The sequence below is a fragment of the Rhinoraja longicauda genome, chromosome 8 (assembly GCF_053455715.1).
Source record: "Rhinoraja longicauda isolate Sanriku21f chromosome 8, sRhiLon1.1, whole genome shotgun sequence".
Taxonomy (NCBI): domain Eukaryota; kingdom Metazoa; phylum Chordata; class Chondrichthyes; order Rajiformes; family Arhynchobatidae; genus Rhinoraja; species Rhinoraja longicauda.
In genome coordinates, this window is record NC_135960.1 from 30,588,174 (window position 1) to 31,164,889 (window position 576,716).

The window sequence follows — 576,716 nt, forward strand, 5'->3', positions numbered from 1 at the left end:
TCCACCTCACTGGAGACCCTTGGACTATCTTTGATTGGGCTTTATTGAATTTTATCTTGCTCTAAATGTTATTCACTTTATTCCGTTTATCATGTATCAGTACACTGTGGGATGGCTCGGTTGTAGTCATGTATTGTCTTTCCGCTGTGGTAGCATGTAACAAAAACTTTTCGCTGTACCTCGGTACACATGACAACACACTAAACCAACTAACCTGAAATGCCTGGAGGCTATTTAACAGGAGAGAGAAGACAATGTGCAATATGGTAGTTGTGAGGTTTCACAAATTAGAGAGAAACAGATTACATCCTTTGTAAGCAGTATTGAGAGTCTTTCTTGGTATGTTGCCTATCTGATTGCAGGGTGGACAACATCACAAACTATCTTAATACAATATTTGAAATTCAGGAGTAACATCAAATTGGGACTAATAATATGGGCAAGAGAACTTGAAGAAGGGTCCCAACCCAAAACGTTACCTCTGCATGTTCTACAGCGATGTTGCCTGACCCACCGAGTTACCCCAGCACTTTGTGTCTTTTTTTAAACGAGAAAACTTGCCTCACCTGGACAAAGATCTGGGAGATACTTTGGTATTGGTTTATTATTATTCACTTGTGTACTGAGATACAGAGAAAAACTTCATTAAAATTAATAATTTCACAATTGGTCATTGATCTGCCATTGAAAATTTCACTACTATTTGTGGTGTTATTGCAATGTGCCTTTAAGACTACACAGGTCTATTGGTAGGGGGTCATCAGAGGGCGACAGGGAGGAGCCCGGGGGAGCAGATGTGCGGTAGAATAAACACTCGCGTAAAAACACAGTCGGACTCACTGTATCTTTTTAAAGAACACAACATGGTGTCAGAAGTGGGACGATGTTCTGCGCGGGTTAAACCTGAGAGTAGCACAAAGTGGAACGTACATAGGGGTGCGCGATGGCTTCCAACGATTTTTCATAGTAAAGAAAAATATAATCTATGAGCGTGCCAAGTTCAACATGCGCAGGCAGGGAGAACATGAAACAGTGGATGCCTTTGTCACTGCGTTATATGCGCTGGCAGAGCACTGTAACTACGGGGTGCTACACGACGAGCTGATACGCGACAGGCTTGTTGTCGGACTGATGGATAAGCGGCTGTCCGAACGTATGCAGCTTGACGCAGAATTGACGCTCGAAAAGGCCGTCAATATGGCGAGGCAGAGTGAGGAGGTGAAACGGCAACAATCTTCTCTGCGAGGTGACACCAGGACAGAGACAAGTGATGCTAAATCTGTGGACAGAGTGTATAAGAGCAGTAGTAAAGGTGCCAAAAACAAACCTCACCAGGCTTATGGCCACCAACTCAAAACACACAGCGCCCAACACAGCAGGGGGAAAAGTGTACAGTGCCATAAATGTGGCAGCTCTCCGTCCCATCCAAGGCAGGATTGCCCGGCAAAGGATGCAAAATGCCATTTATGTGGGAGAAAGGGACACTACAAGCGTGTGTGTAGATCACCCAAAACCGTGCAGGAAGTTAAAGAGGACGAGGATGTTATGTTCCTAGGCAGCGTCACAGCCGATGGAGAGCCATGGATGGTAAACATCGACATAAATGATAAAAACGTGTCATTCAAAATTGACACCGGCGCCGATGTTACAGTCCTACCCCACACCGTGTTTAAAGAGATCTATAGATTCAGCGATCCACCTACCCTCCATAAAGCAACCAAGCCACTGCTGGGACTCGGGAAAAGTCCACTAGATGTTGTGGGCGTCGCTGGGCTGTTCCTGGTGAAAGGAGAGAAAAGGGTGATGGAGGATGTGTACGTCACACGACACCTGCACACTGCATTGCTGGGGAGGCCTGCTATCGGCAAGCTGGAGCTTGTGGTTCGGCTAGACAGCATCACCATAGAGACACTTAAGACTAGCTACCCGAAGCTATGCAGCGGTCTCGGGGAGGTACGACAGCAGTATGCCATCAAGCTGAAACCAGGGGCCCAACCGTTCTCATTGAAGACACCCAGAAGGATTCCGTTGCCGCTGATGGGTAAAGTCGAGCGAGAACTGTCCCGCATGGAAGGCCTGGGGGTGATCACCAGGGTTGAAGAGCCTACTGACTGGTGTTCAGGCATGGTGGTGGTGCCGAAAAAGACAGGAGCCGTACGCATATGCGTCGATCTCACTAACCTCAACGAGTCGGTGTGTCGAGAAAAGTACATCCTGCCATCGGTGGAGGAAACACTGGGGATGCTGGCTGGAGCCAGAATATTCAGCAAGTTGGATGCCAACACGGGGTTTTGGCAAATACCCCTGACCGAAGACTCAGCAAAATACACAACATTCATCACACCCTTCGGTCGTTACTACTTCAAGCGGCTGCCCTTCGGCATTGCCTCTGCCCCCGAACACTTTCAAAATAGGATGGTGTCAGAGGTCACAGAAGGACTCGAGGGAATCGTCTGCCACATGGATGATGTACAGGTCTGGGGCCAAACACGAGAGGAGCATGACGCTCGTCTGCATACTGTGCTGGCGAGGATCCAAAAGGCGGGCATTACGCTTAACATTGACAAATGTGACCTGTCGAAGGAAGAGGTGACCTTTCTTGGTCATGTCCTCTCCTCCAGTGGCATTAGTCCTGACCCGAGCAAGACTGAGGCTGTAAGGAAGATGGAGGAGCCGACCAATGTGAATGAGCTGAGGAGCTTTCTCGGAATGGTTAACCAGCTGGGGAAGTTCATCCCGCAACTAGCAGAGAGAGACAAGGCTCTGCGAGACCTCCTGTCAAAGAGGAACTGCTGGCTGTGGGGCGTCGACCAGGCAAGAGCGTTTCAAGATTTGAAAAATGCACTGGTATCCCCACTTGTACTAGCCATGTACGACACGAACCGTGAATGCAAAGTCTCAGCAGACGCGTCATCTTATGGCCTGGGAAGTGTACTTCTCCAAAAATGGGATGAGGAGTGGAGACCGGTAGCCTACGTGTCGCGATCTCTCACACAGACGGAGTAGAGATACGCGCAGGTGGAGAAAGAGGCCTTGGGCCTGACCTGGGCTTGTGAAAGGTTCCGCAACTTTCTCATCGGTAAACACTTCCAGATGGAGACAGATCATAAGCCTCTCCTAAGTCTGCTGGGGTCACAGGCACTGGATGCTCTCCCTCCACGGATTCAGCGTTTCCGGATGCGCCTCATGCACTATTCATACTCCATTTATCATGTGCCAGGAAAGTGTCTGTGGACAGCTGATACGCTGTCGCGTGCTCCTGTGAAATTGGGGGAAACGCCTGACGAAAAGGAGTTGTTTGAGAATACAAACATCTATGTGGACATGATAATAGAGAACCTGCTGGCAAGCACTGCCTACCTGGATGAGTTGAGAGCGGAGCTAAAAAGGGACAGTGTGTGCGCACGCGTAATGCAGCTGTGCCAGGAAAGATGGCCAACGAATAGCAACAGTGAACCGGCACTCAGGCTGTACTGGGCAGAACAAGCATTGCTCACGGTAAATGACGGACTGTTACTCAAAGGGGACAGATTAGTCATACCCTCAACTATGAGGAACGACGTGCTGACCAGACTACATGAAGGTCACCAGGGAGTGGTGAAGTGTAGAGAGCGTGCACGACGGTCAGTGTGATGGCCTGGACTAAGTCAGCAGCTGAACGAATTGGTCCTCAACTGCAGGACATGCAGCAAAGAGAGACAGAACCACACAGAGCCGCTGATGCCATCACAATACCCAGGCCGACCATGGCAAAAGCTGGGAGCTGACTTGTTCATGCTGGGAAGCAAGAACTACCTGCTGGTAGTGGATTATGCATCGAGATACGTGGAAATCGCTCCACTCAGCCCCACCAAGTCAACAGATGTAATCCACCACCTCAAATCAATGTTTGCACGTCACGGCATTCCGGAGACATTGGTCACAGACAATGGGCCTCAGTTTGCCGGAACCGCCTTTGCTGCGTTTGCAAAGTCGTATGGTTTCCGCCATGTCACAAGCAGCCCGAGATATCCTCAGAGTAACGGGGAGGCCGAACGTGCAGTCAAGACAGTGAAGGGTCTCCTGAAGAAAGCGGCGGATCCCTACCTCGCTTTACTTGCATATAGAGCGACCCCACTGCAAAACGGGTACAGCCCAGCCCAACTCCTTATGGGGAGAAGGCTTCGCACTACGGTACCAACATTTCCAGCCCTGCTGAATCCTGCTCTTCCCGACAATTAGGTGGTTGCGTGGAAGGAAAAGGAGAAGAGAATCAGAGATGCACAACGGTACAACCTGCGGCATCGTGCACGGAGTCTCGACAGGCTCTTTCCCGGACAAGAAGTGTGGGTCACGGATCAAGGCAAAGCTGGAGCTGTGATCGGCAGCCACACCGCCCCCCGCTCTTACATCGTGGAGGGACCTCACGGGACGGTCAGGCGAAACCGTCGCCATCTAATTCCCATGAAACCCTTGCCGGACCAGAGTGGGGGTGGTATGAAAGAGCAACTCCCGGGTTGCATTCCAGAGCAGAGCTCAGCAGAGCCACCAAAAGAGAACATTCCAGAACTGCCATCCACTCCCAGAAACAGGTTTGGGAGAAGAGTGGTGAGACCAGATAGGTTGAACTATAAGTGAAAAAAAAGAGTTTCTAAAGAAAAATGTTTTTCTAATTTAGTGAAAAGGGTAAAATCCTTTTCACTAAGACAATGTGTTTACATGTACTTATGTTGAATTAATTTAGTTCAGATAGGAACAGACCTTCCAGCTAAAGAGGCAGAATAATCCTCTAAGGTCTGGTGAATCAACCGCAGTCTACCGATTGATTCTAGAAAGGGGAGATGTGGTGTTATTGCAATGTGCCTTTAAGACTACACAGGTCTATTGGTAGGGGGTCATCAGAGGGCGACAGGGAGGAGCCCGGGGGAGCAGATGTGCGGTAGAATAAACACTCGCGTAAAAACACAGTCGGACTCACTGTATCTTTTTAAAGAACACAACACTATTCCCAAAACCTCAGCAGTTTTTTGTGGTTGCCAATGTGCAGATTGGGGCTGAGGCCAGAATGAGAGGCGACCACTCAACAAAGGCTGCTTTGGGCATGAAGCCTGACGTAAGCAGGGTGCCAGAATGTAGAGTTTGGAGATAGGAGCTTCCACTGGAGGAGGTCAGAAGATTACTGGTCAAATTGTGGGATAATTCGGAGTGTTGGTATTGTGGGGGAACTGGGGGTACCAAACAATAAACAGTAAATATGTGAATCACCTTCTTGAAGTCCCAGGCCAGATTAATGCGGAGAAAACCTGTGACAGGAGTATCCAATATGCAGCAAAACGTTTGGTCCATTACAGCACAGTCCAATTTCCCCAAAATGTGGAATGTCTAAAGTTAATGTGGAAATTATTTCACACAATTCACAATGGAATGACCAAAGTGAAATTTTCACAATGATGCAAAGATATCCCAGAATTGTCCATTATATTTTATTCCATGGAATGCGGATTTTCAATCACAAAACACTGAAATGAACAGTGATTCACAGCGTAATTTTCAGGTTTAAGACTTCAAAGGTTCATTAATTAAGCCAGCAAACAAACTGCTGGAAGAAGTCTGTAAGAAGGAATTGCAGATGCTGGTTTAAACCGACGATAGATACCAAAAGCTGGAGTAACAGTAGGACAGGCAGCATCTCTGGATAGAAGGAATGGGTGACGTTTCGGGTCGAGACCCTTCTTCAGACTGGAGGAAGTCAGCTGATTGAGCTGCATCAATTGGAGGGGGGAAAGGAATTGCCAATGTTTTGCCCTGAAATTCTGCATCATGTGGCAAATAAGCAAATCAGGGAGGTGGCTGAAGCTGTGTGATAAAGAGTTCCAGTGCTGTGCAAATGGAGATATCTGCTCTGAATTGGGCCAGGGGTAGGAACCTAGTGTAAAGGATATACACCGATCAGCCAAAACATTATGACCTGATGAGCCAAAACATTATGACCACCTGCCTAATATGCTGTTGGTCCTCCGTGTGCTGCCCCATATGCAGCAGGGTGCGATGCACTGTGTATTGTGACACATTCCTCCCGTGACCACCATTAAAATTTTCTGTGACGTACCACAGTAGACCTTCTGTCGGTTCGGACCGGATGGGATAGCCTTTCTTGCCCTCGCGCATCGATGAGCCTTGGGCGCCCAACACCCTGTTGCCGATTTGTGGTTTGTCCCTCCTCGGACCACTGTCAGTAGGTACTCACCACTGCTGACTAGGAGCACCGCACAAGCCTTGTTGTTTCAGAGATACTCTGACTCAGTCGTCTGGCTATAACAATTTGGCCCTTGTCAAAGTCGCTCAGGTCTTTACTCCTGCTCATTTATCCTGCATCTAACACATCAACTTCAAGAACTGACTGTTCACTTGCTGCCTAATATATCCCACCCCTTGACAGGTGCCATTGTAACAAGATAATCAATGTTAATCACTTCGCCTGTCAGTGGTTATAATGTTTTGGCTGATCGGTGTAAGGCAAGTTTAAATTAGTAAATACAATGTGCAGGAGATCTCAGAGAACAAAGGTAATTTTAAGAATATTTCTGACTGCGTGAGGCCCATTCTTTTGCGTGCAATGCAATAAAATTTACAGCTGCAGGTCCTTGCAAAAAATATTAATTGGCCCGATGCACACCACACATTTAATTTGCCTTTCCCAATGCCAAAGAATTTCTAGGTTCTGACACTTTTGTGTGCAGCTTATAGATTTTCTTTCTCTCATCCAATGATCATGTTAAGATCAAAATCATTTAAGTTATTTTCTTTGACAATGTAACATAATATCCTTTTTGCTTTGCACAGGGTACACCAGAAAGGAAAGTCACAAATATATTGATTTTTATCAGATAGATGTGTGTGGGAAATTGATCATTTGGCAACTCATTTGCAAGTCTAACATGTATCACATGGGTGGTAAATAATGATATAATCTAATCATGATAATCTGAGTACGGAAAGCACTTGTGAAGTACAATGTGGCCGTGAACCTGCTATATCTGTTGGCGAGTATGGCAACAAATGATCCAAATATACCATTCAGTATTTGTGCACCACCACCATCCCTATCAAACCTGAGCAGCATGACCAATAATTTATTTCTGCTTAAATTTACCTCTGCGATCTAATTACTCCTTGTGGGAGTGGCCAATTTCTGGATGAACAGGAGACACAAGAGGCTGAAATTTGGAGCAACTATCTGCTGGAGGAACTTATTTGTCTTGATGTAGGGTTTTAACCCAAAATGTCGACTATTCATCCCCCCCCCCCCCCCCCCCCAAGACACTGTTCGACCCACTGAGTTTCTCCAGCAGTTTGTTTGTTATTCTTGGTAAACATATTTTCTCCTTACTTTACTTTCACAGCAACTCTCTTTTACAGTATATCCTTGTGTAAATTATTTGGCTGGGCTGATTTTGCTATTTTTTCATATGATGAATGATACCAATGTATCTTAAAATATGAAGACTGGACGTGAGGACTGGAGAAATGTGTTATTTAGTGACAAAGGTAGTTTCCTGGTTCAGGGCCAACGTAGCCAACATGTTCGGAGATCAGTCGCATACTCGGTGAGAAAATGCCACATTGACCAGTTTGTCAGACATCCTGAAACAATAATGCTCTGGGGTTGTTTCAGCTACTACGGTTTTGGAAGGTTGGACCCAATTGACGGAATGATGAAATCGCCCCGTTATATTGATGTATTGTAGAGATGAGTGATGGCTTTTCCAGATGGATCTGGGATGTTCCACCAAGACTTTCCACTGTGTCACACCACAAAAATGGTGACCCAATTTTTCCGGTACAAGGGGATACATGTCTTGAACTGGTCTGGTAATTTGCCTGACCTAAATCTGATTGAGAATTTGTGATCAATTATCTAGGAGAGACTGAAAGGACTGTACTATGAGACAGAAGCTCATCGAGGCCATAATTCATCTGTGGTTTCGAGAAGAAAAATCCCTGCAAACTGTCAGTATCTGGTCAATTCTATGCCAAATTGTGTCATGGACTTGATAAAGAACTGTGGTGGACATATGTCATAAAGACTTAATGGTGCAATGATAATAAATAAAAGGTAGCCTTGCGACATATATATTGACTTATATCCCAGTGTATGCTTGATTCAATTAAGTTGCACAAGGATGTATTTGTAGTCCACATTATTATTCTCTCACAAGTAGCAACCCTTTCGCAATCTTTAAGAACTTTAAGAAGGGTTGATCAGTAGCACAGCTCAGTGTTGCTGCCTCATAGCTCCAGTGGATTGGGTTCAATCCTGAACTTCTGGTACTGTCTGTCTGGAGTTTACACTTCACTGCCATCGTGCAAGCTCACCCCGGGTGCTCTGATTTCCTCCCATATTCCAAATACATGCGGGTTGGTGGGCTCATTGGCCACTTTAAATTCCTACTAATCTGGAGTAGCAAGTAGCAAAATCTGAGGGAGTTGAGAAGGATGTGGGGAGGATAAAATAGGAAATGCTTTTGTTTTATTTGTATGTAAATGATTTCAAGTTTTTAAAATTTTCTAACGACTTTGTAACATGCATCAGAACTTTATGTAATTTGTGTGCTTGTCCTCTAGATTTCCTTCAATTATTGGCCTCAGCATTTCTCACCAAAATGTCCCATTTCACATTTACTCATGATGAAAGCAGCCTTCTAATTTCATGCCCAAACTTCTTTATAAATAACTGGAAATTTCTAATTTTCTGCCATCCAGATATATTAAAATTGTATCTCTGAATGCCTAGCCAAAATCACATGATGTGAATATACCGAAAACTCAGCTTTTGTCACTGAATAATTTTTAAAGCCTCCCCTTGTCCCAAGCAGCCAGTTTGTTATGCACCCTGTCACTAATCCCCAATTACGCATATTCTGCCCTTGACCATGTGCCTACATTATCAAACGTCATTTGAAAATTCAACTATGTTACATCCATGACATCACTTGTTTATTTTTTCTTGTTACATTTTCCAAGAAATTAAGTTATCAAGTTATTTCCTTTTAAAATTTATACTGAGTATTTTTTTCTACATTTTGGGTTTTCAGAAATTTGAATATATTGGTGAGTACAGATTGCAACATTTTTTTGACCATAGACATTAAAATAATTTATCTGTATTGAGTTGTATTAAACTTAGTTTGTTGTCATGTGTTAAAAGCTTTTGTGGCGTGCTAACCAGTCAGCGGAAAGACAATACATGATTACAATGAGGGTCTCCAATGAGATAGATAGTAGTTCAGGATTGCTCTCTAGTTGTTGGTAGGATGGTTGAATTGCCTGATAACAGCTTGGAAAAAACTGTCCCTGAATCAGGAGGTGTGTGCTTTCAAACCCATACCTTTTGCCCGATGGGGGATGGGAGAAGATTGAGTGGCCAGGGTGCAAATTGTCCTTGATTTTGTTGGTGGCCTTGCTGAATTGGAAATAGAGTTAATGGAAGGGAGGTTGGTTGTGTGATGATCTGGACTGTATCCACGATTCTTGGCAGTGTTTTATAGAAATAGAAAACAGATCAGTTGGTCTGATACTATGCCCTTTCCTAACGACTGGTATATGTGTTACACTATCTCAGCTGATTCTTCCCTGATCCTACTAATCTGTTTGGATGCAATTCATCTGGACCAAGATGTTTTATCCTTTCTAAGGTTGGCGAGTTTATTGTGTTGTCCTTTCTATCTTAATGTGAAAGAAATTCTAACACAATTCCTACCATATTTGCTTCCCTGCTAAACACCAGTGTATAAATAACATTTAACATTTCTGTTATTTTTCTGTGGTTACAAATAAATGCATCTTCTGCATCCTTCAAAGATTCCACCTCAATCGTTTTCTTCTAGCTTTGTATGTATTTGAAATAAGGCTTATGTATCTTCTTTGGTAATATAATTTCAGTGCTGCTCTTTGCATTCCAAACTTCCACATTCTTTTTTATCTTCTATTATTATTTATGACATTGGTATTTGTATTTTTTTTTAAATCACTTTTACATTTAACTGTTTATTTAGCTTTGCCATATCACTACTGTATATCACTATTAGCTTGCTTTTTTTGCAGCAGGATATTTCTGCTGAACTCCAATTATTTCATTTAAAATGTTTCTTCCTCTCCATTTCTAAATACCTTCTTTATTCTCATTTGCTCATACTACTTTCTTTCTCAATTTATAAATTCCTCTATACTACTTTTTCATGTCACCTCGGGATCATTTACCATTACTAGTTATGTGATGAATCTTGTTGGGTTTTCTTAACTGACAATAAAGCAGGAAGACCTGAACACTGCAAATGCCATTTCATTTTATTCTTTCCCTACCACTTGACAGTTTAATTGTAGCTGGTTGAATCTTTTTTTTGATTACCGTTCCAGGTCTTTAAACTATTTCATAGATTGACTTCCCTATTTGTCCCTCCATTTCTCCTTTTGGACAGTCTGTAGATTATCTGATGCTTCTTTTCCCCTTCTTGATCTCTCTGTCTCCATCAGAGGCGACAGACTATCCACTGATATCTGATACAAGCTTACTGACTCCCACAGTTATCTTGACTTCACTTCTCCCACCCTGCCTCTTGTAAAAATGCTGTTCCCTACTCTCAATTCCTCCATCTCCGTGATCTAATCCCAAGATGAGGTATTTCATACAAACACATCCAAGATGTCCTCATTCTAACGTGAATGTGGTTTCCCCCCAGCTGTCATCAATGGATCCCTCACCCATGTCTCTTCTGTGTCCCAGAGTTCTGCTCAAGCTCCCTCATCCCCTCGATGCAACAAGGACAGACTTCCCCTGGTCCTCACCTTTTACCTCACCATCCTCCGCATCTAACACATCATATTCTTGTCATTTCCATCACCTACAGCATGATCCAACCATGAATCACATCTTCCCATTTCCACCCTTTTCCTCCTTCCGCAGAGACTGAAAACCCTTGGTTCTTTCATCCCTTCCCACTCATACCACTCCCTCTCCAGGTACTTTCCCCTGCAACCGCAGGAGATGTAATACCTGTCATTATACTTCCTCTCTCGACTCCATCCAAAGTCCCCAGCAGTCCTTTCAGGTGAGACAGAGATTTACATGCACTTCCTCTAAATTCATCTACCGAATCCGGTGTTCCTGATGTGGCCTCATGTACATCGGCGAGAACAATTGTAGATTCGGCAAACACTTTGCCGGATACTTGCGCTCGGTTCGCCAAGGCCTACTGGATCTCCCGGTTGTTAACCACTTTAACGTTCTTTCCCATTCACATACCTTTCTGTCCTGGGCCTCCTCCATTGCTACACTGAGGCCTCATGCAAATTGGAGCAACAACACCTCATTAAAAAAAAAATGCATTATTATATTTCACTTGGGTAGCTTACAACCCAACCCAATGGTAAGAACATTGAATTTTCAATTTTTCAGTAACTTCTACAAACACCTCCCTTTCTTTTCCCCCCACTCTTCCGCGAAGACTTGGTTGACCTTGCACGATCCCCCACCCCCTTCCTCCACAAAAAGTCCATGAACCAGCTTCACAGTTTGCAACTATGTATCCCTCTTGGGCTCATTCCTGTGTCTATCCAACATTCGGCCTATCAGAGAACCTCCTCACCTGACGTTATTTGTTGCTGGCCCTGATTTATCCAGGTTTTTTCGCTTGCAGTTTTTTATCCCTGCTCTCTATTATAATTAGTCTGAAGAAGGGCTCCAACCTGAAACGCCACATCCATTTTCTCCAAAGATGCTGCCCGGCCCGCGGAGTTACTCCAGCTTTTTGCGTCTACGATTTAAACCAGCATCTGCAGTTCCTTCCTACACACACTCCATTTATTACCAACCTTTAGTGTCTTTCTTTGGTATAAACCAGTTCATTTAAGATTCCTTGCAAGGCGTGACATAGAATCAGGAGATGTAGAATCAATATGGATAGAAATGAGGAATTGTAAGGGTAAAAATACCCTAATGGGAGTTATCTACAGGCCCCCAAACAGTAGCCTCGACATAGGGTGCAAGTTGAATCAAGAGCTAACATTGGCATGTCGCAAATGTGATGCTACGGTGGTTATGGGAGATTTCAACATGCAGGTAGACTGGGAAAATCAAGTTGGTAATAGACGCCAGGAAAGGGAGTTTGTGGAGTGCCTCCGAGATGGATTCTTACAACAGCTTGTACTGGAGCCTACCAGGGAGAAGGCAATTCTGGATTTAGTGTTTGAACCTGATCTGATAAGGGAACTCAAGGTAAAAGAGCCATTAGGAGGCAGTGATCACAATATGATGTTTTACTCAACAAATTGAGAGGGAGAAGGGAAAATCGGAAGTGTCAGTATTACAGTATAGCAAAGGGGATTACAGAGCCATGAGGCAGGAGCTGGCCAGATTTGACTGGAAGGAGGCCCTAGCAGGGAAGACGGTGGAACAGCAATGGCAGGTATTCCTGGGAATAATGCAGAAGTTGCAGGATCAATTTATCCCAAAGAGGAGGAAAGATTCTAAGGGGAGTAAGAGGCACCCGTGGCTGACAAGGGAAGTCAAGGACAGCATAAAAATAAAAGAGAAGTATAACATAGCAAAGAAGAATGGGAAGCCAGAGGATTGGGACTCTTTTAAAGAGCAACAGAAGATAACTAAAAAGGCAATACGGGAAGAAAAGATGAGGTACGAGGGTAAGCTAGCCAATAATATAAAGGAGGATAGTAAAAGCCTTTTTAATTATGTGAAGAGGAAAAAAATAGTCAAGGCAAATGTGGGTCCCTTGAAGCAGAAGCAGGGGAATATATTATGGAGAGAACAAGGAAATGGCAGACGAGTTGAACTGGTACTTTGGATCTGTTTTCACTAAGGAAGATACAATCTCCCAGATGTTCTAGTGGCCAGAGATCCTAGGATGACAGAGGAACTGAAGGAAATTCACATTAGGCAGGAAGGGTAGGGTTGGGTAGACTGACGGGACTGAAGGCTGATAAATCCCCAGGGCCTGATGTTCTGTTCCCAGGGTACTTAAGGAGGTGGCTCTAGAAATTGTGGACGCATTGGTGATCATTTTCCAATGTTCTATAGATTCAGGATCAGTTCCTGTGGATTGGAGGGTAGCTAATGTTATCCCACTTTTTAAGAAAGGAGGGAGAGAGAAAACGGGAAATTATAGACCAGTTAGTCTGACATCAGTGGTGGGGAAGATGCTGGAGTCAATTATAAAAGACAAAATTGCGGAGCATTTGGATAGCGGTAACAGGATCGTTCCGAGTCAGCATGGATTTACGAAGGGGAAATCATGCTTGACTAATCTACTGGAATTCTTTGAGGATGTAACTAGGAAAATTGACAGGGGAGACAGGTGGATGTGGTGCACCTGAACTTTCAGAAAGCCTTTGACAAGGTCCCACATAGGAGATTAGTGGGCAAAATGAGAGCACATGGTATTATTGGGGGTAGGGTACTGACATGGATAGAAAATTGGTTGGTAGACAGAAAGCAAAGAGTGGGGATAAATGGGTCCCTTTCAGAATGGCAGGCAGTGACTAGTGGGGTACCGCAGGGCTCAGTGCTGGGACTGCAGCCATTTACAATATACATTAATGACTTGGATGAAGGGATTAAAAGAACCATTAGCAAATTTGCAGATGATACAAAGCTGGGTGGCAGTGTGAACTGTGAGGAAGATGCTATGAGGTTGCAGGGTGACTTGGACAGGTTGTGTGAGTGGGCAGATGCATGGCAGATGCAGTTTAATAAGAGTGAGGTTATCCACTTTGGTGGTAAGAATAGGAAGGCAGATTATTATCTGGTGTCAAGTTAGGAAAAGGGGGCGTACAACGAGATTTGGGTGTCCTATTGCATCAGTCACTGAAAGGGAGCATGCAGGTACAGCAGACAGTGAAGAAAGCCAATGGAATGTTGGCCTTCATAACAAGAGGAGTTGAGTATAGGAGCAAAGAGGTCCTTCTGCAGTTGTACAGGGCCCTAGTGATACCGCACCTGGAGTACTGTGTGCAGTTTTGGTCTCCAAATTTGAGGAAGGATATTCTTGCTATTGAGGGCGTGCAGCATAGGTTTACTTCCTGGAATGGCGGGACTGCCACATGTTGAAAGACTGGAGCGACTAGGCTTGTATACACTGGAATTTAGATGGATGAGAGAGGATCTTATCGAAACATATAAGGCTATTAAGTGGTTGGACACGTTAGAGGAAGGAAACATGTTCCTAATATTGGGGGAGTCCAGAACCAAGGGCCACAGTTTAAGAATAAGGGATAGGCCATTTAGAATGGAGACGAGGAAAAACTTTTTCAGTCAGAGTTGTGAATCTGTGGAATTCTCTGCCTCAGAAGGCAGTGGAGGCCAATTCTCTGAATGCATTCAAGAGAGAGCTAGATAGAGCTCTTAAGGAAAGCAGAGTCCGGGGGAATGGGGAGAAGGCAGGAACGGGGTACTGATTGAGAATGATCAGCCATGATCACATTGAATGGTGGTGCTGGCTCGAAGGGCCGAATGGCCTACTCCTGCACTTATTGTCTATCCTTATTAGTGTTATTAATTATTTTTTATGTTTTGTTTCAATCCAAAGTAGTTTGGTTTCTATCTTAAATGAACTGCAGATGCTGGTTTATACCAAAGATAGACACTAAAGGTTGGTAATAAATGCAGTGTGCGTAGAAAGGAACTGCAGATGCTGGTTTAAACCGAAGATAGACACAAAAAGCTGGAGTAACTCTGCGGGTCGGGCAGCATCTTTGGAGAAAATGGATATGACGTTTCAGGTTGGAGCCCTTCTTCTGACTAATTATATTAGAGAGCAGGGATAAAAAACTCCAAGCGAAAAAACCTGGATAAATCAGGGCCAGCAACAAATAACGTCATGAGAGGAAGTTCTCTGATAGGCCGATCGTTGGATAGACACAGGAATGAGCCCAAGAGTGATACATAGTTGCAAGCTGTGAAGCTGGTTAATGGACTTTTTGTGGAGGAAGGGGGTGGGGGAACGTGCAAGGTCAACCAAGTCTTCGCAGAAGAGTGGGGGGAAAAGTAGGGTGGGGGTAAGTGTTGGGGGGTAGAGAAAGGAGGAGAAAGGGAGGTGTTTGTAGAAGTTACTGAAAAATTGAAAATTCAACGTTCTTACCATTGGGTTGGGTTGTAAGCTACCCAAGTGAAATACGAGGTGTTGTTGCTCCAATTTGCACGAGGCCTCAGTCTAGCAATGGAGGAGGCCCAGGACAGAAAGGTATGCGAATGGGAAGGAACATTAAAGTGGTTAGCAACCAGGAGATCCAGTAGGCCTTGGCGAATCGAGCGCAAGTATCCGGCAAAATGTTTGCCGAATCTACAATTATTCTCGCTGATGTACATGAGGCCACATCAGGAATACCGAATTCGGTAGATGAATTTAGTGGAGGCGCATGTAAATCTGTCTCACCTGAAAGGACTGCTGGGAACCCTGGATGGAGTCGAGAGAGGAAGTATAATGACAGGTATTACATCTCCTGCAGTTGCAGGGGAAAGTACCTGGGGAAGGAGTGGTATGGGTGGAAAGGGATGAAAGAACCAAGGGTTTTCAGAGGAAGCAGTCTCTGCGGAAGGAGGAAAAGGGTGGAAATGGGAAGATGTGATTCATGCTGTAGGTGACGGAAATGACAAGAAAATTATGTGTTGGATGCGGAGGATGGTGAGGTAAAAGGTGAGGACCAGGGGAAGTCTGTCTTTGTTGTATCGAGGTGGTGAGGGAGCTTGAGCAGAACTCTGGGACAGAAGAGACATGGGTGAGGGATTCATTGATGACAGCTGGGGGAAACCACATTCACGTTAGAATGAGGACATCTTGGATGTCTTTGATTGAAATACCTCATCTTGGGAACAGATCTCAGAGATGGAGGAATTGAGAGTAGGGAACAGCATTTTTACAAGAGGCAGGGTGGGAGGAAGTGAAGTCAAGATAACTGTGGGAGTCAGTAAGCTTGTATCAGATATCAGTGGATAGTCTGTCTCCTTTGATGGAGACAGAGAGATCAAGAAAGGGAAAAGAAGCATCAGATAATCCAGGTGAATTTGAGGGCAGGGTGGAAGTTACTGGTGAAGTTAATGAAGTCCACGAGTTCTGCACGGGTGCAGGAGGCAGCTGCAAAGCAGTTGTCGAAGTAGCGGAGGTAGAGTTGAGGGATTTGGCCAGTGTATGCCTGGAATAAGGACTGTTTGACGTGACCAACAAAAAGGCAGGCATAGCTGAGGTCCAAGGCTACACCTAAACTAGGAGAAAGTGAGAAGAGTCAAAAAAGAAATTGTTGAGGGTGAGGACAAGTGAAGGAGAGCGTTTGTATTGGGAAATTAGTTGGGTATCTGTTCACTGGTTTCTATTTTAATATTTTCTTTGTCTTTTTTTTCAACTGCCAAAGTGTCTTTTTCTAATTATTACTGGTTAAAACTCACATTACCTCCTTCCTTATTGTATCAATGTACATTATATCATCATGTTTTCGCAAACCACAGACTTTATTTCAACTGATTACATAAAGATGTGGAACTTCTAAAGGAATGTGACTTGGCTGTAGCGGGCAATTGAGCAAGACCCATATTTCCAAGAAAGACAAAATCTAATAGAGATTATGTGGCTACATTTCCAGATGAACGTCAAAGACTTACAAAGGAATTAAAATTATGGTTTTGCCTATCAAACTGCTTATTCAATAAATTGTTGTGAATGCTTGGTGTAATTATTCATTGTATAAACAATGTTATTTGTTGTTTCAATCTATTCTGCAAGTGTTTGGTATGGCTAATATTGTTTTCTGGAATAGTTTTGTACAAAGCCTGCAAATAATTCCAAGTTAATATATAAATCATTTTTTTTGCAAAGGACATAGAAATGTAGATGTCTGTGAAATGTGACTATAATGTTGAGCAAAAGAAAATCTGTCCATACCACAGATATTTTGTGATGTGGCCTAAATAAACAAGAAAAGCATGACTTTAGAAGTCTCATGCAGTGAGGTTTATTATTCATGAACCCTTGTCTTTCATTTCAATTTGTTGAAAAGATGGCAAAGATCATCTTGTACTATCTCTATATTACCTTATTCCACTACTTTGTCTACTCACCAATGTGGTTGCAGCACTTGATCGCAGAACACCAGACCAGTTGTTTATAATATTGAAATTTAATTCAGATAATTTCTAATTGACTTTTTCATTATTAAGCAGAGATACTTACACAGATGTCTTGTTTATTTTGTTATGTAAGTGATGCTTCGTACAGGACACGTGTTAAAACAATTATCTGTTACTGGTTGGTAATACAAGTACACCAACCAGAAAAATGAGAACAGGTAATATAAACTTGAAGGCACAACATGTAACTAGGTTGTTGAATGTGGCAGGTTGAAATATTGGTTGAAAAGCATAAAGGTCCCGGATTTATAAACACAAAAGAGTACAAAGGCAAGCAGGTCATGATGAAGCTTTATGTGTGAAACACTGGTCTGGCTACAATTGGGGTACTGTGGAGAATTCTGGACACGTACTTCAAGAAAAATGCAATGGTTTCCGTGAAGGTGATTGCTAAAATTATTACAGGGTCAGGTGAATCTGCGGTCGTTATGCTTAAAACAGTGTTTGTTGCAAGGGGATCAGGTGGTGCCATATAAAACCATGTATATAGAGTGGATAGAAATTCTTGCTATTGGCAGAAGGATGCCCTATCTAACCTAGTCCTATTGGCTTAAAACCAAAAGGTAAGTGCACATGCTAGAAAACTGAAATAAATACAATAAACAATGGAAATATTGAACAGGTCAGAGAGTATCTGCAAAGTGAGAAACAGAGTTAGTATTTCAGGTTAATACCACTTCATCAGAACTAGAAAAGTTAGCTAGGTATAGTACGGGCCAATAGGACTAGCTCAGATCGGGCACCTTGGTTGGCGTGGACAGGTGAGGCTGAAAGGCCTTTTGTATGCTATATGACTGCACCACATGTTTTAAATTGTAGAGGAAGAGGCCTGGTGATGAAAACAAAGTCAAGTCAGTAGTCGGGTAAAAACCAAGAGATGCCAAATGACACATGCTTGCTCGTTATTGCTGATCCATCTGAAGACCACACAAGAAAAAAAATGTTGAAACTGAGATACAACACTGAAATTGCTAGAAATCTGAAAAGAAAGACAATTACGGAAATAACTATCAGGTCAAAGCTGGATATGGAATTAAAGTGATTGGCAAAATAAACAAAAGGTACGTGAAGATTTTTGGTTTTATACAGTGTTTAGGATCTGAAATATATTACCATGCTTAGCAGTGTGAAAAGATAGAATGCAGAGCCCAGTGGGATGGGACTAGCTGGGTTGCCTTAACAACAATAGGTCAAAAGGCCTCTATCCCTGCTATAATAATTCTGTGATTAACCAACAATAAGTGGAATAAACGCATTTATGTAGACTTCTTATTTATTCAGCGCTGGTATTCGTGTCCAGACTCATTGCCGCTAAAAATAGAAGACAGATATGTGCTTCTGGGTTCACATCCAGTTGACTTAGACCATCTTGGTTTCTCTCTTTCTCAGTTCTAATGAAGTGCATTGGAACTGAAAGTTTTTATTTGCACAAATACAGCCTGACCTACCGAGTTTTTCAGCTGATTTGTTTTCATTTCACATTCCCAACATCTGCAGTTTAAAAAAAATCATTCATGTACTGTATATTCTAGATCAACTGAGCATTTGCAGATTTGTTTCCCAAAGTAAATTTGTGAACCAGATGCATTTTAGATCAATCTAGTATTTTACGGTTACCGTTTCAGGTTTAATGACTTAAATTTAAATTCCCCAGTTGCCATGGTAAAATGCCAATAGCAGTATGTAGATTCCCAAATGATCCAGTTCATAAACTGTGTCCCCGTACACCTCGTCTCGTAAAAAATCGCCATATTCGACAAATTAGCACTGGGTGATATATTAATTATCCTATTAAATTATCCTACTAGAAGTTCTTAAATCGACAGTCGGGTGTGTACTATTTTCCTACAAGTTTCAATGGATCGTCATGCAATAATTTTCGAAACCACAGGAGGCACTCGCCGAATATCCACGGGATGCGAGCGATGTATTAACTACACGTAAACATGAATAATTTCAGTTTAGGACGTAGAAGGGGACACAAACTGTCCTTGCTAAAGGCCAAAGATTTAACTGCATTCACTGCAACTTCAGTGGGAGCACGTTTTGCACAGTAACACGGCAATCCAAACCAACTCTTTGCATCCTTTTTAAGCCTCGATACATTTCCACTCTGCAAGCCTCGACTAACAGCAGCGTATTGTTGGTGCAATAATGATATGAAAATTAATTTAGTTTCTGGAGTAGGTACAAAATTGAGAGGAGCAAAAAACACCCAAAAGGCGCGATTAAAACAAAATAAGATGCAGATAAAAATCCACAAGGGCGGGCTAAACTGAAAGCGGAAAGTGAGTTAATAAATTGTATGCGAATGTAATACTGGATTAACCCAGTTCTCCGAGGATAGTCTGTAACACCTCGTGATTATAGCATATACTTTTTCTAGCATTTCTATTATTTTCATTATCAAAAACTAAATAATTAAGGATTGTTTTCGTTTTATGAGGTGGGGGTCATTGTAAACCTTTCCAAAGCAGGATGAGGAAGCGTAATAATCATTGCTCCGCCTTTTCTTAGAATAAAATATAAGGTTTTGTTACAAAATCCTGCAAACATTTTTTTTAAAATCCATCAAAGAAGCAAACTGTTAAAAACAATCGGAATGATCGGACTTGAAGCTGGGCATAAATGCCGAGTCGCGGGCATTCTTGTCCCCACCCACCCTGGGATGAGGATGCGCGGCCCGGGTGCGAGCGCGCTCACGACAGCGGCTCGAGCTCCTTTCAAATCGATTCCTTCCCCAGAGACGAAAAAAAAAAGCAGCCAGCTTCTAAAAATAGCCCAGCCGTTGAGCTGCCCGGCGCCCGGATTGGCGGGCGGTAGTCACGTGCCCAACCGCCAGCTCTCCCTCCCTCCCTCGGCTCCGTCTCTTTTAGCTTGTTTGTTCAGCGAGTGTCAGTGAAGCGGGCGAAACATGGCGGAATCCCTCGGCAACCAGCACTGATCGCTTCTGCAGTCTTCCTGCGCGGACAGCCGCCCGTTGATCTCGCCTGTCCTCTCGCCTCTGCCACCGGCTGCGGCTTTTGGTAAGACCCGCTTGCAAACCTTTGCGATTTAACGGCAATCCCCCTCTTCGATTGTCCCGTTTCCTCCCCACCCCGGTAAATGGACAGAGGTTGCCACTTGCAGGCTACATTGCAAGATTAGCTGCTGAAAGCTTTCACTGGTCAGTGGTTGGGTTTTAAAGATGTATGTTTTTTATGTACACACCCCCGCCCTATCTCACTTACCGATTGAGGCATTTAGTGTTGACGCCAACTAAACTTTATAAACGGACATCCCCTGACGTCGCGGATTGATTGACGTTCCGCTGTCCAATTAGTGTTTCCGTCAATGGTTTGTTTAGGATATTATTGAGGGGAATAGCCCAATTGGCGCCTATTATAGGCGGGACTTCCTGTGTGAAGTTTGGTTGAGGCGGGCGGTTGAGCTTGCCCCTGGATCTGGTATATCCATACATACATGTCGACTGTGGAGCGTGCATGCTTCAACTCTCTTGCAAGATGCAACATGGATCAGCCTCCGAATTGCATTCAGCGCTACTTGGCATCCAGAAATAAACCGATTCTTAAGCCAAGGCGTCTCACTGAGCCTTGGATGAAATTGACACAGTTTATGTTTATCCACTGAGGAGCAGCCTGCTCGAAGTAGTGAATCGGCTACTTCAATTTGAAATTGAATCAGCAGACATAAATAAACGGTGGAAAGGAATTTCATGTATGAATTGATATGTCTGATTCGCCCGGATTTTCTTCCTCTTGGAAATTAAACGTTTTGAGGGATAGCTGGTCGAATGCGTCCTTTTGTATGGAATATAGCTGGGAGGACGGGAGGGGGATGTCCAAGTTGAATTGAAGTAATGGGAATGATGTGGGTGGGATGATTTAAGAAAATACAACATATGAAAATTACTCGACTGAATACGGCGCATCAATCACGTACTACGATGTTGAAATGTAAAGTGTTCAATTAAGTGGATTTAGTGTATTACTTAATTTTCTCCCTGATCTGAAATTACTACAATTTATATGGTTGGCCCGTGGTACCTTGTTCTCTCGTCCAGGGATGAACCTGATTACTAAATGTTGGCATGTTTTGATTTCTGAACTGATGCCGCCTTCAAGTACAGCTCTTGCAGTGATGGGGATTGGGAAATTTAGCCTCCCCTTGGTGTAAACCGGCGATCGTGGTGGCACACGTTTTAGTTAATTTTCCAGTCCGCTGATGCCAGTCAGGTTATTCTCACTGAGTTCCTAAACTCCTGCTACTGTTTATTCTATAGAGGTAGATCCTGGTTTGCTGGAGAAATAAAAAAGATACTTGTAAAAGGAGATGTGGAATGTGAAGAATTTTAAACTATATATTAATTATTTGAGTGTTTAGTAAAAAGATGATGGAGATAATTTGTTCCTTATAGTATCTATCCCAACTGGCTTTGCAATGAGTCCCAGCAAATTAGTTCTTTGTATGTCATTGATGAAACATTACCAAAATGAATCAGTGGAGCAATTCTTATTTATTTTGTCACTAACAGAATTTATTTCAATTGGGGGGAAGGGTTGAAATGATTAATGTAGATCAGAGCCATAGTGCAGCTTTTGGCTTTGACTTGGTGAGATGCATCTGCAAGGATGATCAATTGATAGTAAGCTTTCATTGTTCTCCGCACAGTTTTTGACATTCGTAAGTGAAATTTTGTTAACTTGGGTGGGAGAAAGATGAGACCAGATCTCTGGCAATTTTTTTAAAGTTAATATTTCCTCAAGAATAATAGTTTGTATAAATCTGAATGACAACTTGATAGTCACTGAATTGGAAACATAATTAGGATCGAAACTTTTGAGGTGTTAAAAATATGAAAGCACTTGGTAGAAAGAAAATTACTATACTTGCTTTCAAAGTTGATGTAAACTCAACATAGTCAGTAATTGTTTCTGGCATCTTATCAGAATTTTAACAATATTTGAAATGGTAAATGGAGGGTGTGGCTGTATATTTGAATGATTTTTTTTCTGCAGCAGTACCAAAAACAGAATAAGAATTAGTTCAACTATAGCATTTTAAAAGTTTTATGCTTTAATTCTCAAATTGAAAGAAAATTAGTATGAAACATAACATCCACTGTAAGTACAGACATGGATGGGGTATGTGGAAAGCATATGGAAAGTGATTCAATAGTTTTCAGTCATAACATAACCAATCTGAACGGTCTCAAGAAGGATCTTGACCTGAAATGTCACCCATTCCTTCTCTCCAGAGATGCTGCCTCTCCCACTGAGTTACTCCAGCATTTTGTGTCTACCCACAACATTACCAATGCTGTGGGGCGGCAATATCATTAGATTCCATTTCACAGCTCAACTTATGTACTTTCGCTTGCTTGAGCTCAATTTAAATAGGTTTATCGCTGTTGCATTTTATAAGTATAAGAAGTAGGCCATGCAGCCTTTGTATCTGCTCTACCATTTAACAAGATCATTGCTGATATTTTACCTATACCAACCTCGTATCTATTGATTTCCTTGATATCTAATAATCTATTGATCTATGTTGAAGTTGGAGTTGTATGCAGACCACCAAACAGCAGTTGGGACGTTGGGGATAGCATCAAGCAGGAAATTAGGGATGTGTGTGTAACAAAGGTACAGCGGTTATCATGGGTGACTTTAATCCACATATAGGTTGGAACAACCAAATTAGTAGCAGTGCTGAGGAGGAGGATTTCCTGGAATGTATACGGGACAGTTTTTAAACCAATATGTAGGAGAACCGATTAGAGAGCAGGCCATCCTAGACTGGATATTGTGTAATGAGGAAGGATTAGTTAGCGATCTTGTTGTGCAGAGCCCCTTGGGCAACAGTGACCATAATATGGTGGAATTCTATATCAGGATAGAGAGTTACACGGTTAATTCAGAGACTAGGGTCCTGAACTTAAAGAAAGGAGACTTTGAAGGTATGACGGGAATTGGCTAGGATAGACTGGCAAATTATGCTTAAAGGGTTGATGGTGAAGATGCAATGGCAAACATTTAAAGACTGCATGGATGAACTCCAAAAATGGTTCATCCCTGTCTGGCGGAAAAATAAAACGGGGAAGGAAGCTCAACCGTGGCTAACGAAGGAAATCAAGGATAGTGTTAAATCCAAGGAAAAGGCACATAAATTGGCCAGAGGAAGCAGCAAACCGGAGGACTGGGAGAAATTTAGAACTCAACAGGGGTTAATTAAGAGGGGGAAAAATATCATGACAGAAAACTTGCGGGAATATAAAAACTGACTCTAAAAGCTTCTTTTGAAATATAAATAGGAAAAGATTAGTGAAGACAAATTTAGGTCCCTTGCAATCAGAGACGGGTGAATTTATAATGGAAAACAAAGAAATGGTAGAACATTTAAATGAGTACTTTGGTTCTGTCTTCACTAAACCATCTCCTAGAAATACCAGGGACCAAGGATCTAGCGGGAGGGAGGAACTGAAGGGAATCCACATTAGTCAGGAAATTGTATTAGGTAAACTGTTGGGACTGAAGGCTGATAAATCCCCTGGGCCTGATGGTCTGCATCCCAGAGTATTCAAGGAGGTGGCCCCAGAAATCGTGGATGCATTGGTGATCACTTTCCAATGTTCTCTCGACTCTGGATCAGTTCCCATGGACTGGAGAGTAGTCAATATAACCCCACTTTTTAAGACAGGAGGGAGAGAGAAAATGGGGAAATATAGACCAGTTAGCCTTACATCAGTTGTGGGAAAGATGCTTGAGTCGATTGTTAAAGATGTTATAGCAGAGCATTTGGAAAGCAGTGACAGGATCGGTCAAACTCAGCATGGATTTATGAAGGGGAAATCATGCTTGACTAATCTTCTGGAATTTTTTGAGGATGTAACAAGTAAAATGGATAAGGGAGAGCCAGTGGATGTGGTGTATCTGGTCTTTCAAAAAGCCTTTGACAAGGTCCCACACAGGAGATTAGTGTGCAAAATTAGAGCACATGGTATTAGGGGTAGGGTATTGACATAGATAGAGAACTGGTTAGCAGACAGGAAGCAAAGAGTAGCAACTAATCGGTCCTTTTTAGAATGGCAGGCTGTGATTAGTGGGCTGCCACAAAGCTCGGTGCTGGGACCCCAGATATTTACAATATTCTAGACCGTGGACCCGTTGGGCCCAAATCTCTCCTGCATTGGTGCAGCACCCTTTCCTACTCCCCCTCCTCCCTCCCCTCCTCCCCCCCCCCTCCCCTCCCCTCTCCCCCCCTCTCCCTCCCTCCCTCATTTAGATGAGGAAATTAAATGTGACATCCAAGTTTGCGGATGACACAAAGCTGGGTGGCAGTGTGAGCTGCGACGAGGATGCTATGAGGCTGCAGGGTGACGTGGATAGGTTGGGTGAGTAGGCAGATGCATGGCAAATGCAGTATAATGTGGATAAATGTGAGGTTATCCACTTTGGTGGCAAGAACGGGAAGGCAAATTATTATCTGAATGGCGTCAGATTAGGAAAAGGGGAGGTGCAACGAGACCTGGGTGTGCGTGTACATCAGTCACTGAAAATAAGTATGCAGGTACAGCAGGCAGTGAAGAAAGAAATAATGTTATCTCCCTCAGGTGTGGGAGATAACATCTCCATAACTGCCCTCTCAAGCCCTATGAGAATCAACTCTCGTTCTTAATTTAAAAGGTTTAGCCCCAATTTGCACAAAGTTTGCTCCTATCTGCATAACCTTTAACCCTTATGGAAGTTAATTTGGTAAACTTTATCACAGGTATATCCTTTGTTAGGTATGGAAGCCAGATCCTAATGCCTTATTCCAGGTGCAAATTCCCCAGTGTTCTGTTTAATCTCTGTAAAATGTCTTTACTCAAATTCTCATGAAATAGTGACAAAGACACTATTAGCTGCCTTAATTCCTTATTATAATCGGCAAATTAACAGATAGTTATTAATTTACAGAGATAAGTCTCCGTTATTCTGAATGGGGAAAAAAATCCCCAATTCTCTAGTTTCTTTACTTTTTCCTTAGAAAGTGCATGCCTTCATACTTTCCCACAATAATACATTTGTCATGTCATCATTCATTCTTTTGGTCTATATGTTTCCCCTTGAATCATCTCTACATTTTCACAACCCTGATTGCCACCCAGTTTTGTACCATCAATAGACTAATAATCATGAACATAGATTACGAAGAGCTATGGCCCCCTGAAATCACACTAATTACTTCCAGACAATCTGAGAATGACTCATTTGCTCTCATTTAAAAAAAAATTGTTAACCAATACAGACTTATGTCTTACTGTGAATTCTATATGTTCTCATTTTGTTTGAGAATTTCGTCCTTTGCACTAGTTTTCCTCTTGTTGTTCTGCTAGTTTTGTCCTCAACAAAAATATAACAGGTTTATTCAACTTTTGTAAGTCCGCTTTGATACTACTCAACATTTTCTAAGTGTCATGTTACCACTTTCTTAATATATATATATATTTTCCTGTATTCAGATTAACTGATTTATAGTTGCCTGGTTTCTCTCTACCTTCTTTCTTAGATAATGGGTTTATTTGTTGCTACCTTCTGTTCTGTAGGAACTATTCTAAAGTCTACAGAACTTTGGAAGGTGCCAACTAGTATATTCAGCCTCCAAACTCTTCCATTACCTTGCAATGCAGGTCATCAGGTCTAGGGAATTTCTTGGCCATCAGTCCCTTTTGTTCGGTAATATTTTAAATAACTATGATTTCTTTCAACAGCCCATTCAATGGACTTTTGATCTTCGCTCTTTCTGGGAGGTTTGTTATGTCATGTTCCATGATGGTAGCCATAAAGTATCTGTTTAATATATTTTACTTTAATGTAATTTCAGCCTGCAAGCTACTTTATTAATATTTGCTGACCTTTTGCTTTTGGCATATCTTTAAAGCTGTGACAGTCTGTTTTTCTCTCTCTTGCTAAGCCTTTCTCTCTCTCTTGCCTTCTGAGACATTCATACTGACTTCATACACTTCACTACCAATTTCCATCCTGTTCTTAAATATACTTGAACTATCTCCGATATTTCCCTACTGTTCCCTACCTCACCATCTCCATCACAGGAGACAGACTAGTGACTGACATCTACTACAAACTACTGACTCCCACAGCTATCTGGACTACACTGCTTCCCACCCTTTCCCCGGCAAAGAGTAAATCCCCATCTCCCAATTCCTCCGTCTACGCCGCATCTGCACCCGCCCGGGTTGAGGTGTTTCACACTGGGGCATCAGAAATGTCCTCATTCTTCAGGAAACAGGGCTTCCCCTCTTCCATTATTGATGAGGCTTCACTAGGGCCTCCACTATATCCCGAAGCTCTGCTCTTGCTCCCCCTCCCCCCATTTGTAACAAGGACAGAATCCTCATCGTTCTCACCTTCCACCCCATCAGCCAGCGTATCCAACAAATCACCCTCCAACATTTCCGTCACCTCCAACGGGACCCCACTACTGGCCACATCTTCCCATCTCCTCCCCTTTCTGCGTTCCGCAGTGACCGTTCCCTCCATAACTTCCTGGTGCACTCGTCCCTTCCTACTCAAACCACCCCCTCCACGGGCACTTTCCCCAGCAACCGCAGGAGATGCAACACCTGTCCCTTTACCTCCCCCCTCAACTTCATCCAAGGACCCAAACAGTTTTTCCAGGTGAGACAGAGGTTCACCTGCACCTCCTCCAACCTCATCTATTGTATCCGCTGCTCCAGATGTCAACTTCTCTACATCGGCGAGACCAAACGCAGGCTCGCCGATCGTTTCGCTCAACACCTTCGCTCAGTCCGCCTTAACCAACCTGATCTCCCGGTGGCTGAGCACTTCAACTCCCCCTCCCACTCCCAGTCTGACCTTTCTGTCATGGGCCTCCTCCAGTGCTATAGTGAGGCCCACCGGAAATTGGAGGAACAGCACCTCATATTTCGCTTTGGCAGCTTGCAGCCCAGCAGTATGAACATTGACTTCTCCAACTTTAGATAGTTCCTGTCCCTCTCTTCCCCTCCCCTTTCCCAGTTCTCCCTCCATCTTCCTGTCTCCAACTGTATCCTTTCTTTGTCCCGCCCCCCCGACATCAGTCTGAAGAAGGGTCTCAACCCGAAACGTCACCCACTCTCCTGAGATGCTGCCTGACCTGCTGAGTTACTCCAGCATTTTGTGATACCTTCTGAGACATTAAATCTGTTTTACTCCACAGATGCTGCTTGACTTACCATTTTTTGCATGGTCTATTTCAGATTAGATCAATTCTACACTTTTTCCCATTTGAAAAGGTTTTTGTATTGGCCTAGTATTTCAATGCTTGGTTTCAGACGTAAAGTTAAATTGTTTGTGGAATCTTGATCAGTTTTACTTGTAAAGGAGAAGGAAAATATAACAAATTGCACAGATCATATTTATGTTTTTGATACAAGTCTGAAGGAAATCAATTTTGTTTTCAACTTCCTCACCGGTAAAGGGTTCTTGTCCCTCTTCTGGTATTGTATTTAATGCGTAGATTGGCTTTTGGCAATACTGCCATCAGTTGGGAGCCTGATCTGATAAGAATATTAAAGCCCATTGAAAATATGGGTCATTGAGTATTGTTAACATATTTTAGAATATTTTTTTCATTATGCTTGCCTTGTTAATGTGAAGTTATTTCAAAATGTAAATTGAAACTACCATCTACTTTGGATATGATGGATAGTTGAGCTTGAAGACATACTCTTTAACTTAAACCTTCAATGCAGGTCCAGAGCAGATAGCAGCTACAGAAGGCTATTTATCATAACACCTTTGCTATCAATTAAATAATGGCTTTCTTTGGTTAAAAATTAATCCACTTCAGATTTTTAACTTTTAATATCATTGCCTAACACATTTTTTTCTTAATCTCTTTTGAAGTTTTTACTTGCTTCTTCCCCCGGCCTTCCCACACCACCAAAACAACCAATTTGTGAGGAGAGAGGGAGATTCAATTTTGCACTTTTGTATGAAGAAGACATCACCTGATCAGCCCAGCGTTAATTTGTTGGATAGTGAATTCCAAAACTTCCAGGACAGATAAATTAATTATTTATACAAAACTAAATTGCTGAGAAAACTTTGAAGTTAGGCATTATTTGTTGAGAAACAAAATGATTTTTTTTAGGTCAGTGACAGTGCTTCAGATCCAGAAAAGACAAATAGGATGTTAGTCATTAATGGAAGGGGAATTTTTTTTGTTGAAAAAGGAACTGTATTTCAACTGTCTCGCTGTTGGGAAAAGAATGGAATGCCATACATAACTTATGGAATACCAGATCTAATTTTGCTCATTTTGTTTAGAGGAGAATATCGGTGCCTTGGAAGCATTACAGGGAAGGTTAACTAGATTGATTCCAGGTATAAAATGGTTATTTAATAAGGAAAGGCACAAGATGGAGGCTCCTGTGGGGCACATGGATCAGCTGCCGAATTGCAAACGAGAATTACTCACAAGAACATAAGAGATAGGAGCAGAATTAGGCCATTTGGCCCATCAAGTTTACTCCTCCATTCAATCATGGCTGATCTATCGCTCCCTCCTAACCCCATTCTCCTGCCACAAAACCTCTGACACCCGTAAAGGAGAAGGGAAAATAGAATAAATTGCACAGATGTTTGTGTTTGACACAAGTCTGAAGGAAATCAATTTTGTTTTCAACTTCTTAACTGATATAGGTTCTTGTCTCTCGTCTGGTATTGTATTTAATGTGTGGATTGGCTTTGGATAACACTGCCTTCTGTTGGGAGCCTGATCTGATAAGTATATTGCAGCCCACCTGTGCCAGTCCAGGGCACAGGCACAGGATAAAGGGTTATCCATACACAGTGCCCTCCATAATGTTTGGGACAAAGACCCATCATTTATTTATTTGCCTCTGTACTCCACAATTTGAGATTTGTAACAGAAAAAAAATCACATGTGGTTAAAGTGCACATTGTCAGATTTTAATAAAGGCAATTTTTATACATTTTGGTTTCACCATATAGAAATTACAGTAGTGTTTATATATAGTTCCCACCATTTCAGGGCACCATAATGTTTGGGACACAGCAAGGTCATGTAAATGAAAGTAGTCATGTTTAGTATTTTGTTGCAATGCAATGACTGCTTGAAGACTGCGATTCATGGACATCTCTGGGTGTCTTCTCTGGTGATGCTCTGCCAGGTCTGTATTGCAGCCATCTTCAGCTTATGTTTGTTTTGGGGGCTAGTCCCCTTCAGTTTTCTCTTCAGCATATAAAAGGCATGCTCAATTGGGTTCAGATCGGGTGATTGACTTGACCACTCAAGAATTGATAATTTTTGAGCTTTCAAAAACTGCTTTGTTGCTTTAGCAGTATGTTTGGGATCATTGTCTTGCTGTAGAATGAACCGCCGGTCAATGTTTCGAGGCATTTGTTTGAACTTGAGCAGATAGGATGTGTCTGTACACTTCAGAATTCATTATGCTACTACCATCAGCAGTTGTATCATCAATGAAGATAAGTGAGCCAGTACCTTCAGCAGCCATACATGCCCAGGCCATAAAACCCCCACCACCCTGTTTCACAGATGAGGTGGTGTGCTTTGGATCTTGGGCAGTTCCTTCTCTCCTCCATACTTTGCTCTTGTTATCACTCTGATATAATTTAATCTTCATCTCATCTGCCCATAAGACCCTTTTCCAGGACTGTAGTTGTTCTTTTAAGTACTTCTTGGCAAACTGTAACATGGCCATCCTATTTTTGCAGCTAACCAGTGGTTTGCATCTTGCAGTGTAGCCTCTGTATTTCTGTTGATGTGTCTTCTGCAGACAGTGGTTATTGACAAATCTACACCTGACTCCTGAAGAGTGTTTCTGATCTGTCGGACAGGTGTTTGGGGATTTTTCTTTATTATAGAGAGAATTCTTCTGTCATCAGCTCTGGAGGTCTTCCTTGGCCTGCCAGTCCCTTTGCGATTAGTAAGTGCTCTCTTTCTTCTTAATGATGTTCCAAACAATTAATTTTGGTAAGCCTGAGGTTTGGCTGATGTCTCAAACAGTTTTATTCGTGTTTCTCAGTCTCATAATTGACTTGCATTGGCACAACTTTGGTCTTCATGTTGATAAACAGCAATTAAATTTTCCAAAGGAGATGGAAAGACTGGAGGAAAGACTGGGTGCTGAGAGCTCTCTTATATTAAAACACACCTGAGCAATTACAAACACCTGTAGAGCCATGTGTCCCAAACATTATGGTGCCCTGAAATGGGAGGGACTATGTATAAACACAGCTGTAATTTCTACCTGGTGGAACCAAAATGTATAAAAACATCCTTTAATAAAATCTGACAATGTGCACTTTAACCACATATGATTTTTTCCTATTACAAATCTCAAATTGTGAAGTACAGAGGCAAATAAATAAATGATGGGTCTTTGTCCCAAACATTATGGAGGGCACTGTAAGACTGAGGTAAGAAGGAAACTGAAGTTTATGGGAACCTGTATTGAAAATGAAGTTTAAGGTCCTGGTCAGATCAGTTATGATCTTGCTGGATAGGAGAGCAGACCTGGGGAGCTGCGAGGTCTACCCCTCTCCTCATCAGTTTCTTCCTAGCTGTTCTCAGGCAACCGAACGGTCCTCTCATCAACTAAAGTGCGGTCCTGACTTATTTACCTCATTGGAGACCTATGAACGAATCTATAATCGGACTTTATTTTGCACTAAAAGTTGTACCCTTTATCTGACTGGATAGCATGCAAGCAAATGTTTTTCACTCAGTACAAGTGACAATAATACACTACACTTAACTGAACTTGGTGAGAGTAGATTGGGTGATGTGGAAGCATGGATTTAGGAAGACATTTAACAATGCCCCACATGGAATGTTGATCAAGGAAGTGGAACTACGGGATCCAAGGGGAAGTGCACTGGATAAAGTCGTAATGCAGGCTGATAAATCCCCAGGGCCTGATGATCTGCATCCCAGGGTACTTAAGAAGGTGGCGCTAGAAATTGTGGACGCATTGGTGATCATTTTCCAATGTTCTATAGATTCAGGATCAGTTCCTGTTGATTGGAGGGTAGCTAATGTTGTCCCACTTTTTAAGAACGAAGGGAGAGAGAAAACGGGAAATTATAGACCAGTTAGTCTGACATCAGTGGTGGGGAAGATGCTGGAGTCAATTATAAAAGACAAAATTGCGGAGCATTTGGATAATAGTAACAGGATCGTTCCGAGTCAGCATGGATTTACGAAGGGGAAATCATGCTTGACTAATCTACTGGAATTCTTTGAGGATGTAACTAGGAAAATTGACAGGGGAGAGCCAGTGGATGTGGTGTACCTCGACTTTAAGAAAGCCTTCGACAAGGTTCCACATAGGAGATTAGAGGGCAAAATTAGAGCACATGGTATTGGAGGTAGGGTACTGACATGGATAGAAAATTGGTTGACAGACAGAAAGCAAAGAGTGGGGATAAATGGGTCCCTTTCAGAATGGCAGGCAGTAACTAGTGGGGTACCGCAAGACACGGTGCTGGGACCGCAGCTATTTACAATATACATTAATGACTTGGATGAAGGGATTAAAAGAACCATTAGCAAATTTGCAGATGATACAAAGCTGGGTGGTAGTGTGAACTGTGAGGAAGATGCTAAGAGGTTGCAGGGTAACTTGGACAGGTTGTGTGAGTGGCATGCACGGCAGATGCAGTTTAATGTGGATAAGTGTGAGGTTATCCACTTTGGTAGTAAGAATAGGAGGGCAGAGTATTATCTGAATGGTGTCAAGTTAGGAAAAGGGGAGGTACAACGAGATCTGGGTGTCCTAGTGCATCAGTCACTGAAAGGAAGCATGCCGGTACAGCAGACAGTGAAGAAAGCCAATGGAATGTTGGCCTTCATAACAAGAGGAGTTGAGTATAGGAGCAAAGAGGTCCTGCAGTTGTACAGTGCCCTAGTGAGACCGCACCTGGAGTACTGTGTGCAGATTTGGTCTCCAAATTTGAGGAAGGATATTCTTGCTATTGAGGACGTGCAGCTTAGGTTAATTCCTGGAATGGCGAGACTGTCGTATGTTGAAAGACTGGAGCGACTAGGCTTGTATACACTGGAATTTAGAAGGATGAGAGGAGTTCTTATTGAAACGTATAAGATTATTAAGGGGTTGGACACGTTAGAGGCAGGAAACATGTTCCCAATGTTGGGGGAGTCCAGAACAAGGGGCCACAGTTTAAGAATAAAGGGTAGGCCATTTAGAACGGAGATGAGGAAAAACGTTTTCAGTCAGAGAGTTGTGAATCTGTGGAATTCTCTGCCTCAGAAGGCAATGGAGGCCAATTCTCTGAATGCATTCAAGAGAGAGCTAGATAGAGCTCTTAAGGATAGCGGAGTCAGGGGGTATGGGGAGAAGGCAGGAACGGGGTACTGATTGAGAATGATCAGCCATGATGACATTGAATGGCGGTGCTGGCTCGAAGGGCTGAATGGCATACTCCTGCACCTATTGTCTATTGGTTGTGACCCGAAACAATGACTATCCCTCAGTCCCACCGAGTTCCTTCAGCAGCTTTTTTGATGGTTAAAACTTTGCCAATTTACACTTTGCCACAAAGCTATGGTCAATGGAAATTTTATTGAACGAGGGGTAATATAGATTGGGAAGTAGGTTCTTTACTTGTCGTGGTGTAAATATAAATGATTCGGACTTGCATTGTAGTGTCCAAAACTAGGTAGTGTGGTGATAATGAGGAAGAAAAATCGAAGCTACAGCAGATATATTGGACTGATTATGTGAGCATACAATTTGATGGGAGATTAGTCGGGAAAATTATGAGAAAACATATTTGGGGACGTCAAACAATACAAAGGACTTCATGATAAATGATAAGATGCTATGAAATGTTGAGGAACCAAGGGATCGGAGGATATTTCCACAAATCCCTGAACGTAACTGGACAGGTAGATAAAGTTATTAAGAAGACATATGAACTGTAGAAAACATTAGTTGGGCCATAGCACAAGTACTGGTTGCCCCATTGTAGAAATAGTATAGTCGCACAAGAGAGCTTGCAGAAAAGATTTGAGGATGTTGTCACAAATCGAGAGTTGGAGCAGTAAGGAGAAAATGTCATGGTCAGGGTAGTTTTATTTCGAACAAAAGAAACTGACGGGGAATTTAATTGAAGGGTATGAAATTATGAGAGGCTTAGAGCAAAGAATACACTTCAGCTTAATAAATAAGTTTAGGAGGGAGTTGAGAAATTTGTTCAACAATTGGTGGGGGTCTCGAACTGATTTTCTAAAAGGCTAAATGCAAAATCCCCCAAGACACTTAAAAAAGTACTTGGAGTGGGCAGTGGAAGAGCCAAAACTTTCCACAACCAACAGCTGGGCATTGGGATTAACCTGAAGTTCATCTTTGGTTGGCATTAATGCAAAGGGCCAAATGGTTTCCTTATGATAAAATTCTACAATCCTATCATTCTTTATTTGGAGAAAACAAAGCTTTCTCATTGCATGTGAAAGCATTCCAAAAATTACTTCAACGTAAAACATGTTAATATACCTCATTAGTTGGTGCATGATGCTCACGTAAATGGCACTGGGTGTTGGTAAGATATGACTGTTCTTAAAGTGGCAATATTTTGTGCTTATTTTTAGTCATAGAGTGATACAGTGTGGAAACAGGCCCTTCGCCCCAACCTGCCCACACCGGCCAACATGTCCCAGCGACACTAATCCCATCTGCCTGCACTTGGTCCACATCCCTCCAAACCTGTCCTATCCATGTACCTGTCTGTTTCTTAAATGTTGGGATAGTCCCAGCCTCAACTTCCTCATCTGGCAGCTTGTTCCACCCTTTGTTTGAAAAAGTTATCCCTCAGATTCCTATTAAATCTTTTCCCCTTCACCTTGAACCTATGTCCTGTGGTCCTCAATTCCCCTACTCTGGGCAAGAGTCTGCGTATCGGTCTGAAGAAGGGTCTCGACCCGAAACGTCACCCATTCCTTCTCTCCAGAGATGCTGCCTGTCCCACTGAGTTATTCCAGCATTTTGTGTCTATCCTCGGTTTAAACCAGCATCTGCAGTTCCTTCTTACTGTGCATCTACCCGATATATTCCTTTCATGATTTTGTACACCTCTATAAAATCACCCCTCATCCTCCTGTGCCTCAAGGAATAGAGAATCAGCCTACTCAACCTCTCTCTATAGCTCACACCCTCTAGACCTGGCAACATCCTCGTAAATCTTCTCTGAACCCGTTCAAGCTCGACAATATCTTTCCTATAACATGGTGCACAGACCTGAACACAATATTCTAAATGCAGTCTCACAAACAACTGTAACATGACCTCCCAACTTCTATACTCTGACTGATGAAAGCCAATGTGCCAAAAGCCTTTTTGACCACTTTATCTACCCGTGACTTGACCTTCAAAGAACCAAGCACCTGCACTACTATATCCCTCTGCTTTACACCGCTCCCCAGAGGTCTACCATTCACCGTGTTGGTCCTGCTCTTGTTAGACGTCCCAAAATGCACCATCTCACACTTCTCTATATTAAATTCCATCACTATTCCTCAGCCCATCTGGCCAATTGATCCAGATCCTGCTGCAATCTTTCACAACCATCTTCACTATCTGCAAAACCACCCACTTTTGTATCATGAGCAAACCTGCTAATCTTGCCCTGTATGTTCTCATCCAAATCATTGATGTTGATGGCAATAGACAATAGACAATAGACAATAGGTGCAGGAGTAGGCCATTCAGCCCTTCGAGCCAGCACCGCCATTCAATGCGATCATGGCTGATCACTATCAATCAGTACCCCGTTCCTGCCTTCTCCCCATACCCCCTCACTCCGCTATCCTTAAGAGCTCTATCCAGCTCTCTCTTGAAAGCATCCAACGAACTGGCCTCCACTGCCTTCTGAGGCAGAGAATTCCACACCTTCACCACCCTCTGACTGAAAAAGTTCTTCCTCATCTCCGTTCTAAATGGCCTACCCCTTATTCTCAAACTGTGGCCCCTTGTTCTGGACTCCCCCAACATTGGGAACATGTTATCTGCCTCTAATGTGTCCAATCCCCTAATTATCTTATATGTTTCAATAAGATCCCCCCTCATCCTTCTAAATTCCAGTGTATACAAGCCCAATCGCTCCAGCCTTTCAACATACGACAGTCCCGCCATTCCGGGAATTAATCTAGTGAACCTACGCTGCACGCCCTCCATAGCAAGAATATCCTTCCTCAAATTTGGAGACCAAAACTGCACACAGTACTCCAGGTGCGGTCTCACCAGGGCCCGGTACAACTGTAGAAGGACCTCTTTGCTCCTATACTCAACTCCTCTTGTTACGAAGGCCAACATTCCATTGGCTTTCTTCACTGCCTGCTGAACCTGCATGCTTCCTTTCATTGACTGATGCACTAGGACACCCAGATCTCGTTGAACTCCCCCTCCTCCTAACTTGACACCATTCAGATAATAATCTGCCTTTCTATTCTTACTTCCAAAGTGAATAACCTCACACTTATCTACATTAAACTGCATCTGCCATGTATCCGCCCACTCACACAACCTGTCCAGGTCACCCTGCAGCCTTATTGCATCTTCCTCACAATTCACACTACCCCCCAACTTAGTATCATCTGCAAATTTGCTAATGGTACTTTTAATCCCTTCGTCTAAGTCATTAATGTATATCGTAAATAGCTGGGGTCCCAGCACCGAACCTTGCGGTACCCCACTGGTCACTGCCTGCCATTCCGAAAGGGACCCATTTATCCCCACTCTTTGCTTTCTGTCTGTTAACCAATTTTCTATCCATGTCAGTACCCTACCCCCAATACCATGTGCCCTAATTTTGCCCACTAATCTCCTATGTGGGACCTTGTCGAAGGCTTTCTGAAAGTCGAGGTACACCACATCCACTGACTCTCCCTTGTCAATTTTCCTAGTTACATCCTCAAAAAATTCCAGTAGATTTGTCAAGCATGATTTCCCCTTCGTAAATCCATGCTGACTCGGAACGATCCCGTTACTGCTATCCAAATGCTCAGCAATTTCGTCTTTTATAATTGACTCCAGCATTTTCCCCACCACTGATGTCAGACTAACTGGTCTATAATTACCCGTTTTCTCTCTCCCTCCTTTCTTAAAAAGTGGGATAACATTTGCTATTCTCCAATCCACAGGAACTGATCCTGAATCTATAGAACATTGAAAAATGATCTCCAATGCTTCCACTATTTCTAGAGCCACCTCCTTAAGTACTCTGGGATGCAGACCATCAGGCCCTGGGGATTTATCAGCCTTCAGTCCCATCAGTCTACCCAAATCCATTTCCTGCCTAATGTGGATTTCCTTCAGTTCCTCCATCACCCTAGGTTCTCCAGCCCCTAGAACATTTGGGAGATTGTGTGTATCTTCCTCAGTGAAGACAGATCCAAAGTAACGGTTTAACTCGTCTGCCATTTCTTTGTTCCCCATAATACATTCCCCTGCTTCTGTCTTCAAGGGACCCACATTTGCCTTGACTATTTTTTTCCTCTTCACGTACCTAAAAAAACTTTTGCTATCCTCCTTTATATTATTGGCTAGTTTACCCTCGTACCTCATCTTTTCTCCTCGTATTGCCTTTTTAGTTAACTTTTGTTGCTCTTTAAAAGAGTCCCAATCCTCTGTCTTCCCACTCTTCTTTGCTATGTTATACTTCCTCTCCTTAATTTTTATGCTGTCCCTGACTTCCCTTGTCAGCCACAGGTGTCTCTTACTCCCCTTAGAGTCTTTCCACCTCTTTGGAATAAATTGATCCTGCAACCTCTGCATTATTCCCAGGAATACCTGCCATTGCTGTTCTACCGTCTTCCCTGCTAGGGCCTCCTTCCAATCAATTTTGGCCAGCTCCCGCCTCATGCCTCTGTAATCCCCTTTGCTATACTGTAATACCGACACTTCCGATTTTCCCTTCTGCCTTTCCATTTGCAGAGTAAAACTTATCATGTTGTGATCACTGCCTCCTAATGGCTCTTTTACCTCTAGTCCCCTTATCAGATCAGGATCATTACACAACACTAAATCCAGAATTGCCTTCAGTAGTGGGCCCAGCATTGAACCCTGAGGCACATCACTAGTCACAGGCCTTCAGTCCGAGAAGCAACCTTCCGCCATCACCCTCTGCTTCCTTCCTTGGAGCCAATTTGCTATCCATTCAGTTATCTCTCCTTGGATCCCATATGATCTAACCTTCCAGAGCAATCTACCATGTGAAACCTTGTCAAATGCCTTACTGAAATCCATGTATACAACATCTCCAGCTCTGCCCTCATCAACGTTTTTGGTCACGTCTTGAAAAAACTCAATCAGATTTGGTAGATCCGACCACCCACATACAAAATCATGCTGACTATCCCGAATCAGCCCTTGCCCATCCAAATGCCTGTACAATCTATCCCTCAGAATACTTTCTTTTTCTTTTTGATCTTTCCACATCATGTAGCATATTATATTTAGATTATATCACTTTTGTGTTATCCTCCCTTGTTCCACTGGCCTCAGCTCCCACTCTTCCCGACCCCACCCCACAACTTTCCCTTCAATTCCTTTAAGCCTGGAGATTGTACTCGGCTCTGCTTACTGAATCAGTCCAGCAATGTGGCTGAAATCAGAAATTTAGCTCTGCAGACATTAAGTTACATAAATTCATATTTCCTTATGCATTGTAATAGCACCCAGTCAGTTTCCTCGCATGCTGTTTAGTTGGAATTCTTCTTCTTTTGGTGAGTTCTATGTGACTATTGTGAATGCCGTGCGCTTTATTAACAATAAAGGAGTAATTGGATGTGAAACAAATGACTGCTGCAATTCAGTTAAGTAGTTCAGGTTTCAGAATTAAAGGTTTCCTGTAAACCTGCAGCATTGCCAAATGTTTGCTAAGCTCAGGAGCGGACTATTTATTTATCGTAGTGGTAAAATGTTTTGATTTGTTTTCTCAATTATATGATCAGTGTGTAGACCTGGATGTAAGGGGAGGAAGTGTGGGCTGGTAATTATTTTGATGCCGGAATAAATGTTGAGTGGCAATAACACGGATGGACCTTTTATTTTGTCAGGTATCCAGATGGCCTTTTTGTTCACATACTAGTATATGTGTTTTATTTTACCTTGAGTTGTAATTTCATCCCATAACACATTTGTGACCAATATAGATGTTGACCGGAATATGTTAAAAAAAGATCATGTTTGATTAAATTATTTTGCAAATGTAACATGGAGTGTCAGAGGTGGTGCATTTGATGCTGTCTGCATGGATTTTGACAAAGCCGAAAGTTTGGTTAGAAAAAAGTATAAGCCCATGGGGTCAAAGGGAGAAAGTAAAATTGGATCAGGAGCAGGAATCAAGGCATAATTAACTGTTTTTTTCATTGGAAGACTATTGCCAATGGGGTTGTGTGGAGTTCTGTACTTCATTTTCATAATGTATTTTTATGATTTGGGTCTTTATTTTGAGGGCATAAAGAAGATGTTTGCAGATAATTCAAGAATTAGCCATGCCACAAAATGCTGGAGTAACTCAGCAGGTCAGGCAGCATCTCTGGAGAGAAGGAATGGGTGACTTTTCGGGTCGAGACCATTCTTCAAACTGATGTCGGGGGGGGCGGGACAAAGAAAGGATATAGGTGGAGACAGGAAGACAGTGGGAGAACTGGGAAGGAGGAGGGGAAGAGAGGGACAGAGAAATTATCTAAAGTTAGAGAAGTCAATGTTCATATTGCTGGGCTATAAGCTACCCAAGCAACATATGAGGTGCTGTCCTTCCAATTTGCGGTGGGCCTCACTATGACACTGGAGGAGGCCCATGACAGAAAGGTCAGACTGGGAGGGGGAGTTGAAGTGCTCAGCCACTGGGAGATCAGGTTGATTAAGGCAGACTGAGCGAGGGTGTTGAGCGAAACAATCGCCGAGCCAGTGTTTGGTCTCGCCGATGTAGAGAAGTTGAAATCTGGAACTGCGGATACAGTAGATGAGGTTGTAGGAGGTGCAGGTGAACCTCTGTCTCACCTGGAAAGACTGTTTGGGTCCTTGGATGGAGTTGAGGGGGAGGTAAAGGGACAGGTGTTGCATCTCCTGCGGTTGCAGGGGAAAGTACCTGGGTAGTTTGGGTAGGAAGGGATGAGTGGACCAGGGAGTTACGGAGGGAATGGTCTCTGCGGAAAGCAGAAAGGGGAGATGGGAAGATGTGGCCAGTGGTGGGATCCCATTGGAGGTGACGGAAATGTTGGAGGATAATTTTTTGGATACGCTGGCTGATGGGGTGGAAGGTGAGGACAAGGGGGATTCTTTCCTTGTTACGAATGGGGGGAGGGGGAACAAGAGCGGAGCTGCGGGAGGCCCTAGTGAGAGTCTCATCTACAATGGAAGAGTGGAGGCCCTGTTTCCTAAAGAATGAGGACATTTCTGATGCCCTAGTGTGAAACACCTCATCTTGGGCGCAGATGCGATGTAGACGGAGGAATTGGGAGTAGGGGATAGACTTTTTGCAGGAGACAGGGTGGGAAGAAGTGTAGTCCAGAAGGCTGTGGGAGTCAGTGGGTTTGTGGTAGATGTCAGTCACTAGTCTGTCTCCTGTGATGGAGATGGTGAGATCCAGAAACGGTTGGGAGATGTCGGAGATGGTCCAAGTATATTTAAGAGCAGGATGGAAATTAGTGGTGAAATGTATGAAGTCAGTGAGTTCTGCATGGGTACAAGAGGTAGCACCAATGCAGTTGTCAATGTAGCGGAGGTAGAGTTCGGGGATGGGGCCAGTGTATGTCTGGAACAGGGATTGTTCGACATACCTGACAAAGAGGCAGGCGTAGCTAGGGCCCATGCGAGCGCCCATAGCTACGCCTCTGGTTTGGAGGAAGTGGGAGGAGTCAAAGGAGAAGTTGTTGTAATTTTCTTTTTAAAACGGTTTCCAGGCCCTCACTCCCTCATCTTTACCATGGATGTCCAGTCACTCTACACCTCCATCCCACACAAGGATGGTCTTCCTCGACCGTAGAACCAGCCAATCTCCATCTGTCTACTTCCTATACAAGAATTAGCCATGAGCTTGATGGTGAGGCAGACATCATCAGATTACACGAAAATATCTTGTCAGTTCTTGTCAATTGGGAAGAAAAATTTGTATATGGAATTTAAACCAGCATAGTGTGAGTTAAATATATTTGGGGAGGGACAACAAGGCAAACCAAAAACAGTAAATTGAGAATACTGAGTATTGTGGAGGAAGGAGGGCTCAGCGTGTGTATGATAAGATCCTTTGTTTCCCAGGACAGATTGATAGGCAGTTATAAAAGGCACATAAAATGATTTTGTTTATTCGCTAAATCTTGGAATGTAAGAACAGTGGGGTTATATTGGAATTCTATGCAAGACTATTTGGGAAACATGTTACATATTGCAACAGCTCCAATCACCAATTTATATACCCTGTCAAAGAAATTTCTATCATATCATATCATATCATATATATACAGCCGGAAACAGGCCTTTTCGGCCCTCCAAGTCCGTGCCGCCCAGTGATCCCCGCACATTAACACTATCCTACACCCACTAGGGACAATTTTTACATTTACCCAGCCAATTAACCTACATACCTGTACGTCTTTGGAGTGTGGGAGGAAACCGAAGATCTCGGAGAAAACCCACGCAGGTCACGGGGAGAACGTACAAACTCCTTACAGTGCAGCACCCGTAGTCAGGATCGAACCTGAGTCTCCGTCATCGATAGTCATGGGTTAAGTGCCAGTAGACAGGAGCACGATTAATGTAATGCCTTTATTTAAGCCTGGGAAAAGATCAAAATTCAAATTTCAAAGTATGGTCTCTACTGAACGTGTATCGCTTTTGCACCATCGTAAAGTCGAAATATCGTAATTCAAAGCATCGTAAGTCGAGGAGCATCTGTACTGGTTTCTGGATTCCCCAGGGTAATTCATTTTCTTTAAATCCAATAGTCCTGAACAGCCATCAGCAAATTAAATTTCTCTGTCACTAAGGGATGCATAGAAATGAATCTTTGGTTAGTAATGCTAAAAGAGAGCTACAGTATTGACTATATTGTATTCGGTTCCATTGACTTTGAGTAGAAAGATGAACAAAAGATGAAAGGTGAATACTCTGGAGATTGTGAAAATAAGCATGGAATGTATATTATGCACGAGAAAAGATTTGGGTCATGTTCCCCTTCTATTTTTGCCTCCTTCCCAAACGGTAAGTGCTTGGCTTCTGCTCGCCACTTATTCCCTTGAAACATGATGCAAGTCACTAGGTTTGCTTGAAGAAGCAATGTGATTTGAGATTGTTGTTCCCTTGGAGAAGAAAATTATTCAAGACCAAAATATTTAATTTAAAAATATACATTTTTGAAATTTAATTGCTAAAATATACAGTTTTCACATATTGGATATTTTGCTACTACGTATTGTTTTACATCCTTGCCAACTTTTAAACTCTTAATAGATATTTGGCGTGACGTTCATCACCTAGAGAATTTTCATAATTACTACCCTGTTAAAAAAGGCAATTCTTTGATTTTAGGCTAGGGATTTGCATGTTAAGTTGCGTGACAAGTAAAATGAACTGTACACAGTGGAAAGCCGGAGGTGGAACCGGACAGATGGAGAGGACTTGAGAGGAGGATAAAAGGGAGATGTGGGACAGTTGGGAGACAAGCGTTCGAAGGAGGAGAAAGGAGCAGGTGTGATTAAGGTTGTGGGAGATGGTTGGAGAAATGTGTGTGACTGGAATGCGGTGACTGGGACAGGCAAAAGAACGGAGGGTGTAAAGCAGGGGCCTCCAAACTATGGCCCACGGGCCACATCCGGCCCGCCACGAGATTTTATCTGGCCCGCGGCAAGCTCTTAGGCAGCGGGGACTGGAGGCAGAAGCTGCCGGCGAAGGCTCACCGGAAAGCGGATCGCCACCGACCCAGAGCCGGGACAAGGCGAGAGATCGCAGCACCCCTCGCAAACAACAAACCCAAGGAAACTTCCCTCCTCGCCGCCACCGCTCACCCCGGGGAGAGAGAGAGGGGGGGGGGGGGAGTGTGTCAGGGTAGAGGGAGCAGCGGGTGAGAGCGGGGAGGGGGAGGGTATCCGATGGTCCGGTGAAGAAGCACCGCTACTTGCGGGGGCTGCTCCCTCACTCCTTCTCCCTCCCTCTCTCTCCCAGCGCCAGCGGGAACTGCGACGCTCCTCCACTCTCTTCCCCGGCCCCGTCTCCCTCTAGCGCAGCGGAATAAGAACAAACACAAGTGAAACTTCCCTCCTCGTCGCCGCCGCTGCTCACACCAGGGATGCGGGGCTTCTGACAACAACTACACTTGTGTTTGTTCTTATCTGATACCCTCCCCCTCCGCACGCTCCCACTCTCACCCACTGCTCCCTCTACCCCGATTCTCTCCCCCCCACACTCTCTCCCCCCTCCCTCTCCCCCCCACTCACCCCCCCACTCTCTCCCCCCTCTCTCTCCCCCCCACTCTCTCTCCCCCCACTCTCTCTCCCCCCACACTCTGTCCCCCCCACTTCCCCCCCACTCACTCCCCCCCCACTCTCCCCCCCACTCTCTCCCCCACTTTTCCCCCCCACTCTCTCCCCCCATTCTCCCCCCCCCCACTCTCTCCCCAGCCACTCTCTCCCCCGCCACTCTCTCCCCCGCCACTCTCTCCCCCACACTCTTCCCCACCACTCTTTTCCCCCCACTCTCTCCCCCTCCCTCACTCTCTCCACCCCCACTCCCCCCCCCCCTCTCTCCCCCCCCCCCACACTCTCCTAATCTAACCTAACCTAGTTTAACCTTTCCTAATCTAATCGAACGTAACCTAGTCTAAACTGTTTTGAATTAAATTTGTAAAACTCACACTTTATTTTTTCCACACTGCTCTCAAAAATGTGCCAAATATATAATGTGGCCCTCATGCTGAAAAGTTTGGAGGCCCCTGGTGTAGTGGATATTACTTGAAATTGGAGAACGACATTTATTGGTGGGGTTACTTTGCGCAAAATAGCCCTCGTACTATTTTCCAGCAGTGACAATACTTTGGAGCTATTCAAGAGCTGTGGGATGGCCCGTCTGAGAAAGATGCTATATAAAGACCATAAGTGTTTTTTAATTATAATTCAGACTACATTCATCATTTTGTTCATGTTTATTTCCTTTTTATCCTTTCTATAACAAGCACTTTATATAGTGCTTCATTTATTGCGTATAGCAAAGAATTTAATACTGTTTACTGAACGTATTGAAAATCTGAAACTAAATGAGAAGTGATGGAAACATTTCCATGTGTTGTATCTGGATGTAAATGATGAACGTTTTGGATATGACCCTTGATAAGAATATTACAATTCATAGAAACATAGAAAATAGGTGCAGGAGGCCATTTGGCCCTTCGATCCAGCACCGCCATTCATTGTGATCATGGCTGATCGTCCCCAATCAATAACCCGTGCCTGCCTTCTCCCCATATCCCTTGATTCCACTAGCCCCTAGAGCTGTATCTAACTCTCTCTTAATTCTGCATCAGAATCCTGCCACTGACTAAAGTGTGCAATTTTTCTACGTGCTCTGATTCCCAAGTGCAATAATATCAATTGTCTAAAAGCCTAACACTGCAGAAATGTAATTTCTTTTTTCAATTTATTATTGATGGCTGACCTGAGCTTCTGGTACTTAGCTTTTATCAATATCAGAGTAAAATGTACAAATAGGAATGGGAAATTCAGCAGTTTTTTTCTAGGTGCTCTGGTTGCCTCCCCCATCACAAAGAATTGTGATTTTGTAGGTTAATTGGCCTCTGTGAAATTTCCTATTATATGGAGGGAGTGGATGAAAAACTGGGAAAAACTGGAACAAATGTGAACGGGTGATTAATGGTCGACGAAGACTCGGTGGGCCGAAGGGCCTGTTTCCAGGCTGCATCTCTGAACGGAACATTGCAGGAATCCCTTGTGGCCGTTCTCCTCCGAAATGAGTATACCTTTTTAGATACTGTTGTGGGGAATGACTGCTCAGGGGAGAGTAGCAGTATTCAGGTCTTTGACACCTGGCCTGGCTTTGAAGCACAGTGGGAAGGATGTAGGAATTCAGAGTAATTGTGATAGGAGGCTCGTTCGGGGAACTCAGTGGCTGCAAACAGGACTCCAGGATTGTATGTTGCCTTCCTGTTTCTAGGGTCCAGAATGTCAGAGTGGTTGCAGAACTTTCTCAAGGGGGAGGGTGATCAGCCAGATGTGTTGGCACAAATGACATGGGGAGTAAAAAGAATGATGTCCTACCGAATATAGGGAGTTAGGCAAAAGATTAAAAAGCATGAACTTGAAGGTAGTAATCTTCGGATTACTCCTGGTGTTTATTTTTTAGTTTAGTTTATTGTCACATATACAGAGGTACAGTAAAAAGTTTTTGTTTGCGTGCTATCCAGTCAAAGAAAAGGCTATACGTGATTACAATCAAGCTAATCCCAGTGTAAGTCCACGTGGATTTTAATAAGGCATTTGATAAAGAAGATTAAGATGCATGGGATCCACAGTGCCGTGTGGTTTCATTTCAGAATTGGTTTACTCAAAGAAGACAGAGGGTTGTGGTGGAAGGGTATAATTCTAGCAGGCGGTCTTTGACCAGTGGAGCTCCGCAGGGATTTGGACTGGGACTTCTGTTATATAAAACAACTGGGATGTAAATGATGATGGATTGATTTGTAAGTTTGTAGATGAGATACAAATTGGTGGAGTTGCAAACAGTGAAGAAGGCTGTCAAAGTATACAGCAAGATATAGATCAGCTCCAGAAATGTGCGGAGAGATGGCAGATGGAGATTAATCCGAGCAAATGTGAGATGTTGCACTTTGGGAGGTCTAATGTAAGCCAAAAGTATACACAATGGCAAAACCCTTAACAGCATTGACATATAGAGGGATCTTGGGATCCAAGCCCACAGCTCCTGGAAAATGGCAACACAAGTAGAAAGAGTGGTAAATAAGACATGTGGTATGCTTGACTTCAGCAGTTGAGGGCAGGAAGTCATTGTGGCAGTTTCATAGAAGTTTAGTTAACCTGGTTTTGGAGTATTGTCCCCAATATGGTCACCCTCTCCCAGGTCCCTCAGGTCAAGTCAAGTCAAGTCAAGTCAATTTATTTGTATAGCACATTTAAAAACAACCCACGTTGACCAAAGTGCTGCACATCTGACTAGGAAAAAAAAAGAAACATACAGTGGCAGGCAGCCAAACACAACGGCGCGGGTCGGCGACTTGGGGCTACTGACTATCCCGTGATCTAGGCTTAAGCTCAGGGGTGTCCGCGCTTTTGCGGTTGCAGCTCCTAGACTGTGGAACAGCATCCCTCTCCCCATCAGAGATGCCCCCTCCATCGACTCCTTTAAGTCCAGGCTCAAAACCTATTTCTACTCCCTAGCATTTGAGGCCCTCTGAGGGGGCGCTGTGAACTGTTTATGTATGTGCTGTTATGTTTGTGTGCCATTGTATGTTCGTTCTTAGTACCTGAACTGATGTACAGCACTTTGGTCAACATGGGTTGTTTTTAAATGTGCTATACAAAAAAAATTGACTTGACTTGACTTATTTATGTGACTACTAAAAAATATTGAAGTTGCTTGTTGCATTGTTCAGTGAGTGTCAATCCAAGTAATTTCTTGTCAGTTTCTATGACCACCCATGGTGAAACTAGCTGCTATATTCTTGAGACATTAGTGTTAGTGGCAAAATCCCAACAAGTAAGTTCAAACATTTAAAGCAGAATTATAATTTTGTTTTGAAAATGTAACTTGTCTTCCTCATTACCTCCTAAACTACAGCTGTATAAACCCATTGAAATCAGGAATGCCTTTGAATCTATGCAATGTTTTAAATGGTGTCGAACCCAGGAAATGCTTTCCTCTTGCACTGCTGAGGAACCTCCACAACAATGGGTTCCATCATGTAGAAGAATCCAGTTCCATCATGTAGAGTCCAGTGGCAGACTAAACTGACTGATTTAAGTTTTTGTGTTAGATTGTGCCAATGTTGAAATCTATTACATAGTACCATTCCAATAGCAGTCACAATGAAATTCTTACTTGCAACGGCACAACAGATATGACAATAGACAATAGGTGCAGGAGTAGGCCATTCGGCCCTTCGAGCCAGCATTCAATGTGATCATGGCTGATCATTCTCAATCAGTACCCCGTTCCTGCCTTCTCCCCATACCCCCTGACTCCGCTATCCTTAAGAGCTTTATCTAGCTCTCTCTTGAATATGTAAATGTAGGATTCAGTAAACATCATAATAAACAACAAAAAAATGTCTATCTATCTATCTAATGCATATGTGTATCTATCTAGCTAATGTATGTGTATCTATCGGAGGTAGACACAAAATGCTAGAGTAACTCAGCGGGACAGGCAGCATATCATATCATATCATATCACATCATATATATATAGCCGGAAACAGGCCTTTTCGGCCCACCAAGTCCGTGCCGCCCAGCGATCCCCGCACATTAACACTATCCTACACCCACTAGGGACAATTTTTACATTTACCCAGCCAATTAACCTACATACCTGTACGTCTTTGGAGTGTGGGAGGAAACCGAAGATCTCGGAGAAAACCCACGCAGGTCACGGGGAGAACGTACAAACTCCTTACAGTGCAGCACCCGTAGTCAGCATCTCTGGAGAGAAGGAATGGGTGACGTTTTGGGTCGAGACCCTTCTTCAGATTGATGTCAGGGGAGTGGGTGGTACAGAGATATCATATCTATCTATCTAATGTATGCGTGTATCTATCTTATGTATGTGTCATATCTAATGTATGTGTATATGCCCAAATGTATGTGGTTCGGAGCCTTTTCGAGGATGTAGTGTTTATTAGCCTGATAGTTAAGGAAGAAACTGCTTCAGAACCTGGCGTTACAGTTTTCAAGGTCCTATACCTTCTTCCCGATAGAAGGAATGAAATGAACTTGTGGCCTGGCTGGTGTGGGTCTCTGATGATGCTGACTGCCTTATTGAGGCAGCGACTCCTGGAGATCCCTTTGATGGTGGAGTGGATGATTGTATTGAACCCCAAGCTGCAGTCTGCAATGTGAACTGTGAGGAGGATGCTATGAGGATGCAGGGTGACTTTGACAGGTTGTGTGAGTGGGCAGATGCATGGCAGATGCAGTTTAATGTGGATAAATGTGAGGTTATCCACTTCGTTGGTAAGAACAGGAAGGCAGATTATTATCTGAATAGTGTCAAATTAGGAAAAGGGGAAGTACAAAGAGATCTGGGTGTCCTTGTTCATCAGTCACTGAAATTAAGCATGCAGGTACAGCAGGCAGTGAAGAAAGCTAATGGCATGTTGGCCTTCATGACAAGAGGAGTTGAGTATAGAAGAAAAGAGGTCCTTCTGCAGTTGTACAGGGTCCTTGTGAGACCACACCTGGAGTACTGTGTGCTGTTTTGGTCTCCAAATTTGAGGAAGGACATTCTTGATATTGAGGGAGTGCAGCATAGGTTCACTAGGTTAATTCCCGGAATGGCGGGTGTACTGTTCTCATTATGTGGCGACACAATTTAACAACCAGCCAAACTCCGTCCAATAAATGCATAAGAGTCAGGGATCATCTTAGTTGTGCCTTTTATTAAGATGCCATTTTTGTAGGTGCATTCATGAATCAAGAGTGAAACTGTAGAATAACACAACAAAATACATAAGCGATTCAATAGTGTTAGAACAAGTGTAATGACAAGGTAGCTATGGCTTGCTGCTACATACTACATGAATGTTAAATAACCCAAAATGTCTGAATTATTACTATAAATGTATATTAAATTACAATAATGCACTTTAAATACAACGTAGTTTTCAGAACGGCCTACTTTCCGTTTCAACCCATTTCGGCTCCACACCATCCAGGCACATGTAACATTTCAGCAATTACAGCATAAATCTTACAAAGTTGCCAAAAGCGTTCTCCTCACAAATATCACCAAATACAATTAGAATTATAGGGTTACATAACATAGAAACTTACAGATGATGCTTTCACAAGCTTAAAAGAAAAGATGGCAGCAGATATACAAGTCTGCTTCTTGGACTGCCTGAGGAGAAAATGGCTGCTTTGAGGTCACGCTTTGAGGTCACAAGAGGTCACAAGAGACCCACTTCCTGATCAAACAAATCACCACTAGGGGCGCTAAAACAGTGCTAAAAGAACTCAAAAGCCTGGGGCAGAACACTCCCCGCCTGGCATCTATAAGATGTCATAACTAGTTAGCTATCTTGGTCTTTCCTTGACAACAGAAGTACGACTTCCGTGACCGGTCTGAGGTATGTCTTGCACGATCCTTCCTTGGAAACTTTGATTTGTATCTTGCGTACCTTCTCGTCTGGACTTTTAAAGACATCGGAGACAAGTGCCATCGGCCACTCATTGCGCGCTACTTGAGCGTCTCATCAGAACAAGGTCTCCCTTCTGAATATCCGGCTGTGTTAGAAACATAGAAACATAGAAAATAGGTGCAGGAGTAGGCCATTCGGCCCTTCGAGCCTGCACCGCCATTCGATATGATCATGGCTGATCATTCAGCTCAGTAGCCTGTAGCTGCCTTCTCTCCATACCCCCTGATCCCTTTAGCAAAAAGGGCCACATATAACTCCCTCTTAAATATAGCCAATGAACTGGCCTCAACTACCTTCTGTGGCAGAGAATTCCACAGACTCACCACTCTCTGTGAAGAAATGTTTTCTCATCTCGGTCCTAAAAGACTTCCCCCTTATCCTTAAGCTGTGACCCCTGGTTCTGGACTCCCCCAACATCGGGAACAATCTTCCCGCATCTAGCCTCTCCAACCCTTTAAGAATTTTATATGTTTCTATAAGATCCCCCCTCAGTCTTCTAAATTCCAGCGAGTACAAGCCCAGTCTATCTAGTCTTTCCTCATATGTAAGTCCCGCCATCCCAGGGATCAATCTGGTGAACCTTCTCTGTACTCCCTCTAAGGCAAGAACGTCTTTCCTCAGGTTAGGAGACCAAAACTGCACACAATACTCCAGGTGCGGTCTCACCAAGGCCCTGTACAACTGCAGCAGAACCTCCCTGCTCCTAAACTCAAATCCTCTTGCTATGAATGCCAACATACCATTCGCTTTCTTCACTGCCCGCTGCACCTGCATGCTGCATCATGACACCCAGGTCACGTTGCATCTCCCCTTCTCCCAATCGGTCACCATTCAGGTAATACTCTGCTTTCCTGTTCTTGCCGCCAAAGTGGATAACCTCACATTTATCCACATTATATTGCATCTGCCATGCATTTGCCCACTCGCCTAATCTATCCAAGTCACTCTGCAGCCTCCTAGCATCCTCCTCGCAGCTAACACTGCCACCCAGCTTCGTGTCATCCGCAAACTTAGAGATGTTGCATTCAATTCCCTCGTCCAAATCATTAATATACACTGTAAATAACTGGGGTCCCAGCACTGAGCCTTGCGGTACCCCACTAGTCACTGCCTGCCATTCCGAAAAGGACCCGTTTATTCCTACTCTTTGCTTCCTGTCCGCCAACCAATTTTCTATCCACCTCAACACTGAACCCTCAATACTGTGTGCTTTAAGTTTGTACACCAATCTCCTATGTAGGACCTTGTCGAAGGCCTTCTGAAAGTCCAGATATAACACATCGACTGGTTCTCCCTTATCCACTCTACTAGTTACATCCTCGAAAAATTCTATAAGATTCGTCAGACATGATTTGCCTTTGGTAAATCCATGCTGACTTTGTCCGATGATTTCACCACTTTCCAAATGTAATGCTATCACATCTTTAATAACTGACTCTAGCATTTTCCCCACTACCGATGTTAGGCTAACTGGTCTATAATTCCCCGTTTTCTCTCTCCCTCCCTTTTTAAAAAGTGGGATTACATTAGCTACCCTCCAGTCCTCAGGAACTACTCCAGAATCTAAAGAGTTTTGAAAAATTATCACTAATGCATCCACTATTTCTTAAGCACTCTGGGATGCAGCCTATCTGGCCCTGGGGATTTATCTGCCTTTAATCCATTTAATTTACCTAACACCACTTCCCGACTAACCTGGATTTCCCTCAGTTCCTCCATCTCTTTAGACCCCCGGTCCCCCGCTATTTCCGGCAGACGGTTTATGTCTTCCTTAGTGAAGACAGAACCAAAATATTTGTTCAATTGGTCTGCCATCTCCTTGTTCCCTATGATCAATTCACCTGTTTCCGACTGCAAGGGACCTACATTTGCCTTAACTAATCTTTTTCTCTTGACATATCTATAAAAGCTTTTGCAGTCTGTTTTTATGTTCCTTGCCAGTTTTCCCTCATAATCTATTTTCCCTTTCCTAATTAAGCCCTTTGTCCTCCTCTGCTGGACTCTGAATTTCTCCCAGTCCTCTGGTATGCTACTTTTTCTGGCTAATCTGTATGCTTCATCTTTTGTTTTAATACTATCCTTGATTTCCCTTGTTAGCCACGGATGCACTACCTTTCCTGGTTTGTTCTTTTGCCAAACTGGGATGAACACTTGTTGTAGTTCATCCATGCGACCTTTAAATGCCTTCCATTGCATGTCCACCGTCAACCCTTTCAGCATCAATCGCCAGTCTATCTTGGACAATTCACGTCTCATACCCTCAAAGTTACCTTTCTTTAAGTTCAGAACACTTGTTTCTGTATCGACTTTGTCACTCTCCATCCTAATGAAGAACTCTACCATATTATGATCACTCTTGCCCAAGGGGCCTCGCACAACAAGACTGCTAACTAACCCTTCCTCATTACTCAATACCCAGTCTAGAATGGCCTGTTCTCTCTTTGGTTCCTCGACATGTTGGTTTAGAAAACCATCTCTCAAACATTCCAAGAAATCCTCTTCCTCAGCACCCCTGCCAGTTTGGTTCACCCAATCTATATGTAGATTGAAGTCACCCATTATAACTGCTGCGCCTTTAGTGCATGCATTTCTAATTTCCTGCTTGATGCCATCCCCAACCTCCCTACTGCTGTTAGGTGGCCTGTACACAACTCCCACTAGCGTTTTCTGCCCCTTAGTGTTTCGTAGCTCTACCCATATCGATTCCACTTCCTCCAAGCTAATGTCCTTCCTTTCCACTGCTTTAATCTCCTCTTTAACCAGTAACGCTACCCCACCTCCTTTTCCTTTCTGTCTATCCTGCCTGAATATAGAATATCCCTGGATGTTGAGCTCCCAGCCTTGGTCACCCTGGAGCCATGTCTCCGTAATCCCAACTATATCATAATCATTAATAACTATCTCCACATTTAATTCATCCACCTTATTACGTATACTCCATGCTTTGAGACACCAAGCCTTCAGGCTTGTTTTTACAACTCTCTTACCCCTTGTACGATTATGTGGAAAAGTGGCCCTTTTTGATTTTTGCCCTGGATTTGTCTGCCTGCCACTTTTACTTTTCACCTTGCTACCTGTTGCTTCTACCCTCATTTTACACCCCTCTGTCTCTCTGCTCATGCTCCCAAGTGTTGACTTCCATTTGCGGCGGGTCTGCAGAGTGGGAAGATATTCACGTCTCCAGCGATACCAGAACTGGTCAGCAAGACTCTGCACCCATTTCCATTTCTGTCTGAAGTGGTTGCCTTCTGAGAACACTCCAATTGGAGGAGGTAATCCAACCTTTTGGGTAAGTAGCATGGCTGGGGTAAGTATCAAGGGTGAATCTGGGTCGGTAGACATAGGAGTCAATGGTCTTGCATTGATTATCGCAGAGATTTCTGCCATGAATGTGCAGAGAACCTCATGAGAGAGAGGTTGTGACTTGACCTGCATCAACATAGAGTCCAGTATCCTTCGGACAATCCCTATCATACGCTCCCAGGCCCCTCCCATGTGGGAGGCATGGGGCGGATTGAATTCCCATGTGCAAGTGTGGTCCCTCAGGTATTCCTGAACCACTGGTTCCTTCGCCATCTTGTGGAATCCCAGTTCTTTGCTTGCTCCTACGAAGTTTGTCCCACAGTCAGAGCGCAACTGTCTTGCAGGTCCTCGAATAGCAAAGAACCTTCGGAGAGCATTAATGCAGCTTGAAGTCTCCATCGTCTCGATAACTTCAATATGGACTGCTCTGGTGCTCAGCTTCTCTTTGAGATGGATGTGGTTTTCGCACGGTGTGAAGGTTGAAGGCCTGTCATTCTCTAACACACTGGTTCTGAAGCATTGCACCCTTGGCATATGAGAGCTGCCCAAACACACATCACCTACTAGAACCCACCCCAGGTCCAGCTTGAGGCCAAAGGGGGCGTCGTGAGGCCCGTTCACTCGCTTCCTCACCTTGTGGACTCTCAAGATGTCGCGGCCTAGCAGTAGGAGGATTTGAGCTTTCTCATCCAGTTCTGGGATTTCTGGGGCAATGAACTTCAAGTGTGGGTTGTAACGGGCAGCCTCAGGTGTAGGTATCTCAGATCTGTTATCCGGTATTTCATTACATTCTATCAGTGTTGGGAGTGACAGACTAACTCCACCATGTACAGGCTCGATCTGATAACCGTCAGCTCTTCTCCCGGCTGTGTCTGTGATGCCGGCACAGGTCTTCAATGAGTAAGGAGATGCTTTACTGTTGATGTGAAAGTGCTCAAAAAACTCTGACTTTGCTAGCGATCGGTTGCTTTGATCGTCGAGCATTGCGTACATCTTCACTGCATTCTCCCGTCTACCCTTTGGATAGACTTGGACCAAACAAATCTTTGAACAGGACCTGGCTGTAAGACCTTTGCCACAGATCTCTGTACATGCGCTGTTCACGGATGGTAATGAAGACGAGGCTCCCTCCCCGCCATGACCTGTAGAGGGGCTGGATGCTTGAGAAGCTGAAGGGGGTGGACCTGGATGGAGGGCAGTGCTGTGGTTTTCACTGTCGCACTCTGTACACTTAACCGCAGCATTGCAATTACGTGCCAAATGAGAGGAAGATGCACAGCACCTGAAGCAGATGCCATTGTCCTTCAAATAAGCTTTCCGCTCCTCCAGTGTCTTCATACGGAAGCCTCGACACTTTCTCAAGGGGTGAGGCTTATTGTGGATAGGACAGTGTTTACCAGGGTCATTTTCTTCAGGAGATGGATCTATGTAGGAGGGTGTTTTGGGGAAGACATCCATTTTGTTAACAGCAATGGGCATTCTCTGACTGTTGTCCCTGGGTGTAAATTTGTCACCTTTCGTAAGGTTACTGCTGAGGAAGGTGAAGCTAGGGTCATTCCTCGCTTTTGCCTCACGGCAGATGAAATTGGTGAAATACCAGAATGGAGGGAAGCAGTCATAGTTTTCCTCTTTGTACTTCATGCCATGAGAAATCCACCTCTCTTGTAGATAATGGGGCAGCTTCTCCACAATCGGATTTACTCCCCTTGCGGTATCCAAATAAGCCAGTCCCAGTAAGTATCCATCGTCTTTGGCCGCTTGTAGCTCCATAAGAAGGTCTCCAAGTTCTCTAAGCTTAGTGTTGTCTCTGTTAGAGATTTTAGGAAAGGTGTCCAGCTTCTTAAAAAGCGCATTTTCAATCATCTCGGGTGCGCCATAACACTCAGCTAACCTACCCCAAGCCATTTCTACAGCTGCACTGGGGTCAGACACGTGGACAGATCGAATTCTCCTCACATGCTCTGATGATTCCTTGCCCAACCATTTTGTGAGTAAATCCAGTTCCTCGCCAGCTGTAAGATCTAGGCCGTGAATGGCGTTGATGAAAGCTGACTTCCATGCCCTGAAAGTCTCTGGTCGGTTGTCGAACTTCGTGAGACCTGTATTAACGATTCACGACGTGCTAAGAATCTAGCAAAGTCTAACATGTCTCGAGAGTCTGGCTGGTGATGATGGGGTGCTGGGTGTGAGCATGCCCTGAGGTCATCTCCATGTCTGGAGTAATATGGATGGGGGTCGGGAGACTCGAGCTTGGTTAGCTTTGGATGTGCTGAAATGCCTTCCTGGTATGCGGAGTGTGTATGAATGAGCTGCTTCCTATTGGCTGAATCGGGATGATTTTGGAAAGGCGGCTCTCTCTTGCACAAGCGTTCTGCGTTTGTTTTAGCCCTCTCAGTGAAGTGAGCTTGTGCCCTTACATAGACTCCCGTACGATCCATTCTGCTTTGCACTGAGGTGGCATGGTTTTACTTTCTCGGGAACTCTTCATCGAGCTCTGCTGCCGCTGCTGCCTCTAGTATTTCGGCTTGAACCAGAGCCGCGGCTGCCTCCTTTTCCTGATGTAACATATCTAAGTCTGCCTCTAATTTGGCCCGGTCAAGCTGATGGGTCGTCTCCAGTTTAATTTGATCAAGTTTGATGGCATTTCCCTTCTGTGTAAATTGTGCACGTGTCCGTGCGGCTTCAGCATGAGCGCGTGCCTTGGCGGCTGCAGCAGCAGCTGATGACCCAGATCGACGTGATAGTCGTGATGAACCAGAACGTCCTGAGCCCGCCTATGACGTATGGTCCGTCGTGTAGAGTGATGACGCTGCCATGGCGATGGCCTTGTCTTCCTCTGCAAGGGCCGTTGGTCTGCCTTCTTCAGACATGATGCAGAATTTGTATGCAGTCTACTACCATGAAGCTTGCCTCGCTTGTAGGATTGACATCTTTTCACTACTGTTCTCATTATGTGGCGACACAATTTAACAGCCAGCCAAACTCCGTCCAATAAATGCAAAAGAGTCAGGGATCATCTTAGTTGTGCCTTTTATTAAGATGCCATTGTAGGTGCATTCATGAATCAAGAGTGAAACTGTAGAATAACACAACAAAATACATAAGCGATTCAATAGTGTTAGAACAAGTGTAATGACAAGGTAGCTATGGCTTGCTGCTACATACTACATGAATTTTAAATAACCCAAAATGTCTGAATTATTACTATAAATGTATATTAAATTACAATAATGCACTTTAAATACAACGTAGTTTTCATAACGGCCTACTTTCTGTTTCAACCCATTTCGGCTCCACACCATCCAGGCACATGTAACATTTCAGCAATTACAGGATAAATCTTACAAAGTTGCCAAAAGCGTTCTCCTCACAAATATCACCAAATACAATTAGAATTATAGGGTTACATAACATAGAAACTTACAGATGATGCTTTCACAAGCTTAAAGGAAAGGATGGAAGCAGATATACAAGTCTGCTTCTTGGACTGCCTGAGGAGAAAATGGCTGCTTTGAGGTCACGCTTTGAGGTCACAAGAGGTCACAAGAGACCCACTTCCAGATCAAACAAATCACCACTAGGGACGCTAAAACAGTGCTAAAAGAACCCAAAAGCCTGGGGCAGAACAGCGGGACTGTCGTATGTTGAAAGACTGGAGCAACTGGGCTTGTATACACTGGAATTTAGAAGGATGAGAGGGGCTCTTATTGAAACATATAAGATTATTAAGGGATTGGACACGCTAGAGGCAGGAAACGTGTTCCGAATGTTGGGGGAGTCCAGAACCTGGGGCCACAGTTTAAGAATAAGGAGTAGGGCATTTAGAACGGAGATAAGGAAAAACCTTTTCACTCAGAGAGTTGTAAATCTGTGGAATTCTCTGCCTCGGAAGACAGTGGAGGACGATTCTCTGGATGTTTTCAAGAGAGAGTTAGATAGAGCTCTTAATGATAGCGGAGTCAGGGGGTATGGTTAGAGGGCAGAAATGGGGTACTGATTGTGAATGATCAGCCATGATCACATTGAATGGCGGTGCTGGCTCGAAGGGCTGAATGGCTTACTTCTGCACCTATTGTCTATGAACAACAGCCCGATGTTTGTATCTTTATTGTCCAAGTGGTCCTGTGCAGAGTGGAGAGCCAGTGAGATTGCATCCTTTGAAGATCTGTTGGAGTGTTAGGCAAATTGTAGTGGCCCAGGTTCTCCCTCCTGAAGGATCTTTTGACATCGGCCCCTGTGACTGAGATTATAATACCATTGGGGGGGGGGGGGGGGGTCGTCATGGGAAGGCACATCGGTCCTCCAAATATGATTTCAAACAACCATTTATAGTAGTCAGCAGAATTTAGTCACCACACGTTGGCCTGGAGATAGATCCTGAATAGTACAGAATGTGGGTTTATGGTATGGAATATTGTTTGCTGTGGTGTTCCCTGGAACATTGCATTTTTTCTTATGTTAATAATTTGGGTGTATGAGACTATTTGAAAATGTGAAGATGATACAAAACATGGAAGCATAGCAAACATTGAGGATGGTAATAATATAGTTCAACTGAGGTGGGAGGAGGAGAGGAATGAGCATGTCTAATAAATTGTAGCACTGAAATGTACATTGATGCCTTTCCTCATTTGTCTAACTAAAATGCAATTCTATTGGTTTGCTGAAACTGAGAGACTTGGCAATATATCAGGCCCAATTACGGAAGCGTCTTTTTTTAAATAATGAAAACACATTTGTGATTCTTGGCTTGGAAACATGGGGTTTTAAAGATGGACGTGCTGTTAAAACTACTCTAACCATAACCAGTGTATCGAGGCCAATTTTGATCACTATTATAGGAAGGATATGAAAGCCCCAGAAAGAATGAAGAAAAGATTCAATAAAATGATCCAACAAAAGAGAGAATTCAGTTATTAGGATGGACTGGAATTATTTTTCCCCTTACAAGTTGAGTTATTTGTTCAAAGCCATTAGTGATCTGGAAACTGTGATTAAAGAGGAACTGCTTCCTTTGGTGGATTGCTTGAGAAACAGAAGATACTATTTTAGGTGATCGTGAAATGAACCAGGAGTGTCACTCAGGGAAAATCGCTGCAGTGAGTAATCATCATCATTTGATCACAGATTTCAAAAACAGGAAATACTTCATCAAGGGAGAAAGTTTCAAATTTATAGGGAATGGGATTGTGAATTGCTTTTGCAGAGAATGGGCTAACTAACCTGTTTCTGTTGCATAACAATTCTGTGATACCATCCGGACAATTATTCACAGTTCATGACCATTCAAATATATTTTGGGTATTGGGAATCTTGTTGCATTCAGGATATTTTTCCATTTCTGTCCTACTTCCTTATCACTAGCCGTTAATTTAAAACATATGACCCACTCATGTAAACATGTATGATAAAACTTATTTATTTCTGTTTATTTGGAATACACATAATGGTGAGTATTCCAGATCTTGTGCGGTAACATTGTCAACACTGATTGGCATATCGTGATGAGGAGCAAGGAGGTCCTACTGCAGTTGTACAGGGCCCTGGTGAGACCGCACCTGGAGTATCATGTGCAATTTTGGTCTCCTAATTTGAGGAAGGACATCTTTGCAATTGAGGGAGTGCAGCGTAGGTTCACCAGGTTAATTCCCGGGATGGAGGGACTGACCTATGATGCAAGAATGGGTTAACTAGGTTTGTATTCACTGGAGTTTAGAAGGATGAGAGGGGACCTTATAGAAACATATAAAATTCTTAAAGGATTGGACAGGCCAGATGCAGGAAAAATGTTCACGATGTTGGGGGAGTTCCGAAGAAGCGGGTCACGGTTTAAGAATAAGGAGTAGGCCATTTAGGACTGAGATGAGGAAAAACTTCTTTACCCTGAAAGTTGTGTATCTGTGGAATTCTCTGCCACAGAAGGCAGTGGGGGCCAATTCACTGGATGTTTTCAAGAGAGAGTTAGATTTAGATCTTGGGGCTAAAGGAATCAAGGGATATGGGAAAAAAGCAGGAACGGGACACTGATTTTAGACGATCAGGCATGATCATATTGAATGGTGGTGCTGGCTCGAAGGGCCATATGGCCTACTGCTGTACCTATTTTTCTATGTTTCTATGATTTACAGCCTACAAACATGGGTTATGCATATGCCTCTATGTTTTGTCAATCAAGCTCAAAATGTTAATTCAACTTTTTACTTCAAAAATAATTTCAGTGGTTTGTAAACAATCTGGTATGATGGAGTACAGAAATCACATTTTTTTAATGACGTTAATGTTGTGGATTCCTTTTTTATTTTCCATAAGATGGGATGATTTCATTGTGGCATTATAAATTGCTAGTTTGCTAAACAAAGTAATAAATAATATGACGGGATATTTCTTTTTACCTTTTTGGACATCTCTGCAACAAGGTTTGTTCACTGAGTTATAGTTTTGAATTCTTTGCTTGATTTAGTTTACCTGCCATCAACAGTAAGAACTGGTGTACATCAGGATACATTTTTGAAGATAGTAGGATGGATTAAGGAAGCTTTCTGGCATCTAATTGCCAGAAAGGATGGGTGAACTGCTGGCAGTTCCACAGAGCACTACCAGTTTTGAGGAAAATCCAGGCCTCTGATGCAGTTTTAAAAATAAAATGTGTTGTTAACAACCTTGGAACATCTCTCATCCCTTTACAAACAAAGAAAGACATAAAATGCTGCAGTAACTCAGCAGGTCAGGAAGCATCTCTGGAGAACATGGATAGGTGGCGTTTCGGGTTGGGACCTCGCTTCACACTGATTACGAGGAGGCAGGAAAGAAAGCTGGAAAAGAGGAAGGGCAGATGGAGCCTGGCATCTCATCTATAAGCCCCTTGTTTAGGGGAATAGCCAGATGCCTTGATGATTTGTTTAAGTTCCTTGGAAATGTTTATGCCGTCAGGATATCAGCACTTGCTATTGACAAGATGACTGTTGCATGGGTCTGCTCTTAAAGTTCAAACTAGTCATGGTTTAATCTGTTGCCCTCTTTACATTTTTGCACTCTTGCCATGTTGGTCTTGCTATCCCCAGACTCAGTATTTTCAAACCCAAGGCTTAACATTTTTTTACATTCTCTCCTTTTTAACGGTGTAACACATTATTCATTTCAAGGGCTAACACTTTGGGCACTGAGTTTTATTTTGTCCACAATGTTTTGGTTTGTTCCTACCAATGAGGTAGCAAGATTTAATGAACCATTATTGTCTGCTGATTAATTATGTTCATCTTTGTTTTAATATCACGATTTCTTAGATAACATGCAATCTCCAGAACTGCTAGGAATTTTTTTGAAAGACTTTTTGATGGGAGAGACAAAACAATTAGTGGCAAATCACAATGACAAGTTGAACATACAACAAAGTCAAAATGGTGTAGGTGGAAGTGTAGACACAAGTAACTACAGATGCTGGTTTAGCAAAAAAAAGACACTGTACTGGAGTAACAGGCAGTATCTCTGGAAAATATGCATAGGTGATGTTGGGTTAGAACCTTCAGTCTGATTGTAGTAGGGGGAAGAAAGATGGAAGAGAGGTGGGGCAGGACAGAGATGAAAAGACATTTCTGACCTTTTCATCTCTGATCTTTGTCCAACCATCTGCCAAAAAAAACACCGTCACGTGTCCACCAATCACATGCCAGGCTTTGTACTGCTTCCACCTACCACTATCTGACTGAAGAAGAGTCCCGTCCCGACCCGAAATGTTGCCTATCCATGTTCACCGGAGATACTGCCTGACCCACTGAGTTTCTCTAACACTGTGCCTTTTGTTGGTGGAGCTGTGATATGTATTATGGGTAGAAAATAGTGGGCATTTCATCATGATAAAAATGCTTCATAAGTTGAGCACACATACATAAAGACACAATGGCTTTATGATGTAAATTTATAAATCCAAAAATCACTTGTCTTTAATGTTCTATAGCAAACGGGACCTTGATCTTTAAAGGGCCTGTCCCACTTAGGCGATTTCTTTGGCGACTGCCGGCGACTGTCAAAGTCGTAACAGATCGCCAAAATGTTCTTTTACCCAACGACAATGACCACGACAAGCCGAGTCAGGTCGAGATTACATAAATTAAATAAATTGGTTAAACACAAGCATTTTATGGTATTTGAAAATGACTTTACTTATTTTAATATTATGTGCTTCTAAATGCATCTAAGAGAACCTAGCAAACCTGGGGACAGCATGTGACAGCGCTCGCAATAAGCAATGATACCTGGCAACAAGCCAGCTGTCGCCGAGAAATTTCAAACTGGATGATTTTTCAGCGACGCGCCGAGATCCACTACGATTTTTGGAAGACTCCTCACGATCATGCCCACGACACCCCAGCGAACTGACGGCGACAGCCTAGTCACCGGCAGTCACCTTAAAATCGCTTAAGTGGGACAGGCCCATAACTGAGAAGTGGCAGTATTACAACAATAGTGTAACAGCTGGTTTGCCAGTCTTATGCACTCAGTCTTTTGATTGGGACTGGGTAACTGAGTCATAATTGGAAAGCAAAAATGAGACCAAATTGAAAGCAAAAGGTATCCAGTTATGATGAGGAATTCACGATTTAGACCCTAGACCAGTGTTCTTCTTTGCAATGCCTATGAGGCAGTGGTGTCTTGCATCAATTCCATTTTGTTCCTTTGGGGTCTGGTGTACAGATGGAAACAGGCCAGGAATGGATAGGGAGATATGAAGGTGGGTAGCCAGTGCGTGGACCTCGTGTGGCTGGGAATGTGGGAACCAGATGTGCAGGTGGCAGGTAGTGGTCAGAGCATGGCCAGGAATGAGAGCTGGGAACAGGAGCATGGCTGGGAATGAGAGCTGGGAACAGGAGCATGGCTGGGAATATGGTCAGCTCTGCCAAGGAGAGTTTCCAGGGAATTATATCAGATGAGGATGAAGCAGTTCAGCAGTTTGGAAATCTGGAGTAAAGGTTATTTGTTTTCAGCTCTTGTAGTTTTTGATCTTGTTATCAGTTGGTCTTAAATAGCAAAAAGTGTTTTGAACTTTTTTGTCGTAGAAAGGCTTCTCGAGATTAAAATTAACCAAATATCTTTCCCAGCAGGTTCACAGTTGGAAGTGGAGTGAAGAAAATACCTAGTTTGGAAAGTAGTTCTTTGGCTGAAGAACAGGATGCTTTACTGACCGAGTTTATTAATTTACCAAATTTGTATGTATTCCTGGAGCCCTTGGGGGCTGCCATTTTATTTGTTTGGAAAATTTGACCCATTGATACTTGCTGCCTGTCTAAATGATGACCTCTCAAAGCCATTCAGGTAAGCCACATTCAATATTGTTTGTGTTGGATGCTGTGATAATCCAAATTGTGCTGTTTGGTCGTGATGAAGCTCTGCTAGAAAGACCTTGGTTTAGTTTGAACTTTGAATCAGTGAACTTGTATAGGGTTATTATCAGTCTCTACCTCCCTGGTGGAGGATAACTTTACTGCTCTGCTTAATACTTGCCAATCCCTGTTGGAAGTCGATGAATATCTAATGGTCTTGATTGTGATACCTTCCACAGTTTCCTAACCTGTTTATTGGCAGTAATGTAAATAATTACCATTTCGGATAAAGATATTGCAGCTCTGGCGACCCGTAGAACTACAACCCACAATCAGCTCCACAGAGGAGAATGGGGTGAAGTTGTCAAAATATGTTCTGCATGGTGCAGTGCATTATTGTATACAACATCTTTATAAATGGAGAAATGCACTATCAGCGAGCTTCAATCACATATTTTTGGCTAAAATAGCTATTTTCTTTGGCATGTTTGGATTGTAGTCCGTAACTCATGAAACAAACATCTGTTATCCCAGAATATGCATTTGTGTTGTTTTTTTGGAGGATACCCAGCAATTTGAGATGTGCCAAATGCTGCTTATAAATTTGTATAAGAGGTTTTACTGCGACTGTGCCTTTTCCTTAATTTTGCCTTTGGAAATCCCTACAAAATGCATCACTTATTTTTCTTTTTTTTCTTTTGATGGCGGCTATTGCAATTAGGCTGCGTCTCGCTGACAGTGTATTTTAGCAGTGCGTTAATGCCATATATTGTTATTAAAAAGCAAATTATTCAACAATACAAGAGATTGAGATTTACCTGAGTTGCAAATCTCCAGGACTGGTAGGCTGAGTTTCCCTGCTTTGGGCATTTGTACAAATGGCATTTCATTTTTTTAATCCCACCTGTTATTTTTTTAAATGGCTACTTTTGCAAAATTGGCTAGTAGACTGATTGTTAAGCTGGAAAAATACCTTCAGGATAGAATACATGTTGATCTGATGCCAATTTATCTCTGGTTTATAAAGGAAACAATTTAAAATGTTTAATTTAATTTCATTTTTTCTTGCAGTCAAGTATAATTGTACATTTTTTTTAAAATTCAGATTTTTCACTTTTTATACTAATGCAGTCTTCTATTTGTTTCACTTCTGCATCAGATTTGACTCTAGAATTAGCAACTAGGGATTGGAAACATACCGGGATATTTCATTTAATGACATGTTATGTCTGTTGTAATATGTCCTATCATAATTACAAACCTCCACACAGTTACTGAGCATCCCTGGCCAGGCTGGTAAAAGCTTCCAGCCTGGCCTTCAGGTTAAATTACATTGGGTTCATGCCATGCTTTGGGGCCTCGCTGGTGTTAAATTCATCTTCTGTCCATACATATGATGATCACCCCACTCTGAATTGTCAATACAGTATCTACACTGCCTGTACCTCATGGACCAGTCCAGGGGAGAAGAATCATCTGGGCAACTGCACTGGCATGTACATTGGACAGGCAAGTCTGTTCCTTATGGTTGCCAACTGGACTTGTTCATTCTCTGCAAATGCCTACTCCAGGCTACAACAACTTGAATACGTGCACTCTCCTGCACACTGATAAATTTATCTCGTGGGTCACCCTCAGTTTTCTCCCAGGAAACATCTAGGCATTCGGGCATGGTTGTAACCTTATTTTAAATAACTATATCCTTCTTCATCATTTTATTTATTTCTGAATTCTAAAGTGGCAATGAATAAAGAAACAAAACCTCATTCCACAATTCATTAAGTTGCTCATCGTTCATTTATCAATGCAAGCTTCCAGCAAAAATGGCTACAACATATTTTGATGCAGAGTCAAGTCTAAATAGTAGCATGCTGTGAGATGTCCCATTCCAGGATCCTTGGCTATTTGATTTCTCCAAGCAATCATGGAAACTTGGTTAAGGGGACGTTTCATGGATATACTGATAACAAGAAAGAGATTAACACTGTACTTATGTTCCTAAAAGAGAGTAGGGATTGTTGGATTAAATCTAAACAGAAAAGATTTGCTTTAAAATAAAAGTGTAGCTGTTTCAAAAAGATTTATAGAGTGCCATTTATTAATTATTAAAAATCTCTTGATGATCGTTCAAGAGACTACTGTGTATCTTGATTTTATTTGACATTAATCATAATTGAAAATAAGTAACTGGGCAGACACAGTTGCCTCTTGTAGCCCAGTTAGGATCTCGTACATTCAGGAGAAGAAGGGAATAAGTAGAAAGATATCCAAAGAAGCATGTATTTCCCATCAAACTACGATGAAGCTTTTGATGATGATGTTATGTCATACTGGGAATTTATAACAAGAATTTATTAGTATTGTTATTCCAATGGTATTTACTGTGAATTCCAGGACTGCAAAATGGATTGATTGCCCACTTTTTTCACCATAGAGATGATTGTACATAGTTTCAAGAACTTGGGTATTAGAATTTGTGGTGTATTATTACATAAGATGTGCAAGTGCTCATCTTCAGAACTAGAACAATTTTTGTTTTAATTCAGTGATGGGACTAGTTATTGAATTGCTTGTTGGGCAACTTCGTGGGATAAGGAGTCATCTGTTCAGTGCCTAGAGTTTTCCTGTAAGCCAGACCCAATAAGAATGCAGACTTACTTTCCTGTTGTGAAATTTCTGATGGTGGCATGACCCCAACTATTTGTATTTTCCCAGCTGCATTTGTGGAGTACAAATTTGCATTTTCTGATTTAGAGCAGGCCTCCATATTACCAGTCACGTAAGCATTGCCCTAGTATATCCACATGATTTAGTTGCATTAGCTGGATAGTATAAGAAACGCGTGTCATGACACACACTCCCATGTTGAAAATGGATGCAGACATTGATCATGAGATCACAGTATCGGCTCACTAGTGCAGTAATATAATTGCTTGAAAATAAATTCAAGTCACATGACCAAGCAAATCAGTAACCTAGTGACCTAGGCTTGTGAACCAAAAGGGCTTGGGTTTGAATTCTACTTCCAGATTGACATAATCCCCTTCCTTTCAGCAGGTTTCTTGAAATGGTATTGGTAACGTCCTAGATTTCCTATTGGTTTTGGTACTTGATTGAAGGGAGCTTGCAATGCCAGCAGTAAGATCAGGAGACAATGAAAGTCAGAAACAGATAGAAAGCATTTTCAAATTGGAACATTTATGTGATGACAACTTTATTATTACATACATTGCCATAACAATATCAAAATAATTTATAATTCACGATGAATTAATGAGCTGCATTTAGTTCAAAATGAGAAGTACTTCAGTGAATGAGGCAGTGAAGACGGTACTGGTCTCTATGTAAACAGAACAATCATCTGCACTGTGGCTCAACTATTAAGATTGGGTGTCCCTGGTTATGGAGTTGAAGCAAAAATTAAACATCTTGCCACAAGTCCTGTGAATAGTTCCGTGCCAGTGGACAAGTATGTTGGAAGTGATGTGCATCATATCTGCAAGAAACTTTGGAAATGAATGCTGGTGCAATGAAGCAGTCTTGTTTGATGCTGCTATGTATTGATTGGGATCATGGATTGCATGTAGCACATTTAAGATGGAGACAACTTTCTGCAGAAAGATCTCTTCCAGTTTACAAAATCAAACGTTTTAGTGAGGTTAAAAAGGCATGAATAATGGTTGGTGTTGCTTGCTGTATTTCTCTTGAAGTTGTTGCAATGTGAAGATCATGTCCATGTGCTTTAAGTGGACAAAATATACACTGCACTTTGGAGAACAGCTCCCTAACTATGTGAGGAGACACTTGAAGAGACTCACTTAGCACATAGGATTAGTTCCTAGAAATAAGATTGCTAATTGAATTGGCTTTATTCTGTGTTCTCATTAGCCAAGTGAATGTGAGCAACGTGGCCATTTTTAACAAGCTGTTTGGACGGATTCATAAGCTGTTAAAATGGTAAGTTTTGTTACATTTTTAGTCTTATTTTTGTTTTAGTGTTTTTCCAGGGCAAGAGCGTCTGAGCTGTAGGGAGAGGCTGAGTAGGCTGGGACTCTATTCCTTGGAGCACAGGAGGATGAGGGGTGATCTTATAGAGGTGTATAAAATCATGAGAGAAATAGATCGGGTTGATGTACAAAGCCTCTTGCCCAGAGTAGGTGAATCAAGGATCAGAGGACATAGGTTTAAGGTGAAGGGGAAAAGATTTAATAGGAATCTGAGGGGTAACCTTTCCACACAAAGGGTGGTGGGTGTATGGAACAAGTTGCCAGAGGAGGTAGTTGAGTCAGGGACTATCCCAACATATAAGAAACAGTTAGGCAGATACATGGAGAGGACAGGTTTGGAGGGATATGGGCCAAACATGGGCAGGTAGGACTAGTGCAGCTGGGACATGTTGGCCGGTGTGGGCAAGTTGGGCCAAAGGGCCTATTTTCACACTGTATCACTCGAAGACTCTAAGAGTCCAATGTCAAGAATAGCCAATAGTAACTGTCATTGTGGCCATGCCGGCTTTGGCAAAAACAGGAGCTTCCTTCCCAGTTTTGAGAGGTTCAAGGTGACTATGAAGCCAGTGTGGGTCCCTCAAACTTTAGCATAGGAGGCATTTGATAGGACAGATGAGCAGGTAGTTCATGAGGTCATGGGCTCCTTTCACTATTTACACTGGTCTTCCATATAATGAAGCTGCATGGACTGGTGCCATCTCCAATGTTCCTTTGGGCAGGGATTCTAATAATTCAGAGGGAATATTGCATCTTCAACATGGCTTTGAGAACATCATTGAATGCTTTTAATTGTCTACTTGGCAATCCCATAGTACAGAATTAGCAACATACTGACATAATTCACTAGAGCAATCCTGGCCTGGCAACCTCTATACTCAATACTCTGACTGATGAAGGCCAATGTGCCAAACGCCTTTTTGACCACCCTATCTACCTGCGACTCCACCTTAAAGGAACCATGCACCTGCACTCCTATATTCCTCTGCTCTACAACATTCCCCAGACCCCCAACCATTCACTGTATAGGTCCTGCCCATGTTACTTCCCAAAATGCAATATCTCACATTTCTATGTATTAAATTCCATCAACCATTCTTCAACCCACCTGACCAATTGATCAAGATCCTGCTGCAATTTTTTACAACCACCTTCACTATCTGTAGAACCACCCACTTTTGTATCTTGGAATTATATTGTGTGTAGTTCTGGTTGTTACATGATAGGAAGGATGTAGGTGGTTAGAGAAGGTGTGAGGAGATTCAATAGGATGTTGCCTGGATTAGACAATGAGAGTTTTGGGAAACGATTGGATAGGCTGATTTTGTTTTTCCTTAAGTGATGGATAGACTGTCTGAAGAAGGGTCTTGACCCAAAGGTCACCTATTCCTTTTCTCCAGAGATGTTGTCTGACCCGCTGAGTTACTCTGGCTTTTTGTGTCTATCTTTGGGATAGACTTGGAGTGATACACAAGAAACAAATGAGATTATAGGTAGGTGTAAATAAATGTATAGATATGGCAGAAGCACATAAAGACTGGGGAACTTGGGACAGTTAATGGAAATGTCTTGAGGACAGTCTGTATTATGGTCAAGGAAGTGCTTAACGTCCTGAGTTGAATGAAGGTAGATAAATCTCCCAAGCTTGATCAGGTATATCCAAGGACACTGTGGGAAACTAGGAAATAAATTGTAGGTGCCCTGGCTGAGATATATGAATCAACATTAGTCAGGGTGAGTGATGCTCACCGGGAGGCTTGAGGTGACTAATGTGCTTCTATTTAAGAAGGGCTGCAAGGAAAAGCCTGGAAACTATAGACCACTATCTGTGGCAAGCAAGTTACTGGAGAGAATTCTGAGGGATAAGATATATATGCATTTAGATAGAAAGGGACTAATTAAGGATAGTTCAGCATAGTTTTGTACATGGGAGATTGTGCCTTATGAATCTCATCGAGTTGTTTTTCAGACCTGTCGCTAGTGTTATGCTGCACTGTGCTGGAGCCATTGCTTGTTTGTGTTTTATATCAGTGATTTGGATGAGAATGTAGAAGACATGATTAATAAGTTTGAGATTACACTAAAGTGGGTGATATCGTAGATAGTGAAAATGACTATCATAAATTACAGCAGGATTTTGATCAGTTGAGAAAATGGGCTGAGGAATGGTTAATGAAGTTTAATGTTGATAAGTATGAGGTGTTGCATTTTGGGAAGTCATATCAGGGCAGGACATCTATATACTAAAACTCTCGTTTATTATCTTGTTTGTGACTGAACTTCAGCCAAAACGGTACACGATAGCGCGACAATTTTAGGCCCACCTTACCATCGTCACTTTAATGTTGGGCCAAAGGGCCTGTTTCTGTGCTGTACGACCCTCTGAAGAAATAGCCTCTCCACATCCACCTTTTCAAGATTGTAAATATTTCAAGCAACTTGTCTCTCGCTCTTCTAAACTCTAGTGGATACAATCCTAGCCTGTACAATCTACATAAAATAAATTGCTCATTCCACGTATCAGTCTAGCAAACTTTCACAGAGTTCTTTCCATAGCATTAATGTCCATCCTTAAATGCAAATATCAAAACTGTACATTATACTCCATATGTGTTCTGAATTTCCCTATGTAACTGAATACAATTTTAAATGATAGCAGTCTGCCTTCCAAACAGCTTGCTAGACAGCAGCTGCTACCTATCATTTGCAAATTATGCCTTTTGGGCATCCAGATTCCTCAGCACGTCAAAAGGCTAACATTTAGAAAATTTTAATTTCTACAATCAAAATGTACACCTCCGTATTTCCCATATTGTATTCTATTTGCCAAATCTTTGCCCTCTCACTTATTCTATCTATATTTGTATTTCTATCTTTTCTATTACTTGCATTATCAACTGGTTTGGCATGCATGTTACTTAATATTTTCATCTGTCATTATATAAATTGTAATCAGTTAAGGCCGCAGCACACATTCCTGTGGCACACCTTTGTTGTGTCTTGCCGTTGACCTATTTATGTCTGTTCTAAAAGGGAGCCACAGGACTTTCCTCAGTGGTTTTATCTCCCAACTCAAAGATTGATCCTAGCTTCCTCCTTTTCTTCAGTTGCAAACTTTTCCCTGCGCCATCAATGGATGCAGGGTCACAGCTTCTTTCGGTGTCCCATTCATTATAATAATACAATTATACACAATTACTCAACAAATAAACTGCTGGTACATTGATCGAATGCTTGTGTGCCACCCGACTTTGCACAAAATTCACTGTGCTTTAGCTTGTAGGGAAAGCATCATCTTTGACCCAACATAAAATTCCACTCCCCCATTTTTTGAAAACAATCTATCTCTTCAAAATCAATCTAGTTACCCTCAGCAACCCGGCCTTGAAGCTGCTGGGGGTGGCATCGGCAGGTCTCGTTTCCTCCTCCCCCCCCCCCCCCCCCCCCAATGCAAAAAGGAGAGATTTCCCCTGGTCCTCACCTTCTCACCCCACCAACCTCCGCATCCAACACACCATCCTCTGACATTTCCGTCACCTCCAACATGATCCCACCACTAATCACATGTTCCCATGTCCATCTTTCCAACTTCCACAGAGACTGCTCCCCCTGTAATTCATTGGTTCACTCATCGTTTCCCACCCAAACACCTCCTCACCAGGAACTTTCTCTTACAACCACAGGAGATGCAACACCTGTCCTTATACCTCCTCCCTCGACTCCATCCAGGGTCCCCGACAGTCCTTTCAGGTGAGGCAGCAATTCACGTGCACTTCCTCCAACCTCATCTACTGTAACCGTTCTTGGTGCAGGCTCGTATGTCCCGGTTACTAGACATTTTAACTTCCCTTTCTGTCCTGGGCCTCCTCCATTGTCAGGGTGAGGCCATATGCAAATTGGAGGAACGGCACCCACGTTTCACCTGGGCAGCATACAACCCAGCAGTGTGAACGTTGATTTCTCTAATTTCAAGTAACCTTGTCACCCTACGCTAATCGAACTAGTGGTTCCACTGTTCGTATCCTTGTATCCCTTCATTATCACCTCAGCTAAAAATGGGCCATTATGGACTCCACCTTTCCTTGATTATCTGTTGCGAGAGAAAGGGTGGCGGGACCCAGTGGTGCCGATGTGCAAGTCTCCAGACTGGAAGTGGCCGAGGGAATTGGATGAAGAAGGATACAGACCCAAAACATCATCTGTCCACTTCCATCCACCTCCATTGATGATGCCTGTCCATCTCCAGCATTTGGGGTTTTTTTGCATCTGCATTTTGGTCCAGATCACTTCTATAGTTTGTGTGTGTGTGTGTGTGTGTACGGATAGAGGAGTAGCCTGCTCTACTTTGAGGTTTCTTTCTTACATTACAATTGATCCAAATCCTCAATCTTGCTGAGGTAGGAACTTTGCTGTTTTGTCTGGCGTTTTCTTACTTCCAGTTCTCGCCCTCTACTTTCAGTCCGAAGAAGAGCCCCAACTGGAAATGTCACCCATCCTTTTTAACCAGAGATGCTGCCTGATCCGCTGAATTACTCCAGTACTTGTGTCGATCTTCAGTATATACCAGCATCTGCAGTTCCTTTCTGCACACTCCACCTATTACTTGCCAGACTTTGCCCTGCCCCTCCTATCTTTCTCTCCCCCCCCCCCCCCCCCCCCACAATCAATCTGAAGAAATGTCCAAACCCAAAACGTTACCTATCCTTACTCCCCAGAGCCACAGACTGACCCACTGGATTATTCCAGCACTTTATGCCTTTTTTTTGTAAACTAGCATCTGCATTTCTTTGTGTCTCCAAGTTAGTCCAACCTCACTGAATTGGTGATACTCTCTATCCAGGTAACATCCCCGTGAGCCACTTGAACTCCCTTGGTATAGTGTGGCAACCACAACTATACCCAATACTCCAAATGTGACATGATTTCCTGACTTTTATACTTGGGAAAGATAAGCATGCCGTATGCCTTCTTTACCACCCTGTCCATTTGTGTTGCCACTTTGCAGAAGCGATAGACTTGCATCCCAAAATCACTTTTTGCACCAACACTCCTAATGGCCCTACCATTTACTGTATACTTTCCTCTTGCCTTTGGCGTCAAATGCAACAGAACACATTTGTCCAGATTGAAATCCATCAGCATCAGAGAAAGGGTGGCGGGACCCAGTGGTGCCGATGTGCAAGTCTCCAGACTGGAAGTGGCCGAGGGAATTGGATGAAGAAGGATCCAGACCCAAAACATCATCTGTCCACTTCCATCCACCTCCATTGATGATGCCTGTCCATCTCCAGCATTTGGTTTTTTTTTGCATCTGCATTTTGGTCCAGATCACTTCTATAGTTTGTGTGTGTGTGTGTGTGTGTGTGTGTACGGATGGAGGAGTAGCCTGCTCTACTTTTAGGTTTCTTTCTTATATTACAATTGATCCAAATCCTCAATCTTGCTGAGGTAGGAACTTTGCTGTTCATGGGATTGTAGGCATAATTTATGCTACTTGCTGCACCTTGGACCACGCTATAATGATATCTTTGGAATTTTATTTCAAGTACTTTACAGCCTGTTTTTTTTCGGGAAAAGATGTAAAATATTGCAGAAACTTGTCGGAATTCTAGTAACAAGCTGCAAAACCCTGGAGTTCTCATTTAGTAAGAATTGGACAGTACACGAATCAACAAGACTTTTGGCTCATTCGGTAGTTTCCTTGCTTTTGTTTAAATTATTGGCAGCTTCTGTGTCCTTTATTTAAACACGTTCATTGTGGTATAAGCCTTTTCTTCTGTTATGTCAGCTCTTTTTAGATTTGTAATCTCAAATTTACAGCCATAGATTAACTTCTAGAAAAGTTGTTTAAAAAAAGTCCTTCTATGATTGATTGTTGGCATGCCATGTACAGCAATGCTTGCGTCAATAAATCGTCATTTGCAGTCAGCAATGCGTGTTGCAAGCTTGGTTGTCTGGTTGAAGTATAAACAGTGAGCTGGAGCTCTATTGAGCCAGTAATAGATTTGTACAGACATATTTATTATTCTGCTTCTCATCATCTCCATTTTCACTTCTAAATAATTATAATTAAGAAAATTGCTGCCAGTTCCCTTTGTGTTTCTCTAACAGAAACCATTGCATAAGTTTGTGGAGCATGGAAAACACGATATATGACTTCTCATGTTTTGTACCCACTCAATAAATGAGTTAGGTATTTCGACTGAGCATGCGCCGGTCATAGGTCGCAGCGGCTAAACATTCTCGCCAGCTGATCTGCTGCGTGAATACAGACCTGCGTTTCATCCGTATTTTCCAGTTTTGCTTTGTAGAGGTAAGAAAATACTGCTTTAAAATATATTAATTAGGTGTATTTATGGTTAATTTGTATGACTGTGATGATTTTGTAGGTTTTATTGCTTTATGCTTTGGTGAGTGAGTGAGATCGTTACGATTTTCTTTTGCTGTTCGTGCAGCGATTAGATAGCTGCAGAGGTTAGCATCCACCAGAGCGGTTTGTCTGATCAAACCCTCCCTATAATATCAACTGGTAGACACAAAATGCTGGGGTAACTTACCGGGACAGGCAGCATCTCTGGAGATAAGGAATGGCTGACGTGTCTCTCGATCACACCCCCTCTGCCCGTTTCCAATTGCAAAACCTGTAACCTGACGGAGCGGCACCCGACAGGTCTGTGCCCACCTGTCCCGGGGACCTCTCTCATGGCAGCGCTGGCTGTGAGGAGTGAGCCTGTCGGAAACGTGTCGGGGGTGTGATCGAGGGAGCAAGACCCAGACAACAGGCTACAGGGAGCCAGCACTGGCGAACACAGCCTCTGCTGGCACTGCCATCCCCGGGAGTGGCGTAGGGCTGAAGAGGAGCGAGGTTTGTGTGGAATGAGGGTGAGTTTGTGCAGCGCCTGAGTCTGCTCTGGGAGGCGGCACAAATGACATTGCCTGGGGTGGGAGGGAGCTCTGTAACCCCCAATAAAGGACTAAGCGTGGGGATTTTTTAACGCGTAAGAAGGAGCTGCAGACGCTGGTGTACACCGATGTTAGACATAAAATACTGGAGTAACTCAGCGGAATAGGCAGCATCTCTGGAGTGAAGAAATGGCTAACATTTCAGGTCGAGACCCTTCCTGTAGGGTCTCAACCTGAAACGTCAGCCATTCCTTCTCTCCAGAGATGCTGCCTGTCCCGGTAAGTTACTCCAGCATTTTGTGTCTACCAGGCGATATTAAGGGAGGGTTTGATTAGACAAACGGCTCCGTTGGATGCTAACCTCTGCAGCTGTCTAATCGCTGCACAAACAGCAAAAGAAAATCGTTCACTCACCGAAGCATAAAGCAATAAAACCTACAAAATCATCGTAGTCGTACAAATTAACCATAAATACACCTAATTAATATTTTTTAAAGCAGTATTTTCTTACCTCTACAAAGCAAAACTGGAAAATACGGATAAAACGCCGGCGAGAATGTTTAGCCGCTGCGACCTATGACCGGCGCATGCTCAGTCGAAATACCGAACTCACTTATTGATTTGTTCTCCTTCTCCCCTCCTCCTACCATCTCCACTATAAAAAACACACAACTTGAATATCTGTTGATGTATTATTACTTTGGTTGCCTAAATTGCTGATTTCATTTTTTCAAAAACGATTTTCTGAAATATCATAGAAACATAGAAACATAGAAAATAGGTGCAGGAGTAGGCCATTCGGCCCTTCGAGCCTGCACCGCCATTCAATATGATCATGGCTGATCATCCAGCTCAGTAACCTGTACCTGCCTTCTCTCCATACCCCCTGATCCCTTTAGCCACAAGGGCCACATCTAACTCCCTCTTAAATATAGCCAATGAACTGGCCTCAACTACCTTCTGTGGCAGAGAATTCCACAGACTCACCACTCTCTGTGTGAAGAAATGTTTTCTCATCTCGGTCCTAAAAGACTTCCCCCTTATCCTTAAGCTGTGACCCCTGGTTCTGGACTTCCCCAACATCGGGAACAATCTTCCCGCATCTAGCCTCTCCAAACCCTTAAGAATTTTATATCATATCATATATATACAGCCGGAAACAGGCCTTTTCGGCCCTCCAAGTCCGTGCCGCCCAGCGATCCCCGTACATTAACACTATCCTACACCCACTAGGGACAATTTTTACATTTACCCAGCCAATTAACCTACATACCTGTACGTCTTTGGAGTGTGGGAGGAAACCGAAGATCTCGGAGAAAACCCACGCAGGTCACGGGGAGAACGTACAAACTCCTTACAGTACAGCACCCGTAGTCAGGATCGAACCTGAGTCTCCGGCGCTGCATTCGCTGTAAAGCAGCAACTCTACCGCTGCGCTACCGTGCCGCCCTATAAGATCCCCCCTCAGTCTTCCAAATTCCAGCGAGTACAAGCCTAGTCTATCCAGTCTTTCTTCATTTGAAAGTTCCGCCATCCCAGGGATCAATCTGGTGAACCTTCTCTGTACTCCCTCTAAGGCAAGAACTTCTTTCCTCAGATTAGGAGATCAAAACTGCACACAATACTCCAGGTGCGGTCTCACCAATGCCCTGTACAACTGCAGTAGAACCTCCCTGCTCCTAAACTCAAATCCTCTTGCTATGAATGCCAACATACCATTCGCTGTTCGTCTTCTCATCATGGAGAGAACTATAAATGCATTAAGTGAGAGGCTGGTATGTATGTTATTTTGCTTTTGGATTTATTTTATGCAAAAACCTTTTGATACCATCTAAATGTTCCCTTGAAGATTCAGAAGACTGCTGTTGCTGGTAATTGTTTATTTTAATTTTTAAACGTTTCTAAATCTTGGAAACTCAGTTCATTGGAAATCTTTGAAAATTCTCTAAAGTTACTATTCTCCAAAGATTAAACATTTCCTTTTCTGCTGAACAGAAAGAAAACAATAGTGTTTTTCAGAGTAGAATGATGTAATATGAACCTTTAAGCTGGATTTGTTGTTGGCACAATTGGAAGTTTCCTTTGGGGAGGGGGGGGGGACTGGATTCTGAGAGAAAAATCTTGTAGGTGGCTATTCATGAACATATTCCTGGAGTGCATGAATATTGAGTGCATTAGAATGATACCATTTGGTCCATTGTCCAGGAATACAGTGGTGAAAAACTGCTAGAGGCCATGATGTAGATTATTGTTTGGCTGATATTGCAACTAGTAGATGCAAGTTTGAAATCCATTGTTTCTTTAAAGGAAAGCCCAACAGACAACATGGAACTTTTATAATAATGCAAGTGCTATGTATTGGAAACTAAAATACTGATTTATTTATTTTACCCATTGTGTCAAAAAATGTAATTTGTCCAAGTATCTGGATTGTTATCTTTTAATAAACACATTTGTTTAGAAATAAATGCACAAAAGAACACAATGTGGCGGAGTCACTCTGCAGATCAGGCAGCATCTCTGGAGAAGATGGATAGTGACGTTACAGGTTGGGATGCTACTTCAGGACATTTTGTGTACTAATAAGCATCTGCAGTTGTTTGTTTCTATTCTAGAAATAAATGCACTTCATTAAAATTTAAGGACATTCCAATATGGAAAACATTATCTTCTCCATTTCCTGTTGCTTTCAGAATAGCAATGACTGAGATATCTAAAAAGTACTGATTGGCAAAGGAAAAGACGGGTTGGAAAAGTAGTTTGGGGTTTGAATGGACTGGCACATAATTTAGCTAATCTGGAAATTTGGGGTAAGGTGCACATGTGGACCTGTAATGGAATAGCGGTTGACTTTAGGGATCTGGATTTTAACACATTTCTGTTAATGATATATGGATATTGTTTTGCTTAAGCAAATTATTTATCCTGTGCATTCATTTTATGTAATATGATAATGCTTTGAATCATAACTTTCAAAATCTGTCTCAGCTGAGACTCTTACCCACTCAGATAGGGCAACTGATTTAGATTAACCTAAAAAGTCAGGATCCAAATTTCCAAAGCAAGTGACGCTCACCAAGAGCTGAATGTGGACCAGAATAAAAGTTACATATTCTACAGGTATATAAATTACAATTAGCAATGGTTGTACATATTAATTGATGATAACTGCCTTAAATTACATAAAACATATTAAACCTCTTATAGAAACAAAATGCTGGAGCAACTCAGTGGGACAGGGAGCATCTCTGAAGAGAAGGAACGGGTGACATTTCGGGTGGAGACCTTTCTTCAGACTGATGAAGGATCACGACATGAAACGTCACCCATTCCTTCTCTCCAGAGCTGCTTGTCCTGCTGAGTTACTCCAGCATTTTGTGCCTATCTTTGGTTTAAACCAGCATCTTTATATTAAAGCTCTTAATATGCAGCACCTAAGTGGCATCTGGATGAGCTCGCAATGATTGAGAATACCTGAAACAGTGATTCTTCATAAATGTTGCCAGTCTTCCATTTCCTCATAAATCCTGTTCTTGCAATATGTTGGAATCAATTAGTGTCAACAGATTGCGGCGTGGAATTTGCTAACTTTCTCAATGGTATTAAAATAGTGTAGGTTGTCAGCATAACATTTTTTGTAGAATACCAATAAAGATTGCGACCTTCCATTGCGAAGTTCACAAAATGATGTTGCTGGGATTCCTTACGTAACACAGTACATTTTTGTTTTCATTCTGATGTATTCAAACTGATGTATTGCAACTATTCGCAACTGCCTTTATTTAGCTTTACAGGTGTGATCTCTGCAACTGATCCTTAAAGGCACGCATTTAAGATCTGAAAGCAGAGATCACTGTAGATGTCTGAGGCCTTGACCATCTGGTGAAAGACATACAAGCATGTTGCATATGCAGAGAAATCATGGAAATCCTCTGAAGTTACAGCTGGATGATCCAGGCAGCAGGTTCCCAAGGAGGTCCTTCATAAACAGCTATTCCACATGAGTATGATCTATTGATAATTTTTGAGAAGCTTGCAATGCAGCAAAGTTCAGTGTCAGGGCCAAATGAGAAGTAGAGAAGAGAGGAGAAAGGAGAAAGGAGACCGAGCACAAATGTATGGCGAAACAGTCGCCTAGTCTATGCTTGATCTGATTTGTGCAAAGGATGACACATTCCCCTTGCTCCCACCTTGGCCCAGCTCATCTCGTTTCCTTCCACCTTTCTCCCTTCCTCTAATTTCTCCTATTCTCGCCTTATCTTACACCCTTTTGTCTCCTTTTTATTTTAACACTAGCTTTTGTCCATTCATCTGCCAATCAAAACCTCTCACCTGTATCCACCCATCATCTGCCAAACTTTATTCTGTCCCACCTCTTTTCCAACTTTCTTCCCCTACTGCAATCAGTCGAAGAGGTTCCTGACCAGAGATCCCCATCCAGAGATGTTGCCTCACCCGCTGAGTTACTCCAGCACTATGTTTTGCTAAAGATAGTGCTGAGTTACTCCAGCACTATGTTTTGCTAAAGATAAAGTAGATGAGGTCTTCTCTTTTGAAATTTTGGTGATATATAATGCAGTAGTGGGCAGAAAACTGGGATATGACCGCTATCAATAGACAATAGACAATAGGTGCAGGAGTAGGCCATTCAGCCCTTCGAGCCAGCACCGCCATTCAATGCGATCATGGCTGATCACTCTCAATCAGTACCCCACCCATTCACTTTAAAACTAGGATTAAGAATTGGAAATATTTAATTTCAGGATTGTTTTGATACCCCTAAAAAGAATCTAATACGAAATTAGCCGGAAGTGTTTCCTTCTTGTCTCCAGGTTCCCTTCTTTCTTCTTTCTTTCTTTCTTTCCTTTTTTATTTTTTTTTATTTCTTTATCTTTCTTCTTCTCCTTTTTCCTCTTTTTTCTAACTGGGGGGTGGGGGGAGGGGGGTTGTGGGTGGGGAGATAATACAGAACAATACAGGTATAATCGGATTTAAATGTATAATCGAATTTATAATGTAGGTACCATCGCGTACTATGAGTTCATACATGTATTTGTTTTGTTAAAATTTAAATAAAAATTTTAAAAATCAAAAAAAATCAGTACCCCGTTCCTGCCTTCTCCCCATACCCCCTCACTCCGCTATCAACAACAGCAGTCGAGAATGATTCTAAAGGGTAAAAGTGACCATAACCCATGACACATAAAGTAGTCCAGGGTGCAAGAGGCCACAGATAACAATGTCAGAGAACATAACTTGAGTGTTAGCCCTTTTAAATTACTGGATTATGTGTTTTATTTTGAATTTCATACCCCACGGAAAATCCAAACCTCATGCATATAATTTCCACAAATATGACATTCCATTTTACTGCATTCAGATATGTATAACTAATACAAATATCCTGCTCAAATTTGCACAAATGTCATTAACGAGGCAAGCTGATATATAATACAGTTTGCATGAAAGTTTGAAGTCAGGTGTATGTTTGTTGTGCATTATTTGTTCTTCTCTAATCTCCCCTCCCCTCCCCTAACTCTGAATTCTCCCAATTTAATGAAACAGAAATGGGAACAAGGAGAATTCATGTTTTTTGGACTGAATCCATTCCAGCATTTTCTCATTGCAATATTGATTGTGCATGCTAAGCTCCAAGGTGATATCGGCATTTCCACCTGCTGAATTCCAGTTTAATACAAAGCCCCAATAATTTGTTCAATCAGTAAAGTCTGGGTCAAACCCAGATTTTCAGATGTGGGTGGAATAAACATTGCAATTTGTGCAGTCACAATTGCTGTTGTTATGTAGTGAACTGAAAGAAGCAGTGAAGAATTTGATTCATCCAATTCACAGTTCAGCTGGAGTTCTCCAAATTTAGTAGCACAAGGCTGAGACCATTCAACAGAAGATTGTGGCGTTTGTAATGGGAACAAAGGCACATTGGACCTTGAATAGTTCATTCATATCCTTTAGTATTCCATTCAGCCCTTCAGTCTAAACTAATAATGAGTTATTTCATTGTTGTTTCTTAATGCCAAATCAGTCCATGTAAATTAGTTAACAATTTAAAGGAGTAAGAATCGAGTCAGTCCTTTTTTGAACCAACATGTCGATGCAACCATATCAAACTCCCAAAATTATTTCTTATACTTTAATAATGAAACTAAAGATGAGGTTGATCTTTAGCGAGTGCGGAGACATAATGTTCCTTATAACACAATAAATTGCTCTCTTTAATCCTTGAGAAAATTGCAGAAATATGGTGGCAATTCAGTCAGTGTGGGAAACTAGATGAACTTTTGTTTGGAGTCTCCAGAGTTTCTTTTGAAAACTAGTACGTACATGTCTATGGTTCTTTTGTGGAAGAGAAAAATGTACTTCATTCTTTTACGTTTTAACTGTCCTAAAAAGATGTTGACACAATAATCTCAATGCTTCCAGTGTTTTCTCAGGTCTGTAAAACTGAAATGGAACTTTTCTTTTCCTCCATCTGAGCAGTGAAAGACTAATTGCAATTATGTTTTGCTCATGTGCTGTTGTTCCAAGGGAAGCAGATATCCTTTGTGTATTTTTAAGATGTGTGACCTTGTTTTTGCTGAAGACCATGACAGTTAATATTTTGGCAGTTAAAATGTTATTTTCTCTGGTAATTGCTTAGAACTTAGCACCGTCAAATAAGATGTACAGACGAGAGGAGTATTTGAGAGAGTCATCGGATGTCATTTTAGTTTGTGGTTCCCCAAAACCTACAGTGGCCATAGAAGTAGCAAAATGATTGGGAAAATGTATTCTCATGTTGGCTTTTGGTCTATGTTTTCACTAGTATAAGGAATCACAGTGTGAGAAATTACCTTTGTATCTTGGAAAGTGAAAACTGGTTTTAGAGCTTAATTAAGAGGTCATTTTGAAATGGAACTAATATATTTCTAACAGTATCATTCTTTTGTATAAACTCTGTTTTGATTCTTTTGATTTTATATCAAACATATGAGACGGAGAGAGTCTCTTGATTTTGTTTTGCCCATTTATGTAAATAATGACTGTTTATATTACTTAACTGTTTCCATAAATTAGTGGCTCCGGTTCCCTTTTATGTCAAATCAAAGCATTTATACAGCAGTGCAGGTCCAGCAAGCAGTATTGCAAGACATCCTAAACATATCCACAAAAACAACAGAGCATTTTGATATCTGAGACAACTGTGTTAATTGATGTGATACAAGAATAGGATCTCAGCCCATTGATTCAAACCTGAGGCTGTATCAAATTACTTGTGGTCTTTCATCAGATTCTGACATCATGCTGTTTCTTTGGAGGGGGAATATCATTTACTTTTTGTCCCTTGACCACATATCCTTTTTCCTTTTTGTTTTCCTTTTATTTTGAAAGAATGCAAGAAGTTACAAAGAATTTCGATGAGTTTTCCTCTACTTATTTGCAAACCTTAAACTTATTTTTGTGATGCTCATGACCGTTTCTCAGCTTGGTGTTGTTGGCTGATTTATAAATGGAAAAATGGATTGAAACAGTAATTACTTTCAAGGGTAATAATTCTATTATTTAACCCTATAGAAATCAATACTTTCATATTTTTTCAAACTCTTCGTAGTTTTCAATCTTGATAAGTATTTTTGTTCTGGAAGGTTCAAATGAGTAAACAGTCAAGTATGGAGATCATAATGTTGTGAATTTACTAAGCAACTCGGCAGTGCGAGTTGCTGGTGTATTGTATACTATGCCAGATGGCAAATTCCTGGAAAAAAACACACTGTCATTCTCTCGGCTCAGACGTGGTTGTCCAGGCAACCAATGAGCAATGCAGGACAAACTACCTTCTGGTGCCAAGATCTTTTCAATCCACCAAAGGGATTTCTGCACATTTGTGAAGTGCGATAGCTGTACATATATAAAAATGAGAATGTGCAAATACATGCATGTTCTGGATAATGAAGCTGTTTTTCTTTTAAAGTTTGTCAATAGATTGTCTCATCTCATTACTTCAATTTGTGGAGAAATTGTTCTGTGAAGGATTTTGAGAGAGAGGAAATAGTGCAATTGCACACTATGATTCTCCTCAATTTCAGTATTGTCAAAAAATAAGGCTGATTATTCAACTTTTTTTTGTAGTGGCTAATTTCTTGGCATGTTTTAATAGCTAGTGTTGCAACTATACACTACAGGTTGAATCATAAGTTTGAATTAGATTTAATGCAATTGTAAATAAATTATTCAATTGAAATTCTTATACTTTTACATTTTTGAGAAAGTTGTAGATTTGTTGATTTTCCTGACCAGTCAAAAATAAATCGTAATTTAGTTTAGAGATACAGCACGGAAACAGGTCCTTCAGCCCTCCGTGTCCACGCCAGCCAGCGATCCCTGCATAGTAATGCTATCCTACACACACTAGGGACAATTTACAATTATGCCAAGCCAATCAACCTACAAACCTGCACGTCTTTGGACTGTGAGTGGAAACCGGAGATCCCAAAGAAAACCCACGCAGGTCATGGGGAGAACGTAAAACTCCATACAGACTAGGTAGTCTCTGGCGCTGTAAGGCAGCAAATCTATCGCTGTGCTATCGTACTGCCACCTAATTCTCGTTAGAATTATCTTCAGACTCTGAGAATTTTCATTTATATAAGATACATTATTTTTATAATAGTTTAAATTCTCAACAAAACAACTGTAAAGCAACAAACACCTACAACTTGAATTTGCCTAGTCTTTTTGGAGTGTAGCAGAACTACCAAAGGAGCTTCACATAACTAGGTGCTTCACTTGAATAATACTGCTTTTAACACAAACGGTCAAAATCTTTTTCAAGAGTTGGTCATATAGCATTTGCTAAATTGAAAGATTCAGATGGCGTGGGAGGTTCGACAACTGAAATATAACATCAAAGAGATTGGAAATGGAGAAGGGTGAAGCCAAGGGGGGCTCTGAAACAAGAACAAGATTTTTAAAATCAAACTATTTCTTAACAAGTGCTGAAGACAATCATGCTTAAATCTGAATAGAACTTGGAATTAGAGCACTGATGGTTTTGGATGATCAATAAACTATTATCAAGCAATTTATCTAATCATGAATTAATACTTGTCTTCTAAACAAAATGTGCCAGTTATCCTTTTCAAAAAAAGATGGCTACCTCATTTTAAAAAACATGGACCCTGGTGAGACCGCACCTGGAGTATTGTGTGCAATTTTGGTCTCCTAATTTGAGGAAGGACATTATGGCTATTGAGGGAGTGCAGCGTAGGTTCACCAGGTAAATTCCTGGGATGGCAGGACTGACATATGATGAAAGTATGGGTCGACTGGGCTTTTATTCATTGGAATTTAGAAGGATGAGAGGGAATCTTATAGAAACATATAAAATTCTTAAAGGATTGGACAGGCTAGATGCAGGAAAAATGTTCCCGATGTTGGGGAAGTCCCGAACCAGGGGTCACAGTTTATGAATAAGGGGTAGGCCATTTAGGACTGAGGTGAGGAAAAACTTCTTCACCCAGAGAGTTGTGAATCTGTGGAATTCTCTGCCACAGAAGGCAGTGGAGGCTAATTCACTTGATGTTTTTGAGAGAGAGTTATATTTCATATTTCAGATACAGCGCGGAAACAGGCCTTTTCGGCCCACCAAGTCCGCACCGCCCAGCGATCCTCGCACACTAACATTATCCTACACACACTAGGGACAATTTTTACATTTACCCAGTCAATTAACCTACATACCTGTACGTCTTTGGAGTGTGGGAGGAAACCGAAGATCTCGGAGAAAACCCACGCAGGTCACGGGGAGAACGTACAAACTCCTTACAGTACAGCACCCGTAGTCAGGATCGAACCTGAGTCTCCGGCGCTGCATTCGCTGTAAAGCAGCAACTCTACCGCTGCGCTACCGCATTCTTATATCATTTGTTATAATTCAATGAACTGATCAATTTAATGCACCGATCCATTGTCTTTACAGAAATATTATTCTCTTTGATGATTTTCCTTTCAATGCAACAGGAAATATTGCAAACCCTTTATCATGGTTGGGGTAATGGGTTTCAAGAAGTTTGATTTCCGATTTTCCCTAATGAGAAGCCACGTCACATGTGCACATGTTAAGAAACGCGACTTAAAGACAAATGTCATGCTTATTTACTTTTTCTTCACACAAATTCTGTCAGAGTGAGTTTAATGCCATATCTAAATGTTATTGGATAGAGTCAAAGTCATATAGCAGAGACATAGGCCCAACTGGCCCATGTTGACCATGATGCCCTAACTACACTAGTCCCAACTGCCACTTTTGGCACATATCGCTTTCCTATCCATGTATGGACTAGAGGTTTGTAAATTCTGTAAGGGCAAATTTCTATAACCCAGATGGCTGTACCATGGGGGGTGGGGGGGGGGGGGAGGGGGCTTGGATTCTGGGGTTTTAAGTAATCATTACAAATTTGGTTAAGGCAAGGTTGTTACTTTAGAACTTATCAGCATTTCCCTCAATTCAAAGCCTGTTTTCTTAAATGAGATCATTACAAACCCCTTAGTTATTTTATTTTTGTTGGGATTTTAAGTATGCATTTTCAGCATTTTTTAATGCAAGGCTCCATAAATCTCTTTATAGTAAAATCATCTGAGCCATTAATTCATTAGTTCAGTTAAACATGCTCTTGCTGCAAGTTTGGCAACAGCATCAAACTAATCACATTCTGCAACAATGAAAGGAGATTTGTTTTCAGGTAAGAACAACATTATTTCTGCGCCAGAAATCCTTCCTCATGACAAATGGAAAATTGTGGCATCTGCTGTTTGGGACATTTTTAAACATATGGACACAATAAATTCCAAATGCAATTTGATTTTCAAGATACCAAGTGCCAGGGAATTTATAATACACAACCACAGCATTACAAAGTACAGATTTTGTCCTTGCGCACAAGATTAAAAAGTAGTTTTCATCTGTGCCAAATCAGTAGAATTGTGGTCAATACTTAGTTAGATCTGGCTCTAAGGGCTAAAGGAATCAAGGGATATGGAGAAAAAGCAGGAACGGGGTACTGATTTTAGATGATCAGCCATGATCACATTGAATGGCGGTGCTGGCTCGAAGGGCCGAACGACCTACTCCTGCACCTATTTTTTTATGTTTCTTTTATAAACATTGAAGTAACATGTAAGTGAAGTGCTAAGGAGATGCCAAATTGTGAAGATATTGCCTTTGCCTCCATACACTCCTCTCTGGATTAGCAATTTTGCAAATGATACAAAGTGAGTGTGATACAAAGGTAGTTTGAGCTGTGAGGAAGATGCTATGAGGTTGCAGGGTGACTTGGACAGGTTGTGTGAGTGGGCAGATGCATGGCAGATGCAGTTTAATGTGGATAAGTGTGAGGTTATCCACATTGGTGGTAAGAATAAGAAGGCAGATTTTTATCTGAATGGTGTCAAGTTAGGAAAAGGGGACGTACAACGAGATCTGGGTGTCCTAGTGCATCAGTCACTGAAAGGAAGCATGCAGGTACAGCAGGCAGTGAAGAAAGCAAATGGAATGTTGGCCTTCATAACAAGAGGAGTTGAGTATAGGAGCAAAGAGGTCCTTCTGCAGTTGTACAGAGCCCTAGTGAGACCGCACCTGGAGTACTGTGTGCAGTTTTGGTCTCCAAATTTGAGGAAGGACATTCTTGCTATTGAGGGCGTGCAGCGTAAGTTTACTAGGTTAATTCCCGGAATGCGGGACTATCATATGTTGAAAGACTGGAGCGGCTAGGCTTGTATACACTGGAATTTAGAAGGATGAGAGGGGATCTTATCGAAACATATAAGATTATTAGGGGGTTGGACACGTCTTAAGGATAGCGGAGTCAGAGGGTATGGGGAGAAGGCAGGAATGGGGTACTGATTGAGAATGATCAGCCATGATCACATTGAATGGTGGTGCTGGCTCGAGGGGCCGAATGGCCTACTCCTGCACCTATTGTGTATTGTCCATTGGATGTTGAAAATTCCTTGGCAATATTTTGAGAAAGAGAACATTCTTGAAGATATACTTAACACTTTGCTACTAATATCAGAAGATGGATTACCTGGACATATATTGCTCCTTTTACCACATCATGTCAGTGATTTAATTTTGGAAATTCATTTACTGTCCAGCAGTTGTGAATGGCATTTGCTATTTGAATGCCTTGGCTTTGAGTGCTTTGACTGTCAAGAAGCTTTAAAGACTATGTCCGGTGAGGTATCATAGCAGAATGGAAAAAATGAGAGATTATCTTTTTTGATGAGAGATTGAAAGGTGTTAATGTTCAGTGGTGCCTGAGTGTCCCTGTACAAAAATAACATGAAGAATAAACAATCAGGAAGCCAATGCAATCTGGTACTCAAATCCTCTTATTGTGAGAGGATTTGAGTATAGGGCACCTTGCCCCAATTTTACAGAGCCTTGGTAAAACCACATGGAATATTGTGTACTCGTCTGAGGAAGGCTGTAGTTGCAAGAAGTGGGTGTAAAAGTGGCCCGACTGATTCCTGGGATGATGGGGGAAAAAAAACTTTCTGAAGCGAGACTGAGATTGAGCCTAACCTTGGTCTTAACCATAGCTCAGAAGAATGAGAGATATTCTTATTGAGATGCACAGAATTCTTACAGGGCTTGACAAGATACACGTAGAGTTGATGATTCCCTTGTCGGGGTGTCTGAATCCAGGTATCATTAGTCTCAGAACAAGGTGCCATTTGCCAAAAAAGCCTTTTTGGATAGGTGAAAAGACATTTCTTTACTCAGGAGAAACTGGATGATTGTAATTCTCTACCCAAGAGTAGAGAATATTGGAGCTGATATTGGAGCAGGCAGGAGCCAACTTCTGTGTCTATTTCTTGGGCTCTTATTAGTAAGTGATGACAAAGATGATAAATTGACATGCAAAACTGGGGAAGACCAGACGGAAGTTTAAATGTGAGGAAACATGAGAACGAGCAGAAGAACCATAGTTGCATTATGGTGCATTTTCCTAAAATTAGGAAATTGGATTTTTTGATGTTATGAACAGATGCTTCAATATCTGAGAACTGCCTTTTCCCCATTTGTACCCTGGGATACTGGAAATGTTGAACTGTGCAATTTGGTTGAAAGAAACGTATTAAACAGCATGTGGATGACAATAAATGAAGATGCAAAATACTGATATACTACTTCCTTTGTGAGAAATCCCATGAGTATGCATGGCTGATATGGGTAGTGAAGATATGTTTGAATAAAGGGTAGTCTCGCATACAGAGCTCCATAAAAGTGGAACCTGCTGAACAGTGCAGCTATTCTGTCTACTCTTATCAACACTATCTCAGACAGCTGCTGGTCATTAGCTGACATGTTTAAATATTTCTGCTTCTAAAAATTGTTTCTGTCTCCATGCCAACAGTTTATTTTTAACAAATCTTTTGTAGTTGAAGTCCTTTTGCCTGCTCAAGCTATCTCTTGTAGAAAAGAAAAATATTTTGAATGGTGGAAATTTGAAATAAAATTAGAAAATACTTGAAATACTCAATGAATCAGGCAACATCCTTCACCATTTTGTGATAGCCACTAACAACCACTATGACCCATAGACTCCCACAGTTATCTTAATCACACTTTCACCCATCCTACGTCCAGTAAGGACTCCATTCCATTCTCCCAGTACTCCAATTCTGTCGAGTTTCATCCAACCATTCAATGCCTCTGGAATGTCTTCATTCTTCCTGAATCTCAAGGTCGAGGCCAGTTTATTGTCACATGTGCCAGTTAAGGTACAGTGAAATTGTGCCGCAGTGGATACAGCCCTGACTCTGTCTCATCTGTTTCCCACATCTCTGCTCTTATCTTTCCCTCCCTTTTCACTAACAAAATAGAAAGATGATAAGAATATTTTATTGAAAGAGGAAACCATTCAACCTATGATTGGCTCTGAAGTATGTTATTTCAAGGAATATTGCAAGCATTAAAAAGAAAATAAACTTCCATTCTTACTTCATGTTTCCAATAACTTTTTTTAACCTCGTTTCCTGTTTTACATAGAAACATAGAAAATAGGTGCAGGAGGAGGCCATTCGGCCCTTCGAGCCGGCACCACCATTCATTGTGATCATGTCTGATCATCCACAATCAATAACCTGTGCATGCCTTCTCCCCATATCCCTTGATTCCCCTAGCCCCTAGAGCTTTATCTAACTCTCTTAAATCCATCCAGTGATTTGGCTTCCACTGTCCTCTGTGGCAGAGAATTCCACAAATTCATAACTCTCTGGGTGAAAAAGTTTCTTCTCACCTAAGTTTTAAATGGCCACCCCTTTATTCTAAGACTGTGGCCCCTGGTTCTGGACTCGCCCAACATTGGGAACATTTTTCCTGCATCTAGCTTGTCCAGTCCTTGTGTTGAGTTTAAACACAAAGGGTTTAGGCGTGAGGATAGACATAAAAAGTTGGAGTAACTCAGCGGGACAGGCATCTCTGGAGAAAAGGAATGGGAGTTTCCGGGACGAGATCCTTCTTCAGTCTATCTTTGGTTTAAACCTGCATTTACAGTTCCTTCTTACACATTTAGGCATGAGGACATGGATGAGTTATGTTTTGGGGCGGGGCTCTTCTTCCAACTGATTGCAGTAGAGGGGAGAACGCTGGAAAAGAGGTGAGGGCGGGACAAATCTTGGCAAGTGATACATGGAAACAGATGAGGGGGGTGATTGACAGATGGGTGGACGGAGGCAAGAGATGAAAAGGAGATAAAATGGTGTCAAACATACAGAGAAGAGGGGACAGAGGTGGAAGGGCTTGTGAGGAGGGGGTAAATTGGGTAGGGGTGGGTAAAGGGGACAGAAGAGTGGGAGAAAAGGATGCGCACCAGTGTGGGGTAAAGGGGAGAGAGCACAGGAAAGTGAGGGTAAGAAAAAAAGTTTGTTACTTAAAATTCAATATTCATACCGTTGAGTTGTAAACTGCTGAAGAAATATGACATTTGTATGTGACCTCACGCTGCCAATGGAGGAGACTCAGGACAGAAAGTCAGTTCATTGTGATCTTTGTAGTTGCTGCTCCCTTTCTATTTGACCAAATGCAAGGAGGGAACTGAGCATGTCGGGCTCTATTTTATTGTAAAATGTCTACTGCAGTTGAAAGAGCCCTACTCTGCAGCAAAGTGATGATTTGGCCACTTTATTTATGGTTAGTGTTTGATGAGATTGAAGTGGAAAAATACTAAAAACACTCACATCTCATGAATCATGTGCATTCTTGAAGGAAGAGCACACAGCAGTTCTCTGAAACTTTAATTTGAATGAATGTATGGCTCCAGATCTATAAATGTTACTTTTCCAATGGTTTATCCATCTTGAAACACAATTGAAGAATTCATGAATCTTTGCATTTTTTGTGACATTGTTTTGTGTCTACAGAAAAATTGTGAGCAGTTACATCAAGTGTGGTTCCATGTGATTTTCAGTTTGTACCTTGGAAAGAATGCTCAATAGGGCCCTCTTAGCAGCTCTTCATTCGGAAAGGTAACATTGCTAACAGTGATGAGTCCTGGAACTCAAAGGCAAGGCTTCATGGTATTAGAACCGTGTTCAACATAACTGAGATATGGACAAGTCAAAACAGATTGTACCAGTTAAATTCCTCAGGAAAAACTTTATCTGACAGTAAAAATATGCCCAGTTTTGATGGTCGTCACAGTTCTCACGGTCGTTTTGTTCTTCTGAATGTTGTGGATATTCATAAACATATATAAAAAATAACTCCATGTTTGAAATGCACAGGAAGTGAGACTGTATACCATAAGAGAGAAACATTTTATGATCTTTCATCAAAATTGGATTGCCCTTGGGTTAGGTACATATTGCTCACTTTATCAACTTTTGCATAAAGGATATTTTTCTTCTTCCAAAAGAAGAAAAACAACACTTTTTTCCGTGAAACACAATTTTTGCTAAGGTTTTTTTCCCACCAAAGAAATGAATAATAATTCTTTATGCCAGAACCAATTGTTGAACTTAAAAAATACTTTACACAATAAAACTATTGCTTTCACCAAATCATGAGTACATTGTGACCCACCAAGTGGTCTACATTTTCCCATTTTCATTTTCACTCTAATTTCCTGATTGCTGCAGGTACAGGCAGCTCCTGATGAATGTCCATTCATATTTTATGAGCACAGGCTGTTCATAACAATACCCATTCCTGTTGTCAGCCTCTATTTTCACCTACACTTCCAGCAGGGATCACTGAACTAAAATTCTGTTACATTGTTGGCTGACTTTAATTTTCTAATCCAAACACACCAAAAAGGTTTTCTTTCTAAGATCTGCAAACTCAGAAAATAGGGCTTCTGATTTTTGTGACGGCTCATTTACTTACAAAGTTTAATTTGGTGGATGGATTTTGTGGGTGTGGGGGGGGGGGGGGGGGGGCTATTTCGTCGATTACCGCTGAATTCCTGTTATCAAAAAAATAATTTCAACGTGCTGATTTCTTCTTTGAATGGTTGATTTTTTCCAGGCTCTTAATTCCATTTACAATGTCAACTTTGCAGGACAGAAAGTTAAAAGAAATAAGCATTTTTTAAATTCAATAAACATAGAAACATAGAAAATGTTTCTAGGAGGAGGCCATTTGGCCCTTCAAGCCGCACCGCCATTCATTGTGATTATGGCTGATCATCCACAATCAGTAACCCTGCCCTCTCCCCATAATCCCTTGATTCGGCTAGCCCCTAGAGCTCTATCTAACTCTCTTTTAAATTCATCCAGTGAATTGGTCTCCACTACCTTCTGTGGCAGAGAATTCCACAAATTCACAACTCTCTGGGTGAAAAAGTTTTCTCACCTCAGTTTTAAATGGCCTCCCCTTTATTCTTAGACTGTGGCCCCTGGTTCTGGACTCAGATTTAGTAGCTTGGAGAAACTGAAAATAATTGCTTGTTTTCTCAAAAATTGTTGCCTACATCCGTTAACGAACTCTGAGGTGATGATATAAATTTGATTAGTTTGTCTGATTAATGCGGCTTTTCTTTCACATTTTTGAATACACAGACCAGTATGAACTTGAATAAAAAGGTTATCAGGTGGGCTGGTTTAACAGCTTGCTGATGTAATTGTGGGCTGAATTTTATGTTGTTCACAATGAACTACTTTGCAGAAATATAAACCACAATGATTTATCAATTCCATTGTGATGTAATTGTGCTCAATAACAAGTAAACTGTCAAGTTCATGTCTTTCCAAACTTCCACATTGTGAAAAAATGTACTTTTGATTATTTTAAATATATATACACAAGTTAAGCAAGAAAAGTGACTTTCATTGAATATAATTAGAAGGTAATTAGTTATACAGCATGGAAACAGGCCTTTTGGCTCAATTTGTCCATACCGACCACGATGTCCTATCTACACTACATGTCTGTGTTTGGCCCATATTCATCAACCGTACTCAATTTTTTGCTACTGCAAATCTCTTCACAAAATTGACATTAATATTCAACCATATGGGGTTTTTTTCCGTAGAAGGAACTCAAACAAATTTATATTCGAAATATTTCAGAGTACAATTTATTTCTAGTTCTACAAATATAAATGAGCATGTAGACACCATGTTTGACCCATACATGGATCAAAAGGTAGATTGCAATTGGCTTTTTGTAACTTCAAGCTCTTGTAAAATTAACACCAATGAATATTAAGAAGAAAACTCCTATGTTCAGTGATCATATGCTGATGCTCCTTAGTGTCATAAGCAATTCCTTGAGGTGAAAGAGCACATGCTTCCACTCCATTTTGAGGCATTATCTTTGTTGTGTTGTTACCTTAACGTGCCTGTAAAGCTGCAGCAAGTAAGGATTTTATTCTCTGTTTCCCGGTGCATACAACTAAACACTGTTCACTACAATAAGAGAGAATCTTCCCAACCACGCTTTATAATCGGTGGCTGTGTGATCGTCAACAACCTGTGGGTCGCCATTGGTCACTCAATGGAAACATACATATGTTGGGTGCAAAAAGCAGATCAGAAGTTGGATGTCATGTGTCGAGAGCCTCCCCCTTCTGATACAATAAAGATTATCTTAAAATCATCGAGATATCGCATTGAAACAGGTTCTTTGGCCCAGCTCAGCCATGCTGGTCAAGGTATCCATATCCATTCAAATCTTTTCCTATCCATGAACCACCATCCATAGGGCAAAAGTCAGGAAAGATGATAGAATATTCTCCTTTTGCCTGGATCAGTGCAGCTCCAACAACATTTGGGTAGCTACAAACTATACAGGACAACAGGCCATTCTAAATGCAGTGGCTACTTTTTTCCATTGTTACTTTACTTGATGGTATTTCTTAAACCCAAAGTTTCCACCTTCAAGAGGTACAAGAGCTGCAGATATATGAGAACACCACCACCTGCAGGTTTTCCTCCAAGTTGCACACCATCCTGATTTAGAAATTATGAGTTGTCTTTCATCGTTCATGTATCTAAATCCTGGGACACATTACCCAGCAGCAGTCTGGGAGTATATTCAACAGAAGTTCTCCAACAGATCTAGAGGTCAAGGGTCTGCAGAAGGATCTCGGCCTGAAACATCACCCATTCCTTCTCTCCAGAGATGCTGCCTGTCCTGCTGAGTTACTCCAGCTTTTTGTGTCTATCTTCGGTTTAAACCAGCATCTGCAGTTCCTTTCTACACATAGAAGTCACACCGGCAATGGAACAAAGAAATTCTTACTTGCTGCCCCACAGGTCCATTAACCCAATAACAACTCAAATAAATATGCAATGATCAGTAATACAATAAATTAATCATCTGTAATACTAAGTAACCAGACCACAATAGCGCAAAATCAAAGTAGTTAGTGCAGCCAAAACAAAGTCCCTAGTAGATCATAGTTGCTGATGTAGTTTGTGTTGTGCAGTTTTCAAGACCCTAAAAAGAGAAGAGGCTATTCTTGAACGTGGAGGTCATAGTTATCAGGCTCCTTTACCTTCTTCCCTATGGTAAAAAGAGATGAGAATGTGGCCAAGGTGGTGTGGGTCTTTGATACTAGCGGCCTACAATGGTAGAGAGCCCAGTACCCATGATGGACAGGGCAATGTCTACCACTTTTTGCAGCCTCCTTCATTGCAGTGTTCGGTTTACCAAACTAAGTTGTGATGCAAACCTTTCACTATGCTCCCAACCATATATCTGAAGAGATTTGAAAGTGAATTTGGCAACATACTGAAGGCAACACATCAGCAACCTCTCATGAGCATTAAAAAATGGCCTATTGCAATAGAATTATGTCTACATGGATGATCCTGAGCTCACAGTTGCCTATCACTTTAATTCCCCGTCATGCTCCTACTTTGACCTCAGAATTTTTTCCAATGAAACCCAACATAAGCTGGAGGAACTGCAAATCGTGTTTCATCTGGCTATCTGCAATTCTCAAGACACAACACCTGAATTTAACGCACAAGAGTCAGATAAACATCCTTTTCTGTTTGTATTTGAAGTAGCCAGTTATTTTGTAAGGCAATCCACCAATAACATTAATTCACAATTTTTCTCTCTAATTTGATCTATTGAGCAGAAGAGCACAAAGTCCTGGAGTAACTCAGTGGGTCAGTTAATGTTTTGAATCGGGACTCTTCGTCGGGCTGATTGTAAATGAGAGAGGAGAAAGAAAGTTAGCAGGGCAGGACAAAAGGTGACGGGTAATAGGGAGAGAAAGGGATGGGAGGGAATTTGTTTGAATTCTCCAATTTGAGGTAAACTCTATGTGCATACCATTGGGTTGCAATAGTTAAATGAAATATGAGGTGTTGTTATCCAGTTTGTGTGTGGCCTCGCTCTGGCAATGGTGAAAGCCCAGGACAGGAAGGTTGGAAAGGGAGGGATGGGAAGTGGAGTTAAAATGGTTAGCCACCGGGAGACCCAGTAGGCCTTCGGGGACCGAGCTCAAATGTACAGTGAAACGGATGCCAAGCCTACATTTGTAGAGCATGCCACATCAGGAACACCAAATGCAGTAGATGAGGTTAGAGGAGGTGCACGTAAACCTCTGTCTCACCTGGAAGGAGCTCGGGAGTCCCTGAATTGAGGCGATGGAGAAGGCATTGTGGTAGGTATTAAATCTCCTGCAGTTGCAGGGGAATTTACCTGAGGATGGGCTGGTTTGGGTAAGAAGGGATGGGTGCGCCTAAGAGTTGCAGAGGGAGAGGCCTTAGGGGAAGGTGGAAGGTGGTGGAGATGGATGGGAAGATGTAATTGGTGGGATCATATTGAAGGTGATGGAATTGTTGGAGGGTGATGTGTTGGTTGCGGAGGCTGGTGAGATGAAAGGTGAAGATCATGTGATCTATATCCTTGTTCCGTCTGGGGGGGAGGGAGAGCAGGAGCAGGACTTTGGGACACAGAGGAGCCGGTGAGGGATCCATCTTTAACAGCAGGAGGAAACCACGTTTACTATGAAAGATGACATTTCGATCTATTCAGTATCTCAGCATTCTCTTTATTTGTCATTTCCAAACAACTGCTGTATTTTTCATCTCGGTTCCGCCATTATTCCTTCCACTACATCTCCCTGTATTTGCACTGATTAACAACCATTCATCATCACCTCTGAATCAACACTATTAGAACTTGCCACCTGGGTAGATTTGTTTTTAAACTGGGAAAAACCTTATTACCGTAGTACAAAAGCCATTGTTTATCATTTGTTTATCTGTTTCATTACATACAGTTTAATTGTGTAATCTATTTCTTCTGCAGATATATTCTGAATGAGGTGCAAGTATTTCTTTTAACAGATCAGGTTACAGAAACAGCACAATGCTTTGTTTGGTTTAATTATAGGGTGGTTGCTTTTAGCACCATTACAATTGAAGTTCTATAGACTAATTTGTTAAATTGTTATTGATTGCTGTCTAGGGGAGGGTGTTGAACAATTATTTTATGTACACAGCCTCCATCTTCTCATGACTAAATATGTCTCTGTGAATCTTCAAGTCTCTTAATTGAATGAAAAGCATTGGCTCCCAGCTGTTCTGGCAGTTAGGCATCTGTCCCCAAGTACTAGTTTGAAACCTTTTCCCCTTTATAGGGCTGCCAACAAATAAGAACTACTAGTGTTCAGAGAGCACAGCTGATGGCATGCGCAGCTGAAGAAAAGCTTCACTTAGCACTTGCAAACAGCATAGTGCTTGAGTAGTTATTTCTAAATCTGGTCTGTTTGGGAGTAGAACAAGCATGTTGGGGTAGAATTTACACTTTCAGCGCTACAATGATTTGTGTTAATTACTTTTGCACTTTTTAATGTATGTATTTATGTGACAAGATGTGTAGGAAAAAAACTGCAGATGCTGGTTTAAATTGAAGGTAGACACAAAATGCTGGAGTAACTCAGCGGGTCAGACAGCATCTCAGGAGAGAAGGAATGGGTGACGTTTCGGGTCAAGACCCTTCTTTAGACTGATGTCAGGGGAGGGGGCGGAACAAAAATGGGATGTAGTCGGGATGGGATGTAAGAAGACTAGTAGGAGAACTGGGAATGGGGAGGGGATAGAGAGGGGAAGCAGGGACTACCTGAAGTGGGAGAAGTCAATGTTCATACCGCTGGGGTGTAAACGGCCCAAGCGAAATATGAGGTGCTGTTCCTCCATTTTGCGCTGGACCTCACTCTGACAATGGAGGAGGCCCAGGACAGAAAGGTCAGACTGAGAATGGAAGGGGGAGCTATTGAGACAGACTGAGCTATTGTTGGCGGAAATTAATTCGGTGGGACATGAACAGGCGGAAACAATGGGTCTGCCAGGACTTCTGTTTGTGGATTTTGGGGAGAGGGTAAAAACGGGCCAAGTTGTGACAAGTTGAATTAAGGACTGCAGAGGGACGTGAAGGATTTGAAATGCCATTTCTTCTCTCCCCTGCCACCAGCCTCTTTCCCCCCCCCCCCCCCCCCCCCCCCGTCCCCCTCCCTCCTGTAAATAAAGTAGTATCAACACCTACTCCAGCACATGGCTAAGGCTTAAACCCATAAGTTAGTGAAGGAAAAGATTTAAACACAGAAGCAAATGTTGATCAGCATTTTGAAGCCACATTTATGTTTGTCTAGTATATATTTGAGAAACAAAATAAGAAAAGCAGAATGAAATAGTTGGATTTTCCTGCAGCTGTGTTGAAATACTTTAGTCGCACTAACATGTCTTCTTTGATTTGTTTTATGTAAGTTACCTTAATGGTCATTACTTCATGTTTGCATAATTTTCAAATGTTCTTTATCTCAGTGTTGTAACACAATGTAATTTGTCTTCTGGTGTAGTATTTAATTACAAATTCAATTTCGGATATAATTGGAATAAATGTTCATGTATTTTTTGTTCCCTTCTGAGAATCTAATTTTATATGCCTTTGCCTATAGATAATATTAATTTTCTCTAGCTACGTTTTATATAACCTAATCACACCACAAGTTATTAAACCACTAATGTGCAAGAGTATTTCACAAGTTCTTTGACGATTCACAAATGGAAGCCTTTTGCCCAATTACAATACAGGTATAGATCTGCAGCCTTAACTGTAAATGCTTGCCTGTTGTTCAAGCATCTGTATAAAATAAGTACCGTATCGTGGTGCAAGCATGCCAGAAGACTGCTGATATGTGATATACTAAATTGAAGGTAAAAATATGCATTCATGACCAAAAAGTAAACTTGCTAGAGGAAGTAGGATGGTCAGGCAGCATTGACAAAGGGAAATGGACAGATGACATTTTGGGTCGGGATTCTTCTTCAAACTGAGTCATTCTTTTGACATCATTTGTAACTATGTGGTTTTCTATTATATTGCTACAAAATGTGCTTAAATGGATTCATTCATTTTGAGTCCTGCAGTAGGGCTTTTTGGGATCGGACCCTTCTTCAGACTAATTGTTGTGGGGGTAGGGAGGGGGCAGAAAGCTGGCATAGAGAGGGGGGGAAGCTTGGCAAGTGATCGGCGGATACAGGATAAGATGGGTTTGATTTGCAGATGCGAGGAATAAGTGGCAAATGCTGGAGACTAAAAGGAAACAGAAGGGTGTTGGATGAGGATTTGTCCCCTTTTCACCTCTAGTCTTTGTCACTTACTCCACCCATCTGCTAACAACAATCCCCACCACTCCCCCCCTCCCAACTTGCATTCACCTATCATTTTCCAGGATAGACACAAAAAGCTGGAGTAACTCAGTGAGTCAGACTGGAGAAAAGGAATAGTTGATTTTTTGGGCTGAGACCATTCTTTAGACTCATTCATGTGCCAGGCTTAGTCCAGCCCCATATTTATTTTCCAGTTTGCACCTCCCCATTACAATGTCTGAAGAAGGATCCAGACCCAAATTCATTCCACAGATGCTGCCCAACCTATTGAGTTCCTCCAGCACTTTATGTTTTGCTGAAGGTTCCAGCATCTGCAGATCCTTGTGTCACCTTGTCAGGATTTTCTTTGTTTCTGTGAGATCATTGTCCACATTGGAGTATTGGCTCTGTCTCTTTAATCACTTTTCACAACAATTCTCCTCTCCAAAACCCTCCAATTGAATTTGGAGAACCAGCATTGTACTCCCTTGTTTGAGTATTGAAACATCGAAAACAGGTGCGGGAGTGGGCCATCCGGCCCTTCAAGCCAGCACCATCATTCAATATGATCATGGGTGATCATCCAGAATCAGTACCCTGTTCCTGCTTTCTCCCGATATCCCTTGATTCCGTTAGCCCTAAGAGCTAAATCTATCCCTCTCGAATACATCCAGTGAATTGGCCACCACTGCTTTCCGTGGCAGAGAATTCCACAGATTCACAACTCTCTGGCTGGAAAAAGTTTTTCCTCAACTCAGTCCAAAATGGCCTACCCCTTATTCTTAAACTGTGACCCCTGGTTCGGGTCTCCCCCAATATCGGGAACATTTTTCCTGCATCGAGCCTGTCCAATCCCTTAAGAATTTTATATGTTTCTATAAGATCCCCTCTCATCCTAAATTCCAGTGAATATAAGCCCAGTTGATCCATTCTTTCATCATATGTCATACCCGCCATCCCAGGAATTAGTGCCCTCCATAATATTTGGGACAAAGACCCATCATTTATTTATTTGCCTCTGTATTCCACAATTTGAGATTTGTAATAGAAAAAATCACGTGGTTAAAGTGCACATTGTCAGATTTTAATAAAGGCCATTTTTATACATTTTGGTTTCACCATGTGGAAATTACAGCAGTGTTTATACATAGTCCCCCCATTCCAGGGCACCATAATGTTTGGGACACACAAATGTCATGTGAATGAAAGTAATCATGTTTTGTTGCATATCCTTTGCATGTAATGACTGCTTGAAGTATATGATTCATGGGCATCCCCAGTTGCTGGGTGTCTTTTCTGGTGATGCTCTGCCAGGCCTGTATTGCAGCCATCTTTAGTTTATGCTTGTTTTGGAGGCTAGCCCCCTTCAGTTTTCTCTTCAGCATATAAAAGGCATGCTCATTTGGGTTCAGAATTGGTGATTGACTTGGCCACTCAAGAATTGATCATTTTTTAGCTTTGAAAAACACCTTTGTTGCTTTAGCAGTATGTTTGGGATCATTGTCTTGGTGTAAAATGAACTGCCGGCCAATGAGTTTTGAGGCATTTGCTTGAACATGAGCAGAGAGGATGTGCCTATACACTTCAGAGGAGGCATTTAAACACACCTGAGCAATTACAAACACCTGTGAAGCCATGTGTCCCAAACATTAAGGCACCCTGAAATGGGGGGAACTATGTATAAACACCGCTGTACTTTCTACATGGTGAAACCAAAATGAATAAAAATATCCTTTAATAAAATCTGACAATGTGCACTTTAACCACATGTGATTTTTTTCTCTTACAAATCTCAAATTGTGGAGTGCAGAGGCAAATAAATAAATGATGGGTCTTTGTCCCAAACATTATGGAGGACACTGTAACCTGGTGAACCCATGCTGCACTCCCTCAATAGCAAGAATGTCCTTCCTCAAATTAAGAGACCAAAACTGCACACATTACTCCAGGTGTGGTCTCACCAGGGCCCTGTACAACTGCAGTAGGACCTCCTTGCTTCCATACTCAAATCCTCTCACAATGAAGGCCAACATGCCATTAGCTTTCTTCACTGCCTGCTGAACCTGCATGCTTACTTTCAGTGACTGATGTACAAGGACACCTAGGTCTTGTTGCACCTCTCCTTTTCCTAGTCATTCAGATAATATTCTGCCTTCTGGTTCTTGCCACCAAAGTGGATAACGTGACATTTATCCACACTATACTGCATCTGCCTCGCATCTGCCACTCACCCAACCTATCCAAGTCACCCTGCAGCTTCATAGCATCCTCCTCGCAGCTTACACTGCCACCCAGCTTTGTGTCATCCGCAAACTTGGAGATATTACATTTAATTCCGTCTAATTTGTTAATATATTTTGTAAACTCAATATTCTCAGTTCTCGTTTTGTGCTGAATTGCTATCTGTAGATTAGCATACTTACGAGGTCAATTATGTATTACTGGGTGTATTGGTAAAGATCACACTTCTTCAGAACCCTGTTTTGAGATTTGGTGAATCCTGCTTACCATGAGATGGATTGTATTTGATGTGTTGAATTGACAAGTAGTAAAATGTCAATAGATTTTTAGTTTATTGTCACTTGTACCGAGGTACACATTGTGTGCTATCCAGTCAGCAGAAAGACTATACATATTGAACACTGTTTTTCCGGCAACTGATGGTCCGCACCTCCCGATATACCGAACAGAATTACAATAGCTCAGTTGAAATTCCCTGAACGGCCACAGATGGCATTGTAAACTAAATGTGAATAGAATGACCCGCCGACCCATCCCCGTCTGTTACTGTCTCCCCGGTTGCATAGAGCTCCATCTTCCGACCCCACTCCCGCTTCGCAAGGTGCATCAGCGAGCCCCTCTCACCTGCTGCTGCTTCTTCTTGTCGGCAGTGGCTTCATCTGCTCCCCGTTCGACCACCGCTGCCAGCTTCTCCCGTAGCCCTGTCCAGTCAGCCTCTTCCCAAAAGAATTACAAGAATGTTATTTTAGGGAATATTGAGAATATGCCACATAGGGTTCGTAAGAAGTACAAAAGCAAAGTGGTTATGTTGAATCTATATAAAACACCTGCTTAAGCCACATCGGGAATCGTGTCCAGTTGTTGATACTCTGCCTATGAAGGCACTAGAAAGTATGCAGTAAAGATTCATTAGAATCTTTCCAATGAGAGGCATTTCAGCCACAAGGTTAGACTGGAGAATCTGGCTTATTCTTGAACAGTGGAAATTTGCTGGTGGTGTTTTAGATCATGAGAGGATTAACTAGAATAGAGTGGTTGGCAGTAGCAGATGGTTCAAGGACCAGGCCAGTTTTGAAGTGATTGGCAAAAGATCTCTGGGCATGCCAGCAAACACAGTAAGTAATTATGAGAAGAAATGCACTACCTGAAATTATGGCAGCTGGAGATTCAGTTATGGTTTTGAAAGAGAATTAGATAAATATTTGACGGTGGAAAAAAAAGTGTATCAGGAAAAAGAGTACTGTAGGATGAACAGGAGAATATGAATAGCAGGAACAGACAATGCAGGATCCGATTCAAGGGCTGAATGGCAGTATCCAGTTCATAAATCACAATGCATTTCTCATTAATTTTAATATACCAGTATATTCTCTCTTTTGTAATTTTACTTCTCATGCATTATATCAGCATCATCCTTTGTATTAGCAATATTTGATGCAAACTGACTTTCACAACTCGGTTCCTGTATCTTCGAAAATCTTCCTGCAAATGTGCTTCTCAAAGTCCTTAACTCTAATAACTTTACATTCCAACAACTGCTGCTTCTATTAAGCATGTCATCTTCTTTTCCCTGTGCTTCAGGGGTGAGTTTCTAAATTACATTACAATTTCAATAAAAGCCATTGTTTTTCCAAATAAATTACCAACCTCAAAGGTTTCAAAGGTCTTTTATTGTCACATGTATCAATTAAGGTAAAGCAAAAAAACAACAAGACACACAACTACGTAAAAGTTAACATAAACATCCATCACAGTGGATAACCCACATTCGTCACTGTGATGGAAGGCAAAAAAGTCCAATCTTTTTCCTCTTTATTCTCCCGCAGTCGGGGCAGTCGAACCATCCGTCTGGGCGATCAAAGCTCCCGCAGCCGGCGGTCGAAGCTTCCGCATCAGGACGATCGAAACTCCCATGTCGGGGTGGTCGGCTTGGAGTTCCCGAAAACTGCCACCCAGCTTTGTGTCGTCTGCAAACCTGCTAGTGTTACTTCCAATTCTTGCCGTCTAATTCCATCATCCAAATCATTAATATATATTGTAAATAGTTGCGGCCCCAGCACCGACCATTGCGGCACTCCACTAGCCACTGCCTGCCATTCTGAAAAGGACCCGTTTATTCCTACTCTTTGCTTCCTTATGAAAACTTATGGAATGTCAAGCTGCTACCACGTTCATGAACAGAAATGTAGTGAAATATAATCCTTCACATTAAATCCTTCAAATTATTAAACCATAATTCAAAAATGAGATTTGGGATATATTTAATTTATTTAATTTATTTATCTTTGGAGATGTAAATAAATTAAATAAATTAAATATATCCCAAATCTCATTTTTGAATTATGGTTTAATAATAGCGAAAAAACTCATACTTAAATTGTGGAAAAAGTCTACTCCACCAACACTTAAAATGTGGATTGGTAATATGTTGGAAACAGCACATTTGGAAGAAATAAGACTCCTCCTAATAGAAAAAAAAGACCAATTCTTATCGAGTTGGTCTCCATTTATTGACCTTGTGGAATCATGCGGTGTAATATCAGCATAAAATTAAAAATTCTGGGTTTGATTGAAAATTGATTAAGAATCTCCTTTCTGCTTTACTTTCGCACAATTTTTTTTTTTTTCTTTTTTTTTTTCTTCTTTTTTTTTTTTTTTTTTTTTTTTTTTTTTTTTTTTCACTCTATACTCACTAATTTATTCTTTACTCTTCACTACTTCTTTCTTTCTCATTTCTTTTTAAAAAAGGAAGTTGTACAAATAATGTTTTAATAATTCTTGGCACCTGTAAAAAGGAACCATTAAAATGTAATGTGCATAATCCTTCACATACACGTCTCTGCACTTGTAATATTTTTATAATGTGATTTTGAACATTTTAAAATTGCTGTTATTAAACTATTTCCACCAATGTAGCTAGGATAACTAATTAACTAATAAATAATCAGAAACTCCAACCTTCTAATTTTCATAACAATGTCAACTGTTTACTTAATGTGTTCCATTTACTGTTTTGGTTTGCAATGTGGTTCCTTTGTTTTTAACTGGTTACAATGGGGGGGGGGGGGGGAGTAGATTTTGCATGTCACTGTGGATTGTCAATTGGATATTTTCTCTGAGGAGCTGGGAGTAAATTTGGTCAGAATGTTTTGACTTCACTGTATTTTTAGCAACTGTACATCTTGGCTTGATGGAAGAAAAATCTTTTGTAAGTGCATTTGGATGGAAATTGCTAACCAAAGTAGATGACGGAAAGTAATGTTGACCATTTGGTGCTTTGAATTCTGGAAGTCATTGTAAACTTAACCAATAAATTCCAGGTTGATTAGATATTTTAAAGATGAATGGAGAGGGCGTATAACATTTTGGGTAGGTCTAGGACTGGGGTGGATATGGATTAGTGCATTCAATGATACATGAATGTAGTGTACCATTGTAAAGCCATAGGATTCTATTGCTTTCAAAACCATGTCAATACAGCACAAAGAGAATTGCTCGTCCAGGGTTCATATTTATTGTGTTAAATTATTAGACTGTCAAATACAGTATAGCGACTGTCTAAACATTTACTTGATTAACATCATCAAGATAATACTGCACAGTTTCCTTTTAAAATGTGCATCTAATGTCTGATATAACAGTAGGACATGAACATTTGCTTGCTTTATATCTGCAGCTCTTTTTTTTTACATTGCCTGGTTAATGAACAACTGACCAAAAATAGATTGCCCAATTTACAGTTTGCCAAGAAGTACTTAAAAGAGCAACCATAGTTCTTGAAAAAGTTCTTGTGTACAGATGAGATGAAGATTAACATATCAGAATGAGGGCAAGAGCAAAGTATGGAGGAGAGAAGGAACTGCCCAAGATCCAAAGCATACCACCTCATCTGTGAAACACGGTGATGGGGGTGTTATGGCCTGGGCATGTACACCGATCAGCCAAAACATTATGACCACCTGCCTAATATGCTGTCGGTCCTCCGTGTGCCACCAAAACAGCACTGACCTGCCGAGGCATGGACTCTACAAGACCCCTGAAGGTGTCCTGTGGTATCTGGCACCAAAACATTCACAGCAGATCCTTCAACTTCTGTAAGTTGCGAGGTGGAGCCGCCGTGGATCGGACTTGTCGATCCAGCACATCCCATAGATGCTCAATCCGTTTGAGATCTGGAGAATTTGGAGGCCAGGGCCACACCGTGAACACTTCATCATGTTCCTCAAACCATTCCCGAACAATGTGTGCAGTGTGGCAGGGCTTATTATCCTGCTGAAAGAGGCCACTGCCATTAGGGAATATCATTGCTATGAAGGGGTGTACCTGGTCTGCAACGATGTTTAGGTAGGTGACGCGTGTCAAATTGACATCCACATGAATGGCCGGACCCAGGGATTCCCAGCAGAACATTGACCAGAGCATCACACTCCCTCCACCGGCTTGTTGTCTTCCCACAGTACATCCTGAGAAGATACCCAGCCACTGATGATGCCCATGAATCGCAGACTTCAAGCAGTCATTGCATGCAAAGGATAAGCAACAAAATACTAAACATAACTATTTTCATTTACATGGCATTGCTGTGTCCCAAACATTATGGTGCCCTGAAGTGGTGGGTTGGGGGGACGGGGACGGGGGGGGACGACAACTATGCATAAACACTGCTGTAATTTCTATATGGTGAAACCAAAATGTATAAAAATGGCCTTTATTAAAATCTGGCAATGTGCACTAACCACTTGTGATTTTTTTCTGTTACAAATCTCAAATTGTGGAGTACAGAGGCAAATAAATAAATGATGGGTCTTTGTCCCAAACATTATGGAGGGCACTGTATATGGATAACCCTTTATCCTGTGCCCTGGACTGGCACAGGTGTCTTTGTCCCAAACATTATGGAGGGCACTGCATGTAATTATATAGTTTGGGTGGCTGATACAATACCAAAATAGCATTTACTTGAGAAAAATTGTCAGCACAAGCATTGAAACAAGTTGTGCTCTCTGTCCTGCCTCTGCTCTCTTCCAGCTCTGTTTTTATGTGGCTAATCCAGTTGAGGTTCTGGTTAGTGTAACCCCTAAATGTAGTGCCGTTGAATGTCAAAGATACATAGTTATTCGCTCTTCTTGGCACAATAGGTGCTTGATGCCTTTGATCTCTTTTTTGTAGTAACGGTTGCATGTTACTCATCAGCCTCATCATCAATCAGAATATTGTTTAAATCTTAGAACAGAGAACAGTACAACACAAAACAGGCCATTCGGCCCACAATGTTTGTGCCGAACATGATGCCAAAACCACCTTTAATTTAACTGCACATAATCCATCTCCGCCATTCCTTGCATAGCCATAGACCTATCCAAAATCCTCGTAAATGGCACTATTCAATCTGCCTCCAACACAAACACTGGCAGCGCATTCCAAACACGTACCACCTTCTGTGTAAAAAAACAAAGTTGCTACTCTCTCACCTTGAAGCTATGCCCTCTAGCAGTTTATTTTTCCTTTCTCGGAAATGGGTTCTGACTGTCTACCCTATCTATGTCTCTCATAATTTTATATACTTCTATCGGGTCTTCCTGCAACCACAGGTGTTCCATAGAAAGCAATCCAAATCTGTTGAAACTCTCCCTGTGGTTGATACCTCATGATCCAGGCAACATTCTGGTAAACCTCCTCTGCACCCTTTCCAATGCCCCCACATCCTTCCCATGATGGGGCGACCAGAATTGCACACAATATTCCAAACGTACCCTAACAAAGTCTAATAAAGCTGCATCATGACATCGTGATTCTTATATTCAAATGTCCCGACCTTTTTCTGTGTATGAAATTGTTCTGTCAGGAATTCTTCTCTCCAAGTTAGCTTTGGGGTTTCGTTGTGGTCCTTGAGGGTCTTGTTAGGGTGAGGGAGTGGTGATGTTGGTGCGTCAACTTGGGGTAGAGCATGTCAGTGGGTGTGTTGAGATTGTACAGTCTATGGACTTCTTGGGAGATATCTGGCCAGCCAATATGAGAAGATGTGAGATTGGGAAAGGTGGCATCAAAATGGTGTGCATTTTGGCAATGTGGGAGTTGGGGGAATGAGGATAGATGGTGATCAGGGAGAGACTCCCAGTGATCTGAGCAGTTTTTGTTTATCTGTTGGTCTTCCAGGTCAGTCCAGCAGAATAAACATACTGTTCTGCTGAGAATGACCATCAGCAGGCACCTTGGCCGCATGATTCAAATTCCCCGAAACACACCAAAAGCAGCATTACATAATTATCTTGTATGCTGCTTACATGGAAGTTAAGTCAGGAAGTACTTAATTAATTTCTGTGAATTCTTGATTTAAACCAGAAATGGATGCAAATGCAATTTACTCTTGAGCAAATCAATTTTCAGTTGCGGTGTACCGTAAAAATCCAACAACGATCAAAATTCTTGGCAATTGTTTTTATTGGTTCACTGATTAGATTTAAAATAAAACTTCCTTCTCTAAGTCACATTTGTATGCTCAAATCCAAACGTAAAGCAGCTTAGATAGAGAAGTGCAATTGGGGAGTTTCATTATGCATGTAATGAGATGCCGATAGATTTGTCCAAAGCAGAAAAGTATATTAGGCAGTGATCTCACTCCTCCTGAACACAAAATCAATTTTATTTTAACGCAGTCCTTTTAAACCTGCTGTGAATCAAGATTCAATCCAAAGTGGCGAGATGAAAACCTCTGGTAAATTGCTTTGTTCAGCCTTAACTATTTTTAGAAGGAACAACGCAAACCTTGCTTGAATTAGTATTCCACTGGTATTTCTATTTATGATTTGGTGATTTGCAAGATTAAAAATGGCTAGTCTAGAAAAGTAGAGAAATTTATGCAATGTGAATTTTTGTAGTGCTGCTTAGCCATTAGTAATTAAGTATAGAAGCACTATTCTGCATTGCCTTGTCAAAGTTAATGTGTTTATTTCAGGATTTTGGTTGTGGCAATTTGTATCAATGTTTTCTATTAACTTACAAAATTAGACTTGTATCTCTTTATTGTTTGTTGTGAAACCTGTAAAATCTGAATATGGGCAGCAGCCTGGTTCCTAACTGATCAGTCTGTACTTGACTGCCTTCGCCAATGTGTCGTAATTGGATAGGATAAAGTTAATATTTTGTGCTTCCTTGATTGAGAAATAATTCTCAGTTTCTTTTTATACAGCTTGCCAGAGTTAGGAAGAGAGAAACAAGAGTATCCCTGTGGGGAGACAAAAGAAAATCTTTTACTGACTCCCATATAATTGACTAGAAAATCAATTCTTGGCATCCGTAGCGTCGGAGGTCAAAAGTTTAAAATTGCTCATCAGTTAGCAACAAAGGCTTGCCATTTTTTTTAATATGTTCCCAATTTTGACATTTTACTTGACAGAAACTTCGTAACTTGACTGCAATTGTTTAGTGAGAGGGGAATAAAAGTCAATGAAAGATATTATTTTAACATTTTCTAGTTTCTTAGCATGTTGAGGAGAAAAGGAATAAAGGGAGAGGAGTAGAAATATAGCTCCTTAAACATTATTGTACTGGCTATTTTTGATCTACGCACCCAGTGTTTCATCATGTGGCCCATACAAGTTAGCCCATTGATTGCATTCCTTTTAATGACCCAAATGGGTTGATTTTACCACGTTGTTACCCAACTGTTAATTGCAGTCCTGAACTTTAATATGTGTTGTGTGCTTGTTGCCAATTTTATTGGGTTGTAGTAGATTAATCCAACTATACAGCAATATGCTCCAAGGCTGCCTGTAAAATAGCACAGTATAAATGCATTTATTCACAAAATGCTGGAGTAACTCAGCAGGTCAGGCAGCATCTCAGGAGAGAAGGAATGGGTGACGTTTTGGGTCGAGACCCTTCTTCACACTGATGTCAGGGGGGCGGGATAAAGGAAGGATATAGGTGGAGACAGGAAGATAGAGGGAGAACTGGGAAGGGGGAGGGGAAGAGAGGGACAGAGGAACTATCTAAAGTTGGAGAAGTCAATGTTCATACCGCTGGGCTGCAAGCTGCCCAAGCGAAATATGAGGTGCTGTTCCTCCAATTTCCAGTGGGCCTCACTATGGCACTGGAGGAGGCCCATGACAGAAAGGTCAGACTGGGAGTGGGAGGGGGAGTTGAAGTGCTCAGCCACCGGGAGATCAGGTTGGTTAAGGCAGTCTGAGCGAAGGTGTTGAGCGAAACGATCGCCGAGCCTGCGTTTGGTTTCGCTGATGCAAAGAAGTTGACATCTAGAGCAGCGGATGCAATAGATGAGGTTGGAGGTGCAGGTGAACCTCTGTCTCACCTGGAAAGACTGTTTGAGTCCTTGGATGGAGTTGAGGAGGGAGGTAAAGGGACAGGTGTTGCATCTCCTGCGGTTGCAGGGGAAAATGCCCGGGAATGGGGTGGTTTGGGTAGGAAGGGACGAGTGGACCAGGGAGTTCCGCAAAGACCGCTCCCTCCGTAACTCCCTGACCTGCTGAGTTATTCCAGCATTTTGTGAATAAATACCTTCGATTTGTATCAGCATCTGCAGTTATTTTCTTAGAAAGTATAAATGCAAATTTGTAAAGATATTTTATTAAATGATCTTTGTAATTTTTTTAAGAACCTTCGCTAAATGGTGTCAGCATTCATTTGACATTAAGATGGTAGAACCATTGAAACATTGACTTTTTAAACTAAAATGTGAACTATGTACTAATATGTAGTGTAAGAAAATAACTGCAGATGCTGGTACAAATCGAAGGTATTTATTCACAAAATGCTGGAGTAACTCAGCAGGTCAGGCAGCATCTCAGGAGAGAAGGAATGGGTGACGTTTCGGGTCGAGACCCTTCTTCAGACTGATGTCAGGGGGGCGGGACAAAGGAAGGATATCGGTGGAGACAGGAAGACGGTGGGAGATCTGGGAAGAGGGAGGGGAAGAGAGGGACAGAGGAACTATCTAAAGTTGGAGAAGTCAATGTTCATATGTGTTGGTTGCACCTACATATTCCTACCCTCCAATGCAACCTGTTGCTTTTCACAAGCAGTTCACAAACAATAGCGCATTCAACAACTTGCCTTTTCTGCAGTCAATTAGTGGAGAAACTAAAGTTGAAACAAATAATTAGTTTAAGTAAGAGGGATACATTTTAAACCAAAGAAAGCTTTGTACAGTACAGTACAGTACAGGAGAGGTTCCCAAAATCTTTACTGAGGGAGTGTAAGATTGGTGTATCCTTTTCAGGAAATTTGTTTAGTTATTTTGTATTAAAAATGTGCTTTATTCGTTTTAATGTTTATTTCACCTTTGTAGAGTTACTGAAAGCCCTCCAGTGCCTTTCCTGTAGCAAGTCATTGGAAATGCTCTTGTTTCTTTAATCAAAAGATTGATTTCAAGTTTAATTCTGGACATGTCAGCACAAAATCCAAGCTAATACTTCCAGTGCTATACAGAGCACTGTAATGTAGGAATGTTGTCTTCGATGAGACTGTAAACTGACCCATCTGTAATCATAGATGGATGTAAGGGCGGCACGGTAGCAGCACGGTAGCGCAGCGGTAGAGTTGCTGCTTTACATGGACCATTGAGCCTACTCCGGTAGATCATGGCTGTTTTGCTCTTAGCCCTAGATCCATCTTCTGACTTGTCCCCTATAACTTTTGTCTCCAATATAGATAAACAATCTTTCTATCACTGAAATAATGACATTGTTCTTGTTTAAGTTAGAAATTATTTCTGTGGAGAGATAACAGTACTGGTGCATGAGAATCTTGGAATGGATATAGCAAAAACATTATCTGTAATCTTCAGCCACAGAAAAGTAATCATATGTTGAAAAGGTAAGAATACGATTTGCAAACTGATGAAGAAAGCATTTGTTGAGAGAGGTCCAGAAATGTATATGGTTAGAAAAACAGCTGCTGACATTTCAAAAATATTGGTGCAGAGAATAGAAAAGATGGACTACAGGCGACACCCCCTCTCGACCCCTAGTGAAGGAGCCATTCTGGTTACAGAAATTCACCCAGAATTCATGAATCACTACGCAAATATTTGAGATGCATAATACAATTAGCCCTGCTGAAATGTATGCAGCAGAGGGGCGGGAGTGAATAAATCAAGACAAGACACAATCAAATATGCTTAATGATACTGGGTTTGAAGATGAGCTCTAGATAAAACTAGCCTGAATGGTATTAAGCTAGTTTTGAATTGATGCAACATTCTGGTTGCACAATAGTTAGCTGGGACCTGTAGAAACTGTCATGAAAGGATTTGGATGGAGGAGTGGCAAACGTGATGGCCAAGATAGTTAGATAAATGGGAGAAATATCTGCAAAACTGGAGAGAAAGACAGATAAATGAGAATATGTGGGTAGCATTTTAATTGATGCACCATAGTTTTGATAAAATTTAATAATAAATGGCTTCTATGGTACATCATTCTTTAATTCTACAGTTCTAAGATAGGGTGATGTGCAATAAGAATAGATTGGAGAACGATAGGAAGTCTGTGAGCAAAACAAAAAAAACCCATTGCAAATGGGTTGGCTACCTTTTGGACAGGTGGATGTTGAACCATATGATCAGCTAGAGTAGATGAACGAATGGGTGGAAAGGAAGGTGACACATGCACATCTTGAAAATGAGCGACGAGATTTTTTAAGGAAAGGAATAACATTTAACCAAAACAGACTGTCATCAATGCTGTTAAATATTTTTGCCATAGGTTGTGCTTATGCTGTTCAGTGGTTGCCAGAAGATGGGCTTTTGTGTGAATTCTAAGAAAGAGGCAAGTTTGAAGAATGGCAAATTATGGTGTGTCAGGGAGCAGGGCTAAGTGGATAAAGAACAGAAGTTACTAAAAACAGCTGGGGGTAGCAGACATAGTAATGATATAAAGATTTTATAAAATCATATTTAGATATGAACTAGCTAATGTTAAATCTAATGTTTTTGCTTTGCACAATCTTTTTAAAAATTCATACTCTTTCTCTTCATTGTAGTTAATTATCACTCGTGCTGATTTGTTTCTTAAACATATCTAATATATAGAGCTAAAAGTGAGTGTTTGTTTTTTTAACTAAAACATTTTCTGTCTTCTAGATTGACCATAAAACATAAATTCTCAATCTGAATTCCATGAGTTCTAAAGTGGTGTTTGTAATTTAGTGGGTTGTCTGTGGTTACAAAATGTAAGAAGTATGTTTGGGTAGAGTTTGGGATAGTTATTTATTTAAAGTTTGTTAGAAGTGTATTGCAGGAATATTTCTTGACTGAGTTTGCAAGGTATTTATTTGGACAGGTAAGGGTGAAGCACAGTTGCCTGTAGCGCACATGAAAAATTGGAAAAGGAGCATTGAATTTTTAAAATATTTTTTTAAGATTCCTCTTTGTGAGTCGAGCAAAGTTTACCTCACATTAACATACAGTGAACACTTGAGTTGGAAATAACTTGTCCTTCCTTGTTATCCATTTCATTCTCTCATGGATTGCTGCTCTCTCTTTTAATCTATATACTAAAACTCTCGCTTGCTTGTTTGCTCCTGAACTACAGCCAAAACGGTACACGATAGCGTGACAATTTTAGGCCCACCTTACTCACCGTCGCCCCTTTGGTGCTATTGGAAGAAGCTTCATTGAAATCGGTGTTAAATTTTCAAAGTTATTCACATTTTAAAGTTTAAATCTATCTCCTAGGGAGGGGAGAAGGAGGGGAGGGGAGGGGAGGGAGGCAGGGGGGGGGGAGGAGGCAGGAAGAGGGGGGTTGAGGGGGGAGGGGGAGGGGAAGGGACGGGGGGGTGGAGGGGCCATGGAGGGAAGGGGGAGAGGGGGAGGGGAGGGGGGGAGGGGAGGGGGAGGGGGGGAGGGGAGGGGAAGGAGAGGCTGCTGCACCAATGCGGGAGAGGTTTGGGCCCAACGGGTCCACTTGGTCTAGTAGTTTACTAAAAGGCAGTTTAAAAACAATTTTTTATATGTAAAGTGAAAGTTTAGACCTATTTTTTCCCGATGCCAACATTGCCCAGCTAAGTCATTTGAAGATCCTTAGATATAGAAAACTTGGTCAAAGTTATGTTTATTCTTGCATGTTTACCTTTTCACCTAGCTCTGAGTGCCATGAATAATTTGGCAACTGTGATCTACAATGAGGTGATGAAACATACCACCTAAAGACTGAGCAAGGATTACTCTGGTCTGTTTTCTGTAGTATTGCATCTTGCATTACATTTCTTGCTGAGTCGCCAAGAAAAACTAGCCCTTGGATAGTAAATTGCATAGACCACTGCCTCCAAAGCACTTTGACAGAAGGCATTAATATTTATCCACAAAATGCTGGAGTAACTCAGCAGGTCAGGCAGCATCTCAGGAGAGAAGGAATGGGCGACGTTTCGGGTCGAGACCCTTCTTCAGACTGATGTCAGGGGGACGGGACAAAGGAAGGATATAGGTGGAGACAGGATGACAGTGGGAGATCTGGGAAGGGGGAGGGGAAAAGAGGGACAGAGGAACTATCTAAAGTTGGAGAAGTCAATGTTCATACCACTGGGCTGCAAGCTGCCCAGGCGAAATATGAGGTGCTGTTCCTCCAATTTCCGATGGGACTCACTATGGAGGCCCATGACAGAAAGGGCAGACATGGGAATGGGAGGGGGAGTTGAAGTGCTCAGCCACCGGGAGATCAGATTGGTTAATGCGGACTGAGCGCAGGTGTTGAACGAAGCGATCGCCGACCCGAAACGTCACCCATTCCTTCTCTCCTGAGATGCTGCCTGGCCTGCTGAGTTACTCCAGCATTTTTTGAATAAATACCTTTGAATTGTACCAGCATCTGAAGTTATTTTCCTATTCGACAGAAGGCAAAGCCGGGGATGGAGCTTTGTCATCTGGGGATTGCTGTTGAAAGTTTTCACATGAATCTGACATTTGGAGACAAAAAAACACTTTTTAAAAATCAGCAAACAAGTTTTTAAAAAAGATTGCTAATACAAAGACATATTTTATAGAAATAGTTAAACATTAAAGCAAAGCAATTAAAGCAACTTTACCTTTCCTCTGAAGCGCAAGACTGCAGATCTGGACCCCACATTGAAACCTGGGGATTTGAATCCTGTGTCAGGTCTGACCTGGTGATGGATCGGATTTTTCCAGTGGCGAATTTCAGCAATATTGCTTGCAAATATTGAATCCTATAGAAAGTCCAAGGATGGAACATAGTGGCACGTTTAGTTTTCAAATCTGTGTATGTACATGTATGCCCATATTGAACTCCAGCAGTTCCAGACACTTGATATGTGGTAAAAATGCAAAGCTGTTTCATTCTCAACATTTTCACTTTGCTGAAGATAAATACTTAGAACATAGAACAGTACAACATAAAAACAATCCCTTCAACCCATGATGACTGAGCCCACCATGATGCCAAATTAAACTAATCCCTTTTGCCTGCACATGATCCAAAATTCTCTATTCCCTGCATGCTTATGTGCCTGTCTAAATGCTTCTTAAAAATCACTATAGTATCTGCGTCTATCATCCTGCCCTGGCTATGTGGGAGAAAAACATACCCTGCACATCTCCTTGGAACTCGCCGCACCCCCACCTCGCCTTAAAGGTATGTCCTTTAGCATTTGACATTTCCACCCTGGGAAAAAGACTCTGACCTATCCCCTATCTATCTCTCTCTCTCACAATTGTATAAACTTCTAGCAAGTCTCCCTGCAGCCTTTGACCTTCAGCGACAACACTCTTAAGTTTATCCAATCTCTCCTAATAGCTAAACCCTCTAATCCAGGCAACATCCTGGTGAACGTCTTCTGCATTCAAAGCCTTCACATCTTTCCTGTAATGGGCTGACCACTGACCAGAACTGCACATAGAACTCCAAATAGAGAAAAAATAAAGAGAAAGGAATTTAACTTTTATAATTGTGTTAGCTTGGATATTTCACTGTACAATAAATTATTAGATTCCTTAATTCATAAGCACATTTTAGATGATCATGCTCCCCACACGAGTTCGTTTTCAGCAAAAATTCATACCTGGGTGCCAGGCATGAAAATTTCATCAGATGTAATGGCTGGCGTATGTCAATGTCCTCTACATAAAGTGTCTACATAGATCATCTCAAATATCCATTCAGCAGTGGATTGTTAAGGTGATATTGAAGAAATTTATTTTTTGCAAACCACGCAGTCAAATAATATGCATTGAGGCAAATTAACATCACATTGGCTTTTATTTGCAAGTATTGTGCAAACCTGTTTCTTTAACAAAGAAACAAGAACTCTTTATTGGATAAATACAATTTTGTGATTAGAAAATAACATAAATGATATTCCCATTTTGCTTGCAATGTATTTTGATTGTTATCGCAACATAATTGAAACTCAGTTACTGCACCAGAAGATTTGGTGCAATTACATAATTTGTACATCAGTGAGAAATTACTGAAATAACTCAATTTTTTATTTCTTCACCCATTGTACTTAGGAACCAAAAGTGAAACTTGGTTCTGCCTAAAAGGACATTGACATGAAACATTCTTGATTCTGAATAGTTCCAACATTTTCCAATGCTTATACATAGTCCCCCCATTTCAGGGCACCATAATGTTTGGGACACATGGCTTCACAGGTGTTTGTAATTGCTCAGGTATGTTTACTTGCCTCCTTAACGCAAGTATAAGAGAGCTCTCAGCACCCAGTCTTTCCTCCAGTCTTTCCATCACCTTTGGAAACTTTTATTGCTGTTTATCAACATGAGGACCAAAGTTGTGCCAATTAAAGTTAAAGAAGCCATTATGAGACTGAGAAACAAGAATAAAATTGTTAGAGACACCAGTCAAACCTTAGGCTTACCAAAATCAACTGTTTGGAACATCATTAAGAAGAAAGAGAGCACTGGTGAGCTTACTAATCGCAATGGGGCTGGCGGGCCAAGGAAGACCTCCACAGCTGATGACAGAAGAATTCTCTCTATAATAAAAAAAAAATCCCAAACACCTGTCCGACAGATCAAAAACACTCTTCAGGAGTCAGGTTTGGATTTGTCAATGAAACATTGTCCGCAGAAGACTTCATGAACAGAAATACAGAGGCCACACTGCAAGATGCAAACCACTGGTTAGCCGCAAAAATAGGATGGCCGGGTTACAGTTTGCCAAGAAGTAGTTAAAAGAGCAACCACAGTTCTGGGAAAAGGTCTTGTGGACAGATGAGGCAAAGATTAACATATCAGAGTGATGGCAAGAACAAAATATGGAGGAGAGAAGGAACTGCCCAAGATCCAAAGCATACCACCTCATCTGTGAAACACGGTAGTGGGGGTGTTATCGCATAGCATGTATGGCTGCTGAAGGTACTGGCTCACTTATCTTCATTGATGGCAGCACGGTGGCGCAGCGGTAGAGTTGCTGCCTTACAGCGAAATGCAGCGCCGGAGACTCAGGTTCGATCCTGACTACGGGCGCCGTCTGTACGGAGTTTGTGCGTTCTCCCCGTGACCTGCGTGGGTTTTCTCCGAGATCTTCGGTTTCCTCCCACACTCCAAAGACGTACAGGTATGTAGGTTAATTGACTGGGTAAATGTATAAATTGTTCCTCGTGTGTGTAGGATAGTGTTAATGTGCGGGGATCACTGGGCGGCGCGGACTTGGTGGGCCGAAAGGGCCTGTTTCCGCGCTGTATCTCTAAATCTAAATCTAAAAAAATCTAACTGCTGATGGTAGTAGCATAATGAATTCTGAAGTGTATAGACACATCCTATCTGCTCAAGTTCAAACAAATGCCTCAAAACTCATTGGCCGGCAGTTCATTCTACAGCAAGACAATCATCCCAAACATACTGCTAAAGCAGCAAAGGAGTTTTTCAAAGCTAAAAAAATTGTCAATTCTTGAGTCAATCACCCGATCTGAACCCAATTGAGCATGCCTTTTATATGTTGAAGAGAAAACTGAAGGGTACTAGCCCCCAAAACAAGCATTAGCTAAAGATGGCTGCAATACAGGCCTGGCAGAGCATCACCAGAGAAGACACCCAGCAACTGGTGATGTCCATGAATCGCAGACTTCAAGCAGTCATTGCATGCAAAGGATATGCAATAAAATACTAAACAAGACTACTTCCATTTACATGACATTGCTGTGTCCCAAACATTATGGTGCCCTGAAATGAGGGGACTATGTACAAACACTGCTGTAATTTCTACATGGTGAAACCAAAAATGTATGTAAATGGCCTTTATTAAAATCTGACAATATGCACTCTAACTACATGTGATTTTTTTCGATTAGAAATCTCAAATTGTGGAGAGGCAAATAAATAAATGTCCCAAACATTATGGAGGGCATTGTATATTGGTTTATCCTAAGGCGTGAAGTACAGTCAGTAATTGCAACATTACAGCAATATTCTCCTTTGGCAACTGTACTTTTATTGTTTGCAGTTTTATTCCAAGTACTTAACCGCACAGTACGGTAGCGCAGCGGTAGAGTTGCTGCTTTACAGCGAATGCAGCGCCGGAGACTCAGGTTCGATCCTGACTACGGGTGCTGCACTGTAAGGAGTTTGTACGTTCTCCCCGTGACCTGCGTGGGTTTTCTCCGAGATCTTCGGTTTCCTCCCACACTCCAAAGACGTACAGGTATGTAGGTTAATTGGCTGGGTAAATGTAAAAATTGTCCCTAGTGGGTGTAGGATAGTGTTAATGTACGGGGATCACTGGGCGGCACGGACTTGGAGGGCCGAAAAGGCCTGTTTCCGGCTGTATATATATGATATGATGATATGATGATACGTTTGAATTAATTAAGTTGTGTATTTTAAAACAGGATTGTGTATTTCTGAATAAGGGTCTCGACCCGAAACGTCACCCATTCCTTCTCTCCAGAGATGCTGCCCGTCCCGCTGAATTACACCAGCATTTTGTGTCTACCTTTGTGTATTTTAATTAATCTGCAATAGTGATCAAAATTCCTTTTCAGTGTTATGAACTAGAGCAGAACCCTATCAAGCAGCAATGGTTGAACTGCTTGCATTCATGTGACTGTACTCTTGACCTAATTTTGTATGGGTAATGATGTGCAGACTTATAAATTGTATTGATGTAATTTTCAATTTTATTTTTAAATCTGGAAATCTTTTTCTGAATTTTTCCCAAAGATAGTTAAACAAAACAATAACACTTTCATGACCAATTGCAATTCAGTAACTTGCTTTTTAATTGGCTCTTTAATGCCTAATTACTTTGCTTCCTTTTCATATGTTTTGGAACTAGAAGGCTTATAAGAAATAATATTTCCTTTTTTTCAATAAAATAATCAATCGTTCACCTTTGCATTTGAAAGAGATTGAGTTCATAAAGTAATGTATTTGTAAGAAGAGGAAGCGATGGGTTCCATTGGCTTCAGCAGTTAATTGAAAATATTGCTGGTAGAGGATGGTAAAACTTTTGAGAAAACATGATTCTGGCAAATATGAAGAAATGTTGAGATACTACGAATAATACTATGCACATTCATTTTGCTGCAGAGTACGTCCAAAGACGTACAGGTATGTAGGTTAATTGGCTGGGTAAATGTAAAAATTGTCCCTAGTGGGTGTAGGATAGTGTTAATGTACGGGGATCGCTGGGCGGCACGGACTTGGAGGGCCGAAAAGGCCTGTTTCCGGCTGTATATATATGATATGATATGATGATTGCTGAATGTCCTTTGTGAGAGGCACAGAGTAAGAGCATAATCTCTGCTGTATAACATGTGGAAAAAGTGTTTTCTGATATTATTTTGATATGATCGTTCCACCTTTAAATGGTATTAGTATCATTCTGATGACTTTGTGTTAAGGCAAATGTATTCTTGTAGTACTTTGTCCAGACTTGCAGTGTTCCGGATGGGGCATGCCCAAGACACTGAATAACTGAACTACCGTATCATTGACAGGCTGTTTTGTATTCTGGTTCCCTTGAGGTGAAAAGCCAGTATTCCACTAGCCTTTTCACCATCAGTCCATGTGTCACCACCTTCAGGAACTATATACCTGCACCCCAAGGTCTCTTGAACCTACAACACTTCCAGTACTGTTGTTATTTCAAATTTCCAGCATTTTTGATTTTCATCTAATAATAAAGGTGAGACCTTTTTATGTTTCAATTGGTGTATCAGTATGCATAATTAAACAAATTATTTTTTGGGTTGAGTGAACTATTGTGAAACTTTTTCAGAACTTACTAAAATAATCAAGGAGAAAGATATATGGATATGCTAGAGATCTTTCAAGTAGATAACGGAAAAACCCCATATTGGTGTGATAATTTGCCAAGTAATATTTCATGGAGGTGCGTAGATTGGTGAAGTTAATGCACAAAAGCTATTTTGAAGTTTGTAATTATGTTACTGGTATGTTATGCCTATGAAGTATGATGTGATTTAAATGAACGAAGAAGTTAGTAAAGATTAGTTAGTAAAATGGCAGGAAACTGTAATTCATTAGCAGTGAAATTTCTTGCAGCACTTTTCACATCCAAAATATAAAATTAATTAGGAATTATTTAGAATTATTATATCGACATTTGCAGATGTCACTTTGTATTCGGTCACGCTCAAACAGCATCAAATGAATGAGTGATTAAAGGGAAGAATGGTGCTTGCTGCTTTAAATTATTGCCTAGCAGCCAGATGAAATATTTTTATCAAATGATTTGAAAGCGTGGTCAATAGACAATAGACTATAGGTGCAGGAGTAGGCCAATCGGCCCTTCGAACCAGCACCACCATTCAATGTGATCATGGCTGATCATTCTCAATCAGTACCCCGTTCCTGCCTTCTCCCCATACCCCCTGGCTCCGCTATCCTTAAGAGCTCTATCTAGCTCTTTCTTGAATGCATTCAGAGAATTGGCCTCCACTGCCTTCCGAGGCAGAGAATTCCACAGATTTACAACTCTCTGACTGAAAAGTTTTTCCTCATCTCCATTCTAAAGGACCTACCCCTTATTCTTACACTGTGGCCCCTGGTTCTGGACTCCCCCAACATTGGGAACATGTTTCCTGCCTCAAACGTGTCCAACCCCTTAATAATCTTATATGTTTCGATAAGATCCCCTCTCATCCTTCTAAATTCCAGTGTATACAAGGCTAGCCGCTCCAGTCTTTCAACATATGACAGTCCCGCCATTCCGGGAATTAACCTAGTAAACCTACGCTGCATGCCCTCAATAGCAAGAATATCCTTCCTCAAATTTGGAGACCAAAACTGCACACAGTACTCCAGGTGCGGTCTCACTAGGGCCCTGTACAGCTGCAGAAGGACCTCTTTGCTCCTATACTCAACTCCTCTTGTTATGAAGGCCAACATTCCATTGGCTTTCTTCACTGCCTGCTGTTCCTGTATGCTTCCTTTCAGTGACTGATGCACTAGGACACCCAGATCTCGTTGTACGTCCCCTTTTCCTAACTTGACACCATTCAGATAATAATCTGCTTTCCTATTCATACTACCAAAGTGGATAACCTCACACTTATCCACATTAAACTGCATCTGCCATGCATCCGCCCACTCACACAACCTGTCCAAGTCACCCTGCAACCTCATTATCATATCGTATCATATATATACAGCCGGAAACAGGCCTTTTCGGCCCACCAAGTCCGTGCCGCCCAGCGATCCCCGTACATTAACACTATCCTACACCCACTAGGGACAATTTTTACATTTTACCCAGCCAATTAACCTACATACCTGTACGTCTTTGGAGTGTGGGAGGAAACCGAAGATCTCGGAGAAAACCCACGCAGGTCACAGGGAGAACGTACAAACTCCTTACAGTGCAGCACCCATAGTCAGGATCGAACCTGAGTCTCCGGCGCTGCATTCGCTGTAAAGCAGCAACTCTACCGCTGCGCCACCGTGCTTCCATTGTATCTTCCTCACAGCTCACACTACCACCCAGCTTTGTATCATCTGCAAATTTGCTAATGGTTCTTTTAATTCCTTCATCCAAGTCATTAATGTATATTGTAAATAGCTGCGGTCCCAGCATCGAGCCTTGCGGTACCCCACTAGTCACTGCCTGCCATTCTGAAAGGGACCCATTTATCCCCACTTTTTGTTTTCTGTCTGCCAACCAATTTTCTATCCATGTCAGTACCCATCCCCCAATACCATGTGCTCTACTTTTGCCCACTAATCTCCGATGTGGGACCTTGTCGAGGGCTTTCTGAAAGTCGAGGTACACCACATCCACCGGCTCTCCCCTGTCAATTTTCCTAGTTACATCCTCAAGCATGATTTCCCCTTCGTAAATCCATGCTGACTCGGAACGATCCTGTTACTACTATCCAAATGCTCCGCAATTTCGTCTTTTATAATTGACAATCTTCCCCACCACCGATGTCAGACTAACTGGTCTATAATTTCCTGTTTTCTCTCTCCCTCCTTTCTTAAAAAGTGGGATAACATTAGCTACCCTCCAATCCGCAGGAACTGATCCTGAATCTATAGAACATTGGAAAATGATCACCAATGCATCCACAATTTCTAGAGTCACCTCCTTAAGTACCCTGGGATGCAGACCATCAGGCCCTGGGGATTTATCAGTCTTCAGTCCCATCAGTCTACCCAACACCATTTCCTGCCTAATGTGAATTTCCTTCCGTTCCTCCGTCACCCTAGGATCTCTGGCCACTAGAACATCTGGGAGATTGTTTGTATCTTCTTTAGTGAAGACAGATCCAAAGTACCGGTTCAACTCGTCTGTCATTTCCTTGTTCCCCATAATAAATTCCACTGCTTCTGTCTTCAAGGGACCCACATTTGCCTTGACTATTTTTTTCCTCTTCACATACCTAAAAAAGCTTTAACTATCCTCCTTTATATTATTGGCTAGCTTACCCTCGTACCTCATCTTTTCTCCCCGTATTGCCTTTTTAGCTACCTTCTGTTGCTCTTTAAAAGAGTCCCAATCCTCTAGCTTCCCACGCTTCTTTGCTATGTTATACTTCTCTTTTATTTTTATGCTGTCCTTAACTTCCCTTGTCAGCCACGGGTGCCTCTTACTCCCCTTAGAATCTTTCCTCCTCTTTGGGATAAATTGATCTTGCAACTTCTGCATTATTCCCAGGAATACCTGCCATTACTGTTCCACCGTCTTCCCTGCTAGGGCCTCCTTCCAGTCAAATCTGGCCAGCTTCTGCCTCATGCCTCTGTAATCCCCTTTGCTATACTGTAATACTGACACTTCTGATTTTCCCTTCTCCCTCTCAATTTGTAGTGTAAAACTTATCATATTATGATCACTGCCTCTTAATGGCTCTTTTTCCTTGAGTCCCCTTATCAGATCAGGTTCATTACACAACACTAAATCCAGAATTGCCTTCTCCCTGGTAGGCTCCAGTACAAGCTGTTCTAAGAATCCATCTCAGAGGCACTCCACAGACTCTCTTTCCTGGGGTTCATTACCAACCTGATTTTCCCTGTCTACATGCATGTTGAAATCTTCCATAACCACCGTAGCATTACATTTGCGACATGCCAATTTTAGCTCTTGATTCAACTTGCACCCTATGTCGTGGCTACGGTCTGTAGATAACTCTCATTAGGGTCTTTTTACCCTTACAATTCCTCATTTCTATCCATACTGATTCTACATCTCCTGATTCTATGTCACCCCTTGCAAGGGAGTGAATATCATTCCTTACCAACAGAGCGACCCCACCCCCTCTGCCCACCAGTCTGTCTTTTTTATACGTTGTGTACCCCTGAATATTCAGTTCCCAGCCCTGGTCCTCTTGTAGCCATGTCTCTGTAATGCAGGTTTGTTTCTGTACCATACTCCATTTCATTTCTAAGAAAAGCCTATTGATGATAAAGAGGTAATTGGGATGGGGGTTGGCTTTGAAAAGGGGGAGCAAACAAATCTAAAAAGTGCATTTTCATTTATACCTTTTACTATGTTAAAGTAACCTGTACAGTGTTAAATCTTGGGAGCTATTTTGACTGTTGCTAACACGAGATTGGAAGAAGTTTCTTTAGCAAATGGTAGGAGTGAAGACTAATGTGAAAATGCTTTTTGGAGATTGTGGTATAATAAACAGGACCCTGCAGCCCCATCGACACTAATCCCAGTCACCAAGGCCGATGTCATAAGTCCTTCATTGAGGGTGAATCCTCATGGAAGGGCTTCCGAAGTGTCTGGTCCATATGGCGTACCTGGCTGCATTCTGTAACTGTATGGACAAACGGCTGGAATTTTTGCGGATGTCTTCAGTGTATCACTACTGAGTTCCAAGGTCCCCATCTGCCTTAAAAATTATGTCCATAATATCAGTGCCCAAGAGGGGTCAAGGGAAGAGCGTTTACGTCGCGGCCTTGTTCCCACCAATCTTTCCACCGCTATGCACAAGAAGCACAAGAAGCGCAAAAAGTCATTGTTTGCAGATGCCAAGAAGTGTGTTCAGCTTTGGCTGAACAATTTCTAATCTTGTGATGTGGACTCGATAAGAAGAGTGCCCAAGAAAAGCATAGAAACACAGCTCAATGGGTACTGACCACCTCCACCATCGAAAGCCACTTCGAAAAGTCAGCTAATATCAACAAAGACCCACACCACCATAGCCACACTTTCATTGTGCTTCTTCCATCAAGAAAATAAGAACCATGACCTCCAGGTTCACGAGCAGCTGCTTCCCTGCAACCATCCGGCCCTTGAACCACTCTGCATAACACTAACAACTATCCTGCCACACAAATGATCTACTATGGACTTTGCTTTGATAGCCCTACATACTTTGGTTTTGCACTAGTATGGACCTGGTATTACTGATTATTAATTTATTGTGTTATTTATTACTGTATATTGTTATGGTATTGCATTAATGTGCTTGTGAAGCTACAGCAAGACAAATGTAATTGTTCCATTCTCAGTACATATGATAATTAAATACTTTTGAGTTTGAATGTATGGATTGGTTAAAATGTGCATAAGAAATTTGAAGCTTCGGCCTGACATGTGGAACGAGAAATTACAAATGGTTTAGTTCAGCCACCAAGGTGTAAGAATTGGCAGATAGTGGGGTTACTGTTGGGGTGAAGCTTGGCAAATGATTAATTCAGCAAAAAGCATAGATAATAATAATGAAGCATAAAGTGTGATATAATACTATATTTAGTTGATTATAGATGCAATATTTAGCAGCAGACAAAAAGCAGAAATCAGTGCCGGAACTAGAAATAAATGTATTCAGATAAATGTGCTTAAAATATACAGTGAAATAATGTTGTGGGCAAGAGTGAGAGAAATATGGGGCATCCAAGAATGAAGTGGAAATGTGTTTTGAGGGATTAAAAAAGATTGCAATTTGGAAGCAGATTGCTAGAATCATGGTGCAAGTTGGGGTAATAAATGCCCTAATTGAGGGTAAGGGACATGACAAGTTATTTTTGATGTTGCAGACCATGCGCACAAGGAAGAGAAGGCGAATATAAACAAGATTTGGAAAATCAGTGTGGGGTTAAAGGGAAGGAGAAAGAACAAAATGACAAATGTTGGGAAATATTAGGAAAAAAATTGTTTCAATCAGTCCTTGGCATTCAAGTGAAATATTGGAATGTGAATTGGAGAATATGTTGCAACTATGAGTCCTTCAAAATTATCATAAGCAGTACTATAACAAATTGCATCTTAAGCACACCAAAATAATCTTAATCGAAGAGCAAAAGGATTCCATCGGGTTGCAGGGCTGGGGAGAAATATTACAAAGATGGGTAGAGGAAACATAGAAACATAATGGAGGATCTGAAAAGGAGAATGCAATTTTCAAACCTATGAAGTAAAGGGTAAAGGAATCCCTCATCACACAAACATTTTTTGGATGTGTAATAGGTCGATTAATTATAGGCCTATGCCAGAAGGTGGGATTAGACTGAGCTGCTTTTCAGGCAAGATAGACTGAACCCTGCCTCCTTTGTTGTAAATTTTCTATGTTTGACTAGAGTAACTGTAGGTCAGGAGACAAAAGAATTATGACATCTTAAATGGGTTAATTTTCTGGAGAGAATAACATGAGAAACTGGTTAGGTGGGTAATTTCTCTGAACCAAAAGACTCACTATCTACTCCGAACATGAAGAAGCAAGGTCAATCGAGTAAATTAAGTCTTTATTTGCTTTGAAAACATTAAAATAGCATAGATCTTACCATTGTAGCAGTAGGCCTATGTAACATGTTGCTGTAACATGCTGCAACTTGGTTATTGAACTCGGTTATTGAATTCCATTTGTTTGCGTACATGATAATTCCCATCTCTGCATTATTTTAATGTTCAAAACACAACCTGCGGATCCCCTCTGATTGCCTGACCCGTTGACTTCCTCTAGCACTTTGAGTTTTGCTCCAGACTCTAGCATCTTGTGCCTCATTGTGCCTTCATTTTAAGGTTGCTGGACCTTCCTTGATATCCAATCACTTCCTCATTTTCTAGATAAATAAAAGCAAGAATGTAATACGTAGGAAAGAATCTGGATAATAGTGCACCTTTGCATTTATGCATGCAATATAATCAGTTTGTTAAATTATTATTACTTGGACAGTTTTCATGCATGAACGTTGATTGATCCTGTAAGCTACTACGTCAGTTATTATGCCTGTGAAGAAATTAATGCATTATGAGCATCAGCCAAATGAGATTGCAAAGATTCAAGACTTTAAAGGGCAAAATGCTTGTCTTGCTTTATTTTCAGGTCTTCTGGCTCCACAACCTGCAACTCTTCGAACCTGCCCCACACCTTCCTTTCTTATTTCTAGCATTTATTCCTACCATCTACCTAAGAAATATTGCCCTCGCCTATATCGACCTATTACCTGCCACGCTTTGTCCTGCCTCGCCCCTTTTCCAGCTTTCTTTTCCTCCCCCACCCCTACAATCAGTCTGAAGAAGGGTCTCGACCCAAAATGTCACCTATGCATGTGCTCCAGAGGTGCTGCCTAACCTGCTGAGTTACTCCAGCACTTTGTTATGTCGACTAACAGTCGGCATCAGTCATCCCGCTGAGTTACTCCAGCTGTGTTGATCCTTTACCAAGTTGTTTTCAACTTATTTGTAAAGGTAGAGTGAGGTTGCATTGTATGTGGATCATATTATTCATCAGGAGTTTTTCCTAAGAAATAAGATTTATGCAAAAGCATGGATCAGGATGCAGCAGTGTAACTGAGATATCTATCCAGAGTTCCATTTTCTACTTTCCAGAAGGTTGAAGTTGAATGGTATTGCCATTTAAGTCTCGCACGATTGATTTGATTTCCTTGTATGTCAATCCTGCTGTATTGTCCAATTTTATTTCTGCACTGAAAACCTGGATGAGAGTTGGGAGCAGAAGCTGCTGTTTAAAATCAAACTGCAAAAGGGGAGTAACTTTGTAAATGGAAATATGCCGAGTAAAATGAGACATGATGGAAAATGCAGCCTTTTTGCAAAAGAGATTTTAGTACGCAATGGTTCTGTCTGCCTGTTTATCTGCTACTCCTGGCCATTGTATTCGCAAGATTCAAGAAGATTCTGGAGCATGAATAATAAATCTCACTCGTCACAAATCTCTATAATTTATGTAGTTCATTATTTTACGCACGCGTCAGCACATTTCCTTTTAAACCTAAACTTTGCACAATGAACATGTCCACTGTTATTAAAACACTACCTCGCATGCCAGAACAGCTTTTCCCTCAATGAATGATAGGTTAAATATTACTGTTTCCTATAAATGCTGAGCTGCACAAATCAGAAAGGCTTGTGAATAAACATCAGCTGTTTATAACGATTAGTGAAAGTGACTGAATCTCATATGTTGGGAGTTGCAATAGGACTGGTTTGGATTGTGGTAATAGATAAAACAAATCTGTTTTATAGGCACTTAATTAAAACAGAGGTCATGACCTAATGCCAAGAGAGTCAAGGGTGTTTGTCATTTGCTCCAGGACCAGAACAATGAAATTCTTATAGTGCAACCTTATACAAAATCCATATGCTGAACCCCGTAAATTCAGGGAAAGAAAAAAAAAAGAGACTTTGTTTCAAATTGGAATTCTGAAAGAGTCAGAGACAGATTAGGGTTGATGCTTTTGGCTATTGAATGATTATAAACATTGACAAGATTCTTGAAAATTATTACGCTGTCTAGCCACTATAACTTGTCTATTCAGGTTAAGGTTTTAACATGATGTCCTTATTCTGGTTTAACTGGGATGAAAAAATTCACTATAAAGGTCATTAATAAGAGTTTTCCAAATTGGATGCAAATGATGTAATTAAAAGTCAACATTCAATTTGTTGAAGTAGGGTCAATAATTTATTTAGCTTCAACAATTTAGCTTTTTACCCGAATTACAATTGGCTGTCGCTGCCATGATAGTACTTGATGAACTTGTGAGAGCATAATTTCTTATTTCCATTGATAGCACTAAAAATAATGCATTTCTGGTGAATATAAACCAAGAGAAATAATAAGCTTTAAAATTATTCAGCAGGACAGAGTGCTTGAAATATTGAGCAGGTCAGGTAGTGTTCTGTGAAGATGAAGATTTAATGGTTGGGTCAAATGAACTGGAGAAGTAAGAACATGCGTGTTTTAAGGTGAAATAAAAATGTACACACAAAGTATAAGTGGGAGCAGGCTACCTGGCCCCTCAAACTAGCCCCCTCAAACCAGCCCCATTATTCCACATGTTCGTGGCTGATCTGCCCTAGACATTGTCTTCTCTTCTATGCCAGTTCCAGGGAGCTTTCCAGTCTCTTTCAACAATATGCAGTGCCCTCCATAATGTTTGGGACAAAGACCCATCATTTATATATTTGCCTCTATAGTCCACAATTTGAGATTTGTAATAGGAAAAATCACATGTGGTTAAAGTGCACATTGTCAGATTTTATTAAAGGCCATTCTACATTTTGGTTTCACCATGTAGAAATTACAGCTGTGTTTATACATAGTCCCCCCATTTCAGGGCACCGTAATGTTTGGGACACATGGCTTCACAGGTGTTTGCAATTGCTCAGGTGTGTTTAAATGCCTCCTTAATGCAGGTATAAGAGAGTTCTCAGCACCTAGTCTTTTCTCCAGTGTTTCCATCACCTTTGGAAACTTTTATTGTTATTTATCAACATGAGGACCAGTTGTGCCAATGAAAGTCAAAGAAGTCATTATGAGACTGAGAAACAGGAATAAAACTGTTTGAGACATTAGCCAAACCTTAGGCTTACCAAAATCAAATGTTTGGAAAGGGACTGGCAGGCCAAGGAAGACCTCCACAGCTGATGACAGAAGAATCTTTTCTATAATAACGAAAAAAAACCAAACACCTGTCCGACAGATCAGAAACACTCTTCAGGAGTCAGGTGTGGATTTGTCAATGACCACTGTCCGCAGAAGACTTCCTGAACAGAAATACAGAGTCTACACTGCAAGATGCAAACCACTGGTTCGCCGTAAAAATAGCATAGCCAGGTTACAGTTTGCCAAGAAGTACTTAAAAGAGCAACCACTGTTCTGGAAAAGGGTCTTATGAGACAAAGATTAGCTTATATCAGAGTGATGGCAAGAGCGAAGTATGGAGGAGAGAAGGAACTGCCCAAGATCCAAAGCATGCCACCTCATCTGTGAAACATGGTGGTGGGGGTGTTATGGCCTGGGCATGTATGGCTGCTGAAAGTACTGGCTCACCTATCTTAATTGATGATACAACTGCTGATGGTAGTAGCGTAATGAATTCTGAAGTGTATAGACACATCCTATCTGCTCAAGTTTAAACAATGCCTCAAAACTCATTGGCTGGCGGTTCATTCTACAGCAAGACAATGATCCCAAACATACTGCTAAAGCAACAAAGGAGTTTGTCAAAGCTAAAAAAATGCTCAATTCTTGTGGAGAAGTCAATCACCCGATCTGAACCCAATTGAGCATGCCTTTTATATACTGAAGAGAAAACTGAAGGGGACTAGCCCCCAAAACAAGCATAAGTTAAAGATGGCTGCGATACAGGCCTGGCATCACCAGAGAAGACCCCCAGCAACTGGTGATGTCCATGAATCGCAGACTTCAAGCAGTCATTGCATGCAAAGGATATGCAACAAAATATTAAACAAGACTACTTTCATTTACATGACATTGCTGTACCCTGAAATGGGGGGGGACTATGTATGAACACTGCTGTAATTTCTACCTGGTGAAACCAAAATGTATAAAAATGGCCTTTATTAAAATCTGACAATGTGCACTTTAACCACATGTGATTTTTTTTTCTATTATAGATCTCAAATTGTGGAGTACAGAGGCAAATAAATAAATGATAGGTCTTCATCCCAAACATTATGGAGGACATTGCATCCTCTGTAAACACCAATGTTAGAGAACTCCCCTTTTATCTTGAAAGTATGTCATCTCATTTAATCCTCTCCCACTGCAAATCATCTCAGCATCCACCTTGTCATGGCCCCTTCGGGTCTTTTATTTATTTCATCTAGATCGCCCCTCGCTTCAAACTCTAAAATACAGGTATAATTTTTTCTTTATCCTTTTGTGAAAACAAAGTAATTATTTTCTAGATAGACTTCAAGGCTATTATATCCTATCTTAAATAACGTAAAGAAAATACACACAACATTTAAGATATGGTTTCACCAACACTACATTGGCAAAGTACTTCTCTATTTCTAAACTCCAATCCCTTAAGGAAAAAAAAGAAAATATACAATTTACTGCCTTAATTACATGCTGCACCTACATGCTAATGACTTCTTGTTTTGTGTACAAGAACACATAGATCTTTCAGTGAATCACTTATTTACAGTATCTCTCATTTCAATAATAGTCAGCCCTTTGATTTGTTTCTACCAAAATGCACAACCACACACTTTCCTTCATTAAACCTCCATTTGTCAAGGGTTTTGCTCACTCACTCAATCTATCAATATCCTCTTGCAAAGTCCAAATATCCTCAAAACAAAGTAATAGAAATTTGGAACTTTTCCACCATTGGCAATGAATACTAGGTCAGTTATTAATTAAAAAATGGATAAATATTTGTTAACCAAATGAATATGGGATGAAGACCCATGTATGGAATTAGGTCACAAATAATCCATGGTCTTAATGAACATTATCACTGAATAATGTGCACTTGTCTTTACATTTCTGTGTTCTTGATTTGTGCATCACTGGTATATTGACTAGTTTACTAATCATTCTTTTAACAATGCGCATATAATAAACAACACATATGATTAACTGATTATTTTTTGGAATATAAATGGAAGGAGGCAGATCCAAAACAATTCATTGTAAACTGTTCTCTAAATTGATATGTACAATGCAAGGCATAAATAAATAGGAAATTAAAAATAGACACGTAGAAAATGTTTGCATTATCTGTAGCTATAATTACTTGTACAAAACCAGTCCTGAAATCTATTGCAGCGTAAATTATACCAGAATGTGTATGTGGCACATTTAGTTAATTTTGCTTTACATGTCCATGTGCTTTAAATCAGTGGTTTATAATGGTTAAAAAATGTCAATTCATTCTATTCTACAGTTCTTTTTTGCTGCAACTTTTTTTTTGAGGGTGGAATAGGAGTAAGGAAGTAAGTTTGTCAGAGGTTGGGAATGTTCAAAAGCTTATAAAGAAGTCAACTGCCAAATAATTTTGGTTTAAATTCAAAATTAGGCTGCTTCTGTTCAATCAGTTTAATCATGTTGGTCAATATAATTTTCTTTACTGTAGTAGACTAACTATACACTACCCAAAGAAACTAATACAACATTATAAAAATACAGACTGTTGGAAATATTCAGTAACTCGGGTAGCATCTATTGACAAAAAAACATAATTGCTGCTTCAGGATTGGGAAGGTGAGCAAGCAGATGTTCTCTAAGTTGAAGAGTTGGAGGGAACAAATGAAAATCAAATATCTACAGATGTTCAAAATCTGTTGATCTCCCTGAAATCATTTTTTTCTGTGGTATATAAGTGGAGTCACTGAACCTGTCACAGGCTTATCTGAGCCAATTTTTCTGCCTGAATCTCTCAGCATTAATCTGGCGAAACTTCAGAAGTCACAACAGGAGCATGACAGCAATAAGGTCCCCTTATGAAATTGGTATTTTGCATGTTCTTTAAATGAGACCTCCTGAATGAAAAAAGTTATGCCACTACACTCTGTACTCTGACTGGAGTAGAAGCAAATAATGATTTCATGTGTTGGATGCTTAAAAGAGCTCTGAATAATTTGTGAAGTACGGGGTTGATGCAAAAGCCTGCAAAGGAAAATGATACATTATCAACTTTGCTGAGAATAAGGCAAAGTACTGCTATCAATAGTATTTTATTGTCACATGTACCTAGGTACAGTTCAGTGCATACAGTTCAGTAAAAATCTTACTATACATAGGCCCAATCATACTCAAGTACAAGAGTGAAAGAATAATAAATTACAGTGAAACAGCACACAAGAGTTTCCAGTGCCATCCTGTATCTTTCAAATTCAAAGATATTAAAAAGGTAAAGTCTTAAATGGGCATAAAAACCTGTTATGTAACCTTTACCCCTCACAATCAGTTGGATTTGCACATATTTCCTCCCCACCCCCAGGTCCCCTTCCACCTATATTCTTTCCTCGAAACAGGCCCTTCGGCCCACCAGGTCCACACTGACCAGCGATCACCCCGTACATTAGCATTATCCTACAGACTAGGGACAATTTACACTTTACAGAAGACAATTAACCTACAAACCTGTACGTCTTGAGAGGAGGAAACTGGAGCACCCAGAGAAACCCCACGTCGTCACCGGTAGAACATACAATCTCCGTACCGACAATGCATTCTGAATGCATTCAAGAGAGAGCTAGATAGAGCTCTTAAGGATAGCGGAGTCAGGGGGAATGGGGAGAAGGCAGGAACGGGGTACTGATTGAGAATGATCAGCCATGATCACATTGAATGGCGGTGCTGGCTCGAAGGGCCGAATGGCCTCCTACTGCACATATTGTCTATTGTCTAATGCCCACAGTAAATATCAAACCCGGTTTTCTGGCGCTGTAAGGCAGCAATTCTACTGCTGTGCCTTCCTCTGGCTTTATAATTCGTACCTCGTCTACCCTGATCTCAAAACATTTTGTCTTTTCATCTCTGGTCTTTGTCCAACCATCTGTCAATCAACCTCAGCCCCTCCCATCCAATTGTAACCACCTATCACTTGCCAGGCTTTGCCCTGCCCCCACTTCTCATCCGACTTTGCTTAGAAGGATGAGGGGGGATCTTATTGAAACATATAAGATAATTAGGGGATTGGACACATTAGAGGCAGATAACATGTTCCCAATGTTGGGGGAGTCCAGAACAAGGGGCCACAGTTTGAGAATAAGGGGTAGGCCATTTAGAACGGAGATGAGGAAGAACTTTTTCAGTCAGAGGGTGGTGAAGGTGTGGAATTCTCTGCCTCAGAAGGCAGTGGAGGCCAGTTCGTTGGATGCTTTCAAGAGAGAGCTGGATAGAGCTCTTAAGGATAGCGGAGTGAGGGGGTATGGGGAGAAGGCAGGAACGGGGTACTGATTGATAGTGATCAGCCATGATCGCATTGAATGGCGGTGCTGGCTCGAAGGGCTGAATGGCCTACTCCTGCACCTATTGTCTATTGTCTATTGTCTATTGTCTATTGCTCCCACCTTTCATCTGGCTTTGCCCTGCCCCCACCTCTCATCCGGCTTTGCCCTGCCCCAACCTCTCACCCGGCTTTGCCCTGCCCCCACCTCTCATCCGGCTTTGTCCGGCCCCAACCTCTCACCCGGCTTTGCCCTGCCCCCACCTCTCATCCGGCTTTGCCCTGCCCCAACCCAACCTCTCACCCAGCTTTGCCTTGCCCCCACCTTTCATCCGGCTTTGCCCTGCCCCAACCTCTCATCTGGCTTTGTCCTGCCCCCACCTTAGGGTGCTTCTGGAGTCCTCATAGTAAGCAATCAACCTACCTAGTCTTAAAATGTTCCATTAGTGCAAATAATAACCTCTGTGAAATTTAAATTAAATCGGAAGTTGCTTACGGGGTCCACCGGTAGCCCGAAGTTGGAGGGTTATGTCCTCTACGATGTGCATACGGCAGCTATTCGAATAGGATTCATTAATGAATGTAACATATATTAGCTGCCTTTAGTGTTTATTGTACATATTAGTGCTATGTTCTAGTGTGCCATTTTTGTTCAGATATGTTTTAAACAACATAAGGCAGCTTTTTTGGAGTTTAAATATGTGCACAATAATAGCTGCCATATATGTTTTTGCTAGTTTTTGTGAATTTCATAGAAATACATGTGGTTTTACAGTTGGTGCTTTCCCATACAAATTGGTAATTGATGATATTTGGTTTTTCTTCCAATTCTGTGAAAGATTAAGTTAAGTCTATTTTTAGTGTGCTGGAGAGTACATTTCCAAAAGCTTGACAAGGGGAATGTCTAATTGCATGAGTGTGGAAATTCCCCTGTCTATTACAAGCCTTATTGTGTTGAAGTGAATTGGGATTATTTATCATTTTCATCCCTGCGTTTGCATCTTGTGACCTTTCTCGCTTTCATTTGCATGTTGTGAAATAAAGTTTTACACAGCTGAAAATGGATGAACAATCAACTGGAAGTCAAGCACCGTCAACTCCACCATCAGAACGATCTAGCACACCTACATCTGCTGCAAAGGTGACACGTAAAACAGCTGAAATCTTTGGTCTTGGAAGTGGAATTACATCTTCAGATGCAGAAATCACAGGTTCACGTCTACCAACATGTCAACAAGTACTACGCTGTTTGATGTATCACCTCAGAATCCCGAACTAGAACTGAAGCTGCAAAATTTGTTCTTGCCAAAGTTCTTCCATTTTATGGAAAAGCAAACATTCCAGTGATTTCTGAGATCAAGGCTTGTCAGAAGATGATAAAACTGTTAGATGAAAATGCAAAAATCAGAGCCATACCAATTGCACGCAGAACAGCATCAGCTACTCTTGCTAAGCTCAAACAAATGGACACTGAACTTCATAGAACCTTTCAATTATGGCCACCAAATGCTGAGAAGTTGATAAAAAAATCAAGAAGATCTTCAATTTCTTCAATCAATGAAGACAGATCGTACCGCATCATTCGGATCTAGTGTAAAGGTACTTGTTGGAAGAATGCAGGGCAAGGAAGCACGTGCAAATGCTGAAGCAAAAAGAAAGGAAAAAGCTCACCAAGAGATGGCTGATTTAGCTTCAACTAGTTCACAGAGATTCAGTTGCAGTGAAGATAGTGGCGGTGACTGCCTAAAATTTTAGACATCTACAATAATTCTTAGTTACAGACACTGCGGTTGAGTAGTGTATGTTTGTTAATGACCTGTTAATGTGGTTTGTCATTTGTTGAAGAAAAAGTGGCAGCAAAGACTCTGGCAGAGCTGCTGTCTCCTCTTTTGATAGTACCAAGAAATCTTTAACCTAAAATCTCCTGTTTAATATTCAGTGATGTATTAAAGCATTGTTCTAAGATTGTACATTAGTTCTGGATTAGTAGTTGACGGCTAAAACATCCTGATTTGAAGAGTAGAATTAATCTATCCCAATACAAAAAAAATACAAAAACGTCAAAAGGATAGAATTTATGTGATGGTAACCCTGTAATCAATAGGATGCATCATTTATGTTATCTAAATTGTAATTTGGTTATATCTGCCATTGTTCTTTATTGTTTAGATAACAAGTGTTGCTTTGAACACGACTGAGCTCTTTCCCAAATAATATACCCCACGGTTATTGGATTATTGGTTTATCTATTTTTAAAGCATTTTAGAGATATGTTAGCAATGATGACTGATTTATCAGGTCTTAAATGTCTAGATTTGGTGCCTTTTGTTATGCTCACATTCTTTATTTTAGAAAGTACAACACGTGATATTGATCCACTAATGCAGCAGTTCTGCTGATGACTTGTATCTGAACATAAGGCTGGCATTTGTGATTTTGTTCATAAAAATGTAGCCAAGACTGGATGATAAAAATTACATAAAAGAATGCTCAAATCCCTGTCACAAAAGTAGTACTTTGCCAGCAGTATTCCAAAAGTACATGTGGCAGTTTTGTAAAATGAGCTTTTGTTACTGTCTGTTTATAAGCCACATTCAGTTCCCAATGACCTTAAAACTAGGCATTACAATATTCCGAAAGTAATTAGATCTATTGTCTTTTCAAACCAATATTGCTGCAACATTTGTTGCTGGGATTGCGCACTTCAGATTCCGTACATTGAGTTTCTTTTTCCTTCTAAAGAGCATAGAGCAATGGTGAATCTATCCACTTTCTGTGATTAAGTTCAGATTCTGTGCCAATGTCTGATGTTTACCTAATTCTGCTACTGGAATAACAGAATATTGTGTAAGTAGTGCAGCTTTTGGTTCACAAGCATAGGAGTGCATGAATTCAAACAGTACAGTAGGAAAATAGGGTATATTTTATTTTACCTTCTTTGGTAACTTAATTTGAAGTAGCAAAACTAAAAATCTGGACAGCAACAAATAGTGGGTTGGGGCCAAAATACTTTTTTTTTAAAGTAATGGATTTACGTCCAATATTGAGGTAGCCTATCTATTACAACCTGTTCTAATGATAGCAGTTTGGCTTTGTGTCAGAAGTTTGTGGCCTCCAATTTTTCTGAACATGAGCAGGGTTTTAAACCTCAATTCAACTCGGTAATTCAACTCGGTACCCTGTTCAGGTGCCGTCTTTCAAATTATAAAAGAAGCTGAAATTGTACGCTTGTATCCAATTACATTATCTGTATATTTTATTATGTGGGACCTTTTCACTGTGTTCTGTGTGACATTGCGGTAGATGCAATAACTCTTAACAGTTGCAGCAACCCAGGAACCATATGAATGAACATAAACGAACACCCATAGAACATAGAACAGGATCTTCAACCTATAATATTTATGCCGAAATTGATGCAAGATCATCACTTATCTACCTGCACATGACTCATATGCCTTCATTCCTTGCATATCCATTTGACTACACTAAAGATTTTTAAGGTCACCAAATCTGCTTTAACCACTACTCCTGGTAACATGTTCCAGGCATTAAGCACCCTCTGTGTAAAAACAAAACTTGCTCTGTACATCTCCTTTAAACTTTGCCTCTCTCACTTAAAGCTAAGCCTTCTAGTATTTGATTTTTCCATCCAGGGAAAAAGATTCTGATTATCTACCCTATCTATGCCTCTCAAATGTTATATACTTCTATCAGGTCTACCCGCAACCTCCGGCATTCCAGAGAAAACAATCCAAGTCTATTCAACCTCTCCCTGTACCTAATACCCACTAATTCAGGCAACATTCTCGTAAACCTCTTCTGCACCCTTTTCAAAACTTTCACACCCTTTCTGTAAGGGGACGACCAGAATTGCACACAATACTCCAAATGCAGCCTGATTACAGTCCCATAATTCTGCATGATGACTTCTCGACTCTTATACTAAATACCCCGACCAATGAAAGCAAGCATACTATATGCTTTCTTTACCATTCCATCAACTTGTGTTTCCACTTTCAGGGAGTTGTGGATTTAGAGCCCAGGATCCCTCTGTACATCAATGCTGATAAGTACATGCCTTTAATTGTATATATTCCCCTTACATTTGACCTCCCAAAGTGCACACTCGCTCTCAATACCTCACACTTGCCTGGGTTAAACTCTGAAGAAAGAATATCTTAACAATGCTTTCCGCAATTTTAATTATGCAAATGTATAGGAAGGAACTGCAGATGCTGGTTTAAACCGAAGATAGACACAAAAAGTTGGAGTAACTCAGCGGGACAGGCAGCATCCCTGGAGAGAAGGAATGGGTGACGTTTTGGGTCGAGTCTGAAAAAGGGTCTCAACCCGAAATGTTACCCTTTCTCCCCAGAGATGCTGCCTGTCCCGCTGAATTACTCCAGCTTTTTGTGTTTATCTTTAATTATGCAAAAACAGATACCAAGCCAAAGATGATATTGTACAGGATGATAAAAAAATTAATGATATATGGAAGGTTTTATATGACACTAGACTGAGGTGGACCTGTTGGGTCCAAATCTCTCCTGCGGGCCTCTCCTGGGGCAACCCTCCTCCAACTGACGATCCTGTGGGCCCGGCAACCCTCTACAACTGACGAAGCCCGTTGCTGGGCGGGCAGTGTTCCCTGGGGGCATAGGCGGGCGAGGGGGGACAGGGAAGGGGAAAGGGAGCCACTTACCTCGGCCCCGTGCCGCCAGCGCTACAGCCAGAGTGAGCCGTGGACCCAAAGCCACTCCTACATTGGCCTAGCATCCTCCCCTCCCACCATCCCCCCCACCACTCACCCACTCCATCCCCCCTCAACCCCCCTTATCCCCCCCCTCAAAACTCCCCCAAACCTTTCCTGCATTGGTCTAGCACCCACCCCCACTCCCCGGCATTTAAAAAAATTTATTGAAATTTGTTTCTTTTTAAAATGAAATAAATATAAATGAAAGTGGCATTTAAAAAAGGAAAATAAATAAATCTTATCTGTAACGGCTCAGAAGCAGCGACAGGCTCAGTTTAAAAAAAGGAAAAATCTTTCTTTAAAATAAAGCGTTGCCTGTTTAAATTAAACGCTTTAATATAAAGCGTTTTTTCTTTAAACAGAACTCCGTCTCAATCGGGCGAGACGTAAGTATTAGATGAACGGGACCCAACTGCGCAGGCGAGGAGCCTGTGGGTTCCCATTGTGACGTCAAACGCGCGGCGGTCTATTTAGCGGCAGCTCTTCGGGTATTCCCGTCACTCTGGTGGGTCCCGCCGCTCGTGCCCCCCCCCCATTGACCATCACTCGGGCGGTGGGGGGAACGCATGTTTTATTCAGCGGCAGCTCTTCGGGTATTCCCGTCATTCTGCCGGGTCCCATCCCCGGCGGTGATGGTGGGCCTCCCCCCTCCTCATTGGTCGTCACTCGGGCGGGTTCCATTGTGACGTCACACGCTGAACATGGCAAGCAATCGGTTGAATAAGGCAATTTTTAAACTTTGAAATCTCTAACTTGAAAAATATAAGAGCAATGGGAATGAAACCTGGATGAATGTGTCTGTCCCCGGGACAATGGTAAGATGGGCCTAAAATTATGTGGGTCGTGTACTGTTTTTTTGTGGATAAGAAGGGCATACAGGAACAAACATAGAAATAACAGGAACAAACATACGGAACAAACAAGATGAGAGTTTTAGTAATATGTAGATAGATAGATAGATGGTCGTGAACCAACACAACACTGAAATTAGGCAGTTCCATATTACATGGACAGATTTCTGATGCAGGACTTTCAGAATAATACAATCACAAGGTCATTCAGCTTAAAGACAGGTTACACTTACATCAATGGGTGGAGTAAATGAAAAAGGCTATTATAAAGAATGAGATACTAGGACATTTGGAAAATAATGAGATTAGCTCAATTATGTTTGGCAAACCAGGATTTTTTGGGAGAAAGTTTTGGCTTAGCTGAGAAGGGATATATTTGCAACAGAGCGCAATTAAGATTCACTTGACTAATTCCTAGGTGTTGACTACCACATGTGGAGAAATTATGTTGACTGAGTTTGTATTCGCAAGATTTCAGAAGAATGAGAAGGGTTCTAGTTGATAGAACATTCTGAAAGTTCTATACTGTTCAAATGCAGGGATTTTGGCCGGGGTAGGATTTATAGTGCAAAAGGTTATGGAGCAAAATATTTAGAATGGTGAACTTGTGGAATTTGCAACTGCTAAAGGCTGTAGAAGGTGAGACATTGAATATAGTTAAAAATGAGACAGATACATTTCTAGAAGGAGAAGAGATTCCAAGTCTGAAGAAGGGTTCCAACTCGAAAAGTCACCTCTTCCTTTTCTCTAGAGATGCTGCCTGACCCACTGAGTTATGCCAACATTTTGTGTATTTTCGGTATAAATGACCATCTGCATTTCCTTCCTGGACATAAGGGTATTGGAAAAGTGCCAATGCGGCTGTCCCATTCAAAAACGGAGGAAGATGGAAGATTGGAGAGTATAGGCCAATTAGTTTAACATCTATTCTTGGCAAGATGTTAGAGTCAATAATCAAAACAGAAATTTAAAACCTAGTCAAATAATTTTATGGAGTTTGATCAGTTTGAGAAAAGGTCCCGGCCCGAAACATATCTGTCCATTCAAGTGATAGATGCTGCTTTACCTGCTGAGCTCCTCTAGCTCTTTGTGTTTCCTCAGTTGGAATAACTAGGTCTTTCCCAGGCTAGAGGGATGTAACCAGTGAACTAGTGTAACAAGTGAGAGATTGGTTCTTGGACCCCAGTAATTTTTACTTATTAATTGTGGAGTACAGAGGTAAATAAATAAATGATGGGTCTTTGTCCCAAACATTATGGAGGGCACTGTATTTAATGACAAACATTTTTTGATTGCCTCAGTCTGAAGAAGGGTCTCGACCCGAAACGTCACCCATTCCTTCTCTCCTGAGATGCTCCAGCTTTTTGTGATACTGTCGATTTGTACCAGCATCTGCAGTTATTTTCCTACACAACATTTTTTTATTAGTATTTTTACATGTTACCTGGAACAGTCAATGCTATTGTCATAATGATGCAGATTCAGCGCAATACATTAGAAATTGAACAGTGGAGAAGTTGTTTAAACTTTCTGCTTCATACAATGTGGTGATTGTTACTTCCAGAGCATTTGATCTATTTCATGATATATTATGTTATATTTTCTATTTTCTTTAATGGAGAATAAAAAAACAAATACTATCACAGTGCTTTAAATGTTAAAGCTACTGAGGTTTGAATTTATGTTAAGATATCTTTGGAAATTAATTTTATGTACGTTATTTGTATTAACATTATTTCCTATAGTTTCTGTATCATTCACGTGTAAATATCAAGCCTCAAAATGAACAACATGCACAGAGCATAAAATATATATTTAAATATTATTTTTTCATCCTGTAGTACCTGCTGGGTTAAATGGCCAGTTTTGAAAATTGCTGCAATACATTAATGTGGAAGTTTGATTTTTATTGTGTGGCATATCTTGTACAAAACAAAACGTACATTTGTTGAAGGAAGGAACTGCAAATGCTGGGTTAAGCTGAAGATAGGCACAAAATGCTGGAGTAGCTTAGCGGGCAGCATCTCTGGATAGAAGGAATGTGTGACGTTTTGGGTCAAGACCCTTCTTCAGTTTGAAGATTTAAAATTGCATTTAAGATTATTTTTGTTAAGTTTATGAATTCCCTGGTGAAAATAGATCAATCTCACATTCAAGTTGTTATTTATTTTATTAGTTTGATAACATAGAATAAAGGATAATATATAGTGGAAACTTAACGTAATCTTTCAAACATCCTTGGACACAGAAATGTGTTGCAAAAATGCAAATATAATGTCTCAACTGGAAAACTCAATAGTTGCATTCTAACTTCCATTGACAATAGGTAAACCCAAGAGGAACAAATTTAATATGATCTAAAAAGATTTGGATTAATTCAGAATAGCCTGCATGAATTTATAAAGGGCAAATATTATTAAATGTTATTAAATTTACTAGACCTCTCTGAAGAAACTAAATCTGCAAGTGAGACTCCAGGATAGTGTGAGCCTCTCTGATGCCAGAGTCAAGGATATTTCTCAGTGGGCACGACATTCTGAGAGGTGAGGGTGAGCAACCAGAGGTCATGATCTGCATTGGCACCAATGACTTGGGTATGAAGATGGATGTGGTTCTGCAGAGAATTTAGCGTGTTAGGCTAAAATAGCAGGACCTCTAGGGTTGTAATCTGAGGATTACTACCTGTGCCAAGAATTGATGAGGCAAGAAGCAAAAGATAGTGCTACTTGGTAGGGGGGGGGGGGGGGGGGGGGGGGGTAGTTGAGGAGCAGTGCAGCAGGTCAACAAGTGGAGGGACTGATGGGAAGTTAGAGATTATCACAGGAAGTCTGAAAGGCAGGGACAGGTTAATGAATATGGTGAGACTAACAGGCTGAAGTGTATTTCAATGCAAAGAGTATCATTGGTAAAACGGATGAACTTAGAAACTAGATTAGTGTACAAATCTATGATGTTATGGCCATGTTGTGATCTTTTTAATGATTGATGCAAGTCTAATAATGCTATATAAAAAACTCTGTAAAGTATAAATAACTGACGAAAAATAAGTGAAGATGGGTTGGTAAAGTAAGCAGGAAAAATGTTGGCTGAAATGTTATGTACTAAAATATCAGGTGTTACATTTTGAGAGGAATCAGATTTGAAAGGTGTTGAGCAGAAGAAGTTGAAATTTCTGATAAATCTTTTAAGAATTGGGATGAGTAGCATTGATTATGGTTATTTATATTTTGTTAACCTAATATTAACTGGAAAGGTTCAAGATGAGGATGATAATATCACAATGTCAAATAATCGCAGCTTGAGCTTCAGTGGATAATTTGCAGACAAAAGCATTTCTGAAAATCATCTGAGCAAACTTTCCCACTTCTCTTTTTTTCTTTTTGTCTATTTGTGACTTGCTCTGGAATATTCTTTCCATGTTAAATACTGCTATTTGTGTTAAATGTTTTTCTTGACTACTTTACTTTCAGTTCTGGCCCCGATTCATGATTGGCAATATTAACCACTCGTAAAAAGTAAATGTTAATCGTTATTTTAATTTTAGTTCTAACATTTGGCATGCTTTAGTTAATTCAAGTGATATTTGAGTAATTGTCCAGCTAATAGAAAATGTAGACTTCTGATATGCTTTTACTCTGTTTAAACGTAGCAAAATACAAAACCATTTAACAGTTTATTAACTGTTAAAACTTATTAACAGTAAATAAGTTAACTGTTAAGTTAACTTATACTGTTAACTTAACAGTATAAGTTGCAATGAGTTAAGATGACTTTTGTTGTTATTTGCATCCTATCTATATTATGTGCCCTTTATTACAACCATCGGTAGGGTGCTTCTGGAGCCCTCATAGTAAGCAATTAACTTCTACCTAGTCTTAAAATGTTCCATTCGTGAAAACAATAACCTCTGTGAAATTTAAATTAGATCAGAAGTTGTTTAGGGGGTCCACCGGCAGCCCAAAGTTGGAGGGCTATGTCCTCTCCTATGTGCATACGTCAGCTATTCGAATAGGATCCATTAATGAATGTAACATATATTAGCTGCCTTTAGTGTTTATTGTACATATTAGTGCTATGTTCTAGTGTGTCCTTTTTGATCAGATATGTTTAAAACAACATAAGGCAGCTTTTGTGGAGTTTAAATATGTGCACAATAATAGCTGCCATATATATCTTTTTGCAGGTTTTTGTGAATTTCATAGAAATACATGTGGTTTTACAGTTGGTGCTTTCCCATACAAATTGGTAATTGATGATATAAGGTTTCTCTTCCAATTCTGTGCAAGATTAAGTCAAGTCTATTTTTAGTGTGCTGGAAAGTACATTTCCAAAAGCTTGACAAGGGGAATATCTAATTGCATGAGTGTGGAAATTCCCCAGTCTATTTTTAGTGATAGGGATGGTCTGCAAGCCTTATTGTGTTGAAGTGAATTGGAATTATTTGTCATTTTCATCCCTGCGTTTGCATCTTGTGACCCTTCTCGCTTTCATTTGCATATTGTGAAATAAAGTTTTACACAGCTGAAAATGGATGAACAATCAACTGGAAGTCAAGCACCGTCAACTCCACCACCAGAACGATCTAGCACACCTACATCTGCTGCAAAGGTGACACGTAAAACAGCTGAAATCTTTGGTCTTGGAAGTGGAATTACATCTTCAGATGCAGAAATCACAGGTTCACGTCTACCAACATGTTACCAAGTACTACGCTGTTTGATGTATCACCTTCAGAAGGGAGTCTCAGAATCCCGAACTAGAACTGAAGCTGCGAAAATTGTTCTTGCCGAAGTTCTTCCATTTTATAGAAAAGCAAACATTCCAGTGATTTCTGAGATCAAGGCTTGTCAGAAGATGATAAAACTGTTAGATGAAAATGCAAAAATCAGAGCCATACCAATTGCACGCAGAACAGCATCAGCTACTCTTGCTAAGCTCAAACAAATGGACACTGAACTTAATAAGACCTTTCAATTATGGCCACCAAATGCTGAGAAGTTGATAAAAAATCAAGAAGATCTTCAATTTCTTCAATCAATGAAGACAGATCGTACCGCATCATTCGGATCTAGTGACAACGTACTTGCTGGAAGAATGCAGGGCAAGGAAGCACGTGCAAATGCTGAAGCAAAAAGAAAGGAAAAAGCTTACCAAGAGATGGCTGATTTAGCTTCAACTAGTTCACAGAGATTCAGTTGCAGTGAAGACAGTGGCAGTGAAAATAACATGACTGGTATTGCTGATAGTGTACAATGTACATCTGCTTCTTCATCAAGTACCCCCAGAAGTCATCGTCGCACCTATACTGGAACAACTGCCTTCATTCCACACAATATATTGAAATCACCAAAACTAGTGTCATTGGCAACTCAGATGAAAATGACTCCGACACAACAATCTGCTTTTACAGAAGCTTTGATAGAAGAAGCTGGTGGTGATTCAACGAAAGTGATGTTTTCTTATTCCTTTGCTGACAAATCCAGACGACAGGTAGCAGAGAGTATAGTGAGTTCTTGCAAGGAAATGTGGCAGCCGCCAAAGCTTGCTTCTTTGCATTGGGATTCTAAACTCATGTCCTCACTGACAAATCAAAATGTGAGGGAAGAACATCTTACTATTGCAGTGGGAAATGTTTATGAAATGAAGCTTCTTGGTGTCCCGTCATACATACCAGGTACTAATAGTAAATGTGGCGATATTATCACCAAATTGACTACAAACTAGGTTTCTATGACTCAAATATAGAAATGGTAGCCAATTTATAATATATAAGTTCCAATGTATTTAATAAAACATAAGGCAGCTATTCTTTAATTATGTCAATATCTATCGAATAGCTGCCTCATGCTTAATTTTGTGGATATGAACAGTGAAATGATTCAACGTAGCCTCAAATAGGGCAACTATGCAGAATGATTATACAGGAGCTATTATTTTTCAGAGTAACTCATTGCATAAATATAGCTGCCTTTTGCATAAAATGATAAACTTGCGATACAATTTTGATCGGCTCGTGGACCCCATGGACAATAATTGATTTCAACCAAATTTTGTACGATTGGTCCTTTTAGGAAGTGGAACAAACTGAGGGCAGGTAGAAGTTTAATGCAAACATTTTTTTAAATCATGGGGCTCCAGAAGCACTCGGTGTAAAGATTAAGATTTTGCTTGTGATGAATAAATTAGTTTGTGAAATTTGCCATCAAAGTTAGATTGTGAGGATGACAAAATGGAAATTTAGCAACTGAATCTGTTCCACCATTCCAATAATGATTTTGTTTCATTTCATGCGTAAACACTCCCATGTGTAAGATTAGTCCTGTTTCAAACTTTGCTGACAATTTGAGTGTAACCAGAGCGAGTAAATTAATATCTATTCATTATCATCACTGATTATTGGTGATATAAATGACCTCGCGCAGCCATATTTCAACGTAGAAAATTTCTTTGAAGCAGCGATTTTGTAACCAATATTTCCCGACCCCGTCAGTTCCAGAGCAATTAGATACAGTCTTAAATTACTGCATGGATTATGCGTGTGTAAAACGGTTCGCTGGAGAAAGGGAAATTAAGCTTCTCCTTCAACAAAAGGATTTCTGTTTCTGCGAAAAGTTCCGTTTATCATTATACACCAAAAGCGCACTAAAAAGGGCAGGACAAGTTAATTTAATGGAGCATTTTATGAGAGAAAAGTTACTCAGCCAAGATAGTTACAAAAGAAAGAAAACATGCTCACTGTTGCGATTTTTAAAAAAAGTTGCGCGCTGTTCTAAAATCCGACATCACTACTTTAATTTGTTTCCCCTTTTCAGCAGTATTTGAATGTAAATGATATTGCATCGAAGCTTGGCAATCCCAGAAAAAGCGTTGCCCCTCTGATCGCATAATGTACAATGACTTTATTCAAAAGAATTGAATGAAATTGGGTCATTTCCTCGCTGACGACATCGTTAACGCATGAGAATTGAGGGGCATTCTGATGGGAGCAAAACACTGAATTAAACAGTGGAGCTGCCTTTTATACCGCGATCCCGAGAAACGAGCTGTCAGAACAAGTGGGGCGGGCGTGTGAAAGGATATTCCAGGCCGTCGAAACGTTCCGTATGTTTTTAAACTAAGCGTATTGCATCATTTATAGTTAATGACGCCAATTCGCAATAGATATGTAGGCAATTTGGTGCAGCCGCAATATATGGGCACATTATCCGAGCCGCCAGCTACGTGCCCGCAGTGGACCGGAGTTACTGTAAGTGATCCACTCTGGAGATGGCAAACGCGCAGCACGCTTTCTCTATCCGGTCCTTCTATTTTGACTTCGTTTTCCCGTTGAGTGTACAGTGGACATTTACTCTTGTCAGTTTAAGTGACACTGAAAAGCTACAATAACTGTGGATCGGAGCCAGTGGTCGGGCCGAGAACAGCTAGGAGATTTCGACAAGGGAATTAAAGCCTTCCTTTCTTCCTCTACCCCCCCCCCCCCCCCCCCCCCCCCATCTATCTTTCTTTCTCCGTAATTTCTTTCTCAGGCACTTCGGTAATTAGTCGCACAACTATATTTATGACTGATATCTTTCTTTTTAAAAGCGGCAAATCGAAAGAGACACCCCCCCCCCAACGGTAATAAAACTAGTTTCCTATCGACCCCCAGAAGAAGTTAAGAGGTTGTCGATTTTGTAAAAACGCAGAGCCGAGGAGAATTTGGAAAATAGTGTAGAGTCTGGAAAGTTTATATAAATATATCTTTTAATTTGTAAATTTGGTGGCTTTAAACCGCCCCATCAAGTAGAAAATGCAAAATAGTGTTGTGCAGCTAGACATGGGAATTATAGTGTCCAACACGAATATTAATAAAGGGATTTAAAAAATAAGATTAGTTTGGTATATTTTGTTCGCAGTCTGCAGTATTGAACGATGTGGCCAAAACAGCAATCGAGCTGATTTGTACTGGCCTCGAGTCCTCACATGCCGGTGCTCCTCTTGAGTTTCTGCATTTTAATCTCCTGCAGCGCTCTGGCTATTTTTAGCTGCCACCTCCCAGGGTTGAGTTTCTCTCAACAGCGGGTTTCATTGTCGGTAAATCATCTGAAAATTAATTTCGTCCGGCCCTTTTGTATCTGGTAAAAGATTGACGAGCTGTTTTCAGGAAGTTTGCCAACTAAAAGTGTACGTTGTGCACAGTTTTCAAACAAAACGTGAATATTGTCAACTCACCAAAATTTATTATTATGAATTGTATTGACTATTGTCTTTGAATGAAAATATAATCCTTGCCAGTCTGGGCGTGCATTGTATGTCAACTTTAATGCACAGTCACTGGAAAAGGCTATCCCGGAATTGAGATAATTTTTCGGCAAACTACAGCAGTTGCTGCAGACTATTGAGACTGAATTATTTTCGTTTACAGATGGACTTTCCGGTCGAGACCAGTCAGTTGAGCTGTTGACTCCCTCAAGAATGAATCACATGTCCAGCACTGGTAAGAGGCGATCAAATCTTTCAAACCAAGAATAATTTATCAAAAAAATCACAAAAGTTGTCTTTTAAAATACTTTAAAAGTAGTTAACACCAAAAGACAACAAAGTAGTTACTGTTTCCAACATCTATAATTGTCTCTTTTTTTACCTACTGGAGCATTATGCAAGTATTTCTGATTAAATAGGTGGCAAAGCTATTCCTGCTTTATTAAAACTGGTAAATCACAGGTAATTAATAATTTCTAGCATATTATTACTAATACATTCACACATAATGACAAAGCAGTTTGGTTGATCAGCATTGGGAGGTCATTTATTAAGTGTGATTGAATTGAGAGACTGTCCCCGAACTAGCAAAAACAATCATGTCATTATTTAATACATTATTTCATTTTGTGCTTCATCCTGAATGCGAGTTTCAGTTTTCACAACTTACTACTTTATTTGGACGGAATGTTATTAAAACATATCCAAATTATTGCATACTCTAATAAGTTTCTTATTGTGTTGCAATAAAATGTGGCATCGTACAAAAGCCATAGATTTGTAAATACAAGATTTTATTTTGTAGAAAAATCAATCTTTTTTTTTGTCTTTAAAGGCATTTTTATAAATAATAATAATAATAATAATACATTTAATTTATATAGCGCTTTTCAGGATACTCAAAGACGCTTTACAGAGCAAACAAGACATAAAAACAAACAAACAAACAAAAGACTTGTCCAGACGGAGAAGCGGCGAACAAACAGCGCCAGCGTCCTCTCACGTCAGGGTCCGACAGTAAACAATATAGAACACAAGACACACAATTACAATTTAACACAGACAACCATCACAGTGATTGCTACAGGCAGACCCTCACTGTGATGGAAGGCAAAGAAAAGTCTTATCTTATAATAACAACAAATCCAACTCCAACAATCTTTGACAATATAATCAACAGGGTAGGTGAGGAATATATAATATTTACAAACTATGTTAATGGCATGGAAGAAAGAATAGTTTTTGTTTCAACAAAACTAGATGAAAAAAATTGTGCGGAAGAGTTAAGTCAGAAAAGACACATGGGTAACATAAAAAGAAAGATTTCATTCTCCAGAGTCCCTTTCAACATTATATAACCAATTATGTGTTTCTTCTGTATTGTCATTTGGCCTCCTTACAGGGATGTTGCCAGGACTTGAGTGTGGGAATCTGAAGGGTGATCTTTATCTGAGTGTATAAAATCATGAGGGGAATTGAAAGGGAGAATGCATAAATCTTATCCCCAGAGTTGGGAAGTCAAGAACCAGAGGACACAGGTTTAAGGTGCGAGGGGAATGATTTAATAGCATCCTGTTGGCGACTTCTTTGCTCAGAGGATGGTTATATGGAATGAGGTGCCAGAGGAGGTGGTTGAGGCAAGTACTATAACAGATGCAATCGTTTAAAAGACACTTGGACAGCTACATGGATAGGAAAGATTCAGAGAGAAACGCGGGCAAATGGAACTAGCAATATGGCATCTAAGTCAGCATGAATGGTCTGCTTTCATGCTGCATGATTTTTTCCTCTCATCTTAAACCAACTGTTTGTGCTCTGGTTCTAATAGAGTGGCACCTTTGTTCAAAACTGTTTTGCAAACAATTAACATAATTTAATTAACAAAACTTTGAAATGGTGTCTTCAATATACTCAACTCTGCCATGACATGGTTGTCTCTCTTTGACGTATCTTGAAGTATTAGTTTTGATAGTTGCCAGAATTGTCTCAGCAACAAATGGGACAGAACTTATTCCCCATTTTATAAGACTCCTTTTATAGCTCCTTTTAGACATCTGACAGCTTGACCAGCATGTTGTTGAACCTCCGTTCGTTGAATTCTTGAGTTCTTAAGGTTCTCGTACAATCATACTACTTGTCCTACTTTTAATCCATTGAATTAATGAATTTATAGAACCTGATCTTAATTATATAATTCTGTTGCGGTATTATGGAATTTCATTTGAAGGTGTAAAAGGCTCTATGGTGGAGGTTTATATTTTTGTCTAGATCTTGAAATATTTCAGCATTAATCACAGGTTTATTATAATTTGGGAAGTAATTAATGAAAATAAATACACTTAAACTGCATTTTAATTTAATATGTCATCAAAAATATAAAGAACATTCTATTTACTGAACAGACTTGAGAGACTGAAATTTGGGAAATCTTTAAGGAATGTTGATTTTTCAACAATGACAAAACTGTTTCATAAGTTACAGATTCTTTACAGCCACTAACGCATAGTTTCACTCTTGAAGGCACATATGGCATCCGATTTGGATGCAGCTCGGTCCCATGAATAATAAGAAAATAGTTCTTTGGATAATCTGTTTTCCATACCATTTGAGGGAGGAGAACCAACTAGGATACCAATTAAAAATTTTCCCAAAATTGCTTTGAGGCATGTACCCAACTCATCACACTTACAGGTTCTGTATTATTGCAAGATGCAACTATGTCTCAGCTTCTCTGCAGAAGCCAGCATCCACTACTGGCCAGCCTCCCTCATTGTTCATTCTGCAACCTTGAGGTTATTCATAATGTTGTTGCCTATGTAAATGTAGCAAGTTCCGATCTTCCATTAATATTGTGCTTGCTGGTTAACAAATGTCTGGAATTTAAATTTCTTAGCACAATATGACCTGGCCCCACCATCTCCTCCAGTTTTATAGAGCCCTTGCACGGCAGGCGAGGTCACGACCCCTGACCCGTACTGTTGCCATGCAACACCTTCTGGGGAACAAGTGTTGTACTGCAGGCAAGCACTTACTATGGCTGACAGTACAGCAGGACCGTCTTCGGTCCCAGCAGCCATTGCATTGTCTCAGTTTTTTTCCAGAATTCTGCCAGAATTTTACCAGAATCCTGCCAGAGACTCTGAAGCCAAAATCGCCAGTAAACCTGCAACACCTCAGTCCCAACCAAAAATCTTTATGAATGGCACCACATAATTACTGTGCTTAATCACATCAGGCTGCCTCCCTCTGTTGTTTCCCTGCATGTTGTAAATGTGCCTTGACTTGTGTTTGTGGCCGATACCAGTGCATGAAGTGAAGCCTTTCTGGCCACGGATGACAGATCGGTTCTTCACCCATTACAGTACAATGGTTGACATCGCAGTTTGGAAGCCGCTTCCCCTTGAGGTGACACTGTGGAGGACACGTTAGATACAAAATGCTGGAGTAACTCGGCGGGACAGGCGGCATCTCTAGAGAGAGAGAATAGGTGACGTTTCAGGTCCAGATCCTTCTCATAAACCTGACACCTGGTGACCCACAGCACACTACAGAGCTGGGGTGTGTGGGGGGGGGGGGGGGGGGGGTGTAAGCGAGGAGGAGCTGCATGGAGGTGTCTCATCTTCGGTTGAAGCCAGCATCTGCAGTTCCTCCCTACAGCTCTAATGAACTCTGAAGGCTCGCTGTACAGTAAGTGTTCAGCGTTTCAGATGCCTGACCCGCAGAGTTATTCCAGCTTTTTGTGTCTCATCTTCGGTTGAAGCCAGCGTCTGCAGTTCCTCCCTACACAAGCGTTCAGCGTTGTCAGTGTGGCACCGCTGGACTGATACAAAGCCGGCTTGTAACGCGCAGCCATCTCATTCATCCTTCTCTGCAATCAATTCCCGGGCACAGCCTGTTGCTAACTTGGTGCATTCTCCTCCTCTCTCGTTGGACAAAATGTGCAGGAAAGACGTGCAGATGCTGGTTTAAATCGAAGGTAGACAAAATGCTGGAGTAACATGTTGCGTGTGTGGCAAGTGTATGCCGGAAGCTTGCTTGTCACCCAGAATGCTTGAGCGACTCCGTATGTCGCGCCCTTTGACCTTATGACCTTATGTGCAAGGGCTCTATAAGTCTCAAATATCAGCACTTCATCTCAATCCATAAACTTAAACTTAGTTGTTCAAATATCAGTAACTACCTGGAGCTCCTGAGGCCCTAATTCTAAACTCATTGTTTTTCTCCTTTTTAGCGTGCTCTTTAAATTTCTTATGCCTTGATTTTGTTTGATAATACTTTTTTGAAACACCTTGGTACATTTTGCTTTGTTAAGTTGTTATAAAGTGTAAGTTATCATGCAAACATTTGCTTCCATGTGATCTAGAAGAGAGTACCTTTTAACATTTGGCTCTACCAGCTAGGCAGTGTGAAGAGCAGTGCGACTTGAATTCGAAAGCTTCTGATTACAAATGCTTATATTGCCACTTAAGCAAAGGTGGTGTTCAATACTGTATTTTAATCTCAAATTCTATTTTTGTTTGGAAATTTGAACGTCAATATGATGTTTTTTCTAGTTCTAGTGTAGACTAAGTAGGTCTTGACAATGCCACCGTAGACCAGTGAATATTCATTACAGAAGCAAGGTATTGTGAAAATACTATTTTCATTATTTATATTCTTATTGATGCACAGAAGCAGTTAGAGAAGTAGAAGTAAGGTTACTTACATTTTTTAAATTCTCAAGCAAGTTTTCCACATGGTACTATGCACACCTCTACAGTCTGAAGAAGGGTCTCGACGCAAAATGTCACTCATTCCTCCTCTTCAGAGATGCTGCCTGTCCCGCTGAGTTACCCCAGCATTTTGTGTATCTCACCTGTACAGTTTCTGAGAGAGAGAATCTGAAAGTGCTTCCAGTAATTTTCAGGTGGAGAAAATATTTGCCTAAATTAAGAAAAGCAAGACACTGTCTGAATTTCTATTTTTGCTGCAAAATATGAATAAAAATCTTATTACGCATGCGTCTGTTTAAAAATTGCGAATCCCAAATCTTTCTCCTACCAGTAATTTTCACTTCTCTGATATTTCCCCAGTTATTCATATTTAATGTTCACTTTTGTCACCATTATTGCCCCAAGCGGTCTTTTTTAATAAAAAAATTTGGATGACTTTATTTCATTAATCCTCAAGATACTAGTTATAACTCTTAAATTGTATGGTTATTTAATCCATAGATTTTTTAAATTGCTTCTGTAATTTGGATCTTATTATCAGTAGAGAATTATTCTATTTATTTTGGAAACCCAAGTAATAACATGGCTTTGATTCATGCAGTGCATTTTTCGTTGCTATAAAAATTAGAAATGATTCCTTTATCTTTTTTTCATATTCTATTTGTACAAATATTGCAAGTTTGCAGCTTGTAATCTACTTTACAATTTGCAGTTGCTCTTATCCATAATTTGTTTGCTTTATTAGATTCCCAGTTACTGGAAAGGTATCTAATGTCACCTCATCAAATGACAGAGCAGTGGGATGTTTCAACTACCTCACACAATTTTAATAAGGATTAGACGGGCATGGACCCGTCCAAATCTCTCCTGCGTCCCTCCTGTGAAGTGAAACATTAAAAAAATATAACAAATATTTGAACCCCAGGACAATGGTGAGTAAGGTGGGCCTAAAATTGTCGCGCAATCGTGTACTGTTTTGGCTGTATTTCCAGAACAAATATAAGCACAAGCACACAAACCCACAAATATACAAGATGAGTTTTTGTAATATATATAGATGTTCAATAAGACCCGAATAGCTTTACACACAGATCTCTGAAAGAAAGGCAGACAAAGTATTTAGAATGGTATCTTCAGATAATATTTGAATGGGGAGAAGGCAGGAACAGGGTACTGATTGAGGATGATCAGCCATGATCACATTGAATGGCGGTGCTGGCTCGAAGGGCCGAATGGCCTACTCCTGCACCTATTGTCTGTTGTTATTCACCAAGATGTTTATTAATCCTGATATTAGGGAAATGATGCAGAACATATTTTCAATACATTTACCTGGTTAATTTAGTGTTCACATGTGATCAATTCCTTATTTTAATTAGTAAATAAAAAAAATAGTAATGGGCATGGTCATCGAGCAAGCCGGGTTGCATGGTAAAAGCATGAATATTTTGTATTTTTAACAAATTGTTGACCATAAACAGCAGCTATACTATCTTGTAAGCTTGCTCCACCATTCAGTAAGATAATAGGTGATTGTGTACCTCAAGGACCTCTTTTTGATCTCGGCATTGAATGAACCCAATGACATAGCATCCAGAGACTTTGTGGTAGAGAACTCTTGAGATATATACTCCTCTTGAATAAGAACTTTCTCACCTTAGTACCAAATAGCTGACCCCTTATCCTGGAACAATTTTCCACAGTTGTAGATTTTCCAGCCAGGGGTAAACTTCCATCCATATTGTCAGTCCCCCTCAGAATCTTGCTCACTTCTCATTCACTCTTCTAACAATGACTGCGTATCACTTTTTCTTAATCATAATGAATAATCACCTGGTCATTTGAATTAGCCCAGTGAATCTCTACCGTCATGCCTCTGAGGCACTTGTAGTATTTCTTAGGTATGAAAACCAAAATTGCACAAGTTACACCTTGTCATGTCTTGTGCAAATCCTGCACATTTGCAAACAAAATTCCTTGCTCTAATACTTTAATTCCTTTGCAATGAAGCCTAACACTTAAGTGCAAATAGTTAGCACATACACTAATATATGCTATATATGCTAAACACAAAATGCTGGAGTAACTCAGCAGGACAGGCAGCATCTCTGGAGAAAAGGAATGGGTGACGTTTTGGGTCAAGAACCTTCTTCAGATTGATGTCAGGGGAGTGGGCGGTACAGAGATAACATGTAGACGGCGAAACAGTAAGACTGGTCAGAGAACTGGGAAGGAGGAGGGGGTGGAGAGAGAGGGAAAGCAAGGGCTACTTGAAGTTAGAGAAGTCAATGTTCATACTGCTGGGGTGAAAGCTACCCAAGCGAAATATGAGGTGCTGTTCCTCCAATTTGCACTGGGCCTCACTCTGACAATGGAAGAGGCCCAGGACAGAAAGGTCAGTGTAGGAATGGAAGGGGGAGTTAAAGTGTTGAGCCACCGGGAGATCAGGTAGGTCCAGTTGGACTGAGCGGAGGTGTTCAGCGAAACGATCGACGAGCCTGCCCTTGGTCTCACCGATATACAGGAGTCCACACCTGGAACAGCGGATACAGTAGATGAGGTTGGAGGAGGTGCAAGTGAACCTCTGCCTCACCTGAAAAGACTGTCTTTGGACAGAGTCGAGGGGGGAGGTATAGGGACAGTACCTGGGGAGGAGTGGTTTAGGTGGGAAGGGACGAGTTGACCAGGGAGTTGTGGAGAGAACGATCTCTGCAGAAAGTGGAAAGGAGTGGAGATGGCAGGAAGTGGCTAGTAGTGGGATCCCATTGGAGGTGGCAAAAATAAATACAATCATATATGCTTACTGACTTTCATTCGCACTTTCGTATCCATTTACACAACCTGACTATTTCCCTTTTTACAGTTCCTATGAAGCTTTCCTTTTTTTTAATAGACCCTCGGGATTGAGGGTGACTTGCTTTCTCTTCAGATCTGTCGATTCCAAGGTAGCTAATGAGGGTAATGTGGAATCACAGACTTCCATAGATTGAGCAGGTGGTAGCCAAGGCAGTGGGCGATTGGATAGGTTACATTCACTTTCTCATTAAGCTTTTTATTGGCTCTTTTGAAATGGTGTTATATTGTTCTTCAGAATTTTTTCCAATAGTTTTCTCAATATTAACATGAGATTGACTGGCTTGTAATTACTCACTTTATATGCTCCTCCCTTTCTGAAGTAAAATACAGAGGATTAGAAAATTGCTGTTGGAGTTTCTACTATTTTCTCCTTCTGTTTCTGTTATTATTTTGAGGCAAACTCTGGATCTGACAGTTTGATACTTTAGGCAACTTAATTTTCTTATTTGTTTCACCAACTTCATTCAGTCTGAAGAAGGGTCTCGACCCGAAACGTCACCGATTCCTTTTCTCCCGAGATGCTGCCTGACCCGCTGAGTTACTCCAGCATTTTGTGTCTACCTTCGATTTAAACCAGCATCTGCATTTTTCCTACTCATTTCAATGCCTTTCTATCTCGCTCTTTTGTGATGCCATATTGGCTGATCATATTGATTATAGCTGATCTCTAGCTCTTGTATATTTGTAAAACATATTTGAATTTATTTGTATTAACTTATCTGTTTATGCCTTTATATCTTTCTACTTTCTTATTATTCTTGCACTTACTGTAATCATTAGTACATTCTGCTGTGTTCTTTCATGAACTAACTTTATCCTTCCTTATTTTACCTAACATTCTTTGAGAGGCTCCTTGGGTGTACTCTATTAGTTAAATCAATAAAGGAATCTAGATCTGAGTGTCTTCTACTTTTTTCATAGGAACATGTATGATGTGAAGCCTCACTCTCTTGAAAGTTTCCCTTTGCTCTGACATTGATACTGACTGTGCATGGGAATTAAGATCAAACGTAACATGCTACGTATTAGAGGCTTGTTAGAATGATACAGGTGGTCATCACCAAAGGGTTAAAACGTTGCTACAATTGGTTGCATTATGGCCTGGTACGGCATTTCCAACAGACAGGAACACAAGAGGCTGAATAGAGTGACAGACTTAGCCTGGTCTGTTAGGGCCCCAACCATTGAAATCATTTGAATGAGGCCTCACGAATATAGCAGCAAAGGACCCCACATCTGGGCCATGATCTCTTCTCGTGTCTACCATTGGGCAGAAGTTGTAAAATCTTGAACTCCCACATCACGAAGTTCAGGAACAGCTACTTTCCTACAACCATCGGTTTCTTGAACTGGCCTGCACATCCTAATCCAACCTCCTCAAAACAACACTAAGGATCTCTTGCACTACCGTGGACTTGTTTTCCAATTGCACTAATATCTTGTTTCTACACAATCATTTCCTTTTTGATCTTCTATAATTTATGTAAAATTTATATTTTATGTGTTGTCTGCGACACTGTTGCAAACAAGGTTTTCCATGGATCTGCACCTCATTGTACTTGTGCATGTGACAATGAACTTAACAGTCAGATTTACCCCCCAAAGCTGATTTTTCATCCTATTCTCTTCAATGGCTACTGTTTCTGAACAAATTTATTTATAATTTTTTTCTCATCAACTAAATGAAAATTGTGGAAGTGAAATTGTGAAAAATCATTAAATGCAATGTTGAATAAGATTTTAGATGTTTAAAATGGAATAATTCTTTGAACTGGAACAATGCTTCTCAGTGGTCTGAGAGTTTTTAAGCCTCTGTTAGTAAACAGATGAATACTGCAGATGAATATTGTCTTTCATTCAAATTTAGTTTCATGGTGGTTTGTTGGTTTTGAAATGAAACTACAAATATAACTTTACTGAAAACATTTGGAAATCTTGTGAAAAGATACTCAAAAGGGGAACGTAAATAATTTGTTAACTACTTTGGGACAAATGACTAAAACTTGATTTAAGCACTTAAAGATTAATGTTTTCTGAATAATATGCATATAATCAGAAAAATACTTTGAGTCTACAAAACTGGAATTACAAATGTTTCCAATACTAAGATAACAGCATCCAAACCATCGCAATCATTTGCATACAATACCTGCTAATGGGAAATATGTTGTCTGCTTTGCATCACTTCTCTCTACGTTGGAATGGGCTGCAGTGCCACACATGCTTACTGGATGTCTGTCCATGTCAACACTGCTCCTTCCAGCATAGTGCTGGGTACAATTTTTCTATTGGACCGCCAGTTATGTACTTCCATCAGGTCCTCCCTCAACATCCGGCGATTCAAAGAAAAGTATCCAAGTCTGTCCAACCTGTCCTTATAGCTAATACCCTCCAATCCAGGCAGCATTCTATTACCCTCTCAAAAACCTCAACTTCCTTATTGTAATGGGGTGACCAGAATTGTATTCAATATTGCAAATACGACCTAGCCAAAGTCCAATTAAGCTGCATAGTGACTTCCTGACTCATGAGTCAAGAGTGTTTTGGCTGCTGAAGGTACTGGCTCACTTATCTTCATTGATAATACAACTGCTGGTGGTAATTTCTACATGGTGAAACCAAAATGTATAAAAATGGTCTTTATTAAAATCTGACAATGTGCACTTTAACCACATGTGATTTTTTTCTATTACAAATCTCAAATTGTGGAGTACAGAGGCAAATAAATAAATGATGGGTCTTTGTCCCAAACATTATGGAGGGCACTGTATGTCCCAGATAGAACAATGAAATTCTTACTTGCTGCAGCACAACAGAATATGTAAACATAGTACACTGTAAACAATATAATAAATGAGAGAGAAAAAAAAAGTTGTGTGTGCGCACATACTCACAAATACACATACATATATATATAGATCATCTATATATCTATATACTAAAACTCTCATTTGTTTGTTTGTTCGTTCCTGAGCAACAGCCAAAACGGTACAAGATAGAGCGGCAATTTTAGGCCCACCTTACTCACCGTCGTCCCTTTGGTGCTAATAGAAGAAGTTTCATTGAAATCGGTGTTATATTTTTAAAGTTATTCACATTTTAAAGTTTAAATCTATCTCCTAAGGAGGGGGGAGGGAGGAAGGGGGGGAGGAGGGAGGATAAGTGGGGTTGAGGGGGATAGAGTGGGGAGGAGGGAAGGGGGGAGGGGGTTGGGAGAGGGGAGTGAGGGGAGGGGGAAGGGAGGGAGGGGGAGAGGGGAGGGAGGGGGGGAGAGGGGGAAGGGGAGGGGGATGGAGGGGAGGGAGTGGAGGGGGTGGGGAGGGAATAGGATAGGAGGGAGATAGCGCAACAATTTTAATCCCACCCTACTCACCATTCCCCTGAGGTCTCGATTGATCAGGTTTTGTTATATTAAAAAAACAATTAACTTAATAAACTTTAATAAATGCGCTCCCCCCCCCCTCCCACTGGGAGGACCGGCACCCGTCCCTGCTTGCCCCGCGCCTGACTTTCCTCCCGTGGTGCAGTGCGACGGCAGAGGGTCAAACAAGATGGCCATCGCTGCCGAGCTGCCGCTGCAGGAGAGGTTTCCACCCAATGGATCCATGGCTAACTGAACGACGCGATGGCTGCCCGGGGCCTAGGTGAGTGCCTCCCTCTCCCCTTTTCTCTCGCCCGCCCACGCCCCCGGGGGACACTCCCCGGCCGGCAACAGGTCCACGGATTGTCAGATGGGGGAGGGTTACCGGGCCCACAGGAGAGGCTTGCACCGAGGTTTGCCCGGCCTGCAGGAAAGTTTGGGATAAGTTGGGGGAGGGTTGTTGGACCCGTAGGAGTGCCCGAAGTAGAGATTTGGACCCAACGGGTCCACGCCTGTCTACTATATATATATATATATATATATATATATATATATATATATATTGATATATACACACTCACACACAAAAAACAAACAATAATCGTGCAATAATAGTCTATGTTGTTCAGAGCTTATTTGAGATTGTAGTTTTTAATAGCTGAATGGCTGTAGAGAAGAAACTGTTCCTGAACCTGGACATCACAGTTTTCAGGCTCCTGTACCTTCTACCTGATGGCAGGGGTGAAATGAGCGTGTGGTTAGGGTGTTGTGGGTCTCTGATTGTACTGGCTACCTTTTTGAGGCAGCGATTCCGGTAAATCCCTTCGATGGTGGGGAGGTCAGAGCCGGGGAGGGACTGGGTAGCGGTGCCAACTTTTTGCCATCTTCTTCGCTCCTGGGCATTCAAGTTGCCGAACCAGGCTGTGATATAACCAGTCAATATGCTCTCTACTGTACACCTGTAGAAGTTCAAGAGAATCCTCTCTTGACACACCAAATCTCCGTAATCTTCGCAGGAAGTAGAGACTCATACTCAAGGCCAATGAAGGCAAACATACGAAACGCCTTATTTACTACTCTTTCTACTTGTGTTGCCTCAACTTTCTAATTCCATTGTTACCCACACCTTGGGATTTGATATCCAGCTAACTTGAAGTGAGGCTTTACTGATCCCTCAAGGAACTATCAGTTCTCTGCATCGTAAACAGGAAAAGGCTTTAGTGTGCAATCCCCATGGACGTTATCATCAAGCAATAATTCCAGCTCATCTTTTCTGACTTTCAAGTTCTGTACAGATTATTCCTCCTTTGTAATATTTTAAAGATCAGGTGATGCCATCTCTCTGGCTCTTCACACTGTCCTGACTCACCTGGAGAGACAGGGCACGTACGTAGGATGCTATTTATTGACTATAGCTCTGCCTTCAACACGGTCATCCCCACCAAGCTCATCGCCAAACTCCACCAGCTGGGCCTCAGCTCGTCATTATGCGACTGGATCCTGGACTTCCTGCTGGAGCGACCGCAGGCAGTGAGAATGGGCCCGCATCTGTCCTCCACTATCACCCTGAGTACCGGCACACCACAGGGCTGTGTTCTGAGCCCCATGCTCTACTCCCTATTCACACACGACTGTGTTCCTGTATTCGACACCAACACCATTGTCAAGTTTGCAGACAACACAACGGTGATCGGGCTGATCACCAACGGTGATGAAACAAACTACAGAACCTGGCGGACTGGTGCTCTGATAACAACCTGCACCCTAAATACCACCAAGACGAAGGAGCTGATCATCAACTTCCGTAGGTCACACAACGGGGAATACGTCCCGATCTTTATCAACGGGGACAGTGTGGAGAGAGTGTCCAGCTTCAAGTTTCTGGGCACTCACATTTCGGAGGACCTAACATGGTCCAACAACACTGCTGCGCGGGTCAAGAAGGCACAGCAACGACTGTTCTACCTAAGAACACCGAAAAAATCTGGTCTACCCCAACAGTTGCTGATGACCTTTTTCCGCTGCACCTAACGCATCCGAGAGCATCCTAACGCAAGGCATCCCTGTGTGGTATCTCAGCGTCACGGAGGCAGAGAGGAAAGCTCTTCAGCGGGTAGTCCATAGAGCTTAGAGGACTATCAGAACACAGCTACCAGCCTTGGAGGGCATCTACAACACACGATGCCTCAGAAAAGCCACCAGCATCCACAAAGACTCTTCACACCCCTGCAACAGTCTGTTCGAACTTCTACCATTGGGCAGACGATACAAGGCCTTCTACGCCCGCACCTCCAGACTCAGGAACAGCTTCATCCCCAGGGCCATAGCTGCTATGAACCGGTCCTGCTGAGCCGGATGGTCACGTCGCACAGTGAACCGGCACAGATCTACTTGCACTTTATTCTGTTTTAAAACTGTTCTAATTTGTTTCATTGGGTTGTTTAAATTAATACTGACTAGCTAATTAATTCATTGCATCGTATGGGAGGCGCATTCCCAATCTCGTTGTACCCCTGTACAATGACAATAAAGATATATTGTATTGTATTGTACCTAGTTGTTTAACACTGTAACACATTCCTTAATAACATCAACCAAGCCCGTCCAATATTCATTTTGTTGTGTTAAAATCTATATTGACAGCTTCACCAGTGACTTATATATTATGTAAATTACCACAGTTTAAATCTGTTAAACCATTCATGGTTTACCAGAAAATCTCTCCTTTACTTTGATCATCTACTTGAGCTTTTAAGTTACTGTGGAATCAAGAATATTTAATTGTCATGTGTATCGGCAACACAACAATGAAATTCGTACTTGCTGCCGCTTTACAGACTTATTAACACAATAACACACATAAATATACAATAGTAAAAAATACAACAAATTAATAATCTGTAAAACTCACTAACCAGGCTATAATACTACAAAACTGATGTACATAGTGCAACCAAAACAAAGTCCCTACTAGGTTATAGTTGCTGAGGAAGGGTTGTGGTTAGTGTTGTGTAATGTTCAAGAATCTTTTGGTTGCTGGGACAAAGGTGTTCTTGAACCTGGAGGTCAGTTTGCTGTGTGTCTTTAATATTAGCTATCTTTTTGAAGCAGCGTCTCCTGAAGATCCCTTTCGTGGGAAGGCCAGTACCTCTGATGGACTGGGCAGCATCACCCGTTTTTTGGAGTCTCCTTCATTCATGGGCATCACAAAATGCTGGAGTAACTCAGCGGGTCAGGCAGCATCTCAGGAGAGAAGGAATGGGTGACGTTTCGGGTCGAGACCCTTCTTCAGACTGACGTCAGGGGAAGGTGCGGGACAAAGAAAGGATGTAGTTGGAAGACAGTGGGAGAACTGGGGAGGGGAAAGAGAGGGACAGAGGAGCTATCTGAAGTTAGAGAAATCAATGGGCATTCATTCATGGGCATGTAAGTTACAAAACCAGGCCATGATGCAACCAGTCAGTATGCTCTCTACACCTGTCAAAGTTCGATAGAGTATTTGGCAACATATCAAATCTCCTTAGTCTTCTCAGGATAGTGAAGAGCTTTCTTTTGTTGTGATTGCATCAGTGTGCTAAATTCAGGACAGATTTTCAGAGATATGCAAGGCCAGGGACCCTGAAGCTGTTGACCCACTCCACCGCCATCCTGTTGAAGGCAGGTTGATGGATCCTCGGCTTTCCCTTCCTGAAGTCAACAATCAGCTCCTTGGTCTTGCTAACAGTGAGAGCAATATTTGTTATTCTGGCATTATTCAATTAGATTATAAATCTTCCTTCTGTACTCTGACTCATCGTTACCTCTTGTTTGCCCAACAACGGTGGTATCGGCAGTGAATTTAACGATGATGTTGAGGCTTTTTACACAGTCATAGGTATAGGGAGAGTAGAGCATGAGATTGAACACACTGTCTTGAGTACTTGTGTGTGAATGGTCATTGAGGAGGAAGTGGTCTTGCCAATTTGTATTGATTGTTGTCTGGCGATGAGGAAGTCATAGGGATGAGGAGAGACCCAGTTCCCTGAGTTTGATGATGAGTTTAGAGGGAATTATGTTGAAATGCGAGCTATAGCCGATGAACTGCAGCCAGCCAGTGAGATTGTATCACCTATCGATCTGCTGTGGCAGAAGGTAAGTTGTAGTGAATCAAGATCTTTGCTAAGGCAGGAGTTGATATGCGTCATAGCCAATCTCCCAAAGTGCTTCATTACCACAGGATGTCAGTGTTTTCAATCAGTAGTGACTGAGTGAGGCATGTAACCTTGTTCTTCTTGGCACCAGTATAATGGATATCCTTTTAAAGTAGGTTGAAACCTTGGACTTTACTAGTTAGAGGTTGAAGATGACCGCAAAAGTCTGGTCAGTTGGTTAAGAAAGCGGGAAGTTCATTTTCCGAGAGTTCGCCCTGTCTTTTGACATTGGCCACGGACTGAGATTACAGTGTTGTCAGGGGCTGTGCCAGCTTGAGTAAATATATTGATGTTCTTCTTTTCAAAACGAGCGTAGAAAGCATTGAGCTTGTCCAGCAGTGATACATCGCTGTCACGTTAGCTACTACTTGGTTTCACCTTTGAGGAAGTAATGATGTGGAAGCCAGCTGCTGAACATCTGTCTTAGCCTTTTGATTTATCAACATTAGGCTAATTGGTGAACAGTTTGATTTTTGTCAAACGTTCAATTATACTCAAACTATATTAGCAATTAAAATTACACTAAATTGTTCTATTTTTTAAATTAGAATTGTTAAAAAAAGTTAAAATAATGAAGTGAATTTAAAATCAATGAATCTAAAAAATATGCAAGTTCCCAAGCCTGCATGTTACAATACAGAGCTCCAGATGGCCCTGGCAGCTTTTAAGTGAAAAGTCCAAATGAACTGCCGAATTCTATTTCCAGTCTTTGTATTGTTTTGTATGTTTGTGTATGCGAGAAAGAGTAATGGTGTAAAATTGTTGTTAGTTAATATCATATTATATTGGTAGGTAACTTATTTTCTGGTATAAGCCTTTGCTGTTCTTGCATTAGGAATGTAGCAATAGCTGAATTATTTACCACATAATCTATTTTTGTATTGACTATACTAGCATTAGAACAGACATTCCCACTTCGGTTTTAATCTGCACATTAACCATCACTTTTTTTGAGATATTTTACTAAAATATCTGTCAATCTTGAAGTTAGACATTTTTCTAGGCGATGTTTCATTGGTGAATGCTGTTTTACTTTGCTTCGAGTAATTCTAAAAATAATTGAGCAGAACAAGAAATGAAAAACCGTTTTGATGAATCTGTTAAGCAGAAACCACCCTGTTTATACCGTCTGAAGAAGGGTCTCGACCCGAAACGTCACCCATTCCCTCTCTCCTAGATGCTGCCTGACCTGCTGAGTTACCCCAGCATTTTGTGATACCTGCTTATAGAAAAAGAGTTCTTGGAATAATTTTCTTCAATCTATTATGTCTAATCACCAGTTCTATTTTCATAAATTATTAAAACTGTTCATTTATTCCACACAGAAATATTTATTTGGAAACAAAACGTTAATTTTCAGGTCAGAAATGGTCACAAGGCTTGAATGCAATGCCGGTGTTTAAGGGGTCAAACGTTATGTTTCTTGGCAGGTGAATTCAACGTCCTTTGTTGCATGCGCACCATGCCAATCAATACAGCTATCTTCAGACATGTACATTTAATAAAGGTATAAGAAGAAGTGTTCCTTTCTGAACCAAGTCATGTTAACCCTTCCAAGCAGTAAAATCGGGATCCATATCTATAGCAGATTTAATTAACATAAGCAGGTGACATTTGAAAGCAACTAAAATGAACATATTTCATAGTGATGCTACGATCTGACCACTATTGTTACCTATTACACATGCACAATGCATCCTCTGTGGTTGTGGGCAGACTGGTGAAAAGCTGCTGTCCAGCAGTGGATGGGCAATGAAAATTGACCTAAATGGTTGCAGAGCAAGATGGCCCAGGGTTTCATTCTCTTCACAGTAGTCCAGGTTAACTGGCTATGGAGTATCTGATGCATCTGCTAAATTCCTTTCTGTGGAACCGCAGATGTTGTCATCTTGAAGGAGAACAGTAAATATGCCATTGGTATTGTCTTTATGTTGGTAATTAAGTGGACGCGAATTCTGGCATTGCGAGGTGATGCTGAGGGGAGCACCCTGATAGGCAAACTGCTCAGCAGACATATGTACAATCAGTGGAGGAGGCATCAGAAACGGAATCGGCTAAATAAACGTTTAGTTTAGTTTAGGGATGCAGTGTGGAAACAGGCCCTTCGGCCCACTGAATCCGCGCCAACCAGCAAGCACCCGTGCACAGGTTCTGTCCTACACACAAGGGACAATTTACAGAAGTTAATTAAACTACAAAGCTTGATGTCTTTGCAATGTGGGAGGAAACCGGAACACCGGGAGAAAACCCACATGATCACAGGGAGAACCTGTTTAGTTTAGTTTATCATCATGTGTACCTAGGTACAATGAATAGATTATATTTCATGCTAATCAGTCAACGGAAAGACAATACATGATTACAATCGAGCCATCCACAGTGTACACTTACAGTATAAAGGGAATAATGCAAATAATGTTTAGTGCAAGATAAAGCCAGGAAAGTCCAATCAGAGATGGTCTGAAGGTCTCCAATGAGGTAGACAGTAGTCACGACTGTTCTCTAGTTGTTGGTAGGATGGTTCAGTTGTCTAATAACAGCTGGGAAGAAACTTCTGGAATCTGGAACGTGCAAACTCCATACAGTCCGGATCGAACTTGGATCTCTGGTGTTGTAAAGCAGCAACTCGAACGCTGCACAATTGTGCTTCCCTCATTGACCCATTATAACCTTGGATGCTGGGAAGATTATGGTCTCAGTCGCACCACTAATTTAGACATCAAACACCTGCAATGGTTGGGACTGAAGGGATCCTGCTCCACTGAAAAGGTTGTGTATTCCTGTCAATCTAAAAATGCAAGGCAAAGGAAAAAGTGGAATGTGGTGTGTTTGATAGAATGTGAGGTTCCCAGAAGTTCTCTCTATGAAAGCAGTTAGTACATTGGGCACCTCATGCCTACATTAAACAATAAGTCGGCAATATGAACACTGATCTCCATCATAATTCTGTTCATTTCATCTTGGCATGCAGAAGGCTTTTAACAGCCCTTGTGTACATGTGGCCTCCACATATTGTCTCATTGACTAACATATTGAGGAAGGGTCTGCAGATCTCAGAGCCTGCTTCCTTGCTAGCTAAGGATCCAATCTTGTCGGTTCAGCAGTGTTTGAAGAATCACTTTAAAATTGAGCTTTAAAGAAATGGTGCCCTTTGAGAGCTGAAATCCTGATTTCAACTATGTAAAAAAATAATTACACATCTACTTGGTATTGTATTGTTTTTTAACAAGTGTTCATTGTGGGGAAATGGGTAAAATAGTATATTGCATGTTTAAAGTGTGTAAGTGCTGTTAAATTTGCAGGATGATAGTAAACTGGGTGCAAGTAATGCAATGGATTAACTGCATACTAGTGTCGTTCATCTATTTAAGGGCAGAAAATCTATTGGCCCAAGTGTAGACAAGAGGGAGGTAAATGGAATGTTTGCCTTTGTGATTAATGCACCAAGTCTCCATGAAGGCACTCGAAACAGTCAACACGTTGAGCACTTCATGTCCACACTAAACAGTAAACAGGCAATATGAGAATCTAGTCTATGCTACCTCTGGAGAATATGGAGAAAAATGGATTATGGTGGTTGGTATCAAAAGGGTCATGTTTTTGAGAGTAGCTGAAAATTTTCACAGTTCATGCTGGTAGAGCAAAATACCCAAACTATTTATTATCTGCAGTTTTGTGATGTAAATATATATATAGACCCAAGGGACTAGAAAAAAATGTGATGCAAGATAGTCGCTGTCTGCATATTTCAGGTCAGTTTGTCAAATTCTTACATTTGACTTCATTGTTGGCTCCTTTCCAAACCACTCTGAGGTTAACCATTGCTGATAACATCTTTGAATGTAGGCTGTGTCCTGGCGTGCACCAGAGAAAATCAAGGCAACTTTTGGTCAGTATTGTTGCACTAAGAATTATAAGAATCTCCAACTGCTGGCGTGACATTAACCGCCTCAAATTCTCCACTCCCCTGACTAACTCTAACCTCTTCCCTCCTGAACGTGCAGCCCTCCACTAACTCTGCAACAACCCTGACTTAGTCATCAAACCCGCTGACAAGGGAGGTGCTGTGGTAGTCTGGCGTGCTGACCTCTACCGGACCGAGGCCAGACGACAACTTTCAGACACCTTGTCCTACTTATCCTTGGACCATGACCCCACCGACAAACACCAGACCTTTATAATCAGCACCATCACGAACCTCACCATTTCCGGCGATCTACCCTCCAATGCCTCCAAACGTATAGTTCCCCAGCCCCGCATGGCCCGATTTTACCTCCTACCTAAAATCCATAAACAGAACTGTCCCGGCAGACCCATTGTCTCTGCCTGTTCATGTCCCACCGAAGTTATTTCCACCTACCTCGACTCCATCCTATCCCCCCTGGTTAAATCCCTCCCCACCTACGTCCAACACACCTCACACGCTCTCCATCACCTCGATAACTTCCGGTTTCCAGGCCCCCACTCCCTCATCTTTACCATGGATGTCCAGTCACTCTACACTTCCATCCCCCACAAGGATGGTCTCGAAGCCCTCCGTTTCTTCCTCGACCGTAGAACCAGCCAATCCCCATCTACTAACACTCTCCTCCGCCTAGCAGAGCTGGTTCTTACCCTTAACAACTTCTCCTTTGACTCCCCCCACTTCCTCCAAACCAGAGGCGTAGCTATGGGCACTCGCATGGGCCCTAGCTATGCCTGCCTCTTTGTCGGGTGCGTCGAACAATCCCTGTTCCGGGCGTACACCGACCCCATCCCCGAACTCTACCTCCGCTACATCGACGACTACATTGGTGCTACCGCTTGTACCCATGCAGAACTCACTGACTTCATACACTTCACTTCCAATTTCCATCCTGCCCTTAAATATACCTGGACTATCTCCGACATCTCCCTCCCGTTTCTGGACCTCACCATCTCCATCACAGGAGACAGACTAGTGACTGACATCTACTATAAACCCACTGACTCTATCTGGACTACACTTCTTCCCACCCGGTCCCCTGCAAAAAGTCTATCCCCTACTCCCAATTCCTCCATCTACGCCGCATCTGCGCCCAGGATGAGGTGTTTCACACTAGGGCATCAGAGATGTCCTCATTCTTCAGGAAACGGGGTTTCCCCTCTTCCATTATAGATGAGGCTCTCATTAGAGTCTCTTCTACATCCCGCAGCTCCGCTCTTGCTCCCCCTCCCCCCATTCGTAACAAGGACAGAATCCCCCTCGTTCTCACCTTCCACCCCACCAGCCAGAGTATCCAACAAATCATCCGCCAACATTTCCGTCACCTACAACGGGACCCCACGATTGGCCACATCTTCCCATCCCCTCCCCTTTCTGCGTTCCGCAGAGACCGTTCCCTCCGTAACTTCCTGGTCCTCTCGTCCCTTCCTACCCAAACCACTCCATCCCCGGGCACTTTCCCCTGCAACCGCAGGAGATACCACACCTGTCCCTTTACCTCCCCCCTCAACTCCATCCAAGGACCCAAACAGTCTTTCCAGGTGAGACAGAGGTTCACCTGCACCTCCTCCAACCTCATCTATTGCATCCGCTGCTCTAAAATGTCAACTACTTTACATCGGCGAAACCAAACGCAGGCTCGTCGATCGCTTCGCTCGACACCTTCGCTCAACACCTTCGCTCAGTCCGCCTTAACCAACCTGATCTCCCGGTGGCTGAGCACTTCAACTCTGCCTCCCACTCCCAGTCTGACCTTTCTGTCATGGGCCTCCTCCAGTGCCATAGTCAGGCCCACCGGAAATTGGAGGAACAGCACCTCATATTTCGCCTGGGCAGCTTGCAGCCCAGCGGTATGAACATTGACTTCTCCAACTTTAGATAGTTCCTCTGTCCCTCTCTTCCCCTCCCCCTTCCCAGATCTCCCACTGTGTTCCTGTCTTCACCTATATCCTTCCTTTTTCCCGCCCCCCTGACATCAGACTGAAGGTCTCGACCCGAAATGTCATCCATTCCTTCTCTCCTGAGATGCTGCCTGACCTGCTGAGTTGCTCCAGCATTTTGTGAATAAATACCTTCGATTTGTACCAGCATCTGCAGTTATTTTCTTACAAGAATTATAGGGAATACTAGACCAAGTGGACCCGTTGGGCCCATTCCTCATAGAGGGGGAACAGGGAAGGGGAGAGGGTATCGTCACTGAGTGAGCCCTGGACTCAATCCATCCATCCATCCATCCATCTATCTATCTATCTCTCTATATCTATGTATCTATATACTATTAAAACTCTCTGTACGAATGTTTGTGTGTATGTGTGTGAGAGGCTGTGCTAGTATCAAAAATGTACAGTTCAGGATAATCAATTTAAAATTCATGGACGTTTTGGCCTGCTGACGACTGGGGAAGAGGGCATCTGATTAGTATTGAATGCACAAAAGCCTCCTTTTCCCAGCTGACATTCCTGGCTTTTCAACTAAGAAATTTAGGAGATTTCTGGTATTCTATTGCAACCAAAGAAAGTTACATGTTCTGGTCTCTCATTAACAGTAGATTGGCATTTAATTTGCTTAGACATGCTTTATTAACTGCAAAGTTCAAGGAAATGTTAATGTCAACTTTCAGAAACTGCATGGTCAGAATTATTTTTCTGGCCAGATACCTTGGGTTGCAAAATTATTTAGTGATTACTTTTCAGTAAAAATCAGATATCCATTGTTTGCCAAAAATGGTAAAGGTTTGTATGCTTTTGTTTAATTTAGAGATGCAGCATGAAAACATGCCCTTCTTCAGGTCTTGACCCGAAACATCAGTGTGAAGAAGGGTCTCGACCCGAAATGCCTGGTTAAACTGATCGCATCTGTCTTTACGTGATCCAAATCCCTACATTCCTTGCTACTTCCTTATACATATCTAAAAGCCTCTTAACCGACACTATTGTGTCTGTCTCCATCACCACCCCTGGCAATGTGTTCCAGACGCCTGCCATTCTCTGTAAAAGTATATCTTGCATAGATATCCATTCTAGAGGACGGAAAATAGTATTTTCATGGAATAAGCATGTAAAAAATTGGTTTATAACCCTAAGCAGATTTGCATCATGATGATCTCCAGTTATTTGTGGAAATTTTGTATTCTTTGTATGTGTGTCACCAGTTGATAAAAGGAACTTGAGATAGAATAACTTTGTTAATGTTGAGTACTACTTTTGTAATTTCCCAGTTTGATACAGGTTTTTTTTAAATAATATTTTTGTGTGAAAGCTTTATGCAGATGAATGAGGTTGGTGTATTTGGCTGACCAGTCTTTTAGTTTTACCTTGATACCAGAATGAGTGATATTAGTAAAAATATGTAAAAACGGCATGGTGACTCTTTAATCGAATACTCGTTTTTGAATATTCATGTGTTACTATGTAATCTGAAGCCAGATCTATTGTAGGTTTTTCATTTGCCATTCCTGATCTGAATTTGTTTTTTTATCTTTTATCCAAATAGACTTCAAACAAAAGAGTGGAAAAATCTGAGCTTTTTTGTGAGTAGTCTCAGTGATTCTTAAAGTATTTGGCAATAATTATTCGATGTAGTTTAAGTTTAGATTGCACTTTGGACTGAGGAAGAGAAGCAGAGGAGAAAGAAGTTTGTTCATAAAATTATAAATATTGTCAAGCTATATCTGATGTGGAGAATTGTTTAGTTTAGAGATACAGCAGGGAAACAGGCCCACCGAGTCCGCACCAACCAGTGATCCCCGCATATTAACACAAGCCTACACACACTAGGGACAATTTACACTTATACCAAGTATACAAACCCAAGCCAATTAACCTACAAACCTGAACGTCTTTGGAGTATGGGAAGAAATCGAAGATCTTGGAGAAAAATCACGAGGAGAGCGTACAAACTCCGTACAGACAGCACCCATAGTTGGGATCGAACCCGGATCTCAGGCGCTGCAAGTGCTGTAAGGCAGCAACTCTGCCACTGCGCCACAGCACCGCCATTGGTTAAAGAACTGTCTCTATATTGTAAATGCATATATTGATTTGGGATTTGGATCATTTTTTGCTGTGGACTGCCCTCTAATGGAATTCCTATAAAATCCCTACTTAAATAATAGTCCTATAACTCCTATACGTATGTTTTATTTTGTTTGCTATGTCTCACCAGGAAATCTAACCTACAAGCCCACCAAAGACCCATGCAAGACTATTGCAACAAACCTCTTTGATCTTACTTGCTGCGTACTGTGCCTCTCCTCCAATGGTTTTCCACTGAAATGGGATTAATCTGCTAGATAGAGAGGAAACTATGCAACTTTTTAAAATCTAAAGACCAGAGCCTAGGTTAGTCTAACCCTTGTCATCAGTTTACAGTAAGCAGATGACACTTGTATGTCTACAAAGAGGCTGAATTCCAAGTCATCATTGATTCCTTCAGTGAATGTATGAGACCAGTGGCCTTACACTGAACAAACAGAAGGCAAGTGTCCAGTCTGTCTCTGCATTTGTATTAATCAGTGCATCTCCAACGGAGTTTTTAAAGATAAATGTCATGACCACAAACTTGGTACCAAAATCTGGGTCTATTAAGCAGTGGTGATCCTTGTTCTATTTGGTTTGGAGACATGCCAACTGAAAGCAGGTACCTCATACACTGAGGAACTACTACCAATGCTTTCTTTGTAAAATGCTCCAAATCCATGGACAGGTTAGACAAACCATTGGTAGACACAAAATGCTGGAGTAACTCAGCGGGACAAGCAGCATCTCTGGAGAGAAGGAATGAGTGACGTTTCGGGTCGAGACCCTTCTTCAGACTGCTTACTCCCTCAGATCTACAAACCAACACTCCCGCTTTGATCATATTCAACCAGCTTGATTGGGTGAGCCACTTCATTCTAATGCCTGGTACCTGATGACTGAAGCAAGTACTCCCTAACCCAAGGAACTGCAGATGAAGAAAATTGGTCAGAACTGTTTGTTTCGATTTACTGCAAATGCATATAATTTGCTGTGGTGCCTCTGATATGGGGTTACAATCATTTTTTGCAGTAGAGTGCCCTCTAATGGAGTAGCATCAAAAGGCTTATTCAAATATTCGTACCTCCATCGATTCCCTTTTCCTGTGCTCCACCAAGAAACAGTTATTCCTTGCTTGCAGTTTAAGAAAGATACATTACTGGTTTGTAACCAATAATCTTGAAATTGTATATGTGTTCTCTTAGTTTTCTTTACCGCAGTGATTCACTTTTAAAGTTACAGTGCCTTACAAATGAAAACCAAAGATGGGAAGACCTAAATGAACAATTATTGATTTGCATTAGCTCTTCTCTTTAAGTATTTCAGTGTTGGAATAATTTTGGTTTATTCTAAATCAGCTTAATCCATATGTACAAACATATATCATGTATAGTTGCATTAGTTAATGAATGTGTTGTAACATGTTTGTGGCTTGGTCCTTGTTTTACACAGCAAACAGCGTGTACTCGTAATTTATGTTTAATTATACAATACGATGTGGCATAATGTAACTGCAAGTAAAGTGGAATATATTGGTACTTGGTAAGCATATTGTGTAGATGATTCTTTTATTATGTACATGTATTTACATTACTTAGAGTACAGAAATAGACACTTCTTCCACGCTCACCATCAATTACCCATTTGCACTGCTCCCGCGTTATTTTCTCTGTATTCACATCAAGGCCCTCCAGATTCTACCCATCACCTACACACAAGAGCAATTTACAATGGCCCATTAACCTACTAACCAAAACCTCTTGGGAAAGGAAAATGAGTTTGTCATTCATGTTTAAAAATAATGGTGAAATTCTATCAAATGAACCAGACAAGGTACATTCTAAAATTTCAGCCTCCCCTTGCACCTAATGCATTTGATACCAACAAGTTACAGTGAAGACATAATTCAAGGGCAAATTTAGGATTATTGCCATCATGTTTCAGCTGCAAAGTGGCAGAGTCCTGTTCAGTCGTCGGGGAAAATAAATAGTTTCGTTTTAACGGGGTTGCACATATTTGTTAATATGCCTGTACAGCACTTGGTTCAGGTCCATTCAATATAACTATCATATAGATGCTCATTTGGGCACCATATCTGAGGAATGACACAAAGCTAGGTGGCAGTGTGAGCTGAGAGGAGGATGCTATAAAGACTGGTTGACTTGGATAGGTTGGGTGAGTGGGCAGATGCATGGCAGATGCAGTATAATGTGGATAAATGTGAGGTTATCCACTTTGGTGGCAAGAACAAGAAGACAGATCATTATCTGAATGGTGTTAGATTAGGAAAAGAGGAGGTGCAATGAGACCTTGGTGTCCTTGTAGACCAGTCACTGAAAGTAAGCATGCAGGTACAGCAGGCAGTGAAGAAAGCTAATGGCACGTTGGGCTTCATAGCGTGAGGATTTGAGCATAGGAGCAAGCAGGCCCTACTGCAGTTGTACAGGGCCCTGGTTAGACCACAACTGGAGTATTGTGTGCAGTTTTGGTCTCTTAATTTGAGGAACGACATCCTTGTTACTGAGGGGGTGCAGCATAGTTTCACCAGGTTAATTCCCGGGATGGTGGGACTGACATATGATGATCGACTGGGCTTATATTCACTGGAATTTAGAAGAATGAGAGGGGATCTTATAGAAACATATAAAATTCTTAAGGGATTGGACAGGCTAGATGTAGGAAAAATGTTACCGATTTTGGGGGAGTCCAGAACCAGGTGTCATAGTGTAATAGAAAGGGGTAGGCCATTTAGGAGATGAGGAAAAACTTTTTCACTCAGAGATTTGTGAGTCTGTGAATTTCTCTGCCACAGAAGGCAGTGAAGGCCAATTCACTGGATGTTTCCAGGGGAGAGTTAGATATAGCTCTTAGGGTTAATGGAATCAAGGCATTTAGGAAAAAAGCAGGAATGGGGTACTGATTTTGGATGATCAGCCATGATCATACTTAAACTATAAATTGTTGAATCAGCTAGCCTCCAAATCTCTGGATTTGAAAACTTCAGAGATTAACTAGACTCTGAGACAAGAATATTCTACGTTTCTCACTTTTAAATGACTGGCCATTTATTGTGTGGCAAGGACAAGTGGCATCCTGGATTTCATTGCAAAGGGTTTGAATTTAGAAAAGGGGAAGATCTCCAGGGTATCAGCGAGGGTTATTGTGTAGCTAGGTCCTCTTGCTCATGACTCTTTCGCTGGTGAAAAGCATCTCAACATCTTCCTTGTCATGCCCCCTTAGGATCTTGTATGTTTGAATTAAATCCCTCGTTCTTTTAAACTATAAAGAAGATATATCTAACCTGTTTAGCTTTTTGTAATTCTTCAAATGGAGGTTACATGAAGTAGTATGAGATTGTAGGGTTTTTTTCAGTGGTGTTCTGCAAGGATCAGTGCCATGAATTCTATTGTTTGTAAACAATTTAAAATAATTGTATGCATTTATTGAAATGTTCAGGTGGACCATAAGGACTGGATACTTTTGCCTAATTTGACACCACACAAAATGCGCTCTTTTTACAGTTTCTGATAGATTACTTGCCATTTCTCTGTGGGATTCAGTTATCCAAGAATGTGAATTAATGTTACAATTTTGTTGGCTTTGTGAAACAGAACTGGTTTCAATTAATATAAAATGTCAGCCAGAAGAATTTCATGGTTTCATAAAATTAAATAATAAAAATCAGATGACTAGTTGATGTTGGCTATGACTGTGTGCATATGGTATACATGCAAAATTATGTTTTCTGGATCCAATATCAGCAAGGCAAATATCACTGTCGTTTTTTTGTATTGTGAGTAACATCTTCCAAGTTTTTTTTAATCATTTTAGTGTAGAGATTGCACTTGGCATCTGTTCTCTACGTTACTTAATAAAGGAGCATCTAAAATATTGTAGCTTGTGACTTTGTCACAATCAAACTGCCTTAAGGCCAGGCTGAAGCAGTGAAATAAGATTTGTAGCTGTGATGTTACCAGATTACACAGTCTTTGAATTTGAAATGCAACAATTAGGTTAGTGCATGAGTTTGTGGATTTTCATAGAAGCAGTCCATTTGCATTTCCTGTTATACATTGCAATTTGCTTTGGCATAAAATGAAACACGCTTTTGTTTCTTATGTTGTGGGTGACAATAGATATTTGTGACATATTTATGCAAGTTTTATCGACTGATTTTCATTAATTGAACAAAATGTGAGCACTGCTATTCCTCCACAACATTCAGAACGCTTATCCTTCTCTTTGAAAATTGGTCCAACTAGGTACTTCCCTCAAATATATTGCAAGCAATTCAAAGATTAAATTGTTAGTCAATGGTTCATTGCTCAATTAACTTGGTTCAATGCTTAGCATCTCATTCAAAGAGAGAATGACTACAGAGGTATAGAAACATAGAAACATAGAAAATAGGTGCAGGAGAAGGCCATTCAGCCCTTCGAGCCAGCACCGCTATTCATTGTGATCATGGCTGATCGTCCCCAGTCAATAACCCGTCCCTGCCTGCTCCCCATGTCCCTTGATTCCACTAGCCCCTAGAGCTCTATCTAACTCTCTCTTAAATCCATCCATTGATTTGGCTTCCACTACCCTCCATGGCAGAGAATTCCACAAATTCACAACTCTGGGTGAAAAAGTTTCTTCTCACCAGTTTTAAATGGCCTCCCCTTTATTCTGACTGTAGCCCCTAGTTCTGGACTCGCCCAACTTTGGGAACATTTTTCCTGCATCTAGCTTGTCCAGTCCTTTTATAATTTTATATGTTTCTATAAGATCCCTTCTCATCCTTCTAAACTCCAGTATGACTGATGAAACATTAACCTTTGACACAGATTCTTCATGACCTCAGTATTTTCAGCATTTTCTGTTTTTATTTTAGAATTCCAGCATCTGCATTATTTTTGATTTTTGTTCTGCCAATTTTATCTTGTTGATTTGCACCGAAAAATACCTAAGGTACCATTAGCGAAAGAGTAAATCAGCAGTGTAAATGTGCACTTTTAATTATTTTATTGCAACCCCCTCCCTCCTCCCCCTCCCCCTCCCCCTCCCCCCTCTCCCTCATCCTCCCCCTCCGCCCCCTCCCTCCCCTCTCCCTTCCCTCCCCCTCCACTCCCTCCCTCCGCCCCCTCCCTCTGCTCCCTCCACTCCCCCTTCCCGTCCCCCCACTCCATCCCCCTCAACCCCCCTTATCTGCCCTCCTCCCCCCCCCCTCCCTCCCTAGGAGATTTAAACTTTAAAATGTGAATAACTTTACAAATATAACACCGATTTCAATGAAACTTCTTCCATTAGCATCAAAGGGACGACGGTGAGTAAGGTGGGCCTAAAATTGTCACGCTATCGCGTACCGTTTTGGCTATAGGTCAAGAACAAACAAACAAATAAATGAGAGTTTTAGTATATAGATAACCCTGAGCTAGGTCTCTGAAGAGGTACAAACATAAGTGTCACCAATTAGGTTGGGAGTTATGTAGTGGAGGAGATGTGAGTTGAACAGTTTCGTATTTTTCCTGTAGATTATTTGTACTCTCGGGAGAGATTTGTTGGAGGAAAGGAACAGTCCTGATTTGAGAAAGATTGGAAAAACTGTTGATTATATGAAGCAGCTTTGCTGGACATGTACCTGCCCTGAGTTTTTAGGAAGTAAGGCAAATTTCTACGGACAGCCAGATTTGAGGAGAATGCTTTAGTCACTCCTGAAGACGAAATGAAAGACTACAATGAGGTTAAGAACGGCCATGTGTAGTGGTGTTGCTGCTACCTGCATTCTTGGAGTTGTTTTGCTATGAAGCTAATGTCCATCATGCGTCTAAATGTACATTACCGCGTTACCATTTGAGGAGCAGCTCTTCAACCACTTAAAGGTGGTTGAGAAGGACCCTGGTTTGAACTTCTCACGTGTCAGACAGCAAGGAAAGCTTTCTAGAATTTTTACAGTCAGATTCATCTCCCTTCTTGATGTTGGGCAAAGTTATCGAGTATCTGAGAATCCTTGGAATTTCCTCTGCTGCCCAAATGTGAATGATGAGATACTGGACTGGAGTGCTAGCAGCAAGGCATGCAGATTTGTTTCTCAAATCTATCCGCAGAGACTGTTGGCCAAGCTCAGTGTCCACCAAATATCAGTGTTTCAACTCACTTGTGCAATTGCTCTTTGCTTTCAAGGCCTATGAAAGACACACACCCCACACGGAATCAATTAATAAACTAAATATGACCTTTTCCTTAGTTAAAGGACATTTCACCTACCTGTCATCTAATGAGCATCTGAGTACATTCATCTCCTTGAAAGTAAGTTCTCCTTTCAAGTGGATTACTTAGAAATTGGTCTACCGTCCTTTCCCCCAGTTTGCTCCTGACTTTCTCTACCCAATTCAGGATCAGTTCCTGTGGTTTAGAGGGTAGCTAATGTTATCCCACTTTTCAAGAAAGGAGCAAGAGAGAAAACAGGAAATTATAGACCAGTTAGGCTGACATCGGTGGTGGGAAAGATGCTGGAGTCAATTATTAAAGAAGTAATAACGGCGCATTTGGATAGCAGTAAAAGAATTGGTCCAAGTCAGTATGGATTTATGAAGGGGAAATCCTGCTTAACTAATCTTCTGGAATTTTTGTGAGGATGTGACAAGTAAAATGGATGAAGGAGAGCCAGTGGATGTGGTTTATCTGGACTTTCAGAAAGCCTTTGATAAGGTCCCACACAGGAGATTAGTGGGAAAAATTAGAGCACATGGTATTGGGGGTAGTGTATTGGAATGGATAGAGAATTGGTTGGCAGACAGGAAACAAAGAGTAGGAATAAACGGGTCCTTTTCAGAATGGCAGGCAGTGGCGAGTGGACTGCCGCAAGGTTCGGTGCTGGGGCTACAACTATTTACAATATATATTAATGATTTGGATGATGGAATTAAAAGTAACACAAGCAAGTTTGCAGATGACACAAGCTTGGTGGCAGTGTGAACTGCGAAGAGGTTGTTAGGAGGTTGCAGGGTGACTTGCAGGTTGAGTGAGTGGGCAGATGCAGTATAATGCAGATAAATGTGAGGTTATCCACTATGGTGGCAAAAACAAGGAGGCAGATTATTATCTCAATGGTGTCAGATTAGGTAAAGGGGAAGTGCAATGAGACCTGGGTGTCCTTTTACACAAGTCATTGAAAGTAAACATGCAGGTATAGAAGGCAGTGAAGAAAGCATGTTAGCCTTCATTACAAGAGAATTCGAGTATAGTAAAGAGGTCCTTCTGCCGTTGTCTAGGGCCCAGGTGAGACCACACCTGGATTGGGTGACGCTACAGTGTGTTATATTATACACCCAGCAACCTAATATTTAGTACAGGTAGACACGAAATGTTGGAGTAACTCAGCGGATCAGGCAGCATCTCTGGAGAGTAGGAATGGGTGACGTTTCGGGTCGAGACCCTTCTTCAGACTGAAGAAGGTTTCGACCTGAAACGTCACCCAATCCTTCTCCCCAGAGATGCTGCCTGACCCGCTGAGTTACTCCAGCATTTCGTGTCTACCTTTGATTTAAACCAGCATCTGCAGTTCTTTCCTACTAATATTTGGTACAGCTGGTTTTACAAGAAAATCATATGCTGACTAAGCATTGGACAGGTTGAAGGGACTTTGTACTTTGCTACAATTCAGGAGACTGTCATTATATGATTAGGTCAATAATAGTGGAATATCTTGTTATTTTTTGTTTATTTAGAAATTCACTCAAAAAAGCCACATTTATTTCCAATGTTTAAGAAATGCATTGAGGCATCAGCACTTCAAAGCATCCCTATCCAAAGAAAAGCCCACTGTGTTTAGCACTTCATTTTGCACTGTCAAAGTAATATTAATTTGCAAATTATTGTTGGAATTTTGATAGTTCACCCTAAAATATAATATATTCTGAAAGAATAACTTTCTTGTTCCTTGAAGTACTTTGTGGACTCATTGTGTTCATGTTGAAAAATAATTTACTAGGTAGTGGGATTTGATCGGGTATATTGTGGAAGTATCAGTTGGCGGGTGGCTTGATTTAATGATGACGGCTAAGCTGTACTGGGGGTACTGCTGCTCTGGACTAAATATATTCATTGGGTTTCTAAGAAATGGGCGGCTGTGCAGTAAATGCTCAGTATGCTTGACAGAGTCTTCTGATGTCATCATCACTAAAATAGCAAGTAGCACGGGCCAAATCTGCCTTGTTCTGACCGAAACTTAATTTCTTTCTCATCAACAATTACTCATCAACAGCTCAAGTTTTGAACTGCAGTAAATGAGCAAGGTAACCATGGGTACTGCCTGCCTCATATGCTGAATGAGTGATTTATCTTGGCTTGTATTACCTGGGAGAAGATTTTAACTATTGTATGTAAAGAAACCATTTGTAGCTAATAACCTCGGATGTTAGAAGAGAGCGTCCAGGATTATGAGCTTGTTTATGCTGTTCTATGCTGCAGTGAAATGTAAATGTAGCTTCCTGATTTATCCTTTTGTGGCATGAGGTTGTGGTCATTGATATTTTAATGGTAAGAGATAGCTATTCTATTAATTTCCAGTAGTGGCATACTATTTCCCTACCCCCTGTGAAGGCAACAGGAGAAAAATGGGAAAAATCTAGAGATAGTTATTTTTAACTTGGAAGCTGCAATGTTGTTGAGAGTAGAATTTTGAGCGAAGATTTCATTGTGCTTTTCAGAAAAGTCAAAAATTATATTCAAGAATAAACACATTACATTTTTTACATGTTACTTTTTTAAAAAACAATGTTCAACAACATTTTTTCCCTTCTATGAATGGTAGATATTTGCTGGAGTGGGTTTTTCAGCTTTATCTCCGATTATTGTCTCGGTTTTGTGTGGGTGTCGCAATCAGGTGCTGCATGAGCTGTCTGAAGAACCTGGAGCTAAAAATAACGTCTCATTCTGAGGCAGTGTTGACATTTGTTGCAACATAGACTTTATTTTAATACACACAAATTGTTGCTGTTTAATTATATTTTCTGTTTGTCTTTTACATTGGAAGACAAGGCAGTAAAATTGTAAAAAATAAATGCTCCATGGTGGGTGAGCTAAAAATTGTCCTCTGAATTGTATTTGATATGGCAGGAACGTTCACATTGAAAACTAACAATCGAAATATTGTAAGTAAAGCTATGGCTCGCATTCCCTCCTCTGAGCCAGAGGTTATGGGTTCAAGTTTCAATCCAGTGACTTGGCCACAGGCATCTAAATTGATACTTCAGTCCAGTGTGTCTGCGAGGCTTTAAACTACGTGCAGACTCTATCTGCTGTCTCGGTTGTATATAAAAAATACCACAGCATTATTTTGAAGAAAAGCAGAAGGTTTATCTGTTCTGGTCGATATTTACACCTTGATCCAAAATGTAAGGGTGTCATTATCACATGGCTGTGAGACCTGACCACTGCATCTCCTGCTTTACACTCTAAAAAATAACTTCATTGGATATAAAATGCTTCATGTTATATTGAACATTAATGTTCCAGAACCTTGTTTCTTGTGATAATTTATTGCACAGAAGCTTGTCTGCTTATTGCTTGTCTGTTTGCTCAGGCAGCAGTTATAACCATCCTGTCATATGAGTTGAAGCGCCCTGCTTAATAAACTAATATACACCTTTTAATATACTAATCTGAAATTTGAATGTGGCTTTACTTTGAAATTAATACACTCGGCATATGACAGTGCTTTTTAATGATTGCATTTGTTGTACAATATCACTTTCTTATGCTTTGTCTTATTAATCCTTTAAAGAAATGTAATGTTTTTGCAGGTGGATCTTTTTATTACTAATGAACTTTGCTTTTGAATGGGCTTTATGCATCTTGTTAGAATAACAATTTAATCTTATTAATTGTGATATTAAGTACATTTTTGGTTCTTTGTTCGTGTTTTCTGGTAAATTTAAGTTGGGAAGGAATCTCACACATCACTCTCATGGGAAGCAATGTTAGAATTTTGTTTGGTGTATGGTTCCCTCAAAGTGGAGAGTCAGATGGACAGTATGGTGAAAAAGGTTGTTGGCACACTTGTCTTCTTTGGGAAGGACACTGAATAGAAAAGTTAGAATACTTGAGAGCTTGAGATATAGGGAGAGGTTGGATAGGCTGGGACCTTTTTCTTAGGAGCATTGGAGGCAGAGGGGTGACCTTATTGAGGTGTAACCTGTACACCTCAATACCCTTCCCAATGATGGACATGGATAATGTAAACACTCACGGTCTTTTTACCAGGGTAGAGGATTCAAAAACTAAGGGGCATAGTCTTAAGTTGAGAGAGTCAAGATTTGCAAGAGACTTTGGGGACAATTTATTTTACTCTGAGAGTAATCTGGAACTAGCTCCCAGAGGAAATTAAAAGCGGATACAATTATGACTTTTAAAAGACATTTGGACCGATATATTGATAGAATAGGCTTGGGGGAGATATGGGCCAAAGGCAGGCAAATGAGACTAGCCTAATATGCCAACTTGGTCAACATGAACAAAGAAGGCAAAGAGCCTGTTTCTATACTGCACACCCGTAACCCTGTCTTGTACCCATGCTGATTTAACAAGGGTGCAGTATGCATAGCATAATAAAAAAGGTATATGCAGCTCAATGACTGTGTGTACTATTGCTGTACAGCTGGTTTAGCAGAGCTATGCAGTTTCTGATATTTTGATTTTCCTACATTTCTCTCTATTATTGTGGCCATTCTTCGAGATGGTGACTTCTGCTGGGATGTTCTTACTGGAGATTTCTTAAAACTTATTTTCTTGTGTATGATATTTACAGAGAGCGACAAAATTTCCTCCATTCTTTAGAGACAGATCATGCATAGAAATCAGCCCCTCAGCCCAACTTGTCCATGCCAAGATGCCCCATCTAAGCGAGCCCCATCTAAGCGAGCCCCACTTGTCTGCATTTGGCCCATATCCTGTTTAACCTTTCCCTTCCATGTACTTGTCCAATTGTCTTTTACATGGTGTTATCGTACCTGCCTCTGTTAGACAAAGGTTACCCCTCAGGTTCCGGTTAAATCTTTCCCCTCTCATGTTACACCTATGTCCTCTGGTTCTTGATTCCCCTACTCTGGGTAAAAGACGTGCATTCGCCCTATCAATTCATGATTTTGTACACTTCTACGCTCCTGCGCTCTAATGAATAAAGTCCAAGCCTGTCCAACTTCTCCCTTTAGCTCAGGACCTCAAGACCTGGCACCATCTCATAAATTTCTGCCTCTTTCCAGTTAAATGCCATCCTTCACGAATGTCTTGTACCAATGTCCCAACTTCAATACTCAATATCCTTAATCTTATCTATCAGAGCTATCTCCAGCCCCCTTTTTATGCTTATGAATTCCTTCTTAAGTCTGAACCTCAGTCCCCTAGGCTCCTCCAAGGATATATACTTGATTCCTGCTCCCTTTTCCTGACCAGAGCCTCAATTTCTCTCGAGATCCAGGCTACCTTATTCCACCTGCCTTGCCTTTCACTCTAACAGGAACTTTTTTTTTCCATTGAACTCTCTCCATTACACTTTTAAAATTATCCCACTTTCTGGACTTACATGGACCTTAACTTGTGGGCCTGCCCTGTCTTTATCCATAACTATTTTCAAGCTGATAGCACTGCAGTCGTTGGTTCTAAAAGGCTCGTCCACTGAAACTCCAGTCATTTGCCCTTCTGAATTTTCTAAGAATAGATCAAGCTCAAGGGCCTGTCCCACTTAGGTGATTTTGTAGGCGACTGCCGGCGACGGTCATAGTCGTAGCAGGTCGCCGAAAAACCAACGACTGGACCCTCCTACGACAATGTCTATGACAAGCTATAACAACCTACCACCTAGTCGACGTCAACCTACGGCAAGCTACCGACAACCGGCGACCCAATCGTCATGAGTAGGACGTCCACCTACGACCGCACCTACGACAACCTATGACCACACTGGCGACAACCTATGACCACACAGGCGACAACCGAAGTCAACCTACGTCCACCCAATGCGAAAAGCTACGACCCTGTCGGCCACAACTGAAGACAATTCACGTCATTTTGGCCTCCGGTTTTGACGCCGGTTGACGTAGGTAGTCGCCAATGGAATTCACCGAAATCAGCACCGGCGACAACCTACGTCACTTGGCGACAACCTACGACGGCACCTACATCAGGAGACGTCAAGCTACGCTTATTGGCGTCAAACCCACTGTCACTGAAAAATGTTCAACAATCCAGCGGCGACCAAAAAGACACTACGACTCTTTGGAGACTACTCACGACCATACTGGCGCCACCCCCGGCGTCCATGTGGCGACAGCCTAGTCGCCTGTAGTCGCCTAAATATTCGCCTAAGTGGGACAGGGGTTTTAGCCTCCTCCCTTCCTTGTAGGGTCCTCTGCTTATTGCCTAAGGAAACTTTCCTGAATACTTTTGACAAATTTCACCCTGTCTAAACCCTTGGCACTGGCAGTCCCAGTTTATTTTGGGAAAGTTAAAATCTCCTACAATGAAAACTGTATTAGTCTTGCAGCTGCCTGCAAACTCCCGGCATGTTTGTTCTTCTAATTCCCATTGACTATCTCTTGTGCATTCTTGGGAGGAGATCTTAAACAATGATTCCAGAAGCATAAAGCTTTCAGAAGCATTTTTCACACATTGGTAGATCCAATACTCCAGAGGGAGTATTTTCTTTCAAATTGGATAGTTATGGAACATTACCTGGTAAATGTTGAAGAAAATAGAATGAATGGATTTAAGAACTATTTAATCCATCTAAGTTGAACTAGTTTAAGAATAGAAAATATTTTTTGAGGGTTTATGGACACCATGGTAAACAAATTCCAATCTTTTTGTATTTATATCTTCGTGGTACAGATGGTACCAATTTATTAATGGCACTTTATTTTCTGTGTTGATTTAACTATATTTTTCCATGCATCTATTTGAGATTAAGCAATTAGTTCTCGGACCTGATTTGTTTTTGTTTGTTTGGGGGTTTAGGATTTGCTGATGGGCAGAATTAATCCTTTACTTCGCTAAAGATCTTGGGTTGAAACACGGTGGACACTCTTGTAAAGTGCTGGATTAGATGATTTTCATACTTGGTTCAACCAGGGATTTTTTCTGAAAGTTATTGGTATAATACTGGAAGGCTTTATTAGGGGATGCCAAAAATGTAACAGCTATTTGCTTTCTTAGTTAGTGGAATCCCAACTTTAACATTGGGAGCATTGCCTTAACTTTACTGTGCTTCTTGTTTTAACATATGAAGTTAGTGGGAATTACTTACATATGGATTGTCTCTATAATTTTCAGTTTAATTGCTCCATCTTAAATGTGCTCTGGTTTCCTCCCACATCCCCCAAGACATGCTGGCTTGTAGGAAATTGGCCTTTGTAAAATTTACCCGTAGTATGCAGAGAGTCGATGCGAAAGTGGGATAACCTGGAACTAAAGAGAACAGGTGATAGAAGGTCAGCATAGATTCAGTAAGCCTAAGGTCCTGTTTCCATGCTGAATCTCTAAACTACACATTAAACGGTCCTGACCCAAATGGTCACCTATCCATTCCCTCCACAGATGCTGCCTGACCCGCTGAGGTCCTCCAGCACTTTGTTTTGCTCAAGATTCCAGCATCTGCACTTTCTTGTGGCTACACATTTTGTTCCTTTGAGTGAAATTGGTCAAATGCCAGTGGGATAAAAGTGAGTGAGGTTCAGTTACATAGACCAATATTTTTTTAATGTTACTTTTATTTTTGGAGTAGTCCAGAGACAATTTCTTTTGTGTACTTAACTTTGGAAACTCACCAGAGCAGCAAGTTCACAACTTCAACGATCAAGCACAAATTATCACACGCGCTAGAGGAAACTTAATTATTAGCTAAAATTACCTTTTTATTTACTAGATCAAATGAACTTATGTCATACAGAAAGTCATGGCAGGGGAAATTTGTGTTGATGTTGACTTGTGTATCAATTATGTATATCTCATAATATAATTTGATGAGAACAGAATGCCAATCTTGAATAAAACACACGTATTACTTTTGTGAGTAAATGCTTAGAAAAGATCGTGGTGTAGATTCTTATCTCTTAAATTGTATAATACTGTTTCAGATTATTTTCCATTTGAAAAGGTGTTATTCCAAAACAGTGGGATAATGATTTGAAGTAGATGGTCTAATTATGTAGATATTGTTTTGTAATGAGTATTGTTGAGTGGTTAGTGTTGGTTCACAGTATGGGAGGAACACTGAACCACAAGGTGAAGCAAAATACAAAAGCAATGTTGAATTTTAGACAACAGCTCTGACTCCAGGACTCTGAGGGTGATTATGCTGAACTCATGGCCTATGTTAAAGCCTGCATCGTTAACAAGCTTCAGCAGCTTGATGTTCATTGCTTATTCAATTTTGTTAAAACATCAGATCAGATCAGTGACAGGGAGAGACAACTATGCATACTATGATGTGCTTTTAAAACTGGTCCTAAAATTTATCATTACCTGAGATATTGCTGAAAATGTTAACTGTATACACAGTTTCAATCAAGGATATAGCAAACAGAAGATAAAACAAAGCCATTGTTCAGGAAATAGAAATAAAAAATAGCTCATGCTGTAAACATTGAATAGGTTAACTAGCATCGGTGGAAAGACTTTCTCAGTCTTGAAGAGAAACGTTTCTCTTTCCACCGATGCTGCCTGGCACCTGAGTTTTATTTTACAATTTTCTGTTATCATGTAAGATTTCCAGCATCTATGGGTTGTTTTAATTGATTTGCATTTATGGTCATGAAACTGAAAGTAAGCATACAGCAGGCAGTGAGGAAAGTTAACGGCTTGTTGGCCTTCATTGCGAGAGGATTTGAGTTTAGGAGCAAGGAGGTCCTACTGCAGTTGTACAGGGCCCTGGTGAGACCGCACCTGGTGTTGTGTGCAATTTTGATCTCCTAATTTGAGGAAGGACATTATTCCTATTGAGGAAGTGCAGCATTGGTTCACCAGGTTGATTCCCGGGATGGCGGGACTGACATACGATAAAAGAATGGGTTGACTGGGCTTGTATTCACTGGAATTTGGGATGAGAGGTGATCTTAGACGAAAAATTTAAAATTCTTAAAGGATTGGACAGGCTAGATACAGGAAAAATGTTCTCGATCAGTCTGAAGAAGGGTCTTGACTCGAAATATCACCCATTCCTTCTCTCCAGAGATGCTGCCAGACCCGCTGAGATACTCTAGCATTTTGTGTCTACCTTTGATTTAAACCAGCATCTGCAGTTCTTTCCTACACAAATATTTTCAATGTTGGGGGAGTCCACAGTTTAAGAATTAGGGGTAGGCACCCCTCCCAACCCTTCCAAATTTGGCGGAAAGTTTCCGCTTTCTTATTTCATTTCCGCCATTCCGATTTTGCCTCACATTTTTCCGCAAAATAGTCAGTAATTGCAATTTGTTGATTCTTCCGCTAGAGGTCGCTAGGGGTTCCGCGAGAAATCCCCCCGCCCTGGAGGTCTCCCCAAAAATATGGCACCGAGGCTGGGCAAGGCAGCCAATCTCGACCTCATCGGGACTTCCATGGCCAATTTGTCAATTCAGCCGCTAGAGGTCGCTAGGGGTTCCGCGAGAAATCCCCCCGCCATGGAAGTCTCCGCGCAAATGTGGCACCTAGGCTGGGCAAGGCAGCCAAGCTCGACCTGATCGGGACTTCCAAGGCCAATCGGTGGGTTGAATTTGCAACCTGCGGCCGGGGCTCTGGAACTCCAGCCCAGCTGGAGCCAGCACATCTATCCCCATAGCCGACTTCCTTGGCCAGCTGGATAAACCAGCAAAGCTCTGGAACCAAGAGTGCCAGAAAATCAGTGGTGGAACTGTAATGAGTAAATATTAAATTTAAGTGCAAGATTATATAACTATATTAATTAATTTAGACGGGGTTAAAATATAAAACACAGCAGAAAAGCCAATTACCACCTTTTTGGGCTGATTATCAATTAATGTGCATATTTACTTCAACAAGTACTTCCGTATGCTTAGTCGAGTCGCATATATCAACTCTTTCTTCATAACTTAGTCATACAATTTATGATCATTGTTCTTTTGTTCAATACCAAGAGAATTGGGATGTGCAAGGAAAAAGCAAAATAGAAAAAACAAAACAAAACAATTTTTTCTTTGTGTTGCAAAAAGTATCTCTGTACAATAACCTTTCTATAAATAGCAGAATATATTCATGGTAGGCCTGGCATTGTACATGTAGTCGAAGAACTGCAGACTGTTGGAAATAATAGTTGTTTTTCACACATGAATGTAGCGCAATGCGTATGTGCATTTGGTGTGTATACTTTTTTGCTGAAAAGTTGCATAACGTGCCATATTATGAATTTTGATGTACAATTCTGAATTTTGGACATCAAAATTATGAATTTGTAAAATCAAATGTTGGGTGGTCTTGGTAGGCCATTTAGGACTGAGATGAGGAAGAATTTTTTCACCCAGAGAGTTGTGAATCAGTGAAATTCTCTGCCACAGGCCAATTCACTGGGTGTTTTCAAGAGTGAGTTAGATTTAGCTCTTTGGGCTAAAGGAATCAAGGGATATGGGGAAAAGGCAAGAATGGGGTAATGATTTTAGATGATCAGCCATGATCATATTGAATGACGGTGCTGGCTTGAAGGGCCGAGTGGCCTACACCTGCACCTATTTTTTAATGTTTCTAAAAAGACGGGTGTTGGAGGGGTGAGTAAGAGGTGAGAGTGATTATGCAATTTCTTCAGCCAGGGTAGGTTGAAGTATACAGACTGTTCCCTGGTAATGGACACCTGATGTATGGTTATCTCTATATACAAACAAACTCCCATAATATTAAATTCTAATGTCCGATGTACAGGTAATTTTGCTATAACACAGGGTCTTAAATGTTATAATTAAGTACTCTCTCAATATGTTGTAATTAAGTTCTCTTTCCAACGTGTAGGGTTGACCTCTTGTATAACAATACGTCCATTTCAAGTATTAGTTGAGAAAGCCAACTGTGAATTGCTTCCAACAGAATATTTTATATCTGCTTTGGCCTAGCTTTTCGTCATTTATCTTAACATGTTCCTGTGAAGCACCCTGGGACATATTGCTATGTTAAAGACACCCTAAAAGCAAATAATTTTCAAAATCTGTAGGAGAATTTCAAACATGTTTATTAGCAGAGGAAATATAAAGGAATTTGGAAAAGACAAAACAAAGGGAATCTTTGACAATAGACAATAGGTGCAGGAGTAGGCCATTCGGCCCTTCGAGCCAGCACCACCATTCAATGTGATCATGGTTGATCATTCTCAATCAGTACCCCGTTCCTGCCTTCTCCCCATAACCCCCTGACTCCGCTATCCTTAAGAGCTCTATCTAGCTCTCTCTTGAATGCATTCAGAGAATTGGCCTCCACTGCCTTCTGAGACAGTGAATTCCACAGATTTACAACTCTCTGACTGAAAAGGTTTTTCCTCATCTCCGTTCTAAATGGCCTACCCCTTATTCTTAAACTGTGGCCCCTGGTTCTGAACTCCCCTAACATTGGGAACATGTTTCCTGCCTCTAACGTGTCGAACCCCTTAATAATCTTATATGTTTCGATAAGATCCCCTCTCATCCTAAATTCCAGTGTATACAAGTCTAGCCGCTCCAGTCTTTCAACAAATGACAGTCCCGCCATTCCGGGAATTAACCTAGTAAACCTACGCTGCACGCCCTCAATCTTGAAGCAATAATACAATCTGGAAAACTTTTGCTTTAATCAAGTTGTCCAAACAGTTATAGGACTTAGTTAAAATGATAAGAAACCAAATTCAAGTCTAGTTAGAGGACTCAATCAAGCCATATTCGTAATATTCTTGATAAGCTGGTATTTCACTCTATAGGTTAAAAATTGAAGTACACACAGAAATGATCATGAACTCCTGAATGACATTAAAACCAAATAATTATTAAGGTGTAGTTTCAAAGAGTACAATCATTGTTCTCCCTCCCTCATGGTGGTCCCCCCATGCAGGGTCCTCCTTTGTTCCTTTTCCCGGCAGCGACGTCCTCACTTCCACATGGTTCATTGGTCGGTGCCATCATTGACCGCCGCATTGACCTCTCCACTATCTCCGGACACGTCCATGGCACCAACCAGGCTCAAGCCTCGGGCACTGATCTGCGCGGGCTCCGTGGCCTCTGTCGGCCACGGGCTCCGACCCGCAAAGCTCCAGCCTTGGCTTCTCCATGGGCTCCCCATCGGCCGCGGGCTCCGACCCACGGGCTCCGTAGACTCCGTCGGCCTTGCGCTCCGACCCGCGAGGCTCCAGCCACGGCTTCTCCGCGCCGCGCCCTGCCGGGAGATGTCTGCCGCAGCGGCCTGCCGGGAGGCATATTGTTGGAATAAAGAATCTTAGTTGTGGTTATTCATGTTGCTGGTGCCATCTGCTTCACCCTCTTCTGGACTTGAAGTTTCCGTTGCATTAGTGAACTTGTAGGAATAGTACCAGTATAGAACAATTTATAATGAATCGCCAAAATGTGCCATAGCTAACAGTTCGTGTTTCAATCCATGCTTTTTATATTTTGTGACATGTGGTATTTCACAGTGATTATTCATAAGCAGATGCCGTTAAATACATATAATTATGTACAGAAGCACGCATTTATATCTGATCCTAGATTGTCTTTTTTGTTTTAGCTGCTCAGTTACTACTTTTTCAAGCAGCAATTGTCTGGAAGTTAGAATCTGAATATTGCCTTTGTGCTTTGATTAACATCTTGAATACTGGCGGTTTTCATAATTTTTTGAGGCAAATTGAATGAAAGCAGTTCTATTTTGCCATAAAATATTCATGAATTATAGGCCTTTTGTATTGACGTGGGTTACATTAAGTAGAAAACCTCTTTCCAAATTTCATGAGGGCAGAGGGAGGTCAGTTGTAATCAATGTTTCTGTCAGGAACGTGGCATTTGACTTGTTTCTGTACCATAGAAATGTGCGAGTCATGGCTGATAGAAAGAATGACATTCAAATTAAAAGAAAAAGCTATATTTTACATCCTGAAAATATGTTAATTAGTTAGCAGATTCTAACAAGAAAAAGCCAAGCCGTAGAAATAGATCTACACTTACTTCATAGGAGTATGAAGTAATTATATAGGACGTAGTAAACTCCAGTAAATGTTAGCCCAGTTGATCCAATCTGTCTCTACAAATCAGGCATCAGTCTGAATGTTTTTATTTTCATTTGAAGTGCATGTAAATTGTTGCTTGAGTTTAGGAAATACATTGTTGTTTGTATACTTTGTTGTGGTTTATTATCTGTTATTGTGCCTAATAATTCTGAATTAAAGAGCTGACATTCAAACCTGACAGTCCTCAATTCTTCCCAAGTGATTTTTGCTTATTTGTTCAAGTACCATTAAAATCCGTGCATGATTTATATGGATCCTATTGCCAAAGCTAGGGAACATAATAGCCAAAGCTAGGAAAGAAATACTGTGTAATGTAACACTGTAAAATGTAATACCTTCTCGTGACGTGAAATAATACTTCAACGATTGCACCATGTTGCACGGTGGTAAAATAAGTGCTGTTTGATCCTGATCTCAGGTTGTGTGAAATTTTAAGTGTGTGATCACATGGATTTCCCCAATGCTCCAGTTTCCTCCCACATCCCAAAGATTAATTGGCTATTTGAAATTGTCTCCATTTGAAATTGAATGGCAGGAGAATCAGAGCAAATTAAACATGAGAGAGAATAGGTTACAGAAAAAATATATAGGGAGTGAGACAGGGAATGTTCTAAGTGCCAGCATAGATTCACTGGGACTTATGGTTTCCTATGTCATACAAAACATTAGATGGATTCAAATGCCACACAATTAATTAGTGGTAATACTAAACCAAGTTATTTCCTCAGCCATTTCCTGTAAAGTTGAGAAATAAATAGTGGTAAGTCTGAGAAAGGGTCCGAACCAGAAACTTGTGTATCCATTTCCTTCCAGAATCTGCCCATGCAGCAGTTTGCCTTTTGCAAATGAATTGTGGTTCCACTTGACCATCTTTAATTATAATTTGAAACATTATTTAAAGCTGTATTTGGCTTTATGTTGGTTACATACATGCTACTATTCATAAAGTACTAAATGCAAATGATCTGTCAGATTTAAGCTGCTATAATATTTCAGATATGTTACACAATCAGCATGAAAAAAAACGTATTCCAAACTGATTTGAAGACTCACCCACCGCAAACAAGGTCATTTTGCCACAGCTTTGAAAGGGCAGCCGTTGCTTTGAAATGGAGCACGTCTATCTGAATAGATATTTTAGCAGCTTTTGGGCTACAGTTTGGGCACACAGCATAAACAAGCACTAAACAGAACAAACAGGCCATGTCTACTATATTTCACAAGCTAAGTATATAATCACTTGAAAAGAAGAAAATATTGCAAGGGAAAATTGTACGAGGAGAATCCACACAGTATAATGGTGTTCAGGATGAAAATTCTCTTTTTTATTTCATGCTTATATTTTCTTATGAAATAAGAGGCCATCAATTTCATTTGAGTTTGTGATAGCTCTCGGATCATTCCCTATCTCTGACTTATTTCCTGTAACTTGTTTTCTTTAACATCCTCTTAAACTGTTTCCTGAATCTATTGCCCCCACTATCCCCCTCACCCCTATTTCCTCTACACACAGGGCAGTTTGCAGAGGCAGTAAGTTACTATCGTATCTTTAGAATGTGGGAAACAGTAGGATGAACTTGGAGAAACCCACAAAGTCATAGAGAATAAGCAGACAGGGCCCCATTTGCTGGACCCATACGGGTGCTGCTTTAACTCATGTTTTGAGGGTCAGTTTGATGGCACTTAGTCAGCTGAAAAAAAAGAATATAATTGTACATTAATTGATTTGCCTTGTTTTATTTTGTGATAAAAGTGTGAGCACCTGGAAGTTGTGTTTGCCACTTAATACCGCTGAACATTTCAGTTCTGGGAGGTAAATGTTATACCAAGATCTATGGGATGTTTACTATCCTACACCTGCAACCAAACTATAACTGAATATTGTACTTGATTTGTACTTTTCTTCATTTCGACAGACTGTTCTGTTTGCTTTCTGTAAAAAAAATGCATTGATAGCACCTGCAACATCAGAATAGAGTTACCCGTAACAACTTCTCCTACTACTAACTTCTACTAACACTCTCCTCCGCCTAGCAGAGCTGGTTCTTACCCTTAACAACTTCTCCTTTGACTCCTCCCACTTCCTCCAAACCGGAGGCATAGCTATGGGCACTCGCATGGGCCCTAGCTATGCCTGCCTCTTTGTCGGGTACGTCGAAGACTTAGTCATCAAACCCGCTGACAAGGGAGGTGCTGTGGTAGTCTGGCGGGCTGACCTATACCGGACCGAGACCGGACGACAACTCAGACACCTCTTCCCACTTATCCTTGGGCCATGACCCCACCGACAAACACCAGACCTTTATCATCAGCACCATCACGGACCTCTCCATTTCCGGCGATCTACCCTCTAATGCCTCCAAACTTATAGTTCCCCAGCCCCGCATGGCCCGATTTTACCTCCTACCTAAAATTAATAAACAGAACTGTCCCGGCAGACCCATTGTCTCTGCCTGCTCATGTCCTACCAAACTTATTTCCACCTACCTCGACTCCATCCCCACCTACGTCCAAGACACCTCACATGCTCTCCATCTCCTCGATAACTTCCGGTTTCCAGGCCCCCACTCCCTCATCTTTACCATGGATGTCCAGTCACTCTACACTTCCATCCCCCACTAGAATGGTCTCAAAGCCCTCCGTTTCTTCCTCGACCGTAGAACCAGCCAATCCCCATCCAGTAACACTCTCCTCCGTCTAGCAGAGCTGGTTCTTACCCTTAACAACTTCTCCTTTGACTCCTCCCACTTCCTCCAAACCGGAGGCATAGCTATGGGCACTCGCATGGGCCCTAGCTATGCCTGCCTCTTTATAGGGTACGTCGAACAATCCCTGTTCCGGACGTACACTGGCCCCATTCCCGAACTCTACCTCCGCTACATCGACGACTGCATTGGTGCTAAAACTTCATACACTTCACTTCCAATTTCCATCGTGCCCTTAAATATACCTGGACTATCTCCGACACCTCCCTCCCGTTTCTGGACCTCACCATCTCCATCACAGGAGACAGACTAGTGACTGACATCTACTATAAACCCACTGACTCGCACAGCTATCTGGACTACACGTCTTCGCACCCTATCTCCTGCAAAAAGTCTATCCCCTATTCCCAATTCCTCCGTCTACGCCGCATCTGCGCCCAGGATGAGGTGTTTCACACTAGGGCATCAGAGATGTCCTCATTTTTCAGGAAACGGGGCTTCCCCTCTTCCATTATAGATGAGGCTCTTACTAGGGTCTCTTCTACATCCCGCAGCTCCGCTCTTGCTTACCCTCCCCCCATTCGTAACAAGGACAGAATCCCCCTCATTCTCACCTTCCACCCCACCAGCCAGCATATCCAACAAATCATCCGCCAACATTTCCGTCACCTACAACGGGACCCCACCACTGGCCACATCTTCTCATCCCCTCCCCTTTCTGCGTTCCGCAGAGACCGCTCCCTCCGTAACTCCCTGGTCCACCCGTCCCTTCCTACCCAAACCACCCCATCCCCGGGCACTTTCCCCTGCAATCGCAGGAGATGCAACACCTGTCCTTTTACCTCCCCCCTCAAATCCATCCAAGGACCCAAACAGTCTTTCCAGGTGAGACAGAGGTTCACCTGCACCTCCTCCAACCTCATCTATTGCATCCCTTGCTCTAGATGTCAACTTCTTTACATCGGCGAAACCAAACGCAGGCTCGGCGATCGTTTCGCTCAACACCTTCGCTCAGTCCGCCTTAACCAACCTGATCTCCTGGTGGCTGAGCACTTCAACTCCCCCTCCCACTCCCAGTCTGACCTTTCTGTCATGGGCCTCCTCCAGTGCCATAGTGAGGCCCACCGGAAATTGGAGGAACAGCACCTCATATTTCGCTTGGGCAGCCTGCAGCCCAGCGGTATGAACATTGACTTCTCCAACTTTAGATAGTTCCTCTGTCCCTCTCTTCCCCCCCTTTTCCCAGTTCTCCCTCTATCTTCCTATCTCCACCTCTGCAGTTGTACAGGGCCCTAGTGAGACCGCACCTGGGGTACTGTGTGCAGTTTTGGTCTCCAAATTTGAGGAAGGATATTCTTGCTACTGAGGGCGTGCAGCGTAGGTTTACTAGGTTAATTCCCGGAATGGCGGGACTGTCATATGTTGAAAGACTGGAGCGACTAGGCTTGTGTACACTGGAATTTAGAAGGATGAGAGGAGATCTTATCGAAACGTATAAGATTATTAAGGTGTTGGACACATTACAGGCAGGAAACATGTTCCCAATGTTGGGGGAGTCCAGAACAAGGGGCCACAGTTTAAGAATAAGGGGTAGGCCATTTAGAACTGAGATGAGGAAAAACCTTTTCAGTCAGAGAGTTGTGAATCTGTGGAATTCTCTGCCTCAGAAGGCAGTGGAGGCCAATTCTCTGAATGCATTCAAGAGAGAGCTAGATAGAGCTCTTAAGGATAGCGGAATCAGGGGGTATGGAGAGAAGGCAGGAACGGGGTACTGATTGAGAATGATCAGCCATGATCACATTGAATGGCGGTGCTGGCTCGAAGGGCCGAATGGCCTTCTCCTGCACCTATTGTCTGTCTATTGTCTATATATCCTTCCTTGGAGGAACAGCACTTCAAATTTAACAGCCCAACTTCCTGTCTTCCTACCTTCCTGTCTCTACCTATATCCTTTCTTTGTCCCGCCCCCCTGACATCAGTCTGAAGAAGGGTCTCGACCCGAAACGTCACCCATTCCTTCTCTCCTGAGATGCTGCCTGACCTGCTGAGTTACTCCAGCATTTTGTGAATAAATACCTTCGATTTGTACCAGCATCTGCAGTTATTTTCTTACACTGCCTAATACATTTCAGGGCATACATTGTTCGAAAGTGAGGACAAACCAAGTTGTTGGTAATTCCAGGGCATGGTCAGAGACTGTCAAACTAAATGAGAGCAATATTATTGATTCTGAGAAAAACTGAGTGCGAGTAACACAGTCTGAAGAAGGGTCTTGACGCGAAATGTCACCCATTCCTTCTCTCCAGTGATGCTGCCTGTCCCGCTGAGTTACTCCAGCATTTTGTGTCTACTTGCTAGTAACAGTGAATGATTTGGAGATACAAGTATTTTTATCCCATCACAACATTGTCCACCAACTGACTACCTTGTGTTACTTCAGCTTGTTGGTCTCCCTTCACTTCAGCAAAGCAAATTCATAAAACAACTTAACCAAACAATAAACAAGAGTACACATGAAGAGCATCTAGCATATTTTAACAGTAGATATGTTAGCAGACCCAGCTAAAATAAACTTTGTCTTTTAAGAGTACCAAGGGAGGAAGTAGTTGAAGCTCTCATCAATTTTCTAATCCTCTGTGGTAGCATGCATGGTACCAGGGGATTGGAAGATGTCTAATGTGCTAAGGTTGTTTAAAATAAGACATATCAAAGATATAATTGGCAAAAAAAAATCAAAGGAATGGTGTAAATCATTATAAAGAAGCACGTCATTCCAAGGTAATCAGCATGGATTTGTTATGATCGGGCTGAGATAGCTTGACATTTTCTTTTAAGTAAATAATGAAGGCGGGTTGATGAGGGTGGAGCATCCATATGCTCTACACGGATTTTGGCAAAAAGCTGACAATACCCCTCATTGTTCAACAGGTCAAGCCGCATCTGTGGAGAAATGAACCAAATCTTTTAACAGGTCTGATGCAAGTTCCTTGATTTGAAACATTGTCTCAGTTTTCCTCCCTACACGCTGAGTGCTTCCAGCATTTTCTGCTTTTGTCAGCGAACTGTATGTTTCTGGTCACCATACTGAAGAAAGGATATTATAGCATAACGATGCGAAAGAGATTTCTAAGGATGTTGCCTGGACCAGAGATTGTAGTAATGAGGAGAACATTACAAAGACGATGATTTATTTGGAATATAATATATATAAGTCACCTTGGTATGCGTGTTATTGATAACAATTAAGTTAATTTGTAGAAGGGTTTGGGGTTTTTTTAACCTCAACGTGTAGTTACGGAAAAGCACTTGGCACCTAAATTCATAGGATAATGGAACAAGAATTGTGAAGTGGGTCTAACTTAAATAGATTATTTACTTTGCTAACATGGGCATAGTGGGTTAAATTGTTGCCTTCCAGTATTATGTATCCTCATTTATACATCCTAGTATTTTGCAAGCATCACAGAGGTGGAAGACTACTGAGTTTTCATTGATTTTGCTGTGGTTAACCTTGAACAGCTGTCGGCCTTGAGAGCCCACTCCAATACGAGCTACAGCTGTGCATTACTAGCATGATCGCTGACAAAGTAATAGTAAGATAGATGTGATGTCGTACTTGGAAGTTGTTAGGTAGTACTTTCATTTGGTTAATACCACTTTCGTGGGAACATGCTTTAAAGTTTCTAATGATTTGTGCACAAACTATCTAAGTCGTTGATCAACTGTCCCAAGTCAAGTTACCAGCCTATTGAGCTTACACGTTCAGATTGGGTGCAACATAATTATCTGTAGTTTGCAAAAATCTTTGCAACCAGGTGGAGCTCCTCATTGTGCAATTGATTGTGGACAGACTAACTAGCACTTTGTAATCGTGTTCCTGCTTTTCTTCGTCATTTTCTTCATCATTACTGGGTTAACTAACAATATACTACTTGTAAGTCTATATCGTCTTCCCAGAGTAATCGGGATGGGAATTAAATGTGGTGGAGGCAGCTAGATCCTCATTCCATGACAAAATGAAAATAGTTGCATCACCCACATTCCAAGAACAAATATAGAAACAAGATTTGTTAGTGGGCGATAAACCTAATTATTGCTATCCCTGATTGATTAAAGTTTCAGCAATGAAGTAAATAATTCTTCGCTTATGTAAACCTAATATTCTCACGTTCCCAACATGACGCACAAACAGGGATGACCGTATTCTCTTTGGAGCTGGTAAATATTCAATTAATTGCCATAGACTAAGATTAGATAACCTCAAGTTTTTAGTTGATAACTCCATGTGAGCAATTACCAATGAGTTGTGATGTACATACTATCGTTCTAAGTCCTGAATGTGCACATATAAGCCTGCATGGATCAGTCTTCAAATTACTCCCGACCTTCTAATTGTGTTGAGACGTAACATTTTCCATTGCAGAATATCTTAATATATCTGTTATTTCAATGGAAAGAGACTGCACTTAACCACAATGTAAATCTCAGGATATCACAGCTAAGGGAACTCTTGTACATATGAGGAGTTTTCTTCATCCCTGTCCCAACCATACTTATCATTTGGATGTACTTCAGCTTTGCATAAATTTTGAAAGGTCATTATTCTTTCTGATGATGGTAGCTACACCAAATAAATTCAAATAACTATCTTGCCTTGCCTTGCTGAGTATGCAATAAACCATGATCTTATGTAGAGGTTTTGGCAAAATATCATTTATTCCTATCCCATTGAGCCATTTTGTATCTTAATGATCTGAGATCTTCCTCCTTGGATTCCCTTTCCATTAGACTGCGCAATGTTTCCCCCCCAATGCCCTACGCCAGTGAAATTTGTTATAAGAAATTATAATTTCTAATAGAAATGGTATTGCCTCCAGCATCGGGGATGTTGCCAGGTTCAGCAGTGACCATAATGACACTCGCAGTTTGGCAAAACCCACATGATATGTTTTATTTACAGTCATAAGAAAATCCAGGGACTGCATGAGATAGCACTGACAATCTCGGGTTGCCCCAGCAGCTCAGTCCTGGTCTCAGAGAAGGAGGCGTGGTGATCTCAAGTTTTCCCTTGCTTTGAGAGGAGATGCTGGTGGTCCCTTACATACTTAATGCTCCTGTTTTTGTGCTACTTCATATTCAATATTGCCAAATGTTTATGGATTGTCCTTTTCAAATAAAATAAAACGTTGCTTTGAATTCTGGCGATAACGTGTATTTCCACTGCCCTCAATAATATTATATTATTTGGAATGTTGGTATTAACTTGCATATTGTCTCAATGTGAGATTGAAACAAAAATGTTGGCCTGAGAAAATAGTCATCAAGAAGATAAACCTTTGGTAAAGCAAATTAGAAATAAAATTCATCTTTTTGCATCATTCAAGAGAACATCTACAGATTTAATGTACACAGCAACCAATTTACAAAATCTGCAAACAATCCAGTAAGATGGACCAACAGCATTCATCTGAACTAAATATATTGTGAGAAAATTACCTTATTTCTGATTCAATTTTATCTGCAGTTAACCTCCTTATTTTACTATTCTTTCATCCAAATTCGTATCATCCTGCATTCTAAGATTAATTCAACAATACGGGAAAATCAAAGAAGTGAATTATATTTAGCTAATTTCATCAGACCCTATTTAAATTAAACAAATCATGTATATGCTGATCAATCTGATATAAGGAGACTACACTCGCTTTACGATCTTTGTTTGCATGCATTTAAGTTGAAATAATATGCTACTGTGCAACACCAGATTTGAATAGGTTGCTTGAATGCATTTTGGTAGTAGGAATAAAGAGGAGACTATTTTCTAAATAGGATGAGAATCCAGAAATCAGAGGTCCAAAGGGACTTGGGAGTGCTGGTGCAGGATTCCCAAAATGTTGATCTGCAAGTCGAATCGGTAGTAAAGAAACCAAAATCGATGCTAACATTTATTGTAACAGGCTTGTATCCAAAAACAGGGATATAAAACAGGCGCAGGTAAGGCCGCATTTGGAATATTGTGAACAATTTTGGGCACCATATCTGAGGAAGGATGTGCTGACTCTGGAGAGGCTCCACAGGAGTTTTATAAGAATGATCCCAGAAATGAGTAGACCAAAAATGCTGGAGTAACTCAGCGGGTCAGGCAGCATCTCGGGAGAGAAGGAATGGGTGAAGTTTTGGGTTGAGACCCTTCTTCAGACTGATGTCAGGGGAGACGGCTAGACAAAGATAGGATGTAGTAGGAGACAGGAAGACTAGTGGGAGAACTGGGAAGGGGAGGGGATAGAGAGGGAAAGCAGGGACTACCTGAAGTTAGAGAAGTCAATGTTCATACTGCTGGGGTGCAAGCTACCCAAGCGAACTATGAGGTGCTGTTCCTCCAATTTGCGCTGGGCCTCACTCTGACAATGGAGGAGGCCCAGGACAGAAAGGTCAGATTTGGAATGAGAGGGGGAGTTGAAGTGCTGAGCCACTGGGAGATCAGGTTGGTTAAGGCGGACTGAGCGGAGGTGATGAGCGAAACGATCGCCGAGCCTGCGCTTGGTCTCGCCGATGTGGAGAAGTTAACATCTGGAATAGCGGATACAATAGATGAGGTTGGAAAAGGTGCAGGTGAACCTTTGTCTCATCTGAAAAGACTGTTTGAGTCCTTGAATGGAGTCGAGGGGGGAGGTAAAGTGACAGGTGTTGCATCTCCGGCAGTTGTAGGGGGAAGGTACCTGGGGAGGGGGTGGTTTGGGTGGGAAGGAGCGAGTGGACCAGGGAGTTACAGAAGGAACGGTTTCTGCGGAAAGCAGAAAGGGGTGGAGATGGGAAGATGTGGCCAGTAGTGGGATCCCGTTGGAGGTGGTGGATATGTTGAAGGATAATTTGTTGTATGCGACGGCTGATGGGGTGGAAGGTGAGGACAAAGGGGACTCTATTCTTGTTATGATGGTGAGATCCAGAAATGGTAGGGAGATGTCGGAGATGGTCCAAGTATATTTAAGAGCAGGATGGAAATTAGTGGTGAAATTGATAAAGTCAGTGAGTTCTGCATGGGTACAAGAGGTAACACCAATGCAGTCGTCAAAGTAACGAGGTGGAGTTCGGGGATAGGGCTAGTGTACGCCTGGAACAGGGAATGTTTGACGTACCGGACAAAGAGTCAGGCATAGCTAGGGCCCATGCGAGTGCCCATAGCTACGCCTCGGATTTGGAGGAAGTGGGAGGAGTCAAAGGAGAAGTTGTTTAGGGTACGAACCGGCTCTGCTTGGCGTAGGAGAGTATTGGTAGATGCACATTGGCTGGTTCTGCGGTCGAGGAAGAAACGGAGGGCTTTAAGACCCTCATGGTAGGGGATGGAGGTGTAGAGTGATTGGACATCCATAGTAAAGATGAGGGAGTGGGGGCCTGGAAAACGGAAGTTATTGAGGAGATGGAGAGCATGTGAGGTGTCTTGGACATAGGTAGGGAGGGATTGGACCAGGATGGAGTCGAGCTAGGTGGAAATTAATTTGGTGGGACATGAACAGGTAGAAATAATGGATCTGCCAGGACAGTTCTGTTTGTGGATTTTGGGGAAAAGGTAAAATCGGGCTGTGCGGGGCTGGGAAACGATAAGGTTGGAGGCTTTAGAGGGCAGAGAGCTGGAAGCAATGAGATCAGTGATGGTGTTAGAGATTAAGGCCTGGGGCTCGTCTGTGGGGTCATGGTCCACGGATAAGTAGGAGGAGTTGTCTGAGAGCTGTCGTCTGGCCTCAGTCCGGTAGAGGTCAGCGCGGCAGACTATGATGAGCATTTGTCGGCACTGGGCCTGTACTCGCTGGAGTTTAGAAGAATGAGGGGGGACCTCATTGAAACATACAGAATCGTGAAAGGCTTGGATAGAGTGGAAGTGGAGAGGGTTCTCATTAGTGGGAGAGTCTAGAACTAGAGGCCATAGCCTTAAAATTAAAGGATGTTCTTTTAGGAAAGAGATGAGGAGAAATTTATTTAGTCAGAGGATGGTGAATCTGTGGAATTCTTTGCCACTGAAGGCTGTAGAGGCCCAGTCAGTGGATATTTTTAAGGCAGAGATCGATAGGTTCTTGATTAGTGCAGGTGTCAGGGGTTATGGGGAGAAGGCAGGAGAATGGGGTTAGGAGGGAGAGATAGATCAGTCATGATTGAATGGCGGAGTAGGCTTAATAGGCTGAATGGCCTAATTTTACTCCTATTCCTTATGACCTTATGAATGTGTATGAGCATTTCATTGTAACTTTGAAATTATAGTTCTGCATTAAATAACTGATTTTAACTACTTATTGTAATTTAATTTGTAGTTGATATAAGCACAGCACTGCCTCAAGTCCACACCAGTACACCAATGGATCTTCGGCTTGATCATCAGTTTTCAGTACCAGCACCCGATCCTAGTGTGCGAGAGCAGCAACTACAACAGGAACTGATTGCTCTGAAGCAAAAACAACAGATTCAACGGCAGCTTCTTATCGCAGAATTTCAAAGGCAGCATGAGCAGCTCTCGCGACAACATGAAGCCCAACTACAAGAGCACATAAAGGTGACCCAAGATATTTTGAACAATAACCAATTCAAGCTGAATATTTCTTCCTTTTTATAATTCTAGCATATGCATTATGAACAGAATTTTTAAAATATGTTTATTTTGATCCTGTCATTTCAGATACTGTGATATATTGAGTTCAAATTTATATGCATTCCTGCATGTATTTTGGTAAATTTATATCTTGCTGCATTAATGTAGGAAGTCTTGGATATATATAATTATAGAACATGTAATTGTGAACAGACCCTACCAATATCTATCTCCTGTTCAATTCGTGCATTTAAATTAATTTGGGGAACATTTATAAAATCCAGGAATTTATTGTACTGCTACTGCAGTGTATTTTAATGCAAAGTAACAGAAAACCAGGACAGTATTTGAATGTTAAAAAGTGAAACATTGTTGATGTTAGAGAAAAGGCAGTAAATGCAGATGGAGGAAATTGGAAATAGAAACAGAATGCTGGAGACACTCAATGAATCAGGCAGCATCTGTAGAAAGAGAAACAAAATGAACATTTTGGATCACTAACCTTTCATTAGAACATTCTAATAAATGTATTACCAGAATATTTTTGTTACATATTTCCCTGTTTATCCTGTAAAGAAGAGTGGGTGGAAAGACGATAAATCATTTCATTGATATTGTTGTTTTGTTCCCTCTTTGAACTCGCAACTTTGCTTTTCTCTTTCCTTTAATTCTAATATTTTTGTAGTTCCTCATTCCTACCATAAATTCCATAAATACCAAATTCCCAATTTTTGCTTCATAAACCTCCAAACCATATCTCTTCAATGGACTCTATTAACTTCACCACTAACTTCCACCCTCCCCTCAGATTCATCTAGACCATCTCCGATACCTCTCTCCCTTTTCTTGATCTCTCAGTCTCCAGCACAGGAGACCGACACTGGCGTCTACTACAAAACTATCGACTCCCTCAGTTATCTGGGGTACATTTCTTCCCACCCTGCCTCTTGCAAAGATGCTATCATCTACTCTCAATTCCTCCATCTCTGCTGCATCTGCTCCCAAGATGAGGTTTTCCATACAACTGAAATGTCCTCATTCTTTAGTGAATGTGGTGTCCCCTCCCTTCTGTCATAGATGGGTCCCTCACATGTATCTCCTCTGTGTCTCATAGTTCTGCTTTTGCTCCCCCTTCCTCCCAGATGCAACAAAGACAGAGTTCCCCTGGTCCTCACCTTTCATGCCACCAGCCTCCACATCCTCTGACATTTCTGTCACCTCCAATGTGATCCCACCACCCGACATGTCCTCCCATCTCCATTCCTTTCCGCCTTCCGCAGAGGCTGCTCACCCCTCAACTCCTTGGTTCACTCATTCCCCCCCCCATACCCAGATACTTTCCCCGGTAACTGCCAGAGATGCAATACCAGTCCTCATACCTTCTCCATGGACTGCATCCAGGGACAGTCCTTCCAGGTGAGACAGAGGTTCACTGCACCTCCGTCTAACCTCATCAACTGCCTATCTGGCGTCTTGTACATAGGCGAGACCAAGCGTAGACATTGCAACGATTTCGCTGAACACTTATGCTCAATCCGCCAGGGCCTAGTGGAGCTGCCGGTTGCTAACCACTCTAACTCCTTTTCCCATTGACATATCGACCTTTCTTTCCTGGGGTCTTCCATTGCTCGAATTAAATTAGAAGAACAACACCTCATATTACGCTTGCGTAGCTTATAACACTACCTTCTTCCGGTCCATCCGTTTCAACCCCTCCTTACCCAAAACATCACCTAAACATTTTCTTCAGAGATGCTGCCTAACCCACTGAGTTACTCCAGCATTTTGTAACTAACTTTGGGATAAACCAGCATTGGCAGTTTCTTTTTATCACAAATCTCTTCAATGCCTGATCTCTTCACATGTGGCTCTGAGTAACTTTTCCATACACTTCAAAAGTATATTTTGAAATAATATATAAAAGTAGAGGGTTCTCGTTTACTTCAGAATTCACTTAGACAAATCTTGTGAATGGCGGTGCTGGCTCGAAGGGCCAAATGACCTACTCCTGCACCTATTGTCTATTGTTTAGGATGTTGAAATTTGAATTTGGATAATGACCCTCTTTTATGTTCCCTCGTCGACATTGAAATTTATATATAGCAAATTCAGGTTGTTTTGTCAAGTTATGAATGTGGCATTATGGCAATCAGTTATTAAGAACAAGAGCACTTGGATTTCATTGACTTTTCCCATAGCATAGTGCCTGCCACTGAACCCAGCACCAGAACACAAGCCAACTCAAGTTGCAGTATGTACTATCTACAAAGTACAAACCCACATTGGCAATCCCCAGAGACCTAAAACTGTACCTTTTGAGAAGAATTAGAACATGAAAATAATGGGCACAATAGTAGTGCAAGTTTCTTCCCAAATCGTGCGTCAACCAAGCTTCAACATCACATTGTTTCAATCATAATCAAAGCATCTCATTCATAGAATTTCACAGCAATTACTATCGGGAAGCACACTCAATAAAGATATCTATTGAGAAGACATATCACTGCTTATACAGGGCAATTAGTATTTGCCAATGAATATGGTCTTTCTAGCATTGCTCACATTCTGATAAAGTAAACAAGTCCATTTAAATTATATAGGATGTGACTTTAGATTAGCCTTAGAGCTGATTGTGACTGGCTGCAATAGTCCTGAATCAGCTGAGCCAATGTGTTAGAAACATAGAAAATAGGTGCAGGAGTAGGCCATTCGGCCCTTCGAGCCAGCACCGCCATTCAATATGATCATGGCTGATCATTCCAAAATCAGTACCCCATAGAATGGCAGAGTGACTGCATGTTAAAACAAGCAGATTTTATCTCCTTCATCATCAATAGTAACAGTGCTCCAATATACTTTTTACAGTTTCTTTTAATTATATAATTAAGTGAAGAATTGGCAAATTCTTGTTTCTGTGGGCAATTTTTATTCTCAAGATTGGCGTACCCAGCTAAACTAACAGGGATCAAGGGATTCAGATTTACATATTATAAAATAATTCCTGAAACATTTTTGCATTGATCACCTATCTCAGTGTGATACTGGAGAGTTCAAGCTGTGTTCCTTTTAGTAACAATTAATTTGATGAAGGAAGGTATCAATTAAGGTATCATTGATATTTGGGCATCGGTTGCTTACCTTCTCGTTTTTTCCTTTAATTTTAAGCACCAACAGGACTTGCTTGCATTGAAACACCAACAGGAAATTTTGGAACAACAGCGTAAATTGGAGCAGCACCGCCAAGAACAGGAAATAGAAAAACAACACAGAGAACAAAAACTACTTCTGTTGAAGAACAAGGAAAAAGGCAAAGAAAGTGAGAAATTCTAGGGTCCTTGTTAAGGATTGTTAAAGACTTGCTCTGCACATTGAGTTATGCTTTTGCAATGGACATTTCATCAGAATAGGCACTTCACAGATGTATTAAAGGTAGGAGCACAAAGTGATAGTGGAGAATAGATTCCCCCTGTGTTTGAAATTAAAATGGCATTACAATTTAGTGACAGTATCCTAGACAGGTAAAATAAATTAGAATAACCAAAAATTGAATCATAATATTGCAATTAGATTGAAGTTTATTTTTATTATATTTATCAATTTCTGCAGACTAGGATTAAGGTTTTTCAACTGATTTGTCATTGAGTAAGCAGTGTTTTGACCTCCCACGACACCCATCCATCCAAATTGGCCATTACATGATTGAGATGCGTTACTTGGCTCCTAAATATGTACGAACAGATGATATATAAAGTCATATTGCAAGTAGCATACCTGTTTTACAAATATCAGAAGCATATCATGTAATACTGCACACTAAAACATTTTTATTGTAAATTTCAAAACTTTTACTGGTATTCATACAGGGTTCATAGGTTGTCAGCTCTAAATATATTCCATACTGCACGCAAATTCTCCTGTGTCTATCATTAAAATAAGTGAGTGAATTATTTGCTATCACAGCATTTTGAGTAAGACTAGTTTCTTTCTCTCAAATGACCATATAACCACACAAGTTTACATTCAATTTTCTACTGGGGTTCATTATAGCTCACGGTTGATACAGTGCAATTTAACTTCTTGTAAAGATCCTAAATGTACAAGGCCTCATTGTAGCAGTGCGAGGAGCCACAGCCCGATAGGTCGGGGTGGGAGTTGAATGGGATTTGAAATCCTAGATCCTGTAATCCGCTTCAGAATTTTAATATTGCAGTTTCAAGTTGATGTGGGTGTTTTATTGTAAAATTGCGAGTAATTTCTGTTCAATTATGGTTAAAGATTACAGTTGCTGTAGGAATTTAAACAGTTTATGTGGCCAAGAAAAGATTATTTGGTACAAGTAGATTGTCATCCATAGTTGTAAAATACTCTGTAAATGAGCACAGTTATTAATTAATGTGGAATTAAAAAGCATCTTTTTAAAATATAGATACATATTTTTAATGTTCCCTTGTATTCTGATCACAGAGTATTTTTTTAATCTCTCACTTTTTTAACACTATTTTGATCTATACCAGTAGTCACTTCTGACTCTTTTTCTGACTCTTTGCTGGGTTTCCATTGCATACTATTATTTCATACTAGTCCTGTAAAAGGAAAATGCAGGTCTACTTCTGTCAGATTGTGATACATGATCATCTGAGCATTGTTCATAATCGTCAGCATATTGTTGTAATGGATACATGTGACTGTTGTGACCCAGGAAGTCAGGACAGAAATATGTGGCATTTAAGATTTTAGCTGAAAGGTAAAGTATTGCTATATATTTTAACATTCCACCCTGTGTCATTTGGATGATGGAACACAGAACCACCAAAGACTTTTTGATTCCATGGAATTGTTCACCATTTTCAATATTTTCCAAATTTTCATTGAGATCGGGTTTTCTAGTGTAAGAGATTATACCTTTCTATTCTTCTACAATCACTCCATTGGATTTGTTTCAACAATTATTGTGTTCTCTGTGGTTAGTTGTTCTTCATTGTCCTTTACTGAGATTTAGGTCACTGGGTGTGGGAATGAAAGAGATGAAAATAAAGTGTTGTATTAGTCGCTACTACTCACAGCACTTTCCTTGTAACCACAGGCTATGCAACACTGTCTTTCACCTCTTCCCTTCCCACCATCCAGGACCCAAAGTCTAAAGAAGGGTCTCGACCCAAAATATCACCCATTACTTCCCTCCAGAGATGTTTTCTGTCCCACTGTTATTCTAGCATTTTGTGTCTATCCCCAAATATTCTTTGGGGATAGACACATTCATTTGTATTTCTCCCCATCTAGTATTCTGCAGTCAAATATTCAGCATGCCACAATGTGGTCTCATCTGCATTGGATAAATCATAAGCAGTTTTGGAATAGCACCTTATCTTCCACCTGGTCACATTGCAGCTTTCTGAACTCGGTAATGAATTCTGCAACCTAATGTCACTTGATTTCTTGGACTGTCAGTTGTTTGGTTTTTTTCTTTTTTCCCCTCTGGAAGTGGAATCATTCCTAACCTGACTAGCCAGATAATGTCTTCCTGCTCTTCATTTCAAATTCTCACATTCTTATCGCTACGTTCTTTTGTCACTGCTCTTACCTTCTAACAACTCCTGTTCACTAATGGATCAGATAGCCTTGTTTGCAACTTATTCCCATGGTTTTCACAGCTTAACCCTATCAGAAACATACCCCTTACTCACCCACCCTTCTTGCAACTTAGTAAACTCTGACCTGAAACATTGACTGTTATTTCTCACCGCATGGATGCGGCTTGACTTATTCAATACTTCCAGCATTTTCTGTTTTTGGTTTGGATTTCTGGCAGCTTTTTTGATATTTTTCTTCTCAATCTCCTTTGATATGGTAAAGGTACACCCTGTTTCTTCATGTAAACCCAGAGCAGACATCCCCGTTGATGGAATCAAAATGTCTATAAACTGGACCTTAAATCTGTGTTCCAAACCTTCCAAATAATAGTAGCCATAATGGGTTTTTTTCAGAAATGTTACAATATGCAATAATTTAGTCAGTAAAACACTGGGTGCTTTCCTACAACTTATGTTTTTTTAAGGTTGCCATCCTGCTGATGCTGGGGCTGTACTATGATAACTACGTGGCTTAAGACCAATTAAAATCTGTATTCATGAATTAGATGAAAGGACACGGGATGTATCCAAGTTTTCTGGTGATATAATGGGCTGTGAGACTTAATTAATTAAGTTAATTATTCAAGATGTTGAAAATCACGAATTGAACAAATTATTTTGGTCTTTATTGCAAGAACATTGGATCATCAGAGTAAACATCATTGAATAGTTTAGGCTGCAGTGGATGGAATTTTGTGTTTGATTGGTGGATTTAACAGAATGAGCATTAGGAACTGATTACTCTAGCTGTCGAGTCTAGAACTCGGGTGGATTATTTCAGGATAAGGTGTCGTAGATTGTTCAGTGTTATTTTTTTCATACTATGGGTACTTCATGTAAGTCATGCTTTCAAACTTTCCAGTCCCTTCCCTTCAATCGGCAACGTAACTGAGCTTGCAAATGTGCTAAGAGGTAAAAGTGCTCAGAAAGCCAGAATGGAAACTCTCAATAGTTTCTCTCAATAAGCTAATTCCCTTTTAGCAAAGTAATTTGAACAAAATGGTTCCCTATATTTAAATATAGCAAATGAGTGTTGCCATTTTTGTGTTGTAATGTAGAAGTTGGTCATGGGGATTGAACTCTTTCAGTATACAGGTAGTCTAAACTTAGAACAAACATTGTGAATCGGAAGTGGTTGAGACACTTGAAACTAACTTATTACATCATTGCCATCAAAAAGCAGCCTTTTTTTCTACAGATGAGAAAAGATACTGAGTATATCCCACAAAATTATTACAGACCCTTCACAAAACAAACCAATTGTAGGAAAGAAACTGCAGATGCTGGTTTAAATCGAAGGTAAACACAAAATGCTGGAGTAACTCAGCGGGTCAGGCAGCATTTCTGGAGAGAAGGAATGGGTGACGTTTCGGGTCGAGACCCTTCTTCAGACTAATTGTGTTGTGCTAAAAGTTTGGAGGGATCTGGTTTCCTGAGAAGTATAAACGGAGTACATATGCAAATGTACTGAATGCATGTTTAGTTTTTTTCAAAATCACTTCAAAAAATTATTGTGTACTGTTATACAGAATTAGGTACTAATTGCTTGCTTGCAACAATTAAACAAGTATTTTGAATTTCCAGTGGTTTATCACTGTTCTCGGTCGTACCAATTGCCCCTATTTTAATAAAGCTGAAGCAGCAAAAAGAGGTTACATGTCAGCAGAGTTGTCAGAAAGCTTGTGGTTATTAGCAGCAGGATACTTTGAACAGCATGTTTGCAATTGTACATTTGTAGTTGTTGCGCTGAAAGCAACTATAAAACAGAGAAACCACACTTTCTGAAATCTTTTAACTAAGACACGTTACCAATTATTGGAACCTCTACGAAACCCATTATATGAGGAGGCTGCTTCTTGAGCAAAAATGCAGTCTTTCAGATTGTAGACTTTGTAGATAACCATGATACTAAGTACAGTTACTAGGTAAAGTAAGCGAAGGCCTTTTAAAAATCTAAACTAAAATCTGATATAAAGCATCTCTTTTTGGCATTTATTTGGGATCTGATAAAACCTGTCTCAATTGGCGTTGCCCACTGTGGTCCTGCACATGACAAAACATTCTCCATCCAATCCTTGTGCATCTGCCCAAAGCTGAAATCCTGCAACCTTAAAGCCACTCAAATACCTCTTGTTGCACGCTATGCAAGAGTTTGTCATCCATCCTTATGTGATCCATATGGCTTTGTGCGGGTGATGTTATGTCTTACAGAGTTGATTGAGTTTTTAGAGGAAATGATGAAGATGATTCATAAGGGTAGGGCAGTGAATGTTGTCTCCATCGACTTTAGGCACTTGACAAGGTAGTCCATTCATGGTAGTCCATTCCAGAAGGTTAAACACATGGGTTACACAGCGATTTGATAGATTGAATTCAAAATTGGCTTGGCCCCAGAAGATGGAACATAGGGGTGGAGGTGTGACTGTCTGGAGGACTGTGACCTGTGCTGTTCTGCAGTGATGAGTGCAGCGAACTCTGTTTTGTAATGTAACATATATAAATTATTCAGACTAAAATGTAGGTGGGCTGAATAGCATGTTTATGAAAATTTGTGGAATTGTGGATAGTGAGGGAGTGTGCCAAAGGATACAGCAGGATAAATCTTTTGAAAATGAGAATGGAGAAAATGGCCGATATAGTTTAATTTGGACAAGTGTGTGGTGTTCGGAAGTCAAATGTAAGAGAAACGTTTACTGTGTATGGCAGGATCCTTAGGAGCATTGATCTACAGAGGGATCTTGGAGGCGCAAGTCTACAGCACCCAGAAATTGAACATGTATGTTGATAGGATGATTTAAAAAAAAGGCATATGCATGCTTGCCTTCATGGTGTGTAAAAGTTGGAAAGTCATGTTGCAAATGTACAAATTTTGTTTGACCACATTTGGAGCATAAGCTTTAGATAACTCTGTTTCTGTGTATGTTTCCTAGGTGCAGTAGCAAGCACAGAAGTGAAATTAAGACTTCAGGAGTTTGTCCTCAATAAAAAGAAAGCTGCAGCGCATAGGGCAATAAACCATTCCATTCCAAATGACCCAAGATATTGGTACGGGTAAGTATGCCGCTTTGTTGTGATAAGACAAATACTGACTTTCCTCGACTAACAGAACACTTGTCCAAGACAAGCTACTGAGAAATCCACACTTTCCCCTTTCCATCTGCAGAATGCACTTTTTTTTCCTCTGTCGTGACGCATCCAACATACCAAACCCAGAATGCTCCAACAGCACAATGTTTCGCTGAAGAACTAAATCTGTTTTGATCCAGCTTGCTCCATCTGCATGTTAAGGTTTTAGTTTAATGAAACTTTGGGCTCGTCAGAAATACATCTTATTTTCTTGACTGATGAGGCAGAAGGACTGGTCAACAATTATCAACAGTGTCCAGAAATACTGCAAAACTACTATCTCAATGTTTAAGAAACATTTAAACAGGTACATAGATATGACAGGTTGAGAGGGATATAGGCCAAAGGCTGGCAGGTAGATGGGACATGTAGATGGGACACGTTGGCCAGTGTGGGCAAGTTGGGACAATAGGCCTGTTTCCACGCTGTAAGACTCTATGACTCTGCTTGGCACAGATGATTAACTTCCAGTAATGAATGTTTCATCTAGCCCCTGCCTTGCTTTCCACTCCTACTCAGCCCTTCTTCCCCCCACCAGAAAAGATTATAGTATTTGAATTGCTGTGACTCTATGCTAGGTGGTTAGTAATGTTAGGGTAGAACATCCACAATCAGTAAATACCCCCTGATTCTACTAGCCCCTAGAGCTCTATCTAACTCTTTTAAGTTCATCCAGGGAATTGGCTTCCACTGCCTTCTGTGGCAGAGAATTCCACAAATTCACATCTCTGGGTTTATCCAACTTTATGTTATGCAGGTGCTAGTGATAGATTTGTGCAGGTACAAATCCCCAGTATGTCACAGCCTCTCTCCTCAGTGCATTAGTGATGCAGTTTCTGAATCAATTTGTTCATGGTGTGTACTCTCACAAATTTTTAACTAGCGAATTGCCAAAAAAATCCACTCTTGTATTTTATTCTCCACTGCATCCTTAACCTGGCTGCTGATGTTGCATCTGATTTGAAACATCCAAAGTGCCTGTAAATTAGTGCTTCAGTAACATGGATGATGTTGCAGTGTCTCAGAGACTATGTCTGCAATTTTATATTAGTACTTAAACAAAATAACTTGTTAGAAGTTTAACTATCAACAATCGTACATTTTTAAAATATTTTTTTTAGGTGGTGCTTGTTCCCAGCCATTACCCGATCTCCATTTTTAGACCAATTATTTAGCCACATAGCTATTGAGCATGGATCACAAAATAAATTTAACTTTCTAATTAATTAAGTTTATGAAGATTGGCATGTCAATCGCAATTTTTCACTGCTATCCCTTAATGGCCCGTAAGCTGCATGCACCGCTGAGTTCCTCCAGCACTTTGTGTTTTTACCATGAAAGAGTTTCTTCATCTGCATTTAGGAGATTGAAAAAGAATGACCATTATTAAGAAGTGAATGATACAAATCCATTTTGCAATCTTGATCCTTGTAACCTTTCACAAACAGAATTCTGCAGTAACATAATGATTTAAAGGTCAAGAAAATTAATTTATTGCCCCGAGACTATAATACAGCTTTCTGAAAAAACTTTTCTCGTGTCAGTGCGAAACTTTTTCTCATGAAGAGAAGAATCTTGCTGACTCGTCTCCAATCCAAATCACCAGCTCTCACTTACTGAAACTTCAACTCTGCATGAGCAGAGTGAAACAGTCCGAGTCTTCCTGTGTTTGTTCCATGTCTGCCCTTTCGCTTAGCCACTGAACTTCACATAGTTAGAATCAGGAAACCCTGTCTTCAGTGGGGATTCCGGATCTGTAAAATAATGGCAAAGGATTTTTTAAAAACAATTTTACTTCCATTTTTTGAATTATTTATTGGGGGGGGGGTTAAGGCTTTTTAATTAAATTTGTTTTTATTTTAATCATGTATTTCTGTTTTAATAGCTTTTAAATCTCACTATCAGAAACATATAAACCACAATGTTCCATCCACAGATTTTCCTTTCTCTCAAAGCATTTTAAGCACATTCCAGGGGCAGGATCTCAGCAATTCACCTCTAGGCCTAATCGCTGGTGAGCCTTGCCCATCCATTCCAACAGTGCAGTGAGGTAGCAAGATTCTTTTGACTCATTTCCCTTTTGCTTTGCTCAAAAATATCTTCAATTTTTCTTGCTACAAGATTGCGCCTCAGTAAGAGCAACTATAATTTTCTTTTGAAAGTAACCTATAAGACCATGGGAAATCACTCAACCTGCCTCTTCCCCCATTGCAAAACCAATGCCAACTCTGAGTCAATAGACAAGCTGCAGCATGCAGATTGTGTTTCTACATAGTCAGATTCATGTTATTGACTCATGCTTGTTGACTCGCTGGGATACCTGTAAAGGTGGGTCTAGCTCTCGTCATCCAAAAACAAATCTATTCTATCAACTTGTCTCCATTATACAACACTGCCGAAAGTCTGGTAAATATGGACAACTTCCCATATCCTGAGAGTCACCTACTGGCAAAAGTAGAGGCAGACATTGTCCATCACCTACTGAGAGCTGGCAGAATCTTTGTCATCTGGCCCACTTTGGACTTAGAAAGGATGAAACATAGGGACTGCTCTCAAATGGTTATATATTTTGCAGATGGTTCAGAAGCTGGCCGTTTCTTCTCAAGGGTCAGTGGTCAACAGTTTGTAGGGGTGGGGATAATGTGGGCCATTTCAAAGGACAGTCAAGCACTTGCTTAAATGCCCCGCAGTGCTTACTTAACCATAGATGATTCTGCTTCGTACAGAAGGAGTCCTAAGCAATAACTTGGGACCTTTATGGTGAATCATTTAAATTTAGTTATCCATCTCTGAAGAATTTGTTTTTTATTTATTATCAGTACTGTATAATCCAGTACAGAGCACAAGTGAAAACATTGATATGCTCACCACTTAGCAACTACCATTCATCCAACTTAAGGAAATAGGACAAAAATTCGAATAAAATGATTTTCTTTTTCTTTTTTTCTGCTTCAATGCTGCTCAACTAATTATGCCCTAAGGTGTAATTCCACTCCTAGCTGGATCATTCGTTTGTAAATATCTGCAAGTAGTTCACTGGAGCATTACTACTGATCCCGAGCCTGTCCCCAGTCAAAGCTGTGGATATGACCTCCTAACCATGCTCTCTGGCTAGTACTCTGGAGCTGAAACAGCATGATCTTCCTTTCAATTGTTAGATTTCAAATACTGAGATTAGTGCAGGAAAGTGATGCAATAAGATCACCTATGATCTTATTAAGCAACTACAAGTGGCCAAATGGTTTAGGTTTAGATTATTATTGTCATGTGTGCACAGAAATGCAGTAAAAAGCTTTGTATTGTATGCTATGAAATCAGAGCAGATAATTTCATAGATAAATACAATCAAGTCAAACTCAAGCACAATAGGTAGAGCAGAGGGGAAGATATGGAGTGCAGTATAAAGTTCTCGGTTTTGTAGCACACCAGTTCCAGAGACAAAGTCAAGTGTCCGCAATGGGTTAGAGATGAATCGGACAGTACTAGGAAGGACCATTCAGAAGCCTGATAATGGAGGGGAAGAAGCTATCCTTGAGACTGGTGGTGCATACTTCCAAGCTTCTGTATCTTCTGCCCAATTGGAGTAGGGAGAAGAAGGAATGACCGGGGTGGGACAAGTTTTTGATTTTGCTGGCTTCTTTTCTGAGGCAGCATAGAGTGTAGATGGTATCACAAAATGCTGGAGTAAATAAGAGGGTCAGGCAGCATCTCAGGAGAGAAGGAATGGGTGACGTTTCGGGTCGAGATTGCGGTGCATTTAGATAACAGTAACAAGATCGTTCCGAGTCAGCATGGATTTACGAAGGGGAAATCATGCTTGACTAATCTTCTGGAAATTTTTGAGGATGTAACTGGGAAAATGGACAGGGGAGAGCCGGTGGATGTAGTGTACCTTGACTTTCATGAAGGTCTCACATTGGAGATTAGTGTGCAAAATTAGAGCACATGGTATTGGGGGTAGGGTACTGACGTGGATAGAAAATTGGTTGGCAGACAGAACGCAAAGAGTGGGGTTAAATGGGTCCCTTTCAGAATGGCAGGCAGTGACTAGTGGGGTACCACAATGCTCGGTGTTGGGACCGCAACTATTTACAATATACATTATTGACTTGGATGAAGGGATTAAAAGTAACATTAGCAAATTTGCAGATGACACAAAGCTGGGTGGCAGTGTGAACTGTGAGGAAGATGCTATGAGGTTGCAGGGTGACTTGGACAGGCTGTGTGAGTGGGCGGATGCATGGCAGATGCAGTTTAATGTGGATAAGTGTGAGGTTATCCACTTTGGTGATAAGATTAGGAAGGCAAATTATTATCTGAATGGTGTCAAGTTAGGAAAAGGGGACGTACAACGAGATCTGGGTGTCCTAGTGCATCAGTCACTGAAAGGAAGCATGCAGGTACAGCAGGCAGTGAAGAAACCCATTGGAATGTTGGCCTTCTTAACAAGAGGAGTTGTGTTTAGGAGCAAAGAGGTCCTTCTGCAGTTGTACAGGGCCCTAGTGAGACCACACCTGGAGTACTGTGTGCAGTTTTGGTCTCCAAATTTGAGGAAGGACATTCTTGCTATTGAGGGCGTGCAGCGTAGGTTTACTAGGTTAATTCCCGGAATGGCGGAACTGTTGTATGTTGAAATACTGGAGCGACTAGGCTTGTATACACTGGAATTTAGAAGGATGAGAGGGGATCTTATTGAAACATATAAGATTATTAAGGGGTTGGACACGTTAGAGGCAGGAAACATGTTCCCAATGTTGGGGGAGTCCAGAATCAGGGGCCACAGTTTAAGAATAAGGGGTAGGCCATTTAGAACAGAGATGAGGAAAAACTTTTTCAGTCAGAGAGTTGTAAATCTGTGGAATTCTCTGCCTCAGAAGGCAGTGGAGGCCAGTTCTCTGAATGCTTTCAAGAGAGAGCTAGATAGAGCTCTTAAGGATAGCGGAGTCAGGGGGTATGGGGAGAAGGCAGGAACGGGGTACTGATTAAGAATGATCAGCCATGATCATATTGAATGGTGGTGCTGGCTGGAAGGGCCGAATGGCGTACTCCTGCACCTATTGTCTAGTGTCTATTGAGATCCTTCTTCAGATTTCTTCAGTCTGAAGAAGGGTTTTGACCCGAAACATCACCCATTCCTTCTCTCCTGAGATGCTGCCTGACCCACTCAGTTACTCCAGCATTTTGTGATATCTTCGATTTGAACCAGCATCTGCAGTTATTTTCCTACATAGAGTGTAGATGGAATCGATTGTTAGGAGTCTGGTCTGTGTGATGGACTGGGCTACACCTACAACCCAAAACTATTTAATGTGATTTTGGGCAGAGATGTTCTCAAACCAGGTTTGGGGCGGCACAGTGGCGCAGCGTTTGAGTTACTGCCTTACAGCGCCAGAGACCCGGTTCAGTTCGGACTATGGGTGCTTGTCTGTATGGAGTTTGTACGTTCTCCCTGTGACCTGCATGGGTTTTCTTTGAGATCTCCGTTTTACTCCAACATTCCAAAGACATACAGTTTGTCGTTAATTGGGTTAGTATAATTGTAAATTGTCCCTCGTGTATGTAGGATACCGTTAGTGCGCAGGCCTATTTCTGCGCTGTATCTCTAAACTAAACTAAACAAGTTGTGATGCAACCCGACAGTATGATTTCTATGGTACATCTGTGGAAGTTTGTCAGAGACATTGGAGACATGTTGAATTTTGTAAGGAAATGTGTGTGTTCCGCTTCTATCTCCTATGTTCTGTGTTTATACTTTCCTTATTCTGGATAGGAATCAGAAGATAGAACAATATCTTGGAATTCACTTTCTAAAAGAGTGGTGATAATAAACTTAAACATAACTTTCAAAAGGGAATTGGATATCTCAAAAAGGAAACTCGGGGCCATGGGAAAAGAGCGGGGTGAGTGGAGGTGGGATAGCTTTGATATTGACATGGGCAATGAAGCATTCTATTTGAATGATCAGTTACAATCAATTAATACAGTCATCCCTGGGGATTGAACAACGATAAATCTTCTCTGGTGCGCCCTACTAAAGCTGTTATGCATGCAAGAGAGTTGGGACCAGTGACTTTTTCTGTATTTGTTATATTTATGATAAACTTGCAATTTTTGGACAGTTGCAAAATGCATTACATCCATTCAGGTATATTTGATGTTTATGAAATGTTTTTAATTGACATTCCAAGTGGTATTTTGTCCATTAATCTAAATTCATCTGTGATTTCATTTTACCTGATTTCTGTGATTTCATTTTACCTGAATTTTAACCTGATTCTTTCCCATGGTTTATTTTCATTGCAGTAAAACCCAACATGGTTCACTAGACCAGAGTTCTCCACCTCAAAGCAGCATGTCTGCCTCATACAATCAAACAGTCCTGGGGATGTATGATCCCAAAGACGACTTCCCACTCAGAAAAACAGGTAATGTTACAATGAAATGCAAAACTTTATAAAGCAAGTCAAATTTACACATTTTTCTTACTTTATGTTTGAAACATAGAAACATAGAAAATAGGTGCAGGAGGAGGCCATTCGGCCCTTCGAGCCAGCACCACCATTCATTGTGATCATGGCTGATCATCCACAATCAGTAACCCGTGCCTACCTTCTCCCTATACCCCTTGATTCCGCTAGCCCCAAGAGCTCTATCTAACTCTCTTTTGTATGCAACCAGTGAATTGGCCTCCACTGCCTTCGGTGGCAGAGAATTCCACAAATTCACAACTCTCTGGGCGAAAAAGTTTTTTCTCATCTCAGTTTTAAATGGCCTCCCATTTATTCTTAGACTGTGGCCCCTGGTTCTGGACTCCCCCAACATTGGGAACATTTTTCCTGCATCTAGCTTGTCCACTCCCTTTATAATTTTATATGTTTCTATAAGATCCCCTCTCATCCGTCTAAATTCTAGTGAATGCAAGCTCAGTCTTTCCAATGTTTCCTCATGTGACAGTCCCGCCATCCCGGGGATAAACCTTGTGATCCTTTGCTACACTGCCTCAATAGCAGGGATATCCTTCCTCAAATTAGGAGACCAAAACTGCACACAATACTCCAGATGTGGTCTCACCAGGGCCCTGTACAACTGCAGAAGGACCTCTTTACTCCTATATTGGAAGCAGAGCTTTCTGCCTGCACTATTTTTGTTTGTATTAAGATATTTCAGTTATAACTAGAAACAGGAGATTCAGTGGTACCTGACTGGATACACAAATAACACTGGCAGGTGTATTAACTGGATTATCATTGGCTAATGCTGGTATTTTATTGCTCAATTTTGTCTTTCAAATGCTTTATTGCTCCAGTGGTTAACCTGTAAAGTTCTGACTTAAAGTAAACATCTCTTAGTTGCAGTAAGTTGCATTTGTGCCAACTGTATACTGAATGGCCTTAATTTATTGGAATAATAATTCTTAGTGCAAATTACTGTTCTTCATAAAAAATATCCTTCTTGTCAATTGTTTACTACAAATGCTCTTGACTCCTTCGTTCAATTTTTTTAAATGTTTATGCAGAGGAATCTGATATATTCCTTTGATCCTCAATTTACAGTAAGATATGTTTGTAAATGTAAAAGTGCCTCACTGTGGCACATGGTTTTTAAATTTAAACTAGTAATCTAGGAGCCTGGATTAATCATTCAGAAAATAAGAATTTGAATCAAATAAAATCAGTTTAGTTTCATTTAGAGATCCAGCGCGGAAACAGGCCCGTCGGCCCACCGAGTCCACACCGACCAGTGATTCCCACACATTGACACTACCATACACACGCGAGGGACAGTTTTTTACATTTACACCAAGCCAATTAAACAACAAAGCTGCACGTCTTTGGAGTGTGGGAGGAAACCGATCTCGGAGGAAACCCACGCAGGTCACAGGGAGAATTTACAAACTCCGTACAGACAACGCCCGTAATCAGGATCGAAGCCGGATCCCTATGACACTGTAAGCCAATAGCTCTACCGCTACACCACCGTGCTGCCCAGATAGAGTCATTGAGTGATGCAGTGTGGAAACTGGCCCTTCGGCCCAACTTGCCCACACCGGCCAACATGTCCCAGCTACACTAGTCCCATCTGCCCACGTTTGGTCCATATCCGTCCAAACCTGTCCTATCCATGTACCTGTCTAACTGTTTCTTAATTGTTGGGATAGTCCCTGCATCAACTACCTCCTCTGGCAACTTGTTCCATATACCCACCACCCTTTGAGTGAAAAACCTACCCCTCATATTCCTATTAAATCGTTCCACCTTAAACCTATGTCCTCTGGTCCTTGACTCACCTACTCTGGGCAAGAGTCTCTGTGCATCTACTCGATCTATTCCTCTCATGATTTTATACACCTCAATAAGATCACCCCTCATCCTCCTGCGCTCCAAGGAATAGAGTCCCAGCCTATTCAACCTCTCCCTATCGCTCAGGCCCTCTCGCCCTGGCAACATCCTTGTAAATCAACTCTGTACCCTTTCCAGCTCGACAACATTTGTCCTATAACATGGTGTCCAGAACTGAGCACAGTACTCTAAATGCAGTCTTATACAACTGCAACATGACCTCCATATACTCAATATTCTAACTGATGAAGGCAAATGTGCCAAACGCCTTTTAGACCACCCTATCTACCTGCAACTCCACCTTCAAGGAACCATGCCCCTGCACTCCTCGATCCCTCTGCTCTACAACACCCTGCAGAGCCCGACCCTTCTGTGTACGTCCTGCCCATGTTAGACGTCCCAAAATGCAACACTTCACATTTCTTTGTATTAAATTCCATCAACCATTCCTCAGCCCACCTGGCCAATCGATCAAGATCCTGCTGCAAGTTTTCACAGCCGTCTTCACTATCTTCAAAACCACCCACTTTTGTATCATCCGTAAACTTGCTAATCTTGCTGTGTATGTTCTCATCCAAATCATTGATATACATATTTCAGACTTTGAATAAATTATTCTTTTAAATATCAAGAGAAAAAAGGCACCATGAGTTTTTAAAAATTAATTCACTGGGTTACTAATGACTTTCAGTGAAAGATTCCTATAACTCTTATAACCAGCCAATTTCTATGCTCAATTTCTCTGCGCAACTGGGCCACAGCTGCTTTGCAGTAATGCAGAAAATTAATTTTAACAAATCTTTTGAAAGCATCACAACATTCCCCATCACAACTTGAGTAAAGTCACTAGTTAAAGTGGGTTTGTCCTTCTCATAAACTCTTTGTAATATGCACCTCAGGGTGTTAAAAATAGCATTGACTTTGCTCTTTTTTCAGCATTTTGCATGACCATAACCAGATGCTGAATCGCACCGGTCTTCCATCTTTTTGTTAAAAAAATTGGAGGATGGATTAATACCATTGATTAATCCTATTAATTACCATTGATTAATACGATTGAGACTTGAACCATGGACATATTATCCTTGCTCTGAACATCTGTTCAGATCTGCAGATCATCTGAACCGCAAAACTAGCATCTTTCTGACAAAAGTAGATAACTGTCTTACTGTTTCCTGTTCACAAGAAGCAAGACAAATCCAGTCTGCCAAATACTATCCCATTTAGCCTGCACTCGCACTCAATCATTAGCAAAGTGATGTCATTGCTAGTAACAAGCAGTTCTTGTCCATTAGTGCTCAATTTGGGCCTGACCTGGACCCCCAGTCCAATGTTTGGTCCATATATATAAATGTGGGAAGGAGAACTGAATGCCAGAAGTGAGATGATTCTGACTATGCCTCAGATCAAGAAAGCTTTTGACAGTATTGCACTGGGTAATCTAGTAAAACTGAAGTCAGAGAAATAGAGGAAAAAAATCTCCACTGACTGGATTCATAACCAGTACAGAGCAAGATGACGGTTAATGTTTCAGGTCAAAGCCACTTTACCCAATTGACTGTTTTTACCTTGTTTTATTTTTTCCACAACTATTTTATATGGAATATTATGATCATTGTTTCTAATTGCTCCTGTCATTGATACTACATTTAGACTGACTAATTTTCTGTAAAAGTGTCCAACAGTACCAGCTTTTGCATTAGCCTAGAAATATATAGATTAGGCAAGTACTCCTGAACACACTTCAGAAACTTTTCTTATCATATCATAACTCCAAAGACGTATAGGTATGTAGGTTAATTGGCTGGGTAAATGTAAAAAATAAATAAAAAAATTGTCCCTAGTGGGTGTAGGATAGTGTTAATGTACGGGGATCGCTGGGCGGCACGGACTTGGAGGGCCGAAAAGGCCTGTTTCCGGCTGTATATATATGATATGATATGATATGATATCATATCATATATATACAGCGCGGAAACAGGCCTTTTCGGCCCACCAAGTCCGCGCCGCCCAGCGATCCACGCACACTAACACTATTAACACTATCCTACACACACTAGGGACAATTTTTACATTTACCCAGCCAATTTACCTACATACCTGTACGTCTTTGGAGTGTGGGAGGAAACCGAAGATCTCGGAGAAAACCCACGCAAGTCACGGGGAGAACGTACAAACTCCTTACAGTACAGCACCCGTAGTCAGGATCGAACCTGAGTCTCCGGCGCTGCATTCGCTGTAAAGCAGCAACTCTACCGCTGCACTTCCGTACCGTGCCGATAATTTGAAATTATCCTCTTCTTTTCACCATTTATGTTATGGCCATTCTGGTCTGTGTACGGTTCAGTTGCTTTCCCAATTCTCACTTCTCTGTAGTTTAAACAAATTTCTGGATTTTTTTAATTCAATATTTTCCCATTCATATAGTTGAATTATAATGAGGCAATATCAAAAACTTGGGATTAAATAGAAGGACAGGTATGAATTTGAATTATTCCTGGATGCAAGGTTATAGAAAAGATGGGGAGTAGAGGAAAGATGACAATATTGATTAAGGAGAATACTGCAGCACTGGGAGAGATGTCCTGGAAAGATCAAGGGCAGCTTTATGTTAAGGGGAAGATATTGAATTTTTAAAAATCCAGAAATTTGTTTAAATTTTCATCCACAGCACTACTTGTGAGTGTGTTGGTCCCAGCTTTGTTGAAGTTCCAGCCCATTTAGGTCCCAATTCCCTCCAAAACTGGTCTCAAAGCTTCATGAAACCCCTTCCTCTTGCATTATCTCAACAGTTATGCATTTATTTGTACAATTCAAGACTTAATCAGATGACTTAATTCAGACTTAATCAACAGGCTCGATTGCTAGTGTGTTCCATTCCAAGTGTCCTTATTTGAGTTAATGTTATGAATTTAGACCAAGATTATTTACGTAAGGCAAAATAATGGTAATTGTCTGAATTTGGTAACCAGATCTCCGAGCAAGGACATAGTGCTCACTCACTGGACTACCGCATTGGACTTTTAAAAACAATCTGTATTTTGTCGTGTATTGAAAGCATCATTGTTTTGAAAACATCGAAAATGAAACGTTGTAGGAAGACATGTTTTAATTATTATTCATCTTTTCCCCTAACATATTTGATATTGAGTTGATGGCAGATAATCACTTCGCAAATTGGTCCTGTTCTAATCCACATTGAGGTCTATTTCTGTTCGGGTATAGTCCAGAGATCTCTTCTAGCATACCAGCACATTAACTACATCCTCTTTTGCTTCTTCAGTTAGACATAGACGATCCCATGGTAATAATTTGAAATTATCCTCATTTCCAAGTCAATATTTGCAGTTCAATCAACATCATTGAATCACATTAAGTATTCATTATTTTACAGTTTATGAGACATTTTTGTGTGCAAATGGATGGTGAGGTTCATCCATTGCAACGTTCACTATGTTTTAAAAGTATTTAATTCTTCATTAAAAATGCATTGGGACATAGAGTACTAGACGGTGGTGCTATCTATGGTGGTGCAGTCCTGATTTTTGGTTACATCCTTATTCCTTTGGTTTCTTTGCACATTTGACTTGTAGTTCACAATATCATCAGGTAAGGGCAAAGCTTGATCATTAAAATATTTTAAAAATCCTCCAGTAAAGACAGAGTGGGTAGGAAACCCTCAGCGGGTCAGTTGGGATCAGTGGAAAGAGAAACAGAGTTAATGTTTAAAAGACCTTTGTCAGAACTAGGAAAGAGAGAAAACTCTTTTAAGTTGCAGAAAGATGGGAAATGGGTGGATAGAACAAATAGAATATTTCTGATGAAGCGAAGTTAGGATTGCATTGAGCACGTATTTGTTTATTATTGTCACATGTACTAAGATACAGTGAAAAGTATGTTTGCACTCTATTCAATTAAATCAGATCATACTGTATATGAGTAAAATCAAGCCATAGACAAAATGGATAACCTCACATTTACTCACATTATACTGCCTCTGCCATGCATCTGCCACTCACCCAACGTATCCAAATCACCCTGTAGCCTCATAACATCCTCCTCGCAGCTCACACGACCACCCAGCTTTGTGTCACCCGCAAACTTGGAGATGTATTTAATTCCTTTGTCTAAATCGTCAATATATATTGTAAATAACTGGGGTCCTAGCACTGAGCCTTGCAACATCCCACTAGTCACTGCCTGGCATTCTGAAAAAGACCCGTTAATTCCTACTCTTTGCTTCCTGTCTGCCAACCCGTTCTCTATCCATGTCAATACCCTACCCCCAATACCATGTCCTCTAATTATGCACACTAACCTCTCGTGTGGGACTTTGTCAAAGGCTCTTTGAAAGTCCAGATACATCACATCCACTGGCTCTCCCTTATCCATTCTACTTGTTAAATCCTCAAAAAATTCCAGAAGATTAGTCAAACATGATTTCCCCTTCATAAATCCATGCTGACTTTGACCGATTCTGTCAAAGCTTTCCAAATGATTGAATCGCCTTGAAAATGGCAGAAGATAGTCTAATTACAGATTTTTTGTGACATTTTCCTATTTTCCCTATATCACTGATATGAATACAGCTCAGACTTTCTTTAAAAAGTAAAAAATTGAGGTTCTAGATTTGTTTTAAGTGCACTGAAGTAGAATTTTTAAGGCAGACTTCCTTCAGTTAGTCAAAACCACCAAAATGGTGCTAAATTGTAGTTTACTTTCACTGAAAGTATCTGCAAATGTATACCAATAAAAAGCATAAAACTAAATGCAGTTTGCAAAGTAGCAACACATGATAAAGGCTTCATGTGGATGGGATGCAAGACCAGTGATCTTGGAGCTCAGTCTATTCAGTTATCTTTGGGAAAATGTTGCTGTATTTAAATTTATTAAATAAGTGCATACAGTTCTCTTTAAGCTTGATCAATAAAAATATAAAACTTGATTAACTCATGTTATTTCATCCTTTCCCTCACTTAGTAAGTTATGCTTTTAAGTTTTGAAATTATGAAACTGCAAAGCATAACTAGGAATAATTCACTCCAGTATTTTCTTTCCTTTGTATGTTTGGCTGTTATAATTAGATGGTAATGTAATTTTAAACCTTCCATCTTGTGTTGCTCACAACCCCAAAGTGACATTCATTGGTGAAATAAACCTTTAATCCTGGCACTGAACCAATTTGGCCTACATTCTTTAAAACGATTGATATGCCAAAATCCAGAACACACAGAATTAATGCTTTTGATGCCTTGATTAGTTTTGAAATTGTAACTGGATGGCCAGATCAAATTTCCTCAAATCATAGCTGGCAATAGTACATACATGTGAACTAAATTCAACAAAGCAAGGGGATGTTAAGCAGTAAAATAATGTCAATGTTATTTCAATTGTCTGCTTAAGTTAATGTGCCTATACTAGGAAATATACACTGTAACTGCTAGCAGTCAGTTCACTTGGTAAAAATCAAACATATTTCCAAGTACATTCATTTATTATACAAGACTCTGTTGACTGTTCTGCCAGATTACAGGCATGGTCAAATAACTTTATTTGTGCCTATTCTGGTTTTGCTATACATACATACATATATATATAATACACCTTGTTGTTGGGCCTTAAGTACTTTTTAAAGCCTGATATAATCTTATCTCGATCAAAACAAAATGTACAAAGCTATCCTGAATATACCGGAACAGACATGTTTTTGCATCATTTTTACCAAAAAATTGTTTTTAGATATAACCTTTATTATGAAGAAGAGAGATGCATTTGAGGTGAAATCAGATACTTCATCTGACTGCATGGGCAAGAGTATCATAAAAGGGAAATATGTATCCCTGCATCTACCTAGTCAAACCCAATAAGAATTTCGGATCTTCAAATGAGACTTAATCTCTCTGACAGTAAAGGTGCCATCCAAGGAATCAATCTTTTTGAAACAGTAAAGGTTTAACAAAAACATAGTTTTAAAGTTCCCTGCTCGATTAGCACATATTCAACTGAAACTATAAAGCTTCCTGAAGCTTTTAAAGATGTATCTAGTATTACCTTACACCTTTCTCTCCCACAGAATATGCTTTTTTTGATCTTGCATGCAAAACATTCATTGCATTTAGGGAGTGCCACTGGTAGATTTAAGGTTGAGTTATATATTTTGTTTACAACATTCCCTCTATTGCAAATATATCCTTCCTCAATTAAGCAAATTAGACCTATTTGCAATATTTCAAATGTGATCTTGCTCGGGTTTTTTATGATTGAAGCAAGGTCTGTTATTTTATCCTCTTGCAATAAAAACCAATGTACTGGCTGCCTCCCCAATTCCTAGCACTACGTGTTCTTATTTTTTCTACCAAAGTGGATGACCTTACACTTTCCTAGATTACATGCTATCTGCCCCATCCTTGCCCATTCACTAACCCCCTGAAATGCCCCTTCATCCTCTTTACAGCCTAATGTGAATCCAGTTTAGTAAAATCAACAAACGTGGATATTTTACAGTTGATTTCCTTATCACAATCATTGATAAAGATTGTGAACAGCTTACGTATCAGCACCAAACCCTGTTGCACCACCCTCCTGACTCCCAAACCAAAGATGTCAGTTTCAGCAAGTTTTCTTTTAGACACACAGTGCAGAAACAAGGAACTGCAACTTTCGTACTGGGCTTCATACTCATGATCAAACTCATACCTGTGTATTGGAAAATTGTTGGTTCAAGTTCAACTACTAGAATTACAACACAAAATTGAAACTAAGACCTACAGGACAGAATTGTTGGAGGTTACGATTTTCAGATAAGATGCAAAATTGTCCCCAGGTGGATGTAAATGTTTCTTGCATCACAACGTAACTGTGCTTCAAAAGTACTTAATTGGCTACAAAGTCTCTTCATTTTTGTTAACTTGCATGCTATTTTCATGAGTAAATGAACGGAAGGCTATTTGGTTCGAATATTGTCTTACTGAGTTAATGCAACCTGCTGTTTAATCAAATTTCATTGTACTGTAGTCAAATATTTTTGTAACTGTTCACATAGGTGTTTGTTTTGTTCTTGTCATTTCAAAAATGAAGAATATGTGCACCCTACTTGCTCAACAGTTTCCTAGGTTTACTTTCAAACAAAAACGAATGGCGATCGAAAAGCTGAAGATAAATATTGTTAAGCACAACATCTGTATAACAACTTGTAAACTGCCAGATATTTTAACTCAATCAGCTCTCCACGCAGTGTATGTAGCTGACTCAATAGAAACGTTCCTATTCTATGGTGAATACTTCACAAGTGTTTTAGGCTCATGAAACCCATTCGCAGCAAAACTAAAGCTGCCGTACCCTGGAATATTTATTTACTTTCTTTGAGGAAAACAAAATTGTTAGCCATGAGAATGTTGCAGTAAAAAATGGGATGCCACCTGTATCATTTGTATTTCACGGGACCTTTACTGTCTCTACTAGACAAACAAAATATTTTAAAATATATAGTTACCATATCATATCATATCATATATATACAGCCAGAAACAGGCCTTTTCGGCTCTCCAAGTCCGTGCCGCCCAGCGATCCCCGCACATTAACACTATCCTACACCCACTAGGGACAATTTTTTACATTTACCCAGCCAATTAACCTACATACCTGTACGTCTTTGGAGTGTGGGAGGAAACCGAAGATCTCGGAGAAAACCCACGCAGGTCACGGGGAGAACGTACAAACTCCTTACAGTGCAGCACCCGTAGTCAGGATCGAACCTGAGTCTCCGGCGCTGCATTCGCTGTAAAGCAGCAACTCTACCGCTGCGCTACCGTGACGCCCATGTGTACTCTGTCAAAGGGATCCACTGACTACTTAGAAAATAACAATCTCCATTTTGCAAAGATGAAGTGTCTCCAGTTCATAGTCAGTGAAGAAGCAACTTCAATGTTAAATTCTGGCAGCTGAGTCATTGCTTTGAAATGGGAAAAAAATACTAGAGTAAGTGCTGGAGAAACTCAGCGAGTCAGATATCATCTCTGGAAGACATGGCCGGGACTTTTTGTCAACCAGCATCTGCAGTTCCTTGTATCTTTTGAAATGAACAATTTGATGTTAATTTTGGTGGTCCATTGTTCCACCAGAAGAGTTAGGATAGCCATACTTGCCTGAGATTTGAACACATGTTTTTACTGTATGTTGTCCAGTCAAACATTTGGCTTCTGTTGTTCCTTTACAAGAAAGATGTGAATGCTTTGAGAGAATGTAAAATAGATTTACCAGGATACTGCCTGGATTAGAGGATATGAGCAATAAAAAGAGGTTTTTCAAATTTAAATTGTTTTTTTAGTGGAACCTGACAGAAGTATATAAAATTATAAGAGGCATAGATAGTTTAGACAGTCAGAATTTTTTTTCCATGATGGAAATGGCAAATACTAGAGTGGCAGAGCTTTAAATTAAGAGGGGGAAAATTTAAAGGATATGTACAGGGTAGGTTTTCTACGGAAAGTGATAGGTGTCTGGAACATGCAGGTTGAAGCAGATAGAATAGTGGTGTTTAAGATGCTTTTAGATAGGCACATGGATATGCAAGGAATGGTGGATATGGATTGAGTGGAAGGTGTGATACTGTTATGTTCTATGTGCACGTACCCTCTTTTCCACTTCTTCCTGTCTGCTCACATCTTCAAAATGGACCCCAATTTGTGCATTTTCTGAATGATACTGCGACAATACAAGTAGGTGGCAGTTTCTACAACATACAGAATTCAATTGACATTGCAGATCAATTCCTACAGTAATTTTGCAACGAGAAATCACAATAAGCTTTCTAACCACCCCATCCCTCATATTCTCTTTCATTTGTTGTATCCAGCCGAGAGAAAGAAATTCCTATGGTAGAGGCAAAAACTATACAGTAAGGAAATGGGTCCTTCAGCCTATCTTGTCCATACCAACCAGGTTTGCATACTGGGCTAGTCCCATTTGACGCATAGCTTGCTAAACCCTTCCTATCCATATATCAATAAATTAGCACCATTTTTGAATTATTGTAAACTTTCAAGAAATTTCACTCGCTCAGTCCGCCTGAAACTACCTGATCACCTGGTTGCGAAACACTTTAATTCTCCTTCCCATCCCTACACAGACCTTTCTGTTCTAGGTCTCCTCCATTATCAATGAGGCTAAGTGCAAGTTGGAGGAACAGCATCTCATATTTCGGTTGGTAGGCTTACATCCCAGTGGTATGATCTTGATTTCTCTAACTTCAAGTAACCCTGGCTTTCCATCTACCCTCTGAGTGTTAGCTCGGTGGCAAAGGAGATTTTGGTTGATTAATGATTATCCTTCATTGAGAGGATAATACTTTTTCTCTGTTTTACGATATTTGATGTTTCAAGCTCTTAATAGTAATATGCAATTGTGATCAATTCGACATATCAGCAACTCAGGAAAGAAAAGCAGACTGAGATAGTGAAATTTCATGAGCGTTTAGAATAATCTAACAACATTGGCGTTGCATTTATTGATATTGAATTGTTGTTTTTTACGTAACCGTAAAATTATGTTACATTACGTTTTTATCATGTTACAATGGCTACTTGCTATACAGCTTTGGGAGGCTTGAAAGAATGGACTGTTTAGGAATGGCAATGACAATGATGTGGAAAAATCAGAATAGTATTTTGTGTTAATGTTATACTTAATAGGATTTTCCCTCATGTGTAGATGATAAGATTTAAATTATATGTGAGTAGTTCAGATCGTGCAGTATGTTTAGTGCATATTTTAGTGAAGTACAATATTTCAAATAGGTAATAGCAATTAGATGCATTGACAAAAATGAATGAAAACAGCCCAGTTGTAAGCTGAAAAATTAGAGGCGTTTTGTATAGGTCACCACTGTTTAAGAACAACAAAGCTTCTACCATTGAAAGTAGCTGAAATTCAAAGGAAGCTGAAACTGTTTGAGTGGGCTGGCACTAAGAAGCCTGTAATTTGTGTAACTGCTTTGTTGAGCTTAGCATTAAATGTTCTGATTCTCGAGATGAAGAGGTGATCTTTGTCATCTGCCCACACACACTTCCTGTTAAACAGCAGACCAATCTCTCCCGCTCTGACTGCACATTCATTGTCTAGCACCCACGCACAATCAAATGGAATATTCTTACAACTTGCCATTAAAACCTGAATACATACTGAACTAAAGGGCCTTGCAATTGACATGTAATTCATGATGGGAAACAAGAGGTTTCCTGAGCAAGCACTTGAGAGAAAGTGCACAGTTTCTGAAGGCCCAGGATTGCAACTGTTTTTATTTTGTTGTTCAGATGATAATGTAAAAAAGTAATAATTATGCCAAAGATATTCTTAATATTGCTTAGTTTTGCAGAAGTGTTGTTCACAACTAGATTTGTTCTACAAATACAAGGAACTACAGATGTTGGTTTACGAATAAAGATACAAAGTGCTGGAGTAACTCAGCAGGCCAGGTATTATCTCTAGAGAACATGGATGGGTGACGTTTCAGTCTGAAGAGATATCCCGACCAAAATGTCACTTATCCATGTTCTCCAGAGATGCTGCCTGACCGTTAAAGTACTTCAGTGCTTTGTGTCTATTTTTCTCAGTTTTCTACAGCTTTCCTGTATAAATTAATTTTATTCCCTGATGTACTTACACAGGATATCATATGGATAATGAAAGTAGTACTTACTGTAATAACAAATAAGTTTTGAGCATGAAAATAAACAATAAATATTCCCTTTACAAGTTGCATTTTTGAGCAATGCCAATTATTTCCCCCAAAAGTGATTTGTTTCCCCTTTGTTTGATGAGTGTTGCAGGATCCTGTCCAATTTGAAAAAATGGAAGTTGATGTTCTTGATTTCCCTGCATGGAATAACTTACAGTGCTGGTATCACACCTAGCACAGTGCCAACTTTCTGCAATCATCCTTATCAGATAGCAGAGACAAAATATTGTAGCTTTAACTAAATCATTGCAGTGATATATTTATGTAGTACCTAATGAACCATGATGACCACACATTCGGATTCTTTGGGCTTTAATTTAGAAAGAGAATGATAGTCGTTTTCATAATTTCTTTGCTGAGCATTTTTTTGAAATAAACTCAAAACCGCTTGCAAGTGGTCCATTTTTATTTGTTAACATTTGGATTCGAGCATATTTTTAAAACTAATCCAGATGATAGAAATCAGCCAAGTTGTGTCAAACTACCAAAGCTTTTGTAATATGTCACATAATTACTAACCATCTTAAATGTTCTTACCTCACTGGAAGTATGGTTTATTTTCTGTTTGCATTAGTGTCTACAATTGCAGCTGAACTAGCTATTTTCTATTCTACTGTGTGATGAAAGAAAATATTGCAATTTGTACATTACCTTTATCTTTGTGATCCAGATTATGTACCCTGAGTTGTGGAAATGGACTGAAAAATTAATTTATCATATATTGTGTCATGGTCTTGGACAGTTAATTTAACCTAATAACAAATGTGCCAGAGTGATCATTGCGGCTTGTAGACAATTCTTAGTAACATCTTGCTATATATAACAATAAGACTATACAGTGCCCTCCATAATGTTTGGGACAAAGACCCATCATTTATTTATTTGCCACTGTACTCCACAATTTGAGATTTGTAACACAAAAAATCACATGTGGTTAAAGTGCACATTGGCAGATTTTAATAAAGGCAATTTTTATACATTTTGGTTTCACCATGTAGAAATTACAGAAGTCTTTATACATAGTCCCCCCATTTCAGGGCACCATAATGTTTGTAATGTCATGTAAATGAAAGTAGTCATGTTTAGTATTTTGTTGTATATCCTTTGCATGCAATGACTGCTTGAAGTCTGCGATTCATGGACATCACCAGTTGTTGAGTGTCTTCTCTGGTGACGCTCTGCCAGGTCTGTATTGCAGCCATCTTTAGCGTATGCTTGTTTTGGGGGCTAGTCCCCTTCAGTTTTCTCTTCAGCATATAAAAGGCATGCTTAATTGGGTTCAGATCGGGTGATTGACTTGGGCACTCAAGAATTGACCACTTTTTAGCTTTGAAAAACTATGTTGTTTTAGCAGTATGTTTGAGGTCATTGTCTTGCTGTAGAATGAACCGATGGCCAATGAATTTTGAGTTTTGACGCATTTGTTTGGACTTGAGCAGATAGGATGCGTCTATACACTTCAGAATTTATTATGCTACTACCATCAGCAGTTGTATCATCAATGAAGATAAGTGAGCCAGTACCTTCAGCAGCACAATCCCAGGCCATAACACCCTCACCACCATGTTTTACAGATGAAGTGGTATGCTTTGGATCTTGGGCATAATTTGCTCTTGCCATCACTCTGATATAAGTTCATCTTCGTTTCATCTGCCCACAAGACCTTTTTCCAGAACTGTGGTTGCTCTTTTAAGTACTTCTTGGCAAACTGTGACCCGACCATCCTATTTTTGCAGCTAACCAGTGGTTTGCATCTTGCAGTATAGCCTCTGTATTTCTGTTCATGAAGTCTTCTGTGGACAGTGGCCATTGACAAATCCACACCTGAATCATGAAGAGTGTTTCTGACCTGTCAGACAGGTGTTTGGGGTTTTTTCTTTATTATAGAGATAATTCTATCATCAGCTGTGGAGGTCTTCCTTGGCCTGCCAGCCCCTTTGCGGTTCGTAAGCTCACAAGTGCTCTCTTTCTTCTTGATGATATTCCAAACAGTTGATTTTGCCAAGCCTACGGTTTGGCTGAAGTCTCTAACAGTTTTATTCTTGTTTCTCAGTGTCATAATGACTTCTTTGGCTTTCATTGGCACAACTTTGGTCCTTGTTGATAAACAGCAATAAATGTTTCAAGAGGTGATGGAAAGACTGGAGGAAAGACTAGGTCCCGAGTGCTCTCTTATACCTGCATTAAAGAGGCAATTAAACACACCTGAACAATTACAAACACCTGTGAAGCCATGTGTCCCAAACATTATGGTGCCTTGAAATGGGGTTCTATGTATAAAACATAGCTGTAATTTCTACATGGTGAAACCAAAATGTATAAAAATACCCTTTAGTAAATTCTGACAATGTGCACTTTAACCACATGTGATTTTTTCTATTACAAATCTCAAATTGTGGAGTACAGAGGCAAATACATAAATGATGGGTCTTTGTCCCAAACATTATGGAGGGCACTGTATCTTCTCATTCTAACTCACTTATCCATACCCAGCCCCAACAAAACCAGATGAGGTATCTCCTCACCATTGACGCTCCTTAGACTTTGTAAATTTCAATAGGATTGCCTCTCACTTTTTAAAACACGAGAGGTTAGGGTCAATCTGCCTGATCTTTCCTTCTAAGGTAACCCTTCTTGCATAGAATCAATCTAGAGACCCTTCCCTACACTGACTCAATAAGTGGGCAAAACCACATGTAGCACGCATGTTGGGTTCTCATCAAATTCCTATAAGTCCCTGATTTGACCTCCTTATTTTTGGACTCCTCCTTGAAATAAAGGTCAACCCATTCACCTCTAATTATTTTCTATACATGCATGCTAACTTGGTATTTCTTCTGTGAGAACAAGAGTCTGGCATATTTTCTGGTGTTTCAAAGCAGGTAACCACACATTCCTTCTTATTCTACTTGTCTTATTTAAATTGTTTGTAGTGAAACTGATAATCCATAAGGCTCAGGACTTTGGAGTGACAGATTTTTCTGCCGACTGGATGTAATTCCTACTCATACACCAATACATCTTTCATTCACATTTTTCAATTGTGAAATAGTACTATTATACATTTTCCAATGAACCCCATAGGTATAAAGGGAGTACAGGAAACAGTGCCCCTGTGAGTCGGAATGGAGCATTGCATATTACATCCTGTGAGCCACATGTTGAACCCCTGGGATTTCTCAGTAGACAGACAGTAGATTATCAGTTTTACTGTATTTCCTTTATGTCGCAACTTTATATCCTTCTCATACATCCATTTATTTATTGTGTTATCCCTAACTTTGATATAATATACTGGCCCTTCATTTAAATCATTAATATAGATTGAAAACAACTGGACCTTTAACATCCATCCTTTTGGCATCCCAACCATTACAGTTTGCCAACCTGAAAAGGACTGCTTTATTACCCTCAATGTTATGAGGCCTTCTCCTTGTTTGAAGCAATTTAATTCCAAAAGCATTTGGAAATACAAATACAATATATCCAGGTTATTACAAAGAATTATCATTCTCTACCATGGGAACTATATCTCTAATAAAATGTTACTAAATTTGTCAAATATGGTTTTTCTTTCATTAACTATGTTGACTCTGCTTCAGGGTATCTAAATGCCTTAAATGCTTCCTTCATGATGGTCTGGCTTGTATTTCCATGCTTGCTGTCCCTTTTCCGCCTTGAATAGTAGTTCTATTTCCATGGACCTATCTGGAATCCAGGGAGCTTTAAAAGATCCCTATTAATACATCAACAGACCTCCTTTAAAACCCTGGGCATACTGTTCAATGGACTATTCACCTTTAGCCCCATTATTTTACTTTTTTCAGTAATTGCTTTATTCTTCCATCGCTTTTATTCTCTGATGTCCTGTAACATAGAGAATATTTATTGTACATGCAATTTACTTTCCCACCACTTTTTCTTTTAGTACCTACTTTTAAAGGCATTACCTTTTTCTTATATGTAGGCTAAGGGTACCAGGTGCCCTCTGGTGCCTTACGGATGTATCAGTAATTAATTGAGAACTTTGACCAGTCCTGTACATTTTGAAAGGAGGACGAATGAGTTCCTTTTTAAAACAAATATATAGCAAGAATATCCATGTAAATTTTACAAATCACATCTAGACCTGCAATTATAAAGCGTTGAGATGCAGCAGACTGCAGAAAACTTGCATTTTCACACTTTTCTGTCTATATTAACTATATAGTTGTTTCCAATACATCAGAAGTATGCATATAGAAAAGGATTTGCCAATAGCTTTATGGCTAAATGTGCCTCATTTTGCACAATAGTCTAAATATTCATTATTAATATTAAAAGAAAGAAAAAATAACTTGATAAATTTTGGAAGAGCCCTCATGTACCTTTAAGGATGAAGCAAAGGTTTGTAATCAGTGAGCTCCTTCCCTTTCTTTGTTCTTGCTAAGGCAATACATTTTATAGAGCAAATTATTTATAGCATTTAACTCCCAACACTAATCTGACAGAAATTACTTCTTAAAATAATTGGAACTTCTTTAATGGCTTATATTAATAAAATGAATTTTATTCATGCAATACTGTTTTATGGGCCAGGAGGATACTGAGAAACGTATTCAGTACTGAATTAGATCCTATACATGTATAGTATATAGCCTCATTCAAGATTGCTATCCAGTGATAGGAAGTGAGGAGGAAGTGCAATTCTTGTGTGAAAATGGAATCTGTCAGGTCCACAGCAGCTCGATGTGTTGACCCGATGACAAGTAAGCGGCTAATATTTCCACCAGTTATTGGTTTTGTGGCTGTTTATGGAAGATGTGGCAGCAGGTTAATGAATTCATAACATGCAAAGAGAAAAATTGAGACCCTTTCAAAAATGATATTTTCCGATTTAAAAATTGAACGTCCTAAAAAAACATGCTTTACCCTGGCTCCTCAGTGAATTATACTTTTTTTTTAATAAAAGGCTCAGGAATATTTTCACAAAAATTTAATTGTTGCTGTTTCATTTAACAGCATCTGAGCCAAACTTAAAGGTACGGTCCAGACTAAAACAGAAAGTGGCAGAGAGAAGAAGTAGTCCTTTACTACGGAGAAAAGATGGCAGCGCCATAACCACACTTAAAAAAAGACCCATGGATGTTCCAGGTATGTTAACAATAAGTAAAAGGTGGCTGTGAATGAAGGGCATTCTTTAATGTTCTTTGTTTAGATATTGATGCCAATTCCTGATAGATTTTTTTTTGTTGAGCTCATGATTCTGTTTTGAGAAAGATTCAAATAACTTGTTTAAAATGAATATTATTGTGGTTTTCAAAATAAAATGCTTTTGAATATCCAGCCACAGTAAGTCTCCACTGTTTGGATAATATAACTAGAATATTTCAGTAGATTATAATTTTAGTGTTGAGGTTTAATCCTAACCAATTCTACTGAATGATTAAGATTTTAAGACCTGCTAAAATAAAGTAGGCCCTTCAACTCACTTGAATATATCCGTTCAGTCTCATGGCCCATAGTTTGAGGTGGTTGTTTTAGAAGTCAGAGAGCTATTGCTTTGAATATCTGTTATTCTTCTCCACTGCTTCTAGCCCAGTCTCCAAACAGAATAAACTTGCAGTTGTTGGCACTTCTGTGTGTGTGATTTGCCAGCACACAAACTTGCATAATGCCGTCAAATGATATGAAATGCTTTGTGTCTGTTTATTGTTGTCACATTTACTGAGATACAGTGAAAAACTTAATTCTGTGTGCTATCTAGTCAGATCATGTCATACTTGAGTAAATCAGGTAGTCAGCTACAGAGAAAGTGCAGATGAAAGAAGTGCAAGGGCCGCAAAGAGGTAGATTGGAAGATCACCCTTAGCATATGAGAGGCCCGTTCAATGATCTGATAACAACTGAAAGAAGCTGTTCTTCAATCCGCTGGTACATACTTTCAAGCTTTTGTATCTTTTGCCTGTGGTAGGGGTGGGATAGAAGAGAGAATGACTGAGCTGTGAGTGGTCCTTGACTAAGTTGGGTGCTTTCCTGAGGTATTATGAAGTGTAGATGAAATTGATACGGTGGGCTCCGTTCGCCACTCTTTGCAATTTCTTGTGGTTTTAAACAGAGCATTTGCCATACCAAGCTGTGCTGCATCTGGATAGGGTGTTTTCTGTGGTGCAACTGTAGAAATTGGTAAGAGACATTGCATGTAGATCGTGACTTTTGCAAAATTGTAACCACTTATACCATGCAGGTCTTAACTGAAGATCTGCTTCGGTGTTATTTAGAGGGTTCCACCCGAGGGTCGGAGGTACCTGTTTTCTGCTGTTAGGCACCCTTTTCAAAGCACCTTACAATTGATCACCCAACATCCCACCCTTCCATTTCGCACTCAGAAAGTCTCTGAATCACATTGTATTAGAAGGAACTGCAGATGCTGGTTTAAACCGAATTGTAGCTGTTTGTTGGATGAAAATGAGAAGCTAGTGCGACTTGGGTGGGGGTGGGATAGAGAAAGAGGGAATGCCGGGGCTCACTAAAGTGAGAGAAATCAATATTCATACCACTGGGCTGTAAGCTGCCCAAGCGAAATATGAGATGCTGTGCCTCCAATTTGCGTTTGGCCTCGCTCTGGCAATGGAGGAGACCTAGAACAAAAAGGTCTGTGTAGGAATGGGAAGGAGAATTAAAGTGTTCAGCAACCGGGAGATCAGGTAGGTTCAGGCGGGCTAAGCAAAGGTGTTCCGCGAAAGGATTGCCCAGTCTGCATTTGGTCTCGCCAATGTATAAGAGTCCATATCTTGAACACTGGATACAGTAGATGAGGTTGGAGGAGGTGCAAGTGAACCTCTGCCTAAACTGAAAGGACTGTCGGGGTCCCTGGACCGAGTTGATGGAGGAGGTATAGCTACAGGTGTTGCATCTTCTGCGGTTGCAGGGGAAGGTAACTGGGGATGGGGTGGTTTGGGTGGGAAGGGATGAGTTAACCAGGGAGTTGCGGAGGGGACGGTCTCGGAGGAAGGCGGATAGGGCTGGCCTGTTTCCTTTATCATCGTTACTTTTAGTGCATATCTTTCATTCATTTTTCTTTATCTCTCCACATCCCCATATCTCTCATTTCCCTTATCCTTAACCAGTCTGAAGAAGGGTCTCGACTCGAAACGTCACCCATTCCTTCTCTCCAGTTGCTGCCTGTCCTGCTGAGTTACTCCAGCTTTTTGAGTCTATCTCTGAATCACATTGACTGATTGAGACTCTGAATTTGATCTTGCCTGATCTTACTTGTTTCAACTCTTTCTCCATCAAACCTTTCATTAAATCCCCCCTGTGCTATTCATTTTCTACAATGGCATGGCTCATGGGGGAAAGACCCTTTCTGTTGGACATGTTACTTTGAATTGTTTTGTGCTATTGTGCTTTCCCTTTCCATGGTTAAATCTAAAATTGTCACTTGCCTTTGTTTGGACATCTTGAGTTCGAGGCCCTGGAGTAATTCTTACATTAAAATGACTTGAAGGGCAAATTGTTTTCCAAAGTAGTCTGATCTGATCACTGAGAATTTGAAATTGAATATTTGGTTATGAGGAACCAGGTTTTGAATGGATGATTTTTTTTATAATCATCTTGTTCGGAGGATTTAATGTTGAGTATCTAACATTAAATCATTACAAATAATGTGATGTCAAAACATAACACGTTTTTTATCCTTTTGCAAAAGTGGGAGTGGAAACAAGTTTGGCAATACACCTTTACTATTGTCCAATACATACAGAATTAAACTAGTTGGATATAATATAGAACATGACAACATTGTATTCTTCATCATGAAGGCTGATATCAGAAGATCCTTCACAAGGGTGTACCCTCGGAATGCATCCAGCTCCGATAGTGTACCTGGCTGTGTTTTTAAATCTGTGCAGACCAACTAATTGGAGTTTTTGCAGGCATCATCACCCTCTCATTAAGGTCCAAGATCCCCACCTGCTTTAAAAGAACATCCATAATACCATTGAATAAGAAGAACAAGTTGACATGTCTCAATGACTCCCGACCATTAGCATTCCTGCTCATGGTGATGAAGTGCTTTGGGAGATTGATATGGCGCATATTAAATACCGGCCGTAGGAAAGGTTTAGACCCACTACAATTTGCCTAAGACCACAGCAGGACAACAGGAGATGCACGTAGGGTTGTTGTTCATTGATTACAGCTAGGCGTTCAACGCCATCATCCCCTAAAAATGTCATTAAACTAAGAAAAATGAGTCTCTGCTCGTCCCTATATAACTAGATCCTCAATTTCCTCATCAGCAGATCGCAATCAGTCCAAATTGGGAACAAGACTTCCTCCTCGATAAACATCAACACAGGAGAACCACAAGCCTATATGCTCAGTCCCCTGCTTTACTCTCTTTCTATACCCATAGCTTGGTAGCCAGACACAGCTCCAATGCTATCTTGAAATTCGTAGACAATACCACCGTTGTCGGATGAATAATGAGCAATGAGTCAGAGTACGGCAGGCAGATTGATAATCTGATTGACAATAGACAATAGACAGACAATAGACAATAGGTGCAGGAGGAGGCCATTCGGCCCTTCAAGCCAGCACCACCATTCAATATGATCATGGATGATCATTCTCAATCAGTACCCCGTTCCTGCCTTCTCCCCATACCCCCTGACTCCGCTATCCTTAAGAGCTCTATCTAGCTCTCTCTTGAATGCATTCAGAGAATTGGCCTCCACTGCCTTCTGAGGCAGAGAATTCCACAGATTCACAACTCTGACTGAAAACATTTTTCCTCATCTCAGTTCTAAATGATTGAATGGTGCTAGCACAATAAATGCTATGCTGCCTCTTTGTAGGGTACGTTGAACCTACCCACGAACACGTTAGGGTACCTTTGTAGGGTACGTTCCAGGCGTACACTTGCCCTATCCGCGAACTCTATCTCCGTTAAATTGATGACTGCATCGGTGCTAACTCCTGCACCCATGCAGACCTCATGGACTTCATCAACTTCACCACCAATTTTCATCCTGCACACAAATTTACATCTCCGACACCTCCCTCCCCTTTCTTGATCTCAGTCTCCACAAGAAATAGACTATTGACTGACGTCTATTACAAACCCACTGACTCCCACAACTATCTTGACTACATTTCTTCTGACCCTGCTTCCTGCAAAGACTATCCCCTATTAATTCATCTGTCTACGCCGCATCTGCGTCCAAGATAAGGTGTTCCATACTAGAACATCCGAGATGTCTTCATTCTTTAGGGAACGGGGGTTCCCCTCTCCCATCATAGATGAGGCCCTCACTCATGTCTCCTCGGTACCCTGCAGCTCTGCCCTTGCTCCCCCTCCCCCAAGTCACAACAGACACAGTCCCCCCTAGTCCTTACCTTCCACCCCATCAGCCGTCGCATACAACATATAATCCTCCAAAATTTCCGCCACCTCCAATGGGATCCCACCACTAGGGACATTTTCCCATCTCCACCCCTTTCCACCTTCCGCAGGGACCGTTTTCTCCGCAATTCCCTGGTTAACTCATCCCTTCCCACCCAAACCACTCCCTCCCCAGGTACCTTCCCCTGCAACCGCAGAAGATGCAACACCTGTTGCTATACCTCCTCCCTTGACTCTCTCCAGGGACCTCGACAGTCCTTTCAGGTTAGGCAGAGGTTCGCTTGCACCTCCTCCAACCTCATCTACTGTATCTAGTGTTCAAGATGTGGACTCTTATATATCGGCGAGTCCAAACGCAGACTGGGCGATCGTTTCGTAGAATACCTTCGCTCAGCCCACATGAACCAACCTGACCTCTTGGTTACTGGACACTTTAATTCTCCTTCCCATTCCTACACAAACCTATCTGTTCTAGGTCTCCTCCATTGTCAAAGTGAGCCTAAACGCAAATTTGAAGAACAGCATCTCATATCTCGCTTGGGCAGCTTACAGCCCAGTGGTATGAATATTGATTTCTCTCACTTCAGGTAGCCCCGGCATTCCCCCTCTCTCTATCCCTCCCCCACCCAAGTCGCACTAGCTTCTCATTTTCACCTCACAAACAGCTTACAATGGCCTGTTTCCTTTATCATCGTTACTTTTTTGCATATCTTTCATTCATTGTTCTTTTTCTCTCCACATCACCGTCGATATCTCTCCTTTCCCTTATCTCTAACCAGTCTGAAGAAGGGTCTCGACCCGAAACGTCACCAATTCCTTCTCTCCAGAGATGCTGCCTGTCCCACTGAGTTACTCCAGATTTTGTGCCTATCTTTGGTTTAAACCAGCTTCTGCAGTTCCTTCTTACACATTCTTCCAGCAACTGTCAGACTCTTGAACTCTGTAGAACATTGAACCTCAAATGGTGTATCTCTCATTTTCATGTTTGCTGGTGAAAATGTATATGATTGTTGGAATGCCTGCTTACACAATGACCTAGAAGGCAGAACCTGTAGATGGGCTATTGCATGCTAGCCAATCGTAGTGCTTGTTAGTAGTAGTCCCGCCTAGTATGTGCTTTCTGATATTAAGAACTCGCCTACGTCAGGCAGTAGATGTAGCAGCTCGGAGCTGTAATGTACTGCAGGTCCTATGATGTAAGTGCTTCAATAAAATGATGCGTTGTATCTTAGCGTGGACGTAAGCACTTTATTACATGGTGTCAGAAGTGGGATGCATACGAGACGGGCTTGAAGCCGCCATCAGTCGTGGTCTGCAGGCACGCAGCGCCTAGCCTGTGCTGGGACGCATCGCAGGTGATGGTAACCGGTAGCTCCAGATCAAAATACGAAAGTGTTGGTGCGCTAGCCAGCAGTAGCTTGAGGATGTCAAAAGCCCTTTGGTGCTGCGGGTACCAGGACCACGCCGTGTCTTTGTGCGTCAGTTCGCGCAGGGGGGCTGATAATTCGCTATGGTTGGGGATAAACTTCCCCAAGTAGTTAACCATGCCGAGGAATTGTTGTTAACTCACAACGTCAGTAGGAACCGGCAGTTCATTGATGGCTGCAGTTTTCAGTGGATCTGGTCAGAGACCGCTGCTGGTGAAAACATGTCCGACGTAAGTGACCTCAGGAAGGCGAAACCTGCACTTTAGTGGATTCAGTTTGAGATTAATGTCCCTGGCGCGGTCGAGTACTCTCTTCAGATTAGCATCGTGTTCAGCCAGGTGGGGACCGTAGACAAGAATATCATCAACGATGATGGCACACGAGTACTCTGCAAACAACTGTTCCATAGTACGTTGGAAAACTTCGCTGGCGGAGTTGATGCCAAAGGGCAACCTCAGAAATTTGAAGCGGCCAAAAGGTGTGGCGAAAGTAGTGAGGTTGGATGAGTCCGGGTCAAGTGGAATCTGCCAAAAGGAGAACCCATACTCAAAATATGTTCATAGCGTAATTTAAACATAAAGTGCTACATAAATGCAAGTTGTTTTTTTCCCCATGAATAGAAATTGAATGGCATTGATTGTGTTGTGCACCAACTGCAATCCATGCCTGGAATAAAGTGATGTGAACACATTTCATTGAGTCCAACAACCGATGCACTTTTTAAATCCTAGATCGGAAGATGTTGCATTGCAAAAAGGGTGTTTGGCACAGGATAATAATAATAATAATAATAATAATATATTCCTTTGTTCGTCCCACACCGGGGAAGTTTACAGTGTTACAGCAGCAAAGTGGATAGCAAGAGAGCAAGAGATCATTCATTATAAATAAATTGTCATAAAAGATTCTATTAATATAAATATACATTAGTATACAGAATCGATGTAATTTCCGTTTTTGCACTGTTTAATACCTACCCAAAAAAGGGAAAGCAAAATACAGACCATCTTTTGAACATACTTTGAGAAATTCTCATTGTATTTAAATTAAGTTGCCATGGTGCATGATTTTCATCGCTCTTTAACCGACAGTTTTGATTTCTGACTGAAATATGATTCTTTGCGTAATTCTTGATCTAGTTCCAGCACAATGCATCTACAGTGTAATGTTGCTCTCCATTTTAATTGGGGGGGGGGGGGGGGGGGGGGAATGAATTAATTAATTAATTTGGATCACGTAATCAATGTGTCTATTTGGAAGCATTTGCAGTTTAATAAAAATCGACACATTTTCCTGAATCTTCAATCAAAAATATCTAGATGCCATCATTAGTTTAGTTTTACAAATTACATTCCAATTTACTTTCTATTTTGGTACCACAGCAATTACAGGAAGGAAAATGTATTACTTGGGGAAGCTACACAATCATTGATATTACACACTCAGAACTTATTTTTAAGGCAGTGTTGCACTTAATTAAAGATGGAATTTAAATCCTGTGATCATTTGCAGCAGGAAGCTAAAGTAAAGCTGGTATGAGAGCAGCCTATTGCCCAGTAAACCTTGTTTAGTAAGGTAGGTAAAGCAAGTTAGCAAGGCCCTAAAGAAAGTAATCCAAATACTTTAGGTTTTGGAATTAAAAAGTAAGGGAAATATGTTACACCTGATTAGACCATACAGGGGTATGTATACATTTCAGGAGAGACTTAATATATCCAGTCTCGTTTCTCGAGAATAAATGCCAGATGATGAATGAATAGGATCTTTTAAACCATAGCTTGTGATAGAGTTGATACAGAGAGCATGAGAGGGAGGCATCAATATGAGATGATGGATCAATGTAAGATGGTCAGCAAGTACTCCTGTAAGGAATTCAGGATAAACTTCTCCACAGAAGGGTGGTGAGTTTATGGAACTCACAAGAATGAATGAAGCAAATAATATGAATGCAGTTAATAGAAGGCTGGGTAAAAGGAATTGAACAGGTTGTGCTAATGGACGTCGATGAAGAAAAGTGAAAGAGGCCCAAGTTGAACATAACTAGTGTGGACTGGTTAAGCTGAAGGCCAGATAATACATTACAAATATTTTGTCGTTTTTTTTGTTGTATTTGTATTGATCGGTGATTGCTGAGCCACACTTAGTGCACTTGGTTTGTACAGGAAGCATGTTGAGACTTTAATCCTTTGTCACATTGACTTGCACAGGAGGCAGAGGAAATGTGTTCTGTAACCAACGACTGTACATATTACCATAGAGCCATAGAATTTTTATGACACAGAAAGAGGTAGTTTAGTCCATTGACAAGCTATGACAGCTTCTAGCAGGCCACAGCCTGCTAATTCTGTTGTCACAGTTACACTTTGAACATTCTAAGTATGAACGAGTAATGAATTTCTATTTAAAGTTATGAATACTTCCAGTGAAACAAATTTAGATGTATGATTTGTAATGACGTATAGTTTTTGTAAGTCATTTGATTCGTACAGGTGTCAGGTTATAGGGAGAAGGCAGGAGAATGGGGTTAGGAGGGAGAGAAAGATCAGCTATGATTGAATGGCAGAGTAGACTTGATGGGCCGAATGGCCTAATTCTACTCCTATTCCTTATGACTTTATGACCTTATGATTTACACATTCTTTCGGTTTCTATACATTTTTTGAACCATGGTGACTGTGATTGAGAAGTTTCCCTTGGGGTCAGCTGGTATTTATAATTTGTTTAAAATGCATTTGCTTCTTAGATTAATTTGCGTGGAATGTACAAATGTCAAATAAGAAATGTTTCGGTTTTAATCAATAGAAACAATTGAAATTCAGATGTAATCAGATTGAATTTATTCTTTTGATTCAGGGCTAGTTTGCTTTAAACAAACTTTGGAGATATATTACTGTTGTGCTCAAACACATGTGACAGTACAAACTTAGATTTAGCAAAATGTCTGATGTTACTTAGGAAATTTAACTGTTGTAGTATTTTTCAAAAAGTTCTTCCAACTTGGTGTAGAAGTCATGTCACAGCTATCACATGCATTGCCTAGCTTTTTTGCAACCCTCCAATACAGGTTAATGTATTTTTCTGTGAAAAATAAATCCAGCTCAAATTTCCTTTGCCTATTTTCAGAAAAATCAAGCAGATTGTGAACAACATATTAATGAATCTTATGAGACCATCTGGGATGATATGATCCCTTAATAAGTAGCCAAATGTTATCCTTGCATGATTACATGAGTACATTGCATCTTATTCTTGAGCTTTTCATGAGGAACTGATGAAATTTCTGACCAAGTGAGATTTTGCCCAAGGAGCTAGCAACCCACCTTCGATCCCTGATAGATCTGACTCTATGAGGAAAAGGCTTCTTATGCATTTATTATACATTTATATTGCATTATTTGATCCCTTTTTCACTGGATGCAATTGATCTGGATGCAATTGATCTGGATGCAATTGGATCTGGATGTAATTGATGCTAGTAATTATTTTTAATGGTGTGTTTCCATTATAAGGGGGGGGGGGGGCGGGTTAATTTGTCTTTAATCTCCAGTGCTAAACATGTGCAATAGTACTAGCTACCAGCTGTACTCGCATATACATTAATTTCCATTCATTTTGCCAGAATGGAATATATGGAATACAATCAGCAGCTAATATTTTTGCGCCTGTTTAATGCTAGAAAAGGTACATTTCTCCCCTTTAATAAGATTTTTCTTATTAAATACCAAAACTGACATAAATGGCAATTAAAATGTAAATTGGCTAAATTGTGTTTGTGCTTCCTCACAATAAATAGGCAGTTTAACAATTAAGAAAAAAGCTTTTTTTTTTTCGTAATTGTAAAGTGCTTCATGTCCATTCATGCAAAGGCTGTCTGGAAACTAGCTAAATTAGTCAAATGGGAAATTCTCAAAATAGTGCAATACTACAGTTTTATGCACAGCCTAATCTCGTTCTCCATTGGCTTCAAATTAAGTAACGTGGAAAGTATTTAAATTCAGCATTGCACCCAATTCCATTGAATTGTTCAATCACCTCCTAGTATATAATAAACATAGAATAAAACTACACAGGAATAGACTTTCAGCCCACTATGTCTGTGCCAAACATGAGTCAAATTAAACTGATCCCTGTTCCACTGTGAAATCTCCTCAAGGTATGTCTACTTTGAAGAGGTTCTGTTCCTCTCATTGGCAGGAGTTCTGTGAGATCCTCGCTCACTTCTCCCTCTCTGTGATTCCTGCTGAGTATGAAGAAGGGTCCTGACCCGAAACATCACCTATCCATCTTGTCCAGATATGCTGAGTTACCCCAGCACTTTGTGTCTCTTCATACAAAATAATGTTCAGCTCACTACAACCATTTAGGAGAGCATTTCCAGGATGAATGAAAGGGTTCTACAGAGCTAGAGTACCATTACTCGACTAGTATCTTGGGGCAGGATTCTGGAAGCATGTGTTTTGATTTCATAACTGCAGTTGGGAAATTTAAATTCAAGTGATTAAACCTGGCATTTGACCCTGTTCCTATTTGCAATGGTGAAAGTGCAACTATTGGATCGCTGCAGAATCCAATCTAGCTCACCAGTATCCTTCAGAAATGGAAATATGTCACCTGTACCTAATCTGACCAGAAATTACTCCAGACCTACCAATGTGCTTGACTCATAACTGCCCTCTGAGCAGGTCTGCCAGGATAACAATAAATGAATGTTGGCCTGACCAATTATATCCACATCCTGGGAATGTTTAAATTCCTGGTTTTGCTATCTGTAGGAGCCCTTTGTATTTATTAGCTATCTTTGCATATTATATTATTTTGTATCCAGCTGTATTATTTTTAGACACCAGGGGGTTGTTGTGAGATGAATACTAGGCTTACATATATGGCATATGTGCTTATATGAACTGGGAGGAGTCAGAATAATGAGTATAATTGGGAAGGCAGTGACGTTATGCGTTAGACACGAGAGGAGCCTGGCAAGATATAAATTCTTGCCAGATCTATGACTAGAGATATACTAATCTGTTTGTATTCCTACTTCAATCAACAACTAATTAAACTGAAAAGTCGTGAAGATCTCTCTGTTGTTGTTTGCGTCAAGATTGATCACTCCACTCCTTTTGTGAAAGTGGTAAGCTTAAGGACTTTAATGGAAAGGCCTAAGTTGCCGCTACAAAGTAAGAATTTGTATTCCATGAGTGATACATAGTAAGAATTTACCTCAGCTGGAGTGAATAAATCAAGAGCTACCCTCGGTGAGTGTAGATAAATTAGACCTGTCTCTAAAGAGTATAAGAAAATAACTGCAGATGCTGTTACAAATCGAAGGTATTTATTCACAAAATGCTGGAGTAGGATCCCCTGAAGTTCCCTGTCTCTAAAGAGTCATTTTAAGTTATAATTGGCTCTAGGAGGGAGACTGGAGCTTGGAAATCGATTGGACGGAACAGGGATTGTTTAGTTTTGCAACCGAACATTACAGACTGATAAGGGTCATTATCTGCGTTGACCTGACTAAGGAGATTGAAACTTCGAAAGCCAGTGAGTACTGCATTAAGCTTTATTGGAAAAGCTGTTTTCCAGAAGTTGTATTGGAAAGCTGTGACCGAAAAATCGCAAGATATCAGTTTTGTTTTGAATTCCTTTGAAGATACGAGTTTACGTCAACACGTCTTAAAGGGATATTGACGTACAAGTATGCTTGTACTTAGATCTGATGTTCAGCCACAAGGTGGCAACATCAATAGATTCCCATGGGGAAAATGGTTTTTCTTCATTTTGTTGAGCTTCAAAGTTCTCTTATGTCTTGGAATGGGTTGCCTCCCTGAAAAGCCAGCGTGAGATTGAAGAAGAAGAAGTAGGTTAATTGGCTGGGTAAATGTAAAAATTGTCCCTAGTGGGTGTAGGATAGTGTTAATGTGCGGGGATCGCTGGGCGGCACGGACTTGGTGGGCCGAAAAGGCCTGTTTCCGGCTGTATATATATGATATGATATGATATGATGATAGAAGAACAGATCAGGAGACTAAGGAGAAAACAATTGAAAGACATAGATTTGTTAATTGAAGTTAGAGGAAAGAAACGGAAAGGCCAGAGAACATGCAAAACAGAAGGAAAAGCCAATTGCGAGTGATGCTGTTCTCCCATCTCAAACGTGGGGGCATATTGGGGCCGGTGATGAAACCTACATCTCCTCCAAAGTAATCCAAGCTGATCCATTGGCTGGAGAATCTGGTCCCGAAAATACTTGTCTGAGCACAGAGATGACTGAGACCAACTCTGAACTAATACCAGATATTAAACTGACTGTGTATGATGAAGCAGTTGAGAGCTTTGTTCGGAATACTAATGTTAATTCACAACTACCATATATAGTGCTGAAAGGGAATGGATTGCTGTTGCATTCAGTTGAAGTAGCACCAGAAAATTGTGAATCTTCAGATCAAGAAATGATAGGACTGGAAACTACAGGGGATCCTGCACCAGAAAACCCGGCACACCTTGAAGATGTTTCAACCAAAGTAATTGCTGAAAAAAACTCGTTCCACAGAGAAAACTAGAGTTTTTGTCGATGGTGGAAAATTTAATGAATCCATCACCAGCGAAACTGAAGATGACCATCCAGAAATCTCTGTTACAAATGGAACTACCCTGGATGGTGAACTGAGAAACCCGAACACAGTGGAAGATGGACACTATTGTCTGGACTTACCTTTCAAGCAAGAAAACACCAGCGAAAGTGGCTACAGAACTGTTTCATATCTACGACTGGAAAACGATAGCAAAGAGGTACATATGGCATTCATAATGGGAAAATCCAGAGTGGCACCATTAAAACTGATGACGATTCCCAGAATGGAGCTTTCAGCTGCAGTTCTAGCTGTCAGAGTTGACACAATGCTGCAAAAAGAATTACAACTTCAACTGGACAAATCCATCTTCTGGACCAATAGCACGACGGTGCTTAAGTACATCAACAATGAAACCAAACTCTTTCAAACATTTGTAGCAAACAGAATCTCTTTTGTAAGGGATGCTACTGATGTATCACAATGGAGATATGTTAGAACAAAGGAAAATTCTGCAGATGAAGCATCAATAGGACTAACAGACCGCTTCTTAAGTTGGAAGAGAAGATTGAAGAAGATCCTGGCTAATGGGCAAAATATTGGAGACCATACCAAATGCACAAGGTCTTGTGCGTACAGTTTGACTTCAGACTAAGTGCAACATTTTGGAAAGACTGATAACAAAGATATGTCTGCTCCTAGAAGCTGATACCTGAGTACAGCAAAGACTGGTGGCTTTAAGAATGAAGAATCACTAAAGTAGATTAGATGCCAACATATAGTGCATGCTTTATTTTGATTATGTGAAGTTTTAATGTCTCCTTTTAATGTTTATTAGTAATTGTTTCGTTATATATACTTAGAACAAGGCTGGTGTACAGGAGCCATTTATGTTTATTAGCTATCTTTGCATATTATATTATTTAGTTTCCTGCTGTACTATTTTTGGACACCAGGGGGTTGTCGTGAGATGAACACTAGGCTTACATATATGGCAAATGTGCATATATGGACTGGGAGGAGTCTGGGGAGGAGCCAGAATAATGAGTATAATTGGGAATGCAGTGATGTTATGCGTTAGACACGAGAGGAGCCTGGCAAGATATAAATTCTTACCAAATCTATGACTAGAGATATACTGATCTGCTTGTATTACTACTTCATTAAACGACTAATTAAACTGAAACGTCGTGAAGATCTTTGTTGTTGTTTGCGTCAAGAATGATCACTCCACTCCTTTTGTGAAAGTGGTAAGCTTAAGGACTTTATTGGGAAGGACTAAGTTGCCGCCACACTATCATATAAGAAAAAAGTGAAATACATTCATGGAACTAACATTTGTACTACAGAATGGAGCAAATGATGTAAGTGCAAAGAAAAAGTAAGTTCCTAGCAGATTAGTTTCAGATGTTATCAACTGATGTGGCATAGTCATGATTGGGACTTCCAGATGCTAAAAATTCTTCTTGAGGATAGCAGGGTTTCCTCATAGCAATGATAGCAGTTGCCAACCTAAATCATAGATTCATTTCATTGTGCTGTGCAAGAATTGGTAAACCAGGCGATTTTTATTTTATTGGAAACAATAGCTCCTGTGTTTTATACTGAGCTCATGAAAAGAATGAGAAGCATAATTTCTGCAAAAACACAAGTTTCATGTTGCATTTCTTGTTGCGTCAATTCCTTATTTCAATTGTTGAGTAGGTTTGGGTAAGGAAAAGTGGGGTGGCAGTGCTTTGGTTAAGAATCTTTGCTCATGGAGAAACATGTACTGAGACATGTCAGATGTAGTGTGCTCCAGTAATTCAAGGAGGAGACTCCTCACAATCTTCTGAAGTGCATTTTGGATAGGTATTAATTGCTGACATTGCAGATGATGTTTACATATCACGAGAGCATATGAAAAACACACACACACAGTTAACAATTGCTCTATTTTATGAATAAACATAAGTGTTTTTGTGTATGTTGTATGCAAACGCTAATGTCTTCTCAGTTTAATTGATTTTTCTGCTTTCAGATTCAGCTTGTAACAGCGCCCCTGGATCTGGCCCAAGCTCACCCAACAACAGTTCCAACAACATCACTACAGAAAATGGGATAGCTGGACCAGTCACCAGCATCTCAACTGAGGTAATGGAATCGCAACTGCTTTTTGTGATAATCCTGCAAATCCTATCATTTCAGTTGTCAAAAATGGTAAGGTAGATATGCATTTTTGGTTTGTCTTTTGTATTCCTTCAAGAAAGGAGTGCAAATGACCGAGATTAAGTATCGACAGGAGCAGGAGAGGTTGGGACAATGGTCAAAGTAACCCGCGGGATCCTGATCTTAAAAATGTGGACACACAGAGTACAAGAGCAAGGCGATCATGATGGAACCTTTATAAATTTGACAAGACTTATGGCAGGTTCTAAAGGCTTTTAAGAGGGTGGAGAGGAGATTTTGCAAAATTATTCCAGGAATGAGGAACTTCAGTTACATGGGTATATTGAAGAAGCTTGTGCTGAAACAAGGCGATGGCATGTAGATCTAAAAGTGGTATTTAAAAATACCAAAGGATATAGACTGCAGAGTGAAAGTGTTCCCTTTGACGGAGGAGTCAAGTATTAGAGGGAGTACAAAATAAAGGTGATTGTCAAGAGGCACAAAAGTGATGCAAGAAAAAAACATTTTTGTGCACTGCGAGTGGTGAAGATAGATTCAATTGTAGTATTTAAGATAGAGCTAGATAGCTATTGAAAGGAAAGAATTCCCAAGGGTATTGTGAAAGTATAGAGGATTAGGACAAACTAGATTGCTGTTTTGTCGAGTTAGTGCACACTTGGTGGGATGACTGACCTCCTTCCATCCTGTAACTTTTCTGGTTCCTTGTGGAATCCAGCAGCAGAATGCTAAATTGTGGAAGTAGCTTGGTTATAACATGCACAGCCATGGATGTGCGAATCCAAAGTGAGCATGTTTTACATTAAATAACTGAGAAGTGGTTAAATGTTTTTCTTTAATATTCTGAATTGTCATCTATCACAAGTTTTTCACATCAGCCGTGGGCAAGGGGCTTAGCCGAGCCGTCAGTTATGTTTGGGTCTTTTGGTGCCGAGTATTGTTCTGTCTCCCAAAACCTGATGGCATTTATGCATGCAGGAACCTGGCATTCTACACGGCTCACAACTGAGAATTGGGTGCACGTCGGAACACATTGAAGAAAGGGAATCCACTAAAGTTCAGTCCCAGCTTAATGAAGCCCTTACCATGCAGGAAGATGGAGCCCATTAAAAACATTCCAACCTCTGTAAAATGATTTGGCTTCTGACCATGTTTTATCTGTGGCCCTGATCAATGTCGATGCAAGATGAACAATAAGCACACAAATAGTTAATGTGAATTAGTGGAAGAAATATACAGGGAGATTGTGGAGAGTTGCAAGAATCATAGGGTTGTAATGGTAGGGGATTTTATCTGCCAAAGTGTTATGGGCATAGTGGTGTGGAATGTGTTGAGAGTGGTCAGGAAAGTTTCCTCAGGCAATATGTAAAGGGCCCTACTAGGGAGAGGGCAAATCTTGACCTACTCCTGGGAAATAAGACCGAGCAAGTGACTGATGTGTCAGTTGGGGATGAGTGACCATAGTTCTATTAGTTTTTAAATAATTATGGAATAGGACAAAACCGGTCCCCAAATTTTAAAGTTCTACATTGGGGCAAGAATTTCAACATTATTATACAGAAGCTTGCAAAAGTTTGTTGGAGTAGGTTGTTTGTGGCGAAAGAGGCATCTGGCAAGTGGGAGGGGTTTAAAAGTGAGATAACGAAACAGCACATGCTCCTGTTGGAGTTAAGGACAAGGATAGCAGGAGTAGAGAACCCTGGATGATAGCCAATATTGAGGCTCTGGTTAGAAGATTAATGGAGATTTGTGTCAGATACAGGCAGCTGGGATTGTGAATCCCCAGAGGAGTACAGGTGATGTAGGAATATACTTGAGAAAGAAATCACAAAGGCAAAATGGGGGCATGCAGTTGCTCTGGCTGAGAATATTAAGGAGAATCCAGAGATTTTATAACTATATATATTACGAGGAAAAGAGTAACTGGGATGAGAATAGGGCCCTCTAAGACCATAGTGGACACCTTTGTGTGGACCTAAAGCGGACGAGCGAGGACCTCCCTGACGATTTTGCCTCTGCTGTTACTGCGGAGAAAGCCAAGAACAAATTGGTAACCCAGCAGGGGGCCGCTGAGAACGGGAGACCCGGCAGGGGGCTGCCGCGAACGAAGGAGGACCCAGTGGGGGAGCACGTGCAGCGGCAGGCAGAAGATAGAATTGTTCGGTGAACTCTTGTGATTTTGTCAGAAAAGTAGCGATACTTGTGTTCTGCCTAGGTGAGGTCTGCTTATATGCGAACAAAGAATTTCACTGTACCCTAGGTACATGTGGCAATAAAGCATAATTGAACGTATCATTGAATTGAATCATTGACATGAAGACTAGGGAACCTGGATAAGTTCAGGGATGTCTTCAGGATAGTCCGCATTGCAGTGGAGGAGATGCTGGATGTCTTAAAACATATAGATAAATCTGCCAAGCCTGATCAGATACAGTGCCCTCCATAATGTTTGGGACAAAGACCCATCATTTATTTATTTGCCTCTGTACTCTACAATTTGAGATTTGCAATAGAAAAAATCACATGTGGTTAAAGTGCACATTGTCAGATTTTATTAAAGGGTATTTTTATACATTTTGGTTTCACCATGTAGAAATTACAGCTGTGTTTTAAACATAGACCCCCATTTCAAGGCACCATAATGTTTGGGACACATGGCTTCACAGGCGTTTGTAATTGTTCAGGTGTGTTTAATTGCCTCCTTAATGCAGGTATAAGATAGCTCAGCACCTAGTCCTTCCATCACCTTTGGAAAAGCACCAGGGGGGCACCGCACTATGGCTGCCTCGCCTACAGTCTGTCCTTTTTGAACTCTTTTTGTTATTTTTGGTAAGTTTTAAAAGTTTGTCTAAATGTTCTCTGGTTTGTTTTATGTGGGGGGTGGGTGAGGGGGTCGGGGGTATCTTTATTTCAATCTCTTACCTTGCTGGAGATGCAATTGTTTTCCGGATCGTATCACCGGTCACTCTGCGGCCTAACATCGTGGAGCTGGAGGCCTTGCCTGGGACTGACTTTGAGCCTCCACGAGGCTGTGGACTAAACATCTGAGCTTGCGATTCCTTGCCTGGATTGACGTACCAAAGCGGCCTTAACATCGAGGAGCTCGCAGTCTCGGGTTGAGACTGGTCGGGAGCTCCAAGCTGCATGAGGTTTGACCAGCCCCGACCTGGGGTAGATCGCCCGGCGTGGGGGAGCTGAGATTCCCCCCCCCCCCCCCCCCCCCCCCCCCCCCACCGCCGGCTACAGGAGTCAAGATCATCCTGTCAACAAAAGGTCAGAAGCCCCTTACCGCTGGAGGACAATGAAGAGAGCGATTGAACTTTTTTTCGCCTTCCATCACAGTGAGGAATGCGGAGGAGTCACTGCGGTTGATGTTCATGTTAAAATGTATGTTGTGTGTCCTGTTGCTTTTTATTGTTATGACTATATGGCAAATGACATTCCTCGTAAATTGCAAAACATACTTGGCTACTAAAGTGTGATTGTGATTGTGAAACTTTTATTGCTGTTTATCAACATGAGGACCAAAGTTGTGCCAATGAAAGTCAAAGAAGCCGTTATGAGACTGAGAAACAAGAATAAAACTGTTAAAGACATCAGCCAAACCTTAGGCTTACCAAAATCAACTGTTTGGAACATCATTGAGAAGAAAGAGAGCACTGGTGAGCTTACTAATCGCAAAGGGACTGGCAGGCCAAGAAAGACCTCCACAGCTGATGACAGAAGAATTCTATAATAAAAAATCTCCCCCAAACACCTGTCCAACAGATCAGAAACACTCTTCAGGAGTCAGGTGTGGATTTGTGAATGACCACTGTCCGCAGCAGACTTCATGAACAGAAATACAGAGGCCACACTACAAGATGCAAGCCACTGGTTAGCCGCAAAAATAGGATGGCCAGGTTACAGTTTGCCAAGAAGTACTTAAAAGAGTAACCACAGTTCTGGAAAAACGTCTTGTGGACAAATAAGACGAAGATTAATTTATATCAGAGTGATGGCAAGAGCAAAGTATAGAGGAGAGATGGAACTGCCCAAGATCCAAAGCATGCCTCCTCATCTGTGAAACACGGTGGTGGGGGTGTTATGGCCTGGGCATGCATGGCTGCCGAAGGTACTGGCTCACTTATCTTCATTGATGATACAACTGCTGATGGTAGTAGCATAATGAATTCCAAAATATATAGACACATCCTATGCTCAAATTCAAACAAATGCCTCAACACATTGGCCAGCAGTTCATTCTACAGCAAGACAATGATCCCAAACATACTGCTAAAGCAACAATGGAGTTTTTCAAAGCTAAAAAATGGTCAATTCTTGAGTGACCAAGTCAATCGCCCAATCTGAACCCAATTGAGCAATTGAATATGCTGAAGAGAAAACTGAAAGGGTCTAGCCCCCAAAACAAGCTAAAGATGGCTGCATTAAAGGCCTGGCAGAGATCACCAGAGAATACACCCAACAACTGGTGAAGTCCATGAAACTCAGACTTCAAACAGTCATTGCATGATATGCAACAAAATACTAAATATGATTACTTTCATTTACATGTCATTGCTGTGCCCCAAACATTATGGTGTCCTGAAATGGGGAGACTATGTATAAACTCTGCTGTAATCTCTATATGGTGAATTCAAAATGTATAAAAATGGCATTTATTTAAATCTGACGATGTGCACTTTAACCACATGTGATTTTTTTTCAATTATAAATCTCAAATTGTGGAGTACAGAGGCAAATAAATAAATGAGGGTCTTTGTCCCAAACATTATGGAGGGCACTGTATATCTAAGTGCACCGTGGGAAACTAGGAAAGACATTATGGGAGCCCTGGCTGAGATATTTGCATTACTGTTGGCCAGGGGTGAGATGCCAGAGGACCGTAGGCTGGCTAATATTCTGCCTTTATTTAAGATGGAGTTGCAAAGAGAAATGTGGGAACTATAGACCAGTAAGCTTAACGTCAGTGGTAGGTAAGTTACTGGTGGGATTCTTAGAGATAAGATATACATGTACTTGGAAAGATGGGTTGATTAGGGACAGTAAGCAGGTTTTGTGCAGGGAGACCATGCCTCACGAAATTAATTGAGCTTTATTTTAAAGAAGTAGCCAACGAAGTCGATGAGGTCAAGGCAGTAGACATGGTGTATATGGACTTCAGGAAGACCATTGATAAGGTTGCACATGGTAGGCTGCCTTGGAAGTTTAATTGGATACATAATTGGCTTAAGAGGATGGTGGTAGAGGTTGTTTTTCAGATGAGTCCTGTGACTAGTGGTGTGCCTCAGGGGTCAGTGCTGGATCAATTTTTGTTTGTCATGTATAGCAACAATATGGGTGCAAATATACAAGGCATGGGTAGTAAATATGAAGATGACATTAACATAGTTGATATCTTAGAAGGTTAGCATGAATTGATCTTGAATGCCCTAAAATTGCCGGTAACAGTCAAGGAATGGCAAATGGAGGTTCATTCTGTTAAGTGTGAGGTGTTGCATTTAGGGAAGTCAAACCAGAGTAGGACTTTCACAGTCGATGGTATGGCCTTCGGGTAATCTTGCACAACAGAGGGATCAAGAAGCATATACAGAGTTCTCTGAAAGTGGCAGCACAGATAGACAGGATGGTGAAGAAGGCTTTTGGCATGCGTCTGCATCAGTCAGGGCATTGAGTATAGAAATTAGGATGTTGTGTTGCAGTTTTCAAGACATCAGGGAGGCTACACTTAGAGTATTGTGTTAAGGTTTTGTCACCCTGCTGCAGGAAAGATGCCATTAAGCTGGAATGAATGCTGTAAAGATTTATGAGCATGTTACCAGAACCTAAGGAACTGAGTTACAGGGAGAGGTTGGCCAGGTTAGAACTTTATTCCTTGGAGCATAGGAGACTGAGGGTGATTGTGTAGAGGTGTACAAAATCATGAGGGGCGTAGATAAGGTGAATGAACATAGTCATTTTCGCAGATTTGTGCAATCAGGAACTTGAGGGCATAGGTTTAGGGCAAAGGTGAGGGGGAAATGTTAAAGGAACCTGAGGGGCAACTTTTTCACACAGCGGCTGGTAGGTATATGGATGAGCTGCAAGAGGAAGTAGTTGAGGCAGATACAATAACATTTGTGAGCAGTTTTAGGCCCCATATCTAAGGAAGTATGCTCTGGCATTGAAGAGGGTCCAGAGATGGTTTGGTTAACGTATGAGGATTGTTTGGTGGTTCTAGGCCTGTACTTGCTACAGTTTAGAAAGATGGGGGGGATACCAAATAATGAAAGGCCTAGATAGAGTGGGTGTAGAGGATGTTTCCAGTGGTGAGAGAGTCCAGGACCAGAGGCCACAGCCTCAGAATAAAATGACGTACCCTTGGAATGGAGATGAGAAGGAATTTCTTTAGCCAGAGGGTGATGACTCTGTGGAATTCATTGCCACAGTTGGCTGTGAAGGCCAAGTCAGAAATGTTTAGTTTTTTTTTGCATCTACCTGGATATTGATTTGTTGTAAATCATTCCATACTGTAACAATGATTTCTCGGGAACAACGTGTTTTTATTGACGCATGCGATTGCTCATAATATATGGACATCATGGGCTGGGCTAGCATTAGCTGTTGCTGGCTAATTACCAATAAGGCAATTTTAGGGCATTCAAGAGCCAACTATATCACTTTGGGACTGCAGTCATAGATGGGTCAAACATAGAAAGGACACCAAATTTTCTTTCCTGAAATCCTGTAAACCAGATAGGTTTTAATAACCATTTGGTAGTTTCACAGTCATTAGCTTTTTAGTTCTATTCAATCGCTGCCAAGACAGAGTTGGAAATTATGTTTTCAGGTCATTTGTCAAGGTGTCTGGATGCTCAAACATTAATCATCTGTGCCCTCATTAACCATGATACGATCATACCTTATGATGTTTATGATTTTACATTTTATTTATTATTTGATTTTAAAAAATATATATACATTTGCCCCCTCAAGGCTCGGAAATGGGCATTCTGTGCTTAGATGTACACTAGAAGATCAAACTTTCAACCGAGGGAGGAATATAAATATAGAAATACAGACATACAGATCTTGGATAGACACCAAAAGGTGGAGTAACCCAGCGGGACAGGCAGCATCTCTGGAGAGAAGGAATGGGTGACGTTTCGGGTCGAGACCCTTGACCCGAAACGACACCCATTCCTTCTCTCCAGAGATGCTGCCTGTCCCGTTGAGATATTCAGCTTTTTGTGTCTATCTTCGGTTTTAACCAGTATCTGTAGTTCCATCTTTGACATACAGATCTTTAACAGTAACTAGACCAAGTGGACCCGTTGGGCCCATTCCTAGTTGGGTTCCCATCGTGACATGAGAAAATCGTGTTTGTTCTTTGAAATCAATGGCGTTTTTCCCTTGAAATTAAAATAAATCCTATCTGGAATGTTTTTGCTTGTGATGGTTAAAATCCTCTCTTGGAGATCCTCGAGCCTGAGCCCTCATTCTCCAGCAGCGTCAGTTCGACTGCGACGGCAGTTGCTTTGAGCGGGAAGAAACCGCTCCCCCCACGTGAGACCCGGACCAATTGGGCGTCGAGCAGGAGGTCGGAGCCAATCATTCCACCCGACGTGGAAACCCGAGCCAATCGGGCGTCGAGCGGGAGATTGTAGCCAATCAATGGACTCCACGCAGGGGTAAATGGCAGGAGTAAATTAGGACTTGCCGGCGAGCAATCAGAGCGGGGAGCGTCAGCGGCCCTGCCACGTGGGACCCGGACCAATCGGGCATTAAGCGCGAGGTCGGAGCCAATCAATGGACCCCACGTGGGGGTGAGCGGCAGGAGCAAATCAGGATGCACCGGCGACCAATCAGAGCGGGAAGCGTCGGCGCTCCCTCCACATAAGCACATAACCACATTCGAGCGTCGAGCATGAGGTTGGAGCTGAACACAAAATGGCAACCCTCCCCAACTACGCACGCGCCGGAGCTGAACACAAAATGGCAACCCTCCCCCAGTTGCGCATGTGCCGGAGCTGAACGCAAAATGGCAACCCTCCCCAAACCGCGGACGCGGCAACCATCCGTTGGGCCCAAAGCTCTCCTGCATTGGTGTAGCACCCTCCCCTCCTCCACTCCCCCCCTTCTACTGCCCAATCCTCCCACTCCATCCCCCCTGCCCCCCTCACTCCATCCGCCCCTACCCACCCTCACCCACTCCATCCCCTTCACTCACCCACTCCAACCCCCTCCCCCCCACTACCCTCCCCCCCAACCTCACTACCCCGACCCCCACTCCACCCCGACTCCCCTCCTCCCCACCCCCATTCCCCTCTCCCCCATCCCCTCCCTCAACCCGGGCATCAGTCAGACCCCCCACATCCCCCTCCCCTGCAAGAGATTAATATATATTGAAAGATATACAATATAACACTTTATATTCTTACATTATTATATTTTAAGTATTATTTATATTATTATTACTCTGTGTCTATGTGTGTGTGCAGTGGGGTTGTAGCCCGGTGATTGTCCGGCATGCTGTGGCCGGGGCGGGGAAGCTGGGACTACACCTCCCATCGGGCAGTGGGAGGCATGCACAGGATGGAGGAGCGGGAGGAGGAGGAGAAGAAGGAGAACTGCCGCCATTTTTGTTAGAGTCATCGACAACGCCGTCGGTTGAAGCGAGGGCTGGAGGAGATGCGGGAGGAGGAGGAGAAGAAGCTGCCCACTGGAGGTTGTAGTTCAGTGATGGTCCAGGGCATTGGGCCTAGGCGGGAGCGGGGACTCGACAACGCTGTCGGTTGAAGCGAGCTCTGGAGGAGACGGAGGGGAACGATGAGACGAAGGGCACGACGACCATCTTCCTCCTGCTCGGAGTCTCCCCCGGGGCCGGGTGCGGGCGAGGGGGGAGAGGAAAGGGGTGAGGGAGCCAATCACCCCCGCCTTGTGCAGCCATCGCAGAGGCCAGTAGCAGGAGCGCGGTCGTCCTGCCAGTGGCCATCTTCTTTCGCCTTCTCTCTGACGCCGCATTGCACCAAAGGAGGATGGTCAGGTGCGAGGCATGCCGGGCGGGCGGCGGTCTTCCCGCTGGTCCTCCGGGGGGGGGGGTGGGTAGGAGAACATAGGGCGGCACGGTAGCGCAGCGGTAGAGTTGCTGCTTTACAGCGAATGCAGCGCCAGAGACTCAGGTTCGATCCTGACTACGGGTGCTGTACTGTAAGGAGTTTGTACGTTCTCCCCGTGACCTGCGTGGGTTTTCTCCGAGATCTTCGCTTTCCTCCCACACTCCAAAGACGTACAGGTATGTAGGTTAATTGACTGGGTAAATGTAAAAATTGTCCCTAGTGTGTGTAGGATAGTGTTAGTGTGCGGGGATCGCTGGGCGGCGCGGACTTGGTGGGCCGAAAAGGCCTGTTTCCGCGCTGTATATATGAAAAAAATGAAATGAAAAAAAAAAATTTGTTAAAGTCAGCCCCCCCCCCCCCCATTGGCTGGCACTCTTGCGGGTCCCATTGTGACATCACACGCTGAAGATGGGAAGAAATCGATTTGAAAGGTAATTTTTAAACTTTAAAATCTCTCTAACTTTAAAAATATAAGACCAATTTGAATGAAACTTGTTTTAAAGGGTTTCCAGGACAAAGGTGAGTAAGGTGGTCCTAAAAATGTAACGCTATCGTGTGACGGTACACAAATACACGGCTGATATCAAATATATATACATATATAACATATATATATATATATATATATATATCATAACCATAACAAATAACAAACAAACAAACAGAAAGTTTTAGTAATATACAGATGATGTGAAAAGTAGGGATCATAAAAATAGGATTTGGATTTACATGGGGAATTGAAAATAAATACAAACAGTTGTTCACTTTAGATAAGGCATTTTTTATTACTCCGTTGCATCACTGTATATTGTAGTGAATTGAAAATTCACGCAGCAAAAAGACAAAGGAGGAATACAGTGGGTCAGGCAGCATCTGTGGAGGGAATTGAACCAATAACATTTTGAGTTGGATCCCATTTCCAGTCAAGGGTACCCAGCTAATATATCATCCGTCCACAACCCTCCACAGATGCTGCTTCATTCGCTGAGTTATTCCATCATATTTTTAGCACAACATTCCAGCATCTGAAGTCACTCGTGTCTCTATTCGCCACAATCATGCCACAAAAAGTAAAAGAAAAGTTCAAGTCATTGGAACAGAAGGTTAAGGGATTAAATTCTCAACTTCATAAGTCATAGGAGCAGAATTATGCCTTTCAGCCCATCGAATCTAATCCACGATTCAATCATGGCTGTTCTATCTTTCCCTTGCAACCCCATTCTCCTGCCTTCTCCCCATAACCTTGGACCCTTACTAATCTGACCTAAAAAATCTGCTAACATTGCCCTTTGAGGAAAGGAATTCCTGCCGCGTATTCCCTTGCTGACATGTCTGATTATATATCCACCAATATAACATTGCATAATTTTAAAACAATAATGACGTACAATATGAATTCATGGCTTCTTAACAAATATCTTATTACAATCCACGTACCCACAATTTATAAGTTATAGTTATCAAAAATCTCAATTAACTAATCCTGGGATTTGTTTACAGATCCATTCTGCCCAATGCAACCTTTCCAAGTGTTAGTTTAATTCCATGTTATGAGGTACCTTTTACCATAACCACAATGAAATGATCAGTGCTTTCCTGGCTTAGTCTTTGTTTACCCCGACAAAGGGGATGGTATTTGCCAGCTTCTGATTGATCCAATTTGGATTTCTAAAGATTGCTTTGAACACAAAAACTTAATATTTCTGCTGATTGTTTTCCTGTATCCTTCAGTAGTCTAGGCTGCTTACCATCTGAGACTTGGGCCCTTTTTTATTTTATTAAATTTACATATTACGTTTGCATTTATCAAAACTGATTACTTTTGATTTTGTTTCTCTTGCAGATATTTTACACATTATCCACTAGTTGCTTTTCCAGTTCCATTTTCGCATTGCTTTATCAGAACTGAAGTATGGTAATTAATAAAACATGTTTAGAGAGACAGTGCCTGAAAAATTCCATCCTATAACTTCATCAGAAAGTGTGCAGTTGAAAATTGCTTTAACCTGAAGTACTGTAACTTTGTACACATTTCTGGGTTCTCTTAGCACCCGGCAGAACATTTAACCCTGAGCTTTTCATCGGACATTCATTTGTGTTAACATCATTTGTTTTGGCACAGAACTCTACTAAGTGAAGACCACAATGGGGCAACTCCTAAAATTCATTGAGAGCTGTAATTTTCTACTGTTCTTGTTTACTTGTAATACTGTCGGCTTTTACTAATCCCAAGAAAAGACAACATCTACTATAACCGTCTAGAGTAGACAGAGATTTTCTGTTTGAATGCAATTCTAGGCCTGTATTCCCTCTGGCTTTCAGAGGTTCCACAGTGTAATCATATTTTCCGTAATATATTTATCTCCTTTGTTTTACATACATTACTAGAAATCTTTAGTGGCCAGAGTTGGCAGAGTAATAGCCAACATATTTCATTTGCTGCTTTTTGGATTCCAGTTTAGGAAAATCATGCTATCACATGATCGCAGGCTAATTACCAGCATTTGTATTGATAAAACCACTTTACTGTTTACAGATCGTGGTTATAATATAAATCCCTGGTTAACCTTCTGAACACTTGATTCTAAAATTTTATTTAAATAATATAGAAGAACTGGGGAATAAAACAGTTTTAAATAAAGAATAAAACGCATCATCACTAAAACTCGTTTGCTGTTTATCTCTTTCAGCCTACTTTAGCTCACAAAATTGTTGTTCGAGATGGCACTGTGACGCAATTGCCATTGTATACATCACCATCTTTGCCCAACATAACTCTTGGCCTTCCAGCCACAGGCCCTGCCAGTGTAAGTACTGAAGTTCCTGACTGTACATGTATACAGTAACACATACTGTTATGTGGGGTGGTACGGGGCTTTAGAGAAGTGCTTGTGCTGGTGGATATGGATGTGATATCACTTCACTTATTGCATCTTATTCCATAGATCGTATCATCTTTTTGCTGGACTGCTCACTAGTAGGGAACAGATCTTAACAGTTGTGTATAGCAATTGTCAAGTCAACTTTCATTGTTCTTTGCACAAGTATGGTGAGGTATTGGTAAAATAAAAATTATGCTTGCAGCCGTATTAGGGACACATAGATGCAGACAACATGCAAAACATAAATTATACAAGACTGAAAAAGGAGTGTGCAAAAGCAAGACATGACTGCAAAAACACTACTAGAAGCAAATCCATGGTAGAGCAGGAGATGGTCCATATAGTTATGTTACAGAGATAGGTTTGGGTTGAAAAGGTCAGTTTAAAAACCTGATAGTTGTGGGAAAGTAGTTATTGCTGAACCTGTTGGTGTGGAACTTCAGATTTCTGCACCTTCTGCCTGACAGTAGCAGTGAGAAGAGGGTGTTGAGTGCTAAGTGCTGGAGAGCCTTGAATTGATGCTACCTTCTTGAGGCAAAGCCTTGTGTAGATGCCTTTGATGGAGTGGGAGGGTTGGGCCCATGATGGACTGGGCTGAGTCCACCACTCTCTGCAGCCTCTTGTGTTCCTGGACTTTGGAATTGCTGCACGTGGCTAGGGTGTACCAGTTTTGTTGTGGTTCTATAAATGGGATGATAGCAAGGGAAGCAGATGGTGCCATTAGTTTTTCCCACCAACATGCATCCCCAACTTGCATTGGTATGGTGTAATGACCAGGCATGTGAATTTTTTGCGGATTTCCACATTTTAAAAATCCATTTTCCGCGCTTTTTGAATGATTTCCGCGTTTTTCACTTTGCCAAAATCGCATTTACCAACGGAGAAATCGGATCGAAAAAAAGAAAGAATAAAAAAGAAAATAAACGATGTACAGCAGCGTTTCTCACCCGGGGTACCCCGGAACACTAGGGGTTCCGCTAGAAGTTGCTAGGGGTTCCGCGAGAAAGAGCCGCTAATTATTGAAATCCGGACAAAATTACGAGAGCCCACTTGAAATCCCCCAGCCTTGGAAGTCTCCACGAATATGTGGCACCTAGGCTGGGCAAGGTAGCCAATCTCAACCTCATCGGGACTTCAATGGCCGATCGGTAGGTTGAATTTGCAACCTGCAGCCGAGGCTCTGGAACTCCAGCCCAGCTGGAGCCAGCATATCTATCCCCATAGCCGACTTCCTTGTCCGGCTGGATAAACCAGCAAAGCTCTGGAACCAAAAGTGCCGGAAAATCAGTGGTGGAACTGCAATGAGTAAATATTAAATTTAAGTGCAAGATTATATAACTAAATTAAAATAATAAATTTTATTAGTATACGGTGACATATTCACATTATTTTGTAATGTCTGTTTTTATTTTGAATTGCACTAAAAGAGGCTTGAAACTGGTAATTTTGTGTGTAAATTTCCCAGTTTTTTTACCCCCGCTGTACGCCTCACGCAAGCGCTCGGCTCTTTTCCTCTTTTTTTTTTACCTCACTCACATGTCTGAATGACAAATAGCATAGATCATAGATTGATGTTCTGGAGATTTTACACTGGTTTATGGAATCCTGATGCAGATATTCATGCCTCCATCACTGAAGGTTCTGATTTTGTCTGAGCTGCTCTTGGCATCAAATTAATTCCTCCCAGAGCTAAAACTGGTTCTTTCAGGTACACTATAACTCTATTGAGTATTCTGTGAATTTCTGTTTTAGCTTGGTTTTAGTTAATTTATTACAATATCTGGTCAGATGTTTTGTGTAACTTCATCTCTCTGCTGAGGAAGAAATTGTAATTGAGACAATTACTACTGAGGAAGTACTTTGCAGATATTCACATGAAGTGTAAATTGCTGTTTTCATTCTCTTTGCACTCAGGGAGCTGCTGGACAGGCAGAATGCGATAGAGTGAGCATGCAAGGACTCCCATTGAACACTCCATTTATTACTGGTGCTCATTTGCCGCACTACATTGCCACAGCGTTGGATAAAGATGGCTCTGGTGGACATGCACCCCTTTTGCAGCATATGGTCTTGTTAGACCAGTCTACACCGCAGAGTCCATTAGTAACTGGTAAGTAACTTCATAAAGCGGTTTTGCAATATTGGTGTAATTTTTGTCTCGCCTAACGCACCATTGGAATGTCATTGTTTTCTTGAAAACAGTGGAAATGAAGAGTATGAAAAGTGTCTGCCGCTTGTATTTTAAGAAGAAAGGAGGCTCAATTTTTAATGTTTTTAAATTAAACACCACACAGATTGGGGTGAAAAAAATTAGTCTTGTGCAGAATGGAACTATGGAATACAGATACCTGTGAGGGACCCATCTATGAAGAAGGGGGGAAACCATGAACACTAAAAACTGAGGACATCTTGGATGTACTTGTATGGAGAAACTCATCTTGAGAGCAGATGTGGCAGAGATGGAGGAATTGAGAGAAGGGGATAGCATCTGTTCAAGAGGCAGGGTGGGAAGAACCATTGTCCAGATAACTGTGAGATTTGGTAAGTTTGTAGTAGACGTCAGTTGATAGTCTGCCTCCTGTGATTGAGATAGAAAGATCAAGAGAGGGGAGAGAGTTGTAAGAGATAGTCCAGGTGAAATTGAGGGGAGTAGAAGTTAGTGGTGAACTTCAGAAAGTCCTTGAGTTCTGCATGGGTGCAAGAAGTAGCCCGGATTCAGTCGTCGATGTAGCAGAGAAAGAGTTGGGGGAATAGGGCCAATGTACGGCTAGAACAAGGACTGTTTGACGTAACCACCAAAAAGGCAGGCATAGCTGGGGCCGATGCAAGTGCCCATGGCTACACCTTTAACTTGGAGAAAGTGAGAGGAGTCAAAAGAGGTTTATACTTTGTTAAATAAAAAGAGAACCAATACTTGTCCCACTGGATTTCTTAGATATTGGCCATGATCATGCAATCCAACTTGTTGCACACATTCATCCCCTCTGCAATCATTCTGTGAGCAGAGCTGGGTGCAAGTGATGACCAGGCATCTCGAGTAAGTGTCCTCTGGCCCTGCTACGCATACCACCCCAATGGCCCTTGACAGTTCATGCTGTCAAAGCCTGTTTCACTGTTTTACATATCACAGAATTCAGTCATTATTTTAAACAGTTAAAATTGATTATAAATAATTAAAATAACTAAAATTATTTAAATAATAAAAGTGCAAGTTAAAAAATGTATGTTCATTAATTAAAAAAATTAACTAATTGGAACGTAAAGAAAAAAAACAAGGGTTGCATTTTAAATAATGTTGATTCCACATGAATGAATGGGTTGCACTAGAGGCATTTGCTATAATTGTCAGAAAGCTGCAGGTTAGGTGTGAAGTACATTCCCCTCTTTGGCTCAATAAGTTATGAAACATCCTGTTCTGCAATAATTACAGGAATAGAACATCCAGCCCCAGTATGTTCCATAGTTCTGCATTGTGGTGCAGCACAGCGTGCAAGTCTGGAATAACCTGTTGTGCACTGTAGCTAGCTGGCGGTCAACATGATCCACAATTGAAAGGATCTTGCAATTCCTAAGATGGTTTGCCATCAGGTTTGTGATCTAAACATGTAAGACTCCCTCGTGCTTTTCTTGTGTGTTAGAGGTACTGGTAGAGCGTAGTTAAAAACCACGCTGTCCCAATTTTTTTAATTAATTGCATCCTGGTGGTTTCACCATCAACCATTTAAATTGTTTCTTTCATTTTTATCTATTTTCTATTAATTTGAGGCTTTTCCTCCACTTTCCAAAAATACTTTTGGTGGATTACTGTTACAGTTCGAACTTATTTTTCTGTATAGATCAGAACAGATGTGAGCTGAAATTTTCCGCTAATTCCCATGATTAAAATAATCTTTATTCATCAGAGGTATTTTTGTAATTTCTTTGGATTTGTTTGCAATTGTCCAAAGGTGCAGGTATTCAGGACAACTTAATGGCAATAAAAGTCTAGTATTTCAAAGTGTGCAGACAGTAAATGTGATGATACATGTATTCATCAATCATGTGATCCTTTACCCTTGCATTTGTTGAAGAGAGTTCATGGAACAAAATTTATTCATGATTTTTGAGATTGGATGTATAGTGTTTTGAAGTATAGTTCAGTGCAAATCTTTGCTGAAGAACTAGTCCTTTTCACTGCTCTTTACTTTTCTGAATAGTGTGCATGACAAAATGACTGTCCCACTCATACTAAGAATTGTAACTATATTTGAGAAACTAACTGTTCATCCCTTCTGCTGAAATTTTAGGCAGACTTATTGAGGTTGTTTGGGGCTGATGGGTGTGATAGCCATTTTTGTGGAGAATTTTGCACACTAAATTAATAATTTTGCTGCTTATGTAAATTTTACAGTAACAGTCAAAATCCACCCATATAATTGTTATTTATGTTAGCACCATATTTCTGTAGGCACAAATGAATGGAAGATTTAAAGTGATCAGCTACTACACCTTGATTTCATAAAGAGTAACTATCATGATGGTTTCCTTCAAGACCAAATTAAAATTGGCTTACTGAAGTCCAAAAAACGCATAGTTTGGGTTTGTTATACACAAAGTGCTTTAAGGCAAACTCAAATTGTCCTTACTTCCAGAAAGGACACTGATCAAGCTTAAACTAATATAAATCCTACTGTTAATTAAGAGAAATGGGGTCTTGAGAATTTCTAAACTTCGCTATAGCAAAATGAATTCATAATTTTAAAATCATATGCACTAATATAAGCTGATATTAAAGATAAAATTGATTAACTTCATTGCTTGAAATGGTGATAAGAGTACTAAACGCATCATTGTATTGTATTGTATTGTAAAGTTTGCTGTGCCTTTTCTGAATTTGAGAGGATATTGTCAATTGACCTTCTTGATGTTAATCTTGTGATGCTGGTTAAAATTAAGAAGGCACTGAAAGCCTGAGCAGATTCTTAGTGAATGGTACAATTTGATGCTATATAATGGGCACTTTTGGAGGAAAAATATTAGTGGGAGAAAATTGGAAAGTATGGGAAGAGATTTTCTGAAGGATTTCTATTCGACGTTTGTGACTCAAAATAGCTTGATGAACTGTCTAGGTTCATTTCTTTAGCAACAATTGAAAGTGTTGCAAAAGTTGTATAATTCACTATTGTATGATTCAGCTGTCATTTATTTTAACATAGTGCACAACCATTTACAAACCTCTTTGGGGCCATTCTTAAGAATTACATTTTAATTAATTTGTATCTAACCGAACAATTTTAGTTGTGTTAAAGACACAAGTGACATAGTTCCCACTGTCTTAAACTGCCTCATCACTTCACTCATCACTCTCCCTCGGTTCCATATATTCCTGCTTCAGCAATCTGCTTGGAGCCAGCCCTCTGCTCACCGCCACCTTGCCATTGCTTCGCTCGTCCCCTTTCTATTCAACACTCTGTCCCTTCTCCACGCTGCTCACAACATCAGAACAGCTGACCAATCCCAAAGTTATCCCCTGCCTGGTCCCTGTCAGATCCTCGCCTGGATCAGACATGAGTCTTCTGACCTTTCCGACTCATAGTTACACGTGATACACGATGTTAGTTACCATGACATCCCTCCCTTATCAAACAAAGAGGATATCCACATCACCACATTGTAAACTGAATATTCCAACACCATTTAGGATATGGCATTCGGTACATCAATAACGCATCATTTTCACATGTCAATACATCTTCTAGACCCTGTGTCTCTTGGGTAGTTATCTCTGACGTTTTGATCTGACCACTACCTTTGATGAAGATAATCACTGCCACTTGAGTTCTGGCACTCTTCAATCACAAGCATCCTGTCCTTAGTAGTTCCAAAATATATTTCTCTTATAATACCAGCACTGCTGAGCTTTTCTGGTGTAAGTTTTGAAAATCGAGGAACAATGCTCCCCCCAGTGGCAATAGCTATAAGCTCAATTTCAGGCCCACCAACCCAATGTATAGCCGGAAGCTTATTCTGGAGGAACAAATGGTTTGCTTGACCATCAAACCCCCACTGGCAAATAGCTAGATTGGCATTGGCATTTTTTACCTGATTGATCATTTCTGAAAATGTATCCTTTTCATATTTTTGCAAGGCCTTGTAATCTTCCACAGAGGTCGCATCAAGCTTATGCTTGGTTTTTGGTGTTGGTAGTTCAAATGGACACGTCAAAATTGCAAGCTTTGCATCTTTTACCACCTTTGCCATTTGTGGATGGCTAAATTTTTTGTCCACCACAACTCCTTTAATTAACTGTGTGTTCTCAAGTTTTCCACCAACTTTATCTTCCACCGTCAACTTAAAATCTGCATTCTTGTGCTCCATATCAGCAACAGATAGGGCAGCATTCACAGCTATTTCTGCCATTTGTCTCTGGCAACGATTAATAACTTTAAAGCTAAGTGCAGTCATAGCTGTTTGAATCAGGGGTTCTGTTATTTGGATCAACAGGAAAGGTGTCACTGATCTTGTCCAGTTGTTCAATGCGAGCAGCCAATTTGTAATCATCAGCTACAAGAATAGGATGAATACCACGATCAAATAATTGTTCAGCTTGTTCCAACAGGGCACCAACAAGAACTGCCACACCTGTGGTACCGTCGCCAATTTCATCAAGCTCCACCATCAATTTAGCAACTTGATGCTCCAGATCCATCATACTTAAAATGATAGCACCATCATTGGTGACCGTCACTTCTCCATCCTTGTCCACCATCATTTTGTCAAGCCCTTTTGGTCCAGGGGATGTTCTCAGTGTATTTGACACTGCTTTTGCTGCCATAATAAGAGACTTCAGCCGGGTCTTGCTTTCCCGGTGAAGGGCCGACCATATTAATTGAAAGCGAGCATCCCGATAGCAGACATGTTGGCGGTGGGTGGGTCGGCCCTTCGGTTGGATTTAAGTACGACGTCAGTTACCGTGACAGTCCCAACTTCATTTGGAAAAGCAGGCAGACACCAGGGTGCTAACAGAGATATGATATGTTAATCATTTTGGGGAGCAGTTAGTCTGGAGAGTTTTATCATATGTTTTTGTTCTTTGACATTGTTTTCCACTGAAATAAGAATACTCATTCAAAATGTATAAATTTGAAAATGGCTGGCTATAATAGCCTCCTGTTGCCACAATTAATCAAAAGCCATTTTTCTTTCCTTTTTCCTTCTGCTGTTTCTACATTATATCTTAGACTGGTATCTTTCAGGACTGGGAGCGTTGCCTATTCATCCACAATCGCTTGTTGGCCCAGACAGAGTTTCACCTTCTATACACAAGCTTAGACAGCACCGTCCATTGGGGAGGACACAATCTGCACCACTGCCACAGAATACTCAGGCCCTGCAACAGTTGGTCATACAGCAGCAACATCAACAGTTCCTGGAGAAACATAAGCAACAGTTCCAGCAACAACAGATTCACATTAACAAGGTTAGTATCGAGGCAGCAACTGCATTAAGTAAACCTGAGGCTCTGTGCATTTTTAATATTGCATCCTTTTTTGCACGGACTTGGTGGGCCGAAAAGGCCTGTTTCCGGCTGTATATATATGATGATGATGATATGAAAATGAATTTCTCCTCATAGCAGCAACTAAAGTACAAGTATCGAAAAACAGTAGTTCCGAACCTGAAGCGCACAACACTCTGGATATGCGGTGGGATCATCAAGAGTTATGAAATAGCCTCATCAAACAACTATAATATTTATGTAATTCAATAAGAAAGTTTTCTTTTTAATGGAAATAAACAAAAGTATATTTGTCATGCTAGTTATACAAGCCATTACAGTCCGTGCATCATTCGCAATCCTCATGGTGCCCTCAGGTATCTTTCATGCGGGGGCTGGGGGGTGTTAATTTTTCGACTGGACCATTCAGGGTTTTATTCAGAAAGGTTGGGAACCACGGATGAAAGCTTATTAGAGTTAAATTTGTTAATGTTGTCAGATTCAGTGTAAATAAACACTAGCCCAATCTATTTAATTCTTGATATGATTGTGGAACTGTCAATTGACACAATTGAGCATGTTCTTGTGCTTTCTAGTACCTTCTAATTCAACTCAACAGAACCCGGAGATAGAATCTTAGCCATTACCTCACCATAACTAGTTGTCATACAAGTATAAGTGCTGTTTTTTATGTTTCTTGGCATTACACTGCATTCCCCAGAAAGTAGAAGGAAACCCATGTAGATTAAATTGCAAAAAACAATACTAAAGTGAGTCCAGATGAGCAGGAGTTAGTGTATAATTTATTCACAAAATGCTGGAGTAACTCAGCAGGTCAGGCAGCATCTCGGGAGAGAAGGAATGGGTGACGTTTCGGGTCGAGACCCTTCTTCGATATTGGGGGATTTACAAATAATCCTTGAGTATATTGATCTAATGATATACATTTGGCTATGTTCCAAGAGGATTGCAGAATTATTCAAGAGATTTCAATTTTCAGATTCCTGGTAAAAAAGGACTTAAGGTGATTTAGGGTTTTTTTTGTTTTGAAGGCATTTGGAGTTGAGTAATAGAAGTTCAGAGCAAATAAGTAAGGAAATAGAGTAGAGTAAGTAAGTTGAGTGTAAAATGCTTTGGATGAATCTCATCTGTCTTTTTATGTGTTAAAAGACCCATATGATGTTAACCCTGGTCTATCTGTTGCACCCCTTGTTGATATCTGACCTTGTAAGTGCAAGCAATAGGGTTATGATGGGACTGGTCAATATTGACATCTGCCAATATTGACATTTTGATATTGGGGGATTTGATATTGGCCAAATATTGACATTTGCCAAATGCTTCCTCTGTCTGTTTACAGCTTCTTTCTTGCTGCTACTATGAGGAAAAGAAGAATGTAAAATGTATTGTATATAACATGTATTCAAGGAAAGTATTGTAGGAAAATAACTGCAGATGCTGGTACAAATTGAAGGTGTCACAAAATGCTGGAGTAACTCAGCAGGTCAGGCAGCATCTCAGGAGAGAAGAAAGTATAACAAAGTTATACTTTCAAGGAAAGTATAACTGGTGCTTTCAGCAAGCAATTGACGTGCCCAATTGTGGTGGAGAGCCATTGTTATAGACCACAGCAGTCGCGTGATGAAAACACACCACTGTACTTTTGGGTTGGAAGTTCCAGGATTTAGTCCTTGTGTTGATAGTGCATTTAATGCTATTTTTAAATACTTTTTGAATAATATTTTCTTAAATTTCCAAGCAGTCTAAGAGTTAATTTTAGTTTTAATTTTTTGCTGGATCTATAAGAGTATTTCAACCTTAAACGTAGCATGCCAGAGGATTTTTTCTCTCCTCTGCAAACATTTCTGTGCCTTCTTAAATAACTGCTTCTGCAACATGCAGTTTGTCCAGAAACATTGAAATGGTAATATAGAAATCCCTACCTGGATCGTAGTTCTCAGAATAAGAGGCATAGTATCGGCTATTTTTCCATTGAATTTCAGGGGAGATAATTCTGTTGACATCCATGTTTTTGATCTATGTCCTGACATTTTATTTACTAATGCTTTGTGATCTGTGCATCTGAGGCAAGGCCAGCTTTTATTGGGATAGAGGGATGTGAACAGTAGAAATAGTAAGACGACCACAGTGGGGGAGGGGGGTGTGGAGGAATGCAGGGGTTACATGAAATCAGAGAAATCAACGTCCATATCGTTGGGTTGTAAGCTGCCCAAACAAAATATGAGGTGCTGCTCCTCCAATTTGCGTGTGGGCTCACTGGAACAGTGGAGGAGGCCTAGGACAGAAAGGTCAGTATGGGAATGGGAAGGGGAGTTAAAATGGTTAGCAGCCGAGGGATTGCGTCGGCCAGGGCGGTCTAAGTGTTCAGCAAAACCATCTGCGCTTGATCTTGCCCACACCGAGAACAACGGACACAGTTGATGAGGTTGGAGACGGTGCAAGTGAACCTCTGTCTCACCTAAAAGGACTGTCAGGGTCCTTGGATGGAGTCGAGGGGGGAGGTATAAGGGCAAGTGTTGCATCTCCTGCAGTTGCAAAGGAAAGATCCTGGGGAGGGGGTGGTATGGGATGAATGAACCAGGGAGTTGCGGGGGGGGAACGGTCTCTGCGGAAAGCAGAAAGGGGTGGAGATGTAAAGATGTGACTAGTGGTGGGATCCCGTTGGAGATGGCGAAAATGTCAGAAGATGATTTGTTGTATGTGATGGCTGATGGCATGAAAGATGAAGAGAAAATGACTGGTCAGTGATTATGTTGGCTGCTTTTCAGTGGCAGTATGAAGTAAAGGTGAAGTTGATGGGGTGTGGGGGGGATGCTGGTTATTTATTCAGTTTTCTAAAATGCTAGATGTGACATTTCTGCTCCATCACCTAGGTTTAGGTTTATTATTGTTACGTGTACCAAGGTACTTTAAAAAGCATCTTTGCACTGCTATCCAATCAAAACAGTTAATGCTTTGCATAGATACAATTAAACCAAACTCAAGTACAATAGATAGAGCAAAAGAAAAGATACAGAGTGCAAAATATAGTTCACAGCGTTGCAATGCATCAGTTTCAGAGAGCCAAAGTTAATGTCCGCAGTGGGGTAAAGGTGCTAGATTTACAGGTAGAAAAGAGATTTGAAAGATTAGAGCGGCTGTATCGGATGATATTTGATCCTCCTCTGGGACCAGCACACAAAGACTTGCCAGGCTCCTACGCCATGTTGCTCTCTAGGCTCCCTATCAATCTAATCTCCCTTTATGATGTTAGCTAAAGAATTAATGAGAATTAGCCCTTAAATCAGCTTGAATTTAATAGGAAAGGGTTAATACCTGGAGCTGTTGAGACCACCAGTGCTTCATCCTACATGGGTGGAGTGGGGTGGAGGGGTGATGCACATTTGTGGATAGAGCGTTAAACCCAACCACTTTGAGGGTCATCATGCTGAAGAGCCTGTATCTGAGTTATATGGCTGTGTGATTCTATGAGAAACTAGACCAAGTGGACCCGTTGGGCCCATTCCTCGTAGAGGGGGAACAGGGAAGGGGAGAGGGTGTCGTCACTGAGTGAGCCCTGGACTCAAAGCCTCTCCTATATTGGTGTAGCACCCTCAACCCCCCCACTCAATCTCCCCTATACCCCCCTCCTCCACCCACTGACCCACTCCCCTAGCCCTGCGTCCATCCCCATTCCCCCCTCCCTGCCCCTATTCCCCCCTCCCCCTCTCCTGACCCCCACCTCCCCTCTCCCCCACTCTCCCCTCCTCCCCACCCTCTCCTGTCCCCCACCCCCACTGTTTCCCCCACCCCCACTGCCAACTCCCCCCACCCCCTCCTCCCCCCCACCCCCACTCTCCCCGACCCCCACCCCTACTCTCCCCCACCCCCACTCCCCCCCACCCCCACTCTCCCCCCCCTACCCCCACTCTCCCCTCCCCTCCACCCAGTCGGCCGCCACGCTCACTCCCCTCCGTGGAGCCGTTGACTGCGAGAGGCACTTACCAGTGCCCGTGCGTTCAACGCTGACTGCTGACGTGCGAGTGTCTGCCGGGGCGGGGCCGGGCGAGAGGAGAGGCGAGGGGCGAGGGGAGGTGAGAGGGGAGGGAAGAGGGGAGAGGGAACGACTGAGGGCGGGTGGGCGGGCGGTGACGCTGCCAGCGGCCATCTTGTTTTGGCGAGTGAGGAGCAAATGAAGTTGAACGTGGAGCATTGTGACGTCATACGCTGAGGAGTTTCAGGAAATGGGTGAGAAAGTGAATTTTTAAACTTTAAAATGTCTGTAGCTTTAAAAATGTAGCTTCAATTTGAATGAGAGTTGTTAGAGATTATGCCCAGGATAATGGTGAGTAACGTGGTGCAAAACGTGTGGCGCTATGGTGTACCGTTTTAGCTGTGCAAAGCACCAGATTTATGGTGTGCACAAACACACACACACGGCCAGAGAGTTTTAGTAATATACTAGACCAAGTGTGTGGTCTAGACCAAGTAATATACTAGACCCGTTGGGCCCGTTCCTCGTAGTGTTTCCATTGTCACCTGGAGAAATCGCGTTTTTTCTTTAAAATAAATTGTCCCTTAAAAAAAAAAAAAAAGAATCTCAATGGGGGGGAAGAGAAAAACCTAAATATGTGGTAAAATAATTGAATTCCACAAATCCTGTGTGCTTCATTCCTTCTATTATCTTTCTTTTATTTCTATTTGCTCTCTATTCTAAGCTTCTAATAATTTAAAAGCCCCCTTCTTCGGTCTCCTGGTGATAACTCTTCATTTTTAGAAACAAATAAATCATGTTTTCTTTATCTGCACATTAATAAAGGGGACTCAAATAAATTAACAATGCTTATGCCATTGATACAACAATGTGCTAAACGCATATTATTTCCACAGGGTTACTGACAACATTCATATGACTAAACACATGCAAAATACTGTCTAGATTTTTTTTTTTAATTGTATAATCTATGACAAGCTATTCAAGTTTTTAACCTATCACTGGAGTGACTTCCAGTATTTGCCCTTAGGATCAGGATATGTTCACAAGAGTTCAGTGTGAAGGACATCAGTAAATACTAAATGCATGCTGCAGTAAGGTCCTAAGAGTTCCTCTCAGACATTAAACGTCTTCAAAATGGGTGACACTAGGCATACTATCATTCCTTCACAGTTTTGTTAATTGTTAGATGTGCATCATGGAAAACAGAACCAGAAACTTGTGAATGCTGTAGCTTCAGGAGTCACATTAAATATATTTTATAAGCACATTCTCGAAAAGGAGTTTTACTTTGACCTTTTGAAACAAATGAAATACATGATAAGACAGTACCTGTTTTTTTTTTGTTCTTCTAATAGCAAAAGGAAATGTAATTTCATGGCCAGTGATTCTCACTGCCCAACCAACATACATTTTCCTTTTATGATCTATCTTGCAAACCAAGATTTCTATCTTATCTGAGCACTCATGGCAATCCCATTTCCGCTACTAATGCGTTGTGTATTGTCCAGCCTTGTTTTTTGGAATACAGACACATGGATATTTAAACCTGGTCTTCTCTGAAGAGCTAAGAGAACTCAGGTTCAGGAAATTAAACTATTATTTATGAGAAAAGAGATAACACATAAGTCGTAGGGTCATAATGCATCCCCTTACGCCCTCACAATCTGTTGTTAATATTGAACCATAAGGCAGGGCTCTACAAGAAAGTTCAACTTGCCGTTTCCTACTAATTTCCTTTTCATCATTTATCTTAGCAAAAATAAAATGTAGTTTCAACATAATTATACTCTGAGTATCCCAACACATTTGACCCGTCACAATCGAAGAGTTAACCAGTCCATCTATCCTCCCCTTGTCTTTAGTTTCTAGTGGCCCTAACCAGAGGAAAGTATCACCCAGTGGGGAATATGTTGAAAAAATGTTCCACCCTGGAATCAAGTAATGCATCATGAAACTAAAATAAAATGCAATAGACATGTATTTTAATTTGAAAACAGTGTAGTTGGATTTATTTGATGGACTGAGTGTCTTTCACATTCCAATTGACATTCTAAAATGCAAACAGCATTTATTTCAGTTAGTTTCAACTTTTTTTATTCTTCAGCAATTTAAAATCTAACCTTTGGATTCCTGTATAGAAATGAATAATTCAAGTGTATGCTCCGCCTTTCATTCCCGATGCGTAGGTATCTGGAGCATTTAGTTAAGTTGACTCAGAAAACAGATTGATACATGAAAAGTTAGGTGTATGAAGAGGGGACTCAAATAAAGGGGACTCAATAAAGAAGACTCAATAAAGGGGACTCAAATAAAGTGGACTCAAATAAAGATGACCAATTGTTTATTGAATTGGAGTTTAAACTGGTATTAAAGATAGTGTTCCACATGCTGATAACATTCAGTTCAATCTAATCACCAGTTTGTTCAGATTCACCTAATGCATCTGAATTGACAAGAGTTCCTGTCCAACTATAAACTTTGGATGAGCATAAACTCCTCCAATTAAACAATGGAAATGAAGACTAAAGCCATAACCTTCAAATCTCTTCTATAAAACACTGTTCCCTAGCCACCAACTCTATCCACCACCAAGCCTAAGGCTGAACCACACCTTGCAGAACTCTGGCTTCCTATCTGACATGGATGAACAATCGTTGATCTGTTCCACGACCAAAACCCCTATTTCCTGTTTTCTAGCTATTTCCATGACTATATACCTCAGTCCATTTACCCCTGGTACTTAGTGCCTTTGTTTCTTTTAGCTTTGATTTCAAGGATCTCCTGCCCAGTCTTTCATTTTGCAATCACCATCAACTTAAACTCAGCTAAGCCTTTGCTGCTCATTCCCTAACTTGTGAGTTTTCATTCAACTAACACCTGTGCTTGCTGTCTCACACGAGTTATTGGTCAAACAATCTATCAACAAAATAATTTTCATTCTTGTATTTTCACCCACTGTCTTTCACCTCCTTTTGCTCAATGTCCATTTTCTTGCAACCCTGACATCTATGTTGCTCTAATTTTGGCATGATTCATTTTCTTTTGTTCGATCACTGAGTGCCTTGCCATCAACTATGTGGACTCCGGAATTCCGTCCATAAATGTATTGGCTCTTTACTATATACTCTTTTATGAAACTCTTTAAAATTTGTATTCTGGATTGTTTTTATTCATCACCTTAATATTTATGTACCCCTGAAGCATGGAATGTATTATTGTGTTTAAAACCTCTATGTGAATAAGTCGGTGAGAAAAAATTAGGTTGGACACAAGATTCAGAAAGTAGTGTGGAGATGACAAAAAGTACTACTGGTGCATAGGAGGCAAACAGAAAACCAGACATAGCTCAATCCAACAACTCAGATGGATTAGATATAATTATTCAGATAACCCTCAAAAGGGAAAATCTTAAAATTGCCAAATCCCCATGACACATTGTAGTTGAGAATGCTAGCCTTACCATATTATACTGGATAAAAAATTGTTAACTATTAATTAATGGAACAATTTTGAGACTTCAAAGTAATGGTAAAATTTGAAGTCAATTTCTGCATCTTACTATTGGTTAAAAATGACTGTAGGATTTAAAAAAAACCCACAGCAATAAATAACCATTAGAAATTGTGTGACAGCAAATGCACGTAGGGCTAGAGCGTTGTCTTGACAACCAGGCTAATAAACCACATGCATACGCTTTTTTGATGTGGTCAACAGCAGGCATACGCAGAACATTGTGGCCAATTTCCAAAGGAGCAGCACTGACGTCAGAAGGTTATGCAATCTTAGTTTTAATCTATAAACAATGAACAAGTACTGAATTGTCATGCAATTCAGCTAGTATAATGTTTGCAAAGCATGGATTGAACATCTAGAACTATAAACACTTGCATTCTGAAAATAAAACAGGAAACGCAAGAGATACTTAGGTTGTCAGGCAGCATTTGTGAAGAGAGAAATGCTTCAAGCAGAACATTTTCTTTCTCTTTGCACTGATGCTTTTAATCTCTGAAATTAAATGTGTGCTGAATCCTCAATGAAGAAATTCAAAGCCAGCTGCTTTGAATATATTGCTTCTTTTCTATCAAGCTGGCTTCCTGCCTTTCCTATCTGGAATCATTGTAAAAAGCAGATAAATCTAATCCATTAGGTTTTGATCTGAAAAAAAACTGTCCCATAATTAAATATGTATAGCCAAAATGTCAGAACACAAGTGAATAATGTACCATTCCAACATTTTAATCTGTGCATTTTAATACTATTACATGTTCCTAACTAAGTCATTCATAGCACCCAAACTCTTCCAGCAGTTCTTAGTAAATATGCATAGCATGGCTGGTTCATTTTGTCTCAATTTTCTTTCATTTTCAGAGAATCAGGGTTAAAGAATAATTTAATTATATTTTGTTACAAGCATGCCAAACATGTGCCGTGCGTTGCACTTGGGTCACTGTTCCTTTCACCTTTGACTCATGACTTTAAATTGGTTGTGAGTAACATTACAAAAAGTAAGTTTCCTTTAAGTGTCTGTTCTAAGAGATCTTAAAATATGGATGCTCAACCAAGCATGACAGAGTAAAGGAAGAATTATTTTGTTTTTAACTTGATCTGACAGCATTTGGTGCCAAAAATTGGAAATATTCCAACTAATCCAGCCAGGTTAGCCAGACCAAATAACTCGGAAAAAATATGCATGCAAGATGCCAATTTGTACAATCAAACCGACCCAAAGGATATTTCCTCGCTTTAGAAAAGTGATAATAGATCAACTCAAACTCAAAATCCAAGGCTTTGTAATACCAAAATCAAAATTTAGTGATACATATAATCTTTAGTAATAGAAATACTTCTTTACTGCCAACCAGTTTTTTCACTCTTCCTAGATCACAATTTTGTACACAATAAGTTTCTAAACTCTAGGAAATACAGCTCTGGTGTGTGTATTCCCTTTTTTTACTCTTTTTCTTGGAATTAGGGTGTCACTCAGCATTGGTCTATCTCTGTTAACAGCATATTCTTCTAATAGTATGGTGCCCGGAATTGTCATTGAGTTCATTTGAATCTTGCTCCAAGCAGAACTTTGCATAGCAGTGATGAAATACTTAACCTATTATTTTGCAGTTCTGCAGGGGTAAAATCCAGTATTTCATTAAAAAAAAATTCTGTATCTGACCATATTTTAACCTTTATAGATGAAGCATGTGTCTCTTTGGATCTTCCAGTTAAACACAATTTAAATGGCATCAAGTCAAGTCATTTTTGGATTCAAAGTGAATGATAATATTCACTTACATTGAAATCCATTTATTTAATCTATTTAAAAATTTTATCCACCAATCCACATGCCTATAATGCTACCTTTCTTTGTGTTATTAGAAATCTTGGACAATATAAATTTTGATCTTGTATTAGTAGTTCGCAATAAAATGAATAATTATGACCCCAATATTCATTCTTGTGAAGTAGAATTGATTTCAAAATCATATTGGAAATAGAAGATAGACACAAAAAGCTGGAGTAACTCAGCGGGACAGGCAGCATCTCTGGAGAGAAGGAATGGGTGATATTTCGGGTCAAGACCCTTCTTCACGGTGGAAATACTTGCCTGGTATACTTGTGTAGGAAAGAACTGCAGATACTAGTTTAAATTGAAGGTGGACACAAAATGATGGAGTAACTCAGCGGGACAGGCAGCATCTCTGGAGAACGTCACCCATTCCTTCTTTCCAGAGATGCTGCCTGTCCCGCTGAGTTACTCCAACATTTCGTATCTGCCTGTTATATTTGCTTTGTCTCCTGTGAATTCAGGTGATTTTGTTTTTGTAACCATTCATGGCATGACGCATTACTAGAATAGTCAGCATTTAATAATTATTCCTAATCATCCTTGAGACCACAACAGTGAATGAATTGCTGTTGATCATGTTTTTTGTGGGAATTTCCAGCATTTTGATCTAATGATAGAATGACAGAAAGAATGGCATATAGTTTTCAGGTCAGGATATGTGACTGAGGTGGGAGTTCGATAGGAAGATTTCTACCCTCACTGCAGACATGTGCCTTGTAGATGCCTGAGGGGTTTTGGGAGACCCAGAAGACAAATTACTGTAAGACACCACTCTGACCAGAAGAGTGATCATTATTTATACGACTGGTCCAGTTAAATTTCTGGTCAGTGCTGAACCTGAAGATATCAGTGGAGGATTCAGCAATTGTAAAACTATTATATGGCAAGAATAATTGGTTAGACCGTCTTTAGCGATGGAAATATTTTTTGCTCTTTTGCCTAAAAAGATTATCAGGTCTTGTTGCATAATTATTGGCCATAGCAGCTCAGGTCATTGTTTTTGCATTTGTCAGAAGATGTGAGTTTATTCATTTAGTATTGCATATTTCATTTGTTACGCTTAGCTGAATGTTGCATAAATTTTAAAATGTGCAGTTATTGTTATAAATCCTTTCGATATGATGGGATATTTGGATTAGAAAAACAACATTAAAATGTTGGTGTAATCCAGGTTTGTGAGTCAAACAACATCATAAATGTCAATTAATTCTTGGACTATAAATTAAATCTCCTCAGAGTTTGGAGTTTTGAACTTTCATTAAGTATTCTCAGATAAAACATGAGTGTTCCTCAGTTCTTCAAGTTATTATATTCTTTATAAATATTTAAAACTTACTTGTAAGCCTTGAGTTAAAATATCATATGTTGTCAGCTGGAACATCGGAATTATGATATACATTTGTATGTTTCAGATTTACTTTAAGCTTGTACTGACTTGTTGATGAGTGATTTATATGATTATCAAAACAAAACTGCAAATTTATCTATAATTAATTTTTGAGTTGATAATCTAGGAAGGAATTTCTCAATCCTGGGGAAAAAATAATGCTGTTTTATTCAAATCTGATATCTTAAGAGGGATAATAAATACTGTGACAGAAAATAGGGTATGAAGCTAAAGTATGACATCTCCACTGCATATGTTTGACAGCTGATTCCAAAGCCTAGTGAACAACCCAGGCAGCATGAAAGTCACCCCGAAGAAACAGAAGAGGAGCTCCGAGAACATCAAGCCATGCCAGAAGAACAGTATTCCGACAGAGGTATCAACCAAAATGAGTCAGCAACTGTGACCAAAGTGGTACAGGTCAAACAAGAACCAATTGAAAGTGATGAAGAAGATAATCAGCGAGAGCAACAGCAACAGGAACTGGAGCTGGAACAAAGAAAGAGACAGGCTGAACAACAGGAGTTACTCTTCAGACAGGTAATTTAGTGCTTTGACAGTCATAAAACATTTCTAGAGTTATTGTCAATGTTTTGTACAAGTTCAGCTGAGTATAGCAAGTTGTGTAGAAATGAAAGATGAGGGTAATTAAATTATTTTCATGTTATTGGTCAGGGATGTGTGCATAATACTATTCATTTTAATTAAGATCGTCTGTAGGCTTTTTATCGACAATAGACAATAGGCAGGAGTAGGCCAATCGGCCCTTCAAGCCAGCACCGCCATTCACTATGATCATGGCTGATCATCCACAATCAGTACCCCGTTCCTGCCTTCTCCCCATATCCCTTGACTCTGCAATCTTTAAGAGCTCTATCTAACTCTCTCTTGAAAGCATCCAGAGAATCGTCCTCCACTGCTTTCTGAGGCAGAGAATTCCACAGATTCACAACTCTCTGGGTGAAAAAGTTTTTCCTCATCTTCGTTCTAAATGGCCTACCCCTTATTCTTAAACTGCGGCCCCGGGTTCTGCACTCCCCCAACATCGGGAACATGTTTCCTGCCTCTAGTGTGTCCAATCCCTTTATAATCTTACATGTTTCAATAAGATCCCTTCTATCCTTCTAAATTCCAGTGTATACAAGCCCAGTCGCTCCATTCTTTCAACATATGACAGTCCAGCCATCCCGGGAATCAACCTCGTGAACCTACGCTGCACTGTTCTTGCCACCAAAGTGGATAGCCTCACATTTATCCACATTAAACTGCATCTACCATGCATCTGCCCACTCACCCAACCTGTCCAAGTCACCCTGCATCCTCATAGCAACCTCCTCACAGTTCACACTGCCACCCAGCTTTGTGTCATCTGCAAATTTGCTAATGTTACTTTTAATCCCTTCATCTAAATCATTAATGTATATTGTAAATAGCTGCGGTCCCAGCACCGAGCCTTTTGGTACCCCACTAGTCACTGCCTGCCATTCTGAAAGGGACCCATTAATCCCTACTCTTTTTTTCCTGTCTGCCAACCAATTTTCTATCCATGTCAGTACCCTACTCCCAATACCTAATTTTGTGCTCTAATGTTGTCCACTGATCTCCTTTGTGGGACCTTATCAAAGGCTTTCTGAAAATCCAGGTACACTACATCCACTGGCTCTCCCTTGTCCATGTTCCTAGTTACATCCTCAAAAAATTCCAGAAGATTAGTTAAGCATGATTTCCGCTTCATAAATCCATGCTGACTCGGACCGGTCTATAATTCCCTGTTTTCTCTCTCCCTCCTTTCTTAAAAAGTGGGATACCATTAGCTACCCTCCAGTCTACAGGAACTGATCCTGAATCTATAGAATATTGGAAAATGATAACCAATGCGTCCACGATTTCTAGAGTGGGATGCAGACCATCAGGCCCTGGGAATTTATCAGCTTTCAGTCCCAACAGTCTACCCAACACCATTTCCTGCCTAATGTGAATTTCCTTCAGTTTCTCCATCACCCTAGGTCCTCTGGCCACTAGTACATCTGGGAGATTGTTGTGTCTTTCTTAGTGAAGACAGATCCAAAGTACCTGTTCAACTTGTCTGACATTTCGTTGTTCCCCATAATAAATTCACCTGTTTCTGTCTTCAAGGGACCCACATTTGTCTTAACTAATTTTTTCCTCTTCACATACCTAAGAAGCTTTTACTATCCTCCTTTATATTATTGGCTAGCTTACCTTCGTACCTCATCTTTTCTCCCCGTATTGCCTTTTTAGTTATCTTCTGTTGCTCTTTAAAAGCTTCCCAATCCTCTGGCCTCCAACTCATCTTTGCTATGTTATACTTCTCTTTTAATTTTATACTGTCCTTGTCAGCCACAGTTGCCTCTTACTCCCCTTAGAATCTTTCTTCCCCTTTGGAATGAACTGATCCTGCACCTTCTGTATTATTCCCAGAAATACCTGCCATTGTTGTTCCACTGTCATCCCTGCCAGGGTCTCTTTCCAGACAACTTTAGCCAGCTCCTCCCTCATGCCTCAACTGTAATACTGACACTTCAGATTTTCCCTTCTCCCTCTCAAATTGTAGATTAAAACTTATCATATTATGGTCACTACCCCCTAATGCTCCTTTATCTTGAGTTCCCTTTATCAAATCCGGTTCATTACACAACACTAAATCCAAAATTGCCTTTTCCCTGGTAGGCTCCAGTACAATCTGCTCCAACAATCCATCTCAGAGGCACTCCACAAACTCCCTTTCTTGGGGTCCAGTACCAACCTGATTTTCCCAGTCTACCTGAATGTTGAAATCTCCCATAACCACCGTAGCATTTCCTTTGCTGCATGCCAATTTTAATTCTTGATTCAACTTGCACCCTATATCCAGGCTTGTTTGAGGGCCTGTAGATAACTCTCATTAGGGTCTTTTTACTCTAACATTTCCTCAGTTCTATCCATACTGACTCTACATCTCCTGATTCTATGTCACTCCTTACCAACAGAGCTACCCCACCCCCTTTGCCCACCTGTCTGTCTTTTCGATAGGTCGTATACCCCTGAATATTCAGCTCCCAGCCCTGGTCCTCTTGCACCCATGTCTCTGTAATTCCCACAACATCAAACTTGCCAATCTCTAACTGAGCCTCAAGCTCATCCACTTTATTTCTTATACCTAGCGCGTTCATATACAGCATTTTAACTTCGATATTCACCTCCGCTCTCACACTGGTCACTATTGCCCCTGACCTTACTCTCTTATCCCTTCTCGAACTTTCGTTCCCATTAATTCGGGAGTCTTATGTAACTTTTCCTGCACTTACTTCGCCTGTAACTCCATCCTTATCCTCCCAATTTGTCAACACCTCCCCCCTGCTATTTAGTTTAAACGCACACCTGTAGCACTAGCAAACCTGCCTGCCAGAATGTTGGTTCCCCCTCTGCATTTGCTGCATTTGTACTGCATTTTGCAATAATTGGGTCAAAAAAGTGCACGGAATCTGGTACCTATGACATTTGGGAACCGGCTAACTAACTTAGTTTTCTGAATCAATCAGATGGCAGAAACTGTATTTAGAGGTGCAGAATAAAAAAAAACAGTTATAACATATCATTGCACAGTAATATCTGAAACAAGGCAGAGATTATTAAGAAAGGAACAAGGAAAAAATGGAAGAAATGTTTTAATATGTTTAGCGTGAAGTAAAATATGGGATTAGAATGGGACTTTTATATAAAAGTAATTTTCACTATGAGAGACACGGGCAGTAATCAAAGGACAGATCTTCCACTGCTCCAAAATGCTGTCCATCTCCATTATTCCATGTCTTCCAGCTCTTGAAGCTCCCAGCTTGATCTTCCAGTGGGATCTCAGCTGCCAGTGTATCAGCATGGCAGGGCAGTGTTTAGTGGGGTTCGTCCAAATGGCCTGCTGCACTAAAGGTGGCCTTGGCAGCCTCTGATGCCATGTTCCCAGGCTCACTTAGTGTCAGAGATATCACCATTATCGAATGCCTTTCAAATAGTAAAAATCAGGCGTTTTTTCTAAAAGTGGAAATAAATGTAAAGGGTTTTTAACTTTTATTAAAGCAAATAAAGCAAACACCCATTTAACAAAAGTGAAAAGGGCTGCACCTTCTCTTGGCAACTGATATCTCGCATTTATTTGTGTACCTGCGCAGGATATAACTTGGTGCAGGCTCACAATATGGGAAGTCTGCAGCAGCTGTCCAGATGGTTTTCTTTTAGAGGAAACTACCAGCACATCATGCAGACAGTAGGTAGATGGCAAGGTAGAAGACATGGCTGTGGGCTTAAGCACATGTCAGCAGTAGACACTGGGACCTCCAGAGAAATTTGAGAAAGTCCTTATAGTATTGAGGCCTAATATTTATCCCAAAGAGTTAACGCACTTAAAAAATTCAGTGACATGAGTGGATAAGTATTACATTTTCTGACAAATCTAGCTGTGTCACATCTTGCAAGCTTCATCTGTTAGAATGCAAAATCTTTCAGTAATATATATGTATAGTTCAGACACTGCATGGTTAGGTTTACTCTGGCAATGACCTCCGATGAAAGCATTGAAAATTTAGAGCATGTTCCACCCCTCATCCTCATGCCAGTTGAAAATTGCTGCACAACCTAATTCTAGCTAGCTCTAAACACATTATCCCAATAGTGATTTACATAGTGTTGGAATCTCCCTGCTTTTATATTCCATGCCTTAGCTAGTAAAGGATAGCTCCTCCATCTCGTTTTAACCATTTTAGCAGCCTGTCTTACTTTCTTTAAGGATGTGCAGACATATACTCTAAGGTTCACAATGCTCAGCATCCATTGTTTCCTCCCTCATTTTTAAGAATCTGAGATAAATTTAATCCATTAACCCTCCTTGTTATTTCTTCAAAAAATCTGTCACATTAGCCGGATGCAACTTTCCCCTAACACATTCAAACTAACAGTTTGAATAATGATTTGGCTTTTTAAACAAAGTCCTTTGTAATGAATTCCAGTGATGGACCTATCAATGCTACTTTCCTCCTCTTTGATGTGTAGCTCACCAATCCATAAGCAAGACTACTGCAACCAGGGATCATTGAAAAGTCAGGAGGAGATTCCACAATTTCCTTCCATCTTTATTTTAGCCACTTATCATTCATTTCATTCAGGCCTGGTGATCTATCCATTTTCAAAGATGATAAAACCCTTGACATGTTCTCCGTCACCATGTGTATCTTATTCAATGTTTAACACTCCTCTACCTTAAACTATAGCATTTGCATCTTCATCCCATTTTGAAGATAGCATTGAAAGCATTCACTGTACCTTAATTGGTACATGTGACCATAAATTGACCTTGAATCTTGAAGATGATTTGCTTCTTTCATCTCCACACTTTTTCATTATTAAAACCCCTCATCTTTCCCTAGTTGGCTTGTTCCTTGTCTTATAAAATATGTTTGTATTTTTCTTGATGTTGTTTGCCAGATTCCTTTTTAAACACTCCCTCTTTTCTTTCCTAATTTCCTTTCTCAATTTGATGCCTATGCCTTCAGCTCCATTAAGCACAGCCACTGGAACTAGGTTTGGCAAATCTATCCTCTTGAATTGCACGGACTAATGTCCATGTCCCTGTAGCTGTTCATAGTCTATTTTTGCTCAATCACTTCTCAGTCTAGTAAAATTTTCCTTATTCAGTTTAGTACCTTTCAGCTTTTTGATTGTTGTCCTTTTCTATTGCTATGCTAAATTATGATCACTATCACACAAAAAAGCTTCCATCTCGATGCTCATTTTATGTCCAGTTTCATTGAATAAAATTAAGTCCAGAATTGCATTCCGTCTTGTTTTGGATAGGTATCATTAGGTTCAGCCAGACTCCTTTTTAGCCCATTTTCCTATCTTTCCATGGTCTGGATACTGTCTCTATTTTTCTGTTTTACTCTCCTGAATTATTTGCTCAGTTTCTCATTCCCCTGCCAATGCTAGCTTAAAATCTGCTCAAGAGCATGAGCATGAGCATGAAGATATTTGTTCCTGGTCTGCTCGGAATACCATCCAAATGAGCTTCATAGTTCTCATAACCGGACTTCAAGAATCTGAAGTCCTTTCTCCTGTGTCATCTCTCCAGTCCCGCATACATCTGTATCATCCTCCTATTTCTGTTCTACCTCCAGCTGTTTGTTGCATCAGGAGTAATCTGGACATTACAGTGCAGCCTCACTCTAAAACCCCTTGTTAAGTCATTGTTTTGGATATACTGCAAATTCCCCAAAATAAAAATTAGGTGAATGTTAATTTCACTGATAACATGGGTTACAAATAACATGGGTATTAAAGTTGTCACCTGACACCTGTGTTCCACCGAGGTCGTACAGTATTATTTAAAAAAATCATTTCATAACCTCTTCTCCAATGGCTTTAAATCATCCTGCAATTTTTTTTCCACACATCACCAATACCAATGTGAAGATTGCCTCTGGTTGTTCACACCTTCTACAAACTGTTCTGCAGCTGCTCAGTGATATCTTTGATTTTGTCACCAAGGCAGGTAACATACCATTCTGAAATCTTACCTGTGATCTTAGAAACATCTCTGTGCTGCCTCTAGTGACTTTTCTTCTCCTTCTTTATATAGTTGAGCCACTTGCAGTGTTGTAGTTTTGATCTGCCTGCACTCCCAAGGGAGTGAATACTGGCAAAGGAACAAGATATCTGTCCGGTCTTTTGTAGACTGGTTGGAAGTTGTCCAGTTTCTCAGTCTATGCTTACTTGAGCCTGTCAGCCTCATGAGTAGACCACAGTACCAACTGAACTTGCTCGATCTTAACAACCTAGACTTTAAATTGTTTTATCTGATGACACTCTGTACATGGCTTTCCGGGACACTGGAAACACCCAAGAGTTTTCACGGTGCAAGATGTACGTTTCATGGGTGTGAGCTACTCGATCTGAGTGTTGTGTTTAATTGGACATATGCACTGTTGTTATCGATTTATTCTTCAATGATGGTGAGCACAGTGATCCTTATCATCCCTCCAACTACTATTGTTCTACCCCAAACGTTATCTGTCCATTCCTTCCACAGATAGTGCCTGACCCGCTGAATTCCTCCAGCTGTTTGATTTTTGCTCAAGATTCTAGCATCTGCAGCTGCCTGTCTTCAGATGATCACACACTATTAACTCTGCCAGATCCCATAACTTTTCCAGTTAGGGATGTTGTGCTTTCTTCCATTTGTGGCTGTGAGTTAAAATTGACCCTTTAATTTTAATTGGTAATTCATAGTTTTATCACAAATGCAAAAATACAAACAACAAATCCCATTTTAGCAATGGACCTGTCTGGTTTATTTTACTGCTGCCTGCTGCACTTTTCTAATTGTAAATCTCACAGCTATAGAACTCCCTTGAGTGCAATCAGCTGTGAAATATATTTCGCACTTGTATTCAAAAGAATAAATAGGCACTCTGGACCATGAATTGTGTGTGGTCTGTGCCAAAGATAAACACATCTTGGCTTCATGTGTTTATTCAATTCAGCTGGCTTTGTGGATTGGCTGTGATCCACATAAACAGAACTGGTGATGAAAGGATTGGGCCCAGGTTCATTGAATACTTGACTACAGACTTTGACCAAAATTTACAAGTATCCTAGGCAGGTTGATATCTAGCAATCTAGTTCTGTGGAGCACAGGTAGGATTGTTGAGGTTGTGATAAAAATATTTGTGGCTAGACGTCCTCAATCCAAATAGTGATAATCTGTTCCTATCATATTTTGACTATTCGTGCATAACAAAAAGCATAAATACAATTTATTGGACGCAAATGGCTTTATATAACAAATCTTACCCTTTTTATAGGCCCTCTGCACATTTGCTTGAGGCATTGCATTTTGAATGATTTCTGTTACTTTGCAGCTCCTAGCTCTGGAACTGACACAATGGCACAGCAGGTTGTACTGCTGCCTCATCGATGTTGCAACTGGAGATTGATCCTGACTTCTGGTAATGAGGTCATAGAGTTTGCACGCTCTCCCTGAAGCCATGTAGGTTTCTTGTAAGAGCTCCAGTTTCCTCCCACTTCCCAAACTCACGCTGGGTGGATACTATAATACCCTTGGGGAGTGGACAGGAGAATTGGTAGAGAGTTGATGAATATAGAATCATGGAACTATACAAAATGCAAACAGGCCCTTCGGCCCAGCACATCCAAGCTGACCATGTTGCTTAACCGAGCTTGTCCCACTTGCCTGCACCTGGTTACCATCCCTCCAAATCTTGCCTATCCAAGTGAGTAGCTCATTCCACATATGCACCATTCTCTGTGTGAAAACGGTGCCCCTCAGATTCTATTTAAATCTGTCCCCTCTCCGTAAACCTATGCCCTCTAGTTTTAGACTCTCCTAATCTGGAGAAAAGACTGTGAACATTCATCTTATCTGTGTGGTTTATGATTTTTTTAACCTCTATTAGGCCACCCCTTGGCCTCCCACACTCCTGGGGGGAAAGAGACCCAGCCTATTCAACCTCTCCTTAAAACACAAGCCCTCTTGACCCTTAATATCCTCATGAGTCTTTTTTGCACCCTTTCCACCCTTATCATTGTGTAAAGGGCAATTGATCTTATGGCCCGTTACACAGCAAAACTACAAGAACTTCTATTGTAGTTTTGCTTATATTGCACGTATTAGTTAAATTGATTAATTTGATATTTTAAAATAGTGTCACTCATGTGCAAAGCCATGCATCAGACAGGAAAGCTGTATACCCCATGTACATAGGCTTCCCTGAATACCTACTAGCCCCATGTATAATACTTACTGGACTCTGAGTAAGTTTGTCTTCAATAGCCAGTATCAGTGTAGGTATAATTAAGGACTGGAATGTTATTGTAGTGTGTTGAGACCACCAGAAATTGTTCCTCACGTGGAACTGCAGAGTGTTCTTCGTTCTGAGTTCCAGCTCCCAGTTCTGTTTTGCCACATTCCTTGCTTTGATCCAGGCTCTTCACTGAATTCAAAAGGATGGTGTAATAGCAGCAGAGTCAGGCCTTTTGGTAAGTTAATGGCTGATCTATCTTCATGCCATTTTCCAGCAATGTCCCCACAACCTTTGATTTCTTCGTAGCCCAGAAATCTGACTATCTGTACTAAGTCTACACAGAGATTGCACTTCGATGGCTTCTGGAGTAGACAATTCCACAGATTCACCACATTTTCTCTAGTGCCTCTAATTCGAGACCTCTCAGCAAGGGGAAACATTTACCCCATATTTAGTGTATGGCGCCCTTTAAGAATTTTGTGTGTCTCAATGTGATCTCTTAATCTTCCAGCCTCTGGAGAATATAGCCCCAGTCTACTCAGTCTCTCCTTGAATGGCAAATCTGTCACCCATGAAAGTTGTGTTATGAAAGAAAAAGATTTGTCTCACCAACATTTTTAATAGGTGATGTCTTATTCTTTATTCCTTAATGCTAGATTCTCCCACCAGAGGAAATTTCCTCTCCACATTCATCCAACCAGAAATATACAGCCCCTCAAGCACTTGTATATTTCAGTTGTTGTATCTCACTCTACTAAACTTCAGCAGAAACAAACCTAACCTCATAAGACAACCTGTCTTTTATCTGATAGCAGTAATATAATCTATTCTACGCATTGTTAAATAATCTCCTCTACAACTAAATCATAACCATCAGCTGCATAACAGGTTTACAGGCTTGTTAGCAAGTACGAATTCCATTGTTCCGTTTTCAGTACAATTAAATACTCTTGACTCTCTCGACTCTTTTACACTCATAAAAACATAATAAAAACAATAGTATACTGTTAGCTTTCCTAATTATGGCATACTAGGTATATTGTAAGTCAAACACACAAACACCCAGATTGCTCTGCATCTTAGAATTTTGCAATCTCTCACCATTTAAATAATTTGTTTTTTATTTTCCCAACCAATCTCACATTTTCCCAACCAGTCTCACAGTTTTTTTTCGCCACTCCATTAACCTAATTCTGTACCTTCCTTGTGGCTTTTTCACAATTTATTTCTCCTAAGTGGATCGCCTCACATTTTTCTGAATTACACCTCATCTTAGTGCCCTATTACAATTATCTTAATAGATTCCAGTATTTTTCTTTCTACTGATGTCACATCAACTGGTCTATAATTCTGTCTTTTCTTCCCTTTCCTTCCTTCCTAAAGTAGGCTAACATTTACTAAAATCCATCTGAGAGAACCACTCTAGTATTGATGGAACTTTGGGAGATGATCCACAGTCTCTTGTCAATTCCTTTAGTATCCTAGCTAGGATATGGGTCATCAAGTCCTGGAGATTTATGGCCTTTCATTCCCACCTCTCCTATAAAAAATGTTCAACTACGTTGATTTCTTTCAGCTACCCATTCATTGTAGACCTGTAATGCTCTGCTGTTTCCATGACATTCTCTGTGGCTTCTACCGGAAAAAATGGGTGTAAAATATTGATTTAATTTCTCTGCCATTTCTTTTGTCTCGGTCTGTAAGGGATACACATGAACTTAAGCCGATCTTTTCCTTTGTATATATCTTACAGAGGATTCTACGGCCTGTCCTTGTTTCTTGATGGACTACTTTAATATTCTCCTTCCCCCTTCCTCATCAATTCCTTGATTCTTTGCTGAATTCTGAAATCTTCCCAAGTCTCACTTTTTTAGGACAATGTTGTTGGACTTTTCCTTTAATCTAATGCTGTAGTGGCCTGGCGGAGGCCAGAGAAAGGCAAGACGCCAGGCAGTGTTTTGTGAGATTCTTTATTAGGCTGTGAGCTCCTGCCCACAGCGTAGTTCTCCTAGGGAATAGCTACGCCTTCCCTTGGTCTGGCTTTTAACCCCTCTCCCTGTCCGTCACGTAACGAGGGGGCTGACCCAAGGAGTGGCCCGATCCGCCACAGGACCCCCCCCAAGAACCGGAGGTACAAAACGGACAGGAGGGCGCACGAGGCGACCAGCCCGGGTGCGCACCATGACCGGCGCAGGGACCGGCGGCTGACAAACAGGTGGAGGGGTCGAAACAGAGACCGTAGGGGGTAGCTTGGATGGGGGGCGACCGCGCGGGCGGGGCTGCGCAACCAGCACCGGCCGATCAATGTCCACGTGTGCCGGCTTCAGCCGTGCGACCGAAACAGTCTCTCTGCGGCCCCCCATGTCCAGAACGAATGTGGCCGAGCCGTGTTGCAGGACCCGGAAGGGGCCCTCGTACGGCCGCTGGAGAAGTGATCGGTGTGCGTCCCTGCGCAGGAATACAAACTGGCAGTCCTCCAGAGCGGCAGGGACGTGTGGCTGGAATGTCCCATGACGTGACGTGGGCACAGGTGCCAGCCTGCCCACCGTCTGCCGAAGACGTTGCAGGGCGTCAGACGGCTGCTCCACTCGACCCTGGGCTGGTGGGATGAACTCCCCGGGAACCGTCAAGGGGGCCCCGTACACCAACTCGGCGGAGGAGGAGGCCAAGTCCTCCTTGGGTGCGGTGCGGATCCCCAGCAACACCCACGGCAGGGCGTCCACCCAGTCTGGGCCCGTGAGCCGAGCCTTCAGGGCAGCTTTCAGCTGGCGGTGAAAGCGTTCCACCAACCCGTTCGACTGTGGATGGTACGCCGTAGTGTGGTGTAGGCTGACACCCAAGAGTCTTGCCATGGCCGACCACAGTTCCGAAGTGAACTGTGGCCCCCGGTCGGATGTAATGTCCAGTGGCACCCCGAACCGGGCGATCCAGTGCGCCGCCAAGGCCCGCGCGCAGGTGGCCGTCGAGGTGTCTGCCAGCGGAATGGCCTCCGGCCACCGCGTGAAGCGATCTACCACCGTGAAGAGGTGGGTCATGCCCCGGGACGGCGGCAGGGGCCCCACGATGTCCACATGAATGTGGTCGAAGCGCTGCCGAGGGACACGAAACTCTTGCAGAGGCGCACGCACGTGTCGCTGGATTTTTGAAGTTTGGCACGGGATGCAGGTGCGTGCCCAGTGTGCGACCTGCTTACGCAGCCCGTGCCACATGAAACGGGAGGATACAAGGGCCACCGTCGCCCGAATGGAGGGGTGAGACAGCCCGTGGAGCACCTCGAATACCCTGCGACGCCAGACGACAGGGACGATGGGCCGAGGCAGGCCAGTGGAGGTGTCGCACAACAGTGTTGTATCCCCGGGGCCACAGACAATGTCCTCCAGCTGCAGGCCGGACACGGCTGTACGATAGGCGGCCATCTCCTCGTCCCCCAGCTGTGCGGCTGCTAGGGCGGAATAGTCGATCCCCCCGGCCATTTGTAGGACGGCGTGGATCGCGGGTCTAGACAGGGCGTCGGCCACCCTGTTGTTTTTTCCTTCCACGAACCGAATCGAGGTGGTGTATTCCGACACATAAGCCAATTGTCTCTGTTGCCGCGCAGACCACGGATCGGAAACCTTTGCGAACGCAAAGGTGAGTGGCTTATGGTCGGTGAACGCGGTGAAGGGTCTCCCCTCTAGGAAGTACCGAAAGTGGCGTACCGCGAGGTAGAGGGCGAGGAGCTCCCGGTCGAACGCGCTGTAATGCCGTTGGGCTCCGCTGAGGTGCCTGCTAAAGAAGGCGAGTGGCCGCCAACACCCGTCGATGTGCTGCTCTAGCACCGCACCAACCGCCACCTCAGAAGCGTCCACGGTCAGGGCGGTTGGGGCATCCTCCTTAGGATGGACGAGCATCGTGGCCCTGGCTAGGGCCTCCTTAGCCTGCTCAAAGGCCGCTCCTGCTTCGTCGTCCCACTCGAGCTCCTTGCGGCGACCAGCCATGAGGTGGAAGAGTGGGCGCATAGTTCTGGCCACCGACGGCAGGAAACGGTGATAGAACGAGACCATCCCAACGAATTCCTGCAGGCCCTTGACAGTGGTCGGTCGGGGGAAACGGCGGACAGCTTCGACCCTGTCCGGAAGAGGTACCACCCCTTGTGGGGTCACCCGATGGCCGAGGAAATCGATGGACGTCACCCCAAAACGGCACTTGGAAGTGTTGATGGACAAACCGTACTCGCTGAGGCGTTTACACAGCTGGCGGAGGTGGGTGCAGTGCTCCTGCTTCGAGCGGCTGGCCACGAGTACGTCGTCCAAATACACAAAGACGAATTCCAGGCCACGGCACACACAGTCCATAAGCCGTTGGAAGGCCTGTGCGGCGTTCTTCAACCCGAACGGCATCCGTAGGAACTCGAATAGGCCGAACGGGGTGATGATGGCAGTCTTGGGGATGTCATCGGGGTGGACCGGGATTTGATTATATCCACGCACAAGATCCACCTTGGAGAACACGGAAGCTCCGGCCAGGTGGGCATTAAAGTCCTGGATGTGCGGAACCGGGTACCTGTCGGGAACGGTCGCGTCATTTAAGCGCCGATAGTCCCCGCACGGTCGCCAACCCCCGTCCGCCTTGGGGACCAAGTGGAGTGGTGACGCCCACGGGCTATCGGAGGGGCGCACGATGCCCATTGACTCCATTTGACGAAACTCCTCTCGAGCTAGACGGAGCTTGTCTGGAGCGAGACGCCGCGCTCGGGCGTGCACGGGTGGGCCGGTGGTGGGGATGTGATGTTGCACCCCGTGCTTGGGAGCGGAGGAGGAGAAGTGGGTTTCCACAATGTCCGGGAAGTCCGCCAGGATGCGCGCGTACGTCGCATCCACGGACGACAGGTGTCCAACGTTGGGGGAGACCGGCCTCATCGTGCTGGAGTGCACCAGGCGCTGCCGCCTGACATCCACGAGCATGGAATGCGCCCGCAGGAAGTCGGCGCCCAGCAGCGGCTGGGAAACATCGGCGATGATGAACCGCCACGTGAACCAGCTGTCGCCGAAGTTAAGGGCGAGCTGGCAGACCCCGTAAGTGTTGATGGGGCTACCGTTCGCCGCAGTGAGGAGGGGGCCGCTTTTGCCCGTATTGATATCGGCGGTGGAAGGAGGTAGGACGCTCACCTCTGCTCCAGTGTCGACGAGGAACCGACCCCCGGTGCGGCGATCCCGGGCGAACACACGATGGATCTGGCCGGCCGCCGAAGGGATCACTGACGGCCGGCCCTTGCGTTTCCCGGAAAGGCACAGGGTAGGCGACATTGCTTTGCGTTTGGTCCCCAACGACGGTGATAATAGCACCAGCCACTTTTGCTGGTGTCCGGTGGTGGTGCAGACTGGGATGTCCACCAGCGACCTCCGGTGGTTTCCAGCGGTATTGGAGGTGGTGCTGCTTGAGCCGACCACCAGCGACCTCTGGTGGCGTCTGGCTGAATTGTCGGCGGGCCGTGCGAGAAGGACGTGCCGGCACCGGGGTGCCCGATGGCGGCCGGATTTCGCCGCGGGGGTCGCCCTGAAACGGGGTCGACGGCGGCCCCAGCTTGCTGTTGGCCTTCCGACGCCGCGGAAAAGACGGCTTGGGCTTCCAGGTCCTCCCGACGGGACATCCAGATTTGGTCAGCGCGCTCTCCCAGCCGCTGCGTGTCGGTGAAGGGATCCTCAGCGAGCTGAGAACGGAGGTCGACCGGGAGCTGCCGCAGGTAGGCCTGCTTAAATAAGAAACAGGGCGGGTGGTTGCCCATGAAGGCGAGCATGTCCTCCAGAAGGGCCGACGGCCGTCGGTCCCCGAGCCCCCCCTGGCTCATAACGCGAGTTGCCCTCTCGGCGTCGCTGAGGCCGAACCTCCTGATAAGGAGTTCCTTAAGGCCCTTATATTTGTCATCCGCGGGGGGGTCATTTAGATAAGGCTTTACTCGCCTTGCTGTCGCCTGGTCCAGGGCGCCGACGACATAGAAGTACTTCGTCAAGTCGACGGTTACCCCTCGCACAGCAAATTGTGCCTCTGCCTGCTGGAACCAGACCTCAGGCTCTTCGGTCCACAGGGTCGGGAGTTTGAGGGCGACGGCCTCGAGGTCGGCAAGACCGAGGGCGGCAGGAACGGGTTGCGCGAGGGCGGCAGGACCGGGTTGTCCATTATTGTTTGACATCACGACGTGTGATGTCCGTCGGGGTCACCAATGTAGTGGCCTGGCGGAGGCCAGAGAAAGGCAAGACGCCAGGCAGTGTTTTGTGAGATTCTTTATTAGGCTGTGAGCTCCTGCCCACAGCGTAGTTCTCCTAGGGAATAGCTACGCCTTCCCTTGGTCTGGCTTTTAACCCCTCTCCCTGTCCGTCACGTAACGAGGGGGCTGACCCAAGGAGTGGCCCGATCCGCCACAATGCTATATTTAACTTGACAACTTGGTTAGACCACTCTTTCTGTTTGACTTGTGCCTTTAAGGGGTATCTGTTGTAAACTCTATTTTTTAGAATTGCTTGTTGAGTGTGCTTTTAATGTAGTTTCCCAATTTATCATAGCCATCATGCCTTTATGATGTGCTTTATTCAGATTTGGGGTCTTATCCCCAACACTATTTCTGTGTTTGATTGTGTAAGTTTAGTTGAACCAGCATTTGGCGAATTATGCCAGGTTCTAAATGTAACAATCAAACCTTGTGTATTTAATGATCTTTAGTTTTGAGCATTTACTCACTTGGGCTACATGTTCTTCACATAAACTTTACTTGGCACCTTAAGGCGATTGTGCATTTCTATTGATATTGGCTGAGTAGCTGCAAACTATTCTAGCAAGATTTTATGCACTGGTTTTGTCAGGGTTTTCCAGTTAAGTCTACAATTTATCTTTGTTTTCCTTTGATATTAGGTCACTTGCTGCACTCAATTTTGGGTTGCATTCCCCTGCAAGTCAGCTCAATGATGACCCCTCTCTGTAAGAAGATACATAGGAACATTCCATTCCAGATGTTATTATTGGCATCAAAACCTTGTGTACTTTCTTCACTGGTCGCACACTTAATGTTGTCTTTAAAATCCCATGAGAGATAAATGCACTTAAACTGTGCAGGTTCCTGGAATTTCAACTGTATGAAGATATTTGGGACACATAGCAACAATACAGTGTGATTCACATTTAACTGAGACAACTTCAGTTGACTACATTGAGAACGTTGTGGTTACAATGACCAATGAAGAACATTGGTGTATTCAAAGCAATTCAAAACAAATATGTTTGACAATTGACACAGTTTATATAGGTGAAAGAGATAAAGTTAACTTTTCTAACTAAAATGATGTAGTGGTTATAACATTGAGAACTCACCTAAACGGTGTAGAGATGAGAATAACTCACTTGGCTGCTGTGTGGGCGATGTCATTACTTTGCATAGAAAACAAAAGAGTTTTATTGTCTGGGCTTTGCATCCAACTGGAAGTTCATTTCTCCACATCAGGGCTTTGTGAATGTGGGCAGGTGGGAGTGATGGGCAGCTGGGTCCAGGAAGATCCAGCCAATTGTAGGGTTTTCAAACAAGAACTTTTATGAAGAGGAGAAAGAAAATAACTTTAGGCGCCAAATTAAAGAAATAAGGACTTGACTAAAATGTAAAGGAGTTTGGTGCTGAGGTCAAGATTGTATTTAATCCAGAGCATAACATTTTGATAATTTAAGTTATTTTAAGATGTTAATTTATCTAACTAACATTGAAATAAAATTTGATCAAACTGATTCTTCTAAAGTTTTAATAACTTTAATGTCTTACAACTAGTTTTGACTCCATTTATTGAGAGGTTTAGAAGTCTGTAAATGCAGGTTTTCAGATAAATAAGGTGGTCAAAAAACCTTTTGGCGCATTGGCCTTCATCAATCAGTATTGAGTATAGAAGTTGGGAGGTCATGTTGCAGTTGTATAAGACATTGGTGAGACCGCATTTAGAATATTGTGTTCAGTTCTGGGCACTATGTTATAGGAAAGATATTACCAAGCTTGAAAGGGCTCAGAAAAGATTTACGAGGTTGTTGCCAGGGCTAGAGGGTGTGAGCTTTTGGGAGAGATTGAGTAGGCTGGGTCTCTATTCCTTGGAACGCAGGAGGATGAGGAGTAATCTTATAGAGGTGTACAAAATCATGAGAGGAATAGATCAGGTAGATGCACAGAGTCTTTTGCCCAGAGTAGGGGAATCGAGGGCAGAGGACATAGGTTCAAGGTGAAGGGGGAAAGATTTAATAGGAATCCGAGGGTAACCTTTTCACCCAAAGGGTGGTGGATGTATGGAACAAGCTGTAGTTGAGGCTGAGACTATGCCATCATTTAAGAAACAGTTAGACAGGTACATGGATAGGACAGGTTTGGAGGGATATGGATCAAGCGCAGGCAGGTGGGACTAGTGTAGCTGGGACACATTGGCCATTGTGGGGAAGTTGGGCCAAAGACCTGTTTCCACACTATCACTCTATGACCCAGAGAACCACATCCTGTCTACCACTATATTGACTGAACAATATGCTACCTTTTCACCCTCTCTCATGACATTAATCCACAGAGCAGGAATCACAGATAATATAGTATACTTCAGGGGGCTGAGAAAGGGAACGAGTTCTTGATGAAAAATTAACGTAGTGAATGAATATGCACCTTTTCCTTAAGAAGCTAGAGTTTTGATAATTAGAAACCCAGCAAAAGTGTCTCTAATATCAACCTTCCTACAATTTAGGACTTAAATTTAAACAGAAAGGCCAATTCTGCAGTACACTTCTGTAGTTCTAGGTTATTTTGTAATATTAAAAAAGTATGCTGTTTAAATATTTCTAAGTCTCATTTAAATCACATTCCTTTTTAAATAGGAACAAGCTAGTGAAACATATATTTCAACTCTGGGAAGGAATGGTCTGTTTTATCTCTAATGAGCAGCACTGTTCAGCTTGATTACAAATTACTCTGTATGGAGTTCAAAGCTTGCAGGAGTCGGCTATTAATCTGCCTACTTCAAAGCCTCAGCAGGTGCTTTCCTTAGTTTCAGCTCCGATCAACAGTGTAACCACGGGCAATGCTCTAAATGTTTACAGCAAAAACAAAATTTTAAATAAAGTGCATTTCCACTGTAGAGAGAGAGGAGGCAGATGTTGGTGTTTGCAGACAAACTATTTCAGTTGGGATTGCAAAGAATGCATTAACAGCATGCTTTAGAAATATGGATTACTTGGCTGTGACAGAAAATAATTGCATGCAATGATGATCATTCTAGGAAATTTATTCAAAATTAACATTTTTTTCAAATATTTCTTTATTGGTCAGCTCTTAAAGTAACTAAAAATGGGTTCCCTCTGTTCCAGTGTTGTTAATAATTGCTGTATTTAAATGAAACCAACATGCAGCAGTGACCCAGTAATCTATTTCTGATACTGTACCTACTGCATCAGACATACATTTATTTGGGTCATTTGTCTGGTCTACTCTTCATTTTTTTTCTGTTCAACCTTTCTTCTCTGATTGGAGTTGCTTTCACTTTCCAGCATCTACAATTATATTTGTCATAGTTAAGAAGGTAAAAGAATTTAGAGTTGCATTGTCTCAATGTTGCCCCCTAAAGGATTACTGAAATATGTTGGGAGGGTATTTCATCCTCTTCCACACATGGAGCAATATTAACAGCAGCCAGAACAATCTGACACAATACAGAAAAAAGTGTAATTTCGCAAAAATGTTTTATTCAGTAAATTAATGGGAAATCAGCTAATATAAAGTAATAAAAAGGAACTGCAGATGCTGGTTTATACCAAAGGTAGACACAAAATGCTGGAGTAACTCAGCAGGTCAGGCAGTATCTCTGGAGAACATGGATAGGTGATGTTTTTGTACCCGAAATGTCACTTATCCATATTCTACAGAGATGCTGCCTGACCCACTGAGTTATTCCAGCATTTTGTGTCTATCTCAGCTAATATCAGGGTTCATATCAGACAAAATGCATGCAAAAGATACACTTGCAAATTTTCTCAGTTGCAGAACACCACCATAAACTGATGCTTGATACATGGGACTTCATTTTTTAATGAAATTCCCAAGTCTGTTACGCATAATAAATATTTAGCGTTGTAAGCCAGTTCCAATTTCATCCTTCTTCTTTCCTGCCCTATTATCATTAAGTGACCATGCTAAATTTGCAGGAAGTGGTGTGGCAAATGCAAGTGTGTGTACACAGAGCCTTGTGCAATGTAATGTCATTACAGTGTTGGGGGTGGGGAAGGGTGACAGGTTAATGAGGAGAAGACTAGTGGAACCAATGAAATTCCTCAAATAGGAGTTGTGTGAACCTAATGGGCTGCACTGAATGGACTCCTGTGTGTTTATAAGTACGGGATGAGATAACCCTGGTCCACAAAATATCAAGAAGAAGCATTGGCAGATGTTCAAATTACATCTTCTCCACTCTTCCCCCCCCCCCCCCCCCCCAAAACACACCCCCACCACGAATCTCTAACCTGCTTTGCTGGCTGACAGAGACATCAATAGATGCTCAAAATGTTGAATTTAATTAAGAATATCTTCATAGAAACATAGAAAATAGGTGCAGGAGTAGGCCGTTTGGCCCTTTGAGCCTGCACCGCCATTTATTGTGATCATGGCTGGTCATCCACAATCAGTAACCCCTGCCTGCCTTCTCCCCATATCCCTTGATTCCGCTAGCCCCTAGAGCTCTATCTACCTTTATTGTAAATTCATCCAGTGAATTGGCCTCTACTGCCTTCTGTGGCAGAGAATTCCACAAGTTCACAACTCTCTGGGTGAAAATGTTTTTTCTCATCTCCTCCTTATTCTTAGACAGTGGCCCCTGGTTCTGGACTCCACCAACATTGGGAACATTTTTCCTGCATCTAGCTTGTCCAGTCCTTTTATAATTTTTTATGTTTCTATAAGATTCCCTCTCATTCTTCTAAAAAAAAAACAAAGGCAAATGGGAAAATTAATAATTTTAAAACTGCTGGCTACACAGTCTGAAGAACGGTCTTAACCCGAAACGTCACCCATTCCTTCTCTCCCGAGATGCTGCCTGACCTGCTGAGTTACTCCAGCATTTTGTGAATAAATCGATTTGTACCAGCATCTGCAGTTATTTTCTTATACATTATGGCTACACATAGCCTCTCTGAGCCTCTCCCTCCATTGAAACGAGTAGAGACGCTGTTTCTACAGACGTTAGTTCTAGCGCAGTGATATTAGTGGTAATTGCCCACATTTTATAAAATGATCTCTTATGAGAAACTCAGTCACCAAAACAGCTGACTGCTCCTTTGTGTTTAGGAGGTAATGCTATAATGGCTGACTGCAAGTATTGGCAATAGTTCCCACAGAACATGGGCCTTTATTCCATCAAGACCAGCATTTTTTCTGGCTTTTCCCTTAGTGGCTAAGTAGACTCCAATTCTAATAAAAATATTTACTGTGTTTAAGACCAGGGAGATGAATAACAAAGAGGAAACAAAATTAGATTGATCCTGTATCTAACCTGTTTTCATCCAATTTGCAAAAATATTCCTTTTTAAATTAAATTAACGAAAATGATCAGCAATGGAAATCTTGGCATTTGTTCCCCAACCAGTTAACACTGGACCAATTATTGTCCAGTTAATGTCAGTAGATTGATCCCAAAGTTTATTCCATATGATTCACTGTAAGAAAGTTTAGTCCATATGGTCCATCAGTAAAACAACATATGAGGTCTGCTTAATAGATATATTTTGTTTGCCCTTTGTTTTCAAATATTTCAAGGAACCCGAACCTGAATGTTCTTTAAAATATCCCTTTTCCATTTATAATTGACATTTGTATCTCAAATATAATTCAAATGAATTACAAAGTGAAGGAAGAGCTGCCAGTTCAAAGTACAAAGTCGTACTTTGAACTGACAGGTAACTTTGACTGAAATAGTTGGGCTCTTTATACGAGTGCTGTTAAAGTTGAATATCCCACAGTGTGTGCATGCACACACACAATGGCACTGAACACGTTTATATAACTACAGTACATGCTTTAGAATATTGCATACTCAATTTTATTTGTAATACTTGAGTAACAAACCTTCTGATGGGACTTGGGGACTATTATTGTCCCTTGTGAAAAGTTCCCTTGATTGTTATTTTCGTAGTGTCAATTACAAATGTGTTTTCATTATTACTTTTGGCCTTTTCTTTGTATTACTTAATAAGTTGTGGAGTAAGTTCCTGCATTTTCAAATCTATAGACACTGTTTATTTCTTTTTCTTTTAATTTTTCTCCAAAGCATTAGAACTTATCGTGAAATAAATAATTTTATTACATCACTGTGTCAATAAGATATGACACTACAACACAATATGCTATTACTATTTTACAAGTACAACTGGTAATCGTCATTGAATTTTCTATTGACATGAAGATGTCATCTATGGGCATTGATACTGTTTTTCTCTTAGTATGTCAGTTCTGGCAGTTATTTTCATAATATTGCTTGGCTTAAGAAACATTATTATATTTGGTCAAAATTTCATTCTCAGGATCGATTAGGTACCAGTTTGTCAATTAATTGTATCCAGATGTTACAAAACAGAAGGCTGGTGTTTTCTACTTCTGTTCTTGTACAGGTCACTAGTCTCTCCATCTTAAAAGTCAGTGGATGAAATCGTGGCAAGCGGAAATACAGAAAGCTTTAACCAGAAGGATGGACATTACGCCCAGTTAAATTCCATATCCTTATCCCAACAAAATAGTGCTCAGATTAATGGTTTGTCTGTCTCCAAAGTTATAGTTTTGAATGGGAAACCAAGCCATGTAAACCAAGAAGATCTGAAGAAGGGTCCTGACCCAAAACGTCACCTATCCATTTTTTCCAAAAATGCTGCCTGACCCACTGAGTTACTCCAGCATTTTGGGTCTCTGGTATAAACGATTTGGCATCTGCAGTTCCTTTTTAGTGCAAGTAAACCAAGTAAGCTTAACTATATGGCATTACATATATTGTTCATTGTGAAAGGAGTTGTTTTAAATTTAGGTGCAGTAACTGCTGTTAACTGAGGTTTTAAAGTAATCAAATGCTTGAAATTGGTATTTAAATTTGAATGAAACTTTTACAGTACACCTCTAACTCCCACTGCAATTGGAAGTATTAAAAGAAGTATTAATATTTACACAAAGATAAATTCACAAGAAAAATTTGTGTGCATTGATTTATTTTTGAGCAACCGACCAGGCAGTTTAATTCTGCAAATGTGTCTGAGAGTAAATATATCCAACCACTCATTTGTTTATTCTTTAAATAGGTTGTTAATCAAAATGTGACATAAGGTCTAATGTAATCCTCCTGCCCCTTCTCAATGATAGAAAAAAATATATATATAATTTAAAGCTCACCAGGACTGGTAAAAATACTGCTGTGATCAGAAGAAGATGTGGCTCACCCAGGGGAGTATTCAAAAATAAAACTGAGTAAATAGAGTAGACTTTCTGCTTAATTTGAGGATTTACTTTAACTTGATTATTTCTCTCAATGCAACAGCAAGCCTTGATTCTGGAACAGCAACGTATCCATCAGCTTCGCAATTACCAAGCATCGATGGAGGCAGCAGGGATTCCTGTGTCCTACAGTGGGCATCGACCCCTATCCCGAGCGCAGTCATCACCCGCTTCTGCTACTTTTCCTATCTCTGTTCAAGAACCACCCAGTACACCTCAATTCACTACAGGTAAATGGTTATTAATTCGATTGCTGATGATCCCCTGATCCTTTTCTCTTTATACATACTTGTTTGTTTCTGCTCATAAGTTATTATGGAACATGTTTGCTGTATTCTGTGTGGATGAAAAATATTGTACAACTTATGTCCACATTTTAGGTACTTAAGTTATGATCCCAAGTCTGAGGTCATTGACTAAACCCATCTCTCTTCGCTAGCTCCATGTCTTCAGATTGTTTGTTGGACATCTGTTCCTGGAAAGGCATCCAGTTTCTCCAGTTAAACTGCAAAAGCTAAAGCCTTTGTTTTAAGCTCTTGGTAGAAACTCCCTACCTCTCTCTCAAAGAAGCAGTGAGAGGATCAGGCAGTATCTGTGAAAGGAGAAAATCAGCTCTGAAACGTTAACTGTTTCTCCTTCCTGTTGAGTATGTCCAGCATTTCCTGCCTTTATTTCAGATTTCTACTATTTTCAGTACTTCGTATTTGCGACGTTTTATAGTAAACCTGTATGGTGACAGAATGAGAACAGAACCACATGTATTTTAATCTTTTGTTGTTGGATATTTAATCTGATTAAATCCCTACATCGGCCTTAACCTCTGCACCACTTAGAATGATTTAGAATTGTTCTTGAATTTTTCATTTTTTAAGGACACTTTGTGTATATTTGCTCACCCATTCTTGAATAGATCCTTTGCTACCCCACTCCACTGCACTCTGCTTTATACTGGCAAACTTTTCTGTTTCCTCTCTGGCCTGTTGCAGAGTCTCGACCTAAAACATCAACTTACACTTTTCACATCCACAGATGCTGCTTGACCAGCTGAAATCTTCAGCATTGTTTTTGTTCTAGATTCCAGCATCTGCAATCATTGTTCCTAATTTATTTTTCCCAAATGTTTATTTGTAATATAATTGAAAATTTGTTGTTATATACCAAGTCAATCTCCAAGGCAATATCCTAACATCAAGGTTATTAGTTTAGACATAGTACGAATGTGAATAATTATGCAAATGAACTGGGTATTATTTCTGATTGAAAATGAGAGTCTATGTTTAGAAGCACTAATCTGAGGTCCTTATTTTGTGGACAGTTAAATCCAGGGGTCTTGATTGATCCCAAGCTCTTCTGAGTTATGCCGTAGTGTGTACCCTTTAAAAACCATTATCCGGGTATTTGAATTCTCTGGAAAATCTATTCCACAGAGTTAATTGCTCTCCATAAATTAAAGTTATTATGATTGAGCTCAGAATATTGCACAAGATTGGGTAAATAAGGCACTTTTGATCATTGAGAGGACACTGATACCAACATCAAATGAAATAAAATATGAACTAATCAATCTTATGTTTCTAAGTGTTGGCTGTAGAAATATTCCCTGCCCACTAATTGGAACCTTTGCTTGCACTGGAAATTGTTGCTATTTACAAACCTAACTGAGTATTATCATGGACACAAAAACTCCACATGCTGGAATATTGAGCAAAAAGCAAAGTGCTGGAGGAACACGTCTGTACAATCTGAATAAGGGTCTCCACCCAAAATGTCATCTATCCAATCCCTCCACAGACTGCTGAGTTCCTCCAGCGCTTTGTTTTTTGAGTACGATTAATATTTGTCACAAATTAAATATGCCAAGATGAGAATGGAGAGATATGGTTACAATCAGATCTTGTTTAAAGATGGAGTGGCTTGAATGGCCTTCTCATGTTTACTTGTATTGGAACAAGTATCCTGATACTGATTGCTGCAGAAAAAGCCCTTCCTCATCATGAGGACTCTAAATTGGCTTCCTTTTTCTCATTGTTATTCTGCACGGCTAATTTTTCCTTAATTAATAATTATGATTTTTTAAAAAGAGAATTAAGATGCGATAGGTTGACAATCAAAAGGCAACAAATCAGATTATAGTTATCAATTCCAATGAAGTGTTACTTTTTTTTGTATGTTTCCCTTTTTTTATGTATTAATGGTAAATTATTTATTGACATCTTTTTTTTCATTCCTCTGATAGGTCTTGTTTATGATACTCTGATGCTAAAGCACCATTGCACATGTGGCAATACAAATAGCCATCCTGAACATGCCGGGAGAATCCAAAGTATTTGGTCTCGACTGCAAGAGACAGGCCTACGCAGCAAATGTGAGGTAATTTCCAAACACTGTCAAGAGGTTCTTGATTCAAGTCTAAATGTAAAACAAACTTGCCACCACTGTTGAATGGTATAGAATAGCCTTTTGAAAAATTGAAATACAAACTTGAGTAGCTTCAAAAGCAGAATTTAAATCTTAGATTATTCATTTATTCTGATCAAGTTGCCTCTGAACTGTGTTAAAGCCATTTGAAATCTGCACAGACAGTACTTGTGTTAATTTATTAGCACAACAAATGATGGTCATTAAATCTGACGTGACAACTTGATATAAATCATTTGAACATAGTCCTGATTTCATGGTTTTGGATGTATTACAGGCAATCTTTAAACGCTGGATTTAAGTATGCAGTCTGCAACGGTGCTTTTACAATTCATCACGCAAAACAAAATGAAAAGAGCTAGATAGTTAAGGAACGGTATTCTCACAACTGCAGCTTTTTTTTTCCTTGTTTCATTTTGTAAATGGGTGAGACTGGGACTATTCTCAGAAGTTAGAAAAATGGGAAACATAGAAAGTTTTTAACGCCTTACGAGTGTATGGAGTTGATGTTTTGCCTGGTGGGGTGTCTAAGCCTGGAGTTGCACTGTCAGAATAAGAGGTCAGCCATTCAGGATGCAGATAAGAAGATATTTCTTTGCCCAGAGGTTAGGGCGTCTGGAATTCTCCATGAGGATCAGTTGCTGAGTAAATCAAGACAGTGATTGATAGATTATGGTTATTAAAGAAGTCGAGGAACATGGTGATAGGGAAGAAAAGTGGCACTGAGGAAGAACAAAAATCAGCCATGATTTGATTGAATGGCAAAGCAGTCGCTTCTATATCTTGTGTTTTTCCATTTCAAATAAGGGACAGAGGGCATTGGAAGCAATGTTCCTATGAGGGAAAAGATCAGAAAAAAATACGCAAATACACAAAACAAAAGCTGGAAGTGTTGTTGCAGATTTTTATGTTCAATTACTTAAAAAATATATATGCATGGTCGTTGAAAGTAATTGTGATCCATTATCTTTGGTTTCTGATTTGACACTTCGCTCTATGTTGAATTCTAATGCACCACAGATTGCAAATACTCAATATCAAAGAACAAGATCTTTTTTTTAAAGGAAGCATTAGCCTGAAATAGGTCAGTGTTTCCCAGCAGACAATTGTTAATGTCAGGGATAGTTGATTCCTTTACCTGTACAATATGTGAATTTATGTTATGTTCACAATTGAATGAACAATTTCCATCAGGAGTCAATGACCTTTACAGAAGGGCATGCTTTCTGTAGGCCTTTTATCCAGATTGACTGGACTCACTGACATGTTTGGAGTAAACATTATAAGTTCCCATATTTACTAAAACCAGTAACTAGGGGTAATTTCTTCAGTTTCACTTTACAACATTTTACCTACTGAATTAATGTCACTTTCTTGCAACATAATCTGTCATTACTTTCAATATCATTTGAATCACCTATTCACAAGGCAAGGATTTCCCAAGCTACTTATTTAAAAGTGCCCATTTTAGTTATCTATATGTTATATTAAAATAAATAACTTAGAAATAACCAATACCAAATAAGATCTGAAGTAGATAATTCAGGTGCCTTGAAAGGCAATGTGAAACAATTTTAATTTAAAAAATGATTTACAGAAAACAAAATCACCTAAATGAACTCAAATAGCCTTTGGTTTTGAAGTAAAAATGGATTTAATTAAATTTATTTTGTTTTACCAAATATTCCCCTCCATCCCTTGTTTTGTACATCACATGACCTTTCATCGGATCTTTACCTGAAGCATTAAGTTGTTTTTCTTTTTTCATGCATGGTCTGACCTGCTGAGTCTTTTCCACATTCTTACATTTTATTTCAGATTCCTGTTTTGTTTTGGCTCTTCCCTGCCATCAACAGTCCCGTTTCACCAGACATTGTTCATATTTGGAAGACCTCCATTATTTTATTCTCAGTTTTTCCATCGTGTTTTACTGTAAATGTGTTCCTTGATGGGATGTTGGCTAACACACTTTATTTAAAAAAAGAAAGATAACTGTTAGTAAACGAGGCCCACAATTATTTTTCGCCAAATAGTGTTTTATGAGGATTTTAAGAGATTTTATTTCCAAATCAAATTCCTCCCATTTACTTTTTGTAAATACTAATATAGTCGTATAGAAAAATATATGTACATTGAACTTCTGTGAAATTCATTAACCATAACTTGTCATAATATAAACTATATTTCTCCCGTTTTTAACAAGAGAGCTCAGATTTATCTTTGCGTATAGGGGTGCACTCGCATTCTATTCCTATGCCTTTGTGGCAAGAGCAAATTAATTTATATGGTGAGCTGCATATCTTTTTAATTATGTTAGTGCATACATTCTAAAGTAAATAAAATCTCAAAAATATTTCAGTTGATTATGTTTATGAAACAATAGGCCTTAATGTAGTGCAACAGGCAATATTTATCGGGTGAGGCCATTCTTGGTTTGTTTAAAACTAAACCTGGTATCACTAAGTACAAACATATTTCTATTATAATTTCAAAGACATGCAGCTCAGCACAATGATGGCACCAATCCATTTGAACTTTTACCTACAAAAGAAGTATACTGGTGCATGACTGTTTTGGACTGTATGACATATGGAGGAAGTATAAATAGGAAGAAACTGAAGTATAAATTTGGAATAGATTATTTCCATGTGCCATTGAATTTTATAAAAGGCCTATGTGGCTATCGCCTATCTAGAGATGTGCCTTTGTAGTCACACGCACTGTTGTACATATTGTTATATCTGTCAGTTGTCAGACATTAAATTAAATATGTCTCTGTATCTGAATGTTTGCATGGAATGTAACTATTTTGCAAAGTGTTTTTACTTTTTGAATAGGTATTTCCTGACAAGGGTAAATAATTTATCAATATTTGAACAAGCCTTTTAATGTTTTGTAATCTTCTTTAGTGCAGAGAAAAGCACTTAAATGATGAGAGTTTTGATAATGTCAGCAGTTTATCCTTCATTGACCTTTTAAGCATCATTATCGATACTGACTTCTAAATGTATTGTATTCTTTGTAAAAGCTTGCAACTGTAAAAAAGAAACAAGACCCCAAAATATGTTCATGTGATAGGAGCAGAATTAGGCTTTCAGCCCATCAAATCTACTCCGCCATCCAATCATGGCTGATCTATCTCTCCCTCCTCACCCCATTCTCCTGCCTTCTCCCCATAACCCCTGACACCCGTACTAATCAAGAATCTATCTATCTCTGCCTTAAAAATATCCATTGAATAAAATCTTTAAGTTCAAATGGGTTAACCATTCTTCTCCCATGCCACGTACTTTGTATAGCAAGAATATAGATCTTTAAGATACTAACCATGGAAACATTGATATTTACCCAGGTACAATGCACTAGCAATTGTTCCAGGGCAAAATTAGCACACCATAGGGTAACCCAGGTCTCGCTCACTCTCTCGCTCTCTCATGCGCTAACACACACACTCTTCATGTCCCACTCTGCAGGTCCAGCTGCGCAAAATGATTCCCTGATACAGTTACTGAAATGACTTCCGACAACATCTGTTCTTTGGTGGGATTGGTGCCTTGCTCAGAGATCTTAGACCTTGACATTAAATACATTTTCACATGAGTAACAACACACTTCTGGAATAAACAGTGGACTGTTCATCACTTCAAAGAAATGAAGCTTTTTTCCACATTTCTCCATTATTTAGGCCGCCTGGAAAAGACCACTAGTGCCACTTCTTGCCAAGCTGCTCTTACAGTGAGCATTGTGGGTGTCTTGTCACCAGATGTGCAGGATCTTACTCCCAGTGTGCATTTCATAGACTGGGACTTGTAGAATAAGGATCCATCCCTCCCGGCTGTGCTGATCACTGAAAACGACAATGGTACAGAGTCCTTCGAGTTGAAAAATATCAGGCACTTCCTAGAAACACGGCATTAACCCGGAGCAGGAGCTGCTCCTCCTCTCTCCTGCTGCCCCGCCTGCCTCCATGGCAACCACAACGTGTGTTGCTTCTCTTTGCCATGAGCTTCCCTTTGATGCTATGTAACAAAATGTCAGGAGGTGCACTGAATTGAATGAGTTGTCAACTGGAATCAGCAAGTACCACTTTAGTGCTTCTTTTGGGTCATGAACTGTTTTACATTGAATTTTGATCAAATTTGCAACTTTTGTTGCAGAGAATCTAATTTAGAATTAGTGTTAAACACAATAATGCTGAGGTGTACTGAAAATATCCAGGAAGTAGTACCTCTAGAAGCTTCCTTAATGTTGCTTTTACTTCTCTCTCTCTTCCCCCTTCTAACTTTTTTCCTTTTTTCTTATGTGAAATCGTTCTCCTCATTCACAGAATGTAAACATAGAACATGTAACAACAGATAATCATAATATTGTGATGTTTTTCCCTCACTCGCACACGTGCAAATCTCAATCAAAACATGATAGAAAACTTTTATTTACTCATCCAAAACTATTTGAAGAATATTTACCATTTAGAGATTGCTAGAAAAGTTTAAAAGCAACAGTACAACTGATACAATGCAAATGTTTAAATTATAACCATTTATGGTAAAATGGGTGCTTGGCAGTTCTATAAAAGCATGGAAGAGAAATGTGGAGATCCTACATAGAACCTCCCCAGAGACATCAGTTAAGACCAAAGCAATAGCGATTATTGGCCCAGAAGCTTGGAAGATGGGAAAATAAAAATAACAAAATGTCAAGGGAAAATATTTGTATCTTTAAAAAAAGATTGCTGGTATTGCCAAATAACCCAATTAATTGTAAATGGGCAGGAGGCATAACTTGAAAGTCTTTGAAAACAGTCCAACTGGGAACCAAGGGCTACTCCAGCAACAAACCAGAAAGATTAGGAAAAGTATCTTCCTGCATTGAATTGGGGTAAAATGAAATCTAAATATGGAAAGATGCAACATTTGGCATTTACATGACACTTCACGTCCTTTCATGATGTTTTAAGCACTGGAATATTTTTGTAACAAATACAATGACCAATTTCTGAGCCAAGCTGCCACAAATAGATGGAGCTCTAGGAGCTAGTGGAATCAAGGGATATGGGGAGAAGGCAGGCACGGGGTATTGATTGGGGACGATCAGCCATGATCACAATGAATGGCGGTGCTGACTCGAAGGGCCGAATGGCCTCCTCCTGCACCTATTTTCTATGTTTCTAAATACTGTACATGGTTTTCTTTCCATAATGACAAGTAAGGGATCAGTATTGGTCAGGTCATTTGGATGTTCCTTTGCTTTTCAAAATATTACCAAAATATTTTGATATTTTGTTGTCCTTCAGAAAACAGTGTGAGTTTTGGCTTAGTCTTGCCTCTGACAGACATCACCTCAGCAGCTCCACTAAAGTGTCACTTAAGTTTTTGTACTCGAATCTCTGGAGCGAAGCATCTGAGTGAAGCACAAGAGTTCTTTCGTACTGAACCATTCTAATGTACGAACACGTCAGATAGGACTAATCACTAAACTAGTCAAGTCAAGTCAAATTTATTTGTCACATACACGATGTGCAGTGAAATGAAAGTGGCAATGCCTGCGGGTTGTGCACAAAAAGAATTACAGTTACAGCATATAAATAAAGTTAATAAGTTACTATTAGTGTCGACAAAAATTTAGTCTCTGGGGTTATAAAAATTGACAGTCCTGATGGCCTGTGGGAAGAAGCTCCATCTCATCCTCTCCGTTTTCACAGCGTGACAGCGGAGGCGTTTGCCTGATCGTAGCATCTGGAACAGTCCATTACTGGGGTGGCAGGGGTCCCTCATGATCTTGCTTGCTCTGGATCTGCATCTCCTGATGTATAGGTCCTGCAGGGGGACGAGTGTAGTTCCCATGGTGCGTTCTGCCGAACGCACTACTCTCTGCAGGGCCATCCTGTCCTGGGCAGAGCTGTTCCCAAACCAGACTGTAATGTTGCCGGACAGGATGCTCTCAACAGCCCCAGAGTAGAAGCAATGAAGGATCCTCAGAGACACTCTGAATTTCCTCAGTTGTCTAAGGTGGTAAAGGCGCTGCTTAGCCTTACCCACCAGTGCGGCAATGTGCGTTGCCCACGTCAGATCCTCTGCGATGCGGACTCCCAAGTATTTAAAACTGCTCACCCTATCCACAATAGACCCATTTATCTCCAGTGGCGTGTACGTCCTTGGATGTTTAGCCCTTCTGAAGTCCACAATCAGCTCCTTTGTTTTAGTGACATTCAAGAGGAGGCTATTGTCCTGACACCAGAGTGCCAGATCAGCCACCTCCTCCCGGTAGGCCTTCTCATCGTTGTTGGAGATCCGGCCCACCACCACAGTGTCATCAGCAAACTTGATGATGGAGTTTGAGCTGAACCTGGCCCCACAGTCATGTGTGTACAGGGAGTACAGTAGGGGGCTAAGGACGCAGCCCTGGGGGGATCCTATGTTCAGGGTGAGGAAGCTAGATGTGTGTTCCCCCATCCTGACCACTTGGGGCCTGGCAGTGAGAAAGTCCAGGACCCAGGCACACAGAGGGGTGCTAAGCCCCAGTTCCAGCAGCTTCTCAACCAGTCTGCTGGGGACTATTGTGTTGAATGCTGAACTAAAGTCAATGAACAGCATCCTCACATAGCCCCCCTGGCTGTCCAGATGAGAGAGAGCGGTGTGTAGAACCTGGGAGACCGCATCATCCGTGGACCTGTTCGGACGGTATGCGAACTGTAGTGGGTCCATGTTGCGAGGAAGGAGGGCGCAGATGTGCTTCTTGACTAGCCTCTCAAAGCATTTCATGACAACCGAGGTGAGGGCCACCGGTCGGTAGTCATTTAAACACGCTGGAGAGGCATTCTTTGGCACCGGTACAATGATGGATCTTTTGAAGCATGCAGGGACCACGGACTTTGCCAAGGAGAGGTTGAATATTGTGGTGAGCACTGGAGCAAGCTGAGTAGCACAAGACTTTAATACTCGCCCAGATATACCATCTGGGCCTCCAGCTTTCCTCGTGTTCACACGCGTCAGAGCCCACCTCACCTCATGCTCGGACGCCGAGAATGTGTGCACATCCCCGGCGGTGGATCCCCCTCCAGCCTCGCTAGCCAGCACCCCTTCGGTGCTGTTTTTAGACGGCGAGCTGGTGGTGTTACCCGTCTCAAACCGTGCATAAAAAGAGTTCAGGTCATCAGCTAAGGAGGAGCCGGCACTTCCGGTTGAGGGGGTGCTGGACCTGTAGCTAGTTATAGTCCGTAGCCCCTGCCAAAGGCGCCTGGTGTCCTGCTGCTCCATCTATGACTCCATCTTGTCCCGGTACCTCCTTTTTGCATCCTTCACTGCCCTTCGCAGTCGGTAGGACTCTCCCTTGTAGTCGTCCATGTTGCCGGATGCCAGACCGGAGTTGTAAGCAGCGGTGCGAGCATTCAAGGCCACGCGAATAGACCTGTCACCCAGGGTTTTTGGTTAGGGAAGATATTGACCCTTACCGTGGGGATGATGGTATCGGCTATTGTGGCAATGAAGTCCGTAACCGCTTCCGCAAACTCATTTACGTCTCTGGAACTTGCTTGGAACATGTTCCAGTCGACTTCGCTCAGTGCATCCTGCAGCATGGCCTCTGAATGGTCAGCCCACCGCTTTACGTCACTGTCGCTTCCCGTACTATCCGTTGTTTGTACTCCGGCAGCAGGAAAATGGCAGCGTGGTCAAATTTCCCAAAAGGAGGGAGAGAAACGGCCTTGTAGCCTTTCCTGAACGGCGTGTAGCAGTGGTCCAAAGTTATTTCTCCCCTGGTGACACACGTGATGTGTTGGTAGAAGCCGCATCAGGGTTCTTGTTTTGGTGTTGACACACACATCGTGTAGGGTGGACAGTGCCACGTCGGTGTCCGCATGCGGTGGGATATAGACGGCTGTGATGATCACCGAGCTGAACTCCCGGGGTAGGTAGAATGGTAGGCACGAGATAGTTAGATGTTCCAGGTCCGGCGAGCAGGAACGAGAAAGCGTCTTAATATTTCCAGGATTACACCAGTTATTATTGGTCAAGAAGCAGACTCCTCCGCCCTTGGATTTCCCGGATTCTTCCGTTCTGTCCGCCCGGAAAACAGTGAAGGACTCGGATGGGCAGATCACCTGGTCAGGCACCAGCAGGGTCAGCCATGTTTCAGTCAGACAAAGGATGTTACAGTTTTTTATGTCCCTCTGGAATCTGATCCTTGCCCTCAGGTCATCCAGCTTGTTCTCCAGGGACTGGACGTTGGCCAGAAGTATGCTGGGCAGAGGTGGACGTAAGGCTTGGGTTCTCAGCCTGTTCCGAATCCCCCCTCGCTTCCCTCGGTGTTTTTTCCGACTTTCCCACTGACCTGCGCTCCCACTGCTGCTGCCGCGGTGCGCTCCTTTGATGATCTCTATCGGTATATCAGTGAGTAGTTTTCTGTTTAATAGTGCTCCGGTAGCGCTCGAGTTTAATTTTACGAGCGTTTCCCGGTCGTACATTGGTTAATGCTAAGTGCTAGCACACGCTAGAGCACTTAGGGATAATTTTAAAGTAAACATACCAGTTTAAAACGCACAGTTCCCGCAGAGCTACCACGACGGCGACTGGACTGGACCGCGCCACTGAAAATCTGCACTGATGCATCTGTCTGGACCTCACCACAAGTTCATTGTCACAGTGGGGTTGAGAGTGAACAATATAGCTTAGCAAATCACAAAACTTATTTCACAACCTGAAGCCAAATGTATATTTTCAGCTGGCGGTGTTCATGTAGCCTGGTGTGAAACAGTCAGAGCATATGACTGAGAGAAGCCTCCAGATGAGCAGCAAGGAACTGGCAGTCTGAATTTGTACATAATCCGCAATGGGTCGACATTGGTGGAGAAGGCGAATGATTAAAAATCTAGGTTGAAAGAAGTATTTTCATACATTAAATCATAACAAATTTCAGAGCTGAAAGTTAGGTATAGAGCATTAGAGAAAGTAGGCAAATGGAAAATCAAGTTACTGTTGGAGGTCTCACAGAAGATTTAATTCAGAATGCAGTGAATTTTTTTAACTAATCTGCAAAATGAAGGTTCAACATTTTCAATGTACAATTTTTGGAAAAAAAACGTGAGCAAAGTTGGCCACATCTAAGCAACATCGATAAATCTGTGATATTCAAAGTTTATCTTTCCTTTAACATTGAAAATTTGCATTACCAGTTACAGGTGCGAATGGTGACATGATGTGCACCCGGGAATGTTTTACATTTCATGAAAGCTTTTAATTACTTAAGTCACATGAAATATTTTTACATATTTAACATGCTTAAGTCCCATTCTGTTAAATAATTCTCACCTTTAGGACATATTGCTATAAAAACATAAATTTGGTATTGCTCAGGGAAAGTTTGACAAGGAAGGCAGAAATGTTTTACCACTTAATGCATAATGAATTATCCTTCTGTTGAGGGAACAATATTCTTTAAGTTCAGTGACATTTATTGCTCTTCTGACTGCAGGTGAAAAGCAGGGTGATATGTCTGGTTTTCATCTTGTGTTTGAGGTATTTTTGCAAATCTGACATTTTCTTACTGGTGGAAGAGTTTCTGCTTCCTTTCAATTTTTTACATGAAGATGGTCATCGTCTGATTCCACCTTTGCCTTGGCTCAAATGCTACTGAATGCTTTAGCTGTTTTGTTGGCTCAGTCCTGACTATTCCAACACTGGATGCCATCCAATGCATTCTCTCCCAAATGATTTTAAAAATCTGCCAGCATTTTAACTCTCACCAAATCTTATGTCACCATCACTTCTGTGCCTCCTGACCTGCAAACTGCAATCTTTAACCATCCAAGGCATTTGCGCTATCCAGTTCTGATTTCATGAGGATTCTTAAAGTTGATTGTTTTATTGATGATGACAGTGCCCCTGGCAGTTATGTAAGTGTTGAAATCTCCTTCCAAAATATGCCTCTCTCTTTCTTCTCATTAGACGCTCCTTAAAGGGTCTCATGGGAAGAAAGAGAGGCAAAACATTTGGTCACCTGGTATATTATCTTCTTGAAGTGCCTTGGGACATTGTTTGCTATCTTAAATGTGTTGTGGATATTGTTGTTGTAAGATCTTGCTTTGAAAGGAAGCATGAAACAGGAAATGTTGATTAGATTATGATTTCTAAATGTTCTACTGTTACCTCCTAAATAATCAGTTCTTACACTTTTCCAATAATAGGCATTCGGTGAACCAGCCCAGAGTGCCCATTTTTTATCCACTTCCCTTTTTAAATACGGCAGTTCTCCAATTCTTTGGTACTCTCCAGAAATTAAGATTTTTTTCGAAGTTCAAAACCAGTTCATCTGATTGTCTGTTACCTTGAAATCCTGGTACCTTATCATCCTTTAACCCCATTAGTTTGCCTAAAAATATTTTCTTGTAATGGTCCTGGTATTCAAAGTTTTTCGCCATCTTTTTTAGTGTTAGTAGGATATTTGTAGCATCATCTATATATATATATATATAGATGATGCTACAAATATCTATCAGAAGGCTGCGTGTTCAGATCACGTCGGGGTCACCAAGTAGCGAGTCCAAATCGAGCGATGTTATCAAAAGACTTTATTCTTGGTAAAAACCGTGACAAAACGCAACGCACTTAGTTTGGACATACACTACTTAACTTGCTAATCTAATCTCTCGAGTTTGGCGCCAGACACTCGAATACCTCACGCTCCTGCACCACGTGACCCGTTAGCCAATCCGAGGGTTCGAGACCCCCTGGCCAATCCGTATGTCCCTACAATATAGTTTTATATTTATATATAGTTTTATATATATATATATATATATCTATATACTACTAAAACTCAGATCTTGTAGCGTTGTTTGTATATATATTCCACTGATGTCGGCTGAAGGCAATTCCGGCAAAACGGTGAACCGTAGCGCCACGATTTTTGAACCGCATTAATCAGAATGCGGTTCGCTGCTGGAAAATGATGTTTTTATTTAATTCGGACGCATATTTTTTAAGTTACAGAGGTCTAAAGGTGCTGCCCCCCCTCATTTATCGAAGTTTTGACAGAAGGGGGGCGCTGCGGTCCGGCAGTGCTCAGTACGCATGCGCGGAATCTCCTCACTCAGTACTCAACACGCATGCGCGGCATCTCCTCACTCGCACCAAAACAATGGACGCCGTTAGCGGCGCGAGCCCGCGATCACCGGATCAACTCTCCTCTCTCCCCTTGCTTCTCTCCTCTCTCCCACACCCGGGAGAACATCTCCCCGCTATCCCCCCCCCTCCCCCCTCACTCTCTCCCCCATCCACAAATACCGCAACATCTGTCATCAACAAACGGGTAAGAGAGGGGCTGGGGGAGGAGAGAATGGGGGGAGTGGGGACGGGCCCAACGGGCCCGCTTTGAACGGGCACACTTGTTCTAGTACATAACTAAAAATCTCATCTTGTATGTATGTATATATGTACCCATGTATGTTCCCGAAATATAGCTAAAACGGTACATGATAGCACAATAGTTTTAGGGCCACCTTACTCACCATTCGCCTGCGGTGTGCAGTATCAAGTTTCGTTCAAATTGTTGTGCTCTCGTGTACCGTTTTCGCTGTATTTTGGACAAATCCCCCATAAAATAAACATCGGCATTTTCATCGAATCCTTTCATCTTACGTCACAATGGGAACCCAACGTGTATCCACGCTTGCACATTTGGGGGGAGGGTTGCCGGGCTCAGTGGCGGCACGCCTGCTCAGCAGCGCCGGGAGAACTGGCGCACGTCCAGGCGTGCCCCGTGCCTAACCTCCTCCCGTGGTGCAGCGCGGCGGAAGACAGAAGGTTCAAGAAGATGGCCCCCGGCAGGACAAACATGGGGCAGCGCCTTGCGTCCGCTCTCCTGCTGCTGGCTGCCGCGATGGCTGCACGGGGCCGGGGTGAGTGGCTCCCTCTCCCCCCTCGCCCGGCCCTGGTGGATTTTGAACGGCCTAGCAGCGACGCCGGCGCAGTGCGCTCCCACTTGCTGGGCCAGGCAGCCTTCGCCTGTGCAGCTGGGGGAGGGTTGCCGAGCCTGGTATCCACGCGTGTGCAGTTAGGGGAGGGTTGCCGGGACCCGCGGCCGTTCTCCTGCTGCTGGACGCCGCAATATCCGGCCGGGGTAAGTGGCTCCCACTCCCCTTTCCTCTCCCTCCTCACCCGCCCCCGGCCCCATAACGAGGCAAGTACTTTGACCTCTCTTTTTACATTCATAAAGAAACTCTTATCATCAGTGTTTATATTTCTGCTTGGTTGTGTTCTTAGATTATTATCTCCTTGATTTTTTTTTGTCCTTTATGGCTGAATTCCGAACCCCTCCAAATCTTATCACAATTGTACCTATTTCATATCTTATTAGCAGAGTCATCCCCTCACTTCAGCTATCCCCTTAATATTCCCAGAATATTGAGTTTCTAGCTTTGATCTTATAACCATATCTCCTTAATGGCAATTAGTTCATACCATTTGCTGAATGAATTATGTATTGGCTGTGGCAGGAAAGGTTTATAAATCAAAGATCAATCATAGATCAATCTGTTTGTAGAATTCATTAGATCGACACAAAATGCTGGAGTAACTCAGCAGGATAGGCAGCATCTCAGGAGAGAAGGAATGGGTGACTTTTCGGGTCAAGCCCCGTCTTCAGAATTCATTATCCAAACAAAATCCTTTTTGGGCAACTAGATTTTGATTTATTAGAATTAAACTGCTGCAGTAAAACTTGTGTAGGTGCACCATATAAAGATAAACTTTAATGATTTTTATTGAAAGCTAATTTACTAAAATTACTCAGAAGCTTGCATTTAGATTTTTGGCAATTGAATATTAAAGTGGAATCCCAGCCAAATTGTATCACTAAAAATCCAGTGTATGTCTTGCTGATGGAAAGACCTAGTCCTGCAGATTGTGGATTGATTAGTTAATGTAATGTTCAACACTTAACTGAGCACAAACCACCGACAATAAATTTGTGTGGGGTATGCAACAAGTGAACGGCTTTAATAAAATTAACTGTGCTAGTTTATGCAATTAGGAGTTTTAAGAATTTTATATGCCATGACATATGGTGTCAAAAGTGTTTATTAATCACTTATTTAACCATTATGTCCTAAACAAGTATTGTTTTATATTTAAGCAGAACTAAACCCCCTATTGTTAACAATGACATTTGTTTCACAGCCTGCAGGGAATATTGAAACAGTAGGGGGCAGCAGGATTGTGAATGACAAAATTGCACTTCTACCAAAATTGATTTGTTTTCCTCTAAAGGGCCTCTATTTCGGCTCTTGAATTCCTACAATGAATTTACGCTATTTAAAAAGGACTTTTTGTGATTTTCATTTGTTTGGAAATAAGTCTGGTGTTTAAAAGTAATATCTGAGATGAGATTGAAACAAGTAATTCAGTGGGTCAGACAGCATCTGTGCCTGATCGGACAGACAACCAGCAAGATCCGAAGCCACCAGACCCTTACCTATAGATGCTGCCTGACCCACTTATTTTCTTCAGCACTGCGTTTTTTGCTCTAGATTCCAGCATCTGCAGCTTCTTATGTCGCCTGAGATGACATTCTTTGTTATGTACTTCTTATCAAAACAATCATGACATTCGTCAACTAATCAAGCTATTGCTTTATAGTATGACAATTTTGAAACCAGTTCATCTAATGGTATTTTTGCTGCTCACTACAGTTGCATGTTCTTTTGATTCACTTTTTTCTTTTATTATCTTTACTATCAATATATCTCTGAACTTTCACTCCATAGATAATATTGACAGTAGTTACAGGATGATAGATTGCATTGTTAGAAATGTTAGTGAAAATCTCATGAAATAATCTTTGAGGATGTTTTGTTAATTTGTATGATATAGACTTGTTCTCACATTTGTCTTTATTTCTGCAGTGCATCAGAGGAAGAAAAGCATCATTGGAGGAACTGCAAACTGTTCATTCGGAGCAGCACGCATTATTGTATGGCACAAATCCATTGAACAGACAGAAGCTAGACAGTAAGAAGCTACTAGGTAATGTATAGTTCAATCCACTTTACTTTTTGATGTCATTTCAGAAATAGCTATTGTTTCTATCCATGGTAATGATGTTAGCTAAGTATGCACTGAAATAAGTGATGAATTCCAAGCACTTTATCTTTCCTTTACAGTGAGTTTGTAGGGATTACCAATATTTTTATATTTAATAAGTTTTATACTTCTGTTTTGTTTTAAAGTTGGAGTTACTTACAGAAAATGAGGGTTCATTTTATGCATGTTGCATTGTCTGTATTTATTTTAAATGTAATCCAGCTGGGATTTAACCCTTGTTCTTTCACATGCCAGTAAGTCCAGAACCTAACTTTCTCAACGGGCAAGTTTTAGTTGAAATATATATGCAAATCTTATTGAAAATAATGCTTTCTAGTATGTTAGTGCTCATAATTTATTTGAAAAACTTTTAGATTTTAAAATTTAGATTCTAAATATTACTTTCCCATTTTTTCCAGTCGTTTCTTTTCATTATAATTTTCTTACTGGATCTTGCTCTTACGATTTCAACTTTGATTTTACGTTCTTATCTCTTTAAAAAGTGAAGAGCACTTCTTCCATTTTCCCAATAGACCAAATGAAAAAGATGGGGGTTTTTTTTAATTTGCTAAAACAAAACCCTATAAATTGACCTCTTAGTCAACCAAAAACCAATGAGAATTAAAGATTGATCTGGTTGCAGGGTTGGCAACATATCAGTAAAGATGTCTTTGATTCTGGAATGACACAGACAAATTTTACTTTACTTTAGACTTTAGCGATACAGAGTGGAAACAGGCCCTTCAGCCCACCGAGTCTGCGCCGAACAACGATGACCTGTACACTAGCACTATCTTACACACTAGGGACAATTTTATAACCTTACCGAAGTCAATTAACCTACAAACCTGTATGTCTGGAGTGTGGGAGGAAACTGGAGAAACCAGAGAAAACCCACGTGATCACAGGGAGAACGAGCAAACTCCGTACAGACAGCACCCATGGTCAGGATCGAATCCGGGGTCTCAGGCGCTCTAAGGCAGTGATTCTGCCGCTGCGCCACTGTGCCACCCTATAAATACACTGATGATGTAGGATGCAAACCCGCAATCATTTTCTTAAACTCCATGTGCTATTGGCTTTGTCAACACATGATTATTTTAACCCATACATAAGCTGTTTCAATAAATTAACACCCCTTGATGGACTCTTCTGTCATTTCATTTAAGATTTTCATAGAGGTTGTAATCAGAGATTGGGCACAAAATATGTGTTATCCTGCCTAAATGTTGTTCTTGTTCTATCAGTTTGTACCTATTCTCTGTGTGAGCAATGTACAATTGTAAAGATCGAAGCTGGTTGAGTTTATGCCTGCATCTTTGGTTAGACTTTTCATTGTTACTAAATCAGTTGCTGTAATTCCAGTCTTTTAGATTTTTTAATGATGGAAAAGTAGTTTATTTCAAAAATGTTGCCTGCTTCCAAAATTGACATTTCCCCAGGAAGGAGGAAGCACCGAGTAATCAAAGCATTTGAAGAGAAAATATTTAGGATTAAACAAGGTCAAATTCACGTTATTATTTATAAAATATTTAATGTGATTAGGAAGAAAGGAATAATAGAAATAAATATTGGTATTATTTTACAGTTTGTTTTTATTAAATGTATAGTTTATTTCCTTTTTAGCTGTTCCTAATATTTAAATACCTGTATTTGTTTATCAGTGTCACATCATGCCAGCTGACAATAGTTTGGGCTTTTTGCTTTGGAGTGATTCACCAAATAATCAGAGTTCTCAAAAAAAGTATTTTCTAAATCATATTTGTATATTCCCTTGGCTTGAAAAAGCACTTTAAGTATGTCAAAAGTCGTTCATGGTAAAAAAGGGATGCATTTTATTTTCAAGATTAGCTGGTATTTAAGCTTCATTTCACTCAAGCGAAGTGTAATGTGGGAATGTGAGCATTTTTAGCATGTTCTGCATGATAGATTTATGCTCTCATCTCTGACTGATCAATTTTGTGATTGCTTATTTATTGTATTTGTTTTTCTTTTGTTTCAGTATTGTCATAACTGTGATTGTCAACTTTTTTTTAAACCATCAAACTTCTTTTATTTTGCTTTTTTTAAACTCTGAAATCTGTTTTAAAACAGCCATCTCCTTACCTTCATTTCCTCTATCTAGTTCCTTCTCTCTGTTGATCACTATTTCCTTTTCCCCTTTGTCTTTGATGTAAATTAGAAGTAAGCCACTGTATGATTGCATCCCCCAAACATTTGCTTCCAATAAGACTCTATTTTTAGTGGGTAGAAATCACAAACAGTTGTCTGACCTAAAAACAATGACTGCTAGTTTAAAAGAAAAAGCTGCCTGCATTCACATGCACATTGTGGTGCCATGTTTGTATTCAGAAATGTGTATCAGGATATGTTTCCAAGGAAATGAGTGGGATGGAAACCAAGGAATCCAATTTTCACAAATTTGCCAAAATTACTTAGGGGTTGGACAAAGATAGAGGAAAACCAAGGAGAGTCTTCAGTATGTTTAAAATAGAGACAGGCTTGGGAATGTGATGAAATTGTGATGCACTTTCCAAATTCAGAAGTTTATTTTATTTTTGTGGTTTTTGATCTCATCGGCTACCCGAAGTGCTTTTCTTAAAAGTATGGCAATGTTATATTGTTCACTCATTCCCACTGGAGACTGAAATAGACAAAGCCAAGTTTCATTCTGTTTGGATGTTCGCAGTTGCTATAATTAGATGGGTTTAATCACTGTGGTCTGACCTAGATTCCACTCAGTGTCGCAAGGCTAAAAATCCAGTGTGGTGTTCATTCTATTTGAGTACACTACAGCAGAATATATGCTCCCGAGCTATATGTTAATATTTATATTCTAGTTCATCAATGCTATTTTAATACGGGTCAGTCTTTATAATGAGAATGTATCAACCCTGAAGCATTAGGTTGATGACACCTCTCAAACCATTTGAACTAGTGATAGTTGAGTTGAGTAACCATAGTTTAGCAAGTAAAGTTAGAACTTCATTGAGTTCTGATCATTTTATATAGAAGACTAGAATTGTTGGATGGTTTAACAGTGTTACACATTCAACTGTGTTGCAGCCTAACACAATAGAGAGAAATTTCTACAAAGCAACCCACTGCCTGCACTTGTCAGGTGTCCACCTGTTGAACCTGTTCTTCCCACATTTGGGATCTTGCTGGTTGGCAAGCTTTTAGACAAGGGCCAAACCAGTTGAGTTTGAGTGAACTATTAAAAAACAAAGATACCATTAAATTGAAAAACTTTAAGAAAGACTTAAAACACAAGAAAACACTTAAAGCAACATAATAAATCTTAACTAATGCAAATAAAAATGTGTAATTACCATTCAAACTTACCTGTTTCCTTTGCAACCTTTCTTCACCATTGAAACGGAGTCAATTAACTTGCACCAGGTCTAATCTTCAACAACAGAGCACAATTGCAATTGTGACATTGATTTGCTGTGCAAAAGACTGGGACTTTCTGTACAATGAAAATAGGAGTTCTGTGCATTGTTGCTACCTTTATCAATATCATTTCATAGACAACAAAAGAAACAGGAGACACAAGATGCTGAAATCTTGAGCAAAAACTAAAGTGCTGGAGGAATTCAGCAGGGCAGGCAGCATCTGTGGAGGGAAATGGACAGGACCCTTCTTCAAGACTGGAATATAGGGGAGATAGCTGATAGAAAGAGGTATGGGGAAGGAGTGGAGAAAGATCTGGCAAGTGATAGGTGGATCCAGGTAAGGAGGCATGCGAGTCAAATGGAGGAGTAGAGGGTGGAGATGGTCACAAAGGCTAGAAGTGATAAGGACTGCAGATGGTGGACTCTGCGAAGAAAGGAAGGCGAGGAGTGGCATGTAGAACCAGAGGGAGGGAAGGTAGGTAGAGGCGAATAATTGTGGGAGGGACAGGGGGAAAAATAGTGGACCTGTAAGAGATGGGGGTGGGCGATCATCAGAAGGAGTAGGGGAAAGGAACTGGGTGATGCGGGAGAAAGTGAAATGGAAAGAAAGCTGTGTGTGAGAGAACCTGATAGATCAGAAAGGAGTGGGGAAGGATACCAGGAACTGGAGAATCCCATGTTCATACGATTGGGTTGGAGGCAATTGTTGCATGAACAGCTACTGAATGTAGTGTTTTGGGAGCTTGTCCAGTCTCATTTTTCTGAAAAATCCTGCTGAATAAAACCTACAGCTTGCAAACACAATTTGCTTTGCTGATGTCTGTACCTGCCAGCTGATAACATTTTAATTATGTTGTTAAATATGCGTGGAGAAATGAAATTTAGGAATTAGTGCAGTGTTAAAAAATGTTGTCTAATGTTGCAAATTCAGGGTTCCTGGACTTCCAGTTGTTGAAACTTTTAGAACACAGTACCGTTTTCTATTAAATCCATTATAGTTTTCATCTTCCTGCCTTACCTCCATTGGGACACTTGCATCCTGTAATAAGACAGAATTTAATATTTTTTAAAATGGAGATTTAATTAATTTCAAAGAAAAGTTGTTTGTTATTTTGATTTTGGCAAAATCATACTTTAATGATTCATTCTTCTGATGATTATTTGTCGAACGTTTATAGCTTTCAAATATTCAGATGGTCATAACCATGGCTTTTCCCTAATTGATAGTTAACAAGAGAGACAGGGGGCCTCAGAGACCATACAGCTGCTGGCATTACATTCTTATTTGCTTTAATTATGGGTATACATTATAGAAACATGCACTGTAGTTTCTCAATAAATTAGGTTGTCTCTGTTGTGGTGTACCCAAGCAAAATACTTTGTTCCTTGTTCTCGTGTTTGAAGTCAGAATCTCCTGCTTTACATAAACATCCATTAATTTCCAGTTACTTTATTTTCGCACATTATTAGAGTTTCCAGCTTTGCAGTTTTGTCTGCTAACAACCAATTGGTTTCCAGTCATTAAAATCAAAACATTTGTGAAAGAATAAAAATTGCTCGAACTATTCGTATTCAGCTATTAAACTCTGAGGAACTGTTACCTTTTGCATTGGCCCTGGAGGCCAGTAAGGGGGTGAACACAGCGTTAGTGGGGAAATACACCTTGCAGACGCTCATTTGTATTTGTAATATTCACTCTCAGGTTTTGATTACAACATTGTTACAAACATTATGATTTATACTGATACTGTTACCCAAATGCTGTTTTTAAATATTATTCCACAGGTTCCATCACTCCAATGTTTGTTATGCTTCCTTGTGGCGGACTTGGAGTAAGTCTTTTCTCTCTTTTATAATGTGTAAATAATGTTTTGTTTGTTCTTTCCATCTCAGCAGCAACATAAATTGTTGCTTTGACTTCTACTCAGCAGATAATTGAGAACAGATGTCCCCATAAAGAGGAATTCAAGGGTTGCTGAACTAGACATGTTGGCTAAACCACAACTGCAGTATGTGTGATATTATTCAGGGAACAGATTCAGGAAAATTGAATGATGGCTAAAAAAAATCTATTATCTCACCTTCAAACAGGTAGTTGCAAGATAACAGAGCAGGTGGATGTGGATTCACTCTGTCATAACCCTGTTTCTAACAACAAACGTTTTGGCTTCCCCATGTCAAAGAATTGTCTGGTGAAGTAATACCTTTGCACAGGATGGAGGGGAGAAGTTTGTACTTCAGAAACAAATCTTTACATGTTTGTACTGGCCTCTGTGATGTTTGGCACAAGGAAAAGCTAATCTCTTTTTTTTGCCAATTTCTCCTCACCCATAATTTTTTTAAGTATTGATCATAATAGGGCATAGTTCACTACCGTTCAATAATTCACTTAATTGCTCATTACACATGCATGGCAGTATAAGCTGTCACTTTGTTGAAAGCTCAGTTAACCCAACACTGAGCTAACCGTCCACATAAATTGCATATCAGGATTAGGAACACTGCTTTTCTCTCTGAACCAGGGCTACTGAAGACAATTGTATATCATTGCCCAGGTTGAGAAAAGTTAACACAGATATGGGAATCATACGAGTGAACCTTATGATGTATACAGTTCAGCTGCATGATGTATAAACATACTGAGACATCAGAGATGCAATATAGAGAGTCTTAACATAAATAAATCCTTCAAAATTTCATTTTTATCTTTGCGGTAAATGAAATAACTGTTGCTCTACAAGTTGCAGTGCTTAGTGAGAATAAACTACAGTGTGTATTCCCTTGTGAGCACTTACAACCATGGCTTGCTTTAATATTCTGATTGTAAATGAAATGCTGTTATTTTATGTTAAATGTTTTTAAACTGAACTTTAACAATTGTGCTTATTTTTTGTGCTCCCTACTTTTATTCTGTTTGCTGGAATTAAAAAGTAATTATTTATAAATGTTTTAATTCTATGAAATGTTTGACTGAATCATGCGTACAAGTCTTGTATGTGTTCCATGGCAGCAGTATGATTGAATATGCTCAGAAAGCCTCCAACATTTATTAAAATTATTACTTTTTAATTATTCCTATAAACCATTTGATTCCTTGCCATTAATAAAAGTGAATGACATTGATGGTCAGCCATGATGTTATTAACTGGTGGAGTGCACTCAGGGGACTAGGTCTGCTCCAATTTCTCATGCAGAATTCATACAAACACTGTTTATTTGACACATCTGGCAGTTTTGTAAGACAAGCAATTTGGAAGTAAGGAAGACAGCTCTTTCTTTCTGAACTGAGTTGTTTGTAAAAGAGCAGAGCATTGAGTGGTGTTAGAATGCGAACTTGTCACCACAGTGTGAGCATTCCAGAGACAGTGTTCATTATTCTGTCAATCTGCTCAATAAACAAGAGAATTTAGTGAGACAAAAAGACAGCTTGAACAACATGTGTCTTCATATGTGTGTAAATGGAAAGAGTCCAGTATGACATTTTATGTTGATTAGTTTACTCACACAGATACATTGGTTGATTTACTTTATTTTTAGTATCTACATGGCGAGAGGTTTTGACTTTTGTTTTGAAAAAACATTCTTTTCATTTTTTTATTTTAAGGCAAAGCAAATACAATTCAATTTACTATAATGGAGGTTTTGGAATGGAGTAAACAAATATGAAAACCGGAGCAAGAGTAGGCTTCCCGGCTCCTCAAGCATGCTCCACAGATTTGATGTGTAAGAAAGAACTGCAGATACTGGTTTAAATCGAAGGTAGATGCAAAATGCTGGAGTAACTCAGCATTTTGCATCTACCCACAGATCTGATCATGGCTAATCGGCCCAATACCCCATTTCCCCATCCCCAACACCTCCCCCTGCTCTTGTACCCTCTCGCCCCGCCCCCCCCAAATCTTATCCTGCACTACTCTCATCTCCCTCCCCCTCCTACCTGCATTTGAAAAGCAGATTTTTTCAAATATGTTTTTTAAGATAAATAACCAGCATTTTATGTATGCCCCCATGATTATACAGTTTGTGGAGGAATTGTTTCTTCTGCTTTAATACTCAGGTGGACAGTGACACGATTTGGAATGAGATCCATTCGTCCAGTGCTGCACGTTTAGCAGTGGGATCTGTGATTGAACTTGTTTTCAAAGTGGTAACTAAGGAATTGAAGGTGAGGTTTCATAACAATAATTGTTAAAAGGAAGGAAATTTCAATGTTGTAGATAATTATATCTATACATCTGAGAAATTAAATACAAAGTATTTCCAGTAGTTATAGCAAGTTTGCACCAGTCTGGGTTGAGTGATATCACAATTCTCCATCTGAATCTGGAAGGTACGGTGTTAAACTTCAACACTATGGACATATGCATATAATCCAGGCTGACACTCCAGTGCAGTAATGCAGAAGTGCTGCACTGTCAGAGGGACTACCTTTAGATGAGATGTCAGATCTAAGTCCTGTCTACTCCCTTGTGCGAGTAATTTGTTACTCATGATAGTAGAGCAATGTGGTCGATACATTGGCGCAGCGATAGAGTTGCTACCTTACAATGCCAGAGACCCGGGTTCAATCCTGACTGCAGGTGCTGTCTGTACGGAGTTTGTACATTCTCCCTATGTCTGTATTGCTTTCTCTGGGTGCTCCATTTTCCTTCCACATTCCAAAGACGTGCACATTTGTAGGTAAATTGGCTCTGTAAATTGCCCCTGGTGTGCAGAATAGAACTAGGGTTCGGGTGATCACAGGTTGGCACAGACCTGGTCAGCTGAAGGGCCTGTTTCCACGCTGTATCTCTAAACTAACTAATGTTAATTCTTCAAATCATACCTGAATGTTAATTACAATTCTGTTTCCAACCTATTGCTACATGTAAATTAGTTGTCATGTTTCTTGAATCACAAAAATGACCAAATTTCAGGATGCACTTAATTGACTATGGTTGTAAAAAATGCTATATCTATTCGTTCATCCACTTCTGAGCAGGTTCTCCAGGTATCTGATATGAGGCCAAATCAGAAAAATAAATTGGGATTGTCACAGACTGATTTCGGTCCAGGCTTACACAATAAATGAATTAACTTGCATTTCCGTGACATTTTTGTTTGTTGGACATTCCAAATAAGATTCTGTTAATTATATATCTTTGAAATTGTAATTTTAGATGGAGAATTTCAGAAACGTACTGCAGAGAAGGAGATTCTTAGGCCTGTGCTGACCCTTTAAATAAGCAGTTATGCAATATTTTTCATAATTGCAGCTTCCATCAGTTTCCCATTCTATACATTTTTTTTACCAGGTCTCTATACATCTTTGCTCAATTACCTTAAATTGATTATATTTGCTTATAGTCCCATTCCGGAGGAATTTTTTTTTCTCAACATGCCTCCTTTCAAACTAGTAGGAATACAGAGCATTAGTCAGAATAGAAAAAGTGTTTACAAGAAATATTCACGTTGACTTTTATTTATGCTCATTTTCAAATTTAAATTTGCCTGTTCAAACTGTCATGATTTGAATTTGCACTCTGGATTATTACTTCAGGCCTTTAGATTTCTATTCCAGGTGATACACCAGCGCAGAACTGCATCTGAGTGACTTTTTAAAAAAATAACTTCCATAAATTCATTATGCTGCAATATATTCTTACTCCAACTGTTTTACTGTCAACTTTTATTTTTAAATATAAGCTCACAGACATGTTTATAAATCCTCTTTGAAGCACAATGCCAGTTCAGATTTTTCTTTACATCAAGTCATTGATACTTTTGAATATTTGATATATCAAAAAAAATCTTTGATAGGATATGGTAAATTGTTTCTCTTTCGGCAGTTTTTCCTTCTTGAATAATTTGGCAATTTACCTGTAACCTGAACACCACTGGCCCTCCATATATTGCCTTAAGGCACTTAGTTCTGTGCAACCGTGTGCAATAAGCAGTGGCTAACCGTTCACCAACAGACTGCCTGGCAGCCCAGACCAACCAATCCAATGTCATCCATTCCTCATGTAGCACTTGGCTACTTTCGACAGAAGTCACTGGATAACCCTTGGAAAAGGATCTCTGATTTTTTTTTCTATCCTTTAAGCTCCAAATGCCAAGGACAATCATATAGCCCTTGCTTTCTTCCAATTGAAGTCAGCTAATTCAGCAGCAGCTAGAATCCATAATGCAAATGTCTAATCTATGGCATCACCTTAAATACAACATCTGTTCTCATAGAAGTTATTTGATCAACTGCGGAATTGTATTGCAAATTTCAGCAAAAGCATAGAAACTACATGTGTGTCAACATAAGTCACGCCGTATATGTAGTTACCCAAATCATGGTGTTTTGCAGAATGGATTTGCGATTGTGAGGCCACCTGGTCACCATGCAGAGGAGAGTACACCAATGTAAGTAACTATTTCCATCCTCGTAAGTAAAACATAACTCTTAGTACTTACAAAAGAGTCACCTGCTTTTCTGGAAGAGTTTGTGTATAATTGGCAACATATGAGATTCAGAACAAAAACTGGTGAACATTTGTCCCTGTGCTTTTTCCTCTGGTGATAAATGAGTGTAGGACTGCAGACAATCAGAATCATGAACAGCGCTTTTAACCATTTTCCTTTTTTTGGACATCCTCTTTCCCATTTCTTGTACCTCTAGGGGATTCTGCTACTTCAATTCTGTGGCCATCGCTGCAAAGCTCCTACAGCAGAGGTTGAATGTCAGCAAAATCCTTATTGTGGACTGGGTGAGTGAATCACATCAAAACAAGGCTTAAACTAAGGGACATGTTATTCATATTCGACTTCCCAGTCCTCCGTGCACTGTTGGACCAGTACACTTGTTTTTAGGGTCTTACCTAAAGAGTCTTGGTCAGGTTCTCATCTAGATAATGAACTAACATTTGGATGTTTTTTAAATTTGTTAATCACTATTCATTGTGCAAATTGGTTTGTTTTTTTTAGTTAGTATATATTATAATTGATAATTAAATTAAGCATGGAAAAGTTCTACCATCATTTAACTTCTTGTTCAATATAACACAAAGGAAGGAAAGACTAAGTCAGTGAAAAGGGTCAGCAATAGAGGAGAATAAACGTGTTTGAATGTCAGGATCTATCTCTGCTCTGTCCCAGTAGCCAGTCACACTATCTATGGTGGCTGCAAAAGGATTTGTAGTTGTGCCTTGGTTAAAGAAGTTATAAAGATTACAGATGAAAGCGATGTGTGATGGGGAAAGCAGGGGTGGAGAGTTAGTTGATAAAAGACTAGCAAATTATATTTCTATGAAAATTTATTTTGCTTATTTGATCTATAGGGTTTTTTAAAAAGAAATAGGTTAATTATTGGATACAGGTAAAATTGAAATGAATCAATTATTTTTCTGCTGCATAGTGGATGGATTTCTAACAACACATTTAACCTGTTGATGAGAGAACCTGCTTATTTTTATCCAATGAATGAACTTAAGCTAGAGGGAAGAATGTTTAGTTTGGAAAGTTATATTGGTTAGTTCTTTTTCACAGACATCTAGGGAAAAGTAATCAACACTAGCTCGACAGACAGTGTAAATGATTGGAGAAATTATGAAATCAGAGTACCTTGTAAAATATCTGAACATTTATAATGCTTTTAAAGCTATTGATCAACAACAAACAGTGGTAGAGTTACTGCCTTACAGCGCCAGAGACCCGGGTTCAATCCTGGCTACGGGGTGCCATCTGTACAAAGTTTGTATGTTCTCCCTGTGACCGTGTTGATTTTCCCCGGGTGCTCTGGTTTCCTCCCACACTCCAAAGACGTACAGGTATGTAGGTTAATTGGCTGGGTAAATGTAAAAATTGTCCCTAGTGGGTGTAGGATAGTGTTAATATACGGGGATCGCTGGGCGGCACGGACTTGGTGGGCCGAAAGGGCCTGTTTCTGGCTGTATGTATATGATATGATATGATATGATAAATTAAACAAATGAAGCAGCCTGAAACCATTTATTCACAAACTAAGCTCTGGTCCTGTAAAAGTCTAAATCTCTGCCTCTCCAACACAACAATTAAATCTGCTGTTTGATATGTGTTAATAGGATGTTCATCATGGTAATGGCACCCAGCAGGCATTCTACAACGACCCCAACGTGTTGTACATTTCTCTGCATCGCTACGATGATGGCAACTTCTTCCCAGGCAGTGGGGCCCCAGATGAGGCAAGTAAACTAAATAATGGTTGTTCAAAGAATGTCTCCTCACTTGTCATAGACACATAATCTAGAAGTCATTAAAGTTGTCTTATAATTGCCAGATAATCAAAATGCTTCATAATGAAATGATGGTGAAAATATATCACTTATTTTATGTTTTATCAAATTACGCAAATGTCAAAAATCACTACACCTTTCTCAATACTAATTACATAATTTCTACAAGTAAAATATATGATACTGAGATAGGTTTAAAACACAATATTATGTTTAAATCAGGTATGTGTCCTCTTTATGAATGAATTATTGCATAGTACAAATTAATACAAAAAATTATGACAGTTATACAAGAGTTAATTATGTAATTATGATCAATAATGTAATTTAAAATCAAAAATTAGTTTTTAAGATTAGGGTGTTTAAATTGTCTTCATTCTGGCTTTTAGGTTGGGACGAGTGCAGGCGTTGGATTTAATCTCAATATAGCTTGGACTGGTGGTTTGGATCCACCAATGGGTGATAATGAATACTTGGCTGCATTTAGGTAAGACTTAAGAATGTTCAGTGACATTAAAGGTTGTTATCGATGTTGCCAATGCATTCTATTTAAAGGGAATAATTTTTAAGCACCTTTAAATGAATTTGCTCCTTCTACTTCTCACACTCAAAAAACAAGAGTCAAGGGGTCAGTAGTTCAGTGCTTTCAGTGTTGATTTGTAAAAGCCATTCTTAGATACTGCAATACCAAAGTGATATAGCTGTACCTTAGACTCTTACTCAAATGGCCAACTCTATTATGTCTGAAGAAGGGTCTCGACCCGAAAAATCACCCATTCCTTCTCTCCAGAGATGCTGCCTGTCCCGCTGAGTTACTCCAGCTTTTTATGTCTATCTTTGGTTTAAACTAGCATCTGCAGTTCCTTCTTGCACACTAATTCCGGGTTCTTTTTAACTTTCCTCTGCTTTTCCAGATCAAAAGCTGCTGCTAGTATGTCACCCAAGAATAAACCTTTGACAGAGGACACAAAGATGTCCCCTGACTGTATTTTTGCATCTTCTTGACTGAAGAACATTATGCTGGAATTCTAAATTGTTCACAGCAATTGGCATTTATGGAGCAGAGTCTGGTGCCCACAAACATTAAAAAATATGCAAAAGCCATTTAAAGCTAATCATACTATGTAATAATTTTGTAATTGATTTAAAACAATTTATGGAATTACTTTTATAATTATTAACTTAAATATTACATCCTCATAAATCATTTTGCACCCTTTCTGTTTTAATGGCATCTTTCCTAAAGCAGGGTGACCAAAGTTGAACTAGAGTCACTTAAATGTTTTAAATGTGTAGGAAGGAACTGCTGATGCCGAAGATAGACACCAAAGATAGACACAAAATGCTGGAGTAACTCAGCGGGACAGGCAGCATCTCTGAAACGTCACCCATTCCTTCTATCCAGAGTGTTGCCTGTCCTGCTGAGTTGCTTCAGCATTTTGTGTCTATCTTAAATGTCTGTAATGTTTGTAATTAATAAATTATTTATAAATTAAATAATGTTCAACGTCAGAATGTTAGTGGTAATACTCTCTTGGTGAGGTTATCATGGTGATTCAGAGCATCGAATCAGCCCCTCCCAGTAAAAATGCTGTGTTATTGACACACCGCCATAACTCTAACTATAAATGCCCAAGTTCCTTGGGTAACTGCAGCAGAACCAAAGGCCCATAACCAAACAAAAACTTTATTGAATTGCAAAATACTCTTCCTCGTGCCATGTTAAACCAAAGGAATAGCTGTACATTTCTAATTCTCTCCTCTGATTTAAATGAAAATAATTAATAAATTAGATTAGCTATGTATTATCGATACAATGCCAGGTAAAAACATGTAACGGTGTTCACTAAAAATTTGTGTCATACGATAATTGAAATGGTACAATTTCAGTCATTTTGCAGGCCTTAAAATCTAAAGAAGCAAAGCTTTTCTTGCACTATGAAAATGGTTATTGGGTACTGAAACTATGCTGCAAGTGCGAAAGGTTTACATTAATGGCATGGGGATGCATTTTGCTTGTTGGAACATTTGCAGCTTTCTCGGCAGACAGTGTGGATGGATGTTCAAGGATGAAAACGAGTTGCTGCATTTTTGAACTGTGGAACCTACATCTAGTATCTTGAGAAGCAACATTTAATATGCACTTGGGGAGTTTATCAGGAGGGTTTGGATATCTTTAATTATCTTACAATGAAACTTGCAAGGTGCTTTTTGTTAAATAAAAGTTGCAGTTGTATAAAAAGGCAGAGATTTGATGTTCTTAAGCTGATGCTTATCTTCGGCTCTTGAGTATAAAACTATTAACACATCACACTGTTCTGAGATGTGTTAGATAGCATTCCGCAGATTCAATAACTTCCAATAACTAACGCAAAAAGGCATTATTTATGTATAACAGCCTTTGGCAATAAATGTTGTGGTCTTTTCAAGTTGCAGGGAAAGACCTCCAAGCTGAACCCTCTCCTCAGTCAATATCCAAATGAGAAGTGTTGGCTTCCACTGATTTTCACTAATTTATCTGAGGTGCTGCTGCCAATTAGGATATCTTTTGGTCTGTCAATAATTTTGCTCAGCAGGATACTGGTTACTTTACCTCTGATAAAATTACACGTTCATTTTCATGGGCTAATGAGAGCCCCTACCATCTAAGTAAGTAAAGTGCTAATGGAAATTGTGTACCTTAGTGAGCAAACAGTTTCAGCATCATCTAATGAATCAGATATTTTGGAAGATAGAGCTTGCTTTAGTCCTGGAATTTTATTTGCAAACATCTGCTTTGTAATCCTACAGATAAGTTTGCAGAATGTGCAGATGCAAGAATAGAAGGCATTCATTGCTTGTTACAACTTCTATAGACTTAAAAACATTCTGATAGAGTTTTTAATCTGTTGCCAAGTCACATGGGTGACGCCATGTATTTTGGAGATTGTAAGTTAACAGATTTTAACTAACTTTTTTTCTCCCAAGTTGTTTCACCAATCCTAGTGAAATAAAGCTTTGAAGATTAGAATTTATAGCACGCATGGGCTTAGGAAGAAATTGCAGCAGGTCATATATTCAGTAATATGCGGGTCTCCTGAGACAATAGATGCCTTCAAGGCAGCACCTTGTTATGTAGACCCATAGAATGCCACGTTGCATTTGCTGGGGATCAAGCCTAAGATGAAAAAAGATAAGATAATTGGACATAATGAAATCCAGAAGGCACTCAGTTTCACCATGAACTTGGAAGTAGAGTGTAGAATTGAACTTAATTCAAACCAGCTCTTGGAAATGCCAAATGCAAGGACTTTGAAGTTTGTGAGGAATCAGAAGTACTTTACGCTCGATGGTGGTTACAGATACGTGGTTTAACCCTTTAATGGTGCTGAGAAAATGAACTCAGGTTACGAACAATTTGGTCATGAAATGTACAATGTAATTCACTTTTATTCAGTTTACTCACCTAAATAAAAGCTTACAGAAAAAAAGACAAAAAACTTTAAGGAGTTCCCAATATACATGTAAACAGCAATTAAAAGTGAATCTTTATGGAATAAATGTCAATATTGCATCATAAGTTGATAACATATTAAAAATAAATGACATCAAGCCCTCAGGTCGACAGATTTTCTGTTTATGCTGTGACCCTGTTTCATAAACAAAGTCCAAAGCATTCATTTTGGAGCTTTCAGTAAAAAAAACACTTTTAATGTAGAAGATAGACACAAAAAGCTGGAGTAACTCAGCGGCAGGCAGCATCTCTGGAGAGAAGGAATGGGTGACATTTCGGGTCAAAACCCTTCTTCAGACTAGTCGGGGAAAGGGAAACGAGAGATATAGAACAATGAATGAAAGATTTTCAAAAAAGTAACGATGATAAAGGAAACAGGCCATTGTTAGCTGTTACAAACCCACTGACTCCCACAACTATCTCCGCTACACTTCTTCCCACCCTGCTTCCTGCAAAGACTCTATCCACTACTCCCAATTCCTCTGTCTACGCCCAAGATGAGGTGTGCCATACCTTGGATATCTGAGATGTCCTCATTTATCAGTGAACGGAGGTTCCTCTCTCCCATCATAGATGAGGTCCTCACACGTGTCTCCGCTCTTGCTCCCCCACCCCCTAGTCGCAACAGAGACAGGGTCCCCATAGTCCTTACCTATCACCCCATCAGCCATCGCATATAACACATAATCCCCGACATTTTCGCTACCTCCAACCGGATCCCACCATGAATCACATCTTCCCATCTTCACCCCATTCCGCCTTCCGCAGAAACTGTTCCCTCCGCACCTCCCTGGTTAACTCATCCCTTCCCACCCAAACCACCCCCTTCCCAGGTTCCCTCCCCTGTAACCGCAGGAGATGCAACACCTGTCCCTATACCTCCTCCCTCACTGTCCAGGGACCCCGACAGTCCTTTCAGATTAGGCAGAGGTTCACTTGCACCACCTCCAACCTCATCTACTGTATCCGTTGTTCAAGATGTGGACTCTCATACATCGGTGAAACCAAACGTACACTGGGCGGTCGTCTCGCTGAACACCTTCCCTCAGTCCACCTGGACCTACCTGATCTCCCAGTTGCCAAACACTTTAGTTCTTCCCATTCCCACACTGACCTTTCTGCGCTAGGTCTCCTCCATTGTCAGACACTAAACTCAAATTGGAGAAACAACATCTCATATTTCGCCTGGGCAATTTACAGCCCAGTGGTATGAATGTTGATTTCTCTAACTTCAAGTAACCCAGGCATTCCCTCTCACCCCATCAGTCCCCACCCAAGTCACACCAGCTTCTTTTCACACAACAAATAGCTAACAATGGCCTGTTTCCTTTATCATCGTTACTTTTTTGCATATCTTTCATTCATTGTTCTATATCTCTCTACATCGACGTCTATATCTCTCGTTTCCCTTTCCCCTGACTAGTCTGAAGAAGGGTCTCGATCTGAAACGTCACCCATTCCTTCTCTCCAGAGATGCTGCCTGTCCCGCTGAGTCACTCCACCTTTTTGTGTCTATCTTCAGTTTAAACCAGCATCTGCAGTTCCTTCCTACACTTTTAATATAGATATCTGGATTTTTTTTGACAGAATGTAGTGCTGCACTGGGTTGTGCCATGTAATTTTGGTGAAAATGAAAATGTCTTTACATCAAGGGAAATTGAAAGAAATATGATTATAGTTTGGTGTTTAAATGATGGTTACAGACCTACCAAAGTAACATTGCAAGTATCACAGAAAGCCTTCAAGTTGATGTGCACTGACTTTGTATAGGAAATCAAATCATTCCCTTTATAGAAAATTATCTGAGATGAAATTATGAAAACATTCCACTCATTTCACTGCTTCAGTTTGGTGCACACATCATGTCAGAAATACTGTAAAGGGTTTAGGAGATTGATCAAAACATCCGCTGCCACAATGATTACTGGACCAAGAATTATAAAGCAGCTCATAGCAAAAGGTGGTGTAAAGGGAGAAAATTCAAAACTTGGTTTTGTAGAAAACATTTTAGAAATAATTAATCCATGATATTTATTTACCACTGATATGGACACATGCTTGGTAATCATTTTGGTTTTCGTTTACGAGAAGATTTTACTTTATTCAAACTCAACATCATTTCCTTGTGTGGTTTGTAGCACAGCGTGAATGAGTAAATATTTTAGTTATTTTATATTTTCATTTTCGGATGGGATGTTCCTGCCATTCCTAATTTCTCTTGTGAGGGTGATGAAGAACTGTTATCCTGAAACTCTGCACTTCATCTGATGACGATCCTTGCACAGGAGTTCTTGAATTTTAACCCAGTAAAGTTGATGGATCAAGTCAGGATGGTGTGCAACTTTGAGGGGAAGGAGATGTATTGCCGTGTGCCTGCTGCCCTTGACCACTGTGGTGAGGCTGCACTTGTGGGAGGTATGAGCGTAACATAGATGAGGAGGAGCTCTGTATTCGGCAAATGGTTCGCATTGCAGCCTTGGTGGGTTGGTGGCAGAGGGTGAAAGCTTAGGATAGGGAATGGAAACATAGAAACATAGAAAATAGGTGCAGGAGGAGGCCATTTGGCCCTTCGAGCCAGCACCGCCATTCATTGTGATCATGCCTGATCATCCACAATCAGTAACCTGTGCCTGCCTTCCCCCGTATCCCTTGATTCCACTAGCCCCTAGAGCTCTATCTAACTCTTTAAAATTCATCCAGTGAATTAGCCTCCACTGCCTTCTGTGGTAGAGAATTTCACAAATTCACAACTCTCTGGGTGAAAAAGTTTCTTCTCACCTCAGTTTTAAATGGCCTCCCCTTTATTCTTAGACAGTGGCCCCTGGTTCTGGACTCGCCTAACATTGGGAACATTTTTCCTGCATCTAGGTTGTCCAGTCCTTTTATAATTTTATACATCTCTATAAGATCCCCTCTCATCCTTCTAAACTCCAGTGAATACAAGCCCTTGCGGTACTCTACTCGCCACTGCCTGCCATTCTGAAAATGACCCGTTTATTCCTACTCTTTGCTTCCTGTCTGCCAACCAATTCTCTATCCATGTCAATACCCTACCCCCAATACCATGTGCTCTAATTTTGCTCACCAGCCTCCCGTGTGGGACCTTATCAAAGGCTTTCTGAAAGTCTAGATACACTACATCCACTGGCTCTCCTTCATTCATTTTACTGTCATATCCTCAAAAAATTCCAGAAGATTAGTCAAGCAGGATTTTCCCTTCATAAATCCATGCTGACTTGGACCAATCCTTTTACTGCTATCCAAATGTGCCGTTATTACCTCTTTAATAATTGACTCCAGCATCTTCCCCACCACCGATGTCAGGCTAACTTGTTTATAATTCCCTGTTTTCTCTCTCGCTCCTTTCTTGAAAAGTGGGATAATATTAGCTACCCTCCAATCCACAGGAACTGATCCTGCATCTATTGAACATTGGATGCAGACCATCAGGCCCTGGGGATTTATCAGCCTTCAGTCCCATCAGTCTACCCAATACTATTTCTCGCCTATTGCAAATTTCTTTCAGTTCCTCTGTCTCCCTAGATCCTCTGTCCTCTAGTACATCTGGGAGATTGTTTTTGTCTTCCTTCGTGAAGACAGATCCGAAGTACCTGTTCAACTCTTCCGCCATTTTCTTGTTACCCATAATAATTCCACCCGTTTGTGCCTTCAAGGGACCCACATTTGTCTTTACTAATCTTTTTCTCTTAACATACCTAAAGAAGCTTTTAGAGTCCCATTTATGATTTTGTCTTAGACAGTGTTAATCTTCTTGAATGTTGCTGAGACTCTTTCATACTTCTCACATGCCTTGTAGATGGTGGAATGCCTTTGGGGAATTAGAAGATGAGTTGCTTTCTGCAGACTTCTCCTTTGAACCACTCTTGTTGCCATTGTATTTACACGGCTGATCTAGTTAAATTTCATATCAATGGTAAGCTCCAGAAGGTGGATGGGGTGAGCCCTTGACAGTGGTAATGCTATTAAATGTCAAGGATAGGTGATTAAACTTTCTCTGTTGGAGATATTAATTGCCTGGCTTGTGTGGGTAAATGTTACTTGGCTCTTATTGGTCTGTACCTAAATGTTGAGCTTTGTTGAATGCAGACATTGACAATTTCATTTTCTGAGAATTCATTGCCATCAACTTCAGATTTACTTAACTCCATTATGCCACAGTCAAGTATCACTCTTGATGTCAAGAGCAGCTTTAACGCACCCCTAGAATTCAGCTCTGTAGTCCACATACTTGGATCCTTGTGATCCCGAAAAGCCCAAACTAAGTGTTGGTAAGCAGATTATTAAAGTACTGCTTGGTAATACAATGAACAACACCTCCCAGCACTTTGATAATGTTTCAGCAGAGAATGGGTGGTAACTTCTCCACATTTCTTGTGTGGTAACTGCTGAAATATAGGTTTTCAGCAGTATAGCTAGGCTGTTGTCCAAGTGCATATCCCCAGCTTTGTCAAGTGCTCTCAACCATTTCTTAATACGGAATTAATACAATTGGATGGTCCAAAATGGAAGTTCAAGCCCAGATGGTTGCATAGAAACATAGAAAATAGGTGCAGGAGGAGGGCATTCGGCCCTTCGAGCCAGCACCGCTCTAACTTCATTTTTGGTGTAGCATACTGGACATGCGTAACTCCTCCAACCTCATCTATTGCATCCGCTGCTCCAGATGTCAACTTATTTACATCGGCGAAACCAAGCGCAGGCTCGGCGATCGCTTCGCTCAACACCTGCGCTCGGTCCGCGTTGGCCAAACTGGTCTCCCGGTGGCCGAGCACTTCAACTCCCCCTCCCATTCCCAGTCTGACCTTTCTGTCATGGGCCTCCTCCAGTGCCATAGTGAGGCCCACCGGAAATTGGAGGAACAGCACCTCATATTTCGCCTGGGCAGCTTGCAGCCCAGTGGTATGAACATCGACTTCTCCCACTTTAGATAGTTCCTCTGTCCCTCTCTTCCCCTCCCCCTTCCCAGATCTCCCTCTATCTTCCTGTCTCCACCTATATCCTTCCTTTGTCCCGCCCCCCTGACATCAGTCTGAAGAAGGGTCTCGACCCGAAACTTCACCCATTCCTTCTCTCCTGAGATGCTGCCTGACCTGCTGAGTTGCTCCAGCATTTTGTGAATAAATACCTTCGATTTATACCAGCATCGGCAGTTATTGTCTTATACTAATTGTTAGAATGTGGTTCAGAACCAAATATTACAACCCAGAAGGTCTAACTGTTCCTGTTATGTCCAAACGTGCATGCAAAGAACAACTCCAAGGTTCCATGCCGGAATACACTTATGCAAAGTGCAAATTGTTAATATTGAGCATCTCATGTTAGTGGATTAACATTGGCTGATGTTACCAGTATTATAGACAATAGACAATAGGTGCAGGAGGAGGCCATTCGACCCTTCGAGCCAGCACCGCCATTCAATGTGATCATGGCTAATCATTCTCAATCAATACCCCGTTCCTGCCTTCTCCCCATACCCCCTGACTCCGCTATCCTTAAGAGCTCTATCCAGCTCTCTCTTGAATACATTCAGAGAATTGGCCTCCACTGAGGCAGAGAATTCCACAGATTCACAACTCTCTGACTGAAAAAGTTTTTCCTCATCTCAGTTCTAAATGGCCTACCCCTTATTCTTAAACTGTGGCCCCTTGTTCTGGACTCCCCCAACATTGGGAACATGTTTCCTGCCTCTAACGTGTCCAACCCCTTAATAATCATACGTTTCGATCAGATCTCCTCTCATCCTTCTAAATGATCATGACAAATACATCATTTGTCTTTGAAGATCATATATTTGTGCTGGTTTTCATCCATCCCCATTTTACCGTAGTACATGCTTCTTCTCAAAAAGGCAGTGATGGAACCTGCTAAACATCTCTACCTGTACTTTGCTTTTAACTTATTATTGGAAATATGATTTCTCACCTGGTTCTAACTATTTTCTCTCTTCACCAACTCGTTTTGTACAGTGAAATGTCTGCTTGCCAACTACCCCAGTTGTAATAATATATTCTGCAATGAGTGCAATTACTACCACGGTGTAATTTGCCATGCTATTGCATATCCTTCTCTGAACATAAGCAAGTTCTGAATTTAGCAGTAAGTGAAGGCTGTAGTTGTCAGTGTTTGAGAAAAAGCAGGCAACACATTTAACCTCAACAACATTTTTTATTGGAGGAGAAACACGTCTATTTTTCTCTTGCATTCTTCATTATAGACTGCAACATTGGGATGATTTAATTAGATCATATAAACATTGGCCTTTTCAAATATACCCTTCATCATTGAGAAGTGATTTTACCACTGGAACCATTCATGCCCACAGTTTTGCACTGAAATCCCTCCCTAATAGGCATAGAATTTGCAGCTTTTGCTAGATTTGTATGAATATTTTAGTGTGAGATTAATTTTTTGATGAATCTTGTGAATTTCCTGAAATATTTAGTTTATTTTTATATTTTTAACAGTCAAACTAGTCACCAACCACGTTGTAATAGGTTATTGTTTGAACACATTCGTTTTGTTGATTTCTCAAAGTATATTTATTGAAATGGCCGAATCATGTGTATGTGTGTTTGTAACAATACAGTTATCTGTTTGTCCCATTTTTTCCCTTCCCATTTTTCTTCCAATAGCAGACAACCCAAATTAAAATATATTCCAAACTTCTGCCTTAGAAATCATGCACTTAAAGGATGGAATCAGTTTGTGTTCAGTTCAGTTATGTTGTTTGGTGAAGTCCAGGTGCCTCATTAGTTCCTGTGTTTTTTTAAAATATTGTACTCCTGATTAAGAGCAAGCACCTAATACTACAATACTTTGAGGGTAAGGGGGTAAAAAGCAGTTTTCATCTGTGTTGCTACTTCTATATTTTTATCTGCTATTTATTTTGGAAGAGAATACTTAGTCCCATAAGAGTTGTAGGGTGTGGAGACCTATTGCTTGTCAGTCACCTCATTAAAACCATTTAATGGTGCACTACCAACTAGATATCCATTTATTATAAGCATCAAAATCCATTCACTGAAGCTAAACATTGTGTGACTTCATTGTTGTAGATTGATTCAGATATGTTTCATGCCATTGAAAATTAGGCAAGATGGTAAAAGTCATAATTTGTTTGTTATTATGTGTTCTATTATAGCTAATGAAAAATCCAGCAAGTAGAAGATTGTTTTTTTTGTGCTTAAAGTGGTTTCACTCTAATTCATAGGTGTTAAGCATGACAGATGTTTGAGAATGTACAGATTTTCTGACACCCTCAATTTAAAATATGTCTTTCAACATCATGGAAATAATCTCAATTATTAATTATCATCATCTTTTTTACATACCTATTTTCCAATTGCCTCATCATGTTTTAGGGTGGTGTTAAGATCTATGTGCTAGTTTTTTATTTTAATTCAAAATATTGAATTATTAGAGAAGCAACAACAACTGATAAGACCTTTGGTTGCAGTGTGTAGCTTGTATATCTTCCATTTTATGTGGTAAAAAGCATATGAAAAAAGTCCAATCTGAACAGAATAGGGAAGAAAATGGGAGATGAGGATTCGATTAGGTGTTGTGTGAATGAGTGTAGAATTGGTATACTGAAAAACCTAATTTGGTACACTAAAGCAACATGACAATTCCCAGTGTGTAATTTTCTGAAAATATGTATAATTTTCTTTCCATTATACTCAATTTAGGTTTCAACTTATATTATGAAAAGTTGTACAGCGTGGAAATAGCCCTTCAGCCTACCAGATCAATATTGTTTTATTCTTCCTGTATTCAGATCAACTTCCTCCGATTCTTCCACTCACTTACCTACCAAGGGACAATTTGCAGGGGTCATTTAACCCACTAATACATTTCTATGAGATGTGGAAGAAACCAGAGAACTGGGGAATACCCACACAGTCACAGGGAGAATGTGCAAACTCCATGCAGACAACTGTGGAGGTATAGATTCAGCTCAGCCCCAGTTGCTGGTGCTCTGAGGAAGCAATTCAACTAGCTGCATCATTGTGATGCACTCTCAGATCTAGCTGACATCTTCATGACATCTAATAAATATGTCTATTACCTTAACAAAATAGATACATAAAAAATAGGACTCACATTTTTCCGTCTTTGGAATCTGCAAATTCCAGGATACTGTGAACAAAAATAAAAGATCTCCTGTTACGTTCATATAATCTAATTTGAGGCAGCATTTCAACAAAATTGAATGCACCGTGAAAATAGTACTTTTTTTTAATGACAGACTCTGAAGCAGGATTATGTTTGTCTTTCGTTACAGGACAGTGGTGATGCCCATTGCTAATGAGTTTGCTCCTGACATGGTTCTTGTTTCCTCTGGATTTGATGCTGTGGAAGGACATCCAGCTCCTCTTGGAGGCTACAAAGTCACTGCTAAATGTAAGCTTGCTTGTGTGATGAATTAAATTATCATTTTATTTCAAGTAGTTACTTAATTAGAAGAGAATTTTAGAGAAACTCAAAATTTTGACAGCCAAATTAGTGAGAGTAAATGATCCACATTTTCCAGCTTTGAGGGGGAGGGAAGAAACATATGAACACTAATCTTCAAAAAGGTCTTAAAATCCTTCAGAGAAGCCAGGGGCTTTATTTCTTGAGCTGTAAAATGTCTTTGTTCAAAAAATCAGTCAGTGGCACATTTTGGAATATGAGAGTTAAAAAGATAAGATAAGAATTTTGTGCCTGTTTTCATCATGAGTAAAATTCTTAACCATTTCTAAAATATTTATTTATATTTTACATTTGCCTGAGAGAAAATGAGAAGTGGCCATTTTTGGAGGCCCTTAGGAAGTGGATGGCGTGCCACTTTGGGAAATTTAAAACATTTATCACAAAATTGCATATATTAAACAGAAGATCAAAAAGGGCTGAGCTGAAATAGTAAATTGTATTTATTGAAATTAAACCTGGCTTATATTATACATTTAGTCCCAGTAAATCCCTCGTGGCCATTTCAAATATGATGTAATACTTGGAATCTTTGATCGTTCGCCAAGAGTCAAAGTAGGCTTCTGACCTTTGACTTCTCTTGCATTTCCTCTTTCCTGACACAGGTTTTGGCTACCTTACCAAACAGCTGATGGGCCTGGCTGGAGGCCGTGTCGTGCTCGCCCTGGAAGGGGGCCACGATCTTACTGCCATTTGCGATGCCTCAGAAGCATGTGTTTCTGCTTTACTTGGAAATGAGGTAAAACATCAATGCACATTATAAGCTGACAAGTTCAAGAACTCACAGGTGCGCCTTTAGCTGCAGATTATGAATGTGATGAGGGCAGACTTCCAAAAGAAATATAATTCCACAAGACCAGTTCATCGGTAACGCAGATTAAATAATTGCAATGACCGATTGCAACAATGAACTGGGGAAAGACCTAAAGCAATTGTGTGAATATGTCCTGATAGATGTATTGCATTTTTTTAAAGATAAACTGTTTTGTTGCTTAAACATTTTCGGGTTTCTTTTGGCTTTGAAAGGCTGGGACTCTTCATATTTTTTTTCCTGTTCATTTCATATTCCAATGCCATGTACCATTTTCTTCTCAAAAGGCTGGGGCAGCGAGCTAATACTCGGCAGTATTTAATTTTCTATATATTTCTTGAGTCTTCGTACATTACATATCATGTGACAGTGTGTTTCGGGATACAGCACGGAAACAGACTCTTCGACCCACCGAATCCATGCCGAACAATGATCACCCCGTACACTAATACTATCCTCCACACTAAGGACAATTTACAATTTTACAAAAGACATTTCACGTACAAAACTGTACGTCTTTGGAGAGTGTGCGGAAACCGGAACACCTGGAGGTAACCCACACAGTCACAGGGAGAAGGTACAAGCTCCATACAGACGGCACCCGTAGCTAGGATCAAACACTGGGTCTCTGGCACTCTAAGGCAGCACTCTACCTCTGCACCACTGTACTGCCTTGAATTCTGAGTGTCTAAATTCCCCAAAGCAACAATCACTAAGCAAATATTTTCAGGTTTGCCTTTCCAGAAGAAAATGGTATCAGAATATCATATAAATAGAGTCAGCATTATGACCACAGAAATTCTAATGACTCTTATCTCATTAACACCAATGCTACTACTGCAGAGTGATGAAGGGTCCTGACTCAAATCGTCATCTGTCCATTACCTCTACAGATGCTATCTGACCCGCTGGTTTCATCTTGTTTTTGTTTCGCAATGGATAATCACTAATGCACTTAGATTTGAAAATGCCTGGTGCAGTCAAGTTCTATGAAATGTATTGCTAAATAGATTAGATACATTTAACTGCTTGTTTGAGAATGTTACAAGGGATAATAAGTGCATGTGGAGTGTTTTACCATTCAGTACTGATGCAGTCCTGCCGCATAGAATCACCACCCACGGTGCCCACACACCATACTTAAACTTGCACAGATATTATGTACTTTCCATGCCTAGGAGACAAGTAACAACCCAAGCGAGGCATCTCTGGTGAATGGGCCTCGGGCTTAGTTCTCAGAATACCCCAAGAGTAGCTGAGGAGATTATTAATATATATAAGAACCTTCGAAGTTAGGAGAACAACTTTTTAATAATGGCACAAAAATAAAGCTAATTAAGAACATTAAAGATTTACAATCAATAAAAAACATTCAGCTTAAATAAACTAAGAAGAAAAAGTTCTTGCTTATTCTTCAGAAGAAGAATCCCCGTTGAAATAAATTGGGTTTTGACCTTTCCCCAGGTCTCAGAGGCAATTTTTCACGCTAAAATTGGGGAATTCCAACAAGAGCATTGGGACAGAATGGATCTGACCAAGCCCAGCACTGGCATGGGAGGAACTGATGCTAGTGGTATCTTTGGAACCACCAGACACAGGCAGCATATTCATCCTATTTACATTGCTAAATGTCCGATAACTTCTCCCTTGCATGATAAACTACATGGTTTTGTTAAAACTAATGCAAATACAATCAAAGTGGTATTGTAGATGCATGTCATTTTTTCAATAGTTCCTTCTAATCAATTGAAAGTGTAAACCTTTATTCACAAAAAATAATTTAGCAAGCTAATAGTTTACCCTTCACCTACTCCTGATATAATCACATCTGAAAGATTGTAGAGGGTAGTAGATGCCATAGGATGAATATCTCATCCAGGTAACCATTGTCCAAACCTAATCCCTATGCACTAAGTTGATAGTTTGAAGTATTTGATACAGCCAGGATCAGTGAGCTAGAAATCTGCACACCAACTGTCTAAAACTTGAGAATGTTTTAAAATCAGGGTCAATTCCTTACAGCAGCTGGAAGAGTAGCCTGCCAATAAATATACAGATGTTGGTCTTGGCTGTACCCACCTTCCATTGAGTAAACCTTTCCATTGGTATCTGGGATTCCAGACCCCAATCCATGCATCTTTCCCAACACATATAACATTTAACCAAGCCTGATCCTGGGATTTTGATGTGTCAGCTCCTGCCTTAGTCGGAGGTTGAAGAATTATTTAAGAAGTCTTATTAGAAATGTAATGAAATTTGTTAGAGTAATCAGAATTATGAAGACAGACAAACGAGAGGAAACCAGTGAGACTACACAGTTGCTCATGTGCGTCCCAGGTGGCACCTAAATTCAATGAAATATGTAACCTTCATTTGCGTAAACAGGCCTGCGATATAAAAGTTCATTCTGTGTAACAATTACTACTGAACTTGGATACAGAATATAGTGGAAGTTTACCAGACACAAATGCAAGATCAAAAGAAATGAGTTAAATGCAGCTCCTTTAAAAAGGTACTGAACTATGCTTGTGTGATATCTGGAGAGTTCCAAATTTGCACAGGTCTGTGTCAAAGTACTTGGCAATTGGCTTCACTTATAAAATATAGATTTAGTTAATATTCACTGCCAATTCTTAGAGACATTAAAGCTGTTTTAGCATTTTGTATATTGTATAAAGGTCTTTCATGTCTCAATATCCTGACTAGTGTTAAAGAAGAGTCGTAGAATCATACATTGTTTGGCCCAACTTCCCCACGCCAACTAACATGCTCCATCTACACTAGTCTCACCAGCCTGCATTTGGCCCATATCCTTCTAAACCTAATCTATCCATGTACCTGTCCAAATGTCTTTTAAATGTTGTGAACTGACCTGCTCAACGACCTCCTCTGGCAGCTCGTTATGTACATCTACCACCCTTTGTGTAAAAAGAAAGTGACCTCTCAGGTTCCTATTTTTCTTCTCTCATCTTAAGTCCTCTGGTTCTTGATTTTCCTTCTCTGCGTAAAACACCGTGGGTCTACTCTATCTAATCCTCCCCGAGTCTTATACATCTCTATAAGATCTGCCCCCAGTTCCCCAGTCTTCACAGGTGGGGGAGTATGTAGGAAATCAGACATTTGGGGTTTTGTCAGGCTGCCACATCACAATGGTGAAAACACTGGAATTTCAAGCATTAGTCCTGGTGTCTGCTTGTAAAATGGAAAAATGTCCGTACAATCAGCACAATTGTACAGATACGTGCTGCAGCTGGGACCATACAAAATTGATGAAATTAGCTTGTGGAAAAAAGTGTGGTGATATGTTAACTGGAGTTTCTTTGGCCCCAGTAGAAACCAGGCCCTTGTGAAACAAAAACGTTGAGAAAACAGTTATTGTGATTATTATTATGACCCTGACAAATGCTACCTGCTATTCCTGGCAGTGGCATGAAGTGATGGAACATGATATTTGTAGGCTACACCATATCTTTTAAATGTCCATGTTTGTGTGCTTTGCAACATTTGTTCACTTCCTTTTCAAACTTTCTTACCAAATAATCATCAGTGGAGAGAGTATTTGTGTTTCATTTTAATTCTTCAGTTTTCTATTCTGCAATCCAATGAGAGATGATATAATTATTGGCTTCTCAATCCGTTGCTAATAATTATTTGTAGTTAAAAGGAAGCAAGTTGTTTTTTGATGGATTAAATACAGTATTTCAAGAAAGAGAGGTGAGATCAAAACAACCAGCAGGCAATTGTTTGATCATAATTTCAGCTAAAGCTCAGTTCAGAACTAGGCATGTACTATGCGTGCAAACATTCAGTGCTAAACTATCAGTTGGTGTGATGAAAAATGCATATATTTGACTGTAAATTTCATTAACCTTTCAGACAGTTGGTTGTCGGTGCATGAAAAGTTTGACAGATCTATGCCCCAGCTGAAATTATTTTAAAAAGAAATATGATAATGTTTTATAGATTTCTTTAAGGTCTTGCAAGTAAACTCAGTGGGATGATAACACACTTTCATACTCTTAAATTTTGCAAAACAAAAATCTCCTTCCGACGGCTGTGGTCACATGCATGAAGTTAGCAGTTGATTTCCAATCAAAATATTAGGGGTACAACTTCTACTTCAAATGGGTTGTATAAAGAACTTGAAATATAAATTGATGAAGGGGATTTGATTTTACTTTTCGTATTTCCAAATCTTGTTTTTCCTGAAAATTGCACATTGAAGAACGTTATCAGCCTAGTGCAAACATTTTGATCCTTCAATATTCAGATAAAATGGTCAGGATAGCTCACTTATCAAAAAGGAAGAAAATTTGACCTCTTCATTTAAACTCTTCTCCCTCGTCATTGGAGAGTCACTTGGATTTGATCCCAGACTCAAGTAAAAACCGAATGTAAATCTAGGTATCCTGTGTCCAAAGATTCTGCAACTCTTCTTTACGTCTTAAAACCAAATTTGACATATTATTTAAAAAATACAAATACATAGAAATTAGGTGCAAGAGTAGGCCTTTCGGCCCTTCGAGCCAGCACCGCCATTCAATATGATCATGGCTGATCATCCAAAATCAGTACCCCATTCCTGCTTTTTCCCCATATCCCTTGATTCTGTTAGCCCTGAGAGCTGTATCTAACTCTCTCTTGAAAAATGTTATCATACACAACACACTGAATAAAACTCTTTTCTCAGTATCTTGAACATTGTCACAAATGACAAAGTGCAATGCCATGATAAAAACCATGTGCGTTCATCTTAGCTTCATCAGGAATTAACTTGTTTCTGTATTCCAAAATGGACCATGTTTGATTCCTTTAAAAGGTGATTTTTGGAATGAAGCCTGGGTCGTTCCCCCCCCCCTGAACTTTTTAATAGGGTAAACTTGAAGCAGACTTTTTTCAAAGATAGATAGTGTTGACCCTGGATATATTTAAAATTTGCCCTTTTTTTCCTAAGCAAACATTTAGCATCTAGAAACTAGAAATTATGAATTTGGTGCCTGCCATTTATCTTAAATGCGCCAAATGACCTGACATACAAAGACACCAAGTCCAAGAGTAACTCAGCAGGTCAGGCAGCATCTCTTAAGGACATGGATAGGTGACATTTTGAATTTGGACCCCTCTTCAGACTGATTGGAGGGGGGAGGGGGGAGGGGAAGAAAGCTGGAAGAGAGATGGGGCAGGATAAAGCCTGGCAGGTAATAGATGGATACAGGTGGCGGTGGGGAGTGGGGATGTTGATAGGCAGATGTTTGGACAAAGGCCAGAGATGAAAAGAAAGGAGGTGTAAGGCAAAAGGATTGACGAGTTATGAGTTGTGAAGTTAGACAAAGGAATGCAGATGGAAGGGGAGGGGAAATAATAGGTGCGAGTCCAGATGTGGTGCAGGTGGTTTCATACCACTGGATTGTAAGCTACCTAAGTGGAACATGAGGTAATGGTCCTCCAGTTTGTGCCCGGTCTCGCTCTGCCAATTGAGGAGACGCAGGGCAGAAAGTTCAGTATGGAAATGGTAAGAGGACTTAAAATGGTTAGCAACCGGGAGATCCAAAAGTCCTTGGCGGACAGAGCGCGCGTTCCCCAAAATGGTAATCGAGTCTACTCATGGTCTCGGCAATGTACAGGAGCACCAGATGCAGTAGACGAGGTTAGAGGAAGTGCACCTGAACCTCTGTCTCACCCGGAAGGGCTGCCTGGGTTCCTAGATGGAGGTGAGGCATTTGGTAAGGAAACAGGTATTACATCTCTCTCAGTTGCAGAGGAATGTACCTGAGGAAGGGTTGTTGGGAAGATGTGTTCCATGGTTGGATTCCAGGTGATGGAAATGTCAGGAAGAAGGGTCTTGTCCCGAAACGTCACCCATTCCTTCCCTCCAGAGATGCTGCCTGTCCCGCTGAGTTACTCCAGCTTCTTGTGTCAGAGGATGATGTGTTTGATGCAGGGGCTGGGGTGGGGGTGGGGTGAAAGGTGAGAACTGGGGAGTTCCGTCCAGGGAGAGGGGGAAACAAGAGCAGAACTGCGGGTCACAAAGGAGACGCCGGTGAGGGATCCATCTATGACAGCAGGGGGGGAAACCACATTTACAAAAGAACGAAGACATCTCAGATGTCCGAGAATGGAAAGCCTTATCTTGGGAGCAAATGTGTCAGAGATGGTAAATTAAGAGTAGGGGATAGCATCTTTTCAAGTCAGGATGTGAGGAAGTGTAGCCCAGATAACTGTGGGGTGTGTTTCTGTAAATTACCTAACATATTTAATGGCTTTATTAATAGAAAGGAGCAAAAGGTTTTCCACTTTTCATCAAAGTTAATATTTGTTTTGAATTTGTTTTCAGCTTGAGCCATTTGCACAAGACATTTTGCAGCAAAGACCAAATCCCAATGCGGTTCGCTCCATTGAGAATGTAATCGAAATACAGAGTGAGTGTGTTATGCAGCGGAATTACAATTATCTGATGTTGTATCCATTACAATGACTGACTATATTGAATTAACTAACTTTTATGATATTTGATTTAGTGGCTCAAATGCACTTCTGTTGAACTTCAAAGCTTTCCTTTTCAGAAAGAAAAAAAATCAGATTAAATGTTATGATGTCATGCACACAGAGAATGTCACTGAATATTGGTATACATAAAGCATCTGGCAACAGACTTTGTCTCTCTGCGAGATGAGAAGAATAATGAGCTGCAGCCTTTCCCTCCCTACCTTCAGTTAAACTTTCAATGAATCTAATGAGACTTTCTCAGTCCTTGGAGCGAGGACAGAATTTGTTAAGGGATTTTTTCAATAAGCAGCTAAATACCAATGTCTTTGAATATTGTCTATTTCAATGAACAATATGATTTTGTTTATCGTGTTTGAAAAACTAAACATACGGATAATTTCAGTAACCATCCTCAAGTGCTATCAACTTGAGTTACTGTTGCATGTGACTGTGTTCGTTAGAGTGATTTACTACCATGATCTTTATATGCGGATTCTGTGAAATTGCCTGCGAGCTGCAGAGTAAACCCTCTTGCCCAGAATTCTTCACAGGAGGTGGAGAAACTGATCAATCCAAATGTGCCTCCTTGTCTCATCTTATTGTTTTCCTTACAGCTAATGTGGTGTGATGTTGATAGCATGTATATAATTCCCGTTTGGGGTGCAATGTTATAGAAGAAAGAGCAAAATTAATAATCATTTTTCACTTGGCTTGTACTCTTCAAATATATCAGTTAATCAAAGTTTTAACGTAAAAATGTATTCGCAATTAGTATTGGGGCGAATGTTCACCTCTATTTCCTCTACTTCATTGGAGACCTGTGAACTATCTTTAATCAGACTTTATCGGAGTTTATCTTGCACCAAATATTATACCCTTTATTCTGTTTCTGTACACTGTGGAAGGCTTGATTGTAATCATGTATGGTCAGAAGGTCATTCTGTATGTCTCAATGAGGCCCCCCCTCATTCTTCTAAACTCCAGCGCGTACAGGCCCAGTGCCGACAAACACTCATCATAGGTTAACCTACTCATTCCTGGGATCATTCTTGTAAACCTCCTCTGGACCCTCTTCAGAGCCAGCACATCCTTCCTCAGATATGGTGCCCAAAATTGCTCACAATATTCCAAATGCAGCATTACCAGCGCATCATAGAGCCTCAGCAGAGTCTTTGACTGGATAGCACAAAACAAAAGAAAATTCCCTGTACCTCGGTGCACGTGATAATAATACACTAACCTAAAATAATGAAGAACTTGAATCTGCAATTGAAACCACAGAGGTGGTTGAAAAGCTTTGCAATTAGATTATCAATAAATCTGTATTTCTTTTCAATATTTATACCTCTTGCTTTGGAAAGAATCACACCTGCGAGATCTGGAATTTAACTTATTCGATTGCAATAAATAAGTCAGATGTCTTTTGGATATAATTTCACTTTCATGAGCTCTTTGTGTTGATGGTTAAATTGATTTTGTGCACATTTTGATGTTGATCTGATGCCTCTATAACCTCGCAGAGGAAATTAAAACACAAAAAAATATTTTGGATTTAATTTGTACAGCAACCACTGTGACTTATTTCAGGATAATCAGTGGATGAAATTACAACATCCTTAGTTTACATAGACTGTAAACTAGAATTTAATTGGTTGTTCAATTAGCTGCCGGCAGTACATCTAAGATTGATCTGTTTTTGGTATGGAAAAATCTATAGTAGAGGAAAGAAATGTTATATTCATGAAATGAAACCAACCAAAGCATTTACATAGTCCCAGAAGGACTTTGAATGTTAGCCTGCTTTAATAAAAAACGATAAGCTAAATTATCATTGTCTCCACTAGAGGGCACTTTTTATGCTGCTGAACAAATCAGTTTTAGTATTTAAAAAGTCTGCTCAAATATGTCTGAAAAACAAATATTTTCAATTAAAATGCATAATCACGAAAATGCAATTCTATAATTGTACCTTAGACCTTTGTGTGCAACTTAAATGATATTAATACATTTAAAGTAACAAATTGTTCTTGCTGTTACATAGAAACATAGAAAATAGGTGCAGGAGGAGGCCATTCAGCCCTTCGAGCCAGCACCGCCATTCATTGTGATCATGACTGATCGTCCCCAATCAATAACCCGTGCCTGCCTTCTCCCCATATCCCTTGATTCCACTAGCCCCTAGAGCTCTATCTAACTCTCTCTTAAATCCATCCAGTGATTTGGCTTCCACTGCCCTCTGTGGCAGAGAATTCCACAAATTCATAACTCTCTGGGTGAAAAAGTTTTTTCTCACCTCAGTTTTAAATGGCCTCCCCTTTATTCTAAGACTGTGTCCACTGGTTCTGGACTCGCCCAACATTGGGAACATTTTTCCTGCATCTAGCTTGTCCAGTCCTTTTATAATTTTATATGTTTCTATAAGATTCCCTCTCATCCTTCTAAACTCCAGTGAATACAAGCCTAGTCTTTTCAATCTTGTTGTGTAATCATTGCGGGCAACTTTGCCACAACTGATTGACATTTTATTTCTTTTAGGTAAATACTGGAAATCGCTCCAGCGATTATCCTCCACAGTTGGCCACTCGTTGATAGAGGCCCAAAAATGTGACAAAGAAGAAGCTGACACGGTGACAGCTATGGCCTCGTTGTCAATGGGAGTTAAACAAGGACCTGATGCTGAGAAGAGGTGAGACAGGAAGGAATACCTCACTCTTGACACTGTAAACAAGACCTATGTCTATGTTACTAGCTGGGAGATGGGGTTAGCTGCCTTGAAAAATAGTCTTTGCTGGGGAAAGCATGCAAGTCTACTCCTCCATTGTACAAAACCATGACTGTACAAAACCATGACTAAGAAGCCTTTGTCTTGTCCATCAAAAATACTTGTGTATTTTCTTTTTCTGCAGGCCTGATGATGAACCCATGGAGGAAGAGCCACCAATGTAGTTTCCTGCTGGAGTTCTCTCTTTTGCACACAATATCTTTATTTCTCTAACTCTGCCAGACTTCATTCTGTATCTCCTGTGTCCTGCTGTGGTGTTCTTCCAGAATACAAGGACTACTGGGCAATATGCTGGCAATAAACAAAAAGTAAAGATGTTTTTACCTCTGTCCATTCCTGAAATAGGTTTGTGGGACAGCCAGCATTTACTTTGGCAGAGTCACCAAGGAGGTGTCATCTCAAAAGCTCTGCTCTGAGTTTACCTACTCAAAAGTTCTCCTGTCTCAGGCAGCCAACCACTGTTTCTATTGTTCTTGTCCTTTAACAAAGGAGTTCATGCCATCTATGAGTCCAGATGCATTGATTGTAATCTCAACAAACCCAAGTGGCATACAGTAATAATTCGAAGAACATTACAGTGTGGAGAGAAAGACTATACCAGAATGGAAGAGAAGCATGGGGTCTTTTCGAAGAAGCCCTTTGAAGACGAGCGTTTGTGCCTTTTTAACAACAGATGGTTGCTGACTTTTGAATGAGGAGCAATGCCTTAAAAGTGTGGAAATAATTCCTCCACTGTTGTGATGTGGAAAAGATGGTGGTGAAGCCTTCTCTTTCCTGGCATGCGTGCAAAAAAAGGTCCGGTCACTAGCTGGATTTTCGTACCGAGTTGGAATACCATTTTTGCTGTTTTTTCCAAACAAAACCTAGCCTATTTTAAGGTAGTTGCCAGTCCAGAGTGGCAGATTATACTGTTGAAAATTGTCAGGTTATCATTTAAAAACCTGCTTTACTTATTACGCTGGGTTTATATAACACTGAGTAGTATAGGGAATCAACCAATAACAAAGCATGTGTTAGGTTGACTTGCAACAGATAAACATGTTTAAAGATTGGAATGTTAATCAAAAGCATGATGCAGGATTTTGTTTTCCAAACTTCCACTTCTGTGGTCCTCATTTCTAATAGAAATTGAAAACATAAACTAATAATAATCTGTTATCCATTAGACAATGAGGTTTTTTGACAAAAAGGCCAGGTAATTTGTTAATAGTACTGGAGATAATCATGTACAAATGTTTTCTTAACAGACCAAGTTTGATTTTATTATGTTGGCACTTAGAGGGGAAATGATGGTTTTTACTGAAGATGAGAGAAGATGGATTGTGGACACTTAGAGGAGCACCTCACTGAATGATTGTGGTCAGACTTGGCAACTACCTTAACCATTGCATTTTATTTGTGTTCATTTTTACTCCTGGTAAACCATTTAACAAAATAATATCTACTTTTTATATAAAGAGATCCTTAAGTTTTTAAATCATGTTTCATAAGACCTGATAACTTTTTTAAATTACTTTTCTTGTGAGAATTCCAGTTACTTTACCCACTTGTATTTTCATGAAATTATGTTTGACTTTTTTGTGATTAGTCTTTGGTTCCAGTCAAATTTTAATCTTCTGTATTTTCCCCCTTACATGGAACATAGCTTTCTGATGGTTTAGAAGAAATGTACTGGAGATTTTCAGGAGGATGTACTTTGAGTGAGGGATCTTGTTCAAACTTTGTGTAACAATTCCAGTTGGTGTATATTACTATATGTTCTGTTATGAGTAGATTTATAAATGAAGTCTTGTAAGAATAGTATTGCAAGGTGATATCATACACATTTAAATATGAGTAATACTACAGTGATACTATATTTGATATTTGTAACTGGTTGCACTGCAGAAGGCTGCCATTTGCTAAGGGGGAATTAGCATTAAGGTTTTCAGTTGCTGCACTCTGAAGCCAAGAAGGAAGAGTGATATTTTTTTTGTTGAAGGACTGATTGTTTTTACATTGTGGTCTGGGAGTTGTGCTTATCAGCAATTGATAAGAGTGGGGAGAACTTGACTCTGAGCCCCTGGTTGATTCCATTCTGCAGGTGCTTGGGTTGGCCCCACAATGTGACTAATGCTGGTTGAAACTTGGATTGTAAAACAGCATTTCCGCTGGAGTGTGGGAGAAGATACACTGTCCTGCCATCTGTTCATGTACACATGCACGCTCACTCTGCAATTTATGGGACAACTGACATGGGGGTCATTAACTGGTAACTTTTTTTCTCTGAGTAAATGGTTTTCATTCCTCCTTTTTGTAATGGTTTCTGGAAGCTTAATGAATTTGGCGTTGTGAGGAGTATGTGGAGCATGTGTGCGTGTACAAGATGTTTGGCAACACTGAATAAGGGCACTACTGTATTTTTGTTTTAAAACAGATTTACACAACATAAATATAACCAGCTGTAATCTTTAAGAGAGTGTTCCACACTTTCTATAGGATTATGTATGTTTGATTGCAAAGCAATTAACACATCAATTCTGTGACTTTTAAGCAACTGTTTGCATCTACTCTTGATGTTAAACATTCCTTTAAATAAGTGGAGTTAAGTATTCATTCCTTTTTTTGATAAGGTGAATTTAAACATTGTTTTTAAAAGGCCCATTGTTTGTTTTCTTTTAAGGGGCATTGATCTTTTTTTCATTTAATGGGAGTCAGTGAGCTTGCATGTGCCACAAACAGAAGATACCATTTGTTCTGTACAGGTATGCACGCAATTTGCATCAAGTTATTTCTGGGGCAGTTTACCGAGTTTCGCTTTTTTTTCTTGGCATCTGTGGAAGAGGATTGACATTTTTTTTCTGATGAACATACCAGAAAACCTCAGAAGCAGATGCCTCTTTTATTGAAATATCTTCAAATATCACTCTTTAATACTGTTATAAATTGATACATAAATTTGACAACAATTATCTAGCACTTGTGTCATACAAATAGACTATTGCATAATCTGCATATAAAATTTTAAGAACACAGCAAAGAAAAATTGTAAAACTGTTAACTGCCTGTGTCGTCTTGGGGCCAACCCTTTTGAGACAAGCAATTTTTTTCTGGACTAAGTATTTAAGATCATAAACAATTAACCTTTCAGCGCAGCTGTTCTTTATCTCTGCCACCATAAATCGTGTAGCGGTAATCCACTTAGCAGTTGTGTATTGTGATCGATGTGGATGAATATTTACAAAGAAAGGTTTTTTTGGGGGGTGATATTGTTGTTACGAAGTAGGAGTGATGGCTACCTGACAGCCTCACTTTACTTCATGTTTTGATATTGACTGCAAAGTATCACATTACGGTGTATTACATTTTGTGCTCCATAATGGAGGCGCCTTTTGTTTTCTTTTCCAGTTTGAGAGGAGGAAAAAGTGTGAGAAGAATTTTAAAGTTAGTTCACCCAAAAATCTTTTATTTCAGGTATGTAGTAATGGAAGTTGTAACTATATTTTATCCTTCTTTGTACCTATCCACACACAAAATGACGCCACCATTGTTATCAGTACCAGTAAACTGATTTTCTGTATTTTAACCACAATCAATTATTGTATGGACCTACTTTATTGGTGATAGCCTTATTGTGGTAGCTTTTGATGGTCTTCATTTGCCTGTTGAAATGGGTCAGCCTTTCAGACTGACTAATGGTGTATCTCCTTGACAGTACAGACTTCATTTTTGACTTTATTAGGAGTCCAGTATTTTGTACCACATTATGACAACTTGCTATTGTGGTGTAAATAAAACTAATTACAACATCACATTTAAAGTTGTGTTTTCATTATTTTAGAGTTCTACGTTATTAATTTCTATTTATTTACAATGTAGTACAACAGATTGATCAAGCTAATATAATCTGGAAGAAAATAAGCTTTTTCAAGTTTTCTTATTATTTTTTTCTACTTGACAGATTGTTATTAGCCTTGTACTCCGAATGGATCCAAAAAATTAAAATATAATTAGTGAAACATTATTGTTGCAAGCTCTTATCTTGAAGTATGATCTTCAATGCTGACTGTCATTTCACTTCATTTGGAACGAAAGATTAAACAATATTTTTATTCAATGACGTGATTAGTTCCTGTGTGAAACTAGCAAATTCCACCTCCCCATGATCTGTTCTTGTTTCTTTTTTAAAATTTAAACACTGTGTTTTACTGAGGTTGTGGGGTAAAGTCAGTCTCTCGCTTTCAACCAATAACTCGCAACCTGACCAGAGGCTCTATTGTCTTGCCAGCAGATCCTGAATTTCCAACCATTACACATTAGTATTTTCAAAGCCATGATCATTCATTTCAATGACAGCTTAGCATTTTGCATAAGTTCTATTCAATATTGCCATCTCTTCCCCTCGCCAAGTACTTTGATTCCATTTTGTGCCTCAACAACACCATCTCAGATCAGGCATACATCATCGAGCTAAATTTCTTATCACTGCAATTAAAGATCAAGAAAGGGAAAACGATAGAGGAGCAGACCTGAAGCCTTCTGCAGAGCAAATGTAAGTGGAAGAAAAGACACAAAGTGCTGGAGTAACTCAGCAGGTTAGGCAGCATCTTTGGAAATGGAAATACAGGCAGAGATTGGATATGCAAGTGGAGGACGTTTGTGATGGACATAGTAACATTGATAGTCTGCATGGATGTAGTGGGCCACAGGGCAGTTTCTGTGCTGTATGCCCCTCATAGTTTAAAAACCTTAAGGCCACCCTTCAGCCTCCTTCTTTCCAGTGAGAATAAACCCACTTATTGAATATCTCCTTGTAACGTCAAACCTGCATCCTTCCAGGTGAATTGTTCTTGCACACTCTATTGCTGCTGCATCTTCCGGTATCAACCAGAATTGTACACAAGTGCGAAAGTATTTCGCTATTGGAAAGTAACCTGTGAGGGTCAGTGACTGGTGAGATGGAGGAAATGGTCACTTGAGAATGCTGAAAGGGAGGAGTTTCTGGTGTTGGAATCCCATTGAACATGACTAAAGCTACGCAGATAACCAGTGCATTAAGATGGAGATAGAAAAGTCAAGGAAGAGTCAAAGATGGACCCTGTGAAAGTGAGAGAAGTGTCGAAGTTGGCAGCAAGAGTGGTGACATTCGAGTTGTGTACAAGTGCAGGAAGCCACAACAATGTAACAGAGATTTATAGGGAGTGCCTGAGTAGAACTTGGGCAGAGAGTGATCCAAATATTTCACATCAGACAGGTGGAGCTATAGGCCTATACAAACTCCCGTTTAGTACACTCTGACACAGGAAGTCAGTGGATTAAAGAAGGTTTTTCAATGGAAGAACAAATTGGTACAGGAGTCTACATTGTGAGCACACACGTCCACCTGCTTGAACTTTTAAGTTTCTCGGCTCTGTTCCTACAACTCACATCTTTGTTGCTCTTTATTTCTTAAAGTCTATTTCCCCGTCAGTACATGGAGGCATCTTTCATCTGTTCCTCCTAACCACTCCTTTCTGCATTTCAGCAATTCCCTTTGGCCTTCCCTCTTTCAGCATAAATGATTAGAATTAATACAAGGCTCCCCTGTATCTCATTGAAGTTCTACCCCAATACCACGTTAATTGACTTCCGCTATCTATGCCTCCGTTACCTAGATGTTGGAGCACACCCTTTCTCCCACCTATTTGAACCTGGACCTCTTCCCACACATGTTTTCCCGGCTGTTTAACATCACGGCATTAGCCGTCTCAATAGTTCCCACTCAGTTCCAGTCCTCAGTCTCACTTCCAACTGAGCATTACCATCAAATCTGTCAGATGTGGTGCACAACTCTCCCTCACTAATTGCCTACTTCCTGAAACTGCCTCTAACTCCTGGACTGAATCACAAGCTACAGGAGCACAGGTGGTCATTGCTACCGCTTATTGCATGTTTAAGATGAGGTCACTAAAAGCTGGCACTTCCAGCAACAGTTGCAGTTAAGAACCGTAACTTTAAGAGAGTCTTTCACCTGAAACATCAACCGGCTTTTCCACAGATGCTGTTCGACCTGCTGAGTGTAGCATTTTCTGTTCCATGCCTCTGTTTAAACAACAAGACATGACCAAACCAGGTGGGGAAATGGGTCACTTTGATCATAGGCTTATCCCAGTAGGTCAACCCCCAGTTAGCATCAGTACAGTTGTTCACAAAGCTATGATAAGTAGTCAAATAATGTGCTCAATTCACAATTAAAGCTGAGGTAGATCTCCGAGGAGATAAAGCTGCGGAGGGTTTCGAGAAAGTAAATGAAGAAGTGTTTGCGATGTGGCTGAAGAGTCAATAACCAGCCAGGACATGTGGATTAGCTACTGCAGCAGGAGTGATATATCTGGAGTTCACGAAGTGACTGGAAAGTCATGAGACGAGGATCGAGAATGCCCCACCTGATAACTTAAGTGACTCGCTGAGTTCCTCCAGCACTTTGCAAATAATCTGGATTAATTCAGTTAAAAACAATGTCAATAATGAGCCAACCCAGGTTCCCCAGGCATCCAACTTTACAAACTTAAAGTAAATCAGAGAAGAATACAGACAATTAATAGAAAGATTGAATTATGCACTTTGTAATGCTTTTCTCCCACCCCTGCAGTCATGCCATGATCACAATGAATGGCGGTGCTAGCTCGAAGGGCCAAATGGCCCCCTCCTGCACCTATTTTCTGTTTCTATGTTTCTACTCTCCTTTCCCCTCCTTCGCACACATCTTCCATCCCTGGGTCCCCAATTTCCATTTTATTCCCCCAGTCTTTTATTTCCCCCCTCATATTCCTCCCTTTCGCTTTACATCTTACTCCCTTACTTATCTGACACTCTTTTGTCTTTTCACCTTTAGCATTTGTCTCTTATGCCACCCATTTGCCAATCACTTGTATCCATCTATCACTTGCCAGGTTTTGTCCAGCGCTCACTGCGCTTTTCCAGCTTTCTCCCTCCCCGCGTATCAGTCTGAAGAAAGATCCCGAACGAAACGTCACCAGTCCATTCCCTCTGCAGATGCTACTAACTGCTCAGTTTCTCCAGCTCTTTGCATCTTGTTCAATATTCCAGAATCTGCAGTTTCCTGTATCTCCTTTGTAATGATTTGTTTTAAAGTGATGGCGAGACTGCCTCTCAAAAGGAAACTCATGGCGAGACAAGTCCTTTAAAATTTTCTTTGAAAACATTATGCAGTAAAAGTTCTAAGTTCTTGGGCTGCAAAGTGAGTGATCTAATTCAAAATGAAGCATTCAAGTAAAAAGGAAATGTAGCCACACAATTACAGTCAGCAGTTCAGGTTTACTAGTCTATGCTCCAGATAATTTGCTGTTTTGATTGTTTTCCATTCAGTTTAAAATATTATCCACACTTTGAACAAGGGCCAGCTGGAACTTGTTAAATAATCACCTGCTGCTGGAGGTTCCCTATGAAGAGCGTGGGTTTTGTGGACATTTGAGAATTGTACTTACTCCTGGTCCACAAGTGTTAAAATGGACACGAGTGATCAGAGTGCAATCCTACAATGGTCTGTCCTGAGTTGTTCAACCATAAGCCACATGTCTATTAGTCCAAACCCACAGAGGTACAGTTGCACAGACCTTGACTCCTGCCAAAAAATCTTGGCATATTTTATAATATTGGTAAATGTCTAATCCACACTTAACTGAATTGTAGATGTCATTTGCAGGCTTCTGTAAACTTTCTTTGGGTCTTTATGTACTAAGTGGCTAATCTGCCTCCCTCGCCGCATTGTGTAACTAGCTGTCTTGTGGGCTGTGGGTTTACTTGGCCTTGACTTGCCCATTGCATGTGTTTTCTTTCCTACATGGAGTAAGTTACCGATCATGATCTTGGAGCGATACAGCATGGAATCAGGCCCTTCAGCCTCCCCAGTCTGGGAAGCAGGGAGAGGGACACAGTTGGGGAAAGCATCTCATTCAATGATAGAGCAACCCTGGGATTCTCAGTGAGCCTAGGAAAGAGCACCTAGCTTGGACCGCAGAGATGTTGACCCACAACATGGAGAAAATGAGTTGAGATGACGGATGTCACTGTTGTATGACTACAATATCTGCCTTGTAGATCATTTGCTCAATTAACGTTCAGCTCCCACATATACTGTATTACATGTCAGATGAATGATAACAGAGAATTAACTAATTTGCTAGCCCCTCACAGGATACGCTTAGGAAAACTCAGTTACGAAATTCAGAGCCAAGCTGAATTTTGTTTAAGATTGTATTGTAATCCAATTCCAGTCGATGGTTCCACTACAGCCACCCCCACCCCTGTTTTCAGTTTGACCTGAATTTGGTCTTCATCCTTAGAAGTGGCAGGAAGCTCAAATCTCCTGGGAATGGGTCCTGATCTGTTCTTATAATTCCAGCTGATGTATAAAGGTGATTTACACTGAAACATCTGTCCACACAAACTGGCAGCCAGTTTCAAGGTTTTAGACTTTAGATATACAGCGTGGAACCAAGCCTTTTGACCCATGGAGTCCGCACCAACCAGCGATCACCCCACACACTAGCATTATCTTGCACACTAGGAACAATTTTTTTTATTTTACTGAAGCTAATTAACCTACAGACCTGAACACCTTGTAGTGTAGGAAGGAACTGCAGATGCTGATTTAAACAAGATAGACACAAAAAGCTAGAGTAACTCAGCGGGACAGGCAGCATCTCTGGAGAGAACCAATGGGTGATGTTTCGGGTCGCGACTTCTTCAGAGTCACCTTTTAGTGTGTGAGGAAACTGGAGCACCAGGAGAAAACTCATGTTGTCACGGAGAAGGTACAAACTCCGTACAGACAGCACCCAAGGTCAGGATGGAATCCAGATCTCTGGTGCTGTAGAGCAGCAACTCTACCACTGTGCCACTGTGTTGCCCCTTATTAATCCTTTATTGAAAAAGCAAAAAACGAAATCTAAATGAACAATAGAAAAATCAATGACCTTGTATAAGAACCGATGAGGTCATTGACTTGAAAGTTTCTCTCTCTACATGCTATGCCTGACCAGCAGAATCTTCCAAGCATTTTGGTGTTATTATCAATCCATTCACCAGCTTTGGGTGTGGCGGTGTGAATGGATGTGAAGGCCACCCCCTCAGATATGAATCTCTCGGGGACAGTAAGTTAACTAAAAAGGCAATACGGGGAGAAAAGATGAGGTACGAGGGTAAACTAGCCAATAATATAAAGGAGGATAGCAAAAGTTTTTTTAGGTACGTAAAGAGGAAAAAAATAGTCAAGGCAAATGTGGGTCCCTTGAAGACAGAAGCAGGGGAATTTATTATGGGGAACAAAGAAATGGCAGACGAGTTAAACCGTTACTTTGGATCTGTGTTTACTGAGGAGGATACACACAATCTCCCAAATGTTCTAGGTGCCGGAGAACCTAGGGTGATGGAGGAACTGAAGGAAATCCACATTAGGCAGGAAATGGTTTTGGGTAGACTGATGGGACTGAAGGCTGATAAATCCCCAGGGTCTGATGGTCTGCATCCCAGGGTACTTAAGGAGGTGGCTCTAGAAATAGTGGAAGCATTGGAGATCATTTTTCAATGTTCTATAGATTCAGGATCAGTTCCTGTGGATTGGAGGATAGCAAATGTTATCCCACTTTTTAAGAAAGGAGGGAGAGAGAAAACGGGTAATTATAGACCAGTTAGTCTGACATCAGTGGTGGGGAAGATGCTGGAGTCAATTATAAAAGACGAAATTGCTGAGCATTTGGATAGCAGTAACAGGATCATTCCGAGTCAGCATGGATTTACGAAGGGGAAATCATGCTTGACAAATCTACTGGAATTTTTTGAGGATGTAACTAGGAAAATTGACAGGGGAGAGTCAGTGGATGTGGTGTACCTCGACTTTCAGAAAGCCTTCGACAAGGTCCCACATAGGAGATTAGTGGGCAAAATTAGAGCACATGGTATTGGGGGTAGGGTACTGACATGGATAGAAAATTGGTTGACAGACAAAGCAAAGAGTAGGGATAAATGGGTCCCTTTCGGAATGGCAGGCAGTGACCAGTGGGGTACCGCAAGGTTCGGTGCTGGGACCCCAGCTATTTACGATATACATTAATGACTTAGATGAAGGGATTAAAAGTACCATTAGCAAATTTGCAGATGATACTAAGCTGGGGGGTGGTGTGAATTGTGAGGAAGATGCAATAAGGCTGCAGGGTGACTTGGACAGGTTGTGTGAGTGGGCGGATACATGGCAGATGCAGTTTAATGTAGATAAGTGTGAGGTTATTCACTTTGGAAGTAAGAATAGAAAGGCAGATTATTATCTGAATGGTGTCAAGTTAGGAAGAGGGGATGTTCAACGAGATCTGGGTGTCCTAGTGCATCAGTCACTGAAAGGAAGCATGCAGGTACAGCAGGCAGCGAAGAAAGCCAATGGAATGTTGGCCTTCGTATCAAGAGGAGTTGAGTATAGGAGCAAAGAGGTCCTTCTACAGTTGTACCGGGCCCTGGTGAGACCGCACCTGGAGTACTGTGTGCAGTTTTGGTCTCCAAATTTGAGGAAGGATATTCTTGCTATTGAGGGCGTGCAGCGTAGGTTCACTAGGTTGATTCCCGGAATGGCGGGACTGTCGTATGTTGAAAGGCTGGAGCAATTAGGCTTGTATACACTGGAATTTAGAAGGATGAGGGGGGATCTTATTGAAACATATAAGATAATTAGGGGATTGGACACATTAGAGGCAGGAAACATGTTCCCAATGTTGGGGGAGTCCAGAACAAGGGGCCACAGTTTAAGAATAAGGGGTAGGCCATTTAGAACGGAGATGAGGAAGAACTTTTTCAGTCAGAGAGTGGTGAAGGTGTGGAATTCTCTGCCTCAAAAGGCAGTGGAGGCCAGTTCGTTGGATGCTTTCAAGAGAGAGCTGGATAGAGCTCTTAAGGATAGCGGAGTGAGGGGGTATGGGGAGAAGGCAGGAACGGGGTACTGATTGAGAGTGATCAGCCATGATCGCATTGAATGGCGGTGCTGGCTCGAAGGGCTGAATGGCCTACTCCTGCACCTATTGTCTATTGTCTATTGCACAGAGTGTGACTGGTTCAGACATTAGCCACACTCGGGGCTGTTTCTCATGTTCCATTTGAGGAGCAGCTGGCCAGACCTTCCTCAGCCTGTCCTCAATCAGTTGAGAGTTGTCAGGCTTGTCTTGAAGGTTTAAAGCCTGATTTCATCACCTGGACTAAAGCAGGTAATGTTTGTGCTCAACTAATTGGTGTGATATTAGGATGTGGTGTTGTCATTAGTTTGTCACGCTAGGAGTGCATTTTAGTGAAAACTGGGATTTCAGATGGATGCGTGAGAATTGTAAAGTTCCATTATCTTTGTGCTCTGTTGCTTGTCAGCAGTGGCATTCTCTAAGGTAAACCTTTTTCTGCAGATATTAAGAGGTTCAACGTGGGCTACCACAGGAAGACATGTTGGTCTAGGTGCTCCAGAGAGATGATCCTCCGAGTCTCATGAGTCTGAAGAAGGGTCTCGATCTGAAACATCACACATTCCAGAGATACTGCCTGTCCCGCTGAGTTACTCCAGCATTTTGTGCCTACCAGTTTTCCACAGGTGGATATCTTCCATGTTGGCGTGGCAGATCATGGACCGTGTTGAGTTATTGCTCTCCACTGTTGGGGAGACCAAGGATACTGTTGCCCACCTTCAGTCAGAGATCGGAGTGATGAGGAAGTATTCTGATGTTGGATCATCAGTGACCAGATGTGACAATCTTCAGCTTTCAAGATGTCTAGATGGGAGGTTAAAACAAGAGTCTGGGCAGTGATTAGTCCAGGCCATCATTTACTCCAACAGGTTTGCCGAGAACCTTGGCCTCCTGAGAATGTTTCTAAAGGACCTGAAGTTATTTAATCTGGTGAATTGCAACCAAGTGATCAGCATAACAAAGGGGTACAACTTGGTGGGAGGGCAGTTGTTTGTCGAGAGTTGAACCAGGACTGATCACTGTATCCCCTTTAGTGCTTCCCTGTGCGCGCCTTTTACAAATCACAACTGAGGGCATGACGCAAGCTCCAAGATACATATAAAACAGTCAAAAGCTGACCTTTAGTCAAATTACGCGGCCAGAGTCAAAGTAATTCCAAGAAAATTCCCTACCCTTATGTGATATCATCCTCTTCTCAGGACCTTCATTGTTTAATGAATCAGGTGCTGTCAATCAGCTGACTCAGGTTTAAAGTATGAGAACAGTGGCCCTTCCAAGCAAATGTTGACTAACATCTTTATCATGTCAGTCAGCAAAGTGATGACTTTTGATGGCCTCTTCAGCACAGCTGGCAGTGCCACCACAGTACATTCCCCAACAATAAGTTTAAAACCATCCTTCCTTGGCGATGCCTTTACGCTGAAACACATGCAAATGCATAGCCCACTGCTCCCCACACTGAGCTAGAAAATACCTCCCCCCAAAAGAAAATTGCTCTGAACTCCACAGTGCACTAAAACAAACTGAAAAAAAATACTGATCCTGGAATTTGGACAATGGTTGTAAACTGTACAAGATTTAATTTGGGCACTTTATGATTTGACCCAAAGACTTCAGGTGGGATTAGCTCATTGTAATCACTCCCAGACATCTAATGTTCTCCAGTTACAGTGTAACAGATATTTTCCAATACATCAAAGAAGCATTTTTAATAGTAGAAGGGTGTGCCTTCACCGGTGCAAGTATCTCTCCATCAATACAACACTGTATTAATTACATTCCTAGAAATATGAAGGCCTTCTCATCATGTCCTCGTTCCCCATCTCATCATAGTGAAGTCCCTCCCGCCACTGGTGGATAGGTCTGAGTTTCTCTGGATGTTGGGTCTCCAATTTCATCACCGAAGTGATCATTGTTCATAAATTCATGTCATAGGAGCAGATTTAGGCCATGATCTATCTTTATGGAAGGAGTTATGAAGATTGGGACATCACAGTCATATAGCAGGTAAATAGGTCCTCCAGCTCATTGTGTCCATGCCAATCATCAACCACTCTTCCATAACAATCCCATTGTTTTTCTACAGATTTCATCCCCAACAACTTACTCCTCCAATTTTCCCACTATGCACCTACTACACTGGAGACAAATTACAGCAGTCAACTAATCTAACAGAGAGACCTAGGGACGCAGGTATATAGTTTCATCAAGGTGGTGACAGGCAGGTAGGGTGGTGAAGAAGGCATTGGGCATGCCTGCCTCATCAGTCAGGGTATTGAGTACAGGAGTTGGGTAGACATTGGTAAGGCCACTTTATATAGTTCTGTTTGCCCTGCTATAGGAAGAATATCATCAAATTGGAAAGGGTGCAAAAAAGGATTTATGAGCATGCCAGTGGTAACTGGAGGGTTTGAATTATACAGAGAGGCTGGATAAGCTGGGTCTTTCTTCCTGGAGTGTACGAGGCAGTGGGGTACAGAGGTTTATAAAATCATGAGGGGCATAGATCAGGCGAATAGCCAGTCTTTTCCCAAGGTAGGGAGTCTAAAACTAGAGGGCAAAGCCCAAAGGTGAGTGGGAAAAGATTTTAAAAATACCTCCGGGGCAACTTTTTCCACAGAAGCAAGGGTATACATGCAACAAACTGCCACAGGAAATGGTAGAAGCAGGTACATTTAAAGACACTTGCACAGGTACATGGATAGGAAAGGTTTGGGGAGATTTGGGCCAGGCACAGGCAAGCAGGACTAGCTCAGACAAGGAATTGGTTGTCATGGATGAGTGTTCCCTTTCTGATTAGATCTATGACGATACCACATCTTTGGAATGTAGCATATGTTCACAGGGTGAACATGCAAACTCCACACAGAGATTGCCAGAGGTCAGGATAGAACCCGAGTTATTAGAACTGCAAGGCAGCAGCTCCACCAGGTAGGCTATTACTGCACTTGAGGAAATACTGGAATGCTTGGGCATGGACTGTGCAAACAGTGAGGGTTGTAAGGGGATTGGAGGGGATACAACATAGAAGCAGAGCCAGGGAATTGGTCTTTTGGAGGTTAGCATTGGGACAAGAATGGATTGAAGGGGCCAGAGGACAGGGCTTGGGGGTGGTGGGTTCGGGACTGAGGTCAGCCCATTTTCACTTGACCAAAACAGATGAAGAAGCTTCTGAAAGAGAATGCAGAACACAAAGGTGACGTGCAAAAAAACTGAGGTTTAAGATCAATTGAGCTTTCACAACTGGTTCAGATGTTTATTCATGCTTCAGGTATGTGGAACCAACACAGCAAGGCAAAGATCAGCAAGGAACTAATTCACTGCTGCAACGTTTAGGAATGAATGGCCTCCTCATTCCTACATTGGACCTGCTACAAATCTTGCTCCTCTTCAAGTCTTTCTCCAGAGAGTAAAATACATAGTTTTCATTGAGTAAAATACTACTGTTCTTCCTATACTTTACATTATAATAGGATTGTATTTCACTTGCCACAGCTTAAGCCTTCTGCAAATAAATTAAATGATTTCAATGAAACTACAGCGAAAAGAATGGAAATGTGTTTAGTTTTTAACTGATTTAAGTTGTCTTCCTCTGTTCTCTGTGACTTGTCTGATATCCCAGTCACTCCCAGGTCCATAGCTGAGCTGTGATTTGGCATTAAAAAGCAACAACCTCTCCTCAGAATATTTTTCACCTTCCCTTTCCTCTGCCCCTGCCTCTGCTTTGTAGTGTTGGCAACATCTGTAACTTACTATGCTGCCGAGGGACAAAGGTTGAAGTGTTGGGTCATGTTACCAATTTGCACAGCTGGATCTAACTGTTCAATAGTGCAGCATATTATTTCCCCAGTAAATTGTACTGCGAGGGATGTTTTATTTGAAGTTAGGTTTACGTATGCACACATACACACCCACATGCTTCCAAAGTTACTCTAAGCTCTTTCACACCCTCCATCAGCCACACACCTGCATTCATTCATTTTTCTGCATTTCTTTCTCCCAGTTTTAATGGTCTTGCCGTTGATTTCAAAGCACTTCATGATTTCTCACTTCCTGTTCACCTCCAGATCTGCAATCCTTCATGGTAGTGCAATGCTTCACTTTTGTACATCCCCTGGTTTTAAACACTCCACTTTTTTCCAGCTGCCCAGATTCTAAGCTTCGGAATTTCTCTAACTTTACCTCTCCCCTTCTTCTCCTTTAAAATCCTTTTGCTCAAATTGCAAGCTATTAGTTTTCCATGTTTTATTTGCAGTGTTGTGTTATTTGTTTGGAGATCTCCACTCTGTCTCCCTGAACCTCCCTCTATATCTCTTGTGGGTGCGGCCAGAGGGAAAAGAAATAGGAGGGAACAATGTAGTAAAGGAAGAGAAGAATGCGAGGGAGCCAGGAAAGTAACAACTGAGCAAATAGAGAAACAAGACAGATACCAATATGGCGATTGAACTGTCAAGGGATCTCGTTGAGCATATTAAGGACTTACTACTACGCTAATGTGTCCAAAAACAAATTTATGAATGCCTTTACCCACCCCCAGGGCTCCCGGTCAGGAGAGGTGTAGAAAGGCAAAGAGGCTGAGTGAAACAATGGTTCAATGGTACTTTCTAATCACATGTACCTAAATACATGTGCCTTTTGCATAGAGTTCAGTAACATTCCTACTATAGTTTAGGCACAATCAAACTAAGTATAAGTGTGTAAGATAGTAGACCACAATGTGTCAGTACACAAGATTCGCCACGTTTTAGGCACTAACGTACCCTTCAAGTCCAAAATGAGAAATAAACGTTAGAATCTTAACTTGGCCGTAAAGGCCCATTGTTCTGGTGACAGCACTGGATTGGTGTTGCAGGGGTCATCCTTGCCAGGCAATGTGTCAATGTCCTCCACCGCTGCTCCCCCACTCTGTATCGTGGCTACCAGGTAGGTTCTACACTCGGCCACTTGGAGCTGCTCTCGATCTAAAGGAGTACCAGGCTGCTTCAGGGCCTCCAACGGCCCACTCCAGCGACTCAACCACTCTGACACCTCCTCATTGGCTTGTGAACGCGCCATCCTTCGCTCCATCGGCCAACATTCAGCCTACGTACCCCAGGGCGCCTTACTGTAACCAACCCAGCGCACTGTCAAGCACCACTGTCATTGATCTTTCCTTATATCTGCTGCTGCCACCATGTGGTAGAGTCGTCCCGCCATCTTGAAAATATAAGAAGAATGTGAACCAGAAAAGGAGGAAGCAGGGAAAAAGGAAAGGCATCTATCAAAGTGGCGAGGGGAGTGGAGGATTGGAGAGCAGCACAAAATAAGAGATCGTGTCTGATAAATATAGGTGTGCTGGATTAGAATGAGGGATGCAAAATGGGTACAAGTGGAAGGAGACTATTCAGCCCATCAGTCCTTGCAAGAGCTCCAGGCAAGTACAATCCTGCTGATCCAGTCCCTTCCTCTTTCCCACAGTCCTACAAATGCTCTTCTTTCAGTAATGTCTTCAAACACATTTTGATCAGCACAGATGAATCTGCTACCACAGTTCCTCCTAGGCTAAGCATTCTAGGTGCTGGACATACATTGTGTGCAGACAAGATCCTCCATGTCATTTCTGGTTGCCAATTACCTTCAGTGATCCCTGGTTTTCAAACCTCTCTGCCCACAGCGATAGTTTGTTTCTAACACCTCCAAATCGCCTCCATTATGTCCATGACAAGTCCCTTATCCAAAAGTCATTCCAATAAATCTCTTTCTCCAAGGTGTATCTTTCCAATAAATATGGAGGTCAGAACGTGACAATACTCCAGTTGTGGCTGAACCAATATTTTATAAAAGATTCATTATCACATCATCGTGCCTGTTGTACTCTGTGCCTCTCTTTATAGAGCCTGAACACTTGTTTGAGTCTTTTAACAGTCTTTCCAATGTGGTTCCTTGCTTTCAACTTTGCACATATAACCCATCTCCTTGTCCTTGCTTAAGGATGCCAAGCGGGAATTCCAGACCAAGCTGGACTCTCACGGCAATGACACGGATACCCATAGATTGTTGCAAGGCTTGCACGCTATAATTGACTACAAAGCAAAGGAGGGGGCAGCATTGCTGGCAACAATGGGTCCCTCCCTGATGAACTCAATGTATTCTGTATCCTCTTTGAACAGAAAGTCAGTGGAGGAATGCCTCCTGCGCCACCAGTCTCAGGTGCACCTGTACCAATGGTTACTGTGGGAGACATTAGATCGCCCTTCATGAGAGTGAACCCACGGAAAGCTACTGCTCCCGCGGTGGGCCGAATCACAAACAATGACAAGACAGTGCACAGGAAGAAGATAGAGAACTTAATGACATGGTATCAGGCCATTAAACATTCCCTCGATATCAGCAAGACGAGGGAGCTAGTTAATGACTTCAGGAAACATGATGGAGCACATGCCCCAATCAGCATCAATGATGTGGAACTGGTTGAGAGCTTTAAGTTCCTTGGCATTAATATTAATAATGATCTGTCATGGGCCAATCACCTTGATGCTCCAGCCAAGAAGCCACATCAATACCTCCTGAGGAGACTGAAGAAATTCAACTTGTCTCCAGTGATTCTTACAAACTTCTACTGATGCAACATCAAAATCATAATGTCGGGTTGCATCATAGTTTGGTTTGGGAACAGCTCTGCCCAAGACCACAAGAAATTGCAGAGAGCTGTAGATGGAACCCAGTCCATCAGACAGACCATACGTTCCACCATTGACTCCATCTACATTTCACGCTGCCTTGGAAAAGAAGCCAACATAATCAAAGGCTTGTCCCACCCTGATCATTCCTTCTTCTACCTGCTTCCGTCCAGCAGATGATACAGAAACAGGAAAGTGTGCACCACCAGACTCAGGGACAGCTTCTGCTCCTCTGTTATTAGGCTTCTGAACATTCCTTTCCATAAGCCAGAGTACCGTCCAATTCACCTCTGCCCCATTGAGGACTTTGGACTTTGTCTGTGGAACTAATCTACAGAACGATCCTCCGAATAGTCGTCAGGATGTAGGCATAAATTACATCAGTAAACAGAAAAGGCATGTAAGAAAGCCAATGTTACAGTCTAACTAGAGTGAGAAAATCAGGTTGGTACTGGCTCCCAGAAGAAGGAATTTGTAGAATGTCTATGAGATGGCGTTTTAGAGGAGCTCGTGATCAAGCCCACGAGGGAAAAGGCAATTCTGGATTTGGTATTGTGTAATGAACCAGACTTAATCAGGAAGCTTAAGGTGAAGGAACCCCTACGAGACAGTGATCATAATATGACATAATTCAACTTGCAGCTTGAAAGGGAGAAGCTGAAATCAGATGTATCAGTATTACTGTTGAGTAAAGGTAACTACAGAGGCATGAAGGAGGAGCTGGCTAAAGATGATGTAGTTAGCCGGTCTAAAAGACACATGGGCAGAGGATACCATTCATAATCCAAAAGTATGTCAACGACTTTAATTCGGGGCTGTTTCAAAATTGTGACATCTGGACATATGAAACAGGAGCAGAATTAGGTCATCTAGATACTTGTATCTACTACATCATGGATTATCAGTTCTTGGTCAGAACACGGTATTGGTCATAAATGAGTGTTGTGAGCAGTTTTGGGCCCCATATCTGAGGAAGGATGTGCTGGCATTGGAGAGGGGCCAAAGGAGGTTTATGATAAATGATCCTGGGATTGATTGGGTTAACATATGATGAGCGTTTGAAGGCACTGAGCTTGTACTCGCTGGAGATTAGAAGGATGAGAGAGACCACATTGAAGCTTACAGAATAGTGAAATGTCTGGATAGAGTGGATGTGGAGAGGATGTTTCTACTAGTGCGAGAGTCTTGGACCAGAGCCCATAGCCTCAGAATAAAAGGACGTACATTTAGAAAAGAGATGAGGAGGGATTTCTTTAGTCAGAGGGTGATAAATCTGTGGAGTTCATTGCCACTGAACACTGGAGGCCAAATTAATGGATATTTTTAAGGTGAAGATTGATAGAATAGTATAGGTGTCAGGTGTTATGGGGAGAAGACAGGAGAATGGGGTTGAGTGGGAAAGATAGATCAGCCATGATTGAATGGCGGAAAAGACGCATTGGGCCAAATGGCTTAATTCTCAAAATGGCTTAGGCTCCTATAACCAATGAACTTTTCTGCCTGCTTCCCAGAATCCTTGACTTCCCTAACAGTGACAGGAAGTGGGTTAGGGGATTCAAACATGGTTTTCAAGATAAGCACCAACTTGAGAAGCTGCAATGTATTCAAGGACTTTGGAGGAAAGGAAGGTGGGAAGTCAGCTCGTTGCTCTGATCTCACATGTGCTCTAGGGCAAGTGTATCCCAGGGTAAATTATTTCAAAAGTGCACTGATCTCAACAATTTTAGCAAAGCTCCTTACTTTTGACACCCCACCTTACTTCAAATAAAGGCTAATATATTATTACCCTTCAAGATTCTTGAAACTTTTTGATATACAAATCCACAATTCAATATTTACTGATCCTTCACCTTTGCAGAAAATACACTGCTTTTCTGTCCTTCCTAACAAAAAGGACATTTCCTAACTTCATGTTCCATCTGAGTTTGAGTTTGAGTTTAGTTTATTGTCAAGTGCACCGAGGTACAGTGAAAAGCTTTTGTTGCATGCGAACCAGTCAGCGGAAAGACAATATATGATTACAATCGAGTCATCCACATTGTACAGATACATGCTAAAGGGAATGACATGAAAAACGTTCAATGCAAGATAAAGCCAGTAAAGTCCGATCAAAGATAGTCTGAGGGTCTCCAGTCAGATAGATGGTAGTTCAGGACTATTCTCTAGTTGTGGTAGGATGGTTCAGTTGCCTTCTGAACGTCTTGTCCAATCATTTTGCACTTTTATACATCGGTGAGACCAAACATAGACTGGGTGTTCGTTTCGCTGAACACCTTCGCTCAGTCTGCATGGACCTACCTGACCTACCTGGATCTTCCAGAAGGGAATCAAGGGATATGGGGATATGGGGAGAAAGCAGGAGCGGGGTACTGATTCTGGATGATCAGCCAAGATCATATTGAATGGCGGTGCTGGCTCGAAGGCCCGAATGGCCTACTCCTGCACCTATTTTCTATGTTTCTATCTCCCGGTTAACAAAAACTTTAATTCCCCTTCCCATTCCCACACTGACCTTTCAGTCCTGGGCCTCCTACAATGTCGGAGTGAGGCCAAACGCAAATTGGAGGAATATTTTGCTTGGGCAGCTTACAATACAATATCAATATTGTATTGATTTCTCTAACTTCAAGTAACCCTTGCACCTCCTTTCTTTCCACCCCTCCCCCACCCACGTCATACTAGCTTCAAAGTCGTTTTGTTGAGTCTCATTGTCTGTAACTCGTTTTCACCTAGGCCACAGCTAACAATGGCTTGTTTTGCATATCATCGTTACTTTTTTGCATACCTTTCATTCATGTGTTTTATATCTCTCTATCTCACCATCTATATCTCTTGTTTCCCTTTCCCCTGACTCTCCGTCTGAAGAAGAATCTCGACCCAAACCGTCACCTATTCCTTTTCTCCAGTTCTGGGCTTCCCTTCTAACTCTATGCTTTCGAATTTAATGTGCCAAGCAGTCAAACTTAAACATGTACGTCTGTTCGCCCTATGTTAACATTGCCCCCAGTAAACAATACTTTGATCCTGTTATACCCTTAAATGGGGCATTTTATCAAACAGTTTGTGGAGATTCAGTTGCCAAGCATTATTTATTTCCCTTAAATGAATCAATGGTGACTGTCTAGCCGTGTTATGATTTTTGAAGTGTCCTGGTATCACATCTCTAAAAACAGTTGAAGAATTTGTTTCGAACAGACAGCAGGCGCACATCCAGATGTTGTCGGCTTCCTTTCTTGAGTAGCAGGGTTACATTTACCATCATACGCTCTGCAGGCAAAGTTTTAAAACCAGACAATGACAGATCAAATTCCCACTGGTTCATTTATCCTTCCACACTGAGGGGCTGACAAATTGGTTGGAGACTGCTTCCGAGTTCTATCCTCCATCAGCCACAGCACCAAGGCAGGACCCACTAATTCCTTAGATTTATGTCTCTTTTTTCTGCTGATCGAGCTCTTCCTGCAACTGCTGTACCCTAAAACAACTCAACTTCAGCTTTGAAGCAGAAATTCCAGTCATGATAAATAACACCGCCTGACGGGGTTGCCTTCCGCGTTTTGTTCACCTGAGCGGCTCGCTTAGTTCTTTTATTAATAGATGAGGGCATCGTCTGAGGATTGCAGCCGATTTCCCTCGCATTATCATCAGAAGCTTTAATGATTTGGATGAGATTTGCATGATTAGCAAGTTTGCAGATGACATAAAAATGGGTGGTATTGTAGATAGTGAAGACGGTTATTAAATATTGCGGCAGGATCTTGATTGGTTGGGCAGGTGGGCTGAGGAATGGTTGATGGAATTTAATACAGAGAAATGTGAGGTGTCGCATTTTGGGAAGTCTAACATGGACAGGACCTCCACAAGTTCATGGTCGGACTCTGGAGAGTGTTGTAGAGCAGAAGGATTTGAGAATGCAGGTACATAGTTACTTGAGAGAGGCCTCACAGGTAGATAGGGCGATCACAAAGGCTTTTGGCACATTGCCTTTCACCAGTTAGAGTATTGAGTAGAGAAGTTGGGAAGTCATGTTGCAGTTACAGTATATCAGACATTGGTGAGGCCACATTTAGAGTATTGTTTTCAAGATTCAAGAGATTCAAGATGGGTTTATTGTCACATGTACCTTAAGGTACAGTGAAATATGAGTTACCATATGGCCACACCAAGTGAAAGCAGTAAGACACACAACTACATGGAATAAAATTTGACACAAACATCCACCTCAACGGCTCCCCACATTGCTCACTGTGATGGAAGGCAATAAAGACCAATCTCTCCTTTCTTCTCCACGGTCAGGGCTGTCGAACCATCCACGGTCGGGGCCATCAAAGCTCCCGCAGCCAGCGATCCGAGGCCGTCGTGTCGGGGTGATGGAACTCCCCCGTCAGGACGGTTGAAGCTCACCACGGCTTGGAGCCCTGACTCAGTCTCTAACCAGGGACCACGATGTTTAAACTGGGCTCCACGATGTTAAAGTCCACAGTTGGAGTTCTCCACAGTTGATCCCCGGCAAGGGGATCGCAGCTCCACAATGGTAAGTCCGCGCCACACCTGCGTTGAAGTGCCGGGTCGGTCTCCAGGAAAGGCTGCGCTGTTCCACGATGTTGGGCCGCAATGGGGGACAGAGATACGACACGGAAAAAAATCGCATCTCCGTTGAGGTGAGAGATTGAAAAAAGTTTCCCCCAAACACCACCCCCCCCACCTCCCTCACAAAACAAACCAATAAACACTAATACATACTTTTAACACATACTTAACATAGCAAAACAGAAAGAAAAGACAGACAGACTGTTGGCTAGGCAGCCATCGTCGGCGCCTCCATATTATAGAAAATATGTTGCCAAGCTGAAAGGGTGCAGAGAAGATTTGCAAGGATGTAGGCAGGAATTGAGGAGTTGAGCAGGCTAGTACTTTATTCCTTGCAGCACAGGAAGATGAGGGGTGATCTTATAGAGGTGTACAAAATCATGAGAGGAATAGGTCGGAAAATGCAGTGTCTTTTGCCCAGAGTAGGGGAGTTGAGAACCAAAGGACATAGATTTAAGGTGAGGGGAGAAAGATTTGATAGGGACCTGAGGAGTAACTTATTCACACATAGGGTGGTGAGTGTATGGAACGAGTTGCCAAGGGAGGTAGTTGAGCCAGGTACTAGGGCAACGTTTAAGAAACATTTAGACAGGTGCATGGATAGGATAGGTTTAGAGGCCAAATGCAGGTGGGTGGAATTAGTGTAGATGGGGCATGTTGGTTGCATGCGCAAGTTGGGCTGAAGAGCCTGTTTCCAAGCTGTGTGACTCTGTGACGTCTTCACATTCAGACATACAATCACATTTATTGATTTCCAGAAAGCATCAATTTGCATAGAATTTAAATGCAAGGTTCTTCTTTTTTTCATTGATAGACTTTTTAACTATAACTGTGGCAGGGTACTTGTTAGGATTTATAGTTTATTAAAAATCACCGCATGCTATATCAAGATCCCAAAACAATGCACCAACTTTTATTCCCATTTTGGTGGGTAGCCCATTCCCTGCTGTTGTTAGGTAGCGCAAATGTATTCACAGAGTCCCAAAGGCCCTTCCCAAATTTCATGGAATTTCATGTTCCCAAGTTTCCATGATTACATGGTGATTTATTAGAATCATAAATCATTAGTCATTAATCATAGTTCTCCTCACCACCAGCGGCAGGTGTGTGGAATTATTTTTTTTAACTCCAGTTTCTGAAACTTTCAAAAAATGTTAAAGCGGCCCAATGTTTTTTTTAAATGTATAAGCCAGGTCTGAAGGCAGCTGTACAACCTGAGCACTTTGCTGTCAGAAGCCAGCTTGCAAACAGCAGTTTCTCCTCCTAGTAAAAATGAGTGCAAGAGATTTGGTAATGGTAAATAAGAGAGCAGCACTGAAAAACTGTTAAAGCTGAGAGACCACAACAGATAATACACTTGGCTGTGGTAAGATGAAATGTTGTCTTACGGAGAAACTAGGGTGGTGAGTGCATTAGCACAGTAGACGAACTCATGACAATAACCTCATTTGCAAAGTGTCTTTAAAATTGCAAAATGTCCCAAAAGTTTCTTATGGGAGTTTTATTAATTAAAATATATTACGTTGACCTGCAAATCATTAGGGAAGATGCCATGAGCTTGATTATAGGCACAGGTTTTATGGGCCGTCTCAAGAGATGAAAGGTGGGGGCAAGATTTGGAATGGAGGGGGCAGAATTGTAGCATTGATGGAGGTGGGGGCACGACTGCCAAGGATGGAGTGATTAAAGCCACAGAACAAGGGGCACATTCAAGCTGGGAAGCAGCCCAGACAAGAGTCACGTGTCAGGTGCCCTGAGTAATGAGAATAGACCAGGGAGAATACAATGGTGTAATCTGGAAATAAAATATCTAAGAAGTAACTTCACAATGTACACTGAATCCTCTAGTTTAGCAAAAGGTAAACCTGGAAGATTCATTTAAATTCTACTGTTAGAGTAGCAATAAGACCACAAGATTAAACTGGGCTAGGGTAATTTTAGAACTGATGTCAAAGATGTCAATAGGTATTAAAGGTGTTAAACCAATTTCAAAGGTGTTTCAAAGAACGTCAATGTGGTTTTTGGATAGCGTAGTGAAGACAATAGCTCAGAATCACTTCAGTTTAGTTGCTCTGGTTGATAAACTCAGTGGGGCCAAAGGGTCCTTCTGCAACTGGACTGAATTTGTGGAGAATGGAAAGAGTGAAGAGGTGAGCTTTAATTTGGAAGCTGTGATGAACGATCTGAGCTTCACATTTCAAATCAATAATGTGAAACTCAGGGAAAGACTGAGGGGAGCGGGGAAGATGTTTGACACAGGAAAGATGAAAGTGCATCTACGTAACTCCCCTCACTGCCTTTGGACCTCTCAAAGTGCTGTAGAACCAAAGGATTCCTGTTTATTTGAAACATAGTGACCTCTTTTATTAGCAAGTACAGCAGCATTGCTGCACATGAACAGATGGCTTTGGAATTCAATTGGTTTTATGTGCTGCATGAAAGGCTTATATCCAAAACCTGAATGCTGAACGCCACTGGATTTTTGGAGTGAGTGAATCATACTTCCAGAGATTATGACGTGAATATGTGTGCTGGGAACACACTGTGATGTTAAGCAGCAGAAAGCAACTGGATTGATGTTCCTGTGCATATTCCTACTGTGAAAAAAATGTATGCCTTGGACACTGGCGCAGGATTTAACTGAGGAACTGAGACCTCTTTAAGCCGGTCCCCAGCCAGATTGTTACCAGGGATATAGAAGCTTCTATCTTTCTCACAGCAAGACAAGCTGGCGTGTAACATGGAGGATCTGGCCAAAAAGTGCCAAATGGGGGGTCGAATTTGCTCCCTGCGGCTGGGGCGCTGGAACTCCGGCCCGGCCGGAGCCGGCAGATCTGTCCCTTTAGCCGGCTTCCGAGGCCGGCTTTGCGGAAAAGTATCTTGGCCCCATAAGACCATGACCTCTGTTGGTCTGACAAAACGGATAATTTGGCAAGGCTGTGGAACCAAGGGTGCCGGAAAATTGGTGGTGGACCTGTATTCCAACAACAGCCTAGATCAGAGATGATCTGTGAGCCTTTGAGAAGCCTATACGTGTATAACTGTAGAATGGAACAAAACCTCCAGTAACAAAGCACCATTTAATATATTACTGTGACGTGTAAAGAGTTAATGGTTTTGCAGATCAGTTGGACTAAAGCACTCATTATCGGCAACGTAGCGGTGGAGCTACTGCCTTACAATCCAGACTACCGGCGCTGGCCGTACGGAGTTTGTACGTTCTCCCCGTAAACTGCATGGGTTTTCTCTGGGTGCTCCGGTTTCCTCCCACACTCCAAAGGCGTACAGGCTTGCAGATAAATTGGCTTGGTATAAAATGTAAAATTGTCCATTGTGTCACTGGAGCCCCCCTTCAAGTGGTGCCCAGGGCACGTGCCATACCTGCCATACCCTAGATGTGCCGCTGATGAATGGTGAGTGCCTATGGGAAGGTGTCCTGTGAATTAATTGGACCTTGGACTTCGGTTGTCCATAAATTCCTGTCATACAAATACCCTTGAAACTTTCAAATCGTAAACTTCAAATTCCTAGGAGTCAATATCACCAACAACTTCTCCTAGACCACATATCTCATATTGAAGCAACGACCAAGAAGGCACACCAACGCCTCTACTTCCTTGGAAGGCATAGGAAGTTTGGCATGTCCCCTACAACTCTCACCAAAATTCTACAGATGCACCATAGAAAGCATTTTATCAGGATGCATCACAGCTTGGTTTGGGAACAGCTCCATCCAGGACCGCAAGAAATTACAGTAAATTGTGGACGCAGCCCAGGCCATCACACAAAACTAACCTCCCTTCTATTGATTCCATTTATACGTCACACTGCCTTGGCAAGGCCATCAGCATAATCAAGGACGAGTTGCACCCTGGCCACTCCCTCTTCTCCCCTCTCCCATCAGGCGGCACGGTAGCGCAGCGGTAGAGTTGCTGCTTTACAGCGAATGCAGCGCCGGAGACTCAGGTTCGATCCTGACTACGGGTGCTGCACTGTAAGGAGTTTGTACGTTCTCCCCGTGACCTGCGTGGGTTTTCTCCGAGATCTTCGGTTTCCTCCCACACTCCAAAGACGTACAGGTATGTAGGTTAATTGGCTGGGTAAATGTAAAAATTGTCCCTAGTGGGTGTAGGATAGTGTTAATGTATGGGGATCACTGGGCGGCACGGACTTGGAGGGCCGAAAAGGCCTGTTTCCGGCTGTATATATATGATATGATATGATATGAAAAGGTGTAGAAGTGTGACATCACTAGATTCAGGGACAATTTCTTCCCAGCTGTTATCAGGCAACTGAATTATCCTACCACAACCAGAGAGCAGTGCTGAACTACTGTCTACCTCTTTGATGACCCTTGGACTGTTCTTGATCGGACTTTGCTGGATTTACCTTCCACTAAACGTTATTCCCTTATCATATATCTATACACAATAAATGAATCGATTGTAATCACGTGTACTTTACACTGCCTTGGGAAAGCAGCCAACATAATCAAGCATTATTTTCACTCCGGTCATTCCGTATTCTCATGTTGGGCAGAAGATACAAAAACATGAAAGCACAAACCATCAGATTAAGCAACAGTTTATTCCCTGCTGTAGTCAAACAACCAATGTGCTATGGTGCAGTCCTGATTTCCCAACCTACTTCTTTGAGTCCCTTGCACTTTTTCTTATCTGGACATTCCCTGTAACTGTAACAATATAACGCTGTAACATTATATTCTGCACTCTGGTATTTGTTTCTTTGCACTGCCGCCTTTACTTGTGTGTGTTCTATTACACTTTCTGCAATAAAGTGAGAGGAAGGGAAAGTGAAGCATGTGATGGGAGAAAGATAGAAGGATAAATTGGTATAGGCAGAGATAATTGCACTATTTTTTCTCGTGAGTATCCATTGCCTAATTTCTAAAGAAGACTGAATGCTTTTGAAATCAAAGAATAGCATTGAATGAATAAATTGTCTTTTTTAATGGGTGTTCATATATCATCATATCATATATATACAGCCGGAAACAGGCCTTTTCGGCCCACCAAGTCCGTGCCGCCCAGTGATCCCCGTACATTAACACTATCCTACACCCACTAGGGACAATTTTTACATTTACCCAGCCAATTAACCTACATACCTGTACGTCTTTGGAGTGTGGGAGGAAACCGAAGATCTCGGAGAAAACCCACGCAGGTCACGGGGAGAACGTACAAACTCCTTACAGTACAGCACCCGTAGTCAGGATCGAACCTGAGTCTCCGACGCTGCATTCGCTGTAAAGCAGCAACTCTACCGCTGCGCTACCGTGTTAATGCTGTTCAACTTCCGATTGATTTTTCCCAACACATGGTTCCATTTTATAACAATTGAAAGCTTGTGGGTAAAGATAAATGTAAATTTATTCATTGCACAAATGTTCAGTGGGTAAAAATACCAAAAGAATTGTAATAGCAGTACTCTTGGAGAATCTATTGTTAAACTACAAACCTAGGTGATGTGTACTTTTGACAGATTAATTCATTATCTTCGCAGAGACACATGAATAAAGAAAAATAGCTATGAAAGAAACAGACACAGACATACCTGGGGAAACAGTTTTGAAATGATATACGGTCGGACACAGAGCGAACAGATGCCTCCTGAGATGCTGCCTGACCTGCTGAGTTACTCCAGCATTTTGTGAATAAATACCTTCGATTTGTACCAGCATCTGCAGTTATTTTCTTACACTAGATGTATAAAGTAAAATCATTTAATGTGCAAAATTTGAACCTTTTTTGAAGTTAATGGAGCTGTTTTACTATCAATTTTGCATTCATGATGCAAGAAATTATTTTTAGCTTCTCTCTGATTACTGTGTGAACAAGATAGACTGAGTTGATTAGGTAGGTGGTGAAATCATTTCTGATGCAATGCTAATTGGATGTCAGCCCCAGCAAATTGTGCTGTGACTATTCAGTTAATGCTCTGTGTTAATCATGCAATGGGAAACCTGCTGCTCAGCCTCTGGAAGGACCTGCTTTCCCCACATCTGTATTAGTTAAACCTCCAAAAATGATGGCCATTGAGTTATAGGTTTGAGGAACTGTGTTGGAGATACTTATGGAAAAGTTGAAACACTTCTGCTTACATGTCCCTGTCATAGGGTTCAGGGCATCTCCTGCTTGGAGAAATGGAGGCTGAGTTGGCCGTTCAGTGGACAGATGGAGGAATGATGGGGCCAACAGGCAGACCAGGCTGGCTGAAGAAACAATGGAAGAAAGTTCAGTGATCAAGAGGGGCTTCTGAAGGGTGACGTCCATCCATGGAGCATTGCCTGTGGAAATGAGGTTCTCCAAGGAGACTAGGATCACAGACTCATGTTGCATACTCAATGGTTGCTCCATCATTAGGCCAATCATGGAATATTCTGCCTTTGACAGGTTAAGTCACACTGAGAAATTAAGCATAGTCCACCTAAGGTCTCTGGGAAACCTGTATGCACCTGGCTGCCTCCAGATGATAATGTCTCTGGATTTGCAGCATCACTGCATGTGAGGACCAACAAAACGTATCTGTTCAAAGAGAGTGGAGTTTGTCTCCTACCCTTGGCATAGAGAATTGGAGCATAGTGTGTAAGAGTTTTGCAGATATCAGTCTACCTCATGGATTAAGGGATTATTTTATGCCACCCATTTGACATTGAGGGCCCCAACAATAACTCAGACCAACACAAACACAGCAGTACAATTGTAATGCGACCACACTCAAAAAAATACTTCCAGTCAGCAGAGAGCACCAGGGGGGTTTGAATGACCTGTATACATTCAACCTCTCCCAACAGATTTCCAGGGCAATACCAGGGCCAATTACCTCTCCTGCCAAGCAAGTGCCTTTCCCTGGGCGCCAGGATCCTGATGCCACTCACAGTGCCAGCAAAGCAAAGAAGGGCTAAAAACCAACAGCAAAAGTTTAATCTGAACACAGGAAGCCTGAAATGGGACAAGACGACCGTGAGAAATATAATGGGGATGTCCACCAGGAAAGAGCAAATAAACCTTCTTTGAACATGATTTAATCGGTCTGATCGTCAAGTGAGCATGGTTGATGAAGTTTGTGGAATGAAGCAACCCACACCCACTTACAGTGAGACATGACCTATATTCAAGCTTGAAATGATAACTGCAGTTATCATCAGAAATGATATCCGCAGTTGTTTGTTATTGAAGGTGGCAGGAGGGATGCAGAGAAGCATGGCTATAGTTAGATTTAGCTCTTAGGGCTAAAGGAATCTAGGGATATGGGGACAAAGCAGAAACAGGGTACTAATTTTGGATGATCAACCATGATCATATTGAATGGCGGTGCTGGCTCAAAGGGCCGAAGGGCCGAATGGCCTTCTCCTGCACCTATTTTTCTATGTTTCTATGTTTCTATATCTGTGATACTCCATACAGACAGCACTCCTAGTCAGGATCGAACCCGGATCTCTGGTGCTGTAAGGTAACATTTCAATATTGGCTATAATCAGAGGACATAGGTTTTTGGTAAGAAGTTGGAGGTGTAGAGGGGATGATAGGAAGATATTTTTGACCAGAGGATGGTTGGAGTTTGGAATGCACTCCAACCATCATCTGAGTGAAACATTTCTTCCTGTATCCCCTCTCGATAGGTGGGTGTGGAAGCAAAGATTCTCAAAATATTTAAGTACCTATCAAAACACTTGAATCGCCAAAGCCTGGAAGGCTACGGAACATGTATTTGTAAATGAATTAAGGCAAGTGGGTAATTGGAGGGCAGCATGGACAAAGGGGCTGGTCCTGTGCTGTATGACCCTATGACACAATGAACTGGCTCTTCACATGTAACTATGTCAACATGTACCTGTAATGTCTAATGCACTTTAGATTGGCACAATGTGGCACAATAGCACAGCAGTACAGTTGCTGGCTTACAGTGCCAGAGATCCGGGTTCGATCCTGAGCATGGGTGCTATTTGTATGGAGTTTGCAGTTCTCACTGTGATCGCATGGGTTTTCCCCGGCTATTCCGAATTCCTCCCACATTCCCAGGATGTGCAGGTTTGCAGGTTGATTAGTTTCTGTAAATTATCCCCAGTGTGTAGGATAGGTCTAGTGTATGGGTCATTATTGGTCGGCATGGACTCGGTGGGTCAAAGGGCCTGTTTAGATGCTGTATCTCTAAACTAGAGAATCATTAGGAAGTTCTGCAATGTTATTTCTTTCCCCACATGGTTTCGGTTTGGGGTAGTTGTCAATAGTATGACTCAGCTTGGATGTCTATCTACTAACTGTATCATTAACTTACATATTAACACCCCCTCACTCACCCCAAATGCAATCTAAGTTCTGGAATGTGTACAGGGCCTAGCTGTATCAAAATGAACAGAGGAGCAGTATGTACCAAGCACATCTGTGGGTCAAACTCCAAGGTTGTGACCCTCTTCGACCTCATGAAGCTATCAGCAATCTCACTCTCGACTATCAGCAAACTCGACTATCAGCAATCTCACAGGTTTCTGCTACTTAGGCATATATGGGTTCAATAGTCATGTTTGACACACATATTGTACTGATTTTGGATGATCAGCCATGATCATATTGAATGGTGGTGCTGGATCGAAGGGCCGAATGCCCTACTCCTGCGCCTATTTTCTATGTTTTTATGTTGATGGTGGAGGAACAAGATTTACATACACTGCATCATAGTTGGTAGGATATTTAGCTCATACACAGTCTTCTGCAGCATAAGTTCCATGGAGGGTATGGTTTGGTTGGCAGATAGTTCAGGCAGGTGAAGAACATCAAGACATTTATTGCAGACACTGGGAAGGTGGTGAGAGGATGGAAATGTTTCAATTTCTTGTAGGTTTTTGGTGAAGGCGTCCTCAGTAAAGACATTAGAAGGCCAAGCACAAAGAAAAAGGAGTGGTTCTGTTAATGAATGTTTTGAGAAATTATCTTCATTCAGAAGATCAAAACATAAAATCTGTTTGAGTGAGGTTAGAATTGTCGAGGGAAGTGGGAGCAGCAAGCAAGAGGCTCCCAAAGAGAATGTTGTGCACAACTTAATAAAGTCCACTACATGCGTGTGCGCATCAGCGGGAGTTCTTCTTCTTGGAATCGTGTCTCCAAACATGGTGGCAGCGGTGGAGCATTGAAAATCGTCTTCCCCACAGCCTGAGAATCCTGGCTAGGACAAGTCACCGCTAACGACTAGCGACAGTTTCAAGCGCCGAGGGACAGGCGTGGAGAGGAATGACTACGCTGTGGGAGGGGCGGTCAGCCGTTCAGCAGCACGCAGTGACCAGTGCAAGCGGTGAAGATACGAGCGGCCAGCAGCAGGTGCAGCTAGCAGACGGTCGCGGCCCACTGCTCGCTGCCGGTCCGCCTAACGACCAGCTACAGCGTCAATCGCGGAGTGAGGGTTGGAAAACATGGCAGCAGATGTGGACCAACCTCAGCGTGGTCGCACAGCTAGACAGGCAGATTGCAGCCTGCCAGACGGCATTGTTCCTCCACACAATTGGCCCGTCAGGACCAGAGATTTATAACAGTTTTGCGTTCGCCAGCGACGAGCACGGCCGGGACATGGCCAAGATCATTCAAGCGTTTGAGAACTACGCAATACGCAAAAAGAACGAGACCTATGAGCGTTATCTCTTCAACAAGAGACAGCAAGAAGCAGGAGAGAGTTTAGAATCGTTTCTCGCTAGCCTGAGAACACTAGCGAAGTCCTGTAATTTCTGCCAGTCATGATGGACAGCTTGCACCGTGACAAAATCGTGCTTGGCATTAGCGACTCGCGGACGCTGAAGTGGTTGCTGCAAGAGAGGAGGCTCACTCTTGGTGGCTGTATCGACATTTGCAAGAGTGCCAAGACGGCTGAGTCACATCTCCAAGCTTTCACCGATGGTGGAAGTAGCAGGTTTGCTGCTACGGTCCACAAAATAAGACAGCCAAGTGGCAAGATGGACACTGCTGTGTGCCAGCCATAAAAACACAGCAGTTCAGCAAAACCAAAGCAGAGCCAAGGGAAACGCTTTCAGGAAGTGAAAGCGTGCAAGTATTGTGGCAAGGAGCATGCAAGGGAGAAACAGCAGTGTCCAGCCCACGGACAGATGCGTAAGGCATGCGGCAGCCGCAACCATTTTGCCAAAGTGTGCAGAAAGAGTAAAGTGTACAAAGTGGACAACCAGACTGGCAGTTCGCAAGAGAATGAGAGTTTGGGCACCTGTGCAGCAGTCCAGGCAATAGCAAAGCGAACGGAAAAGCAGAATCAGCCATCAAGACAGCGAAGCGAATCATGACGAAGAGCAAGGAATCACGATCAGACCCATACCTAGAGATATTGGATCATCGTAATACGCCTTCGCAAGGGCTGAGCACATGTCCCACTCAATGCTTCATGAATCGCCGCATGTGAACACTTCTGTCCACTACCGTAAGCCTACTCGAACCTAGAATAGTACAGGAACATGAACACATGAAGCAGCGCATGCAGCAACAAGCTGGCAATTACAACAGGTCAACCAAAGACCTTCTCCCACTTCACGAAAAGGATACAGTGCGAATGCAACCCCTCGTAGAAGGAAAGAAGGGTTGGGAGAACCCGTCGTTACTCGCCAGTTTGATGAGCGATCATATGCGGTTCAGACCCCGTTGGGCATTTACCATCGCAATCAGGTACATATCCGTAAGACCAGCGAGAATGCACCAGACTAGTTGGTCGCAAGTCAACACGTGAAGCAAGGCCGTGACATCAATGACCGGAGCGCGTCTACTGCCACAACTAGCGCAACGCAGGCTGTGGAACAACAGCCAGCGACTACTGAAGGAAAAGCATCTCCAAAAGAAAAAACGTCTACAGGGCAACCTGAAAATAAGGACATAGATAATGGACAAGTATCTATTATTCCCTCAAAACGCGTCCCCAAGCTCCTTGATCTTGGACTGAAGATCTCCATCTGCGGATGGATATTTGATTTCCTGACGGGCAGGCCCCAGGTGGTGAGAATTGGCAGCCATACCTCTTCCTCACTGATCCTCAACACAGGCACACCACAGGGCTATGTGCTCAATCCTCTCCTGTACTCCCTGTTTACGCACGACTGTACTGCTAAGCACAGCTCAAACGGCATCCTAAAGTTTGCTGATGACACGACCATCTTGGGCCTCATCACAGCCAACAATGAGACGGCCTACAGAGAGGAGGTAAGGGCACTAAACAGCTGGTGCCAGGAAAATAACCTCTCTCTCAATGTCAGCAAAACTAAAGAGATGATCGTGGACTACAGGAGACAGCGGGGGAGTGGACACCTCCCCATCCACATCAGTGATGCTGAGGTTGAAAGGGTCAGCAGCTTTAAGTTCCTCGGTGTGCACATCACTGAGGACCTTTCCTGGACACTGCACACAGACACAATAACAAAGAAGGCCCACCAGCGGCTCTTTTTCCTGAGAAGACTGACGAAGTTTGGCATGAACGTCATCATCCTCACAAACTTCTACAGATGCACCATCGAGAGCCTGCTGATGGGCTGCATTACGGTCTGGTACAGGAACTGTTCTGCCCACAACCACAAATCACTACAGAGAGTGGTGTAATGTATTCATGCATATTCATGTGCCATGTTAATGAGTGGGTGTTCTTGGAGCCGGGAATGCTGAGTAAATAAAGGCTGGTGTGATTCAGGCAACTAACGTGTGAGTGTACTTTATCTTTATGCCGTGTTGAACATAACAAAATTGGCGACGAGGACGGGATTGTGGAGGAGACTGAGTTTGTTTTTCATAGCTTTTGTACTGCTAAGTTTTAGGTGCTTTGCTACACCAGAACAGGCAGGAAATCTGAGCTTGTGCAAGAAACAAAACTCTCCTCGTTCCTTTGTTTAAAAAAAAGAGAGAGGGACAAAATGGCGGCGTCCACGGGCTACATCGGAAGCCTGGGCATCTTTGACAAAAGTAGAGAGCCGTTCAGCTCCTATATGGAGAGAGCAAACATGTTCTTCATGGCAAACAACATCACGGAAACCAGTGGTGAAGGAGAGGTAGTGGCTGCAACAAACAAGGCCGTTCGTGAACGCATGAAAGCGATTCTGCTCACGGAGATCGGACCAGAAGTGTACGGCACACTCGTGAATATCCTTGCGCCCATAAAGGCAAAAGATGTGCCTTTCCGTGACATTATAAAGAAGTTGGAGGAGCACTTCAACCCAGAGCCTCTGGAAATTGCAGAAAGCTACAAATTCGGCACGAGAAACCAGAAGCAAAACGATACAATCAGTGAGTACATTGTTGCCTTGAAAAACTTAACGTTGCACTGTAACTTTGGAACCTTTCTCGAACGCGCACTACGCGACAGATTTGTTTGTGGTCTAGTGGTCAAACGAATTCAGTTCAGACTCATGAGCACTCCTGATCTTACATTTGAGATGGCATGCAAGATTGCTACTACAATGGAGATGGCATCAAAGAATGCTCGCAAGTTTCGTTCACCACATACTGCAGTGGCCGTGTATACACACAAAGCAGTGCTTATGGCCAATCCAAAAGGGGCCAAACTGAAACCGAAGTATGGCGGGGAGCCGAGTGCAGCCAGTTGTTATCGTTGCAACGGTAATCACCCATCCCAATCCTGTCAGTTCAAAACAGCTAAGTGCTATAACTGCCAGAAGAAAGGCCATATCGCCTCAGCATGTCGGGCCAAGCTTATAGTGGGAAACACACGACAACACCAGAAAGGAGTTCACAACTTAGAGATGAACCCGGATGACAATGAACTTGGGTTGTACGTCATTCATGCAACTGATGTCAATAAGCCTACAACCAGCCAAGACAAGGACTTTCGAATTAAACTATTGGTTAATGAACAGTTAATTGATATGTGCATTGACACGGCAGCAGACTGTTCGGTCATGAGTAAAGACCTGTACGAAACAAAGTTCTCACAGACACCATTGTCCGAGAGTAAGGTCAAGCTGAGAACCTACTCCGGCGAAGCCTTGGAGACGTGCGGACAAATGAATTGCAAAGTTCAGTGTAATGGCCAGTCAGTAACACTGCCTATCATAGTGGCCAGCTACAGAAATAAACCAACCCTCCTTGGAAAGGATTGGCTGAGTAAAATAAAATTAGACTGGAAGAACATTTTCAGCATCGATGCGTCCAGATCACGTCTTGAAAATGTCATAAGCAAACACGCTGAAATATTTGCTGACAGTTACACATGAATAACAGGATACTCTGCAAACATTCGACTGCAGCAAGATGTGACACCTGTGTATTGTCGACCAAGACCGGTACCATATGCGCTAAAGCAACAAGTGTAGGAAGAACTCAATAGGTTGGAGCGGAATGGAGTACTCGTGAAGACAGACCAGAGCAACTGGGCAATGCCAGTTGTGGCTGTGCTCAAGGCTGACAAAACTGTTCGACTATGCGGTGACTACAAAGTCACAATCAACCAAGCTGTTGACGACGAACAGTATCCTTTGCCAACCTCGCAGGATCTGTATGCAGAACTTAGCGGAGCAAGAGTCTTCACTAAGCTGGATTTGTCTCATGCTTATGCCCAACTCAATGTTGACAAAGAAAGTCAGCAGTGCTTGACCATCAACACACATAAGGGCTTGTATTCATACACAAAGCTGCCCTATGGTGTGAAATCTTCCCCGAAAATCTTTCAGTCCGTCATGGACAAAATGTTGCAAGGCATTCCACACTGTGTGTGCAACCAGGATGATCTACTGATATTCACAGTGGGCATGGAAGAACATCTGGAGATACTCGAGCAAGTTCTCACACGATTGAACTGCCACAACGTCAAACTATGAAAGAGCAAATGTGCATTTGCACAATCAGAGGTGATCTACTTTGGACTCAAAGTAGATTCCAACGGACTGCGCCCTGTGAAGGCGAAAGTTGAAGCAATTGCGAATGCTCCAAAGCCCAACAATGTGTCAGAGCTACGATCATTCCTTGGGATGGTGCAGTTCTATGCACGATTCCTTCCAGATTTAGCAACCGTGCTAAAGCCACTACATCATCTGTTACAAAAGGATGAGAATTGGATGTGGGGAAAGGAACAACAACATGCATACGACATCTGCAAGAAAAACCTGACAAGTGACAAACTCCTTGTTCACTACGACACGACGCGCGAGATGAAACTTGCTTGTGATGTTTCAAGTTATGGTGTAGGTGCAGTGATTTGCCACGTAATGGATGACGGACAGGAAAAGCCTATTGCTTTTGCCTCCCGCAGATAGAAAAGGAAGCACTCAGCATTGTGTTCGGAATCAAGAAATTCCACCAGTTTCTACTTGGCAGACCATTCACCCTTGTGACTGATCACAAACCATTACTCACGATACTGGGTCCCAAGTCAGCTATACCTTCCATGGCGGCATCAAGGATGCAGCGCTGGGCAATTCTGTTGTCCCAATATGACTACAAGGTGGAGTACAGAAGCTCCAAATGCAACGCAGTCGCAGATGTGTTGTCGCGATTGCCCCATGAGAACTCTGACGTGGGAAGCGAGAACTCAATCTACACACTGCAAGTCGTAGATGAAGACTTTCCAGTGACTGCAACAGAAATTGCAGCTGAAACAGAGAAGGACATTGTGCTGAAGAGTGTCTATGAACAGACATTGAATGGTTGGACTGAAATCGAGAGTGGATCAAACTCGGAACTGAAGCCTTTCTATAATCGACGCCATGAATTATCATGCGAGCAGGGATGCATAAAGTGGGGTTACAGAGTGGTTGTACCAGAGTCTTTAAGAAACAAGATTATGTACGAACTTCATGCCGAACATCCTGGCATAGTAAGCACGAAGTCAATTGCTAGAAGTTTTGTGTATTGGCCTGGTATAGACAGTGACATTGAGTTACTGGTGAGCAAATGTAGTGTGTGTCAAGATTGCCAGAGTAAACCACCAAAAACACCACTGCAACCCTGGTCATGGCCAAGTAGACCGTTTCAGAGAGTTCATGTAGACTTTTGTGAAAAGGGTAATGATAAATTTCTGGTACTAGTAGATAGTCATTCCAAATGGATTGAGGCTAAGCATATGGGGTCAAGCACTACTGCTGAGTGTACCATAGACGAGTTGAGATAAATTTTTGCATGTCATGGTTTACCAGAAGAACTTGTTTCTGATAACGGACCTCAGTTTCGTTCAGAACAGTTCAAAGAGTTCATGCAGCGTAACGGGGTAAAACACATACTTGTTCCTCCATACCATCCAGCCTCCAATGGGGTGGCGGAAAGGTCTGTTAGAGTAGTCAAAGAGACTCTCAAGAAACAGGTTTTGCAGGGTAGTTCAAAGCTCAGCATGAAATATCGTTTGACTAGTCTTGCTGAAGTACAGAACCACACCACACACAACTATGGGTTATTCACCTGCAGAACTGTTGATGACGAGAAGGCTAAGAATACGCCTAAGTCTAGTTCAACCCAATTTGGCCTCGAGAGTTGAGCAAAAACAGTTAAGTCAAAAACACCACTTTGACTTCCACAAAAAGGAGAGGAACTTCAAGCCAGATGAGCAAGTTCGTGTGCTCAGTCCTCCCAACAAGTCCAGTCGAGACAAATGGGATGTTGGGAAAATAGTGGAAGTGTGTGGAACAAAAAGATACTTAGTGGATGTTGGAGACAAGATCAAAAGTGTTCATGTGGATCAAATGATTCCAGCCAAAGATGAACCAAAAACTGAGCATGAATTCCTAAACCCTGAGTATTCATCTGAAAGTGAGTTAGAAAAGACTATTGTGGTTGATACACAAAATTCAGTGAGTACAGATAAAGAAACAGACTTCTCTAGTCAAGGTCAGCGTACTAACATAGAGCCAAACAAGCCAACAGTTGAGTCTACACGTACATCTGTTACGCCTGTTGCACCTGTTACTGTTAAACGATCAGGCAGGAACCGCAAACCAGTAATTAGGTTAAATTTGTAAATATGGTTAAATGTATTGATTTAAATCAAGTATCACAACACCAAAATTGTAACTGAGTACTTGCATTTAATACTTAAAAAAAGGGAGAGCAGTGTAATGTATTCATGCATATTCATGTGCCATGTTAATGAGTGGGTGTTCTTGGAGCCGGGAATGCTGAGTAAATAAAGGCTGGTGTGATTCAGGCAACTAACGTGTGAGTGTACTTTATCTTTATGCCGTGCTGAACATAACAAGTGGTGAAGACGGCACAGCACATCACTGGCAACTGTCTCCCGGCCATTCAGGACATTTTCTACCGGTGGTGCATGCGGAAGGCACGCAGCATCATCAAGGACCACAGCCACCCAGCACGCAGGCTGTTCTCCTTGTTACCGTCAGGCAGACGATACAGGAGTATGGCTGCGCGTACCGCCAGACTTAAGAACAGTTTCTACCATCAGGCCATCTGGCTTCTGAACTCATAAACACATTTCAAATCATATATGTTGATTATTTTTAATATTGTCTTTTTACCTTACTAATGTCTTTTTAATTTTTTTAAATTTATCCTTGGAATATTACTGCTGAGGTGAGCCGTTGTCTTGTCAAATACATTTCATTTTACCGTTGTCCCTGTGCCAACCTACATATGACAAATAAATTTTGTTATTATTATTATTATTATTAATAAATGACGCAGACAAACCAGTGAAAACTTACTCAGGGCGAACTGTGAGGATGCCAAAGTATCTCAGAGACTTTGTGACATATTGATTTGTCAGTGTCAGTTGTCATGTTTGATGGTGCATATTTTATAAATGATAAGTTCATGGTAAAGTAGTTCATAGTTGACATAGTAATGAAAAAACATTTTATTTTTTTTAACAACATTCACGGTATATCTGACAGTTTTTCTCTTTTGGAAAAAGGGGGGAATGTTGTGATATATGCATATTCATGGAATGTATGCTATTGTAAAGGAATGTTGTGCACAACTTAATAAAGTCCACGCATGTGCGTGCACATGTGTGGGAGTTCCTCTTCTTGGAATCGTGCCTCCAAACAGATATGTATACCGATAATAGAACAATGACATTTTTACTTGCAGCAACACAATACACTGAGTTAATACAGAATAAACAATATTCCATAAATTAATAACCCCAATACTAGTACAAATAATAAAGCCTGAAAGTGCAACCCAAGACAGTCCATAGTTCATCAGTTAGTTTTGTAAGAGCCTGATAGTTGTTGTGAAGCTATTCTTGAACTTGCCGATCATGGTTTTCAGACTCCTATACTTTCTTCCAATGGTTGAAATAAAATGAGAGCCGACTGTAAAGCAGAGTATAAATCAAAAAACTGGGGGCTTCCAGGAGAGGTACAGCAAAACCATGGCCACATCTTTAATCTTTGCAGAGATTGAACAAATCAAATTGGTAAAGGTGGTCTTGAAGACAAACTCAGAGAATATATTTGGCACGGCATTTATTAGACTGCAGGTTGTGGTGACAATCGGGGAGCAGATTATTTTAAAATCTGGTCATATGTACTGAGAGATGACTAATAAATGATCTCATACTTAAGGATCCCTGAGGAAGAGTAATCATAATTTCATATTCAATTGAGAGTGAGAAATCTTAATCTAAAACGTGTGTCTCATAAATTTAATTAAAGGCAAGAAGAAAGGAATGAAGGCAGAGCGAGCCCATGTCTATTCAGAAGATGGTTTAAAAAGTGACAAAAAAGCAACAAAATATTTTATCATTCCTAACAGGGAGAAAAATAAATCTAAGAAAGGTTATCCATTTATGACTGACTAAAGATATTAAAAAGATTGAAAGAAAAGTCATATAATATAGTGAAGATTAAAATGGGGCAGAATATTTTGGAGAAGTACTGAACAGCTTAGAATAATTACAGCAAAGAAAGGCAGAAGAACTATGAAAGTATTATAAACAAGCAAGAAATATAAAAGCAGACAGTTAGAGATTCTGTTAACATTTAAAATAAAGAAAAGTTCAAGTATCTCTAGGGCCCTTAAAAGATGAGCTTGAATAATTAACTGTGGGTAATAAGGCAACAGCAGAGGATTTCAGCAAATATTTTTTACATGTCATCGTAACATAATGCACAAATGTGTCAGATGAATAATTTTTAAAAAGTGAGAAGAACTAAATTGGTCATCATCATCAGAGAAACTAGGCAAACAAATAAGACTAAGGGCGGAAGTCTCCCAGACAAGATGTTTTAAAGTTCACAGCGATTGTCAATAGTCAAGAGTGTCAAGTGTCCCAGATAGAACAATGACATTCTTACTTGCTGCAGAACAGAATATGTAAACATAGTACACTGTAAACAATATTATAAATGAGAGAAAAAAAGGGGGAGGGTGGCATGTGGGGGTGGGGGGAGAGAGGTTGGGTGGAGGAGGGAGTGGGGGTGGGGGGAGAGAGGTTGGGTGGAGGGGGGAGTGGGTGTGGGGGGAGTGGGGGTGGGGGGAGGGGGGAGTGGGGGAGGGGAGTGGGTGAGGGTGGTTGGATAGGGGAGGGGGTAAGGGTGGGGTGTAGGGGAGTGGAGGGGGGTGTTGGGGGAGTTGGGGTGGGGGGAGGGGGGAGTGGGGGAGGGGAGGGTGCTACATCAATGCAGGAGAGGCTTTGGGTCCACGGTTTGCTCTGGCTGAGATTTTTTTTTTTTTAAATAAGCAATTTATTTGAAAGAAAAAACGCGATTCCCAAGTCACAATGGAACCCCTGTGAGGAATGGGCCCAACGGGTCCACTTGTCCAATATATATCTAATATGCGGGCGGGTGTGTGTGTGTGTGTGTGTGTGTGTGTGTGTGTGTGTGTGTGTGTGTGTGTGTGTGTGTGTGTGTGTGCACACACTGAACCTTTTTTTCTCATTTATTATACTGTTTACAGTGTACTATGTTTACAAATTCTGTTGTGCTGCCTCAAGTAAGACATCTATATACTGAAACTCTCGTTTGTTTGTTCCTGAACTGCAGCCAAAACAGTACACGACAGCGCTACAATTTTAGGTCCACCTTACTCACCATCGTCCCTTTGGTGCTAATGGAAGAAGTTTAATTGAAATCGGTGTTATATTTTTTAAGTTATTCACATTTGTAAAGTATAAATCTATCTCCTAGGGAGGGAAAGAGGGAGGGAGGAGGATGGAGGGAGGGGAAGGGGAGGGGGGGAGGAGGGGTGGAGGGAGGGGGAGGGGAGGGGAGGAGGGGGAGGGAGGGGGGGAGGGGGAGGGAGGGGGAGGAGGGAGGGGGAGGGAGGGGGGAGGGAGGGGGAGGGGAGGAGGGAAGGGGCGAGGAGAGGAGGGAGGGGGAGAGGGGGAGGAGGGAGGGGGGACGGGGGGAGGGTGGGGAGGGGGGCAAGGGGAGGGGGGAGGAGAGAGTGCTGCACCATTGCAGGAGAGGTTTGGGTCCTACGGGTCCACTTGGTCTAGTATAACAATAAAACACTCTTGACTTGACTCTCTTCCCTAGCTTTTAGAAATGTTCCAATGTATTTGAATATCACACAGTGTAACATTCCTCTTCAAGAACAGGGTGAAAGGAAGCATGGATTCACTGCCAGTTAACCTCATGTATGTCACTAGGGAAATGTATGGAGTCCATTATAAAGGAAGGAACAGGACAACATTTAGAATTTATCATACAATTAATCAAGGGACAGCAAGGTTTTTAAAAGATAAACAGTATTTGACAAATGTATTAGAATTCTCTGAAGATGTAGTGAGCAGTGTGGATAAAGCACAGCCAGTAGATGTAGTGCATTTGGATTTTAAAAGGCTTTTGAAAAGTTGCCATTTAGGAGTTTACGGCACAAGATTTTATGGCATTAGAAGGGATATATTAACATGTTTAGAGGATTAGTTAACCAATAGAAAAACAGCGTCAGGATAAACAGGTCGTTTTCAGAATGACAACTGCAACATGTGGGCCACTAAAAGGATTGTAAATTAAAGATTGATTGGCAAGATTAAGTATATTACATTCAAAATTACTGATGATATCAAGAAGGTTGAGAAAGTAGCTTGTGAAAAGGATAAAAATGGTTCCAAAAGTGTGTAGATATATGAAGTGAGTGGGTAATAATTTGGCAGATAGATTTTTCATGTAAGATTTTCCAGGTTGACAGTGTGAGAGAGAGCAAACTCATAATAAAAGACACAAATTGCTGGAGTAACTCAGACGATTAGGCAACATCTCTGGAGAACATGCTTAATTGACATATCGGGTCAGGATCCATAAATTGATAATACTACAGGTGGTGGTGTTGTTGGTGGAAGCGGTGGCAGGGGCCGCAAGAGCGGGCAGCACAGACCAGGATGGTGTCGGCAGCCCAGCCTGGCACTGAAGATGGGTAGGTCAGTCCGCTATAACCAAAATCTGTGATAAAGAGGTCCGTAAAAACGGGGAGGGGGGGGTTACAATGGTTGTCTTTTGAAGGGTGATGGGGCAACTTAGGCCTATACTCATTAGCATTTAGAAGCATGAGAGGGGCATATATAATTAGTGGGGCATATATAACTGCAGAATAAAGGGTCACCCATTTAAATGGGAATATGGAGGGATTTCTTCTTTCACAATTATGAATCCATCGGATTCTCTAACCCAGCAAGCTGTGGAAGCTGAATAATTGAATAGATTTTTGGACTCCAATGTAATCGAGGGTTATGGGGAACAGGCTAAAAAATAGATTCAGAGCCAAGAATAACCATGGTTTTATTGAATTCAGAGGAAGCTATTTCCTGTATCTATTTTCATGTCATAATCTACTTATGTTCTGAAAGCTCATGAATCTGCCAAGGATACTAGAGCATGCAAGATGCCTTGTCTTTCAGTTTTCTCACAACAGGCTAGAACTAAGTTACCTCCACACATTCCCCACCACCACCAAACCACACCCCACCCCCTTCCCATTTCATCAACTCAGATAATGCTAATATCTACTTGTTATGTTTTTGTGGCAAATTTCAATGCTCTGGGGATTCTTGTTTTATATTTCTCGCCTTAAACAGATCCTGGAAATGTTGTTCAGAATGTCTTTGGTGTACTCAAGCTGAAGATAAAGAAATTGTACCTGGTCAGGAAAAAGCGATGATGCACATCACTTATCAATCAAATCCACAGATATTTTTGATCCCCTGGAATTACACAATATAAGCACATTCAATAACATGAAATAACCCCAGAGTGCGGGCAAGGAATGGACTATTGAGTTCTAGCTTCAGGTGTAGATGGATGGATGCAGGTAAATAAAAGGGTCTTGCAGTTCCTGTAGAAGTAGATAGAAAGAATGGACCACTCACCTCTCAACTGTTTCATCATTCAGATAAGAAAGGCTTGCATTTGTGTTGTGTTTTCCATCCCACAAGCTTCCCCAATGTGCATTGAGTCAATTGAATATTTTTGAAGTATAGGCATTGTTGTAAAATCGTGGCACCCAATTTGAATATAACAATCCTTTTGCAGCAACAAAATGATAATAAGTGGATATTTACTTTTAATGTAGATTGTGAAATAAATATTGGCTGGGATACTCCAACATCAATTCCATCTATACTTCATGTCTCAGGCATGAAGCCAATGTAATCAAGGACCACTCACAATCTGGTCATTTTCTTTTGCTCCTCTCTTTTTTTGAACAGAAGATACAAACGTCTGAAAACTCGTACCACCGAATTCAAGAAATGCTTTTGCCATGCTGTTATCAGACTCTTGAGTGGACCTCTCATTTGTTGAGGATGAATTGCTAATCTTCCTATCTTCCTCATTGTGGCCCTTGCATTCTTTTTAGCTACACTTTCTCTGCAGCTGTAACACTATACTTTGCCCTCTGTCTATTTTCTCTTTTGCACTAACTGATGTGCTCATGTGTGGTATGATTTGTCCAGATAGCATGCAAAACAAAGTTTTGCACTGTATCTCAGGACATTTGAGAAAAATAAGCCAATACCAATACACTGAACATAAATCTCCTGCTCTTCTTCATAATAATGTTGTGAGGTCGGCTGAAAGAGCTGTCATTTTACACAAGAGCCAGCTACCCTGATTGTGCAGCACTCCAGCAATAATTCACTGGTGTCAGCCCAGAATATTTTGCTGGATATTGATGATAGCAGATCTGCACCTCAACTCCATTCATCCAGTTTACCTCCTCATTCATATTAATCAAAGTCATATTTGTCTTCATGTTCTTTCATGCTTCATTTACCTACCTTGACACCCTATCCCTTGAAACCCTTACCTAATTAAAAATCTACTGAGATCTGTCCTGAGAACTTCAGTTCACCCAGAATCCACAGCCTTTTGGGGGAAGACTGTTCCAGATCCCATGACTCACCGATGGAGCAAAACACTGAGTCACAGTGCTGGCTCAGAAGATGACATATCTTACTCACTTTTATTATGATCTAGAGAATCCATTTCTCATGATCTGTTTTTACTACCGGTGTGTGCAATTCGGTCGGTTGCCAAGTATACTCAGCTTTGCTGAACTGCTGCCAGAATAAATATTTCTGGTAAATGTAAGTATATATTCAGTGCTGAAATCTCATCACTGTGTCTCGTGCAGACTGTTGCGTGATGTGACATCCCACGTGCCAATCATATGCCAATACAAACATCTACAAAACAGGACATTCCTTTGGTCTTAATACATTTCCAGATGGACAAAACTTAAAATGGATAGATTCCACCTAGTTTTGATGTTTCTTTTAAGGAGGTTTTAATACATGCTAAAATTTGAAAGAGTTGTAACTTTCAGCCATCCTATTATTTTAAACTTCAATATAATTTCAGAATCAAACCTTTAGAAAGTTATCATTTGTTAATCTCCTCTTGAATTCAAACAAAGCTGAGCAGCTCCTTAACCTGCACTGTTTATTTCAAGGGATGTGAAACTTGGAAACCTGAGGGATTACAAAACTATATTAACGATTCAATGATTCAATGACACTTTATTGTCACATGTACCTAAGTACAGTGAAATGCTTTGTTTTGCATACAACCCGGTAAAATCATACAGCCGACCTGATATAGGCACTACACAAGAGTCGCCACTTTCTGGCAACTCTGATAAAGTTACAACAAGTTTATTGAACAGTTTTATCTTCTGCTTGCAGCAGTAAACCCGCTGGGTCCCCCGCCATTCTCTGTGGCCACCCCACCAGGTTTCCCAGCATTTTATGGTGACCCCACACTGGGCCCCCTTCGTTTTTGGTGACCCCACACTGGGTCGTCTTCCTTCTCGGCAGCTCCCCACCAGGGAGCTCTCAGCAGCGCGGATCCAACTATGTGTGCTTTAGGCTTTGTTTCCTAGCTTCTGCTTCCACGACTTCAGGCATTGAGACAGCATGACTATGTCTTTTTCCCTTTTATGGCTATGGGGGAGAGCTTTATTAGTGTGAATTACCTTTTAACCTCGCAGTCCTGGTCAGTAGGAGACTTGGCACACAAACAGCCCCTGCTGTACAGAAGGCCATTTAGCCAAAAATGCAATGCACGGTGGTTCTTATGCTTGACATAAATTTCCTCGCCACTTAATTAATGTATCTATTTAATGCAAGCACCAAAAGCAAATTGTTTTCCCATCAGACCTCTCTGACAAAATCAAATCAATTCCTCTAACTCTATAAACAAGGAACTGTAGATGCTAATTTACAAAAAAAGACACAAAGTGCTGGAGTAACTCAGTAGGTCAGGCAGCATCTCTGCGGAACATGGACAGATGATCTTTCTGGTCAGAACCCTTCTTCAGGCTGTTTGTGCTGGGGGGAGGGGGTGAAGCTAGAAAGGCAGAGGGGCAGGAGAAAACCTGGTGGGTTGTGCAGGTGATGGGGGAGGGGTTAATAGGCAGATGGTTGGACAATGGCCAGAGATGAAAAGACAAAAGATTTGAGATAAGGATAGAAGCACAAATTGTGAAGCCGGAGGAAGGTATGTACGTGGAAGGATAGAAATGGTTGAGCATCCAGGTGGGCCACAGGGAAGAGAAAGGGGGGGGGCAGGGCCGTCTTAACGCATGGGCCTGATGGGCACTTGCCCGGGGGCCCACGAGCATAGGGGCCCCATGCTGATGTTAAGTGACTTGCAATAAATAAATACTACTTTAAAAATGTAGGTTCAATAAGTGCTTTTTTCGCAACATTTTCAGTCCCTAAGTGTTTCTCACAGCGATCTGTAAGTGTTTTCGCAACAATGTAGCACCCTAAGTCCATCGCTAATGCTTTTCGGTAAGTGCTTTTCGACGGCACGACAGGGGGGGGCTGGTAGGGAAAGGGGGGTGGGGGAGAGTAATGGTAGGGGCCCCAGTACACTGCTTTGCCTGGGGGCCCATAATGCTGTAAAAACGGCCCTGGGGGGGGGGGGGGGGGGGGGAGAGAATGGGAGGGGAGATTGGTAACCTAAAATTAGTGAATTCAATGTTGATATTGTTAGTAGGTTGTAAGCTACTCAAGCAAAATATGAGGTGCTATTCCTGCAGTTTGCCTGTGGCTTCACTCTGGCAAAAGAGGAGGCCCAGTTCAGAAAGGTGTATTTGGGAATGAGAAAGGGAGTTAAAATGAAAAACAACTGGGAGATCCAACAGACCTTGGCTGCCAAGAATTGGTTCTGCCTCCTGCACCAGTGCAGAATTTGTTGATTTCATAAACTTTACCACGGACATCCACTTTGCCTCTTTCACTTGGACTACCACTGACAACTCTCTCCCCTTTCTTGATCTCTCTATCTTCATCACAGGGGACAGATTATCAACTGATGTCTACTACAAACCCATCAACGTTCACAGTTATCTGGACTACACTTCCTCCCACCCTGCCTCTTGCAAAGATGCCAACCACTCTTCTTAATTTCTCCGTCTCCCCGCATCTGCTCGCAAGATAAGGTATTCCATTCTTGGATATCCGAGATGTCCTCTTTCTTTAGGAAATATGGATTCTCCCCTGCTGTCATAGATGGAACCCTTAGACAATAGACAATAGACAATAGGTGCAGGAGGAGGCCATTCAGCCCTTCGAGCCAGCACCGCCATTCAATGTGATCATGGCTGATCATTCTCAATCAGCACCCCGTTCCTGCCTTCTCCCCATACCCCCTGACTCCGCTATCCTTAAGAGCTCTATCTAGCTCTCTCTTGAATGCATTCAGAGAATTGGCCTCCACTGCCTTCTGAGGCAGAGAATTCCACAGATTCACAACTCTCTGACTGAAAAAGTTTTTCCTCATCTCAGTTCTAAATGGCCTACCCATTATTCTTAAACTGTGGCCCCTTGTTCTGGACTCCCCCAACATTGGGAACATGTTTCCTGCCTCTAACGTGTCCAACCCCTTAATAATCTTATACGTTTCGATAAGATCTCCTCTCATCCTTCTAAATTCCAGTGTATACAAGCCTAGTTGCTCCAGTCTTTCAACATATGACAGTCCCGCCATTCCGGGAATTAACCTAGTAAACCTACGCTGCACGCCCTCATGTGAGGGTTCTGTTCTTGCTTCCCCTCCCACACTATGGAACAATGATAGTTCCCCTGGTCCTCACCTTTCACCCCATCAGTCTCTGCATCCAACACATCATTCTTTGACATTTCTGGCATCTTTAATGTGATTCCACCACCATTTGCATCTTCCCCACCCCTTTCTGTCTTCCACAGGGACTGCTCCTCCCGCAACTCATCACATCTCATTCACGCCTATCCAGCAACACCAGCAGTTCTTCCAGGCGAGACAGAGTTTTGCGTGCGCCTCCACCAACCTCATCTACTGCATCCGCTGTTTCTAATGTGGCCTACATTACGTTGGCGTCACCAAATGTGGACTCGATGACCGTTTTGCTGAACAGTTTTGTTTGGTCAGCTTGGTTGTACTGGATTTTCCAGTTACTAACCATTTTAACTCCCCTTCCCATTCCCATTCTGACCTTTCTGCCACGGGCCTCCTCCATTGCTAGATTAAAGCCACACATACTGGTGAAATAGCACCCCCACTTGGATAGCCTACAATCTAATGCATGAATATTGAATTCCCCAATTATAGGTAACTAACTCAATTCCCTCCCCCTTCACCCCCAACCCCACATCCCCCTGGTCCCCCACATTAATATATAAATATAAGTTATTATACAGAGCTTCACAGGTACATTAGTAAATAAACGGTGCCTCCAAATGTGCTCAAAGTTGCATGTCATCCTAATTTGGGCAGATATCTCTATTCCATGGCACATATTCCCATTTTTCTTCACCAGGTCAGAGCAGCCTCGACAAGTACCTGCACCCACATGGATTGCAACAGTTCAAAAAGGTGGCTCACCAATGACTTCTCAATTTGAATACTGGTCTTGCCAGGGATCTTCAATGAGAATATTTATTTTACCTCTTCACTTGTGCTTCATGTGTCTGTGTACAAATGCAACCAATTGTATGAGAGTTTGACAGGGAGAACAGTTTGACTAGATAGTTTAAAAAAGTGCATATCGCTCACTCAGTGCATTTGACAAATTGCAAGGCTATAAATTCAGTACCTGGATTAAGGGGCGAATGAGTAATCTAAGAATCTCCAAAGGCAAGGTCAGGAGAGATGGACGGGAATGGAAAGGAACAGTCAAATTCAACTAAGGAGGTGAGTAATCAGGGCCTAGAATTATGTAATGCAAGATTTTTTTTTAAGTGGGATTTTTAATGTAAAACTGTAGTTAGATGCAATTCAAAAACAGAATCTATAAAGATGCATTTAATGCATCAGTAAGAAGTATCGACCATCTGGAAGAAAGATTTCAAAAGGGCCTTCAAACAAAATCATCCCTGCTCCAGCATAGTGCAGTTTGTCAACTGCAGGAACATTTGATGAAACTACTGTTAATTTCTAGTGAAGGTACTCCCACAGAGCTGTTTAAGCGAGAGGGGAAGTAGAGGGAGGCAGTTCCAGGATTCAAACTCAGTGGCAATGAAAGAAGAACAGTATATTTTTTGTATTTCCAAATCAGAATGGTGTGCAACTTGGAGGTGTTGGTGTTCTTGACCTTGCTGCCAGAAGACACATGTTCATTGAGGAGAGGAGCTTTGGTGAATGACTGCAGTGCATTTTGTAGATGGTGCACACTGCAGCCACAATGCACAATGACAGTGCAAAGAGTGAATATTTAGGATAGAGGGGATGTCAATCAAGGAGGACTACTTGCACTGGATGGCATCAAGCTGAGAGCCATGTAGACTTACAGAATGCAGAAACAGGTTCTTCAGCCCAGTGAGTCTCTGCGAACCATCAACTGCCTGTTTACACTAATCTTAAATGAATACCATTTGTTATTCTTCCACCATTCTCATCAACTCCCTCCGGATTGTACCATTCACCATCACCAGGGGCAATTAACCCACCTAACACATACGTCTATGGGATGTTGGAGGAACTGGAAACATTGAAAGATACCCATGTGGTCACATTGAGAAGGCACAAACTCCACACGAACCGCACCTGAGGTTAAGCTTGAACTCTGGTCTCTGGCACAGTGAGGCGGTGATTCTACCAGCTATGCTGCTGAGCTGTCCAAGATTCTTGACTGTTTCTGGCAAGCAGAGTGTATTCTTTAATACTGCTGACGTCTGCTTTACAGATGGTGAAAAGGCTTTGGGGAGTCAGGAGGTGAGTCAAATGCTGCAAGGAAAACAACCTCTGACATCCCAGTCAGTGAAAGTAACCTTCATGTTCTCTTCCTGTGCTGGAGTTGTTATACCTGGGTCCAATTTTCCCGAATTAATTTGCCACATGAAATGTATAACTACTGGGAAAAAAATGGATGGGCCATGAGGAATATTGTATAATACATTATTCCTTGTTTTCTTGTAAACTCAACACTGGGGCTCAACAGTTGTTTAAAATGCAGCAGTGCCAAATACAGTAAATTTGATGTGCTTTTAATTTGTAGCATGCTACTGTTAAGGATAACTTACTGCAATGTGAATACCATGCTGCCTTTTACATTAGTGCTTGATCCTAATCCATTCCTGGTGTGAACTCTGTAGAAACAAATCTTTATATTGTTATACTGGTATTTGTGTACTTTTATTTCTTAACGTTTAATGCTCACTGTTAAGACTTTGTCAGTTAACGATTTGTTAATTTACCTTCCGTCACTTTGCTGATGACTAAGGGCAAGCTGAATGGATGGTAATTGTCCAACCTGAATTTCTCCTTTTTTTTGGCCAAGAGGCACTTGTCCAGCCGATTATGTTTTGGATAGATGCCTATGCTTGGCATGCAAGGCTTGGCCATGGTTGTGAGTGGTTTTCTAACACCACATTGGTTGTTGTTGGAGCCCATAACGTTTGTCATCTTCAAAATCCTCAGTCGCTCCAGGATACCACATAGAATGAATTGGGTTGGCTGAAGATTGGCTTCTCTGCTGGTGGGCATCTCAGAAGCAGTTGGATTATCTACTTGACATTTCTCAGCAAATACTGCAAACATTACTTTTATGCTGGTGCGTATGGCCCTGGCAACATTGAGAATGGCGACATTCACAGTGTGTCCTCATCATATCATCTGTTTAGCTGCCCACTACCATTCATGACTGTATGTGGCAGGACAACAAAACTTTAATCCAGTTCATTGTTGATAGAATTGTTTGGCTGTGCCCATCATGTGTTGCTTTGATTCATCAGCATTCACTTGTCCCTATGTTGTAACTTCACTGGATCATTAATCTTGTTTTGAGACATATCTGGCCCTGCAAGTGGAATCTTCCCATACTCCTCATTGAACCAGGCCTAATCCCTTGGTTTGACAGTAATAGTCGAATGAGGGACACACCAGGCCATGTACAAAAAACAAAGTGCTGGTGGAACTCAGCAGTCCAGGAAGCATCCGTGGAGGGAAAAGAATAAATGATGTTTCAGGTTGGTAAGTTCGTCTAGCTTCTTCAGTTTGTTGTGCCTCCAGTTTACTCATTGTGGTGGAATGCAGTTCTACTTCTGCTGATGTCTCAAAGTGCCTTCTGCATACCCAGCCTTCAGCTGCTGGATGTGTGGAGAATCCATCACATTTAGTAAAATAATAGTGCACATATTTGTGATACCGGCTCCTCAGTATGAAGCATATACCACCAGATTCAGGAACAGTTTCTTCCCACTGTTATCAGACCAATGAACTATCCTCTCATCAGACAAGAGGGTAGTCCGAATCCCCCAACCTATCTCATTGTGGCCCTTGGACTTCTCATGTGATTTGCACTGTAGCTGTCACACTGTGATGTTGTAACACTATATTCTGCCCTATGGTATTTTTCTACCTGTTGTACAACTTGCACTACCTGTTGTAGTTTAAAAAAATATAGGATGCAGTGGTTGCCAAATTGAATAAATCCTGTGCAATGTTTGGTGGAAAATCGAGCCATCTACAAATACACACAAACATTGCACAGGATCTATCCAATTTAGCAACCACTGCACCCTTTTTTTTTTTTAAACTACACTGTAAACTTCTCCCATTGTTTGTCAGGAGTTCTGATGTCATAATATTACATTTTCAACTGATATAGATATTGGAAATTAAAATGGATAACATTCAAGTATTTCCTGAGACTTGTCAAAATATTCAAATTGTCAAAGCTTGTTTTGTGCATAGGACAAAATAATGCCCTTCTCATTTTTTTAGCTTACTCATTTACTCCTTAAACTGTTGAGTGAAAGTTATTGAAATTCTCAGTGTTGTTATTTCAAATACATCTTTGGCATGAATATGTCAATAATTCACGATATTTGTGTCATAAAAGTCATACTTTCTACAAATATATTACGTCTGTGATTGAGATGGAAAAAGAGATTAATAAAGCAAGGAATTTCCAATTAAATAATCAACAGCTCGCTTGGAATAGAATTACATTTCCCACCATTTCCACGGGGAAAGAGAATTGATTAAACAGTTGAATGTTTCAGTTTCCAAATGACAGAAGTTATTAAGGTCTGGAATTAATATTACAGCAGCCCTATAAAAGATAGTACCATTGTTCACCATAATACACGGATTAATTGTCAATGTAGACGTTACTATAACTATATCATTATATACATTAGTGAAAACCATGCAATCATTATTATTATGCTCATTCATTATTAATAATAGGTAGAATCATTATTGGTGGGAAGATTAGTCATCACATGAATCTTGAGTTTGGCTCAGAAAGTTGTTTTAACAGTTCTTGTTAACATACAGCCTAATCTTCTGCAGAGTGCAGCTTACTGAGTGTGAAGTTGAAAACGTGGCCAAAATGGAATTCAATAGAGGCAGGGTGGAAGGGAGGAGGGGGCACTACTTGCCTCTAATAATTACAACATTCTGCGTAAACTTCAACAGTGACTATTAACATTTTGTTCAGTGTTTTAATTCTTCTAAATAAAGTGTTTTAAATAAATGAGCTCATTTTAAAATATTTGGAAAAATACAAAAATATTATAGATTAAGTGATTGTGCACGTTATGTGACCAAACTGCAGACTGTAGGAGTTTGTCGAGCCCAAGACTCTTCCAAATGGATAGATCTATGGACGATGACTCTGCCTTGGATTTTTCCAAGAGCCATTTTGCTAAATTGTAACTTGGAGACACGTTGACATACAAGGGATAATCCAACTGCTGCAGAATGGGATCACGCAATGTGTTGTCTCACCCACCTTCTTCTCAGTTCTTCATCATTACAAGAAGCTTTCTGCTGGAGAAATGACTATTCCTCAATCATCTCAATATCACTCAAGTTCACTCAATGATGATGGTTACATTTGTGTGCACTTGGAAGCAAAGCTTTAAACTTCTTTTACTACATCCTATTTGCCACACAGGTCAGCATTCTGCTTGGATTCCTCATTGTTGCTGATCCTGCACATTGACTTTCAGCATTTCCTAATCCATACTGCTTGGAATACCAATGCTCATCAGTGTCATGTTATTTAAATAACATTATGATTTTTTATTATTCCAATCAAAGAAAGATAATCCCACATTTCTTCCCATTATTTTCCATTTGTTCACCTAACCTGTCCATCTACTTCTGCAGACACTATATACTCCTCACGTTTACAACACCCCTCCCCCCCCCCCCCCCCCCCCCACCCCCACCATATGGATACATTGCACTCGGTCTCTTAATCCAAACATTATTATAGATAATAAAGACCTCATCCCAAAAGCAGCTCACCAGTACAGCTTACCAAATGAAGATTGTAGGAAGGAACTGCAGATGCTGGTTTACACCAAAGATAGACACAAAATGCTGGAGTAACTGGAGTAACAGGCAGCATCTCTGGATAGAAGGAATGGGTGACGATTCGGGTCGACACCCTTCTTAGGATCTCAACCCAAAACATCAGCCATTCCTTCTAACCAGAGATGCTGCCTGTCCTGCTGAGTTACTCCAGCAATTTGTTTCTATCTTTGAATATACATTCATCATTATCCTTTGTTTCCTGTCCGTTTCCCAAACCTCTATCCATTCGAACATCTTACCCTCCAACCCTCGGCACTGCTTATGCCTTCTTTCAAAGTTTGGAAACTTTGTTAGTTGACAAATTGGTTGTGATCTTCCAATGCTGCTAAATCTTTAAAAACTCTCAGAAGTATGTGATCATTTCCAGGAGATTGTCACCTTAGTTTTCTTTACTCTTTTTTCCTAATGATCTTAATTATTTTAAGTTTTTTGCTCTCAGTTGCCTGCCGGTTTGCAATATTTTTAGTGTATTCCACTGTGAGGATGGATAAAAATATTTCTATCATGTTTGACATTTTCTTATCTTTACCATATTTTCTTATTAATCATTTCTTATTAATCAAATGAATAATCATTTTGATTATTCGAGTCTATGCCACGACACAAAACGATTTAATTCCCTGTGACCTATCCTCCCAGATTCTTACCAACTCTCCCTCAAATGTTACCGCTTGCCTGACCCGCTGAGTTACTCCAGCATTTTGTGATACCTTCCACTTATCTTCACAGGATAATTTTCAGTGGTCGGTGAACCTCCAAACCTGCACATCTTGGGATGTTGGAGCACCCGGGGAAACCCAAATGGTCACAGGGAGGGAGTGCAAATTCCACACGGAAGTCAGGATTGAATCCGTTGCTGGAGCTGCAAAAGAGTGGCACTATTAGTTTTACCACTTTACCGCCATTATTTTTCACTATTAATTCCCCATTCCAACCTCTTAAGGATGATGGGAGACACAATCTGAAGAAGGGTCCCAACCCGAAACAACATTTGTCCATTCCCTCTCCAAGTGCTGCCTGACCTGCTAGGTTCCTCCAGCACTTTGTATTTTTCTTAAGTGTCATTGTTTCTTTAGCAGCATTTCCTTTTCATATGTTTTTGGATACTCTTATAATTTGTTTTTCTTTTCATTTGTTTCTTCCTAGTTACTTGCATTCTGTTTGCTCTCTCGTTGTTTCTCCATTTTTTTTAACCTTTGATGGTTTGTAAAATTCTCCCAAGCAACATACCTGAAGAAGGGTCTCGACCCGAAACGTCACCCATTCCTTCTCTCCCGAGATGCTGCCTGACCTGCTGAGTTACTCCAGCATTTTGTGAATAAATCGATTTGTACCAGCATCTGTTATTTTCTTAACATACCTTCTATTATTTGCAACTTCCTAAGCCATTTTTTTTTCAATGTAATACCATCCTAACAGATTGATCAGTTTTGTTCACAATCTTTATTTCTCAGTAGAACATTGGTTTGTTGGGAATTTAAAATATCTTGCCAAATGTCTGCCACTGTTTACTAACTCTCCCACTTCTTAATTGAAATTCCCTTCCCACCGTGGCCAACCCACTCATCCGATATCATTGCCTTCATTTAAATGCAAGATCAACATCAGACTTGCTTGACATTCAAATCAAATTTGAAATTATATAATATTTTATCATTCTTCCCTGATATTCCTTTGCTATGAGACTTAATCTAGTTTCGTTTCACATGATTTAAAATTTAAATTATCCTATTCTCTGGTTGAGAACACATTGTTTCTTGGAAACTCTCAAAAACATTCCAAAACTCAAGACCACCTCTATCAGTTTGTTTTGGCAAGTCTCTTTCAGGTCCCTAGTGCATAATAAATTTTTTTGTATGTCCATTATTTTTCATTTGATAGGGCAAGACAATGGACTATTCCCACCAATGTTTTCTGTCCCTTATTGTTCTTTCCTCTACCCAAACTAATTCTAATTTCTGATCTGAGCCAAGATCCCTTCTCACTACTATCTTAATGTTATCTTTCATTATCAGAGACACCACCTATTTTGTTTTTCCATTCTTTTCAAAATGTCATACCCTGGAATATTTTGTACCATTCTTGAGGCCCGGTCTCTGGAGTGATTCAACCCATTTGTTTATGTTAATAAATATCACAAATATGGCCGAAACTGTGGCTGCTGGATTTCTGTGTGTGCATCTGTGTAGCTGCCTACTTTGGGCACAAGTAGAACCACATTGAAAACTTTGTAAATTGCAAAAAGCTGGAAGCAGTGAAGATGCAAACAGACTTGTGGGCATGTGGCAGCACTGGGTTGGACTTGCAGAGGTCGGTCTGGCCAGCCGATGTCCTCCACTGCGCCATGCTGCCACATGACGCATCTGATCCACATGTTCAACATCTTGGAGTGGCGCCTGATCCAATCAAGCCCCAGGCTGCTGCAGGGCCTCCAGCGGCACACTCCACCAACACATCGATCCAGACACATCAACTCGCAAACACCATCCTTCAGTTCACATGACTACCACTCAGTTTCCGTGCACTGGTGTGCCTCCCACAATCAACCTCTGAACCCCCAGAGCATCTGATTTATCTCTAATGTCACTTAGTTTCAGTGCAAGCTCATCAACATGAAACATTCATTTATTCTTTTTCTGCTGCAAAATTTCAGTCATTTTCTGGTTTTATATTACATTAGACAATAGGTGCAGGAGGAGGCCATTCAGCCATTCGAGCCAGCACTGCCATTCAATGTGATCATGGCTGATCATTCTCAATCAGTACCCCGTTCCTGCCTTCTCCCCATACCCCCTGACTCCGCTATCCTTAAGAGCTCTATCTAGTATAGATACTATATATTACACCTCTTTATTTTATATAATATTTTGCTGCTCTTTAGAAGCTAAACCAACCATATTGAAGCTATGGCCAAGAAAGCACGCTAACGCCACCACTTCCTTAGAAGGCTTAGGACCTTTGGCATGTCCCCTACAACCCTCACCAACTTCTATAGCTGTGCCATAGAAAGCATTTTATCGGAATGCATCACAGCTTGGTTTGGGAACAGCTCTATCCAAGATTGCAAGAAATTACAGAGAATTGTGGATGTAGCCCAGACCATCATGCAAACTAACTCCCCTTCCATTGACTCCATCCATGCTTCATGCTGACTCTGCAAGGCCACCAGTATAATCAAGGATTAGTCTCACCCCTCCCCTCCACTCCCCTCCCCTCTCCCATTGGGTTATAGGTACAGAAGTTTGGAAACACACACCTCCAGGTTCAGGGACAATTTCTTCCCAGCTGTTATCAACTGAACTGTCCTCTCACCAGCTACAGTGCAGTCCTGACCTCCCATATACCTTATTGGAAACTATCTTTAATCAGACTTTATCTTGCAACTTTTATCCTTTATCTGGACACGGCTTGAATGTAATCATGTATAGATGTTTCTTTAACTGGAAACAACACAACAAAAAAAGCTTTTTACTGTGCCTTGATACACGACAACAATAAACTTAATTCAACTAAACTGGAAAATCTTTCATTAATCTGGAATGTTCCCGCTTATTGTCATATGCACGAGTATGGGGAGATACAAGTGCTACGAAAAATCTTGCTTGTAGCAGTATCACAGGCACGTAGACGCACGTAGAAACTGTACCCTAAATGTGACAACTTCTTAACGTAAGCAAAAAATCAAAATAGGTATTTTATTAAAATGCTAGAAAAAGAATTGTCACTGAGTCAAAGAATTGCAATAAAAAGTGCACCCAAACCTAAAGTATTTTTCTCGGCAAACAACACTGAAGTGAAATGCTGTAAACTAACTCTTTCAAGAACTGAATGAGGATTTAGTACACTCATTGACTGCCAATAACAATCTTCAGAGTCATAATGAATTCTCCTTGAAGTCACTAAGAGGGTACGGTTGAGGCAGGAGAGAACAAGATAGCGAACATTTACTGTGACCTGTTCCCCTTTAATCCTTTGAAAGTGCAAGTCACATTCTTTTGAATTCAAAGTTTTCTTAACTGCAGTTTCACTTTATTCTCCTGCCAACCTTTTGGTTGTTGCCTTAGGTTTTTAACTGCAGCAAAAGTAGTATTCATTGATTAGCCAAGGCAACCAGTTAGTCCTTGGTACACACAAATATGGGGAAGAAAACACAAAGACCTAAACCAAATTCATTTAAAGGCAAAGTGCTACTTTGCATTCCTCTATGTGATGATTTACAGGTGCTCAAGATAAAAATTGTACTTTCAGCAGCACTAAACTCAATATCACAACCTTTAAGGCTCCCTCATGTCTGGTCCATCTCTTGCCCATTGCTTTGATATGGGTTCAACGGAATGCACCATTGATAAACACTGCATTGTTTCATCATGGTGAGAATTCACTGCCCATTCAGATAATTTTGAGGTCCAGGATCCTGGGCCTAGAATTCTTGCTTGTGCACAGGCACATGATGGCAAGATTTGCTGTGTGATGTTTGTTGGTTAAAATCCATCCAAACTGCAAAGAATGTGCAAACTGCAAAGATGCCTGGAATTACACTGTTGACTGTGCATCATGCAATAGCACTGAGATTAGCCATGCAGGAATGGAGGTTGCTTGCCTAGACAATTATACAGACAATAATTTCAATTATTCCTCTAATAATGTAAATTGAAATAATAAACGGATCAAAAGGTATCAATAAATTTGATTTCAGATTGTTGTTATGTTATGTAAGGTCAGGCTGTTATGAAACCATTTGTGAGAGGTGATCCCTCATTTCTGTGCTTTCATACATTTGGAAATCAATGTTCATATTTTGATTAAACATACTACATTGCCACCCCAAAATCCATTTCCACCAGAAACTGCAGCCTAATAAACCTTAATCAAATACTTAGTAACAAATCTCCTGTTGTATGACTTCCAATAAATCAGTTTTTATAAGAATAGCAGTTTTTATACCATTTCAAATTGGCAGGAAAACTAAACTGTCAGCACTGGATCGAAGCACACATTCCAATCAATCCCCGCCTCAAATGGTAACCATACCCTATTTTTATAATCAGACCCTAATTTCCATCATAATAAAACAAACCCCATTGCCCAAAACAGGCAAGCAATCAGGTCACCTGACAGAAAGCCATTTTGCAAAATGAACTGGCCACATACAGTGCATTCAGAAAGTATTCAGACCCCTTCACTTTTTCCACATTTTGTTACGTTACAGCCTCATTTTCAAATGGATTCAATTCTTTTTTTTTTTAAATCATCAATCTACACACAATACCCCATAATAAAAAAAGCAAAAACAGGTGTTTAGAAATGTTTGCAAAGTAATGAAAATGAAATAACTGAAATATCACAATTACATAAGTATTCAGACCCTTTACTCAGTACTTTTTTGAGGCACCTTTGGCAGCGATTACAGCCTCAAGTCTTCTTGGGTATGATGCTACAAGCTTGGCACACCTGCATTTAGGTAATTTCTCCCATTCTTCTCTGCAGATCCTCTCAAGCTCTCGGGTTGGATGGGGAGCGTCGATGCACAGCTATTTTCAGGTCCCTCCAGAGATGTCCGATCGGGTTCAAGTCCGGGCTCTGGCTGGGCCACTCAAGGACATTCACAGACTTGTCATGAAGCCATTCCTACATTGTCTTTGCTGTGTGCTTAGGGTCGTTGTCCTGTTGGAAGGTGAACCTCCGCCCCAGTCTGAGGTCCAGAACGCTCTGGAGCATGCTTTCATCAAGGATCTCTCTGTACTTTGCTCCGTTCATCTTTCCCTCGATCCTGACTAGTCTCCCAGTTCCTGCCACTGAAAAACATCCCCACCGCATGATGCCACCACCACCATACTTCATCGTAGGTATGGTATTGGCCAGGTGATGAGACGTGATGCTTGGCATTGAGGCCAAATAGTTCAATCTTGGTTTTATCAGACCAGAGAATTTTGTTTCTCATGGTCTAAGAGTCCTTTAGGTGCCTTTTGGTAAACTCCAAGCAGGCTGTCATGTGCCTTTTATTGAGGAGTGTCTTCCGTCTGGCCACTCTACCATAAAGGTCTGATTGGAGGAGAGCTGCAGATATAGTTGTCCTTCTGGAAGGTTCTCCCATCTTCACAGAGTAACTCTGGAGCTCTGTCAGAGTGACCATCGGTTTCTTGGTCACCTCCCTGGCCAAGGGCCTTCGCTCCCAATTGCTCAGTTTGGCCGGGTGGCCAGCTCTATGAAGAGTCCTGGTGGTTCCAAAGTTCTTCCATTTAAGAATGACAGAGGCCACTGTGCTCTTTGGGACCTGCAATGCTGCAGAAAGTTTATACCCTTCCCCAGATCTGTGTCTCGACACAATCCTGTCTCGGAGGTTTACGGACAATTCCTTTGTCTTCATGGCTTGTTTTTTGCTCTGACATGCACTGTCAACTGTGGGACCTTATATAGACTGGTGTGTGCCTTTCCAAATCATGTCCAATCAATTTAATTTACCACTGGTGGACTCCAACCAAGTTCAAGAAACATCTCAAGGATAATCAATGGAAACAGGATGAACATAAGCTCAATTTTGAGTGTCATAGGAAAGTGTCTGTAAATGTGATATTTCAGTTATTTCTTTTTAATTACTTTACAAAACTTTCTAATCACCTGTTTTCGCTTTTTTTTATTATGGGGTATTGTGTGTAAATTGATGATAAAATAAATGAATTTAATCAATTTAAAAATAAGGCTGTAACATAACAAAATGTGGAAAAAGTGAAAGGGTCTGAATACTTTCTGAATGCACTATAAGGCCACAGATTCCTCTTTGTAAATGTTCTAGCCAGGTAATGCCAGATGGAAGGGATTTATTTCACCAGCTACCGTCTCAGACAGTCCTACACCTTTCTGCACTATTTGATAGTCCACATGCTGCCACACTACTTTTCCTGTCATTAATAATTCCTCTATTTATGTTCCCCTCGAACATCATTAGTCATGCTTGAAGTAAGAAGTGAAGAATCAAAGATGGGGTCAAATTGCACTCCTGGAGTGTGCCAGAGAATAGAATCAGAGAATTGTTGTCAACGAGTTTGTTAACCTACGCGGTCTTTAGTGCTGCAGAATGGTTTTGCTGAAAGTTAATGAGGCACTGCCCAAGAAGACCTTCCTCTGTGGGGTCCTTGAGCGTTTGCAGCTTACATGCTCAGTTAATGCAGATGTTTTGGGGCCTGGTTACCATAACACACCAGGTTGGCACAGATCATTGGTCATCAGTACTTTTCATGGCACAGTTCTTGCGATCATCCTTGCTGTCACTTGCATGGGTAATGATATCACATGACAGGTGCCATTTCTGGACTGGGGACGTTGCCATGAAATCTGCTCGCTGATGAAATGGGATGTTGGTAATGACAAGCATGTGCTCCAAACATTTTGTCAGAAGGATCCCTTTAGACAAAGATCTTTGCAGTTAGCCATAGGACTGGAGAGTAGCCAATGTTGTTCCTTTGTTTAAGAAGGGAAATAGAGAGAATCCAGGGAATCCTTGTGACAGTGGTTAGGAACCTGTTGGAGAGGAGTGTTCGGTATAGGATTTATTCCCATTTGGAAAAGAATGGGTTAATTAGGAACAGTCAGAATGACTTTGTATGCAGCAGGTCGTGTCTTACTATTTGAATGAGTTTTTTCAAGGTGACGAACAGATCGATGATGATAGCGCAGTGGGTGTTGCCTGCATAGATTTTTGTAAGGCATTTGATAAAGTTTCCTATGGTTGGCTGATCTATAAAATTAAGATGCTCAGGATTAACAGTGACTTGGTCATATGGATTCATAACTGGCGTACTAGTTGAAGGCAGCGGGTTGTGACAGAAGGATGTTATTCAGGCTGGAGGTCTGTGATCAACGGAGTTCCACAGGGATCTGTGCAGGGACCTATGTTGTTTGTGATGATGTATATAAATGACTTGGATGTTAATGCAGATGGGTTGCAGATGACACCAAGATTGTTGGAGTTGCAAACTGTGAGAACAGATGTGAAGGTAAACAGCAGGATATAGATCAGCTACCAAAATGGGCAGAGAAATTGCAGATTGATTTTAATCCAAGCAAGTGCGAGGTGTTACACTTTGGGAGATTGAATACAAAGGGAAAAGATACAAATAATGGCAAAAATCTTCAACAGAATATATGTACAGAGGGATATTCTAGTCCAAGACCATAACTCAGATGTAGCAACACAAATCGATAGAGTGATAAAGAAGGCTTAGGGCATGTTTACCTTCATTGGTCATGGCATTGAGTATAAGAGACAGGAAGTTAAGCTGCAATTTTATAGGACTTTAGTTAGGCCATAATTAGAGTATTGCATGCAGTTCTGGTTGCCCCATTGCAGGAAGGATGTGGAATATTTTGACAGGGTGCAAAGGAGATTTACTAGAATGATGATGGATACAAAATGCTGGAGTAACTCAATGGGTCAGGCAGCATCTTTGGAGAAAAGGAATCGGTGATGTTTTGGTGACCCATGCCTCCTTGTCAGGTTCAGACCAAAAATGCCTGAATTTTGTGTCTATCTTCAGTGTAAATTAGTATCTGCAGTTCCTTCCTACACTTACTAGAATGATGCTGGATTAGGGAGTATAAGCTATAGGGAGAGGTTGGACAGACTTGGATTGTTTTCCCTGAAATGCCAGAGGTTGAGTGGAGACCTGATAGACATAGGTAAAATTATGACCGGCATTAATGGGGCAGACAGTCAGACCCTACAAACATCAAAAACTATAGGGTATAGCCTTAAGATGAAAGAGGCAAAGTTTAAAGGAGATGTGTGGGAAAAACAAATTTGTACAGAGACGTTGTGATTGCAAGGCACTGCCTGGGGTAGAAGTGGAGGCATTTAGGAGACTTTTAAACAGGCACATGGATATTAAGGGACTGGAGGGATATGAATTATGCACAGGCAGATGAAAGTTGATCTTGACATCATGTTCAGTGCATACATTGTGGGCCGAATGGTCTGTTCCTATGCTTTACTGTTCTATGTTCTATGTTTAACATCAATAAACCGTGCCTTTGTTCTTTCTTCTAACCATATACAATCACAGTCACAAGTTGTTCCGCAAGCCAATCTCCTTTCTCCCTCAATGTGTTTGAGAAGAAAAACTATTCTTAAATTATTACAGTATATTTTGCATATGGTGTTCAAAATTTGCACGTGTCTATATGCCAACAGAATGGTGAAAATCTCATCAAGCTGCATTTTTTTAAATCCATGGATTTGAATGAAAATTAACTTGTGAAAAATTAGCTTTTCAATAGGCTCAAGCATTAAAGTAAATATTTTTATAGAGGTATTAACATGCAAAAGTATTGTGTTACCAGGAATGGCTTATTTTAATTTAGTCATTGAGCAAAACTGGCATTCATTTTTTTTTAAAGTAGGAATTAGTATTGTGACAATTGAATATGATAAAATATTGAGGAGGCTTTACGAGGAACGTGTGGACGTGGCTTTAAAACTATTATACATATTAGGCTTGTTAGCAAGGCCATTAGACTGATGGGGCAGCACTGTGTAGACATGAAATTGGCAAAGAGACAAAAAGTAGAATGAAATGGTGAAAAGTTGTTTACCAGCCTGGAGGGAAGTATTCACTCTGGTTTCCCAAGGGTTGATATTGGAACCACAGCTCAAACTAAACATAGCACAAAAAGTAAGGAAATTTGTGTTTGGTAGATTATTTCTTTGTTGTAACAATGCTTCTTGGCAATAAATCTTATACCGTTGGAAAGCCTGTGGCACATTTGTAAGGAACATGCATTTGTAGGATGAGCAGCAGAGCTGAGTATATGGGTTGCGCCCATGAAAAATTTGCCAAATCTTCTCTGCCAATGCCAAACAGCTTATTCTGTTGTTGCTATTGACTCTTGTTTTGAGCTTCTGGTACCCCCAGGTGCTGACAATCAGGTGCCTGATTGGCACCTGATTGGCAGCATCTGTGAGCATGGGCCCTGCTACAGTGGTCAGTAGGTGTCTGCTCCAAGAATCGGCATGCCACGTTTGACTGATCTGGATAGGGCCCGTGCGATAGGGCAACTTCAAGCTGGTGTTCCGCAAAACCAAGTTGCGGCATTATTTGGAGTGAGCCCTAGTACCATCTCCAAAGTGAAGGCCAAGTTCCGTATAACGGGGGATGTCAGAGACAGGCCGCGAAGTGGGCGTCCCAAAAAGACGACACCTGAAGAAGACCGTTTCCTCACCCTGTCAGCACTTAGGAACCGTAGGCTGTCTTCTACAGATTTGCAGTCAAGGTTTGCAGGACGATATGGCCGACGGCTCTCTGCCCAGACAATTCGGAACAGATTGCACGCAGCCGATCTCCGGTCTCATAGGGCTGCCAGGAGGCCTGCCATGACTGCCCTTCACCGTCAGGCCCGTTTGCGCTGGTGTCGGCAACACGTGCACTGGAACCTGAACATGTGGAGGAACGTTATGTTCAGCGATGAGTCCAGATTTTGCCTACAGCAGTTGTATCATAGGGTCAAAGTGTGGAGAAGACGCGGAGAACGCTATGCTGATTGCTGCACCGATAGAGTAACATCTTTTGGTGGAGGCAGTGTGATGGTGTGGGGCGGCATTTCCCTCACTGGAAAAACGAGGCTTGTCATCATTGGAGGCAATCTCAATGCAGAGAGATATCGAGATGAGATTCTGCAACCAGTGGCAATCCCATATCTCCACAGTCTGGGACCGAACTCTCTCCTCCAAGATGACAATGCTCGCCCCCACAGAGCAGGGTTTCTCAGAGACTACCTCCAGAATTTGGGAGTGGGGAGGATGGAATGGCCTGCCAGCAGTCCTGACCTCAACCCCATTGAACAATTGTGGGATCAGCTTGGGCGTGCTGTTCGTGCCAGAGTGACCAACACAACCACGTTGGCTGACTTGCGACAAATGCTGGTTGAAGAATGGGATGCCATCCCACAACAGTGTGTGACCAGGCTGATGACCAGCATGAGGAGGAGGTGCCAGGCTGTTGTGGCAGTGTATGGTTCTTCCACACGCTACTGAAGCTCCTGTTTATTAAATGAATAAATTGTTAAATTGCCAATATGTCTTGTTTCTTCAGACTTCAATCGTCCAATCCACCAAACAACACCGAACAAGAGTCAATGGCAGAATAAGCTGTTTGGCATTGGCAGAGAAGATTTGGCAGATTTTTCATGGGCGCAACCCACATACTCAGCTCTGCTGCTCATCCCACAAATGCATGTTCCTTACAAATGTGGCACCATTTAAAAGGGAAATAAACAGGCTTTCCAACGGTATAAGATTTATTGCCAAGAAGCATTGTTACAACAAAGAAATAATCTACCAAACACAAATTTCCTTACTTTTTGTGCTATGTTTATATTATCAATACCTCAGACGCTGGTGCACTAGGTATAATTTCAAGTTCTACAGATCGCAAGACTTGGAAATAGTGTGGAGAATAGTAGCAGACAGAGCCTAATGATAGAGAGGGATGTATGCATGGTACAATATTTCAAATGTAATGCCAAAAAGTATTAAATTATGCCATTTGGAAGCAAAATGAGTGGAAATATTAATTAAAAGGTTCAATTTTAAAACTGGTGTGCGAACAGTTGAATAGTTCATATACAGAGTCTTTGAAGATGACAGGACAGCTAATAAAAGCATGTAGGATCAATGTTGTTATAAATAGAGGAATAAAGTATAAAGGCAATGAACTTACACTAAATCTGCAGAGATCACCGGTTAAAACTCAATCTGGAATATTGTAACCAATTCTTATAAACTAGATATTTTGTCAGGAAAAGCCTTGGGGAGAGAAGGGATTTATGTTTGGAGAAAAGTAAAGTTACGACTGTGCTCAGAATGAAGGGGGTTAAGGGGAGATTTAATGGAGAGAATTTGAGCATTTACGATAATGGAGCTCAGGGTACCTCTAGCATGCAGCATCTGAAAGAAAATAGTGAAACGTTCAATAGTAAGTTTCAAAATGGAATAGGATGAGTACTTGGAGAGAAGCAACTTACAACGCCGTAGAGAGAAAACAGACGACTGAGACCACTTGGATCATAGAATCGTAGTGAGTGGAAACCGGCCCTGTGGCCCACCGAGTCCACACCAACATTAAGCACACTGACTATCCAAGATCAGGAATGAACCAGAGTCTTTGGCATTCTGAGACAACGGCTCTATACGTTGTGCCACAGTTCCACTCCTCTTTCAAAAGCCAAGCACACTGAACCTGTATCACAATGTCCGGATTACCTGCTGATTATCATACTGTTGTTTGTGGGAACCACTATACATCACTAAAAATCTAGTGTTTTTTTTTTAGTGCATCCTTGTGGTTTGAGCATTGTTGAATGTCAAATCTTTCACTAATTGTTGCTGGGCCATTGAAAAAGCAGTTGAATGTCAACCCTTGGCAGTGGGTTGAAGTTGCATATAGATCCAGCTAAATAAGGATGGCAAAATGGTCATCCAAATGGGCATTAGGGAATTTGCTGTGGTTTGATGACAATCCAATGGCTTCATTTTTACCATCACTGATACTGTTGCAGATTCATGTCATTAAGATTATTAAAATTCCTTGGATGGTGAGATTGGCCACATCTTAAGATTCAGATTTGTTTATTGTCATACACTGGAATTTAGAAGGATGAGGGGGGGGTCTTATTGAAACGTATAAGATAATTAGGGGATTGGACACATTAGAGGCAGGAAACATGTTCCCAATGTTGGGGGAGTCCAGAACAAGGGGCCACAGTTTAAGAATAAGGGGTAGGCCATTTAGAACGGAGATGAGGAAGAACTTTTTCAGTCAGAGAGTGGTGAAGGTGTGGAATTCTCTGCCTCAGAAGGCAGTGGAGGCCAGTTCGTTGGATGCTTTCAAGAGAGAGCTGGATAGAGCTCTTAAGGATAGCGGAGTGAGGGGGTATGGGGAGAAGGCAGGAACGGGGTACTGATTGAGAGTGATCAGCCATGATCGCATTGAATGGCGGTGCCTGCTCGAAGGGCTGAATGGCCTATTCCTGCACCTATTGTCTATTGTCTATATACACTGATGAGCCAAAACATTATGACCACCTGCTTAATATGCTGTTGTTCCTCCGTGTGCCGCCAAAACAGCATTCACCCGCCGAGGCATGGACTCTACAAAACCTCTGAAAGTGTCCTTGTGGTATCCCGCACCAAAACATTAGCAGCAGATCCTTCAAGTCCTGTAAGTTGCGAGGTGGAAACGCTGTGGATCGAACTTGTCCATCCAGCACATCCCACAGATGCTCAATCGGATTGAGATCTGGAGAACTTGGAGGCCAGGGCAACACCATGAACACTTCATCATGTTCCTCAAACCATTCCCAAACAATGTGTGCAGTGTGGCAGGGCGCTTTATCCTGCTGTAAGATGCCACTGCCATCAAGGAATACCATTGCCATGAAGGGGTGTACCTGGTCTGCAACGATGTTTAGGTAGGTTACATGTGTTAGATTGACATCCACGTGAATTGCCGGACCCAGGGTTTCCCAGCAGAACATTGCCCAGAGCATCACACTCCCTCCACCGGCTTGTTGTCTTCCCACAATGCACCCTGGTGCCATCACTTACCCAAGTAAACAGCGCACACGTACACGGCCATTCACATGATCTAAAAGAAAAGGGGACTCATCGGACCAGGCGACCTTCTTCCACTGCTCCAAGGTCCAGTTCCGACGTTCGAGTGCCCAATGTAGGCGCTTTTAACGGTGGACAGGGGTCATCATGGGCACTCTGACCTGTCTGTGACTACGCAGCCCCATACGCAGCACCATACGCAGCAGGGTGCGATGCACTGTGTATTGTGACACATTCCTCCCATGACCACCATTAAATTTTTCTGTAACTTGTGCCACAGTAGACCTTCTGTCGGTTTGGACCAGACGGGATAGCCTTCGTTGCCCTCGCACGTCGATGAGCCTTGGGCGCCCAACACCCTCTCGCCAGTTTGTGGTTTGTCCCTCCTCGGACCACTGTCAGTAGGTACTCACCACTGCTGACCAGGAGCACCCCACAAGCCTGGCATTTCAGAGATGCTCTGACCCAGTCATCTGGCCATAACAATTTGGCCGTTGTCAAAGTCGCTCAGGTCTTTACTCCTGCCCATTTCTCCTGCATCCAACTCATCAACTTCAAGAACTGACTGTTCACTTGCTGCCTAATATATCTCACCCCTTGACAAGTGCCATTGTAACAAGATAATCAATGTTATTCACTTCACCTGTCAGTGGTCATAATGTTTTGGCTCATCCGTGTAAACCAGGATGCATTGAAATTCTTTGTTCACATGAAACTCAGAGTAAACAGTGTACACGGTCCAGATCTCTGGATTACTAATCCATTTGAAGGCAGGAAACACTGTAAACTGTAATGTTTCTTACTTTAGAAAACCAAGTACGGTGTTGCATGTAGATTGTTTTAGAACATGCTGAGGTTATGTATTGTGCTGAATAAATTAATAAAATCCTTATTTTTATCTTTTCAAACGTTCACAGCCGTTTTATACGATCCGATTCCATTGAAAATTGTGCTTACGTCGGAAAATTCAAATAAAAAGTAAATTTATTGTTAAACTTTGTTCTGAAAGATTGACGGGAACTGTGACCGCAAAAGTCGAGCCCAAAAAAGACGGAAAGATTTTAATCATGGACCGGCCTAAACTTTACACCACCGGCCTACCAGAAAGCGGCCCAGGAAAACCCATTCACACCTTCATCACTTTACACCCAGGAGTAGTGGCGTCGTCGCGTCAGCTCAGCCAATCTAGTGACGGCGGAGAGGAAGGCAGCAACCCCCAATTTCTCAACAAATCTATTTACAGAGGGTGGAGAAAGATTAAGATGCACGTGTGACACAAAAGGCTGAAGTCGAAGTTTCGCGTTTGCAAAAACGTGATTTTCTGACTATTTTGAAAGAAACTGTTTTGAGATGTGCACCCGAGATATTCATTGTCCACCGTGTAACATTATCAGGGCCAGATGGGTTGGTAAACAGTATTTATTAGTTTAACATTAGTATACGAAAGCCTCAGGTACACCTCCAATGTCGTTTTCAGGGATTGGCGGCAGAGGCAGGGATTGGCATCTGCCTGAAAAGTCTCTGGTTCGCTGATTTCTAGAGAGAACACCAGCAAAGCTTTCTGCCAATAGTGCGCCATGTGTAAAAGGAGGAGATCGAGGCCAGCAACTTAGGGATTTCTGTGGATGTACGCGTGAGTACTCAAAAAACTGGGGTTAGTTCCGCTGTCTAATTCCTGCCCATGTACACGACTGCAAGATCCACACGAGCAAGATCTGGACCACAGCGTTTTCTAAAAATATTAAGCACTGCAGGGGATAATGTTAATTACCAATGTCTGGCAGTAATCTTCTGGAGCAGATGTATTCAGTTGAAACAATTATAATGAAAATCACAGAAACACGAGAGACTGCAGATGTTGGAATCTTGAGCAAAAAGAAACATACTGCTGGAGGAACTCAGCCCGTCAGACAGCATCTGTGGAGCGAAATGGACAGACGACGTTTCGGATGGAAGCTCTTCTTCAGAACTTTCTGCCCTCCACAGATGCTGCCTGACCGCCGAGTTCCTCGGGCAGTTTATTTTTCTATTGATGAAAATTACAGCGTGTTTAGTGGAGACTGGTGGCAATATCACTGCCTGGATTGTAAAAGTCATCGTGGCGGTGTGACTTTGCGCGATACAATGAGGAAACAGGACCTTCGGCCCAACTTGCTCACACCGGCCAACATGTCCCAACTACACATGTACCAAGATAAAATGTTACCATAATAAGAGTGACTATGTATGTCATACCGCGGTTTTCTCAATCTTAGAACACCCGAAAGTGCTATAACAATGGTGTACAGCTCTGTAATGGAAATAAATATTCTGAAAGGAAAGCGGATATACGATCGAGAAGAATAACCTGTTTCATAATATCCCCACTATACTCCAGCCTTGGCTCCACAGCTACCGAAAATATATTAATTCCTGATTTTAAAATGTAATTAAGATGCAGGCATTTTTTTTCAGTTGCATGGAGTTAAATATTTTTACCGACGTTTACAGAAACAAATGTCTCCTGGTCGATTTAGACTCCCCTTTCCAGCGAAGAAAAACATTCCTCCTGCTTTACTGATCCAAAACTAAACTAATAGGAAATGAATTAAACATATTGTTCCCGAAAATATGTCTAATTTGTGTAATCTTTCCTCCGAAACTAACCTTTTGAGTCTTGCCGACATTCAAATGAATCTGCACAACACTCCTCGATATGTCAATATATGTTTGTATCTCATGCAGTGAATAAATTCCCCACCCTTGCGTGTTTTCTTTAGGTTTATTTTATTAAACAAGTGTATAGAGGCGGGAATATTACAACGAAATGTATAAATTAAACAGTTAATCACCACAATAGCTGCACGTCGGTACGACCTTTGACTCTTTTGGTACCTACAGCCTTTGGAAAGATTAATGGCAATATATCTCATTGCTGCAAGGTGCAATCAGCAAATCACCCCAAGATAAAGTGTTTAGATTTTTTGGTGGGAGGAGTGTAGTGTGATAACAATTGGTCCAAGGAATAACAATGAAATGTATTTCTTACCAACGCGAATGAATGCATCAGTGGAATTCACGGCGAGGATCCCTGTCGCTTAACGTAGGCAACCGCGAGATTACTTCAGGCTGTGACGCCTCATCGGCACGGGGGCGCGTTTATTAGTTAGTCTCATTAACCGGCAAGCGTGTCTTTTACACAGATTGCAGACAGGTGCAACGGCCTCCGCTCATAAAGCGAACAAAAACTCATTAGTGTCCCGTCTCACACACGTTAGCCTCCCGAGGGCTCTTTCAAAACAAAAACCTGCCCGCAGTGATATCCGAATAAGAAATTAGAATTAAATGATTGTCAGTTGCATCGATTCTTTTTAAAGTCTGCTGTTAGCATTGCAAAGAAAACAATTACTAATGGAATCCGTTTGATTCTTACAAAACTATACTTGAATGAAATGAAATTCAAGATGAAAACGTGAAGTGGAAAGTGCAAGACCCCTCCCGTTCCCTTCCCTCCCCTCCCCGCCCCCAACCCTAGGAGCGCAGTGCAAAATGGAAAAATACCATTCCTGCCTTTCTGCGTTTTAAATAAATTTAGAAACTCCAGTTGTCAATTCATATACACTCTTTTCTTACAGCTGCGTGATCTACGTTGAATCTAATTGGAATTCGCGCTGATAAACTGCACAGTCGCGTACAAAAGCTTCACGGATCCAAGTAAAATTAAACGCGCCATGAAATACTCGATTTAATGTGCGTTTAATGTAAATATAGATTAATGTACGATTAAGCCATGTTACATCAAGGATAAATTGTATAATTTACGCTTTTAGCGGGAAACAAGCGGTTCGATTCTTCAAACTGACAATGGCGAAAACATTTTCCGATATAACCCAGGCTATGTCTAAATAGACGCACAAGGGAAGAAACGAATATGCGGGCAGGTGATAATAAAATAGAGGTTAGAGCAAGCGAAGTATTGCGGACAATACAGAAGTACAACTTCTCTCTCCACAGCAACTGCCTAACCTGCTGAATATTTACAGCATTTTCTGTCTCATCAGTCTTGCATCTCTGTAGTATCTTTATAACTGATTTTTGTTCTCTGTGTGTGAAAACACTCATGCCTGCAGCTTCTGTGGTGATGTAGATAGCACCAATTTCCATCTTCCACAAAATTGGGGAAAGATTTGCACTGACGCAGCTCATCGTACTGGTTAGTTTCAGACCTTCCCTGCAATACTGTACGGTTGAAATCAAGTCAACGTAGGGGAGCAGAGTCTGCATAAGCAAGCATCCACAAACAGCAATGCCACGATGACTAGATTGTCCGTTTTGATAATACGGAATGGGAGATAAATATTGGTCAGATGACCGGGGAGATCTGGTTTCTCTGTGATAGTAGCCAGATATACATTATATCCGCTGGGAGACCACGCGTGGGGTCTCCTCTAGGGTCAGTTTCCCTCAGTTCTGCACGACAATGTCAGGCTAGAGGTCTGCGACGAGAGGCTTGAATGCTGAACAACCCAACCCGGAGTTACCGAGTCGCAGGTGATGCTGACGCGCTCTGGGCTACAGGAGCAGTGGCTAGTGCTGTTTTATTATAATGGCCTATGAAGAATTTCCATTACTGCCATGATGCCCCTCTGTCTTCCGTGATCCCATCAGAGCTCACTCTGCGGTTATGGTCAAAAATAGAATTTAACCCAAAAGAGGCAATTGACTTCACATTTGAGCTGGTTCCTTGGAACTGAGTGCGGGGGAGTGGGGAACAATGCAGTGTAATAAATCTGGCATTGATTTAGATCACATGGGAACGCAGCTGGACATACAGCGGTGAAGTGCGTGTTAAGAACGAAATGCCGGCGCGGCGCGGAGACTCGCTCTGTGCAGCTGTGAGGGTGGATTTGGAACCAAACTCCTTCTTGCAATGATGCTCGGCTCAGCCGTGTCAGCTCGGCAGGAGCGGATCTGGCGCCGCATCAAATACCTGCCACTTGATCACTGGTTTACACGCACCGGGCACAGGGTAAAACGAGTTCAGCTGGAGCGGCCAGGAGTCGGTTCGGACAGTCTCATACATCCAAGCCTTGAACCGCCCTAACAAAACATTATTATTTTGTCCGTCTCGGAGTGACCGCTCACGTATAGAGCAGATACGAACTGTAAAATCATCTAAGTACATGAAATGTTTCGAATCGTAACAGGAAGCCTTTTTAGTACGGGTTAAATATACACACATAACACTCGCTTATTACCATCTTGTAATTATTTTACATCCCAGCATGCATGTTGAATGCATGTGCTAAGATGCTTGGTTTCTCGATTCGCCCGACATGGCGCACATATATAATTCAAAACTGAACAACCAGGTTATGTTAAACCAGTAGCCCAGCTAAATTTGGGGTCTGGCTCATGCATTTATTGTCCCGAGGATTGTGTATTGAGGCACATTATTATTATCTCACCTTCATATAAAGTACCTGTGTCATTTGCACCCGCGCAGTATAAACCCGCCAGTCCGGCAGTGGTAACCGGACTGAGCGGATCCACGGGTTCACTGGGTCCTGCAGTTACTTTAGTTGCAACTTGAGGTGTGTTTGATTCGGAAAAACAGATTTCATTGTTTGTAGACAAACACAGAACCAAAATTTGAATACCTACCACTCACTAATTATTTGGAAGACGAAAATCTGTATCCATAATTTATAGTTGCTCTTAAACAAACTGCAACTGTCATTGCATTTTTCCCCTGAAGAAAGTTAATTAAACTTAATGATTCTTCTTTAGAATAAGGCACACGGAAACATTGGTGGATGCTCACATGCTGAACTACCCGAACCATGATATGTATGCCCCAGCGCACATACATTTACCTGCATAATGTTTATTAATACGCATTCCACAATATTATACGTTTATTTTTAATGATAAAAATGTTAACTGCCCGATTCGGTCCAGATTTTACGCTTTGGAAAATATAATTAAGCATGAATTTAAAGTATACCAAGGTGCTTTAAATCTAATTTGACAAAGTTCCTAATCTAAGGCAAGTGAGGTTCTTCCTTTTTTGCACAGTTTCACTGATCAAAAAGCCATGGCGGGATCCATAAATCTTTTGTTTTTCTGGTTCAGCGGAGAATCAGGGAGGTGGGAGGTGCCGCGGTTTTAGTGTCAGGTCATCTGGGGGTTCGCAGGTTAAATGCACATGATGTAGAACTAAATGAACAAGAGATGGCTATCATCTTTCCGGTCTTGACCCATGAAGGACCGATAATACTTTGAAGTTAAGCGATCTTTTTTCAAAAATTTAGGATTTGCAAACACGTCCCAGTACACCTAGAATATTCTCCCTCTCCCCCCCTCCCCCCCCCCCACTCTCCCCCACTCCCCCCTCTCTCTCTCTCTCTCTCTCTCTCTCTCTCTCTCTCTCTCTCTCTCTCTCTCTCTCTCTCTCTCTCTCTCTCCCCCTCCCCCTCCCTCTCTCTCTCTCTCTCTCTCTCCCTCCCTCCCTCTCTCTCTCCCTCTCTCTCTCCATTTCTTCCCACTATTTTTTAAGATTATCCGCCCCACAGAATGTTAGCAAGCTTTCAAATCGTTGTGTATTGTGATGGAGGGTGAAATATACAACATGGGAAAGAAAGGGAAAGATTAGATCGAAAACAGTACTACCTGCTTCCCACAATGTATCATGGCCTAAGTATATGTGACATGCTTTGTGTAGAAAAGCAGCTAAGGATACTGTTCGTGTGACAAACTTACTAGTTAGAAACAGAATCGTTGGAAGTCATACACACAAAATGCAGAGATTCGTCGCAGCCAAGTTAATGCCACAAGGCAAAAGATTGTGTTGTGAGACGGTGAAGAAAGCAAGGGTTTAGCATGGCAGCGATCTGTGAGGCTGTACCACGCTTCAAGTTGCCTCTTTAGATGAACAACACCCGGAAAAGATCAGCGATTGCATTTGAAACTATTTACATTTTTCTATAATTTCTAAATGAGACTTTCCATGTGCAACAAGTGAATCGCTGCTTTGGTGTCTCTGGCCAACGGAACAGATGCACTCATCCCCTAATTCCGAAGATCATTTTGAGTTGTGCTTCGATCAAAAGCCTGTTTATATTTGTTTGGCAACGCCATTGTTTATATTCGGGGGCATATTTTACAACTATACGTGCAGGGTCAGCGCCCGTTTAAAAAGCCCTGCTTTCAAGTTATGTTCGCGAAATGGTGAACAGTTTTCGGCTCATTGTATGCGGGTTTTGCGTATTGACTCACTCATTCGAAAAATATAGGGGTTAGACGGTATGCGAGGTGAATTTCAGACAAGTGACCCAGGGCAGACGTTAAACCATTGTATGAAGCTAGAGAAAGGAAATTTTATGGGAAATTTTTGGATACTTTATCAGACCCATGAGTAAAATCACAGAGTCAATAGCCAATTCAGTCTCAATCGAGGTAGCATAAGTTTAAGTCATTGAAAGATCATGTTTTATCTATAAAATGTTCAGATTCATCGGCTGGTGAGTCTCGTCACGATCACTGATTCTGAAGCTAGATAGCGAGGTGCTGACCTGAAATTAACCAAAGATGCTCACCGTATATTCACCATGTGAAGTGAGTATGCTGGTGGAGGGGGGGGGGGGGGGCGGACAGGGCCATCTTTCAGATTGTAAGATGGTATGTTGAACGTCTTGATCACTATGACGCCTCACCCTCCCCTACTTTCCACTGCGACTAACCCCAATGTATTGCCTAAAGGGACTGCAGATTGAAAAGGGAGAGCTGGAAATGAGCGGATGGAGCCACGCACAGATGGGCGCAAACTCAGACTGGGGGACAGCACCGTGGGACAGCCCTGTTGACTTCCCGCAACAGTAAGGAGCAGCAGCTATGGTTGGCCAATGTGTCCATCCCGGGTCGGAAGCAGTGACGCCCTCTGCAAAGCACCCATCTAGCAGACCGCTCAAGTTCGGGCTCTGGCCTGGAAACTTCAAGTCTTCATTCAACAGGAAGAGCGTGCCACTAGCAAAATCCTGCAACGTGTGAAGTCGGTTGATATATATATCTTACCTCTAAAACTGAAAGTAGATATTGAATTCCAATCGTCCTACACTGCTCTCCTAGATTAAATGATATGTAGTTAGATGGCAGAATAATCGTAGGGTCCCCAAAGAGAATAAATGTATCAAATTTCGTTGGCGGAATTATTGTTAAATTATTTGGCCGTTGGAATAACAAATGTGCTGTAGACTGGCACTTTGCCGCTATTCTATGAAAGAAACAAATTGAAGATTCATACCTGTTCACGCGGTTGGAGACTTTGTCCACTATTGAAGCCGAGCTTTTGCTGGATTACAGTTTAGCAGTTTCTGCAAATACGATACCACCACATAAACCCAGCACAACACACACACACTCACACACTCACATACACACTCACACTTACTCACTCACTCACTCACTCACTCACTCACTCACTCACTCACTCACTCACTCACTCACTCACTCACGCTCACACACACACGCACACTCACACACACACACGCACGCACACTCACACACACACACGCACGCACACACATAAACACACACACGCTCTCACACACACGCCCTCACACACAAACACATACTCACACACACACACTCACACACAACCACAGACACACTCACACATAAACACACTCACACACACACATTCACAAACACACACACACAGTCACACACACACATTCACACACACACACACACGCGCACACACACACACACACACACACACAGACACACTCACACACACACACACACACACACACACACACGGGCACACACACACACAGACACACTCACACACACACACACACACACACACACACACACACACGCACACACGCGATGCACGACCCGCTCCCATCATAGTCACGTTCTGTTTATCTTATAAAAGTGTTGCACACCTTTATTTTCAACCAAGATGTATTTTTCTGTCACTCGGACAACAAATGGGAATCGTTCAGGATGAAGCTGGGGTGGGTTTGCTATCGACAGAAAAAAATCAAATCTGTCTGTCTGTCTATCTGTCTGTCTGTCTGCCTGCCTGTCTGTCTGTCTGTCTGTCTCAACATATTCTATATCTAGCTATGTCTTTTATCTCGCTTGCTTATAAGAGGTAGGCCAACTGTTGAATTTTCACCTGCGTTTCATAGGAATGGAATGGGTGCGTGGGGTGGATGGGGTGAGGGTCGAAAGTGAAAGAAGGGGTTTAAAACAGTAAAGTTTATACGCCCGGATATGTGATGTGTAATCAGAAATCAATCTTCAACATTGTGATCACAAGTGAGAAGGGAAAAAGGCTTATTCGTCACAAAGTTTCCTCTTCAGAAGCTGTGCACAATTTCCGGAAAGATGGCGCAAAGTTTTATCTTGTGGAGGCAATAAGGGGGAATGAACTGGGCTTGGGGTTCGGGATAGATCGCGGTGAGTATCACCGCTGTATTCCCATCCTGGCTTCACCTTCAGCCGGCAGGGGCTCGGTATCGGCATTCTGCTGCTGCCCCGCTCATTCCAGTAATGAGGGTTTTTTTTGTAGGGAGACGTAACGGTAAAGGAGGGAGGGCGGGGTGTCATAGATGCATGGATACATAGACGTGCAGGAGTAGGCCATTCGGCCCTTCGCGCCAGCACCGCCATTCACTGTGATCATGGCTGGTCGTCCACGATCAGTACCCCGTTCCTGCCTTCTCCCCAATACCCCTTGGTTCCGCTAGCCCTAAGAACTCTATCTAACTCTTTTGAATGCGTCCAGTGAATCGGCCTCCACTGCCTTCTGAGGCAGAGAATTCCACAAATTCACAACTCTCTGTGTGAAAAAGTTTTTCCTCATCATCAGTTCTAAATGGCCTATCCCTTATTCTTAAACTGTATCCCCTGGTTCTGGACTCCCCCAACACCGGGAACATATTTCCTGTATCTAGCGTGTCCAATCCCTTAATAATTTTATATGTTTTTCAATCATATTTCAAATCGAGGAGCTTAAAGCCCCCGGTAAAGTTTAGGCCGGCGGGTGTGAAAGAGAGAGTGGAAGGCGAGGGTAAGATCCAAAGGGGGAGGTCAGTCCAACTCAATGGATATCACAGACCCTGCGGCTATTTTCAAGTGGGCTCACTTCCAGAGGTTAGCGACTGTCACAAACCTGTCATGAAATGGTTAACTCGCTCCAATCTGGCGGTTTTTTCCGATAGACCCGGAAATTAATTGGCGACCTCTTTGTTGTGAAGGGCCAACAATTGAAGCCGTCCTCTCGTCTTCATCCTGCGCTTCGTAGGATCTTTATGGACAACCTGTTTCTTCTCTCTCGCCTTTTGCAGTTTCACAAAATGCTGGAGTAACTCAGCAGGTCAGGCAGCATCTCAGGAGAGAAGGGGTGGGTGACGTTTCGGGTCGAGACCCTTCTTCAGACCTGAAACGTCACCCATTCCTTCTCTCCTGAGATGCTGCTTGGCCCGCTGAGTTACTCCAGCATTTTGTGATACCTTCGATTTGTACCAGCATATGCAGTTACACGGTGCTCTCAACCGCCATCGCGCTAGCAGACCTTACTAGTGTGATATTACGACATTTTAGTAAACGTTTACTTTTTTTAAATCTTAGCTCCCAGCGTCACATTTCGCGTCTATCTGCTCTGTGGCGCAGAAAGATCGTTAAAGTCGATTTAAAACATCCAGACTTTTAAGAATGTTACCCGACCCCAGGACTGTGTGAAACTGACCAACCAGACCCTCAGACGTGGAAACTTGTTTTGATGAAAACCCTTTGGATACTTTCAGTTCGCATCCACGACCCATTAAATTCAATAGAACGAGCACACCTTGTTAAAACAAACCTTAATCAGATTGAGCTTCCTTTGGACATGACTTCATCCATCTATGTCCCAAAGTGACTGAGGTAATTCTGACCTGGAGTTAGGTGCAAGTTGGTGAAGTTGGCCTTCATTTCTGTTTTAGTCGTCAGTTAGGATTGAATCCACGCAGGCTTGGCCTGTTTTGCTGATAATCATCTATTGTTACTGCAGATGTGCTCAGCGCTTACACGGGTGATATATGTTATGGATACCTTCTAATGCCTAACGGCTATACTATTCAATCACAATATCTGGAATTATCGGAAAAACGCTGGTTGGCGAATTGGAGCGATATTATCCTTAATATTACTAACGTGTTGTCGGATTGTACTGTTCAGCTGTTTGTTACAACACAGCTTTATAAACCCCGAAAATCAGTTACAATTGACTAGATTGCTACATTGGTTTTAATATAACGGGAGATTTTTAAAACCTTCGTTTAAAACATGCAACCCATTCCCACAAAATGATTAAAAGGGGCTGATTTTGAATTTTCTGGAACAACTTTTCCATACAACTGCCTCGTACACGCCATAGATAGTAAAACTTTAATAAATAAACTAGCAAGATTTACAAGCGATAGAAAAAAATAGCAATAATGTGAAGCTTTGCTAATTCCAGGTTTACTCAGGGTGAACATACTGTACCACGGGTGCTGATATTTTACGTTTGCTTTTCTTGATCTGCTTTAGTCCCATTGTACGAGCTTCAGTATTTTTTTCGCTCTAAATTATCTCCATGATACACCTCGGCGACCGACTATGTTTATTCTAAAGCATAAAAGGTACAGAAGGATCCCACACGTGTCTAGTCTGAACGATGTCCTTCCTGAAAGCAGATTCGTCCAAGTTGCCAGCACCGTCTCCCCCATGCTTAACAACGACGTTTCACTTCTTTTAAAATCACTGTTTGTTGTTGTCACGTAGTTGCAAACTTTCGTTCACTGCTCAGTCTGGAAGGACTCTTCTGAGAGTTCAAAGCGAGTATCTGTGGAGACGTGGCCGATATTTCTGTGGCCGTCTGTGGGTAGAGAAATCCCACTCAGCACCAGCTCTCTCCGTCGATTCCAACGACCTTTAACCGCCTGTCAACACACAAACAGAAAGGCAACTTTAACCACTGATCCCATGCACTGAACGACCAAACCACAGGTCGAACATACACAGCATAAAGGCAAACACCCCGCAGTGATCCGAGGCGAGAGAGCGGGCGGTTGGCCGGGGGACGCAATTGGGGCAAACCGCCGTTTAAATAAGCGGATCAGATAGCACTTGATCACTTGATTACTCATTGAATCCAAATGGACTCGTATTTTACCAGGCCTGAGGTCACTTTAAAACTAAAGGCGCGTCTTGTTGTGGGGCGAGGTTTCATTTGCAAAGTGTATAGGATCTTTATTTGCACTCTTCATTTTCTTTGTATTGCCAATAATGGGATGGTGAATATTAAGTCGATTAAATATATAAAACGGTTTCTAAACAGTAAGTAATCACCTACATGTGAACATCAGTAGTTTGCCAACAGACGCACAGTGTGATACTGGAATGGCCCTAATGTTGAGCTGTTGTTATTATTCTGTTCTCAAACCTGATGGCGATTATTATCATCTCGGGATTCACATCCATCTCTGGTGCTCTGTTCTTCACAAGCCCAATATTTAGTTGAAACAGGTCCCTAAAGGTGTGCAGTCGGTGGTAGTCTTTCACAATCACCAAAAGTAACATTAAAATCCGATTTATTATTACACGTATAAATGAAATAAAGTCAGAGTTCATCCGCTGTGATTTCCATTCAACAAATATTTACTTTCTTTGCGATTGACTTTTGTAAACATAAACCGAACCAGCCAGCACGATAAAGGCTGGCTGTCACGTTTTTAGCATAAGAAATATTCCCTTTGGAGAAATATATCTTGTCAGCAAACAGACAGTCCATACTGAAATTTGTAATCTGCAAGGACGCCGTAATGAGAAAATGACGGGGTCTGGTTAGTGTTACTGCATTGTAAAGAAACAAGTTAGCCACCAGAAGTAAGGGGTCTGTGTACTGAGTTTACTCAATAAAAAGAGCATGTATTTATCACAAACTGATTCAGATTCAGTAAGAATGCGCTTCAGTGATCCAGAAATTACCCACACCCCCGCTGCCCTCCTCCCCGTTTTTACCGATCTCCCGGGCACAGACTATAACGGGACAGAGGGCAAATTGCAAGAGCAAGAAAAGCAAAATGTTCACGTACCGGTTCATGCGCTAGTGAGTGGCAGACATAGACCAAGCTCCTTCCATCCTCCACACCGAGAACGCGTAACTCAGCCTCTCGTGGGCCACATAGCTGCAGCTGGACATTTTTTGGTCCATTTCGTCGCTCTGCAAGACCTGATAGAGGAAGTCGATGTACCTGGAGGCCAGCTTGAGGGTCTGGATTTTGCTGAGTTTGTCGGACGGCAGGGTGGGGATGATTTTCCTGAGCGACGAGAACGCCTCATTCAGAGACTGAGTCCGCTGACGCTCCCTCACGTTCGCCAGGACCCGCTGATTCTGCAATTCCTCGTAAGACTGCGAGCTCGGGCTGGACTTCTTGTTCCTTTTGCCGGGGCTCGGGCTGCCGTCCTCGCTGGACTTCTTGCTGTACCTTCTCTTGACGTCGTACCTCTTCTGCTGACTGTCCGCGTCCTCGTCACTGCTCGCTATACTGTCCGCTGGAGAGACTGGGGCACTGCTCGGGCTTTCTTGCATGGTGTCTGACGGCATACCAAACCGCCCTGGGAGAGGGGGCTTGCGGGAAGGAAACTGGAAACAGAATCAAAGGAGCAAGAAGACTTCTTCCCACCGCTGCAAAAAATAAAACCTGGGAAATAACCCCCTTGTCGCTTAAAATGGAGACCGAGTTTGGTGGAGTCAAAAAGCTTACCAAGTATTTCCCAACCTTTTTGGCTTGTTATTGGGAATAAGAGTGGCTGGAAAGTTGTTACGAGTGCGGAGGTGGCAGGCGTCTGTGATTGGTTGGACCAAGGCTGTAGGAGGGGTCAACTCTTTCAGGAGGCTGACAGTTAAATATAATATTTTAGTCCGAGAAATAAAAAGCCCAGCCTCGGAGAACGTCACTATATTACACCCTTGCAATTATACGACAGACAGTTACTATAATTCCCAAGTTTCCTCTCCCTCTCTTTCGGTGCCAAAGGCAACAAAACATTGTTTTTTGTGGTGTTCAAGATGCGATATTCAGCATTTTACAAGGACATTAAACTGCAGCCCATCTATAGGGACTATAGACATCAGCAGAATTATCTCAGGCCGGTACAGTGAACGTGGCCCAGGTCGTTTGTACTCAGCCGGGGACAGGCGAGTGTGCACAATGAATTTATTATCGGAATGGAAAATACAAATTGCAATGAAAATAGTAAATTAGTTTATAATAAGCATGGATCAGCAATGTTAGACTTGCCAATACCTTAGAACACCGTCTCTCAGCCCAGCGCCACTCCATTCACACCAAGCTGCCTGTAATATTATTCGTAAACTTCTCCCTGGGGATTGAATTTTCGAACATGTTTGAGATATTCATCAGGTCCTTCCAGGGACAGAGTTAACTTGTAGACGCAAGGAACTGCAGATGCTGCTTTACAAAAAACCCCACAAAGTGCTGGAGTAACTCGGCAGGTCAGACAGCCTCTCCGGAGAACATAGATAGATGACGTTTCGAGTCGGGTCGCGAATCAGTCTGAAGATGGGTTCTGACCCGAAACGTCACCTATCCACGTTCTCCAGAGATGCTGCCTGACCGGTTGAGTTACTCCAACACATTATGTAGAGTTTATTTTCCCAGAGAGTACATATGTATTCCTCTCTCTGACTTCCTCTTACTTCTCTCTCCCCCCCACCCCCGCACTCCCTCCCAACGCCTCCCCAACTCTTGCAAAAGACAACCCTTGGTCTGCAATATTTACTCAGCCCACCATCTCTCAGTTATTGACTGTGTACAAGTGAGCACACAGGACCGAGTTAGGGGGAGGAGGGGGCCGCTTTAGGTAATCACAAACGTTCTTTCGCAGACTGACAGGTAAAACCGACAGTTTGTTGCTAAATTCACCACACCGTTGACGGTATTGAAACACCTTAATTGCAGAGGATGAAATGCAAGGACGGAGATCCACAGCTGTGACTGGGAGCACACAAGCCCCGATGCCCGGGATCGTATGCACAACGACGCCGTGCCAACTGAACCCTTGCACCGCCAATCTTTATGCTGGATTCTTTTTTGTACACAATCCGCCGGCATTGCCACTTTCATTTCACTGCACATCGTGTGTGTGTATGTGACAAATAAATTTGACTCGACTTGACTTGGGGGATTGGAGTTGGCCTTGCGACCAAGATTCAATTCAGAAAGGCTAAACACATTCAGGAACTTTCATGTCACAATGAAATCAGTTGACGCCTTAATTACACGGTTCTCTAGCACCGTGCCAAGATGTCCTGTGTCGGTGACACAAAATGTACTGTCGTGTTAGCAAAGAGACTCACGACAATGAAACAGCCGCGGAAAGTTTGTACTTAGCAGATGTGGAACAGATCTGCCTATTACAAGAACATTTGCCTATCTTGATATCTTAATGCACCCCGGGATGCCTCACGAGAGTTAATGACCGGCAATGGTCAGATAATGTCCCCGCGACCCGCGGTTTCCTGATGATTGAAAGGTCCAATGTTGCCAGAGTTGTGCGAGTTGTTCAAAACTCCTAGAAATGCGGGGCGTGATTCCTCCCTTTTCAACCCAGGTTTATTATATTCAGGTTTCAATTCGTTTATTATATATTCTGTCGAAAGACAACCCTGCTGTAACGCCAATGTCTAGAAATATTTCACGCTATGTGAATACTACTATTTTAATCCTATGAAGTTATATTATTTTTAAAAAGCAGATAATCTCGGTTGGTAAACCGGCATCTAATTATAGCGCCCCAGTCATTAAATAAGGACCATGAAGCATTGTTTCATCACGCTCTCCGTTGGTATTAGATGGCCGTTGCGTACAACTTAAACTTAATATATTGTAATTAACCTTCACAGCCATTTTAAATTACACGATTTTATTTGGAATGCAGTTTCTGACAAAGATGATTTTTAAAAATCTTGCTAAAGATAACTAGTCGCCTGTCTCACAGCCCTGTGACGGGAGGAGTTGGATTAGACCATGAAACCACAGAATTTACAGTAAACTGTAAAAATACCGAACGCTTGTGAAATCTTGTCATCGCTGTTCCGTCTTTCAATGGCAAGTATGTGTGTGCTTTGGACAAGCGTCCCTTGAGTCTACACCAAAGCCACTCCTTCACGTTTTGTCTCCCTCGGTCTTTTCCCAAGTATTTCTGTCTGTCTGAGATTCCAATTCCCAATGGAACTACAAGATTCCTCAATTCTGCCTGCCATTCCCACGGTAACACAAATGTCACCCCTTCAGATAGTTTCAAATTATTAACGATGACTGGCGCCGCAGTACCTGCTTTATTTGTTGCATCCTATTGACTTTAACGACAAACATGTAACTTTGCCCCGAATGAACAGTTCATTCACAAAAGCGACAACACAAGAATTTATTTCTAGGTATGTAGTCTTCAAACAACGACGTGAAACGTCTTACCGGAGTCATTGTTGAAATAGGAAGAAAGGGGATAATTTGACACCTAGACAGGCTGTGCCCTATCCTAATTTTATTTTTAAAAAGCTCCACACTCTGTCGCCAGGTTTTTCAACGTTCAAGGCTTCAAACTCCGAGCTTAAAGATTTTACAACCTCCTCCCCTCAGCGCCCTTCTTTCCATCTCATAATTCTAAATCTTCGGGATGAGATATAGAGTACACGCCTTGGCTCCATAACTCGCCCCTGAGACGTGGCATTATATAATACAGTACAATTATTTTTTAATGGAATTTGTTTCTGGATAATGATAAGTCTGTGTTTGTGTGTGTGTGTGTGTGTGTGTGTGTGTGTGTGTGTGTGTGTGTGTGTGTGTGTGTGTGTGTGTGTGTGTGTGTGTGTGTGTGTGTGCGCGCATAAAGAGAGAATTAAATGACAAAGTACTTCAGTAATATTTAATCCACATCCCGCCCAAAATACGGTCAGCATGTCAGCATATAGCTGCATAACCGACACGGAACAAGATGAGCAGCGTTTGAACAATATATAATGTAGTCAGATTCCTGGCTCCTGCTATTTCCTTAGAGACCAGATTCTAGGTTTTTTTTCACATCACGCAACCCATTTAACGACTCATCTGTGCCACTCATTCCCAACCTCAAGCGCGGGTTTTATACTTACTGCCCTGGGGAGGAGAGGAAAGAGATGCGAAGCATTGCCTCTTTTTTTTTTTGCAAAAATGTATTAAACAGAACGGTATAACATAATTTCATGATTATAGGCCTTTTCTTGGAAATTCGCGAGAGATACATTGCGATCGAGCGGTTTCCAACCGAAAACGTAACACAATATATTGGAGGGGTCGTGCTTTAGAAATATATGTAAACTTCAAAGCTATTCGGAATAATAATCACATATGAAAAAAACATGACATTTCTATTTTAAGCCGAATGCACCGAACTAGCCTTCAAAATATTTAAACACCAACAGCGAGCGGTACCTCTGCGAGGTAGCATACCAGACCGAAACCGTAAATGCCACTGCGCCTGACTCTTCAGCGGTATTCCGCACAGACTTTCCCGCAGGTACGCTTTTATAATAATAATAATAATAATGCATTACATTTATATAGCGCTTTTCATATACTCAAATACACTTTACAGGGATTTAGAGAACATAGGGAAGTGAATAAATAGATAAATAAGTAAACGAACAGAGAAAGGAGACAGAAGGTGAGGTGACCTTCAGTGGTTGAAGGCAGTACTGAACAGGTGAGACTTCAGTGATGTTTTGAATGTGGTGAGTGTGGAGGAGTCTCTGACGGTTTGGGGTAGTGAGTTCCATAGGGTGGGAGCAGCGATGGAGAAAGCCCTGTCCCCCCAGGATCTGAGTTTGGTCCGGATGTGGGGGGATAGGAGGTTTGCAGCAGCAGAGCGGAGGGTGCAGGTGGGAGTGTGCCTGTGGAGGAGGTCGGTCAGGTAGGCTGGGGCCAGGTTATGGAGGGCTTTGTACTGGATTATGTCATGAATGGCCATGCGCATCAACGAGTGAGCGTGTAACATAAAGCAATGCGTTGGTTAACATGATTTAACCGAATGAATTGTCAGTTCATGTTACGAAGAGCAAACCATAATTTCCACTTATATTGGATTGATTTTTGTCCGATGAACGGCCGCGATCACAGGAATGCTTTAATTCATGGCAGGATCGGACTGAGCAGAAAAGAGTTGTTTTTCCAAATTGATTTTTTTGTGGGGCTGAGACAGTGGCCGCCAAACCGCCGTTTTCTGCTCAGAACAAAACTTCACTTAAATCACTCAATGTTCGTCAAATCTATTAAATTACGCCACGTTGTGTCTTTAACCATTAAATGCACATTTCTTCGAAAATTAATGTGCTGTTAGATTTAATGGACAATTAAATTACGAGAGTTGTCAGCTGTAAAATGCGTGTCAAATTATTTTGCATCCTTGAAAATTTCGAAACTTTTCTAATTAATTTGCGTCAAGTGCGAAACTAATGATGTTTGTTTTGGTCATTTCACAAAATCATCTGCTATACTGACGCTGCTATTGTCGTGTTAATCAGGAGAAATTTAAATATACCACGTGTAAATTCTTGCATTTTATTAGTAATTGTTGTTGCTTTTGCATGCCATACAAAATCAATTTGCGTGAGATTCGTTTGACTGAGAAACTTGTTCCGCTTTTTTTCACAAAGCAAAACCTGTGACGATTCGTGAGTAAGTCCACTTCGAAACATTCTTTCGATTCTTCTCCCCAGTGGGATATGAAGTGACTTTGTTTGGAGATTGTAGCCTGAATACAACAAATTGGTGTGTTGATCATCCGATTCGTTTCATTCCGCAGCACTGACACTAGAGGGTGCTAATTTCACGGTTGTCCCCTTCCTCAGGTTTGATGTGTGTCAAAAAGTAACAATGTGTGTTATTCCACGTATTCACTTCGCATCTTTATACAGTACTTGAAATTGCTGACGGCCAAGGTAAAGAAACAATCTTCGCGTGCTATGATGCATTTTAGTTCTGAATGGCCCTTAACTAATTGGTGGCAGTAACAAGTGGAAAACGGAACTTTCGATAAGCACTTCCGATTATTATCGCATAATTTGATGAGTCCTGGAGGGAACATTGACACAGGTTCAAAATTGAACAATGCGTGGAATTACTAGCATTGATGGGAACCACCTTCATTCGACAACAGGTTTTCGGTGGGTTTATGGTCTGAAAAAGGGTCATACAATTAAAAACAGTTTTCTCGTGTTACAATCTATGAGGAATAGATTATGTTTCGGAGTTGAGTAAATGTGGTAAATGTGTGCCGATCTGAATTTCTCACTGGTAAACTTTGATCATGTAGTTCCAACATTCAGATCACAATTTTACTTGATGTAATTCCGAATATGTCTTTAGATGCATTTAATGCGAACAGAAAGGTGTAACTTAAACTGCCGCATTACGGAGAGGAAGATTTAACAGTTGTCAATAGAAGAGGAAGACTTAAAATATCGCTTGTTATGAGCCTTCGACTCTTTAAAAGATGATTTGGAAATGACGAAGTGTTTATGTCAAAATCCAACTTCGGCTGTGAAGTTTTGCCATGACTGATGACGGGAAGGAGTGGGTGGAGGGAGGAAAGGCGGTGGAGGAGAGATTACGCACCCGATTAGACATGCAGTTTGGAAGACTTTATCGTCCCCTATATAGTTATGTCGGTAAACACAGTGTAATATGTACCTGTATTGAGATTTAACATCACCTGGGAGCTGATAAGCTTGCGAAAATGTTTCATACCATTGTGAACAGATAAACATTTTAATATTACAGGGTAACCACTTTGATTCGAGCATATAAATGTAAAGGATATAATAATTCTAGGATATGGGTTTGATTAACTCTACGTTTGATTAACATCATAGAACAGAGGAAAAATCCTACAATATCAATCAAGTCAATAAAGTACCGCCATTGATGTATCTTAATTTATCAACATTTAACCAGTGTTACATTTTAACATTGAGTTTTGGCGGTCGGCAGACAAACGCAATCTAAACCTTTATAACAACATGTTTCCGATCTAATATTGATATGCTTTTCACCGCAGTCAATTTCACTGGAAAGAACACTAAATGAACACAGGGGTTGGAGATTACCAAATTCGTTTTACAGTCCGACTTAAGTTTAAATTTTAGTTTGTTACAAATTTTAGAAAAGATTTGTCGCGGGGAAGTAGGACTTTAAAATTTCAAACAATATTTAAAATGTGACCAGTACTTAAAGGGCAACAAATTAAATGACTGCCCCCCCCAACAGAACCATTCGGACAAAAGTAATCCCAGAAGATGCTGGAAAAGCTCATTAGATTATCATTTATAGAGAGGGAATCAGAGGTAACATTGAAGGATGACTTTACATCCGCACTTTTTTCGAGATTTCCAGAATCGGCACTAATTTTGCTTTTGGATTGACATATTGTTGTTACTCTGGAATCTACTGTTAATCGATATAGATCCTGACTCATTCTAAATTATCTTTACAATTCGCAACATCGACAGCTGACGATCAGTCATTTCACGCCACCTGCAAACTGGTACTATTCCAGCTTCAGGTTGATGTAAATTTACGTGACGTCTGGTCCGGACCGGCCGTTGTTGGCTGAGAGAGTGGATGCAAGGAACTGCGGATAGTGGTTTACCAAAAAAAAGGACACAAAGTGCCATTGAGACAGCATCTCAGTAGAACATGGAAATGTGACGTTTCGAGTCGGGACCTTGCTTCAGATTGATAGTAGGCTTAGTATACTGCCAAGTTTACCGTATTCGCCAAACTCATGTTATATCGCGAATTACTGCATTATGGGGGTCTGATTGATTAGCCAAACAAATACTGCAGATTTTCACGGCACCAATCGACGGGAATGTGTAGGCTTCTGGCCAACAGTGAATTACTACGTGGCCAAACTTCACTGTCTTACGCTTAACACTTCAGGCACAGATTTACACTTGGAAGTCAGAAGAAGTCTGAAGAAGGGTCTCGACCCGAAACGTCGCCCATTCCTTCTCTCCCGAGATGCTGCCTGACCTGCTGAGTTACTCCAGCATTATGTGAATAGATACACTTGGGTAAAGCTTCGTCTTTCCGGTTTGATTCATCGCTTAGTTCCTCGCAAATTCCCTGCCCCTTCGGGTGTCCGTCGAAATGCCACTTGAAGGTTGCCGTCCTATCTTGGTTATTGGAGTTAATAGGGGGGAAGCCCTAGTGAGTTGTACAGATAATCCGTACAACGACCTGCGTATGGAAGGCATGAAGGTCCAAGGCGATGGGATGGATGACCATCAAAGAGTGTTCTTCGCCCTGGCATATACCAGAGTAATGGGACATCCATACATGGCATATACCAGAGTAATGGGACAGCATTCTAACCCGTGCATCGCAATCAGTACAAGGGCCCTGGCATATACCAGAGTAATGGGACATCCATACGCGTGTTTCATAGCATTCTAACCCGTGCATCGCAATCAGTACAAGGGCCCTGGGAGACACAAGTGAGACACTCGCCTCAGAACATTCACCATTTCTAGCCACAGCATGCATGCGGCTGGGCCCACTGAGCTCCACATTATGGTAAGTTGGAACGGATTCATTTTAGCGCGTTTTTTAATAATTGTTGTTGAAGATTGTTCAATTTCTCGCTGTTTCCTCCGCTGTAAATAGGGCCATACCCCATTTCTTCTGTTTTCTGTGTTGCATCTTGTTTTACTGACGGTATCTGCCTGTAAGCGAGCCCCTTGAAGTCCGCGCATCAAAAAGCAGAAGGGGGAGGAAAGAAATGAAGACATTGAGGGAAGCTAATGCTGGGGTGTGCAAGGTGTTACCATAACTCTCTTGTGGAGGTGACATTTTCAATCAATGGTGACCAGTTTGGCTTCGACACAAGTTGGAGATCGCCTTTCTTTTGTGCATTACCCATGTGCTGCGATCAGACCCTATGCCATTTGAATCGGCAGAAGCATTTACGAAATTGGATATAAAATATCGGAAACGAAATACAAAGGGCTTGGGGCACTCAGTGGGTCATGCAGCATCTACGGAGGGAATGGACAGGCGACGGAAAGATCGGGGCGTTTCTTCAGATTGAATATAGTGGGGGAATGGGTGGAGGGAAAGCCGGAAAAGAAGGGGTGAGGTGGGGCAATCCTGGCAAGTAATAGGTGGATATAGGTGAAGGGATTTGATTGGCAGATGGGTGGAGTAAGTGACAGGTAAATCACTTACTCCAGGGCCCTCCAATCACTTACTGAAAGGTAAATCCGATGGGAAGGATTGCATGGAAGGGGAGGTGGGGAGGGGAATAAAAGGGAAATGGGAGAGTTGGGAATGGGAGATTCGTGTACGGTGGAGGGGAAAGGAGCAGACAGAGTTGGAGCACAGTTGAAGGGGTAGGGATGTATTACTTGGAATTGGAGAATTCAATGTTCACACGTTTGGGTTGTTACCTATAAATTCATAAGTTATAGGAGCAGAATTAGGCCATTCGGCCCATCAAGTCCACTCCGCCATTCAATCGTGGCTGATCTATCTCTCCCTCCTAACCCCATTCTCCTGTGTTGTGCCCATAACCCTGACACCCTAACTAATCAATAATCTATAAATCTCCGCCTTAAAAATATAATTCACATGGCCTCCATAGCCATCCGTGGCAATGAATTCCACAGATTCACCACCTTCTGACTAAAGAAATTCCTCGTCATTATACGTCTTTTTATTGTGAGGCTATGCCCTCTGGTCCCAGACTCACCCTTTAAAGGAAACATCCTCTCCACATCCACTCAATCCAGGCTTTTCACTATTCGGTAAATATCAATGTGGCCCCCCTTCATATATTCCGCTGAATTATTCCCCTCCTCCCATCCTCTTCTACCCATGTCGTACCCTGCAGTTTTACATTTCACTCCTCTTCTCCTGGTTCGCCTTCAGTAGTTACCTTTTCCCTTCAGTGCAGGCGAAGGGTCCCGAAACCGAGACGTTTACCCTGTTTTTCTTTCCACAAATGCTGCCTGACCAATATTTTCGAATTTGGTTTTGCATTTTATCAGGGAACACATGGATTTATTCTCCACAGTCTTGTTCCTGGGGCTATGGAGTTTGGGCAGAACATCAATGTGTCTTACCCTTTAATTGCTTTCTCATTCCACATCCTTCCAACTCCTGCACCAGCTTTTATTTTAGCCAAGCTCGTATGTTTCCCCCAAATCTATGGCAGCAAAGGTGTAGTACATCACCCGTAATATGATTAGAAACGCGTGCTACGACGGGCAAATGCCACCCATCCATATAGTGCCATGGTCAAACAAGCAGTTAAAGATCGATAGCACCGTCCGACGTTAGGAAATTGGTTTCAAGTACGATTCTCGCATAAAATCGTGTGCATCCTACTCCAATTTCTGGGTACAGGCATTTAACCCCACCGATAAAAAAAAACCAAGTCTATTCTTTGGAAAAGAATCCAAGAACAGATGATTCACCGCAGTCAGAAAAATAAGTCTCCAACCTCATTGCATCACAACACTAAACAGTCCGTTAGTTCTCGTGCAAGGACAGTTATCATATCACATCATATATATATATATATATATCATATATATACAGCGCGGAAACAGGCCTTTTCGGCCCACCAAGTCCGCGCCGCCCAGCGATCCCCGCACATTAACACTATCCTACACCCACTAGGGACATTTTTTTTACATTTACCCAGTCAATTAACCTACATACCTGTACGTCTTTGGAGTGTGGGAGGAAACCGAAGATCTCGGAGAAAACCCACGCAGGTCACGGGGAGGACGTACAAACTCCTTACAGTGCAGCACCCGTAGTCAGGAACGAACCTGAGTTTCCGGCGCTGCATTCGCTGTAAAGCAGCAACTCTACCGCTGCGCTACCGTGCCGCCCCGCTACCGTTCTGTGAGATGTCGGCACGCTCTCCTGTATGATCCGCGCAAATGAAAATACCTAGAAGATTCCTTAAATGTGGACGTGTGTTCATTTTGAAAATGTATTAAAATAATTCAAAACCAAATGTAGGAAATTAATGTCAGCACATGTATACCAAGAAAGGTTGAAAGTTGAGCGTCTCTCCAGTTACTTGGTGGTTTATTTATCTTTCTAGGACTTTCTATGTGATTACCAAAGTAACAGAAGGTATATTTAAATCACAACTCGGACGATTGAACCCTTCCGTTTAACCCTTCCGCTGAAAATCGCTCCTGTCAGTTTCAGGAAATGCGTTTATCCATTATAGACTAGCATGTATTAGAGTTTTATGGGAGAACAAATAAATCATATTTCACAAAGCTTTTTTTTTCTATTTGTAAAATTGAAATGTTAACTAATTTATTGCGGGAAACTCTGCTCTATATTAAAGCATTTGCTACTCAGAGTGCAGTGCTTAAAAGCAGTCAATATGGGGCCACGTGCCCAACAATCCCCGGCGATGTTAACCGCAGACATTCATAGACGCCGACATTCATACTCACCACACACATGCACAGAACTAAACATAGCACAAAAAGTAAGGAAATTTGTGTTTGGTAGATTATTTCTTTGTTGTAACAATGCTTCTTGGCAATAAATCTTATACCGTTGGAAAGCCTGTTTATTTCCCTTTTAAATGGTGCCACATTTGAAAGGAACATGCATTTGTGGGATGAGCAGCAGAGCTGAGTATATGGGTTGCGCCCATGAAAAATCTGCCAAATCTTCTCTGCCAATGCCAAACAGCTTATTCTGCTGTTGCTATTGACTCTTGTTTTGAGCTTCTGGTACCCCCAGATGCTGACAATCAGGTGCCTGATAGAGTAACATCTTTTGGTGGGGGCAGTGTGATGGTGTGGGGCGGCATCTCCCTCACTGGAAAAACGAGACTTGTCATCATTGGAGGCAATCTCAATGCAGAGAGATATCGAGATGAGATTCTGCAACCAGTGGCAATCCCATATCTCCACAGTCTGGGATCGAACTCTATCCTCCAAGATGACAATGCTCGCCCCCACAGAGCAGGGTTTCTCAGAGACTACCTCCAGAATTTGGGAGTGGAGAGGATGGAATGGCCTGCCAGCAGTCCTGACCTCAACCCCATTGAACACTTGTGGGATCAGCTTGGGCGTGCTGTTCGTGCCAGAGTGACCAACACAACCACGTTGGCTGACTTGCGACAAATGCTGGTTGAAGAATGGGATGCCATCCCACAACAGTGTGTGACCAGGCTGGTGACCAGCATGAGGAGGAGGTGCCAGGCTGTTGTGGCTGTGTATGGTTCTTCCACACGCTACTGAGGCTCCTGTTTATTAAATGAATAAATTGTTAAATTGCCAATATGTCTTGTTTCTTCAGACTTCAATCGTCCAATCCACCAAACAACACCGAACAAGAGTCAATGGCAGAATAAGCTGTTTGGCATTGGCAGAGAAGATTTGGCAGATTTTTCATGGGCGCAACCCACATACTCAGCTCTGCTGCTCATCCCACAAATGCATGTTCCTTACAAATGTGGCACCATTTAAAAGGGAAATAAACAGGCTTTCCAACGGTATAAGATTTATTGCCAAGAAGCATTGATACAACAAAGAAATAATCTACCAAACACAAATTTCCTTACCTTTTGTGCTATGTTTTATTTACTAAATCATATACAGATATAGATGCAGGTACAGTGATGTACAAGGACACTCGGGCGTAAGAACTCTATGTATACTTATAAATCAGTCCTCCAAAAGTTTTTTTCTGCACGCGGTTCCAGCATCAGCAGTCTCTTGCCAATCTAATCCATCTTTTTTTGGGCGCAAATACACACAAAGATGTGCAGCCGGATGTAAACATATTTCATAAGCAGTCATATCCAAGGGTCAAATTTGCAGTCACAAATAATAATATTTTGATGAACAGATATACTCATTTACAATGATGAACTGAAACGTACTTTATCAACCACCTAGATATTCGAGGGATATCGAACTATACTCAAACTATACCTAAACTCAAACACACGGGCATCCACTTACAATCGTACGAAAGCAAACAGACTGACACGCACAGGCAAATTGGCACCATTAAGCATTCGGACACAGATCCATACACAACTTTGGCAAGAAAAAAATAAGGTAATATGAAATATCAGAACAGAACACTGCTCAGGAAATGAATTGTAGATTTTATTTGTTAGCGCCGGGAAGTTGGTTATTTGCTTGGGTTTGTTATTTGCTTCGGCCTCTGGGGTCATTCTCCGTGTCATGCAGATGGTGTTTAAAGGGGTGATTTTATTCTCATTTTTAATTTGTATTTAAGTTAGATCTGCAGTTACATTTTCTTAAGCTTACATTTGTAAATTGTAGCGATGTGCAAACAAATAAACAAATAACCATGTAACAATTAGAAATGAATTAATATCTAATTACAATTAGGTAAACTAATATAATTAGAAATTATTAACGTCAGATGACTGGTCTGAACTGGCACCTGTGAAAGTGAATCTGTCGTCCAGCTAAAAGCACAGCATATATTTTTACACGACATCCATTCAGCGTTGTCTCCAATGAGTGTGCTCATAAGCAAGGGACCTGAGTGACGTCACGCCGATGATGACAGCATGTAAATTAAATATATATATTTTAAGACAAGCATGATGGGGCACGTGATGTGTTGCAACAGATGGGATCCAAGGTGATTACATCTGTGGTGCGTGTCCGCAATTCGAGGAACTTTTGCTCAGGGTTAATCGGCTGAACTCCGAGATGCAGACACTGAGATGCAATCGAGAGAGGGCGAGTTACTTAGATCTCTGTTCTCGGAGGTATTTACATACTTTAGATTAACAATCGTCGAATTGGGGCAGACAAGAAATGTAGGAGAGCATGACTCCGAATGATCAAAGAGGGTGATCCAAGTTGTGTCGTAACAGAAGCCATAGTCAGTCTGTGTGGATCAGCACCTGAGTGGATCAGCGCAGAATCGACAACATGATTAAGCAAACTGACCACTGACCACGGCAAGCGACCTTTCAAGTTGGGGAGGAGAAAATGTAATAAGTTCATAAGTTATAGGAGCAGAATTAGGCCCAGTCGCCCCATCAAGTCTACTCCGCCGTTCAATATGGCTGATCTATCATTCCCTCTCAACCCTATTCTTTTGCCTTTTCCCCATAACCCTTGACACCCATACTAACCAATAACCTATCAATCTCCGCCTTAAAAATATCCATTGACTTGGCCTCCACAGCCACAGTCATGGTAATTGGACATGGTATTATTGAGGTTGACAGAGTTCTCAGCAGACAAGCGTTTGTGCACCCATAGCTGCCTGTCGGGTGTCAGGGTTCAAAAAAAATCCTTCGGGCTGGAGTGTAACTTGCAGTCTGAGGAGACTGAAGAGTAATGGTCAATGTGGGAACAAATGACGGGGGGTGGGGGGGGGGGGGGGATAAAGAAGAAGGCTCTGCTAAACGAACATGACCAGCTGTGGTACGAGTTGAAAAGCATAACCGCAAAGGTGATAATATCTGGCTTGGTACATAAGCCATGTGTAAATTACAAAGGGTGGCGCCGTCAGCGATGGCAGCCTCGCCAACAGTCTGTATTTTCGCCTTTTTTGTTATTTTTAGTGTGTTTTAAAAGTATGTGTTAATGTTCTCTGGTTTATTTTATGTGGGGGGTGAGGGAAGGGGTCGGAGGAAACTTTTTTCAATCTCTTACCTTGTGGGAGATGCAAAAAAATTTCCGGATCGTATCTCCAGTCGCTCTGCGGCCTAACATAATGGAGCTAGAGGCCTTACCCGGGACTGATTTTGAACCCCACCGTGGGGTCGTGGACTTACCATCAGAGCTTGGGATCCCTCGCTTGGGATCCCTCGCTTGGGATCGACGCTCCAACCGCGGCCTGCGGATTTCGAGGAGCTCGTCGTCTCAGGTAGAGACTGTTGCCGGGAAGCTCCAAGCTACACGAGGTTCGACCAGCCCCGATCTGGGGTCCAATTGCCCGGCGTGGGGGAGCTGAGATCCCCCCCATGAGGTATCTTGATCGCCCCGAAGCGGAGGGCTCGGCCGCCGGTTGCGGGAGCCAAGATTGCCCCGACCGCGGGAGAACAAAGAAGGAAAGACGATTGAACTTTCTTTTGCCTTCCATCACAGGAATGTGGGGGAGTCGCTGTGGTGGATGTTCACGTTAAAAAAATATTTGTGTGTCTTGTTGCTCTTTATTGGTATGACTGTATGGCAAATCAAATTCGTCGTATGTTACAAAACATACTTGGCTAATAAATTACTATTATGGTTATGATTATCATTATCAGCAGGTAGATAAGATTAGAGAATTGATCACATGGCTTGAAGATTGGTGTGAGAGAAATTACTTTCAATTCATGGGGCACAGTGGGAAGAGGGAACCGTTCACGGGGATCAGAGTCTTTGTGAATTAAACAATTGAAATGGCAGATGAAACTTTAAATTGAATAGTGAAGATACATGTTCTAGTCAGAAAGTTAATGAAATAAAGACCACGTGGTAGGTTACCTAAATTGATCTACGTTTCGGGTGGAGAAGAAGGGTCTCGACCCGAAACATCGCCCATTCCTTCTTCCCAGAGATGCTGCCTGTCCCGTTGAGTTACTCCAGCATTTTGCGTCTATCTTCGGTTTAAACCAGCATCTGCAGTTCCTTCCTACACATCCGGTACAATCTCATAGCCCATTGAAGAGACATAGCAGCAAAGTGACCAAGGTTGGAAATTAAACAATACAGAATACAAGAGTATTATTAACAAGATACTCTTTACAAGAGGTAACCAAAGTGAAAGAGAGTCGTAATATCCGTAATATCAAAGAATGAAATCAAGCCATTAATAACGAAAGATTTTCATTCAACGAGTTCAGCAGAATCGGTTTGGATGAAACTAAGAAATAGCAAGGAGCAGAAAACAATGGTAGCGCTGTGTGTACACGCTCCAAACCGCGGCAGTAAGGTGTAAATCTAGTGAGTAGCAGTGCGCGTATTTTTCTGGATCAGTAGACTGAGAGACCAACGAAAGGACCCGCTATTTAAATGAAGAATTACCCCCAAAAACCTGCAGATAGTGGACATGTAAAGTAAAAACCGAAAATACTGGAAATACTCAACAGGTCCGGTGGCATCTGTGGGAAGGGACACAGAGTTAATATTTAGTATAGTTCACTTTATTATTGTCACGTGTGCAGAGGTACAGTGAAAGGCTTTTGTGTACTGTCAAAGACAAGACTATACCGTACATGATTACAATCAAGTAGTCCACGGTGCACAGATAAAGAATAACGGATACAGCATTTCGTTCAAGATAAAGTCCGATTAAAGACAATGCAAAGGTCTCCCGAGATTTGTCATATCTTCCCAGATCAGGAACATTAGCTTTGTTCCTCTTCCCATTGTAGAGTATTCCCATTTTTTCCTGTTTTTGTTTAGATCTCGCATTGCATTATGAAAAAAAAGTTCATGGATTGATATTGTTATTTTTCTCAGGCCTAGATTGATATTGTGAGCAATAGCCCAATAGCATCCTGTTACTCTTGATCCTCGGCATAAAGCAAAATGTTAACTGTGGAGTGACGTTACGTTAATGTGTGTGGGGGGGGGGGGGGGGGAGAACATTTGTTTTTCACTCCACGATCAGTATTTTCACCATTACGTGTCTTGAGCACGAAGCATGTTAGAAGGCGCACGTACTTTTCTTCGCGATTCGGGGGTATCGACCCTCGCAACTACGATGAATGGACCGGAATGCTCCGGGACTACCGGAGAATTTACAATTTAGTAAAACGCGACACCCCGCTCATCACTACTGATCACACACAACGCATACTTTAAATGCAATTAATTTATTGGATAAGTTTCAACACAAACTTAGCCAACATTCGTCCAACAATTTAATTTAAATATTATGTTCTTCCTGGTGACTTAACTGTCCATTAATTTTAATAAATTCAAGGGCAAACAATACTTCCGACGCCATTGGTTTCCCAGAGCTACTCAGTTGCAGCATAGTATTTTTTTTAAACGACTGACCCCTGATTAGAAAAACCCCATTCTGAGTAAAATTGAAGGAAAGTTGAAGAATGGTGAACCTTTGATTAGATGAAAAGTCGGTTTGGACTCGGCATATCTTGACTTTATTTTAAACATCTTTCAAGGATCTATTCACAAAATAACTAAGAATCGAATCAATTATTTTTTATTGATACATTGGATAATGGGCATCGCTGGCATGGTCAATATTCTCCAGCTATCGTGCATCATATTAAGAATAAGGGGTAGGCCATTTAGAACTGAGATGAGGAAAAACTTTTTCAGTCAGAGAGTTGTGAATCTGTGGAATTCTCTGCCCCAGATGACAGTGGAGGCCAAATCTCTGAATGCATTCAAGAGAGAGCTAGATAGAGCTCTTAAGGATAGCGGAGTCAGGGGGTATGGGGAGAAGGCAGGAACGGGGTAGTGATTGAGAATGATCAGCCATGATCACATTGAATGGCGGTGCTGGCTCGATGGGCCGAATGGCCTCCTCCTGCACCTATCTTCTTCCAAAGGGATCCCCAAATTATTAGACGGTTGTCTATTGTCTATTATCACACTTGACCAAATTCTGGCTACTGTAGCGGCGCGCGTACAACTTTTTGGTGGAGAGTCAAGCCCTGTGCTAAAGGGTTGGTGTCACGTGAAGGGGAGATTCATAAGAAAGGCAATTTTCCTTCCCAACAGAATCTGGGCGAATGAAGTGTGATGAGCAACGACTACCTACTGTCACTCCTACTGAGACCAGCCGCTCACTTCCAGATTTAATTTCTTGGTTGCAATTTGAATCTCTTCCTCAGGACTGGAGCATCTGACCAGCAATCACCAAGCCTTTGTGATCTTTGATAAGCTTCCGAATGCGAGAAGTATGCTATCGGCACAAACAGCTATCATCTGAAGCAAGAATTGGATAACAAATAACAAGCGAATAAGATACAGAGCTACTTACGATGAAAACAAAATATTGGGAAAGTACCTTTATTTAGCTTAGTATAATGGAGGTCAGGTGCTGAAGTGTCGCCCAGGGAGCATTATTTCCTTCTCTGTGTCAATTGCTATGCTTTGCAAGTCTTATGGACACTGAAACCGTCTAATAATTTGGGGATCCCTTTGGAAGAAGATAGCAGAGAACCAAAAAAAAAACTATTACTTGTGCATTCACACCCTTGGGTTAAATATGAATTAACTGCCAACGGTACAAATGAAAGTTAAACCTTAAATAAATAGCAATCAGTTGAAGCGTAGTTAGTCGAGACCAAGCGCCGAGTCCCAAGGAGATGCCGGCGACTGCACTCCCTGCAGTGGGACCACGCCGCGCAGGCGCAGTGGCGCGGCAGTGGATGTACAAGACCCTGCAGATGCTGAAGTCCAGAGTTCCTGCAGCACTTTGTGCCCGGCAGTGCTGGGAAGCTGCAGATGGTCCCCGGGTCCGACGTCACTGCAGGCCGCCGGGCCAGAAGCAAATGGCAAACAAGCGCTAATTCCACTTTATCCAAGAAAGACGGGCAGTCAGATCTGGAAAAGAACAAAAACACGAAAGACAGATAGATTGCTTTAATTACATTTCAATTAGCGTTTATTTTACAAGCAAAGTAATTAGTCCCTCATTTGAAAAGAACAACTTTATTCATTATATTTCTCCGAAGTAACAATCAAATTGGTTAACTAAAGCCCGGGGCACAATTGCTGTCAGTGAAACCCTTTGATGGACTTCAGCGCTTCAGGAGTAAAGGCTCAGGCAGCTGGGATATAAAAAAGCCACAGAAGAACGGCGACACATAAATCTGTATTGAGTTGTCTGACATCCTACATGTTGGCATTAAGTTTATATTGAACTGTTAACAAGTATGCGTCAAATAAAATAATCCTATTTTGTTAAGAAGGCAGCCTGTTTTCCCAGCAGTGATTTGAATGGGGCCAATAATGCCATGCCCACCTCAGCCCCAATGCATGAATTAACAGAGAGTGTGTTTTGACTTACCTAGCAGTCAATGTTTTTAATTTGGGAATTTAAAAGGATAGAACAGCTGATTCGTGTCTCTGGGAGAGGGGTGGAGGAAGATTGGGGGGGGGGGGGGGGGGGGAGGGGGCGAAATGATTTCCAATAAGGCAGATATATCTAGATTACTCTGAAAGTTATTGTGAAAAGTACTGCCTAACTTGATGGTGGAAATGAATTCATGGTAAACAGAGGAAACCTATGGGGTGCATGTATAGCTCACCCGTTCCTCCAACTGCAAGATCTCCCTTTTCCGGCTTTTGTCATACCCATGTTGGACTACCCGAGTTCACACGGGCACCCATTATCATCTACGTCTTCAATAAATGTATGCAAAACCACACAATGCTGTCCTAAAAACCTATCTTGTTCACGAATACCTCCCAGAAAAGAAAACCTGCCATCATTACCCGGTTGGACTATATGTGATTTCGCGCCCACTGATGAACTTCACTTTAACCTCTCCTGAGTTCAGCAGCAAGTAAGTTTGGACAATAAATGCCGACCTTGTCAGGTGTGTGGGTCGCGTGAAGGGATAAGTAAAGCAACCTCCTTAAACGATCCAGTTAGTGTTCTGTTACTGCGGCAGTGGCGGTGGAAAGGAAGGGGCAGCAGATGGGGATCGGGAGTGGAGATATGGGTGATCTTCCATTATTTTACAAAAGAGTAATACATGCACAGAAAAAAAATGCAGCCACATGTCTGCAATTGCAGTTGATTTTAACAAACATATAGACAAATGGCTGAAATGTGTATTCTGGTTATTTGTGGTACATTCGTACTCTGTTAGGGTTTTTAACATGTAAGTAATATTCGAAGAACTGTCTTACCTACACACAGGACACATCCGCAGTTTAACTCCCCCCCCCCCCCCCCCTAACCTCTCTCTCACTCACGCACACACACATACACACGCACACACACACACACACACACACACACACACACACACACACGCACACACACACACACACACGCGCGCGCGCGCGCGCGTTCTTGCACCCCCAACCACCCCAGTACCTCCAGCCTTATACAAAGGTTCTGACGCTCTTAAACCACAGCAAATCCTCAACATTTGCTTTCTCGAGTTCATACCATTCTTCATATTAAACATCCTCATCCTTGTGTTTGGATGCCATGGCTTCAACCATTTCTACCCCTGTGACCATCTCTCGCTCGACTGTCAGTTGAACTCAGCCATCTCTAATTCTGGTCACTTCTGCCATTCCAATCACATTCGCCCACAATCGGCCCATTCTGGGATCTAAGATTTGGAATTATTTCGTTAATCACCAATGCTCCCTTTTTGTTTTAATCTTCCTTTCTTTGCATTTCAATTACTCTTTCTTGTTCTTAGTTTCGTTTCCTGCACTACAGTGAAACATTCAACATTTGTATTAAATGTTGTATAAAAGCAGGCTGTCTGTCACCCGTGAACCAGTTGCTCGCAGACGTACGGCTCCATCAAAAACCTGTGGTTCAACTCCGACTCCGCAGCTGCAACTTTGCATCTTTGGAAATCTGAATTACTTGACGGTGAAAATAAGATTTTGCAACCAGTGCTCTGGGATTTTGCAAACTTACTGCTCCGGGATTGCACGAGAATGGGGAAGCGGGCTTTTTGCGTCTACCAAAAGTGACTGCGGGGAAAAAGGCTAATTGCCAGAACCTCGTCCTGGGATGGAAATGTCAGAGACTAGACGGCATTGCTTTAAGGGGGTTAATTTCAAAAAAGGTGCGTGGGGCAAGTGTTTCATTCACAGAGTGGTGAGTGCATAGAGAGCTCCACCATGAACGGCGGTTGAAGCAGATAATGCCATTTAAGAGGCTTTAAATGGACACATGGATATGCAGAGAATGAAGGGATATGCATCACTTGTAGGCAAAAGAGATTAATTTGTCTTGGCACCATGTTCGTCACCGACATTGTGGGTCGAAGGGCCCGTTTCTATGATATACTGTCCTACGTTCAACGTTTCTTGACATTTTAATAAGGTTGCTCGTTTGGATTGCATATTTTAGTCAAACTAATTCTTCAGTAAACCCGTTATTGAACGATTCGGCTCACCACTGGTGTTCCACGTAGCATCCGTTTTGTTCTGGTATCCGTTCCTCATGCACTGCTCCACATACGCCTTGGGGTCACAACCGGAGAGCAGTATCTCTCGAAGAAGAGCTATGTAAGCGATAGCGAGCCGCAGCGTGTCGATTTTGGACAGGCGCTTCTCGTACGGAAAGGTGGGAACGTAGCATCTGAGCTCGTCGAAGGCTGAGTTGATGCTGAGCATCCTCTTGCGTTCCCTGATGTTGGCCGCGTAGCGCTGTACCTTGTAAGGCTGCGTGGAGACCAGCCTCATTTGCCTTCGACTGGAATCCCCGGGCTCCTCTAGACAGGAGCTGTCCCCTCCAGCACCCGCCTCCAGCTGCAAGGTCTGCAGATCCAGATCGGTCAGGGCAGAGTCAGGAAACGGAGACTGGCCGACGAAGGAGGACCATGGAGATAGCTGGGGGCTGGCGGCCAGACAGTCCAAATTTAGGCCGTCCCACTGGCTCTGATAGCTCGATCCAACCTGACTCCAAAAAGATAGATCACCAGCATTGTCCTGACCGAAGTCGATGAGGCAGTCGTCCATTCCAGCTACACCTGTCTGGCTTCGAAGCGGGTGATGCGCCCGTTGAGTTGTCTGGCGCTTCGATGCAGTTCTGGGTTAAGTAGTTAGCTGTTGCATTGCGGGATGCGGGCACCTATTCTGTTTACCTCAATTGAGAGGCTGCCGAGGACACGTGGATGTCCCTTTCATTGCCCGCCTGTGGCTTTGTGCACGTTTGACATCACGATAATCAATTCACCGATTCCAGTTAATAAGGTATAACTAACTCTCTCCTGACTGGCCACCGCGCCTCTCCCAACACTTTAACAGCCTGCTACACCGGCCCAGCTATTTACAGCCGGCATAAAACCTTCTAATCGCTTTGGGCTGATTGAAGATTTGAGTGGTCGGGATTGTAAAGAATTTTTGAGCATTAATTAGGCTGTGAGGCGAAACTCTCAAAAGCACATGATTTTGGAACCTGCAGAATAATGACTAAGATGTATTTGAGTTCAGCGACATCTATCTTCTCCCACCTTGGGCTTGTTTGTAATTAATTAAAAAACGAAGAAAAATTAAGCTGCTCAATGGAGAAAATATAAACCTTATGTATGCATGTGAGTTATTAAATTGCCGCATGTGCACAGAATATATTTCCGACACTGGACACAACTACCTGGATTAATTGTGGCGGAAAATAACAACTAAATGTAAACCACGGCAGAATTGCATGTTTAGAGAATGTAGGAACAGGTCATTATTATCAGAATTTTCAGAATCTGTTCCAAATGGTTTAAATCGGGTTGGTACAAAAGTGAAGTGTTTGGAATTGCTTCTTGCTCCGCGATTCATTTACAGGATATCAGCTTTCAAATAGGGGGACATATACTAGAAAATAGTGAGAGGTAAGAATCAAACATTGTGAATTTTGGAGATGCTAATTTTGAATTAACCTTTCCTTAATTCCGACACTGCAAAAAAATATATTTTTTATTCTCCGTTATTTGTGCCGACTTTGAGGAATAAACAGGTCCGATATCAATATCCACAACCGCTTTATTAAGTTTTGATTAATATATAGTGAACATAGAATAGGCACGTAACTGCAAGTGAAGATTAGGCCTCCAGTCCGTTCTTCGTCGCTGTAAAGCATTCAAAAGACTCGCTGCACAAGTGTTCACTAGGTAACAGGTGTGCTACAAATACAGAAACACGGTCCTTAATTGCAGGCAAAACCAGGAAGAACGAAAACACAATAATTTAGTTCAGAGGGAAACAAAGATGGTTGCAGTTTCTTGGCGCGTCGTTTTCCTCTGTACGCCATCCGGCCCATTTAGAAGTTGCTAACCTTCTTTCTTGGAAAATGGCTGCATAAATTATATACATTTTAAATGTATCCAAAAATGTTTGATTTCTCTCGTCAACTTACCATGCATATTGGTAACATCAGCGAAGAAACTAATGATTACCATTAAAATTTTAATTGACATTGAATACGTAGAATTCCCACGAATGCTCTGACGTGGAATATTCTGAATGTTTATTCAAAAAAGAAGACACTGGAAGCCACTGAGTTTCATCTCAAGTTCCAAGCACACGAGTTTCATCCAAAGTCCCAAGCACACGAGAAAACTCCGAGCAAACAACAAAAGAAAATACAGCAATGTTCAACGAAGTAGCTGGGGTCCTGGGCCAAACACATCCATGCCGACCGCATTGCCTAACTACCTAGTCCCACTTGCCTGTGTCTGGTCCATATCGCTCCAAATATTTCCTATGCATGTACCTGTCCAAGTGTATTTAAATATTACAATTGAACCATCTCTCCACTTGCTCTGGCAGCTCGTTTGCACCACCCTCTGTGTGAAAGATTTGCCTATCAGTTCCCTTTTAAATCGTTCACTATCACCTTAATCTGATGCTCTCTAGTTTTACATTACCCTGCATTGGAGAAAAGACAGATGATATTGACTTTATCTATGCCCCTCGTGATCTTGTAAACCTCAATACGGTCTCCTATCAGCCGCCTATACTCCAGGGGGAAAAGTCCAGCCTAACCACCCTCTCCGTATAACTCAAACTGTGCAGATCATAAAACAGTACAGCACGGGAATAAGCCCTTCGACCGACAATGTCTGTGACCAACATGATGCCAGGTTAAACTAATATCCTCTCCCTGCACGTGATCCATATCCGTCCATTCCCTACATATCCATTTGACGATCTAAAAGCCTCTTAAATGCTCTATTGTATTTGCCGCGACCATCACCCCTGACAGCGCGTTCCGTAATATAATTGTAATTCTATAATGTAACGAAGTTGGTCTTATTTTCTTCATGGAAGTTCTTTTCTTTTAGGGTGGAAGGTAAGCGCATAAGTTCATAAGTTATAGGAGCAGAATTATGTCATTCTGCCCATCAAGTCTACTCCACCATTAAATCATGGTTGATCTATCTCTCACTCTGAACCCCATTCTCCTGCCTTCTCCCCATAACCCCTGACACCCGTACAAATCAAGAATCGTTCTATCTCTGCCTTAAAAATATCCACCGACATGGCCACCACAGCCTTCTGTGGGGTTGAATTGTTACCTCATTATACAAATTGCTCCCGAGATTGTGCACAGCATAACACTGAATTTTTCTTTAGATTTTATAATCATTATATTAATTTCCCTGAGAATGTTTACAATTATAAATTGGATTCTTCGCTTGCTTGTTATTTGGGATGGAATGTATAATTCACAGGATTATTACTTCAGGTTTCACGACTGTCGACCGAGTTCCACATAAAATATTAGGGGCAGAAGCAGGGAGGAGTCATTTGGCTCTTCGAACCATTACTCAAGATTATGCGTGATACTCTGCCTCCGGCTGTCGGTGGCGCTTTTAAGACATAACAGTTCTCCGAGGGTGCATAGAAAGGCAGTCCCCATATCCCGCCCCCTCCCCTGACATCAGTCTGAAGAAGGGTCTCGACCCGAAACGTCACCCATTCCTTCTCTCCCGAGATGCTGCCTGACCCGCTGAGTTACTCCGGCAATTTGTGTCTCCCTTCGATTTAAACCAGTATCTGCAGTTTTTTCCTACTATCTAGCAGCACGCGTGACAAGTAACCAGTTCTACGTGTTAGGGAATCACAAAGGCCAAAGATACTTTTTTTCAGTCCCGTTGCTCCTGACCACCCGATCAATCGAAATGCTGCAGGTCTTAAAATCCATCACTATACCTTAGTGTATGGTTGCATCCGTGAACAATTTTCACCTTTACGTGGTTTGTTTTGTCAATAGCAGATTTATTGTGTTGATCTGCTCAATCTTTCGCTTTTAACTTGAGAGCAAGAGCTTGAACAAGCAGCCCGGATCGCGGGTTTCCCGAGGTGGTCCCCCCTAATTCAGCACCAAGCGCTGTCCGCTGCCGAAACTCAAGACTCAACTAACAACTGACAATGACGGGGCTCGCGAAACTATTAATAACATTGTTGGTAACAGTAAGTACTGGAAGTGGCCAGCAGGCTGGGCAGCTTCTAACTATTCCCAGCATTTGCTGTTTTATTTATTTTTATTTTTTAATCGAAATGATGGATATGTTCAGGCGGAATTATTCTCCAGGGTTTCGGGAGATGCCTTAATTAAGTGACTCAACTCACCACACCGTTTTCGATTTATTGAATGACATCAGTTGATGATTATGTTTTAATAAAATATATTTATTACAGGGTATTTATAGGCTTTTAACAATTAATTTTGATAATAAAAAGAGAAACGTTGCTGAATAGTGTCCATGGGCAACCTGGACTCTTGCGGTGGGTAACCGGCCCAGAAGTGCAAAGGAGAATATCGCTGCATTATTGTACTGAGATCTTTAACCTTCCCCCATGTCCTGCTGTTCTCCTACACCCCTCGACCTTCTCAGTCCCTGCATACTAACGTAACAGGGCTATGTTTGCTAATTTCAGGGATCATTTTAGAACCAAAAAGGGGCATCATCTCTTTCAAAGGGCGTGGGTAGTTGAAGCGATAAAGAGCGTTTCCCCGTCTGAATCCACGATAGCCAGGTTAAGTTGTTGACACGAATGCGAGTTTTACTCCTGATTGCAAGTTCCATTATTTGGAATGGAGATAGAAGTAATGTGTATTAACTTAAATCGTTGCCCTATTTGAACGTGGACACTTTATTACTCCATTTTCCAATCTACTCAAACCAGAGTGTGTCAATTCTGAAGTTATCTCAGTTATGTTTACTTCTAAAACTATTATCACACAAATATGATGTCATTACTATTGCCTTGGGTTTCTTCAATACCCTTATTTTCTTCCAAGCTTTAATTCTTGACATTTGACTGCATCATCCTTCATATGACATTTTTCAATTCTCCAACGTAACATGTTAAATTTGGGCTATTTCAGAATTAATTACCACCTCCTCTGGCAAGTTTGAAGGACGTTCCTGAATACATCCCCTTTGTATTATTGGAAATTCTAGGGCAACATCTCAAGAGTAAGATTCAAGAGTGTTTTATTGTCATGTGTCTCAAACACCAGTCTTCATCCCAGAATCTACTTCTCATCCTTGCCATTACACAACTAAGAAATCGCACTTTCTTAATCCCCATCTGATGTTTTTCTTTCAAATCACAACCACTGAAGCAGAAGCCATCAATTCACGCTGGGGAATGAGTTTTGCACTGCAAGCATAGCAGTTTGATTTTGATGCACATGGAGCACAGTTGGCCTAACCATATGTGGAGGATTAATAACATTTTTAGACATGCAGTTGCCCAAACTCTCATTCATCACTGATTATTTGGGGGCAGCAACATTAGCTCGGACTCACAACAACCTGCAATCAATCATAGTTTTAATGTTGAAGAAGGGTCTCGACCCGAAACGTCACCCATTCCTTCCCTCCAGATATGCTGCCTGACCCGCTGAGTTACTCCAGCATTTTGTGTCTACATTAGTTTTAATGTTGTTGTTTGTTGCCCAACCATTCAAGACCAGAATACTCCTTCTCCATAGCCTCTTCCATTGCTTCCATTGATGCTATTCTGGTCTCTTAGCTATCATTGTATTTGCTGCACCATTAGCAGTTATGCTTCAAGGCACTCTCTCAGAATTCCCTCCCTTAACGCTTTTTTGCCACATTGCCTTCCTTTCCTACTCCTTAAAACTTTTGGTTTTGTCCATGCTTTGGTCATTTGGCCTTTGGTCAATATTTGACTTGGTGTTATAACTTGGTTTATCTTGTTCTACAAAGCATTGTGTGGCAATCTGCAAAGGAGCGATACAACAGACGTTATGCTGCTTTGTGGGTGCTGAGAAAGTTCGGTCATGCCAATAAGTACCTCCCGGCAAGAGTAAGGAATCCAAGAGCATTCAGGATGTGACAACTGTAGGAAGATGACTAATCTTGATAAACTGCCCTTTGGATACCACAATCACTTTAGGCTAACATCAAAAACATATCAGGATGAAATGTAAACAGAAGTTCATACATCTCCACCAGCCTCCTCCACACTTTATGTTTATGTTTGATCATCACCCTTAACTCTGCCGTACATTCTGATCTCCAAATCCCTTGGGGGCCCCAAAATCTCAATACCCAGTGGCAGAGGATCCACACCAATCAGGGTAGAGAATTCCCAAGATTCACGGCTCTGATTGAAGTCATCACTCTTCATCTCTAGATTGAGTACCTGAGCTAATTCTCCCTCATTCTAGCCTTTGCAGTCAGTTTCTTTGCAGAATTTGCATTTGTGCTATCACTTCCTTATTATTATTTTAATAGGGAGATGTGCAATTCATCTGACCAGTGAATTTATCCTCCCTCTATCTCATTAGTTAATCAATTATCTCCCCATTTTCTAACTTGTTCTCTCCATCTAATGTCATACCCATTCTGTTAGGCAATCAGTGAAGAATGGAATGACTTGATACTTCTATTATTTTGGGGCCCAATTACTTGGGTGCGGGGGGAGGAGAGGGGAAGTTTTGTTGCCTCCATCACAGTGAGGGGGTGTTTGGAGTCACTGTGATGGATGTTTGTGTTGGGGTCGTGTGTCCTGTGTTCTTTTCTTTTTTTGCTGTGACTGCTGAAATTTCGTTCGGTGTTGTGCCGAGTGACAATAAAGTTTTGTTATGTTATGTTATGTTAATACAAACTTCATGTACGCATTTTCCTTTGGCTCAGTTTTATCGACAATGTGACACAATTGGCTTATTTATCTATGCTTCAGTGCCCTTTAGCAGTACACATTTCTCTTGTACTGTATAATCACTGTTTTAAATATACCCTACTGCTGTTCACTCTGCTGTCAATTTATTTTATTTCAAGTTTACTTATGCCTTTTCCATTGCATTCATCATATAACTTAACATAATGAAAAGCAAACCACACTATTTTGTTTAATTGATGTCAACAATATTATATTTCTGCAAAAATAAGTTATTATAGATCTAACTTAGTTTGCCAGTGACTTTTGAAAGTAATGATTGAGTGTAGTAATTTGTGCAAGGGTTTTCAGCCTTTATAGGAGTTTGGACTAGTTTTCATTTATGATACATGACGGTAATGGGCCAGAAGTTCAATAATACTGTACAGTGTATGTTGGAATGACAATGGACAAAGAGACCACACCAGTGCAACCCACTGGGACTGGACAGCATGTCTGAGAGAGCACCTTCCATTTCACCCCACTAAGCGCTGCATTTGCATTAGGACAAATCTACTATAGCTGTCAGCAGCAACTTACCCTAAGCTGGCTCTGATTGACAATAGAAAAAATGGGCATGGGCATCAGGATCTTCTGGCAATGTGAGGTCTGATTGATATGTTGGGTGAATGTCAAGGACAGTGCTGTTATACTGCAGAATCTTGATCCTGTCCTTCCCAGCACAGAAGTGCGGCACAGGGGTGCAGCGGTAGAGTTGCTATCTTACAACGCCAGAGACCTGGGTCTGATCCAGATTACGGGTGCTGTCTGTATGGAATTTGTATGTTCTCCCTGTAACCATGTGCGTTTTCTCCGGGTGCATCTGGTGCACCGGGAGAAAACGCACATGGTTACAGAGAGAACATTTGTGCTAATGCAAATGCATCCGCCCACCCTACAGATTTTTAAGTTAATTGGGTTCTGCAAATTGTAAATTGTCCTGAGTGTGTAGGATAGTGCTAGTATACAGGGTGATCGCTGGTCAGCACAGACTCAGTGGGCCAAAGGGACTGTTTCCATGCTGTATCTCTAAAGTCGAAAGTCTGATGAATCTTTCAATAGTTGCAATAGACAATAGACAATAGACAATAGGTGCAGGAGTAGGCCATTCAGCCCTTCGAGCCAGCACCGCCATTCAATGCGATCATGGCTGATCACTCTCAATCAGTACCCCGTTCCTGCCTTCTCCCCATACCCCCTCACTCCGCTATCCGTAAGAGCTCTATCCAGCTCTCTCTTGAAAGCATCCAACGACCTGGCCTCCACTGCCTTCTGAGGCAGAGAATTCCACACCTTCACCACTCTCTGACTGAAAAAGTTCTTCCTCATCTCCGTTCTAAATGGCCTACCCCTTATTCTTAAACTGTGGCCCCTTGTTCTGGACGCCCCCAACATTGGGAACATGTTTCCTGCCTCTAATGTGTCCAATCCCCTAATTATCTTATATGTTTCAATAAGATCCCCCCTCATCTTTCTAAATTCCAGCAATCCCAGCTATAAGTGATGACGAAGCTCTCAGCTGCCTTGCACCACCAAATAACCCAGTATATCAGGCCTGCTCTGCAATATCAGAGCACCACCATGAAAACGCAGACTGATTCCATCATGGCTTTTGTTCAAAGAAGCTTTAAAGAAGTAAAACTGATCTAGTAACCTGTCCACAGGCATGCAAGCAGGGAGAAACTAGATGCTGGGCTTATGGGAGTGACAGTAGCTTACAGGCTTATGAATCAGCTACCCCTTCTCAGGATCCAATAATCTGTGATCCCATAATAGACATTCCAGCAGTGACCTTGATATTACCTGGCAACCAGCCAGACCAGCCTGCTGTCACATTGATGAGATGGGGCACAGTAGGCTGAAGCCTGCAGAAATAAATAAAAACCCAGAGAGTGATGTGAAGGCTAAACAATTTAGTGACTTGAAACTTTTCTTGACTTGACGTTTTCCATGTCCACCCATGCTGCATGACTCACTGACTGTTTACATTTCTTCTTTGAATTTTAGTCTACGTCTTGAGCTGTTCAAGTTCATGGAGCACTTCCACCTGAAACCTCCACTACAGTAACAAAGCAACCTTGAACAACTTTAAATCCTGTATTAAGATGGGAATAAAAATTTTGATTGCACCACGTTTTCATTTATCTGCATGGGAATCAAAGGTTGCTCAACAGTTTATGATCATCCTAATGACCAGATACTCCCATTGTGCTTTTAGGTTGGGATTTCCATGATTTTGACCCAGTGCCCATTGAGTAATGGTGATACAGAGGCAACTGTTCCATCTGTGCATCTTTTGATGAATGCCTCACAAGCTGTTGAAAATTCATACTGAAGCCACATTGTCGACAGATAAAGGATGGTTGATGGAGTTGCCAATTGAATGAACTGTTTTGCCTTAGGCTCTTGTAGAAAGGCTTTGATAATTCACATGATGCAGAATATAGTATCAACCCTCTACCAAACTCTTGCAACCATAGCAGTAGGTTCTAGGTTCAGATCAGCTTTGGATCAATGTGATCCACTGACTATTGACAGTGGCAGATATGACAATGATGAAATGGTTAGAGCCCCTCCTGTAGGAGATAATAATTGTGTGTCACTCATGTGGTCTGAATATGGTGTGCCATTTATCAGCTCTGGTTGAAATGCTGATAAGGGCATGCTACATCTGAGCACGTTACTCTTCATCGAATCCATAACACGATCCACAGATGAAATCAGGAATCAGCTTTCTTCATCATCTCGACCATAGACTTTGTCCTATTTTTCATTTTCCACTTCATCCTTTTTTCTCCTTTTGTGGAGCCATGAAGATAAATTGTGCTCATGTAGCAGCCAGGTTAAGCAGGGTACAGAACAAAGTGATGTGGCACCGGTCACTCCCTAGGATATACTGCAGTGGGCAATCAGATTGGTGCAGTCACTTGAACCTTTCATTTTATTCCATATCACGTGATTGTTCCAATTAGAGGTGCACTGGGCAGTTGCAACGATTCAGGTCCATGTTTCCCAAACAAGCAGTTAGTTGTGTATAATACCTGATATATGGCAAGCACAACAAATCACTTGAGAATAAATGGGTCATGTGTGCTCCTCCAGGGCATGGGATTTACCACCAGTACTGCATAGGAAGGAACTGCAAATGCTGGTTTATGCCGAAGATAGACACAGTGCCGGAGTAATTCAGCGGTTCAGGCAGCATATCTGGAGAAAAAAGATGGGTAACGATTTAGAAACATAGAAACATAGAAAATAGGTGCAGGAGGAGGCCATTTGGCCCTTTGAGCCAGCACCACCATTCATTATGATCATGGCTGATCATCCACAATCAGTAACCTGTGCCTGACTTCCCCCCATATCCCTTGATTCCACTAGCCCCTAGAGCTCTATCTAACTCTCTTTAAAATTAATCCAGTGAATTGGCCTCCACTTCACAATCTTTCCTGTAAAATGTTGCCTCCTTCTGGCACCATCTCAGGAAGATTTTAATTGTACCTGTATTTCACTATATTTGTGTATGTATTAGTATAACTGGACCTGACTTTAATCAAAGATCTGTGACCAGCAAACTACTCAATTGCTTCTGTTCATCATGAATACGTGAATTCCCTGCAAAATCTGCCTTCATCAGTGCCAAGCTGCTCTGTCAGAGTGAGTCAAATTTAATTGCGTCCATTAGAAAAGATTTAATAGTAAAACTGAACGAAAGTATATGAGTCATTGTGTAAGGCTCTACTGTTGAAATAGGAGCTACCCAGGAGAATCCAGAGGTTATTTCTCTCTTAATTCTGCAATTAATAAACTGAAAGGTATCTCTTTGGAATGCATTCATCACAGGGCTTTTTCACATTCAGTAAATGAACCATCTATATTTATACAAGTAATGTTTGATCTGACTGACAAAAAAAAAAGAAGTAAGTAGAGATCAAGTTTTAATCTGTTTTCTACATCATCAAGTGCAGATGTGTGTTTGATTGCTACAGCGAGGAATTAAAGAAGATTTAACAATTACTTTGTGGGATATTAAATAATTTAAAAGACAGTAGTGTGGATTTTGTTGAACTTCCAAAATCATCTCCCACCCCTGCTTGAAGACGAGCTTCCTGTAAATGTTCCATTTCCTCCCGTGTCCTCTGTTGTTCCCATTTAAAAGAACCGTTGCCTCATGACTCCTCCTCCTTGTTCGGGGCTGGAAACAAACTTATATCATTACTTTTTATCTGCATGTTGCCTCATTTCAAGGTGCATTCCAAAAACTGAACGAAATGCTTGAAGGGACATGGCATGCAATAATTCAACATGTGCCATTTGTCAAACGAACATTTAAACCGATGTCTTGCCAGGCCCATGTGTTGGTACAGAAGATCCCGCGACACTATTCATACTCTAGCATGACAACACTATAAAGAGCAACCATCCCGCCGACTTCATTAACGAAAGACAAATGATCTGATCTTACATCTAATTGATGTGTGTTGGATCAAATTGTGTGCAAATAGGCTGTCAAATTTCTCCATTACCAAATGCACCAGTATCAACATTTCAAAAGTACTTTCTGGACCGTGTTGAGTTGATATAAGGTGTTCCACTAAAGTCCTTTTATTGTTCTTCTCATCTTTTCTGTTTTATTTTCCTTCTTTGGTTCAATCTTTCACTACACCTTTTTCTTTTCAATCTTCCTTAATTTTTTATTAATTGGACAGCTGAGGTCTATTTTGTTCAACAAACTCAACAAACTCCGTTTTTATTTCCTGCTAGTCGCCTCTGTTCAGAACTTTGTGTTGTGTTTGATGTATTGGAATGTCTGTATCAAAACATGCTATATTTAACACGCCGTCTGCATTATTAATGTGCATTTGAGCAGGATGTGAACATCATGTTTGGCCGAAATCTGCACCAAGGTTGAGGAAGGGAATACCTTGGAGGTGAGAGCATGCCATTCTACTGGAACCCTTGTACCGATTGCTACTATGAAGATGCAGACAGATCGCCTCTCCCCTCTTCGCAAGTTGGAATTCTCACCGGCAAATTAGTTTGGTTCATTATTTATAGATTCAAAAGGAAACTTATGTTGTTCATCTGCCAAAACAGAGAATTCAGTAATTGGCACCAGACTGACTATCTCAACCTGACAATTAGCGACGTCTCATGTCTTGTGGGTTGTGGATGAGTCAGTCATAAGTACACATTTTGATTTAATAAAATAATGGGAATAATAATAATTCAATGTAGTACTACACAAATGATATGTGATATTCTGACCGATGTATCCCCATTTAAAAAAAAAAGTTGCATTAAATGTGCATGTTGTGTTTTTTAAATTATAAAGGACAGAAGATAATTTAATCTCCTCTGCTGCGTTTCAGGTAAAATTCAGATATTGTTAAACACGTTGATCAGTTTGAATGCCAATATCGATTCTTGAAACAATTCCATCTCTGCAAATAACTTCTTTATTAATGTCAAATGTTTCAACTTCCAATGCCAACAGCAGAATGCTCACATTACCCCACCTTGCGAATGTAAGTTTATAATCGCATGAGCTGAAGACTGCAACGGACACATTTCCAAATATAAATCTATTCCATAAGGATTTTAGGGGAAGATGCCAAAAATCTAGTCTGGTGTGGGTTTTTTGCCTTTGCACATAAGTCTGACATTTGAACTTGATGCCTTGTTAAATTCCCACACCTAGTTTTGTACAGCCTGCTGTTTGAAGTACAACAAAAATGCATTTTTCTTTTGGAAAGAATGGCATGCTGGTTTATTTATATTCAGTTACCAAATCATCAGGATTTTCTTGTTCACTGGTTTTATGACAGTGCCTAAAACAGATGAACTGACATCAGCATGTCTCATTTTCCACACGCCAGAAATAACATAGATGTTGTCTACTTGACTGAAATTTATTAGTTATTGGAATTTACATCCATAGTAATCCTTCAAAAAGCAAAGGAAAATCACAGGGCATATCAACTTTCTCCATGAAAAAACATCTATTCGACTTTGTTTCAAATCAAATTATTACCAGACCAGGGGTATTTGGTAAATACTTCAGAGGCTGCGAGTTGTAATTTATAAATCCAGAATTGAGGGAAAGAGAGAAAGCACCAAAGGACAGTTGGCCAGAAGGAGTGCCAGGGGAATCAGGTCATTCCATGTGCATGTAGAACCTTTGCAAGGTTGGCAAGTCATGGTCAGAAAAGATTCAAAGGTTTCAAAGGTCTTTTATTGTCACGTACCAATTAAGGTACAGTGATATGCCAAGTACCATACAGCCATACAAAAAAAAAGCAACAAGACACACAACAACATAAAAGTTAACATAAACATCCACCACAACGGATTCCCCATATTCCTCATTGTGATGGAAGGCAAAAAAGTCCCATCTTCTTCTTCTTTATTCTCCCGCGGTCGGGGCAGTCGAACCATCCGTCAGGGCGATCGAAGCTCCCGCAGCCGGTGGCCGAAGACCCCGCGTCGGGGCGAATGAAGCTCTCGCCTTGGGGTGATTGAAACTCCCGCGTTGGGGTGATCGAAACTCCCACGTCAGGGCAGTCGAAATTCCCGCGGCTTGGAGTTCCCAAAATCAGTCTCTGACCAGACACTACGAGCTCCGTGATGTTAAGTCTGCAAGCACCCATGGTTGGAGCTCCGAGGTCAACCTCTGGCAAAGGGATTGTGAGCTCTACGATGGTAAGTCCGCAGGTGACCGCGGTGGAGCTCTCAAAATCGGTCTCCAGCAAAGGCCACCAACTCCAATCGCATCTCTGTCAAGGTAAGAGATTAGAAAAAGTTTCCCCCAACCCTGCCCCCCACTCCCCACATAAAACAGGTTAAAGAACATTAAAAACATACATTTAACACATACAATTAAAACACAAAGAAGGAAAGGACAGACAGACAGACTGTTGGCAAGGCAGCCATTGCTGGCAAACACCCATTTTCGGATTAAAAGCTTATCCACAGTGATTACTTTTAACAGAAAACATGGAGTTCTGCATCTTAGAAGGTGAGATCATCTGAAATAAATGTTAATCAAGGCTCAGTCTCCTAATTAGACTGCCATTAAAAGGTCTATTGTGGCTTTTCCAAAAATGTTTGAGCTCAGCTGGTGTCAGGCTAACCTTCCCCAACTGATACTATCCACACAGACTGATCTTGTTGAATTGTTTTGGTGGGTATCTTCTACATGAACAAATTGGCGGCAGCATTCCAAAGTAACTTTAAAAGTGATGAATTGTGAAGTTGTGAGTATTTGAAAATCAGTAACTTATTTCTTCACAAACAAAGTAATTGTAATAGTTTCTGATTTTTTAAGGTAATAACATATAAGCATGACTGAGCATCATTTATTTAGAATATCCTCTTAAAAGGTCAGTTGGTGCCCTACATTTTTAAGTAGTCTCATGATTTTGGTTTCTTTAACTCAACAAGCTGAATGCTTATTATTATATACACTCTCTTGATAACCCAAGCAAACTGCCAGGCACATCATTTATAGCACAATGCTTTGGGAATTAAGCTGCACAATATTCACATATGGACACCGAGTGCAAATTAAAAAATGCGTGCTTGTTAATTTACAACATATGCAAGATCTCATAAGCTCTTACAACATATGCAAGCAGCTGACTTAACAAAGGTCAAGGAAATGAAATTTATTTTAGACATTATGTAAAATTATTTTAAAATGCCACTAAATTAGGGAAAAAATAGATTTTATGTTAATGGTTTAAATGTTTGTTCGCCTGTGCAACAAAACTTTGGATCAGATAATGTTCGCTTGTTGATCTTTCCCTGAATGGCCACCCACCATGTCCCAGTATAAGGGTTGGGTGCTGAAGACCCTCTATTCTCCGAAGTCTAGCAGCAAGACCTACAGGGGCAAGTAGGACCAGGGTGGTCCTGCGGTGAGATCTTGACCTTCCCCTGTTGGCCTTTGACAAAGTTGGAGTTATAGTTTTGCCAGCTGTAAAAATTGTCATTGATTTCAATAGTTTTTAAATATCTTTAACTTTTGAATTGAAATAATTAAGGATAAATGATTTGCATGTTCAAAAGATTTTAAAAATGAAGTTTATTAAAATATATAACAACTCTAAATGTAAAACCATAAAACTAAAGCAAAAATAATTTAGAACGGATAGTTACATTTCCCACCCCGTCTGATCATTTGCCCTAGGATCCCCATCAATGAAATCCTGTGCCAGGTCTAACAGAGTGTAGCATCTGAGTGACTATTCTGCAGAATTATTATTATTCAGAACTCCCAGCAATATCCCGGGCAACTGCTGATCTCGTGTAAAATCAGGCTTCACGTTTCATAAAGCAGGCGTGGAAATGTATGTGGGAACTAGTAATTGATGGCAATTTTGGTTAGAATTCCTGCTAAAAAAGGTAATGCAATATTTATGATAATTTCTTTGAAGGCAAGAAGTGCAAGATAAACACCATCATTATCCTAAATGTACAAACAAAGAAATGCAGATGCAGATATCAAAGATAGACACAAAGTGCCGGAGTAACTCAGTGGGTCAGGAGGCATCTCTGCAGATAAAGCACGGGTGATGTTTCGGGTGGGGAACCTTCTACAGACTGAAGTCTGCAGTTTGTAGAACGGTCCCCACCCAAAATGTCACCCATCCTTTTTCTCCAGAGATGCTCCCTGACCAGCTGAGTTACTCCAGCATTTTCTGTCGATCTTTGCCGTCATTAAAAAACTTCAGATGCTGCAATTCTGCAATAAAACAGAAATGCTAGAAACATGAGCATGGGACTAGCTCAGAAAGGCACTTTGGTTGGCATGGACGAATTGGCCAGAATGGCCTCTTTCCGTGCTGCATACCTCGAGGTCTCTATGACTGCACAGCACTGGCAGCAGAAGTGGAGAGAGAAACCGTGTACATTCAAGCGTAAATAACAAAATCAAAATAATAATGTTAGCTCTGTTTCTCTTTCCATTGATGTTACGTAACTTGTGGAGTGAATTCAGCATTTTCTGTTTTTATCTAATTGATTTGCCATTTTTCATATCTACGGACTTTTGCAATTTTTTCTGAGATTAGTCCTCTCCTGTTATAACCGGGATCTGTAGAATATTAATAAGAATGCGAACATGTATTGTCTGAAATCTCAGATACTATAAGCGCAAGTATCCTGGTAACATGATTTCGATTCTTGTGAATTTCCACTCCCATTAGAAGTCTTGGTAGATGGCAAACACACAACACATGTAATACATGTGGGACCTCGAATCTACTCTCTGAATCATTTACAGGAACAAAGCCGACGAAGCTGGTCTTTTAATTTAAAAAAATGTCCAGATTTTGCTAATTGTTAGGAATATAGATGGTGCTTTCACATATGTCACACATAAAACAGCATACATTTTGTGATTCACACAGTCATTGAATATGGGCGAGTAGTAGAAAGGCAAATGATGAGAATGTGAGGAAAATTTAAAACAACGGGATTAATGTAGGATGAATGTAAAATGGTTGTTTGATATTCAGAGTGGATTCAGTGGGTGGGGTTGCCTATTTCTGTGCTGTATCTCTCAATGATTCTACAACATTTACCTCAGATAATATGGGTGCCACAATCACTGTGCTAACTTCTCAGCCCAGAGGCAATGGAAATTCTGAACTCTCCTTCTACTAGTTAAATTCAAGATGTCAGACTAGGATAGTAATTCCTTTTGGATTGTAGGTCCTGGCTCCTTCACCATGAGCTGGTATCATTCATACTTCCTATTCTTGGTCCAGGTCTGCAGATCTTCATTTTAAGCATCCCAGAACTGGGTTTTGCAGAACCTTTGATTGAGGGAAATATCAGTGTTATGGGTGCAACAATATTAAGGAAATAAAGAGCATTTCTGGCAGTTTTCAAGCTATATGGAAGCGATGAGGGCACAATGTCTGCACATCAATGTAAACTGAGCACAGGAGGGTTGATGCAGTATCTACAGGCATTCTCCTTCAGAGGGCCTTTAAAAAGACTTGGCTGTGATGATGCCTTGATATGATACAGGAAACGTCCTATAATCTAGCATTCTTGATACTTTAGCAATGTCAGTAGGACAGTAGTATAGTCAGTTGTATTTTCTGAACTATTGGATGCTACTCACATTAATACCCAAAATTACTTTCACTATTTTAAAAACTTGTTGTACAAAAGTGTAATAAGTTTTCTTAACTTCAAAGGGAGCAGGAAATATACAAATGCTCTTGACCCCGGCTCTGGCTGCATGTTCTTGACCCCTGGTGTTTGAGACACAATCTCTGGCTTCAGCCACACACCTGGCTCACATTCTGGATGCCGGGCTCACACTGCAGACTAACAAGTGAGTCAGATACCAAACCATCAGTGTTTATGAACAACTGGATGTCAAGTAATCCGAGCTGAACTGCAGTTATTGTCATTTCAGGCTTTTTCAATGGCAGGCCTCTTTTCCAGTGAATAAAATTCCAGCTAAACCTTTTTTCATTATGCTCATAAAATCAAGTATCACCTATGCTTCCTCTTAAACTGAAGGACATCCGAGCATGAGGATCAACATTATACACAGTAATAGTATCCCATTTTTCTATTGATTCAGAAACCACTGGGAGCTGAGGATGGAAATATTACTTGGCAAGCTGGAAGAATTATGAGGAAAGTTGTGTGCCAGAGAAAACTAGAACGGGGCGTTGCAAAAAAATTAACTTACCAAATTTGAAAGGAATTGAGCTTGGTACGAGAACAATCTGTGATGCAAAAAAATGTCTATTCTTCAATTAAGTGTATTTTTCTAATCTATTAATAGTTTTTTTAAATCTATGCGCACAAGACATTTGGACAAATGTATGGATAGGAAGGGTTTGTGGGATATGGGCTAAATTCAAGCAAATTGGACCAGCCCAACATGGTCGGCATGGATAAGTTGGGCCAATGGGCCTGTTTCCATGCTGTATAGCTTTACTGATTTTGAGCTTTAGAATGTGAGATATGAAGGGTATTGCAGAAGGAAAAATAACAAATACAATTTCAATTTTTATTACCATCCACTCCTGTTCATGCAGGGGATGCTATTGAACGCCTTACAGAGCAGCTCCTTGGAGCATGAATGATCAGACTTGCAGATATCCGACTTTATACAAAGTCCCTTGTTTATTTTTCAATATCATAATAATATTATTAATAATAATAATAATAATAATGGTATTTTCTATTCATTAATAATTGGATACAGTATATATTCCATTAGTTCAACTATAGGTAGTGCTGGGTGATTATTCAATGAAATGAAAGAATTATAGCAAGTGTATTTCAAGAGACATAGAGTATAAGATATTATAGAAAATGGACAGTGAAATCAGCTTATGAACAGTCTTGGGAAAGGAGGCATTACGTAACCTAGGACTGCCTGCACTAAAAAAAGCTTGAAATAGATATTGATCTGGCAGCAAACTTTAACACCATGATCTCTTTAAAAAAAAGTTTCTGACTGCTGCCTCATCTGATGAGTACACCTATATCTCCAGTGATGGGATGTTATAGTCATATAGCACGGAAACTGGCCCTTCAGCCTATTGTGTCCATGCCAACCATGTCTGTCTGAGCTAGTCCCACGTTCTTGTATTTGGTCCATATCCCTCTAAACCTTTCCTAGCCATACACACGCCCAACTGCTTTTTAGATGCAATAAGTGGACCTACCTGGACAACTTTCTCTGGCAGCTCTTTCCATGCGCACACCACCTTTAGCGTGGGAAAAGAAACACCCCTCAGATCCTTTTTAATTCTTTCCCCCCTCACTTTAGCCTCTGCCTTCCAGTTTTAAACTCTGCTGCCCTAAAAAAAGAGTGTGGCCATCCACATTATCTAATCCTAAAGTGATTTTATACTCCTCTGTAAGGTCATTCCTCAACCTCCTATGCTCATGGAAAAAGAAATCCCACCCTATCCAGCCTCTCCTTATAACTCAAGTCCTCCAGTTCTAGGAACATCCTTGTGAGTCTTTTCAACACTCCTCCCGTTTAATTACATCCTTCCTACTACTGGGGGACCAGAATTGTACACAATACTGTGTGGTCTCAACAACGATTCTCAGAGTTGTAACATGATATTCCATTGCCTGTACTCAATGCTTCGATGAAGGCAAGCATGCTAAACCTTCTCTTCACTACCCTATTTATCTGCGTCATTGCCTTCAGGGAACTACTTACTCCAGGTCTCTCTGTTCTACAACACCATCCAGGGCCTTAACATTTACTGCGTAACATTTACTGACCTGATTTAACTTGCCATAATGCAACATCTCGCACTTTTCTAAGTTAAGTTCCATCTGCCATTCCTTTGCCCACTTCTCCAGTTCATCTGGAATTTTTGATGAAGTCGATTAATTCACAAAACAATTTCAATTGCTCTGGCTTGAGCTTTGTCAGCTTTGGGATGCCTAGCAGATAAAGGAAAGGCAACATGGAGCAGATAAATGGTTTTACAACACTGCCTTGGCCAAGAAGGTTTCTCCCAGGCTTAACAAGGAAACCATTAAGCCCCTCTTTGGGAATCAGATCAACAGTGTCGTGAACAGTGCAGAAAGTTATCTACGAGTTGACCAGGGAGTTGCGGAGGGATCAATCTCAGTGGTAAGCAGAAAGGGGTGGAGATGGGAAGATGTTGCTAGTGGTGGGGTCCCATTGTAGGTGGTGAAAATGTTGAAGTATTTTTCAGTAACCTTTATCAGATTACTGTTCAGTCTTCTTGGTTGGAGGGCAAACAACCAAGATCTGTCCAGTCTTTCTCCCATGATTCTAGTAATTCTTTTGCCCTGGTCTCGAGCCTTAGTATCCTCATTATAACACAGAGACTAGAACTGAGCACAGTCCAATCCACATGGTTAGTGAAACATAGATTTCCAGAATACAACCTTGAGATGTGTTACCAAATAGAATCATCTTAAAATGTTGAGATTGTAATGAGAGTCAAAGAGAAACAGCACAGCAACGGGTTCTTCAGCCCACTGAGTCCACAACAACCATCAACAACCTCTTTACACCCATTTCCATTAATCCTATATGAAATGCATTTTTTTATATGTTTAAATTATTAATAATTTTTACTTTAAACTATTTTAACTGATTGACAACACCATTACCGTTATGAGAATCTGTAACCTCTTGTAAATGGACTGCTTCCCTGAGCTATTAATATGATTTAAAGGTTCCAGTAATGAAAATGTCTTTTAGTTGCACTATTATTATTGAGCCATTGTGTAACTGAAAGGTGATTTAGGAATGTGATGAGAATAAAACCTATTTGGTTTTTAGTCATGTGCAAGAGATGGGTGTTGACTGGCAAGGCCAACATTTAATGGTCATCCTTAAATGCTTTTTAGGTGAAAATATTCATCATCTCTCTCACTGCAATCGTTGTGCTGAATTTCTGTCCAGAGTGAAGCTCTAGCACTTTGATCCAATGACAATGAACGAAGTGCGATATTTCTATTTAGAGTGCCAAAATGAAGAGAGCTTGTAGCTAATGACGTTCCCACAAACCTCCTGCCCTGATCCGTTCAGCTAGTGGAGGTTGCAAAATTGAAACATGGTTCAGATGGCTCTTATATAGAAAATAAATTTCAAGGAATAACTCATGAACCACAAGCTATTACCAAGAGTTCAAATTATTCCTTTATTTAGGAAATCGTGATACCTGACTGATAAGCTCTTCAAAGTATGCACAGAATAAAGCAATCTGAGATCAAGCTACTAAACAGGCTTCAAACCACTGCAAGGATTCAGATGGTTTATGTATGGAATAACTAAATTGCCAAAAGAGATCAGCGACTAGGTTCAGATATCTTATATTCAGAAGTAAAGGCAGTAAATGCCAGAAACACTCAGCAGGACGGCCTGTATCTGTGGAAAGAAACAGAATTAACAAAGAGTTTGATTCTGTTTCTCTTTTCATACAAACTACCTGACCCACTTAGTAATTCCAATGTTTTCCACCAAAATTTTAGATTTCCAGCATCCGCAGTTTTTATTTCAGTTTATATGTAAAGTCTCTGCCACATTTGAGACCTCGCTTGTATTCTGGACTCCGGCTCACATTCCACCTCACGAGCAGATGCCAGATCATCAGGAGTGCCGAACAATCAGCTGCTGAATTATCAGGAAGAAATAGTGGGCGGCATGGTGGCGGCAGAGTTGCTCCCTTGTAGCGCCAATGACCCAGGTTCGATTCTGATTACGGGTGCCGTCTGCATGAAATTTGTACATTCTCTCCGTGACCACATGGGTTTTCTCCGGGTGCTCCAGTTTCCTCTTACATTCCACAGATGAACGGGTTAATTGGTTTTGTTGAAAATTTGTGAATTGTCCCTAGCGCTGGTGTACAGGGATCGCTGGTCGGTGCGAATTCCATAGGCCAAAGGGGCCTGTTTCCTCACTGTACCTCTAAACTAAAAACTACGTTGAATGCATTGCCAGTGCAGATTCAAATGGCAGTTACCATTAATGGTGCATGGCAACAAGACTGTCAGGACTGGGAACAAAATCACCAGAGTATGAAATTTGCAGGAAAATCAGTGAAAGTGTTAGAACAAGAAGAGATTTAGAATGAAATAACACCATTATTGAAATAGGATGTTATGAGATTTAAGTAGGGAATAGAGAGTTAAGAAATAGAAATTAATTTAACATTCTGGTAGGAGTCATGTAGTAGCTTCTTGAAAACGGAATATAACCAGGGTATAGTACGGGGTGTTGGGTGGGGATTATCTGTCACTGACAGTGAGGGGACAATGAGGGACAGTGAGGTGGAGGGAGGGGATAATGAGGGGATAATGAGGGAGTAATGAGGGAGAGTGAGGGGACAATAACGGGCAGTGAGGTGGACTGAGGGGGATAATGAAAGGCAGTGAGTTAGAGTGAGGGGACAATGAGAGGCAATGGGATGAAGTGAGGGGAAGTGAAGGGAAGTGAGAACTAGGCACTTACTCTTTAAACATAACAAAATAAGCACTATCTAATTTTAGACCTTTAATGATGGGCCCACAGAATCGATTTGAATTGTAAATCTGATCCTCAGCAGAAAACATTAATGCCACTGATTTTTTGAAATATTGGATTCCTAACAGGTATTCATTGATTCAATTGATGACCCTTGTCATGTCATGACAATGGTCATCTGTACACCGTAGATGGCTCAACAATAATCATGTATTATTTCAGCTGACCGGTTAGCACTCAACAAAAGCTTTTCACAGCGGTGACAAGTGACAAGAAACTAAACTAAACTGAACTAATCTTGCAACTCTGGAGGAATGACGTTATAACTAAATTTGGGGAAATGTTTTTTGTTATTTGGGATAAGCAGACTAGTTCAGAAAAGGTAGTGAATTTTTGTGTTCAGCATCATTTTCTGCAACCTTTTGCCTGGAAACCAACACAAACACAAACCTTTGACTGAATACAACACAATGATCTTGATCTGGCCAACAGATCAGCATTGCATTAAAATTTATCTTAAAGCGATCGTAATATTATTAAGTTCAATGGATTGTTTGAGATGGAGAAATTCATCACAACCACTAAGATTTTAGATTTGGGTATGACTGATTGCATCCGATGAGATAAAAATCATTCATGGTAATCTGGGCAGATCTTCTAATGGAAAACCACAACAGTGGGAGCAGTTCAAAGAAGAATTTAATGTGATACGGAACTAGTTTAGACCACAAAGCGGAAAGAGCACTCATTGCCTGAGAGAGATCTACTTCCCAAATAAATAGGCCATGGAAGCACAATGAGATAAGAAACGAGAGAAAACATAAAATTAAAAGGAAAAGCTTTTTTAAAGGCAAACAATTATTGCAGAGCTTTGGAACTATGATAAATACAGAATAGGTAACCAGAACTGTAAAAAGAAAGCATAAAAAGTATGAAAGTATGAAATCTTGCAGGGGATAGCAAAAACAGCAAAACAACAACCATCATTTAAAAAGCAATGAGACGCTTTCAAATCATATGTAGACGATGCCAAATTTGACCCAGCATCCCTGTGCAAGACTCGTGTCCATAATAATCCCCCAAAAGTTCAACCTTGTTCAGTGATATCCCATAAGCAGAGGAAACCCTCGGCAGTGCCTCACCTATCCGAAACTGCTCCACCCATTGCTTTTAAACATAGAACAGTACAGACAGGAGCAGGCTCTTCGGCCCACCATGTGTGCCAACCATGATCTCTGATCATATGTTGTTACAAACTATTTAATGAAATAAAAAACTTATGAAATATTTTTAATAATTAGAAAAATAAGAAATAAACATTTACTTAATAAATGTTATGTTCCTGTGAGTTACAAAATATTTCTTTCATTTGCTGTATATTTGTTTTTAATTAACACAGTTAAGGCACTTCTTGCAGTCCGCAAGAGAGGTCGCGGTCGCCAGTTTCTGGTCGACTGGGAAGGCTACATTTGGTTGTGCCAGCACTGCCAACCTCCCAGCTCAGGATGTTACAAAAGTCCCCTGGAATCAAAGGTGTGATGAGACTGGTGAAGAAAAGAACAAGCAGGTCACAAGACTGGATTAGTCGCTGTGCATAGGATGGTATGTGCTGAGAATTAACACAGTTCCATGAGTTCAGATAAGGCAATCACACATTTAGTGAAGGTGCTTGCAAATCTTAGTTTAGACTTTAGACTTTACTTTAGACTTTAGAGATACAGCATAAAAACAAGTAACGGCCTACCAAGTAATGCCGACCAATGATCACCCCATAGAGTAACACGATCCTACACACCAGGGACAATTTACAATTTACAGAAGCTAATTAACCTACAAACCTGCATATGTTTGATGTGTTGAAGGAAACTGGAGCATCCGGAGGAAACCCACTCGGTCACAGGGAGAACATACAATCTCCATACAGACAGCACCGTAGTCAGGATCGAACCCAGGTCTCTGGCGTTGTAAGGCAGCAACTCTACCACTGCACCGCAGTGCCACCCTAATCTGCCACAGTTGGAAAGGCTGTGCATTTTGCCAATAGGATTTGTTGGAAGACATTGCCAGAAATGGCACATAGCCTGCAAAACATGCCTTCAGAGGCAACTTGTTAGGTTCTGAGGCTCACAGGAACTGGACTCAAATGCACGACTCACATACAAGAGTCAATTTGGAGAAAAAAAGGCGTTCTTTAATTTCCAAATTAAAGAACACTGCGATACAAACCAAAACCCTAAACTTACTTAGCTACAAAAACATTAGTTACAAAAATACTTACTAGGATACTCACTAACTATACTACGCTTGACAAGAACTTGGAAACAATGCGGGTAAGTCGAGAATCAATAACCGAGAGCACATGAATCACAAGACGAACTGGCACAGGACAAAGGGAGGCGTGGACTATATATACATGAGGTAAGGGCACACAGGTGGAAACAATCAAGGTGGGGCTGACAATTACAATGGCAGGAAGTCAAGGGACCTGAAATGAGATGAGGTAAGTTTCACCTTAAAACAGGAAGTGAGCACGAGACTTGACATGAGTGATTTTAACTTGACGAACCGCACTAAGGACAAGACGTGGACATGACGTGACATGGGCATCTAAACACAGAACATGACACAAGACTAACAGATATGACGGGACATTACACAACTGTGCTTACAGCACAATGATCCTATTAAAATAGAACTGTGGGATCCTCAGTATTCTATACCTCGACTCTACAATTCCAGAGAGGTCCAGTGATTGCCGTCTTGATCTTTTGGCAGCTGTGTACAAATAGAACTTTCTCCAGCGCTTGCCTCTATGGAAGTTAAAACAGAATTCACTTTTTAGTCAGATGACATTTTAGTTCTGATGCAAACTGAAATAGCTGGTGGTGTAACTGCCCATTAGTCAGTTCTGATGACACAATAACACAGAGTTTCTCTCTGTGCTTTTGGTTCTCTGATCTGCAAAGTATTTTCTGCATTTTCGATGGGATGGGTTAACCATTAGCCCATGAAAGATGCTGTGATGGAGAAATAATTGAGTTGAGCAGCAGTCTAATACTTCCAAGTGAATATTTTTCCTGATACACTTACTAACTGAAGACAGAACTGGACACACGGGAGCCATCTTTCAACTTAAGCAGTGGCGACATAGTCAGGTAGCCAGCATCTGGAACTAAAGCTTTCCTTCGCATAAAGAAGTGCCTCAGTATTTCCTTTCAAGTGAAAGGTTTGGTGCTGAGATGGAATTACCCACAAACCTTTAGAGAGGGGGTTGACCTCAAGTTTTGGTCAGTTTTGGTTCACCTTGTGCTCCATGCATTATGTGGAGTTTGCACCTTTCCCGGTGACCATGTGGGATTCCCCCAAGTGCTCAAAGACATTCTGGTGGATTAACTCGCTGCTGTAAATTGTCCGCTCTTGCCCTCGGTAAAGGTAAGTGGCAAAAGAATCAAAGGTTGATGGGCAGGTGAGAGCAAAACTGAGTAGAAGGGCTACAACAAAAGGGAGAACGGAGCTGATGGGAACATTGAGCTGGGAGGTTGCAGAGACCCAGTGAGCCGGTTTCCTTCTAACTTTACACAGAGAGTGTTCACACAGAGAGTGGTGAGTCTGTGGAATTCTCTGCCACAGAAGGTAGTTGAGGCTAGTTCATTGGCTATATTTAAGAGGGAGTTAGATGTGGCCCTTGTGGCTAAAGGGATCAGGGGGTATGGAGAGAAGGCAGGTACAGGTTACTGAGCTGGATGATCAGCCATGATCATATTGAATGGCGGTGCAGGCTCGAAGGGCCGAATGGCCTACTCCTGCACCTATTTTCTATGTTTCTATGTTTAATTATCAAAACTGGTTGCATTTTCTGAAGTTCAAAGGTCAATGACATTTTAAAATTTTTTGAAGTTTTCAGGATATGAAGTGGGAAATAAGGGGTGTGCAGAAATAAACTATTATTATGGTTGGGGGGTGGTGTACCCATTTAAAAATTAGAGGCAGTTGCATGCCGAAGGTGGCAGCAGCTTGCAGATCTCTTTTGCAATGTGTATTAATGCTCCGACAGTTTTTAATTTTAAACCTAAGCTGGTTCGACATTTGTTAAGCACGTTATTGAGGGACATGATAAAAAGCCTGCCTTCTGTCCTGGTACAAAGCAGTCTGGAAATTGAGAGGTGATGATGCAATGTAACAACAGGAGTCATGATAACCAGGAATGATCAGGAAGGGCAGAACCACAAACATAAGAGAGCACCAGAAAATAGATTCAGAGTTTAACGGCAAAATTGAAAGCTCATGGGAAGACAGATGAACTGATGGCACAAGTTGAAACAAATAGTTATGATCAGCTGGCCATTACAGAGATGTGGTCTGAAGAAGTATCTCGACCCGAAACATCACCCATTCCTTCTCTCCAGAGATGCTGCCTGTCCCGCTGAGTTACTCCAGCTTTTTGTGTCTATCTTTGGTTTAAACCAGCACCTGCAGATCTTTCCTACACAGAGATGTGGTTGCAAGTTGAGAAAAGCTAAAAGGGCAGGGGTATTTGACATATGGGAAGGAGGCCAGAAAAGGAAAGCAGCTGGGAGAGCCCTGGAAATAGAGGGTGAGAAGGCTGTGGAGACAGTATAATTGAATACGTTGAAGGCTGAGATTGATGAACATTTCAACTGTAAGGAAGTCAAAGGGTATGAAGAGAGAGCTGGAAAGAGATGTTGTCAAGATCTGATTGAATGGCAGAGTGGGCTCAAGGGGCTGATTGACCCACTCCTGCTTCTCTTTCATGTTTCTCATACAGTGTAGGAGTGCAATGCCTGATAAACTAGCCCTACCCTTCCTCCAGATTTCTCCTGTCCCACCTGTGAAAGAGTCTGTGGGTCCTACAGGCCAGAGCCACCTGAAAAAACACCAAACTAGTAACGTCAATTTAAAAGAGAAAAGTAGAGACGCTGGAAATGTTTTGAATTCCAGTGGTTAGGCATTGCTGGCTCTGGCCAGTCCTCACCTCCCACTATGTATCTCCTCTGCAACATCCTTTAAAACCACAGCATCATTTTCCACACAATAAGCTCCCAACTCTCAGCTCCAAACCATCAGCACCTGTTTTTTATTTTAGTTTGAAAGATACAGCATGGGACCAATCTCTTCGGCTTATTAAGTATACACCAACCGTCGATCACCCATTCACACTAGTTCTATGTTTGCATCGAACCTGGGTGAGGCAGCAGAATGTAGGCAGCTACTGGTGTGTTTGCATTCACTACATTCATGTTCCACCTTCATGTTTGTGGTGGTTAGGGGTGCAGATAAAGTGGTTGGACTTCACATCTGGGTGGGATGGGTTGGAATGTTGTCCTGATGGGGAGGGAGGAAGGGCATTGTGGTGTGTTTCTGGTTGAGTACCCTTAAAAGAAGGGCTGAGACCTCAAAGGTATGGTGACTTTGTAAACTTTAATGTTCGGTGCCCACAGGCATTACCCAGTTTCCTACACCTCAACTCATTTCTATGAGTGTTTTGGAGATGAATAAAAGTGTGCTCTGGTAGCTCTATCACTCCAGGGAGATCAGCTGCAGATTAGCTTGTGTGCATTCCTGTTTTGTTGACTAAATCTTTTCAAAATATTTGACTTTATTTTGCCATTTACAGCCCCCAATCTTGCCTTCATTGTGGATTTGGCAAACGTTATTTCTGCTCTGCACATATTTAAAATGTACTAATGACAATAAATCCATAAAAGCATCCCAGTCCCTACAGTGTTTAGGATGGCTGACACGTCATTACTGGCAACATAAATATTTAAGTCACAGATTTTCTCCAAACCTATGATGACACTTGGATAAAGTTGTGCAATTTTGAGGGTTATTAACTGAAGATTGCTTTGGAAAAATCATGGAGATAATTATTGATATTATAATCCATCTGTTATGAATAAAAGCCATCAACGATGTGAAATAAAGCCTTGCCAAGAAGGGACAAGTACAATTTTTAAATTCAATTCTCTTCATAGATTCCATTGACGTAGCTTATAAGAAATACAGTGCCATCCATAATGTTTGGGATAAAAAACCATCATTTATTTATTTGCCTCTGTACCCCACAATTTGAGATTTGTAATAGAAAACATCACGTGGTTAAAGTGAACATTGTCAGATTTTATTAAAGACCATTTTTATACATTTTGGTTTCACCATGTAGAAATTACAGCTGCGTTTACACATAGTCCCCCAATTTCAGGCCACCATCAGTTCATGAGTGATTAGATTGGACCGGTTGTTTGGTTTCAGGGGGAGATAAAGCAGTGTGTCATCAGCATAGCAGTGGAAGGAAATGTTGTGTTTTTGAATGATTTGGCCGAGGGGAAGCATGTACATAGAGAAGAGAATGGGGCCTAGAATGGAACCTTGTGGAACCCCGCAGGAGAGGCTAGCTGGGGAAGAGGAAAAGTTGCCTATACGGATGGAGAAGCTCCTATTTCTGAGGTAGGATGTGAACCAGTTCAAGGCAGTGCCATCTACACCAACCCCGTACTGGAGACGGTCAATTAAGATGTTTTGATCCTCTGTATCGAACGCCGCGCTGAGGTCAAGAAGATAAAGGATGGTTGATGGTGTGCACGGAATTAGGGGTCCAAAGTGTCTGATTTCATGCTTCATGTCACTATAATAGAATGAGTGAGGACGTTTCCGATGCAGACGCATACTACCAATCACTCATTTTTGGTTGCAATATTTGGAGAAACAACATTAATGATAGCTTCTCAAAACGTATTTGTCCAAACTTTTCTTTTAATAGTTAGGCACAGACATTATGTCATTCAAACACAGATCAATAGATTTATGGTCAACGGGGAACATGGTAAAGGAGCAGGAAAAAGACAGTGACACAGAAGTGTAACTCTGATCTAAGTGAACGAAGGGGTGGATGGACTACAACTGCTCCTGATCCACATATTCTTGAAGTAATATTTAAGATTCTTTGACAGGGACATTTGGCCTTTGGCTTGTTCACCTCAGAAGAATGGTGGAATTACTCTTTGATTTTATCAATTTCTGGAATGCAATATTCAAGTCAGATCATCAATTGTTCCTACAATGGGAAACAAACACTGGTCAATTTAATATTATTTGCAAAATCCCCTTTTGACAATTGATGGTATCTTGGCCACGGCTTTCAATTACTGTTCTAGAATTTATTTCAGCATATTTACATTTCTCCCCCTGGGTATGTTCAGAGGAACGTACCCAGCTATTCTTGGGGTTCACAGATTCTCCAATACCTCACCACTTCAGCCTTAGTCTTACTCTGTATTGTGAGACTCTGGCATTTGGGAATTGCCCGTATAAATATGCAAACTTTATACACTTTCAGATTAAAATGCAGTGAAACAGTCAGGTAAGCATACTTTTATAGAAAAAAAAGAGGAATATTTAAGTGAGTGCCCTGTTCGGCTAGTTTGAAGGTACTAATGCCAGGAGATCATGTTGAATCAATATTAGCAATGCATTTTCACTCAATTCTGCAACAACTCCCAGTAGGATCAAAACTCATGCGAATGAGTCAGAATGCTGTGCAGCAATTAGTTGCATCGGAAGAATATAAATGAATAATAGAGAACATGGAGATTAAAGGCTTGTTCTATTTATCATCATCGTAATCATCATCATAATTATAATCATACCTTATTAGCCAAGTATGTTTTGCAACATGCAAGGAATTTCATTTGCCATACAGTCATACCAATAAAAAGCAACAGAACACACAAAATACATTTTAACATGAACATACACCACAATGACTCCTCCACATTCCTCACTGTGATGGAAGGCAAAAACAAAGTTCAATCTCTCCCTTCTTTGTCCTCCGGGGCCGGGGGCCTCTAACCTTCTGTTGACGGGACGATTTTGACTCCCTTAGCCGGCGGTGGGCCTTCCTAGTCGGGACGATCAAGTTCCTTCATCGGGGGGAAATCACAGCTCCCCCGTGCCGGGCGATCTACCCCGGGTCGGGGCTAGTCGAACGTTGTGCGACTTTTGGAGCTTTCCGATGTCAGTCTCAACCCGAGACTGCGAGCTCCTTGATGTAAAAGTCCACAGGCCGCGTCAATCCCAGGCAAGGAATCGGCTTTGATGGTAAGTCCACGCCCTGTAGTGGGGCTCAAAGTCAGTCCCAAGCAAGGCTGCCAGCTCCATGATGTTAGGCCGCAGAGTGAACAGAGATACGATCCAGAAAACAATCGCATCTCCGGCAAAGTAAGAGATTGAAAAAAAGTTTCCCCTGACCCCCCCGCCCACCCCCCACATAAAGCAAACCAGAGAACATTAACACATCTATATACTAAAATGCTCGTTTGTTCACTTGTTCCTGAATTACAGAGGGAGGGGAGGGAGGGCGGGTGGCGAGGGAAGGGGGAATGGGGGGGGAGGGGGGAGGTGAGGGTGCTGCACCAATGCAGGAGTGGTTTGGGCCCAACGGGTCCACTTGTTCTAGTACTTTCTAAACACACCAAAAATACCACAAAAAAAGACAAAAAAGTCAGACAGACTGTAGGAGAAGCTGCCATTGCGGCGCCACCCGGTGGAAAATATAACCTGCACAGATGTCCATTCTACTAATAACTCCAAGGAAACATGTTTGTATTTGTCAGCTGTCTGGCCTTTTGTTGTATTGTTTAAGACCTTATAACCATATAACCATATAACCATATAACAACTACAGCACGGAAACAGGCCCGTTCGGCCCTACCAGTCCACGCCGACCACTCTCTCTGATCTAGTCTCATCTACCTACTCTCAGACCATAACCCTCTAATCCCCTCTTATCCATATACCTATCCAATTTACTCTTAAATAATAAAATCGAGCCTGCCTCCACCACTTCCACCGGAAGCCCATTCCATACAGCCACCACCCTCTGAGTAAAGAAGTTACCCTTCATGTTACCCCTAAACTTTTGTCCCTCAATTCTGAAGCTATGTCCCCTTGTTGGAATCTTCCCCACTCTCAAAGGGAAAAGCCTACCCACGTCAACTCTGTCCGTCCCTCTTAAAATTTAAAAAACCTCTATCAAGTCCCCCCTCAACCTTCTACGCTCCAAAGAATAAAGACCCAACCTGTTCAACCTCTCTCTGTAGCTTAAGTGCTGAAACCCAGGCAACATTCTAGTCAATCTCCTCTGTACCCTTTCCATTTTGTCGACATCCTTCCTATAATTTGGCGACCAGAACTGCACACCATACTCCAGATTCGGCCTCACCAATGCCCTGTACAATTTTAACATTACATCCAAACTTCTATATTCGATGCTCTGATTTATAAAGGCAAACATACCAAACGCCTTCTTCACCACCCTATCCACATGAGATTCCACCTTCAGGGAACAATGCACAGTTATTCCCAGATCCCTCTGTTCCACTGCATCCCTCAATTCCCTACCATTTACCCTGTACGTCCTATTTTGATTTGTCCTACCAAAATGCAGCACCTCACACTTATCAGCATTAAACTCCATCTGCCATCTTTCAGCCCCCCCTTCCAAAAGGCCCAAATCTCTCTGTAGACTTTGAAACTCTACTTCATTATTAACTACATCACCTATCTTAGTATCATCTGCATATTTACTAATCCAATTTGCCACACCATCATCCAGATCATTAATGTAAATGACAAACAACAGTGGACCCAACACAGATCCTTGGGGTACTCCACTAGACACTGGCCTCCAACCTGACATACAATTGTCAACCATTACCCTCTGGTATCTCCCATTCAGCCATTGTTGAATCCATCTTGTAACCTCACTATTAATACCCAACGATTTAACCTTCTTAATCAACCTTCCATGTGGAACCTTGTCAAATGCCTTACTGAAGTCCATATAGACAACACCCACAGCCTTGCCCTTATCAATTTCCCTGGAAACCTCTTCAAAAAATTCAAGAAGATTAGTCAAACATGACCTTCCAGGCACAAATCCATGTTGACTGTTTCTAATCAGGCCTTGTTTATCCAAATAATTATATATATTGTCCCTAAGTATCTTTTCCATTAATTTTCCCACCACAGACGTCAAACTAACAGGTCTATAATTGCTAGGTTTACTTTTAGAACCTTTTTTAAACAAAGGCACAACATGCGCAATGCGCCAATCTTCCGGCACCATCCCCGTTTCTAATGACGTTTGAAATATTTCCGTCAAAGCCCCTGCTATTTCTGCACTAACTTCCCTCAATGTCCTAGGGAATATCCTATCAGGACCTGGAGACTTATCCACTTTTATATTTTTCAAAAGTGTCCGTACCTCCTCTTCTTTAATCCTCATAATTTCCATCACTACTCTACTTGTTTCGCTTACCTCACATAATTCAATATCCTTCTCCTCGGTGAATACCGAAGAAAAGAAATTGTTTAATATCTCCCCCGTTTCTTCCGGCTCAGCACATAGCTGTCCACTCTGACTCTCTAATGGACCAATTTTTATCCCTCGCTATCCTTTTGCTATTGACATATCTGTAGAACCCCTTGGGGTTTACTTTTACATTACTTGCCAAAGCAGCCTCATATCTTTTTTTCGCTTTTCTAATTTCCTTCTTAAGATTCCTTTTACATTCTTTATATTCCTCAAGAACCTCATTTACTCCCTGCCTCTTATATTTATTGTATATCTCCCTCTTTTTCCGAACCAAGTGTCCAATTTCCCTGGAAAACCACGGCTCTTTCAAATTATTATTCTTTCCTTTCCACCGAACAGGGACATAAAGACTGTACTCTCAAAATTTCACCTTTAAATATCCTCCATTTCTCTATTATATCCTTTTCATAAAACAAAAAGTCCCATTTCACTCCTTTTAAATCCTTTCTCATCTCCTCAAAATTAGCCTTTCTCCAATCCAGAATCTCAACCCTTGGTCCAGATTTGACCTTCTCCATAATTATATTGAAACTAATGGCATTGTGATCACTAGATCCAAAGTGCTCCTCAACACATACCTCCGTCACCTGACCCGTCTCATTTCCCAACAGGAGGTCCAACACTGCCCCTTCTCTGGTAGGTACCTCTACGTATTGCTGCAAAAAACTATCCTGCACACATTTTACAAACTCCAAACCATCCAGTCCTTTAACAGAATGTGATTCCCAGTCTATGTACGGAAAATTGAAATCACCCACAATCACTACTCTGTGCTTACTACTAATATCTGCTATCTCCTTACATATTTGCTCTTCCAATTCTCGTTCCCTATTTGGCGGTCTATAATACACCCCTATAAGTGTTGCTAAACCTTTCTCATTTCTGAGTTCCACCCAAACAGCCTCCCTAATCGAGCCTTCTAGTCTGTCCTGTCAAAGCACTGCTGTGATATCCTCCCTGACAAGCAATGCAACACCCCCACCTCTTGCCCCTCCGATTCTATCACATCTGAAACAATGAAATCCTGGAATATTTAATTGCCAATCGCAACCCTCCTGCAACCATGTTTCACTGATCGCCACAACATCATACTTCCAGATGTCAATCCAGGCTCTAAGCTCATCCACCTTTCTTACAATGCTCCTAGCATTAAAATATACACATTTAAGGGACCCATCATTTCTTATTCTCAGTTTATTTCTTTTCACTTCTCTCTCTCCTACATATTGGGTCTGAGTGTTTCGTTTTTCTGCCTCCTGCCTCACACACTGCCTATTAGCTATCTGTGTTTGAGTCCCTCCCCCCAACCGTACTAGTTTAAAGTCTCCGCAATTACCTTAGCAAATCTCCCCGCCAGGATATTGGTTCCTCTCAGGTTCAGATGCAACCCGTCCTTTTTGTACAGGTCATACTTCCCCCAGAAGAGGTCCCAATGATCCAGAAACTTGAATCCCTGCTCCCTGCACCAGTTCCTCAGCCACGTATTTATCCTCCACCTCACTCCTTTCCTATTCTCACTATCGCGTGGCACAGGCAGTAAGCCTGAGATTATTGCTTTGGAAGTCCTTTTTTTTAACTCTCTTCCTAGCCCCCTAAATTCTCCTTTCAGGACCTCTTCCCTTATCCTACCTATATTGTTGGTACCTATATGTACCACGACCTCTGGCTCCTCTCCCTCCCCTTTCAGGATATCCTGGACACGCTCAGACACATCCCGGACACCGGCACCAGGGGGGCAAACCACCATCCGGGTCTCCCGACTGCGTCCACAGAATCGCCTATCTGACCCCCTCACTATAGAGTCCCCTATTACTATCGCTCTCTTCTTCCTTTCCCTACCCTTCTGAGCAACAGGGCCGGACTCCGTGCCAGAGGCCTGGGCACCGTCGCTGCCCCCAGGTAGGCTGTTCCCCCCAACAGTACTTAAACAGGAGTACTTATTTCCAAGGGGTACAGCCACCGGGGTACTCTCTAGTCCCTGCCTCTGCTCCTTGCCCCCCCTAACCATGACCCACTTGTCTACCTCCCGTGGTCTTGGAGTGACCACCTCTCTGTAACTCATCTCTATAACCTCCTCACTCTCCCTGACCAGACGGAGGTCATCAATCTGCCGCTCCAGGTTCCTAATACGGTCCCTTAGGAGCCCCATCTCGTCGCACCTGGCGCAGATGTGGATGTCTGGAAGACTATCAGACTCCCAGATTCCCCACATCCGACACCCAGAACAATAAACTGCCCTGGCACTCATACTCCCCAAACAAAGCCCCGTGCTCGGTTTCTAAACCTACCGCCCGGCTGCTGCTCCAACCGCTCCAACCGCCCACCCAAAAGAACTGAGTGATCTCCTGGGAGAGGCGAAAAACCGGATAAAAAACCCAGGCCAATTTGGGAAAAAAAATCCGTGAAATTCCTCTCCGACCCCAAGCTAGGCGATCGAAACTTGTCCGGGAGATCACACAGGTCTTACTCCTTACTATCCCCACACAATACTTCCCAAGCAACACAGCTTGGTGCTGCTACTGCTGCTGATTGCTGCTGGCTGCTGCTGGCTGCTGCTGGCTGCTGCTGATTGCTGCTGGCTGCTGCTGATTGCTGCTGGCTGCTGCTGATTGCTGCTGGCTGCTGCTGATTGCTGCTGCTGCTGCTGATTGCTGCTGCTGCTGCTGATTGCTGCTGCTGCTGCTGATTGCTGCTGGCTGCTGCTGATTGCTGCTGCTGCTGCTGATTGCTGCTGCTGCTGCTGATTGCTGCTGCTGCTGCTGATTGCTGCTGCTGCTGCTGATTGCTGCTGCTGCTGCTGATTGCTGCTGATTGCTGCTATGCTGCTGATTGCTGCTACTCCTTCCTCTGGGCTCTGACGGTTACTTCCTTGACTCGCAGTCAATTGAAATAAACTGATTTATTCCTACGTATTTTTACAAATTTAGCTGTTGTCCTTGGCTGGGAAGTTGTGAGCCCTGCTTTTGGAGGTCTGCAGTTTTCATGTTGACATCATCATCACATGTGAGGATCAGACAGGTTGAGCAGCATCTGTCGGGGGGAAAGGAAATGTTGATGCTTCAGGTCAAAAGTCTGCATTAGGACCCAAAATATATGAGTCAATTGGTTCCACCAATGTGCTCCTCTGCCTTGCTGAATGTTCTATGCTGAACAACTTCATTCCTCCCACTTCCTACAAATCAAAAATGTAGCCATGGGCATTCGCAAGGGCCCTAGTTATGCCTGACATTTAGTTGGCTACATGGAACAGTCTCTGTTCCAAACTCTCTTTAGCACCACTTCCCAACTCTTTATATGCTACGTCGACAACTGCATTGATGCTGCCTCCGATACCACATCAATTTCATTTATAGGTAAAAAAAACAAGTCAGGAGCCACTCCTTGTGAAATCAAAAAAAGGCTGGGAGCACTCGATATTGTAAGGCAACAGGACCAGATGACATCTCAACTATAGTGTTTACTGTGCTGTAGCCAAGCTCCTCCAGGGCAGGAACAACACAACAAGGTGGAACAATGCCCAAGTTTGTACTCTTCACAAAAAGCAAGGGAAAGGAAATCTGGCTAATTATCATTCAGTCAATCTACTCTTAACCATCTGCTGTCAAGCAAAACTTACTCACCAATAACCTGCTGAACATTGCTCAGTTTGGGTTCCACCTGGGCCACAGATCTCATCACAGCTTGGGTTCAAACATACACCAGAGATAAGGTGAGAGTGACTGTCGTCAACATCGAAGCAACATCAAACATGATATCAAAGTATCCCAACAGAAACTGGAGTCAATTATTAATTGAAGTGATAATCTTACAAATGATTGCACTGAACCTACCTTTGTACATGTCCTTATAGGGGGGTTCCTACAACAAGAGTACTTTCGGCTCCTTTTGAAACTGTTCAGTAATATAAAAGCAGCTGTCAAAACGCAGAATGAAGGTAACTGAAAGGGCATGGCCACATTGTGAGCAATTTTGAATTGCCCCTGCAATGTGATGCAGGATGGCACTGAATCACACAGTACAGGAGACATTGATACCTCTCCTCTCTGTGGTTGTGCTCTGTTCATTCACCTCAGGGTATGGAGTTTTGAAATATAAACATTTCAAAACATTTTTTATTTTTTCCTCGTGTGACTCTCAGCTTCTTTTGCGGTAAGATTAGCTTTGCATTAGAATACATGTTGCAGTTCATTAATGAATTCATGACATGTATCCAAAATATATTCCAAAACAACTTTGATCATTATTGTCTGGACTTTTCTCAGAAAGGTCTTTGCTTTTAGAACAGTATAGCATTGGAACAGCCTCTTAAGCCCACAATGTCTGGGTTAAACATGATGCCAAATTAAACTAATCTCATCTGCCTGTGTATGATCCATATCCCTCCCATTATATCTGCTTTCATCATCACCATTTGGCAGCATGTTCCAGGCATCCACCTCCCTCAGTGAAAAAAAAACTTGCCCCATACATCTCTTTTTAAGCTTTTTCCCTATCACCTTAAAGCAATACTCTCCAGTATTTGACATTTCCACCTTGGGAAAAAGGTTCTGACAGTCTATCCTATCCATGCCTCTCCTCATTTTGTAAATTTCTATCAGGTCTCTCAACCTCTAATGATCCAGAAAAACTTGAAAATGCATTTTCGTGTGATATTGAGGTGCAGGTTGAATCTTGCTAATGCTCCTTCTGTCTGATTCCACTCTTCTCCTCGCTACTTTCCACCATTCACCATCAATGCACTGTTGGTAATGCACTTTTGCTTAGAGCATACAGATATATTTTAATTACAAATTAAAAAATCTTGAATGGGTTACCTTTCTGCCACAATCTGTAAAAAGACCAGTGCCCATTGCATTGAAATTTGAATGCTCACTGAATGTAGTCCATGACTGGTTTCTGACAAATAAACCCATATTTTCCCACATTCAGATATTCCGTTCTATGTAGATAATGGAGAGAAATTTCAATTTATATCTTTATCTCATAAATTAAATTTTCTGCAAGGGACTGCTTGGTTCCTGGGACCCGATATTCTCTGATCTCCGTAGTGTCGTCTAGAAACATCCTTCTTCAGATGCATGCAAGATTCCCACGTGAATCATCTACTCTGAAGCCATCTGCCAATGGGCAGAAGATTAATGTAACGACTGCAAAATATATGGTGGCCTGATTGGCAATTTCATTCCAAAAGGCCATGATGTTGATTGTATGGCATGTAGGACATTTTATATTAATGATGCTGTACATGTCCAATGCCAGAATCGATTATTCCTTTCTCGTTTCCTGTTTTCTAAATTTCAGCTCTACAAAATATTGATATCCTGTCACTCCCACCATTACTGTCCTCTCCTGAATTTCATTTCCAAATGGGAAGGATGCAAAACATGAAGCTGTCCAGTTTGTTAGATCCTGATTTAACTATGTCTTCAGTGCATTTACTTGGCTTTGACCCATATCCCTTTTACCCTCACTATAAAACTGTACTGACAGTGCTTTTGGAGTTCCAAATGAACTTTGGAATTTCCAAAGGAAATTCCAGATTTCCCTTCATCTGGAAAGAATTTTTTTGATTTCACAACCAAGCTGTCAAACACTCATTTTAAAACTAGCCTTGATTAAACAACTGTGTACCTTTCATTAGCCTTGTTGCTCCCTTTGATCCCTGACAGTAACCAATACCTTTCTAAGGACATTTTTTTCAACTAGGCTTGCAAGTACCCACATTTGATCTACATTTGCTCTGCACAATTGGTTGGAGTCCAATTGGGCAGAGCAATGGGCTGTTTATCCATTATTGTTAATGCTGTATAAATTCCATATGCTGTATTCTAAGAGCATTGACTGAGCAGTATAAAAGGAATCTAACCATGCATCTCAACTATTTGTTATCTGACAAAAGGCAATATGATTCCAAATGTTTAGGAATATATTTATTTAGCACATGATGAATCAAAGATCCCTCACAGGTAGGATACGGATCAAATCCACATAAATGATCAAAATCTAACAGACTAAAGTAGGTAGGATGTGACAATAGGAGAAATATAGAATGTAGCAGAAATGTTGATAAATCATGTGTTTAAACTTAATATTGTTCCATTAACAGAAGTTAGAAGAAAAAAGAAAATCTTTAAAACCTACTGACTTAATATAAGGGCTTGGACCTATTTGAGCTGCCAGTGAACCATGAATTAATGACACAAGGGAAATAAAGATATGTACTCACAAATCGCTAATATAATGTCAATCTGATGTCTCCCAATGTCACGTAACAGTTAACGCCAGTATGTAGATGAAATAAAAGCACCACAGAAGATTTGAATCACACTCTGTCTGCAGTGGAAGAGAAGCTAATTGTCATTGTACAATTCTGCCTGTGAGCAAAAGACTTTGGAGTAAAAATACAGCCAGTTCCCTGGGTCGAATTGAGCAGTGTCCAGCATGGGCCAGTGGGACAGTTAACACAGCATATTAATCATTCTCTGATGATGACAAGTTCAGGACTGTTTAAGTTGCATGATTGGAAATGGCTACATTGTGCACCCAGGGCTCTTGATGAATGGTGTTGGGTCAGGGTTGACAGCTGGTTCTCGCTAAGAGCACTGTTGAACAAATTAGCATATTTTTTCCCTCCTTTACATTCTTGGTGTCGATAAGGCTGACTGCCTCCCAGATAGGGAGACCATGGACCAATAGTGTACTTGAGTTCTTGTTATATGGCATAAGAAAGCAAACTAGATCTCACAGTGTTAGAGCACTTAGTCCCTCATTACAGATTCCAGACTCCTCGCAGTTGGAAAAGGCAACTATTCTGAGTATTTGATATAGGCCCATAACCTGTATGGATACAGTCAGAACAGGCAATCACCGTGATGGAATTCCACAAAATCAAAACTGGCAGAAGGTCCTTACAAACCCCTCACAGTCAGAACAACCAAATGTTATATACAGATTCCAAAAATGCACAGATGTAATTTTAATATATCTTAAATCTAACTATTTATATTGGTTTATTATGGTGTACTGAGATACAGTGAGCAACTTTGTTTGCATGCTATCCATTTAAATCAAACTGTATGAGTACAACCAAGCCATACACAAGTACAACAAATAGTGCAAATGAAAAATATCAGAGTGAAGAATATTCCATTAAAACTACAGAGAAAGTGCAGATAAAAAGAATGCAATGAGGTAGGTTGGGAGATCGGGACTAAACCCCTTTGCTTATTGGAAGGCTGAACAGTTGTCTGACAACAGTGGGGAAGAAGCTGTTCCTGCAATTGGTGGTACATGCTTTCAAGCTTTTGTATCTTCTGCCCTACAGGAGAGGGGAGAAGAGGGAGTGACCGAGGTGAAGGTGGTCCTTGATTATGTTGGCTGCTTTCCTCTTCTGAAATGTTGTTGAACCAGACCTTGGAGCTTTGTAAAATTCATCACTACACAAGTCCATCCAATGAGGACAGAAATCAATGAATCCAACAAGATGTTAAAATCAGTTTGATGAAGGCCCCCGATTCGAAATGTCATCTGTCCAGTTCCCTTCACAGATGCTGCCTGATCCGATGCGTTCCTCCAGCAGTTTGTTTTTGCAGTTTTTTGTGTCTCCAAGATGTGAAAACAACACAGCCAAAACAGTAGAATGTAAGTTAGAAGAAGTAAATAATCAAACTTTATGGTTTTGTAGTCAGATTACACCTTGAATACTGCGGCCAATTATTGTTGCCAAAAATAAGACAGATGTTGATGCTTTGGAAACTGTGCAGAGAAAGGACCCAGGACTAATCACCAGTTTTAACAGTCTGAGTTACAACAAAAGATTACAAAAACATAGGTGTGTTCCATGCCAGAAAGAAGGAATCTGAGGACCAAAGGAAGGATGCAAGATTGTTAAAGATGCTGGAAAGAATTACCCTAGAGTTTAACTATGATGGTAAGATGAAAAGAGAATGGCAACAAAGTAAAGAAGCACACTTTTAGGGCAGGAATCAGGAATTCTTCTTCACAGCGAGAGATGGTCATGTGGAATAAACTTCCAGATGGAGAAGTGGAGGGGGAAACCACTTAAGAAACAACTAGATGCTTTGAGGGGAAGAATATTATTAGAATTTCATTGTAACAATGTATGTATCAATAATGAACTTCGGATAAATCAAAATGTTAGATTCAGATAAGGGCAGTATAAATAAATTATAATTTGGCATGAGCTTGGATCCTCTCACCGTGAATAGATCCATTATAAACTCTCTGGGACAAGAATTACCTCTTTAAATCACCTGTAGTCACAAGAGCCCAGAAGGATGACAGCACGTTCTGACAGACACACAATGCAGGATTCAATATGCGCTTCCACCAACAACAGGAACTGTCATAAACAGGTCCACGAGCATTCATTTCTTGGCTATTAGCCATATTAATTAAATGCTGGAGGTTTACTATATATTTCCAATTAAATTCTAATTTTCTACAAGTAAATCTCAGAAGGTTGTAAGATAAGATTTGGATGAGTTTAATTTTACCTTGCCTGCCGTTTTCACGTGCTTTCTACCCCCTGGGTTCAGATAGTGTGGTCAGGTTCCTGCATCCAGACCTGTACCAATACTGTGCCTTGTCAGATCACACGGGATGGAGTTGCAACAAGACTTTCCATGTCTTAGACACGGACCCAAAACTCCATGTTTCATGGATGTTTATAGATGTTAAGTATCGAAGGCATTTTATTGGGCCTATAGTTATGGGAGGTTAGAAAAATAAGAGGCAAATGTATGGAAATGTGCAAGATTCTGAGGGGCCTTGACAGGTAAATGCTGTGTGAATGTTTCTACATGTGGGGGAATCCAAACTAGAAGGCTTAGCAAAAAACAAACTAATGGAGGCACTCAACTGGTCTGGCAGCATCTCTTTGACATTTTGGCAGGGGACTCTTTGACATTTCCAGTCAAGTCCCTGCACCTGGACTGACCAACTGAATTCCTCCAGTCAATTGGTTGTTTTTGCTCCAGAGTACGACATCTGCAGTCTCTTGTGCCTCTGCTGAGAAGCTTAGACAGGAAGCTGTGGTCAAGATCAGATCTGCTGTGATCTTATTAAATTGTCACATGGATTTTAGGAGCTGTAAACACTGCTTTTATTTCTCATGATTTGAATGAATGTCTGACTTTTATCTGGGTTAAACCATTGTTAGATGTAAAAAGTAATGGGCCTGCATTTGAGACTTTGTCATCAAAACAATATAACAAGTCATTTTCCATTTGCTCCACTCATCAAAAAATTCCCCATTCTATGTTCAGAGACCGCATTGACGAATCAGAGTGAGTAAAATGGATCTATTAAACTGTGGGAGAAAGGTTAAAAACCCAGGAATGTAGGTTTTAAATGACATAGGAAAAAAACAGAGAGAAAGTGAAGTTAAAAAAAAAGTTTTGTGGAAGCAAATTTATCATTGACTTTCAAAAGGAAACTGGATGAAGGAGAAATAAATGTATTAAGGCTTGGAGAAGGATTAGTGAAATGGGACAATGGATATCCCAAAGGCATAGTGGAGCCACTGAGAATTGTAACACCTCCTTCTGTGTCTCATCCACAATTCTGTTTTTTTGAGTCGCTTCATTTAGATATTTATTTTGCTCACTATCCACTTCCCCCAAACCTCCAGTAATTCTCCAGTGATCTTATTGTGCAACCTTAAATTAAATTTAATTTAATACCTCATCCTCTAACTGCTAAATTACCTGCAAAAATGAGTGCTCGGCAAGGTTTATTCTTTCACTGGCTATAAATCAGCTAAAGTCAATTGTAGCAAAATCACTCACCTTTTTAATATTCTGCTATAATAGCAAGACCCTTAATAGATGGATGTTGGGGTTCAAGTCCAAAGCTCTGTGAAAATGGAAACACAAGTAGGTAGAGTGGTATAGAAGGCATATGGTATGTTTGCCTTCATTGGTCAAGGCATTGAATGTAAGAGTCAACAATATCTGTGTTGCAGCTTTATAAGACTTGGTTAGGCTGCATTTGGAATATTGTGTGCAGTTCTGGTCAACCCATTACAGGAATGATGTGGAGGCTTTGGAGAGGGTACACATGAGGATTACCAGAATTATGTCTGGATTAAGGGGTATTAGCGATAAAAAGAGGTTTGGACAGACCCAGATTGTTTTGTCTGTAATGGAGAGGAGTCCTGATAGTATATTAAACTGCCTTTTTTTCCAGAGTGGAAATGCCAAAGACTAGGGGGCATAGCCTTGAAATGAGAGGAGCAAAGTTTAAAGGAGATGTGCGGGGCATGTTTTTTACACAGAGGGTGGTGGGTGCCTGTAACGCGCTATCAGGTGTGGTGGTAGAGGCCATTACGATCATGGTGTTCAAGAGACTTTTAGATAGGCACATGGATATGGAGAGAATTGAGTGAGATTTATCATGTGCAAGCAGATGTAATTACTTTATCATGGCGTTATGTTCGGCACAGATATTGTGGGCTGGAGGAATTGTTTCTGTGCTGTACTGTTCTATGTGTAAAAATAAACTGCAGATGCTGATTTAAACCGAAGATAGACCCAAAAAGCTGGAGTAACTCAGCGGGACAGGCAGCATCTCTGGAGAGAAGGAATGGGTGATGTTTCGGGTCGAGACCCTTCTTCAGAAAGGTCTGAAGAAGGGTCTTGTCCCGAAGGGTCACCCATTCCTTCTCTCCAGAGATGCTTCCAGTCTAGCTGAGTTACTCCAGCTTTTTGTGTCTATCTTATGCACTATTCTATGTTCTGTTCTGCAAAGGATTCACAAGAACAGGTCGCTTCATTGCTGTGAATTAGAAGATAGGACAATACAGCTCAGGAACTGGCCCTTCAGCCCATGATGTCTGTGCTGAATATAATGCCTACTTAACCAAATACCTTCTGCCTGCATGTGCTCCATATCCTTCCATTCTCTGCATATTAATGTGTCTACCTAAAATGTGTCTACCTCAAACGCCAGAATCCTGGCAGAATTTGTTGATTGCTTTCAGTTTAATGTGTAATTTCCTGGACGATATGCCTGTGATAATTGGACAGGAATTGGGTATGTTTTTAGAGTCCCACAGCTGCCCACAAGCATTAGGCAGTGAATGGTGTTGGTGGTTTGTGGCAGGAGGAGGGGCAGTGTTAGTCCTCCTGCAGGAGGTACCGGGCTGATGTGGGTGGAAGAAAAGAGGGCATAAATTCATAAATACCAGCTGAATGTTTGGTACCTACTGACTATTGTGTGGTCTAAAAATGCCTGTAAGGAAATCTAAAACCCTGGATTACCCTTCCTGCCTGTTTGCAAAAGACTAGTTTGCAAGAGACACCAGCAGCAATTGAGGCCAAGAAAGAAAAATATATCAATATTAATTTTTAAAGTAATTCATAAGATCGAAAATGTTTGCTATTCCAGCCCCATCCAATTCCGTTATACATATTTCACTGAGACCTTGCTGAATGAGCATAGTAGATTTATTCAAATTCTAGCTTCAATCACCAAATTATTCCAAGACACAGTTTCCAAAACGCTCCAAGGGAGAATGTTGACATTTTCCTCAGGGTTTTTTTTCTGAACTTATAGCCAAATCTAATGAGTAATTTTTTCCAAAGTCAGAGGGAGACTTGAAAGCACAAAAGTTGATACAGAGCCTAATTAGGTTGGCAAGAGAGCAGCAGATTGCTCAAGCTGGAAAAACAATTGGAAATAAAAAAAATCTGAGGCTCCTTCTTGGTGACAAGTGTTCAAATCATTAGCAGTTCTGTGACCAGTTCAGTGTGGAAGTACACTGCAAATTGGTAACCGTGAATATAAAGGAACCTTTTAGTTATAGGCAATAAAATAAGAAGGGTGCTGTTTAGTACCCTATTTAGTGCAGTAACCCTCTCACCATATTTCATGGGATTATAAATACTCTTGAAACCTGTACAATGTGGTTATTTGCAATGTTAAACTATGAAAGAGGGGCTCATGGTGTCGACCTCCCCGTGGTGAGCCCTGTCAACTGACCTCAGTCAGGCGAACAACAACAAACAGAGACAGCAGAAGCAGAAGCAGCTTCATAACTTCTGCTGCCTCAAACGCAAGAAGAAGAAGAACTATGAAAGAATAGTCTTCATCATCAAATGCTGTTTGGCCAACCACCCTGTTTACAAATGTCAACTGAATGAGGTCAGCCTTATTGAACTCTTTCAGTTTCAGTTGTAAAATTACCAATAGACCTCTGTGTCTTGAAACAAACCATTTTTGGTTATTGTTTGTTTATTGATTTCAGAATTTCGTTGTTATCTGAGAATTAACAGCTCAGAGACGAGATCATTAATCACCCTGCTGATTTGGGAAGAGAGACCCAGAGCTTGGAGTGACAGGTTAACTGGACCGAGAGGCAGGTTTCACTGAGGCGATGGAATATACAGGATCACTTCATTAATAAAACCAACAATTTACAGCAGCTGGTATTTTGACTTTGTTCCAGTTCTATGAGACCCAGAGCTTGGGTCCAGCTTTAAGCTCCAGAGTAGTAGCAAATATATATATGCAAGTAATCTCGAACTCTTAAGGCAGCTTACATATCATGTTGGGTGTTTCTCATATTCTCTTGACTAATTAAATGTGAAATATAGTCCGCTGATAGATTTTGGATTTTTTTTCTTTAATAGATCCTCCACCAATAGCATGCCAGAGCTTTTGATACTAATCTCCTCTGTTTGGACATGAACTAAAAAGCCAACCAAATCCCAACCAGAAACCGAGAAAGTCCAAGTGCTCATAATATTTTCCATACCTGACCTGACCCAAAGGCTTTTGTAGAGAAATGGAAAAAAGGACTTGCACATACTTGGCTATTGATCAACAACAGAGGGCACAGGCAGTGAGATGAAGCAAATCAGACAGACTTGGATGAAGTAGTGAGCTCGGGCAGCACAGTCCAGTATGTTTTATCAGAGTATGCACCCAATCCAACCTGACCCGATCTTCCGTCAGAAACATTAACTCTGTTTCTCCTCCGGCAGATGCGGCCTGACCGGCCGAGTATTTCCAGCATATTCTGTTTTTATACCAACCCTGAGCCTTATTTCTCTTGTTCGAATAGCCAGGCTCTTCTTCCCATAGTTTTGGCAGGTAGATAAGTTCTCACCACTTTTTCTCTAACATCTGGCTGTTAACAAGACTTGACTTGAGCCTCCCATTACTGGTGAGGACTTCGCACTAATATTGGACCATGGCAGAAGCTTCCAGAAAGTTCAAGTCATTGGGATTTGGATTGACATTAAGGCCACCAGGCCATTATTGCAGATAGTAGTTTGAAGCAGCAGGAGGGACATTCAGTACTGTTGAAACCTCTCATGCACATAAAAGGAGAAGCCACACATTCACCAAAAGCTTAACCATTAACAGATTTCAAATGATACAATGGCGGGGCTGCTTTGCTGAATCACAAACAATCCAAAGCAAGTTACAATATGTCTCCATACTAGATCTTAATCACAAGAGAAAATTGGAGCATTCAAATGGTTAGTTTCCTTTACTGGGAACTGACAGGGAATCAGTTTTGCAGCCCTGTGTTGGCCCAGGTGAATCTGTAACTGAAATGTTCTGAGCAAGAAGGCTTAAAAAGCTATTTAAGCTGAATTGATAATATAAAATTTCCTCCCATATCCCCAAAGTATGCAGGCTGATAGGTTAATTGGGTGCTGTAACTTGGCCCTGGTATAGGTGAGGGATGGAATTGAGTGGCACGGTGATGCAGCGTAGAGTTGCTGCCTTTCAGCGCCTACAGCGCCAGAGACCCGGGTTCGATCCCGACTATGGGAGCTGTCTGCAAAGAGTTTGTACGTTCTCCCTGTGACCACGTGGTTTTTCTCCAAGATCTCCAGTTTCCTCCCACACTTCAAAGACGTACAGGTTTGTAAGTTAACTGGCTTGGGTTTGTATACTTGTCCCTAGAGTGTGTAGGCTTGTGCTAATGTGCGGGGCATCGCTGGTCAATGCGGACTCGGTGGGCTGAAGGGCCTGTTTCCGCGCTGTATCTCTAAAACTAAAACTAAAACTAAAATCCTGGGGGAGTTGATGGGAATGTGGGAACAATAAATGGGATTAGCATTGGATTATGGTGGGTTCATTGTTGGCACAGAGTCGATGGGCCAAAGGGCCTTTGCTTTACCATTCTGTGACTCTAGAAGATGGATATCCTGCCATCAAATATATCCACACACAATCTCATGCTTGAAATATTTACCTGCATGGAGTAAACAAGAGGAAACTCCGAGAGTAGAGGAATAAGGTTTGGCAGAAACATCCATAAAGGAATTAAATAAATGATTGATGGAGAAAATTTGTGGGGCTTTGAGGAAAAGGAGGGGGGAACTGAGCAAATGGACTGCTCTTTCAAGGAAGCAGCAAAGATGTAACAGGCCAAAAGACTGCTATTTACCTGTCCACATCTTGAAAGAAGATATTGATTATTAACATTTTGAGAAAAGATGCATGTATTTCACAAAGTTAAGCCCAACCTATATCATAGAATGCTACAGCTGGGGCTGATGACGGACTGTGTCTAAAATCTCAAAATATTTGGTACAGATGCTGCTAAATCCGCACTTCCTTAAAGCTTTCTTTTTTTTTTCATCACTCTCTGCTCCCATTTCAGAACTGCGATATATCAGTTTCCCACCTTTTTGCTCATTCTACCTAGTAACGCTGGAAAAACGGAGTTCATTTTTGCTTTTCCTTAACTCACGTGTTCCTTTTCCATGTGTATTCCATTCTCCCAAGCTGACAGTGACTGCACAAGATAGTTTGACAGATGACACTTAAAAAGTCAAGAGTGTTTAATTGTCATATGCTCTGGGAACAGAACAATGAAAATCTTACTTGCTGCAGCTTTACAAGCACATTAATGCAATGACGCAATTAATAAATACTCAACCAAGTGGACCCGTTGGGCCCATTCCTCGCAGTGTCTCCATTGTGACATGGGAAAATCGCATTTCTTTTTTAAAATAAATTGCTTTTTTAAAGAAAATATAAATAAATCTCAATGAAACAAATATGCTATGTTAAATAAAGAGGCCGAGATGGATCTGAGGTCTTTTCCAAAAATGGGCGGCCGGGTGGGGAGTGTCTCCCGGGGCCATGGGCAGGCGAGGGGGTTCAAGGAAGGGGAGAGGGTGCCACTCACCTCGGCCCCGTGGCACCAGCGCTGCAGCCAGAGCGAGCTGTGCAACCAAAGCCTCTCCTTTATTGGTCCAGCACCCTCACCCCTCAACTCACCCTTTCTTTAAAATAAATTGCTTTAAAAAAAAAATGAAGTGAATCTCAAGGAAATAAAGATCCTATGTAAATTGAAGAGGTCGAGCGGGAGGTTGTAGCCAATCAATGGACTCCACATGGGGGTGAACGGCAAGAGCAAATCAGGACTTGCTGGCGAGCAATCAGAGCGGGGGGGGGCATCAGCGCTCCCCCAACGTGGGAGCTGGACCAATTGGGCATCGAGTGGGAGGTCGGAGCCAATCAATGGACCCCAGGTGGGGGTGAGCGGTAGAAGCAAATCAGGACGCGCCAGTGACTAATCAGAGCAGGGAGCCGGCGCTCCCCCCACGTCGGAACCGGACCAATTGGGCATCGAGCGTGTGGTAAGAGCTGAACACAAAATGGCAACCTACCCCCCCAACTGCGCACGCACCAGAGCTGAAAACAACATGGCAACCCTCCCTCAACTGCGAACGCAATGGAGCTGAACACAAAATGGCAACCCTCCCCAACCGCCCATGTGCTGATCCGGCGGACATCCGTGGGCCCAAAGCTCTCCGGCATTGGTGTAGCACCCTCCCCTCTCTGACTCCCCCCCTTCCCCTCCCCCTCACTCACCCACTCCATCCTCCCTCAACCCCCCTTTTCACCTCCTCCTCCCCCTTACCCACCCTCCTCCCCTCACCCCCCCCCCCCCCCCTCCAGTCTTAGAGGGCTCTACGGCACTCCCCCCCACTCACCCACTCCATCCCCTCCCCCCCACTCACACACTCCACCCCCCCACCCACTCCATCCCCCCCACTCACCCACTCCATCCCCCCTCCCTGCCTCACCTACTCCATCCCCCCTCCCTCCCCACCCCACTCACCCACTCCATCTCCCCCCTCGCCCCCTCTCCCACTCCACTCCCCCACCCCACCTCCCCCACTCCCCCTCCCCTCCTCCCTTCCCTCGCGCCCAGCAACCCTACCAATCCGTTCACCCGTTAGCGAGCGTGGAGCGTCCCCCAGGGCCGTGACGGGGGCAGCAACCCTACCAATCTGTGGACCCATTGGTGGCGAAAGCCACTTACCTGTCCCACGCGTGACGGCGAACGGCGAATGGCAATCGGTGACGAACGGCGATGGTGAACGATGGATCCTACCGATGCCTGCACCCGTTTGCAGACGGGGAGCGTCCCCCGGGTCCTGGCCCGTGCATTCAGTGCTGTTCGTCGTCGAGCTGTGGGGAATGACAGAGCATGGAGAGGCGGCACTGACCGATGGCGGGCGACCGCCATCTTGTTAGATCTTCTGCCGCCACCTCTGGCGCCGTGCTGCACCACGGGAGGAAGGTCAGGCGTGAGGCATGCCAGACGGGCAGCAGTCCTCCCGCTGGTCCTCCGGGGGGGGGGGGGGGGGACAGTGCATGTGTTAAAGCTCTCAATGGTTAAAGTCAGGCCCCCCTTTCTCATTGGCCGGCACTCGTGCGGGTCCCATTGTGACGTCACGTGCTGAACATGGCAAGAAATCCGTTTTGAAAGGTAACTTTTAAACTTTAAAATGTCTCTAACTTTAAAAAAATAAGACCATTTTGAGTGAAACCTGTTTTAAAGGGTCCCCAGGACAATGGTGATTGTGCTAAAATTGTGGCGCTATCGAGTACTGTTTTGGCTGTAGTTCAATCACCAAATCTCAGACATATATATACATTATATATATATATATTATATATATATTCACAAGATCAGAGTTTTAGTAATATAGAGATGTAATAAACAATAATACACGGTGGTGCAACGGTAGAGTTGCTGCCTTACTGCGAATGCAGCGCCGGAGACTCAGGTTCGATCCTGACTACGGGTGCTGTACTGTAAGGAGTTTGTACGCTTTCCCCGTGACCTGCGTTGGTTTTCTCCGAGATCTTCGGTTTCCTCCCACACTCCAAAGACGTACAGGTATGTAGGTTAATTGACTGGGTGAATGTTAAATTTTTTTTTTTTTTTGAGATAATTTTTTTTATTGGAGATAGGTACATCTTTACAGTCATACATTTTTAAATTGATAATATTGTCAATTATTATTATATTGTCTCCAATACCTTTTGCCCCCTTTTTTTTTTAAAACTAGATAGAACTAAAGAAATAGATGAAGTAAAGAAAGAAAAGAGAGAGAAGCAAAATAAAAACAAAAACAAAAACAAATTATAAAGATAAGGAAAAAGTTAGTTAAAGAAGAATGGAAAAATTTATTAAAATAACAAAAACTTCATTCGAGATATATACGTACATTTCAAAGTATAGCATTTCATCCATTCTTTAGTCCGAGTGCTAGTCAGGTTCCTGTGCTGAACCATTCTGACCCTTTAAGTAATCAATAAAAGGAGACCATATTCCAATGAATAATTCCTGTTTGTCCAACAGGGAAAATCTGATTCTTTCCACGTTTAAGGTCTCCGTCATTTCTATAATCCACATTTTGATTGTGGGGACCGTAGGGCCTTTCCAAAATTTTAGAATTAATTTTTTTCCCGTTATTAAACTATAATCCATAAAGTTTCTTTGTATTGTTCTAAATGTTTGATTTAATTCTAATATTCCGAGTATAATTAATTTTGGATCTGGGTCCAATTGTGTGCTGGTTACTTTAGATATTATGCTAAAAATATTTACCCAGAATTTTTTAATTTTTATACAGTTTGCGAACATATGAAATAATGTAGCTTCTAAATGTTGACATTTATCACATTTAGGTGAGATATGTTGGAAAATTTTATGTAGTTTTGTTTTTGAATAGTGTAACCTATGTATTACTTTAAATTGTATTAGAGAATGTCTGGCGTTTAGTGAACACTGATGTATATGTTGCAAACTTTCTTCCCAAGTATCTTTCGTAATTACTTGGTTTAATTCTTTTTCCCATTTTTGTCTGTATAAGTCCGTGGAGGGAATGTCACTGTCTAATAAGATATTATATATATAAGATATTAATTTTTCTGTATTAGGATGTTTGTTCCAACATTCATCAAGAATTTCTGAATTTCTAATTCGAAAATTTTGGGAGTTCGATTTTACATAATCTCTAAGTTGAAGATATCTGAAATAATCATTTCCACGAAGACCATAAGTCTGTTGCAACTCCTGAAATGTCAGAAAGGTGCCTTCCTTATAAAGTTGTCCCATATTTTTAATTCCATAATCCTTCCATTGTGTAAAACCCCCGTCCACCCATGAAGGCTTAAACAAAGGATTATTCACAATTGGAAGAAAAAGTGATAAATTATCTAATTTTAATGTCTTTTTTAATTGTTTCCAAATTCGTGTAGCACTAAATATTATAGGGTTTTCCCTATAAATTTTTTTGTTTAATTTAGACGTAGCAAATAATATCGAACCAATATCAAAAGGTAAACAATCTTCCTTTTCCATTTTTAACCAGTCTGGTTGATGATCTATTTCTTCCAACCAGAAATTCATATTTTTAATATTAACTGCCCAGAAATAAAACAAAAAATTGGGTAAAGCCAGGCCTCCATTTATTTTTGATTTACACAAGTGTCTTTTGTTTATCCTATGATTCTTATAATCCCAGATAAAATCATTAACAATAGAGTCCAATTTTTAAAAAAAGTTTTTTGTCAGATATATCGGAATTGTCTGAAAAAGGTATAATATTTGCGGTAAAAAAATCATTTTTATGGCATTAATTTTGCCAACCATTGAGATAGGGAGTGTTTTCCAATATTGAATATTCTTATGTAGTTTGTTCAGTAATGGGGGGAAATTTGCTTTAAATAATGATGTATATATCTTAGTTACATAGATACCTAAATATTTAAATTTTTCATTTACTATTTTAAATGGAAATTGTTGTATTATCTGTTTATTATGTTCCCTTATTGGCATAATTTCGCTTTTATTCCAATTTATTCTGTATCCTGAAAATGAACCAAATTGGGTTATTAGCTTTAATAGGTTTGGAATACTAATTTCTGGTTTTGTGATGTAAATTAATACGTCATCTGCGTATAGAGAAATTTTATTCACTGTGTCCTTTGTGTTATATCCATGTATTTCCGGATGCCCCCTAACTCTTTCTGCCAGTGGCTCAATAGCAAGCGCAAATAATAATGGGGATAACGGGCATCCTTGTCTACAACCTCTAGATAGGCTAAATTTCGATGACAACCTTTGGTTTGTAAATATTCTGGCCGTGGGATTTGTATATAACAGTTTTATCCATGTACAGAATTTCTCCCCTAGCTGCATATTTTCCATCACCGAAAATAAATAAGACCATTCAACCTGATCAAATGCTTTTTCAGCATCAAGTGAGATTATTGCTAGATCTTCATTAATAATTCTCTTGGAATATATAATATTAAATAATCTTCTTAGATTATAGTATGAGTATCGTTTCTGAATGAAGCCTGTTTGGTCAGGGTGTATTAATTTATTCATCACTGTACTTAATCTATACGCTAGTATTTTAGTTAAAATTTTTTGATCTGTATTTAAAAGTGCAATTGCTCTGTATGATCCCGGATCTTCCGGATCTTTATCAGCTTTAGGAATGAGTGTTATTATAGATTCATTTAGAGTGTCTGGAAGTTTCTGTTGAGTATATATATACTCATACAGTCTATGTAAACGTGGGCTAAGCAAATCATAAAATTTTTTATAAAATTCGGAGCCTAAACCATCTGGTCCTACTGCTTTACCATTTTTTAAAGAACCAATAGACTCCTCAATATCCTTTGTCGTAATCTCCCTTTCTAATACTTCTCTATCGTTTGAATCTAAACCTTTTAAATTACATTTTTTTTAAAAGTCTGCTATTCCTTCTGATTGTGCTACGGTTTTAGTTGAATAAAGGCTCTGATAATATTGGAGAAATCTATCATTTATGTCCTTGGGCATTTTTAATAATTCTCCTGTCTCTGTTCTAATTTTATGAATTATTTTTTCCCCTTCCATTTTTCGTAACTGACGTGCTAATAGTTTTTGTGGTTTGTCTCCAAATTCAAAATGTAATTGTTTTGTTTTTTGATAGAGTTTTATTACTTGTTCTGAATACATTTTATTTAATTTATATTTCAATACCGCAATTTTATTATATTTTAGAGTAGATGGCATTCTCGCATTTTCTATATCTAGTTGTTTGATTTCACTTTCCAATGTTTGTTGCTTAATCCTGTTCTCTTTATTGTAAAAAGCTTGAGCAGAAATTAATGTACCTCGAACATACGCTTTAAACGTTTCCCACATAAGAGAAATAGGTGTGTCAGGGTTGTCATTTGCCTCAAAAAATATTTGAATCTGTTTAATAATATATTCCTGGCATGACTTTTCGTTCACAATTTGTGGGTTAAATCTCCAATATGCTTGTTTCTCGGACATTCCATTTAATTTAATCATGAATGTTAAAGGTGCATGATCTGAGATTATAATATTATGGTATTTTGAATTATAAGTAAGTGAGATAAGTTTAGCGTCGACCAAAAAATAATCTATTCTTGAATAGGTTTTATGTACAGGTGAATTTTTTTTAAAATTGTCCCTAGTGTATGTAGGATAGTGTTAATGTGCGGGGATCGCTGGGTGGCGCAGGCTTGGTGGGCCGAAAAGGCCTGTTTCTGCGCTGTATCTGAAATATGAAAAAATATGAAATATATCACAATAAAAAATTATCAGTTATGTTCAGTAATCAGAACATGATAGTGGAACCCAAAGTAAGTAGGGCATCCAATACGATGTCCATTGCAGTTCAATGCTGAAGAGAGGTTGTGCAGAGTGGCTTAAGAACCTGATGGTTGATGGGAACAAATTCTTCTTTAACCTGGTGATAATGGTTCACAGGCTCCTGTATCTTCTTCCCAATGGTAGCAGTACTACGGTCCACTTTAACAAGCCTTCATCTTTTACACTTCCCCTCAGAAACCTCTGATCTCTGTCTTTTCTCTCATGCTGCTAATTGCTATCCAATTATTAAAGCCTCCTTGTATTAAAGACTTAATTAATCTTGACAATATATCCTAACAGGGCTTTTCTCAGCCCTTAATCTTCTATAACTCTTAATCTTTCTTATCCATTTCCCTGTACTCTTCCTTAAATTTTTCATATCTTCTTTCACACATTATTTGGGTCTAAGGTGTCATCAGATTTGCTTTTGTGCTGAAGCAACTTTGTCTGCCACATAATGTGCTGTTTTTGATCTACTTGGCTCTCCATAGTTATATTGCACATCGCCATTGAGGTTAAAATCCTATTACTTCCTTCCCAACACGGCACGTGTAACCTCATCACAGCAGTGAAGCTGTTGAAGAAGGCAGGGTACCAATCCCTTCTCAAGACCAATTAGAAATGAACAAAAGATGAATAAGGAAAACATATTTAGACTTTACCAGCTCCTTTGGGGATCTTCAGTGCACAGGTTAGCTGGTTCCTCTATTACAGTAGTAATACATATCAAAACGTACTTCGTTGACTGCAAAGTGCTTTGGGATGTCCTGAGGTCACTAGAAACACTTTATAAATACAAGTCATCCTTTTTTGAAAGAGGCTTTATGGGATGGGAGTTAATTGGATCAGCATGTGCCAAAGTAATTCAATCCCTCTTTGAAGTCATATTTTTCTGTCCATGTTTTCAGATCTTAATTTGACAAAACTTGAGGCTATTTGGGAACCAGCACCATCAAATGATTTGTCACAGAGTTTTCAAGCAACACAAGGCTGCAGGTCTGAAACTCCAGAGCAGCACTGCTGTGGTTCACCACTGGTGCTAGGAATGTAACATATGTGCTCTCAATTATTTTTGTCAGGACATTTAAACAATGGCTCACTACCTTCTAAGGCCTAACATGCTTGCCAATGACAGGTCTCCAATCCTGGAAAATTATTATGTCGCCTGCCAATCTTGGATTAATGACCTCATCAATTATTAGAGGTTTTAGTTACTTTCATCACTTTAACTGTTGGAGGTAAATCTAATTTATGCATGAAATCACGCAGATATTGTGGGTCATTGAGAAATGGATAAGGAAAACCTGGACTATAGAAATATAAATGTGGTATAACCGAACCATCACCTATTCCTTTTCTCCAGAGAGGCTACATGACTCGCTGAGCTAGTCCAGCATTTTGTGTCTATCTTCGATGGCAACTTCGGTTACATTTACACTGTTAAATGCAAATTTGCCATCAGTGTTGCCCTGCTCCTCTGATCAATCCTTGCCAATAACCATGTCATTGACATCATGATGCTAGCCGGTGAGCATACGGATTGCCTTATGTTTCGAACAGGCATTCCGAGAGAAGCTTCCTGAGGATGTCCGACTGCTGCTCACGGATTGTTCTTTTAAGGACCCCGAAGCATATGCAGCGAAAGCGGACGCGCTCATAGCGGCTAAAAACAAGGCAAGCGGTTCGATCAACAAGGTCTCGACATCAGTGACCACGCCACAGCGACATCAAGATGGCGCCGCGTCTCCCGCGCGGCTGGTGCTATTATCACCTACGATGGGGTAGCGAATCCCGCAACTGCTGCTCACCTTGTACCTTCGCGGGAAATGCCTCGGCCGATCGTACATAGGGGCAGTTACGATTGGCCAGAACCGACGCCTCTACGTCCACGATCGATTCACGGACACAGAATTTTTGGTGGACACGGGAGCCATCGTCAGTATAGTGCCGCCGACCGACCTCGAAACCAGAACGGGTAAGACAGGTCCCACCCTCATCGCGGTTAATGGCAGCCCCATTCGCACTTTCGGGATACGGAAGATGTCCCTTGTGTTAGGCCTCCGCACGTACGAATGGCCATTCATCATAGCAGACGTCAGACAAGCGATCCTAAGCGCAGATTTTCTCTGGGCTTTTTCACTGGTCCCTGATATCCGCGGTAACGACCTCCGACCCTCCGCCGAAGATGAGCACGTCGCTCCGACAATCGCCTCCCCGCCCAGCCCTACTGTCCAGGCCGTCGTCGCGGCCCCTGACTCGTATGCTGAGATCCTGGCGGAGTTTCCAGAGCTGCTCATCCAACGTTTTGACACGCCTTCGGCCAAACACGGCGTGGTCCATCACATCCGCACCGAGGGCCCTCCCGTTTTCGCTCGGGCCAGGAGACTACCGCCAGACAAACTGGTGGTGGCACGGGCGGAATTTAGGAAGATGGAGGAAATGGGAATTGTCCGTCAGTCCGACAGCCCGTGGGCCTCGCCGTTGCATATGGTCTCCAAGGCATCTGGGGGGTGGAGACCATGTGGCGATTATCGGCGTCTCAATGCTGTCACCACGGCTGATCGCTACCCCATACCGCACCTACAGGACTTTTCGTCTGGGCTGGAAGGAGCGGTGGTGTTCTCCAAAATCGATTTGGTGCGAGGATACCACCAGATTCCGGTGCGTCCGGAGGACATACAGAAAACCGCCACGATTACTCCGTTCGGGTTGTTTGAATGGTTGCGTATGCCTTTCGGTTTAAAGAACGCGGCACAGGCTTTCCAACGACTGATGGACCGTGTGGGTCGGGGCTTACCCTTTTTGTTTATTTACTTAGACGACATCCTGGTCGCCAGCCCCTCAGTGCAGGAACACCAGGTCCACTTGCGGACTGTGTTCCAGCGGCTCCAAGACCACGGGCTCATTATCCAACCCTCCAAGTGTCAATTCGGCCTTCCTTCTCTTGATTTTCTAGGGCACAGAATTACCCCTGCCGGCGCCTCCCCTTTGCCCGAGAAGGTGGAGGCTATCCGGGCATTTCCCAGGCCCACCACAGTAAAAGGACTACAGGAGTTCGTAGGCATGGTTAACTTCTACCATAGGTTCGTTCCGGCAGCTGCGCGGGTCATGCGTCCGCTCTTCCAGTGCCTTGCGGGAAAACCGGTAGAGTTGATATGGTCCCCGGCCGCAGAGTCGGCTTTTACAGCAGCTAAGGCAGCATTAGCAGACGCCACCATGTTGGTCCACCCGAGCCCCTCCGCCCCCACGGCCCTGACGGTTGACGCCTCTGACGTGGCGGTGGGCGGGGTCTTGGAGCAGCAGGTCGGTGGCCGTTGGCAGCCCTTGGCGTTTTTCAGCCGGCAACTAAATTCGGCTGAGCTGAAGTATAGCGCATTTGACCGAGAGCTTCTGGCCCTCTATTTAGCTGTTCGTCATTTCAGGTATTTCCTTGAGGGCCGCCCATTTGTGGCCTTTACGGACCACAAACCATTAACATTTGCATTTTTCAAATTGTCTGACCCATGGTCGGCCCGCCAGCAGCGGCACCTGACTGCTATCTCCGAATTTACCACCGATGTCCGTCATGTCGCGGGTAAGCTTAATGCCGTTGCTGACGCCCTGTCTCGACCTGCTTTTTCCCCTATTTCGGCGGTGGACTGCGAGGTGGATCCCCAGGAGCTTGCGGAGGCACAGCTTCTAGCGGATACCGCTTCGGCATACCAGTCCACCACTTCGGGATTGAAGTTGGCTCAGGTAGCCTGCGGGTCGGAAGGCACGAAAGTCTGGTGTGATGTTTCTCTTCCCCGTCCCAGGCCGGTAGTACCGCCCTCCCTTCAGCGCCGGGTTTTTGATGCCATTCACGGGCTGGCGCACCCGTCCATCCGCTCCACCTCTGCTTTGGTAGCAGCTCGGTTTGTCTGGCATGGCCTACGGAAACAGGTAGCGGGTTGGGCGCGTTCCTGCGTTCCCTGTCAGACCGCTAAAGTCCAGCGCCATGTCCAGCCCCCCGTACAGGAGTTCGAGGTCCCAGCAGTTCGTTTTTTCCACATCCACGTGGATTTAGTCGGGCCTTTGCCTTCCTCCCGGGGCTACACCCACCTCCTCACGGTGGTGGATCGGTTCACCCGGTGGCCAGAGGCTTTCCCATTGTCTGATATTTCGTCAGCGTCTTGTGCCAGGACTTTGGCCCTCCATTGGGTAGCTCGTTTCGGGGTCCCGGCAGTTATTACCACTGACAGGGGGCCGCAATTCACTTCGTCCCTCTGGGCCGCGCTCGCAGAACTGTACGGTTCCAAGTTACAACCCACTACTGCATATCACCCCCAGGCAAATGGACTTGTAGAAAGGTTCCACCGTCAACTTAAGGCGTCCCTCAGTGCAAGGCTTGAAGGCCCGGACTGGGTAGACCAGCTCCCCTGGGTTCTTCTGGGCATCCGGACTGCTCCTAAGCTAGATCTCGGTGCGTCGTCCGCGGAGCTAGTATATGGCTCGACACTTCGAGTACCCGGAGATTTGTTTCCGGACCCTTCAGACCAGCTGCCTACAGTCCCATCAGTTTTAGCATCTCTCCGGGCACGGGTGGGTTCCCTGGCTCCAGTTCCGACTTCACGTCATGGGTGTCCCATGGTACATGAACCGCCTTCCCTGAAGGACTGTGAGTTTGTGTTTCTGCAAAAAGATTCCCATCGCGCCCCGTTGCAGAGGGTCTATCAAGGGCCGTTCCGGGTTTTGCGTAAGGGAACGGCTACCTTCACCTTAGACATGTGCGGCAAGAGTGAGCTCGTCTCGGTGTCCCGGCTCAAACCTGCACACTTGGATCCGGATCAACCAGTCCTGGTCGGCCAAACCCCTAGGAGAGGCCGACCTCCGTTAGTTCCGCTCAGTCCAGGACCCCCCGTTCCGGCAGTTCCTCTAGGACCCCCCGTTCCGGCAGTTCCTCCAGGACCCCCCGTTCCGGCAGTTCCTCCAAGTCCGGAACCCCCGGCTCCTGTGGTTCAGGCTGCCCCTCTCCGTACTCGTTATGGTCGCGAAATCCGGCTCCCTGCTAGGTTCCGTACCTCGGGTTCTGGGGGGGGTCATGTAGCGACCATAGAGAATGGTCCGGGTCGTCGAACCCTCAGATTGGCCAGCGAGGTCACGTGTGAACGCGACCATGGGGATTGGTCCAGAGAGCGACATCGCTGATTGGCCAGCGTGGTCATGTGCGCTTTTGGCGCCCGAAATGACCAGTTCGGCGAAGTCTTCGAAGAAGACAGTAAGTTTTTGATGGTTGTCCTTTACCTTGTTGTTTAACTCTGTATTCGAATATTGCGGCTGCAATAAACTTCTTCTACAACCAACAAGTTTTCGGACTCGCCATACTATTGCACTAGGCTCAGTCATCATCAATACTGTATAGCTTTCATGCACGAGGTCCAATTTTATCTTTGTTTCAGGCTGAAAGGATGTAAAGTAAGTCACTGAAAAAAAACTGCAGGAAATATTGAGGCTGCCAGGATCTCCATGTAATGGCAATGTTACTTAGATGAAGCTGTGAGCAGAATACAATGGATGAGACTTAATGTCGAAATGCAGGTGGTTTATCCACTGTAATTATAATAAATACACTTTCTGAAGTTATTAAAAACAAACACAAACACAAAGCATTTAATAGTATTTAAAATGCCTTTAATTAACTCAATTAAGCCTGAAAAAAAGTAAATTATCTGACCTTTCTCCCTCACAGCCACTCCTCTCCATTGAATTGAATGAAGTCGTTGGACCCGCACCAGATATGACTTGGCACGCGCCTAGTGGGCAGCTTCCCCAATATTGCTGGGAAAATGCAGGAAGTTGATGCCCTCCCTCTGAGATTCATGCTAAGCTCTGAACTACAACCAACGACAAGCGATCTTTCATTCATGCTTTCACCCACCCTGGCCATGTGGAGGCAAATTCACTCGGATCTGCTGGCCTTTCGAGAAAATTTCAGGCAATATGTATTTTCCATTTTGTCTATATTGCAGACTGTGTATACAGTATAATATACATTGTGCCTCCTCTCACCCCATTGAATGAAAGATGTGTTCATTCCTAGCACAACCATCCCTTCTCCATAATGCTTTGACAAGTCTGAAATGATCACATAAATACGCTTACAATGGTTCTTCGTTACTGTAAAATGCCCTTTCAATGGTTCTTCATTGCCCTTTTTTGATGTGCTTTCTTTAAGTTGTGGTTCAACATTGAAATCTTGGCCCTGAATTTCTCCCAGTATGGCTTAAGTTAAAGTGAACAAGGTTGAAAATGGCCGGTGGCCTTGTCTCAGCAGTAACCTCCCTCTTTGGCTCACATGTAAATGTTTGTTTGATTGTGCCGTGGGCCTCCGTGAGTTTCAGCAGGAAGAAAGATGGGAATTTAAACTTGGAGAAGTAAGTGTTATCAAGTGCATGCATCCAGAACCATGTTTCCTTTACTCTAGTGTTGAGATGGACCATGTCCCAGTTCCCCCAACAGTTTAAACCTTCCTGAACGCACTTTTCAAGGACTTCTTTCCGTAGCTTTCAGAATTGTCTACATTCTTCAGGTGAAAAGAAATCAGTGATTTATCAATTTTGACCTTGATTCTTAAACATAAAACATACAGGAATGGGCCCTTTAGCCCAAAATGTTTGTGCCGAACATGTTGCCAAGTAAAATTGATCTCATCTGCCTGTAAATGGTCAATATCTATCTTTTACCTGCACTTGCATGTGCCTATCTAAAAGCCTTTTAAACACCACTATCATATCTGCTTCCACCATCACCCCTGGAAATGTGTTCTAGGCCCCTTATACGCTCTGTGTAAAAAACTTGCTCCGCACATCTATATTAAACATTCCCCCTCTCACCTTATAGCTGTGCCCTCTAGTGTTGGACATTTTCTCCCTTGGAAAAAGGTTCTGGCTGTCTACCCTATCCATGTCTCTCATAATTTTATATACTTCAATCGAGTCTCCCCTCTGACATTCCAGAGAAAACAATCAATGTCCATCCAACCTCTCCCTGTAGCTGAAACCTCCTAATCCTGGTAGCATTCTGGTAAAACTCCTCTGCATAGTCTTCAAAGCCTCCACATCTTTCCTTTAATGGGGCGACCAGAACTGCATGCAATACTCCAAATGCGGCCTAACCTATGTCTATAGAGCTACATCATGACTTCCTTTTTTTCCTTTATATTTTATTACTGCTTTTATATAACTTGCACTGCTGGACCTCAGACCAAAAAGGAATTGAGGGCCTTGACAAAGAGATCTCTCTGCTCATCCACATTTCAGTTACCATGATATCTTGCTGTTATTAGTGGGGTCCCATGAAGATGTAAAACAACACCTGGAGAATGTGCTAAATGTCATCCAGAGGGGAATGCCACTTTAAGGGCTAAGCTGTTTGCAGATCTCCCACGGACAATGCGATTTCCTTCTTTGTGTGAGCTGCAGACCCCATCAGAGAGTTTGTGGATAGCACATGGGTTTTATATGGAGCAGGAAGTTAGCAGAGCTGTTTGCATTCCGCATGATAGACTCCACAGATGACTTCAGTGCATATTTCAAACTGGTGAAAATCTGGGGAAGTAATTAACACCAGGCATCTCAGAATACCAATCGTTTATTAAAATCTAATTCGACATTGCCAGCATTCTCAAGGCCCTGGGGTAATTTAAAAATCTTTTCATGTGGCTTTTGCCAAAGGCATCTGTTGTATCAGCAGATTTTCTTTTGATGATGCATTTACCGGGTGATATTGGAGCAGTTCAGAAAAAGAGGGGGAAAAAAGGGAATGATTTCAGGTACGGCAAAATACTAAAATAACTCAATTTCTGTTGGGAATTTTGAGTTAAATAGGAACTTAAAGCAACAGCAATCTGCGGTCTTTCCCTCCAGTATTCAGTGCCGTCGAGACATCGGGATGATTAAATCTGTCTGGATCGTGCAATAACTGCGGAGAAGTTAACGCGATGCTCTCCTGACCTCACGAAGCAGAGGAGCATTAGCGTTTCCCAGAGACGATACTGAGTAACCCAGTAGCGCAGGCCAAATAGTTAGGGATATGACTCCACTGTAGACAGCAATAAATCTCCTGGCTCAGGAAAACTTCAAAAGCCCAATTCTGATCAGCCGACTGCTTCCTCTTTTAGCTGTGAGGAAGGTAATCTGAAGTTTCACAAGTGGTCCACAATCTCCAAATGGAGCTAGCAGCACTTTGTCCCCAGCAATTCATGGTGCTCTTGCCCTTCTGTGTCCCTTCAAGTCTGAACTATATTTTCAGCTTGTTATTTTCAGAAACCTTGCTATTTCCACGTGCTGGCACTTGATGGAGGGTGCTGGCTTGCAGTCTTTAAACTGAGCTTTCCCAAAGCCCAATGGCACCCAATTCATGGGAACCATGTAGGATGGTCATCCTTTAGAGGTCGGACACCTTATCTTTCCTGTTAGAGAGTCACAGAAACCACGGAGCCATAGAATGAAACAGCACGAAAACTTGCCCTTCAACTTACTTAGCGCCGATCATGAACCCATCCTATCCTAACCCATTTTATTCTCTCCCCTTTACAAGTAACTCCCTCCCCCACCCATATTCTACCATTCATCTATGCATGAGGCATGATTTCCCACTGACCAATTAATCGCCCGAGGACAGAGCCTACATGGTCACATACTCCACATAGACAACGTCAGAGGTCGGGACCAAACAGGGGTCATTTGGGGCTGTGAAAGAGCAGCTCTATCCACTGTGCCACAGAGCGGCCCAAGTTCTCGTCCCCATCACAGTTGGAGGTTTGGTGTTTGGTTGCCTATTCACGCAAACTAACTCGAGAGTTTGGGAGGACCAACTTGCAAAAGACTGTGGGTGAAGCAATGAGCTGCCAACTCACCCACTGCACTGTGGTGCCATCTCATCTGGCACCTTCACCCACTGTCCTTATGTTTTTGATATGTGCAATGAACACCCTGCGATTTACCCATTTGTTTTCCCATGAGAAGGATTGGGAAAGGATGGCTTAAGTTTCTGACATATGTAAAGAAAAGCATTCTGGACAAGGAGAAGTAAAGCAGCAAATTACAATACTTTTAATTAAGGGCTTGAGACAGACTCCAGTTTGACGATAGTCTCTCCTTTCATTCTTCCCACTGAAATACTTTGCAAATTAATCTCAATTTGCCAAGCTTTTGTCCACTCATTCAACTTATCTATATCCTCTATCATCAAACATCATCATCACAATCCCACCTATTTCCATGCTGCATATACAGCACGGAAACAGGCCCTTCAGCCCACCGAGTCCGCACCGACCAGCGATCTCCGCACATTGACACTATCCTACACGCACTAGGGACAATTTACACTCTCAAGCCAATTAACCTGTACGTCTTTGGAGTGTGGGAGGAAACCAAAGATCTCGGAGAAAACCCACGCAGGTCACGGGGTAAACGTACAAACTCCATACAGACAGCACCCGTAGTCGTTATCAAACCCGGTTCTACAGCGCTGCAAATGACTAGCTAGTTCCTTCCTTGATTACAGACTTTCAACATCTTAACAACAACAGACTAACTTGCTTTTAGTTTCCAGGTTTTGTCTCCCTTCCTTGTTTGAATTAAAGAGTCACAATTCTAGTTTTCTAATGCACTGCTACTCTTGTAAAACTCCCTGTTTTGTCTCACTATCTCTGCAAACACTTCAATTGAAATATCAGACATGAGATTTAAATCTCAGTCACAAATAAAAACAAAGCTACATTGTAAACAGAAGGAACTGTCCAAAGAGGGGTCCCGACCAGAAATATTGCTAATCCATGTCCTCCAGAGATGCTCCTTGACCCGCTGAGTTACTCCAGCACTTTGTGTTCTAAGTAAGATTTATTATTCATTTCTGGAGATGCCCGAAGCTTACTTGTGCATTTCTTAAGCCCTTCAAATCCTTGCAGATCCACTTTAGGCTATATATATCTCTCAAGCATTTCATACCAGAAAAATCATAGTTTTATACTGAGCATCTGTGATAACACACGGAAGTTGCTCTGATAGTTTTCTTTTGCATCAACGTGAAACAATATTGTTTCAATAACTATATTTACATTTACATCATAGTAAGAGCATACCAAATCAATTTCCTGTCCATCTTTTTCATCATTTACATAATTTCCTCCTTGTATATGTGCAAACCCAAATAATCATAGAAAGCTACACTTTGTACTGTGCATGTGGCAAAAACTGTTCAGGTGTTGAATGTGGAATTATTTCCACATGTCAAAGCAAATGGAGGTAACAGCCAAATACCAAGAGACATAGAATGTTATGTTGCTCCTTGGGGAAGTGCAATATATTCTGTACTGAACTTGTGAATGGTAAGTAATCTAGCAACCAAAAAGGAGTTAAATGAACTCAGTTTACTTGCATAATTTCTGCCACAAAAAATAATTACACCTGATTCTAATTCCAACCTTGTTTTCTTCTCTGTGCATGGCTAACTGAAATAAAGTATTTGTGCAAAGAGATGATGGATTTCAAATTAAACTGCTTGTTTATAACTCAGTAATGAATTTAGAAAGAACACTCTTGGCAATGAAGATGAGTGGAGAGGTAGAGGCCAGTAATGTGTAAGTGATTTCATCTCACTTTGAATAAGGTCTACCGATTTTTGGATTTGGGCATTTTTCTCTATTCAATAGTGCTGGTAATAGAGTCATCGCCCATTGCTCTGCAGCATCAATGGCCTGCATTTAGTATCAACGATGATGCAAACCCACTGACTCCCACAGTCACCTTGACTACACCTGCTGCTTGCAAATAAACCATCCTCTACTCTCAAGTTCTCCATCTCTGTCACATCCTCTCCCAAGATAAGGCTATCAAACCAGGACATCTGAGATGTCATCTTTGTAATAATAATAATAATAATAATATTCATTTATTGTCATTGCAACGAGTACAACGAAATTAAAAAATAGCCAATCCTGACGGTGCGTACAAACATATATGCAATAAATGCAAAAACAAATAAAGGTGGTTCTCCCCACTGCTATCATAGGTATTTCGGGTCATAACCCTACTTCAGACTTCAAGTCTGAAGAAGAGTCACAAACCAAACCATTCCCTATCCATGTTCTCCAGAGATGCTGTCTGATCTGCTGACTTACTCCAGCACTTTGTATTTTTCTTTCTCAAAACTCCAGTATCTGCTGTTTCTTGTGTCTATTCTTTTGGGTGGTTGGTAACTTGGCTGATAGAATGTAGCAGATCGGGCAACATCTCTGGAGAACATGGATAGGCGATGATTGTTTTCTAAATATTCATAATGGACCGAGAATTTCAAGAATGTACATAATGCAAAAATGGCAAAACAATCTAAATTTGGCATCCGCATCAAATTTGGTGAGATTCCATCTAAAATGCAATGTGTACATTCCAGTCGATTTGGCCATGGGAGAGGACCCATTCACCAAGGAAAGAGGGCTTAATTATCAGCTTTACATGTCAACTAGAGTACAGCTTAACTCATAAACTTTGCCTACCCACAAACCAATCAATTTTTACAGGTCTTTACTCAACTGCGTAAGGAAGCATTTTGCAAGTTGTCTCTCAGCCATTTCAGGCAGGGAAGTGGTTTTCTCAGAAACTTTGCTGCGCATTCTGTAGTCACGGGTCTTAGATTAAACATCCTTTAAAGGGGACAGAATGGGAGGAGGAGGAAGAAATGATAAGGATCTCTCTTCAACCAGAGCTATGGAACATATCAATTCCTCGAGGATTTCGCAGGTGATTCCGGTTTAAAGAAGCACAGATAGATCTTCATTTCCTTTGAAAACGCTGCTCCAGACATCCTTTCAAATCATAAAAGGCAAATCATAAAACAAATCATAAATCATAAAAAATAAAAATCATACAAGGAAAATCATAAAACCATTAAATTAATGTCTAAAGGATCAGGTAGTTAGGAGAAGATTGTCAGGAGGTAGAATTCTGGTTGTTCCACCAACACAAGATTTTGGATGTGTGCCAAATTAGCAAGCAAAGAACCTCAATCTTGGCACTTTAAGTCAGATCATCCAAGGGCATTGGTCATACGGTCATAAGTGATCGGAGCAGAATTAGGCCATTCAGCCTATCAAGTGCCATTCAATCATGGCTGATCTATCTATCCTTCCTAACCCTATTCTTCTGCCTTCTCCTGACACCCTGACACCATTGCTTCCTTCTTTCTGTACAAGTGAGCCTCTATGTCCTGCAAGCAAGTCATCACCGAACTATGGGATCATACAGCACAGAAACAAACCCTCACAACCCATTCTGACCATGTCATGATGCCCATCTACACAAATCCCATTTGCCCGCGTTCAGCCCATATCCTTCTACGCCTTTCCTATCCAAACACTATTTAAACATTGTAATTGTATCTGTTTTCGCTACCTTTTCTGGCAACTCATTCCAGATATTTGCCACCCTCATTCATTGTCTAACTTCCTATCAATCAACCCAGATCATCTAAATGTGCGACATTGATCATTTGAGTACACAACTTTAAAATCTCCTTCAAGGTTCTCCAGTGAGAACCTACTCATTTTAGTGAAAGTGAGCAGACAATTCTTTCTCCTAAAGAGCCATGAATTTCGGGAACTCTCTTCCTCAAAGGGCTGGTGGAAACTGAGTCTATGTACATACATTTTTAATGGTCAGAGGTCAGAAGCAAGCAGGTAAAAGGTCAGGTGGGAACCAAGAGTTGAAGTTACAATCAGATCAGTCATAATCGATCAAAATGGTGGACTAAGATTCTGGGGCTGTTGCCTCCTCATGCTCATAGTTTGTATCTTCATACTCATTTCTCTGCCAGCCCTGCATATTATGTTTCTTCAAGTGCCTTTGTCATTGAAATCCCAATGGCCTCTACTTTCATCACCCTCAACGCATCTGGCGACCAGATCATCAGCACTCTCTGCATAAAAATATATTTTCCTTGCACCACCCTTCACTTATTATCCATGTATCCTGGTCCCCAGACGTCCACTAACACTACACTAGCACGTCCACAGCTTCTCTCCATGCTAGACTGGCAGTGGTGTAGCCAGTGAGCCAGACCAGTCTATGTGGAGTTTGCAACTTCTCCTGTGATCACGTGGGTTTCCTTTGTGTGCTGTGGTGTCCTCCCACATCTCAAAGACATGCGGGTTGGTAAGTTAATTGGTCATGCAAATTGTCCTTAGTGTGCGGGTGAGTGGTAGAGTCTGGGAGGAGCAGATGGGAATGTGGGGAGAACAAAATGGGATCAATATAGCATTAGTGTAAATGGATGGTTGATGGTTGGCTGACTTGGTGGGCCGAAGGGCCTGTTTCTGTGCTATTTTGCTCTATTTACCTAATTGAAACCCTTTCTGATTTGTACGTTATCAAATGTCAACCTTTCCTGTCCATTGGTCCAACAAAAAATGCCTCTGCGGCCAGATCCCTATTGAACACCTGACCTCCCAGCACTGTGTGAGTAACTACTGCAGTAGAGACACATGCATAGGATCCACCGACTGCCGGAGTAGACAATTAATTGATTGTTGTGATGAGGCCATTAAATTAATTGCAACATCACATCCTGCTGGACAAATTCCAGGCATTGTTATAAATATCAGACAGGTCTCAGTAACATGCATAAAACAATCTGCTGGAGGAACAGGCAGCATCTGTGGAAGCAAAAGACAGTCAACTTTTTGGACGGAGATCCTGTGTCAGAAGACCTGACCCAAAATAGTGCACAAGATTCCAGCATCGGCAGTCTCTTGTGGCTTGATAACAAGGTGAGATTGGGTAGATAGTCAGAATCTTTTCCCCAGAATGGTAAAGTCAAATACTAGAGAGCATAGCTTAAAAGTGAGAGGGGCAAAGTGTAAAGGAGATGTGCTGGGGAGGTTTTTTTGCACAGAGGATAAATGCTGCAGATGCACGAGTGGCATTTAAACAACTTTGGGATAGCATATGAGTTATGTGCAAGTAGATAAGTGATGATCTTGACATCATGTTCAGCACAGACATTGTGGGTTGTGAGGCCAGTTTTTGTGCTGTACTGTCCTATGTGAGGTGGGGGGAGGGGATCATTTATGCTGCACTGGTGTGAATTATAAGCATTTTGAAAGATACGGTTGAATCTTTCACCATGAGCATATCATTGGTTTTAAAATTAACTTGTAACTGTGTTAACAGTGTTCTCTGATGCAGACATTGAAGTGACGAAGCTTGTTTTTATAACATTTTGAGATTGTTCAGGTTTGCAATGAATGTTTAAAAATTAATATGACTCGCTGAACACGTAACTCCTTTGATACTCCTGAGGTATCACTGCAGTGAACACTTAAATTTTCTATCCACTTTCTTCCTCTGGGGTGTTGATTAACAAACCAAGATTGTCTGATTGTCTACCATATCTATGCCCCTCATTATTTTTATACTTCCATCACATTCAATCTCTGACACTCCAGAGAAGGCAATCTGTTAATTTAACCTCTCCTTAGAACTAAAATTAATATCATCAAATCCACGCAGCATTCTGATAAATCTGTTTTACACCCTCTAAAGAGTCTCCACATCCTTTCTGTAATGGGGGTAACAGGAATTGCACTAAATACTCAATGCTTATTCCATATCAAAATCAAGAGAAGACTGGAGGGTGACTGGTTGCAGTTTACTGGGTAGTTTGCAGGTGTTAATCATAACAAAATGCTGAAAATGCTTGTGATATGTCAGACCCAGATCAACCAAGCCATGGTTGGGACACATCATCTGAATTAATTGTGAATAATTTTGCTTGCAGAGTAGTGCAAAACAGGTTTAAAGAGTTATTAAAGATCTTGGACCTGAAAAGTGAACTATTTCTCTCTCTGCAGATGCTGTCTGACCTGCTAAGTGTTTCCAATGTTTCTTGCTTATATATCTCAGATTTCCCACGTATGCATTAAAAAAAAATTTGTTAAAGGATCATTTGCTTATTAAATGTTGAAAATGCATGCCCAGTGTGATTTGCCCAGTCCTTTAATTTAAGGGGGAACTTGGCCAGGGACAATTTTATTTTGGAAATCCCTCTTCAGTGTAAAGTTTTAAATGAGTTCACAGAACTTGCCAAACATTTTGCCAAGAAGTGCTCCTGGTTTAGGATGGCAGATTCTCTTCCTGTAATTTAGAAAAGCTAGCACAGTGGTGCAGCTGGTAGAGCCATTGCCACACAGTGCAGAGACCTACCTTCAGTTCTGATCTTGGGTGCAATCTGGTGTTTGCACGTGCTCCCTGTGACTGCATGGATTCCCTCCCACATGCTGAAGGCATGTGGATTGGGAGGCTAATTAGCCACAGTAAACTGCCACTTATGTGGAGGTGAGACATAGAACCTTGAGGCAGTTGAAAAGATTGTGGGAGAATGAAATGGCATAGGGTAAGATAGGTGTAACAATGGGGGGCTTGAAGGTCTGTGAACTCGATGGGCCAAAGAGCCAGTTTTTGGGCTGTATCTCCCTCCGGCTCTATGATCTACAAGAAGACAGTATAATGCAGCGTGAGATTTGGGAGAAAAGTTGAAAAATGCAGGGAAAAAAGTCAAGATTCTATAAATTCCTCAGAGAACCATTTGAAAGTCTGGCCAAACGCAGTATTTTATGAAATCTGACATTAACTAAAGGGATGTATTTGGCAAAGCTTTCTGGTTCATTGTGAGCATTCATTCACTTGTAAATTCAATAGCTCCCTGTGTCAGTGTCACAGTGTCCCTCCTCTATAATCAAAAGAAGCACTTGAGTATGCTTCTCCTTTATACATGAGAAAGACATACATTTATGTGGATGCATTTTACATTCTCAGGCTTCACAGCCAAAGCAGTTTTATAGCTTATGCAAACAATTGTCCATTTAAAGCCAGCACTTTGACCCAATTTGTCTATGCAGCCAAGTTGCCTGACTGAGCTCGTCCCACTTGCCTATGCTTGGCCATGATCTCTCCCAATGCCAACCTGAATAAAACTCACTTTTCCATCCCTAAACTTCAAGCACTACATATTATTTTCATTTCCATCTACTGCAGTAATAACATTTATACCAGCCATTTTTTTGTGAATTGGTCAAATGTTTAGAAATACAGGGGATGACGGGGATTTTGTCAGTACTTAAACCTTGCACCAGAGCTGAACAAACTCTGCTCAATGCCTTCTGTACGTTGCTAACTTACATTGCCGTACCTAAGATCAGGTTCAGTCCATGAAGGTCAGCAAGGAAAGTACGCAAGCTGAGCCTTTCTTGAAACATCTACATCTATAAATACCAACACTTTGCTTCAAGCCTTTTCTTTTACAGTTCCCCAGAATAGTGATTCTGCGGTGTTGACAGAATCCCACCTGCAGGAAGTGATGGAATGCACACTGCATTGCCAGCTGAACTTGTGTCATTAACTCTTAGGCCATGCAAGCAGATTGTACAGAAAGAAGTGGCAACCTTATTTCTTTTAATATTGGAATGAAAATCTTTGTTACTATTTCAGCATGTTAATCAAAGTGTGAGGGATGCAAAAAAAATTCAAAAAGGAACCCCAAGAATATTTGACAAAAAAAGAAGAGCATTAGGAAGATATAGTGGCCTGTCATTTTGGAAGAGACAGATTAATCCCAGTCCATTAAAGGGGCCCTTTTTAGTTGTAATTACAACTAAAGGCACTGAAAAGGAGCCATAAGAAATCCTGAACCTCTTGCTGGTGAAAAATGCAAAGTTTCCAATGTCACAGCTGGTGGAGCCACTTCCTCACTGCTCCAGAGATCTGGGTTCGATCCTGACCTCTGGTGCTGTCTGAGTAGAGTTGCACATTCTTGCTGTAACCCTGTCGGTTTCCTACAGGTGCTCCTGTTTCCTCCCAAATCCCAAAGACGTGCAGCTTGGTGGGTTAATTGGCCTCTAAGTTCCTCCTCATGTGTAGGTGAGTGGTGGAATTGATAGGAGTGTGGGGAGAGTAGGTTACAGGGGGAAAATGAGTGGGGAATAGGATTGATCTGTGAGCTGGTGTAGATACAATGGGTTGAATGGCCCACAATATTATAAAGGAATATGACATAGTACTAGGTCATCTGGTTCTAGAAAAAGGCCACTCATTGATACAATGTCAGCATTTTCAGTAAATGCTGGTGGTAGGAGTTCAAGATTATTAAGGGTTAGCAAGAATTCCAGGTTTCCTGGTAGACAGAGGCTGGGACTGAGACCTGCCAGGAATACCACTGGAAGTTTGTGTTTGGGAAGTGTGCTGAGTGGCACCAGGTCCAGAGACACATATGGCAGGTTCACACTCCTGGCTTAATGCTCCTTGGGTGGAGTAATGAGGGATCGTGTGAAAATACTGAAAGCAGAAACAGAAACGTTGGGAGATCTCAGTCAGTGTGGAAAGAAAAACCAGTGAACTTTCCAGATCAATTACCCTTCTTCAGAACAAGGGCTTTTGACAACTTTCTTTTGAAATATAAAAATAGCTCAGAATTCCTGAAAATAAACTTTTTTTTAATATTGCAAAATGTTGAGCCTTTTAGTAAAATATCTTTTACCCAGTTTCAGCTGCTATCTGAATTTTTGGGTAAGCTCTGAGTTAAGGGGAAAAGAGATTAAATAAATGACATTAAAAATAAAACATTTCTTCAGACAGACCATTTCATTCATATGGTCTGACAATTAATGACAATTGTATTCGTTTTTTTTGGTTTCAACACCTTTTTCAGAGTAGCAAATCGGATAAATAAAAAATAAATAAAATAAAAAGTAGATTTCCAACAAATTTGGTTGGACTGTGGGTCAACAGTTGACTGAATCTTTACTTTCACCCAGCAGCTTTGAATAACATCTGATGCAAGGACTAAGTTATAGGAGACTGCCCTGCTTGAAATAGTGGGATAGGCTTGTTAAACCATCCCCTTAACTGGCATCAATCCAACATGAGCTGCTTCCTGGAATCTTTATTTTAGATTTTGATGACCACCATAGCTGTTTTTTCAGAGGTTTGTGCTTTACTGTGGGACACCCTGTATATCGCAATGGTTTGCACACTGTCCTGGACTGGGCCCCACACAAATCAGAATGGCAGTATAATTTTGTGCCTGAGAAGCATTTTCAAGCAGAAAAAAATCATCTCATATCAGTCATACTCTATTTCTGAACAATATGTCCTCCCGTCCCAGGCAACCTTCCACCAACTTCCTCCAATCCAAGAGCACCCTCCTTCATTGAGAATACTTTTCCAATTCCAGACTTCATTCAAGAACAACCTCTACCAGTTCTGGACTCCTACTTCTGATTTTAGAAAAATCACCACTGAACTTAGATCTCCACCTTCCAATCCAAGGCAGAAGACTACCTCCAACTACCCTGAGCCAACCTCCACCAATCTTAGACAAATACCCACCAATTCTAGACCGCCCTGCTGTAATCCAAGACTTTTACTCTCCAACAATAGATTATGCTTCCATCTGTGCCAGACCTACTCCACAAATTCTAGAATACATTCGTAGACCACCTTATTATCTGTCCTAAATTTCATTTTTAAACCACCATGCATAGTTTCTGGACTTTCTTTCTGCAATCCAAAAGCACTCCTTCCACCACTACCTCATTTCCCATCTCAGTCCAACCCCATCTAGGAAGGAACCTCCAATTCCCTCAATCCTTGACGACTTCAATCATCTTCCATAATCTTAAACCATCCTCTTCAAATTCTACTCTTTAAAGTTCCAATTCTAGACTGGCATTCATCAACTTCTCATGAATACCAATATGAGGCCTCTCCCCTCAGATCACCTCTTCTAAACATACCCCTCAATCCATCAATCCCAGGTCACTTTCCTCAAAATCTGGAACAAACCCCCCATCCTGGGCCAAACTTCAAATTCTGCACCCCAATCATGGGATACTTTTTCTTTGATCCTGGGACATCTCTGGATGTGGCTCCATGGCAGCCGTTTCTTACACAGTCACTGGATTACACAGACCAGTCCAAATTGAGAGCCATAGTTCAAGCTGAAAGATGAGAATGATGCACTATTGGATGAAATGTTAAACCCAAATCCAATCTGCTGTTGGGTTGAAATAAAATATTACAATGGGACTACTTTGAGGAAGAGAAAGGGAGTTACTCCTGATATCATGCCAATATCAAACATCACCAACAAAAGGGATATCATCAAGTTGGAAAAGATGCAAAGAAAATTCATCAGGATGTTACCTGGGTTTGCAGTCATAAACTATAAGGAGAGGTTCTGTCAGCTGGGGGGGGGGGGGGGGGGAGATGGTATAGGAGGCTAAGGCATGATCTGAAGCACAGTATGGACCAAATGCAGGCAGATAGTATTTGCCCAATATGCCAACTTGGTCAGCGAGGACAAGGCCTGTTTCTATGTGTCGATGACTGTTAATGATTTGGGATATTGCTGAATGCAGATTGTTTGCTATACTTCCAACATGTAAGCAATATTAACCACACTTCAAACATATTGTGCATTGACGGTAAAATATTTTGTATGCCTAAAGGCCTCTAATGATGGAAAAACACAAAATGCAAGAGCAATCAGCAGTTCGGGCTGCAGCCATGGAGAGAAGAACATAATCAATGCTTCAAGTTGAAGACTTGTTTTCAGAACCGGGAAAGAGAGAAAACAAGTTGTCTTAAAGTTAGAGAGACGGTAGAGGGGGGATGAACGAGAAAAAGGCAATATCTGTAATATGTGTGAGGCTGGGGTTGCTGTGGAGACGTTGTTGATGCGTTGTGGCGTGCTAATTGAAAGGGAGAAAATACTGATTGAACAATCGCACAGAACATTCAGATCCTCATAAAACACAGCCATGGGGTATTGAGAGAACAGAGAGGACCTTGGTTTGATATCTCATCTGAAAGATTGACTCTTCCAAAGAAGCAGCAGCACTCTCACAATACTGGGTAGAATTCCTAGCCTATATTTAAGAGCTCAAGTCTGTGGTGGGACTTAAACCCACAATGTTCTGACTCAGGGACAGGAATACTACCAACTGTGCTGAGGCTGTGTTAGCACAATGCATGCAAGTCTGAAATTACATAACCAGTGAATTAATTTGCCGGTTCTGCTATAAATATGCAGAGCCACATAAACTGATTGTTTGTACCTTGTGGTGGATTAAATTAAAGTTCAAATGCACGATATGGAAATGAAAAGATAAAAAGAGGTGCAACATTGGAAGTGGGAGTAGGAGTAGACCCTTCCTATTGACCTGGCCAAACAATCAGTTTATGGCTCCTCAGCCCCCTTCCCTCAATTCCCTCAGAACCCCAAACCTGCTTGGTCTCAGCTTTGAATGCTGACTGGCTCTGAGACAGGGAATCCTCAAAACCTCACAGCCCTCAGAGCAGAGAAGGGCAGTTCCCTCTGACATCAGACCAGTATTTATTTATCAAACATCACCAAAAGGAGTGATTGTGGAATCTTACCGTGCTCTTCAAGTGATTCGTATCTTTTCCCTGAATGGCAAATTTCTTATTCTGTGAGAATCTCTCATAATTTTAGGCACATCAGCTGGGAAACAGTCTCTTAGCTGTAAGAGCAGAACATTGAAGGCCTGAGGTGAGATATGATGCCCTCCAACAGTCTGGGATGGGTGACTATAATACCCTGTCAGGTATAGTAGTAGTAATAGTCAAGCAGATGTGAGATAACAGTATAACAGTATAACAGTATAACAGAGCTTTATTTGTCATTCGGTACCGAAGTACCGAAAGAAACTACATAGCAGTCATAGAAAAAAAGAACACAAGACACATAGCCCCAACACAAACGTCCATCACAGTGACTCCAAACACCCCCTCACTGTGATGGAGGCAACAAAACTTCCACTCTCTTCCCCACGCCCACGGACAGACAGCTCGTCCCCGACCGACCCGCACAGTCCCCGCAAGGGGATGGAAGTCCCCGCGGCCGAATAGCACCGGGCGCTGAAACGTCTCGCGGCCGAGCCTTGCGATGAAAGGCCCCGCGACCAAGCCTTGCGCAGCTAAGTCCCGTGGCCGAGCCGCACCGGGCGATATTAAGTCCCGCGGCCGAGCCGCACCAGCGATGAAAAGTCCCGCGGCCGAGCTGCACCGGGCGATGTAAAGTCCCGCGGCCGAGCCGCACCGGGCGATGTAAAGTCCCGCGGCCGAGCCGTACCGGGCGATGTTAAGTCCAGCGGCCGAGCTGCACCGGGCACTGTTAAGTCCAGCGGCCAAGCCGCATCGGGCGATGTTAGGCCCCGCAGCCGAGCCGCACCCCGCGCCGTGAGGAAGAGAAAAGTTTCCCCCACCCCCCCCCCCACCACCCCCCCACCCACACCACCACCCCCCACACATACACAACCAAAAAAAATACAAAAACCATCCCAACACCGACACACAACAAAAATAAAGGAAAAAAGACGAACAGACTGCTAGCGAGCCGCTGCCGTTAGGCGCCGCCACTTCCGCTTAATAGAAGTTGAATGGTTATGGGAGGGAATGGGGAGGTGTGTGGTCTTATAACATTTCTAGTGTCAGAGGAGATTATAAGATGCAAGAAATCATCTGCATGAATGTGGAATAAAAATAGTGGGGTCACTTAAGATGTGGAAACAGCTGGTTATACTGAAGGGGTTGTGAAGGTGCCTCTGGTTTCAGGGTTTGGCATCACAATAAAGAGGAGGCAGTCCCACTTCCAAGCGCAAACCTCATTAAATCTTCTCATTGAGAAATGCGAAGGGTGGCACAGCTAATAAAGACAATGCCCTCACAGCACAGGAGATCCGGGTTCAATCCTGTTTGTGTGGAATTTGTCATTTCCACCTATAACCATGAGCTTCCCAGGTGCTCCAGATTCCTCACCCATCCCAAGGGCATGTGGGTTGGTAAGTTACTTGGCCATTGTGAATTGATCCTGATCCTGGTGTGAGTTGTCAAGTGGTAGAGTATAGGAGAGAGTTGATGGGAATGTGGGAATAAAAGTTGGGATGAGTGTACAATTAGTGAAGTGATTGCTGATGCAGGGTCTCAAACTGAAACATTGACCATTTCCTTGTTCCAGATTCCAGCATCTGCAGGCACTCGTGTCCCTCCAGTGTAAATGGACAATTCATGGTCAGCATGGACTCGGTGAGCTAAAAAGCTCATTCCTGCACTGTACCCCTCAGTGACTCCATGACTCTTAATTAGCAGCAAGGTGAGACCTGTTGGAGCAAGTTGTGAGAGATGAGGTTGGCAAGGGGTACAGGTGGACTTTGAGGAGAAGATGGGAACAGACAAGCTTGGCATGAATTTAGTAGAACATCTCTGTTGAAACGCCAACCACATATCTCCCTCACCACTCTTCCCCGCCTCCTGTCAACCGTGCCTATAGTCTGTACAAGAGGCTTTGTGATTCAGTGTGTTGAATGTTGAATTATAAGGTCTACAAACAGATCTAAAGTAGACCCACCATTTAGTCTTAGGCACCCACTTCTAACCCAACCCTTTTGTTTCTGGCTTGTCAAGAATCATTCTATCTACACTGAGAGAGGCAAAAGCACATTTGGGAGTGGGGGGTTGTTGCGGGAGGAAGAAAGAGTCCCAGGAATCCCCTCGCGGATAAAGAGTCAAGGAGATGAACCAACAAATAGGAATCAGATGGAGAAATTCGAGAGGAAATTAGTTGGTCGATGGTAAACGTGGTTCAAGAAAATACTCCACTTTAGTGTTAGTATTTGGAATGTAGAGAAGGGGGAAAAAAAGAACCAGCAAATGTCTGAAGTGCCACATATCGCTCTGTTAGACATACATAAATAACGTGACATGAAAGAACAAAGCCACCACCTTAAAGTTTTAGTTCAAGGGAACAGTGAGCTTTGATGCATATAGTTATACCCAATAATTGGAATCAGGTTTCAATGGAAATCCTCCAGCTGCACTTTGTTATACCATCGAATGCATAAAAAAATGCTCCATTTCTTGATAAAATAGAAACAGCAGCCAAAGACATTTTAGCTCCGTTATTTGCAAATCTAATAAGAGTCGTAAGTCTGGTAAATGCTTTGAGGATTAACAATGTCATAAACTGAATTCAAAACCATACTTTTGCATAGATTATTGATTTATTTACATTATTAATAGAGTTATGACACAAACAAGTATCTTAAGAAGGTTAAGTGAAGACTTGGAATTAATGAATTAACAAGGTACTGAGAATTAATTAACAATGAGTTATTTTGCAATTAGATAATACATGTGCAGGCGTATGCTTTGAATAGGGATAACTTTGCACAACCATCCTGTGGCCCACTGTTGCCAGTATATCTGATGGTCTCACTGTTCAATGCATATGCCAGCCCTTTTACACATTGACTATTGATAAAACATAGAGCCATGCACAACATTCCCATCGGTCACCACTACCTCCTCAATCTGCCCCTAAACTAACTGAGATTCATCTCTAGAGTGAACCATTAAATATGCACAGAAGGGGAGTCTCAGTGCTAGGCTGACACACATTTATTCTTGATTCCTTTGAAAGTTTAATCTTCATATGTCATCTTTGCTTCAATTTATTGCATTGACTGTACTTTAAAAATGTCCCATAAAACCAGCTGCTCCACCCCAACCTCTCTTCACAGTTTTTCAGGTCCTTCCATTTTAGGTGCTGCAGAGGAATTGCAGCCAGTTCTTACCCCCACCAAATCTCCCACCCTCCCTAAAACTGACCTGCCAATGAGTACTGACTGGTTAATGACTGAACTTTCCAACAAGTGCTCACCCAGACTATACAAGATGCAACACCCGCAGTGAAGAACCTATAAATGGTCACCCTTACCAGTGCACAGAGAGAAGGGCAAACAAATTTCATGGTGGCACAATTAGTAGTGCAGTTGCTTCATAGCTTCAGCAACCCAAGTTCAATTCTGACCTCTGGTGCTGACTGTGTGGAGTTTGCATGTTCTCCCTGTGATCACGTAGGTTTCTTCTAGTTTATAGAGTCAAGGGACATACAGAAGCCAAGCCCGTTCAGCCGACAATCAACCAGCCAATTGCTTCATTCCATTTAATTTTCCTCGTATTCCTATCAACTTTAGGGCAACATGGTGGCGCAGCGGTAGAGTTGCTGCCTTACAGCGCTAGAGACCCAGGTTCGATCCTGACTACGGAGTTTGCATGTTCTCTCTGTGACCTGCGTGGGTTTTATCTGAGATCTTCAGTTTCCTCCCACACTCCAAAGATGTACAGTTTTGGAGGGTAATTCGCTTGGTATAAAAGTGAATTGTCCCTAGTGTGTGTCGGATAGTGTTAGTGTGCGGGGATTGCTGGTCGGCATGGACTCAGTGGGCCGAAGAACCTGTTTCCGTGCTGTATCTCGAAACTAAACTACCCCCAGATTCCACCACTTGCCCACACACCAGGGACAATTTACAGCTGCTAATTAACTGACCACTGTGCACATTCTTGGAATGTGGGAGGAAACCGGTGTACCCACAGTCACAGGGAGCATGTGCAAACTCCGCAAGGACAGGACCCGAGGTCATGTTGGAACCCAGGTCTCTGGAGCTGTGAGGTAGTGACACTACCTGCTGTTCCCCTCTGCTGCAACGGAAACATACACTCACCTGGCTGAACATAGAGGACAAAGTGATACTTGAAGCAGTCATAATGATAGCAGCTGAGGTTTTGTTCCTGACTTGAGCCCATAAATAAGGTTAGGATAATTATTAAATTGTTCCCATAAACCTAGGCAGAGCTGCATTATTTGGAAAAATTTAATCAAAAATGCTCAGCGAGCATCCAATCATCTTGCAGGAACCTCCATATTAAGGCCCGACAAAGTAATTGAAAACAACACCAATTAAAAGATTTTCAGGCTCTCACCATGTGGCAGTTTGCCTTTGACCACAGGCTTCAAATATTCACCATGTTTGCCAGAGATTGAAAGAGGATAGTTCATTGCCAAAAGTTTTGAACTGTTCCTTTGACTCTGGGACAGGGACGGCATTGCTGGGGATAGGTGGCCAGGATATCTGAAAACATAGCACCACGCTCAGCACCCACGTTAAATCAGCTGGGTGTTGATCATGTGCAGGTCTTGCCTGTGTTTCTTATTGTGTTGTTTAAGTTGACAGCCATAAGGAAGGTGGGAGTGAAGCCAGAATCTGCCAGAGCTGGAATGAGCAACACTGAGCTGCCAGGAGTGGGAGCACCCCAGGGAAAAGAGTGTTGGAGAAGAGAAGGGATGATGAGGAGAAATGAAAAAAGGGAGGCAAAGAGGTGGGTAGAGAGGGTGGTAATGGTTCAATGGTGCGTTTTTGTCACGTGAACCAGTGAAATTATGTTTTTACATACAGTTCAGTGACAATTCTACTATATATTAGGCACAATCATTCTAAGTATAAGTGTGTAAGACAGTAGACCACACTGAGTCCACACTAGTGCACAAGATCCGCCACATTTTAGGTGCTAACCTGTATCCTTCAAGTTCGAAATTAAAAAAAATATTATCATATCATATATATACAGCCGGAAACAGGCCTTTTCGGCCCTCCAAGTCCGTGCCGCCCAGTGATCCCCGCACATTAACACTATCCTACACCCACTAGGGACAATTTTTACATTTACCCAGCCAATTAACCTACATACCTGTACGTCTTTGGAGTCTTAGTCTTAACTTGGCCATAAAGACCCGTTGTCTTGGTGACACAACTGGATGTGTGCCAGGCCAGGCAATGTGTTGATGTCCTCCATCACCCTGAACCGCTGTCGGCCATGTCCATTCCGCAGGCTCGGCCATGGAGCTGCGCCCGATCTAATGGAGTCCCAGGCTGCTTCAGGGCCTTCAACGGCCTACTCCACCGACTCGACCACTCTGACCCTCCTCGACATCGGTCCGTGAACGCGCCATCCTTTGCCTGCAATGTCCAATGCTCAACCTCAGAATCCCGGGATGCCTCCCACAGCACCACTGAGAGCCACTGGAATTGAGTTTTCTTTCCATCTGCCACCACGGCCATTTATTTCTTGGTTCTTCATCACCACAAGAAGCTTTCCCCAGGACCGTCCAACACCTTCGCTGACCTGCGGGAGCCAACCAGACCAGTGTTCCAACCTCCCAGGCCGACCACTGGTGACTCCAGGTCAGAGGCCTGAACTGAGGTAGCACCCGACGATGACCCCAGCCATCGGGTGCTGGCCTGGCTGGATGCCTGACCCTCAGAAGCACCCCGTGTAAGGGGAAGGATGGAAAAAGGGAGGGGGTGGGAGGAGGGATAGAAAGAGGTGAAAGAGGAAGAGAGGGGAAGCAAGAGTGGGAGGAGGAAGAGTGAAGTCTGCATGTTCCAAACCCAATAGCATTACTCCAGTCTACTTAATCCCTTATACTACAAACCTGCTTTCTCAGGAATCAACCTGGTGAATCTTGCATCACTGCCACTTTCACAAGTACAATGTAGCTTTGATATCACACTCCTTGTTATAATCACCATTTCGGATATATCCAGGGATTAACATGTCCTCAAAATGGAAATTAGATAAATATTACTTTTAAATGTAGTGTTGGTGTTAAATTTGTCCCTCTGAAAACTAATGTAATATCGAAGTTTCTCTGTACATCCTTGGGTCAGGCAGTCATAACTTGTACACCTCACATCCCACCTAGACCCTTTACAATTGGACCAAGAAGGGTGCTCCTTTGCACACGTGGTATTGGACTTCCTACTGCTCACAGAATCCTGGCTTAACCCTGGTGAGCTTGCTCCACTCGTGGAACTCTGTCCTGATAACTGTCACTTTTTCACCTCGCCTAGGCTCTCCGGACGCGGTGGGGGCTTAGCCACTGTGTTTAAGAAACATTTCAACTGCCGCCTCCTGAACGCTGATCATTTCTCCAGTTTCGAGGTGCAACTAATTAAAGTAGGCCTAGCCTACCTCCTCTTAATTGTTCTTGTGTATCGCCCACCAAAAATGCATAAGGACTTCATCACCCAATTTGCTGATCTGATTTCTAGCATTTTGCCCAAATTTGACCGGATCATGATTCTTGGTGACTTTAATATTCATGTTTGCTGTCCCACTAAGCCTCTTGTGAGTGAATTTATGCACCTGGTTGAGTCCTTCAATCTGACTCTTCACACCACGGGACCCACTCACAAGTTAGGCCATACTCTCGACCTAGTGTTATCGTCCGGATTCCCAATCAACAACATTGAAACTACTGAAGCCTGTCTATCGGACCACAGCGCTATCATTTTTGACGCATATCTGCCTTTATCTCCCGCAAAATCTCATCTCCCTGTTCGCTACTCCCGCGACATAAATTCATTGACTGCCAGTAAATTCTCCGAGGCTCTCACAGCTGCCCCCAACATCTGCACTATTGAGGCCTCTCCCCCCCATCTCAGCACTGAGGATCTCGCCTCTTTATTTAATATCACTTGCTCTTCCATCCTGGATTCTATCGCTCCCCTTAAAATGAAAAAGCCTAAACCCAAAGGTCGGCCGTGGCTCAATGACACCACCAAAGCCCTAAGAAGGGAGTGCAGAAAATCAGAAAGGAGATGGAAATGTGACAAGCTTCAAATTTCCTTCGAAATTCTGAGAAACAATCTTCTCAAATACCAGGAAGCAGTAAAGTCTGCTAGAGCACAATACTTCTCCGACCTTATTTCGAAAAACTCTCATAACTCCAAGGTCCTATTTAGAACAATTACCTCTGTCATATGTCCCGCCCCCAGTACCAGCTTAGTTGGGTCCCCTGCTAAGTGCGAAGAATTCGCTAAATTTTTCACCAACAAAGTTGAGAATATTAGAATGAACATTTCCCCTCCCACCCGTGACCTAGCTGTCTCACTAGTCTGTTCATCTAAATTGGACTGCTTCCAACCCGTCACTCTATCCTCCCTTGCAAAGCTTGTCTCCACTATGAAACCTGCAACCTGCCCCCTTGATCCTGCCCCCACTGCCCTTCTGAAGGATGTCATTGCAATAGCTGGTCCCAGCATCCTCTCTATTATCAACAGTTCTCTGGCCACTGGCACTGTTCCAACCAGTTTCAAGCACGCGGTGGTCCAGCCCCTACTGAAAAAACCTAACCTAGACCCCACCTTGCCTAGCAACTACAGACCCATTTCCAAACTGCCATTCCTGTCAAAAGTCCTTGAAAAGGCAATCCTTAACCAATTAGTGCCCTACCTGCACCAAAACACCATCCTGGAAAGTTTCCAGTCAGGTTTCAGAGCCCACCACAGCACAGAGTCTGCCTTGTTGAAGGTACACAACGACCTGCTTCTCGCCATCGACACCGGCGACTGTGCAATCCTGCTCCTTCTCGACCTCAGCGCAGCATTCGATACAGTGGACCACACCATCCTTATTGACCGTCTCCGGTACGCGGTTGGCATTGATGGCACTGCCCTGAGCTGGTTCGCTTCGTACCTCAAAGATAGGAGTTTTGCCATCAACATAGGCAGTTATTCCTCTGCTCCAGCTAGCCTCTCCTGCGGAGTTCCACAAGGCTCCATCCTAGGCCCCATTCTCTTCTCTCTATACATGCTCCCCCTTGGCCAAATCATTCAAAGGCACGGCATTTCTTTCCACTGCTATGCCGATGACACTCAGCTTTACCTCCCCCTGAAACCCAACAACCAGTCAAATTTAAACAGCCTCTCACACTGCCTTGAGGACATAAAATGTTGGATGGCACAGAACTTCCTCCAATTAAATGAGAGCAAGTCTGAGGTCATCCTATTCGGCCCCCCCGACTCCATCAAATTGATAACAGGCAGTCTTGGAAGCCTATCCTGCCTAGTCAAACCGCATGTCAAAAACCTCGGCATGATATTTGACTCTGCATTAAAATTTGATAAGCAAGTCAACGCTGTGGTAAAAGCCAGCTTCTTCCAACTTCGAACCATAGCTAAAATCAAACCTTTCCTCAAATTCGACGACACAGAAAAAATCATTCACGCTTTCATTTCCTCCCGCCTAGACTACTGCAACTCCCTATACACTGGGATCAGCCAATCTTCCCTGTCCCGCCTGCAACTGGTCCAAAACGCCGCAGCGAGACTCCTGACGGGTACCCGTAAAAGGGACCACATCACCCCGATTCTGGCCTCTCTCCACTGGCTCCCTGTACGGTACAGAATCAACTTCAAGCTCCTCCTATTCACGTATAAAGCCCTAAATGGACACTCCCCCCCCTACATCAAAAATCTTCTAACCCCCCTCTCTAACTCCAGGTCCCTCAGATCGGCCGACTTGGGGCTATTCACTATCCCGCGGTCTAGGCTTAAACTCAGGGGTGACCGCGCTTTTGCGGTTGCAGCTCCTAGACTGTGGAACAGCATCCCTCTCCCGATCAGAACTGCCCCCTCCATCGACTCCTTTAAGTCCAGGCTCAAAACATATTTCTACTCCCTAGCGTTTGAGGCTCATTGAGGAGGCGCTGTGAACTGTTTGCGTGCTACTGTATGTTTTCATTTTTTTTTCTATTGGAACCTAATCAAATGTACAGCACTTTGGTCAACGTGGGTTGTTTTTAAATGTGCTATACAAATAAAATTGACTTGACTTGACTTGACTATTATTCTTATTGGATATGGTCAGCACCTTGTCTAAAGCAAGGGAAATGGAAAACATTGAGGCTGTACTAGGGAAAAGAACAGAGATGCCACTAGAGAGAAGAATTCCATTAATCTATTTTACAGCCATCAGGAATGCAAGCAAATGACAGGTAATGTCAATAAAGAGGCTAAAGCCATTCCAGAAAAGACACAAAGTGCTGGAGTTACTCAACAGGTCAGGCAGCATCTCTGGATAGGTGACCATTCTGGTCGGGTTGGGAAGGGTCCTAACCCAAAACATCACCTATCCTGTTCTCCAGATATGCTGCTTGACCTGCTGAGTTAATCCAGCACATTGTGTCTTTTTTTGTAACCCAGCATCTGCAGTTCTTTATTTCTAACGCCACTCGAGGATAGCTTTAATCTTATTATATTGGAATGAAATTAAAGCTAGCTTTCAATCCTCGTATTGTAAAACCAGTGTCAAAATGCAGTAATTTAAATGGTTGAGAATAATCCCAAAGGATTTTTAAAATGAGATGCATATGTAGCCTTTATATAGTTTGGCAAGTATGACTGCCTCATACGACGGAATTCTGCGTGGTTTTGCAAGGGGAAATTTATTATAGGCTCATATCCCTGAGAATGCATGAACAAAGGCAAATGAATTTGACAACCTAGGGGTCATAACATGTGATTATCCTGCCACCGTTGAAAAGAATGCAGAGAAGTTGTAATGTGCGTGTTGGCCGTAGATGAACATAGGTTCTGGGTGCAATTAATACTTTTTACAATGCTGACTGGTTTCTTGCATCAACAGTGGGTCCAATTTATTCATCATGTTTAAAAATGGGTGTGCATTTTCTGGGGCTGAATGTGACATACTCCCACAAATTCCAAGACGCCTGTGTGTGATTACTTTCAATGTGGCATTGGTGATGCACACAGGTTGCAATCTTGTCTTGGCAGAGAGAGGGCTGAAATTGAAAGGGATGTCCAAGGTGATTGGAGCCTAGACTTTCCAGCCTGTTGGAAATGTCCGTGATTACTCTAGATGGGGATATGAAATGCAGTGAGAAAACGGGCTGAGAACTAAATAGTTTGAGTTCTGGTGAAAGGTTTTCAATCTGAGTTATTCATTGTTTCTCTTTCCACAAATGATGCCTGATCTATCTTTTTGAAATTGGAATTAGTTTTACTGTGATTTAAGATGTCAAAAGAGGGAACGTTTTAATTTACATTGCTGCTTTCACAGCTTCTGAACATCCCAAGTGGTTTATACCTGATGAAATACTTTCAGGACTGTAGGTTCTAATGCAATGTGGATGGCGTGTGTGCATGCGTGTGTGCATGCGTGTGTGCATGCATGTGTGCGCAAGCTTGCGTGATGAGGGGTGGAGAAAGAGAGAGAGAGATGGACAATGGGGGATGAAGGGGAAGCGAGCAAAGGAGAGCTGAGGAAATGATGGAATAAGAGGGAGAGATGTCAGAGAGAGGATGGTAAAGTAGAAACTCAAAGGTGGGAGAGGGTTAGGGGAATGGGCTCTAAAGGAGGAAAGACATTGGATGAGATGGGTGAGGGATTGGAAGAGGGCAAGAGTGTGAGATTGTCTCTGCTCAGAGTGCATGTATTAGGATTTCAGGAAGCATGTGAGGAGCCACCTATCTTCATGTAGCCTGCACAACTGAACATTTATCTGTGAGGCTGACAACTTGGTTGCCTCTGTGGTATTATGCCTGGACCAGATGCCCCAGTTTTAAGGCGTTATACTTGAGGTCGCAGTGGAGAAAGGAGGATAGATGTCCTTTTTCTACGATGGGTAAAAAAAGAACAATGCACATAGGCCGGGATATAAAAGATAAAATGATTCTGTCAGAGTCGGAACAGCTCAGTGAAAGTCTCATCCTTCCAATTGCTTCAGATATTGTTCAATTCACCACCATGACACCCAACCAACAATGTTTTCAACCAGGACACATATACCTCCTTCTGCATGCACTTTCTTCACAGCTGCAAATCTCACTCCCATGTCCCGGAACCTGACAGCACTATCAGCCATCCAACCCTGAGAGCCCAAGGACATTGCACAGTCTTCACAATTATGTTAGGCTGAAAGTCTAACGATTAGCGGAAACTCGGCCTTCTGCCGCTGTGAGGGTGGGTGCCCGTGAATGGAGGGGTTTGTGCACTGTTGCCCCCCACCCACCCACTAATGCTCTGATAAACTCCTGAGGTTCTGCCTTGGGAGAAGGATTCTTCTTCAGATCAATGGACTTGGATTATTTTTGCTGGAATGTTGAAGGTTGAGGGGAGACGTGATAGAAGTATATAAAATTATGAGAAGCCTAGGTAGGCTAGACAGACAGACACTTTTTCCAGGGTGGAAATGTCAGACTGTAGGGCATTGCTTTAAGGTGAGTGGGGGGAAATTTAAAGGAGAGGTGTGGCACGTTTGGTGTTGGAGGCAGGTGTGCGTGGGAGGGATGATGGTGGAGGTAGGTACAATGATGACAATTATGAGGCTTTTAGATGGACACATGGGTATGCAGGGACTGGAGGGATATGGTTCAATTGTAGGCAGTTGAGATTAGTTTAACTTTGCATCATGTTTTGGTGTGACATTGAAGCCCGATGGGGCCGCTCCTGTGCTCCACTATTCCAGTGAACATTCACTGCAGAAGCCAACACCTTCATCAACATGATATATGTCAGAAGGGGAGGACACACTGCTGACACCATTCAGAAATCCTAAGGTCATTCATAAAATTCAAGAACGGGTTCAATCCTGATCTTGAGTGCGGTCCGTGTGGAGTTTGCACATTATCCCTTAGACCATGTGAACGCTCTGGTTTCCTCTCATATCCTAAAGTTGTGTGGGTTGGTAGGTTAATTACTGCTGATGAGTACTGTGAGTAATGTATTGTGTTTACAAACCTGCCAACCCACACAAGTGCGGCTGCAAGTAAGAATTTCATTGTTCTGTTTCAGTACATATGACAAATGAAACACACTTGGTTGACCAATTCTTGATGTGCAGGTGAGAGGTAGAATCTGCAGGGTTCTGATAAGTAATTGCATCAATACTCCTTGACTTCCGCAACATAAAACAGTGATGCAGAGCAGAAATAGAATTGCAGCAAAGCCAAAGAAATTAACCAGCAATAACCTCTTAATTGCTGGTGATTCCTCAGTCACTACTGCATCCAACTTCCCAACCACTAAATTTAATTGCAAGACTGAGTGGGAGAAACCAATCTTATGGTTTTAATTGTAAGAATTACAAACACCAAATGAATCATGTTTGTGTACGAGTGATACAGACTAGGATTATCCCAGATTCAAGTAATGGCAACTGGAGTGAGAGCGAAATTGTGAAATTATTCCCAAGGTGAAAAAAGACATCCAAGTTCTGGATCTGGAGTAGACCTGATATGGAGTGAGGTGGGAGAGTTAGGATCTGTTAGTTTAGGCCTGAAGTTTCTACTAAAATTTGCTAGAATTCACATATCGTAAAACCATCTGCTAACTCGCACAATCTGACAGCATAATAGAGTATTATTTTCTTTTTTAATCCATCAAAGAAAACTGCGGGTTGAATTTTTGAATGACATCAGCAGCCTTATTAGCGCAGCTCAATATTGTCTTCAAACTATGAATAACCTGATTTACAATCACTGAAATGACATCAAACAAAATGCTTCTGAACTATTTAATAGTTTCATTGGTGAACATTAGTTTCTTAGTAAATGAATATTTTTCAGTCTGGAAGTCCTTTTAACCATTTCCACCAGAGCCTGCACAACAAGTGCTATTTAAGAAGCCATTATAAACAGGTAGGGAGAGTAGTGAAATGGTATGCTGGCCTATGTCAATCAGGAAATTGAAAGTAGAAGTGGTTACCTTATGTTACAGTTGTACAAGATGTTGGTGAGGCTGCAAGAGGTATTGTGTATAACCCACATTACTTTGAAAACGCCCCAGTATCCGGCTGGCTCTGCCAAATCCCACAGATTGCATTGATTTTACTGCCAAAGACATTGATCCACCAGAGTGTTTTCGATGTCCTATGGTAAGAAATGGACTGGAATAAATATTGGCTGTTGTCCACACCAAGGCTCATCTACACATCTCCAACATTTCCTTGATCTTAACTTCATATTTCTTCATATTCTCCAACTTTTGCCACTCTATGTAATTTTACTCTCATTATCTTGCAGTACTTTTTCAGTGTTGTGTAGAAAGGAACTGCAGATGCTAGTTTAAACCAAAGATAGACACAAAAAGCTGGAGTAACTCAGCAGGTCAGACAGCATCTCTGGAGAAAAGGAATAGGTGATGTTTCGGGTCGAGACCCTTCTTCAGACTGAGTCAGGGGAAAGGGAAATGAGAGATATTGACGGTGATGTAGAGAGATTTAGAATGAATGAAAGATATGCAAAAAAGTAATGATGATAAAGGAAACAGCTATTGTTAACTGTGTGCAAGGTGAGAACGAGTACAGACAATGAGACTCAACAAGATGACTGAATGCTGGTACGACTTGGGTGGGGGAGGGATGGAGAGTGAGGGAATGCAAGGATTACTTGAAGTTGGAGAAATCAAGGTTCATACCACTGGGTTGTAAGCTGCCCAAGCGAAATATGAGATGCTGTTCCTCCAATTTACGTTAGTCCTCACTCTCACAGTGGAGGTGGCCTCGGACAGACAGGTCAGTATGGGAAGGGGAATTAAAGTGTTTGACAACTTGGAGATCAGGTAGGTCCAGGTGCACTGAGCAAAGGTGTTAATGTTTTCCAATTGCAGTAGTTTGTAAAAGCATAGCATTTAAAGACTATGAATACTTCCTCCACATTTTAATGGAAATTGTATTTTCCATTTCATAACTTTCCATCAACATGAAATTTTGATTTCCTTCATAACATGCTCCAGTCAGAACTCATTTAAGGCTGAACATTTTATTGGAAAAGTTGTTAAAGCCTAAATTTATTATTGAAATCCATCGTCTATGGGCTTGCTTCCAGAGGGCACTGATGCATTGAGAACATTCCCTTGTCAATTGTGGTTGAAGGGGTACTGAAGTAACTGAGGGAGATAGGCAGGGGAGAGGTTGATGAACATGGTTTTGGAAAATTGAATGTCTTTCTTTCAAAATGAGGACACGGCTGTGGCAGAATTTATTTTCCCAAAGGGATGTGAATCTTTGGGATTCTCTTCCCCACATGAATACAATACAATACAATACAATATATCTTTATTGTCATTGTACCCAGGGGTACAACGAGATTGGGAATGCGCCTCCCATACGATGCAATAATTTAAGTAATTAACAGCAACCCAACGAAACGAAACAATTGTAACAGTTTTTAGACAGGGTAAAGTGCAAGTTGATCTATGCGTTGTGGCCATCCGGCTCAGCAGGACCGGTTCATAGCAGCTATGGCCCTGGGGATGAAGCTGTTCCTGAGTCTGGAGGTGCGGGCGTAGAAGGCCTTGTATCGTCTGCCCGATGGAAGGAGTTTGAACAGACTGTTGCAGGGGTGTGAAGAGTCTTTGTGGATGCTGGTGGCTTTTCTGAGGCATCGTGTGTTGTAGATGCCCTCCAAGTCTGGTAGCTGTGTTCCGATGGCCCTCTGAGCTCTATGGACTACCCGCTGTAGAGCTTTCCTTTCTGCCTCCGTGCAGCTGAGGTACCACACAGGGATGCCATGCGTTAGGATGCTCTCTATGGTGCAGCGGTAGAAGGTCGTCAGCAGCTGTTGGGGTAGACCAGACTTTTTCAGTGTTCTTAAGTAGAACAGTCTTTGTTGTGCCTTCTTGACCAGCGCAGCAGTGTTATTGGACCATGTTAGGTCCTCCGAAATGTGAGTGCCCAGAAACTTGAAGCTGGACACTCTCTCCACACTGTCCCCGTTGATAGAGATCGGGGCATATTCCCCGTTATGTGACCTACGGAAGTTGATGATCAGCTCCTTGGTCTTGGTGGTATTTAGGGACAGGTTGTTATCCGAGCACCAGTCCGCCAGGTTCTGCACCTCCGCTCTATAGTTTGTTTCATCCCCGTTGGTGATAAGCCCGATCACCGTTGTGTCATCTGCAAACTTGACAATGGTGTTGGTGTCGAATGCAGGAACACAGTCGTGTGTGAAGAGGGAGTAGAGCATGGGGCTCAGAACACAGCCCTGTGGTGTGCCGGTACTCAGGGTGATAGTGGAGGACAGGTGCGGGCCCATTCTCACTGCCTGCGGTCGTTCCAGCAGGAAGTCCAGGATCCAGTCACATAATGATGAGCTGAGGCCTAGCTGGTGGAGTTTGGTGATGAGCTTGGTGGGGATGACTGTGTTGAAGGCGGAGCTATAGTCTATGAATGATTTGTATGTAAACGTAGATGGGTTGGTTAGTACTTTTGCAGATTACCAAGATTGGTGGGGTTGCAGAATGTCAGGAAGGCTGTCAAAGTATACAGCAGAATGTAGATCAGCTGCAGATATGGGCAGTAGAATGGCAGATGGAGCAAGTGTGAGCTGTTGCGCTTTGGGAGGGCAAATGTGAGAGGAAATTATACAATTAATGGCATAACCTTTAACTGCATTGATGTACAGAGGGATCGTGGGCTCCAAGTCCATAATTCCCTGAAAGTGGTAACATGTGTAGGTCGATTGGTAAAGACATATGATATGCTTGCATACATTGTATAAGAGTCAGAAATACATGATGCACCTTTATAGGACTTGTTTAGGCCACATTGGAATAATGTGTCCAGTTCTGGTTGCCCTATTACAAGAAGAATGTGGAGGCTTTGGAAACGGTGCAGTTTACTAGAATGTTGCCTGGATTAGGGAGTATTGTCTACAGGGAAAGGGTTGGACAGACTTAGATTGTTTTCTCTGGAATGCCAGAGGTTGCGGTGAGATCTGAGAGACATATAAAATAAAATTATGAGAGGCAGAGATAGGCAAAATCTTTTCCAGGAAGGCAAATTCAAATACTATAGGGCATGCGTTGAAGGTGAGTGAAGCAAAATTTAAAGGAGATGAGTGGGCAAATTCTTTACACAGAGGATGGTGAGTGTCTGGAACGTGCTGCTGAAGGTGGTGGTTGAAGCATAGAAACAGAAAAATAGCTGCAGGAGTAGGCCTTTCGGCCCTTCAAGTCAGCACCGCTATTCAATATGATCATGGCTAATCATCTAAAATCAGTACCCCGTTCCTTAATTTTCCCCATATCCGTTGATTCCTTTAGCCCAAAGCGCTAAATCTAACTCTCTCTTGAAAACATCCAGTAAATTGGCCTCCACTGCCTTCTGTGGCAGAGAATTCCACAGATTCACAACTCACTGGGTGAAAAAGCTTTTTCTTATCTCAGTCCTAAATGGCCTACCCATTATTCTTAAACTGTGACCCCTGGTTCTGGACTCCCCCAACACCGGGAACATTTTTCCTGAATCTAGCCTGTCCAATCCTTTAAGAATTTTATGTTTTTATAAGATCCTTCTAAATTCCAGTGAATACAAGCCCAGTTGACCCATTCTTTCATCATATGTCAGATGCATTAGTGCCATTGAAAAGATATTTTGAGGGCCATGTGGTTCTGCAGGGAATGGAGGAATACGAGTTATGTGCTGGTAGGTAACTGATTGTCTTGGCATCATGTTCGGCACAGACATTGTGGGTTAAAGAGCCTATTCTAGTGCTGTACCGTTCTATGTTCTAGATCAGTGGATACTAAATCATTAAACATGGTTGTTGCTGCCAAATCTTTGATCTATAAGCAATCAGGCACTCAGGGAAGTGGAGATGATCAGATCAGCCATGACATTATTGAATGGTGGAGCCACATAAGAAGCTATTTGACCTGCTCCTGATCCTAATTTCATGTTTCAGTATTCTTTATAGTTTTTAAGGTGTGACTCGCAACTCACATACATGAAAGAACAAGAAAATGTAAGTTAATTACAAACAGACAGAAACTCCTTCTGTTTATCTAGCCACACAATTGTGACATTTTGACATGCACAGGATTTTCACCCAAATCTATGTGGTTTCCTAGGTGAAGTTAAAAAGAGCTCAGCCAATTTTGTATAAGTAGTTCCAACTCCTTGGGTCAAACAGGAAGGCTCTTGAGGTCTATAATAATCCTTGAATGCTACACAACAATTGCATCTACTTTCTGAAAAAAAGTCTTCCTCTTGGAGAAACTGAAGGCTGGGAGTAGAGTCTGGCTTTTGACATGTTCTGCTAATTTCTTCCACTGATGTCCAACCCTAACTCTGTTTCATTGCCACAGGCTCAAAATGCTGGAACTTCTGCTGACAGCATTGTGGGTTACCTTCACTATGCTAAACACTGGCGGTTCAAGATGGGCGCTCACCATGGGAGGGCAATAAATGCTGGCCTTACCAGTGGTACCTGCATGCCATGAATGAATTAAGGAAAAGTATTTGATCCTCTCTTGGCCTCCTTTCCCTTTCTATTTCCATTAACTATCCAATGCCACAATTATTTCATTCCTAGTTTCAGTCCTAATATTTCCAGAGTGAAAAGTTAATGTCCCATTTAAGACTGCAAAACCGTAAGTAAGTAGGAAGGAACTGCAGATGCTGGTTTACACCGAAGATAGACAGAAAAACCTGGCGTAACTTGGCGGGTCAGGCAGCATCTCTGGAGAAAAGGAATAGGTAACGTTTCGGGTTGAGACCCTTCTTCAGACTCCATAAGTAGGGACAGGCATACTTAATTCAACCCGTTGAGCCTGCTTCACCATTCAATAGGATCGTGCCTGACCCAACCTTCTCCAATTCCACATCCCTGGCCTTTCCCCATAATCATTGACTCCCTTATTGACTAGAAATCTAATTATCAGGGTATTAAATGTACCCAAGGATTGTGGCTCTACAGCTCTGTGGCAAAGAGGTTCAAAGATTCACAACCCTCCATGAGAAGAAATTCTTCCTCATCTCGGATTCAACTGGACTTTTTTGTACCCAGAGATGAACCATGCCTGGGATATCCTTAATGAAGGATGTTTAAGTGTGTTTGATTTAATTGTTTTTGTCTTGAGCAGCATAAATCACAGAGCTCAGCAAACTGGCGAGTGAAATGGAAGCGAGTTAAAGCATCAGATCCGTCACTGTTGCATCTGAATAGAAACCCACTCCCTATGGACTATTTGTGATTGTTCTTGCATCCACAACTGTTTTGCTGTTTACTTCTGACTTGGAGAATGCACATGATCACAAGGGGTCCTATTGTTCTCATTGACAGAACAGGGAGCAGCTGGTGAAAATGGATTGACTCATGTGGGCTGGTTAACACATGTTCAGGAGCATTTCTAAGGCACACTCACAAGGCTATTGCATCAGTGTCCGGAACACATCGCAAGCTATTTAATAATTACCTTCTGCCTTGATCAAGTGCCTTGATCAAGTGCCAATCTATTTTTAAATCCATATCAGAGCCCAAAATTAACAACCTCTACAGCCACACTATACAATGTGGCTATATTAAACTGAAACCCTTTCTACCCCTCAGCTCCCACTGCACTCTTCATAGAAGAACAGAGGTGTCTTGATGGTTAAAAATGCAGAAAGTATAGATTCAATAGCTATTTCTGCTTAAAAGAGGCTCATCATTAATTGCAGAAAACTGTTGTGGCTAAATTGCAACCTTTACTGTGCCTCAAATACATATCATTGGGTGATGATGTAATTGATGCTTTCGAAATACAGGTTTAACCATGACATTCCTATCAAAGGCAAATGTAGATTGTGAACTTTGATGTTTTATAAAGGTTGTTAGTGCTCTCCATGCCTATGATGCTGCTGCAAGTAAAATGGTCATTGTATTTGTACCTCACTGTACTTATGCAAATGAAAATAAACTCAATTTGGCAGAACATGACTGGACCACCAGTCTTGACCACCTAACATACCATTCTTAGATTCTGACAGGTTGTCCTGAAAGATAGCCATTAATTGGTTGCAGTTAATTCATGATAACAATTCTGAATTACAACTGGAACAGGAAATGTTGGCAAATAGTCTTGATGGCTGCCTCCACCATTTCCAGATCAATGTACATTTAATATTGACCAGTCCATAGGAAGGTAAATTTCAAAAGCAACTGGATGCTTGCAGTAGTTTTTTGAATCATAAATTTAGAATATAAATTGACATGGATGCAAAGAACTCGCAGTTAGAGTAAGCCATTATTCTCTTTGATCTTCCTCACTCATCAAACACAGGTCTATTTGTACCTACTGGTTGCACTAACAAGAACAATTTACAACTTTATGCCCTATGGTAACCGATTACCCAGCAGGTCCCCATGTATAAGTACAATGTGCCACATGTTCCTGCTTCAGCTTGCTAGTTTTATTATAAAACATAGGTTAGAATGCAGGAAGCTTCATAATTGTTATACACCAGAACAAATCAGGGAGTAGGATTTGCTACCCAAGTTCCATCAGAAGTTACAGGTTTTGTTAAAATGTAGATTTCTGTGTAATAGAACCATAGAGTAATACAGCAGGGAAATGACTCAAATCATCCATGCCAATAAAGATGCCCCATCAAAGCTAGTGCCATTTGCTTGTGTTTGATACATATCCCTCAAAACCTTTCATATCCATGTACCTGTCCAAATGTCTTTTAAATGTGGTTATTATATGTGCCTCAATTACTCCCTCGGGCAGCTCGTTTAATATACCTACCAGCCTGTGAAAAAGGTTGCCACTCAGGTTCCTATTAAATCTTTTTCCTCAATGTAAGCCTATGCCCTCTAGTTCTTGATTCCCCAGCCTGGGGGGGAAAACTGTGTGCATTTACCCATGATTTTATACACCTCTCTAAGATCACCCTTCAGTTTTCCTTTCTTGTATGGAATAGTCTCAGCCCGCCCAACCTTCACCTGTAACTCAGTCCCTCAAGCCCAGGCAATATCCTTATAAATCTTTTCTTTACTCTTTCCAATTTAGTGGCATCTTTCCGATGACAGGGTGACCAAAATGGAATAGAGTCCTCCAAATGTGTCCTCATCAATGTCTTGTACAATTGCAAAATAATGTCCCAACTTTTATACTCAATGCCTTTACTCATGAAGGCCAATGTGCCTAAAGCTTTCATCAATAATAAATTTGTAGTTTGCCCATTGAACCACATAAGAGACCTAATCATACTCTGTCTTAGTTTATTCCCCATCAAGAACTGTAAATCCATTTCCACACATCCCAAGATCATCTTTATTGTGCCTCAGAATTCAATTAATTGCATCAATATACTTTTGAAGTCATCTGAATCTTAAAGCCTCTAGCGTTAGAGAACAAGTGGCATGAAGGAAGAGAGAAACATTTGCAAATTTGTTGATCCATTTTTTGTCTACTCCTGAAAATGTAATTTCATTATTTAGAGCAAAGCATGCATTTGAGATCTTGAAGAAATGGATTAACAATGAATTCCCCTTTGAAAAACTAGTGCTCTCATCTTCAAAAGGCACCAGGATCATTTGGAATATATCCAAAATTCCTGAAGAAAAGGGACCTCTGTCTTCCTGTGGTTACAGTATATCCAATACAGCACCAACAGAAGATTAGAAAGATTTGCTGATCTAACTGTCTAAAAAAAATAATGATGCTAAGAATTACATGCCTGTTAGGTTGATACACACAGACTATTTTAAACAAACTTACCCTATATCTTTAGGGCTGCAAACACAATTTGCTGGTGATGATTGTGGTTAGTTCTCGTATGAGATATTTGTTATGGTGAAAGGCAGGAGCCTCAAATCTAATGGAGCCTAAGCTCAAGGGACAAAGAAGGAAGTAGAAAATTGGATAATTGATTGGCTTAATAATGCGGAACAAAGGGTACTGATCAAAAACAGTAAGTTCCAAGGAACAGCTGTGACTAAAGAATTATTTGATGCTTCCTACTGGATCCTCTGCAACTTATAATATGTATACATTATCTTGATGAAAATATTAAAAGTAAAACATCCAGATAACACCAGGTTGTGTCAAAATCTGGACTTTCAAGTGGTGTGAGTACAACAGAGCAAAAGATATGCAGTGCAATATCTTTTTATACTGCAATTGTGAATATGGTTCAAAGATAGATTATATCGTTAAGTTGAATCAGGAAGAACATCTGGTTTAATAATTGACTTTTACATTGCTGCCTTGAGATCTTCCTGATGCACAAGTGAATCCAGAATGTGGATTTTAAAAGGAAGGGCTATTGATAACTGTGTAAGATCAGATGTGGAAAACTGCCCAGCTGGAGTTAGATTCAGTGGAAGTAATGCAAGTAAAGTAAACATGTAATTCTTGGTTTTAGACAGCCTGATGTGCAGTCTTTGAATTTTAACAACCCAACAAGTTCCAGGGTTGGTAGTGGGTTGGGTGCATTTCTGCAGTTGGCTGGGAGTAATGGCTGGGGTTAACCTGCTGATAGATACTGTCTGGTCAGATGATATTGAAGGTGAACACAGATGGCGACGAGGAGGGAGTACGAAGGAGGTTAGGAATTCAGAATGGTATTTGAAGGCAGCAGATGACAATTGGAACATACGATAGAGGAGTTAGGGGAGAAGCAGAGAGATGGTAAGGGTTGGTTTCCTATCTGGGACCTGAACATACCCTGGGCTGCGAGCACGTACCTGATCATCTCAACCCTTGACTGCTACCTTCAGTCAGCTGGCTGACCCAGTTGACTGCAGCTGAAGGCTTTGAATCTCTGGGTGGTGCCCCTGCATATAAAGGGAGTCTTCAGCCACATATTAAAATCATAGAGAGATAATGAAGTCCAATGAGTCCATGCCAATCATCAACCACCGAACCAAACTCATTCCATTTTATTCTCCTCACATTCCCCTCAACCTCACCTCAGATTCTACCACACTATGGTCACCTACACACTATGGTCAGTTTACAGCATAGAGCCATGAAGCTACAGCATGGAAACAGGTTCTCGGTACACCTTATCCATGCCAACCAAATTTACATAGTGGACAACTCTGATTTGCCTGCATCTGGACCATAGCCTCTAAACTTTTCCTATCTATATATCTGCACAAATGTCTTGTAAAAGTCATAATTGTATCCACTTCTATGGCTACATCTGGCAGCTTGTTTCAGATATGCATCTGAGTGAAAACATTTCTCCCGAGATTCCTCTTAAAACTTTCCCCTCTCACCTTTGGCCTATGCCCTCTAGTTTTGGAATCCTCTGCCCTGGTTTAAAAAAAAGACTGAGCACTTTATCCATACCCCTCATTATCTTGCACACTTCAATATGGTCACCCCTCAGCCTCCTACGCTCCAAAGAAAAAAGTCGCACTCTATCCAAACTCTCCCTGTAATTCAAGCCAGCAGCCATGCTACACCATTTCCAACTAAATGACATCCTTCCTATAGCTGGACAGCCAGAAGTGTACACATTAGTCCAAGTGTGGTCTCTGTACAGCTATCTCATGATGTCCCATATTTGCACTTAATACCCCTCCCATTGAAGACAAACGTGCCAAACACCTTCTTCACCTGACTTGACACTTGCAAGGAATGATGCACCTGTGTACTCCCAGGTATCTCCGTTCTGTAATACTCTCCAGGGCTCTAGAACATAGAACACAAGTACAGTATAGCACAATAACAGGCCCTTTAGCTCACTGTCTGTGCTGAACATAATGCAAAGACCATCGCTTATCTTCCTGCACATAACGCATATCCCTCCATTCCCTGCCTATCCATAGGCCTATCCAAAAGTCCTTTAAGCGGCATTAGCATATCAGTTTTAACCACCACCCCAGGCAACACATTCCACGCATTCACTATCCTCTACATAGAAAACTTGCCCCATACATCTCCTTTAAACTTTGCCCCTCTCACCTTAAAGCCATGCCCTCTAGTATTTGATTTTCCATCCTGGGAAAAAGATTCTGTCTGTGCATGTAATCTAACCTTCTAGACAAGCCAATCAGGTGACCTTACTAAAGTCCATATAGACACCGTCCACTGCCCTGCCCTCATCAATCCTCTTAGAGATCTCGTCAAAAAAGCTCTATCAGTTTTGTGAGATACGATTTCCCATGTGTAAAGCCATGCTGACCATCTCTAATCGGCCAAAATGCTGTTAGATCCTGTCCCTAAGAATTACCTTCAACAATTTTCACACCACTGACATCAGGCTCACCATCCTGGAGTTCCCTAGCTGAACTACTTAACTAAAAAGACAAATTAGCCACCCTCCAGTCTCCCAAAACTTTGCTTGACGCTAAAGATGTTGCAAATATCTCTCCGCAAATTTCCTCCCTAGCTTTAAGGATGTACGTTATCAGGCCCTGGTAATTTAGCCAATTAATGTGGTTTAAAACTGCAATACATCCTGTTTGATAATTCACATATGATCGAAGAAATCACAACTCCAAAGTCTCACTTCCTTGATCGTCTACTCAGTAAAATCAGCTGAAATGTATTCATTTACTATCTCCCCCATCTCTTGGGGCTCAACAAAAAGAAGGCTGTGCTGATTTTTAAAGGGACTACTCTTTCCCGAGCCACCCTTTGAGATGTGGGAGGAAACCAGAGTCACGGAAAAAACCTGCAAGCTCCACACAGACAGCACCCAAAGTCAAGATTGAACCCTGGTCTCTGGCAGTAGTGCTATCAGCTAGGCCACTGTGCAATCCTACATATAAAAAAAGTACTTCCTAAAATAGCTGACAGCTGACATAATTCTTACATCCTGAAATGAATGGAGACAAGGGTGTGCACCAGGCACAGACCCCTCCAACTTTACTACCCATGCCTATTCTCACTGCAAAAATGAAGGCTAGTAACCTCATTATACCTACCATTTTCCAAATGTAACCAAATATAACCTACCATTTTCCTCCAGCGGATTGATCACCCAAGCCTCATCCTCACTTCTTTGTCAGCCAGAGTTCGGGAAGGGCCTGTTGCCTTTTACACATTTTTTCGTTTGCAACTCAACCTCAGGCCACCTGTTTTTGGTAGTTAAGATACAGCCACAAGAAACTAAGACCAGGACTTTCCTCCAAACTGTCCTAATTCCAATACATTTTGCCAGAGGAACAGTGGAAAACCAATTATGATGAACTAAAAACAGAAGCAGTGTCAAGGCCAAAACATGATTCACGATTCGGATAAGGAGACAGTATCTACGTTTTTCTAAATAACATAGGGAACGTTTCTGCAGGCTATGGAAGTGTGGGTTGACTCTGAAAGTTCGGGACAACCAGCTCATGAATAATGGCAGTAGGCTTCAGTGCCAAGAGTTGAATGGAGGGATTGTTATGCACTTGGGATTGTCAGAACCCATTCACATGTCCAGGGCATCAAAAAGCCCCTAACGGCCAACAAAGCTATCTTTGCTGCCTGAACTAATTCAATGTAGGTGGTGTGGTAATTAGGATCTTCCATTTGTCATCTGCTGCCCCTAACCACCATTCAGAATTCCTGACCTCCATTAAAACCCCTTCTGATCATCATCTGGCTCCACTTTGAGTACCATCTGACCAATCTGCAGCAATCATCAGGCCAACCCAACATCGTAATCTCCCACATTCACCAATGAACAGCTCATCCCAGAGGCAGTACTTCCTCAGCACTCCTGGGGAATCAGCATGGAATTTTGTGCTTAAGCCTCTGAGTCAATAGACAATAGACAATAGACAATAGGTGCAGGAGTAGGCCATTCAGCCCTTCGAGCCAGCACCGCCATTCAATGCGATCATGGCTGATCACTCTCAATCAGTACCCCGTTCCTGCCTTCTCCCCATACCCCCTCACTCCGCTATCCTTAAGAGCTCTATCCAGCTCTCTCTTGAAAGCATCCAACGAACTGGCCTCCACTGCCTTCTGAGGCAGAGAATTCCACACCTTCACCACCCTCTGACTGAAAAAGTTCTTCCTCATCTCCGTTCTAAATGGCCTACCCCTTATTCTCAAACTGTGGCCCCTTGTTCTGGACTCCCCCAACATTGGGAACATGTTATCTGCCTCTAATGTGTCCAATCCCCTAATTATCTTATATGTTTCAATAAGATCCCCCCTCATCCTTCTAAATTCCAGTGTATACAAGCCCAATCGCTCCAGCCTTTCAACATACGACAGTCCCGCCATTCCGGGAATTAACCTAGTGAACCTACGCTGCACGCCCTCATAACACATGGTGGAGGGGGAGCATTTTGGATGCCTCTTGGCCCCCATTGCTGCTGTGGCATTCTGAAAATGGAGTACTATGTGCCTCTTTGAACGTTTTGCTCAAATTTTGAAATACTTCCCTGGATTTAAAGCGACATGGATTTCTGGGATGCGGAGGTTATCCTGTGAGGAGAGATTGAGGAAACCTGACCAATACACAGAAGGCTGGATAAAAGCGGAATGATTTCATTGAGACGTGCAAGATAATGGTGTAATCTGACTGGGTCGAGATAAACCTTTTCTTAGAAGGTTTAGAACTAAAAGCCTAGTTTCAGGATATGAGGTTCTCAATTTTGAACCAAATGAGGATTATCTGCATCAGGAAACGTGCCAGAACTGAGTAACCACAAGGAAGAGATCAATAACTGCTTAGAACAAAGAGAATCAGAAGAAATTGGGAGTGGGCAAGGAGCAAGACCTGCCTTGACCTTATTGAATGGTGGCATATGCTCCAGGAACATTTGACATAGAGTCAGGGTGTCATACAGCATGGAAACTGGCCTTTCGGCCCAACGCCCACACTGACCAACATGTCCCATCTGCATTAGTCCCACCTGCTTGTGTTTGACATCTTCCTTTCTGCCATTATTTAAGGAAGTTGAAGAGAAGGCTCCAAGATGAACAAAAAAGATCTCTCCATTATTCAAGGTTAAAGCTGCTGCTCCAGGATTCCCATCTCCAACTGGGTCAATTGCCAAACTGGAGATGAGAAAGCCAGTATTTCCTTTAGCAGAGATTTGACACTTACTCCCTCTATCTTGTCATCTGGCCTTGGAAAGGGGGCATTGACGGTTCTTCCCACTACATAGTAACTGGATTTCCATCCAAGATGAGACCTGAGATTTTAGGTCCCCATTATATCACACCAGCCTAGTTGGACAGCCAAGGGGACTTAGCTTCTTTGCAGCAAAAAGTTAGGAATTTAAATTTCTTCACGCTTGAAATTATTCAATTTATTGGAAAGATGCATTGTATAACTATAGACTGATGCATTTAAAGGAGTTGAGTCAATTTTCTAATCCAAATGATAAGATGCAATTTCTGGAAAAAAGGAGTGCCTTTGGACAGAATCTAATAACTTAAGCAGCTGGATGTCATGCTCCCCTCCTTCCAACCAGCTGCCCTCCTGACCAGCTCTTTTTCTTCCCACAGCACTATGCAAAGTTGTGGATCCGTCACTTTGATCGGTATTTGGGTTGGCGTCGTTTTGCCTCTTTTTATTTTACAATCAGTTACATGCATGCGATTTAGCCTAGTGACTGGAATGAATTCATAATGAATTGGATTGCATCGCAGGTATAATTAGCCATGGCTGATCAAGGGAAATGATTTCAAATAAAAATTTTGGTCCGACTTCTTGTCTCCAGAGATTTTCCCCTTGAAGTTGGCAGCTTTTTCAATAGCTTCAGGCGCATACATCTTGCACTGGTGCCCAACCTGCGTGGCCATTAAGGACAGTTGAGAAGCCCCGTACTTCTCCCAACTGAGGAGAAACTGATGCCTTCCTATACTCCATCTTAATTTCCATGGTTAGCACAGAATGCTCGTGGGATACTGGAAGATGACCTTGTTGCTAGAACTGGGAAGCTGTACGATTCCCACTCCATTGCCTACAAATTATTATCTCTCCAAAAGGCCAGCAACAATAAATTTGCACAGGATGTATAATGTCTCAGGGTATGCTCAATATACTTTACTGGAGAGACCAATCTCTCAAATTATCCAGATCTTGGTTAGCTTGAGGTTTAGATTCACTCTTTAGATAAGAACAGAGGATGTTGTCAATGAGTCAGACAGATGAAGGGACCAGACCAATGTTTCTGATTTTGTCCAACAGGAATGTGATACTTGTTACCTAATGGCATGGTGGTGCAGCGGTAGAGTTACTGCCTTACACCGCCAGAGACCCGGATTCGATCCTGACTACAGGTGCTATCTGTACGGAGCTTGTACGTTCTCCCCGTGATCTGCGTGGGTTTTCTCCGATATCTCCGGTTTCCTCCCACATTCCAAAGACGTACTGGTTTGTAGATTAATTGGCATGAAGTAAATGTAAAAATTGTCCCTGGTGTGTGTAGGGTAGTGTTAATGCATGGGGATCGCTGGTCGGTGAGCCGAAGGGCCTGTTTCCGTGTTACATCTCTAAACCAAACTAAACTATTGGACAAGGATAAAACATTGCAAAAGGAATTGGAAACAATAGGATCACGCTCCTTTAAGAATCACGTCATGTGATTAATTACAGAGTGAGTTGTAACAAATTTATTAGAAAATTCCAGAGGTGATCTGCAAAGAACAACCTACGCATGCATACTTTGTGTCTCAAGTGTATTGCTGCAATATATGGTGAACTTGGTTCAAGCACACATGCTTCACAGTGTTTGAGGAAGATAGCAGAGGTATGGCCAAAGTCAGAAACCATGACCAAACCAGAACTAAGAATGAGGTCCTGCTAAAGGAATTTGAGGAGCCAGGAAAGAAATAGATTTGCAGCATCTCAGAGGGAATAATCTCTGGATTATTCCTTATGTTATTTCTAAACCAAACAAATGAGGGAATTGAAGGTACAACTTAAAGAGTGGTGCCTAGTTCAGGGCTTTTGATTCGTGGAACATGGGCAGCAATACCCATAGTAGAAAACAAGCCAAAGTAAGTGACTAAGGGTCTTATAGACATGTGAAATTTAAAGCTATTTATGATAGTAAAGAGAAAATAGTGGAAGATCTAACAGAATCACTCAGCAGTCAGACTGTGGAAAGAGAAACAGACTTAATGTTTCAGGTCAAAGACCCTTCATTAGAACTAAATTAAGAACTGATAGCCAACAGACCCGATCTATCTTTGAGTTTAAGGAAGGTGACTGCTATGATAATGGGTGTATTAATAATAATTTTCCAAAATTCTTCAGTTCTGGAATGGGCCCAGTGAACTGGAAGGTCGCAAATGTAATTTGTCATTCAAAAGAGGAGAGAAGGGGGAAACAGTTAGCCTGAAATCCATCACAGGTAAATGCTGGCATTATTACTGATGAAGTGATAGGAGTCCAGAGAAAACCGTACAATGATTGGGCAGCTAACCTGCTGTTATGAGTGAGAAAGCATACTTGATAAATATCATCTTTATCAGCAATTATGTCATTAGCATGGTGTACAAAAAAGACACAGTTTAATGTAAGAAAATAACTGCAGATGCTGGTACAAATCGAAGGTATTTATTCTTAAAATGCTGGAGTAACTCAGCAGGTCAGGCAGCATCTCAGGAGAGAAGGAATGGGTGACGTTTCGGGTCGAGACCCTTCTTCAGACTGATGTCAGGGGGGCAGGACAAAGGAAGGATATATGTGGAGACAGAAAGATAGAGGGAGAACTGGGAAGGGGGAGGGGGAAGATAGGAACAGAGGAACTATCTAAAGTTGAAGTCAATATTCATACCGCTGGGCTACAAGCAGCCCAAGCGAAATATGAGGTGCTGTTCCTCCAATTTCCGGTGGCACTCTGGCACTGGAGAAGGCCCATGACAGAAAGGTCAGACTGGGAGTGGGAGGGGGAGTTGAAGTGCTCAGCCACTGGGAGATCAGGTTGGTTAAGGCGGACTGAACGAAGGTGTTGAGCGAAACGATCGCCGAGCCTGCGATTGGTTTCGCCGATGTAAAGAAGTTAACATCTAGAGCAGTGGATGCAATAGATGAGGTTGGAGGAGGTGCAGATGAACCTCTGTCTCACCTGGAAAGACTTTGGGTCCTTGGATGGAGTTGAGGGGGGAGGTAAAGGGACAGGTGTTGCATCTCCTGCGGTTGCAGGGGAAAGTGCCCGGGGATGGGGTGGTTTGGGTAGGAATGGAATGTTGGCCTTCATAACAAGAGGAGTTGAGTATAGGAGCAAAGAGGTCCTTCTGCAGTTGTACAGAGCCCTAGTGAGACCGCACCTGGAGTACTGTGTGCAGTTTTGGTCTCCAAATTTGAGGAAGGATATTCTTGCTATTGAGGGCGTGCAGCGTAGGTTTACTAGGTTAATTCCCGGAATGGCGGGACTGTCATATGTTGAAAGACTGGAGCGACTAGGTTTGTATACACTGGAATTTAGAAGGATGAGAGGGGATCTTATCGAAACGTATAAGATTATTAAGGGGTTGGACATGTTAGAGGTAGGAAACATGTTCCCAATGTTGGGGGAGTCCAGGACCAGGGGCCACAGTTTAAGAATAAGGGGTAGGCCATTTAGAACAGAGATGAGGAAAAACTTTTTTAGTCAGAGAGTTGTGAATCTGTGGAATTCTCTGCCTCAGAGGGCAGTGGAGGCCAATTCTCTGAATACATTCAAGAGAGAGCTAGATAGAGCTCTTAAGGATAGCGGAGTCAGGGGGTATGGGGAGAAAGCAGGAACGGGGTACTGATTGAGAATGATCAGCCATGATCACCTTGAATGGCGGTGCTGGCTCGAAGGGCCGAATGGCCTACTCCTGCACCTATTGTCTATTGTCTATTGTCTATTGGAAGGGACGAGTGGGCCAGGGAGTTACTGAGGGAACGTTCTCTGCGGAATGCAGGAAGGGGAGGGGATGGGAAGATGTGGCCGGTAGTGGGATCCCGTTGGAGGTGACGGAAATGTTGGAGGATGATTTGTTGGATACGCTGGCTGATGGGGTGGAAGGTGAGAACGAGGGGGATTCTGTCCTTGTTCCTGTCTTCCTGTCTCCACCTATATCCTTCCCTTGTCCCGCCCCCCTGACATCAGTCTGAAGAAGGGTCTCGACCTGAAACGTCACCCATTCCTTCTCTCCTGAGATGCTGCCTGACCTGCTGAGTTACTCCAGCGTTTTGTGAATATACACAGTTTAATGTGGTTTATTGAAATTTTCAAAATGAGTTGGGATATAATCTTTTTTGATTTTTGATAGAAACCTGAGGGACAACTTTTTCACATAGTATGTGGTGCGTATATGGAACGAGCTGCCACATGAAGTTGTTAAGGCAGGTACAATAGCAATATTTAAAAGACTTTTGGACAGGTGCATGGATAGGAAAGGTTTTGAGGAATATGGACCAGGCGCAGGTAAATAGAACTAGCTTAGAAAGGGCCTTTTGGTCGGCATGAACGAGTTGGGCAAAAGGGCCTGTTTCCACGCTGATGACTCTGTGACTCTAAAATGACATACAGAAGATTATTAAACCAAAGTAGATATGATTAGGAGTAATATTTGAATTGTGTGAAGATTGTTTAAAGGGGAAACAGAGAGCAGGAATAACAGAGTCATTTTCAATTTGGCAGGTTGTGATTGATTATGGTGTCCCAGGTTGATGAGCTATTTTGATGCTTAGATAAAAGGGCCATGAATCGTTTCCAAGCTCAATGAGGACATAGAGAGGGAATGTAAACTATGAGGACACAGTGAGGCCAAAAAGTGTTACAGAAATGTTTAGTAATTGGAGAAAATGGTTGCTAGATGTATAAAATGATGAAATTAGAAATAATTCACATCTTTAGGAAGTTTTAAAAAGCAGAATATTTTTGCTCCCCATGGCCTCTAAAACAACAGGAGGGGGGAAGAGAAAGCCCACACAAAGGGTCATGTGTGTGGTTTTGCCATGATTACTGGCTTCCCAATGGTGCAGGGTTCAATTGATTCACTCACAGAGTCTTGTGTTTCACTTCTGAATGCAGAAATGCAGCAGAGCTTCAGTAACCCGACCAGTCACGTAACTACAAGCTGTTCTCTGATGTGCAACTTAATTCCTGACCTAAAATCTTTCCACCACCTACAAGTCAAGAGTGCGACTGAACACCCTGTACTTGCCCAGACGAGTGTGGCTGCAACAGCTCTCAAGATGACTGGGACTGCAGACGCAACATCATCAATATTCATTCCCCCATCACCAGTGTGAAACTGTCCACAGTTCTCACTGCAGAGCCACACGAGGTGTTTCTCCTCAGCAACTCTATCCTAGCAGCCTCTGCCAACTAGAGCAAGAGCAGAAACCTCTTGGGGACACCACCCCATACTACCTCCCCTGGAAATATATCTGCAATCTTCCGTTATAGGTATTGCCTACCCTACAGCTTTCACCAAACACTGAAGCTGTTCCCCTCCATCAACAAGTCAGCAATCAGATAGAAGGGGTATCTGTCTGCCTTGTTGATGTCCACATACCCCAATACTGCCCCCCAGGAACAACTACAGCAACCCAGTCAGGAAACCTGACTGGTCCAACACTGTGCATTGTCTCCAGCAGTTTGTCCAGCTATCTCCCAGTCGTATATTTCAAACCATAAAGTACAGTTCATGCTTTAATAACCAAGGTGGAGCCTCCTTTAGGTGAATCTTGCCATCCATACTTTGGAGGGATATGGATTATGTGCAGGCAGATAAGAATTGGTCTTGGCATCATGTTCAGCACAGATATTGTAGGCTATAGGGCCTTTTCCTGTGCTGTACTGTTCTATGTTGCAAGTCAAAATAGATCATAAACACAAGGGCTTGTGTCAGGCACAGCTGATGTATTCAGTTTCTGCAAGTTGATGGTATTTCCAAGATCTAACCACAGTTCCAGCCATCAACTTTGAGCCTTGCTCTGAATACAGAAGTGGGAGCTTTGCTTCAATCCCACTGCTTCTCATTCCACACCATGTGCACCTATGACATTGAATCTCTCCTCAGTGTAGGTGCAAAGAAAAAACGGATAAATACTTGAGCTTCACTGTACTCTCTACCCGTTGTTGTTTATCCAACTGATCCCTACTGTTAAACATCTAGCATTGAATGTTTGCAACAGTGGGGTGGTTGGGAGGGTGGTGAAATCTTACCATTCAGCCCCTTTAACCAACTCCACAAAACTACAGTCTCCTGTTTGGCTGGAGCAAGTAAGATTTTCAATTTAAGATCGACAGGTAAGAGGAAAATTGACCTTTTCCCTTCAGGAATGTGATTTAGAATGAAAAATTATACTTTTCTTTCTACATATTCAACTCAGGTCTCAGCTGCATCACTGAAGAAGTCCAAAGCATTAAATGAAGCTTTCCTGGCTTGAACTGTAAAAGACACAGTGGCTTAGGTTGCATCACGAGAGGTAAGCAAAATTTACTTCTAAAGAAGCATATCACATGACCTCATTGCCAGTTATCACAGCTCCACTATTTAAAAACATGGCGGCCGCCCGGTAGGGAGAGGTGCTGGAGCCACTGCTGCTCGCTACCCCGCTGCTCCCTCGCCCTGTTCTCCAGAGACCGCCGCTGCCTCCTCATCGACTGCCCGCTGGAAAGACCCTCCAGCCTGCATTCTCCACCCACGACCAGGCTTCGAGGCTAACTTCAAACTGGGCTCCGTGCAGCACAACGACACACCGACAGGACAGGGATGGCGGCGCGGAGAGCAAAGGGGTGAATGCCTTCACCAACGACGGCAGCTTCATGGCACTCATCAAGAAGATGGAGGAGGAGAAGGCGGCACGGCGGGAGGCGGGCGGAGGAGGAGGAGGAGGCAGCGGCGGCAGAAGAGGACGAGGGGGAGGCAGTGGGGACGTGGAGCTCGGAGGGCGGCCGAGCCAGGCGGCGGCGGCAGCAGCAGCAGCAGCAGCAGCAGCAGGCCCCGGGGCGGAGGCCGAGGCCGGCAGGAGGCCCGTGCCGAACACTGATGCCTAACAACATCAGGCAAAGGGACTATCGATGAAAACTAGCCTCTGGGCTAATTCAAGTAATTTTACATTTGTTTGAATGTTAATTAATGTACATTGTCCCTTTTCAAAAATAAATTATTAATATGGAAAGGAATAACATACAGATACCAGGTAAACTAATATGTGCAGACCATGTGAGAATGTAATTCCTAATGCTGTCAGTGCAATGGTATCCACGGGGTCCTCGTGCCCTGACATTATCCCAATCACTTTGGCTGATGAATTTGCTGATCTCTTCGATAACCCTCACAGTATCCTTATTCTCAAATTTTTGAATCTGTACATAAAAAAAGACCTGGTGCTATTTGGTTTGAAGGAACTCCAGGGTATGTGGTGATTTATGTTAATTTCCAAACTGACTCTGTTACTGCCGACTTCTTCTGATGTTCTTAGACAGCGTACTTGCTTGCACAAACTCAGGTGGTAAGGAGGCAGTTTCTGATGGTTTAGTGCCTTTATGGTTCTGTGTAGAAGTATTGTCATAAGAATAATGCCCAAAATACGCACTGGACTGGTGATTTGAGAAGCTCAAATCCAGATTAAGATTGGTGTCGAACGAACCTCAGGGTATAAAATAAACATTTTCAGGAAAGAATTGCTCTTCCAGAAAAATGCAAAATGGCTGCATATAAACAGCTGAAGCAATCTGGCTGGTTGACTGCCAAACATGTGTTTTATTTTGGGTACATAAAGTAATATCTTGATATCATTAGCACTATCCTAGTGGCAAGTGCTTTGATTGTCGATTTGAAATGCCATAATTTGTGGTTGCTTTCAAATGACTTTTGAATAGAATGTTCCCAGATGAGTGATTTACAGTATCTATATGGAATTTTGAAAAGTTTATCTCTGTATTTGCCATCTTTTCTTAATCAATGGTGTTGCTCCTCTCCCCTCCTGGCCTTTTATTGGGTTGTTATGTTAGCATTCACCACAAATGGCTGACATGAGGATTTGGGAATTTATCCACAGAAGGAATGAATTTGCAGTGCAGTCTTTGATCCCTCTCGATTTATTGATTTGCTCACATCCCTTTGCAGGATCCTGAGGTGCCTTTTCTTTTAAGGCCGGGCAGTGTGAACCCAGATGTAGCTAAGCACCAACCTGTGCCAGGTTACCTGCCTCTGGGACAGGCAGGGAGTAAAAGCACAAGCACCACCAGTTAATGAATCACTCTGACCAAATGTGGCCAAATTTGCAGGTGGAGATGTCAATGTACTTTCCATTTTTATCACACAGTCAGGCTAAGGAATTGAGTATTCTAGATGTAAGCAGTTCAAACTAGCCAGTAATTAAATTTAATTATGCCCTTTTCGGCATTTTTTTTTTCCTTTTGTTTGGGTTTTGTTCTTTTGAAAAATATTGTTTTATCCCATTCTTTTGTTATTGCTTTGGTCCCTCTGCTTTAGTTTTGGTCACCCTGTTTTAGGAAGGAGCTGTTAAACTAGAAAGAATGCAGAGAAGATTCACAAGGATGTTGCCAGGACTTCAGGGCCTGAGCTATAGGGAGAAGTTGGGATGGAGCAGTCTCCGCAGAATGCAGAAAGGGTTACGAAAGACCTGACTGGTGGTGGGATCACGTTAGAGGTTGCAGAAATGTTGGAGAATGATGTGCTGGATGCAGAGGCTGATGATGTTATCATCACCAACATCAGTTTGTGATTGTTACTTTTTCATCATTTCTCCTACCATCTCTACAGTAAATCTGTCTGGAACTATGTCACTAGAAGATTATTATCTAGATGCTTCACAGCTTGGTATGACAACTGCTCAGCTCAAGATCGCAAGAAATTGCAAATATGCAGCCCAGTCCATCATGCAAACCAGACTCTCCCAATTGACTCCATCTATACTTCATGTTGCCTCAGGAAAGCAGCCAACATAATCAAGGACCATTCACACCTTGATCATTCTCTCTTCTCCTCTCTCCCATCGGGCAGAGGTACAAAAAGCAGATATCACCAGATGGAAGAACAGCGTCTGTCTGTGGCCCTTTTTGCTAAAGGGGAGTTAGATGTGGCCCTTTTTGTGGCCCTTTTTGCTAAAGGGATCAGGGGGTATGGAGAGAAGGCAAGTACAGGTTACTGAGCTGGATGATCAGCCATGATCATATTGAATGGCGGTGCAGGCTCGAAGGGCCGAATGGCCTACTCCTGCACCTATTTTCTATGTTTCTATGTTTCTATGTTATCAGACTCTTGAATAGACCTTTCATATGCCAAGGAAAAATACCCGATCTTTAAATCTACCCTGTTGCGGCTCTTCCACCTTTCTATCTGTATTTTCTCTGTAGCTGTAACACCATATTATACTGTAAAACAAAGGAGCTAGTTATTGACTTCAGGTGGAGGTGTGGTGGAATACAAGCCCCAACCAGCAAAAATGAGGCCAAATGAAAATGGTCAAGACCTTCAAGGTCCTAGGTATAACTATCACCAACAATCTGTGCTGGACAAACCACATTGAAGCTATAGCCCAAAAAGCACACCAATGCCTCTACTTCCTCAGAAGACGTAGAAAGGTTGGCATGTCTCCAACAACTCTTACCAACTTCTACAGATGTACCGTAGAAAACACACTATCAGGTTGCACCACAGCTTGGTTTGGCAACAGCTCTGTTCAAGACCACAAGAAATTACAGAGTTGTGGATGTAGCCCAGTCCAACACAGACCAAACACCCCACCATTGATTCCATCTACACTCACGCTGCCTCGGGAAAGCAGCCAACATAATCAAGGATCTTTTTTCAGCCTGGTCATTCCCTTTTCTCCCCTCTCCTGTCGGGCAGAAAATACAAAAGATTAAAAGCGCATACAACCAGACTCGGGAACAGCTTTGTCCCCTCTGTCATCAGACTATTGAATGCTCCTCTTATAGGGTAGGAGGTAGATCCAATCTTCCAACCTACTTTAATTATAGACACTGGATTTTTTCTCTGTAACTATAATACTGCATTGATGTTATACCACATTCTGCACTCTGGTATATTTCTCTTTGCATCATGTGTTGTACATATGTGAATCTTGATTGTACTCTTGTTAGATGATCTGATTTAATTGGATACCACGCAAATAAAGGTTTTTCACTGTACCTCAGTATTCCTGACAATAATAAACTAATATCAACAAATAGAACATAGAACATAGAACATAGAACAGTGCAGGACATTAACAGGCCCTTCTTCCCACCATGTCTGTGCCAAACATGATGCCAAGACCAACTCTTGATCAGCCATGATCATATTGAATGGCGGTGCTGGCTCGAAGGGCCAAATGGCCTACTCCTGCACCTATTTTCTATGTTCTATGTTTCTATGTAACTCTTATCTGTAGAAACAAAGATCTGCAGCAGCTGGTTCATGCACAAAAGGATACGAAGTGATAGTGTAACTCATCAGGTCAGGCAGCATTTCTAGAGAACATGGGTAGGTGACGTTTTGGGTTGAGGACTTTTTCAGACTGGAGAAAGGTCTTGATCCGAAACATCAACTATCCATGTTCTCCAGCGATGCTGCTGAAACTGCTGAGTAACTACAGCACTTTGTTCAATTCTTATCTGTCCGCACATAATCCCTATCCTTTCATTCCCTGCATATCGTTGTGCCTATCCAAATGGCGCTTAACTGCCACCTATATTATCTGCCTCCACCACCAACCTGGCAGCATGTTCCAGGCACCCATCACCCACTATATAAGAAACTTGCCCTGCACATTTTCTTTATACTTTTCCCCTTTCACCATAAAGCTATGCCCTCCCATATTTGATTCTTCCATTTTGGGAACAAGATTCTGACTGTATATCCGATCTAGGCTTTTCAGAATTGTATATACTCCTATCAGGTCTCCCCTCAACCTCTGGCATTCCAGAGAAAACAATCCTGGACTATCCAACCTCTTCTTGTAGCTAATAACCCCTAATCCAGACATCATTCTGGTAAATGTTCCCTGCACCCTTTCTAAAGCCTCTATTGCTGTAGTGGGGCGACCAGAACTGCATGCAATACTCCAAATGCAGTCTAACCAGCCCCATCTCAATGCCCCGATCAAGCATACCATATGCCTTTTTTACCACTCTATTTATTTGTGTTGCCACTTTTAGGAAGTTATGGACTTTAGTCCAAAGATCTGTCTGTACATCAATCTTCATTTTTATGGAAATTCTTTGGGAGTTTACAAGCAAGACTTCAGTTGCGTGTTCTTTCACATCATTTGGCCTCCCAAAGTGCAACATCACACACTTGCTTGGATTAAACTCTATCTACAAGTCTCCTTCCATTTTTGTAACTGATCCACATCCCACTGTATACTTAGACAGCTTTCTTCACAGTCTGTGACCCCAACAATCTTGGTGTCATCTCAAAATTTATTAACCAACCTATCTACCTTTACTTGACTTTATCAAATGTCTTGCGAAAATCCACATATACACCGTCCACCACCCTTCTTCCCACATAGATCGCCTTTGTCACCACCTCAAAATTCTCGATCAAATTAATAAGACATAACCTGCGGTATACGAAGCCATGCTGACTGCCCCTAATGAACCCATTCTCTTCCAAATGGTAATAAATCCTATCCCGAGAATCCTCTCCAATAGCTTCCCTACCACTGACATGAGGTGCTCTAGATTCTCTCTACTTCCCTTCTTAAACAATATATCCTGCAATCTGTTTAGTTTCCTTTTTTCACTATCTGATGTATGCATGTAAGCTATAATTTTCTTGGATAGCACGCAAAACAAATTTTTTCATTGAATCTCATTCACCTAACAATAATAAGCCAATCCAATAATAATGCCATGTGGCATGGATTTCACAGATGGGTTGGAATTTGGACAGGCCAGAGAGCATTTTGCCCACTTGAACCCTGGAGTTGGATGTAAACCTGAACAGGGGCATACATTTGCACAAATCCCCATTGATATACGGAAGCCAAGCTTTGCCATTCTACAGGACTCTAATCAAATAGAGTTTGCAGCAGGAAAATTGCCTTGAGATATGAGTTGCAATAATGATTAGAAGAGTTTTCATTGCTTAATTCAAACTTCTAGGACTGCCTTACATTCTGGCCGCATTAGTACGGGGTGAACAACTGTAATTGTGATGTGAAAGAACACGCAACTGAAATCTTGCTTGTAAACTCTCAAAGTATTTCCATAAAATTGAAGTTTCATGTAACAAGAAATCAGGACCTAATACTGGAAATTTTCATCCTTCGAGCTGTAGAATAATTAAAGCTATATGCAACTCACTCACCCTTCATTGAGACTTTCATTCTTTGGTTTTAACTTCAAAAACGTCACCAGTGCTGACAAAAGCCAGTAGACAATGGGGAAAAAGCAAATATATACGATTTCAAATTGCTGATCTCCGCATATTATCCTTTCTAAAGTGTTGGAATGGAATGGTAGTGGCATTTAATGTGGCTTACCATTGCTGTAGTCAGCAACTATTTGCCTTTGTTGTTCTGATGGCTTAGTGCGGTAGATTTAGAAATAGCATTTTTATTGTTTTTTGTAATAGAAATTTCAATCCAATAAATAAATTAGAAGCAGAAAAGCCTTTTGGCTGAGCTTAATTCTTCTTTCCATTTTCCTTTCTTTCCTTCATTTCTTTCCTTTATTTATATCTCACCAACCTTAACTTTCCTCACAGCACATTTTCTTCAATCTTTTCCATTTATTTTGTTTTTGAGGTCAAAGTGAGATCTTCAGGTGATACCTTGGTACAGCAAGTATGATTTGGTCAAAGAGGGGATTGTACAAGTTCTAATGCTGCCAGCTAAGTATGGAGCTGGTCTTGACTTCTACTGAGAGATGCGTACATTTTTTGTGATACTCACTCCAGTATTTAAGGAAGACAATTATCTGGACAAATCTTCAGTTCTGAGGATTTCACCAGGAATACATGGATTCCACCAATAGATGTGGCAGGAGGTTCCCAACAGGACTGGGCATTTTGCAAGGTGGTATGCTCCTTCCACTGTTTAAGATGGGAAGGAGACGGAGTACAGGAAGGAGATAGAGAACTTAGGAACATGATGTCAGGACAATAACCTCTCCCTCAATGTCAGCAAGGCAAAGGAGCTAGTTATTGACTTCAGTGAGTACATGCTCCAATCAGCATCAATGTGCCAAAGTGGAAATAGTTGAGAGCTTCAAGTTCCTTGGCATTAGTGTTACCAACAATCTGTCATGGACAAACTACATTGATGTGGCAGTCAAGAAAGAAAGTTACAACTTCTACTGATGCACCATAGAAAGTTTACTGTTTAGTTCCACCACAGCCTGGTTTGGGAACAGCTCTGCCCAAGACTGCAAAAATTGCAGAGTTGTAGATAAAGCCCAGTTCATCACACAGACCAGACTCCATCTATACATCACGCTGCTTCGGTAAATCAGCCAACATAATTGAAGACATCCCACCCCAATCATTCCTTCTTCTCCCTGCAACTATCTGGCAGAAAGTACAGAAGCTTGAAAGTACATACCAGTAGATTCAGAAACAGCTTCTTCCCCTCTGTTATCAGGCTTCTGAACAGTCCTTCCATAAGCTAGGGTACTGTCCAATGCAACTCTACCCCATTGAGGACATGGACTTTGTCTCTGGAACTACAATGCTGAGAGCTATATTCTGCACTCTGTATCTTCCCCTTTGCTCTATCTATTATAATTTAGTTTAACTTGAAGGTACTTTAGTATGGTATATAAGATTTGTTGGATAGCATGCAAAACAAAACCTTACATAGTACCTTGGTACAAGTGTTAATGATCAACCTAAACCTAAATTTAAAGTATGGACGAATTGGGCCAAAGGGCCTGTTTCCATGCAGTATGACTCCAAAGGTATGTCCCATTTTTGCCTTTTGGAGATAAAAGTGACTCTGAAATGCAGTAAACTGCCTTTTTGACCATTGCTGCAGGAACTCTGCTATATCAGGATAATAGAAGAATACCTGTGCAAATTTAGGATTTAATAATGCCAAAGGGGGCCCAGTGGTCGGTGCAGCCTCATAGCTCCAGTCAGCCTGGTTGATCCCAACCACTGGTGCTGTCTGTGTGAGGTTTAGACATTCTCCTGACGATAGACACAAAATGCTGGAGTAACTCAGTGGGACAGGCTCTAGAGAAGGAATGGATGACGTTCTCCCTGTGACTGCATGGATTTCCTCTGGGTGCTCCAGTTTCCTCTCGCATCCGAAAAACATGCAGGTTGGTGGATTAATTGAGTGCTGTAAATTGGAAGAATCTGGGGAAGTGAATGAGAATGTGGGGAGAATAAAATGGGATTAGTGTAAATGGGGGACGATGACCAGTGTAGACTCGATGGGCCAAAGAGCTTGTTCCTTTGCTTTTGACTCTATGACTGAGAGGTAATGCTGTTTTTATCTGACTTTTATATCCTGTCAGCAATAGTATGATAAGGCTGGGCTGATTATATAAATACCAGTAGCCACGGTGTTAGGCTGGCCAAGAAGTTTGCCTTGCTCAGCTCCTGTTGGTCCAGATAATCTTGGCCAGACATGGTGCTTTGTAGTTGTGTGTTAAATCATAGTTCCTTTCACAGGTTTAGCTCCAATAAAGTGGTTAAACCCAGCTTGTCTACAGGTTACATGGTGACAAGTGGGGCTTGATCACAGGCCGGGCTTCCAAGCATCTTATAAAACAGCATTAATCATGAACTGAATACACACTCAAGGCAAGTCTCCTCAGGAGTCTTGTTTCTGCATTTCAATTGGAATCCAGCAACAGATTTACACCACAAATCTGCATTGATGCAAAATAAAAAATATTCTTCTGCTTACAGGATTTTAGTTGTTGCATTTTGTTCTGTAGTATCAAGCCATTAAATTATTCCTTACTTTATAATCTAAAAATAGGAAACACTGTGGGAATATATTAGTGAGTAGTTTTATATTGCAAACATATGTAAAGGCACAAAAGCCACACAGTTATTAAATAACATTTTAAAATGATTTTTATCACATCTTTTATGACTAGCTTATTATTTGCCAAAGACAATCTCACTCTTGTATGGAAGCTGTTGTTTCAAAAATCCAGTCTTTTTACCGTGTTGTTTTGTAAAATTATATATTTGGATTTTTGCCCTGGTCCGAGTATTCGTTCCACTGTCCTCTGACATGAGCGGTAAATTGTCCAACCTAAACAATGACACTTTGCCCAACAATTGACGGAGTGATCACCTCATCCTTACCTTCTACCCCAACAGCCGTCGCATACAACACATAATCCTCCAAAATTTCTGCCACCTTCAACGGGATCCCACCACTAGCCACATTTTCCCATCTCTACCCCTTTCCGCCTTCTACAGAGACCGTTCCCTCTGCAACTCCCTGGTTAACTCATCCCTTCCCACCCAAACCACCCCTTCCCCAGGCACCTTCCCCTGAAACCACAGAAGATGCAACACCTGTCCCTATACCTCCTCCCTCGACTTTGTCCAGGGACCCCGACAGTCCTTTCAGGTTAGGCAGAGGTTCACTTGTACCTCCTCCGGCGATCGTTTCAAGGAACACCTTCGCTCAGCCCGTGTGAAGCAACCTGATCTCCCGATTGCTGGACACTTTAATTCTCCTTCCCATTCCTACACAGACACTTTCTGTCCAAGGTCTCCTCCATTGTCAGGGTGAGGTTAAACGCAAATTGGAGGAACAGCATCTCATATTTCGCTTGGACTACTTACAGCCCAGTGATATGAATATTGATTTCTCTCACTTTAGGTAGCCCCGGCATTCCCTCTCTCCGTAGCCCTCCCCCACCCAAGTTGCACAAGCTTCTCATTTTCACCCTACAAACTGCTTACAATGGCCTGTTTGCTTTATCATTGTTACCTTTTTGCATATCTTTCATTCATTGTGCTTCATCTCGTCACATCACTGTCTATATTTCTCGTTTCCCTTATCCCTAACCAGTCTGAAGAAGAGTCTCGACCCGAAACGTCACCCATTCTTTCTCTCCAGAGATGTTGCCTGTCCCGCTGAATTACTCCAGCTTTTTGTGTCGATCTTGAGTTTGTACATTATCCCTGTGACCACGTGGGTTTTCTCAGGGTGCTCCGGTTTCCTCCCACACTCCAATGACGTACAGGTTTGTAGGTTAATTGGCTTTGGGAAATATTGTAAATTGTCCCTAGTGTGTGAGATAGTGTTAGTGTAGGGGGTGATAACTGGTCAGCATGGACTCGGTGGGCCGAAGGGCCTGTTTCCATGCTATATCTCTAAAGTCGAAAAGTCTAAACTGCACCACTCTCAGTGATCCCACTTGATAACTCATCAAAGGTTTCAATCGAATTAATCAGACATGGCCTCCCTTAACAAATACATCTGGCAGATTAATCTGGGACTTTTTAAATGAAGGTTTATTCTTCCCTTGGAACAGTTTCCAGTAATTTTCTCACCGCTGAAATCCGACTAACAAGCCTCTAATTATTTGGTTTATCCCTACCTAGATTTTCACAGTACAATCACTACTCCTGTAGCCAGAAAAGAAGGGAAAGTTGTAGTCAGAGTCTCCACAATTTCCTCCTTTTAAGAGCCTGGGATATATTTCATTTGGACCTGGTGACTTACCCATTTTCCAAGATGATTAAATGCTTTAATATGTCCTCTTCTGCTGTTTAACCCATCCAATATTTCACATTGATTCCACTTCACTACAGCACCAGCATTTCCCTACTTCCATTTCATATCCAAAGCAATAAATTATTAATAATATCTAAACTAAAAACAGAATGAGCATTTAAAATTACACAATTAATCAGTCAACATGACCATGAACGAATATATTATCATACGGTTACATTCTGAAAAAAACATGCATTATTATTAGAAGTAATTGTCACTGCATGAGCAAAGATTGTTTTAATTCTCTGCATGTATTTTGGTTGTTGGTGGTGCCTGAGAAAGTCAATGATTTCTGCAGTCCTCTGAAGCCTCCAGCTATACTTAGGTAAGATGTTTACTTGGATAACTACAATCACTCTCAAGAGCACAAAGCACAAGAAACATAGAAACATAGAAACATAAAAAATAGGTGCAGGAGTAGGCCATTCGGCCCTTCGAGCCTGCACCGCCATTCAATATGATCATGGCTGATCATCCAGCTCAGTAGCCTGTCTTCTCTCCATACCCCCTGATCCCTTTAGCAAAAAGGGCCACATCTAACTCAGAAAACAGGAGCAGGAGTCAGCGATTCCACCCTCAAGTCTACCCTGCCATTCAATATGATCGGCGCTGATCTGCCACAGACCTCATTGCCTGCACTGAGACAGTTTCCCATAATGTATCTGCTTTCTCTTTAACCACCTCTAGTGATCTCGTGTCCACAATTACTGGGGCAAAGAATTCCAAAGATTCACTACCCTCTGTGAGAAGGAATTCCAAAGCACCACAGTATTAAAGGACTGTCGCCTTGTCCCCTTGTCTCATAACTATATCACCTTGTTTCAACTGTTCCATGAGAAGAAACATCTCCACATCTGGCGGATCATACCCCTTTAAATGTTTCAATAAGATCGCACATCATTCTTCCAGACTCCAAAGAATATTGATCTAACTTTTTCAGCAGTTCACAAAAAGACAACCCTGTAATCCCAAGCAACCTTGTGATGAATAAGATTTTGCATTTGAAACTTAGCTCTGGGTCAACTACTAAGGTGCAATGTTCATTCACTGTGCACTGAGTTAATGAGTGGGGCGTGGGTGGGTGGGGGAAGAGCACAACTGATGAAAGAGGAGTTACACGTTCTGAAGGGAGAGAGCAGGGTGCTGAAAAGATTCTCAAGGATGCTACTGGGACTGGAAGACTTGATTTATAAGAAGAGGCAGGAGAGGCTAGGACTGTTTTCCCTGGAATAGACGCTCGGGTTATAGAGGTTTATAGAATCATAATGGGCTTAAATAAGGGAGATAGTCAGTCTTTTCCCTAGGATGAGGGAGTCTAAAATTAAAGGTGAGAGGGGAATAATTTAATAGGGATCTGAGGGGTACATTTTTCAGACAGGGGAGGTGGGTATCTGGAAGGAGCTGCCAGATAAGTGGTAGAGGGAGGTACAATTATGACATTTGACAGACAGTTTTGTTTCAAAAAATAAACTTTATTTAGAATAAAAAATATACAAAACAAAAAAGTGTGCAAAAACCACACATTCTCAGTGTCTATACATTCAATAGTGTCATACTCAGTAGTGTTCGCACCTAGCCTTAAACAATACACCCTTGCCACTACTGTGGCCTCCTGGGATGATATGCTTCCATTGTTTGAGGGGTGCTCCAACGGACTATGCCCCTCAATTTTCAGCAGTGGAAGGACCCTAGACTGTGGATATTTGAAAGGCATTTGGACGGGTTCATGGATAGGAAAGGTTTAGAAGGAAATGGGTCAAATGCAGGCAAATGGGGCTAATTCAGAAGCCACCTGTGACGGCATGGACGAGTTGGGCTGAAGGGCCTTTTATCATGCTGTGTAGCTCTATGACTCTAGGATTGCATTGATCCTGATTGGAGGAAATTAGATTCATTAAGTGTCGGACAGTTTAATAGCAGGGATGACTGATCTGGTAAGAAGGTAGAGTTTAAGCAAACACATGAGCAAAAAACAAAATGCTGGAGGAACTCAGCTGGTTGGGACCCTTCTCCGGGCGGATGACTGGGGTTCCTTCAGAGATTAGTTTTTGGCTCCAGATTACAACATCTGCCGTCTCTTGTGTCTCAGTGGGACCTTTGCCTGCAGTCAATGTCTCTCAAGGACTGACGGTGCAGAAGTGAGAAAGCATGTCTATTACTGGATTGTATAGCAGTGAGCGGACAGGCAGGGCTGACACCACACGAGAGCAGTCCTACCAGACCTGAGGAGAGATGTTGGGAGAAAATGGCTTGGTCCACCAGAGAGGTCAAGGAGTGGACCACAGTCACAGTTATGGTTGTCTTTGTTCGATATCCTTAAACTTCTCTTCCTTGAAACGCAAATGGTAAGAATAATATCAATGGCAGTAATGGATATATATATGATACATAGTGCACAAGAGGCAGTCTGCAGAGCATTAAAATCACAGGGATACATCAAGGGCTCAGTTAAAATTGTAAACCACAAGAGCAAAGTCTGGATGGTTCATAAAATAATCTGAACCACAATATGTGTTGTAACTCAATGCTGACTCTGTGGTATTCTGTGTAGTACATAGCATGCAGGATTATAGACCACACAATTAGATAGGCATTGATACTGGGATTTATTTCCATAAGTAAAATCACAGCATCTGTAAATTTTGCATTGACAGATCAACAATAATTGTACAAGACTGGAAGTCCGTAATTCATTGTGGTGTGCCAGGGTTTGTGTCGGAAATAATCAGCTTGCACGGACACAGGGGAGGAGGCACTCAGAGTTGCTGTGTGCTTAAGATGGCTGAGGATGGTGGTAAACATGAACCACAACCATATCATTACCCTGGTTCTTCTGCAAAGTATTCTACAAAACCTTTTTGCTCCTATTTGTAACACATTTTGATTGCATACAAATAAACAGCAAATGTTATGAATCATATTTGGTGCGAAATATCAAGACCAGATTCACAACATCTCTAAACAGTAGAAGAGAGAAATAAACAATATTACTGGATTTTCTTTCTCTGGGTCCAATGACCTTGGTGTTACCCCATTTTTACTTCAGCTTCACAATTTTACTTTAAAAGGTTTGACAACTTTATAGTCTGTTTCTCATGAACACTACCACTGATAATTAATGACAGCATGCCAAACATAATGGTGATATCAGATGGAATAAAAATCCTTCAAAATGTGCCGATTAACTTCCACCCTATTCCTCCATTAACCAGTCCCTTAAATGGAAACTACCAGGTTAACATTACCAATACAATTATGCACATCAATTAACAGACTTGATCCTAATACCCACTGTCACTTCAACAGAGAATCTTCAGTGAACACTATACATTACCCGTTATAACAACACAGCATGTCCTAATTCCTAGCACAACTTACACAGGGCAGATTGTGTTGACTCAGGAACTTGGTGGAAGTCGGTACATGGGGCTTGTTGAGAAAGAGTTGCAACCTGTGCAATGGTTTGTTTATGATCATGCTCCGTTTTTCCCGGATTCAGATCCCATCTCTAAGCTCCACTGGCGCCACTTTTAAGTGCGAAACATTGTGACCATATTAAACAGGTGTAGGAGGGCTTCTCCTGGATCATGTAGTAACTCTGTTGGAGTCCCCATTGAAATTGTGTACAACTGAAGACTATCATGGCATAGTCATCACTCAGGGGGTTCTGCTAACCCAAGGAAATTCAGACCCGAGTTGATCAGAACCCCACTGCATTTATCCCACGTCTTTATGAGAATCAATGTGATCGTTTGTGAATGATGAGGGGTTTCAGATCTGAAACATTGACTGGTTCTCTCTCCACAGACACAGCCTGGCCAACGGAGAAATTCCAGCACTTTCTGTTATTGTTTCATGATTTGGGATACTTGCACAGCATCCGAGAAGAAATCAGTCAAAGATCCCCAATCAACCACCTTTGGGAAGCAAAACAAAATTCCTGGAACATCTATCATTCGATTGAGTTTTTAATATAATAAGCATGCACACCAAGCCCCTGGATAGCCCTTCAACTAAAATGGTCCGCATTATTTCAACAGACGACTGTATGGGGTGATAACCACACTGACTTCCCACTCAGATACAGCTATAATTAGAAAGGTACTTCAATTTTGCGGAAAACCATTCATCACATAAAGCAATCAGTCAGTCCTCTTCCAACAAAAGTACAGAATACTTCAATGGACATGCCATCAGAATTCAACCGGACAGAGTAACGTCATGGAAAATATTTACAAAACCACAGCAACCACGTAATTATACTGACTACTGCAATCTACTGTTCAAACTACTCACTTCAAGAAGTATCCAATAGCATCTCACCTCAAGTGGAAATATTTTGAAACATGAGAAGAAGGGGGACAAGTGAAAAGGGTCAAACTATGAGATAAAATCGGATCACTCTGAGGCTAATAAAGTCTTCTTGCCTGTGCTTGTTCATTTTAGTGCAGCCAGCCTGGTGTGTTCACATGGTCTGCTCATCATTATGATTTCTGCGTTCATTAGAGCATGCATCAGCAGAAGATCCAACATTGCGATCAATGCTTTATGTGTAAGAAGGAACTGCAGATGCTGGTTCAAACCGAAGATAGACACAAAAAGCTGGAGTAGCTCGGCGGGATGGCAGCATCTCTGGAGAGAAGGAATGGGTGACGTTTTGGATCGAGACCCTTCTTCAGACTGGAGAAAAGTTCTGCTTTATGTTGGACTACCTCCCAAAGAGAAGGTTGCAGAAGGTGCTAGTGTAATTCACTCATTGAATCACTGTAACAGAGGAGGAGGCCATTCGGCCCAGAGTAGATGTGCTGAGCCAACCTGCCAGTGCGACCAGTGATCCTGCTGCCCCATCTGGTCTGGAGGAGCCATACTGTAATGTCCCGTCATATCTGTTAGTCTTGTGTCATGTTCTGTGTTTAGATTCTCATTTCAGGTCCCTTGACTTCCTGCCATTGTAATTATCAGCCCCGCCTTGATTGTTTCCACCTGTGTGCCCTTACCTCATGTATATATAGTCCACGCCTCCCTTTGTCCTGTGCCAGTTCGTATTGTTATTCATGTGCTCCGATTCATGTGCTCTCGGTCGTAGTATAGCTAGTAAGTAATTTTTGTAACTAATGTTTTTGTAGCTGAGTAAGTTTAGAGTTTTTGGTTCGAATCGCAGTGTTCTTTAATGTGAAAATTAAAGAACGCCTTTATTTTCTCCAAATTGACTCTTGTGTGTGAGTCGTGCATTTGAGTCCAGTTCCTGTGTGCCCCAGAGCATAACAGAACGAACTGGCCATAATATGGACTCAGCCGACTCTAAGATTTGGAAATCAGCCCTTGCCAACCAGGGCACTAAGATCCAGCACCAGGAGGAGCAGCTGCGCTCAGTCAGTCACGGGGTGCGCGAGCTGAACGATAGACAAGGCGAGTTCCAGTCATCAGTGACGACCCAGATTAACCACCTCGCTGTACAACTCCATCGGGTTCTGGCTCGTCTCGACCCAACCTCGGCAGCTTCTCCACTGGCTCACGTTGAACCTTCAGCCGGCCATCCGCCTGCTGTTCCGGCCACGCCTGCGAACCCCACGCTGATTCTACGCCTGGCTTCACCAGATAAGTTCTCTGGAGACTCTGAGAATTGTAGATCATTCCTTGTACAATGTGATCTCCACTTCAAGCATAACCCTGCACACTTCCCCTCAGACCAGGCCAGGGTAGCATTTATTGTGTCCCATTTGACGGGACGAGCCGCAGCATGGGCCACTGCAGAGTGGTCTCGGGGCTCCACAGTCTGTCAGAATCTAGACCTCTTCCAAAGAACATTTAACAGTATTTTTGATCACACTTCCTCTGCTAAGGAAGCTTCCCGAGTCTTACTGCAGCTAAAACAGAACACTCGCCCAGTGATAGACTATGCCATTGACTTCCGAACCCTTGCAACAGACAGTGGGTGGAATATGCCTGCACAAGTGGATGCATTCATGAATGGGTTGTCGGAGGCTATAAAGGACAGACTTTCACCTTTTGAGTTACCCAGTGATCTAGAGAAATTAATTACCAGGGCTATCCGTGTCGATAACAGGATAAAGGAAAAGGAAAGACACCAGGCTGCTGATCGTCCTCCCAATCACCAGGGGCGCTCCTCCGGGTCCTTCACACCGAAGAAGTCATCGTTCCCTGTCCATCGCTGGCCGGAGAAAACAGCGTCCTCTCAGCCGTCAGAGGAACCCATGCAGCTAGGACGAACCAGGCTGACTCCGGAGCAGCGACAGCGCCGCCTGAAGGACGGAGCCTGCTTTTACTGCGGTCAACAAGGACACCGTCTGGCCGACTGCTCGGTAAAAGGGGGTGGCTCACCAGTGAAAAGGAGGACACTGGTGAGCCAATTCCCCGTTTCGGACTTACCTCCTCGACCTCTGACACAGGCCACCCTCACTCTGAATCAGCAAATTGTGACTCGGGGGGTTTTCATCGACTCCGGAGCCGACGAGAGTCTCATGGACTGGACTATAGCTCGATCGTGTAAGGTTAAATCTGTGCCCTTGTTGCAACCTATTGTGGCGAGCACTTTAGATGGACGTCAGTTGTTTGAGATAACTCATCGTACAGAACCTGTCAAAGTCATGTTCAATGCTAACCATGTGGAGATAATGTCTTTTCACTTGTTTGACTCAGCTCAACATCCCTTGGTCTTTGGTTTCCCTTGGCTGCAGAAACACAATCCTCAGATTGATTGGCGATCTGGTAAGATCAGACGATGGGGGGTTGAGTGCACACAATCATGTCTTGTTGAACCAGTGAACAAAGGGGTGAGTTACGGGAAGATCGGGGCGGTTTTGGGAATAAATGTTCTTAAATCTGAAGAAATAAAGATTTCTAATGATGATGATGACTATCCCGATCTGTCGAAGGTTCCACGATGTTACCATGAACTGAAGGAGGTGTTCAACAAGTCCAGGGCCACCACCCTACCTCCTCATCGACCTTTCGACTGCGCTATCAACCTGCTGCCGGGGGCCCCTATTCCCAAGGGGCGACTGTACTCCATATCCGGCCCCGAGAGGAAGGCGATGGATGAGTACATTGAGTCCTCCCTGAGGACGGGCATTATTCGCCCGTCCTCCTCGGCAGCAGGCGTGGGCAAGAAAGATGGGTCACTTCGTCCCTGCATAGATTACAGCTTCCTAAACGAGATTACGATCAAGAATCGTTACCCACTTCCTTTGATGTCTTCTGCTTTTGAACTGTTGCACAAAGCCAAAGTATTCACTAAACTAGACTTAAAGAATGCATACCATCTAGTGAGAATCAGAGAGGGGGATGAGTGGAAAACTGGGTTTAACACCCCTAACGGGCACTACGAGTATTTGGTGATGCCGTTCGGGTTAACCAATGCCCACGCAGTCTTCCAAGCTTTTATGAACGAGGTCCTCAGGGAATTTCTCAATGAGTGTGTTTTTGTCTACCTTGATGACATTCTTATTTTCTCTCCAGACATACAGTCTCATGAGCGTCATCTCAAGTGTGTGTTGCAGAAGCTCTTAGCTAACCGTCTGTATGTGAAGGCCGAGAAGTGCGACTTCCACGCAGACACAATGTCCTTTCTGGGTTACATTATATCGGCCGACCACATCCAGATGGACCCTGGTAAGGTCAGTGCGGTGGCCAATTGGCCCACCCCCACTAACAGAAAGAAGGTGCAACAGTTTCTCAGATTTGCAAACTTTTACAGACGTTTTATTAGAGACTTCAGTGCTGTTGCTGCTCCTCTGCACTCTCTCACGTCTTCCAAGACCCAGTTCCAGTATAATCCTCAGGCCGAAGCCGCCTTCCAGCGCCTCAAAACATTGTTCACCAACGCTCATGTTCTGACCATCCCAGATCCCCAGAGACAGTTCATTGTGGAGGTGGATGCCTCCAACGAGGGGATTGGGGCGGTACTTTCCCAGAGAGCGGAGAAGGACAACCGGATTCATCCCTGCGCCTACCTGTCACGTAAGTTGACCCCCGCAGAAAAAAATTACGATGTCGGAAACAAAGAACTGCTGGCGGTCAGAGCCGCATTGGGGGAGTGGAGGCACTGGCTGGAGGGGGCCGAGCAGCCTTTTCTGGTATGGACAGATCACAAGAACCTGGAATACATCCGTAAAGCCAAGAGACTCAACTCACGTCAGGCCAGATGGACTCTGTTTTTTAGTAGGTTCAACTTTTCTCTGTCTTACAGGCCCGGTTCCCAGAACACAAAACCAGACGCCCTGTCCCGACTTTATGACCCTGAACCTGATACCAGAGAACCCGAACCCATCCTGCCACTTAACCGTGTGGTAGGAGCGGTGTCTTGGCAGATCGAAACAGATGTGAAGCAGGCTAATGATGAGACTCCAGCACCGAGTGGCTGTCCTACTAACTGTTTGTTTGTTCCTGTGACATTGCGCCCCCAGGTAATCCACTGGGCTCACACGTCCCTGCTCACATGCCATCCAGGTGCCAAGAGAACTGTTTTTGTGGTTAAACAGCGTTTTTGGTGGCCTTCACTTGAGAAGGATGTAGCTGAATATGTGGCCGCCTGCCCTGTCTGTGCAAGGAGCAAGCCCTCCAGACAAGCCCAAGCGGGCCTGCTGCACCCACTTTCAGTCCCTCAGAGGCCCTGGTCCCACATCTCCATTGACTTTGTTACTGGGTTGCCGGCCTCCAAAGGTAACACAACTGTCCTGATGGTGGTAGACCGATTTTCAAAGATGGTACATTTTATCGCTGTGGCCAAGCTCCCCTCTGCCAAAGAGAAGGCAGAGGTAATGATGTCTCACGTTTTCCGTATCCATGGTTTCCCTACAGACATTGTCTCGGACCGAGGCCCTCAGTTTGTGTCCAAGTTTTGGAGTGAGTTTTGTTCCCTCATAGGTGCCACCATCAGCCTGTCTTCTGGTTACCATCCGCAATCCAATGGCCAGACTGAGCGGATGAATCAGGAGCTCGAGACCTGCTTGCGCTGTCTGATCGCGCAGAACCAGACCACCTGGAGCGACCATCTCATCTGGGTCGAGTACGCACGCAACACGCTTCCTACGGCTGCCACGGGACTCACACCCTTCCAGTGTGCCCACGGCTACCAGCCCCCCTTGTTCTCGGCTTATGAGGGTGAGCTGACGGTGCCTTCTGCCCACGCCATGATCCGACGCTGTCGCCGAATCTGGGACGGAGCTCGGAGGGTTCTACTCCGGGGTCAGTCCCGGATGAAAGCGGCAGCCGACCGCCACCGCAGATCCGCTCCGCATTATCGCCCAGGCCAGAAGGTATGGCTGTCTACAAAGGACTTGCCACTTCACGTCCACGCCAGAAAGCTGGCTCCAAGGTTCGTGGGTCCTTTTCCCATTTCGAAAGTCATTAACCCTGTTTCGGTCCGTCTACAACTCCCCAGGTCATTAAGGGTTCACCCTACATTCCACGTCAGCAAAATAAAACCGGTCAAGGAAAGTACACTCGTGCCCGCCTCCAAGCCCCCTCCACCCCCCCCCCGGCTCGTCGATGGTGGTCTGGTCTACACAGTTAAGGCACTTCTTGCAGTCCGCAAGAAAGGTCGCGGTCGCCAGTTTCTGGTCGACTGGGAAGGCTACGGTCCTGAGGAGAGGTGCTGGATTCCTGCCAGCTTCATTTTGGACAAAACTTTGATCAAGGACTTTGACAAGACTCATCCTGACCAGCCTGGACCGTCAGGAGTCGGTCCTAAAGGGGGGGGTACTGTAATGTCACGTCATATCTGTTAGTCTTGTGTCCTGTTCTGTGTTTAGATTCTCATTTCAGGTCCCTTGACTTCCTGCCATTGTAATTGTCAGCCCTGCCTTGATTGTTTCCACCTGTGTGCCCTTACCTCATGTATATATAGTCCACGCCTCCCTTTGTCCTGTGCCAGTTCGTATTGTGATTCATGTGCTCTCGGTCGTAGTATAGCTAGTAAGTAATTTTTGTAACTAATGTTTTTGTAGCTGAGTAAGTTTAGAGTTTTTGGTTCGAATCGCAGTGTTCTTTAATGTGAAAATTAAAGAACGCCTTAATTTTCTCCAAATTGACTCTTGTGTGTGAGTCGTGCGTTTGAGTCAAGTTCCTGTGTGCCCCAGAGCATAACACATACAGAGCTCAGCAGAAAATCCAGATAGTCTCCTGTTCAAAGCACAACTTCATCCTGGTACATAGAGTCACGGGAAATGGAAACAAGCCCTGGTGAGTAGGTGGGTTGAAGGGCCTGTTTCTGTGCTGAGTGGCTCTCCGTCTAGTCCCTTTGATTCAGCTGTCCAATGAGCTGGGTAAACCAGGAAGGGGACGTGGATAAAATGCAAGAGGAGGAGGAGTCCATGCTGGTTCCTCGCCAAGTGCTCACAGCAGTCCTACTCAGGGCATGTCCCGTACCCAGAACTGCACAGGCGACAAAGCACTGGGCAAATTACAAAAGCAATTACACTACCGACAGCCAGGAAACTGGAGCACCCAGAGGAAACCCATGGGAGAACATGCAAACACCATGTACAGACAACAACAAAGGCCAAGACTAAACCAGATTCTCTGGTGCTGCGAGGCAATGTCTCTACCAGCTGCGCCACTGGGCAGTGAATGTCAGTGTTTGAAGGTTTTCACAGCTTATTACAGCCTCCAGGCAAAGTGGCCTCAGTCTGCGGTCAGCCTGTGGCTTGGGGTGCATGACCACACCAACCTGGGTGATGTCAATCCCAGCCACGGAGCATGTGCAACCCAAACCCATGCCTTGCAACGCAGAGCTCCTCCATGCAATCCTCCAGGGGGATGAGCAATCTTCCCAACCTCAACGATACAATACAATACAATACGATATCACTTTATTTATCCCAGGAGGGAAATTGATCAGCCAACAATCATAGAACACAAAATACATGAAACATTACATTAAAGCGATGAGTGGAAAGGATTGGGGATGTGCAAAGATTGGGGAGGGGTGGAGGGGTGGGGGGGGGGGGGGGGAATCAGTCTACCCCACGACAGAAGGGGGAGGAGTTGTACAGTTTGATAGCCACAGGGAAGAAGGATCTCCTGTGACATTCTGTACTGCATCTTTGTGGGACCGTTCTGTTGCTGAAGGTACTCCTCAGGTTGACCAGTGTGTCATGGAGGTGGTGAGCTGTATTGTCGAGGATGCTCTGCATGGCGGCACGGTGGCGCAGCAGGAGAGTTGCTGCCTTACAGCGAATGCAGCGCCGGAGACTCAGGTTCGATCCTAACTACGGGCGCCGTCTGTACGGAGTATGTACGTTATCCCCGTGACCTGCGTGGGTTTTCTCCGAGATCTTCGGTTTCCTCCCACATTCCAAAGACGTACAGGTATGTAGGTTAATTGACTGGGTAAAAATTGTCCTTAGTGTGTGTAGGATAGTGTTAATGTGCAGGGATCGCTGGGCGGCGCGGACTCGGTGGACCGAAGGGCCTGTTTCCGCGCTGTATCTCTAAATCTAAATCTAAATCTAAAAATCTAAAATCTAAAGAAGCTCAAGCCAGCAACCTTTCACTAGCCCCACCTTAGCTTAGGATGGTCCTTCTTGGAGAAAAAAAAATCATAGAGTTGGTACAGCACAGAAAATGGTTCTTTGGCCCATCACTTCCTTGTTAACTACAGAAGTCATCTACTTGAGTCTCAGTTACCTTCAGCAGATCCAAACCCTTCATTGCCTGGCAATTCAAGTGGTCATCTAGTTAATTCTTTAATGTTGTGAGACGATTGTGAGGAAGAGAAGTATGAGGGGAATGAAAGAAGCTGATTGATTTAGAGACTTGTTTGGAATTATTATTTTGTGGTGTGTTGTATATCTCCCCTCTGGCCGAAAGAATGTTAGTACCAGGAGGTGTATTAGGTCTGTGATAGTGAATCAGGAATTTGGGACCAGTCCATCAATACTGGCAGCTGATGAAATGGCCACAGGCAGATAGACTGGAAGAGAGCTGTTGACAATAATTCCTCCTTTCCTCCCCTTTCACCATACCCTGCTCCTCCGAGTGTTCTTGTTGTGTGACTGTTAGGGAGAGCCAGGCAATCATGAAGGAGATCAGAATCAGAAACAGAATAGCCTTTATTGTCATCCAAAAAAACAAGTCTTTTGGACGAAATTCCGTTACCCACAGTCCAACAATAAAAGCAATAAAAGTAAGCAATAGCACCCACAATCACAAACCATCACAAAACAAAAAAAAAGAAACATCCATCACAGTGAGTCTCCTCCAGTCACTGTGATGGAAGGCCAGAATGTCTTTTCTCTTCCCCTGCCGTCTTTTCCCGCGGTCAGGCTATTGAAGTTGCCACGTCACGGCAGTTGGGACTCCCGACATTGAATCCCGCGGCCGGTTCCAGGCCGCGCCGGACGGTGAGAGGTTCGCAGCGGGCCAACCCAAGCCCCACGATTCGTGGCGGGCGAAGACGCTGCACCAACTAGAATGTCTGCTGAGTATTGTGGAGATCCTTCGTCCAAACATTGATCGCACCACGGATTGTTCATTCAATTTCCACAGGTTCATGGAGCCCATTCAAGCAGAAGGCCCCTCCTCCCAGGAGCCTGTCTTTCTCTCAGCACAATGCCAAGCTGTTAGACACTGTCCAACCATCACCCCACATATCATCAGTTACCTGATGGGCAAGAAGCTTCCAAAATCTCTGAATGAGGTGCCCAGAAAAGGTGGCAGAGTGGCACAGCTAGTAGAGCCACTGCCTCGCACTTCCAGTGACCCAGGTTTGGTTC

General features: G+C 41.8%; 2 protein-coding genes and 1 pseudogene across 11 annotated transcripts; 1 reads left to right on the forward strand and 2 right to left on the reverse strand.

Annotated features, from left to right (window-relative positions):
• Positions 1-19,979: 19,979 nt before the first annotated feature.
• On the forward strand, positions 19,980-350,497 carry hdac4 (histone deacetylase 4). 10 transcript variants are annotated; one of them, XM_078403502.1, is made up of 27 exons: positions 19,980-20,196; positions 143,098-143,169; positions 165,510-165,546; positions 196,246-196,484; positions 199,686-199,836; positions 205,081-205,201; positions 211,580-211,701; positions 229,352-229,483; positions 243,755-243,867; positions 255,689-255,805; positions 257,795-257,990; positions 263,101-263,339; positions 274,350-274,625; positions 296,446-296,632; positions 298,639-298,772; positions 312,718-312,838; positions 318,079-318,125; positions 320,351-320,458; positions 322,631-322,686; positions 322,943-323,030; positions 324,363-324,482; positions 324,923-325,020; positions 336,332-336,450; positions 337,125-337,258; positions 343,665-343,749; positions 346,352-346,502; positions 346,723-350,497. In XM_078403502.1, the coding sequence occupies exons 4-27, from the start codon at positions 196,290-196,292 to the stop codon at positions 346,760-346,762; spliced, it is 3,150 nt and encodes a 1,049-aa protein (XP_078259628.1). In that variant the 5' UTR covers positions 19,980-20,196; positions 143,098-143,169; positions 165,510-165,546; positions 196,246-196,289; the 3' UTR covers positions 346,763-350,497. The 10 variants fall into 10 exon arrangements, with proteins under 10 accessions (XP_078259628.1, XP_078259622.1, XP_078259621.1 ...); XM_078403496.1 differs by lacking the exon at positions 165,510-165,546 and adding an exon at positions 61,020-61,233 and having other exon boundaries at positions 346,723-350,496; XM_078403495.1 differs by lacking the exon at positions 165,510-165,546 and adding an exon at positions 61,023-61,233 and having other exon boundaries at positions 346,723-350,496.
• Positions 261,523-262,777, reverse strand: LOC144596118 (T-complex protein 1 subunit epsilon pseudogene; annotated as a pseudogene).
• A 76,262-nt stretch (positions 350,498-426,759) lies between the features above and the next one.
• Positions 426,760-427,428, reverse strand: twist2. The gene has a single exon (XM_078404447.1). The coding sequence runs from the start codon at positions 427,258-427,260 to the stop codon at positions 426,760-426,762; it is 501 nt and encodes a 166-aa protein (XP_078260573.1). The 5' UTR covers positions 427,261-427,428.
• Positions 427,429-576,716: the final 149,288 nt, after the last annotated feature.

What these genes read in the sequence shown, in the direction of transcription:
- twist2 (XM_078404447.1), bottom strand. Translation starts at nt 427,260, where the DNA reads ATGCCGTCAGACACCATGCAAGAAAGCCCGAGCAGTGCCCCAGTCTCT.
- hdac4 (XM_078403496.1), top strand. Translation starts at nt 61,209, where the DNA reads ATGATGACCTCTCAAAGCCATTCAG. An exon ending in CTTCCCACTCAGAAAAACAG is followed by an intron (nt 211,702 to 229,351) that starts GTAATGTTACAA and finishes TTCATTTAACAG; the next exon opens with CATCTGAGCCAAACTTAAAG. An exon ending in TGGTAACTAAGGAATTGAAG is followed by an intron (nt 320,459 to 322,630) that starts GTGAGGTTTCAT and finishes GGTGTTTTGCAG; the next exon opens with AATGGATTTGCGATTGTGAG.